Genomic DNA, 576,716 nt, shown 5'->3' with positions numbered 1-576,716 from the left:
TGTGTTGGTGCGCCCCTAACTTGAACTACCACAAGACGTTTTCATTTTTGACAAAATTCAACCCATGAAACAGGTACTTCAATTCCGTGTTTGTTATCTGAGATGCCGGCGTGTTCAATGCGTTTTTGACCTCGCCGACAGCATCAGAAAATGTCGGGTTAATCGGCGGAAGAGTAAATTAACTAGCGATAGCTGGAGACGGGGCTGTCAATTTACAAGACTCGCCAATTTCAACTGTTAATTCGACAACATTCACAAAAGAGACACTGAAAAAAGCTCAATCATTTTATTAAGTTGTAGCAAATAGGCGAACCCTGTTAGCGTGGTGATTAAGTCTCCCCGTTATTGCCAGTCAACAGTATTCCCAATTTCCAGTTTGTTGGATATAGATTTGTCGCGCGCTGCATGGGGTTAAAGCGAACGAAATTGCTTGTTGGGGACGAACAGCGGAGAAACAGGCGAGTACCTAGTATATGAGTTCATTTGTCGGACTCATTAAAGCGAATGATCGCAGATAGATTCGCATCTTCTGAGAATCCTGTTCTGTTGTCATGGCAACGTTGGATCAATCCACAAGTTGAACAGATGTAAATGCTAACAGAGTGGGTTCAAGTTAAGGGAGAACGTGGCGTCGGCTCCACGATCCGGGTGCGGGTAATTCGTTTGCGCGGAGTACTCTTGAAGATTTTAATCAAGACTCGTGACATACGCGAGGGGGAACTCGAGTGCATCCTCTTCGAGTTCAGCCAACAAACTCTGCCGTTCTCCTCATCAATCCTCACACACCTGCTGGTGATCTACTCACTAGATCATGGCACTTTTATCGGGCTGCAACACTAATAACCACGCCACGACTACCTGTGTTGTCATCGGCGCGGCAGGGGTGGTCGCTGAATATTCGCCGAGCTTTTAGATCACCCATAGGTTAATGCTGACTTGTTCATAAACACATTGTCATCACTCAGCATTCTTATTATATGTCGTCATCTGACGGTAAAAAAAATAACGATTTTCTCTTTGTGTGTGATTGTAGTGATCACTCCGAAGTATTACAAAGTGAATTGGTCACGGTGGAATCACGCACCATTGTTGTCGAGTCGCCTTAAACATGATATTGGCTGTCGTAGTTTTTTTTTTAAACTTCTGCATCATTTTTTTTTCGTATACTCACATGATGTGCTTTGATTTCCACGGAAAAATAAAAGAATTTACAAGAATCAGCCTATTCCGCTGATCCCTGAACGTCCAGCTTTTTTTTTGCCGAATTAAAATAATGAGGTATCCCCGACTCGTTTAGATTCCAGATTTGATACAGAAATACATATGGTGATATGAGGGAGCTTTGTCAGAACGTCTCGTTATAGAGATAAATGTATCGTGTAATGTGCGAATTAGTGTGTTTTCCACTCAAGAACAATCTCAGTTCTCGTCCACAGCCGTCCCTGTGTTAGTACTTATTTAGTATTGTTCAGGTAATATTGTCGATAAATACTCAAATAGTTAGATACCAAATCTCTATTTACTTTAATAAATTAAGTAGTACGAATGGCTCGAGTTTAGAACATTTGATAATCCCCTCAAGTATAACAGTCCTTGCCCCCCCCCCCCTCTTCCCAGAGGAACTCACAACACAGACTCTTTAATATTTAGGGGCCATCAACTTTAAAGATTTTTTTTTTGAATTGCTGAAATGATATGTAATGATGTCATATAAAACGGTTGGATTTAAAGGCACTTTAATGATCTGGTGGGTCCATATATGGGCCCGGCGACCTGGTCGTATCACAGCGATGCAAACACTGCCCATTAATTTATCGATCGATCGGGTTTAAATGAATGCCACATTTACGTGCCGGGGACATAAATTGTCGGGAACTAGACATTAAACAGATTCTGCGTGGCAAATATCGTCAATATTTAACCTAAAAACTACGCATTCCTGTCGCTAGAACCTGTCACCTAGGATGTTTTGCGGGCACAAGCTTAGCCTATGTCGATTTCTCTTGGACTTTTAAATCAAAATATCTTTGGCAGTTGGGACATACGGGGTTGAGCGGAACTAACGCTGATAAGATTCTATAATCGGTATTTGCGCCCAATGTCCAAATAAGGGCACACTGTTTTAGTGGCCAACGTGTGAATACATACAGTTTTGGAGATAAATCAATGTCATTTTAATACTAATGAACACAATATGATTTGAGTCAATCGAGCGTAATAAATTCCCTAATGTACACAAAGGCCTAGCGTGGCAGTTAATAATTCTAATTCAGCTTGCACGAGAACGAGCAATAAACTGTGAAATTGTTTAAATTATCAATGTTAGTTAGTTAATAGGTTTGTTAATTAAATCGCAATTATCGAGTCTGAGCCCCCTCCCCCTCGCCTCACGTATTTTTTTTTTCTCACGGCGATATCAAACTTGATGTTATCAGTATATTATTTCATTGTTATGCGTAATAACCAGCCTCTAAGTGATTTAAATCAATTCGACCATCATGAAATTAACACCTATATTCACAACTTATAAATGTATAGTTAATAAAAAGGAAATTTTCGTAACTTTAAACACAATCAATCGGGTTATATCGACGGAGTAGAAAGACACCGGGAAGACCCGGCGCGTACTTGTCGTTCTCGGCACACGCGATTGATTGAATACACGAGTATACCGAAATTCTGTGATTATCATTCAAAATATCGAATTACACGTCGAACATTTCTGTCAATTGACCTTTGCCAAGTAATTTACACACATTTAATATTGCTCGAGAAATCCGTAACATCATTAACCCATTATCCGTTGAATTTTCCGAAATCAATATTTTTTTAACGGATAACTTCGTCCCGTAGCAGTCATATCCAGTCCTCGTGATTTTAAATGACATACACAGAAGCAGAAATACTATGATAATTGGACTATATACAGCATTTATTTTCCCGCGATATAGGCAATTCTCCATGTTGCACATATGATGTATATTTACTTAATATTTAAGCGTTATTCATCACGATACTGTTACCCGATGCTCCTTCATATGGATGCGTGGAATATTAACGACAAGGTGACCTTTGACACGAGTAAGCGTTGTATGTAGTTCAAGAGAGAATGTAGCTGAAGCGTAAATTATCATTCACATTCCATTTGTTTTGTTTTAGTTCTTTAGGTTGTACGTATCAGAAACTAAATTGAAATCGTTTCGTAATATGGGTGCAGAGATGCGGACCGTGATCTCTGACGCGGCTCTCGCCTCGTTGCCGTACCTCATAGTTTGCCTTCTGAGAGAACATAAACGACGACTCAGAAAACAGCTAATTGTAATGCACGCGGGTACGGCGTGTGCTAAAAGAATCTGGCGAGAGCATGAAACATACAACGAAAAAAGAAAAGCGTTGATACCAGGCCGTGATGAGAGCGAGGCGGTATTCAAAAAATCAATTTGTACTTCCGGTTCCATCTTTCGCGCCACGAGGTATAGTAAATGAAAATTTGCTGATACAAATCATCTCGTTGTGCCTTTTTTTTTTTTTTTTTTTTTTTTTTTATTTATTTGGGCTTTTGAACAACGCCGATATTCGGAAGACTGCTATCAACATGATTTGTGTGTCAGTTTATGCCCTTGCCACTTCTCAGTGCTTTGTTAATAATTCCATCAAAAAATTGCACTTTATTGTCAGACTATGGTCGTTTAAGTGTTCATCGAGTATGTCTGGAAATAAAAGAATTGAGGGGCTCATTTTTCACCAGAGGGAGACTGAAACGTGCTGTTTTTAACAGGAGAGGGGTATAGGAAAATGACGTGGTTCTCGCCTAGCAACACGTACAATGGTTCTTTTGTGAGGAAAACATTTGTGTGTTTTTCAACTGAAATCGACTACATTCGTAGCCCGGCTCCATTACAGTGTAAATTGACTCGTTTCAATAAATGGGAATCCCATGATGGTAGTGATGAACAACGAACAAGCATAATATAATAATTTTTCAAAAATCCAGTTCAATAAACACACTGAGCAACGGCTCTTTTAGCATCAAATAGGACATGGATACATCGCATAATCGATATTATTATTTTTTTTTCTTGTATCTGCCTCTTGGTTGACGGCGATACTCCGTTCAGAAGCCAGCTACGGCGCCATCGTACAAAGGCAAACAGGTGCGCTCTCTGATTACCGACTTCACGCATGTACGTAGTAATGTTTGCACACACTTCGCGGGATGATATTTTTTAATCGTATAGTTCCCGGACGTTTAGCAAAGGTCTTTAATAATAATAAAATTATTGCCGTTTGATAAAGTCGTGCGGACGCGGACTGAAAAGGCGTATCCAGAGAAGATTCTACAGAACTTCGCCCCAATACGAGATAATTAAAACTGTCGTTTCGGTGATAACGTAACACTGCATCAATGCATTTCGCACGTAGTGACGAAACCCCCATTGCAAGTTGTTTTGGTAAAATCTGTATCAACGGACCCAGTCTAGGTCAAATGAAACACGGGGTATGTTCACAGCGTTTTTCCCTGATAGTTTTTTTTCTTTCTATCTCGCTTTGTCCTTTCATCTTCAGGTAGGATAATAACAATAAAAAAGAGAAAAATGACTCTCTTTAAAAACACAAACAAACGTGCAAAACAAGAAAGACATTACGGTAGAAAATACTTTGCGAGGAGCCAAATTCCCTCTTGAGCCTGTAAACGGTGACGACGGGAAGGGAGAGACACTTGCCGCGGAAGCGTGGCGCTGCTGAGCGTCGCGTTCGGCTTCTTTACTAAGACCGTTTGTCGCCTTTAGTGACTATTGTAAACAATTGATTTTGGGGTGGTTTTATTGAATTAACCCCTGTGCCTATCTCGGGACGTCGTTACTTGGTATTTCAACACACCGGTAAGCAATAGCAACTCGCCCAAGGCGAAAGCATGGCTAAAATAAGATTGATTTGCATTCCTCCCATTTCAGTGGTAGGCACTAGCAGAACAGACACCTCCTTATACGAATCAGGCTTTGTTCTATTTTGTCGAATCAATGGAAACAACCAAATCATCTGTTTTTAAGGAGGAAATTATCTTTGTTTTCAAATTTCATTGCTTTATGGCTTGTTCAAGCCCCAGGACCGATAATAAACAATAGAGTGTTTGTGTATTCGTTCTTCGTGCATTTTTATTTTCCTTTTCGGAAATTCGATTATATGTTGTAATTTAAGCGTAAAATTGAAAGATTATATGAAATTAGAGTATCGCGATGACAACGAATTCCATGTGTTGTCGCTTTAGCACTTCCCAGCTAAACAAAAACAAAAAAGCTGTTAGATCAACTCCGATATTGCAAACCCAGTAGCATTGTGTTTTTTATTTTATCGCGTATATTGCAATAATTAATTATACTCAGAAGGTCAGAGGTCAAACGAATATACCAAGTTATAACACCTGATTTAGAGGAACGTGTATTTTTAAAAGAGGATATTAAACAAAGCTTTCCAGTACAACATTTCACCATTCCCATAGTAAATAAATGATGCGGTCCATTTCAGATATGGCTTCCAACAAGTGTTTATAGTGTCTTTATATAACAGAATGGTTTTATCCCGTCCCGGCGTCACCACAGATTACAGCATGTTTCACGCTCGTGTAATTATCGCCTCACCCAACGAATACGTAACGTCGTATGACGGATTTATACTGGGAACATTCTATGTGATCATTACGATCGTTGTGCTACGGTATGGTTACAACCTCTCATCCTCCCGGTGTATTAAAACTACCTTTATACTTTCTAGTCGTGCAAGTGGCGAATAAATGTAGGCCAATGTTTTAAAATGACAACAAAAGATGCCACTGAACTACAGTACTTCAAGCGATTATCAAGTTCACATTTTGTTTATTTCCAAGAAACTGAACACAAAATAAGTATTTATTACTTAATATTAATAATATTATAATAATATTTTAATGAGATTAAACTAATGTTGTATGACATACCCGACCTCCCTCCACGCACTTTATACTCACGCGTAAAATATTGTGTGTAATGTTCATCAAGTCGACGTGATGTTTATCACACAAATGTGTGACGTTTGATTGTATTAAACAATTCTAACCAATACAGTCCATTAAGTTTCCAAGGTTATCGTAGAATTCGTTGATTTTTTAACCCACGCTCCATTTTTCGTCTGATAACAAATAGAATCACAAGTTGTTGTGTAATATAATTGAACTTTATTTTCTCGTAAGGGATGTGAAAATAAATTCCATAAAAAAACAGCCAAAAAGTATTTTCAGCGAAAATTAATTCCAGCTAAAATACAACATAGCATACTAATTGTTTTGTCTATCATATTCCACTCATCGCCACATTTATAATAATATGAGGTTATTACGAGGATACGGTAAAATATGCACGAAGACAGTACAGCGGGAGTGCGCGTCGGTCGATGCGACGATGTACTGTCTGAGTGCATACTTTGAGGTATCCTCGTAATAACCTTATTGTTATACTTCTTTTCCTTCTAAGGATACATCATGGGAATGCCGAAATCCAAAATGTTTAGAACAGAATCAGCGAACTTCTTTGTGTGGAGTCCGGCCATGAAACCCTGGTGGCAGCCATGTTTTTTTGTTATTATTAGAGGACGCGTACGCACGTAATCATTCCATGTTTGGAATTCGCATTTCCTAATATGGTAGGATGAAAATACCACGTAAAATACCACAAAAATACGGCACGCTGTAACTAACGGCGTTATGATGACAAATGTATAATACATGTAATAATTATTATTATTAAAACTTTAGTTATTTCTTATAATATCAAGGGAAATTTCATAATCGATAATATGTGCGTCACCCCATAATACTGATGTCAAAACCCGCTGATAACCAATTGTCTTCCCCGGAGTATGAACATTATAATCGGGACCAAAAAAATGATATAGTTGACTATAAAATTCCCATTTTAACCCCTGTAATAGTCAGGTTCTGACCCTATAACGAGAGGCTAAACGAAATATTGACTTGACAGTGAGAAATGTGATGGTATCTTTTATGAGGAATTGTCAGCAGGGAAAACGCTTGACAGGTTACGACTCATTGCTACTTCTATCCTTTTTTTCCGATGTATTCATGGCTCTCTGCTTCTTTTCCTACTTCGGCGCAGCGGGAGACGAGCAGTACACTATCACTCCCATGGAAACACCGTGTCATCTTTTCACCGCCGGAGGGGACCCTTTCACCATCGTCAATTTCATTTTAGAATTGATGCGATCGTGCCTCGTTATCGCCCCTTCCGTTTTACTTATATATATATTTATAAAGTGTCACGTAGCGACATTCGGACCACCGCCGGAGTTTGCCATATTAAAGAGGCATTTTAACTTGATCATTTCATTTTTAGTTTATGATTTTGTCCTTTGTTTAAGGTATTATAACGGAGGGACGCTTCATCTCAACTCTGCTCCGATTCGCCCCTGAGCCACACCAGAAATGATTCTTGTTTAACCTCTTCCCCAGGGCGAGTAAGCACCAGATAAATGCATGTACAGTAGGCGGGCTTCCTTTGTCTTCGACTTTTTTCTCACTTTTTTAACCTCTCTCTTTCTTTCTCTCTTTTATACAGGAATGACTTTACCCAGAGGCAAATAACAAGGACAATTTGTCACCGGCGTGTCAAACATATCGTTACACAAACCGAATTCTCAACTCCAGAATTCACCGATTCAGATTTTATTTAAAAGAATGAGGTGTAATGAATAAAATAGGTCTAACACACTGCAGACAGACACCATAAAACTGCCCAAGCGTGCCGCTCGTGATGAGTGAGCGACATAGTATACGCGACTAGAACATAATGTGAAAAGGCAAAAACACTCCCCCAACACCAGAATCGAGCCTCGAACGGTACGGTGTATCGAGGTGTCGACTAACAGCTTAGGTTTCGCAAAAGCTTTACCTCGAGTCCCACCTCAATGCGGAAGGCTGACCTTTCGATTGGTTGCGAATGACTCGGCTCTTGATCCCCCCAAGTATGCTAGAGAATAAACCACCACCACAAAGGAAAAAGTCGCGGAACACTGCTCGGCATCCCCCTTCTCTGTTTCCACTAATGCTGAAATGTTGTTGCCGCGATGATAAAATGCATGCCACCGACAAATTTGAAACTGGGGTCGGAAAAAAGAGACAGGGCCGTGTTCTCTGCATACATTATCAATTGTAATAGGAATGCTTCGATTCCAATCGCTTGGTTCATTACCCTAAATGTTAGTGGACACAAAAGAAAAGACCCTCGGTACTCAGATTTATTATCTCCATTTGCATGGGAATATTTGTTGGAAACTCGGAGCGGAAATTGGAGAAGAACTTGTTTCTTTGATAATATGAGTGTTATTTGCATCAGAAAGTGATATTGCAGGCCATGGTTTTTCATCCGCCATTGGCAAGAGAAAAAAAAATTAAACATTAAAAGTGTATCCGATTTTGTTTCGGTTTTTGACTTATTCAAAAAGTGAGTTCGATAACTGTTCTAAAGATAATCAAATGAAGTCGCGGGCGTATAGAAAAAAACTGAAACGACGGGATTGTGCTGCTTTTGATCATTTGTTGAGGTTTGTCTGTAATACTAGGTCACATGCATTTCTCACACATGCACTTCAGTTGTTACTGCCAGGGAGAAATCACAACACAACGGAGAGGGGCCCTTGAAAACTGAATCATGTCCACCAGTGAATACACGTATTAATAAAGACAAGAAAACAACTTGACAGGATTAGGCGCAACAAAGAGACTGGGGACACAATTCTAGTATACGTGCGCTGTCAAGTGTGTGTATCCAGCATAGAGTTAACGATGGCGACGAAAGTAGTGAGAAAATTAAAAAGAAAAACGAATCTCCAGGCGTGTTCTTAAAACTCTTGTTTCGCCGTGGCTTTTTGTCACAGCTGCCAGACATATGCAATGCGCAGCTCAACAAAAATGAATTGCATTCCCGAGATTATTTTATATTTCTCGCTTTACGTGAATCCGTATATTCGGTATAATACGAAAACAAATTATGGAGAAAATTCTAATTATTTTTAGGAGTGTGCAGAAGAGCGCCAATAAGTGTAGTGACACCATGTCATTTAATTACAAGTGGGAACCGCTGTTTTTTTTTACCAAATCATCTATACATTCGAGTCTATGTGAAAAATTAACGTTGGTGCCCGGGTGATTTCCAGTACGTTGCATACCGTTTTACTGGTGAGTTAGTTCGCTTATTCGAACCACTGAATTTCCCGTGGTACCCCGGTGAAAAGACCCCATAGGTCCCACCACTTCATTCAACAAAATCAATTTGGTGAAATTTTCGTGTGGTGGTGTCGTTTTGGAGGGGCAACATCCTCGAAGGGGGCGATGAAAAGTCTCAGGAAGTATTTCTAGCGAGAAAATATGTTCATGAAACAAAATCATTATGTCAGCTGGTTCTATTTTATTTGATTACTTCTCAGCGTTTTTTTAATTCTCAGTGGCCGCTTTATGCGCATGAGTTTCTCACAAAAACCGAATTATGTTGGTTGTTTTGGAGGCAAATCGTCGGAAAAATACAGCTCTGGGTATTGTTTAACTGAGCTCGAGGGACGAGTCGGGAAACGAGGATTGAAGTTTTTGTTTTCGGTCTATCCAATCGGTCTACTCTACGTATTACGTATTGGTAGAGTTGCAGTGGCGAAGAACTCTATTTACTTCGTGACCCACGGATCTACATCCTTATCCGCCACCGCTGGCTGGACTTTCACCGAGCTTGACTCAAACAGGTAGCTGATCGCCTTATCTCGACCATGATCTCATACAAAGGTGTTAATATAAACTCGCCAAGTACAAGCCTACTTAGTTAAAATTAATTTGAGACAGCCCGGACGTGACAAGAGAGCCATTGAGAGGCACCACCGAAACGTGCGTATCGATTGCCCGTGTTTTGTTGGGTCATGTCAAAGGGGTGAGGGTATTGAGTTTCCCCGCTTTTTCAAGGGAACCGGGCTCAAATTTTTATTAAAGACAGCACAATTGACTTCACAGCGTTTCCGTCATCGGTTATAATGCCTAAGCTTTCAAGCTTTCAAAAAAACCGTTGAAGTTTTCCATGTGTGTTCAATCAAACGTAGACATTTCTCTCGCTCGTCTCGTAGCACAATGAGCCAAGGGTGCGAATTTCAAACACTTGCACAGGTGATGGGACAGGGCTTGGCAGTGTTCACCGGGAACCACCAACAATGTTGACACGGTCCTTTAGGCCTGAATTTCCGATATCATCGGCCACTTTGAGCCACTAGAAGTTAATGTTGTTAGACTAAGTGGGCCGTGTGTTGACTACAAGTGCGGCTCATTTCTCGCATGTCACTTTGTTCGTAAGCCATAAATTACGTTACCATATACCGAAAAGTTACAAAGGAGCCGTACAACAATACCCTCCTTTCCCTCCATATACATATATACTGCCCTGTGCAATCGTGACAGCGACAACGCCTCAAATTACACTCTGCTGACCAGACTGGGGAGATTTTCCACACTTTGCACCTCGAAATGAAAGACTTCATGTAATGTTCGTCGGGTATATCATAGCGAGAAATGCCGCCTTTATTATCATTACAGCTTACGGTTTCAATATTGGTGCACGGGTCAGGAAACAAATCGCGGCCCTTTTGTATGGCGAACTTATTCCTATCCTTTGCTTGAAGAGTCGCACTCAATGCGCCACAAGTACCGGTCTTTGTCGACTCCTCTAAACTCTGCCACGGTATCACTTAAAGCCCTTTGCTTTAGACACACTGTAAATTGGATTCGAGAAATTAGGGTTATATAGTATGTACAGGTACGTCTGTCCTCGAGACAAAAACCAACAAAACACATCTAATCGAGAAAACGGGAGGAATTGATTATCTGAAGTGGGTAATCGTAGAGTGATCAACTCTTGGCGTTTTATCTTGTTTGTGTATGTGTGTTCACTGTTCTTACGGCAGGCTCGTAACCGAGAACAAACCCCTTTGTCCGCGCGCGCTCACTTGGCTCGAGATGGAGGGGATGATGGCGAACACTTTAGCTGATTACCACGGATATATAAAAGAAATGTACATTACTCTTACGTGACCCCGAGTATCTCACTCAATTGCGTGTAATGCGGTCTGTTCTTATTTAGCTCCGCTTGAGCATTTGTGTCCCATGGTCCATCACTTTTCTTGACACCCCTCACTAAAAAGAGTTGTTGTCTACCAAACGGGGTATCATGACAGCTTAATTCTTCGCGCTTACTTTCCCATACGCTTTTTTGTTAAACCGATCTGTCCGGATGTTGTTTGACATGTTGGCACACCTGCATGGGGAGAAAAAAAAATTGCTTGAACTCGTCCATGATCCTCCTGGGAAAGCAGAATACCGGCGCATGCGCATTACGACAGGGCCAGTCGGGATTTACTACGATTTTTTTTTTCATCAAAAGAAAAAAGATATAGTAGTTTTCTATCTTCATAGTTTATATTTAATTATGGCCTGTTACGTATTCACTAGCGCCGGACTGATCAGTAACTTTGTCCGGCGACACTGTGACAGACCGCATCGATAATATCGCGTAGTGTACTTTGTACAACCATTTCAGATGCTTTGCATGAAGGTTATAGCATGTAGATAGGTCCGTGAATTGTTTGTACAGCGATCTACAGCATTTAAAAAAAACCTTGTCAGTGCTGCTGCCTATGTTCGGTGGTCCAGCTGAGCAAAGGATCAGTAACCGGCGACGCTTTGGTTTTACCCCTTGATCACTCACATGTCACCAAAGTAGAGCGATACGTCGAATATTTGCCCAGAGCTCAATCATAAGACTATATAGTGTATATGTATGTGTGTGTTTTTTTGTATTTGATTGATCGATGCCAATGATCTCCGGCTCTAGATAGTTAGTTTTTCGGTCCATTAAAACCTCGTACAGAATACTAGAACTGACATCTGTGTTAAGGGCTGGTTAAGAATTATCTTCCTGAAGTGTTTCAGCTTGTTGTTCTTAGTTGCCCGCATCTGTCGATAGATGGATGGATGGATGGATGAATGAATGGATGGTTGGAATGAAGATCATTATCATTTAAGATATATATTTATATATTTGGTGTATAATGCGAATTTGTCGTTATGAAAATTACATTATTGGAAACACATTCCACTTATTATTTCGTGGGTTATTTAGAGAGGGAAAATCGAGTTCCCAAGTGCGGCATACTCCATCCATCCATGCACAAGCTTTGCGTCCGTCAGTCCGCCGGTACGTCCTGTGAAAAACGGCAAGCTAAATAAGGAAGCGACTTTTTGAGCACTTCAAGTGTCGTTGTTTTCCCAGCAGATCATCGTTTCCGCGAGAACAAAACAGCGGGAGCTAAAGCCACTTTAAATGTAGATGCCCTTTATGGCGTTTACCAACAGCTTCTATTGTTGGGACGCGGGACCACCTCAAATATTTGTGTAACGGCAAAATAACTGTGCACACATCGCACAGTGAAATCTTGTTTACGTTCATGGCTAGTTTCTACCCAAGCAGTGTGTATATTGAACACTTTAACACCTACGAGAAAAAGGTGGTCAAAAACGACATGCACACCGATCCGTGAGTCGACGACGCACTTCCCATATTTGATTTGGCTGTGCAGGGGAGGCCACGGCCGCGATGACGGAAACTCCTGGTTAAAATCAAATCATACAACGGAATCAGAAAAGTTCCGATGACTCGGAGAGTAAAGTGAAATCCGATATCGCTTAAATTTGATGCGGAATAAATATGTGTTTTAAAAACGATATAGATTGCAGTGTATAATTTTAAAAATAAGTGACGCAACATTTTAAAAGACAAGTAGAAACATTGGGTTAAAGTTCAAATCCGCTGACACGAGATTGGCTTCCGACAGAAATTATTGACGTTTTATGTCATTATTGATCTCAACAAAGATAAAAACGACTGATTTACTCCGGTACTGTCGATTCGTCCTTGCCAATGTGATCCCTTTTTTGGTATGATATTTTAACATATAGTCAAGAGTGCTATTTCTCTCGGACGTACAGTGAGACATACCTACAACTTCCCATCGAAATATTGTAATACTCTCATTGTTTTGAGCGCGGGTAATTTCGAAATCGGTAATTCAAATCTTCCGATAAACAGATTTCCTAACTGCTACTAACTGTCCCGAAAGGAACAGGGTTTACCACCCCAGATCTATCAGAAAGATAAGATCGGTTCTACGGAGGGCGTTCTCAATATACGCCGGTTCTTGTTGTTTTTTTTCGTATCTGTCAAAGGTGACAGACAACACGTGAATTCATCAAAACACAGAGTGGCAGTTCAGAGATAAGAAAAATGTGTCAATTGTATTGGTTGATAAAACAACAGTTTGAACAAGGTTGTTATATAGAGGGCTCCTCGTGAATAAAAGAATATCACCAATCTGACAGTCTAATATACTCGGACACTTGTCCGGAGATCCAATGATTAATAACGATTTTCATTTATTTTCTTAATATTTTCTTAAACGCGATTATAATGAAAAATAATTTTAAAGCGTACAATGAATCAAACCAAACCAAAATATTTCGAGGTTGCAAATAGCTGGGCTTGATATTATAATGATATTATACAAACATCGCATCCTGTTTAAACAAAAGCGTCAGTTTTTGCCGGGTCGTCATTAGCCGAAGCTATCGGCCAGTGGTCACGACGCGCTTTCTGTCGCCGCATTTCAAATTTAGTGGCCCAACAGTCCTAATACCACGAGGAGCTCGATTACGAGCACCGAGTACGATCTGTGATCAGACTAATCGATAACAGTTAAATTATCTATCTCATCGACTTAAATTGTATCTATAAATAAATAACTAACCTGGATTTAGTTTGCCATGTATTAATGTTAAACTCCGTTTTGTCAGTTTGGTTGTTAGCATTGTAAACGTTTTCAATGCGGACGCGTTACCAAGTATACTATGCAGAACAGAAAGTTTAAACTACTCCAAACTGTAACTACAAATGCTAAAAAGTTGTTGATACAATTAGCTATAATATAATAATCATAAATAACACCTTGTTTATTGTTAGTTTTTTACAGTGGTTTGGAAGACGCAAGTAGGTGTGAACTTATTTCGTAAAAGAACATATCGTATGGCCACCAAAATAGTTCAATGGTAGAGAATGTGTACACACTTTACGCGTGATTCCGTTGCAAACGAATTTTGTCGTCATCCGTACTGACGTTAGAAGCCTGTGACTTAAATAAATAATCTTCCCGCAAAGTGAAATACAACTGTACTCTGTAAATGCTCCTGTGGTCAGTAGTCATAGTTATTCGAGTCCAAAACTTTTGCGCCAATGGTTTACAGAGAAAAAAGTACCTGAGCCTACTTACCCTTCTTCCTTGTGGAAAAAGTGAGGTAAATGTGTTTGTTGTGCCTCGAAAGTTATGTCACATGACAACTCTGATTCCAGGCAGCTCATCGTAACATGGTGAATGGTGTGGTACATCGATGTTAGTATGTCCACATGTCTGTCCTACTACGAAACAATTCACTGATAAAAAATCAACTCGCCATCATGACCAAAAAATATGTAGTATACATTTTAATCGTTTAAGTCATGGTCTGACAAATATTATCAAAAAATTCCCGTTAGACGTTCGGCCATACCCGCGTTTTACTCATGTGTGCACAATATACCTTCCTTTTTTGCACTTGACAATGTACGTTCATCTAGCGTCGCGATTAAGTGCACGGTCACAAATATTGCGAACACCTGCCTAAAGAAAACAGAGTAGACGGAGAAAAACTCGATACTTGGTTTACTTTCCCCCTACTGATTGCCCACACGTCATGTGGCAATATACCTGGGGTAGAAGCCGCCAGCTAAACATCAATAATGAGAAAAGTACGTAAACAATGAAAGAATGTGACTTGGTGTGTAACTCAATAAATCAAACAAACACGGTGAACGCAAATCCGATGAAGAAACTGGAAAAAAAATAAGGCTCGAGTGAATATTGGGGCTGCAGGTGCAAGGAAAGGTATAAGGTTGCAAATATAACAATGTGAGTCGACCAGCGTTCGAAAGCCTGGCCCTCCATTCTACACGTATAATTAGGTATATCTCAAGTAATACTTGCACTCCAACGCTTGACCTTTTTAAGAACACCAAACGCGATCCTTGGCCCCCTGAAAAGTAACTTCTAAATAAGTAGAAGATGTTTCTCCTTGTTGTAATCGTGGTTTTATTTATTTTATTTTTAAATTACAAAGTTTTGCACAGTAACCATGGGCTGTTATTTCTTCGTTATTTATGTTTGTCACAATGTATTTCGGATTCAGTTTTTTTTTTTTTCGAATGAAGCATTTTTTTTTATTGCAAGCTCCAGTTTTGGTAATATTTTCAAATTGGCTACAAAACAGGGCGCTAGCGAGAACTGTTGGACATCAAATCTCACCGTGTCTGCTTAGCCGAAAGGCGAGGTGTTGAAATGGACGATATTGGGTTTCAATTTGCAAGCAATTTGCATAAACTTGAAATTCCGTCCCATTCTCTGGTTTCCTCTCCGTAAAAGCGTCTTATAGGTGAAATTAGTCACGAATTCTAACGATTTCCTGGCTCGATAACAACCTAAAGTTGTTGGGGGACACAAAGAAGTCTGTATTCGGACGCACCTAACTCAATTCTCGCTGCAGCTGCCCAAGCGGTAATTGCATTTTGCGGACATAGAGGGCGACCACACAGAGCAACATACTAGGTTTCTTAAAAATTATCAAAAAGTTATTTAAGAGGGCGCGCTTTATATCAACAAAGAACAGCGACCTGGCCGTGTTCGCCTCGCATCAGGAAGGTTGTGGGTTCGATTCTCGGAGCCAGCCGTTCACTAATCGATAAAATAACAGTCTTCTTTCTCCGCCTCTTAAAAACTTGGAATTTATGTTTGGGAGACGCAACGACAGTTAACACCAACATTTTTACAAAGCAGCAGTGACTTAAATGTCGCTTGGCACACTGACAATTAATAATTTTAAAACAACCGTTGTCTTGGTAACATCTGCTTGCTTGGAAGATATACGCATTCATGAAGCTCCATTTGGAATGGGATGCCTTCTCAAAAGTGGGAAAATTTTCGCGTTTCAAAAATGATTTGAAAAATTAGAAAAAGTGTTGCATCTGAAATGATTGTTTTTAAAAAAAATATTCGATCCAAATCGCAACAAAATAATTTAATTGTATTCAAATTAATAACGATGGCGAGACTTCTATACTATTGTTGGTATGTCACAGATTTAGTTTTAATGGCCTGGAGTTCCCGATGCTGAATTCAAATGAGAAAAAAACATACGAATACAGCAAACTAGATTATCTACTTCTTATTTTTTGTACAAAAATAACTTATCGATACTATTTTTATCTTCGTTTAGCCTTTGGAAACGTCATCCGGCACAGAGATATCCATATGAATGAATCACGCCACCAATCGACAACCACCTGTTAAAAGAATAAAGTCAACTAAAGAGGGCGTCCATATCACTGGAGTCCAGTGATCCACTATCAGAGTAACAACAATAAACTAACATTCAAGTTTTTGGCCATTGGATGGTCATTACAATTTTTAAGTTTTTAATGAAGATTTATTTTATTTTACAATTCACTTCTATCCCCCACTGGCAGAAAGGGTATATACACTTACAATTTTTTTTGTATTACAAATTAAAAATAATTGAACACTTTCAACATAAAACTATGGATTTTAAATATTTTATTGATTTTTATTATAAAAACTGAGTTTTTTTTTGTTTTTCATATCTTCTTTGTGTCGATAAACGGACGATAATGTACAATTCAACATTTCAACTACCTGTTGATGTCGAAACGAAAGCCACGAGGTAAAGTATTACAGAGGGCGCTCTACAATTGACTGAATTATACAACTTGCCGGATAATGGTATTGGCTAACACTATGGTATTTCAAGTTACAATTATATATTTAAGAGTTCTTCTTTCCACGATATTCAAGTTTTCCTGGAATAAATGGACGTATTTCCATAATAAAATAGGATGTTTTATAATTGACGATCTCTTAAAATGAATGTAAATCCTATTTCTTGTCTAGAAAAAGTTTGAAGCGTTGGAATTATTTTTCAAAGCTGCTGCTTTTTTTCTTTTTACAACAAAGTTTTTGCTTGCTAGTAAGGCTATCAAATTAGAGTAATTGTTCAATGTATCAGATTGTGACCAGTCTCCATTTAAACAAAAGGCGAGCAAACATGTGTTTCTCCAACACAAAAAGATGTTTCGTTGCCGGGTGATGGAAACCGTATAAAAACGCGCCGTTAACCTGGGATGATATATCGACGGACGGATATATATTAGCTCGTTACTTTTTATCGTAACTGCATGAGTTATTGTTCCTTGGCGATGCGTGAGGTGGTGACCCCTCCCCCTCCCTCACTGACCACAGTCTTCCTCCCACTAATCACATATTAACATTATTCTTTGTTACTTCTTATGTGCATATTATCCTCATCTCATATTTGTGTTATTGTTGTTGTTGTTATTGTTGTTGTTTCCGCCTACAATAGTCAGTCAATAAATGTTCTTTCATCTTTTTTCTTGTAAGTTCGAATAACAAGTTAAATAACTGGCCATAGTCTTCCAAGTGAAAAAAAAAATGCACTACCATTAATGTTACCATAATTTTCTTTTGTAACTTTGTGGACCTGCATGTTGACTCGGTTAATCCATCCTGTTCGTATTTTAAAATAGAGAAAAAGTAAAAATCATTCCAAATTAACCAAAATATACTGAGCAAAAAAGGCTTAAGTCATCCACATTAATTCATGGATTATTTTAGTTAACAAGATAACGGTGCGATCGTGGTTATGCTCGAATACTTGATTACGTGGAAGAGGAACTATTTCCCCCACCCATATTTAACAACATAGTATAATCTCAAAGTCAATAGATCACGGCCTCCATAAAAACCGGCGCCAGATCGTAATCTCTGTTATCGTCGACACGAATTAGTCACATGACGTAGTTAGACCGGATGGCGGTCTACACATTCGTGCATCTCTAAGTCGAACAAAAATGATTCTCTCCCATTTGGAGGAAACCGCTGAGTATTAACTCTATCGGTGTATCATCGTTTCAGCTATAACAACCAATATCTTAAACACGGATATAAATGTGCACAGTTGGTCAATCGTAGTCGGCTTTCAGTGGAGATTTTCATCCTTGCAGCTGTCAGATCCCGTTGTCAGGGCGAGGGTGGGTCGATATTACCGAATTCGGAAAATTAAGATGGGGCAACACACATTTTTCTGATTCAACATTGAATAACTGAACCTAGCAACGATGGTTACTATGAATTTTGTACTATAAATAGTCAATACGGACTGCGCTTTTTGGGTGATTTTGACATATTTGCATTTGCATTGAATGTGTGAGATTTAATTAATTATCAATTTGCATACATGCATATGTTTTACATAATTAACCACTGCGATCAAATGCAACTACAGAATTTACAAGTCCTAATATTTGCATAGCTTGCGTTCGAATTTTGTGTAAACAAATGTGTTTTATATGTCACTTGGAACCATCTTGAACACGACGCGACGCGACATAACCACTGACTTCGATAATTGGCCCAATTTGCGTAAAATAAGTGTCATTAAATTAATTAACCTTCATTTAAAACGAGAAATGGAAAACAGTCGCTTGATCATTTTCTAGTCATGAAACTACCACCTGTTGTTGGGAATAATTCTCTTGCAATATCAAAATATGTCGATACTTAGGGGTTGGTTTCAAATAACATGTTTTCATGCAACAACACATTTGATTTTGTGAGAAGATATATTGTTATTTGGTTTTACCTAAATTTGTTATTCTAAATATGTTCCTATTGATTTTGTATGGTTTACCCACGAAGATGAATTTATTGCCACAGCCCAATGCTGTAATACAGACATACAGAAGAAGAATGGTCCATGTACACAACGTTACCAGATTGCAATCTTTTTTTCTGTGTTATTTACATTTCGATGGATGTCTCATTTTTTTTTTCATCCAAATATCGGTAAATTAACAACATCGGAATTTAACTGGAACTCCGTGCCAACGCGCCGATAAACATCGATGTTAGACGCGCGTTCAAACGAGTGTTTACAATCTCATAGTGGCGCTGTTTGGTGGAACCCCCGACTAACGAATCATGACATGGATATTGTATGCCTTTGACGGAATAAGTAACTTGAAAGCATATTCCTGCATTGTCTCGTCTGTATACCACGCGCGTGTTCGTCTGTTTATACTGTGGCTCCAATATTCCAGAATATCAGTTGCTGTGCGGGGAGGGGTACTATTATATCCACGTAGCGTGTTGAATTAGGTACGTCTCAAATCATTATGAGTCAATTGCAGGTGAATTGTGGTCAAAAATTACCCCGAAGTTATATGACCTCGACGAGTTTGTAATGTGTCGAGTTTGATCATAGTGTTGGATTCTTTAAGTTCGGATTGAAGTATTTATTAGAACACCTTAATTCCCACTCTTCGGTACAGGAGAGCTTACTTTCCGACAGATTGTCGCTTATTGCTGTGCTACCAACCATTATGTACAGACTCATGCTATATTCACCAATCGATACAGAATATTGAACTACATTTCTATTCCCAATTACAAATGTCAAATTAATTATTACAAATATTTTCATACATAAAAACTGCGGCGCAATAATATAAAAATGTTATTTTCTCACTCCATCCCGCCCATCTCATTGCACATTGTACTAGAATCAGTTTCGAAACAAGTGTCCCAACAACAACTTTCATACAAGTGCACAGTTAGTAGAAATACATCGGCATTTGGTGGAACTATGAGGTTCTTTGCAGTGGTGACTACCAGGCAATGATCCCAGGTTGGAAATTACGTTTCATTCCCAAGTGGTACCCAATCTACGACTGGTATCGCTTGTAGCGCTTACAAATAATGAGATTCAATTCCCGATTATTATCACAAATGTAATACCGAAGTCAATTAAGGAAAACCAAATGTTTCAACCCAAATTTGACAGATGTGTGACGCAATGCCGGAAACTATTAACTCAGAACGTCACAAAGATCCCTCATGTAGTATTATGTGTGCCCACTCGTGCGATACAGTGTTCCCACGTGCAGCGTAAACAGATAAGAACACTGAAGTACCGTATCTGATATCGTCACCCGCAATTATCGAAAGTCGATACTGGTATGTTCTTATCGCACGTTAAAAAAACGATAAGGGAATTCATGGACAGCATGTAGAGTCTTATACCGTAATTAATTACTCTAGTTAATTACCCTTGTCAATTGCATCCTTCTGCGATAATCGTTATGTAATATATCACATCAACCATGAGTAGTTTATCGTGTGTTTTTATAGATAAAAAACTAGGCATTATACAACCGGCTGATATTCCTTTTCCTAAAATTCGGTCTAAGTACGTTGAATGCGCTAAGATTCGTAACATTTATGTCTCAATGCCGCAACTCTCAAAATTCGACATTCTGAGTGTATAAATACCGACAACATTACTTCACATGTGACAGCCCAGCTATGATTTAACAACGTGTTTCATTGCGAGGCCATACCACCAGACAGAAGATGCTAAACAACACAATCAATATCACCCTTTAAAATACGTTACTTAAATCGTGATTCACTCTAGAAGTATCGCCAAATAACGTAATCTGCGGTGCTGAAAGAAACAATGCAATTCCTTGCAGAAACCACTAAAATACGTGCCAGCTTTTTTTTTATTATACTCGTTTGTGGGTACGCACTCAACACTCACTATATTTTAAAATGTGACAACGAGTCACTATAATAACTTTACATCACATTAGGCACAGATATAATGAATATTCATTATTATGGTCACCATGCAAGTCACTTAAAAATGTGTGCGTCAAAAAATGTTTATGTCAATTAAAATAAAGTTAAATATCGCACGCGAGTATCGTTTTTAGGGAAACACCTGACGAGAAATTCTTCTTATTAATGACAGAAAATAATCTATACAATGATTCTTCTATTGCAATGACTGGGTTTATTTACAGAGGATGCCAGACAGACATGCAATACACGGGAAAAATGTTTTCATTGGGATATCCCCTCGAGCATTCATTGCCAGCGGTGTTAGTTTTGATAGTTTTAATAATGAAAACAACGGACGCTTTTAGACACACCCATTTTCACCTGGGTATGTTTGTTTAAATAAAATATTAAAAAGAAATTAAAAACAATGTTCGCTTAGTATAGTAACCACAGTTGCCCGCATGCTTTGTAATAGTTGTAGATGTCCAATATCATAAGAGATATTTTCATTTTGTTCGAATGTTCTTTTATTTCTGACTTGATAGCACTTCCGGTTGATAACAATATATTATTATACCCACATACGTAAAAACTCGTAATTTGTGTATGAGCAAATTTTGTTAATCTTTAAGAAGACTAAACGAACGTGTAGTCCAATATTTATCAAAGTTGTCATAAATAAATAATTCTAACTTTACAGTTTATTCTTAAATACAATTGATTTCTTTTTTGATTACTTTCCCAGCATTCCACACCAAATATTTTAGTGCAGACTGTCCCGTGTGGTTGTAAGCCTGTATTTTTATTTCAAACCAAAATAATATTGACAAATTGTATGTGCATAGGACTATTTGCCTCGTCATAACAACACGCCACCAACGACAATAAAATATACATGTCACATTAAACACATGTAATTTACGAACTGGTCCAACCTTGACTAAGACCCTCGGAGATGAGGGCGCACTTCACCGTCGAAATCACTTGGGACGAGTATTTTTAAATCGACACTTTCACTTTTTAACCTAATATTTCTGCAACAATTTCAACTTTCACTACTCCTCTGTTTATTACCGTTTATTAAGTTTCTGGCATGTCAAAAATGATTTCAGAGAAAGAAATGGTGTTACCCCTACTTTTCAAACATAGAGTTTTTTGGGGAGATCAAACCTGTAAATGTGTTGAGTTCTTAAAAAAAATATTTACATATACATGTAACTCGTCGGATTCCTGCTTACTTAGATAAAAGACTACATTTCTGTCTTAGATTCTTGACAAGAAATATAATTTTAAATAAAGATAAATAATTTGATAAATCAAAAAACTTCACGGCTTCCAACTACAAGGTATACACATTTTAGGAATGATGCGCTGCTTGTAAGCAAGAGGAGTAAACTTCAAATTTTGTAATAATATATTTCATTTTACCGTGAGATTTAAAGACCACGTACGATAAGTTCAAATACATATGTTTCCCTAAATGCACTGGAGAACAAAACGCGTCATTGATCGAAGTTGGCAACATAGCGCCATCAACGGATGAGAGAAGAAAAAATCTTTGAAATATTCACTGAGCGAGCGAAGTGATAACGATGAATGGTGGTTTCATTTCAGAGACTACCGCACTTGTCGAGTTGTCGGTTTCTAGCAGCGGTACCGGGCATCCCAGACATGTCGGCCCTGTCTATAAATCAGAAGTTGTTCTGCCTGGATTTCTGAGAATCCATTTTACCCGAGATTTAAAAAAAAATTACGTTATAAACAAAGCTATTAGATACGGAGTGTAAGTTTTAGATAATAGCACAAACTGTGAGAAGGGTTATGCGCACGCCACATTGGGTCGTATCTGGGAGCTCTCAAATAGGACTTCACGAATACGACCTACTTTACATATTACCCATATTGCATTATACAAAATGGCTGGTAGGTTAGTTGTTAGTTTTTTTCGGTTTCTTCGCAGTGTGTACTCGATGTTTTGCGTTTACCAGTAATCGTACGTTTTCCTGACGCAGTATTTGAACCAATATCGCCTCGCGAGATAGCGATTCAGTTTGCATGTTTATTCATGTTTATGAACGTAGGATTTATTGACATTTATTGGAATATTTATTGGCATCGGACTCGTTGCGTTGACCCGAATCTTCGACAGCTTGTTAAACGGAAGAATAACAAATAGATTTCCATACTCTTCAGGAGTAAAACAGAGCTGTAACTTAAGCCCAACATTATTTAATCGTTTTTATTTTATAAATGCTCTCCAGACATTTTTGCTATGAACACTTGTGACCCTCCAACCAGTCGGAGCCCAGGAACTTTGATCAACTGTACGCAATCCCTATGAGCGAGCGGGGGGGGGGGGGGTTATCGGCTGGTATCTAGTTTAAGAAATAAGGGATGAAGGCTCCAGCCAGCTCATATTTTTTAAACTCGAAAAAACAGTCAAACGGAATGAAAAAATAAAATCTAAAAAAAAATACCAGCTTGAAGAATATTGGTTGCTGTTTCAAATTTGATCATAGTTCCTGTGCTCCAACACGGGGGGGTGGGGGGGTGGGGGGTGGCTCCTTTTACCAAAACCACCACCCCATACCACTCCTAGCCCAATTTAATTGCGTATGTCCCTTCTAAGGACGCCTATAGTTATCTAGAGGGGGTATAGGGAAGAAGGCTTATTACTGAAACAAACGTACACTAGTACAAGTTCGTACTAAAACAAACACTCAATTCTGTCTCAAACCTCAAAATAAACATAGCTCTAAACCTATTTGATAAATTGATAGCACCCATCATTAGCTATGGGTGTGAAGTATGGGGAGAGGAAGTCACTAAAAATAGCGATATTATTGAAACTGTTAACTATTCTTTCTTCTGATTACCCCTGAGGGTTAAAAAGAATGCTACTAAGCTTGCAATCTTAAGGGAATTGGGAAGATACCCTCTTGCCATAAAAATTATCACACAAATAATTAAATTCTGGCTCAGATCAAAACTTCCATAGACGCCCAAGTTAATAAAAAGCACCTTTGATGAGGTCAATACAGTAAAAACTAGGTAGACAAGAAATGTCGACAAAATAATCAGTGACAACAATCTTGATAAGGCAATAAAACAACAAATAAAAAAAAGAAACCACACCAAACCAAGACTATCTCTGCTTTACTGAAAGAAAATTATAAAATAAAATGGAAAGAAGCTCTATTTGATGACAACAGAGCAAATGGTGGAACAAACAAATTGGAAAATTATAGAACATTCAAAACACAGTTTAAAATGGAAAAATGTTTAATAACAATGAGTAATATTAAACTGAGACACTCCCTATGCCAGTTCAGAATTTCTGATCACAAACTTCATATTGAAACTGGCAGGCATTGCAGAACTCCAAGGAATGAAAGGGTCTGTAAACACTGTGCTAAAAAGCAGATTGAAGATGAGATACATTTCCTTATGGACTGCAGTCTGTACAATACACACAGATTTGAATTATTCAAGTACTGTAAGGAAATTATACAAAATTTTAGGAAGTTAAATGAACTAGAAAAATTCAATGCAATCATGAAATATTGTTCAGGAATAAGAACTGCACAATACATACAAAAATGTATGCAAATGAGATGTGAGCAGCTCCACCAAAATTAAAAATATTCTTTCCACCATAATTATGACTCTAATGTGATTTTAATGTGATTTTGTTACCTCTTAATAATATTAGCTAGTGTATTGTATTGTACCGTATAAGTTTATTATGATCTTTTGCGTGTTTGTAATATTATTTAGCTTTATTTAGCATTCTGTGTAGTTGATTAACATTACTGTATCTTAGTGTAGTTTATTTTATTTTATCTTATCTATTTTTATTGTTATATGACCATAGAACAACTCACTGTAGTTCGTTTTAGTGTTGAATAAATAAATTATTTGACAAATTAATTTATTTTTTAATTCAGCTAATCCTTGTTTGAGGTAGTGATGTCTGGGGACATTGAAGTATGTACTGTTCCAATGTACTATTTAACATCTAGTATGTTAGCTTGTAGCATTTAACTGGTACAATTGTATAAAACCAGTTTAATTCCTCTCCAGGAATTTGACATGTTTCAATAAATGTAAGGTTATCCTGATATTACTTGTTCTAGACCTGAGTGTTTTTGGGTAATTTTTTTTTTTAAGATTGGGGAACACAGCATTAAAGAACTGGGTAATATTCTTTCCACATTAGATGTAAACAAATTTCACTGGCTAACTCAGGTGACTGTGTATTATTGTTGTCGTTAAAACAATACTTCATACCTTTGTAATTTTTAAACATTATTATCTTGGTATAGTAGTGGTTTATACCCCGGTATAAGGAGCAGTATAAATTTGATGTCTTAGAACATAACATGTTTCTGTTTTAGCATGTTTGGTCTTATATTGCTTCAGTGATCAAAACATTCAATCCCATTCCTATACACAAGACAGAACCTATATTTCAAAACTGTGATTGGAATAAACATCTTTCATGATGTTGAATAGTTCCTTAAAATAAAAGAAAGACAGTGATTGGTGTGCTTACTACAGGCTAATTACTGCAATGTATTTTACAACAACTTTCTTTTGGTAACCATCAGGTGCTACAATTTTTTTCTCAATAATGATCAATGTATGTTTCTAATTTGTGTTTATTGAAAATCAAATTATTTTACTAATAGATGTCATCTCTATTACTTATAATAAATAAAATGTGGCTAATGATTTTTATCAAATTTACCGCTGCATGTACATAAATCAGATTAAATTATTACCAGTAGCTGATTTGGATGGCTGATAGACAGTATGAACCTAATAAAATGGTCCATGATTTAACAGTAGAATGTATAGTTTCCTTTCTCAAACAAGTGAATTTTTAACCTAGTGAATATTTCTATTTAGTATCCACTGGAATTCAAACCAGTGAATGTTTTTTTAAATACACAGTGCCCTTTATGGGTTGCTTGGAGAAAGATACAAAATAATGTGAACTACCCCCGGTAATTGAAATTGAAGATTGCATAGCAATTGTTAGTTTTATAGAAGTTCAAGAAAGATTAATGTCTGATAATTGTAAATGTAGTTCCACCTTGTTCAAATTCTACCATTTAAAATCATGAAGTGAAGAATATCATTTTTCAGGCATGCCTTAATATATTGTGTGCACCATAGTTTTGGAATCAGCTGTCCTGAAAATTCATTTATTTAATATTTTAATCATTCATATTGTGAAAGGTGCAGCATTTGAATATTGCATAATATTGCATATATAAATACAATACTGTATCTTATTGTTCACATTTGTCCAGCCATCCCTTTGTGCTAGGCAGCATTATTCAATTTTTGAGACTAATTGAATCCCACATCCCAAATGCCTGGGTTGAGATTTCTCATGGAAGGAATATTGTTTTGAAATAGAAAAGTGATTGTGTTTACAAATCATTAACATACCATTGTAGCTATATAAGGGGATTATTAGGTTTGGGCCAATTGATATTTAAGGTAGAGATGCAGTTTACCAGACAGGTATTTTAATTAGTTAATTAGGCAACCAAGATGACCTCCCTTGTCCACATAACTATATATTTTTAGAAAGCTTATTGTATGAATTTTAAAATTTTGTAAGTATTTTTTTTATGGACATTGTAGTTTGAAATATGCACAAAAATGTTTTTTTTTGGTCAAAAGTGATTTAAAACAAATTCGCTTCTAAACCATGTCTCTGTTTCCTGTCAAAATTGGTTTACGGGTACATCTATTTACTATGAAGAAAGTTTTGTCTTGAAAACTGTCTACCTGGGCAGCAGCTCAAATTTCACTAATTCAAGTTTATGCATAAATTAACACCCAGGCTAGTTGTCTGTACGATTGTTGTAACACTGTTCAACCAAAAACAATGCCCCTACGGCGTTTTGAGGATAAACACATTGTCAATCATTTGTGAAAATTTCAAAACAAAAGGTCAAAGCGTAAAGTTTATAAGAGACAATTGCTAATTTGCATATTTTATAGTTAAGTAAAAATATATGCTGATTTACATTGCTATTGGATTTAACAGAGTTCCACTATAAAATGCTCGGCACCATCTAAAAAAAAATTGTTATATATATATATCTGTCAGATTTGTTAAATTCGTGTAAAAATATGGAAATTTAGATTTTAAGTGAATATTTTTGTCATTTTTGGTAAAAAATGTTATTTTCGACAACTAGTTCGAAACCATAAGTCCAAATGCTTTCATATTTCCAGCAATGATACGTTGGATGGTCAGATTTGTTAAACTGGTGTCAAAATAAGCAAATTTGGATTTTTAGTGAACATTTTTCTCATTTTTGGTAAAAAATGTTATTTTTGACAACTGGTTCAAAACCGTAAGCCCTATTTACAGAGAGCTTTCAACTAAATATAAAACATAATACAGCTTTAAAGTATACTTTGAATATGTAATAGCACAAGTGAGTTAAGTAACTGGTATTTTTGATGAAAAATGCGATGATTATTCTGCTTATATCAGGTCCCTTAAATTGCACACATAATAATTTGGACGGTCATTATAAATAGAACATTGATACTGTCATTAGAAACAACTTTTAGATCTTCTCAGCTTATTTCAGAAGCCACCACATATATGGCACAACAATTGATCTTGCATTCAGCAATGTCTTATGTAAAACTGGAGTACATTTGTAATTGACTCTTTTATATCTGATCATAAGATTATTACTGCACAGATTTATTGAACATTTGTTCTTGGGTGTAACAAAACAATTACATATATGTACAACGTATCAGGAAAGATAACATTTCAAAAACATGACCACAATTTTCAAACAAAAACATATTTTTTTTTTCTCGACCATTTCTCAGGTTTTTGCACATCCATGATTTCTTAAGTTTAGCCTCAATGATGTTTGTCCAATGAAATGCACTATCCTTATGAACACTATAAAAGTTCATAATTGCAACTGCAAGAAACTGCAACTGCAATGTTTTCTAAATGACTGACTATGAATATTACAACCACAATGCCACGTCACTGATTCTTGTTCCATGATAATGAAGACAGCGGACCTATTTTGACCGTCAGGTCGCTTGGTTTTCAGTAGATTAATGATTTATTTCACAGCACAAATCATCACTGTGTACATGGTATGCTATCAAATCACATATGCAATCTATAAACGACAACCATTACAAGTTCTGAATATTAGGGTAACATCCATGTGAAATATAGGAATCTGAGTCTTTGATTTGCACAGAAGATCTGAAGTTTGTGGACTCCTAGTGATACGTCACTCAAAATAGGGAATACTATATAATAGCTTGTGTTGCATGCTCGTTGAATTATGTTTCTTTATTATTTTACCTTTTGATCTTAAAAATTATATTATGTTGTTCCTGATAATAAAATCAACGAAGATCCCATAAATTTGCATGCACAAAGTTTCTTAAAAGTGGGAATAAATATAACCACAGTTTGGCAGTGCCATATTTACAATTAAATAATTGTATTTAATGTATTCATGGTCATTAAAGCGTTGCTGCGCATTCCCTGTAAACAAATGTGTATTTTCCACATATTGTGTATGTCATGAGTTCCATATTGATTAGGACAAGTAGTAGTTTGACCAATCATTTTCATAAACAGATTAAACAGCAAATACAGTGTTTATGTTAGCAACATATTTCTTAAGAACATTTCCCATCATTTCCAATGCTACTACCAGTACTGCAGAATTTACAGTTGATGGAAAATGTTACTGATATTAAAATATACAATCAATACAGTTTTTCTCTATTGGTGCATTAAAATTGTTGTTCTCTATTTCTTTTCTCTAATTTTTTTGGAGTATAAAGAAAACTGGTATTTTTTTTTTTACAAAATTGACCATCACATTAAATGTTTGCAGTTTTCCCCATAGACAACCATGTAAACTGAAAAAGGGTGTATAGTAATGAAACATTTTATTTAGCCATTTCTGAATACAGTCTTGAAAATGTATTGGTCACCCTTAATTTCTGTGCAAATGAATTTATTCACTGATTTCACCTCAAATTTGGTTGTTTTCCAGACTTTTACAAAATTGTTATATAGGCTTGTACATATGACTTACATATGAACATCCATTTGTGATACAGACTTATTTAACATGGACAAACAGTGGCAATTTTAGTGCTAAAAATACATCAAAATTCCCTGTTTTGGCCATTTCAGAAACAGATCTTGGTAATGCATAGACTGATTACATTCAAACTTGGTACAATGAAAACGAATGGGACCTTGATGCACGAGACATGCAGATATAATTAAAAATGGCTTACTGGTGGCCATTTTGTTTTACCAAATACAGTTCCAGGAAACACTGGAATGGTCAAGTTCAAACTTTATACAAACACCATACAACATGTGCTACTACTTGATTCAAGATTTAGTACTAAAAATGCATTAAACTTATTTAAATTGGCCTTTCTGAACTAATATTGAACCTTGATGCGCGTCCTTTCCTTTTGATTTAACAAATATAATTCTGGTTCCATATCTTGAAAGTACTTGGATAGTTAACCTGAAACTTTAAACATGCACACAACTCGGGATGCATATTTTTTATTCATATTTGTTTTTGATTTGTTTTTTATTTTTAGAATAGTGTGTTTTCTTTTTTGTTTTTTTTTAAATTATAGTTTTTAAATTTCTTTTTGTAAGACCCTTTTTATTCTTCCCTGAGGATTTTATGCATCTAATAAATATTATTAAGATGACTGCAGAAGGCCCCATCTTGGATGGATTTTGTTTTTTATGCAATGACTTAAACTTCATAACCAATGAGGACTGTATAACTTGTTAATAGTATTTTTGGGCAGGCAATACAGTAAAACTTGGGTTTTATCTATTTATAGCAGTTTAATTGTACCACAATAAGTCAAAGGTGACATTGTACACTCTTTGCCCAAAAACAATGTTTCTGGCCAAATTATTTTTTCAAAATTGATGCATTTCTTTACTACCATGGCCAACTACAAAAAAAAACATTTGACATGTAATCTTTGAGTGATGTGCATGGTGATCTGAAACATTATTTTGTTTTGTTGAGCTTTAACTATATATAAATCTTAAAAAACATGGCTAAGAAAACAGAAATTCTGTGGAACCACAGATAAATCATCCTTGTATATATCATGTGTGTTTGACATTCTGAGTGCATGCTTTTCTAGTTTGTATGTTACATTAGTATAGGAAAATGCAGAAAGTATTTAGTGTCCCTTGATGCCCTATTTTCACAGGTTCGTACAGAGTCCTGTCAGGAGCACTAGTCACACAGTGTTATAATGAAGACATTGCACACTAGACCTGATTAACCTATTTAACAAGTTTATAATTCCATAGTTTGTAATAAAATGTTGAGATGACGATGACATAAGTATCCACCACATTCCTGTATATTACTTACATGCACTGTAGGCAACTTTAATACAATTATGAGGGTATTAGTGACAACTGATTTTCATGGATGTCAGTTCAAATTTAAATAGCTAATTATTGCTACTGCAGAACTGACACTTGCCATATTAGTCATCTAGAAGGCAGCACATTTACAGTTTTCAATTTTTTTGGAAAATTATCTTTACCTACTTAAGATACTTGATGAAATTTGTGGTGCAAATTTTCACTGGCCCTTTAAATTAGTTGCTCATAATTGTGGATGTACAGTTATTTATATTTTGTGGACACAAATCTCAATTGTCAGTTTTGCGCCTAAAATGTCACACAAATCATATGGACATTCAGAACCAAGTTTATTTAGTATGGAATAACACTGCAACCATTTACAATTATTATAAAACAAATTGTGTTTTATTAGAGAACCTATATAATATAACTGAGGATGCTGATAAAGAATGCCATATTTTTTCCTTTATATTCTTTAGAACAAGCTGTATGGAAACCAACATTACTGCACTGTATACTGGATATAATATAAATTAATGCTGGCTAACCTGGAATTATCAACATTGTATAGATGTGGGTGCAACGTCAGGACAGACATTTTGCCAGATTATTTCAGTTTATAATGAAAATATTTTTTTGATAATCATCTTATAAGCTATTTTCATTTGTTAACTTGAGTCTCGAGTCCAGGAAATAATTCCCTTTCCTCGATGGGTTAAATAAAGTGACACTGAAACATTACAATGAAAAGAAATTGTTTCAGATGATATTTAAATGTTTTTCATATTAAAAGTGCTGATAATACCATGAACTAACAAACATTCATTGTCAGCTGGCTACACATGAAGCTCCATGCAATACATAACCCCCAAAATAGCTTACTGCGGAAGCACCCAACACTGTTCTGTACACTGTTCTAATACATTTGGAGTTATTGCTATATACCGGTACTGATAGAAAATTGCGTATTTCTAAAGATGCAATACAGTACAATTTATTAACTCATAACAACCTACTGAAGGAGGTTAAAGGTTACAACAACAACAAAAATTACAGAAAAAAAATTAATCAAATTACAATGGCTAATAGTTTAAAGACAACCAAAAACAGACTAAAAACAGAATAAAAGTTAGTAACGGAAATATATAATAAAGTAAAATAAAACACAAAAAAAAAAAACTATAAACTGAATATAAAAACAAAAACCCAATGAATAGGTGTAAAAAAAAAATAAAATAAAAAGTCAATGACTAAGTACCAGTGGTAGGTGCTGCTGTCTAATAGCAAAGCTGTATTTCAGATATTGTGCCAGAGGAATTGCTAAGTTATTATTTGACATTATTTTTATGAATTTATTTTCAGGTGTGAGATTAGTAAAGTCAGGAATAATCTTTTCAGCTTCATTGTATAAAACGACCCTCTCTTTACTATATACTGGGCATATTATGAGGAAGTGATGTTCATCTTCAATATCATTTTTATTACACAATTTGCAGATTCTGTCGCTACTTTTGATTCTGTTGTGTCTTTCTTTTTCAATTTCTAAACTGTGATTGCTCAGTCTGAATTTAGTTAGGGTACTTTTCAGTTCTTTATTTTTTAGCTTAATTAAGTAGTTTTCCAAAATGAAGTTTGTTTTAAATTTTTTGTAAGTCCTCAGTTTGTTTTTTGTATTAGTGTTTTGTCTGTTATCATCATTAATTGAGTTAATCCAATGCTTTATAAATACATTTTTATTTTATCGTATATCCGTGACATTTGTGACGATTTTAGCTCATTATTGTCAATATCTGATAGTGTTGTATTTGTAGATTTAAATACAGTTATTATTATTATGCGTCTTATATCTACTTCAAACAAAAGTAGCCGCTATTCATGATGAGAACTGGAAAACCAACTGTAACTTGGGTAGCTGGTAAACTGACCTAGCTGATGACAAACCACTATCAAAAAAACTTTCGACCCCATGTAGCCACGTACGGCCGTCAGCTATATGAACTGTACTCCGTCTACAAATGTTCATCTGCCGACACGTTATTGGACTTTCCCACCCACGATGACAACCAATAAATCATGTTTGTGACGTCTGGTCTGATTACACCCAGCAGCACAAGCTCTAAATCAGGGAAATATATTGCAGATTTGTATTTGAACAAATAATCGTGCATGGGCATCCTGTCTTCTAAGCTTTGTGAAAGCATAAGGTATTGAAAGCATTGTGCATATTTACAACTTTCTAGCATTTCACACGTAATGCGCCATATACTGTAAAAGGATCAATTGTTCACCGGGTTTTAATTTGGCCTATTTCGCTGAATGAAAAATGCGCTAAATTAAAACCCAGTGAATATGTAAAATTTAGCATAGAATACATTATCTAAATGACAAAACCGTGAATTTAAAACCCACTTAATATACCTGAAATGGTAAATCAGCGAAATTTAAACCAAGTGAAAATTAGTCATTTTACAGTATGTGTATCGATGTCGCCATGCCAACGTTTCGTTTCGTCCTAGTTGTGATATTTATCTGTAAATGTCAGACCATTGGTCTGAGGTTCATCGCAGACTCTATTTGAAAGGCTGCGGTTGAGGTTTCATGTTGATCCGTCGAAAATGGCAGTTACTTATCACACAACAAAAACTTATTAGTTACGACAATATTTTCTTAACATTTTATGGAAACAATTCGTAGTGTGCATAAACCTTAAAGAAACATAATAGACAAAACAGTAAATTTTAATATTACTTGTTCGTGCTGTTTTACAGCACTGCGAAGGAAAATGAAAGAGTACAACGATTAGCACATATGGCTGGAAGTTACATTTGCTCCGTTGTGTAGACAGGTTTCAACATTTCATCAGATAATACAATTTATATCCAATCATCTAGAACAAACTTTTCTAGAGAACACACGCGCACAAAGATTTTGTGGTCTCGTATTGGGGGGGGGGGTCACAGTAATATAAACAAGGATACATTTTGCCGAGATATCCAAATCAGTCGCTATTATGATTTACAGAGGCGGCGGCACGAAATATCCCATGGAGGGGCGAGATCTGCTCATCACCCCTCGCTTACTAGGAGAACCCAGGGGCATACACTTCCTTGAATTTTGAAATCTAGACCCTCTACAACCTAAGCTATTTCCTTCATTTTGAGGGGCAAATTGTACTGACACAAAAGGTTTCAGCTTGATTTTCGAGTGGCGGCATATTTTACGTGCCCCTGAAGTGGTTCTCGTTTTTAGAATATTAGAAATAAGTATCGGTCTTATTTCTGATCAAGATAGGTATGAATATCGGTAGTATTTTCCCAATTTGGTGTATTTATGGTTCCGTATATGATCGAATATCTCCACCTCAGATTCCGGCCTCATATCCCTAGGTAACTGTTTTATTCGAAATAAACAGTGAGGACAGAAATGGTACTTTGGTATAAATATGGGTATAGATTTTGCCACTATCCAGTTATAAAATTGGCCACACTTTTGAGCACTCAGGGGCACTTCCCTACCCAGCTATGTATCAACTGCCCCCCCCCCCCGCGTGCATGCCCGTGAATGTGGTTATGCAATAGAAAGTAATGTCTACACGTAGGTAGGGTTATTAAAATCGAGAAAACAAAATACGGGTATATTTTTTCCGACATATAAGATAAACGGAAAAGAGGTTACTAATCAATCTTCAAGTTTTACATTTTTGTAATTTCTTCTGTGAATCTCTCCGGCGAACCTACCAGCGAATCTCCGGTAAGGTATACTTAGTAGTACGTGACGTTCAGAATTCCCCCGCCCCTGAATAATCGCGAAGAACAGACTGGCGTGTTAACTGCATAAATATGTATAATTTCCTTCCTGAATACAGAACTTAGTTGATCTAATCGTTAAGGCGTATGATACATTTTGATGTGAGTTAATTTGTAATGAATAGTTCAGCCAAACACTGAATTATATCATGATGGTGGTATGATGAATTATATTTTTTTCAAAATGATATTTCTGGATTTCATAGAAGTATATTTTCATTTTTTGGCCGGCTAATGTTGGATGTGCAAACCTCATTCGGGAACATGTATATTCGGTGTTTAGAATAAAGATGGGCAAAATGCTAACAGGGCAATCGTTTCTATTGATGTGTTGAAATTACGCCAATAGGGTATGCTTTTGATGTTTTTGTTAATTGAATGTTTTTGTTGTTGTTGTTGTTGTTGTTTTTAAAAAAAATGTGTACGTATTTGAAATTTATTTAAAAAGCTGAAGAACCCTTGTATCATCAGAGGGACTGTGCATCATCATAAGAATAGCGGATTTTGCAAGGAATAATGTTTACTTGCTCTCTTGACTGAACACTTAAAACCCAGAGTAAAGAATAAACTTTATAAAATAGTCGGATGGTTGAGGTGATCTACTAGTATCACATGGATATGTGTAGTTGTAGTCGGATGGTTGAGGTGATCTACTAGTATCACATGGATATGTGTAGTTGTAGTCGGATGGTTGAGGTGATCTACTAGTATCACATGGATATGTGTAGTTGTAGTTGGATGGTTAAGGTTATATACTAGTATCACATGGATATGTGTAGTTGTAGTCGGATGGTTGAGGTGATCTACTAGTATCACATGGATATGTGTAGTATAGTCAGATGGTTGAGGTGATCTACTAGTATCACATGTATATGTGTAGTTGTAGTCGGATGGTTGAGGTGATCTACTAGTATCACATGGATATGTGTAGTTGTAGTCGGATGGTTGGGTGATATACTAGTATCACATGGATATGTGTAGTTGTAGTTGGATGGTTGAGGTGATCTACTAGTATCACATGTATATGTGTAGTTGTAGTTGGATGGTTGAGGTGATATACTAGTATCACATGTATATGTGTAGTTGTAGTCGGATGGTTGAGGTGATATACTAGTATCACATGGATATGTGTAGTTGTAGTTGGATGGTTGAGATCATATACTAGTATCACATGGATATGTGTAGTTGTAGTTGGATGGTTGAGATCATATACTAATATCACATGGATATGTGTAGTTGTAGTCGGATGGTTGAGATCATATACTAGTATCACATGGATATGTGTAGTTGTAGTTGGATGGTTGAGATCATATACTAGTATCACATGGATATGTGTAGTATAGTCAGATGGTTGAGGTGATATACTAGTATCACATGTATATGTGTAGTTGTAGTTGGATGGTTGAGGTGATATACTAGTATCACATGGATATGTGTAGTTGTAGTCAGATGGTTGAGATCATATACTAGTATCACATGTATATGTGTAGTTGTAGTCGGAAGGTTGAGACGATATACTAGTATCACATGGATATGTGTAGTCGTAGTCGGATGGTTGAGGTGATATACTAGTATCACGTGGATATGTGTAGTTGTAGTCGGATGGTTGAGTGATATACTGGTATCACATGAATATGTGTAGTTGTAGTTGGATGGTTGAGGTGATATACTAGTATCACGTGGATATGTGTAGTTGTAGTCGGATGGTTGAGTGATATACTGGTATCACATGAATATGTGTAGTTGTAGTCGGATGGTTGAGGTGAAATACTAGTATCACGTGGATATGTGTAGTTGTAGTTGGATGGTTGAGGTGATATACTAGTATCACGTGGATATGTGTAGTTGTAGTCGGATGGTTGAGGTGATATACTGGTATCACATGAATATGTGTAGTTGTAGTCGGATGGTTGAGGTGATATACTGGTATCACATGAATATGTGTAGTTGTAGTCGGATGGTTGAGGTGATATACTGGTATCACATGAATATGTGTAGTTGTAGTCGAATGGTTGAGGTGATATACTGGTATCACATGAATATGTGTAGTTGTAGTTGGATGGTTGAGGTGATATACTAGTATCACATGTATATGTGTAGTTGTAGTTGGATGATTGAGGTGATATACTAGTATCACATGGATATGTATAGTGTAGTCGGATGGTTGAGGTGATATACTAGTATCACATGTATATGTGTAGTTGTAGTCGGATGGTTGAGGTGATATACTAGTATCACATGGATATGTGTAGTTGTAGTTGGATGGTTGAGATCATATACTAGTATCACATGGATATGTATAGTGTAGTCGGATGGTTGGGTCATATACTAGTATCACATGGATATGTATAGTGTAGTCGGATGGTTGGGTCATATACTAGTATCACATGGATATGTGTATTATATGTACATATCGGATATTTTGTCTTTTACGCCTTGATGAGTCTGTCACAGGGTTCACAAAGAATCATGTGTAACTGCCCCTTAAAAGAAAAATAACATTGCAAACTCCGAGGTTAGTATTAAAGCCAATCGGCGAATTTTGCCTTGGCTTATTGCCAGTAGCCCATATTCTCGAAACCGTGGCGAAATGAAACATTAAGCTCAGTGGTTAGTTTACGCATCTTTTAAATGTGTTTTGATTCACAGTGCATTCGGCAATCGACTGCAAGTCAGTTATGTGAATATGAATTGCATTCACTGGCAGCCGTACTAATGAACAAGTTGAAATCGCATTTAACGGTAGAAATATGATAATTCTTAAAACATCTACATTTCTATGAAAGGCCTCAGTACTCTATATTGTTTTAATTTGTATGTAGCTGTTGTTGTATTTTCTGATTTAGTAGTAAGTGCAATATATATTTCATTAAATGAGTGAAACAAAGACGTGGAATTCATCACCTAAACTGAGTATAATAATTTGTCAAAATAGCAATAGAAAATAATATTTCTTTGGCATTACCCAATCTCATTTAATATACTTATTAGACAACAGAAAGACAGACAATATGCAGGGTTACATCCTTAAATGACGATTCACCGTGAATGGAAGGGGTTCACTGCCAAGTTGAAGCTCCTTGTGTTGGTGAGGTATAGGTACATTCTGCGCTACGGAGTTCTCATTTCAAACTGTTTAAGCCCTCTTTTCAGTGTAATGTAGAACTATGTCTTATTATGACAACACATCTTCATCAAAATGTCGAAATTTGAATATCCATTTTAGTACAATTTACCCAAAATGGAGCCTGAGTTTTAAGACCTTTTCTAATATAAATAAGAAGTGGAGTTTAGAACACCTATTAAAACATACCATCTTACATATTTCGACATTGAGTTTGCAAATAAATAATTTAATTTATAATTTATTTTTTTATTTTATTTTACTAACATTTTATTTTTATCTCTTATGTATTGTATGTATTTATGTTCCTTACCATACAAAAACCCTCTGAAGGTTTTTTAGTAGTGTAATAAAGTTATTATTATTAATAAAACATTCGCTTGAATGGTATCATCACACTGCTGTCATTTGAAATAAAATTTGCACTCTGAGAGAATTTATAAAGCGTTATTAGTGTACTGGAAAATGCCATTCTCTGTAATAGCACGGACTGTGACAAAACGTGAAACCGTGAGTTCTATATAAGTTTGTTGAACGTAAATAATTCCATTACAGCATTAAAACATGAAACTTAGTGCTGATGGTCAATTCAAATAATGGGTCAAATATTTTTTTAGTCTATGAAGACGAATCATGTATATTTTATGTAATAGATTGAGAGTTTCCTGTCACCCAGATTATTTGGAAATCTGTTTTTCAAAGCTAAATTTAGATAGCACCGCAGTTCTATTCAACCCACACATTTATAATTATAAGCAAACGCTGTTTTATTTTAGAATTATCTTGCGAGCATCATTGTTTGTTGTCATCAGAGTACTTCGCTAGGACCTACAGGACTCTATAGTAAACGTGTCGCTCTCCATGACCAACTTCTACAAAGTACCGAAAAATCTAATTGTTGAAAACATCACTACCGGTAAGTTGAAGATTATGAACTGGAACTCGAAGGCCTCAAAACACATTCTGTGCCCAGGAATATAACGGCACACGGCGTTTGAATCAGTCACAGTACCGACCGTTACATCGCGAGTCAGCGAATAGTAGCACCGCAAACCAAGGGTCATTCAATAACCAAACATTCCCTTGCTCCCTTGCTCTGTCCGACTGTGTGCGACCCGAGTCCACGTCGCGAGCTCAGTTTCTATTTACGAAATACCAAATATATTGATACTAATGGGCCCGGCAACGTTAAATTATAATGTGCCACAACGCCATTGAACAATCAATACGTCACTTCCTGAGTCCTATTCGTGAGGTCGTATCTGTGAGGTTCTATTCGTGAGGTATATAGCGTGCGCATACATCAATTGCAAACTGTGCGCATGCGTCGGGTCGGGGGAGGCAAAATTTCACTTCATGTTATTTATTAAATATGGCAAATAAGTCTTCTAATATAATGATTGTTTACCTGTCGAACCATTGAAATATATCACGAGTAAGGGATGTTATGTTCACTGGGATCAAAGGAACCTCAAACTTTCCCTGTTTCCACCATGCCCCTTCCCGAACATTGTTTAACTCATAGCGCCCCCAGTGGCGAAAGGCCCAAGGCCAATGAACGAAACAATGTGTAATATATATCGTAAGCGGCGCTGTTGTAATTTCACGGTTCACAGTGCCACCAAAGCGTTCGGAATTGCCGCATCGTATGTGAGTATTGGACAACTTCTACTTTCTTTTTTTCCTTTTCAACTGTACTTTTAAAACATTTACACACAACTGTAAGTTACCGCACATGTTACTCCTGGCGCTCTCGTCGCTCCGTCTTCGATGCCGCGCTAAAACCTTCTTTTTTTAAAGAAAAATTGTCCCATTGGAATACCAAGAGAGTCCGCGGCAACTTCAATAATTCACAGTCGCCTAATTTGCTCAGGTGCGGGAGTGAGTAACATCGCTCCCGGCAATTTTGAATTCGTGGGACGGGTAAAAGTGATGAAATCTCAGATTGTTAATGACAGTATAGAAGTAGTTTGCGTTTACACTTTACGAAGATAACCACAAACAACATTACGACCGGGCACAAGTGTTAAAATCCACCACGGGTATTTTACAGGTAGTGGTCTTATTTATTTTGTTCAACATACATATATACAAATGTATATATATTGATATATATACTATAACTCCCCGTTATCCGAATCGCTCGATCCCCGCGCTGACTTTATTATACCTACATCCGTGTTGAAATACAGTTGTATTTCTCGTTCATCCATGTGCATATTTTCAAGTGCCGGTTTTACTCGCAAAGGACGCGTATATACCCGTCCACTATTTGAATTCCATGAATACGAAATTTTCAATCGCATATGAAACCGGTGAACTTAGAGGACGGGTCGACGGCGCTCCATTTTCTGTCGTCTCCCCAAACACCGAAGTATATGTGTTTAACTTTGCTTTCTGATTAACCTATCGTTAAATGTCATGCCTTGCCCCCACCCAGTTTATGTACACTGCGGGGAAGTTGTCCGATAGTAATTCACACTACGATGCCCCCATGGGGAGATCTGATTCGACACCGAACAGTGGATAAATCACAACTGCGCACAAGCTTCGTCGCATCCACGTTCACGTACGCGATTCCGAAGAAGACCTATCCTGTGGTTTTATATGCGCATGTCTTCCCTGAATCGTTTTATTTTAATTTTTAATCATTTTCGATATATCAGGTGATACCTGTTTAAGATTCGAGAAATGTATAGTACCAGTCAACGACGAGTAAAGTTTAGCCAAAAGGCATGAGATGAATTTATTTTTAAAATAAATTTGACTGGTAAATAGATGAGGCGTGCCGTGATGCGAGAATGCCATGGGTCACTCGGACTCGTGGACTGTTTTCGAAAAAGAATGCGCTTTCAGGGATGATGCAGTTCATCTCCGAATCTTCATCCAACTACAAATAACAGGGAATATTTTACGTCGTTTTTTTTAATAAATATATCGCGTGGTTTCCGTTCACGTATAGCGTTTTTTCGGCTAGTCACTATACCATAAACCGCCTACTACAACGGCCGTGGTACTGGTCCAGTTTAATACGCAAAATGTCTAATACAGATCCGCACGATTGCATTTGGCAATGATCAACGTTCATGGACGCTGTGAACGCATAATGTTATCGATGAATTCGTAATATATCGATGCACTCATCCATGATGACCAAATCTCGTCTCCAAGTAACACACTCTAGCACCATCGTTTTCACTTTCAAAATTCCCTAATATAGTACAGTGGTTGGTTGGTTTGAGTACGGTTACGACTACATCAATCCGTATCCATTACAATCTATGCCAATTCGAAATGAACTTTTATATTCATAAATAACACCCATTCTCATGTTACAATCAGGCAATATTTCATACAAAATACGATGTCAACTATCGCGGTCACAAATGAGAAGACGATATTATTTTACCTATACATACAGTATACATACACTATTTGTATATACGGATATCGACTGGCTCCTTTAAACGTTGCAAAGTAAATACAATTGTTGTTACCATACCCACAATTTGACGCGATCTGTGATTTTTTTTTATTTTCTACTACCCATTATTTTACGATAAATCACTTATATTATTTGTACACCTTGGGACACTCATATATACAGTATCCCTCTTGTTCTATATCGATCCTGGTTAAAATATGGTTGTCTTGTCTTCGCTAGTATGAGTTAATTCTGTCCGGCGTGTCGATACTTCTGCGGCGCCTAGACCACGCTGGTATGTGTATATACTCAACTGTATTTTTAATAGTAACAAAATAGCTCGGGCGCGTGTTGCATATGAAAGGAATACAGATTTAAAGATCTGTTATGTCCCGTATTTTGTATAAAAAAATGAAATAAAATTGTTCGATTAATTTGTCCAAAACCTACTCACCGGAGCTTCGACAGTTTTTGTATGTGTGTGGATTCTATTTGCAATCGCGTGCTTTTACTCCTTGGGGCGAGCTACAAATTCTAAACATTAAGTTTAATTAAGTATTGCCTAGCCGGGATTTAAAAGATGAGGGTTTCCTTAACGAAGGCTAGTACCATCCTGAAGTACATTTCGTTGCTGATGTTGAGTGTTTTCTATGCTCATAATTGCCCGTTTGAGAGACGCCGCAAGTGGTAGTCTTTTTAGATTGGGTTTTCGTGAGTACCTTTTCGATGTAAAAAAGAAAGTCGCCTCCGTGCATACGCAACCAAAGATGGGGACATGGCCTGCTCGTTAAAGACACAAAGGAAAACAATCTCCACAGACTTGTACACACAGTCATATCGTTTTATTTTTTTGTCTTCCGACGTAAGAATCTGTCGGAAAATCCCTGTTAATCACGCTCGCCGACTTCGAGTGCATGTGCGGAGAATCTCAGCTGACGGATTCCCGAAACCTAAGATTGTCTACGAACGTGTTTGAAACAGAAAATCCTCTCTCATCATAGCCTATAGATATCCCACTCAAAGTTAGATATTTTTGTATAAAAATGCGCTTTCCCTCTCTCTCTCTTTATATATATGCTTACATTAAACGGGATTTTTTTTTAATTCGCGAAAGCTCTCGCGAGTAAGATTTCTTGTCATTCAAATAGTTCAAGGTGTGAATGTACACTTCACACCAGTATGTGAGGTGGGAAAATGGACATTCACAGAGGTGTCAACGTAGGAGACACAGAACAATGAAACAAGATTAGTCGGGATAATACAAGTTTATTACGTCTTTCTTTAGAGCGACTCATCACCAGTTCTGAACTTCTAATTGCGGGCCTCATTTGTTTCGGCTGAAAAGACTACTAATAATTGCTGTTTGTTTTATCTCGTTCCAAACATGACACACTCATTAAGACGGGATTCCTTCCCTGTTGAATGTGTGGATATAGCGCGAGAGGGAGGGGGAAATAGAAAGAGTACACGAGAGAAAATAAAAAAGCTACTGTTTATTTTGAATTTTATCTTAATGAGTGTGCCTTTCCTGTTCAGACGACTCGGCGAGTGGCTTTTCACTCCAGTGGAGTGTGTGCCTACAAACCTGAGTGTAAACTCGTCATTCCCATTACACCCATTCCGGTCCGCCTTCTTAGTTTCCCAATTCCAAATTCTCGAAAGAAAGAAAAACGGGAAGACCGGACCTTGAGGGTGGATTTTTACGCGAAATTCTCTGATTGTGTTCATTTCAACGCCCATCACGTATGTTCAGCCTTTCACGGAGCGTGCATTTAAAAACTAATTTAAAACAAACATTGAAAAAAAAGAAACGAATGTAGTGAATATACACGCATATCTCCCGTTTCGTGTTTTGGAAGTTTAATCTACGGGGCGTGTATGTCACATCCATATCCCCTATGTTCGGGTTGTACAGTGTGCTAAGATTTATTCAGGGCACGCACACAGTCACCTCGCGTTCAGACGCTCACTGAAACCTTTCGACGCTCTGGAATATTGCCTTTCTTTGCCCAAGTTAGCTAACACAGAGCGTCAAATAAAAATTCGTGTACAATGTCATACACATATGTTTTTTCGCACTCACACGGGCAAGATTGATGACCAACGCAAACATACAATGCAAAGATTTGCACACTCGCAGATCGCAAATAGAAAGACGGCCATGGCACGTATCCAGAGAGCTGACTATATGTGGCATTACAGAGAGCAAGCATTATAAAGCAGTCTAGGAAATATATCAGTTTTAACCACCACTACCACCCACCCACCTCTTGTTTCAATCCAAAACAGACAAACAATGGAACCGTTTAAAAGAATTCACACAGTCATTAGAAGACACACACCAAACGGCGACTTCTTAAATATTAAAACAATGGCTTAGCGCCCCTAATTGACAAAGTCTTCACAGCTTTGTAAACAAAGAAATTAACACTGAATCCGGAAGCCTGATTATAACAACTATATTGTCTACGCCCCTCCCCTTGTATCACTACCTAGCTTCAACTTGATATCGTAAGTGTCCATTTCGCAACGCCTTCTCAAGCGATTTCCTCGCAGACATATCAGGCGGGCTGTCGCTGCCTGGGAAACGGACAGTCGAAGCTTCTAGCGCCATCTACGCGTCGCGTGTCAGAGGGCAATGTACATCTAAAGTGATTACAGTTTGTGACTGGTAAGGTTCTGAGGAGAAAGGGATATTTACCCGTCATATCGCGCGTAACCGAAGCACACTGTCGCGATCGCACGTGTAAGTGGAATTGTTTATTTCGTCGCGCTGTGGTCACACGAAGCGATCTCATGTCATTTTCTGGGTTACACAGAGGAGTGGTATACCTATTTTTTCTACCCTACTCATAGAGGCCTTAATTCCCATTTAAATGTTTGGTGAAGAGCCACTGCAACTTAAACCCCTCACAAAACTGACACACCTTTAAGGCTGCTTTGTTTCCCATTGTTTTCACTAACAACATGCCAAACGAGGCGATCAATGAGAATTACCAAATTTTTCAGCAGGGTTGAGAACAAGATTGGCACCCGCTAAGATGTAATATACATATAGTTTTCACCCAATCAACTTTGTCTTACGTTCTTGTTTCATTCAAGTGGCGGGCTTTCAAGTTACTATATAGTCGAGTGTCATTCGCGTTCAGGGGCTCAGCTTCCCACCGGAAAACATCGCAAGTGCTTGTCGAAGTATGGTGTCTGTTCTTGACCCCCATTGGCGGTCGTCGCTACAAAGCTTGGAACTGTACGAGTGTAGACTACAGAGGTATTTGTCGCTTTTCATTTAGTCATTTTCAACTTTTCTCGCTCCCGTTTTGTCCGGGCTGAATGCCCCAATTCAGAATTTCACACCTCGTCCTTTACAATTGGGCAATTATGTCTGATTGGGCAGTTTTCCTGGGGCTTTTTCCACAATACCCTTTCCATTGATAGCTATTGTTGGGGGGTAAAACGGAGATGTTTCGCTGAATACAAACGATTTGAGAAAAACCGCCTCGATCAGAGTAAAAGTGTGAAATAAAAAAAAAAGAGGGAAAAAAAAGAAAGGGTGAAGAAACGCCCCAACTGTAGAATGATCTGGCTGGTGTTCATGAAAATTTAATGTAGCCCGAACTGTCAAAGAAGTTGAATCTTTATCCCCAGTAATTGATTCTCGTGTCAAACATGTCACCACGTCGCGTTCTCCAATCAATAGGCCTCACCATTTACATCAAGCGCTGTGTTTGGTACTTCAGCATGAAGGCCACGCCCACAGATCAGTTAGACTCCTACCATAAGCAAAAGCATGAGACTATCATAGTAAAACGTAAAAGAGACCGGGTTTTAACGTATCCCAGAATGCAATTGGGGCTGCCAAATATACTCATTACATTGCATTCACGGATACGTACTGCCAGCCCACACACAAGTCTAGCACACACAAAAAGGGGGAAGAACTGAGCTAACATAACAGACGCCTTGATCCGTTCGGCAAACTTACCTCAGCTTGCGACCACGTCATGTCGCTGAGCCCTAAACAAACCACACCGTTCTCAGTCACAGATATATTGAACACTATGGAAGAGACTTACAAGAAACCCATGCTGGAACATAATATTAACACTAACCTATCTATGACTGGTGCCTACAGATCACAACAGGGCCAAGTATCACAGTCGATGCAGCATTCTTCCATGAACGTACCTCCCGTGAGCTCACCTTACCACATGCACGTACCGCAGTTGTCACACCCGCCGACGATTGGTAACCCTTACTGCAATGGTTCCGTCAACGAGTTGCCTCACTACAGCGACCATGTACGACCGACATCAGGCAGCTGGTATGGAGGCAACCCCGATCCACGTTTCTCTAGTAAGTATACTCTTAAAATCAAGGATATTTCCGTGCACTTCACTGCAATGCTTATTAACCGTACAACTACCAGTGTAGCCGCTCGTTCAGCCTACTCAACGCATCCATCTAGTACCCTCTTTCACCCCAACCGTCCATGTACGTATCCACCTCTCGTTTCGGTTTCCCTTCTTCAGTCTGAAGCAAAATTTTGCGACTGATAACACCATTTAGGCAATAGATTCGTCAAAATGGTGAGATGCCCTCAAGTACGTCGTTCTCTCCCTTTTGAAGTGGCGTTGAGAAAAATGGCTGGGGTTGCAGTCAGATAGCGATGTGCGCGCAGTATTCATTTCGCTTCGTTACGGGAATTCTCCTTGAATATTCCTCGTATATTTACGTTTACTGGATAGTCAAGTGGGGCGCCGGCAAATTAGATCGTTTGCCACTTCAAAACGAAGACTGGTAATTCATTTTTCGTTCGGGAGAAAAAAAGATAATAAATAAAAGCGGCTAGCGCCTTTTCCGCGATCGACCCATTCCGTTTGACAAAGGACGGGGCCCGGAGTTAGAATAGGCGGCCCTTACGGCGTTATGTAGTGTATTACATCGCTGGCAGCAGCGTTCCGTTGACTGGAAATTATCGCATTTCATATCACAATTTTCAAATACCCCCCCCCCCCGCTCTTCTCGATAGCAAATACAATATACACTCAGGCGAATCCCCTAGTCGGCAATCTAGATATTTTTTGTTTTGTTTTGTGAAGAATCTGCCCTAACAAAGGTCAGGTCTCGAGGAGGAGCCCCTTGTACAACATGTGTGTGGAGATTCAGTGAGGAATGGCCAACAAAGTCTCGTTCAAAAAAAATACTATATCGTGGTAAGGGAAAAAAATCAGCGTATACAGGCAATCGAAGGCACAACACGTACGTGCAAAACGTTCAGTTGTAAACCTTTCCGAGGTAACATGCTGTTATATAGGTAAAACAAAATATTAAGTAAACAAACCCAAGGCTAAGGTAGTGTTTTTTATTTAACACAACACAAAAATGTACGGGTGTGGATCGCGTAGATGGTTTTATAGTTTGTAAACGATATTTAAGCAATGTATAACTTCATAGGTGCTGTGACGGCAAAATGTACCCCGTTATATACTGTTCTCAGATGCAGTTTTCAGTATTAAATTAACCACCTTTTTGAATCCTTATTCTAGTTTCCCGATTGATGGGCCCATCGTCGATGAACATGAACATGAACATGAATATGTCGGCGCTAGGAGATCACAAAATGTTGCCGACTGTTCAGAGGCGGAAGCGAAGAGTGCTATTCTCTCAAGCACAAGTGTATGAACTAGAGCGACGATACAAACAACAAAAATATCTATCTGCGCCGGAGAGGGAACATCTGGCGAGTCTGATCAATCTCACGCCAACTCAAGTAAAAATTTGGTTCCAGAATCACCGTTATAAAACGAAACGTCAAACGAAAGACAGGACCATGCAGGAGCAAAACAACGTTACTCATCAGTCGCCTCGACGCGTTGCCGTGCCCGTACTTGTGAAGGACGGTAAACCGTGCAGTGGGTCGAGTAACGGTAATGGCAATGGACAGCAGCAGCAATCACAGCAGCAGCAACAACAACAACAACAACAACAACCAACGACCCAACAACAGCCGCAGAATATGAGCACAAACTCTACGCTTAGCACTACCGTAAACGCATCTAATACAGCCAATCCCACCAATACCAGTTCAATACCAGGTATCACAACACCGACACAGCATCATCAACAACAACAACAACAACTTCAACCACCGGCGGCACAGCAACAGCAGCAACAACAACAACAGCACCAAACCGGCCCGGACATTACTAGTGTGGTGAACCCATCGCAAATGAACAATCTGAATAATATGAATTCCTACCATAATGGCATGAACAGTAATAACATTTCGGCTGCTTCCTTTTTGCTCCAAGGAAGAACCTGGTGAGAACGCCACTTCATATGTTGGAACAAAAAAATGACTACTTAAAAAAATAGACCGATACACAGCTACATCACATCATCGAGGAATTTGAGAAGGTATCTTCACCATGATGTTCTTTTATTTAATATATAATAACTACAAAAATGTGTGCATTCGACGCAGGTATACCAAAACACTATGAACGCAATGCTTTGAAAAAAACTGAACCGTACATTATTTTCGCCTGTATGTTGTGGAAAGCACACTTAAACTGGAACCCAGTGTTCACCGACCGACGTTCGTTGCCATCAAACAGAACTACTACTACTTAAGCCAGAAGCCTTGTTTAGTTTTGGAATACGATGTTCGGGTCGGTTAGTATGTCTTCTCTTATAGTATGCGTTAGTGTGAAAGTACATTTTACTATTTGAGACATCTACCAATTACCAGAACACGGGCAAACTGTCTTGTTTATCCACTAAGTTGGATTGGACTCTATACTTTGTATTAATATATTATTATTATTATTATCACTATTACTATTATTATTAATATTATTATTATTTTCCTGGAGAAAAAAATCTAAGAGATCACATACAGGAATATATTGAAACTGAATAGGGAATTTAGTGTGATTCCCTACGTGCCATTTCCCTGTACAAAGCAATATTAGGAAGAGAGATTTTTAGAAAGAAAACAAGTTGGATTTTTTTAGTAAGGATATTTTTTAGAGAATCGTGTCGTGTCGTCTGCGTACCAGTGATGTTTGTATATATATATATAAAAAAAATAATCTTATTCCATCGTATGAAGTACCAGATTACTACAGAACTACTACATCCAACCATTTTAATGTCGATACAAAACTACAGAAATCCTACTACTATTATTGTTGCTTCTGGTGGTAATCTGAACTTTAGAAAAGTTTTTTTTTTTTTTTTTTTTTATAATGGATAATTTATTTCTTTGAAAGACGCCATGGATGTCAATTTCTTTTTCGTTTCGGCGACTTACCGGTGGTGTTGAGTGCTATTTTTTTTTTTTAAAAAGTATCATGTAAGAACAAAATGCTACACCAACCGTTTCTATCACATAAAGCAAAACAGTACTGTCACAATTATTTTCGACTGTTTTAACGGATGTCGTACTAGCAAATACATCGGTGCCCTTTTTTTATTTTATTTTAATTTCATAAAAAAAAAGATCACCAAAACCTGTGTTTCCTAAAACTACTACTGCTAGCAAACCGATTTTCAATTTTTAATATAACGATGGTTGTCCTTGTACGTAGGACTGGTAATATAGTGTTGTCCAAATCCTTTATCTATTCTATATATATATATATATATATTTGTGAAATATCATTGCCAAAACAACTGATATCGAATATTTGTCAAGATATTCTGTTTGTAATTTCCTTTTATGTTTTTTTTTTTTAAATCCGTTTACAAACTTCAAGTTTGCTTCTTCAGTAATTCCATTCACTACGTTGTAAAACGAAGAGAAGACGAGGAGTCAGCATTTCAATGGCAAAAATCTAGATAATAGTATTTTCAATAAACTGTCACAGCCCGCATAGAGGTGAAACCCAACACTTGCTTTATCCGCGCCTTCATTTATTTTTGTTGTTTATTTCAATTCCCAGGTAGACGGTAGTTGTGTATATATCACCCACGTAATGTGGAGCCCCCCCCCCCTCCCCCCAAAAAAAACAGCGCCAAAATTCGGTCGGTAAACATAACCCATCATTTCTCATTTGGTAGATGAATGAGATTCCTGTGTTGTCCTTTGCAGTAAAATAAGGGATGACAGTTGTGTTTGATTGTTTGGCTAGCCCAATTTGCCAGTGTAAACACGCTCAATTTCCATCCTCGTACTCAATATTTATAGTGTAAGTGCACGGTGGAGTGCAGTATCTGAAATACATGGATATCAGCCCAGCAGACAAGATACAGCACTTGTGGTGATAGGTCTGTTTTGGTGGGCGATCATTCACTCGAGTGTTGTGTAGTGGTTTTCTTATCCACTGCTTGATTATTACACATGACCCATGCCCCTTTAGTAACCAGCCTCGCCAAAAAATCGGTATACTTTGAGAAATTATTGCCCTGCAATCGAAAACATATATTTCACGATAATAAAATCATGAGTTATGATTTTATTACTTTCCCCATTCTTGGCCTTTCGCTCCAGATACTGTTTACGATATTGGTGTCCTTTTGGTAATTTCAAATACATATTTGCAGGACCATGGCAACGACGGTCATATCAGTGTAGATTAAGCAGTGTGTACACATCTTTTTTTTTGCTGGTTCCCTCTATGTTTGGACCCTGCACTTGCTACCAATTTAAATAAGTTGACAAACTTGTGTGACTAAAAACATGGTGGCCCTCCCGCCGGTATATATATATACCTTCTCGACAAACATTGGGGATTTTTCACCGTGGAGCACAACGCCCATTCCCTTATAATCCCTCGCTAAAATAGTCACCAAGTCAATAATAGATGTGCTTCCCAAAATCGGAATTAATGTTTATTTTACGGGCCTTCTCAGCCGGATTTAATATCTTACCCATTAGTTTATTTTCTTTCTCTGTCGATAATTGTTACACACAGCCGCGCAGTGATCTGTTTCTTCTCGACTCACTCTCCTGTCATATACGTTCTAGGGCATGTTTTTACTGATAATCCCGATCCCATCGGAGCTTTCCGCCGTCGACACGTCTCGAGACCCTCCAAGTCACGTAAAGTCCAACCAGGGTCGCCATAGATTATCGTGAACATCACTTTAATAATTCATTCACAGCGTTCCACTGACATGGTTTAAAAAAAATCACAGCACTATCGGCGTGAGTGTAATATTATTATTATTTTTGATATAAAAGTACAAGCTTTCCGGAGAACGGGGCAGGATAAATGTCGCTGTAAAGGTGAAATGTATCCGGCATTCGCCGTCATTGGTCGTTTTTCATGAGACACCAGTCACATCTGTGACGAAGATACTTGATTATACTAACCGATATCCATACCGGAATTCAGACATTTGCTGAAAACAAACATCAGTATCTTGCAAGATAGCCAAACTTGTAACTTGACTGTGAGATATGCTAGCTTGACACGCTTAATTCTATCTAAACAGACGAGTTGAATTTAATTGACCGTTTTGTCTTAATTTCGTCGATGAAATCGGATACATGTCATGAATTGTCAAGAAACCGTCGATCAGAGCTCGCCGGGTTTAGTTTTCGTCTTAATTTCACTTCAACATTCTACTAAACATACATTCTACGATTATTATTGTGCATAATTTATAAACATTATATTTATTATTTATTATATTATTTATAGTACAAGTATGTTTGTGTAGGGCATCAAAAGAGCGTAGCGTGGGTCTCGGTGCAGTGTGTGTATTTTCATCGGCGAGCGAGATGGAGAGGGAGGGGGTCTAAGTCGAGCGTGTGGTCTCTTAAATGGCAACATGAGAGTTACCAAAGATTTGATAAGTCACCATTTGAATGTGCCGGTTCAATTTTAGTATATTAAAAAAATATTTCATTTCAGTTGATCTTGTTAAATTCATAAGGTTGAAGAAGAACCATGGACAGCTCCTCTCGGCGTACAAACATAACAACAACCACAGCATGATAAATCACGGTATTCATTCGCAATTACGAGACGCCTGGCGTCAAACGCATTAATACGATTATCCGGTGCTCTACCCAAACACCGATATTCAAATTCAACGTCCCAGTCACAAAATCGATGAAAATAGTATATACGTCGTGTGACTTGGGTAATGGCTACTTGCAATTGAATGTAGACTGTGTCCGACTACAGTTCAATATATTCGATTCACATTCTCTGACGAGTTTGATCGTTTTCGTTTTCAAGTACTCTCTGCCCTTCGCTTTATCTTTTTTTTTTTTTTTTGAATACCACAGAGCAGTCACCAGACGCTGCCACTGCCGTTATCTCACCTTCCTATCCGCTACGATTGAACGCGGATTTTTCGTGCAATTTCTGCGCCACATTTGAAAACATGTCAGGGATGGCTATTGACCCTATTGTCGGCAAACCTGTGTTTGCGTATTCCTTGTCAAAATTGCTCAAATCACGCTCTAACGTGTTCATTTCCAGGCCGTTGAATTTCCACTCGTCCTTGCGTAGTTATTCCTTCTTTCTTTCAAAAATCGTTATTATACTCCATATAAACACAAACATATCATCTTCCATTAATTTTACTTTGGAATCTGTATTTTTGTTGTCGTACTCCAAAGTTGACATACAACTTAATAGGAATCAACTCCCCCACCCCCTTTTGTATACTCCGCACAAACACAGCCACGAAGAAGATGTGCGTCAGAATCGAATCGCCCACTGGTTGTATTAATATTTCAATATATATCTCGCTTAAATTTTTATAGCAGGTGACATTTGCCATTCCAAGTTCCACCAGATTAACAAACGGGAGCAAGCTAAAAAAAAATACTATTATAGATACTAAACGCAATTTTTAAGTCATACAATGTATATGTATGTCACCACTGTATTTATATCTATGTCATATATACTCCGTTGTTAGGAACAACATCTATTATATATATCTTATCGAGGCAACTCGTCAGTTTTCGTTTTCCTTGTTCTCACGTTGCTTCGGGTAAAATCACTTTGTGTGGCATCTCGAGAGTGGATGTTTTTTTTTATCGCGACATACATTGAAAAATTACTTCATTTTATATTGTAATCATGTCATGTTATGGAACACGTTTTCAATGCATTCAGGTCGCCGTATATGTGTATGTATGTATGTGTGTATGTGTCGCTGTAATCTTTGAGTCATGGTACTGATTGTGATAGCCCCAAAGGCGATACGAACCGGGCACTCAAAAGTTTGTTTTTGTATTATTGTTATTGTCAGAGTACTTCTACTGAAATCACGGTTCTCGTCGGCTCTGCGTCAATTCGAGCTTTGAATCGCCCAATGATAGAATGATGTCACCCCGGATATCAACACAAGGCCTCAGGTTCATAACATTTCAATCTAAGTGCCTGCAAACGTTAATAAAAATGACATGCTTTTAAAACGTGTGATCGAAACGCACTAGTGTTTGTTATGGTTTGGGTTAACTAAAATGAATATAAATAACGTGTAAATATTCCATAAGTCTGAGAAATAAGATATTTTTATCAATTTGGATAATAAAAAAACGAATATCGACCGCGGAACCGCTATTACGCTCTTACGTCCTCGGCAAGTGAATCGCAAAGTAGCAGGGCTGAGGCTGGTGAATGACAGTAGCCATTTTATTTTTCTTGACACGATTCATGCTACCATCTCTACCATGCGTCCTTGATAATCCGAACAAGAAATGTAGCAATGTCCGTTTCTTCTGCTCGGGGGAAAATCACCAATAAAAACATCGACATTTGGTGAAATGAGCACGGGAAATCAACATTTCCAGGTGAGGCTACTGAGAAGATTGGCCCTCGAATCACATACACACGCATATTTAAACTCGTCGCTCGTTAACCTGTTAGTGGGTATTTTCGAGAAGTTATTTTTTTTATTTTGCAATCTGTCGATTTACTGCTGATGTCTGAAAAACTATTACATCTAACACAATATATTGAATTACTGGTATGTTCTACCTGACTGCTAACACTAGGAGTCTCCGTGTACGTCTGCACTCGGTTTCAAAGGCCAGAATCATATGGATGAGTAGAATGTGAAGGAGCTCGCTTGAAAAGAAACCAAACGAGAAAAGTAGGCTGACTTGGGGTTTCAATTTCCTAAATCGTGCCCATGTGCCCCGAATACGTGTAGACCGGTTGCCCTTCAACGCAAACAAATTTGACCAATAACCATATCGTATCTGTTTGACATCGCCACACTTTCCATCTTCAAGCACTTCCAAAGTAACTTCAATTGAAATTTGTTTCACCTTTATTTATTTTTTTGCGTGGCTGACTCAAACGCTCTCACTTTCTCTCCACACCGTGACATGCCCATGCTGTCCGTTCGTCGTCTTACGACTCTACGAGCACAACAAATAATAACATGTTTCTGTGTATCTCTATTCAAACCGCAAGTAGATGCTTCCAGCGTGGACCCATGCTTCCAGTTATCTGTCAGGGCGGAGCTGAATGCCCGGAGGTGGCCACAGCAACGTGGACGTCCAGTGGTTCACTACAAAGAAAGCCAATAATATGAGTATTGTGGAAAAAAACTCTTAACAGTAACCAAACATGTTCTGGTCACTGATGTTCACAGATTGTTTACGTGCATTTTAAATGTAAGCTTTGATTTAAAATACCCGAATAGTAAATTCTGATCGGTTGATCTGGGATTTATTCAATCGTATTTGTCATCACCGGGTCACTAGAAAACCCTAAATTTACTACAAAACATCTTGCAAATCTTGCTCTCTTACACAGTATAAATCGCGAGGATAATCCACAAGATGGCGTATTGGAAATGTCACATGAAACACGGCGAAATGATTATAAATCTTCTCTGCTTCGGTTTTTAATCTCAATTATTCACAAAAAAAATCACATCACTTTGCTTTCTTAGTTTATTGGTTGATTACGTAATTCTTAAAAAAACGAGTCCACAAAAACGTTTTATCGATGGTTGCTTTATTTCTAAATTGTGTTAGATCATCTCTCGTTGAACTGACAGCAATGACGTGTCTACTGACACGTTTGATAATCAAAGCGCCCATTACCCACAAGTTTACCGTCAAGGTTGTGATATTTGTCTTTAATATGATTATGTTAGTGAGGGTTGGAAAGTGAATTCACATCGCTGGCTATGCTTATCCCTCGTACATCGACACGAACTGAATATGACATCGAAAACACTTCCTTTTATTTAGTAGTACTCACTGTAACAAATCAGACGTTTAAAATATGTAGACTTTCACGTCATAAAGTGGGCGAGCACTCGGTCGGTATCTTGATATGCTATCTGGCCATTGTACGATTTAACTCCTGGTAAACATAGTATATCAAAAATATTGCCTATCAAAAGACTACCGCCGACATTTATTATCTTTTTTCCTGCCACGCACCGCGTTTTCACTTTTTTTTTTTAAAAAGTGGAACGATAATTAGTTGGGCCGTAACTTGAACTGATATAGTGTCTGCCCCTGTTTTGGTTGTCAATGTCCTTGTCTGTATGTTTCGTTTATAATGGCTATTTCGAATTTTATGTTGGATATTACGAGGATTGTTAATGGTGATGGATGGCTGCATCACAACACTGCAGCAAGCAAAGTACATTGGACTTTTCGAATGACACGAGTAAATCGCACCCCCTTCACTGACCTTCTTCCGTGTCGTCCCTCGGATATTCCTTCGCCTTTTTTTCTCTTTTTCTCCTACTCTCTCTTTTTTCCTGATATCGTACGGCGACCCTTTCACAGAATTCAAATTCACACCTATGATAAAAGAAGGCGACATCTTTGATTGAACTCGGGTCAAAACGTAGAGAATGGCTCTGTGTTCTGGAATTTGAATAGACATGCAACTACATAGACGGTGTATGCACAATAAAAGAGCGCGCACCTGCATCGCCGTATACAGCCGGCATCAAGGGCTCAGAATCATCCCCGCGGACGTCGAACGATCCTAGGAACACATCCAACGAGTTCACCGGTTAACAACGTATTTTTAATAAGTAAAAAAGTATTCTGTATGTTTCAATATTCATATTGTATGTGCATGTATTCCGTGTTTGCTCCCGCGGTCGGTTCCACGTGTATTTCTCTCCTGTCATTACAACGCTTAGTTGTAAATGAAAGGAAACTCTCCCATAATGAGAGCCATTACAAAACATGGCATTGTGATATTTGGGTTTTTGTTTGTTTGACTGGGCCTACACATTCAACATTGTAAAGCAGGGGTGCACATTGAATAGACATCTTGCGAAAAAGGGGCCGGGTTTCCATCTGGCTTATCCTTCTAAGCCGCCTTAAGTCACTTCGGAGGAGGGCAAGGAAAGTCGTGGACAAAAGGAAGGTGTCGTTTACCTTCAGTGCTGATTTACGTGGCCAATTAGATCCCCATGACGCACGGAACTAATTATTTGCTTTCTTTCTGGTCGTAAAATAATAACTAGAACAAACTTTGGACTCTGCGGACAGGATGAAAAGGGTAGTGGCACGTATGTGGTGTTACACGGTCGGTGCGTGTTTTCCTGTGGTTTCTGAATTAAAATTGAGTGTGACAAGTCGGGTTATAGAGGAATTCGCCAGGCTCAAGAGCCTGTATGACAACGATGCTTAACTCCCTACTTCATTGAAAACTTCTCGGGTGCAAATGACCCAGCGCTAAGTACTGATGCTGGTTCAGTCCAGGTGACAAGTTTGAAAAGCTATTGACGTACTCGAAGGGTCCTCTCGAAAAGACCTTCAAGCGAGGGACACACTGTTAGAAAGTACGTCTATGGCTCAAACGTATTCAAGCCAAACCTCGACAAATATAATTCGACGTTTTGCCCAGTTGTTCCGATTTCATATGACATCACATACTCATTTAAATAGTTGATAGCAATGTTCAGTATCATCACGGTGTTGAACAAAGTCACGTGTCTACATTCTGATTCGAAACCGAGGCCCGGTAAGATGGTGAATGTCGTGTTTTCATTTGCTGGTACTATACTACTAATTTATTGTTTCTTTCGGAAACCACCAATTCATAGTAAAAGAAAATACGGAATTCCTTGAGCGGCACCTTCAAAAAAAAGGTCGAGTGCCATACGTAAAATGACAGAGAACGAAGACTATAGAGGTCTGTGACGGGATAGAATTGATAAAGCTGTGCGCCGGGGTGTCTCGATGCGCCACTTGAGTATATAGCACAGCTGTGTATTGTAGTGAAACATCAGTAAACAGCGTTGGCGGGATCTCTTCCCTGACTGGCTCCGTCCATCCGGTGCCAAGCATACGATCGCGTTTTTTTTTTTTTTTTTTTTTGCATGTTTTCAAAAGCACTGATTTTATGCGGATAACACAACTCCGGGGCCAAAACGATATACAAATATGGAATATGTAATTATGAAAAAAAAAACTACTAACAAAATAGTAATTATTTCAATAATTAAATGACAAGATCAAGCTGTATGAATCGGGTCAACTCGTTCCACTTTGTAAGTGTTTTCTTGTCTTCTCCAAACGTCGTATTAAAAGGGGGGAGACGTTTGGCCTGACCTCCAATCATCATCAAGATACTTTAAAACAAGTGGAGATCTGTTTTTAAAGAGCCATATTTTTCTTTCACAGTGAGAGATGGATAAATCAACGCTTATTAGTATAAAACTGTATCGTTAATGATTGTCTAGTGAGTAAGACCGTTGTGTGAGTGCGTTGAGTTACACCTAAGCATACACACACCTACATCTGTAGATATCGACAAGTCCGGTCAGGGCGTTTACACTGTGTAACTGTGGTGATAAAAACGCTCCACGAAGTGCTCTCCGTCGCCTCACTAAGGGGGTACTGATTGCAAATTGCTATTTCACCTGCCAATCATTTTGTTGAGAAACACGAGGAAGAAGACGAAAAACGTGCGAGATGGCAAAATAATGACGTTTGAAATTTACTCGTCATCTTGGTTGATCAGATAAGAGAATAGTACGTGTTTATGTGGGATAGTCTTAACTGATACGAGCAACATGCACTAAAAATATCCGCGTCCGTCACCGGGTGTGTGTGTGTTTTTGGAGGGGGGGGGGGGTCGCAACTCGTCACGCATTGATTTATACTATGCACAACCAAACGCGATATAGTTCTTTATTCATCGCAATTTGTGACTGAAATCACACATGCATATATTAGATACATACATAATACAAGTACTTATAATGTATGCATGAGCGGCACACGGGAGTAACACCGTAAGAGAACACGCAATTTAATGCGAACAATGTGCGACCAGGGGTAGCGTCACGTGACTGGCCTTTCAATTGTAACACCAGCTGGATAGAATAATTTATTTCGCTTTCTTCTCGCGTCTTAATTGTTCATAATTGCTCTCCGATTTAACACTTATGAATAAAATATTGCACGTGGAAGTCATAAATAAACACGCTGGAATGCACAAGCGTTTTTAACGCCACGCTCAAATGTAGAAAAGTAGCACAAATTTTACCACCAACGGCCTCCCATATGTTGTGCAATTGTTGTAATGATACGACAAAAATATCGGAGAATTATAAAACAAAAAGTGAAAACGATATTAAATTTGTAAAGATCTATCAGCGCCAACGATTAATAAAATGGACATCGATCGCTGACTTTGATTGAAACTGCTGTAGTACCAGGCATCATATTTAATTTTTGAATGGACATTTTGTTAGAAAATAACGATCTACTCTCCAAATACTTGTTGCCAAATACTGTTCCAGTGATAACTGATAACAACAAAACGGCATTACCCTCAGTCAATACGATTCCTTTTCGCGTAGAGCGTAGCTAAATGGTTCTGACGGATTCGGATGATACAGATCGATAGAGAGCGTGTCACGTGGGCGTATAAATATGTTCACTGACTGGGATAAAATAAATACTGATATAACATCTTGCTATTTCGATGGTTCCTTCGAATTAATAGGCTAAATTGCAAAGAGCAATAGAGCGAAGGGGAGGGAGAAGGAGTTCTATATAAAAACTGAGGGCTTAACTAACTCCTTCAAGCCAATAAATGAGAGAACCTCGCTTGTTGGCCGATTCGTGAACAGTTCGTCGATGCCTTTATCTCACGGCCGTTGCTGGAGTGACAAATCGCATGTCCGGCGGTCAGAAAACGACCCCATTTGCCCGACACACACACCAGAGTTGAATAGAGTGTATGTATATACTATTTTGTTGACTTTGTTTGTCCTGCTTGTTGGGTGCGCTCTGTTTGGATACCCATGATTAATAACATTTACAACAAGGGGAAGAAGTCGAGAGAGAGCTGCTCGTTCGTAACTTCGGCACAATCCGCCAGGGTTTGGGCTTTGTTCGTGATTACAATACAATAATAGACCGTTTCGACAAACCAGTTAATAATTAATTATAACTTCAGTGAGAATCACTAGGTTTGCGATCACGTGATCTAACAGTTTTTTTTTTTTTTCGCGCGACTGAATGGCGAATGTCTAGGAGTTGACAGCCCGTTGGAGCCGGCCTGAAATGCTAGTCCGTCATGGAGACGTTATCAATGGACCGTACGTATTACAAATTGCTCGTATGTTAAAGGTTGTGTTCTCAGTGCAGAGACAGCCAATACCAATTCGTATACGTTTACCTGGCATCAGACACGTTTTTGAGTTTAGTGTTTGTTGGCATATTACTACGGTCAACAACCGGTGTTTGCAGAGTAAATTTACTCGGTTTTGTGTTGATCTCAACGTGGCTGCCAAGCCGGCTAATCACCTCAACACGTTCTGTTCGTATCTAGTAATGGATGAGAACAACCTCCCATTTCCTCCTCCCCTCTCTAATGTCTTTATCAGCTGACAAGCTCTCACTTTTGAAGAACCAAAGTTTACCGTTATGAGTGCGCCCAGAATCTGTTCAAGCCCCCTCGTCCGCCGAAGACAATCCGCATAATCATCGCCAAATTGTTACAGATAATGTCAAACATTTAGATCGAAAAAATAGTATGTATCTTAAGGCCACAAAAAACAGGTAAGAGTCCCTCTCGTGCTATACAATTTACATGTCCGGCTTGCGCAGTATAACGCTGTGATTAGGCCGGCAGCAAGTTGACTACAAATCATTTATCAGATCTGTTTGATTGTAAAAAAAAATATAACATAAATCCCTGGCTTAACGAATTAGGTTTCCAACAATGATATTTAGAAATTCACGTGCTTTAGCAATTACAGTTTTTTTGACTTGTTTTTGTTGTTACAGAAATGTTGTATACTAGTATTCCAATTCTATTACGCCAACTCACCCCCAACACATGCACAGAATGAATTCATCATCAATAACATCCCCCAACTTATTGGACGCGGCCATTCGCCAAAGCCATTGACTGCTGAAGAAGATGGGGGCATGTGTAATGTATTATTGATAGGACGGATACAACAATATTACATTCAATACGAAGGATAAATATACAATAAAATGGAATCAAACATGAGTATGATAGCATAAAAACGAGCAAGACGGAGTCTGGCTGGAAGCTAAGGAAAGTAACGTGCTCAATTTTGGGTCGATGATGATTACTAAGGATTCTTTACAATGACCGAGTGATTAAAGGGAACTTTTTAAATAAACGCTCAATTTGTAAGCTCTTTCAGTCGTAATCAATCGACTATGATCGGGATCAAATGAAAAAAACCTATGATATACTACATGTATGTGGTTGTAATCAACCGTCGGTTTCCCCCGCGGGCAGTTGTTTGGTTTGGAAATTAAACGCAGGTAACCCTAAAGGCAGAAAGCCAGACCCGGCACCGCTACCATAACCGTCTTCGCCTGTGTACTGACGTGTACGTGCGCTCTGCGTAGAGACACATTCAAAAGAAGCCCTTTTTTCTAATTCTTTTTTTCTCTCCCAGGCTCGTATATATTACATTGCAATCACGAAGGTGTGCTAGTAATCAAAGGCTTCTTCTGCGCCGACTGCGAAACGGGACTACAGAATAATAAAAGAATTAACGTAGGAAATGAAGAATACGTTGTACACTACGTTTGGCGCGCTCTGTGATTTCCACAATGTTTGCTGACGAAGTTGCCTCGACGCGATACATTCGCTCTGTAATTTGGCGACATAGCGATCGAATGCAGGAAATCAGCGGCACAAATTGCTCGTTGCCGATTCATTTTTATTGGTTTGATTATGAGTTATTAGTCTCCGACTCCTTCAGTAATTGCCTTTGAACGTAAGGTTAAGACCGGAGGGCGAGGTTACTCGTTTCGTCGATGGTATAGTACGTGCATCAATGTACCATCAAGTACTGAACAAAAAAATAAAACGAAATCTGGAGAAAGATAAAAAGCTCGAGAAATCTCATATCATACTCGATCTACTGAATCTCTACTACAGTTGTTGTCGTACTCGTTTTCCAAGAAAGCGGGAAAGCGTACCGAAAGACAGTTTGTATTTTGCGGACCGTAACTTTGTTTCACCACTGAAATATTATGAAAGTTATAACTCACTGGTCGTAAAACAAATAAACAACATAATAAACTATTATTATTAATAATATAATTTGTATTAGTAATATTTTAAAGGGGCAACACTCTATTAATATTAATTATTAATATTTCGTGTTGTATTTAGTTGTAACTAAGCTAAAAATCAATAATCACATGGCATTTACTGAGTTCCTGTACTGAAATTTGAAACGCCAGGACTGATTTGACCCCACTTCCCATCTCACAGTGCATGAGTGAATTCAAAATGGCCGCCACCATCACGGATATTAGTATGACTTGCGCAATAGGAGAACTCCCACAATCCATTGCATCAGTGTGTGGCTACGCCCGGCCTGTTTGATTTGTATTTCCTCGTTTAATGAACGAAACGCGAAAAACAGTCGGGTAAAATATCATCGTAACAGTATCAGTTAAAAACTAAACATACAAATATTGTAATTATTTGTCTACTTTTGACACAATTCCCGGTTACAGAGAGATTGATTATTTTGTAGTCATAGTTTGTGTTGAAGTTTATCGAGGATGTGCGAGGTAATGAATATGGCATTAACATTGTCCAATAAACTACATACATACCAATGAATATCTATGCTTCAAGTTCATGTCTGGTCAGCCAGACGGAAATGCGCTGTGATTGGTTTCGCCAAAATCAATGAACTTATTATGTTTTTTTGTCTTAAGATCTTGACATTTTTAGCTGCAACATTACGAACGAAGAAGCAAACAAAACTGACGTGTTATCAAAAAAAAAATAGCACGACCGTCCTAAGGAAGAATTTCAAATAGAATACATTAATAAAATTAGAGATTTCTGATAAATTGTGTTTTTTATCAATGCGTGTGGGTAGGCATAGTGAATGATTAAAATTACAGTTTGGTACAGTTCCCGCAATTTCTGAATTTCATTCAAATTGAGAAAGAAAGGTGACCTTAATAATTCTGATTCATATTTCAGCAGAGGTGAGCTTTGGGAACCACATATTTATAGGCAACTGAAACACACAGTTTTACTTCTATGATTTATGATGTGTTATTATCATACATTATATTCATTTTGTCAACCTTTATCGAGTTAATTATTCTACAAAAAAAATATTTATGCACTCACTACTGATTATAGTAAATCATTTGATGACGTCATCTTCGTCCCACAGCGCAACATTATCGCGACAAGCTGGGTGAATAAACACACGCTTCAGTCACAATTTTCAAAAAAAAAATTATATATATTTTATTTCAGTGTGTGTGTATGTGTGTGTTCTTTTCCATATTCACTGTTATAGCCACTAGCTGCTTCAGTTTTCGGACGGTCCCAGTTTTGTATTATTCCTATTTCGATCACATTGAAAATGGCTAAAGTATTATTTGTTCGATGTTTAACGACCGCACTTAGCTTCCGGAGAATATTTTTCTAACTAATGTTTAATTTCTCTATATTGTTTGTCGCAAAGCATTGTGGGTCATTCATACTTAACCTGACATTTGCGACAAAAATGACGCCTTATATTTAAGCGACGCTAATTCGTCTGTACATCGGAACCACTGTCTGATAATTTTTGTTCAACCGAAATTCTAAATTTTGCATTTCGCAAATCTCATTCACGGCCTATCCGCGCCTCTCTAATAAAAGTGTATATACCAACTAACGTTTGAGAAGTTATTTAGGTTTTACTTTGAACGCAGCAATTGCGCTTTTGTGCCATTCATACGACCCATATTATGTCGCGATCATATTGAATTCCTTACGTAACATGTCGTAACAACAGGCACGGCAGGAAAGCGACCAAATTGTCCACGATCACGTAATCGAACCGTTATAGCATGGTCATAGTAACGTGAATTAACGCATTGTCGCTCGCAAGCCGCGTCAATTCACAATATATGTACTAGTACTTTCCTAATGGTGTTGTTCAGTTTAATCAAACTGGACGTTATGTGAATGTGTCATATAGTTACATAGATGTCACTTTACCCGGTAACCATGTTTGCTTTATTTACTATTCGATTTACTGCTGCCTGAAACTGAACGCTTAAAGAACAAAAACAAAACAAAAAACAGAATACCATATTTAATATACTATGTCCCGCTATATTGTGTGAAATATTTGGTTTAGCGCGTCACCAGAATTTGTTAAACAAGTCTGTGATACACTTACAAAAAGTATATCATGTACAACTTGAATGGTTTCAAGGGGCAAGTAGCGGGTAAGTTTATTTGCACATTTAGTTTTGAAATATTTAATGAACAGTTCCCCTATTATGAACGGACTCATTTGATAGATTTTGTTTACGCATAACTTGTTTAAACAGGATGATCCTTTCATTGGTATAAGCTGTTGTACTGTTCAGCCATGTGATCAAATACAATAACATAATTAGACCAAAAGTGATATAAAAAATATACACGAATGCGTGACAATCAGGTAATTAGTAATAAACTGATCTGTAAGCTGCCTTCAATGACTATTGTATTACGCTCTTTACCATATGCGGGCAAGGAGTGATAATATGTTGTATTTTTTTTATATAAAACAGGGAATTCTTATTAAATCGCCAGTGAATAGTTACTCTGTATTGTATGTTCTTTTTTTTTTTGTATTAATGTGTTTTCGCATAATGGTTGTAACATGTTCTTTTTTTCAATACTGTACCTATTTATACTGCTTCAGCCAGAAGCAACTTGGAACACAAAAAAAGCACGTTGACGCCAGTGTGTGTACCATTTTGAAATACTGAGACAAAAACAGCGAGATTAAGAGATTAAATTGACTCGGTGATTACGACATACAGAAAATATAGTTTTCGGCAGTTGTACTAGTATCGAGATCACGCGTAGAACATGAACAGGAGACGTGATTTCATTGAAGAATGAAGAGTTTAGAAAAGGTTGACTTAAATGTATGTTTTGTATTGACCCATCATGTTGTTCAAGTTCTATTTCAATTAAAGAATTCGTTATAGTAATTATTGAATGTGTAAGTGTATTTCTTTCTCATTCTGATGTACAATTAGACAATAGGTAAGACGAAACAGTAAACCTGTAAAAAAGAAAAGAAAAAAAGTTGATATTCTGGACTGAAGGCTGCAAAAAACGTAAAACGCTTTAATGCGAATACACGCGTATGCCAAAAGTACGGAAATTACGATGTAGATTTAAAATCTATCAAAACAAAACAAAACAAATCTTCCGTAACAAATGTACCTGATGATCACCAAAATTTACCTAGAGTGAACATTGATTCTGTAAACCATAATCACCAGGATCATCACACTTCAGAGTCTTGCTGAATTCGAGTCCGTCACGTCCCCTTCCTCTTTCAGACTACAACCATTTGAGGAAACAAACGTGCAGTAATTATAATGAGTAATAGCCAATAAAAAAAAACACAAATACAGACAAAATTGTAAATGTCTTATTAATGCATTCATATATAGATATCGTTTATGAATATAGTTGTAATGATGTATGTATGTAATGTATAAAAATTACTGCAATTTTTGCCGCGTCCGGTCATAATGTTTGCGTTTTCGCCAATACAGAGATGAAGAACGTTACACCAGGCACTTACAATTATACATATAGCGTATCCGACATGGTACATGTTTTCAACAGTCTCATGTCGATTTACTTTCACTCACAATGTGCCATGACAACACGTTGGATGACCATTCTCACTATAAAACCGATAACGCCGAGTGGCTGGTACTTTAGTTTAACTCATATATCTGTACGCATGTTCTTTTTTTCATACAGTCGAGTGAAGATGTTTTTTTTTATTGCACCGATTGGACTGCTAAAGCACGCTAGCGTACATTCGCCCCTGAAGTTTATACATTGTTTACGCTTTCGGATGAGTTTCGGGTCGCTGAGAGGTGATCAGTGTAATAATGATAGTGATATATATATTTGGAGTTTTTCTTCGCCGAGACAACCCGGCTGCTTCAAAGAGGCCGACAATTAAGCTGAGAGAGGGAAACTACACTAGATGAAAAAGCTGTGACACCCCTCCCCACATCTCTGTTTTTAGCGGTGATTGTCTGAACAGCAGCTGAGTAACCACGTGCAAATGATCATAGCGTATCAGTACGCTCGCAGTATATGCAACGTGAAAGGTTGCAACCCGTTACGAAATGGACCCGTCACCTCTCCATACATCAACGTCAAGTTCACGGCGCAGCTGTCACCGCTGGTATCGAGGAAATGGCGAAACATACAGCATTGATTGCAGCAGTGTCAAAATCGATGTAGATTTCGGAGATGGAAACTGACACAGTGATGAAGCGATCGCCACGTGTGGTTACGGAGCGACACGCCTTCCCCATCTCCATGTCATTTTCCGAAATGGGAGATATTTACATAATGTTCCCGGCTAACAACGTTCCGTTCCGATCTCCACTTGACGCCGCGCTGTAATTTAGAGCTAAAGTGCTGAGACGAAAACCAGTCGATTTTCATGCGTTGATTTTTCAAAGCTACCAACTCCCATCTGAAATGAAAACGCATCCCAAGTGACGATTTTAAAAGAGAAAAAGTTTAAGCAGATGTTACCGGGGAGAGGGCGGCATGGATATTAGGATTCACGGAGTTCAGGGTACAACTTCAACTCAATGTATGATTTTTAAATCCCGAGATAAAAAAAACGACACCCTGTCAAATTATATAAAATCACAGATGATCGTCCGGGTAACAGTCATGCATCCCACACCTCATCGAAACACCACGTGACAATTTTGGCGGGAAACATCTGAGGCGAACAAAAGTTATGAAACTCTGGCACGTCGAAAAGTTGTTTGTGGGTGAAATAAGGACGTGTTAACTCGTTCATCGGGCGCTGGCGACAAGGATTCATAGGTGTAGCAGAAGCGCACTAGTTATCAGTCAGTCACAGTCAGTCAGCCTGAGTTAGAGGTGGACGGTCAATCATTCACTGATTTGCCAATTTGCCATAAAAGTTCGTGTGGCATACTTTTTAATGGTATTCGGAATTTGATTTCATTAAAAAATAGCGTTTTTGTTCGAACTACGGAACTTTTGTTATTGTTTTGTAGAACAGAACGTACCTGAACTAAAGTGTTTATGTTTTGTTTTGTTTTGTTTGTGTGTTTTTTCCTAAAATGTCAATTAAGGTCGTATTTTTCAAAAAATGAATTGAAATCGAAGCCGATAGAAGATCACTTTCTGTTACGCACACTTTCGCACGTAATTACGTACAGAACACTTACTCTTGAAAAAATAAATTTCTAAAAGATTTGTTGGTCGGTTAGATCGGGGGCTAGATCTGACGTTTTTAATTCCATCTATGCCATTTCGGACGACGTTGACCATGGTAATGGCCGTGGTCGTTAGAGACGAAACTAGCGATTCCGTATATACGTCATTACGCATTGATCATCTCGTGCTAGAGGGATTGTGACGTAACGCGAAAGACCTGTATTATATTTCCGCTGAAACGATGTGATTAGAGGGGATCGGTGCAAACATAATAAGTGAAAATAATATACAATGATATTTTATTTCTGCCCGTGGACGATCGATTACAGAAAATCCACATAGAGCATCGTCGATCGCATTTTTTTTTATCCATCGACATTAATTTCTCTGATCACGTTATTATTAGGGATGTAATATATATATACACACACACACGTGGATTTTATGGAGAACGAACACCCCTCTTAATACGACGCAACTTATGGTACTCATACTGCAACACCGAACACAGAACACTAGGGGCTATTCTGAACAAAATGAGAAAAAAAATCACATAGATAGCGTTTGTTGCGATTAGACATGCTCGAGGGGTGTCTAGCGGGAAATGAACAAGGAAATGTGAATAATAGGTGTTGGACACTGAGCCAGTTTTGCGTAATTGATTCTGCGTTGATTACGTTTTTATTAAAAACTTCAAGTTACTAGAACTTATCCGACGTTTAGGTTTTATTTGGGATACGTTGTCATTGATTGAACGTTGGTTAGTGAACTTGAGACACTCTACTATTATGAACTTGAAGTTCGGTATTTCACGCCGCGTGGAAACAAATGAGGTTATCGTTACGCGATACCAAATTAGCACAACCTTTTGTTTTTATTAGACGCTAATTATATGAATTCTGGTATTCAGCCATCATTGTGATGACGTTATAAATCATAGTAAACTAAAAATGGGGGAAAGTAGCACTTATAAATGAGTTTTTATCAATAATTACTAAATGATTGGTTTTTCGAGTATTTAGTTTGTTGTAAACAATAATTCAGAAGAGAATAGTTAGACGCGGCGTGTGTGCGTGCGTGTGTGTGTGTGTGTGGGGGGGGGGGGGTAGTTCGAGTAGTGACGTCGATAGTAGTGATGTTGGGCCCACGGGAGTCTTCGTCCTCGTAGTTTTCTTGTGATTCATTTTGCCAGAAAAAAATTAATTGCAGCCAGGAAAAGCAAGTGAAATAACATGGTAGCTATGGGAGGCTCAGATGGCCGAGTGAAAACGACACGGCGTGATTGAAATCAACGCAGATCCCAGGCGTGTTTATTATGACATTGAATTTTTTATGAAGCAATAGTATATTTCCGCGTAAAAGAACCCTTACATTTTTTGTTTAACTCGACTCGACATCTTGCTTCAATACTTAACAATGAATTGGGACGGGAAATACCTTCTTTGGTTCCACTATAACACACAGCTCAGCGAGAGTATGACGAGGAGGTAATAGGCAGTGAAAAAAAAAAATTATCCTGCGTGTGAGCACCACTAAACGTACGGGCATTGTAATGTCGCACTTGCCAGGCAAATAAAAGACTTGTGAGATTTATAGACGCCATTTCATTGGAGGCATGTGTTTTTCTTTCTCTTCTTCAATCTCGTGTTCATTTCATGCACTCCATTTGAAATGTATAGTGATATCGTCATTATGAGAAAGACGCATGTCTGTTATGGAGTTGACGCTCGTATAAGAGTGTGCGACCAACCCGAGCGTGAACACGTTTGGTAGTAAAATAGGAATCTTGTACGATTAACTCTTATAATCATAACGAGTTTTTTTTACGATGGGTACGCGGCAGTTTGCCTGCTTGTCGGTAATCACATGGGCGTGTACAGTACAACCTCTGCCAGACATGGAGGCGCATCAAAGTTCAATAAATACAACTTCAACGCAATCACTGCTTCATTCTATAGTATATGTACACACCCTCCTCTCTCTCTCTCTCACTTTCTCTCCCCCCACACATCTGTTTTTATTCTTGAATTAAACCAATCGCATCACTTCAAAAAAAGCACTACATATAGACTCCAAAACCCACTTCTGGAAATGTGGCCCAGAGCAGTGCAAATCAAAGAAAGGAAATCCAGGGTAATTCAATCTAATAACACTGAGAATACGATGACTGTGCGCGCATACAAATGAAGTACGCTTTCTTGAGGCGAACGACGACAGAAGAAAAAAACATCTTTTGAAGAAATGGCGACGCCACCAGTATGTAGGTGGACAAGCATTATTCGTACAGGTTGACGCGGTTTATGCTGGCAATATTCCTTAAATATGCCTTAAAGTTTGAATTGTCTCCCCTGTCTGTTGAAATGAAATACAACAATTGATGTTTATCGGAAATGAATATAAACTTTTGATATCAACGATTAGTATTGTTTATTTTTTTAACATTTTACAATAGACGGATGCCCAGTTTTTGTTGACTGGCAGCATGCTCGTAGCTGGAGTCACGCAATGGCAGAATTAACTTGCTGATCATCTTCACTCATTTTGTTTTTGATACTTACGATATAGTTTGTATTCTAGCGTCAATCTACTAGCCATGGGAGACTGCATGCAATTGTTCTCATATGCTATACGTGACCGGCAACGCATTAATTAATACGTACGGTATATCGATAGTAGTTTGATGGTAGTTCCTTTGTTGCCGTTTTATCCCAAACAAAAGATTTTAAAGTGGGGTTCAGTTACTAAAAGTTCACCGTCGTTTCAATTATTTAACGGAACTGCGATTTGGCATTGAACTATGACGTAGCAGAACATGCCCGTGAAACGATCATAGATGCGTGATTTTTTTTATTTTTTTTAGAAGATTTGAATATAAAAAAAATGAAGAAATGCGTAAACTATTCTCATTCAATAAAAAAAAATGTTTTTCAATTGAAGTTTCTGGTATATTATGTATCTGCGTTTTTTTTTCAATTTTGATTGCGCTTGCAATAATTGTGTAGCGGTTCACACGCGACCGTGTTTTAATGTCGGATTTTGCAGCCTTGAATACTAGCTTCGCAAACTAGTTATTATTATATGCATACACATGATACGGTTTCGACACACAGTTTAAATGGAATGGATCGGTTAACTGCGAGCAATAACTCCGATGATAGGTTATGATGGCATATAAAAACCTCTCTTTGGATTGTTGTGGCACCCGTGAGCAATTAAGGCGTCCGGCTATATGTAATACCGATTTAATCATACAAATAGGCGAGGGTTATTCTCAATTTCTCTTTCTCTTTTTTTCCGGAGAAAAAAATGAGTGAAAAAAATAAAACGTTTTTGGCATGATTTGGTATAATGTAACACATTTAAAACCGGCGGGCTTAGACTTTTGTATTAGATATGTTAACTTCCTAAAGCGACGCCCAATTAAATAGTAAACCCCGTCTCCGAATTCAATTTTTAGGCACAGTAACCTTTAGAGAATTTTTCTCCCATGTATACGTCTTTGCGCGTATCTGGCGGGCACCTGATATCGAGCCCGTAACAAAAATGTTTGAGCCATCAGTAAGAAACATTGACGGTCTAGTTTATAATTATTGACGTCATCATCTTCACAATGCACGTGGAGCAGTAAGCTGAAGTTGCTTACGTAATAGTATAACTCCATCATATCGGTATCTTTCAAACAGACATAGATAATATTAATGAGCTATAATCGAGACAGCGTGCTGTGATGATGTATAGTCACAATTATGATATGAACATACTTTATGGCGAGCTTCATTACTAATGCAAATCATATGCACACAAAAAAAGAAAAAAAAGAATTTACCACAAAAATACCAACAATTATAGTACCAATCTGGGAGTATTTGCCTTCTATTTTTCTAATTACACTGATTTTGATATTGCCTCTAATTCCTTGGTTATGAGAACTAGTAGTTATATAACGAATAGATCTTAAGAGTTAGAAATAGGCACACCATACTCGTTATGGGGTGAGGTTATTTAGAAACATGCATACTGTAATCATACCGAAAATACAAACACAATCAGGACACCGGTGAATTTTCGACTAAATCTCGAATGCGTGTGGATTATTCAATAAGGATAACGACGCGAACCGCGTAACTGAAAAATGAAGAAAAAACATTTCCCCTTTATTCCAGCAATACGTAATTTTTCTTTGAGAGAGAGAGAGACAGGCACCGTGAACATTTCTGGAAAGCTCAACAAAATGCAATAACTCTGATATTCAACTCTACTAAGCCGGAGCAGACTGATTGACAGCATTGGAACGGACAAGTGATGTTAGTATCCGTTAGTACATGAGTGCAAGTAACTAACTGGTCGGTCACCTCCTCTTTACAGCGTCGCCGCCGTCTCATAATGGCGTGTGATTGACAGTCAAAGATGCATGTTGCTAGACCCTCGCATGTTGTGTTCAATTTCAGATTTAAATAGTTACTGAAAATTGAATCACATGATTTATTTATTTATTTATTTATTTATTTATTTATTTATTTATTTATTTATTTATTTATTTATTTATTTATTTATTTATTTATTTATTTATTTATTTATTTATTTATTTATTTATTTATTTATTTATTTATTTATTTATTTATTTATTCATTTATTCATTTAACCATTTTAGTAATACAACACAATCAAAAACAACATATAATGTATATTATTTCATTTTTTAACACGACTTTAAACAATATAAAAAAGCACTGCGATTTCCATGAGCCGAGTTTCGATTCAACGACGGACCCGCATCTCTGGGTGTATTGTGCTATGCGTACCCGTGGAAACAATGGTATTCTTAGTAGTAACAAAATAGTATTGACTTAGTCTGTTTTGACTTCCATCATCGCCAACAATCAATTGTATTATCGAATCATGGTGACGTGCATGGTTGGAGGAATCTTGGATAATACGGTGTTTTGGTGACTTCCGTTTCCATATTATCGTCACACCATCAACTACGATGAGTCCAGTCCATGCATGTGGCTGTTGTTGGGTGTTTACTGCGCGTCATCTCTTGAGGATAATATACCCATTGCACTTTAGCCGATTTTAGGATCATTTAAAGTGTTAATACAAATATTGTGCTTACTTAGTCGCAAATATGAAAAAACAGCCATTAACTATAATCCATTGTGTCGCATCTTAAAGTGAAACCGTGTTCACATATTGTTGTTTTTTTTTTAACCCGAGACCGAGGCATTTGTTATAGTTTCCAATTTCCTTATTTGTGTCATGTTCGCCGAAATCATGCACGGATTCACGCGAAAAAAATACCCCAACACTTTGCGAATTTTTAGTTTTGATTTTCACGGTAATATCATATCAAATTCCAAAAGATCCGTGCATGGTAATTTACAATTAATATTCCGTTTCACTGAAACCAACATGCGTACCTAGATATACCGTGTGATCCAGAAAGCGTCTATATAATTAGAGGAACCGTATTCATATTTTGTCTTATCCTACCACAATGAGAATACATTCAGTCCAAAGTCAATTACTGCTGGTGCCCTGTTTGAAGACGAAAGGGTTTTTGCAGAATCGGTAGAATCTGGCAGAGCAGTTATTCTTCACATTGATAATTAATACATACTGGAGCAAAATCCACATCTTTTGTAATATGCGTTCTATGATCAGATCACGTTATTGATGTTTCAGTTTTGTATCGTGTTATTATAACCGTTCAGCTGGCCACATAGAATGGTTGAAATATGCTATTTCCATCTGTTTGTTTCTGTGTGTCTCTCGTTCGACCATGTAACCGAAAAAAAGGAATCCTTTCAATATTTGATATTATGAGGATCATGTCATCATTGGTAAGTGACTATCACAAATTCGCATTGATAGTTCCTGTTTCAAGTCGTATGTCCCCGAAAGTATTTTATATCCAGATTCTTGGTCGTGGTAGAATGGATGTACTGCAAATTAAGTTGATAGTTACTTGGGTTCATCTGTATATCACATATCAGTGAGCGTGAGGGAGGGAGGGAGGGAGGGAGGGGAATGCTAGTCACGAAACGTTTCAAACAAGGAACATGAAAGAGAAGAACATCGGTCGAAGAATCACGTGTAGATTTCTCGGTCTGCAACTTAGAAATATTTCTTAGATGATTTTTACAATTGAGCAAGTGTATCAATGCATCAGCATCGTGCACGAACGGATGGAATCTACAATCGAAGCCAGTTTGTTTAAACGTGGCTTCTCCAGCGAATAAAAAGAACACACCAAAAAAACGATCTCATTCAAAAAAGAGAAAATCCTTTAAGAATTACCCCCCGAGGGTCACGTGTCCGGAATCAAACCACGCGTCGCATCGTAAGATATGAACTTCAAGACGAGAAATTGATTAGGGGGAAGTTAAAATTAATTGCCAGGTTTTTAGTATCAAGAGTTGGTGTAAGAGTAATGCGAAATGTAGACGACGCTGAGCACGCGTCGTGACTTCTATCTTTTCAATTTTCTAACAAAGCCTACATATACAGAAGCGATATTCAACATTTAATTGACGCCGGCAGGACGACTGTATGGTTTTAATTGGGAAGGAATTTGTTTGTTCTCTCTTTTGTATATAGATACCGGGACGATTTTTTTTTTAAAAGCAGAGTTATATGTCGAGACGAGTTTTTTTAACACACCCGCATAAGTACCTGTGTATCTAGTATGATGTCACGATCGCTTCCGATTTGCATTCTGGGAGCCGCGCTTTTCAAATAGCGAAGGGGAAAATGTAATCGACTTTAATTAAATGCGCTGGTTCACTTAAATTAACTGTGTTTCATTACTACAGATGTAAGCGAAATGTCTATGAAATTCAAATATCCTATATAATATTTTAATGTAAAATGTCCTTTTCTACGGACTGTCACGTGACTGCGGAGTCATTTGCGTGGCAAAGAATAATACCTTCGTCGCTTTTCAGAGTATCCACTTGGAAATCGAAATGAAGTTGCCCAAAACGATTCCAGGACAAAGGCTTTCGGTCAATTGAGTTGGATTATTTAGTTTCTTGAATTATGCTCTTTTCTATTGTTATGAAAAGTCGCTTAAATCGACGGCTTCGGGGCCCTGTATTGTGAACAGCTATCACTTGGCGTATTGTCTTCGGATAGCCTAGGACTCATCTAAATGCGATTGTTTCTCGAAGTGGTCGGATCTCGTGGCGCATCGTACTTCATGCGTGCGTCCAACAAAACAACTCCAGAAAATCGTTTAAAAGTGGATTTCTTTTAAAGGACACAATTCAAAAAAAATTATTTTCAATGAAAACAACATTTACAGACAATAATGCATATTCTATACCATCCCCTCCCAGTATCTACCTCTATTATCGACTTCTAGAAGTCTACTTCGTCATTTTTTATGGGGAGGGGGGGTGTGTGGATATTAACAATACAAACATGAATATCCAACAAAAGTGTGAAATGTATCGAATTCACGCAATACATCACTGCTGTTCACCCAATTTTCGCGTTTTAGGTGAAAATTTCGAGCCTTGTTAGATCGCTTATTGAATCACCATCAGTACACAGTCTCTTCGTAATACGCGCACACACCAATAAACGATCCCTTTCGTCGAACGTAAACCCAATTTACGATGACTCCTATAAAGCAAAGCTCACATTGAATTGCGAGCATTCAGTCGACGCGACCAAAATCAGCACAAGGAAGGAAAACACCAATTAGAATAATTGCCCGTCGTTTGTTTCCTTGTCATCTTTTGTTGTTGCCTGTTTTTGCTGATTTGCTCCTTGATTTTCCTTTTTTATTGTGAAATAAGTAAAAATTTTAAATTAGGCTCGGTTGTATCGCATTCAAAGACACGAATGTCGTGTCCCTAGAGGCAAACCGAGAATACTATGAGGAGCATGACAAGTACAAGAAGAAGAATGGGCTACCCGGCACTAACAGTATATTCTTTAATGAGAACCAGTCGGTTAAAGTGGCTCTCGTTAAAATACCTCGTATATATATCTTATGCATGTATACGTAGCGAAGAGCACACGAGCTAATGAGTTTAATTATAATAATAATACTAATACAAATAGTTTAAACATTTGGATCGCTAAAGAATAAAACGAAACGAAAAATCGAAATTGCTACTCGTCGCCGTACTAGTGTGATGTCACGAATAACTTCAAGGGGCTGAATATGGTTGTAGAATTGATAGGACGGAGGAAGTAGTATTATTAAGGGATGATTTTCTTTTGATGGAAAGTAGTAAACGCATTGATCGCAACGAGACATCGACTGAACGTCAACTGAAAGCACCTTTTCGATCGTAGACAACGGTTATTTTTCAGGAAGCCTTTCGAGAACCAGCCAACCAACGAAAGACAATACGAAGACGACGCCATAGAGGTATATAATCAATGCTATAAGATGATGGGTTGACATTGACCTTAGATTGTGAATAAAATGGCTTGCTTAATCATGGGGAGTCAAATACGATATAGAATATAATCTCCCTTTCTTCACCTACAGATAGCTTATTAACCGTAGATGTATACGTAGCATAGGGTACTAGTATATGCACATGTTAGTAATCACAAACCATGCTTGCAATTATGTTGTGTGTGGGTTTGCTGCCACATCAAATATCCGATAGGTTGGGCGTGCTTGTGTATTTATATATGTGTGTGTGTCTATATGCAACGCCTTCTCATGCAACTTTTTCGCCATCTAGAAATGTATCCGTGCCATCCATAACCACGACTTCTTTCGTTTTTATACAAACGTGTATCCTCTATTTACATAGGGTCTACACAAGATCGAGTAAAACTGTTAAAATGAAGGTAAATCGGTTGCTTGCTCAAGTTAATTGAATAATTGAGAGGTTGATGTGTCGCTTTCGGAGGTTTATTCTTGAAAAATCCCCCCTTTGATAGTTCATAACGTTTAACATTGTGGATCGACTGAATGTGGGCTCATTAGTGAAGATGTAGGCATTGTTCGCGCTTAGGCTACGGAGAATATCGGCACAACACCTCCGCACAAAGAGCTTGGCTCTCTCCTTTCTTCGTGGCTTCACAAAATCCCCGCTTCAGTCCTTTGTGTATCTGAGATTTGGCCGCTCTTAAGAAGCACCCACAGCCATTGAGCTGGGTAAATCAGTCAAATATATCACTATGTAATTAACTGACATTTGCCCCCCTCCTTCGTACTATGGACACTCTCTCCAATGTACTAAACTAAATGATATGCGGGATAAAACAAATCCACGAATAACAAACAGATGCGGACGATATTATTTCGGGGAAGAAGTGAGGAAGAAAAAAAATCGTATGCTCATTTAAAGAAGAAAAAACTAGTTAGTGATACGAGTTGCCGTGCAAAATAAGCTAACGGGGATAAATTTAGAATGTTAATTAACGGTAATCTCGGTGTCGTCGCTACCGAGCCCTCGATAGCCACACCGTATGTGCATAAGGCCAGTAATTGGTAGGCAGCGCACTAAACTAAGAGGAATCTGTTTGGTGACTGAATTAATGAGGTGAGTTCATCGCGAGCGTATTTCGTTAAAAAAAGTGGCCCGACAAGCTACACTGTCCTTTACTCAGGCTCAACTTAGTTGACAGTACGATAATATCACCGATATTGTCGTTAAAATCTCTACATACAAGTATACAGTCAATAGACATATTTTAACCCCGGGCAAATCTCTCATTAGGCCCAGTTTGATGGCTTTACATAGCAACGAATTAAACACACCACGGAGACTATTATGATCGCAAGCGATGAGCTGTGAGTCCTTGCTAATGGGCCGGATTTTGTCGTTTCTGGAAAGTGCGTACGAAAGAGAAGGAGAGGGATCGAAGTTGACAGCAAAAAAAAAACTCGGTTTGCTTTTTGAGTAACTGCATCACGGCGGGGTCAGTTTCATTATAAGTCGTCCACGCAGGCACTCGTAACTCATTCGGGGTGGGCACGCGTGTCTGTTCCACTCAAGTCGCGTAGTCAATGGTCACATGGTGTTGGCCCAGACGTGATCTGTTTTGCCTTCATGACGGGATTAAGTTGTAGAAAAACAATTGTAAGAGATGACGAGTAGACCTATAAAAAATATGCTCGGCTCATTGTGATGACGTTAGCAATAAAGAGACCCACTTGACATCGCAACCGACGAGTTCGGGAGTGCTTCTCCGTCGACAGATCTCAATGTAAAAGAATATAGGGCCACTCCGAAAAATGATGAAAGAAAGCGGGAAGAACGCGGGGATGAGCAAAATATTGACTACCTTTAAATGCGATTATAAATTGCAGCCCCCCTCCCCCCGTACGGTCAGTCGTAACGTATGTTTGGTCTAGGAGAGAAAACTGGTCTATTGTTCTACATGGGTATAGATGACGAGTGGTATAATATGGCACTGTGCACCGCCCGTAAGTACGCATGGTCCTCGTCGGAATAAACATCACAAACCATTGTGCAATTAACATTGCTTAACGCGGCAATATTTATTCATAACGAAGCACCACATTGTGGTAAATTTATGATTATTATTATTTTTTTTCATAGTTGTCCCGTTTTCTCATTTGCACATCTGGAATGAACTGGGGTGCGTTCAATTTTCTCACTGGGATTTTAAAACTCGGTGTTGATGGCGTGTTTTTTGTGTTCGATTGGTCACGAACAATGCAACGTATATCCGCGTTATACTTGAATAGGGAACGAAGACAAAACACATGAGAGCTGTTTATCCGTCCAGCTCGCACCTGCATCTCGGCCGGTCTTTGGTATGTGGTCCCCCGCTGGTCACGATGAATGGAGTACACGTTTGTCAATGGCCATTGAGTCATGTATATGTATATTTAGTAACAATGCGTCGATAAAAAGCTTCAGCCTCGGACCCCCAAAAATAAACCCCTTTCTGTAATTTCCAAACCGACAACTCGCATTAGACGAACGGGTTCCCGTAGGCAAGAAGAATAAAAAACGCATGTTTTTATTCATTTGGTAGAACTACTGGGTGAGCTGATTTCTATAATCACTAGTCGATGCTTATGGATACGTCGGGCGAGGTGTGAGTTAAGGTGTCTTTCCCCGCCCCGCCAATTAGCGCTCTTCTAAACAGGGCATTTAACGATGGCATCGTTTTTACCAATCAAAGGGTGATTCAAAAGAACGCTTACGGAAAGCCAATAACAAAAACAAATACATCAACGGAACAAGTCATACCACGGACAGATAATAACAATGATATTAGTATTAATATTAATAACAATAAATATTAACATTGTTATGTGTTTTTATAATTAGAGAAGAAATTATTTCGAGTAGAAATTTTCAGAAAAATATGCTTAGTAAACGGCGTCTGTTAACAATTCAAAAGCAGATGCGAATTTGTTTGCGCACCTAACTTGAAGTACATTTTCTAACATGGCTGTTTATGTTTTCGGGCTCAGGCTGGAATAGGAACATTGTGAATGCTTCACAATACCCGCGTATTATCTGTGAATTCAAACCAGTATTTATGTTTTAAACTATTGATCCAATACTACAATGATACTAATCAGATTCAGTTATTACAATAGACGTCAGATTCCAGAGATTTTTGTATTATCAGAATGTGGAAGAGAGAAAAAAAAATCAAAGCGATTTCCAGTCTTTGTAATAATTTGTTTTCTTGTCTCTCATGGCATGATGTACTAGATACCGAAACGAAACATAGACAAGATCAAGCGCATGCCGAACCGGGCTGGAAAAAAAAATAATCGCGACGACTCACTATCCCACGCTTTTGAATACAGCAGTATGTGCCCTCCGCTCTCATTAGGTAGTCTGATAAGTAGGTGTCATCGAAGAACGAGATCTCTTCATGATTGTTGGCTCAGACACGATATGCCGACATTTTCACTTGAAATCGTGTACAACGCTGGAATTACATCGTGTTCATCGGAGAAGGGCGAAGAGCCCAACTGAAAAGGAACATAGCGTCGGCTCAATGTAAAACGTCATATCAGCCATTCATGTTCATGTATGCTAGTATATTTATTCGAGTAGCTACTTTATCCGTTAACACTTCAAGGAATATATCTATTTTTATTAACAACAGAAACTTCATCAATATATCGTGGGAATATTCAGATAATATAGACGCGTGATTTTATTGGCGAATATTAAAGGGAAACGTGGAGAATCCAGTCTTTGACATGAAATGAATCGAGACAATACAGAGCAAACTTAACCGACCGTGTTCACAGAGAGGGAAAGTGAGAGAGAGAGACAGGGAGAAAGGGAGAGAGGGAGGGAGTGAGTGAGGAAGCGTAATGCTTGGCCTGTTGAAGCTGATTATTATCGTCAGGATCGGTGTTGAAAGCAATAAAAGCAAGGTGTCAGTTTGCTTTGTTCTCTGCTAAATGCCCCGCTTTTGAAAACCGATAAATTATTTACCTTCACCCCGTGCTCCTTAATAATGCACGACGATTGAGTAAAAAAAAATAACGGACTCGTACTGCGTTTTTACCAATCCCTTGCCGCCAGACACGTTTAACATCCAAAACTGCACTTTTAATGTGGCCGTCGGGTGATATCGTATTTATACATATATGCCGTTGCTGCTTTCTTGGACATACGTGTACAACGTTCAACAGCTAACAAAGTGCGATGAATACATTGAAGTTTTTCGTTTACAAGGCCAGTATAAAAAAAAATGGATTGTGAAATGGGGTCTTTGAGTATACTCCGCCAGATGTGTTAGTCTCGCTGGTGGGAGGTACTAACACATTGACAACAGCGATGCCCCCTGATCTTTTGAGTGCGACGAAACACAGAAAGGAGGTTAAACGAAACAATATTAGAACGGTGATAGGCATTTCTCATGAATTAAATAACACCCCGCTACGTCGTCCAAATAGCCTGTATGGGTCTAGAGGGAAGGGCGGCCACATCAAAAGTTTCATTACAGACATGTGGTCCGTGGTGTTCAGGTGTTCCTACCAACAGTGTTCAATGCAAATCCGCGCTAAGCTGTTCATCATTTACATTGGGAAGAAACGTAAGCAGGGAAATCGAAGGAAAACACGCATCGACAAAGACAGATTTAGATAAAAAAGCGAAGAAGAATCTTCTTTTTTATTATTATTTTACAAGAAAATCCTCGGTTCGTTAATCTCGAAAGTATCGCTTCAGTGTAAACATCGAGCCCAGTCAAACGTATGCATTATTCGAAGCGAGAGTCTCTCTTCCCAGATTACAATAATAATGCAATTCTTCTCATTAATTGATGTCAAATATTAGCTTTTAAGCTCATTTATGCCGTTTAGTTTGTTGTAACTATTTCCTTGTTCTTCTCAATAATTGGCAAAGTTTACTAGCGCGCGAGTACATCCGGCTCCGAAGCTCATTGGCAATTGAGTGAATCCAGGCAGTCGTTATAGCGTGCACGCCATGTGATATTGTTGGGTGGCGGAACGAAATTGATAGGTTCGCCCCATATAGAAAAAAGAGAGACAAGTATCCGTGTTGCTTTCCGTATTTTACAAACTTGATTTTCCCCCAATCGAAATTATGATTAAAAAAAACGGACCCGGGATCCAAGATATGTCTTTTTTAATTTTTTTTTTTTTTATAGAAACGTGAAAGGAAACAAAGAACCTGAATCAGTTTTAACATCATCCATAAAATAACACCCCCTGGGAATGATGCTCCTCTTCTCTTCTGTGCCTGTGTATTCACTGTTGTTAATGATTTCTATGTCACATGAATTGATACGGGACAACGTCATTGAGAATTGCAACCTTTACGAAGTAGTCGTAGAGAAATAAGAAACGTCACGCGACATCTCACGAGATCTCGCTGCAGTGGACGAGCGAAGGTATATTACTTCATATTTTTACATCTTTGAAAAACAAATGCACGTATTTTTTTTTAAATAAAAATAATAATAACCGCCAATATTCAATATTGCCAGTAATTACACGCAAAATGCTCATGTGTCACATTGCTGGTAGTCATAAAATAAAATAAATTGTTGTTAAACAATTTTGGCGGGGAAATGAGAGAGTTTGTCACCATGGTAACTCGGCATAGACCTGGTAGACATGACGCTAGTCCTTTTGTATATAATGGACATATAATCGCAGCGTTCTGTCATGTTTTTTTAATCTACCCTGTAATTCAACTAACATTATTTTGTAGCGTACTATGCCGAGTCAACCAACGTGTATTCCATTCTTATAAGAGGCTCACACTTTCACAGCTAATTTATGGCGCCATTTAAGCAAAATATTATAACTATTCCAACGACCTTTATATAACAGCCTAAGGAAAGTACCCTGGGTCACTAGCTATATATAGGTCACTGCCCGACACATGTTACATACAACGTAATAATACTTGTTATTTTTAAAATAGCCATCGGAGAAAATCGACAGTGACCCAAGCACGTAGGCTTTGTTGTGTTTCTTTTATGTGCTTATGACATATCTCTTACGGTACGTCGCGATGTGATCTGATAATAAGAGCAAAAAGATGATTATAAATAAGGCAAATATTGACTTCGGTTAGCGCATTTCAGATATTAATAATAATAAAAAACTCGAGTGGATATAGACCTCTTCGGACGCCAGCTAAAAACCTCTACTGTCGCACCAACTGTGCAAAGACACACATTGCCGACCGGCTTTTATCACAAGTTATGAGCGCCGTGTTAATTCCAGCGTCCTGTTTGTCGGTAGATTTCCACCCTCCTTCAGATACGAGTGCATGAAACATAATATACCACAAGCTTTTAATCATGCGGTTTTGCATTTTCATCAATTTGTGTCCCTTTTTTTCTGGAAGATCCACTAGAAAAAAATGGCATTAGTACCGTGACAACGTGACTGTAAATCTACTTTCTCCAAATATGGTAGTGTCACGTGACAGTGCATTCTGTGAATTGACATCGATGTCTAGCACTATGGCAATTACTTTGGGTTTCCAAGCTTTTTTTTTTGTTCATGCCGATTTGAAGTTTTTTGGGTATAAAGTTAAAAAAGTGAATAATTTCGGAACAAAGCTCCCTGGCGATAACAAATAACAACGAACGAACGTGCCAGATTTGACTGTCGATTTCTTCCATTTGTTGTTATAAGCCATTGTGAAAAAATGTAACAAAGTTTACGGGAGAACAGATACAGAAAACAGTACGGCATATCATACCCAAAAGATTATTGACAATAAAATGGTCCACATTATTGTATGTGATCGTCAACTAACAAATCGATAATAGAGTGTATAGGTATTTTGCTATTTGGCATATTAGTCCATATCACCACCTCAAGGTACCCGGTAGTGGAGTTATTATGTAAAGCGGCGATCACGAAAATAACATCACGGACAGTCATTAGCCGGAGTGAAAAGAGAAAAGCTCTCCAAAAGAAATTGGATTTTCGGCTGCCCGTAGGCATATCTCTCACCTTTACCGTTGTACCATATCACCGCAAGACGCGACCTCTTGTTAGTGGGAAATCGAAACGACAAAATTGAAAATAAATTTAAGGGTTGTTCACTGAGCCTTCCGAGGAAATACAGAATGATTCAATTTCTTACTGATTTGAAGAGATGAGAGTGGAAATTGTATGATTACTTTTGGGTCGCTGGGTCGATAAGAGAGGAGCGGAGAAACGCCGAGTACCATTTAGGAATGGAGTGATGGTTTGAAATTGGCGATGATCATCCCCCGCCAGGTAAACAGAGATACGACGATGAGATATCGCGTGACAGTTGATTCACGCAACGCCACAGGAGATAAAATGGATCAACGGGCAGCGTACGCTGACAGAACAACAGCAAACAAACAAGAAAGCGCAAAAAACTATCATGAGTGCCCTTCCATAACTACTAGTATACCGAGAGACAGGTGGGTTATGTTTGGCGCATGGAATGGGGAAGACATTGAAGACTGCACGGACACTAAGGTAACGATTCAAAATAATTCTTCACACTTAAAGCTAAGTAGCTATTACATGGGTTATTTGAAGAGAAAACGTTTTTTTTGTGGGATCCCTGAAACAAACTGCCAGACGGGAATAGAGATGACTTACAATGACTAGTGAAAAACTACTATACGTTGCATCATCATCATCCATTTCGACCAGCGGGGGGGGGGGGGCGTTAGTAATCAGTCACTGACGCATCGTCTACCAGCGCACATGAACGTGGTCAGATCGTACAAATATTGAAAGTTGTCCGTGAACGAGAAATATGGAGCAAATGAATGTCAACAAAATGTGACGCTTTCAAAGAATGGTTCTATCAGCTCCGGTGGCGAAGATGAAAGTGCACTGAATTCGAGATAGTGTATATGCATCGACTTGGGTCTAATCATGATCACGTATATCTTGAATCGTACAAACATAAAGCGCCGAAATGGCATGAAAATCGGCACATCTTTGATTGCCTCACACATGCCATGGGAGACCGTGAATAAATAATTGAATGCTAGTTTCGCCGAATTCACAACAGATTTTTGTCAAGCTGGCCATCTTGAAAAGATGAAGAAAAAAATGATTCTGACGAAAGAAAGTTGAAAGACCACCATACTTCGAATTTTTTTTAAAATATCGGGCTTGCCCTGTGTTCGCAATATCGACTTCGTTGTTGAATTTTCCCTGCAAAACGGCATCGAGTAGGAATTTTCTCTCTTTTTTTTAAATTCCAGAGGAGGCTGACGCTTGGGTGAATTGAATCAGCGTCATATAGAAACATACAACACCACACTTCAACTCAGAGATGCAGCGCTCGATCGAACATCGTGTCGGTCGGCATTTCTGATTTCGGGCTTTGATTTTTAGCGCCCTGCGGCACAGATTGCAAGAAACGCTCTCCACGTATCGATCCGGTGCACGCCAAAGAAGAACGCTTATTGGATTCCCCCGATCAAGAATAGTAAAAAGGGTTCGACTTGTTTTACACCCCATAATGCGACTACAGGAAAAGATCGCACTCCAGCTCGCTCCGCAAGCGGCACACAACGGCTTGACATTTGACCTGTAAATCATACTTTCTGCACTTGTTAATGTTTTTTGCTCGCAGCTGGATGCCCTTTCGGCGAAGAAGTCTATGGTTCTTTACAGGAACACCATTTACAAAGCTACATATCCGACTTAAGTTCCACAATAGCGGACAATTCGTTTTTTTTAAATAAAAAAATCCATCTTCCCAAATGAATTGGCAAAACATTACTTTAATGTAGTATTATATGTACAGAGTGCTTTCTAAAGTTACTTTTTTTTACTTTACACGTTTTCAATTCAAACTTAGATACACGAAAGTACCGACCACTAGTCGGACCCATGCTTTAAAGTTGCGGGGATTCTTTATAATTGAAAAGCCACAGTCTCCGATGTCCGAGACCCATGTGGCACGTGCGTTTACCGAAGATATTGTTTTTTAAACAGCGGAGCGCTACTGGTGTGCATTGTTCTGTGGTCCACTGAAAACTATCCCACATACTACGAATGAAAACATTCCAAGACCAGAAGATGTTCCTACCTTTTTTTTAAAAACAAAACAAAACAAAACAAAACAAAACAAAACAAAACAAAACAAAACAAAACAAAACAAAACAAAACAAAACAAAACACGACAATGCATGCAGCCGAAATGATACAATACGTACTTTCAAATTAGATGTACAAAAGCAACGGGACAATGAAGATATGAACACACACCATATATTCACATAATATAGAACAATATGTGGTGTCATATCATGACCAGAATATAAATACAATGCACATTTTAATTGTTTTTAGTAAGTTGGCAGAGTACAATTGAGTCGACCCGCACATGACGTATGCAATTAAAGACAGATAATGAGGCACTTTTACCTCTTTATCAATCGTTGATGCTATAAACATATAACCATTCAATTCTACGAAAATATACAATCCTTTCAGTTTAAAGCGATCTTTCAAATTGCCACCTTCGGGTCCCGCTGATACAGAGTAAGTTATGTGTTCGCATTACATACTGGCGAATACCCGAATATGTTTGTTACATGCCTATCTGAATACACGTATTTTCATACCATGTTAGGGTTGTTTATTGGAGAAAGTTCGAACAAGAGCTTTTTTTAATTTAAACAACAATATTTAATCGGTTATTCCGGCTGCGCATTTTCGAAAATTCACGAAAACTGCCGCCGCGTTGATGACGTCACGCGCGCTATTAAACAGGCCTCGTGGCAACAAGTGATTAACCAAATTAAAATGATTTTTTAACATATGTCAAATAAAGCGACCAGCCATTTAGTTTAATGCCGACAAGCTGGGTCGGCGAGATCACGGGGATCGGAACGCGTGGCGGCGGAAGAACGAACACGTGAGAGACCGAAGCAGTCGAGGTAAATGGGAGCGACGATCATCATTAAAAAAGGGGGAAACTCAAACAGGACAAATTTGAAAATCATTTGGATATTAAAGGGCGCTTTTAATAACACACTCATTCTGTATTCAGCGAATGTAGTGACATTAATTGGGGAAAAACACGGCATATAGAAATCGTCGCCAATATGGAAATGGAACAGGATGAAGGGAAAAATTACCAATTTAGCTATATATTGTATTGGAGTCGTGTCTGTGGCAAGCAATCATACAAACATGTCTATGCTGAAAATACGCACGTCCTTTCTCTCTATTTTGACTTTTCAAATTATACCCACGTGAGTGTTGCACACATACATTGTCAACAGGAAAAAATTCCTTTTCCATGTACTCAAATCATGACTGCGTTTCATATAAGTCATTATCATTCTGGCTGCGATGCGCGTTAAATGGCGAATCTTTTAAACATTGTGCATAAAAGTAGTTATTTTGCTCAAATTTACTGTTCATTTTCTGTGTTATTCAGCGATTTATAGTTGCACCCGCCCATACGGACCGGTGCACGTAAACGATCTTGCAACATACTGTTTGCATTAAATAGTAGCTTATTTAAAAAAAAAATTAGTTGATACTATTTTGCTCGTTGTACGCTGCAATTGTTCAATTTGGCGGGAAATTATTTGTGTATACGGATCAACGTCGGTTAAAGAGGAAAACGTTAACCCCGGGGATTGAGTAATGGGAACTATGTGTCCATTATTTACGCTATTTGTACGGTTGTTTGTTTACAAATTCCATTCTCGCATAACAGAACTGGTTTATGATTACCCACAATTCACCTCTTCTATTCATGATCAAAGAAAGGCGGTGCATCTGTAGAAAGATTATTCTGGTTCAAACGGAAATTTTAAAAGCCATTTTATTCGACGCACTAATTTCGTATAAACAAATCATTGAATTTGCACAGTTCCGTAAGGGTGACATGCATTTGTAGAGGTGAATAAATCATAATGTGGAAAATATTGGAATTGAAACAACGATTTTAGGGGGTGCGCCACCGAATTTGATGACGTGTACACAGACACCTGCAGTTTGACTGTTCAATTGAACTGGACAGAAGTTAAAATAATTCCCAATTCGTTGAGCCAGCTTTCTAAAATGCTATTCAAGTTATCAAAAGAAATGTGCGTACGTACCATGGAATACGAACAGCCACGGGGAAACAAATAGGTTACGGCACCCGGTTACGGCGTTAATTATATGTGTTAATTATATGCAAGTAGGGTAGACAAGATACAAGTGTAATGTAATACTTGTGTTTCCCGTGTTTTACTAAGCAAATTATTTTAAACACGTTAAATATATATTTTGTCAAAAATATGTTTTATGTAGTTCAAACGTTTGCGCGAGCATCTACGTAATTGGTATTTATGGTATTATTAGACCAGTTTGTATATTCAGTATACCAGTAATCGTTTGTGGCAATAACTTACAGAAGAGTTCGCCCGATGGTTTCAGAGAAAAACTTCACGCATGAGCACTCCCCGACGCGCGCGATCAACTGAGCTGAACATACAGAAAACACGCCGGAGCATACTTCTATGACGATACAAGGAAAAAGTACGTCTAAAAAGTTACTAACGAGCAATGAATGCTACGTTTAATATTGATAAAGAAATCTATTAATTCACAGTAACGACGGTACTAGAGTCATAGTGCAGCTCCGAAGGCATTGACCTCTCCATATAACAGAAACAGTCTCATCTTAACTTATCACTTACACTCACATGTAACGGATGCAAAGGCCGCCACCAGTATCATATTCAATAATAATAATAAAAAAAAACATCCAATTCATTTCATCATCGCCATTATAGCAATTTCCCATCCCGAAACGAAAGAGCATGAGCACAGCTCCGTAACAAAATGCGCACCAACAAGAAATAGGACCTTGAATCAAATGATTGATCGTATGAGTCTTTGATACACTCGGCACACATACATCCTTGCTTCCCTTTTGAGGTGCGACACGTTGAATTATACGTCACACAAAAGATTGCCGGCAGTTCATTTAGACAAGCCGGCATTTGCTTGTCTTCACCTAGGAAAAGGTTCAATCATAAAAATTGAAAAAAGCACTATTTGTATTGGTAATATAAGCGAATGATCTGACTTGATTAAAACGGGGGAGTCACATTAATAAAATGAGAACAGAAACTGTATACAATTTTTTTTTTCTCATAATAGTTCGTGGCATTCAGATGTTTTTTAGCTCTATTTTCCGTTCACACGCTTGGACGCGTATTTGATTAGAGTCATCAAACAACAACGTTAAATGGATGTTAATTTCAATTCATGGCGCCCTGATTGGTTGACGTACTGTTCATTTCATTGCATTTTTTTATGCTGGCATATTTTTCGTAGTGATCTAAGCAGAAGAAGGATTCTATACATTATTCTGCTATTGTGATAATTCATTGAAGCCACTAAAAGGAGTTGTCATATAAGTGTCTTTCGACGAAGATAGAAAAAACGGTATTTAGCTGTAACTGAAATGATTATTATTGAGTCGTTTGAAGAAAAGAAGAATCCACAGAAAACAGCCTCGATGCTTGCCAGCATATACCATTAAATTAAACTAATCAACGTTTAGGGGAGAATATACGGAGATCATATTCTTTCTGAGCTGTTTGTTTGTGGAGGGGCGGGGGAAAGACAACTTATTGATGAAATTTGTATTTAGTAACAAGCCATAGTCAGGAAACTGTGCAGTGAAATGACCATGTAAACTAAACCTCAATCAAGATGCAGAACCAATATACAAGTGATATAGGTTCCAGTTGAAGATAAATTGTCAGTTTAGTATATAGGTGAATGCGATAAACAGGGGCTCACAAACTTACGTCAGTTCGACTTGTTTCAGCACTGTGGGGTTAACGCCGTTCCCAATTTCCCGTAGCCGTAAGTGAAATGTCTACTTGGAAATACGCAAACACAAAAGAAATTATCCGGTTAACATAAAATTAAAGTTAAAATAAAGTCTTAGGTTAACTAGGGATTCTGTTTTGCGTACAACATGTGCTTAATATTGTCTCGTTAACAAATATTCCGCGTATAAATATCGGGCACGTTTCCACGTCGGTTGGCCATATGCATAGGCCAGTGGTAAAAACAATACTAAGATCTGAAAAGCCCATACACTGTTCATATATGTTGAAGATATAGTAGAAGTAAATTAAACAATAAATACCGAAATCAAGAATCGAAAAAACAATCAATCTAAGTAAAAGATGATAACTGTGGCGTCAACACCTCGCTGAAATACGCAACAGTAAGATCCATTGAAAGTAATTGCCCTTAACACACCAAATGAATGAATTATTGAATTATTGTAATTTATCTGAAGCAAAGGTGAGAGCAGGAGAAAGTGAAAAAATACTTAAATTCAGTTCTATTCCATGGCCATGGATGCTAGAGGCTTTTATAAATTTCTACTGACATTGCATAACACCATTTGGTTGCTGTGGATATAGGCACGATTGTTGTTGCTGCAAGTGATAGATGTACTGGATATATACTTCCGTTTATATATATATATATATAGAAACATTTAAACCCAAATTGTCAGTAAAATCGAAATACCGCAGTTATCGTCACACATTACACATCACATACAAATGCACTATTCACATTACATCGAATATAATAACATACACATAAGCTTTTAATGTCCATCTCGCTCTAATAAATGTTAGAGATATGTCTCTGTCTGTTACTTTTGGTTGTTCCAAATGTGGTGGTTTCTATAAGTAAACAATGTTCGCGTCTAATTGTTTTCAAACCGTTAAATTTTTTGTTGCAGTAACAGTATACAATTTTGTCGAATGAGATTCGATTACAATTACGACAGCAGCGCATAAAAATACTATTATTATTGTACTAACATATTGTACTTTCATTGATGGATAAGCATTCTGTATTGTGGTGTTACACTGCAGTACTTTTCTACCATTGTTTGTAAATTCATTTGTAGTTTGTGTGTATAAGTGTTTTTTTTTATTGCTCACAATTCTACCTAATTATGTATAATGATGATAATTGCCCTTTGGTTTAACATAACGGACTGCACGTACGTCAATTGAATATGTCTCCAGATTGATTATTAACGCAGGAAATGGTTGTTTAAACCTCGTAGGTTTTCATCTTTTGAGAAATATATATATATATCACTTTTAATCAACAGTGAGCAAATGTATTTATGTCCGTGATATGATTGTCTACATGTTTATGCTGCATTCTGTGATCTTCTATTACCATATTTACATTACTTCCGAAAAACAAAACAGTTACACGTACATCTGAGAAACGATAACTGTCACATACTTCATCATAAGCTACAGGTTCAGCAATATCTTGAAAATATAGAAGATAAAAAAAATTATATCAAGACAAACCAAAAGAATATATCGCGTTTATCATAAATGACTCTTTGTGATTATTGTTTAATGATTTAAGTACATGAGGTATATTTTGTCCATTTTTCAGGAGGATTCTGAACCAATTCTGCCTTAAACAAGTACAACATTTGTTTTGTACTTGTATCGTTTATTGGTTGATTATTGAATGTTAATGTAACTTTAATATTGAATGTGAAATAGTTGTTACAAATTTGTAAAAATTCATCCCCATGCATTACCAAACATTGGGCAGCTAAAATTGAAACTTCTCGACATTAACTAGAAACCACAGTGACTGTAAGAGTGATAGTGTATAGTATAGATGATTTTACAACTCCTGCTGTAACTGACGGACGACGAACCAGTTGGTCGTCTGGTGCCTTGGAAACAAGGAACAGATGAGCACTGGACCACGTGTCAATATGCACATCTCCCCTGCGCCAAAAGGCTGTCAGAATCACACATACCTTCTTCGGATGTCCTGACAATTGAATGAACGAAATTGTCATTGTAAAAAGAGGCTGAGAGACAAACGGTATTTTGAATCCCTGCATTAGCCATTAAGTTGTTCAGTGGAGGAAGGGAGAGGTGATACACTAGAGTAAAAAAACAGAATCCGTGTGTGATTCCTTGTGTCCATAGTTAGCTTTTGTTTGTATTCTTGTTACACCTGTCTATTAGTCTGGGTCTTGATATTTGTCTGTTTATATGTCTGGGTAGGTATTGCCTTAGATGTGACTGTTGTATTATTTTGTATGCATTCAGTCTATGCGCATACTTGGTAGATTCTACCTAGAACTTCAGTGCAGCTTTTTTTTTATCTCGCCATCAAATGAAGTAGATGTATGTATATGACAAGTCAACACCAACAGAACTATCTAACGGAGGATGCCCAGACAGCATGACAACAAAGATGAGTTGTGGATGGATGGAATGCCAATAATAATTGATCCAAGACAGTCGTGGTAACACAGCAAGCCACAGACAAATCACTGTGTTGAAGCATGGGCAGTGAACAGGTGACAACATGACTCAATACCAATATCAAACCATTCAAGAAATGAGATAAGGTGTATCGCTTTACAGACCAACATTTCTTAATGATTGAAAGACTTCCAGTCAAATGGTGAATTAAGTAAGAGTGTTGACTTGAAATGAGACAGGGATGTGTGGGGCCAGGGTCAGTAAGAGATGGTGAGAGTCGGTAAGTTCTGTAATGTTAGTTTTTATCGAAGGTGGTTTGTGCGACAAATGTGCTTGGGGCTGGAATATCAGAGAGAGGGGGCTTATAATTGATAAAATCATAAAACGTTCAACTCAACAAATGAGAGCGTCATCAGCATAGAGAGGGTCCTCAGATCAGGATCGGGTATCTTGGTCCTAAGTTCCTTTTTCTAGAATGTATTGAATCAAAGCGACAGTATGGATGACACATACAAAACCATTGTAGTTCATGGTAGTTTCTTGCAGCAACTAACACATTGGTGTGCATTATTGGGTGTAGGCAGCATTTTCATAGAGCAAACTCCAGTAGAGACGAATTGATTTAGTTGTCTTTGCAACCCCTCCTTAGTTCAGAAGCATATACACAGTATGAAAGAATGTGATAATAGGCACCGGCAATGAAGCAAAGTGTTCGTCAAGAACAGCCTTGATAATCTCCAAATATTAAAGCATTGGTCTCTAAACGACCAGGGCAACTGGTGCGACAGTTAGCGATCGATGCATACTTGCTAAAGCCACGTGGGTGAAAGATATCACAAAACGTCAATAGCCAATAATCAGTGAATAATGCCACCAGTACAACACAATATTTCATCCAGAAACCACCTAATGCCCTCCTCGGTAGAGGTATTTGGCTATAAAAAATATGATATATGTATTGATAGGCGATATAGTAATGTAAGCATCTAAATAGTAGTATCACAGTTAATTCACTGGTTCCTTTAGATCACGGGACCCCCCCCCCCCCCACTTCAAATGAAAATTAATTTCCACGTTCATATGTAAAATTTAATGGAGCCAGCTGATTATCTGATAACACAAGTACGAGTTTACGTGAAATCCAACAAGTGGTTCTTGAGAAACCAAGACAGACAAATAAGTAAACGCAAAGCTTGCTTCTTCTGGCTTTGGAATATAGAAAAGAACAATTTTGAGTTTAAAAATTCAGTGTAACTGACAATAACTTTATCCACTGGGAATCTAGATATTACATAATGAATAAGAATTCTGGATGGATACAAATCAATAATGCATTTGTTGCCTGGTATAATTTTTACTTGCAGGACAGTATTGAATGTTATAATACTAACAGAAAACTCTCATTGAAGCAAAAAAAAAAATAAAGAACAGAATTAACCTAGAACACCTATGAGCCCACATATTCCTTATATGGTCAATATAAAAGTACATTGGAAGATTGGGGTTAATTTAAACCTTTTGCACAAATGGCATTCATTGCATGTAGAAGCATTGCAATACGTCTTTATTTTTACCATAGACTTTCAGCACATGTGCTTCAGAATATAAAAATATAACTGCAAACACTGATCAGGTGGTTCCAAGTGGTTATGGTTTAACAAGTCATGAGTATTTATACAATGTCTTGATATTTTGATCATATATCTTGTCTGACAACAAAATTATAGAACTAGTTGAATGATGTCCATCTGTAACAGTACTTAAATTACAGGTTTGCGTATTATTGAGATCACATTACATTAGTCATATCTCTCATTCGAATTTACCCTTCAATATTGCACCGAATGCATTTTCCTGACTACAACAGTGCCATAGATATTAAAATTATGTATAAGGTCACAAGATCATATATGGACATATCTTAGTCATATATCTTGTGCAATGCCTTCATTATAACACTGATTGTATGTCACTATCTGCACCAGTGCTTAATACATTATAGTTATGCATATTAATTAGGTCACGTGTCCAAATATGGTTGTCTGATGTTTGTCGCATCTCTTGTCAAATGCCTCCATTTTAACGCTAGTTGCAAGTCTTTACAACCGTGTTTGGAATATAACATTTATGCATATTAATGAAGTCACATGACCCCACTCATACAAAGTAGGTAATTAACATGCTTGGATTTCAGCCACAAAATAATCAGATTTGTGGATTATCCAAAAGCATCTACATATACCAATGTTTATTTTATTTGATGAACTATGTATCAAGTTTCATTGAAATGTTTTTAGATAATGATGGGAAGCTGAAAATGACTGATTATTAATGCAAAGGTAATTAATATGTACCAAATTAAAATCGAAAACTAACAATGTAACAAATTTCATTGAAATGCAATGATTAGTTTTTGAGACATCGGTGGTAAAGCTGAAAAATGGCTAATTATTATGTGAATTAGCTAAGACAAATTTTGACTGAAAACTAATCAGGTCTATGCATTGTCCCAGAGCATCCATGTACCAAGTTTCAGTGAAATCCATAAACTGCAAAATCTCCTCTTATGTACATTGAACATGCATGCCAAAAATGGGCAAAGAAAATGTTAATTCCCAGGAGCAGAAAAAGCAGAAGTAAACTTGAAGTTCACTCAAAATCTACAATAATGTTAGCAATGAAAACAATTTTTGTGTCGTCTGTACATGTTCGCATTTGATCTGATCAACATGCTGTAGAAGTTCAAGTTGGAACACCGAGAAATCATTGCTGAATAACTTGTTTATTATTAAGATAACTACACAGTATTATAGTATGCATCATTACGACACAACAATATTTACGGAGAAGCAAGTTGTTAATTGATCATAATAAATACAACCAGGAAATTTATAAAAAAAACTAATAAAACAGAACAGTTTCATTGTTTAATACTTTATTTGTTTTTCTCTCTTTTTTTTTAATTGACCATCTCCTCGACCTATCAATAAAACTATTACAGACACAACAATCACATTATTCGGATAATACAAAGTTTCAGTGGTAAGAATGAAGAATCATTTTAAAAATGTCAGAAGGATTGATTGCTATTAAAAAATATTTTCCAGTTGGAGCAAAAAATACTGGATGTTCAAAAAAAAAAACAGAACATTTGCGACATTTTCTAAATGAAATAACGAAATAAAAAAAAACTTGTTTGTTCATATACTTCACATGGTTTGCTGCTTTGAAAAAAAAAAAGAAGGAAATTTATAAGAAACAACCCCCCACCCCCCTCCCCAATAATGTTTCTCAATTAACAAAAAAAAAAAAAATATTTAATTAGAATACAAAGAATTATTAATATTTACCACATACAATAATTAGGATTATTTCATGAGAAAACAAATATAATAGAGAATTTGGGGCAGTGAAATTACTCTCAATTCTCAGTCAGGATTAGTTTCTGACTAGATGGCGTGACTCACGCCAAGAGGAAGCGGAATTTTGACAGGTTACATTTACTTGACAACAAATACTTTATGAGGTCAGGTCAGCCTACAGGTATCAGGGCCAAAGGAGGTAGAAAATGGATTTGAAGGGTTATTAGTATTTTTTTTTTTTTTTTTTTTTTTTCGTAAGGGCTCTAACATTACGGAGGATAAAATACACTGCTGATAGCAATACTAGTGGCCCCGATACCTGGAGACAGCTGAAATATGGGTCTCTGCTTTATTTTGTTCTCTTTAACACTTCTTCAAGTTGGCTGAAGTGTTGCGTCAATGACCAGACATGCCATAGACAGTTAGCGATGGAGTAGAAGATATCGTTCGACCCACGCTCTCATAATAGTATAGTATCAATATAGAAAAAGGTTATCAGTGAACATCTCGTCATCACTATGACGGCATCGTCTCCATTCTGGAATTGAGATGTATGTATGATTTTCAACACAGTAGGTGAAGTGGCACTGAATGAGCCATTAGGATTTTTTTTCTCTCTCGCTGGTCCAAGTAGACAGGGGAGGTTTTAAGTAGTGTCCATCATACACTCTGCTGTCAGCTGTAGTGTTCATAACTAGTAGAATAAACTCAATATACAAATATCCAAATCAGTCAGATGAAATGTAGAGATAATAGGCAACAGGTAAGGGAGAAAAATCTTGAGGTCAAAACATCAGACTAGTAACGACGCTGCGAATATTTTGGTGGTGTCGGGTAGTTTCGACCGGGAGCGTTTTGATTCTGAATAATTAAACAGAAAAAAATAACAAGTTAAACGATCGCACACACATACACATAAAAAAAATTGATGGCAGTCACAAACAAAAGGAAAAATACACAGTGGATAATGATTGACGTGTGGCAAGATTGCCAGTTGTGCCGTGCTGTAATTTGGAAAACAAGCAAATCAATCTGGAGATAAGAGGCGTACGTACAAAGCATAAACACTCAGAGACGGCAAGTTAATAGGCACAGGACATGCACATAATATCGGGAACCTAGTCAACGAGTTATGTAGCTTGCACAAGGCATCAATTAAATCATCTCACACAATAGAGATGTACAGCACTTATAGCAGACAGCGACATGTAAACTGGGCCCCAATGCATGTTGCATGTCACACCTGGAAATAAAGCATTTATTACCAAAATTAAGTCTTGTGACTCTGACATGCAATCACCGTTAAAGCAAAGCGTTCTACTTCAAGAGTTTTATCATGATTCAAATATATCAATACAGTTTAACGAATAAAGTGCGAAACGGAAATATAGAAATAATAAAAACAAAACATCAACAACTGTGAATACATGTATATTACACCTGAGGGGTTTAAACAAAACAAAAAATCATAAATAAAAACTAAACAAGGATTCTTTTTTTGTTTTTCCTTTGCATACTGCCAGGTGAAGGGTGAATTTACTGTTGATTCGAAACCTGTTAACTCATTCATTTGGCTAATTTACAGACACAGAGTAGTGTTCAAATGAAGTGAGTGCCACTCTTGTTTTTTGCAACCAATGTAGTGAGTGTCATGTCAGTGTGCAGGGGTCAAAGCCAACTTTGCAGCGATTACAAGCAAAATCCATTTATACACCGACGAAGAAGAAAGACGCGCTATTTGTATGCACACAAGAGCAAATTAAGAAGAATTGATAAACAAAAGCAGCGAAGTTTGCTAAGTGCAAATGAAATAAGCGAAATGAATGAAAGAACAATGCCACTTTAGTTAATCAAATTGGTGTTAATTTGAAACGAACAAGACATCACGCTGAGAATGAGCATTTTTTTTTTCAGCCGTACGCTTGTGATAATATTCATTCTTGACATCAAATTTAAATGATTTGAAATAATTATTTTGAAAGAATCCCCAATTAAAAATGACAGTGAGAATGAAAATATAAAAACTACAATGTATTGTCAGCATTCATTAAATAATAATTATAATGCTGATTGTGTTTTGTTTAGTGATAATGCGTAGTATAATTAGATTTACTAGTTGCAGACTTCAGAATCAGAATCATTTTGGGCTAATTTCTAAGTTATGACTGATTTATAAATAATGGTAATGCATGCCTTGGTCGTGTCATTTGCGGTGTGCGGTAGTTTTTATTTTTATTGAGCTGATAACACCACGGTGATAAGAGATTATGGAATGTGTAGCCACCTGTTAATGCTAACAGCGGTTTATGCTATTCTAAGGTATTTACGAGCCAACCCAACCAACGACGTAGGTAGTTCCGCTTGCTGTGATTTTACGGGAGAGTCAACACTGCCTAGTCAGTTACTTGAGAAAGTAAAACACACACAAGCAAACAGAAATACACACACACACACACACACACACACACACACACACAGTGGTACCGGGCTAAGTAAAAGTCATGTTAAGTTGACTTGTAACCGTGTCAACAAAACTGGAGAAAAACCAACACGGCAATTAAACGGGAGTGTTAGGATTGAACAAAGAGTGCACAGACATAAAAACTGACAAGTTGGAGGAAAAATTATGATGACAAGTCCAATCCACAGATCCCGACTCAGATATGGGCAGTGAGCTTACAAGGTCAAGGTTAAAAAACCAAACAAATTAGAATTAACAATGGAGAAGAAAATAAATCTTTCTGCCTTTGTCAGAACTCCATGGAGTATTGGTCAGAGCACACGCAATGATTTCCAAATTAACTTGCAGTCAAAACAAGTGTTAGGAACTTAATAACTACAATTTTCTAGCCGGAATAAAAGTATAAATTAGCCCATAAAATATTAACAACTATTTACATTCGTTGTGGAGTGGTATGTGTAATGTACTCCCTGACTAACAATCATTTATATAAAAAATATTTTTAACCAGAATTTTCACACTTTTAGTAATAATCAATAATTTAGTAAAATTTGAAATCTGCTGGAATGTGGTGCCAACCCAAATGCTTAGAAAATACTGGATGGTTCTGCCCTGAAGGCGTTCAGAGACCTAGCAAATAGTATAATATATTTTAACACCTAAACTTAATCATTTTCATTGTCTACAAGATGAAAAGAAATACTGAACCCTATACACCAGGAAGGCACACGGAAACGACACACCGGAGCGACTGATCCATCCTCTTTTTATTTATTTTTTTGCAAGTTAATTCTCTTGTCAGGCCGGTGAAGGAAGTTCTTTTCAAGGCACATTCAAATAAAGAGTTGCCAGGTGGTAATTTAGAACAGGAAATTTAGACAACCCCGTGCTCGCCGGGGCAAAGGCATGACCGGAACATAAAATCTGAGAGCGCGCTTCCAGGTTGCGACAGGGAAAAAAAAAAAAGGAATAAAGAAAGAAAAGAAAACTGTACTGTTAAAGTAATTGGGGGAGAGCAGTGTCAATTTCTTGCTGCTGAATTATTGAAGCCTCGCAGGTGCGAAAGAGAAAGAATGCTTTTCGTTTAGTTTATGAATTATATACATTTTTTTTTCTTTCTTTTTTTCCTCCATGTTGCTAATTACATGTGAGGAAGGGGGGCTTTTGTGTGGACTGCCGATGCCTGGCTGAATTAGCGAAGCAATTGCAGGAAGTGTACAGCACAATGCGCTGAATCGAACTTATGGAAATGACATAAATAGGTAATAGAGAGACAAGACGACTGGATGCATTGTGTCGATGATTTCAGAAGGGTTCTTCTGTGATAAGAACGATAAAACTATCGTGTTTACGACGAATAGAAGGGGAGTAAAACGATTCACTATTGGTGGATAAGAGGCAGTGCACTAGTGAATAACGAGAAAAAGATACAGAGTCGTTAAGGAACCTTGCACATGGCATTGAATACCCACTGAATAGGCAAGTGTTTTGTTAACCAGTTAAAGAGGGCTGGGCTGTTTGTTTCCCGATTCCCACTCAGGTTACCTAATCTTGGTATGACAACTACAAAGATGAAGACGAAAAGAGGAAAAAAAAAAAAAAAAAAAAAAAAAAGGCTGAAAAGGCAGCAATCCATCAATTCAGAGAACAAAACAAAATGGTATCTAGTACCCGTGTATCATTGTGTATTATCGTAAAAAGTAGATTAAATATTCTGGCTTTGCATACATGTGTATGTAGGGGCTAGTTAGGTACCCTTGAGTTAATTGGACACCGAGACAGATACATGCGAAGAGTGCCTGCTCCTAAGTGGCTGCGGAGACGACAAGAAATTATACAAAGGCAATTGAGGAAATCCAATTTGATGCAAGACAGAATAATCCAAATCGAGAAATAATTGGCTGATATTTAAAGAGGAGATTGAAAAAAAAAAAGAACGGTTTTCAGAGATGGCTTTTATTGTTCAAGGGTTCAGTACAAATATAAATAAATAAATAAATAACACGACATTGTACGAAATGCTATGCGATCTAGAATTAAATCCAAATTGGACAGTTCGGGTAAAAAAACTTGCGTACCACAACCACTTGAAAAGATTTCATTAAAGAAAGAAAAAATTACTCACGTTGCTGTTTAACGAGAAAATAAAGGAGAACACCCAAGGGTGGAGAAAAGCGAGCAAACAGACGCAACGATGACAATGATAAAGTTCATGACGGGGCAATGAGTTGACTACTTATAAGCGACTGCGTTGTAGCAATGTGTATCACAACTTTCACAATAGTATGATTCAATCTCTTTGTGAGTTGACTGCCCTGATTACAGCTCATTATATACTACAGAGAACAGAGAATGCTCATCAATTATTGTATTTTTATTTTATTTTAAATTCAGTCTTGAGAGAACAAATACTTAAACCATAGTATAGGTAATGTTTAACCTAATTAGCATAATTTTGATTAATTTAGCATCAGCATTTGCGTGATTTTTTTTGAAAAAGTTTAAAGGAATTGATGATTCAACTACATCACAATATATACTGGTACATAGCAGTTGAACAAAATATTTTAAAAATCCACTGTCAATTTAAAAAGAAAAGAATAAATCACATTTCAACTATTAAATATTTTTTCAAATAACAAAATTAAGTTAATACAGGTTTGTCTGTCTGTATAATTGGAGGAAAGAAGTAACCACAACTTTTAGAAAACTATTTTCTAATACAATTACATTATGTAAATATTAATGCAAGATAGAATTAATCTCTATACTATTCTGGAACAAGTTCAAGAGATTTCTGAATTATGAGGCGGGAGGATTGCAAGATGTAGGTTAGTGGATCACAAAGAAAGAAGCTTCAAATTACCATATTTTGGACATGATTTTTACTGCTATTTTCATAAACTTGTGCTTTTAAATTATTAATTGAAACAAATTTTCCCAGCAATATCGCATTTATGATGTTGATGTGTTTCTGTTTTTTTGGCTTAAAAGTCGTAACGCATTAAAATATTGACACCCGACTTATTTGGATTGATGAATAAATAAAAAAAAAATGAAAAGAAAATGAGAAAAAACTGTTTAAACTTACGAAACGATTACCATGTCCCTGCGACTGTGACTGATTCTGATGTCGGTACTGATGCCCATATCCTCCATATTGTGGTTGCTGGTATCGCTGTTGATTCTGCTGGTATGCCTGCTGCTGACCCTGTGACTGCCGATTCCATCCTCCAGATCCACCATAGCTATGTAACAAACCAGACAAACATATATAGATATATATATACATATATATATATAATTCAGAGAAGAAGGTGGCGTTTTTATTAGAAATAAATACACATATGTGCAAGGTGAGATCAAGGTGACTCTTGCCTGCTCGACTGTCAAGGTTTTGAGCCTACAACTGATATACCTGCGCCTTATGTTGTCAAGGTACATGTAAGTGATTGCCGAAGAAGTCAATCTTTTGTTTTATTCAGACGCAGTCGCTATACACTAAAGGGTAGAGGTCCTCACGTTAGAATAAAAAATGCATGTATATGTGTTGTGTATGTTGTACAGGAGTCACGTCAAACAACACAAAAACAACCACTGCCCTTCAAGCTTAATTCAATCAAGACTATTTAATCATTCAACTTATTAAATAAAAAACGCTTAGAAATACTGTAGATGTGGGATAATAAAAGCAGAACAGAAACAAATAATTCAGTCAAATCTGTGTAATTATTGGTTAGGGCAAAATAAATCCATGTGTACCCCCCCCCCCCTCCCTCCAAAAAAAATGTACGTTTCATGCGTTAAACAAACAGTATATCAGCTGCTACAGCTCCACTGTTTCAGACACTGAATGAGAAAGGATTATCAAATCAATCAGTCTAGCCATTTTCAAGATAACAAGAATATTCACTAAAACTGTTGTTATCCACTCTTAATGAATTAGTCTGTTCGAGGAATGAATCAAATCAATCTGACCGTGGTCCATCCAAGGTGGTTTTCAAAAAGATATCAGAAATATTTTTTTTTATTTTAAGAGTATAAATAAATAAAGATATCGTCATGAAATCAACAAATGTTGAGAAGGACCACCAAATGTGGCTATATATTACATATCAAAGCAATCACACCTGCGGTTTTTAAGAAGTCAAAAATTTAACAAGCAGCCTGTCTGCTGATACAAGCTTTGCTGTACACATTGTAGTCAGACAGTTGAAAATAGCACTTTTTATGAGAAATAATCACTAAAATTAGAAAATTTACTTAGAATCTGACTAAGATCCACACAAGATGTCTGCATATAGAATATCAAAGCAATTGGGTTAATTATTTCAAAGAAGAAGTCAAAAATAGCCCTTTTTACCAAAAATGACAAAAATATTCACTACAATTAGAAAAGTAAAGGTATCATCACAAAATAAACAAATCTAAGGTCCACTCAAAGTGTCTATGAATGACAGTCAGTAACATGAACTGTTCCACTCTGTCGACTCAACAGCAGAGCTAAACAAAAAATCAGTATTGCTGCTGAAAGAGCGGACAAATATTTATCATAAACTTAGAAGGAAAAAAACAACTTTTTTTTTTATTTATGTTCCTGAAACAGTTTGTATACCCACGACCTGAGACCCCTAAAATGTGTTCACTTTTTTTTTTTTTTAAACTGCTGAGAGAGCCAGGCTTACAAGGACCGACCTTTGACCTTAATCAAGCCAGCAAACCAATATGGCACCTTGCATGTATGGAATTTTTTTTTCTTTTCCCCCCGGCAAGCATGACAATTAATAGTATGAAATAGCTAATGAAGTACAATGCCCCCAATGTATGTCAACATTACAGATCACGCAACAGCTTGAATAAATCAATTATTGTACATTGTAAATACATGTTTCACTAAAGATTAAAGATATTTTATATCTAAAGTAAAAACTAAAACTAACAAACGTGATCAGATGGTAGCATTATTGTAAAATATCTGAAAGGCTGGAAGGTACAAATATCTGAAAGGCTGGAAGGTACAAAGATCTAAAAAAAAAAAAAAAAAATCTAGCATGGCTTGATACGTCGATTTATTGACTGAACTCCCTAACCATTTAAAATTAATAAGGTTTCGAACTGACCTACCGTGAAAAACAAATAACAGCCAGCAGTTTTGTGGCTGTGATGAGATAAAAGTAAAATTGATGGAAGCATACTTGGCTCATATTAGAAGCAACAGGTATACATTACATGCTAGTGCCCACATTTTAAATTCAAGGCCCAGCAAGAAAGAGTAGACAAATTATTAATTTGTTTTCTAAATATTAAAATTGTCATTGAAATCAAACCATGAAACATAATGACATGCATTAGCAACCCATTATAAGTGATGTCAATGCCTAGTCTGAATGAAATCAGCCTAGACATGCTGAAGTGGTTGGGTTAGGGTGTTCCTCAGGACAAAAATGGCCGGCCAGTCAGTCAAACATTAAATTAACGTTCATCATGACTTAATTTTGTCAGGCATGTCTAAAAAATGGTGATGGACAGACCCCCAAAACACAAGTCCTTGTTTCAGACTTTCTCTGGAAAAACTTAATCTCAATTTCGTAAAGTCTGACTTATAATAAATTTATTTTGTTTGCACTCAACAATATATCGGGAAATAACTGCCCCCGCCAAACAAGTTAGCTCCTAATTACACATGGTTTAATCAATGTTTATTCAATTTATTCAATTTACATGTTTGGAATTCAAAATAAAGCAAAGGGACAAATATAATATGAAAAAATTCCATGGAAACAAGAGACAAGAATTAATTAAGTGACGATTTTAGGAAATTTCATTTTGTATTGAAATTCCAGTTTCTATTTCTATGACAATAAACACCTGCTTCTGAGCAATCATATAAAATCAGTTGCTCTGTAGATAAACACCAAATTGTGAGTCTCATTGGCATGTGGAATCACACACGCTGATACCCACTATGGTAATGAACACATGCCATGCGACTGCCAGTTAGGTTATTGGTAATATTTTCACTGTACACCAAGATATAAAAATGTATTAATGAATTTGTTAGACCATGGTAAATAGCTGTTTTCGCTGTTGTTAAATTATTTTGATCAAACAAAAAGAAAATGATTACTCAGCAAGGCCAAATTCAGATGTTAATATCTACACAGAAAACTGGCCCCAGGTAACATTTTTATTCATTCATTTAAAGTGCAAGCTATTTTGACATAAGCCAGGTACTTACTGAAATAATGTGTTTTGATTCTATATTTCAATTTCGAAAAAACATTAAAGAAAGTTATTCAATAAAAAAAACAAAAAACAAGCAGCCTCTCGGCTGAGATAGCTCCGCTGTTAGCAATGCACATTTCAATTAAACAACAGAAGATATCTTTAGAAAATGAACAATATGCACAGTATCAATGAAATGGGACTTGCTGTTTTCAACAAGAATTCAAAAATATAATTTTTCACCATAAATGATTGTGGTTTTTAACAAGAAAATATCACTTTTTACCAAAAATGACAAAAATATACACCAAAATTAGAGAATTAAAGATATCATTACAAAATGAACAAATCTGAGAGAGGTCCACATGTAGTACCTATATATGTAATATCAAAGCAATTGGACTTGTGGTTTTTAACAAGAAGTTGAAAATATCACTTTTACCAAAATGACAAAAATATTCACCCAAATTAGAGAATTTAAGATATTATTACAAAATGAACAAATCTGAGAGAGGTCCACGTGTAGTACCTATATATGTAATATCAAAGCAATTGGACTTGCGGTTTTTAACAAGAAGTTGAAAATATCACTTTTTACAAAAAATTACAAAAATATTCACCAAAATTAGGAAATTAAAGATATCAACATGAAATGAACAAATCTGAGAGAGGTCTACCCAAGGTACATATACACCAAGTATCAAAGCATTCAGGCTTGTAGTTTTCAAGAAGAAGTCGAATAAGTAAAACATTGACACGGACGCCGACGGACAATCACTCACATGATAAGCTCCGCTCGACAAAGTCGACAGCGGAGCTAAAAATGACAAAAATATTCACCAAAATTAGAGAATTGAAGATATGATCATAAAATGAACAAATCTGAGAGAGGTCTACCCAAGGTACATATACACCAAGTATCAAAGCATTCAGGCTTGCAGTTTTCAAGAAGAAGTCGAAAAAGTAAAACATTGGCACGGACGACGACGGACAATCACTCATATGATAAGGTCCGCTCGACAAAGTCGACAGCGGAGCTAAAAACCCACCTATTACAACAAACAGCGTTAGAGAATGGGACATTTTCAGATGCTAACATTTAAGCCATTTAACCTTTTTTAACACTTTTCTTGTATTCTTCAATATTTCTGGAAATGAACCCTAATTTTTGAGCTAACGGGCCAAATTTTAGTAAATTTGGCTATTTTTGTCCCAATCTTCTGAACGAAAGTGCAGACTATAAACAGGACTATTTTGCAAATGCGCAATGAGAAGGAACTGGTGGTGAAAAGGTTAATACATCATTAAACATGTCAAAAAAATATTTTCCATCCTTAAAGTTAGACTGACATTGCATTTTTTAAAAAAATCAATGTCAAAAATGAATCAGAACAGGTTACAGAAAAAAAAAAGTCTATATTTTACTTTTGGCAAAAGCTGAAATCTTTCTATATAATAATAAATAATAATAACTTTATTTAATTAAGCGCAACAATTCCAACATATGAAGATCAAAGGCGCTGATACAATAAACAATCAGTCAAATATTAAAAGCACATTTAAATAAGTGCGTTTTCAGTCTGGATTTAAAAATGTCTACTGAAGGACTAGAACGAACAGACAGAGGTAATTCATTAAAAAGTTTAGGACCTAAATTTTCAAAAGCACGGTCTTTGTATAACACCTTGGACTTTTTATGCTAGGATCTGTATCTAGCATTTTCATCATGGTAGACTTATACGCAACATCATATGTGATAAAAAATGTATTAAAACAAACACATCAATACACATTCAACATACAAATCTAGTTTAAATTACCAACAACTAATTTGACCACGAGGGCAGCAAACGTATACATGAATTAATGAAAAACAAAAATTCTTTCGCACATTTTTGCTATTGTGATACAAGCTACGATCTATTACACTACCAATAAAAAATACTCATTGCCCCCCTCCCCCCTAAAATGTTCACTTTTCAAAACAGTAATAAAATTCATTATTCAAAGGAACACTACTACAACCTGGCGCTAAATAATACGGATAAATACACAACATACAGAAAAAAAATTGGGAATCAATTAAACAATTCAAATATTAACCAAGCAACCATCGTCATTGAAAACAGGTGTGACCAAGGTGATAAAGGACAGTTTGTCAATATCAAACTTTTTATTTACAAGAAATATGTCACATAACTCAGAATTACGATCCCTGCACCCGCCAACTGTCCACGAGCTAACCAAAAAAATATTGAATTATGAGTTTATTTATGACGAGTACAAACACACGCATATAACTACATGAAGCTGTTGCGGTGCAAGCCGACAGTAAACAAGCATTGTAATATCTAATAACGAGGGCGAGGCACAGATGACGAGAAACAGTATCTACGGGATCACTGATATAGAATTTTCAAAATAACTTTCTGCTTTATTTTTCAAGAACAGACAGATAAGCAAATAAAGTCTAACACGTCTTTTACATTTTCCAAGTTTATTATGTTGATTAATTTTTTTTTTTTTAATTACATAATTATGGAGGAGGGTTGCTTAATTTTTTTTATCTGAGAGAGAAATTGTAGGCTGTGCGTGGGGCTGGGTGGGGTCGGGTGGGGGGTATGGTTCAGAAAAAGAAATGAATACACAGATGACCAAAAAACATTATGGAATTTAATTTATTAGAACTATGTAAATTATATACGAGAATATTACGGTTGTCATGCTTCACATGTTAAAAATTTTTTTTCTAAACAACAATGCATTTCATATGTGTTGCATGTGACCATATTGAACATGGTGGTTGACAAAATGAAAAGATGTGAGAGACGAGACAAGTTGGTTAATATGGTTCACAGAACAATAAGGTACAATGTGTTTTTTTAATATCAGTCTTGTAAAGACGGATATCTGCAAGTTATAGAAAACAAAGCATTCTCATTCAAACAAATTTTGCAGTATTCTCTATGTTTTTCCTCCATAACTGGGAAATGCATGCCTACTTTGCTGCAAATGGAAAACTAATTGACATTGTACCATATTGGGGCCAATCTATAGTCATTCAGCGGAACATTATTGAGCATATGGTCGGAGTCACTCCAATAGAAGCAGTGAACAATCATGAGCAAAAGAAAAATTGACATTCCCCGCTCCACCAATAATAATATTTTCACTAGTCATACTACAGTTAAGATATCCGGATGAGAGTTGGTATTTCAGTTCCTCAACCAAATCATCAAACCTTTCCTTTTTCATCAAACTTTAAGACGAGGAAAGAAAAACCAATATATCCAAATCAAACAATCAAGCAGTGGTATGAGGAAACCTTATAAGCATCAGAGGATAGTTTGAAGAAATGTTCATCGTGCCTTTTTTTTTTTTCTTGTTACAGTGATTACAGATTTCCTTTTCCCCTCATCCATACAGTCACCAGTTTGAACAGAGGATACATTTTATCAGACACTTCGCTTGTCACAGTATACTGTGCAAACTGTTGACGATGAAATTTGACACCATGCTATTACAACCTGATTGCAATACCTCCGTACTTGCAAGCCCTGCAGGCTTGTCACAAGCAAAAAAAAAAAAAAAAAATGCAAAGATAGACTGAACAATTCTTGGCTTTTGTTTGAGTGTTTTTTTCAAGTAAATAGAACTATCATGGGTTTTACAAGGGAAAGGTCAATATGTTGTTTGGGAATTCACACTTTCCAGTGGCTTTGCATCACTATGTCTATATCAGCAAATTTGTCTTGTTAACCATGTGTTTGTTCGTGTTTTGTTTCCTCAACACACACCTATGAATTTAGTACATGCCAAATTTACAACTTCTTTTTTTTTTTAACTACACTTTCTGTAATTTGTAATAGACTCATTCTGGCACATCATTTAAGAAGGTACTTCAAAATCAGATTGGGAAGCATTTCTTACAATGTTGTGTTATTTATTTGTATTTGTGGAGGACCCTCAAACAATGATAATTTTTAATATTCCTTTTTATCAAAACCCGTCAACTACTGCCAGATTCAAACTTAAAATTAAGCATGTACAAATGAGCACCAGCAATTTAAAGCAAACCGAATTTGCCATGGACAAAACTGCACCCAACAGTTTAACACTTTGTGTGCGGTTGTCAACTTTTGGCACCATCTACAAAATAATTTTCTACGGTCTGCTTCTCGTCTACATGAAATAAAAATTGATAAAAATTCACAAACTTTTGATCCAAAACTGATAGCAATAACTGAAACTGTCTGTATGGTCTAAAATAACGATTACATTTTATGACAATTTTATGAAATGTGAAAAATATTTGCACTGAATATCTGGCACTTGAAGTGTGCCAGTAAAATCTGAATATTCTCACTCATAACCTTACAAAATGAAAGGGAGCTTGTGAGAATAAACTACCAATAGAGCTGAGAAGTTTTGAAGTTTATCACATAATATAACCTAATGGCTAGAAATCCACAGCAAGAGAAATGCAAAACCACACCGCACCGCACCACACCACACCGCACCACACCGCACCGCACCGCACCGCACCGCACCGCACCACACCGCACCACACCGCACCACACCGCACAGTACAGAATGATAAGAAGACGAAGATTGGGAGGGGTTGGATCAAAGAGGGTATTTGTTGCTGAGTGAACCATCACTTCAACGGCAGGACTGTCATTACAAAATAACTGTAGCAGCTATAAACAGAAGTGTATTCAGATGTTCCACCATGATTGTCCAATCTCGGTAAACGATGCCAGCAATCTGTATCGAGCGACTGACATAACCATGCAGTATTTCAGCAGCTTAATTTCATGCAATGATAACATTTACTTTAATAAGAGACGCTGCAGGCACATTTCAGTTGGGATCAAGTTCAACTTGTACTACTCAAAGTATACCGCCAAGATCAGTGTTCCTTGGCTATATTAACATGGACAAACCACAAATCACATATTCTCAATTTTTATATTTCTTGTTTCGGTTGAGACATTGTTTTTTTGTTATTTTGGTATGGAGTGAGGGATGGGGAATTTTATTTGTGTTCATGGATAAGCCTCTTTTAATCACGCTCCCATCAGCTGCACCGGATAGAGTTTCTGAGGGGACAAGTGCAGATCAGAAAAAAAAATTCGTGCCGAGACATCCCCTTGAAAGCAGCTGCGTGTTCAGACATGTATAAAAAAACAACATGTTATTTACTTTTTCAAGAACTTTATTCGACGTGCCAAGGAAATGCCAGATATCCCCTCTAACAAATTGTCTGCAGCGCTAAACTAAACAATGATATTTGTTGAAGAACGCAGTGAAAGCCAGCGTGCATGTACAACCAGATGGATGGTAAAAAACAAAACAGAACCCTTATGATAAAATAGAAATACAAATCAGTTGGATAAAAAAAAAAAACATATGGTTTCACATAGCTGCAAGGAAGTCACTTTAAATAAGAGAAAGAACAAAGATAGAAGGGAAATTTACTTATGTCAGACAGACGCCAGTGTAAGCGAACAATAAAAACCACACTGGAAGAAGAAAAAAAATTGAACAATAAGAAGCAAATCAGCAACATAAAATAGTCATCATGCAACAGAAGACATAAACACCTTACAAAGGACAGTGCACTGTCGTAAGAGTCACGACTCTCCCTACAACATATGTTTGTTCGAACATTTCCACTCGCAAAGAACAAGGACAATAAACGTTATTACCAAATAGAAAAGGAAATAATACAGAATAATTGGAGGGGTGGGGTTAACCTTTTGAACTCCAAAAAATGTTCTCGCCAAAAACCTCTGATGAAATATTTTGCATGTATTAAAGCGTTGTTTTTTTTCTTTCAACTTCTTTGTTAAACGGATATCGTTTCCCACTGACTACATGTGTTGATAAGCATTCTTAAAAAATAAAAAATTAATGAAATTATTTGGGTTGCATTTATGATAATATAGAGACGTAAGTTGATTTTTCTTTTCACTACCAATAAAATAATACTGTAGGATGGAAACCTCGTACAATACAGATGACTGTTTGGAAAAAAACAGGGACTCTTGTGGGGGGGAAAAATGGGAGTCAATAACATTCAAGAAAATTCATCCTAAATTTAACAATTTAATATTCCTCCAGACCTCACTTCCTAAGAGACAACATAACAGCATTGACAGACTGAATCTTTATTTAAAAAAAAAACAAAAAAAAGGGCATTTTGTACACAGTAACTCCTTTATAGCGAGAACCAGTCGCTTCGCAACCAAGATGAAATAACTACATTGTTCATTGCTATGTTTCGCTGTACAGTGTTGTTGCAACAGATCATAAGCTACCAGTAGCACTGATCAGTGAGTAACAATTTTATCAGACATGTGCATGCTGGTGGGCAAAAATGTAAACGAATGATGTCACAGTGTATACAGGTTTAAAAAAAAAAAAAATGTTGATAATAGTAGAGTGAAACAAATAGGCTGTCCTAAAAACCACTCCATCAAAATATCCAGTAACTTGGTATTGATTTACTTTTAAATTCGCCTGGAGTGGCGGTTATGCTCAAAAAGTACGCAGGAATAGATCGTATCGTTAAAAGAGGATCACAGTAAGACGTAACAGTTTGTTCTGACGGGCTCTCACAGTAAATACTAGTAATAGAGACAAGATAAACTGTCGGTACTTATCGTAAAACAAAATTTTAAGCTAAATTGTTGCAAATTGTTGTTTTGGTTCTTTTGGGCATAGGTGCATCAGAAGGTAAGTGCAGGGGAAAGGAGCAGGTGTAGAAGTAGGTGAAATGAAGTCAGTGCAAAACTATTTACAAAATTGTGCCTGATTGGATACCCAACCCTAACACCTCACATTCAGACCAATCAGAGAGCAGCTTGTTTATTGACAGGATTTTTTTAATGTATCAAATTCTGCCTTGTATGTATGCTTTGACTCGTTAAAAAGTGGTTGCTACTGACAGTAGGTAGCTGTAAATGGGAGGATTCTCTTCCCACAATGCTTTATTATAAAAGAGGAAGGAGGGGGATGTCAAAGAAAGGGAAATTGAGATGAAGTCCTTTAACAGAAGACCCAGTTTTCAATACTGATTTGGGAAATTAGCGATTGTATAATTATTATAAACATAACCCTAAAAACTCAAACAAAGAGTTATATTAATTCATCAGTATTATACCTGGTACATAAAAACAACGATGATGATGCAGAAGAAAATTAAAAAACGGCGGTGAAGTAATATCAGTTTCTAAGTATATTTGTGTGACATCTTGTTTCATTTACAGTAGTGTGGAAGGAGACTGATTAAAACATTTGTCTTGGGTTGTAGCAGGTATCTGTCATAGTAGTGATACTGGCAGTGATGATGTGGTAACGGTAGAGGCAGGCGTACGAAACAAAGTTAAAGACATGGCTAAAATGAGTCATAGACAAAGTACTATATTTGCTCTAATAGCAGTGCATGAGTAAACGACAGAGTAGATCTTACTTTTTAAAGCTAGTGATTGCTCCACTCACCTATCACATTTTTTTTTTAAAAAGGCTACCTATTCTCAATGACTCAGTGATTTTTAAGGTGCTTATATTAGTTTTGAATTGAAGCAAAGTCACTTCTAAAAGTTTAAATACTGTAAAGGGGTTAATTATGCACTGGGTTTTAATTTTGCTTATTTCACTTACTGGAAAAAGCGCTAAATTAAAACCCAGTGAAGATGTAAAATTTAGCATAGAACACATTATCTAAATGATAAAACCGTGAATTTAAAACCCACTGAATATGCCTGAAATGGTAAATCAGCGAAATTTAAACCCAGTGAAAATTAGTCACTTTACAGTATTCAAAATGGCTACCATATAGTAAGACAATATTCAGAGATATGCCACCTCATGACGCACTGAATTATAAGAATTTTGAGACGACTAATCAATGAAGGGACAAAGTCCATCCATGGTTGTTTAATGCATAGCAGACAGGACATTTTTCAGGCAGCGAGGCCACATGTCAATTTCATATGCATTAAAAAAGAAAAAAAATCAGAAACTTGAAAATGAAATGTTAAACAGTATAGACTGTGTATATAAGAATGTCCATGTATATTTATAAATAATAATAAATAATAATGGAACACACCGGAACATAACACTCTAACTGTTATGAGTATGATATATGGACTACAAGTGTAGTCTGACTTATTCAGAAGAGGTTTTAAAGTTTGTTACATGTGTGCATGAGAGCATATACTAGGTCTATCAACTCCCCCTCAACTGTCGCTTCATTAACACATTCGCATCTACTTCTGCGATATATGGGGCCCTTCACACGCAAGAAACGTATTAAAATAATATATTTCCCTGTCCACTCGCAAACCACCCCACTCACAACTGGCCGAGTGATGACGGGTTGTATAAGCGCAAATTATCAAGATAAAAAACAGTTCTCAAGTAGCAATACATTGTTTGCAACAGCTCTGATTGTGTGCCGACAGTAATGATGGATGTCTGTGTCGTTGGGTGAACCTTGAAAAGTTCACAATCATTTTGTAACATGTATAAATATTACCAGTATTGTTATTTTTGAATTTAGTGAAATAATAATTCAATATTTGTTCTATCAGATCATATATATATATATATATACCCCGTCCCCGCTCACCACTCCCACTCAGGTGCATTGCAACAGTGTTACTCTAATCCATTTGACTGCCAGATATACATTGCTTTATTGAGTACTCGTCTTGGACATAGCAGAGAAGAGAACAGAAGAGTAGTTTTGATTTTTGGCAATACTTCCAAATCATCAATTTAAACTTGTGTAACTGCTGCACTATTTCAGAAACTGTCCCGCACCTTTCCTGTGCACTTTCATACTTGTTTTAAAACTATAACGTCAATATTTCGTCACACACTCCCGCAGTTGAATAACACCACCCAGGGGGAATGACACTTAACTCTCTACTCGGGAAGAAGTAACCGATGTCTGTAACAACGATTGCTACCAAAGAGTTTAACTTAGGAGCATGTTGCACCACCATCAATACACGTATTAAATTTTACTTAAACTCTGTTATATTCTACTTTGCTTTCATATCTGTGACGCTAAGTATGACAGATATAATATTACGCTTGTTTATGAGCACGTGAGTGGTCTGAAGGGCTGTCAACTTGGCAGCTGACATCCTTATTAACATGTACAAACTTGCAATCATACCACAACAATATTTTTAGTACTTGAGACGAGGGAGCGGATCTAACAGAAGATACCTTAAGTAAACGGGAGGGAAGTCGTTGATCTCTATGGTTGCAGAAGGAAAAGAGAGAATTTTTTTTCTTCATTTTCATATCAATTTATTTTCTGACCATCATTAACAAGCGCAGGTTGATTCAACATGTGGCAGAATCTAGAAGCGACACAGTGGCCATCTTTAATTCTAGTGCTACATAGCACATCCGGTGATCTAAACTAATGCCCAGCCGTGAGTAAGACTAATCCCGGTGGCACATGGCTCCGACTCCTCACAGTCTGCGACACGCCCATTTTATCGATTGCGATCCCACACTCCAATACTCACCCGCAGACATACTCAATGCTTTTTGTCATGGCATTAAGAGATATCTTCTTACATTTCACGATTTCAACAGCAAATAAGTATGACAGTTATATTGCAAATGTACTATGCAGACAAGTGGGACAAGGTCTGTCAGTTCGGCATGCACCAAAAATCACTGCCGACAGATCAACTAGTTCAACAGTAAAACAAACAAAAATGTCAAGTCTGGATCGAATCAATTGATGAAGTGATGTGAGAAAAATGGACAACTATTAATATACTGTTGTATTGTATACGCTGCTGAAAACATTTGAAAGCTGTTGGTTTTCAACCGGAATATATTTTTTTATTCTAAAATTTGACTTTTCAAGACCAACGTCATGCACATGAATAGTTCTGAGCATTAAACGGATCAATATGTTAAGATCATAGATACTATAACCAAGACAATTCAAAATCGAGAATAAACGCCCGTTCTTGCATAAATACCTAGTCTCTGGGCACAAGTTAGAAAAATCAATTTCAGTTAACTTCATATTTCGAGCCAGTAAATATGATATATACATGATACAAGTTGCATCCCAGTGTGTGAACTAAGGGTCTGTCAATTTGGCAGCCGACATCCTGCCTTAATGGTCAATTTGGTGTCCCTTCAACAAAAACAATGGTTAATGGACTGATATTTTATTGAAATCTACCTGATACGTCAAAAATAAAAGATCAAAACGTGTCAACAAACAAGCTGCTCTCTGATTGGTCTGACTGTTAGGTGTTCAGATTGGGTAGCCAATCTTGTCACAATGAAAGCTGCTCTCTGATTGGTCTGACTGTTAGGTGTTCGGATTGGGTAGCCAATCTTGTCACAATGAAAGCTGCTCTCTGATTGGTCTGACTGTTAGGTGTTAGGGTTGGGTAGCCAATCTTGTCACAATGAAAGCTGCTCTCTGATTGGTCTGACTGTTAGGTGTTCGGATTGGGTAGCCAATAAAGCACGGCTTTTTAAGTAGCTTTGCATGGAATTTGACAGTAGTTTTAATTAAAAATAAATCAAAAAATAAATCAAATTTATTAAAAAAAAAAAAACACCACCAGTCACACACAGTGAGAAAATGTATGTCACTGGTAGCACAAATTATTGATATCGCTATCGCTATGGAAACAACGACATAGAATTTGATATTACTTTATTACATTAGACACAGGTACAAACATACATAAAAAATCCATCATCCTATTTTCTGAGCAAAATTTAAATGATATCTGCCAATATTTCAGTACTTTAATATTAAACTTCAATATTTTGATATTGCATGAAATAACTTTATGTATGCTTGAGGGGGGGGGGATCAGGCAGTGGCGATGATGATCTTTGGAGGAAAGGTCAAGAGAAGGTCAAAAGAGGTCCTACTGAAGAGGAAAAATTGAAGGATTCTTGAAGAGAAGAAGGATGGCAATTTGCAACATACTTTTATGCAATAAATACAAAATTATTAATAGGACACGGCGTCTTTTATCAGATCAGTGTGAATGAGAGAGAATTAATATGCTGACACATTCACTAACAAAACAAACAATGGGCTTTCATTCGAAAAATGAGGTATTGTGTCCATGAGTATAGTAGCTATAGTAGTGCCCCATTCAGAAGACTGAGATATCACTGGGGTGAAATGCAAACAGAACTGATAGAGAAACGCATCAGGCACAATTCCACCCTCCCCCGACAATCAGGATCGCTTTTTACTCTCATAATATTAGAGTGGCTGGAAATGACATCGCACATACTCCTTTTGTGGCTTCTGTCAAGGTTATCATATTAAACAAAATTATCACTCGGCCGGAGACAATGCGAGTTGATACAGAGCGGCACTTGGGAACCGAGACATCTAGATAGGTTGCAAAAGTTTATACTCAATTCATGGGATGTTATTACACTAATTAAAAAAAGATTACAGCTTGTCAGGTGGCAATTTCAAAAGGAAGACGAAAAAGAATAAAAGAGAAAGAAAGAAAAAAAAAACACAGGAGCCACACAGCGGGAAATTGCTTTTTTTTTATAAATATAATGGGAAGCAAATGATGTCTCCGGAAGAGAATATGGTGTTTATGTCTCGAAAGACTTGTTTTATTATGAAGGAGGATGTCCCGTGTCAAAGAACATGACAGGCATTAAGAGGTCGCAAGTGAAAGATGTCACTATTACCGTGTCACTAAAAGTCGACAAACCCCAGTGTGAGCTATAGCTATTACTAACTGGTGTATTATTTACAGTCCCAAACTAAGGGCTTTATATTAACGAAATGACGGCATAAATAAAGGAAACTGTTCCTCGGCTATCAAGTAACTGCACTTATTATTGGTTGTTTGACATTGTCACTCACATGGCGTGAACCATTCAGACAACACAATAACGGAGGAAAGGTGATCGATGTTAAATTACATCAATTAGTTTGTCGCATGAAATACTTCCTGATTTGTTGACATCCACTCGTCTCAAATAGGAAAGTGGTAATTTTACGGCCCAAGATAGAGAAGAGAGTGAGGAAGAGAGATCAGGAAAGAGGGAGAGAGGAAGGAGCGAGAGAGAAATCCCCTTTAAGTCACTAATGACTTCAGCTCCTGGAAAAAAGAATCCAAAAACCACACTGAACTGAATAGCACAAAATGACATCTAAAATCTCTAATTAGGGTTCAATGCCCCCAGAATATTCATTTTTTTTTATCAAATAACAAAAAAATAGACAGGACATTTCAGGGAAGATGACATTTCTTGTAGGGGTTTGAAAGGCATAAGACTTTACTATGGTACTGAAAAATATCTTCTATAGGCTAAAAGCACAATTTTTCTGTGTGCTGCATAAACATCAATGCACCGATAGTCGAATCATACTTTTTAGATCGTCGATAGACTCGTCTTTGCCCCCCAGGATTGAACCAGCAATAAATAAGACTCCACGTATAAACTTACAATAAAAAAGAAGACGAGTTGTTTCTCAGACGAATCCGATACCCGTGCAAAAATGTCTTAATTGTGCCTGCGAGTATCTGTTGAACTGAAGTGTCGACATAATAGACTTGTACGATCCAATCGCAGTCATACAACATATTTGACATAAGCTGCCTCAGAGATCTAGCAATTTATAGATTTCATTTACATCCATACATAAGGAGATGGGGAAGTTCTCAATTACAGTAGAAGAAGAAAAAAATTAATTGATTTGGCCAGTTTTTAATTTTGTTATAAATTGTGTACAAGTACTACTGGTGTATTGTCCATCAGTCTATAAAACCTCAGGTAATGAATAAGCAAATGAGAATGAATAAGTGATGCATTTGCGTAACAGTATAAACAATTAAATAAATATTACGCCTAAGTACAGTAATATAGGTGTTATTTGTAATGTACATTATGACCAAAATGGAAACAAAATATTATAAAACAAGAGCTACCGTAATAGTACCAGACTGTTCTTGTGTCACTAATGCTTTTGATTATGCCACTACTAAAACTTGTGATATCGTAAATGTACCAAAAGGAGACTCATATCACAATTTGTTTAATTCTTGCTGCCAGAAATGGTAATTGAATAGCAATCATAACTGACGTAATTTCATGTAACACTTCGAGTCACTGTGTTTAAAGAACATGGATATTTTGATGCAACACTCAACCTGTATTGTTGGCTTACATATGATTTTATTGGAGACGTGCTTTTATGAGATAGAATACAGTGTGTATGTACGATTTGAGTCATGACGCTTCAGTGCGAAACTCACAATGGCGGCTTAAAATCCACAGTATTAATTAAGACTAATTAAAGAAAAAAAATGAAACATGACATCCAGACCACCATGTTCATATAGGCTCGGGAGAGACTACATAGAGACTAAACCAAGATGCACCATGGGAGTAACAATGCATGCAAGGCTTCCATTCACAGAAAGTAAAATTAATTTTAAGAAGATATCTAGATACAATTTTTTCAATTTACCTTCAATTGTTGTTTCATATATATTCAATGGATTTCAATTAGGCTTGTCTACACACAGAGGCCATCAAAGTGCCGATCAACTTCTCCTTTTAATGAAAATGTCAAACCATGATGACTAATTATTATAAATAAACAAGTCTTGAAAGCAGTTTACTGTAATAACTAAAATTCCCGGAAATCTAGTCCAAGAAAGCAACAATCAGAAGGTCAGTCTGGACCATGTAACGTACATTTATCAATTTCTCATTTGTTTATACACAGTTTGGATAGAGTCAAGTGCGTCTAACGATTACTCCAGATGGAGACATTTTTGAAAGACATAATTTATCAATTAAACATTTCAGGGCGACATAATTTCGTTGTTGGACTGTGTGCCAACAATTTTTGGAACTACTGTAGAATACTTTATTTTCGCTTGAAATTTGTTTTCGCTATTTTTGCTGAAGGGATAATTCCGTGAAAATAAAATCCAGCGAATATCATTTATTTTCCTATATTTCACATTCAACTCATCAAAACTCTTAAAATAAATTCCATACAAAAAGACTTTTCAGCGAAAATTAATTCCAGCGAAAATAAAGTATTCCACAGTATCAGTTATTTTCTACGGAATAATAAATACACAAATTTTCTCTTTTTTATTATTACAAGGATAATTGACATAATTGAGTTTGCTGTATATAAATGCCCAAAGTTTGTGCACATTTGACTCAAAAGCTCACATGATATGAAACAAAACGGCTTGTTAATGCCGGTGAAATGCGTCAATAAAGCACGTACCTAACACCAATTTTGTGTTGCAACAAAAATGAGGCCATGACGATTCAGAAGAAACATGATGTAATAAGCTTATATGATTATAATAACGAACAAACATGCCAATTTAAACCAGATACCAACTGGCACTTAATAGCGGATAATAACAGCGAACATAACTATTTTCACATGATGCATATATGACACCGGAAGTCAATATATACAAGATTCTGAGAATCTCTGAATAGCAGGAATTTAAGTCTCGCAGTGCATGTTCAAGTTACATATATATATTATATTTTACATACATTGTGTATGTCGCTACGAGCCCCATACCGACCACCGCCACCCACCAAAATTTGCTGTTTTTAGTTTTCCAAATTGTGTCTACCTCAGAATTGGTTTTTTCTACCAATGGTTCGGCTCTTATTTAGGCCAGACTTTTTTTATTCCTTGTTTCTCGAGTTTTTATAAGTCAATTTTTTTGAGGAGGGCGGAAGAAAAATAAAATTAATTCTTTTTTTCCCATTAGATTTGTGTGGTTCTCAACAATTTGCAAGTGAGATCATTGACCGAAGAGAAGAAATGAAATAAAATGTTATTCCATGTATAACGTGGTTGGCAATGTCCCCAATGGTGGCACAATTTTCAGCATTAATGAGGGATTTCTCTGTTTTTGATGACAGAGTTTCACGGCGTGTCACCACAAACCAAGCCGCCGCCATGTTCGCCTGGTAGTCTCAAGCAGCACGCAGAAAGGTCAATACCCAAGATTCACTGCCAACCAATGCACATAAAGTATAGATCTGCGCGAAACTTCGGTACTCCCATGAAAATGCACCTTGGATTTGTTAGGCGGCGGGCGGAAAAAAATTAAGTTTCCAAATTCCTAGACCCCCCCCCCCCTCCCCCAAAAATGCAAACTTGCGTGTCTTTGGAAGGTTTTTCATCAAGTTGTGTTTCATGCATCGCAGTATTAAGGGAAAATATAAGTTGCATGTTTAGATGTTATAAAAAGTGGAAATTTGGAGCCAAAACTGAACGGACGCATCATAAAACAGGATGCTGAATAAAAATAAAACCATCTCCAAAACCAATAACAGTTCACATGACCAAATTCTTAATAGAGTGAGAGTAGTACAAATTGTATTCCGAACCTTACTGGTATGTATTTTGATTTAATATATTTGTCAACCAGTATTCCATACATTTTGATGAGTTTATGTGTTTCAATGATGTGTAAAAAAATAGACAATATAAGCTCAAATAGAGAGATTACAAATTCAACATCAAAAAAACTATGACAACGGTATTTAAATTTCTTTGGAGGAAAAACACACTACACATCTTGGACTGTGTTTGGTTTGCAGCATAGAAGACAAAATGTGTTGACCCCAGAAGTTCAAAAGTCACATGGTTACTGGTACTGCCGAATCGAACAGATGTGCTGTATTCAAGGTACCGCAAAGAACGCATTCTGGAGGTTAATTTTATTTTGTTTCTATCAAAATTGAAGTATGATTCATTGATGTTGACTTCACTGCAGAATGTTTTTTTCAAGCGAACATCAACACTTTTTTTGAAAGATAAAATAAGTCCCCCCCCCCCCCCGATACTGAACAAGTTTCAACAGCTCTGATAATGATAACTGATACTGCAAGTCTTTATACACCGCTACGCTAACTCAGTCATATTCCGTTTTTGTTGGGGGGGGGGGGGGGGGGCATGAAACATTGCAAGTGATTGCATTTTGACAATAATGTTCTTTTCTGACCACAAATGAAGCACCATGTATGGCATCTAATATTTTTGTAATCACTGATTTTTACTCTTATAACAATAATCTTGTATTTCAAAAATGTTTCCCAAAACAAAAATGAAAGCATTAATTTTTCAAACTAAGCACACCAGTCTGAATAGTATAGCTTTTTGAATCACTAATTCATCTAAAGCATCAGTTATGAAAACATTTCTCAGCATTGGCTAGTTAATATGCACAGATTTTGTAGTTATACAAATTTCAATTGAATCGTTGATCTCTGGTTCATTCCGATACCATTATGGAAAATGATTTCAACACTGTGATTCAACCAGCAGTTACAAAAAAAAACAAAAAAACAAACATAAGCCCCCATTTTTTTGTTCTGTGCAACAAGCTAGTGGGATCATTACCATTAAAAAACAATATTATTACAGGGAACAGCTGGCCAATTACACAACGTTCAATACTTTATGTAACCCCATATACTGCTAAATATATTTGTTTGATTATTTCAACATCACCCCCAAATGACACGATTAAATAATAAAAAAAAAAAAAAAAAAAGCTTATTTAACCCCCATATCAATATCACAAAACGACAATGACACAGGTGTTGATACAAACTGATATCCGAACCACGCAGCATGTTTTTGACAGATTCTCTTTCAATTTGTTACAATTCTAATACATTGGGTAATGAATTGAAATGTAATGTAATTCTAATGTCACGTGGGTCTGACATCATACAGCGCCGACAAAGCATGTTTGCAGACGGAATCAATCTGACCCACAGACCTCGGCTTCCCTCGTCACAATGGTTTGAGATTAATAATTAACAAAAAGTAATGCTTTCAGAAAACAGATCTCTGGCTTTACTGACTCTATTCAAATTTGTTTAATTTAATGGGAGGGGAAAAAAAAGAGTTTCAAGTGAAGAGACAATACTTTCTACAAACAGCGCAGCAACACATGTCTGACATGGAGTCTGAATAAGAGACTACCGTAGCACGGTAATTTGCAGGTACTAGTATTTTGTTTCACATCTCATTGGTTCTGAGCAAGGTACCGAGACAGTAGAAATATCAATTTTGAAAATATAAATGCATTATAGTTGTGCCAAATGTTATAAATCTATGATTTTTTTGGGGTAACAGTTCTCAAATTTGACTTATTGGAACTACACACAACAGATTCACCCAAGCTTTGAGGTATGTAAGGGTGCCTCTTTAGGTTAGTTACGTGCGAGTAGGACGAGGTGCATTTTCAACTATATGCCACTGACGCGCATGTGAAAATCAGACTTTCGCGCAGCGTTCTTATCACAGCCTGCATGCAAATCCGACTTACGCGTGCCATTTAAATACAGTTAAGAACAAATGAAATGTACGCGAAAATCAAACTTACGTGTGGCACTTCAAATTTAAGCTTTTTACCGAGACCAACTGAACTGAAGCTTACGAGAATGAATAACCTGCAATGACCCCCCCAAATGTCAGACATCGTATTTGCTCTTATTATTTAGTAGCTCCTGATCTTTAAAGTTTTAAATAACAGGGGTGTGGATGTGGTAAAAATAAGCCATGTTTACATGATCCTGTATACAATTAATGTTTCATTTACAAGCACTTCTACTGGTGATGCGCTTTTAATAGAACAAATATGGTAGCTGTGTTCAAACATCTGTTGCTTATAAGTGAATGGGGAGAATAAAAAGAATAGCTCATCCCCCCAGATTAAATTATATAATTTTAAAAAATATATAGAAAATAGCAAGGTAGAATGAATTAATACGTAATCTAATTTATATGTTAATATTTTTCTGGTCACTAAAATGAGCTACTTTACAATACTGTAAAATACTTTATATTCGCTTGGAATTAATTTTCGCTGAAGGAATGATTCAGTGAAAATAAAATCCCGTGAATATACCTTTTTTCAGATATTTTACATTCAACTTGTCAAATGTCAGTGAAAATAAATTCCATACAAAACACCCAAAAAGTCTTTTCAGCGAAAATTAATTCCAGCTAAAATAAAGTATTCTACAGTATTCTGATTCTTTTTAATTTCTAATAATATTTACTGTTGTTCTTATTATTATTATTATTGCAAAGAAATGATAGAACCAGGTTAAATTTCAGCTGATTAGTTGAAATCTGTAAGTACTGACAGCTAATATTCAAGATGTATACACATTAAAAAAGTAGGCCAACATGTATATTATAAATTGGAACAACAACAACAATTTCCTATTCGAGGAGTAATTACGCTTTTCTACTTCTAGAAGTCACTCATTGATCATATCACATTCGCGAATCAATTGAATTCTTAGGGGTCAACAGTTACGCTATCTAGAGTCTCTTATCTGCCACTTTAAAAAAAAAAGCAAAGGAGAAGGACCGTAGCTCAGTCCTAGAGCTGACAGAGAAGATATGATTTTAAAAAAATAAATAAAAAAAATATACCAGGGGAAAAAAAAAACCTGAAGTATAGTTTAAAATACCCTGCGTTTCCTCTAGCGTTCCTTTTGTGTAAAGCCGAATCATTGTTCCCTCTGTTGTGGTAGGGTGGTATCGGCAACACAACAAAAGGATCAATGACAACAGCCTTTGGTCAGAAACAATTAGTATCTACAAAGAACAGTCCCACCCAAGCCATTTATTCAAAGGATAGAGACAGGAACCAACTGCTGAAGGCCTTTTCCCGAGATCTGATTAAAATTTAAATCAAAATGCAACCTGTTGGATCAATAAACTTTCTAGGAATTACTTCTATGGAGCCAAAGTAACTTTGTAAAGTAAAGCGTTCCGTTTCATTTGTTATCGGATGCAGAATTCAAAATTTCGGGGGGTGGGGGGGGGGGGGGGGAGCAGCCTCAGAAAACAACAGTAGGGAAAGAGAGGGAAGAGGAGGTGGGGAAATGTTTTGTTTTCAGAATATTCCACTGCCAGATGGACAATTTAAATGATCTCAAGTTTTTGTTTCTTAATGGAATTCGGAAATTTAGACTTGGTAATACCACCACCACCCTGGAGGTGCCTTACAACTGTTGCTACTGTGCAACCGGAAATTTTTGAATTGGGCAAATTAGACAAACATGTAATGGATAGTGGTCTATATTGTAGTTTTGTTTTCTTTAGTTAGTTTTCAAACATTTTGGGGTTTTCTGCTAAGAGGAAGAGGCAGTTTATAGTACTCTGAACAATCACACAACTGATGTCGCATAGAGTGAACAGAATTACATGCCAAAAAAAATAAACAAAATAAAATGCAAGGAACAGTAAACTAAAATGACTACCAACATAGAAACAAATTGAAGAATTAAAATCATAGCGAATATTTAATTTTAGTACAAATATTTCAGAAATTTTTATATTTCATAAATCTAATTTATAAATATATTTACGGAACCAGATTTAAAAAGGCTTATGTACAACAATAAAACTACACCGCTTATAAAGTTTTGTTACCTTGCGCCGTATCCCTGACTTCGGTTGTTCTGATACTGTCCATGATGCTGGCGGTGATCTGTAGAATGAGAGAGAGAAAAAAAAAAGAAAATGTGAGGATTTGTTTCATTTCAAACATGAAAGAATAATATTGTATGAAAGCAATGTATTTATGAGAGAAGGAGAAATAACTAGAATGAACAGAATTAATTATAAAATACCTGTTAAAGAAAAAATCATAAGAGAGGATAAAATGAAGCAACATCTGGCCTAGAACCAGCACGAGCTACCGATTATTAGATCACAGTAGAAAGTAGTAAACATAGCTGTTGCCATTTCGCGTACATGAATCCACCCTGCTGTGTTGGTGCAACAGCAATGGCAGTACGCACTGAACAATAGTCCTACATGAAATAAACTCCGAACGGAAGCACTAGACCGTTTTTGTAGAGCTCAGAAAGAGAACACTTCGGCTGAAAGCAGAAAAATTACTCCGACATACTTCATGTTAGCCTTTTGAAAACAGGAAGCCTGATACTCTAAAATTCACGAAGTACCATTAATGATATATGCGTAAATATATAGTCAACTTTTTTTTTTTTTTGATTTCCTCAGTCTTATTAGGAATGATGAGGGTGAAATGGGGTGAATGCTAACTAATTCTGGGGTACTTGGGATGAAGCATTCTCTTGCCACACAAGGAGAATGCTCAAACCAATCCTTGTGGGCTGCTTCAAAAGCTGTAAAAAGAAAAAAACCCACTAGAGACAGCTCTTTTTACAGGCGTCCACTTTTGTAACATAGCAGTATTCTAGAGCAAAGAAAGAAAGCAAATTAAACAAAGATGGGACCTCAAAAAAAAAACATATTGCTCATCAGAAACTCATCAAGCAGCAATATAAGTACAAGTAACATCCAACACACCAGATAGGTATCGCTTAGCGAGGAATTTCATTTATTTTGTGGAATATATTGCCCCCCCCTCCATTTCTAGTTATTGATCCCCTGAGATTGATAGCACATGAATAATACACCATCATTTTAGCATTTACACCAATATGAGATCAAATCAAATTCTTTTTAAAAAGATTTATTTAAAACAAAAATATACATATACAGTGCAACTCCAGAGTCGGTATCAAAAAAAACAAAACAATAAGCGCATCATCAGGAGCATCATTAAGAAATAACATTAATGGTTTGTGAAATTCTACGTGTGGGCTTCCAAACAACTTGATGGGTCAAAAGCTTCTCCGAGAGCTCTTCTGAACGATGGGGAAATTCTCAAGATCTTCTCTACGTCAGTGGCAACTCAGAGTTTAAGCATCGCCTCAAAATTGTTTTGACGTGCAACCGAGTTTCCACACGTACTTAATGGTGAACTTTCTCAAAACTTGACCTGCCATGCATACTGCCTTTAAAGTGTGTGTTTGGAAGAGAATTTGATTTGCCTGATGGGAAAAATTACTTTGCTCTCTAGAATGTTTAAAGCACCACAGTACCTGCACTGTGTTTGTGTTGATGGTGGGTCCCATGCAACATATATGAGTGTAAATTACTAAGTACAATGTCTGTTTACACAAAATTCAAATGCACTTTGCGCAACAACTGTTGCAATTCAAGAATGATTTCATTTAAGAACAAAAATCTTTGAAACTTTTTAAATTTTTTACATATACACAGTAAAATGAAAAGCAGAAACATAATTTTAGTAAGAATAGATACAAATTTAACACAAAAAAACAATTAAACTTGAACCACAAAAACAGAAACAAAACATCACTAAGTGAGAGAGGAAAATTTCTAAAGATGAGTCTCTATATATTAAAATCAGGGGGCATTTCTTTAAATTGAGAATCCAAATTTGCAGATAATGCAGTAATCACTGATATCTATTATAATTAAACAAATGGTGCACACTTTAAAACACAAAACAAAAGGATTACGTTGATTGCTATGATATCCCTCAGGCACATAAAAGTAAAAACAAGAGAGAAAGAAAGTGAGGGGTGAAAAATAAAGAGATGGAGAGGGGGGGTCATAAAAATACTCGCACCAACCATATTGTGCCGGAATACAAAAAAAAAGATTGACGGGAGAAAAAAAATTAGACAAAAGCCTCGTATAACAGAATTTTCTTTCACTCCACCCTTACAATGGCAGAAACAAATATTTAGTAAGCGGTTATTATTGCTCGTCATTATTCGGAAAAGAAACGTGGCATAGAAAACACATATGGGTAGCCAGGTTTGAAAGAACTTCACACTGTCAGTATGAAATAAAGATGTCAGAAACAGACTGCAACAAGATGTTCACAAGAGTCGCCGCTTAATTACTATTGATAACCAAGACCTCAGGAAAGCGTCGAGAGGCTGATGAATACGCTCTAGAAACAATGCGCCACTTCACTAAATGCTATCTAGAAAGGAAAGTCTGACATTTCGCCATATTGCTACTCTTTAGGTTGCTGGTGAAAGCTCGATGGGGCCAAAGTTCAAAACTGCAAATGCTTTCAACACGTTGCCTCCTATAAATATTAATGCCGACAATAAGCTTCACAAATGTACCCGAAATGAGAAAATGGTGTTCCAAAAAAAAACCCAAAAAACAAATCAAAACAAAAATGTGATGAAATAAAAAAACAGTAGGGGGAAACATTAACATGATAGGTGTGAAAAGCACTGTGTATTGATTACATTGTCTAATAACGTGATACCCAGTCAATCAGTATACAACATGTGCGGACAACAAAATGAGGGGATGATTGAGGGAGCAGTGACGATGTCTATTTAAAAGCACTTGTTAAAAAAAAAAAGGGAAGATACCAGACTGGCACAGAGAGAAGAAAAAAAACACGAAAACACTGAAGCTGTTTATCGTTGTAATACAGAGAATAAAACCACCAAGTGAGATCTGGGGCGAGAGTGAAACGCAACGTCACTGGGGAGAGGTACTAATTGAAAATTAACATCAAATAACAGGCAGTGATCACAATGCAGCGCTCAGTGATGTTATAGTGCAACTACTCCAGATGGCGTGTTCTATGATGCTTAGGTGGTGGATATGATATCCCATATCTGTAGCCGGGCCACTGTACAGAGCAGTAACACTCAGAACAAGAGAGTCACTGTGAGCTTTCTCTCAGCCTTACAATGTGTCTCGGCTTGTTTTTTTTCCTTCACTTACGAGTGAAGTCAATGTGATTAACTATGACCCACGACACCACCATCTTTTTTCACACTTAACTATTAGAGAAAGAAAAAAATTAGACATTTTTAGATCCACAAGGGAAATTTGCATTGACAGTACCCCTCCTATTATATTACGTCGGGAGAAGCGTGCCCCATTTGCATATGATAGGACCAATTGCAGATATTGCGAGCATCATTTTCAATCAAGCCTGACAATTCCAATCCCAGACAAGCAGAGTAGAGTGGAGTAGTCAAACCACTGGGGAATTCGTTGTCTAAATGACTCCCTTCGAGGTAAAACTAATACTACTACTACTACTACTACTACAACGACTATGACGACTATGAGTCATTCTGTATATACTGCCATAGACTGTACCCATTCACAGAAACCAAGATGATATGGACGTTTGTTTCTTTCTCGTTTTCCTTTTTTTATGGATGGAAAAATGTACAGAGCTACAGAGTTACATATTCTAGAATAAGCAACGTTATCATCCGTATATAAGCACACGCACATGTGGTGAGCGCACGCACAGAAATGTTGTTTTTGGAAATCTGATCGTCACAGCTCAGGTGGTGGCAACAATTAATGTAGTACCGTGGTATCATGTGCAGAATGTTACGTGTATGCTTGATGATGGGCAAGTGTGTCCCTGTAGTACAAAACTGCCGCATCAGTGTAATGTGGCATAGTGTTTAAAAGCTAATGCAGACAACAATGGGAATTGCAGCACTTTGCCAACCCAGTTCACACCAACACAGAAACAGATTGGATTTTGATTACAAAGTCCTGATTTCTTAGGTATGAATAAAATTGATAAATATTATTATTTTTGTTGAAGATTTAAATTAAATAGAATATCATTTTCATGAAGTATCACAGTTGGCCAAAAATAAAAAAAAAAGTTTTTTTTTTTTGTTTTTTTAAAAATCACAAAATCAAAAAAAGGTGAAAAAGAAAAATGAAGATAGCTAGCTCTATACACCATCCAAACTTTTATCAAATAGAAAAATATATACAATAATAAAAGGGACATATGATTAATATTACTTGAGATGAAGTATATTGTGTAAACAAAGTTAAAAAGTCCATGACACAACTCCAAGTAAAAGATTGCACTGCGAGTTCTACCCTTGGTAACAAGAAAGAAAAAAGAAAAGCATTTGAATGATTCTATCAGCTTTTGACTATTATGTTCTTAACGCTAAATAACGAGAGAGTAACTACAAATTCAATAGGAACAGCTAGACCAGTTAAAGAACAATTGTAATAGGTGTGAAACAAACAAACTGTCAACAATTAGTAGTGTCAATACCAGGGTGTGAAAGAGGTAAACGGCACAATGAGATGGTAATCCCGTAAAGCCCATGGCAATGAGTCAATCATTAATTTCAACAATTTGAATCAATCTAAATAGCAATTAGGTCAGAAAAAGTCAAAGATACTGAAGATAGAAATTAAAAAATACAAGCGGAAAACAAAATGACAAAATGATAAAGCTGTAATACTAATTTTTTTTTGTAGTACGGTAACAGCATGACCGAAACAAGATTTTTTTTTGATTTTTTAGCATAAAACTAAAATGGACTGTGACAGAGCTGAAAGACAGCTGATTAACATTCATCCATTTAATTAACTTCTTAAACCTACTTTTGAAAGTTTTTCAAGAAGAGTATGCAATGAAAATACCAGCTGCATACCAGCTTGGCTGTGCCATTGGAAGATGCAAAAAACAAAACAATAATTAAGTTTCTCTCTCATCCTTATATATAGTGAAGAAGTAAATTTCAGTTTGCAGAATATTTAAAAACAAAAACACAGGTGTACGATAACAGAATACATGATCTCAAAAAAAAGTTTTAAAATATAATTTTTGTCTCTTCTTCCATTAAAATTGCAAGCAATCTAAGGAAGGTGACATTGAAGAAATATGGGGGGGTTTTTATCAACATGGAGCCTGTAGATGTTGAAGTAGAGATAAATTAAGTGAAATGCAGTTAGGAATGCCCTATTTACTTTCTGAAGGGTAAACGAATCAGATAAGGCTGGTTTTTCTACGTTGAGATTGACACTGGCCACACCCACATCCACCCCTTTCCAGTGCTTTTTAGCACCTCCACTAAATAGAACCAACCACCCTTCTGTGCATAATAATGTCAACCATTCTCCTCACACAGACAGGATGTATCTGTATCATGCACAACACAACACTAGTATACTATAGAAAAAAGAAAGAAAGAAAAAGACCGACCGAAAGCCAGTACAACACGGTTATAGTGATGCCCCGTGGCAGGCACCACATACTCTGACAGCTGGGAGGTGATAGAAAGTTGAAAGGTTTGGTGTTTGAAATGGCAGAAAAAGTAATACAAGGTGAAAACAGAGTAAGAGAGAGAAAAAAAAGACAAGTCACAACAGCAATATATTCTTTGAGTCCTCGGGCAATATTTCTATTTGGTTGGTGACCTCAGTCTGTAATAGACTATGCTTCTACCTGCAGGGAAGTTTTTTTAAAAAGGGGGGGGGGGGACAAGCATAAACGAGTTAATAACTTCCTGCAATCAAAAAAGTTTCAATAACAAGACAGGATGAGTCATAAAAATATAAATCAAACTGAATAATGATTATAACAGTCGGTATAATGTACCAAAAAAAAAAATAATACACAAATCTGTTTGTAAGAAGAGAGGTTTTAAAAAAAAAAAAAAAAAAGAAAAAAAGCAAAGTCCCAGATGGCAAAGGGGGTGATTAGCCCGGCAGCTGATTATCCAATTGGCGCTGACAGGACATCAAATTAGGAGCAATTAGAGCTCATTACAGCTAACAAAAGGAAATTTGAACACATGTCCATGGCCTATACAATGGCAGCTGGTAAACAAATAGTGATTTCTCAATATTTATCTACTAAATAGAGTTGACATGATAACACCCTTCAACTTTCCATTATACAGGCAATCAGATGGGCAGAGAGGGCAGAGGCTTCTGGTGTTTAAAAAAAAAAAAAAATAGCTCGGCTGAAGGAATTCTGCTAGTTTTCCCTCCGGAGGTCCCCCTTTCTCTTTTCCTATTCAGAGAAGTGAGAAAAGTTGGCCAATTACTGGGCAATGTTAGTTGTCCGCTGACTGGCAGTTTAATTTCTACCATTGTCGACAGGGGCTCAGTGGGACTATAGTGCTGGAGGTACAATCTTATTTGCATTAGCACAAAGGGAACAAATGAAAAACCCGGATTACAGAACATTTCACTTAATCCACACCTTTGCCATTGGCAGGTCAAATCCCCACTTCAAAAGTGTGAAACACTTTTCTCCATCAATTAAAATCCCCCTGGATTGTTTGATGGGGTGGTCCCGTCATTAAACGGCCGCACAATGATGGCCTTACACCTTAAACAAAAACATGCTGAGCAAACAAGTGAATTGCTGTCAATTTTCTATTTGTGGCTTTTCAGGACTGAATGGTGACCAACATATGCAGGTGTGCACAAAAATGCCCAATTCCCCCCCTCTTTCAATCGCCGGCAGTGATTTCTTTCACTCTATTCTCTCCTTGTGGGAGAATTCTAAAAACCAAAAGGGACTTCATTCAGACATCATAGTAAGAGAACTGTAACCCAAGCTCCATGCCTTCGGCTCTGTGAAAAGTCACTGTGGTTTCATGGCGATTTTTTGTGCTATGGTCAGTAGAGTGAATCCAACTTTTCACTGACTTGTGCGTCGGGGTCCCTCCTGGAGTTGAGCATCCCCTAGCTGAACCATCCACCTCGGTTTGCGTGGCGACTGTATTCAACACGAATGAAGGGGGAAAAATGCAGTGGGGCGGTGTAACTATCTGCTGGACACAAGTAAGCAAACACCTCTATTGTTGCAGTCCAACAGCGTGTAAGTGTTAAAATTGTGATTTTTTTTTTCTTTTCTTTTTTGTAAGCTGTGTTGTGTACACACGGACAGGCATGTATATGTGTGTGTTGCTGACTCAGAATGTGCAAGCCGTCGTAACTTGGATAACGAAGTAGCAACTTATTTCTATTTCATGCGTTAAACTTACATATGTCTTATTATATGATCAGTACTCCATGCCGCCTCACACCTGGCCCTAATTCTCTATGGCACTCATTCTTCCAGACTAGATCAGCGTCACATAAGTAATGTTTTTTCCCCCGTTTTTTGGGATGAATTTAGGTATAGTACAATCCAACAGTTGATTGGTGCATTTGCAATAGTTCGCCAGCTCATTGACTGGCAGAATTCTCTTCACACCTTTTTTTTTATCACGGCCATTATTTGAACTATTACTATTAATTGCCCAAGAAAATCTATGTGCGACATTTCTTACTTTTAAAGAGATGATTTTTTTTATGATATTAAATGTATAAATGGGCCCCCAAAAGAATGATGTTATCATAATCAGTGTTAAAGGTGTGAACGACAGAATTGTAAACAAAGGAACTTTTATGTTTTGTACGTTTAGATATCTCAATCTTGCGCGGGCTTACTCTTAAATAGTGATGGACAGGCAAGATCGATAATGTGCGCTGACGTCATCGCTGCTGATGAGTAAGAAAAATATTTCGAGAGGGCGTTGCCATAGAAATGGACATAACACGAATATCATATAGTAATCATCTGAACATTTAAAAGTAAAAAAAAAAAAGTAATCTAATGCCAATATGGAAATCGTATCTCTCGGAACAAGAAAGAACAGCGTAATGAATAGCGAAGATGCATTTAAAACACCACCGTACCCGTTAGAGTGGCACCAATCACGGGCAGCAGCGATTCTTATTAAATTTACGAACCGAATACGAGCACAGTCAGCTGGGATTGCGATGAACAAATACTTTGTTAGTGAATAACTGAATGAAAAGATGGAGGGGGGCATCTTAAAACCCCATTGAAATCCACACTAGAGACAAAAACCATCAAGTAATTAAAAGCCGTCTATTTCTACTCATGGCAAGGGTGTTACAATTTCAGCGTTGAAAGCAACAGCGATGGCTGCGGCAGTCCATGCTGCTAAGACAAACACCGAGCCCATTTCCTGACATAGTACCCACTTCCTGCACACCGAGCGAAGGAGTGGTCTCGACACCTAAATGAGGAAATCTTCTGCCTTAGTTTTGCCGGCTTTTGTCAAAACAAAACAGGAGAAAAACTTGTGCTAAAAGGTTTTTCAGCTCCAGGTCATTGATGGTGCTACCAAAATTGTATTAGGGCTTCTACAGGAAGTCTAGCTGTTATTGGACTTCGAGTGGTGTGAGAGCATTAAATGACAATAAGAAAACTCCCTCCCCCCAAAGTTATGTCAATACAGAGATCTCCCTTTTTTTGAGATGGTGGAATGAGGCAACATCGGCAAAAACCACAGCACAGGAGGACGAACATTTAAGTCCAAATATAAGTTAGCAAGGAAATCCCACTGTACTCTAAACCAATTCAGTCAAGAGCACTTCGAGACCAACTCACGAGGAAAAAACGCATGTGCGATGCACTTTCCAGTAGCGATTCAATGCTCAATTCACTTTTTTTTTTTTCAAATCAGATTAATTCAGTTTTCCCTAATAAAAAAAAAAAAAAAAGTTACTTTCTTGTACTATCTCCATCATTCAAATACATATTTCATTTTTTTTTTTTAAAAAGACATGTCATTTCTGAAAATGCAAGAATTCATAATATAGGTGATGCGAATGGGGTCTTGCTTCAAGCTCTTCTGACTCTCCTCCTGATGTTTCAGTCGGATGGTTAGGATGGTTGTTAAAATATTTAGAGAACTTTATCGGCACATTTGCACACACGGTATGCCGAGGTCAGTGCTGGTTGTCATTTCAATATGGTGCTGTTTTTGTGATGGGCTCAGATTGAATTTCTATGCAGATTACACGGTAGACGTTGTGTCTGCTTTGACTCAGGTGTGCACATTTGTTTTTTTGTTAGGCCATGTCATATTTTTAAAACAGATTACCCCAAAATTAGCATGCCCTCCCCCTCCTCTTACTACAGTTTTATTTTTTTGGTGAGTAATCTATAGCAACTCATGGATCTTAACTGGAAAGTTCACTGACTGACCCCGAATCATAACTACCATGGAAGGTATCTATAACATTACTGAAAAATATTTTAGATTAAGTAATTTCATACATTTTTTAAATTTTTTTTTTGACACAAATAGTTTTGAAAAGTTGCAGCGAGAGTAGAAAAGGTGCAACACTAACAAGACTAGCGTTCACAAACGAAATAGATTGAGTCTTCATCCAACAAAAACAAGACTGACAGTTTCAAGTTTTGGTAGCGGGAGGTAAAAAAAAAATCTCCACTCCAAATATTTTGAGTATGAGTGGCAGGCAGTGTCGCTAACTCTTCGTCTGCCGAACTGAACCTAGAACAGCGAGGTCTCGCTCAGGAGAAAAATTAGAAAGTCTAATAGAGAAATGAACAAGGTAGTTGACATTTCAGGGTCTCTTCTCTTCCGCTTTAATTTAACGACAAACTGGGTCTTCAAAAACAATTTCACTCACCAGCTTGTCGTACTCATGACATATAATTAGTGGTCAAGTTCTAATTCCTTCAGTTATGGAAATATAATAGGACAACGCCGATGCAGATAGGAAGGAAGCAATGCACTGTTTTAGGCACAAATCTCATTACAAGTTTCAATTTGCGCTCTCGTGTACGCTTCTTTTTGTGGTTTTCAGCAGAGGATGTACCAACTGTTAATAACATGGGGAGAGGACATGGCATGCTACATGCTGCTTGACATTTTAAAAATCCATCACTCGCAGGTTGAGTCTCTGTTCTCATGAATAACAACTAGAAAATCTAGTTGTCCCCAATTATGGAAAGAAATTTGGAAATCCAGCAAGATAGAAGACAAACAAACTCAAGTATTTGAGAAAACGTTTTTTTTTTTTTTTTTTTAAACAAGTCAGCCTCAAGGTAATTTTTCTTTAAAATTGCATCTCAGCATTATGATTCATCACTGATGAGATGTCATCCATTTTGGATGTTTGGGAGGAGCCAATGCTGGCCAGGATGAGAAATTGGAAAAAAAAGATAAAAATTGACAAAAAAAAAAGGTGAAATTTGTGACAAAACACTTCAGTTCAAGAGAGTGTTACTATTCTGAGGTCTTGAATACCATCCTGCTATATTTGCCAATGTTTTTAAACAAATGATAAATATATTGTCATTTAAAATGAATACCAATGTTGATTATCTAACGCATGAATGTTTTGGAAATCATTAAATTTTCCTCGCAATAAATGTTTGATTTTGATAACTTTAGGACATTCATGACAAATTTCATCAAATAAACACGGAAGAAATGTTCACTTCTACGACATTTGGCTATAGCATAAGTGAAACTGTTTTTAGTAATCAGTGAAACAGCGTGTTATGATTATATGGTATAGTCCAACAACACACCAACATTACTATAAACACTGATAAGCAAAAAATTGTATCCCCAACACAAATAGTATATTGATATTAAAATAATGAAATGGGAACGAAACAGGGGATTGCAGAGGAGAAAAACAAATCAACAAGATGTTTTAAAATAACTATTTAACCATTTATTTGTTATTTATTTATTTATTCATTTATTTGGAATGGAAAATCGATAGCCCAAAGTAAGAGATCACACAAAGAATGAAAACTCTGCTGGTAAAATGGACACAAAAATTTTTTTATTTTGCACCTGGTACGCATATGCTTTGAATTTACAGTCTGAAAAGAAAGGGACCAGTGGAGGAGTCAGAGCTCAGGTTTGTGTACTAAGATGTCAAGTCTGGTTCTGCTTTGTGAAAAGCCTGTTTTGCAGTGAATTTTATTGAAAAAAATGTCACCATCCGGTAAATTTATAAATAATCCAAAGCAACATAAGAATACAGTGTTATGGTGACATGCACGTCTTTAGGAGCTAGCTTCCGTTCAGTACACTAAACAAATGCAAACTTATGACCAAGGGCTTGACATTGGGGGCAGTGCCAATAACTTGAGGACTTCGGTAAATAAGATTCAAGTTCGGAAAATAAAAATCGGGTTATCAAAAGTTCTTGTGATGAATTTTGACAGTTGCGACTTCAAGTAGAGAAGGAGAGCTACCGATAAGTCATGCGTAGTGTTCGCGGCCACTTTGCCATACCAATACACATCAGATTGCAGTGCAAGAGAGGGCCAAGGCTCAACGAGAAATACTACAACTTCTTGGACCGCTGACGAATAATACGAACTGACAAAGTTGATCTCTGAGAATCCGAGAACTTGTCAGTCTTGGTTAGGCACTGTTCATCAAGTAACAAATATTGTCAAAAAAATAAAAGAAGAAAAAAAACTTCTGAGAAACTTAGCATATTGTAGTATCAGTCTCCATAATTAGCCTGGTTTAGTTGTTGTCTGATATTATTGAAATTTGATGAGGAACGTTATTTTCAAAACATCCAACTACTGGTACAACTCAGTATCAAGTGAGTTTATCAATTCCCTTATTTCAAATTTAGCGAAAGTCAAAATGAGTTGAATTTTTTTTAAAATAAATATACAATAAATAAATATTTCTAGGAAAATGGAAACAAAATCAAAATATGGAGTAAAAGAATGACAGACGCTACATACCTGGGAATTACATAAAAAATACACACAACTATTCTTTGTTTTTGGAAAAAAAGAAATCTGTTGCTTTCACACAGAATTTTGAGTTATTTTCCGGCTAAGGTGAAGGTGCTAACAAATATTTTTGTTCAAGAAATTCAACTGTTCCTGTTTGGCCACAAGGAAAAAATGATTTATCACACTGGTTGGTTCGATACAGCACTTAAGACCGAGAAGTTCAATGGATTTCACTGCTTCAGTGGCAGTGATCAATAACCGCTATTGATTCAGGGGTCCAGCTACCTTTACACACTTCCCACCTATTCAGTTTAAATATGTGAAGCTACTTCATCCACAAGTTCCATGGTAGTCTTTTTATTTTCACCTCAGCCACGCAGCTGCAAACTTTCTACCATCCGACTTTTTAACAGGAGGGAGTTGAATATAAATACAAAACTGTGCAACGTATGATAAACAGATTTCACATTGATCTAGTGAGTGTTAACAGCTGGGGGGAGATGATATTGATGCTTTTTTTTTTTCTCCTCTTCTTTCAAGGCCCCTAAATGCGCTTATAGTTCTGATAAGCACTGGAAAAATGCGCACAGGTATAGAACTGTCATCAGTTCCAGCGTGAGACCTACTTTTATGTCCAATCATATTGTTAATGCCAAAGATTTTATATTTTATGCGTCCCAGCTGATGTCAACGGATCAACAACCGACAAAACCAAATAAAAGGTGCGATTCAAATATGATGAATGTTGGCACGTGAAACTAATTCAACATGACAATTGCAACAATCAAATTAAAAACAAATCTTTAAATTCGTATTGTTTGTGAACTTTTTTCAGCCCACACATAAAACAAGTACTGAACAACCAAAGGGGGAGGGAAGAATAAATACAATTGTAATGACAAAAAATTTACGATAATTCGAGTAAGCCAACCAGCACAAACCACCAACATCAAATAAGTCGCGCTGTCTTTCATTCTCAGCAAAGTAAACATCTTTGCGAGAGCAGAAGCTCTCGTCCCTTACTCAGTCGATCCTTACTCCAATCTTCAAGTACGAGGGAAAACAAAGAAGTCGTCGGGACAAAAAAAAAAAAAAAAAAAGTGATTATGTTTGAGACTCCAACCGATGATTAATTTGCACCAGATTTAGCGCTCAAGCTATAATTCCCTTGATCCCGCGATTCACACTAATGACCCAAAATCAAATTTACTTTAAAATCGCTATATCGTGTAATCGCATTTCTATATTTCTGTAAGAGGGAGAGTGTCAATATCAAGAAAGCTCCTTTCTATAATTTCATTCCAGCTTCTTCTCTTTTTACTCCCTAATGCCATTTGAAACATTTCTAGAATTATTTGACAGTTATTGTACAACTCGCCCAGTGATGTAACGACGACTTTGAAAGCTGCGCGACTCGTTAAGCAAAAAGTTTTTGCTATCGTAAATTTTCCGGCAAATTTCAACAGCATAATCTATTTTTTACTTTATTGCAAATATAATATTGTCAATTAGTGGTCCTGTTTGCAGTTAATCAATATGAAGTTACGGGTACAACCCGTATCGCGCTCGAATAAACGGTTTCCAATATTCAAAGTAATTAAGATGTAAATTACCTTATTTATAAACATGGAGGTTGAGGCGACAAAATACGGTTTGTCTGCCGGTCAAAAGATGTATGTATGGAATATATACTTATAAATACGGATGACAGATAGTTTGCTTTGATATGGCAATAACATTCAGTTTTCTGGTGGTATGAAATAGTTTTCAAATCAAGTCAATATTTAGTATGCATGTAGTTAAATTTAATTTTTTGTCAGTCGAGTTTTTGTCTGGTAAGTAAGTAATCAATGTTTTACGATCGTCTCACCAAACTCCAAAGAACTTGTTAACATGTCTTTGCTATGACGATAAAAGTTAAAAAGAATGCAAGTTTTATTTAGAGTGTGTCACTGAATAGAGGAATATTATGCTTGCAACAAAATATCAAAAGTACTTTACTGATGACACATGTCCACAAAAAAATCAACAACATCTAGTTTTGGCTCTCCTAAAGCAGTGGTAGGATACACAATTTCCAGTTCTTTACTAATAACGGCACAATAACTACACACTCAACAACGGATGAAAACATACATGAGCATACGTGAAACAATAAACAGAACATCGACTGTCATCAGTAGACTTCGACATCTTTGTAAAGGGTTTAACTTAGTTGTCAATGAGTGGCGAGTAAAGTGAATATAAAAATTGCAGGGTGCAAAAGTCTAGAACACTGGGAGGGGGAAAAACAGTCACAAATAAATTGTTGTTACTTTTGTTACAACAATTATCATTTTTTTTTCACTGAGTTGTGTTATCTCATGGAAGAAACATTCAGAAGTTATTACATATCTCTTTTGACATATTTAAGCCAACTTGTATTAGAACGACTCATCAAATGTTTGTTGTGATGAAATCAATTGCATTGACAATTTAATTTCTATTACAACCCCCCCACCCCCACCCACACACACACACACACACACACGATATGTGAAGTGAGGAAGACGCAACAAAAATGTTAAGCTTCATTATAGTCTCCGAAATCACAAAAATTTCACCATCTTTCTGGGTGTCACCTTTTTTTAAAAATAAAGATTGATGCATTTTCTTTCTTTTCACTTTTGTCTCATCTCTTTGTGGCGGAATGTTTGCACGGGAAGGAAACAAAAAAACACGAGATCAATAATTGGTTTCTTCTAACATGCTTCTGTTTGTGTAAACACACAGAGGCAGTGTTGCACCAATCAACGCTGAAGCACGTTCAGTGTGTACGACAGGCTTCTTCACAGGCCAAAGGTCACATCACAATTAATCATTTTTTTACTCTTTTTTCTCTTTTACGTTATCACCCCCTTTAAAAAAAAAAAGACACCCAAAGTTATGGTAACTTTTTTGGGGAATAACAGCCCCCCTAACTCTTTCAGATTAGAGACCAGTTGATTGATAATTTCAGCGAGAAACGACATTGCTACTAATTTGCCATCTAAAATATTCCGTCTCCTAATCGTTTACAATAAATTTTGTATGGCGTCGCATGCACATAGCTCGAGGATATAGTCAGAAATATATATCTAGATAAACATGCAGCGCCACGTCAACGGCAGTATATAATATATGAACATAATATTCAAATTATCGTCAACTGGAGGGAAAAAAAGCATGCCCCACCAATCAAGAAACTAACGAAAATGAAATCTGTCTGGGTTTTATTGCATGTGTGTAAATTAAGCAGATTGGAGCAGAGAAAGCGAGGTAAAAAGGCAATTGTATCTATCCATCCAACAAACTTACGAATAGAATAGAAGAAAAGAATATTCTATCCTTGCATTTCGGCACCCAGAGCAGATTTCAGTCGAACTGAAAACTGACAAACTTATTTCGCGAGAAAACGATACTGAGAAACTTGGGGTCAATTTTAATGGCCGTCAGACATAATTAGCAAATTGGTAGCAGTGTTATGAATGCACGGAATTAAGTCGCACCAATAGAAAATTAGTTTATCTTTTCAGCAAATACTCATTTTCATTGAGAGACAGTGGTAAGCTTTTTCGCAATATGATTAAGACTATGTACCAGTACAGAGAAGAAAAAAAATTAGAGCGGTTTAGTCGCAGATCAAAGGATATTGGCGATGAAAACAGTCAAGCACATTTCTCCTGTCCAGACTCTGACATTCTCTATTTAGCACGGATTTTATATTGAGAGTTTTTAAAAGTGAAACAGTGAAATATTATTACATAGGGTACAACATCAAGTTGATTAAAAAACGGTTCAATTACTCATTGTATGATTAAACTGGTGGAGGAAGAAAGGGAGAGGTTTGTTTCAGGTAACTTATTTGCAAAGAACGCACCAACCACAAGCAAATGGTGATAATACAAGCATCAAAAACAGCAACTTAATACAAGTTCAAATAGTAAAATTACTTTCATTTTAGGCATAGAAAATTGACATATTTGGAAGGGGGTGTAATTCTGATGGTTTGTAATGGTGCCAGTTATCACAGTTGGCAGACAGGAAGCATGGTCACTGGGAGTTGCGCTGCTTTGTCTCTGAATATCTCTCCCCTGCTGGTACAAGGAAAATCCAACAAACAATACCTTGTCTGCAGACATACTGCTTAAGTGTAAATGAAGAAAGACGGCGATGTCAAGATACGACACTGTGTTATTGAAGACGGAAAAGATGAGAAAGGTGGCCATCAGATGTGTGAAACACAGGATGCGTTTTGTTATTGTGTGTGACCCCCTTTTGTGTTCACCTGGTCGGTTACTGCTGAAAGAGGCTTTGTTGGGGCACTGGCGCGGTCAGTGAGAGAGAATTTACCGACTCAGATCCTGACAGCAATGTCAAGCAAAAACTGATGAAAAATGGTCTTGTTTGGCCTTGTAGGAAAAAGAAGACATTTATCATGTGGTGTTAGAGTAAATAGTTTTTTTTAGGGAGGGGGGAGGTAAAATACACAGCAAATAATAGAGTCATTTGTGGATTGTCAACATAGATACCAACAGTGATGATAGACATAGTAGCGGTGTAACAATACAACACAATAAGCTCTGAACACCGGCCTTGCAACGATCAGACCACTGTGATTTATACATACACTGGTCACGTAAGGGAGAAAAAAAAAAACTGCGACTCCCCAGTACTCCATCATTCAATACAGCGGCGCCTTTCATCTGCCTTGTGCACTGACCACTCATGTCTATGTCTCGGCAGCGAATTTTGTCTTTCCAGATATACGACGCCAGTCTTGATTGTCATTTATGAATGAAATTCGTGGCTGACAAGCTTCTCCGATGATTGGTCACCGTTGATAACAACCGTTGCTGGTATTGAAAAAAAAAAATACTGAAAAAACAGAAAAAAAAAGAAGAAAGAGGGGGATGGAGGGGGAAATTGCTGGAAAGATTGTGCAATGTATATATTTTGCTAAAATATGATGTCATATAATTTTGTAATGAGATATCAAAGTGAGCCGTGTACATGCTACAAAAGGCGAAGCTACAAAAACAGCAGGTCATTGGTGAAAATTTGCGTAATCACCAGTCGGGGGGGGGGGGGGGGGGGGGGTACCACACAGGAGAAAAATAAGTTTTTAGTCATGCACTCCATATCAATTTCAGAGGCACAAATGGAGCACATTTTCAATAATAATCACAAATAGTGATTGGTGTGAAAAAAAAAAATAAAAAATAAAAAATGCCCTGATTGCACATATGCACCAGTAAATGTCTTAAAAAGTGTTATTGCTATATCACGATAGAGTCAATTTCAATCTTTGCAAGGAAGAAGAGTTGAGGCACTCTGAGATTCACAACAGAGCCGACAATGGAACAAAGCGGTGTCGAAATTACCGTTAGGTCAGGGCAGGTTGGATACAGAACACTTTTCTCTCCACTGATTAGGCAACTGGAAGTACTGTAACAATGTCTTTTGTATGCTACGTATATGATCAGTATCCCCTATCAATATAGTATTATTGATATTGCATAGCCTGTGTGAATAGAACCAGGAATTCCTCACAAAACTATCGTGATATTAAACCCTTTTTCTTCCGCAATAAAAGCTGCAATTCCCACGAGGAATCAAATTTACATACAACGCATACAACTCTATTTTTTCACACTCAGCATAGCACCAAAAAAAATATCACATACTTAGTAAAAAGATGTTTTCCCCCCATTTATTTTTTTTTTTAAATATAAAGTGTTACAAAGTGCATCTGTTCTTTTGGCGGATTATTTTAGATTGTTAGAACAGCAAAAATACAAATTTGGCTAGAATCTCTTTTTACATACATCTGAAACTTTCAGTATTATATTTATCCTAATGCATTACCTTTAAACTGAACCAATATAAAATGTGCCATTTGATATCTCTAGAATTTTATGAGTGAAAAAAAACCTGAGAAGGGTGTGAGATGAACGGAATAAAATGCGCACACACACACACACGCTATAGAATAGAGAATACCATTAAAAAAAAAATTAAAAAAAACGACTCCCAAATTGAAGGAAAATATCAGCATTTAGTTTTGGTATAAATGTATCCACGCATCGACAGATCAGAACACACTTTTGATGGACAGGTCATCACTGTCAAAAGCAGTTTCTTCACCAAAACAACACTCTGGTAGAAATCCTGTTTTGTTCGTCTGTCTGGCTGGTTAGATCGCTTATCGTCTTTCCTTACGCTGGGATTAGAGGCATACAAGCACTTGCGGTAAAAGAGAGTAGCAAGGATTTAGATATCAAACACTGACAAAAAGTGAAAAAAAAAAAAAAAACATGTCAAGGATAAGAAAAGAAAACGCAAAAAAAACAACATTTTCAAGATAAAATTTGACCATTTTTCAATGAAATACAATTGTGCATTTAAGACTGACAAGCACGTAGCATAATGTAGTTTAAGTTCTGGCACTTGGATATTACAGAATTTGGTCCACATCAATTATTTCAACAACAAAATTGGGTGATTGTTCGAAATTACTGATAATTCCAAGAATGAGACAGTTGCGTAGAATGTTGTTCCTTACCATTGTATGACTTAAACAACGAGATAAATAAGGCCACCTTATTGTCTGTTCCCCTAATCTCCTCAATTACTCTAAACACCATTTACAATCCAGCACTATAGTCTTTTTTTTTTTTCTTCTTTCTCTCACCATAACAAGTAATTTCATGCATTTGTCGCGACAGAGTTTGGGTTTCCAGAAAAAATGCTTGCGTTTCATCAACATAAAAATAACACAGAATTCAAAAACGCCAGAGGACAATCAATGAAAAAAAAAAAAAAATGTATGATCGTATCATTCTAGAGAGGGGAAAATAAAAGACAGCTATAAAACGGTGCATTGAATCACGATAGAGTGACTACTTGAGTTTTCAAACATGCAATGCACCCGTCCGTGCTTTAAACTCTCCCTTTTTATTTTTTATTTTATAACACAGTGACCTGCGTTTTCTGTTAAATCAAAATAAACACTGCCGCAGCAATGCTCGCCACAATTTATACCACGTACATGTATATAGATAGATATTTCCAGCAAACACGCTGATCACGCCATTATAAACAGCATGATTATCTCGCACATTCTCTCTCTAGTTTACCACATCATTCAGACATCTTCCCTCAAATGCAAGCACTGATTCTATCGCTACTGACAATTACTATATATATATATATATAATAAAAAAAACGCTGGTGATTTTCTCTATTTTACATCTCGCATCAAAAGCATCGTTATGAGACCAACTAATAATGAACCGAGGCAAATATAAAAAAAGTGCAGAATTCACACTCGATGCGTTTTCATATTTAACTCTTTGCAAATTTGTATGAATGAGGAGCTCCACCAGGCAGAAATTCGGCAGGAGTAGCAAATTCAAAAATTCATGCGGCTTGTTCGTGTCAAATGAAGCACCGTGGTGACAACAATTTCAGTTTCATACATTTATGAAGCACCGTTTATCGCCAAACGTGTCATTATACATCTCCAACAATCTGAAGGAAAAAAAAAACCATGCACAGTGCTACGTTCAAACAAATGGTGCCCCCCCATGTTGCTATCACACAACTTGCTTTCCCCAGTTGGTAATGCGATAATGCGAACACATTGCGCAACGAGGAGCATTTATCTATTAGTTCATCAAACGCTGGCAACTTTCCCAAGTCGAGCATAATAATTTCCAAGAGCCATCAAAATATACATTTCTATTGATAAACCTAGACTATTGAGCCGTTGTGCCACACCAAGTTGTAATCGGGAGAAAAGCGTTGATCAATTGGTGAAAGCATTTTCAAATCATGCGATTTGAAAGTTTTCAATAGTACTACTGGGTTAAGCATAATATGCAATGTGCTATGTGTCGTAATACTGGTATACAAGAATGTCGAGTGTGTGTGGGAGGGGGGGGGGGGTCTAATCATAACTTGTATATAATGTACATAAAGAAAGGGGAAAAAAATGCACCAAATAAGAACAACTTGATGGCTGTCATTGAACATTCTCGCTTATGAGACGCGTGTTGCTAGGAAGCATCTCGGTTGCTGTTCAGACATCAGTGACGTTCAAGCAGGGCAAAATTGTCATGGATACCACGTGATCAGTTGAGCGCAGTCAACAGCACACTGCACATCAGCCTTTATCAATTACCTCAGCTGTCTTGGTCTATAACAGTACGAGAAATACAAGACATCTTGAATGACTGTAAAGACTCTGGGGCGTACCATACAACGGTTATGTGTGTTGTAGGGAATAACACCGGGATATGTAACATAATTTTATAACGCTTTAAATATTTGATCACGTCTCGCTGAAGGCAGCGACTGCATTTCCTGAGCAGTTGCCCTCAGCCAAGTCGGCTATAATTGCCTCTTACAACACGCATTTAATGGACTTTCGCACCCAACCTCCTCCCTCCTTACTATCCCCTCCCCTCTCTTTGTTGAGCGACTTAACAAAGACAAATTTCTCGATTGTCAGTCTCAGTCACCCTTTTGTAATTCGCATCATTATTTGAAATTTATGACACAACAGTTTGGTTAAATTAATCATGGAGAAACTCAGTCATGGATATCATCTCTGAGCATGTAAAGATTGGTAAATGCAGGCTGACGTTATACTAACACACAGTGGTGGCACACAGGGGAGATGACACTGATTTAGATGCTTATCGTTCCTGCAAACACTGCATTCATCATCGTGGCCGACTCAAATCAACCAGATTATTATTATTTTATTTTACTTTTTTTTTTTCACCTCACTCGCTTGCACTCACTCATTCGTTCACTGTCGCTTGTATATATCAAAAATGAGCAATCTGTCCACGGTTCATGGGACAGCGGGCCAACTGACCAAAAATAAGTATAGGAATTTCAAAGTGATCAAGAATTCCCGTTGAAGAAAAAAAAAAAAAACAGTGAGCAGCGTTGTTCAAGTGGTAGTCAAGATGAAACTGAGTCAACCCTTCACCGGTCTAAGTGAGTTGGGAAGAGCCCTCACCAATTGCAGTATAAAGACACCCATCAGCCACCAGAGTGTAATAATTTCTGTAAACTAGACACACAACGTTCAGCGCGCAGGAGAAACACTCAGCTTGAAAATTGTGTTTATTGCCCCAAACCCCTGACAGAAATTAAAACCACGAATGGAGGGGGGAAAATAAATAACCATTACTATGGCTGCACTTTCAATTTCACATTTCCTTCATCAGGGATGTGATCAAAATGACAATGTTAGATTAAAAAAAAAAAAACAGAGGTAGAGAGAGAATAACAGAGAATGAGAGAGAGAGAGAGAGAGAGAGGGAGGAAGACTGAAAAAAGTGTGACATCTGTAGACGACTCATTCACTCTATGTCACTCAGCACCGGTTGACGTGCTGAATGTGAGTGTCTATTTGCCTTTCCCAAGCATTTCAAACAGCAAGATTCACAAGACAAGTAGTTAACACCTTAGCAAGGCCTTGTTTTCCCTCCAAAAGACGGAAGAATAGAATCCCCCCAATGTTTTTAGGCAAGTTGTCAGCACAGAATGGCTGCATTGTTGTTAATATGGTGACCAAGAGTACAATGTTTTCGTGTGTTTTTTTCTTTCTCGATTTATGACTTTATTTTGTATTTTTATAAAAAAAAAAACAGAAAAAAAAGATGGCTGTCAATGGTCACTGACAGCTGTAATTGTCTACATGCAAACACTAGGAATTTTCCATGGTTTGTGTGCAATGTTTGTTCAATTCTCCATCCCAGCCCATCTATCAATTGGTTAGAAGCTGACAAGCAGCACAGCTGATTTTTTTTTTTCGCCTCTCGATATTTAGTGGTACTGCCAGGGTGTGAATGTTTATTCTAGCATAATGGCCGCGAGTTTGGACTAACACTGTTGAAATCCCCCTTCATATCTACTTGTGTTGTAATTTGAATCCGATATCTTCTTATGGCCCTCTGTGTCCCACTGATTTAAACTGACTGACAAATTTCTCAACAAAAGGATACAGAGAGAGAAAAGAAAAAAAAAATGGTGGGGCGGCTGCTGGCAACGCACAATTGTATGTATGCAAGTATCTATTCGGGTAAAAACTCTCTTCATTATAAACATGGGCTGACCTGATGAAAACAATTCTGAAGTGGGGGCAAAAAATAGAAGCAAAAAGGCAGTGGTAAGACACAATCTGGGGCAGGTCACCATATACATGACCACACACATACGTATACCAAAAAAAAAAAACGAATTGGAGCAAATTTTTGTCTCAGTTTCACAACAAATGTTAAGCTGTCTGGATCAGCACCGCATACTAGCCTTTGATTTGTTTACAATTAGTAGGGGGATGGAGAGGGAAGGTCAGAGTCAAATGTTATGACTTTGATTGACAGCTTAAGCCTTCACAACTTCCACTTTAGCCACCTACTAAGTACAATCCAGAGAATTTTGTAAACACGTATATAGAGTATCTATTAACTGTATGGTCTTTTCAATGTTTGGACTTTGAAATTCCGGTTTAAGACGGCTATCTTAAGCAGGCAAACGATGGAAATTGCCTTCTAAGTGTGACTGAGGCCAGTCTGACGCGCGGCTGCCCTCAAGGCTTCTGGACTTTGGAGTTTTAAGATAAGGCAAGAGAACTTTATTGCTATTATAGTTGGTCTGAACCTAACATGCCAGTGCATACCTGGGTGACACCGACAAAAAAATAAAACAGCTTTTACAATCTGCTCCGCTGTTTGTGTTGGTATTAATAAAACAACAAAAAGTACCAACATTTATTGGCCGCCGACATTTATGGCACACATAAGAGGAAGCGAAGGGTTTTATATCTTAGTGACCAAAAAATGCGGAGAAAGTGTTTTTCAACCGACCACAGACAGCATGACCGGCTCCGACCCAGTCACGTTCTCGAGAGGCGACGAGTGATACTTTTGAGTATGTCATATTGGCTTCCAGAAAATTGACGTGGTGGATTTCTGTTGAAACGACACTCTTTATCACCTTGCCATCTACGAACACAGATATCGGTGAAATAAAATACTATTCCAGTGTGTACACACGACCTCAGTTTTTACTTCTTCATTTATTTAATGTTGTTTACAAACATCAGAGTTATGACCTCGTAAGGTGGGGCGATAATCAGTATTAAATAGGGGCTGATCTCCTACCAATCCACAAAGTTAAATGCGAAAACAAGAAAATAAAACTGCAAAACAAAGAGCAGCGAAAATTTAATTACGGCGATTTGATGTTATGCTCGTAAATCATATATATAGATCAAGGAATGATGCGTGATGGTATGTTTCATAGTGGTGGAGAGGAAGGAGAGAGGAAGGCATTTCAAACTTGACTGAGGGCAAATGTGTAGGCACCACAATAACACTCAGATCAAGAGAAAAACAGCAAATATGTCACAATTAACACTGCTATGAACTTGTTTCTCTTTTGATATCACCGATTTCAATAGCCTCCATCACCTACCATTAAGGTCTCCCTTCTCTATCTTTATTCTAGTTACAACATAATGATAAAAAAAAAAAAAACGGCTAACGTAACAGGAGAAAAAAATCACTCAGATTTCAAATTTCCGTAGAATGACAAATGAAGTAAAAAAAAAAAAAAAAAGAGACACTGCATCATTGGTCTTGTCCGGTTCACTCGTGATAGCAGTTTCAACTTATTGTCGCGTGCAATATTGGCTTGTTTGCCGGCGTTGGTGTGTGATGTGATGGGATAACAGACGAGGGCTCTTCAGTATCATGATTGGCTCTCCCTCCCTCATTGAGACGACTGTTAAAGGGACCCTTCAGTTGATGTACTGGGGGGCTCACGATATTACAAGGAAGACATCAACTCACGATGTCAAGAGGGACTACCTATCTTCAACTCCTCTCTGTGTATGTGTGCTATTTATTTTTTACAGCAGTAATAAACAACATAGGTAGTGAAACTGCTTTGGTTGCAGTAGGCGATTCGAAAATACATCATATGTCATCGTAATCACAACTGTCTTTCTTTCTTAGCTGCTCCATCCATTCTATACATACATATACGGATATATATTCGTTTAAATTAGCCTTTAAAATGGCAGAAAGTGTACATAAAGTTATGAGAGGTATTGTCACTGTGAGCTTGCCCCATTTCACCCAACAAAGATACAACTCCAAATGCCTACAACTTCCATGTGCTGATCTATATTTTCTCTTTCTTTTTTTTGGGAGGGTGCATTTATTTTCATGACAGAGTGAGGCGCTACTCGCACACATTACAGTGGCTATTTTCAGTGTTATTTACCTTGATTCTCGTTTACCATCCTAAACACGAGAATCGCAATTGTTGTCTTCCTCAGCACACAGGATACGTATTGCTATTAGATACAAAATAGCCAATTAATGTACGTATATGAACACGTGGTGTGGAAAAGAAAATTTGTCATGTTTGGGACCTCTTTTACAAATGAAGTGGCTATTGCGTCTTTCAACAAGATTTTGTGGAATGCCTGTAAATTTAACAGTGAAGACGGGGGTTAATATAGAAACTATTATTGCCACAGACGAGGGTTCATAATTAAAATATATTGATAAAATAGTCAATTAATGCTCTACCAGATGAAATGAATACCACCCCCAACTAGTCAAATTGGATGTTGAGTTGGTGTGCGTTTTGTGAATTTTGCATTATATACATATATATTACAGATATATTACAGACGAGAGAAAAAAAATGAACTGATTTGTTTTTTTGCCTTGAAGGACACAGGGAAATGACGCTGATCCATGTGTGACGACAAACACCGAACACTGTGCTAGTGGGGAATGTTTAATCGGGAGATATCCTTGACAATCAAAAAAATTGTTTGTTTTTTTTAAAAAAATAAGAATGTTCACAATGCCCCAGAGACAATTACAGATGTTCTGTGGGTTTTCAAACTTCCTTTTATAGAGAGCTCACAAAAAAAAAAGTGAATAAATATTGGCTTTCATGATCGTATCAATCATCGATAGGAAAACACGTCAGACTTTAGCGTGACAGAGTGTACCCTGAGTACCCTATGCAACTTTACATACAGCTACCGTTGATAAGAAAACTACCAAGTATTATCTTAGAATGCAAAAACAAAACAAAAACAAAAGACCAAAACACAGCATGGGAAACCACTCACGCTCCCTGTTGCCATCACTTGATCTGGGGGCTCTGTGTAATTCCAATCAAAAGTCACAGTGAGAAATTGTGCTTTTCTCATCTGTTTTTCTCTAACACTAACTCCTTTATATTAATTTCTCTCAGTGTCATTGACGAAGCAAGCATGAGCGTTATTACAGAGGCATGACGTTGGATTTAGCGAACAAAAAATGGAAATAGCTATTACGTTGAGGGGGGCATTCTGGGTAAACAGACATCAATTCTTTGTGGCGGATCTATATGATGAAATTACTAGCTATTGTGTAATGTGCTCCACACGCATGACTGAGAAGAAACCAGGGAGGGGGGACACCAACAACACACCTTGGTGGTTGCTACATTGTCACTGGGTCTTCACATTACATCCAAAAAAAAAGAGAAAAAGCCAGAGGCTTAATTGAAAAGAATTTACTGATGTTGATAAATTACTTGAGCAGCATTAGGATTATGAACTGGTGCTGTGAGGTCGACTCGTTATGATATGTCTCATTGTTGGACCTTGTAATAAGCATATTTGAAATATTCTGGCAATAATTTAAGGTTGCCACGCTGGGCTATTCAAAAGTGTGAAATGTACAGATTCCTGTACCTGCGAAAAAATGTAATAAACTCCTATTGAAATAATGACAGTAATGACCATTTCAGTTTTTTTTTTTTTCTCGTAATCTAGAGAAGCAAGTTACGTGCTGTCTGTTTGCCTATCATATTCTAAGGCAGGCTAATTCACTATGACAAAATGCGCAGTTGAATTAACAGGGAGCCAATCATGATTTAGCGACGTGAATTTCCTAATTATCAAGCTCAGCAGAGGCTGGCACACGCATGCATTCATAGTGCATAGGAATGCTGTACAGTCTGGTCTTAGAAAGTAACAACGAGTCTAATTAAGCACAACACAGCCCTCACTAGAAAAAGAAAAAAAAATTAAAAGCGGTTAAAAAAAATCCTTTCTTTGTTCATTCTAGCACCCATTTACGTCAGAGCGAAGAATCACAGTGGAAAGAAGAAAAAAAACCTGCGCACAGGAAGCAAAAACAAATCGAGCCACACGCAAATGTATGCAGAGATTATCTCTGTGACCACTAAATGTAAATTACAGAATGGTGGGAGCTCATCTCAACAGAGAGTTTGGCAAACTTGCCTAACTTTGCAAAATGTTTTTTTTTTTACATAAGCCCAGACAAACTGTACCCTTTCCTGACTACTTGAATATGAAGGACACCTATTTTTTTTTATTTTGGGGGGGGGGGGGGTGGTTTATGAACAAGAATTTTCATCTTTTTCAACCAAGCTCCTACAACCACAAAAATACCCCCCCCCCCCCCACCACCACACACACACACACACACACAGCAACACATGCACATTATGTTATAAGTATTTACAACAGGGCATCTCTCAAACATGACTAACTTCACCCACATATAGAAATTTCCCTAACTTCGTAAAAAAAAAAAAAAATATGCAAATTTGGAACCGTTAAAGTGCTCTTCTGTGTTGGCTGAACAAGTAACTGCCAATCACAGATGTCCTGGAAAAAACAAAATTACCACATTGTACAAATAAAAAAAAAAAGGATTGTTCATCCAATTATAACATTTAAGCAAGTAGACACTAAACAAAAACATAATATAAAAAGAAATAATTGACAGGAGCTAGTAAAATTTGCACCACTCCATCACCTGCAAAACTCTACCCAATCGCATAACAACAACTCACCTATGGTGCAAGTACAATAGTGGAAGAGTGAGGGGCATCAAAGCGGTTTAAAATATAACTCAAAATTTGAGGAAACACTGACTAAAACAAACCGACAGTGGCGGCAAAACCTTGCATACAGAAAGCTTGTATCCCTCCGAGGAGAGGCAAATTGAAAGCTTTTTTTTTTTTTTTTTTCACAGGTGTCAGGGAGCGTGAAGAGATTCTCAATGACAATGTATGACAGGTACTAGGTGCGGAGATATTAACAGGGAATGAGATGGAGATCTCCGTAGACCCATCACGAGAGAAGGATCCCAATGAACCCTGGCAGGATGTAAGTGACTTCAAAGCTCGCCTCCACCTAAATATAGTGTGAACTGTATATGTGGTTAAGAAGTGGGCGATAATGATGCTGATGTCGGCACAAACTCGATGCGTTCCACATGCTCAAGAACTCTTTAAAACCATTTACTCTCCTCGGTAGCGTTTTCAGTGCCTTTATTCATTAGGAAAAACTACTATCACAAACCTTTGTACATCACAGACAGAGATGAGCATCAATGTGGGGATGGATGGGAATATTAGCGAATCTTTCATTTGCTTGATAATATCTACTACCCCCGGTATAACTTATTATGTAAATTTATGAATTTCATTTTTTTTTCACATCTCTATATCTTGATCGTTGGTGATGAAATGAAAAGTTCCTTGATGTAACAGATATTATTGCTTGGGTACAATCATCTGTGAGATGGGAACGCTAGTTTGTCAACTCAATCTTTACAAAATAATACTGTTATTTGACAACAGAAAATTGGTAATTAGTAGTCTGAAATTGACCACATACACACACATGAATTTTGTCAAAACAAGTCGTATTTCTAAAGTGATTTGGAGAACCCCCATGATGGTAAAGCGCTTAAATGGCAACCAGTGACAACGTTTCATGCGACTGATTATCGCATAAGCGTTTAGCCTGCGTCTGCGGGTCTTTCTTGTTTCTACTCGCAACCAGATCCCGAGTCGGCTTCATAAATGTCTAATCGTGCAGTAAAAGCTTCATGTATATTGCAAATCCAAATGTTTCACCCGCAGTGTATTCTCTTTGCATGGAATTTATTTTTGATGAGCGGTAGTGTGGGTACTTCCTGAGATTAGGCACTGATCATCCACACCTACAAAACAAATCCAAATCGTCGACTAAAATCTCATCAGATAAGTAACTACGGTTGCTTGAAGAAATACCTACTTTTTTTAATATATCTGCGTCTCCAAAAAGACTGACTTAATTTTTTTTTTTAAGGCAAAAAAAAAATCATGCCTATTTTTTTTATTCCTACATTTCTAACAATAACAATAGAATTAAGACAAGTGAAAATCATTTCAGGAGGAAAAAAATTGGTTTAAATGAAAACAATTATAGTAAATACTGATATTATATCGGGAATAAAAAATTACAATTGCCCAGAAACAATTTTTTTTATTTTCATAATTTCATTTGAATAATTTCAGATGAAAAAATGAGTTAAAAAGTAACAAAAAATGATGACAGAAGTACAGGGGTCTGCAAAGACAAGATGTATGAAGAGACGTTGCTGGAAGGCAGAGAGGACCAAACAAGACAAATTCCTCTAATTCTACAATTTCACTTAATCAGTCTGTCTGTGAGTCTGTCTGTAGTTGGAGAAAGTGGATTGATATGATTTTATTCACTGCAGGCAATTTAACAATCACAGCACTTGATTCGCCAGAGCCACTGTCCGATTCAAAATCAGCTTTCGATGCTAATAGCTTGAATCATGCGCATCTGGTTGCAAGCGGCTATTAGGTCTCATTATAGCAAACCAGAGAGTTTGTGACACTATTAATCCCTGTGGAAATGGCGGATGAGATTCTAAAGTTCTTGCTCATCCTTACTAATTCTGTCTTCAGATTCTTATTTGGGAGGGGGAGAGAAATAGCTATCACCTTATTGATTGATAGGTAGCAAACGTTGCACATATTAAAAGATCAGTTAAGCATGCCTTGAATGGGAATTCTTAAAGTTTTTAACTGTTTAACTTGTTTATATTAGCGAGTTTAAAATGAAAATGGTGAAAATAAAATAATCACTGAAAAAAAAGGTAGTGCAAGCGTACTGCAAGTATAACTTGTGGAGGGGACAAACCAAATGGAATGGACATGAAAGCGTGATGTCTGAAACGCAAACATTTATCATGATTTTCCCCATCTTTAACAATTTATGGTTGCAAGGTGGTCAGGTTTTAAACTGAAAAATCTATGCCTGTCCCTTTTGCAAAGCGCAAAAACTAAATATATCATTTTTAGAGAATTACAAACATTTCATAACAAATTCACACTATAAACTCTTTCAGTGCCAACAATTTTTTCTGGCAAAATCTTGGTGCAACATTTCCCTACTTTTTATGTATTTTTTTTAATAATTGTTTTGATAATTTTGAAGTATTAAAAATGGACATAATTTCCTCTCCGCTACAGGTTTGGATCAAATCTAGATTTTTTTTATTTATGATACGTAACAAACGTTGCATTTGGTATCTAAATGGTTAAATCTCCATTGTTTTGTTTTTATCCTGAATAATTTAATTACCTATATAGAAATTTACAAAGTTGAGCAAAAAGTTAAAAAAAAAAAAAAAAAAAAATTGGCAAAACTGATTTGAATTGCATTCATATTTTAAAATAGCAACTGATCAGAAAGTAATAGAAGATTTTTGTTTTATAGAACAGAATCAGATAATATGACGGTGTATTAAAGTCCGGAACAACTTTTCGCAACTACAAGAACTTTCCTGTTCTGAACTTTGTCTTGAAACGCATACGTTGTCTGGAAATATTACGTACCTAAGCCTTCTACGGAATTTGTGATTATTAATAAGGTTGTATTCACCCGGTGCAATATCACAGAATTCACAGGATACTGCAAATTAAGGTGATATACTGACAAAAGTACAAAAGCAACGATTAATAACAATAAAAGCAACACGACATGCGAGTTTCAAATCATCAATTGCATCGTGATCCAAAAAATAACATTTTGCTAATGCGTTAAAATGGAACACAGACAGCTTTAATGTTAGCGTGAGCATCTACAATTTAAAACATGCCCCCCCCCCTGGATCCAACCTAATCGGCTTGAATATTTAATTGAATATGAAGGTAAGACCTTACTAGATCGGCGTAGTCTCTTGAAATCCTCTGGAATCCAAATCTGCAGTATATTCGTAGCCACAGGTGAAACCGAGCCGGATGTGGTGTCAATATTTTAAAGAGCTCGCCAACATTTTAAAGAGATTTTTCTGCCGTGAATAATGAAAGCACTGATGAAAAGTAAACTTGTAGGAACCACGTGACTGTACAGTTATCATCAACATCAGTACATGTTGCTGGATATGCTCCACGTTGAAAAACGAAACAAAACTAGATCTGTTAACAGCCACGAAACAATAAAAACACACATTGCCAAGGCAACATGCTTTGCTTGATTGCTTCTAGAAATTTTTAACTACTGGTAGCTGTGAAATCAGCATGCATGCGATAATAACGCAGTGGTACTGTGTGTCTGCTGCAGGCATTTTACTTTATAATACTAGTTTTCACTATGTAAAACGAGACGACTGGGCCCTTCAGTCAAAAGTATAAACTGAAGCAAAGCTCTTTAAAGCACCAGTTTAGGTAAACCCATCTGCTAAAAAAATCAAGACAATATATGTGGCAGGCATCATGGTAACGAATAACGGTAACTACAGCCGCTGATTGGGGTGGAGACGTGAATACGATCTTTTTTTATAATGTTCTGAACACAAGTATTGTCAAAGCAACTAGTTACCAGAATATTATTTTGATTTTTTTTTTTTTGGTTCATATTAATTAAAAGGAATATTATAGAGAATCACTGATAACATCTTCTCACCCAGAAAAAAAATCATTGTTATCAAACAAAAGTTGAATAGTTAAGTTTTTTTGTTTTTTTTGCAGGCAATCACAACCACAAAAAGAGTACAAGAAAGCAATGTATGAAATTAAAACACACCCACAAAGCCCACATAATTTGAAATAACGGATGGAGATCACTCAGATGTAGGAGAGAATTGCAAGAACAATCAAGACAAATAAGAACCTGCAACTGTTACAATGCTCATTCAATTCATCTCCATTGAGAGGAGAAGTGTCCAAATTTGTTTAATTGCATACAACTTTTGAGTATAAAGAAACAAATTCAGGAAACCCCTCAAGCCCACCCTCCTGAGAAGAAGTATTTTATCATACTGAAATGATATCAAATAAACATAACAAAGACAACTCTTGTAATCATATACTAAAAAAAATGGCACACATAATATGTCTACCCATAATGCAGTGGTTCAGTTATCCACTCAACCAAGCACTGTATTTATCTTCCAACACAACCCCCCCCCCCCCTTTCTCTCTCTCAATATAACATGAATAAATATGCAGAACCCCTATTTAGGAGACTCCATTGTTTTTTTCCCAATCAGTTATCAAATACAAGCTTTCAAATAACATGCCTTCCACATCATTGATGCAACCCACCCCCCACACAAAGCGCTGGAACAGACAAAGTAATGAGAAAGGACAGGGACGGTCGTCATGCGACTTTCACAACTAATATTAACGACACTCCATCTCATACTGAGCAGGTCAATTTGGTTTTCGAAATGTCTACTCAAACGGTACATTGCCAGAGATCAAAATCCTCCATGGTGTATCGTCAACAACAATCAACGCCTGTCAATTTGAAAATGTGATCATACGGAAAGAGTGCTTTCGCAGTCGTTGGTTGAAAATAAATTCATGCCGAAAACTCACCAGGCGAGATCAGCCAACACTGGCAACGAGTAACAGATCGTCATTGTTTACTTTAAAAAAAATAAAGACAGATAACATACAGCAGAGGGTTGGATAATGTATTATATATTATTAAAGATTGATACATACGAGTTTTTAATGGGCCTTCAGTGTATCTGATGAGGAGTCGGCCGTAGACAAGATGGTACTTGTGCTACGATTGAGAGACAAAGTAAGATACGAGTAGACACGATAAGTTTTATTATTTGTTCCAGAGCTTCTAGACACAACAAGAAACAGCAGACACTATTGAGGGTTTTAGGATCACCACAGAGGGTTTTCCTAGTGACGTAGTGACGATTATTAAGTAGCAGGTAACCTGATAGGTATCGTTACATATCGTGAAGATGGAAGGAAGAGAGCAACACGGCAGAAGTCATAGAAAATTCAATAAGTTTTTGACAAAAATCTAGGTGCACTTGTCGGGAGAAGTCCGCTGGTGACATTTATTATTTTTAATGACACCAACTTCATTACAGAAAAGTTATTTTACGATGAATGTTATATATATATATATATACTTTTTGTAAACAAACAGGTAGCATTAACTTCATTCTTAACGAAAATTCTGTTTAAAACTGACAACATATGTAGGCATCAATACCTGGTAGATACAAAGAAAACGCACATACACGTACATACATACATACAAACACACACACACACACACACACTGATAGAAGAGACAGCGGGAGTGAATCTGGAACAGATTAGGAAGAAAAAGGAAAGATGGCCTTCTGACACGACCCATCATCGGTTGTAAGTGATACGAGGCGCAGTGAAAGCAGTTGTGAACCTTAAATTGAATGTCTTTGCATCGGTCAATAGGATTAAAAGAGAATAGATGTATTTATACATTAAAAGGGAGAGAAAGGAAGAGATAGAGAAAGAACCAATCATGGGCTGAAAAGAACAGTTTGACAAATTTGGCGCAGAGATTAGTAGATGTGATCATCTTTCTGGCCTTGTGTGCCTTCCAATTCAACATATAATCCGCCCAATCGCCGGGCAGATGCTGCTAGGGAATCGTTCCTGTTTGCTAACAAGCTCACTAACAACCTGACGAAAATCTGCAAATAAGCCCTCCCTTCGTTATTAAATGTGGAATCAATTTTCGACTAATTTCTCTATCATGGAAGTCAGATTTTTTTTTTCTTCTTCTTTTTATTCTGTGTACCCTTTGATTGCGCCTGACACTAGCTGACATTTGCTTTTCACAGGCGGACAAGTGCAGTTTAGAGTTAAATTGTGGAGATAATGATAGGGGTGTTTATAAAAAGCAAGGGATCAGAGTTGAAACTGGAAAATCTGCAAACTATGCCTGGCCTGATTGTCAGAGACAATGCCTAGGTAACAAGGAAAGGATGACAAGGCCCATGTGCTGTGTGCGCCCTTCTCTCGACACTTAACTCGGCTTCCTTCTATTATCCACTTTATAAGATCATTTGATTGCAAATTGAGTTCGGTGATTCAATGTAGTCAGTCATAAGCTGCTGGATTAGCCGCCAACAATTAGAGGTAAATTGAAATCAAATTAAGGATTTCATGCATGCATCAATGGGCTCATTAAATAAGCACTGCTGTTCAATGGATCACAAACAGACATTGCTCTCTTGTTCAAATGCTGTACCAACAACACAAACACAAACTGTGTTATCAAAGAAAAAAAACAAACTAAATTTCAGTTTATGGAAACTAGTATTAAAATTCACCAGTAGCTCTACAGGTGGTTTTTGTTCCTATTTATTTATTTTTTAATTCAAATATCACAGTATGTGAATCTAATTAGTAATCTCCACAACACAGAGACGATGGTCATGTGCAATTATAAATTCTAGAATGGGAATTGAATTTAGAAATAAAAAGTTGTTTAGAAAGATCAGATCCAAACAGTCAATAATTAAAAAAACACAAGAATTATGACAAAGCAGTGAATGATCGTGAAACAAATGCATATTCACATGAATCTGGATGTCGTGAAAAAATTGGCAACTCACTAGAGTTGGAACAGCAAGCAAGCTGATGGCTGCATCAATCTTTTAACGCCACTCACCATACACTTTCTGATACATTCATAGCCAGCTGCAAAGAACAGTCAATCTATTTTATAATATTGCAATCGAAAACAAATCAAGAAAAGTGTTTCCTTCTCTTCATACTCAGAATTAAAAAAAAAACACCTGATATTGTAATAATTTGTAAAACTGAGAAGGCAGGAAGGACAATTACTAGGTTTCAATTGTTTTTTATTTTCTGTTACTGTGTTTCGCCCGGGGTGTTTAGTGCGAGACTAAGACTGTCTTCACCATGTAATTTAGTAATTTCTTTGTTTAATCTCTGCAATTAGATCGGTTCCATATTAATTTCAGATTTCAAACCATGCTCTGATTTCATGGAAACCTTATAAGTTAACAGTTTTATTTCTTCAATTAAAAAAAAAAGAAAGAGAGACTAGAACAGCATCACCCGAATTAATGATAATGAAACAACAGATAGAAAGTAAAATCTAATAATTACTGTTTTGAGAGAACCAAGGGACTACTTTGAGTTTCTATTATCATCGAGTGTGCCATATTAATATCGTTAACACATGTACACAAAGAGGATTGTTTTGAGTTGACTCAGTAGCGCCAATACAAATCCTGTGGCTTTTGTCTCCAATGAATACATACGTGCAAACAAGCAAGAAATCGGGATTGCGGATAAAGAGTGGTCCGTTGCACGGTGTGGAGGGGGGGGGGAGACAGAATTGCAATCAGAGGAATTAGCACTTGTCGATGCCAGACGTGGATTAATTTGGAGGTGGGCGAGAGATTATTATTTTTTTTTTTTTTAATTCAAAATCTAAACAACTAAAAAAAAGGCGTGGCTGAGACAATGAGATCTGCTCATGTCTGTAATGTTGTACATACTATTAAGTGTCCTTTGAAAAGACGGAAATGAAAAACCTGCTAATTGCTCCTGACTTAATATTTTTTTTCTTTTAACATCTTCTTGAAGGGCATATCAAGTTTGGCAAATTAATTGTTTCCTCACAAATTGCACATCAGGAGACCTTTTCACAATGAATTTTACTTTAATAGTTAAAACCTTTAATCTGGCACGTGATGATTAAAAAAAACAAAAAAAAATTAAGGAGGAAGTTAGAAACAAAGACCGACTTAACACAAGCATACAAGTCGAGTAGATAGTGCAGGACACACCTTACAACTTGCCATCTGGTGATTCAAATTGAAACGACACATGAAACAATTACTGCTTGTAAACATGCAATTTTTTTTTTTTTTTTTTGTAAAGTGAAATTATTCTTTTAGAAACCACAAGGAGACAGTATCTCCTGATGAGGGAGCTTGTAGCAACAACATCCAACCTTTAATTACTTAATGGACGATCAGAAACTGATAAGGTAAATCAACAACAAAAAACAACAACTCTAATCATAACAGTTTGTTCATGTAGGGTATTGTTTAAAAATAATTCAGACATGATCATAGAGTTTTCAGCTGATCAAACACAGACAAACCACGACAGAAAGTCAGAAAATTATACATTTCATTAAATGTGACCAAAGTAAATATGGATGACATGGTGTGTTTTTTTTTCTCTCACTCTGGACGCGTGGTAGAGGATGAGAATGGCGTACATACTTGTATCAAAACCTGACAGGTGTACTGTGTAAAATGAAACTCCATAAAATTCAGACCAACTGCTATAGGTTTACATAAATTGTATCCCCGGGTACTTACTCAGCGTCACCTAAAAGCCACTTGGGGGGAAAATTTCAGCCCCTCCTTTAATTGTGTGAAGCATTCGTCAACAAGCATTTCCGGCACAACCTAAGACCATATGTACACAGGCAACTAGATATATATACACACACACATTTCATTTAGTTTAATTTAATTTTAATATTTGTGGTGATCTAGTAAAATAGAGATTTGAATTTTTTTCGCTCAGAATGTAAGAATGGCTGTCCTTTGAAGAAAAGAAATAATTAACCACACTACTTAACAAGATAGTGAAAAAAAAATGTTTGATCCAAAGTTTGTTTATTCCTTTTCAAAAATTGAAAATGAAAGGATGCTCTTGAATTGACCTAAGCATGGTGAACCAAATGTCAACGTAAAAACGCTTTGGAACAATACAGTACTTTCCTTTTAAATTACTTACAACCTGCCAGATTGCCCAGAGGGTATATTTAGCAGAGATACCCAAACTTGACGAATCAAGAATGAAGGTTAAATAACTGAATAAAGATCTGAAACCAACCATCCATATATTTAATCCATTCTTTGAGTGGACTGGGTGTGGCTAACTATATAAAACAAGTCAGCATTCTCAAAATTACATCAGACCATGCCACAATACAATATTTACCTCTTCTCAGAATAGATTTCAAAAAAAAAAAAAAAAAAAAAAACTACTAGTGCCCCGGCTCCGCCCACTGATTCAATATATGAGGGTTGCATTTTTTTTCTTTTAACTTGTTTGCACTCTTGGTGAAGATCCCAGGACAGGTGGCCAAGATTAGTGTGAAAAAATAAACATTAGGATTGTACTCTTAGTCATTGAATTGGCAATTTGCACGTCATAGTGTTCCCGGCATGTTCAGAAAGCGTGGAAACAAGGCCTGGTAGCATTTTCTGTGATCCGAGTCTACTTGGCAGGTTCCGCATCACACATTTCAATATTTCTCAATTTTCTTCCTGTACAGTTTCGGGGGCTTCCGCATCGCATAATGCATTGGTGAACTCATCAAGCTCAGTCTTTCTTTCTTTTTTAAGAAACAAGAGATTCACCTTTGCAAAGGGTCACCTCACAGCACGGCACATGTCAGTCAAAAACTGGGGGGGAATCACTATGCGAGGGGATATATACTGATTATACAACGAAGCCACATGTTGCAGAGTATTATTACGCAATAAGGCCAGACTGAAAATTGGAGATTGTGGTCAGGTGTGCGAAATAAGCAATCAGACATTGTAATTACTCAGAAAGAAACGAGTTGGCTTTAAATTCCTCCGCGGACAAATTCTGAGGGTTTTTTTTCAATTTTCCAGACAAAATAGTTGAAAGAACAATCAAGCAAGGTGTGATACAAACCCAGGAGGATTGTTATTAGGTTAAACAAAAAAAAACATCTCATGTACAGCTGCATTTCTTTAATTGTATAATGTTGAGTCTCTGCCATCAGAATATTTTCATCTAAGGTATTTTAATCTGTAGTGTATTTCATCAAAATAACATTGTAAACTACAATGCAATCAAAAAAAAAAAGGACTTTCCTACGTTGCTATCAGAGATCAGTACAGGAATGTAAATGACAGCCTTGATTTTCTATTTGAAAAGCTCAAATGATCAAAATTGACACTTTCCACACTGGAGAACGGTGTCTACCAATATATAATGCTATGCGGGATAGCATCTCTTTTATACAAATGACAAGGTGGCCATACGGGGGGAAAAAAAGAGGAAAAATACTCAGCCCGAGCACACGTGACAGAGCCTGAACACGGTTTGAGTGTTCACGTCGAGACAAGATGATAATATTGCGTTCTAAATTAAGATGGCCAACACAGACTGAATCACGACACAGTTTACGGTGACAGATTGGCCAACTCATTGAATCGAAAATTTCATGACATACTGGCACAAAAATATTAGCGAACGTTAACAAGCTTGACTGATACTACATAATTTGATGTGTAAACCATTTTATCACCCCCATTGAGCTGAGCATGAATGATATGATTAAGGCTGTATGGAAAATGACAAATCTGGTTAATTTTGCTGTCTTCAAAAGTTTTTTTTTTTTTTTTTTTTTTAAACAGCATCAATCCCTAACAAGTCAGGAAATAAACGTCTGGCGATTTGCATCACCGGACTTCTTCTTGATAAAAATTCAAAGGTGAAATGCATAATATATCAAGAGAGGGAGAGAGAAAAATTAAAAGTGAATGACATACGTAGCCTACCATTTATACGGCATCTCTCAGAGATGAACGCATCCCAATAAAATTGCTCAATTTGTCAATTTTTCGCGCTTCTGCCGTTTCATTCTTATTGCTACGCGCAACAGAATGGTCTGCAGCAGCAGGGAAATGTAACAATTGAATTTGTGTAACATTTCACCAAGTTATTATTAAGATTGGTAATAAGAAAACTGAATTATTATCAGGCTTGCATTGGTCATGGTAGCAGTGCCGGCAGAATGTTTGGACATGTGAAGGAAGGTAATGACAAAGATGGAAGGCACTTGAAATAAACAATATAAAGTGGCTGCGTTCAGGTGTTGGTCTGAAAAATGTAAGAGAGCACAAAGATGGAAGAGGGGAAAATAAAGGGAGGGAGGGAGGAGATTATATACAAATATGGATTGCGAGGGTTGGGGTGGAGGAAGGGAAGACAGGAAGAAATTATAACAGCACATATAAACAGGAGCAGGAATGCAGATGAGAGCAGCATATTGAAAGGGAGTGCCAAGTAGCTAGCACCTTTTTAAAAAGAGCTTCATAGACAGACCACCGTACATACAGTAAGGGGGTAACCCAATACAAAAACATTGAAACTAAGTTGAGACCTATACAAGTAAAATACAAACAAACTGATTAAAAAACAATGAAATTGTTTCTCTACAAAGAATGACACTTTTGTGGTAATTTTTTCCTCGTTTGATAGCCGATCCGAAAATGAAAGATGCAGAGGTTGATTGAACATTACCATCGTTGGATAATAAACTCTGTGTCTCTTAACAGTCACCAGTCCATTAATGTGCACTCACGTTTCCTACCCGACAAGCAACTTTCTCAGTTCAACACTTTAAATGGGACTGATTTCTTTCACAAAGTTCTTGGCAATAATGAGTGGTGGTAGAGGGAGCGAATCCGGGACACTGTCTGCAGCTGTGGTGTGAGTGAATGAGAACCGCTCAGACACACGTATAAAGCAGAGCGGGCAACTCCATGCAATGGAACAAACAATAATATTTCTCAGGTATAGCTTTTGGACTGAATGAACCCAAGGTGTTTTGGTATATTATTTTGATGAAAAAACAATTAAAAAAAAAAAATAGAATTCCATCATCAGATTGGTCAATCACACAAACGAAAGTATTAAAGAGAATTGTGCCTGATGCATTTGCCACTCTTTTGAACAGTTTACATACAAATCTCATTAGAAAAACCTGAAGCAAGGCACTTCACCCACTCATGCTGGAACGTTTAATATTTACACTATTGGTCATGCACTAACATTCCACGTAATTATTTTTTCTTGATGAAAATTATTGTGATTTTCGGGGCAAACATTTTTTTTTTTCAAAGCGTACACCAATCATTTCTCACTATCATCTAATGGATCGGTATCTTCATATGTATAAAAACGGCACAAGTGGATCAAGTATCCGGGGGCAGAAAAGACAACAAAACAAACGGAACAACAGATGCTCCCAGTAATTTTGTAAACTTGTCAATCACTTGGAATGTCGGTGCACCAATGTCGATAATGGAGATATTTCAAGTAATTTGATATGTGGAGTGATGTAGTTATATAGTGCATACTGAATGACGGTGAACATTTCCCGACACCGAGTGCCCGATGCATTTAAATGATGCTGATGAATTTCCATTTTTGCTCGCATTCCAAAAGTGAAATGACATAAACGGGGGCTTTTAAATAAGCCGTGCTCATAAACTCAGAACGTATTCGAGTGGATCGCAGAGATGCATGGATTCATCTTCAAAACGATAGAGCGGTGTCGGCAGGATCGAATTAAATTCCTGCGAGACCGTTTACACCAGCCATGAGACAATCGGAAACATGCTTCGGTGCGAGCGCCCATATTGATGGCTGCACAAAATCTATAAACGTAATCGCTGTAGCCTTTCAATGAACATCCAAGAGCGCCGATTTTAGAATTGTTTAACTTGCATCAATCGGGACGCTGATCAAGCGTGCTCTGTCAAAATTAACTGTGGTGCATAAACTGCATACTATATGCGGGGCAATCACTGGGACAAAACGAAAAAAAAAAGGGGGCGGTAACCAGATGAATATTCAAGTTGTGATTGTAAAACAATTAACAAATCTCATGTCAGATGAGATGTGTGTGTAGGATAATGAAGATGTGTTGTGATGTGATGTGTTATATGCTCAAGCCATCTGGTGATGCAATGCCGAGGCGACCAATTCACCTTTCGGAAAACCGGATTATTCCTGTCATTTTATCATTACAAAGCCGAGAAGACCATCAATGGGAATGGAACAGAAGGGGGAAATGTTGGCCAACTTCAGAGAAAAAAAATAAGATTTGAAAAATGAAAATGCAACAGCATATAGCATGGCCAATTTGACAGATGACTCTCCAAGGAAATACCAATTATTGGTGTTGGAAACCACATTGGTAATACACACCAACTTGTGAATGCAAGCACATCGTGAAACTGGCAGACTGTGTGGTGAGCACAACAGTTTAATACAATTATGAAAACACGATTATCGACCAACCATATAACAAAACGTGAACATGGGTATAATCATAATATATTGGGAGAAAAAGCTTGATAAAACAAAATGATAGGATAAAAACAAATAAAATTTTTAATTTGAATATGATTGTTTTGTTAATTAGATCACTCGAAGAAGAAAAAACTAAAAAAACCATATAAATGAAAAACAAATTAAATATGCCAAATAGAGAATGATTGGTCGGGTGGAGGTTATAGATTAAGCAAAGTACATTAGCATACTGAACGAAGAAGGAAGGAAAAAAAAAAAACGGTTGACAGCTCATGCTACGTGCAACATCCGGCTCAAGGAAAGCGACGTAAGTAAAAGTTGTATTCTAAAGCTTGGACAGAGTGAGGAATTCCTAACACACCTTAAAATACTCACCCCACCACACGGTTCCCCGTAAACCACAGAGATATCATACACCGACAAGAAGACTCAAACCGGATAATCACTGCGTGACGAACATACAAATCACGAAGCGATGCATCATGAAATAAATGCATCACCGACTCATGCTTTCCCCTTATACGAGTAGAACTAGATAGGAAGACGAGGACAGATAGATGAGATGAGATGATCACGGCAAGGGCCGACTACCATCAAAAAGTACTTATTATTATTGTGATTAGTATTCAGTGTAGAGTTGGTTGCTAGTTCCCATTCTTTGGAGTCTTTAATTGGACAGACCTCCTATGAGTACAGGACGATGCAGAGTTGTTGAAGAGCTCTGAGTGTACACCTGTGAGGATATCTCAAATGGATGACTATTTAAAATACGCAACAATAGAGAAGACTTGAAACTCTCACTTTGCCCCATTAGTCTTTATTCTGGCCATTCAGTGTTTTAATGATAACCAAAACCAATAGTCTACTGTACTTAAACAAACACGCCCGCAAGTTGACAACAAACCATCACTCACCCTGGCAACTAGCTCTAAACAACTGTTGCTTATAACAGCACGTGCACACACACATACACACACTCACACCTGCACAGATCTTTTTCTTAAAGTGTTATACGGATGTTATCTTAGACTAATTGAAGCTGTTAGCAAACAACTGCAGCTGAAAAACGTATTGGAGAAGAGGGTGGTGGTGAAGGGGAGGGGGGAAGGGGAGGAGGTACCGATATGTTTTGAGAGAGCTATATCAACAGATCATTCTTATACAACATAGTGACAGCCCATTTTTTTTTTAAATTGAAATTAAAATTCTCCAACACATAAGATAATTAGAAAACGAGGTGGTCATTAATCATTGCACAATGGCAGTGTGTTATTGATCTGCGATTATGAAAAAAAAAGCACACAATGGCACGAACTTCAATTCGATTCCAACTTTTTATATTTAACCACTATGTCAATAACAATCAAAAGCAAATTTCAAATGAAATGAAACTATTGGGACACCAGCTGCATTGCAGACAAATTTTTCAATTTTACACAGCACTGCACAAATCACCCTGCGAAAAAAAAAATTGCACTACATAAATATCAAATCTCTCCCTCCCTCCCTCATCTAAGAGAAAGCCTATACTGACAGATACATTCCAACAAAGTAGCGGAGGCATTCCAATAAACATCCAAAACATCGCTGCGTGACAAGGTGTTAATGGTAGTGTTGCCTGCAGAGAACTCAGTATCTTTCAGCATGGAATTAAAGAAGGGGGAAAAAAACGATCAATTGGCAAAAAGGTTTTCTGGAAGGTATTTCAACTGACGATAGCGAGGTATGAGCCACTACAGAGAACAAAAACTCACACTGTTTACTTTGTACATATGAAACCTGCAGATCTGGCTTCCCCTTTTCAGCGGGATAGAGAGCTAAAAAATTGTTGTCCTGATGATGGAATGTCTGTCACCTGCCTATAAAGTGTTCGCCTGTCCCCGATTTCGATAATACTTTCAACTATGCAAGATGCATTGGTAGATGTATGTTGTTGTTAGACTACCACCCTCGAAGTCTCTTTTTGTTTGTTTCTTTCTTTTTTTTTATTTCAGCTTTCCTCCCACTCTAAACTGTCCACAAAAGCCACAAAAGAGCCTTGTAGCAAAAATGTTTCTTGTATTTTGCAAGGGCACAAAGGCAAAATGTGTGAAGCAATCTACCAAATAAATAATGCAAAGGGGATAGAGCAGATAATGTTGACACAGGGCTTAGCAAAATTCCCCTGCCAGGAGATGGACTGCCAAACAAGAAAGGGGGTGTGGAAATCTTGGTGCACTAAGCTTGTTACCCAAGAGCCGTTTACTTTCTTTGAGTACAATTGCAAAGTCCATTTCTTAACCGCTTGGCTAAAGTTGTTTACTCAAGACCGTTGAGGTGGCAAACTATGCAGTTGTCACTAGCAGCATGGTGGTTGCATGCTAGTAGTGAGTTCACAAAATTCAGGAAAAAGAAAAAAGAAAAGAAAAAAAAAAAGTTACAATAAATGTGTACACTGTCAATTTGGTGACCCACAGATATACTGTCTGATACATGAGAAAAGTGGGTGGCTGGGTTCTATTGGCCATTCCAGTAAAAAGTAGACATTTCGATTTTCTTTACATTTGCTCAGGAAAATCCATATTGGGATACTTATCTGTGGTTGAACGTAAGACAAAGGGCTGGCAGGTGCCCAGTGTTACGTATTATGATTAGATACAGCAGTATCACTCAAAACAAATGACTTGAATTAAACACAGTACAAAGTGCAGAGACACCAGTCCTATCAGATAGGGTTACTTTCTCGCTCACTCTCTGGCTTTTTCTTTTTTAAAGTTGTAAAAAAAAAATGAAAAAAAAAACTTTTGAAGAGTTTTTCTTTGTATACAAGGCCACAGGAAAGATTAAAATCTATATTGTTTAGATATCTGATGTTTTAAACAGTTATTTTGGCTTTTTTCACCAATGGCAAGCCAATGCCCAGTCGATGCACCAGCCACAGGTGAAGGACCTTCTGTGTTCAATCGATCTGGTAGATGGGGTATGCATCATAAAATTCAACAAAACAAAACTAAAAAGAGGGGGCTGGATATGTTAACCACCTTTTTGGTAGAGAAGAAAAGACAATTGCATCCGCTAATAGTTCATAAGGAGACAGCTCTCTTAAGTAACTCTGTGAGAGTGCTGTAATAGTATCGATTCGTTTGTATCAAAAAGACATTCAATCCTCAAAAAAAACACAATTGTCATCCTAAGTAACATGTGCAGATTTTTAACCAGCGATGATCACTTTATTGGCAGTGTAAACGTGTCCCCAGATATTTTAAAACTTGAAATAAATTTAAAACAGACATTTTTGCACAATCTAGTCAAAACAACATGATATCAATCCACACTCTGCGTAAAAAGGTTTGAAGAGCGAGACACACACAAAAAAAAAACCCACATCAGAACAGCGAAAATGTCATAATAGGATTTAATGTAACAATCCATCATTCCACTGTGTATGTTGATTCAGTCTGCGCCGTTGAAAATTTTTCAGAAATGACAACAACACAAAAAAAGAGAGAAAGTACAAATAGAAAGAAAACCGTGGTGATTAATCCTTTCCTGTCTGGTCGTAAAGTGATTCGTACACGAGACTGTGTCAAAGTAAAAAAAAAAGGAAGGAAGACAAAAATAAATCTTAACACGATCTATCAATAAGGTACTGTATGTGTGTAAATATGCAAGGCTGACCAAATACGCCGCAATGTAAATAATCCTGCCTGGGCAGCAGTGTTAAGTGACAGGAAGGCAGACAAGGGAAGAGATGGGAAGGGCACAGAATGGCGGCCGCTGCTATTTATACAAAACACTACTTTTAAACATATGGAATCATAAATAATGATTAAATAAACATTAATATAATATTAAATTGAATGTATGAAAAGATGAAAATTCAGCGATAAATTGCAACAAGGCATTAGGTACCTGAAGAGACAAAATCATTTGAGTTCAGCTATTCTTTAAATAAACTAAATGTAATATCACATACTGAGAAGATACCAGATTAAAGTATACCTAGTTTGCAAAAAAAAAAGTACATGTCCATGTTGCAGTTTCATTCCCACCTTTACCCATGCTAATCTTAATGCCAACTATGAGCCAAGGTCAAACACCATAAGCTTTCACAATAAGGTGAAAGCTCAGCCCTGCCACAGATGAAGTCAATACTTTCCCAAATAATCAACTTCTGGTTCAAGAAAGAAAGAAAAAGAAAAAAACAAACAAAACACAAAAGAACAAGAAATCTTTTCCATTGAAAGAAATAAATTTGAATAATCTCTAACTACTTATTGTACAAAATAAGTGATATTTGAAAAATAGTGAAAAATGCAGCTAGCTGGATTGATGCCATAGAAATTGGTCAATGGTATAAATATAAAAACAAATGATGTACTGCTTTGAAACTGTGAGGGCGCTGTTGTAATCCTCAGTGTATCCTCAGGGGCAGACATCCGGGCATTTTCACTGCCTGGCAACCCTCGCGGTGAAAACAAAAGCAAAACTTGCAGAAAACGGTACTTTGGGATGATTGTTGAGACTCCCCTGAACAGTGTAACAAGATTAGCCCTACATGTGTAACAAATATGAATTTGGTTATTCAGGATTACTTCAAAGTTGAGTTTGTGTTGTTTTCTCGAATTTTCACCGGCTCGACCGGCGTTCCACAGCAGCGCGCACAGACCCCATAGAAATGCATGTACAGTGGTGCGCGTCTTAGCAACGTGGAACGTCTTGTGACGTAACTTTGCCCAGAGGATTGAAGGGTAGTTGGCCAAAAAAATGACAAAAAAACACCACATAACCAAAAACCAGATTACTGTTCATGCTTACAATGTGAAGCAAAAACCTAATTATAAAGATTGACAATAGCAATAGAAATAATCATAGAGCACACCTACTTAGTTTTTAACTAATCATGACAAAGATAAAAAAAAAATCTTGTCATATAGTCTGCTTTATGGTTTATGAAGACATCACACAAAAAAATAACACAAGATAAATGCAAACGTTTTCTGCGCACAACTCAATATAAGAAATGTATACCCAATGAACAGCACCCTCTATAAAAAAAAATACCACTTTATATAAACAAAAGGATGCTTCAGCACACCACTAGAGGGGGCAAGATTCCTGAGAAAATAGTCTTACAAGCGTCTTCATTATTTGCGTCATCGCAAACAGAATGGGCATCAGAATACATGCAAGTGAACTTGACATCAAATCAGCCATGTTAATTTCAAATACTTTACCTGTGCTGCAAGGAGTCAGGTAAAAACATGTCAGATCAAATCTTTCCTGCAACTAAACTTGTTTAACAATTGTGACTACCCTTACCTCTCTGATTATAATTACGATCGTCACTATAAGATCCTCTGTGTTGGTACGGGTATGATCTTCCGGTTGGGGTTGCAAGAAGACTCTGTGGCGGAGGAGCGTTGGAGTACGCCCCACGCATTGAATGCCTGTTTCAGGGAAAGGAGAGAATAACAATTTTATAAATTAGATAAGCATTGCCTTTTCTCTGCAAGGATGGGGTAGACTTGCATATAAAATAATGAAAAAACTAGGCAATAGGGCTACCACCTTAGAACCACCACCTTAGAACTAACACAATAGTGGCAGGAAAGAAGAAAAAACATGCAGAAAAATAAATGTATTGTCTCTTTGGGAAAAAAAAATAGAGAACATCAAAGGACATACTAAACCAGAATTGCTAAAAGAGGATATAGAATGTAGTTTAAAGATGCTACCGGAAGAAAACTATTGTTCATGCTAAAGACAACAAGGTAAAGAGTAAACAATGCAAACCGCCTAGAGAACAAACCATTAATACCCATCACCATGATTTTTAACACTACAACCCCATGGTGAAATGAGCTACAACTCGCACCCTACCTGACCATTCTATGGCCGCCAGCATCCAGCGATGCACTCGGACCCGATCGACGTCTGAAACCAACTTGTGGGCGATACGATGTATTAGGATTTCGATTGTTGAAATCCTCCGGCTTGAGTACACGTTCTGGTAGTCTAATGAATCAGAATATTTTATTAAACAGGGGAAAAGAGAAAGAATGCCATGCACAGACAGGTGCGAGGATCAGGGTGGTGAGAGAGAGGGATGTGAAAAAGGAAGAAGAAGTGCCAAGAGAAACGGGTTTCAAGACACAAAGAACTGAAAAATACTAGCATTCATTGTGATAACAGTGGAGAGGTCGGAAGAAATTAACTACAAGCACAGATCCAGATTGGAGAGAGATGGTCATAACATGTGGCAATTATCAGCGTCTTACGATGAGAGTGCATTAGTCGAGTGGAAGAAAGAACAGTACAGCCACACTGTCAACTGAGACATGCTGCGTAAATACATATTCATGAGGAATGAAGAAAGATTGTGCAACGCAAAAACAGGGAAACATGCAAATGGATTTTATCACCAAGCTTAACTGAAAAGAAAATTGCATTGTATGCATGCATTTTAACGATCCATCAAGAACAATATTTCGTTATCTCAGTTAACGTATTCACTTCTCTGGATATTCAAATGAAAGCAATTTGTTGTGAACTTTGCTGACCATAGAACACAAGTTGATTACCCAATAAAATTATTCCAAATATTATGTGCCAGTAAGAGAATCAGTAGTTTTGTTTATTTCACTTGGTATAATAAATCAACTTATGACTTGAAGTTTGAAGTGCATAATCAACTACCATACATTCTAATAAGTAATCAAGAGAAGTTATTCAATTCAGTGAGTATATATATATATATATATATATATATATATATATATGCTCATAGATGTTATTGTTAACTCGTAGAACTGTGTGGTTAACTCGTAGAACTGTGTGGCTAACTCGTAGATCTGTGTGGCTAACTCGTAGATCTGTGTGGCTAACTCGTAGATCTGTGTGGCTAACTCGTAGATCTGTGTGGCTAACTCGTAGATCTGTGTGGCTAACTCGTAGATCTGTGTGGCTAACTCGTAGATCTGTGTGGCTAACTCGTAGATCTGTGTGGCTAACTCGTAGATCTGTGTGGCTAACTCGTAGATCTGTGTGGCTAACTCGTAGATCTGTGTGGCTAACTCGTAGATCTGTGTGGCTAACTCGTAGATCTGTGTGGCTAACTCGTAGATCTGTGTGGCTAACTCGTAGATCTGTGTGGCTAACTCGTAGATCTGTGTGGCTAACTCATAGATCTGTGTGGCTAACTCATAATCTGTGTGGCTAACTCATAGATCTGTGTGGCTAACTCGTAGATCTCTGTGGCTAACTCGTAGATCTGTATGGTTAACTCATAGAACTGAGTGGTTAACTCGTAGAATTGTGTGGTTAACTCGTAGATCTGTGTGGTTAACTCGTAGATCTGTGTGGTTAACTTGTAGATCTGTGTGGTTAACTTGTAGATCTGTGTGGTTAACGCGTAGATCTGTGCGGTTAACGCATAGATCCGAGTGGTTAACGCATAGATCCGAGTGGTTAACTTGTAGATCCGAGCGGTTAACTCGTAGATCCGAGCGGTTAACTCGTAGATCCGAGCGGTTAACTCGTAGATCCGAGCGGTTAACTCGTAGATCCGAGCAGTTAACTCGTAGATCCGAGCAGTTAACTCGTAGATCCGAGCGGTTAACTCGTAGATCTGTGTGGTTAACTCGTAGATCTGTGTGGTTAACTCGTAGATCTGTGTGGTTAACTCGTAGATCTGTGTGGTTAACTCGTAGATCTGTGTGGTTAACTCATAGATCTGTATGGTTAACTCATAGATCTGTATGGTTAACTTATAGATATGTATGGTTAACTCATAGATCTGTGTAGTTAACTCATAGATCTGTGAGGTTAACTCATAGATTCAAGTGATTAACTCATAGATTCAAGTGATTAACTCAGATCTGTAAGGTTAACTCATAGATCTGTGTGGTTAACTCGTAGATTCGAGTGGTTAACTCAGATTTGTATGGTTAACTCATAGATAGTGTTGTTAACTCATAGTGTTGTTAACTTGTAGATCTGTGTAGTTAACTCATAGATTCAAGTGATTAACTCATAGATCTGTGTGACTGACTCATAGATTCAAGTGACTAACTCGTGGATCTGTGTGGTTAACTCGTGGATCTGTGTGGTTAACTCGTAGATCTGTGTGGTTAACTCGTAGATCTGTGTGGTTAACTCGTAGATCTGTGTGGTTAACTCGTAGATCTGTGTGGTTAACTCGTAGATCTGTGTGGTTAACTCGTAGATCTGTGTGGTTAACTCGTAGATCTGTGTGGTTAACTCGTAGATCTGTGTGGTTAACTCGTAGATCTGTGTGGTTAACTCGTAGATCTGTGTGGTTAACTCGTAGATCTGTGTGGTTAACTCGTAGATCTGTGTGGTTAACTCGTAGATCTGTGTGGTTAACTCGTAGATCTGTGTGGTTAACTCGTAGATCTGTGTGGTTAACTCGTAGATCTGTGTGGTTAACTCGTAGAACTGTGAGTATAACTTACGAAGGTTACACTTACTTGGCTCCAGGTAACAGTTTGGCTGAAAAGACATGGTCTTCGGGATATTGAGGGTCCCTGAATGAAACACTGTGAATGAGTCAAAAAGAACATGTGATAGAAGATACAAAACCAAAAGGTAATTTTTTTTTTCAGTAAGATAATTTAAATTTTTTTTGTAGTGTATTATGGCAAGGTCTAAGATTTGATCTGTGAAAATCATGACTGAGTAAAAATAATTTTTGCACTCTGATAAGCTATTCCATCTGAGCAAGGAAATTGAATGGATATTAAATGTGCATTATTTTCAACTGGTTGTGGATCACTCAATAGAGCAAATACAGAGCAAATTTGTTAAAATATAAAATTGATAAAATATGACCACCTGGCAGCCACTTTTTGCATATCACTCAAAAAAAATGTAAATTGCAATGTAAACAAGCTGTTGGCAATGCACATTTCAATTAAATGAATAAATCTGAGTGAAATCTACCTCAGGGGTCTATATGTATAATATCAAAGCAATCAGACTTGCAGTTTCCAACAAGAAGTCGAAAATATCACTTTCCCCAAAAAATGACAAAAATATTCATCCAAATTAGAGATTTGAAGATATCATAACGAAATGAACAAATCTGGGAAAGGTCTGCCCAAAGTACATATACACAAAGTATCAAAGCAATAGAGTTATAGTTTTCAAGAAGAAGCCGAAAAAGTAAAAAGTCGACACGGACGACGGACAATCACTCGTATGATAAACTCTGCTTGACAAAGTCGACAGCGGAGCTAAAAGTCAGACTGCAACAAGTCAGAAATAACATGACGCTTACCTTAGTACTTCAGTATTACGCAAATCTTCTAGCATCGGTAATGGGGACTTCCTCGGTCTGAATAGAAATTATATTATAATTATATTATATTTACATATTATAATTACACCAGTAAGTCAACTATGCTATCAAACATAACTAATATACAACTGCTATTAGACCCCAGATGTTAAATACTGTAGAATACTTAATTTTCACTTGGAATTTATTGTCGTCATTTTTACTGAAGGGATGATTCCGTGAAAATAAAATCCAGCGAATATACTTTTTTTCCTATATTTCACATTAAACCCATCAAAAATCAGTGAAAATAAATTCCATACAAAACGCCCAATCTGCGATAATTAATCCCAGCGAAAATAAAGTATTCCACAGTAGCAGATACATGTACATGTATACACGAATATCTTTCATGAACCAGCTTTCATTCTAAACTGAGATAAACTCAAGGGATGAAAATTAGAATTAACACTAACTAAATTACTGTTGGAAAGCACCATGGTCGATGATTCACGCAGGAACATTTGTTCAATGCAAGTTGTGCATCTAACTCAATACACTCAACATAGTATTTTACCATGCAGTGTATTCAGTGTTATTTCTTTATTTAATAACTCTGTGGTACAGAGCGAATAAAAGTCTGTTATATCGCTGAACAAAATTATTCTCAAAAAAAGAATCAAGCATGTATTGCCAATGTACATTTAATACCAAAGTAACTTGCATTATATTTATTGAAAAGCAACTCATAACAGCTAAAGAGATTACATTCGTTACTTACTCTCCAGGCATGCACACAAACTCGTCGGCCCATATGGTTCCTGACATACCCTCTGTCAGTTTGGGGTTCATGTCCACTGGCTGTAAAATGTAGAAATAATGATGATCAGTTTTGTGGTTTTATGGGGTCAAAATACTGCCTAATTTTCACATTTTGATGATTTATTGAAGGTGTTTCTGAAGACAAAATTCACAGAAGCCAGAGAAATATTCACTGTGACACCATGGCTTAAAGAATCGAGGAAACTATTCACTGTGATACCCCGTTCTTAAGGACACCAGTGAAATATTCATTTGCAAATCATAATACAGTAACATAATACTTTACAGATACACATACATACACATACCTCACTGAAGTCACCACCATCATACAACTCCTTGAAGAAGTCATATGCTGGGTGTTTTTTACCAACAAACAGTCTGTCACTCCCAAGACCATTCCTGTGAACTAAAAAAAAAGAAGTGTTTGTGTTTTATCTCAAAACTAATCAAAGGTACAATTAAAACCATTTTAAGAAAACAAATAAATAAAACTGTGAATTTGGACGTTTCCCCAAAAATGTTTGAACAACATTGTTGTTGCAAAATCATCTGTGTACTGTAACATATTATCAAAATACAGACACACACCCCACCACATCCCGCTACACCCACTCACTGCAGGAGCTGTGTGCAGTATGGTGACTGTAGACTTACTTTCTTCAGGTGTCAAGTCTGAATACACGCCCACAAGGGCTTCTTTCAGTCTTTTCTCATCTACAAATGGTAGCAGCGCCACTCCTACAAATTAGAAATACAGCATGTATTATAAAAAGTGAAGTCTATTTTTGTTATTTGGTTTTTCATAGTGGTAATAGAAACTGTGCAATTCTGTAGGTTGTTACAATTAAAAATAACATTGCATGTTTTAGGCGTAGTATCAAACGGAATGACTCGCGTACAGTCAGCTTTCAATTTTGGTGCATGCCATTTATGGTACAATGTAGTACAATTTTCACTCATAATAACATGGAAATGTGCAACAAAATATTCATGAGTTAGAACAATTGGAAATTGTTCTCACCATCAACAGATATTAGCTTACCTTGCCATGCATATCTCTTGCCGTTTAAATCGATTGCGAAATCATCGGGATAAAAATCTATGATAGGAGAATCCTGTGTAGAGACAAATCAAGATTATCTCATTTTATGAATGAGAAATGATGAACACAATGAAATTCAAGAAGGTAACTGGTAGTTGTACTTGCTCACAAGTATTACTAGTACATGTATTGTGAAAGGCTGTAATTTTATATGATATCATTAGACAATTTTCTGAATTTTTGTGCAAGGCTGCAATTGCAGTTGATGCAGATAAAACAAACAATGCAGCATTCATACGTACATACACGGATCAGTCATGCTATGTCATTCGCCATCGTAAAACAAGATATAGTATCCCCTATTAATAACTCATGCACTTATGTAAATATGATCAAGGTGTATTTCTGATAAAAAAGTCATATTTTAATGGCTGAGAATACAGTGAATGCAAAACTGCAAGAGATCAAATACGAGGAGATTAAATGCGGATTACTTACTGGGTCGCTCATTAGTTTTCTCCATGTTTCAGGTAAAAACTGTCCACTAGCAGAGGGAAACACTCCCATTAACTGCTCAAGCGGTTTAAACTGGAAATTAACACAGTGAAACAATTAATACATTGCCTTAGAGGGAAGGATATATTAATGCTGCTCCATTAAAACATTACAATAAGTTACAGCAAAGTTGTCTCTCTGTAGCACAGAAAAAAAAATTGCCTCGATTATACAAATGTCTGAACTCCATCCACGAAAAACACCAAGCAAATAGCAGACCAAAATCAAGCACAATTCAACCAAATCTATTTATCATTACTAAAAAACAATGTACTGAAACTTACAGGTTTGGTACCTTTCTCAAAGTCATTTGGAAGCTTGCCAATATCTATAAAGTTAGCCGCAAAGGGAGCATAGTGAAATGGAAAGTACCACTTCCAGGACGGGCATCCTTGGTAGTAATATCTCAACACCCAGCACAGTCCTTCAACATAGGAACTCACCTGTAATAATAATCAGAAGAAATAAACTTTTCTTCTCATAAATAGGCCAAAATATTGCACGACTTGGCTGTACAAAAAAAAACATTCAGTCTGCGCCGATGGCCGTATACACATACAGGGCCCAATGTGAATTGGAAGAGCATTTTATTTATAGTTTTGTGATATGTCTTCCAACTTTCAAGGTAAATAAACTCAAAAAATGTACAGTATAGACTGCCAGAGCATGAACAAGGATTGTCTCAATATCTTACTGTTATCGCAATGGTAAAGAACAGTCATGTGTGTCAAAGTATACACAAATTTGATGGTGGAACCTTCAGCATAAAGTGTATTGAATGTCCTATTTGTTATCATGCTCTCTGCTAAAACTACTGTAAAAATTTAATTTCACTAATTTGTCGGGGAAACAAGTTTTATTGTTATTTTACATTTTCGTGTAGATTTAATTTAGTTAAAAATAGTTAAATTAAAACCCAGTGAACGCTCATTTAATGCATTTACAGTACAATACAATGGCATAATAAAACTGGTCTATTAAAGTACCGGGGGTAGTACATGTAGTTCTACAAGAACCATTTCAGGGAGCGAAGACCAAACATTGACTCAATTGGGAAAAGTACATTTGCTCTTAGATCAAGTACACGTACATAAGCTGAAGTTCAACTGTATGATCACGTCAACTTAAAAAACAGAATGTGGTTATGCACTTCCTAACACTTACCACGCTTTAAACAAACTGTTCATTATTCTCAGACACATCAAATTTTAACTTGTAGTACCTATCTTTCCAACACTTACCACACTTTGAACAAACTGTTCATCATTCTCAGACACGTCAAATTTTAACTTGTAGTACCTATCTTTCCAACCATCTTCCCACAGCCTGAAATGAAACAAAATGAAACAAAGTGTAATGACTGTAACATCAAAACTGAAAAGTTTGAAATGAAACTGTAGAACATGCAATAAAAGAATGTGTAAAAGAAAATGATACAGGTGCATTAATATACATGTGCAGTGATAAATTACAATAAGTGAAGTCAATTACCATATGTAACATTTCCTTTTGTATATTTCTCCCTATGTTTCAAGCTAAGCCAGCCCCCCCCCCCCCCCCCCATTTCTGTTTGACCATAACCATCAATCAATAATGGCTCTTGTATTATTACATTAACAGTATTACAGGGTCCTACTATTTAACGCCCGGACACGCGAGGGAGTGTCCGGGCACGCGCGGAGGCGAACAGGGGGGAATACCTAACGCGCGGGGCAGCGGCAGCAATCCTTGTACTGTATAATATTCGTTTATGCTCAAAATTTGAACCGGAGTGGCGAATTCGAGCAGCTATCCACACTTTTTATGATCGACGCCCGGGCATTCCGGCGAGTCGAGTCCGCCATGTTGTTTACTAATTTTGGTTAGCGTTTAACAATAGGACAATACCATTCGATCCATGGGGGTGACAGTCCTACGAATGTGCCGACATTGTCGAAGGACAAGGACAGGAAAAGTTTGTGCAAGTGTGGCGAGACTCCCGTAGTTACGCGGAAATTATTTACCTCATGTGAAAAAAGCATGTTTCTCATTGTTGTGCTATATTGTATCGTATCATGGATCTAGGTAGTCCTGCGTACAGTCTATGGAGGTACGCCGGGCTGTGGTGGGGTCGTCTATCAACCAAACGCGCTCCCGTACACACAGCACTGTATTCAGGGCTAGCATCCAAGAGCTTCGTGGTTGTGTTATAATGTTACAATGTGAAAACAGACAACCACTCAGCCATAATACGTATCGAGACCAAACATAATTTGTCGATAATCGAGTGTTGCAAGAAAAAGTGAGATTGTCGCAAAATGTAGCAAATCGTTTTCAAAACAGTGCCGCTAAGAAAGTCTCGCTTTGTTTGCGCCCACTGTAAACCATGTATAGTAAACAAACCGCCCTTTTAGAAAATATTTTTATTAAAAATAAGTACAAGTCAACTAAAACGAAAATTAAAACATGTATAGTAAATAGACAGACACCCCGCCCTAGTGGAAAATATTTTTATTCAAAATCATTCAAAGTACAAGTCAACTAAAACGAAAATTAAAACATGTATAGTAAATAGACAGACACCCCGCCCTTGTGGAAAATATTTTTATTCAAAATTATTCGAAATTGACAATGCTATGATAAACGTGTTTTTTGTTGTCGCTATAATGCAGTATCAGAACTCCAAGTTAAAATATTAACGGGGAAGTACAATTGCGCATGCCTCCCATTAGTTCCAAAGAACGGCATTATCACGTCGGTATGTTCAATGGTCCACACTGAATACAATGGCATAACACTAATAGTTTTGAAAAAAATACATTAACACGTCGGCAAGTTCAATCGTTCACACCTAAGACAATGGCATAACTCTGTAATAGTTCTGAAAAAAAAAAAACATTAACATGTCGGCAAGTTCAATCGTCCACACCGAAGACAATGTCATAACTCTGTAATAGTTCTGAAAAGAAGGTGTTATCATGTCCGCAAGTTAAATTGTTCAAACTAAAAGCAACGTCATACACTGATTTAAAAAAAAAAAAATGCTTTGTCTCTCGACGCAACTCGCCCTGGTTATGTAAATGTTTTCCCTTACCATCAGGCTCCAAGCCGGAACAAATGACAACCTTTTTTTTCTGAATTACACAAGTTCATCATATTTGGTATGTCATGTTTATTTGAAAAAAAACGTGCCTTGCTTGGGTTGAACCACGGTTACTAAAAAATAGTGACCGTGGTTGAACTGAATTAGGGACAGTGTATGTTCCCCTCTCTGTTGTAGTTGTACAATAGAGTGTCAATCACAGCTGAATATGTGTCGTGGCGTCAACACTTTGAAATATGTGGACGAAACGTAACATATTCCGTACGCTACACTGTGCACGAGATTGACCAAACTCTGTGTTTTCGACAAGAGGTATAAACCAGGTTTACCGTAAACTGCGTGTACAATAAGAAATTTACCGCATGCTGTAAGAGTGGGGACAGGGGGTGGGTGACTGGTACAGGAAATAAAAAAGGCATCTTAAGTTTTTACAGGAAGTTACCATTTACAATAAAAAAATCGATTTTTACACTTAAAGATATATTTGATATTTTGTGTTTAAGAATCTATATTGAAAGCTTAATGTGGAAAATGCTTTATACACTTACAAAATATACGATCTTTGTACAAATCATGGATGAATAAAACGGTTGATTACATTTTAAGTCTTGCCCATGGCTACGAATATACGTTTTTTATTTATTTGTTTGAATTACATTACAAAGTATAAAAACATTGGACGAACATATCCCCTCTGTACCGTACACGAGATTTACCGAACTCTGTACCGCGTACCGTTCACGATATTTACCGTACCGTCACCCCCATGGATCGAATGGTATTGTCCTATTGTTAAACGCTAACCAAAATTAGTAAACAACATGGCGGACTCGACTCGCCGGAATGCCCGGGCGTCGATCATAAAAAGTGTGGTTAGCTGCTCGAATTCGCCACTCCGGTTCAAATTTTGAGCATAAACGAATATTATACAGTACAAGGATTGCTGCCGCTGCCCCGCGCGTTAGGTATTCCCCCCTGTTCGCCTCCGCGCGTGCCCGGACACTCCCTCGCGTGTCCGGGCGTTAAATAGTAGGACCGGTATTACATACTGGTAATTTGAATATTTGAATAATTAAGCTTGGGTGGTGTCTGTTTGATGTGATATCATGATATTATTATTATATCATGCCCACCACCATGGTGGGCAACAAATCATGATATTGCCCTCACAAACTTTTTTTTAAATAATGTATCGCCTTACTAAATACAAACACGTTCAAGGTCAGGTACATGTATATTAATACCAAGTAGGTATTTAAAAAAAAGATACATGGGCATGTAATACCCGTAATATGCATTCACAGTTTCAATTATCCATCTGCCACCTCACTCATCATGGAAACTAAGTCTGATTAATTTTACCTGATATCGTCTTTAGGTTCATCGTCTTCTTCTTCCTCGTCCTCCCTCTTTCTTTTACTTCCGGGTTGGGAATCGCTTCCAAGCATAGTTTTCAAAGCTTTAGCGGCATCCTGCAAAAAAAAAAATCAGGTTGTTATTTTCAATATATTTAAAAAATTTAATGTATGTTCCACTGAAGTGATAATGATATTGTTGATGCCTCCTGTTTGTATGCCATGCCAGGCACAGAAAAACGAGTAAACTAGTGCAAAATGTGATTCCTTGTATAATTTAATACCATTCTAATATTAGGTATTTTAATTGATTGTTGTTTTGTTAAATGCAAATACATGTCAAACATTAGCTTGGTTCCCTTCCAATGTTTTGTGGATCCTATCTACAATAGTCTGGAAATGTTGCCTACGGGTATATTTTGACTTTGCGGTCATTGACCGGTCAACTATGACAATGATTGGATGATAAAAAACAGGAATCTGGTAATCTGAATATGCTAATTTAACAACGGATGACAGTTATACGTTTTGTGACTGCCACAGAGACAAAAATATGCAACAGCCCCATTTTTCATGACGTTGGAATTAAATTTCCATGGTTAAAGAGCAAAGTCCAGGCAACATTTCAAGACCATTTTGGAGAGAACCACAAAACAAACGAACAGTATCCAGGCTAGTCAAACAACAGATTTACAAGGCATGTCATCTTCACCACGTCTGCAGCAGCATGGTTAAAAGAACAATAACAAAACACATACCAGGTTGGCAAGATCTTGACCCACTGCACTTGAACCAGTAGACGACTTGGGTCCGGTTCCCATTCTCATTTGGTAAGCTTCTTGTCTGGGATTCGATATCGCTGACGGTGAACTGCTGACAGGCTACAAACAGAATTCACAGACAAATCATGTATACAGTCATTACAGAGTAAAACAAAAGCCAATAAGTATGCAGACAGGTTTGAAAAATAGTTACAATTACAACATTACAACACAATCTCATAATAATTTGGCTTTACACTGCTCGCATTTGAAAGTTTTGTTCAACTTAAATCACAACGTACTTACCTGTGGGGCATATTGTCCAGCGGGTACAAACGACGGCGCTGAATTCTGAAAAGTAGATCAAGACAAAGAAATGTTTGTCAGGTTTAAAAACACCGTCATGAAGAAGAAAGCAGGTAACCTCAAACTCAGCACTGGTTCAAAGCTGCATATATTGTGGTGTTGGTTGTAGAATGCTAGGTTTTATTACAAGGTATATTCAAAGAGGTGTGGTTATAGGATTTTTCTTAGATATTCTGCACGTTTAGATGTTCTAGAAGGCAAATTGTGGTCGCCATGCACGTTTTTACACTACTTACTCTCTTATTTCTTTTCTTTCTTTCTTTCTGGATATTACGGAACCTCACATCATCACTCCGTCTTTTCTTGAAGATTCCATCTTCCATCTCGCCCAAGTCTAATTTAGACACAAAAAATACAAAATACGTTAACGACGATAACAAAATGATAATGGCATGGATATATTTTCAACCTCTAAAATTTTTCTTCTTAATTCCTTTATCAATATTAGAACAAATGCACAGAATTTCTCACTGGCTACGAAGTTCTTGATTAAAATCTTTGAAAAAAACATGAAAAAAAATATTACTGTGAAATATAACAAAAGTTGACTTTAGCGTTAACAAGATTAAACTATTTTTTACGACACAAACACTCAAGTTGCATACAGTTTAAAATATTTTATTGGCATAAGGGACGCTCAACGTGTCCCACCTAAGCACAAGAAAAAACAGCGAACATAACAATAGGCGATACACACTGCATGGTGACACGGTGAGCACCCAGACATGAAACATAACAATAGGCGATACACACTGCATGGTGACATGGTGAGCACCCAGACATGAAACATAACAATAGGCGATACACACTGCATGGTGACATGGTGAGCACCCAGACATGAAACATAACACTAGGTGATACACACTGCATGGTGACACGGTGAGCACCCAGACATGAAACATAACACTAGGTGATACACACTGCATGGTGACACGGTGAGCACCCAGACATGAAACATAACAATAGGCGATACACACTGCATGGTGACACGGTGAGCACCCAGACATGAAACATAACAATAGGCGATACACACTGCATGGTGACACGGTGAGCACCCAGACATGAAACATAACAATAGGCGATACACACTGCATGGTGACACGGTGAGCACCCAGACATGAAACATAACAATAGGCGATACACACTGCATGGTGACACGGTGAGCACCCAGACATGAAACATAACAATAGGCGATACACACTGCATGGTGACACGGTGAGCACCCAGACATGAAACATAACAATAGGCGATACACACTGCATGGTGACACGGTGAGCACCCAGACATGAAACATAACACTAGGCGATACACACTGCATGGTGACACGGTGAGCACCCAGACATGAAACATAACACTAGGCGATACACACTTCATGGTGACACGGTGAGCACCCAGACATGAAACATAACACTAGGCGATACACACTGCATGGTGACACGGTGAGCACCCAGACATGAAACATAACACTAGGCGATACACACTGCATGGTGACACGGTGAGCACCCAGACATGAAACATAACACTAGGCGATACACACTGCATGGTGACACGGTGAGCACCCAGACATGAAACATAACACTAGGCGATACACACTGCATGGTGACACGGTGAGCACCCAGACATGAAACATAACACTAGGCGATACACACTGCATGGTGACACGGTGAGCACCCAGACATGAAACATAACACTAGGCGATACACACTGCATGGTGACACGGTGAGCACCCAGACATGAAACATAACACTAGGCGATACACACTGCATGGTGACACGGTGAACACCCAGACATGAAACATAACACTAGGCGATACACACTGCATGGTGACACGGTGAACACCCAGACATGAAACATAACACTAGGCGATACACACTGCATGGTGACACGGTGAGCACCCAGACATGAAACATAACAATAGGCGATACACACTGCATGGTGACACGGTGAACACCCAGACATGAAACATAACAATAGGCGATACACACTGCATGGTGACACGGTGAGCACCCAGACATGAAACATAACACTAGGCGATACACACTGCATGGTGACACGGTGAGCACCCAGACATGAAACATAACAATAGGCGATACACACTGCATGGTGACATGGTGAGCACCCAGACATGAAACATAACAATAGGCGATACACACTGCATGGTGACATGGTGAGCACCCAGACATGAAACATAACACTAGGCGATACACACTGCATGGTGACACGGTGAGCACCCAGACATGAAACATAACAATAGGCGATACACACTGCATGGTGACATGGTGAGCACCCAGACATGAAACATAACAATAGGCGATACACACTGCATGGTGACACGGTGAGCACCCAGACATGAAACATAACAATAGGCGATACACACTGCATGGTGACATGGTGAGCACCCAGACATGAAACATAACAATAGGCGATACACACTGCATGGTGACACGGTGAGCACCCAGACATGAAACATAACAATAGGCGATACACACTGCATGGTGACACGGTGAGCACCCAGACATGAAACATAACACTAGGTGATACACACTGCATGGTGACACGGTGAGCACCCAGACATGAAACATAACACTAGGTGATACACACTGCATGGTGACACGGTGAGCACCCAGACATGAAACAGTAGAATAAACACAAAGAGAAATAAATATTTAACTGAAATAAAAGCATGTAAAACGACATTGTTCAAAAAACTATACTAGCCCTCAAATGATATTGTTAGAATTAGTAAATGTAGGTAGAAGCAGTGTGACTGCAACTACAGGTAGAAACAGCATGACTGCAACTACAGGTAGAAGCAGTGTGACTGCAACTACAAGGTAGGAAACTGTAGCTCTACAAGAACAAAGATTAGTAGGTAGAGGTAGCTCTACAGGCAGAAACAGCGTGACTGCAACTACAAAAAAATCAGTTAGCTATGAGGTAGAAACAGCGAGCACTGTAACTACAATGGTATGAACAATGACATATGAACCAGTATTTGGGATACTATGTTTATCTTGGGGGGGGGGGGGTGCCCACCTAAAAAGCAAAGCCGGTGGTGACTGGAGATGGTGGAGTGTTCAAGTGAATTTAAACTCTGAGAAAATCAAAACACTGGACTAAAAAACGGAACTGTTCAAGATGGCTACAAACTAAAGACTGTGTCACACAAAGTCACATGATAAACGGGTGAGATTCATGTCATAAACACTGTTTAATGCATACACAATAAACATGTATTTTCAGTCATTAAAAATGTAAAAAGTCATTGTCAATGACACGTCCCCGTTCCGTTCATATTTGAGTGACATATACATTCAAAGCAGATCATGACCGAAATGCACCTGCATATGTACAACACATTGTGCTAAATCTGAACAAAATCCATCCATGCATGACTGAGATCCGGTTCTGGAATTGTGAAAATACGTGATTTTGATGCATTTTCGGCCTTAAAATGGCCATCATTCCGCTATTGTTAAGCAGATCATGAAACAAATGCACATACATATTTGTGACATGATGTACCTTGTGTGTGTGAAGTTTGAACTTGATCAATCCAGACATGTCTCGGATACGGATCCAGAACTGAATTCTTTAACAAAATGGCCGCCAGTCGGCCATTTCGAACTTGATCCGAAAAAAAAAAGACGTGCATCAAGGTCCTATTATGTTTAATGTATGTACCAAATTTGAACAAAATCCATCCATGCATAACTGAGATACGGGTCCGGAATGGTGAAAATGTGCGATTTCAATGCATTTTCGGCCTTAAAGCGGCCCCCATTTGGCTATCGTTAATGAGATCATGAAACAAATGCACATACATATTTGTGACATGATGTACCTTGTGTGTGTGAAGTTTGAACTTGATCAATCCAGACATGTCTCGGATACGGATCCAGAACTGAATTCTTTAAAACAAAATGGCCGCCAGTCGGCTATTTCGAACTTGATCCGAAAAAAAAAATGACGTGCATCAAGGTCCTATTATGTTTAATGTATGTACCAAATTTGAATGAAATCCGTCCATGCATAACTGAGATCTGGGTCCGGAATGGTGAAAATGTGCGATTTCAATGCATTTTCGGCCTTAAAGCGACCCCCATTTGGCTATCGTTAATGAGATCATGAAACAAATGCACATACATATTTGTGACATGATGTACCTTGTGTGTGTGAAGTTTGAACTTGATCAATCCAGACATGTCTCAGATACGGATCCAGAACTGAATTCTTTAAAACAAAATGGCCGCCAGTCGGCTATTTCGAACTTGATCCGAAAAAAAAAATGACGTGCATCAAGGTCCTATTATGTTTAATGTATGTACCAAATTTGAATGAAATCCGTCCATGCATAACTGAGATCCGGGTCCGGAATGGTGAAAATGTGCGATTTCAATGCATTTTCGGCCTTAAAGTGGCCGCCATTTGGCTATCGTTAATGAGATCATGAAACAAATGCACATACATGTTTGTGACATGATGTACCTTGTGTGTGTGAAGTTTGAACTCGATCAATCCAAGCATGTCTCAGATACGGATCCAGAACTGAATTCTTTAAAACAAAATGGACGCCAGTCGGCCATTTCGAACCCGATCCAAAAAAAAAAATGACGTGCATCAAGGTCCTATTATGTTTAATGTATGTACCAAATTTGAACAAAATCCGTCCATGCATAACTGAGATCCGGGTCCGGAATGGTGAAAATGTGCGATTTTGATGCATTTTCGGCCTTAAAATGGCCGCTATTCGGCTATCGTTAATCGGATCATGAAAAAAATGCATGTGCATATGTCCCATATAATGTGTGATGTATGAGTGAAGTTTGAACTTAATCGGTCCATGCATGTTCGAGATACATGTGATCACGGACGCACGGACGGACGGATGGACGCACACAGGGCAAAACATAAGTCCCCGTTTTCGGACTGCGTCCGAACGGGGACTAATAAATCAGTCAAAAAGTATTCCTAAAACAATGATGAAACTAGTTATGAATTAGAAATGAAGTAGTTATGCATCTTCACCCACCTGTCATCATCATTTGAACGCGTTCCAAATTCACAACACCATCTTTAGTAAGGTAACCCTGCAAAATAATTATCACTCGTGTAAATGTATAGTACCCAGGAGTGAAATTTGGGGTCAATGACCTTGAATATTTTTGAACATTAATATTTTTGTCACCAAAGAAACAGCTATGTAACTTGTTTTGATTGTTCAAATCATACATGCGTTTTCACATCCCAGAGTTTTCTCTTTAAAATTGGATTGTTTATTTGTTGAAAACTGTCCATTTTTTAACACTGCCATTAGTTAAGGTAATCAATCAGTTTCAGTCTTAAACGAGGTTTATTTTTCCAATACTACATCTTCTACACTACAAACACCCAGGATCTTCAGTTCTGATTTAAAACAATATAAATTGTCATTCGTTATGTACTATCAGTATAAGGTAAGTGGTTTCTGAAGTGATAGATCTTCCTCCTTATTGTATACTGACGGGAATGACTGAAAGGAGAGGTGTGTCAACTTTATACCGATGATCATCAATTGCACTGAAACAAATATTCCTTACCCCAGTCTTGAAAACAGCTGTCTTGTATATACGTATTAGCCTATCAATCGCACCCTCCCTGAAAAGACGAGTTAAACCATGGTTTAAAAACAGACACTGTAAAATGCTTAATTTTCGCTGCTAAGAATTTCTGCAGTTTGATAGCTTTCATGAACATTTTGTTAACATCACATTACTCCTGAGAAGTGTTCTGTGCTACAAAATTTGAAAATTTTTAATGTCTTACAAAATTCTTTCTACATTACCAGCACTGAACAATGACTTTACCCAATAGCACAAACATTTTTTTTAAACACCCAAGACGATGTTTCATTGTAAATTAAATTGATACAAAAACGCATTTACAGTTGTCATTAAGATGATTTTTCTTTCTGCCATTTTCCACATATCTAAACATACGTAATAAACATAAAAAAAAAGATATTTAAAGTTTACAAAACTTTTACCTGATTTGCAGCGATGGTAAATGTGGTAAAAAGTCATTGCCGACGAAGAAACACATAAATACCCAGTCGTCTATAGCTCTCTATGTATAGGGAATAGAACACAAATAAACACAAAATGAGAATATAAAAATATTCTTCTATCAATGGTAACTATGGTATTCATTTTGAAATAAGACACAAGCGCATTAGCACGCTTGTCAAAAAGATTGCCATACACAAAAACGTTACTCTATGTGTGATTGGTAGCACTTGCAGGGTAGCGAAACACGAACTACACTTACCTCAAAGTCGAATGTGAAGGGAAGACCAGTCATAAACAGTTCTTTTTCAAGATACTGCATCAATAAAAAAAATTGTTACATTATAGCATGACAGAGACACCAACTGAGCCACAGTATAAAATTAAATAAATTTTTTTCTTAGAAAAAAATTTTTTGGAACTTACCTCTCTTAGGATGTTCAAACGTAGAAATATGAACTCTTGCTCTTGAACAAATGGCTTTGTCAACTCATCAAACTAATAAAACAAAATTATTAGATGTCAATTTTTTTATATAAATTATGTATATTGTTAGTTGCATCTTTAATGTTTGTAAATTTCTTTTTTGACAACTCTGATGAAATGCAATTCACTAGTTAAAAATTAAGTTTAAAAACATTAAGAATTTATAAATAACAATTTAGCACAATTAAATTTCATGTCACAAACGCTATACAGCATCTTGTTTTCAAACATTAAAGTTGAAAGTAACAATATGATCGACACAGTCTTAATATTTAAAAAATAACAGGTGTAAGCCAGGTGCAGCTGTAATAACGATACAAGCAAGAATCACGAAATAAAATGAAATAAAAAAAGCCGTACCTCTCCTTCCTTTTCTTTTGCAGCACCGGTACATTCCTTCATCTCGTGACCTTAAAACAAATCGTTAACAACGTATCACTATTTGTCAGAAAACAAAGATCTTGAGAGATTTTTTTTTAAAGGTTAACATGAATTTCTCGCAAAGAGACGCGGATATGTCTTTACAAAGACAGCATTAAAACTTACCATACTGCCCACACAGCTCACATGCCCTTGGCGCATTGGGTTTGAACTCTTCTCGAATGATAGTGAAATAAGGTTCATGCGTCGCAAGTCCTGAAAACAAAAACAATATATGACATAGTTGGATTTATTTCATTAGAAATGTCAATGTCTGGTAATATATTCAAACACCTTGACAATAAAAATATAACCCATTGTTACAGTGTAGTAATTAGCTAACCTGTGGCCATATGTAAACAGTTTGTTACAAGTGCATCTTTTCACTTAAACTGAAATAACATAATCTCACTAGAACCTTGAAGAGCACAAGGAAGAAGTCTAAAATCTAACAGATGTGAATAATACTTCAAGCACATTACATCTCCATGGCATTCCTGGAGTCAGCTGAAACAAGTTTATTCATAACACGATGCATTTTTAGCGAAACAAGACAACTCATAAGAACTGGTAAATAATGTCAGTATGGGGGGGGGGGTTAAAATATTTTTGACACATTTTAATACACAAAAGATTGATATTGTGCGTGGAATTATTGGCTTACCTAACATGATGAGATCCGCTATAAGAAGAGTGAAAGAAAAAAGAAAACACAGTTAACAGACGACAAACACGGTTTGTATAAAATGCAGTGGTCTCAGATTTCAATTGCGAAAACAAACTTAAAAGGGATTGAAAGTTACTGAGGCTGTTCTTTAGAGACTGAATTATTTATACAATAAAGTATCTATATTAGTTGAAAACATAATACATGTTTACTATATATTTGATTCACAATATGTAATTTTTTTTACCCCATTCACAAGAAAAATTATTAAGAAATGTTGATTTTTTTTAATTGGTAACATCTATATGATGTGGCCATTTGAATTGGATGTTGAATATCATCATTCTTTACACAGGTTATAGTTTGATTGGCTGCTGGAGTTTTCTACACTCACCATCAGCACCACACAGACAGTGATGAGTATTCGGGTCGTGATCTGGACTGCCTGAAACAGAAAAAAAAAAAAACTTTTATAACACTCTTTTTCAGTAAAATTCTTGTACAGGCACTGCTAGATTTTCAACTGAATTTATTTTCACCTCATTTCATCAACAACAAAAATACTGAATTTCCAAATATAAGAAGGCCATCCTTGAATAATCAAGATGAAAGATATTCAGTGCTTTGCATGTCAAGGCATGGTCAGATGGTTGTTTTAATGCTTTTCCTTATAGTTGATGAATTATTTGTTGCACAGACCAAGGTAATTTTGTCCTTGTATATATACTTAGCTGGCACAGAACAAAATGGAAGCTCAGCCATTCCTCGAAATTGACAATGTTGCATATTTGCAAATAAATGCCGAGCTACCTCTTTGCTTCCGGATATAATCCATTATTTTATGCTCTCCTTCACCTGGCACATTAGCATCTGATAAAATTACCTGGGAAAGATAGGGAAAAAAAACACGACAATTCATGGTAAATACGTAGTCCCTGCCAATAATTTAATATTGTGCATTTGAAAAAGCCTAAAAAAAGGTTTGTAATGGTAATTTTGATCCAGGGAAACAGATAGAAACATGGTTGCCAGACAGCCATCTTGAATTGGATCTCCAAAAAAATAACTTGATGTACACTATTCATCATACCAAGTTTAATTGAAATCGATCTATGAAACCAATTTAAGTATTAAAGCGCCCATGCCCGGGCAAGCGCCCACCCCCACTTTTGCGCAATTTTTATATTTGGGGTCACATTCGGCAAAGCGCCCACCCCTTCAAAATGCAACTAATTTAAAACTTGGTCTTGCATAACGAATATTGGTAATCGTTTTTATATGATACAGCTTGGATATCATGTGTGTGGATATCGACCGCTGTGAACATGTTGTGAATGCGTAGAACACTGTAACAGTGCGTAAACTATGCTTCAACAATGACCTGTCAAATACAAGTAAAATGCAGTAAACATTTCATGCCATATTCAGTTTACCTCTCAAAAATGGCTAGTTACTAGTTTTTTGGAAAAAACATGTCGTTTATTCGCTGAAATCAATTCCAACAGATCGTACTTCGACATTGATAATTCACTTCCGCATTGCGTTACCGGAAAGTCTTTGGGAATTTCCGAAGAATTGCGTCAGTATAACACAGTATTCTTATTGGCTAATAACCAACTTGACCTATTAGGTCAAAGGACGCTGCTGAAGTTCAAATGCATCATGGCGGAAAGTGATTTTCATCGAGAGTTTGCGTACGATCCAACAGATAATATGGCAATTTTGACTTTGACCGTGTTTCAACAGACGTAAATTCTGGTGGTACGTAATTAATATTGTAATAAAATGTGCATATTTTTTGTGATTATTTCTGTTTCTTCATTGTGAAAATCAATGACGACCCAACTAATTTTGTAATTTGATTTTCCCTCAAAGACGTAATCTGTTACTTGATGAATCAAATTTTTCATTTGTACTCTTTTTCGAGGGGGGTGCTCGGGTAAGCGCCCACCCCTAAAAAATCGTGATTTTCTGAGTTGAGGCCCCTGGGCGCTAACGCAGTTGAGTACGGTAATTTGTTTAAAGCAATATAGTTGGAACATAAACATGTCAGAGATATGGAACCAAAAGCTGATGCTTGATTATGATGATTTTTTAACATTAAAATGAATAACATTCAGTCATCTTATATCTTATCATCTAATGAGTACTTGTCCATATTGAGAGATACTGCTCTGGAACAGTATTAATTAAAAAAAAGTGGTCATCGGTCGGTCATTTTGAATACATTTGTATATCTAAGACATGTATATATGATGTATAATGAATATACAAAATTTAAACATAATCAGTCAAAGCATGTAAGAGATATGGTTTAAGAGCCACATTCATTAAAACAAAATGGCCGCCAGTCAGCCAATTTGAATAAGATCTGAAAAACAAAATGCAGTTTGAATGAATGATAAATGTGTGAATATTTGTTGGGGTTTTATTATGTACAAGGTGTTTTGAATTTACCTTGACTTTACTCCAGCCTGGATCAGTCATGATTCGTTCGGTAACATAATATCTCAGACAGTCAGCAAGTCTGAACATGAACTCTGTACCCTGTAACAAAATGGAAGTTAAAAATCAAATGGCATATTACAGCAATTCCAGGCACTGGTTCAACGCTGAAATAGTGCTAGATATAGATAACATACTACAATAGGTTACACACTTTGTTTTCACATTTATATAAGTTGCAACTAGAAATATAAACATCGACTGCAAATCAGAGGAATGATTGACAGATATTGCCACAATGTTTTCTATTTTTGCTACGAAGTCCGATGCACCCAGACTTTGCGGTGCGTCTGTCCTCAGTCACTTTTGGTCAGTCATCGTGTTGATTGCATGTCTACAAATCGGAATTTGTATAATAAGAGCGACCAATCTGCGACTAAAAAACTGACAACGTTATAGACTATGATGAATATTATAAACATTGAGACCGAGAATTTACAAACAGTATTAAATTCAACAAAACTACTCAAAGACGGTGTATGTACAGCGGCAACCCTCCCGGACATGGAGTAAACATGGAGGTGTTATTTTGAATAAAAATGAGTTTTGTGTAAAAACAGCAGGGTTTTGTAAAAAAAGAAAGCTGAAAAATCACTGCAGCATCAGCATTATTTGGTGGCACATCAACCTTTTGGTTCTCATCATCGAGAACTAATAATTGAATAACACCCATTCTACTTATGTATTCAATTTCATTATTGATATACTGGACGAAGTCTTCATAGGACGTTTGTCGCAGGCAGCTTTCAGTTATATCATGGTTTAGTAACCGTGGTTATATAGATCGGCGTGATACGGATATTTCCATAGTAGGAATACCGGTAATGCACTTTGATCAACAATTCTGCCATGATCAGTTGGTCAGCTGGTTCTGTAAAATAGCTCACTGAAATAACATGTGACGCAAATTGAAATAGGAAACTAAGTTGAGAGACTCTGTCGTTTATTGGAGGAGAAATTCAAAAATAATGTATCACCACTTTTATGGGCAGAGCTTTCTTCCGGTGCGCTTCAAATTGCAGACATGCTGTCTGCATTATTTGTAACAACTTTTGTAATTGTGAAAACAAAGTGTGTAACCTATTGTAGTAAGTTATCAACATCTAGCACTACTTCGACATCAAATCAGTGCTTGAAATCGATGTAATTATACTGACATTATGACAGGACAAGACAAGTTCATAGCACATTGCAGGAAAACAAGATCAATACTACTACCACTAGACTAGAATACTTCACAACACCTGAGTCATAAAGTATGTATTTAACTTACCGGGGTGATACAGTTGCTGTCAAACTTTTCTGACACTGGTTTGGGAGGAGGGAGTGTGCCGCCACGGGAGAGAATCTCTTCCTTCACCTTATCAATTTCAACTTGCTTCTCCCTGAAAATTGTTTTATAAATACATATTAAATATATATATTATCAATTTTATAAGATTTTCATAACCAAGTATGGGTATATGCGATGAAGGTCTCACGAGAAGCCACCAAAACCCAGTCTGTCATTACCTGACTTCCTTAGGACCACGAAACCTCCTCGACCTCTGCTGATTCATCTTGGCACGGGGTGCCACGCCGTCAATCGCCATATACAACAGCCTCCTGGGACGAACAATTCGCATGAGCCGGTCGATACATTCAAAGATGGCCAACATCATTTCATCTTCATTTTTAGGGGCAGGTCTGTAGAGAATCAAAAATACAAATAATAGCGCCTCATATAATGCTGGTAAAACAGTCTGATAAAAGGATATCATTTCCAACTATAATTACAGCAGGAACAAAGCAAAGTACTGTAACTTCTGTAAAGACAACATTTTTAAAAACTTTAAGGCAGAATAAATTCACTGGTATTATTTCGAGATGAATTGTCGGCAAAACTAAGTTGACAGTTCTTTCAGTTTTGAGTAACTTGGCCCAAAATCAAATCTGTTATACTGATAGAAACCCGACGTATTGTGCCATCTATCAAATAAGTTATTATTAGTCTTAACTATAATAAACCCTGTTATGCATTGCTCTTTGAATTCTACTTCAGAAGTGTGCTTAACAGAACCAGCCTAGGAAGTATGTAATGTTTGGTGTTTTCTCTGACGCAGTGGTAACATGTGAAATAGCTGTTCTAAAAAATTTAAAGGGAGTGATCTAATGGCTGTATAATGGAACCAACTCAAGAGTCTAGTGTGCAAGTAAAACTATCAGTATAAGACAGATTTTAAAATAAAATCAGAAAAAAAAGACAAATAATACATACCCTAAATAGCGTCTAGTTATGGAACTGTATTACTTTTACTGTCATGGCCATATTGTTTTGTACATCAAAACTACAACACTACCAGCTCAGTTGCTGATCACGTCTCGTGATGGAACTGGGTTAACTTATCTTGACATGTGCATATCAAAAACAGTCAGCGAGTGAATTGGAAACAATGCTAGTTTGATGTACAAAACAATATGATGGTAAAAGTAACAATGCTTGAACTGTAAAATCAAGTATGGTACTGTAAAACCAATAAAAAAAGGAAGCCAACTAGTAGACTATTTCACTTACTTATTTTCGGGATGGCAACACGGATGAATTATACCGTTCATATCCAGATACAGATTATCAAATTCTATTTCATTGGGATTCGGCTCAGTAATATTAACTGGTACTTGTATGCCATGCACTTCTTTGGGCTGAAAAACAAAAAAACATGCATTATTGAACATGTTATACTGGTAAATGTATACAGAGAAGGCAACCTGTCAAATTCAAGATCAAGGCTTTTTAATTAGTTTTTATCTCATTCAAAACTTTCATTTACCATATATCATTTAAAAGCATAGATATACATGTAGAGAAACAAATTTGAACATTCTAATAGTCATTTGTTTACATAAGTGCCATGTGACAGACTAATTTTCAAACCATAAAAACTTTGTGCATCCTAAGGAAATCCAGGTGTGTTAAGTTAAGTTTAAGGAAGTATTATCAATTATAAAAAAACAAGCAGCCTGTCGGCTGAGATAGCTCCGCTGTTATCAATGCACATTTCAATTAAAGAACTCAAGATATCATTAGAAAATGAACAATATGTATAGTATTAAAGCAATCAGACTTGCTTTTTTCAAAAAAATTTGAAAATATAACTTTTTATCAAAAACATTCATTAAAATTAGATAACTGAAGAACAAAATCATCACGAAATGAGAGAGGTCTACCTGTAGTACCTATGTAGTATATATAATATCAAAGCAATTAGACTTGCGACTTTTAACAAGAAGTCGAAAATATCACTTTTTACCAAAATGACGATAATATTCATGAAAATTAGAGAATTAAAGATATCATCACGAAATGAACAAATCTGAGACCAAAAATATTCGCTATAAATATGACAATTGAACATATCCACACGAAATGAACAAATCTGAGAGAGAACCACCCAAGGTACCTTCTTAGAAAGTTTCATAGCTATACAGTTTGTGGTTTTTAAGAAGAAGTCGAAAATGTAAAGTAGTTGACGGCGACGGACGCTGACGGACAATCAGTAATACTTCATCATCAGTGGAGCTAAAAAAAAGATTTTTTTCCTTTCCGCTACCTTAAGCTGTTTTACATTGCTTGGCCATTGAAATAACATGCTCTATTATTTGCATTGTGACAAAGCATACATGCAAAGCATAATGTATTATTATGCAAATCGCATCATGTCTGGGTATTCACTAGGAGCATCGTCCGCCTGCACGGTGTTGTTCCGTTCGGATATTTCTCCCTCTACAACACCGTGCGGTAATTCTATTCATAACCGTGTATGTCATGTGGTTGCGCGATAGAAAGTTTATCGACCAATAAGAAAGCTTTGTTACAATGACTGCCAGAAACGGTTGGAGCTTTGCATTTCTGATGCCTTTGGCTTCATTTCTGCCGATATATCTTGCAGTGACATCATGAACTTTGAGGTATAACACCTACTCTTCTATAATACTCAACAGTGGTGACAACACTATTACCACGTTCGATGGTCGCAAGGCTGGTAAAGCATAATAACATAAGGATTTACTATTTCCATTGCGACTAAAAACGAACACATCAGACACGGCACTAAGTATAGTTTGAATGGCTTAAGTCTGAATACCAGTGAGTTGCATGATGTATGGATATTGTCGCTGTGTTGCCTTGACATCCAAGCCAACACAGCTTCCACTGTGCGAAGCGAAATTTATTCTCTGGCTGGGCATTTTCACCGCCTGACAACCATCATGGTGAAAACAAAGTCCAATAAATTCTAAGAAAACGGTATTTTGGGATGGTCGTTGACACCCCTGAACAGTGTAACAAGATTACCCCTACATATGCAACATATTTAAATTTGGTTGTTTAAAATTTCCTCAAAGTTAAGGTTGTGCTGTTTTCTCAAATTTAGCTGTTTTCACCGGCTTTTCGACCGGTACTTCACAGCAGCTCGCGCAGAGCCCACAGAAATACATGGTAGAGTGGGGCGTCTCGTGAAGAATTTGATAGCTTGGCCAAGCGCGTTGAAGAAAGAAGCAATATGATTGGCTGTTGGTAAATTGATTCTAAACTGTGAGGGCATTGTCACATACACATATTCCTAAAGAAATACTTCAAGGTGTGCTTCGATAGCATAGAAGAAAGTGTAGTTATAAAATACACTTTCTTCTATATAATCGATAAAGAGCCATTGCTCGAAACGTCTAGCTATTTTTAATAGTTATTTAGGACTACGATTACCAAATATTATCTTCTATATATCATATGTACACGCCGACACGCTATGAACAAAATAGCAAATACGAGTTCATTGTCCTTTACCGACAGATCTGATTAACCTCGACCACCGCAACACAACATGCATGTCAGTGACTTCATTCGTATTCAGATAAGCAGTTCGAACAATCCAGCAACAAAATTGTACATGTGCAAGGGAAACAATGTCCCATACAGTAATTATCGGGAGATACACATGTAATCCCTAACGAGTCTGATAACCCGGCATGGTAATGGTAAAACACCGACTCGCCGGTCGATTCTGAAAAAAAATATATTTTTTGTTTTTCAATTGACGCACTCACTTTTTCCTCCACACAGTGGACCACTATCGATGGATATTTCTTGCTAAGCCAGCGAAAAAATGCTGGAACTCCCATACTTGCAGAGTGGGAGATGTTCGGTTACACGAAACGTTATGGATTGATGGGCAAACGGCAGAAGGAAAACACAAGTCTTGTCCAGTGAAACACATGAAACAAGATGGCCGAAAGGGATCGACCAAAGTTATTCACGGTGTTGGCGGCGATGTATTAGTTTACAGAAATTGTCAATGTAGTATTGATCGGTAACGACATATTTGGAATAGCAAGTTTATATTTTAACCACAACAAACTTATATCCACTCTCTTTAAAAATAATCATGTAAATAAATGACACGAATATATATAAGTGTAAAACATTGATACTACCCTAAAATTTCGTATTTTTGACTTTGAGGGCGGCCCATTCACTTCCTGTTGAGACGAACTTTGACTGACATAATCGTTCAAATGTTTGTAACGGTAGCTGATACATTGCTACTTTGTTGATAAAACAGTGAGTGATGTTGCAGTACTACAAAGACAATGTTTTATCTCCCAACTTGAATAATGCAATCAAGAGATAATACAATTATATATGCTATAACTAAATATCTGTTTCAATGTAAAACAAACAAACACTGACTAACAATGTCAAAACTTATTATCAAAGTATGTGTGAAAGGACTAATTTCACAATCAAAATACTAGTAGTATAGTCTAATGTTGCTATTTTTATTATATATTTTTTACTTAATACATTACTATGTTTTCAATTTTTAATTTGTCAACTTCATTGATGTACATAACCAAAAAAGAAATGTAATATTTATATATCAGGAAAGTGAGCCTCTATTTTCCGTGAATAGTGAAAATAGACACAATTCATGAGACATTTTCTGATTTATTTGTACAAAGTGCGATGATTTCATGGCCTAAATTCTCATACTGAAGTATCCTCAATTATACTTTTTTTTCTTAAAGCGCGGTGGTCATCGTGTCGCGTCCTGTTCGATATGGGACTCATAGCGACGTATACAACGCGTGTAAAATACATTGTTTATTTACATGAAATTCGAACACGCGCTGCGCGACGACCACCGCGCTTTAAAGGGGAATTGTTTGCCTTCAACTCATTTGAATAAAAAGGTATAACATTTCTACCGGAGTTTACCCTCTCCAAAAATGAAATGTAACTGCTGTACTTGAACAATTGCTCAATACACACCTCATGTGATTGCGAAAAAAGTAAAGTTAGCAAGCAATATTTTTATCATGTTGTTATTGTTGTTTTTTTCCAAATAGAACTTCTCTTTATAACACCTAAGATATTCTCAAATTTTCTTATATATTGTAAACTTCAGATATGAAAGCGGCTATAAATGTAAGGATATCACCACGGAGTTTGTTTTAATTGTAGGTACTGAAATGTGCTGAGGCTATAGGCAATATGTTGAAGATTGGAGATAAATCCGTTATATGTCACGTAATGTTGACTGTTGCCACTAACGTTTACTAGTATATAATAACGCCCCCTAGAGTCAATACTCTGCAGGTTTCTTCATTCCAGTCTCGTTCATAACTGTTTCAATTCAATTATATTGAAATACTAAATAAATGATAATATACTTACAAAACTCGTAAGTACTGCTAAATTTTTATATGTGTGTGTAAACCTGACATAGATGTTTTTCTTGGTCCTGAGCTTGCCTTTTTTTAACAAATCTTCCACCCCTACCCCGTGATTTAAAATAGTCGATTCCTTAATTATTTTTTCGTTAAACCTTTATTGATCGTATGATGACGATACATGTTAAGAATCATCAGGTGCCATCTTACCTAATTTCAATATTAACAAATAATCTTAATAATATTGTTGTTGTTGTTTTTTAAAGTAACCGGACAGAATGGGAAAATTATAAAAGACAAATGACGTATTACCAATCCATTACTATTAATAGTATGATGACGATACATGTTAGGAATCATCAGGTGTCATCCTACCATATTTCAGTATTAAAAAAAAATGAACTTAATAACTGTTTTAAAGTAACCGGGCAGAAAAGGGGAAAATTATAAAATACAAAAGACGTAATACCAATCCGTAAAATATGCTAAAGCACAGGACAATCTGTCTTACGTAAGTGACACACGGAGCAGTTATTTGAATGAATGCCGCATGATAATTATTTAACACATTCAGTTTATGATTCATACAAATTCCAACAAACAAACATACACTCAGGCTGAGGTGTGTATGTTATGTAATGAAATTGTATTTGGAACGTACACAAACAATGCTTATCATCGTCAATCTTGTACCCATTTGAAAAAGATGCGCAAATTTTACAAATACTACCTGCATTTGTAAGTTACATTCATTAATCTAAAACACATTTTAATAAATATCCATATTTTTTTTGTTGCTTCGATCAGTATCAACATAATTGATTAATTATAATTCATCATGATAGAAACCAGGGAAATACATCTTGAAGGCTATAGAACGTCTTGAAAGATATGGTGTATAATGAAAATAGTAAAAAGAAAGAAAAATAGGTTGAAATAAAAAACTGTGCTTTATTTATCGCGAATTGGTTAACTGTGTGTGATTTTGAAAGCGACCATTTTTTTCGTGATCATGGTCTCCTTTCCTTATCATTATATCAATGATAATAATTGCTTATAGATTTACATAGATATGTATATTTCAGGTGTCAAAACAAGTAATTCCCTGATTAACACTTTTTACTAGATAAACCATTTTTTTTATTTGTTTGAAAAAATGAACGTCAGTTTATCCCAAACTGAAATGATATTTTTGTTTTTCAAATTCCCCCAAATCTATTTGTCTTATATTAGCTCTTTATACATATACATATATATATATCTATACTTGGAGATAACCTTGTGTCTTATTGGGTCTTCTAATTCATAGCTAACATCGCCAATAAACAGTATATTTTGACTCTCTTTGCCGAGACTGTGAGTCTGTGACAGGATCGGAATTCCCTCTGTGTTCAACTCCAGTCAGGATTGAACGTACAGAATTTGTAAGACAAACTATGCACGCAAGTGAATACGGGTTGAATCATTGGGATAACACAACCCTGCATGTGTTCGTATACAGTGGCGGATCCAGAGGGGGGCCAGGGGGGCCATGCCCCCCCCCCAAACGCATGACGATTCGTATTATCTGGATTACGCATAGCTTCTCTGCGATTTACGCTCCGTATATCTTAAGCGTAGCTTGGACCCTCCCCCAATACATGTTGCTGGATCCGCCACTGTTCGTATAAAATATCCGTACTTTATCTAATTTCATTTATTGTCAATTTGCAACGTTGTTGTTACTCCGCTGATATCTATGCTACAACCACGTCCACAAATGTGATGGAGATTCGATTTCGCATTGCAAAAGTTTGTAATAATGAGCAGAATATACATATACAGTCGGGGGTTATTTAATGAACCTCTGTGAAGTTATTATCTATAGTATTCTGAAGCCAAAACTGTGTTTTTTTAGACAAGTATTCTTTTGTTTGACAGATGCATGAGGATGTAACGGAACAATACCACATTTTCACCTGTGAGGGCGTGGTATCTAAAATGTTCAGCATGTTCCTGACATTTTCGTCTTTAGAGAAAGAAGCCGAAACTGTCTGTCAAGCATTTCCAAGAAGTATGGACTTGTCACAAAATTATTTATTTTTCTTCGTTTCTCTATAAATAATGCGTGGTTTAAAAAAGCTCTCCTATCTAGCTTCATGAAAACACGACTTTTATACTCGAGCTTAGGGAGTCATAAAAGACCAAAAACCTAAACATGGCGGCACTTGAAAAATCATTGGGACTCCTCTGTGGTTCAACGAAATTGGACAGAGATCGCGGCTTAGTTGAGCTCCAGCGTCTGATTTCAAACGCCAAAGAAGAAGACATCGCAGATATTGAAACAGCCTTGACGAGTCTCTTGCAGGATGGGGCTGCTCCATGGGAACAGAAGCAGGGTGCTCTGATGGGATCGAAGTCAGTCGTATTAACCGAGTCATGTTCTGAGGAGTTCGCATTATGTGTACGTCTTCACTCGCTCCATCTTTTAAACGACATCGAAGCGAGAGTTCGACTGGCTGCAGGTAATGTTTTTTTTTCACTCTGACACTTTTTTCCCCCTATAAAATAATATTTTCGCATCTTTTTCATTGTCCCAACGCGAGTATGTATGGGGGTCTAAAAACTAACTCTGCGACGCGATTGTGCGACTCGCCGAATGTCGATTATATTGCACTCTGCGACAGGATCGCAGTGTCACTCTGCGAAGAGCACGATTCCTATTGGTTGGTTGGTCGAACAGCGCGAATCCCAATGGTCGATGTCCACCGCAGGCCTTATAAAAAATTAAGTTTTAAATTGTAAAAAAGGTACGCTAAAAAAAGTGTGTAAACACTATGTACCGGCGACATGCAGCACTGTTCGGTGATCGGCAAGCACATGGAAGACAAATTGTGGGACCAAACAAATGACACATGGTTTACGGTTTTTAGACACATCACACCGCTGGCTAAAAAATTAAATAGTGTAACGTGCACGTTGGTTTTGACTGCCTATTTAATACGGTGTTACGTTATCGCCATCTTGGAGTTGTAGGCTTCGTCCCGACGACTATGATCATTAGCATAGGCGGCAGCTTCAAAGCGAGTGGAACGCGAAGTACTTTTCACGCGTTCTGCAACGAATGTTGTACGTCTTCTTTGACTTTGTTGAGTGCATCAAGGAAAATAATTTGCATGCAGTGAAAAAAAAAATCATTCACGACGTGCAACGTTTGCCATGACAGCAGTTGTTTGCCTTCGTTTAGATCATAAACGGACTCAAGACTTGTGGTCTACGATCGATCAGCTGGTATTTTAACCACCAGAAATGAAATACTTTGTAACAGTTGTGAAAAGTAAACAAAAACGGTGTTGGTATGAATGTAATTATTTTTGAAGTCAGTATTACTGAAAATTATGGTTTATTTTTTTAAATCAACGCCAAATTTCGGTGGTCCATATTGATCTTAATGTAGCGGGAAGGGAAATTCTTTCTTTTTTTCTTCTTGATTTTCCAATAATTGATAAAACGGTTACTTTGTACCTTGATTCATCATCCCAGCTTTTCGAAATTTTGGAAAGACCAGTGCTCAAACGCTAACACTACTACCGTTTCGTTAATATTTGCACAATGTTTATACCATGTATATGTATACTATTGGTTATACTCTGTTGTTGACGATTCTGATAGATCGGGTGACAAGCTTCCTGTCGCAAACAATGCATATTTATCTAACGTCCATTGTCAGCATTGTTACAGTCAAGACTTCGTCTGAGAAATCGTTTCATTTTCTAAGTCTATATTCTATTTTAATAACACCATCTTACTAACGCAATGGCGATAAAAAAAGAAAGCAAAGACGCCAATGACAGACGAGGCAAAGACAAATCTGCAAGTCAGGGTCATATTTACTAATTTAGACTTGCCTGCAGCCTGTTGTGATTACGATGCAACATTACAGGACTTTCGCGTTCACCCTTCGTTTATGCAATTTATATTTATTTTTTAAGAATTTTTCATCGGAAACGCAACAGATAGCAAGCACGTCTAGGTCATATTATGACCAATCTCGTGAGTGGTTCGAAAGGGACGATTAGGCTGAAATATTCGCATCAACGCGAGAGTTTCAACTACTTAACCGATGACGACACCGATACGTGAGGCCGGTGATCAGATGAGGAAGTGAGTACAGGAAATCTGTTGCTCGTCGACATCGGCCAAATAAACAAAGCCATCGTTTCCGTTTATGCAGAGAGCGTGCACTCATCTAATTTTCCGTTGACACTGCCGTTTTACTAGTAGTTTTCCATCTTCAGCAGTATTTTCAATCCATTCACACAGCTTTACGTTTTTTCTCTCTTAATATTCTTAATAAAACAATATTGATTGCCTAGAAACAGTTTGACCCGCTACACGCTTTATTTGGGAATTCAAAGTGATGAATATAGTCACAACAAATTATACTTGCTAATGACAAAAAAAAAGAAAGTAACATCGTGTGCCCTGGATCGTGTGAAACATACTTTGCGGTCTACTCTCTTTGAAGCTGCCGCCTATGCTAATGAGCATAGTTGCGGACGAAGCCTTACAACTTCAAGATGTCGTTAATGTTACCAGCTTCCTGATGTTACACCGTAATAAGGCACCCAACACCAACGTGCATGTGTTTTGTAACCCCTCTCATCCCCTCCGAGGGATGTTATACATGTTAATAAATCAATGTTAAATACTTGCTGATTACCGAACCGTGCGGCATGTCGTCGGTAAATACTTGTTTACCGTAGTTCGTGAGCAGTCGGCGAAATAACCATTTAAAACTGAACATTTCTATAAGGCATGCTGTGTACCCTTACATCGATCGACCATTGAGATTCATGCTTTTCGACCAACCAACCAATGGAAATCGTGCTCTTCGCAGAGTGACACTGCGATCCTGTCGCAGAGTGCAATAATAGACATTCAGCGAGTCGCACAATCGCGTCGCAGAGTTAATTTTTAGACCCCCATACATACCTCCCCAACGTCATTGCTTGTGTAAGTACAATCTTTTTGTTGATGCGGCAGAACTGTCATGTGATATTTATATTGACTTTTCAGTATAATTTCAGGTATATATATATTGCTATAATACTAGTGCGTAAAAGACATTGAGATAAAATAATGCATTGAATGGTATTCAACAGTATGTTCCCCATGTGCGAAACTCAAATCAACATTCAATTTACGCACACATATACAATGTACTGTAAAATGCTTTATTTTTTAGCTGAAGTTTATTCGCACTGAACAAGAATTGGCTGTTTTGTATGAAATTTATTTTCACTGGTTTTTGATGAGCTGAGTATGAAATATAGGAAGCAAGGCAAAAATAGCTGAAATAGCTGGATTAGCTGAAATAGCTGGATTAGCTGAAATAGCTGGATTAGCTGAAATAGCTGGATTAGCTGAAATAGCTGGATTAGCTGAAATAGTTGGATTAGCTGAAATAGCTGGATTAGCTGAAATAGCTGGATTAGTTTTTGCTGATTCATCCCTTCAGCCGAAAATCGTAAAAATAAATTTCATGTGAAAATAAGTACTTTATTAATAGTAGTAACTGTCCCTCAATTATGGGATTGTGATATAGTTGACACCCCAATCTGTGCAGTAGATTAAAATGTCACCAAAGTGTACACTGTCACCATTGAAATTATGTGCAATTTCATTTTCAATAATGATTTTAGTTCAGTTTTGTCTTTTTTTGAAAAAAAAAATAGTTTACTGGAAATTTGCTGTATCAATAACTATAAAAACAAGTAACCTGTAGAATACTATGTGGGTAATATTTTTTATATTGATTTTTGTTGCATTTGCAGCAAATAGTTACCAAACAATGAGAAATCTATAGGATTGAATATACCCCACAGCTGGCTTCACATGCATTGTTCATAGTTCATATTAGTTGTGTTCCGTTACACGAAGTACGGGCTAAGATTTAAGCTGATTTAGGCTTATCTAGCATATTTGCATTTCGGCTAGACCCAATTGCGTCCACGCACCGGGAGGGCCAGTCGTTAGCACGGGCTAAGGGCTGCCATTAGTTAGCGACCTTTGGTAAGCCGCTATTTACGAACGAAAAATGGATGACACGCGCGAGGTTCTATTTCTGCTGCTGGCATGTTTCGTTCTAATTTTGAAGGGACGTGCACAGGAACGCGAGAGAAGACGAACCACTTATTTGGATGCACATAAACAGTATACAACGGGCGTAACAGAATACAGCGTTTTATTAATGCATGTCGTAGACAGCGAACCAAATTTATTTTGTCTACGATTGGAGCTGCTGTACGCTCTACTACAGTGACCCGATTAGTGTGGAAGTGAGCGCGGAGTAATGACTGGTGGAATAGTGTCGTTATACGAACATGGGACAATTTTCACACCCAAAGGTCGCCGCAGAGGGCGCTTAGCCCTGGGCTAAGCGTTCGCGCATACTTCGTTAGCCCGTGCTAAGGTCTAGACCGCGTCTTAAATTCGGATCAGATTTAACCCGTACTTAGCATTCCTTAGCCCGTGCTAAGCGTTCACGCACGTTTTCTTAGCACGGGCTAAGGAATTTGACCTCTTAGCCCGTGCTAAGGAGCTGTGCGTGAACGCAACTAAATTGTGCTTACACCAGGATTTAATTACAGCACCTAGGTGTGGTTACAGCTTAATGTTCTGAGTAATCGCAAGAAATTGACATGACAATAGAAATTCATTAAAGACTGGCACTCCAATGCAATTAACAGCGAGTGAAATTCCTAGGATTGAAACATATATTTTGAAGTCACTGATGTAGGCAACGAATAACTGCAAGTTGACATAAGGACGAGGTAGTTTATTTAATCAGTGGTCAACTAGAGGCTGAAATTATAATTAATTTGTTTATTTCAATTTCTCCTGACGTCAAATAGAATACACTGGTGAAACACGGTAGTAACTGTGGGTGAAAGGATGTTTTGGGGTGTAGTTTACATTGTATATGGAGTGGTAGGGTCGGGTGTAATGTGTTCATTTCCAACTATTATGAAGTCACGTAGAATTTCACTTAATTTATTTTTGCTGACATGTTTTCAAGCATTACTTGTGAATCCAATTTTCACTGCGCTGTGTCTCAATAGAGTATGAGGGAAATGGCATATCCACTGGAATTTATTTCAAGGGAAAAATGTTTTCAGTGATAATGAAGTATTACGACAGATACCCTCCCCGTGGCTTTCATTGCGTATGGAAGTTATTTTCACGAGTGATGCGGTGTATCCTGCTGCCGTACTTTCACGAGCGAAGCCACGGGGAGGGTGTGGGGTTCTGTCATTATACATATGTCCCATATTTGATTATTTCATATTAAAAAAAAAAACGTGCAACAAACCGGGATAGAAATTTAGGTCGGGGAACCCAATTGCCAATTAATATGCTCCAAGACAGTGCTGCGACCTAGCAACGCTTGTCAGTGTAGAACGCGTGTCGCTGTACATGTGAAAATAAAATAATCAGACGTCTAATTTGAGTCATTGTCCGAATAAATATTAAACTCGTGGATGTTTAAGCGAGGTGGTCGTAGCGCAGCGTGTGTTCAAATTTCATGTAAATAAACAATGTATTTTACACGCGTTATATACGTCGCTGTGAGTCCCATATCGAACAGGACGCGACACAACGACTGTCGCCCTTTAGTTGGGACCACGACAGAACCAGAACTTAAACTGGGCGACTACGATACACGGTTTATGTTGAAGTTAAAAGTTCCTCCACAGATCTGTGCATTGACAAACATGCCGTGCAACTGCGGTACTCCACTGACGGAATGACTTTCGTTGACATCGGTCGTCGCTGACTCGTGAGCTGCACACTACAACTTCGTTTGTGATGTTGCTTGCTGGTCGTGGATAGACTGAGTCATGGTTACCGGTTAAATGTTGCTAATTTTGCGTTGGTAATCTTTATTTGGAACTGAGTAACGCCGCAACGTCACCAGCAGAAACCTCATGGTATATTGATGTTGATGGTTGCGGCTCCATATTAATCGGAGATTTTACTGTGGGTCCAGGCAGCGGGTGGATCTTCCGAGAGTCCTTCAAGATTTATAAAACCCAGTTTCCAGGTGGTCAACAAACAGTAAGTTCTCCCAATCCTAGTATTCTATGTGATGTACATCTAACATGCCAAAAATGCTGGTGAACGATTTGAACCTGACAAAAATACTTGAAATAGATACCAGGAAGGGGAGGGGGGTAAAAGAAAAGTTATATAACATTTTATTATTCAATAATTTATTAAAATACATAAGTTTGTCCAACTCCCTGTGATACAACAGCTCAGACATAGCTCATTGTACTCGGCTTGAGTGTGGGCAAAAAGTTACTATTTGAATTTTTGATATCATTGACTCCCATGTGCGAAGCACAAAATGGGAGTCTTTGCAGTTAGTGTGTATGTGTGTATGTGTGTATGTGTGTATGTGTGTGTATGTGTGTCCGACTGTTCCACTGCTATCTCAAGAACCATACATCGGTTTTTGATGAAACTTGGTGCATAGATGCTCTGGGCCAATGCGCAGATTTGATTAGGTTTTGGTAGAAAATCCATGCTCGTTAATTACCTAATTTGCATGATAATTAGCTAATTTTTAGCTGTTCTATGACTGTTCCACTGATATCTAAAGAACCACTCATTGGATTTTGATGAAACTTGGTACATAGATGCTCTGAACATATGCGCAGATTTGATTAATTTTTGGTAAAAATCCGTGCATATTAATTACCTAATTTGCATGATAATTAGCTATTTTTTAGTGGTTCCATGACTGTTCCACTGATATCTAAACAACCACTCATTGGATTTTGATGAAACTTGGTACATAGATGCTCTGAACTCATGCTAGGTTTTGATTAGTTTTTGGTAATAATCCGTGGATACTAATTACCTAATTTGCATAATGATTAGTCAATTTTCGGTTTTTCCACTGATATCTCAAGTACTAATCATCACATTTCAATGAAACTTGGTACATAGATGTCATACGACACTGCACAGACCTGATAGTTTTTATGGTAATATCAGTACATATTAATTACCTAATTTGCATAATTAATTAATTTTCAGCATTTGATATAAGTAGTTAGCATTACATTTCAATGAAACTTGGTACTTACATACTCAAGGACTATGCAGAGATTGATTGTTTTCGATAAATATTTGTGCACATTAATCACCTAATTTGCATAATTAGTTAATTTTCAGCTTTTCCACGGGTATCTCAAGTACTAATCATCGCATTTCAATGAAACTTGGTACATAGATCCTTTAGGACTATGCAGAAACCTGATTAGTTTTAGGGTAAATAATTGTGCATATTAATTACCTAATTTGCATAATTAATTTTCAGCTTTTCTACTGATATCTAAAGTACTAATCATCACATTTCAATGAATCTAGAATTATGCAGACCCAATTAGTTTCCGGTAAATATTTGTGCATATTAATCACCTAATTTGCATAATTAACCAACTTTCACACTGATATCTCAGGTACTATACATCACATATCAATGAATGTACATGGATGCTGTAGGACAATAGACAGACCTGAATAATTGTGGGTTAAAATCTGTACATATTAATTACCTAATTTGCATAATTAACCAATTTTAAGCTTTCACACTGATATCTAAAGTACCGTAAAAACTCCAAAATTTCGACCGGTTTTAAATAATTGGTGTTAGATATGTGACGTGTTTTTAGAGTCAAAATTAAGGTGCATTTTCGGACGGTCGAATTTTTCAGAATAGAAATCAGCAAATGAAAAAATGGGGATGATAGACAGTGTGCTTCATTAGTTTTTAAAAAATGCAATGTCCGTCAATTGACGTAAACTTCCTCATGTTTCACGGTAAAAGCAAAGGTCGTGGCCGAGTTGTAACTCAAAATCTAAACAAAGTCATCAATCAGTGAGTATTATGACAAGCAAAACAAAACATCAAGACGCGGAGAAGAGGTCAGCACAAAACTAATAGGTCAAAAGACAAAGCTGTCTCGCACTACCTAGAAAAACTTGCGAATGTTCGAAGTACAGGTACCCATTGGACAAAAGATGCATGGAAGTTTAGCAAATTATCTCCCCGACCCAGTGCAATGTATCCGGTTAGAATCAAAGCTCACGTGTCCGTTATTTGAGGGACCAAATTCTGCCGTAAATTCGCCCTTGGATTAAAAAATAAAATGGGATTTAAGAAAATAAAATGGGACTTTTAAGGTGTATTTTGGCGTCATTTTTCGGACATTTCAAGCAATCCTGCCGGCTAAAATAGAGTCTAAGTTTTACCGTAGTCATTGACATTTGTCTATTCAAGAGTACACGTGTATGATTTTTATCGTGACTAGCGTGAGCGGGTAAGCTTCCTTTCGAGAATGAGCTGTTATCACTGTGAACAATGTTAAATTATTCTTCAGATGACCAGTTTATTTTTTAAAAACAACTAATTTTTTTATTTAAAAAAAATCATGCCGTTTTCGCATCAAAATCCAAGCCAAAATATCGTACTACAACATCAATCTATTTAAATAAGCTATGGTAATTTGAACACGTTGGCATCATCCAGCTTTTTGATTGGTTAATTAGCGATTTGACCTATTTGACCTAAGAGAACATGGCGGATATCCTACAGCATCAAACGTTTATACGAGACCGGAATCATTCGCTTACGATGAAACTAAGTTGACTTTTATTTGTATTTCATAACCATTCAACAAATTTATTTTGTGTACATTATTATAATCACTACTGAGTACAGTAATAATCAACAATTCAGAAACGCAGCATGCCGAGATTTTTGTGTTCGTTTTTATTTGAAACTTCGTTTATTTAGAATATATTTTCGTTACCAATAAAATAAAAATCTCTCAGTCAATCAGAAACCCGGATTCATGCCTTCGAGGAAGGTCCCGTTTGAACGCTCACATCGTTTTTTTTTCGTTTGGGGGAAAACTAAAACTGGTCGCAATTTTCGAATAAGAATGAGTCGGCAATTTTTAGTGGAGTCGAAAATTTGGAGGTAAATAAAACACCGAAACCCGGCAAATAAATAGGCGGTTGAATTTTTAGAGGGGGTCGAAATTTTGGAGTTTTCACGGTAATAATTATTCCATTTCAATGAAACTTAGTACAAAGATGCTCTAGGACAATGTACAAACCTAATTAGTTTGGGGTAAAAATCTGTTCATATTAATTCCCTAATAAGCATAATATTTCATAATTTTTTGGTTTTTTGGTTCTAATCACATTTCAATTAAACTTGGAGACATAGATTTTCTGTTACATTGCGCAGACCTCATTAGTTTTACACTCAAATCTGGTCATATTAATTTTCTGATTTGCATAATTAGTTTTCAGCTAAGTAATTTCAAATTATATTTAATGTGTCTCCAATACTCTCAGCACATGGGAGTTCTTTCTAAGCTTTCTTTGATTTTTCATTAATGAGAAAGTTGACCCCGAAGTTAGAGTAACTGTTCAACAGGAATGGCTTTTTAACTCTTCTGTGATTTTTTTTGGCTTGGCTGATTTTGTTCATACTTGACAGGCAGGTCGTACCATCACTAATTGGAAAAACAATCCTGACCCACCGCTACCATGGCAACAGCCAAAATCTGTTTTTTGAATACTTTCGCCAAATTTATTGCCTCCTACCAGTCTTGTAATAGCAGTGCCCAAATGATCATGCCTTTTATTCTGGCTACTACGTTGCGCACTGGTAAGAGATCACCGGCGCCGACGTTGTTACCACTGTCAACGTCATCTCAACGCAACTTTGAACTTTGAATAAAATGTAAATGCTGCCTCCAATCTAGAAAATACTATCGCAAAACGGTTGGAAATAATACATTTAACGGCTGAATACGTCCTAACAACAAAATAAAGTGACTTCTAATGACTGCCATGTTATTTTGCGAACCTTGTATAAGGTGCCCGGTTTTAGTTATAAACAGACGTTAGCTTCACGTTCATGTCCTACCATGATAACAGCCGAAAACATATTGCTTGTTTTTTACCGGTTTTCATTGGCAACCGAAGTATTTTTATTTTGTAAACAAATTTTCTTCTGCTATTTTTATTCAGTTCAAATCGTTCAGCAACATTTTTGGCATATTAGGTGTACATCACATGAAATACTACGATTGAGAGAACTTGATGTACTGGGGTATGTTGACTGAGTTTTATCATAGTACGAAGTACCAGGAGGTTTCTGCTGGCGGCGTTACCCAGTTCCAAATAAAGATTACCAACGCCAAATGAGCAACATTTGACTGGTAATCAAGATTCATGTAATCCATGGCTAACAAGCAACATCACAAGCGAAGTTGTAGCATGCAGTACTAGTAAGTCATCCCGTCAGTGGAGTACCGCAGTAACAGGGCATGTTTGCCATCAGCATTGTATTCAAACGAATCACGTGGTGTGCCGTTCTCGTTCAAACCCGGGATTCGATCAATAGGGGAGTCCCAGTAAAAAAAAACACATTGCAAATCATGCAAGTTCAACATTTTCAAACCAATATACTAAAACAGAAATGCTCAGAGATGCAAAAGAAGGATAGATATTACTTTTCACTATACACATCTCTGTTGATACTATCCCTCACATATTCTACTTCCAATTACTCCTGCGTAAAATGGACTAGCCTCTTTTCATGTTGACATTCAGAGTAAAATCGTGTGACAGGCTGTTAAAATTGGCTGTTGCATACTCTTTCGCCGGTCTGGAAAACATTCAAGCAACAATGCAGATTTCCCAGTGGGAGTGAGACTATTCGACTCTGCCACTAAAAAATAGGGGTGTTTTCAGCAAAAAACGAATAACCCTGGAATACACACAATATACTGAATTTCGGAACAAATCGTGCATTACTTACAGCAGCAGAATACCACAGAAATATCAGACGAAACATGAAAACACTATATATTGTATTTCAGCCTGAACCCTCTATATTGCAATTCAAGGAATTAACCCCATATGTGCATCCATTTCCCACCTTGGTATCACCCACCCCTGAAATCAAATTCTTAATACCACGCTGAAGCGTTTGGTAATAACATTTTATGCTATTTTATTATTATTTACTATATGTTTTTAAACAGAAGCTTTTTATCATTAAGTCTTTCATTAGCATAATAAAACTGTAGCACATATCTTTCATTGTCCCTACTTCACAATACTTGGATGACTTAACATACAAGTACTGACTGAACATACAGCTGACGCTCTAAGATTGAGACACCGGTACTGCAAATTAGCTCATAAAACTTCTGTGGAATTGACCTTTTCCTGAGTTCTTTGTAAAGAAGAAAGTTTATTAGTCTTTGTTTGGAGGAAGGCCTAAAAACAGGGACTTACTTGGACTGGTTACATTCAAACTTCACATATACATCATACATAATATTATAATATTATACATATGCACATCTGATTCAAGATGGCCAAAAATCAAGCATTTATGGGTGGATTTTGTTCAAACTTGATATTTTATTTTTCAGATCAAATTTAAAATGGCCGACTTGCGGCTATTTTGTTTTAATGAATGCAGTTCTAGTGCCATATCTCTACCATGCTTTGACTGATTATGTTCAAATTTTATACCGTATATTCGTTATAAATCATGACATAGATATACAGAAATATTGGTTTTGACTATCTGATTCAAAAATAAGGCATTTCTGGCATTCCAGAACCAGATCTTGGCGTTTATGGATGGATTATGTTCAAACTTGGTACATACATCAGACATTATGGGTTCCTGATGCACATCATTTTATTTTTCAGATCGGATTCAGAATGGCTGACTGGCGGCTATTTTGTTTTAATGAATGCACTTCTAGAGCCATATCTCTGACATGCTTTGACTGATTATGTTCAAATTGTATATATTCATTATACGTCATGTTATAGATATATTCAAAATGGCCGACCGGTGGCCATTTTGTTTTAATTAATGCTGTTCCAGAGCATTAATTTTTCAATTTGGACAAGTACTTTCCAAATCAATATAATCAAGCATCAGCTTTTGGATCCATATCTCTGACATGTTTATGTTCCAACTATATTACTACAAAAAACTACATGTATATATCGTAAATTTTATAACTAATGGCTACTGTGCAATGCATAGCTTGTTCCATTTCAATCATGAGTGGGTGTTTGTGGTGGGATTACTAGATCAGTCAGCCTGAATGTTCATACTTTGTAATTCACATTAAATTTTCATTTTCTAATTTATCTGGTAAGTTTTTTATTATTATATTCACCTTACATTTTCAGAAATTGTTTCTCACAGCTTGTAGCCACATTATCACAGTGATCGTAACTAGTTTTACCGGTAGTTTTACCGATGTTGATTTTCAACAAGCTGGTCAAAGCTGCCGTTCAAGATAAATCTGTGGACATAACTGAATATTGCGGAGGTGAAATGTCAGCACCAAGAAAGACATTTGTAAAATCTCATCTCTGGTTTGAGGTCAGATCTTACCACTGGTCCAAAGTCAATTCTCTGCACTGGTTAGAGGTCAAATCTCTTCTGATCAGAGGTCAAATCTCTCCACTGGTCTGAGGTCAGATCTCACAACTGGTCTGAGGTCAGATCTCACAAGTGGTATGAGGTCAGATCTCACAAGTGGTATGAGGTCAGATCTCACAAGTGGTATGAGGTCAGATCTCACAACTGGTCTGAGGTCATATCTCACCAATGGTCCTAGGTCAGATCTCACCAATGGCCCAAAGTCAGATATCATCACTGGTCCAAGGTCAGATATCACAACTGATCCAAGGTCAGATCTCACAACTGATCCAAGGTCAGATCTCACCACTGGCCCAAAGTCAGATATCACCACTGGTCCAATGTCAGATCTCACAACTGGTCCAAGGTCAGATCTCGCCACTGGCCCAAAGTCAGATATCACCACTGGTCCAATGTCAGATCTCACAACTGGTCCAAGGTCAGATCTCACAACTGGTCCAAGGTCAGATCTCACCACTGGTCCAAGGTCAGATCTCACCACTGGCCCAAAGTCGGATCTCACCACTGGTCCAAAGTCAAATCTCACCACTTGTTCAAAGTCAGATCTTACCACTGCCCAAAGCCAGGTCTCACCACTGATTTAAGGTCAGGTCTCACCCCTGGCCTAAGGTCAGATCTCACCACTGGTCCAAGATCAGATTTCACCCCTGGTCCAAGGTCAGATCTCACCACTGGTCCAAAGTCAGATCTCACCAAAGTCAGATCTTACCACTGCCCAAAGCCAGGTCTCACCACTGATTCAAGGTCAGGTCTCATCCCTGGCCTAAGGTCAGATCTCACCACTGGTCCAAGATCAGATCTCACCCCTGGTCCAAGGTCAGATCTCACCACTGGTCCAAAGTCAGATCTCACCAAAGTCAGATCTTACCACTGCCCAAAGCCAGGTCTCACCACTGATTCAAGGTCAGGTCTCATCCCTGGCCTAAGGTCAGATCTCACCACTGGTCCAAAGTCAGATCTCACCACTGGTCCAAAGTCAGATCTCACCACTGGTCCAAAGTCAGATCTCACCACTGGTCCAAGGTCGGATCTCACCACTGGCCCAAAGTCAGATATCACGACTGGCCCAAAGTCGGTTCTCACCACTGGTCCAAGGTCAGATCTCACCACTGGCCCAAAGTCGGATCTCACCACTGGTCCAAGGTCAGATCTCACCACTGGCCCAAAGTCAGATATCACGACTGGCCCAAAGTCAGATATCACCACTGGTCCAAGGTCGGATCTCACCACTGGCCCAAAGTCAGATATCACGACTGGCCCAAAGTCAGATATCACCACTGGTCCAAAGTCAGATCTTACCACTGCTCAAAGCCAGGTCTCACCACTGGTCCAAGGTCAGATCTCACTACTGGCCCAAAGTCAGATCTCACCACTGGTCCAAGGTCGAATCTCACCATTGGCCCAAAGTCAGATATCACCACTGGTCCAAAGTCATATCTCACCACCGGGCCAAGGTCAGATCTCACAACTGGTCCAAGGCCAGATCTCACCACTGGTCCAAGGTCAGATATCACCCCTGGTCCAAGGTCAGATCTCACCACTGGTCCAAAGTTGGATCTCACCACTGGTCCAAGGTCAGATCTCACAAGTGGTCTGAGGTCATATCTCACCAATGGTCCTAGGTCAGATCTCACCAATGGCCCAAAGCCAGATATCATCACTGGTCCAAGGTCAGATATCACAACTGATCCAAGGTCAGATCTCACAACTGATCCAAGGTCAGATCTCACCACTGGCCCAAAGTCAGATATCACCACTGGTCCAATGTCAGATCTCACAACTGGTCCAAGGTCAGATCTCGCCACTGGCCCAAAGTCAGATATCACCACTGGTCCAATGTCAGATCTCACAACTGGTCCAAGGTCAGATCTCACAACTGGTCCAAGGTCAGATCTCACCACTGGTCCAAGGTCAGATCTCACCACTGGCCCAAAGTCGGATCTCACCACTGGTCCAAAGTCAAATCTCACCACTTGTTCAAAGTCAGATCTTACCACTGCCCAAAGCCAGGTCTCACCACTGATTTAAGGTCAGGTCTCACCCCTGGCCTAAGGTCAGATCTCACCACTGGTCCAAGATCAGATTTCACCCCTGGTCCAAGGTCAGATCTCACCACTGGTCCAAAGTCAGATCTCACCAAAGTCAGATCTTACCACTGCCCAAAGCCAGGTCTCACCACTGATTCAAGGTCAGGTCTCATCCCTGGCCTAAGGTCAGATCTCACCACTGGTCCAAGATCAGATCTCACCCCTGGTCCAAGGTCAGATCTCACCACTGGTCCAAAGTCAGATCTCACCAAAGTCAGATCTTACCACTGCCCAAAGCCAGGTCTCACCACTGATTCAAGGTCAGGTCTCATCCCTGGCCTAAGGTCAGATCTCACCACTGGTCCAAAGTCAGATCTCACCACTGGTCCAAAGTCAGATCTCACCACTGGTCCAAAGTCAGATCTCACCACTGGTCCAAGGTCGGATCTCACCACTGGCCCAAAGTCAGATATCACGACTGGCCCAAAGTCGGTTCTCACCACTGGTCCAAGGTCAGATCTCACCACTGGCCCAAAGTCGGATCTCACCACTGGTCCAAGGTCAGATCTCACCACTGGCCCAAAGTCAGATATCACGACTGGCCCAAAGTCAGATATCACCACTGGTCCAAGGTCGGATCTCACCACTGGCCCAAAGTCAGATATCACGACTGGCCCAAAGTCAGATATCACCACTGGTCCAAAGTCAGATCTTACCACTGCTCAAAGCCAGGTCTCACCACTGGTCCAAGGTCAGATCTCACTACTGGCCCAAAGTCAGATCTCACCACTGGTCCAAGGTCGAATCTCACCATTGGCCCAAAGTCAGATATCACCACTGGTCCAAAGTCATATCTCACCACCGGGCCAAGGTCAGATCTCACAACTGGTCCAAGGTCAGATCTCACCACTGGTCCAAGGTCAGATATCACCCCTGGTCCAAGGTCAGATCTCACCACTGGTCCAAAGCCAGATCTCGCCACTGGTCCAAGGTCAGATATCACCCCTGGTCCAAGGTCAGATCTCACCACTGGTCCAAAGTTGGATCTCACCACTGGTCCAAGGTCAGATCTCACCACTGGCCCAAAGTCAGATATCACGACTGGCCCAAAGTCAGATATCACCACTGGTCCAAGGTCGGATCTCACCACTGGCCCAAAGTCAGATATCACGACTGGCCCAAAGTCAGATATCACGACTGGCCCAAAGTCAGATCTCACCACTGGTCCAAGGTCGGATCTCACCACTGGCCCAAAGTCGGATCTCACCACTGGATCAAAGTCGGATCTCACCACTGGCCCAAAGTCAGATATCACGACTGGCCCAAAGTCAGATATCACCACTGGTCCAAAGTCAGATCTTACCACTGCTCAAAGCCAGGTCTCACCACTGGTCCAAGGTCAGATCTCACTACTGGCCCAAAGTCGGATCTCACCACTGGTCCAAGGTCGAATCTCACCATTGGCCCAAAGTCAGATATCACCACTGGCCCAAAGTCAGATATCACCACTGGTCCAAAGTCATATCTCACCACCGGGCCAAGGTCAGATCTCACAACTGGTCCAAGGTCAGATCTCACCACTGGTCCAAGGTCAGATCTCACCACTGGTCCAAGGTCAGATATCACCCCTGGTCCAAGGTCAGATCTCGCCACTGGTCCAAAGCCAGATCTCGCCACTGGTCCAAGGTCAGATATCACCCCTGGTCCAAGGTCAGATCTCACCACTGGTCCAAAGTCAGATCTCACCACTGGTCCAAAGTCAGATCTTACTACTGCCCAAAGCCAGGTCTCACCACTGATTCAAGGTCAGGTCTCATCCCTGGCTTAAGGTCAGACCTCACCACCGGACCAAGGTCCGATCTCACCACTGGTTCAAGGTTATATCTCACCACTGGTCCAAGGTCAGATCCTAGTGTAGATTTGTTGTGCACTCAGCTCAATTGGGTTAATTCTGGGAACAGGATCAGGAGAGCTTGGTGCTGACACAGCTTGTGCTGACACAGTGTGTCTAGACATGGAATTCCATGCTGTAGACTAAAAAGAGTTGATCATATCAGAGAGAGATCTGCCTGCTAAACACAACGAATCACAGTGTGTTATTTTTTCTGGACAGTAGACCTCATTGTATTGACACTTGCTGTCAATAAATTAAGCACAAGTGACTGCTTGCAAAAATACCAGAGCCAGAACCAGAAATGCGAAAATGCATTTTTAAAGTGCCACAAAACAAAATCTGTAAACGAAAAACAAACCTGGTAACATATGTTTTACTTAATATACAATTTTCATATATATAAAATGTACTATGCTGTGACTGCATTTTACTGCAGTTTGGCTCTCCATACAAGTGAAATGTATTGAATAGTCTGTGTTTACATTTCATGACCTATTTTCTGGAACTTGTCCAATTGTGTTCTGCATTGTCGGTCAATGCCACAATTTTTTTTTGGAACATGTGTCAATTAGGTACACACATGTGAATGACGCTTGATAATTAAGTGTTTGTTTGTTTGTATCAATTAGTGATCTGTAATCTCTTGTTTTCTTTGTGGTGGTTGATTGGCAATAACACTGCTTATTGAAAAGTCTGTTTTGTGTTTTTTAACCCCTCCAATAATGTGTTGGTCCGTGTGACACATATTTGTTTTTTCTTGTGTGGAAATTATACCATTTGATGTTTATTTTTACCAGTAATACTGCTTACCGGGGTATTGTGCTGTTGTTTTTTTTAGCTCAGCTGTCCTTGGAAAGGTCAGGCGGAGCTTACAATATGGTTTTGCATTAAATGTGACACCCCCACCCCCACCCCCACACACACACACATTTGAGATTGTACAAAAGTGCTTCAAATCAATTTAGTAAAATCAGACAAAAGATGAACGCCTGTATATTGTGGAGATAGATACTCGCACTTTCGATTTAGCATCATTACTTCCTTGATTTTAATTAAATTCATGGTTTTCATTTTGTCAATGATTTTGAAACCTGTATTGGAATTCCTCTTTATTTTCTTGATTTTAATTAATTTTGAAGAATTGGTGAAATCAGTGAAATTTAATCCCACTAAATAATCAGGTCATATATACATGTACGCAATGTGAAGAAATCACTTGAGTCTTGACGTCTAAGTGGATTGCACATCAACAGAGCGTAGAGAAGCGTGTTTACTTTTGTGGGGCGTTCTTTTGTCGTGGGACTTTATGATCGTTCTATAGGTTTATTTTCAATTTATTAACCAATCAGATTTATCGTTGTTCTTTGACTGTATATGTAGTAAAAACATGTTTTCTTAGCTTTTTGATAAGGATTTTTGGGACGGGGATTTAACCTCAGTGAGTCTATGTTTCTAGTTTTATGATTAGATAGTACTCATTAGGTTAATCACTTTCCAAAGGGATTTTCTGACGCAGGTGCATCAGTGGCTAATAGATTAAGTCACAGGCATCATTATTGAGTTAACCTTTTCACCACCACTTCGGTCTTTTCATCACAAATTCACAAAATAGTCCTGTTTATACTCTGCACTTTGCTTCAGAAGCTTGGGACAAAAACAGCCAAACTGTTTGAGTAAAAACTGAAAGTTTATTCTAATATTGTCTTTTGGCTACAAAATTAGGGTTCATTTCCAGAAATATTGAAGAATATAATAAAAAAGTGCCTACAAATTTGGGCAAGAAAGTACTCTGGGAATTACCAAAACACAGCTTGTTCAATTAGAAAATATCTTTACATTTTCATTAAACACAAGTTTGAAACCTAAAATTGAGGTGTCCCCTGATTAACTGCTTGAATTGAAAGTTCATCCATTTACAGTAAGATTCGGCACATGACGCCCTTATTCGAATTTCAATGATATATGATTTGCATAGTTCATCTTGTTCGACCTCTGTTATCTACTCCGATCTTCGTTCATAACACACGCACAGCTTTGTTAAACCAAACAATAACCCAATTTTTACTGATAATTCTTTTCTCAGTCTGTATCGGTTATCATTTCAATTTTTTTTTAGCGACACTGATCTTGTCACTTGTCATTGTGCCCAGTAAAGTACGTGTTTGTTTGATGTGCTTTGTCTTGGAGCGCTGTTTTATACGACTATAATACACGCCATGATTGAACCTCAAGCTGTTATAGTCTGTTCAAATCTACTGGTACCTTTAATCAGTCTGATGACTCACTCTTTCACGATATAATCGGGTATCATCTTCAGGAGTTAATGAAAGGGTGTTTCTATTTAATGAAAGAATTTCAATAGAAGTCGTTGATTGTAGTAACCACTGATTATCATCAACATTTAGTCCAATTCACTTGATTGGATCAAAATTAATATTTAATTTTATATGCACTTGGTCGTAGTGTGATCTCTACTAGTATAATTATTTAAAACTATATATTTTTATAGTTTATGTGAATTCAGTATATCTGGGGAGCAATTGGATAATAATCTGTCTGACATCTGTCCGTCGATGTTGATGTTCCATATAAGCTTTCAACTTCCTGGTCGGCTTTGATATCTGCCACGTACGAACATGATGAAGATTCTGATTTTAGTGAATTCATTACAAATCAAGTTCACAATGGTTGCTTTTATTATTGAATTAGGAGGAATTACGTTTGTTTTAGCAGAGACATTTTTTTGTGTATTTAACGAGTGAGGAATAATTTTGTAGTGGTGATTCTTTAGACACAGTGAAATACCAAATTGTCAGCATTACTGGCAACGAAAAAACAAATAGCTTACTGAGTGTTTGAATAAATAATAGCAATTGGTAAAACTGTGAACAGCTTAGTGTTTTTCATATCATTCCATTAAACATTGATGATCAGTTTGCCATTGTGTAAAGCAAGTATTAATGCTACCATTTAAGTTTTCCTCAAAAGCTGTATTCAAATAAAAACACAAAGGGCTACGTACGTGTGAGGCCAACAAAATGTTTTTCTGTAAATTAATTTCTTTTAGGCAAAAATCCTGTATAGTTTCTTTTGTGGGCTTGTACACTCTCAATTTAATGAATTTCTTTTTTAAAAACATGTTAAGAATATTTATCTGAATTTAAAAAAAAAAAATTATTATTGCTAGCAGTGAAAGAAAGCGGTTTAACGCAACGTTTGCTAAAAGCTTCAATGAATAGCCAAAATGAATGGGAAAGTATTGAAGTATTCCATGCAAATCTATTTTTAAGTTCACTAAAGATTATAATTATTATTACAATTCATAAGATATTTGACAGTAATACTGATTTGGGCTCATCATGTGTTCTTGATGCGTAGATTAATAGTATTCTGTGTATTTTACCTCATCGACATTTGCTACGAATTTCACTACAAACCGTGGATCATATTACTTCTTCGTATTCTATATTTTAAGCCGCTTTTCATGTATCAATCTAAATTTAGAATTGCCTGGAGTTCAATTTGTCATGATGTCGTGATCAGATAGCTTGTAAGCTTTTAATATATAAAATGTGAATTTTAGTGAACAAGCGTTTTTGTTTTGATGAAATTACCAATGGTCCACTTACTTGTTTGTAGGGGAGTCTCAGTTTTGCTTTATGCTTGTAGATCAATTAAAATAATTTTGTTTTATTGTTGTAATGTTAAACACACACCCCCCCCCCCCCAAGGTAGAAGAAAATTATCACCATGGCAACTTCATGACTAGTGCTCGCCAGTTGTTTTTGTTATGGTGATATGACTAAAATTTTGTTTTGTTATTTTCTACTTCCGTGTGCATAGTACACAACAAGTCTTTGTGGTTACCCTGTCTGTCTGTATGTATTACCTAATTTGCATAATTAGTCAATTTTCATCTTTTTTGCTTATATTTCAAGTACCAATCACTGCATTTCAATAAAACTTGGTACATAGATGCTCTAGAACAATGTACAGACCTGATTAGTTTTGGGTTAAAATTCATGCATACTAATTACCTGATTTGCATAATTAGTAGATTTTCTGCTTTTCAAAAGTTGGTGTTAATATATATTCTCTGGAACAATGTACAGACCTACTGGGTTAAAATCTGTTCATATTAATTACCTAATTTGTTTAATAATTCATAATTTTTCTGCATTTACATTGATACAATTGTATCTCAAGTTCTAATCACATTTCAATGAATATTGGTACATAGATGCTCTGGGGTAATCCACAGACCTGATTAGTTTAATGTTGATAAATATGCATAATGATTATTTAATTATTGTTATATCCCCAAAAAATGAGATGTAATTCGAACTTGTGGTAGAAATAAATTAGACTGCAAGCCACAGATATACAATCAAATTTATTTTCTGTATGTGTTATAAACTTCAATAATGTGGATCACATTGTTTTCACATTGTACGTCTCAAATAGCAGACAAATATTAGTTGCCAAGCTTCTTGTTTGAAAGGCTAATCTTAAATTTTGAATTAATTTCTAATATGCGTCCAATACTCTCATCTCAGCACACAGGACTTCTTTCTAAGCTTTCTTTGATTGTGACTATTGTTTTAGTTTTACTTACCAATGTCACTTATTATGATATTATGATTATATTGATATATAATTACATTATATTTACATTATTATAATGTCCGCCACTTGTACAGGATTTAGTTTATAAAACACTCATAACTCGTACTGTTTATTATGCACAATCTTTTTATTGTTAAGTGAACATCAATAGTGTAACGAAACCATGAATATGGGCTTTACTTTTTTTTGAAATAAAATGGGCAGGGTGATCAATAGTTTCACTATGTTATTCAAGTTGAGTCGGTATTTCTGAAGGGCCATTGTAACTGTGTGCCAAATAATTTCAGATAATTTTGGTGTTAAAATATGGGATGTCATTTCCTAACTTTCTCCGTTTCCAGTGTACACAGGGCCAGTATATCAAGTGTTATAACAGTCATGGTAATACCGTTTTTCTGGATGAGCCTGAATTAAAACTGAAAATAACACTTTTATTAAGGGACAGTTGTAAAAATAGAGAACTTGAAACAACAATCCATTCCAATACATGTACATGTATCACATGCCTTGATTTCAAAGTCAAGAGTCTTCAAGTTCAAAGACTGTTCTGCATTAATTTTAAAGCATAAGGATATGGGGAGTTGGCTCTTGCCCTCTTTTTTTTCCACCCCCAGTTGGGTAGAATTAATTAAGATATTTTTTTGTTATTGTAATTTACTAGGAGAGGTTATGGGTGCATTATGTAAAAGAGACGGGGTAGAGATTTATATATCTTCAAAAGACATCATTCTTGAAGGCGTACAACTCAACTTAGATAGACAACCTATCTCGGATTCCAGTCACGAAGAAGTCAAGCAAACGGAAGTATTGATGGAGAAATTAGCATCGTCCCCCGGAAAGGTCAGTGTGCTTTGTTTTCACTTATCGGTAGTGATAGAATGAAATCTTTCGATGCGTCAGTTGCAGGATGTACTCGTATTCGTTATAGAATAATGAATTATTTCAGAACGTAATAAATTTCTGAGCATGTGCAAATGACAACCTCATGAATATATAATGCTGGTGGCAGTCCTGCATACTATATGGTACATGTAAACTCCTAATGGCACCAATGTGAATAACGTCACAATGCATTACTACATACGATTATTTTTTTAACGAACAATTTGTCTAATAACATTATTTTGGAAAACGAAGTGTTCTTATTGTGTCAGTGTAATTATTCGAAGGTCAATAAAAGCACAATGAATGTTGCATTTATGTATGGTAATTAAATCTAATTTGCAATAGAAAGATCCCAAAAAACGTGAATCTGATGAAAAACGTTTTTGTCAAATTTAGGAGTGCCACACTGCAGATGCGGCTAAAATATTTCACGACACGGCAGGTTGGAAGAATCTTGAGACTTGGATGAAGTAAGTGACATCTCTTGATATTATTGACCCTTTTTGTTTGACCTTTTCACCCCTAGAATTATGTAAAAAAAATAATGACAAAAAATAATGTGTATCTTTCTCTAATTATTTTTGCTTCTTTTGTGATGATTCTTGCATCATTAATTTAAATCTATGAGAAATATCTTTGAAACAATTTTTTTTGTGAACAAGTTTACTGCAGTCAAAAGGCCCAGTGTGTCTTCCCTAGTTTGTGCCATGAAAAAGTCATTGCTTGCTCATATCGTGGATGAAATCAAAACAAGGTATGCCGATTTTGTCATTCTAATCCAGCGTGCATACCTGCAATCTTGTTATCATCAATGTCAAGTTTATACTGTTATTAGCCCCCATGGAGCAATGCTTGAAATGGAAGCTAGTGGGGACGAGCAGTGTCCATCGGTGGGCTGGTGAGGTGTGTTTGTAATTGTACAATGATTTTTCAGCAATGATCAGGCTGATTTCCATCAAATTTTGTGTGAACCTCACACAGTGTGTGTTTGTTGTGGCATCTCGTTTACCATTGATCAGAGAAAGCTGGGCCTCGGAGGCTTGAAATGCCAACAGGGGCCGTGTAAATGCAGTTACCGGTACGTGTTTGCATTCAATTGAAATTTGAATCCCTCTTATCTAAGTAACCAAATTTACTAAAAGCATAACATTCTTGTGCAAGTTAGCCTTTGTGCAAACACACTCCTGAAACAAGTCATTGACTATTAATCTGTGTGACACTCAGTTGTGGTAATGGTCCAAATTTCACAATACAAATGTATCTCTCTACCCTCAATGTCTAAAAAAAAAAGAAGCTCAATAATATAATTGAATTCAAGCTGTTTAACATTGTGTGATAAAACCAACATCATGCCATTTGCATAACGATATCATAATGATTGTTGAGCTTTTTTAATAAGCTCATTTGCATAATTATAAACAAATATGTTGGAAATTAGTTCAAGCCACATGAGCTGAATCGTATGTTTCTATGATCGTTTGATAATACTGTTTAATTTTTGGCGATTTGATGATTTGATGACATTTGTGACGAAAATTGTTTTCAAAAGTAACTGACATTCCGTGAGAATTTTCACTGCTACAAAATTTCGCAAATTTCATTGACTTGTGAAAGTCGAGAAAATTTAATCGCTCACAAAATTAAAGAGGTTTTGTATAGCCATTGTAGCCCTTTAAAATGACACAAACGGCATTTCTGCAGATTTGTGTGATCAATACGTTTTAAAAATTTTGTGGAAGAAAAAAAGTTGATGTATCGGTGTCTGAATGACAAATGGCAGTGTTTCTATTGATGTATATTTTTGTAGTATCATTTCCAACCATTCTTTGCCGCTTGCAGCATGGTTTTATAAAAGAAAAAAAAAGATTAATAAACGAAAATGGTTTTCAGAATGTGCAGATTAAATTATTTCAGCATCACTCAACTTTTACTTATCATTTTCTCCTTGTTGTCTCATTTTAATATCTGAGAAATCCATAATTCATCTGAGATGAAACAAAATTAATTTAGATAAATACATGTTCATTATTAAAATTTGTTTCAACCCTGAAGGAATGGAAAATATTAAGTGGTTATACGACTAATGGGTTTCAAATTCAAGTTCATCCTGATTTGATTCTCTCAATAACGAGGCTTTGTACCTGGTGTATCTGATTGAAAATAAAGCCATTTAACTTGGTAGTTATTCTGACATAAATTGGAATACACAACTTTTGAGGCTGGAAAATCATTTCATGTATTTGTCTTCACTAAGGGGACAGATAATTCAATTCTGAATGTATTTTTCCCATGTAATTTCTTGTTGTGATTTTGTGACAAAAGTTGGTTTTCATTTTATATTGTCATTTTCATTTTCTGTAGATTTCATTTCAAATTTGTCTTCATTCAGGAGTTGGGGGGGGGGGGTCTTTTGAACAACACATTTTTGTGTGTTTTCTATATTTATTTCTGACCATTAGTACTGGACATAATTTTTCTGTATTATAAAAAAAAAAATTTCAATTTATTTTTTGTGAAAAAAGTAAAGTTGATTTTGGATTTCAAATGTGATTGATAGATGGAATAGATGAATCCAAGTGAATCCCTTATGATTGGACTAATTTCTCGAAACTCTGTGCATTGTCATGGCAGTAAATCCATCTGTAATCATGCTTATTCACGGGACGCCTATTGTTTTGTGAAGTGTTATTAGGGTTATTATCAGCAACGACTCAATCTCAGATTTGTGTGTATATTGATTGAACTAATTTTGGCAATATTTTGCTTTTGCTTTTTGTTGTTGCTTACAATGGACTCATTTAATACAACTATAATGGAGCATCTGTTCAGCGTACATGACATCACCTGATTTTGACGTTTTGTTTGCGATCTCTATTCAAATCTTGAATGTCAGTTTAAACTGCGTTAGCTATCAAGTGGATTGGGTTTTTAACGACTATTTTTTCTCCCAATTAACCTTTCTGCGAGTTTCCATTTTGTGTTGCTATCACCTTTTTTCATCAGAATTTCTGTTTCATATAGAAAGATGCGTGAATATCAATGATGTTTAGCCTTGGGGTGAAGTACCCCTCTGCAATTCTTATACATGTAAAGTCTGGAAGAGATCTCAAATTCTTGTATTTGTATCCATGAAAGGCTGTTTGAATCACCACTTTGAATGCTCTGTCAGTTTCAGCCTTGATAACTATTATGTGCCCATCATTTGATTTTTTTTTTTGCACATTGCTGTTATTGACAGTGCTGAACACTCAAGGGGGGAGATTGCCGATTCCTTGAATCTATTCTAACACTGTATCATACATAAAAACCGACGATAATTGGCATTTAAACATTATGAAATGTGACCACCTTGGCCTTTTCTAAGCATGTTATGTTTTCTATTCTACATATATGCATCTCTTCGTTATTGCAATAACAACAGACAAACGATGTATCTGTTGTAACGTGACAATAGAAGAGACGATTCAATATTAACATGTCTGGTTTTTTTTGTTGTTTTTTTTCATGCTCACAATTTGAGCTTTGATGTTGATTCTGTCTTTCATTGTTTTTTGTTCGCTTTAAATCGCTTTAATTTTATGAAATGGCGAATTTTGTTGCACTGAAAATTTAATTTGTAATAAAGTCACGTGATCACATCCCTTTTTGTAAAACGTTGTTCTCATGATGTCATTTAATCATCATTAAAGTAAAAATCACTGTTTAAGTAAAAATAAATTCAATCAAAACATTATATAATAGGTAGATCACTTGATAGCTTAGGTCACATGAGATATTCGGTCACATGACGTGCTAGCTCACTTGACTATGCTATCTCACATCAGTCACAAACCACCAATTAACGAGGATGACATGAAGGTCACTTGGGTGATCAGAGCAAATCAGCGATAAACAAAATGCATTGTAGGCCTTCTGGGACCAATATTATCTGAATACAGTCAGGTCTGAAAGCTGAATTACTCCCCGGGTTACGAAATTTTAATTACATACAACACTGAGGTACTCCCAATTGACGAATGTGTGTGTGTGCGTAGTTAAGATGCAACTCGTGTCGGTGATTTCAAGTGCACCAATTAAAATGAGTTATGGAAATCTGGGGAGGCAGTGATTTATTTCTCACTTGGCGTCAGCGTGATGAGGAGTGATTTTAATTGCCACGTTGACTGACTTTTAATTAGATTGCTTGCCACTTAAATTTTATGTTTTTTTTGTTTGATGTCTGTAAAAGAGAACAAATTTGGTGGTTTTTGTCAGTGAATAATGTAGAGCTTTTAAAATCGTTAAATATTTATAGGGTTTATTTTTTGCTAAATTTATCGTATTTTTGATTTAACTCTGAAGTGATTTTCGTATCGTGTCTCAGTCGTATCTCAACAACCAGGGTATAATGTCCATAATTAAGTGATCTTTAATTAATATTTATAGGGTTTATTTTTTGCTAAATTTATCGTATTTTTGATTTAACTCTGAAGTGATTTTCGTATCGTGTCTCAGTCGTATCTCAACAACCAGGGTAATGTCCATAATTAAATGATCTTTAATTATATTAAAACCAGTCTCTCCAGTTTCCTCAATATATACTTATGACTATGAGTAGATACAAATTCTGTGATAATACACGATTCTCATCTTTTGAATCCACTATATAAAGAAAACATTGTTTAAATTTTTGTATGTGCTCCAAAAGTTGTTTTGCATATGAAGCACCAAATTTCACTCTAACCCACCATTATACAGAAATTGATCTTTGGTCCAGGGATATCAATATTGTGCTTTATTCTAAATAAATACCGGTAAACATGGTTTGGAATTTAAAAAAAAGAAGAAAAGAAACACACAACTTGGTTGTCCAGTATTTCTTCACATGAAAACACAGTTGTCCAATCAAACTTTTGTGTTTGACAATATTTTCCTCAAATCAGCCTGAATAATTTTTGCTGAACAAATTGCTCGAAGACAAACAAGTTACAAGCTAGTTTTTGCAGGAAACCATGGTAACACTACGTTTGACTATAATAGTGTAATTTCTATATTTATTTTCATGGCTGTCTCAGTGGGTACCCTAAATTCATACATACTTGTTCCATGACAATTAGTAAAAACAAAATTGAAATTGTTGATACCCCTCCCCTTCTGTCAAAACAGTTGAGGAAACAGCCTGACTTTCCTGACGCAAGTCTCTGTCGGAGCCCAATTATTTTACAGTAATGAGATTCAATGAGAAGTCCTTATCATTAATCTCTGCAAATATAGATGATGTAAAACATACATGTACCCGCTGGGGAAATAAATCCATATGAAACCAATGATACGCACGCACTGATTTCATACTTAATATACGAGTTGTTAAAGGGGCTCGTTATTTTATTTTTGGAACTCTTAATATATATTTCATGTATATTGACTGATCGTAATAACATGTCCGCTATAAATAATATAAGATGGAAATAAACAATGTTTATGACAGGTATTGTTATTACGGCCTGCTAGGCATGTGTGTAATATCAGCTGTTTTAATATTTGATAAGGTCTTCCGTGGCTTAATCAGATATTTCCAGTATTGGGAAGTATATCGTGACTGAGATACAAATACACTTTGGGCTAATTAGATATTTTTTCAAAGATTTGATGAACGTCACCAAATATAGGTTTATTTTCTTGTAATTTTGCAGTTTTTGAACGAACTCTTACTTCTACTTAACATTGGGTTGATTTTTTTCAGATGTCTGCAGTGTGTCATAGTTGGTTGCGGCACTCAGTTTTCTGAGCAGATTACACAGGATTTGTTGGACCTGCTGTTTCAAGCGCTGACACATACTAATCGGTTTGTCAGAGAGACTGGTTACTACGTGTGCTCGGCAATAGTAAGCTGCGGATCTCAAGAGGGTAAGGGATTATAGTTTTGGGGAGTGGGTCTCGCTACAATACAATTTTTTTTTTGCCCATGATTACAAGACTGGCTGTTGTTAATCTTACTCAAAAAAATGCATTCTGTGATGCACAAGGTGACGTTAAAAGCTGTATTTTGAAACTGAAAAAAATACTCTAATTTGACACTAGTTGGGTATCACTTTAATGGTTAGACAGTTAGCGTTGTGTTACACTGTCTTACTCGTATCGAGGCCTTAGGTTAGAATGAAACTAACTTTTTTTTCTGTATGCTTAAATGCAATACCGAATAATTACAAGAAAAGCTTGAAGAGAACAGTAAAATATTTAGTGAAAAACAACCAAAAAGAATCACCATCTCAAATAATGAATCATGAGTAGTATCTGATCTTTTGCCTTCTATGAAATATCACCATGTTAAAAATTGGTATCGTCACACAATCTTTTCTTCTCCATACTGTTTGTACATTCATCAGGTACAAGTAATATAAATACTATGTTGTTTACCGAACCATTTCAGTAAACCAACAATATTTGCTGAGCAGTTATTTGTTAACCTTTTATAATATTTTGCGCTTTTCTTTGATATCTGATAGAGGACGAAGGAGAACCCATGGAAAGCGAGTTTTTAATGGCAGGACAACCAGATGAAAACCCCATTGTACTTCACGGCAACGAATTTGCCCTGCATCTTTCAAATGGTTTAGCGGACAACTGGAGTCAGGTATGATCCAATTGGCCTGATGCATGATCCCTAAAGGTCACACATCCTGGTAAATAAGCATGACCCCCCCCTAAAGGTCACACATCCTGGTAATTAAGCATGACCCCCCTAAAGGTCACACATCCTGGTACTCTCTTGGGTACATCAAAATATGATATTAAGAGGTCATCACAAAAATACCACACAAAGGCTTTGATGCAACCCAGTGCTGCCTGAGTGCATCATTTGCAGTGTTCTTGTGATAACTTTATTATTATACATCTTTTACCTGCTTGTAGTAATAATTTTAAAAAAAATTATAACCTGAATTGAAAATGCAAAATATTTTGTGCTGTGAGTGACAAAATTCTATATCTATCTTGTGCTATATTGCTTCTGTGTCCAATTTAAACAAAGGAAAGTGTTAAATTTGAAGTTGGTAACGTAGTTTACCCCATAAAAAAGTTTCTTCAAATGAGTGCTGTTACATTTTAGAACGAGTGCTGATACAAATCAATATTATTTTTCAACGTCTACAGATGATAATCTATATTTTAAATAAATGTGGGTTTATTTTGTGACAGATGACTTTTTGTGTTCAAAATGGTTAACGGACGTGCAAAAGTTCATGATTTTCAACATAGTTCTTTCAGAGTTTCTTGATCTTGCTCAACTAATCTGTAAACAATGTCTAATTTTTTCAGACAATATCATGATTATTATAAAAATTCAGATAAAAAAAAAATTTGGCTGTACCTAAATTATGTTGATATTTTATCTTTCAGGTAAGATTAGCAGCGTCCGTAGCCACCAGACAGTTCATCATGAATCTACCGAATGAAGAAGCCAGACAGATATTTTATCCGATACTTATACCCAGGATGTGTCTTAATAGGTAAATTTAGGTATATATTGGGTTTGATTCCCTAACGTTTTCAGTGACATCAGTACAAGTTGAGATTACCATATCTGTTATTACAAATATTTATTTGTGGGTGAAGGAGTTTTTTTATAAGGCAGCTTGAGTTCTGCAGGCTGTTCTCAATAATTAAAGTAATTAAATTATTTATACAGAGCTGGAAAAAGATGGGTTGTGAGTTCCCTGGGCATTTTCTTTCTCACAGAAAGGGGAGGGGGGGGGGGGGCATTTTCCTAATTTGTTCAATAGTTTATTATACATACCCAATAATATCTTAAATATATATACAGATAACAACATGTTATAAATATACTTTGTTTTGTGTGTATGAATGAATGAAAAACAAGTTTTTCATGTTATATGAACATTTCCTAAATTTTAAATATAAGTTCACTGTGACACCCTGTCTTAATGACACCAGTGAAATATTCACTGTTATAAAGTTCTGCTCTTTCCTGTGGCTCTTATTAGTCCCCGTTCAGGCGAAGCCTGAAAGGGGAGTACTAGTTTTACTTTCTTTCTCATTATTAAGTTATCTCTCACATTTTCTGAGAGACTCTGCAGCAGATGTCAATGAAACTTGGCAAGTTGATGAACAAGTCTGTGTTACATATGCACATAATTTTTTTTTCCAGATCTGAAAATCCTAAGTGGGTCTTTTTCAAGATTTTCATCCAAAATTACCTCTCTCTACTACACTAACAGAGCAACTGAGCATCCTCAGAATAATTGATTCTGTTAAATTCAGATTCAGATTCATGTATTCCTGATTTCTGATTCACAAGTTTTACCAAATGTATTCGATCGGTAGTGTATACTTTTCAGAACTCAGAACCAACTTTGCAGAACCTCAGAACCCAATTTCAAAATAGCTTCCTTATCATCTTTTAGGTTATTATTAATATGACCACAACCTACCCAAAACATATGCAAATTAGCTAAATCCAGTTATTTCCTTTGATCTCAGCAACCATTGAGCTGATTTCGTTCATATTAGGTATGATTACACCTTGACACGAGTAGATGTGCTTCTGACAGTAATGACCACACCCTCCCAAAAATATGCAAATTAGATCAATTCAGTTGTTTGCTGCTATCTCTATCACCACCGTGTTGATTTTATTCATATTTGGTATGATTACACCTTGACACGAGTAGATGTGCTTCTGACAGTAATGACCACACCCTCCCAAAAATATGCAAATTAGATCAATTCAGTTGTTTGCTGCTTTCTCTATCACCACCGTGTTGATTTTATTCATATTTGGTATGATTACACCTTGACACGAGTAGATGTGCTTCTGACAGTAATGACCACACCCTCCCAAAAATATGCAAATTAGATCAATTCAGTTGTTTGCTGCTATCTCTATCACCACCGTGTTGATTTTATTCATATTTGGTATGGTTACACCTTGACACGAGTAGATGTGCTTCTGACAGTAATGACCACACCCTCCCAAAAATATGCAAATTAGATCAATTCAGTTGTTTGCTGCTATCTCTATCACCACCGTGTTGATTTTATTCATATTTGGTATGATTACACCTTGACACGAGTAGATGTGCTTCTGGCAGTAATGACCACACCCTCCCAAAAATATGCAAATTAGATCAATTCAGTTATTTGCTCTTATTCCAGCAACCATTGGGCCAATTTAGTTCATATGTGGTAGGATCACACCTTGAAATGAGTAGATGTTCTTTTGGCAGTAATGACCTCGGCCTCCCAAAAATATGCAAATTAGATCAATGCAGTTATTTGCTCTTATCTCAGCAACCATTGAGCCGATTTTCTTCATACTTGGTAGGATTAGATCTTGACACGAGTACTGTAGATGTGCTTCTGACAGTAATGACCATGGCCTCCCAAAAATATGCAAATTAGATCAATGCAGTTATTTGCTGCTATCTCTACCACCACCGTGTTGATTTTTTATTCATATTTGGTATGATTACACCTTGGCGCGAGTAGATGTGATTTTGGCAATAATGACCACACCCTCCGAAAAATATGCAAATTAAAACAATGCAGTTATTTGAACTTTGATTTGACCCAGGTCCTGGTAATATACTAAGACCTTAATTACCGGTAACAAAGAAGTCATGTACATTAAGGTTCACTCAGATTAATGAATGCAATTTCTTGAGCAAGTATACATGTATGACAAATAGTTTTGTTGCACTTGTGTACTCTGAGATTCTGAAAATGGGTCAGTGGAAGTTTTTAGTTGTCAGTACAAAACTAGATTATGGGAAATCACTTCATGATGAGTTGTACCCACATAGAGTACATATTCATTCACCTGTTTGCAGATGTTCCTTGTACTACTTTATAATCAACTGTGACATTTATGTCTTGTTATTTTTGTCTTTTGTGCAATTTAAAGCAATTCATGATATAAATCTGACGTAAAGAAAACCTTTAAATTTTTTTTCCGTGTTTTGCAGGTACTATGTTGCAGAGGGTGTTCGCATCTACTCTCAAGAAACATGGAGAAGAGTCACAGGAAGTCACGGAAAAGAACTAGTAGAAACTTACATTGCTGACACAGTAAGTTGTCTAAACATGCCATTGTTATTCCGAGTACAACCAGAATATTGTTTCGAACACTTTCTGTATTTCCTCTTGCTCAGAGTTATAAATGTCTTATATATAATGTTTAAAACAATTTGATGTTATTGATACTTTCTTTGGCTAACTACAATTTCAAGTATTACCTGGCACCAAAAAAAAATTAAAAAAAAAGTATTTCAATGTGATAATATGTGAAGAAGTGCTTCATAATGCTTCATATGCTTCACTCCTCCAAAATTAGAATTTCGTTTCCAATCCATAGTACTTTTATAAATGTTATGATCAAACCTTGTTTAAAAGTAAATTACACATTTTACTCCTTAACAAATCTGTTTCCTTTAACATAATTAATAAAGCTAACAAATCTTGTATGAACTAAAACAAATTGATGTTATGTTACAGTGCCCCATGATTTTATTTGATGTCTTCATACATGTATCACTATACCTAGTGGTTTAAATATTTTATAAACGTAGTTGGATAAAATTCTTTTCACAAGGTCAATGTATTGTGTTTTTCATGATAAAGATACATAAATAATAGATCTGTTCCTTTGTTGTCCTACTCTAGGTGGAATACTATATAGCTCAGACGTTAGCTGATAACCATGCAGTACGGGAAGCTGCCTGCGCCTGCATAGCTGAATTAGGGTCTAAGGTAAAAAAAAATAGTCTTTGATCTTTTTGTTGAGATTGTTAAAAAGCCAAAATGGATCCAAAATATTAAGGAAAATCTGTGACAGAATTACTTATATAGAAACAGATTATACTAAAAAAAAACTATAGCAAAACTTTGAAAATACAAAAAATTTAAACTAAAAAATGAATATATATCCAGACATGGAAGGAACAAGTAAATCACTATCATAATTGTAGGACAGAAGGCAACAAACTAAAGAACTTATAAATTACTTAAACATGAATTTCGTTTTGAAAATTAAAGACTTCAATCTAAGGTAATTACTGTCAAAATTTCATCTATGTGATTACAACTTAGATACTGATAAGGTTCGAGGATGAAGTACATTTCGTTTTATTCTTTACATTCTTTCACATTGATAAACAAAAATTATCTTGCCGGAATGTGGAATAAATATAATTAATAACCCTAATCAATAATTAATTTTCGTTAAAATTGTGAACAACAACATTCTATTTTCAAAATATCTCAAGAAGAATACAATTAACAAATCACCAATAAAATAGAAGAAGTGGGCTTAGCTGTAAACTGTTACTGCAGAAAGTTGTGAATAAATTTACCAGTAAATGGGATGACCTTTGATCTCTTGCTTTCTGTTATTTTTTGTTATGCTGATGTGTTTTGATTACCATACTGATGTGTTTTGATTACCATACTGATGTGTTTTGATTACCATACTGATGTGTTTTGATTACCATACTGATGTGTTTTGATTACCAAGCTGATGTGTTTTGATTACCATGCTGATGTGTTTTGATTACCATGCTGATGTGTTTTGATTACCATGCTGATGTGTTTTGATTACCATACTGATGTGTTTTGATTACCATACTGATGTGTTTTGATTACCATACTGATGTGTTTTGATTACCATACTGATGTGTTTTGATTACCATACTGATGTATTTTGATTACCATACTGATGTGTTTTGATTACCATACTGATGTGTTTTGATTACCATACTGATGTGTTTTGATTACCATGCTGATGTGTTTTGATTACCATACTGATGTGTTTTGATTACCATGCTGATGTGTTTTGATTACCATGCTGATGTGTTTTGATTACCATACTGATGTGTTTTGATTACCATACTGATGTGTTTTGATTACCATACTGATGTGTTTTTATTACCATAGTGATGTGTTTTGATTACCATGCTGATGTGTTTTGATTACCATACTGATGTGTTTTGATTACCATACTGATGTGTTTTGATTACCATACTGATGTGTTTTGATTACCATACTGATGTGTTTTGATTACCATACTGATGTGTTTTGATTACCATGCTGATGTGTTTTGATTACCATACTGATGTGTTTTGATTACCATGCTGATGTGTTTTGATTACCATGCTGATGTGTTTTGATTACCATACTGATGTGTTTTGATTACCATACTGATGTGTTTTGATTACCATACTGATGTGTTTTGATTACCATAGTGATGTGTTTTGATTACCATGCTGATGTGTTTTGATTACCATACTGATGTGTTTTGATTACCATACTGATGTGTTTTGATTACCATACTGATGTGTTTTGATTACCATACTGATGTGTTTTGATTACCATACTGATGTGTTTTGATTACCATAGTGATGTTATAGTAGTGTATTGAAGTTATTATGTTAAAACGGTACGCTCTTGACATATTTGGTGATGCCATGGAAAACATAGCAAGTTAAACTTGTTCTCAAACGTTGCAATTTGATAGCATTATTTCTTTCTTTCTTTTTTTCTCTCCAGGTAACCAAGGATTGTGTAAGACCACACGTACCAAGATTGCTTCAAGCGTTACTAGACTGTTTTCGAGACGAGAGTTGGCCAGTGAGAGATGCAGCATGCATAGCTTGCGGCAACTTTGTGCAGTGCTTCCCAGATGAATCAAAGTAAGCAAATGTTTGCTGGTGTATTGCTCTATCCTTGCCATAACCCTAATTGCACAGTATTGACTCATGTCATTGTCTCATTGTCATACCCGTGTACCATTGATGCTTCATTCTATGTTGTGTCCGCGTCAACTGTGATTGACGCCTAGGGAAGTTTTTATATTAAGCTGAAAATAGTAAATAAATCAAAGCGGGCATTTTCTGAATAAATTCACACCATTTTGACTCGTGTGTTGTGTTCCATTCGTCCGTCCGTCCGTCCGTCCGTCTGTCTGCATCATTTTGATTTTGTTCAAAGTTGGTACAAAAGCAATTTGTTATGAAATCATTATTCAGCTTGTTTTATTTGTTTCATTTTGTTTGATTTAACCTTTGACTGACTGGTGCCAAGTTTTGTCCCTGGAACTCAACAAATGGACATGTCATCAAGGTTTCTCTGGCATGACGTGGCCGAATTAATTGAAACTTATTTTTGTTTCATTATTTTGTTTCATCATTTGATTCAAAATTTGTGTTTCAGAAAGGCAATACACGATGGTGTGAATATTTCTGGTAATGCAATTAGATTTCTTTTCTAATATTTGTATGTACTTTGCATTCTCAACCAGTCCTACATGTGGACTGGTAAAATTCCATATGAATGAACATTATTTTTCTAGTGATACAATACAATTGAACATTTAGTTATTTATTTTTTTTTTTTTTTTTTTTGAAGACTGGGTCTGTGAAATTTAGGTTTTGTTAAAAGCAGAGTATGGACAACTCTCAAGTTACTTACTGCTCGTTTCTCTTCATATACTGTAACAAAATCCCATCACTTCTGCATTTGTCTCGCAGGGGCTGCATGCAAGCGCTGTATCCTCTATTTTTCAAAAACCTTGAAGATAATATTCCTTCTGTCAGGCAAGGTGCTGCAGTAGCGTTGTCCAATGTTGCTAAGGCCTACGGTAAGTGTACAAGAGGTTTGCATACTCCTACAATGCACTCAAATATAATATTGTTGATGAAGGGGATTTGGTGTTAGGCATTTATTAAAATATTAAAGAATTAGTAATTGCAAATGAAATGGAGATATAAATATTTGGCTCTCCCGATGCAACTATCATTCCCTGATATGTAGCGGACACATCTTGCCAAATTGTCAATTTGTAGTTCTCTTCGTAGTATGCGCCTGATATGAGTTGATTTTTATTGTATTTTCAACATGTTTTAGATGTCATTCAGTCCTCCAGATTTTAATGTCTGTCTATAATTGGTCATTCAAAATTTTTCATTTTACCAATCAAATTGCACCGGTGTTATTTGTCTGTTGACGTTTGTGATTTTGATTGTTTACATATTCAAAAGTGTACACTTCTGAGTTCACTTGTGCTAAAACTTGATGTTTTATCGCTTATAGGGGAGGAATCGTTAGAAATTCTTTACACTCAGATAAGGCAAGGTATAGAAGGTTTAGAAAACCAGCCCAAGACGACCCAGCAATACTCTAGTCTGGAGAAAGGCGTGGCTACATTCGGCGTTGTGAAGAAGCTGAGGGACAACGATATGGAACTGCATACTGGACAGCAGGTAGTGTGAACCTCTAAATTGTTGATTTCAATTTTAATGCATTTCACTCACTCTAGGACATTCGTGCATGGGGACTGAGTTTCCAGAATATCACTAGTGATTTCCAGTATGTGAGATTTTTTTAGTGACTGTCATGTTTATTTTGTATTTCAGATGTACTCGTGTGGTTCCCTGGCACCCAAGATGGGCCGTGGTGGTGGTTGTATGGATCATAAGTTTCAGAGACCATCGGAACCCTGGGAGCTATGTGATGGGTATATATATATCCACATTTTTATACTGTTCTTTATAGTTTTTATTTCATCTTAGTATTTAGGAAGGAGAAAATAATGACATTCTACTTGGACTTTGCATTCTGTTCAATTTAAAAGCTGCGTACCTTTTGTTTCATCATGATTTACTCTCATTTTGTCAATATGTTTTCTCTTATGCTTACAAAATATATATGCATGGTCTTAGAAATCATATTTGCTCTATTAGATGCACATCTCTAATAGAAGGGCAGATAAACCCAAAATCGATGCGATTATAAGTTTTTGCCCATTCGTCACTAACTTTACAGTTCACATAGGTGAACGTTCAGATAGCAATAATTTTATTTTACCTTTGAGCCTGTGAGTTACAGTGATTTTCACTGGTGTCCTAGGGAGTCTGTGACTTTCATTGGGGTCCTAGGGAGTCGCAACAACTTTCGCAAACTTTCGTTCTCATGAACGCCCTAAAAATTATATTATGACGTGATTTATATTGGCAAAATCAATTAGTTTACAGTAAGCCAGAAGAACCACGAAAGAAATGAAAGCGAAGTGTAAACAATAAAAGCAATGAGAACGTGCTCACATGGATGACTTAAACAACGTTTTCAACTCTTTGAATGCTAAATTTACAAAATAAACCCAAACAATTTTTTTCATATTTGTTCAAAAACCATGTTCCTTTGGTCTGAAATTAACAAAAAAAAATTATTGAAAAAAAAATGTCTAGAATGATAGCATGAACAAATATTTCAATCAAGCGGTTACTGATATCTACCCAGTGTTGGCAGTTTGCTGATGTAAAATTCTGAGTTAGAAAAAAAAAATAGCTGAAATAACATGCTTGCTTAAACAAAAAAACAAAACAATCGTTTTACAGTATTTACACAGTCACTGGAAAAAAAAAACGGATCCTAGTGAACATTTCTCCTATCTATGGTTGATTGGTTTTATCACTTTCTAATCTTCTCATCTGACCTTTGATCTACGTTGTGACATGGATGGAGCAGCTGTTGTGTTGAAAACAAACATGATATTAATTACAATGTAATTTTCGTCTGCAGTTGCGTCAGTCTCTTATCAGAGCTTTCTTCAGTGGAGCTGGCCGCTAAGCAGCAAATATCCGAGTACTTACCCATGGTGGCCGAAGCGGCGAGGAAACGCCATTACCCACAGCATGTTGTTTTTCTTGAGACGATATGTAAACAGGTGAGTTGAGGTGATCTGACAGTTGTGGGCCCTTTTTAACTTTTTAGTTCTGCTGACGACTTTGTTGAGCAGAGCTTATCATATGAGTGATTTTCCGTGTCAACTTTTTACGTATTCGACTTGTTGAAACCGCAAGTCTGATTGCTTTGATAATATACATATAGGTAGACCTCCTTCAAACGTGTTCATTTCGTGATGATATCTTCAATTCTCTAATTATGATGAATATTTTTGGTAAAAAGTGATATTTTCGACTTCTTGTTGAAAAACTGATTGCTTTGATAATATACATCCAGGTATTACAGTGTAGACCTCTCTTAGATTTGCTCATTTTCTAATAATATCTTCAGTTCTTTAATTGAAATGTGCATTGCTAACTTCGGAGCTATCTCAGCCGAGAGTCTTGTATATTGAAGTTATAGAGGCTATGAATTTGGTCAATGAGTGTAGAATGTGACATTGTAGGGGTATGTTTTTGTGATAACCTGTCATTCAATTCACATTCATGTGTGTGTAGTATCTGGTTTCATGCTTTAATCATTTGTATCAGGACAGTCTTGAATTAGCCAATTCTAGAATTTACGTGGTTATACACCGTAACTTAGTTTATACTGCATGGTATTGATAACAGTTTGTATTAACATGTATTAACAACAGCAATCTGATTTGCCGAAACTTGTCAATTCTCGACAGCTGGGAGTATAAATTTGTTAGTTCATGGTCACTTGATAGTTATGGCACATAGTCACTTGCGCTTTCACTTGTTGTTTATATGCCATAACCATCTAATCCATGATGTATATTACCGTAGTACATTTATGTATAGGCACCCCCCCCCTCTTCTTGAGTCAAACCTAGTGTGGTGTTGTGTTGTATAAATTGCAAAACAATGGTCAACTGGGGTATAAGCATACCAACATATTTGATAAATTTGGTGACTTGGTTTGTGAAAATTACCTCTATCCAAGAATATGATCATTTCCTCTCCAGACCAGAGAGAATTGATTTGTGAATAAAATTAAAAACTAAAACAGTGTGACTATTGCAGAAAAAGTTGGAGAAAATAGCTGTGGGAGGAAAAATATAAATTTATTTAATAATGAATGTATTTTTTTTTCAGCTTCCAGTTATAGCTAAAAACATTGGAAAAAGATATTTTAAACCCCACGTTGAGCTGTTCTTTGATCCTATTTTTTACAGTCTGGTGAGTGATAGGTTTTTTTTTGTTAAGTCTTGTTCGTTTGTTTTTCGGTTTCATACATAAATATGATGCAATTTTGAGAAGTTTTTATTCTGCTGCTTGCGTCTTCTCAGTGTCTGTCAAACGATAGTCTGATAGACTGAGTTATCTGATGACCTTTTAAGACTAATCTGATACACTGCTTTCAGGTCAAATTAGTGCATGTTAGCATCTATGTCAGCGTGCGTGCGTGTGTGGATGTGTCGGTAGGACAGACTATTTATTATAAACTTAAATGTGTGCTCCTGCCCTGTCAAGGTCTGTTCTTGCAACAACAAAAAAATAAAATAAAGGAGTTAACATTTTGTATTTATTAATTTATATTTATTAATTTGTTTACATATACATTTTGAAATTAATAAATTTGTTATAATAATAATGATTTGGTTTTATCAACAGTCATGTGACAACGCATTGACCAGTAGCGCAGCAAGCCAATGTCTCAATCACCTGAGTCAATTCCTTGGACCAAACATACTGCGTGGAAGAGTTGAACAGTACAATCCAAGGTAAGACTATGACATAGTCCCTGTTACATAACTCTTGAAAATTGTGCCTATAAGTTTGAAAAAATAGCAATGACGCAATCCAATGCCTAACTGGTTATATTTGTTGCCAGTTTCTTTGCAGATGAAAAGACAATACTGGAATAATTCTGCAAACAAGCATGTTTCGTTTATATTTCTGTAAATGTATTTTTCTTCTTTTTTTTTCAGCTATCTGGACAAATTAGAAGCAACTCAATTCATAGCAGCCTTTTAGACATTGGTATCTGGCTGTGAAGTCTGCGATGCGTTATTCAGATGTCATCAATATGTTGCGTCACCCTCCTGGGTGGTTTAAGCGAACTGGTCTTTGTATGACTCCTTAGCTCAGTGGAGATGAGCATAATACCAACAATACCATCTTCACTTTGTTGGCAATCAACACCACCACCCCCGCCCCCCAACCCCCCACCCCCTAACTTTCTGATTTTTTCTTAAAGAATGAGGACTACCAAATGAAATGAAATGTGATCCGATACCAGAAAGTTGAAGAAACTGTAAAAATATACCAGAGAAAAGACCATTAATAACATTATTAAATTGTGATAGATGTTGAAAAAAAAAAAAAATGGAAGTGAAAATTTGTTTTTTGTTTCAGTATTTTGATTGAGCTGATTTTTGTTGTACATTGTAATTAAGTTTTATTTTTTAACAAAGCAACGTTATCCCAATTTATGGTACAAACAGATTTTATTTTTAAATTTCATGTTTATTAACCAGTTTCTTTTACACAAAACTTTTACGGTAGTTTGAAATTCCCCAGGATGAAATCATCAATTCAATTCAAGGAAACATTTCATGGTGTTCGTGTATACTTATAAATGTAAGATGAAATGTACATACAATGCATTTTCTCAGGACCTCTGACAAGTTGACAGAAATATGATTTTACGTTTACATATGAACAAAAAAAAAAAAACTATTTACATTTTTTGTTTCTTTTTTAAATGAGCTTTTCTCTGTGTTATACAAAAAATTATAGCTTTGCTTGTAATTACAACAAGCTGTTGCCATGGATACTCATACACATATTGTGTTGTTTGTTTCGTTGACCCACCAGAAGTGAATGTTATGGCATTGTGTGGCTCTATGGAATGGATTACTCAGCAGTCTGTTGCTCACTACGCTTACGAGAGCGGTTCCGTTTTGTGATGTTCGAGGCAAATACTTGCAAGCTCACTTTGGCTGAAGATGGCCTTTAGATTTAAACAATTTGAAGAATGTGTATTCCTTTTAAAATGTATAATTATGGTGTTTATCATTATATGCAAGGTATTTAATGTACAATGTTCATTTTTGTTGTGATATTGTAAGATCATGACATCTCACATCAAACTCCACCAATATATTCAGAATCACTTCAATTTGACACAGAACCATAGGTAACTGTATTGAAAAAAAAAAGGTCAGCACCTGTTACATCTGTGTGTCTAATGTCTCAGAATTTCTTATTTGACATAAATACAAAGTCGTGATTTCTGTGTTCTATACAGAAGTGTTGATGTCATAACAAACAAGAAATGAACAGCTATCAAAACGTATACATTGGGAAATGTACAAGCATTTGTATGAATGATTTATATTTTTAATAATGTTGTGGTTGAATTATTTGTCATGCTATGTTTGCTATACTAGTAATGCTTGTGCTCGTGTAAACGTTATGGGCGCGTCTTTTGTCAAAATAAGTTGTATTTTATAAAATAAATAGAATTTTAGGTTTGTGTGAACTTTGATCGGAGACGTGTTTCTCATAGAGCAAATAGAGTATCATGAATACAATCCTTTGTATACAAGAATTTATAAGATTACAATCGTATACCCAGTCTTTCTCGAACAATTGACGCAAAGCGTTATAATATAGTTCAAATGCAGAAGAATGTAAATGTTGATTGTATTTTATTGGTTTTTATTTTGTCAATGTATCGATATTTTGTTTTTATCTTTTCAGTTAATCATTAAATTACTTGTGCATTAAAGTTTAATACCATGGATGTTTATTCTGTACTGAAAGTAATTTCAAGTTACTGATCATAAGGGTGTTGCTATAGTTACTGTTTTTTGTTGGGTGGAGGGGGGGTTGTTGTTGCACTTTTGAACATTTCGAAATTATTTATTTGTTGTTGGCTGTCATCGAATCAACATTGATAGATACAGATAGAATAAATCATTTCAGTGTTTTTACTTAAAAACAGTATTTAGAAAGGTATAAGCCCTTAAATCGTATATATCACAAACAATTCAACCAACAATCAGTTTACAATTCTATTTCCCCTGACAAGAGTGTGTTCTCTATGTAATTTATTGTGTTCATTTCAAAACTGCACATGCACTCGTACAGTAACTTTTTTCACTGATAAAACTCGCTTAACAAATGTTAAACAGTAGAGTTAAAAACATTATTTTTTTGGAATTTGCTATGATCCTTTTGTGTCATGATAAAATCAGGCAGTTTGGATATGCAATGCATTTTGTCAGTTTTACTGTAACCACCCGTTTTAACAAATTTTCATTCAATATTGCTCTAGCATTAAAGACAAAGTAATTTCAATTTATTTGTACGAGGGCGCTGTTACATTCTCTGGTTTTATGTGGGACATCAAAATCCAGTGACTGTTTATTCAATTCCTACCAGTTGGCATAAAACGTAATCTCAATTCAGTATGAGGACATTTATGAGAATTTGTTTTTATAAGAGAGGGCTGAATTAAAATCAGCGGCAGATTCTATGATCAACTTGAATGAATGACCGAGAAATTTATTTTTAACATATTGACCATGAGGGCGGTATCACAATTTTGTATTTCGTTCTCCAGGTACGACTAACATTACCTTTCAATTTCATTGTGGAAGTCTGTGTTTCAGAGCTCATACCAATAATTATAACTCCATAAACGACAATGTTAGCGTTTGGGTGAATTAAAGATCAAAATACTGTTAATTTTTTGAAACCACATGTATGTGATAGAATTCTAGACAGGGCTAATAAGAAATCTGTAATCAGCGAAACAAGTGTCCCATACAAAAGACCTTTCCCTATACATACAGTATTCACAATTGTCGGACAAAACTTGGCCAGTATATTCACCTTTCAGTCGTGTGTATAATTTCATAAAACCTTTGCCGAAAATAACAATATTTAATTAGTAAATGGCTCGTTTTGTTAATTACAGATTTCTGATTATCTGTAATTAGCGAAACGAGCCATTTACTAATTAAATATTGGTATTTTCGGCAAATATTTTGTAAAAATTGTGCGTATATAAAACCTGGTTACAGTTTATTTTTATGTTTGTCATCCCGTTTAGTTTCGTTTCGTCGATTACAATAAGCCGTTGACCAGCCCAAACTCCTACAAAATGGATTTCTACTTTCATTATTCTCAGAAATTCCTCCAGAGTTGCCCAGATCTCGGGGGGTACTTGCAAAAAATACTGAGAGGGGCGTGTTTGAAATCCCTACCCCTTATTGGAAAGAAATGAACTTAAATTGCCCACCCCTTTTCAGACAAACTGTTGATATTTGACATCCCTTTCCAGACAGTAAGCATAAAAAGTACCAATGGAAAAGCAGGTGGGCCTGAAAAAAAATGCAAAATGCTTTGACGATCGAAATGGTTACAGAAAGAAAAAATCAGCATTCTCCCAATTGTTGGATCACTCAAGCTCTACAGACAGTATTTGGAAAATATGGACACTTTTTCAAACAGAAATAGTGAAAAAAGGATAACCCTTTTCAGACAAACAGGGTAAAATAATATACTCCTTTTCAGACAGAAGTGGTAAATTTGGAACCCCTTTTCGCGGCACATATACATATAGCACTTCAATGTGAGTACCCCCCCCCCCTCTGTGGCCCAGATCCACAGGTCATCGGTAGTTGTCAAACAAGCAGTCTCTCGGCTGAGATAGCTCCGCTGTTAGCACTGCACATTTCAATTAAAGAACAGAAGATATCATTAGAAAATGAACAATATGCATAGTATCAATGCAATGGGACTTGCTGTTTTCAACAAGAATTCAAAAATATCATTTTTCACCATAAATGATTGTGGTTTTTAACAAGAAGTCGAAAATATCCTTTTTACCAAAAATATTCACCAAAATTAGAGAATTAAAGATATCATTACAAAATGAACAAATCTGAGAGAGGTCCACATGTAGTACCTATATATGTAATATTAAAGCAATTGGACTTACGGTTTTTAACAAGAAGTCGAAAATATCACTTTTTACCAAAAATATTCACCAAAATTAGAGAATTAAAGATATCATTACAAAATGAACAAATCTGAGAGAGGTTCACATGTAGTACCTATATATTTAATATCAAAGCAATTTGACTTGCGGTTTTTAACAAGAAGTCGAAAATATCACTTTTTACCAAAAATTACAAAAATATTCACCAAAATTAGAGAATTGAAGATATGATCATGAAATGAACAAATCTGAGAGAGGTCTACCCAAGGTACATATACACCAAGTATCAACGCATTCAGGCTTGTAGTTTTCAAGAAGAAGTCGAAAAAGTAAAACGTTCACACTGACGACGACGGACAATCACTCATATGATAAGCTCCGCTCGACAAAGTCGACAGCGGAGCTAAAAAGCTACACGCACAAGCCTAACAGCTGACATCATTGAAGTACGCCCTCGTACGTCGTATTTCAGATAAAACTATGAAAGAAAACCGATTGGTTAACAGCCATAAAAAGAAAGCATGGTGAAACCCGCGGGTGAAATAATTTGTTTTATACTGCACTAACTATGTATATTATTATTTTAATATATGAACAAAAACATTTAGTTGCATGTTATCGGAGCGTTCTGAAATGAACAACTTGCAGTACAACAAAGTAATTTCAACTTACTGACTATGAGGGCGCTATCACAATTTGAAGTTGAATGTACTACTGTAATTTCTGGTTGCATGGTGGATGTTCTGCTCGCACATAAGACTGCACTATCACAATTCCTGGTTTTACAAAGCACATCAAAATCAGTGGCATACGTTTTATTTAAAAGGCACCATCATCAATAAGTGATTTTTTGCTGTTCACCGTGAGATTTTGTGTATTGTGCAGAAAGTGTGGGGCTAAACATCAGCTGCGAAAGTCATGATTTGAAAGTCTTAGCTTATAGCTCAATGTCAAAATTTTGATCTTTCAGAAATGAATATGGCATCCTTTGCGATGCTTCATCAAAATTGACCCTTAAAAAATGTGTACATCACATAATTAAGCGTAGAAAGACCCAAAAATACTTCCTTGTTTGCCGAATCCCATGTGATTTTTTTGTTGCCACTAAAATGCTATGACCTTTTGTTTGTCCTCTTTTTTGTTTTTGTTTATTTTCATGCAAAACGTGGGATCTCACTGTAAATAGCAAATGGTCTACTGGGGTTCAGGTTAGGGATGAGGATAGGGGGACATCACCCTGCATTGTGGCTTTAAACATAAAATGGACAGGGAAAACAGCAGAACACTAAACCATCCATGCATCTCTCTTACACAAAATAAACAACAGTAACTGGCTTATATTACAGAAATGGATTTATTATTGTAAATTGGGCAGAAAGGACACTGGTAAATACACGACTTATACCGGGTAATTAAGGTCCATGCTAATATGCAAACACATTACACAGTCTTCTAATATTTGAATCGACGCCAAGAAATCCTCCCCCAAGTAGAGGGGTCAAATAATCGACTGCATAGTTTGAAACGCTGTGTCAATTTATCTGTTGTAGTTAACTTACATACCAAATAGCTCGACTTAAAAAACAAAACAGAAAAAAGCGAGACACTGTTAAACTATTTTAAAATAAAATGCAAACCAAATACAACTCTACCTAAATTATTGGGAACTTTGAAATGTCCTCAAACCGTATCGACAAATTACAAATAATTGTCAAGGCTGCAAGAAGGGGAGGGGGGGTGTAGAGGGTAGAGCGTATGTTACTGTAAAATATCCAGTTGGTTGCTTTTTTTCCTCCATGTAAAGCGACTAAGAATCAAAATGACAAAGTGTAGAAAAAATTAGATACAAAAAGAAAAGTACACTGCTGGCTTCTCTTATTTAAAAGAAAATCCGTCTAAATCCTTTTGATTAGCACCAGTGTCAGAGACTCCATTTGAAACATTAACTAGGCAATGTTCTGTGATAGTGTACGGTCACTTGACCTAAGTAATTACTGACCACCACCACCCCCTTTCTTTTTCTTACTTTTTACATTTAAAAAACAAAAGAAACTTTACAATATGTGGGATTGTCTGAACAAGTAAGAAGAAGCAATTACAAAGATAAAACAAAGGTAGACAAAAATAAAATAAAATAAAACATTGGCCAATAAATACATCAGTCGACAACACCACAGTGGTTTTAGTTGTTAGGACTGATGATGCGATACGCGATAGTAAGGTGGATATGACATAAAGCAACGCCATCACTCGTTATGTTAAATTTCTATATGGAGGAAGGGACGTACACCGTCACATTAGGCTTATCGTAAACCCCCCTACCCCAATCCTATTTTCTAAATTTACATAAAAAACGAGGAAAATCAAAGGATAGTGATCATTGGCTGCAGTTTGCGTAAGTATGTGTGTGTGTGTACGTGTGTGTGGGTGCGTGTGTATGTGTATGCGCATAACAAACAACCTGAGCTTAACATGGCAGAATGTAAGACAGTACACAAATATACGACTACGAAAAAAGATACAACTGGGTCCCGATATACCAGAGTCTCGCGTTCACAAAAAAAATAAAATTGCAGAATTATACGAAATTAACATTCTTTCTTATTTTTTTTTTAAAAAAAAGTACAACTGGGTCAAAGCTTGTAATTATTTTGTTTTCCATTTCCAAATTTGTTTGGTTGGTACTATATATGCATATTGTTATTTTTTTTTAATTAAATAACAAATTCTGTTTCTCTGATAACATCACAAAAATAATTGCTATCATCTTTTTTTTTTTTTTTCCTTCAAATTTCTCATTACAAGCTTTATAAGTATATTATATCATTAACACATTACTTTGGGATGTCTTTGATTTGACTAATTTACCTAATAATGCATGTCAGTAGATTAAGGTTTTGTTAATACCATACTCAAAAAAATAGCTCTTGTACATTTTCTTGATACTACATGTACAAGAATGGTGTGGCATGAACATAAGAGATTACCAAGGTGAAATGACTAAATGTACTGACTACCAGTAGTTCCATTGTTATTTTTTTTTCAGATGCAGAGATAACAGGGTTTTAAAAACTCCCCGGTTAGAATAATAAATGTTTTTCATTTTTTGTGTACAAAATTATGGAAATTATGGTACACAATTTACAGTGGTCTTTATATGGTCTTTGTCTTTTTTTTTAAAAACACCGTCAAATGATGCAAGCAGCTGGGTTTTCATGGCTACTTCCATGCTGTCATCTGCCGAGAATAAATTGACATATTCACAGGGAGTAGGGGGGAGGAGGTTAGAGGCACTCATCATAGTGAAATATTTCTAATTCCAGTCTAAACGCAACACCGCTAAAAAAAATGCCACCCTTTAAAGCCAACACACCGTCTCACCCCACCCACCATTTAAAAAAAAAAAAAAAAAAATGCACACACTGTTCATGTTCAACCGAATGCTACTATGTGCTGGTGTCGGCATTATGTTTAAATGCTTGTCAAAGTTATAATTCAAACTGAATAGGTTTCTCGTTGCTTTTTCTTTTCATATTTCTATATATAAAAAAAAAGCCGACTACATGGTAGACTATATAAGGCAACTATTTACAGAAATACATGTGCTACACTACGCCATGCTGTCCCATCCCGTTGATGTCTGGTCAGGGTCGGCATAACTCGTTCGGTGAGGGGTTGAAGGACTGCTCAACGAACTGTTATTGGATGCTGTCAATAAAACAGAAAAATAAATATAAATAAAATATTTGCAATTTGCGTGATGTCGATGGAAAAACACTCGTACCTCAACCAACTATAGACTGTGAAAGAATAATGTGAAAGAGAATTGGGGAAAAAAAATAAAAAATTGCCAAAATTGCTCTGGTCAGCCATATTGCATAGAATTTTAACAAAAAACAACTTGCATCTTAATGCAGCAATATACTGCCTCTGTACCAAATCTGAATAAACTTAGTAATTGTATTCTCACGTTATAAACAAAAATTAATAACAAAATTAAGTATTTTTGAAGAACAAAACGGCCACCAGTCAGCCAATTTCGAAAAAAAAATCAAAAATAAAGAATGCACCTCAGTATGCAAAGAGATGTTACCCATATTCTAAGTTTGAACAGAATCAGCCAGCACAATTTGGAAATATGCTCTACACAGATTTTTAGGCTATTTTGGGGTCAAATATGGCCACAAGTCGACCATTTTGAATCTGAATAAGCTATTGTTTATTACGATCATAGCAGGTTCAACAACGAGAAGTGATACAAATACGCACTGGTGAAGTCACCATGACACTTAAAGAGAGATTGTAGTGGTAACACTAACCTATCGAGTGCCTAGGCGAGTGTGATGATAGATCTAGAGAACAATCCCGTTCGTCCTCAGCCATAGAGAAACTCTTCTGGGAGTTGTCTTGAGAAGATGTCGTTGAACTGTCTGACGGTGGACCGGCCGACCGCTGTGGTGAGCCATGTGGTGGTGATCCTCGTGTATTGCCGTTGATGCCACTGAGCGCAGGTGAAGCACTGTGGGTGCTCACTGGACGTCTGTGTCCCCCCTGACCAACTGCTGCTACAGGTGGCTGGAACATACTCTTAACTCGTTCTATGTCACGCCGCTGCGTCTCGTCAGAGTGCCGAACTGTCTGTGATGAAGAAAGTGGGAGAAAATGTTAGTACCAGCTAAATAAGGAAAACAAGAACGCCAGTGGAAGAAAACAATCACTTTTTAGTGGTTTAATACATTATGTGCATAAACACGACACCATGTTGTGCAAAGTATACAAAGATGTGAACAGAGTGGTAGTTGTGTGCATTAACAAACAAACAAATATTACGAGAGTGAGGGGTAAAAGTGGATTACAGTACGTACCCCGTCCTCCGGGATATCTCCGAGAATATCAGCTGCTGTCATAGACTGGACGAATAGAATGAAGTATGAAGATTATAGAAAAGATATTTAATTAAAAGAAATGTAAATGAAGATATGAAGCTTGGTGATTGTTTTTTTTTTTGTTTTTTTTGCTGTTTAGATGGATACGCATTTATTTCTTATTTTTAATGAGACAGAATTTCACATTGCTTAGGAGATTTAATTTGACAACTTTAAAAATTTGTTTGATTGCACACAAAAAATCAGTAGATATGATAGCAAACAGAACAAGTGGAAGGAGTTGACAATGGTTAACAGATTCAATGACATTTAGTTCCACTTGATACAAAGAACTTGTAAAATTTCTGTTCACTACATTCTAAAAATAAAAACATTTGTCCAAAATTTAAGTTTAAAAAATCTGAAAATGATTGAAATGTTGTCAAAATACTCGTTGCGAAAAGGTTGCCTGACCTGATTAACATTAATGGACTGCAGTGTCCTGTGTGATACACACGCACGACGATGTCACGTCCCCACGGTATTAGGATATTAGTGTATTTGTTAGAATTGTTTATTTTAACAGTGAAGAAAACAGCTTCAGAAGATGCATGAACAAAGTATGAACAACGGAGATATCAGTATTTTGTGTAACGTTCAGAGGAACGAGATATGACAGAGGCAAGGATGAAAGTTGGAGTTGTAGCCGCTTTGTTTGTCCCAAATGCTCTATAGCCACAGCACAGCACAGTTCCCAAACTGCCATCCAGACTCTAGCTTAATGAGCCCTACACCACTGTTAAAGTGCAATGTCTTCATGTACGCAAGGTCAGGAGACTTACCACTGGAAGGTCTTTCAATATCTGTAAGCCGTCACCTGGCCCCATGTGAGAAATGTGGTTGAAGTTCATGGGCCCCGATATCAGCGATTTCATGCTACTGATCCTGTTTTAGAGAACAAAGTCAATAACATAAAGTGTAAATGGACGTGACAGAAATTGATCACATTGATCACTGCATTCGATATTTACAGCATGCAGAAAACAGAGCATCTCTAACCATTCACATATTAACAAGAACATCACGCGTGTTGATGACAAGAGAATAATTCATGAAGTATGCTTACTTTCTCGCTACCCGCTCATCTTCTCTCGTCTTGAACGAGAACCTTCTCTTACTTTGCTGCCGCTGCATTTGTTGTCGCTTATGGAATGGCATGTCTGGTATCCGCAGGTTGATAGCATTATCTGTTGAAAAGGAAAGCGTGTTATCGTCGTTTGCAGATCACAAGGATGAGACAAGATGTCCATCTTTAAATACCAAGAAAGCCAGAAAGTATCAACAATCCCACAGCAGTGAGCACTGAGAAAAATTTTAATTTTACTTACCACATGCAATATTGTGAAAGAACAGCAACCTTGGCATGTGTCCTTCTGTGACTAAACTAACATTCATACTACCGTCATGTGACAGTGGCTTTGTCTGCATAAATGAAAAATAATTAATAATAAAAGACGTGTTATTATAAAAGAAAAGCTGTTGGTCACTGGAATTATAGCATTTTGATGTCTATGTTGCTTAAAATATTGTAGTTATTTTAATTTGATAACTATGGTCACATAAACAATTGTTACTAAACCTTGTATGTTCATATTATATGAAAGACAAAGCTAATCAAAGAAAGCTTAGAACTCCTGTGTGTTGAAAGTGTTGGAGACACATTGAAATTAATTAAAAATTTAAGATTTGCTTTTCAAACAAGAAGCTTGGCAACTAATATTTGTCTGCTATTTGAGATGCACAACAAGAAAAAAACTGTGATCAGGCAGGCAGGCAGGCAGGCAGGCAGACTAGCTGCAAAGACTCCCATTGTGTGCTTTGCACACAGGAGTAAAAAATGACACGATTAAAGTCTAGATCATCAATCGACACTGTGAAAACAACTTTTACATGTGAATACAATACATTCCATGTGAAGATGAGTGACACAGTGAGCCAGATGAGACAAACAATTCTGCACATTGATTCATCTAATATCATACATGATTGAATAGACTTTCCTGCTTATATTAAACGCTCCTGAAGTCCAGACCATACCAGGACAAATATGCTGAATATTATTGGCTATTTTATTAGCATACGTGCTTACACAAATGAAAGGTGTCTATGATCATAAGCCATATTTTAATGATCCAGAAAACTAGAACAGTAACTGCAATTTCTTTTTTTAGCTATTTGTGCAACTAAAGAAGAAACAGTAATCAAAGAGACCGTATAAACATACCTGTTTATTAGGAATAGTCTGCAGCCACTCCATCTTGAGAGCATCGAAGATGTCAACTGCTGACTCGCTATATACAGTTAAGTAAGGCTTTGAATAAGCTGAGAACAGAGAATAATATTGATGAGTACAAAACAACCTACAGATTAGACGCGTATACGGGGGGGGGGGGGGGGGGGGATACAAAGATTTGACTTACTGATTGCTACTGGTGGTGATGGCCACATTAGTTCTTGAAAGCTAGACCGACGTCCATTGATATCTACATAAACACCCAATGCTGAAATAAACGTGAAACATATTTACAATGAATTAACGTAACGATAGTTCAACAAACAGTAACATATTTGCTCTATCAGAAACACATGTGCTTACATGGATTACAGAGGTGTTTCTAAGGTCAAAATAAAAAATATTTTGATGATTCATTATACAACAAATGTGTGTTTGGGCTTATATGTGCTACTTTTCAGTACAATAACTTCTCACTCCTAAAAAGTGCACAATGGTGCTGTACTTTGTTTTGTTGTCAAGACGCCTTTGTTATGTCCATCTCACCTTCTTTCTCTCCCTTACTATCATCCCTCTCACTTTTGTAATTCAATTTAATTAAACTTTAATTAAATTTTATTTAACTATAACTTATTTTTACTTACTGGCAAAACAGAGTAAGAACTCCTTGCTGCTGACTTCAACGGCACACAGTGCGTCCACAGGACTAGTCATTAAATACTTCAACGACGCATCCTCCGGGTTCAACAAAGTATGCGGGAAACCTTCCCCTTGTATTGAAAATACACCAAAACCAGACACATATCCGGCAATTAAACGTCCTCCAAAGACACCCAACCACTGAGCACTGTTCGGCAGTTGTATGTCTTTGATTTTCTTGTGTCTAATCTTAGTGCGATTGAGTTCATAAACAAAGACGTGTCTCTTAACGGCAGCACATATACACGTCGTCGAACCTTGTCGAATTGTTCCTATTGTAAACATACTGCAACCTTTGGTTTCTTGTAACTTGATCCCCTCCATTTCGTAACCATCCAAGGCCGTCATAGGAAACAGTCGTAAGTGCCGACCTTTACCTGCAAAGGTTTACCAAAAATAAATGTCTTTATGTATCGGCACTAAACAGTAGAAACTAGGAAAGTCGCCTTTAATCAAGTTGTTTAATTATTGGCTATTGAAATACCAATTTCAGATTCATATATGATAACATTTGAAATGGCCTTATTTGAGTGATAAATATACGTCACTGACAAAGGACTCCACATTAACATAAGTAAAGGTTAAGAACTTGATAATATTTAGTGGCTTACCAGAAATCACTACGAGCATTTGTTCATCGTGCAAGACTTCTATTTGATAGGCTCGCTTGCCGTCACCTATACGCAGAATTTCATCTTTGGGTAAGTCTATACAAAACATGCCTTCATCTGTACCCAGTAAAACCCGATCCGGATCTGAAAAGAAATCAGAGAAGTTCAAAATCACTACAAGACTGCGAATATTTTATGGAAATTACAGGCTAGCAAATATTATGAGAGAATTTGCGATGAATAAAACATCCACAAGTTGGGAATAAAAATCATTTCACCTACAGAGGGCGTACTTACCTACAACAGCAGCACACTGAGCCACCCTGATGAGTGGAAGTGAGTTATCACAAACTTCTCTCGCTCTAAAAACCGACCTATCGGGCAATTTATTTTTCTTAAGTACTTTGTGTAATTCGGAGAGGGCACCAACCCACTTGATACGGTCATTTTCGGTGTCTGCTAATAAAAGTATTTGCGCCTTAGCTCCCTGCTGCAGCTGTGAAGCTGTCACCTGCAAAGAATGTGTCGTTATAATTAACAAAATAATTAAGTAAGTGAAGTAATATTTTCATATACTGTAAAATACTTTACATTAGCTGGAATTAATTTTCGCTGAAAAGACTTTTTGGGTGTTTTGTATGGAATTTATTTTCACTGATTCTTGATGATTTTAATGTAAAATATAGAGAAAAAAAATATATTCGCTAGATTTTATTTTCACTTCAGTGAAAATAAAGTAATTTAAAGTATTGAAAAAGTTCTAGTTTCAGTACAGTGTTCACGACGGTTTTAACACGCTCAAACTTTCAAGAAATCAAAAGAGGTTATTCTTATGCTAATGAAGGCTATTGATTTCAAAATAATTTAATTATTAATTAATAAGGTTCTATTGTTACGCACATGAGTCACCACACTGTCAAAAATTCCTGGAAAGAACATCGTAATAACTGCATTTGATAAATGACTGAAATTACTCCATATAGCATTGAAATAAAGGGGACAATACACCTTCAACAAATATATCCATTATTTTTTTTTCTGTAAAATCAAAATTTGAGTTCTAAATCTACACAAGATACTTTTTTTGAGGAAAATCTCATAAAAGTATCAGTGAGATGATATGTGGGTAATAGTTTCAGCCCTTGAGGACAAATGATCGTACACTTACCCTAAATATACAAGGAATATCTCGTTTAAAAGCGTGTATTACATCAGATGCTAACACTGACGAAACTGAAAACTCTTCATCCCTGCGACAAAAGAAAAATAAAGATCAGATCAAAGTTGACGAATCAAGTATGAAATAAAAACAAAACAAAGGTTAAAGACATTGTGGTATGATTATTTCAGTAACAACCAATTGAATCAATGTCCAAACTATTTGAAGATGTTTTGAAAAAAATGGGCATGCGCTGAACAAAAATAAAAACTCACCTCATATCAATCACATGAGTGAGGAAGGTTGTTGGCTGTGCGTTTTTTCCTTCTGGCATCTCAAAAAGGAAAAGTTTAAAATCGCAAACTACGGCGAACTGCTTCATCCATCCTTTGCGTACTCCACCGGGTTTGGGAATCTTCAAGTTTCCTTCGTAGGCAGTGCCAATACCACGAGTAGGGTCGATTCCCAGTGGCCTTTTAGCTACAAAAAATCAAATTAAAATTCATATCAATCAAGTGTTGCACTGTTTATACATTGAAATCACAAAACTTTTCAGTTCAGTTGTTTTTAACTAAAAGTTTATAAGAAAATGAATGAAACAAATTTAAATGAATTTAAAATAGTAATTGCAAAACAAAGTTTCACCTCGGCTACAATATACTTGCCACATTATTGTATTTCCTCTATTTCAAGCTCCCCTTCAATAAACAGCATATACAAAGTAGAAATACAGTTTGTTTTTTACTGATACCGTATATTGTCTTAAACTATCAGTGCATTTCAAATGTGATTTTTCCACTTACTCACTGGTATAATATACACATTGTATTGTGAGAACTGCATCCAAGAATTTATCCTTTTCACCACTAGTTCCCTCTTTTCATCACATTTTTTTAGTCTCGTTTTTAGTTAGCACTTTTCTTCAAAAGATTGGGACAAAAATAGCCAAGTTTCTTGAGTAAAAGTGAAAATTTACTCAAATTTTGTCTGTCAGCTCCAAAATTAGGGTTGATTTTCAGAAATATTAAAGAATAAAACAAAAAAGTGCAGAAAAATTTGGGCGGGAAAGTCTGGTGGTGAAAAGGTCAATATACACGCGAATACACTTTAAATACAGGAAATACAGTAATTATGCAGGTAATCAACAGATATCGATAACATAATTAGCACAGAACGCAATCTTAGGTTTGGTAATGCGGACAGCTATGTAAATGCGATGAGTAGAACGAAGAAGACAGCAGACAGCATGGTTTGGGCACATAATGAATTGAAGTCTGACTCGCTTGTGGTATCAAATCTGTGTTTTCTACAGATGTTTTGTATCTTTTAGTTTTATGCATATTCTTTATATACTTACGAATCATCTATTAAAAAAAATGATAATTTAAGTTTAATTATTGTTTATAGTTAAGGCCGATCATTCAATATCTGAATCTGGTTCGTCAAAAAAAAAATATGGTCTTTTTCACACATATTTTTAGTAAATATCGATATAAAATTAGTAAAGATAAAATTGTAGACGATACAGATATGACACACATCTTTCACATCATCTCGGAGAGACTCACTTATTTGAAACAGAGCGACATTTAGCATCAAGGATGACAATGCGTTAATAACAGTGGAAATAATAATATTCACACACCCAAGACTTAATAACAATAGCAAATATAAATTCGCAGACATTGTAATGAAAATTTGCTAATTACAGGCACGCTTAACACTAACATGCAGGGCTATACTACACTATCTACGGGATGTCTTCATGTAACTTTGACCAGTACAGGAAAGGTGAAAAGAAGACAGCAGACTATAAAAAAAAATTGATGTACGAAACAAAAACAAAAAAAAAGAAATTTTGTGAACTTTACTGTAAGTCAATTTTGGTCATGTATCGCACATCTGTTGAGTATTGCTCATACCAGTGGTGCAATAAATGAACATGTTTTCAGCATCAATCGTACGTCTTATTCATATAAAAAATTCAGCCTATAATAAACATGCTAACAGTGAGCAGGGGGAAGGGGGGTAAATTTCAAGTGAAAGAGAAAAATTGCCCAAAGAAATAAAAACTTTCATGATGCAGTGAAATTCTATTAAAAATCTACCTTGTTGGAGGCATGAAATGAAGTTAAATCCTACAATATACAAAACGAACGAGTCAGCGATCGATCGAAAAACTTGTTAACTAACCATAAAAACATTAATTTCAACTGTACACCATGATAATGAATTAAAAAGGTAGGTGAAGGTGAACGATACTTACTTTGATCTGCCGGTATCGGACAGACTTGCGGCGCTTTCTCTGCACAGGCAGTGTGGCAGGCAAAGTGGCAAACTGAAAAACAAAGACAGCAAGGAAGAAAAAAAAGTTAATATTCTAATCGTATATTATAAAATGAGACCATCAAGGTTCCGTGATACCACAACTCAATATATAAATCTAGTGAGTTATCTTACCTTCGCAAACAGTTCCTTGTCTCACCTGGCCAATCATGAGAGAGGTACAATGATTGCACTTGACAGGAGTACCAAACGTTCTCACCACAAACTGGTGAGCTTTGGGTTTTGGAGTGACAAATATCGGCTTCGGAGCTGGATAAACTGTTGGTGGCGGAGGTGGTGGTGGCGTGTCCTCCTAGATAAAAATATTGCATACATCCGTTAAAAACAATAACAACTAATAAATAAATGAAGAACATGAACACAGAATATAGAATGAAATCTATACAATGATGAATCACTTCCATCACACAGTTAATAACATGACTTGTAAAAACAAAACACTTCAACACTGTCACACTGAGGGGGCTCTATGTTAAAATGACTAGCCTCTATCAGGTTGAAATGAACCAGTATGTTAATTTCAAGCACACTTACCATAATATCGCTATCACTGTCAGTGCTGACTTGGGATGAGCTCACCGACTTGGCAGCTTCCCTCGGCTCCAAATAATCGGGTTCAGGTGGATGTGGCGGCATCGTGTCCAGATCACCAAGGTCGTCCTGCAAGGAAAAATGTAACAATTAATATCAAGTTCACACCGATGGATATTCTTCTTTTCTTAATTTGTCATGCATATTGTTTAACAGACATTGCAACAAAATTCAACATACTTAGAGCTTAAAAAGAATTCTAATTTTTTTTATATTTTGGAAAAAATACTTAATTATATGAACTTAACTGTGGTCAAGTCAATGTTAAAATACACAGGGGTGACAAGATTAGGGACAAGGTTTACATAGTCATTAATGAGATTAAAGGGATGTTAAAGTCATACATTAGCATGTGTACTTAAACTAGTTAGGAATTATGAACAACAAGTAGACTCTTACTTTACATGCAAGACAACAACTCTAGTTTATGTGAATATAAACCAAAACTTTTACTTGAAATTCACACAAATGATAGTTGCACTCTGAAGAACATTTTTTTATCTTGTAGCAATTTCCAAGAAGAGACAAAAATTAACATAATTTGTTTTTCCCAATTAAGGTTTTCTCGTGTCAATCAGACATGTGACCAAATAATGGAATTCCAGTATCTGTCAAGGTCATTCAAGTTCAGATACTGCTGTCATGTGGAATGTTTTTTTGTTTTTTGGGGGGAATTAGAGCATACTGCAATAAATTGTTTTTTACAGTCTGTGTTACAATAAATCTAGTTCTTACGAGTCCACAGAATTTTTTTTTATACATAAAAAATATTCCTGAGATTACAATCCTAAGTTGTCATGCATGTAGTCATCGCCTTTCTGACGTCTCGCAACAATACTGTATGTACACATGTTTAGTTAAAATGAGTGTGTGAAAATATAAAAAAATTTTGGCTGATTTTAATTTAAATTTTCATTTTGCACATAAAATTCAGCACTGAAATCAACACGAGTTGAAATAACAATAGTTCAAGACTGTAATGTACTCTATTTTCACTTGAAATTTATTTTCGCTGAAGGGATAATCAGTGAAAATAAAATCTAGTAAAAATACCTTTTTTTCTATACTTTACATCCAGGTAATCAGAAATTGGTGAAAATAAAAACTTCATACAAAACCAAAATGTTTTTTTCAGTGAAAATTAATTCCAGCCAAAATACAGTATTTTTAATACAGCACTCTAATACATTGTTTGAAATGTCATCAAAGAATAAGGTTAAGAAATACATTCGCATCACGTGAAAGACATGCTTGACACAAACGCAAAATTGAAATTAAAACCACCAAAACAAAAGATATTAAACTTGCAAGTGCGATATAAAGAACACATAAGGTAAGTTACTATACAGGAATAAATACATATACCGTACTCGACTGCGTTAGCGCCCATGCCCGGGCAAGCGCCCACCCCCCACTTTTGCGCAATTTTTATATTTGGGGTCACATTCGGCAAAGCGCCCACCCCTTCAAAATGCAACTAATTTAAAACTTGGTCTTGCGTAACGAATCTTGGTAATCGTTTTTTATATGATACAGCGTGGATATCGACTGCTGTGAACATGTTGTGAATGTGTATAACATGGTAACCGTGCGTAAACTACGCTTCGACAATGACCTGTTAATACAAGTAAAATGCGGTAAATATTTCATGCCATATACAGTTTAACTCTCAAAAATGGCTAATTACTAGTTTTTTGGAAAAACTATGTCGTTTATTCGCTGAAATCAATTCCAACAGATCGTACTTCGACATCGATAATTCACTTCTGCATTGCGTTACCGGGAAGTCTTCGGGAATTTCCGAAGAATTGCGTCAGTACAACACAGCATTGTGATTGGTTAATAACCAACTTGACCCATTAGGTCAAAGGACGCCACTGCAGGTGAAATCTGCAAATGAATCATGGCGGAAAGTGATTTTCATCGAGAGTTTGCGTACGATCCAACACCTTCGTCAGTGGAGATAATATGACAATTTTGACTTCGACTGTGTTCCAACAGACCCAAATGTTTTTAATTTTGTAAATTCTGGCGGTACGTAATTAATATTGTAATAAAATGTGCATATTTTTTGTGATCATTTCTGTTTCTTCATTGTGAAAATCAATGACGACTCAACTAATTTCGTAATTTGATTTCCCTCAAAGACGTAATCTGTCACTTGATGAATCAAATTTCATTTGCACTGTTTTTCGAGGGGGGTGCTCGGGTAAGCGCCTACCCCTAAAAAATCGTGATTTTCTGAGTTGAGGCCCTTGGGCGCTAACACGGTCGAGTACAGTTTATATATATATATATATACTTCTGATTTAATTACCTCAAAATCAAAAGTACTTTGGAAGAAGCCCTTCAGGTGAGAAGATAAAAGCACATGTTTGAAATGAACAAGTGGAAAGCTGTAATGAAACGTGGTCAAAGACACAAAGCAAGCAAGTGGCAAAAGCATATACAGTTGTTCAGCTCTGTTTTTTTTTTCTTTTTTTGAAGAGTATACAAAGCTGTAAATGAAAACCGAGTGCTTTGAGATGCAGTCTTTTGTACAGCATGTTCAGTATGGAGAGAAACATTGCAATGCACACAATATGGATACCAAAATGACAAAATAACACAAGGAAATGACACGTAAATAGTACAGTCGTACAATTTATCAAGCTGCACTGAAGCCGATTATGCAATCCATAGAGTCCCCATGCCAAAAAAAAAAAGATGCAAGAAATAAAGAAGGGTGAAACTTACGCCTACCTCTTCAAGACATTCTGTCTTTGAAGACTCCTTGAGGAAATTGAGGAATGACATTTGCGAGTCGGGACGGTTCGGTGCTGTTATCAAAGTAAACATAAAGGTATGTAATTACAATTTTATGGGAAATTCATTGTACGGCCAAAACAACTATAACAGACAAGTAAGTGAGATATTGATTACAAATGCCACTTACACCCTGCATCATCCACTTTCAAGTTCAATTCTTTGATAGTCTCTTTAAGTTTCTCAACTTCCTCCAGCAATTCCTTGTTGCGGCTTTCTGATTCAGCCAACCGACTGTAAGACAGAACGGGAGAAGAGAAAGTTGAAATTAACACAATATTAGAAATTCACATTAGCGCAAACATGGGAGGAACATAGCAAGACAAAGACTATATCATGACAATACAATCATCACCTTTCAGTCCCGACATGGCTAGCCTTAATGTTTTTCAATTCTTCCATCACACTCTGTTTGGCTTGGATCTCGCTCTGCAGACTGGACTGCAGGTTGAGCAGTTCAATCTTGTCAAGTTTCTGAGAACGTCGCAACTTCCAATCCTTTTCCTGCACAAAGATAACAGAGTGACAATTACAACACACCATGCGGCAAGTCAGCGTGACGCTTGATTCCCTCAATGATTGCACAAAATTTAAAGTTGTAATAAGTACACAACTGTATAATTTCTCTCATAAACAAACCGCCTATCGTTCACTCCTCCGCTATCAAAGAAGAAGAGTAATAAAAATTGATGCAACAAACTTACTCGTGTTGGCCCTCCCACACCTGTCATCTTCAGGCCTTCTAGTTCTTCAGTCATCTTGGTCGCTAACGCTTGTAAATATCCTCTGGCATCTTTCTCATCACTCACCCTACAGGAAGTCAAAGAATAAGATGCTAATGGTGGAAAAACTGTACTTAATGATGCACCTCCATCACATCTGATTGATAATGGAATGACCCACCAAGAAACAAGACCTTTAAGGGGCAATTAACTTCACTGTGGGGGCGTACTCGTGAATTACATGTGCAGATAATATGTACATGTAGGCAAAAACGATTTACACCAGTAACATACAAACCACCTTGTACTTACCATTGTATAATTTCTGCTATCTGCGCCTCCCAATGTGCTACCGAGTCTTTCTTGTCTGATAGCTCACGCATCTCCTCTTCAAGCTGCCTGTTAATACGGTTCATTTTTTCCATTTGTGAGTTCGCCTGTTGGTGATGGAATGGCAAGATTAGACAAGCTGACTCTTAGGTTATCTCTTCAAGTAACACAAAGACTTGAAAGTTTTGAACTCGAATGAGTGAAAAGTTAACATTGCTACAACAAGTTTCAGGTGGCCAGTACGAACGACACAGACACATGGACAGACATACACCAAGCTTATTATAGCAATATACAGTAATACGTGATTATTTACCCTATCTACATCCATCTGCAGTTTCTTGTTGTCTTCTTGAACTATGGCCATTTCACGTTCGTATTTCCTTCGTAGATCAGAGATCTTTTCTTCATGATCTGAAACATTGGCTCTGCGCGAGTTTTCCAATTTTTCTTTTATTACTTTGATTTCTCCAACCAAGCGTTGTACATTGTTTTCCGAGTCCAGCAACTGTTCCCGTAGTTTCTGCAGAAATGGGGGAAAAAAACACATCAGTACGGTGTTTTCAAATGTATGAGGTCCTACTCAATATCGACTGAGCAAAACATGTCTTGATACTTACTTTTTCTTCATTAATATGTCTCGTTTTTTCTTTGGTTAAGTTTTCCTCATACATCACATCTCGCTTCTCCATAGTAGCTTTTAACTTGGCAAGTTCCTGCTGCTTGTTCAGTCCACTGGTGCTTGGTGTACGACCCAATGCTCGCTTCTACAAAATTACAACAATGGGTAGTTTACAAATATCAAGTTCAACCTAATGTCAAAGTCAATGGCTATTTTTAGACACATACAAATCTTACGCCTATAAAACACAGCATAATTGAATTGTTACGTCACATAAAATGATTAAGAGCCCCGCCATCTCCTCCAAAAAACCCAGCACCAGACATAAAAAAAAATGTTCAACTACCTTCATGGTTTCCATTTCATCTTCTAATTGTTTTGAGTACTGTTCACTCCGTTCTCGTAACTTCCTTTGTTTGTTGGCTTCAGCTGACTTCTCTTCTACGTAAGCTTCCAGCTACAAAAAACAAAGAAGAATTTATTATAATTTACCCAGTACATGAAAGCTTTAAAAATGTATTGTCTCTATTAGTTCATTTTGCTTCAGTAACATATGTGGTTCACCAAATGCACCATAATTTCTTAAAAATATCAGAAAAATTTGAGATATTTTTGAAGATTGTTTTGTGATTCAGTTTTCAGCGATATTGAGTTATTATTGAGTTATTAATTTTTCAAAATTTAATATGAAGAGTTTCCAACTGTAAAGATAGGTCTGTAATTCACACCTGATTCTCTCATCTCATCCACATCGTTCAAATTCCTCACTTTCTGAATTATGGAATACGATTGTTTTTATTCATGTAGCCACTGCACCCACTGTTTAGCAAACCACCCAAAAGAAGCATGTGAAGGGATACTTACGAGACATATAGTAAACAATACAACTTGAACATAATTTTTTTTGCAAAGTTTATAGAGTCAAGCAGAGTATTTTAACATGTCCATTATTTTTTTTTTTTTCAGTTTATATTTATCTATTCCATAAACATAAAAAAAATAATGTAATTCTAATCTTAAACTCAGTCTAGCCATTATGTAAACAACAACATTCATGTCACCGAACATTTGAAAACCACAGTTTGGTAATACAATCTGTCAATTTAGCTTAAAGGCACTAAAATGTTATGCCACAAGATAATCCTCACAAAGAAAGAAAAAAAAAAAACTAGTTTCTTAATAGGCAACGACCGACCCACATCAACCCTACCGATGTGGTTCAATGCACGGGGTTGCTGTATTAACCAGACAGGCAACGGAAACAATAACGAGGAAAAAGTTTACTGAGCTATTACCAATTATGAGAAATGTACACACTTGTAATGAACACCCCCAGTACATTTCATCAGCTATTGACATTCCTGCCTGCGTCGCAAGTAAACATTTACGGCATTGTTTTCAAAATTTATACAGCCACCGAAAAGTCAATATGCGGCAACATTGTTTAAAGGCTTGGGTGGGTCAAGTGGCATCTGGCAAATAACATAATAATATATTGACATTGTTTTGGATTAAATTCCATTTGAACCAACTGAAACCACTGTATCAAAACAATTATCATTAACAGTAACTGTTCAAGAGAATGATACCGATCAAAGCGGATATGAACAGTGTATTTGTTTACTTACAACAATCTGAATGAACAGATCCCTTGTTCAGATTTCTTGCTTTTTTTACTTGCTTATAATAGCTCATAATAAAACGGCCCCTCCCCATTTCTCCAAAAATGTATCATCCATACCTCTTTTCTCATTTTCTCAGACTTCCTTGCGTCTTGTCGCATCATATCCACTTTCTGCATGGCATGCTCGAGTTCTTCCTCTTTCTCACGGACCAGCCGAGATGATTTCTGTTTCTGTGACCTCAGGTCAGACAACCTGAATAGAGTGGGTAATAGCATTTCAATCAAGATAAAAACAAGAATATGGCAACATGGGTCTCCCCCGAATGAGAAGCCCTCATCTTGTAATTATATTTAACAAAAGGATGAATGAAAGAAGAAATTTGGAATCAAGTGATAATTTTGATAGTGCATGCTGGTCACCATGGAAACCTCTTCCTCTTCAAAGCAAGAAAAAAGAAATTAAATTAAAAATTTTCGATTTATATAGCAACTCTCCACATAATCATGGTATCCTAACAACCAGAGGACCAATCTCATTCATATGTAATGAGATTCACTATAATGATGACGCATAACTGTTTGTGACTCGTCATTCGTGTCATGACAGATCAGAGTAAACTTCACATTGGAATGAAAAATTATCAACCACTTGTACAAGACATAAAATGTTGCACGTTTTCATTGGTCCAAACTTGATGGTACTCACCTATCATTGAGATCGGAGAACTCCTGCATCGCTAGTTTCCTCTGAGTCTGTGCTTCTTTCAGTTCCTTGGTCTGCGATTTGTACCGGTCGTGCATCTGTTCCAATTCTCGTTGCATTTCTTCTTTTTCAATCTTCAGCCTCTTGTTATCTCTCTCCATCAATTTTATCCGACTGTTCCTGTCACCATCTATGTTTTCCAGTTCTTTCCTAATTGCTATGGCTTCTTTCAAATCCCGCTCCACGTGGTTGGTTTCTGATTGCGATTCTGTGGAAACAAAAGTAAGGTTAGAAAGTGCACAAGTACAAAGCTCAGTGGTCAAATGTACTTTAAAATCGCAACTAATCGAGGGCCGCGACTTACCGAGGGACCACGTGCATTGAAAACATATAAAAAGCACATATATACCCTTGGTTTAGTTAATTGAAAGATTAGAAACATATTTACAAATTGTATGATGTATCATATGTGTCAGGCAGTATTCGAATAAAATCATGACTGTGTTTGCTGTAAACATTGCAGTGATGGTTGTTTACTTTGTTTGTGTCCGATACTATGTGGGTCGTTTGCTGTTGCTTGCAACTTCGACGGTAACAGCTTCCAAAATAAACCAGTTTCATCGCAATTATAAACTTGTTCGTCAAAAAAACCACCTTCATAGATAATTTCTCTCAGTTTTTCGGGAAAAGTTCTGACAGCGTCCATGTTCGCAGATCGAGCTTCGCCTAGGTTTGAGACTGAGTGTATAGCGTGTTTTCTTTGCCATCGCAAGAACCACCCTGAAATGGCCTCAAATTCAAGGTCGTCATATCTGAGTTGTGTGCTTTGCATTGGGTGATGGGACCAGAGAGTAGAGTTCCGGTAAACCGTTCTTGAAGAAATGTAAACAGCTTTATCGATGTCGTCATTGTCGGACAATTTCGCACGTTTTTCTGTTCAGTCCCGCCTCTTGGTCAACTTTGAAAACGAATTTACTCTTCATTTTTTACCCACCCACGAATAGTGGGCTCATCCACTACTAGACAAGGTCGATCGCTGTGAGTTTATGGCGTACGAACAAGCTGGATAGCTTTCGCTTTGACATGCTGCTCAGTTGAGAAATAGAGATCAAATAATGAATTCAACTCATTGTAGTGAGTTTTATAGAAGTATACCAAAATGGGACCGGCCAAGAAGCACGTACGGTCACTACTCGACAGCCCTGTTGACACCTTGAGTAAGGCCGCCGTCACCCATTGCATCTCAGCAATTGACGGACAGTAGGTGTTAAGTTGTCTCTTTAACGGTTAGTTAAAAACACTGAGACGAAACATTAGCCTTTGTACTTCAAAACTGCTGTCAAAACACAATAGAAATTTTGGGAGCCATCGAACTACCCGCGACTTAGCCGAATCGCGACTTACCGAGGCGCGACTTAGCGATGGATCACTGTATTTACAACAAAATCCCAAAAAATTACCTTGTATTTTCTTTTTCAACAATAACACTTCATCTCGGAGTCTACGCATTTCAGGTTCTGTTGCCATGGAATTGCTTATCCTCCTGCCAGGTGACGATGGAGCTGCATCCAAGGCATTGCTTTGGGATGTTTGATGAAGGGCTCGGGTAGTATCTAGTAGTAAAAACAAAACTTGTGGTCTTAGAATTATCCGGAGAATTCACATCAGTGATTATTAGCCAATTTCATAAAATTGATGTTTTTTTCACACAACTTTCATCATAAATCCTTATGACTTGTAATTCACCTATTAAATAAATCAACTACAATGAGTGTCTGGAAAAACTGATACAGCAAAATGTACTCACCTTGGAGTTTCCTTGTTAACTCTGACTTCTCATTTTCCAATCGTTTAATTCTCCTTTCGTACGCTTCAACCGCTAGTGTACCAATATTTTCATCTTCTATTGTTACACGCTCGGCGTTTACCAGAGAGCCCAAGTCACTCAGCGAACTGCAGTAAAAAAAAAAACACAACTGAAACTAAGTAACAATTTCTCACAGACAGCACTGAAGAGATTTGTCAATGATAGGCACCATATGGTGGTGGGAAAAAAAACAAAGTGGGTTTTGTGAAGTGCCTGCCTTTGTAGAAAATATCTGACAGGAGCTAATGGTTTGATAGAACACAGAACTGAAGCAAAGAAAGCTATTATTGCAGACATCCAAGTTTGAGATACTACACAGAAGTACTTTCTGAAACCCTAATACGAAATTTGTAAACGCTGAAAGAAATCTACGTAGTGTAGTATCAGGACAAAAGCACTTCATCTTCCAGCTAGAAACATTATCTATACATCCCGAAGTCCCATCTCCTCCCTAGTTTGATACATACTACACAGAAGAAGTTGAATTAATAGTCAGAATAAGAATAAATACAAGAACAAAAACAAACAAAAAAGTAAATACAAACCTATCCCTTGTAAATGTAAATCCAACAAACGGCAGGTGATTGCCGCTAAATGCACCATGTGTTGTCGGAGGCACCGAATCTGACGCTCGAAAATCATTATCGTCTACGTCAAAATTGGAAGTATCTGTGGGACTACTAACTTCGGGAAGATAAGGCGGCACCACTGTGAAATAAATACAAATTAGTTGTGAGAATTATGCCTCGGATACTGACAAATACGGTACACTTGTATGTTCCATGTAATACGATGTTATACTTCATAAAACTAAAATTATTACTGAAACCACTTTATGCTATTATGTTAATTTTCGGTATTTTTGATTTTTTTGCATCAAGAACAAATTCAATTTATTTAAATTCTGACGAAAATAAGAAATACGATATACCATAAACAAGCAACCTCACGATCCAAATAGTTTCAAATGTCTTTGTAGAGTTTTTTTCTCAAAATAAAGTTGACATTGTTCTGTACTATTTTCCCAAGGTCAAATTGCACAGAAATCTACCCACGTTACTTATATACCAAGTATCAAAGCAATTGAGCTGGTAGTTTTCAAGAAGAAGTCATAAATAGCATTTTTTACCAAAAATGACAAAAATATTCTCTACAAATTGAGAAATGAAGATATCATCACAAAATGAACAAATCTGACGTAGGTCCACCTGTAGTACCTAAATACCAAGTCAAAGCAATTGTGCTGTAAGTTTTCAAGAAGAAGTTGAAAACTGAATTGTTGACGAACGGATGGACAATCACCTATATGACACCTTTCGCTGACAGTGGAGCTAAAAAAGCAAGCTCCGCACATCAAAATTTTGGAGGAGGGCTCATGATCAATAGTAAGTCAATATCACGACTACAAATTTTGTCGACATACAGTTACATTCAATAGCAAATTAAAGATGCAAATAAGTCAGAGGTCAAGACGTCATCCAATTCACGTGGTACCACATGTAATTTAATTTTTCTATACTCATCAATCAATGAATTAATTTGTTTTTCTCAAAGCACGTAATGTAAACCCAAATCTCAAGATTTGCGCTATAAATAACCGTAAGAGACGATTGAACCACAAGATGAAAATCTTGATTTCGGCAAAAGATATGGATGCCATTGGATTATTCCATTACTGGGGAGTGGGGTCCAGTGTGAGAATAGCAGAGGGGTAACCATAAAGACTGAGCCGACTTACTATCTCGAATATGTTCCCAGTTAATTCCTTCAAACCAGGGGTGATTTTTGAAATCGTCTAGACCGTTCTGTCCTAGTCTCTGCTCAGCACTGCATATTAACTTCCGTATGAGATCCATAGCATCTTCAGAAACGTCATCGATATCGGATGGAAAATCAAAGCGAGTCTACAATATAACCATGTACAAAAATGAATAAATGTTGTTTTGAAGACCCACCATATTTTACATTATATTTGCCATGCCTACAGCAATGTGATTCTAAAGACATGTGTAACCAAGACAACCTAAGAAAACTTGTGCAATTTCAACTGATTACAGCATAAAAGAAAACAGTTATGTACAGTTTTTGAATCAACTGCAATCAATACAATTGGAAACTGAAATGTATTAAATTTAAATATTTTAATCTAAATTCATATTTTCATATTTCATCAAAATATGGAAATATACATGACACGCAGAGATGAAATCTACTACACCAAAAAACACTTTTGTTAGATTAGAAGAAAGAACTAGAGATATGCCTGGAATCAGCGACAACATGGAACAATGCAAAGCACAACCACTTGAGAAAAAAATTAACTCATTTCATCACCCCGTCACCCTGTTCAATCAAGAATCTTATTTCTTCACAAAACAGTCAATTAAACTATACGCTAGTTTATCAGAGAGAGAGAGCGAGAACAATACAGGTTTGTGTGATAAGGAGAAAACAAACTCCCACCACAACCTGCATTGTTCAACAACAACATTGCCAGTTCAAAGTAGAAATATATTGAGTGACATGCACATATAAGTGTTGAGTGACATATATTTACAAGGAGTGAATATTTTAGAAAATAGAGAAGTCATTTATATAAGTCGCAAAGACAAATTTCCGCAAAGCAACGGTCTTGCCATCATACCAAGAGCTAACAACCAATCAATTTATCTGAATTGATTTGACCTATTCGACTTTTTGTTCGGTTCTGGAATGTTGATGTTTACACATCAAATATATCTGGTGTCTATTCTCCCCTGACCTCTTTCATCATCAATCAATTCGGTGGAGGCAGGAGAGGGGGGGAGGGGGTTAAAATACTAATATCCCAATACCCGTATACCATAATATGCATAAATTGCTGAATTGAATGCAAATACACTGATATTAATCACACTCAACGTTCACTTTTATCATCATAAATAAGACACAGAAGTTAGGATAAATATATGTGAAATTACACTATAGACAAGGTACAGATGTGAAGACAATGACTAAAACGGGTAGGGACGCACTAATTAATCAGGTATTTTGAGTGACCCATCCCACTAAAACCTCAGTCTTCCCCCACCCCATGGCTTCTGTTTCAAATTTACTCAGACAAGATCACGTAACCTAACGCGCATCAAATTGGTTTTAAACTTTACAAGAGGGATGGTGTTAATGAACTAACAATTTGTTTATACTACTGATAAAACTCATTAACTACCAGAATTACACTTCTCCTTCAGAAATGACAATGTCAAGGTTACCAGTGGACAATATGGTATGGTACAGTACTGTGTATGTTTCAGCTGTGCATACATACCAATATGGATAACTTAATTAAATAATTATTAACAACTATACTAATAATAAACACTGATGTAAATTACACAAATATAACTGAAATGGATTATGAAATATACCATTAAAGCACAGAAGAAATAAACATTGATAATATCAATATCTTTTAAGCAATAAACATTTACATTTTTTTGACGGGGTCATCTAGTTTAACTTTGCCGGTATTTTACGTCATTGACAGGAAATGTGCTGGGGGAACCAAAGGAAGATGCACGGTTCAGGTTACATGTCTATAGCTGAACAACTCAACTCCTTTGACGTCAATGTAACCACACCGTAGTACCACACCGTAGTACCGTACTTTATGAGAAGCACGACATATCAGATGGACAGAAGTCTACGAGGAATTAATTCTCGTACAACAAAAAATCACGGTCTGTCTCTTGAGTAAAGTAACAGTTAACAACACACATTTTGTCAGTTGTGAAAAAGACATTACCGAAATATACAAGTGTTGAATACCACATGTACCAAAGCCCAAGGGTATTGACAAAGAGGGAACAAGACGATAACACATAGTTTGAATTAAGTGCATGCAATTTATAGAAGAAAAAAAAAAAAACATCTGCTAATATACTAAGGCTGGCAGGAATCACAATAAGTTAGGAGGTCCCCAGAACTTTATTTAAACCAGACAAAATCTGAGAGAATATGATATTTGGTAGACTAGAACAGCCTAACTGACGTTTATGCTATCTACAACAGGATCACTCGTGCACTGTATTCACAGTGTCATTTCACTGCTGCATTTCTGTCATTTTTTTCATGACGTGGTTAATGAAATTCCAATATTTAAACAGTTAGCAGGCTGTCCTAGTTCTCTAACCCCCCCCCCCCCCACTTGCAGACAGAATGCAACAACCGATCCAGGGTCAATGGCCTTTTGCATGTAACAGTACACCCAGGCAAGGTAATCTCATTTCAGCCAGAGAAGGAAGGCAAAAAAAAAAAAGGCTGAGGTTAATGATATGTACGGTAACTTGAAACAGTAGACTATTCGAATAATATGAATTTCACAATGACTGGTGGACAAATAATCCATTTCACAGACTGTTTATTTTGATGCACTTCAAAATGCTACAGTTATGGCCATGGCTTATTTTCAGTATTTAGAATAAACAGTCTGAAGTTTATAATAATAACTGTGTAGAGAGGCTGTCATCATCTCGGATATACCCATTAAATCTAAAATTTGACTTACAAATACAATAAACGATATTTAGGGGCCCCTATAAAGTTTAAAACAAACATATAAACATGAACTTTGTATAAATGAAACAAAGTAGCGATGTATTTCGAAATACATGTACCAGAATGGTGGAAACAAACGTAGCTGTGTTGGTTTCTCATCGTCATGCCATTGACCTATGAAGCTACCCTTTCTCAGACTGCACTATGCAAACAGCGCTATAAAGCCGGGTGGTGTATTTCAACAGACCACACGCTAAGCTTGAAGCCATGTGGAGGGAATTTCATGCCTAGGCTATCCATCGAGTCCGTCTGTCTGGGTCTGCTTAGCTCCTGTACACATTCTCGCCTCTTGTAGAAGAGTTCACGTCATGAAAAAAAATTATAAGGATACAACTATATGCTCGTATTAGAGATTATTTTTCTGCATTAATTGGGACACCTGATTTTTATAATTCAACCATGGCTGGAAAATATAAAAACACAACTAGCCACATCTTATCCAAGTCTTGATTCTTCTAATTTTCATTTTAAAAATTAACTGTCATTGTATATTTAATTCTAAAATCATGTTACCACCAACTTATTAATTTAACCTCTCAACAAATACAAATTTAGGGACCTCTAATACAGACCATAGTCCAATTATTGGAATGATCATAGAAAGTGTAAATTCATTGATTCAGCTTTGATTAGAGATGACATAACGAGCCGTGACACTGAGTTGAGATAAGAGGTAATGTTGTTCTTAGCCCCCAATCCTCAATATGTAGCTAAGATGCTAATTTTTTCATTCTCTTAATATTGAGTTTCACCAAATGGGGAAAAAAGCGGCTGTGATGCATTCTGAGTATATTACAAACTATATTGCCACCTGCCAGCACAGAAAAGCTTGGCAATGAATGACAGAGCATGGTGGGGGTCACGGTGAGGTCACGCTTCACAATTTTTTTATAGAGAATTTTAACTTCCTTTCCCATGGCACAACTCCCAAATGTACACGTCATGCAGAGAGACAAGGGAGGAATGATACCACATCCATGTTAATTTCTTCCAGCTGTGCACGCCCTTGTTAATTTCACATGAAACTAATACAAAAGGATGAAGTACCTCACCTTGTGATTCATAATTTTACCATACGTTTCCACAAGCGATTCCGCATAGAATGGTGTTTCACCAAATAGCATCTCGTACATGCAGACGCCCAACGACCACCAGTCACACTCTGCACCATATCGGCCTTTGCCGTCTTCCATTGCCTGTAACAGATGAGGAAGAAAAAATAAGTAGAAATGCGCAAATTACGAAGCTGAACACACATACTTTAAACATGCAACAATTAACTATTGTCGAAAAAGTTTGCAGCACTGAAACCACTCAAGCATTTGAGAATTGTAATACTGGTACCTATATATAGGATTGAAACATGTTACTTACCCGTAGAATTTCAGGTGAAATATAATCTGGTGTTCCTACTGCTACATTAGACTGCACCTAAAAAATGAGATACCAACAGTTAAAATTTTTCCCAAAATAACATCACCATATTAATCTTGCAGAAATGCAACAAACAGTGCCAATCAGTGCAGTATACTAACATAAAACGGCAAATCTTACCGTTCCGTCCTCTTGAAGTTTCAGACAAGATCCGAAGTCCGCCAAGCGGACATGCCCATACTGATCCAGCAGTACGTTGTCTGGCTTCACGTCGCGGTGCACATATCGCAACTGGTGTACCGAGTCAATCGCCAAGATCATCTCGGCAACGTAAAACCTGGCCATGTCCTCTGGCAGTCTGTCTTCAAATTTACTAAGCAAGGTGAGTAAGTCGCCACCATTGTAATAGTCCATTACCAGATACTGCAGAGGGTAAAAATTACACAAGGGTGAAAATAAGAAGCTAAGACCAATCTTAATGTGGCCACTTTCATGACAATAATTATAGTAAGAGTTAATGAGGTGTATATTTTGGATTATACACAATAAATCGAGGGTCATCAAAAAAAACAATTTATGGTTCGAAATAGTCACCATTTTAATAATATTAGAATTACAATTTTCATTCGTGTTCACATTCAGTTTAAGACCTTTTTAAACTAAAGAATACTGTCATGAAACTTTATGAAATCATCTAAGGATTGTAGTTTCTTAATTAGTAATAATTACAATATTCTGAGAAATTACTGCATACCTTTAATAAAAGGTTATTTATTTCATATACTGTTTATTCAAATAAAGGATGCCCGTGCTGCATGCAGCATGTAAAATATTGATTCTCAATGTGTTTTTTCGCTCAACTCACATTAAATGGGATCCCACCTTAAAATGAAATAGCTGCTCATTCACAGATTAGGATCTCAATATAATATTTACATTTAGGAATTTATAAAAAAAAAAAAAAAAAAAAAAAAAAAATCATCCATGTTTTAGACATCACTTTTCTACACATATACCAAATTTAACGATATAAAATCATGAAATTCTTCTTTCTTTCTTTTTTAAGTGATTAAAATTCCTCACACAAGGCCAACTAAAAATATCTAACCCAGCAAACAAAAATACCAGGCAGCATTCCCACTTCAGTGGAGGTAGAAAAAAAGTATTTATAACCACAGACTGTGCCCAATTGCTGGCCAGAATTGTAAAACTGTCAATGAATTAAGAATCAGAACTTTCTGTTTGTAAACTATAATCTCTCAACAGTATTTTATGATTTTTATTATGCATTGCTGGGAGAGAAAAAATATACATCGGATTATTACATACTGTAAATATCAATTGTCACGTCACTTTGCAGTTGAAAGAAATATGCATTGTATTATCAATTTCAATTATTTTGTACATCTACGCAATGAAATATACATGTACATGTGTACATAAACTGTACGTTGTAAATCACAAATCCGTTGCTAGTTAATAGAATTTCTCACATTAAGCATATATCGAAGGAGAGGGGGTCTTATAAGTCGTCCTCACTCATTTATTCCTTCAATTCATTTATTTTTAGAATAATTAAATTAATTACTGGAAGACGCATCTTGCCAGGAAATTTACGATAAGAAATTTATCAACCGCAACTGTAAATTTTAAATGTGATTTACTTGTATCTTAACTATAAACCTAGATGATACGAGCACAAGTTTTTACCAGTAGGGCTAGCTTGCTAGACTGATTAAATTTCAATAGTTTGAGGAAGTCGGCTGATTAAATTTTGTCTCTGCACAACTGCATGAATTCTATCTAACTATCTAATTTTATCAGCATATTGTAAATGAAATAACTACTATTTGCAAATGGCAGTCGTCAATGAGAATATTTCCTGTTAGATTTATTATCATTCCAGAATAAAGCTCTATGAATCTCGACAGGAGATCATTTACTTGGTATGAGTCATAGGAAAAAAATCCTCCATTAGCACGTAAAAAAAATTATTAACATTGCAAAAAGAGATTATTCCAATTAACAGATGCTCATGACATTTTTGAATACTGTAGCGTTACTGGTCTACTACCAGCTCTACTTGTACGCGAGACACCTCGATTGAAACCACTCAGGGATCCAGGAAAACTACATGACGTGTGCCATTATGATTCCACATGGAGACAGGTGGTCTATTGTTAACTTACCAAAAATTCATCGTCCTGAAAGGCATAGTGAAGATTGGTTATCCATCTACTGTCTCCGTACACTAACACGTCTCGTTCTTCTTGAAAACATGCAGTCTGTTTAAAGAAAGAAAAAATAAAATGAAAGATCAGACATTGTTTTTGTTTTTAATATTCACGGATGATTGAAAATAACACACAACCGAGTAATTTGATGCTGTCTTTGTTTTGTTTTTACTCATGAGAAAAGTACTTTCAACTTTTAAATGTTCGCAGCCCGAAAGCTTCACAATATGAAAGCAATTTTCAATGACCACAATGACCCAGTGACATTGCCACTACCATTAACTACAAAATATTCTTAAAGTCCCCGGAGAAAAAATTTTTACAGACATTTATCTAACACAAAATAATTTTAATTCAAGAGATATACAGTAAAACCTAAAAGCAATCTGGTATCAAATATGTGGGTTTTCACAACTACGCAATGCCTGGGGGGGAAAAGGGAAAAAAAACAGAATTGCAACAGTGTTCAAAACTCAACAAGATATATAATCAACATTCCACTCCACCAGCAAAGTAGAGCACAAAAAAACAACTGTCCATTTCATGGGTAATAACAAGGCACTGTATTTTATATTCTCACAACATCAAGATCTTAAAAAAAAAATTAGTAGCGTAAACGGCTACTCCGCAGGTTGTGAGAGTTCACTCGATCCTGAGAAAAGGGATAAACATGCATTCTTGCTGCTAGGGCAAGTGTATTGTCTCAAAGAAAGGCCTTTGAATTCAAATTTGCGAAAATGTTAGTTATTTCATCGTGAGAGAACGCTGAGATGACGTTTCTGCTTAAAACATGTTAATGTCAATTGAAGGTCAACCTAATTTTAGGATTCATGGCTACCTTGACATTTCATTTAAATATGATAAAAACCTAACAACAGCATCTCTCACATTTGTTATAATTTCATTTCCTCAAGACACCTCAAGCTTTGTTGCTGGCAAGTGAAATAAAACAGGAATCTAATAAACCATAGGCAACCTTGCGCATAATTTAAAGCCTCATGTGCACACGACTGATCAATATATAATCAATTCCCCAAACTCTATTACCAGTACATTTGGTCAAGGTCATGACGATTTCTATTTCAGTAACACAGTCAAGTACGCTTTAAGACACAAATCTAACGCTAAAAAGATTTGACGAGTATGTTTTTTGTTTTTTTCTGTTCCACACACAAAGTAGGGTGGTTACCGATTCTCTCATTGCTTTTCTTTCTTTTTTTTTGACCTGCAGATGGGAGGGTAAATACTACTGTATTGTATTGTTGTGTACGAGTTTTTTTTTTTTTTTAACAGTGAAAAATTCTCTACATGCTTTAGTCTTTAGCTATGGTTTGGTGACGCTGAGTGGGCTGTCCACTAATATAACTTGTAACTCAATCACTTGTAGCATTCATGTTACTCCTATTTGCTAGTCCACAACTGCACGGTGATAATAAAGCCAAATGAAATCAGTGGGCTTGTAACACTCAACGCTGTATTGCGAGCTGAGAGGGTGCAATCACGCAGCTTGGGTTTCTCTTACTGCATTCTCATTTCGAACAAATATTTTTAACGTTTCAAAAGAATCACGTTAATAATATTTAAACAGAAAATACTGAAACACATTGAGATATGGATTTGGACATGCTTTGGCTCAGAATCAAAACGTACTTGAGGTGTAATTTCTTTTATTCAAGACAGAAAGAAAAGAAAAACAAACGTGGCATGACCTTTTAAAAATTGACATCATGGGTGAAAATATTTAAATGATTACCCCGGTATGCAAAGTTACGGTAAACAGTGGGCTTTTAAAGATATCATTTTTTTCATAGCTAATTTACTTAATCAGTAATTTAACTAATTTATGATCCAAATAATTTATAATATAACAGAAAATAATTAACACTGTAATATCATTGAAGAAAGTTGAAAAATAGTTATCAAAAACGAAGAAAATGCTAAATTCGCTACAGTTTAGTTTAATTTCAAATGAGTTTGAAAAATCAATGCAGTTAACATGTAGGTAGGTCCTAAAAACAATATGCAGCCGGCTCACTCACTCATGCTCACCTCAAATCGACACCCCCCCCCCCAACTGTTGACATAAACAGCATAATGCTCATACAGAGTGAAAAGTTTTTGTTATCTGAGACAGCGGGAGGGTTAAACTGAACTTGTGAACCCTTTGCATTTAGAGTGGGTTTGAAGCTATTTTAATCCGGAGCTAAGTAATGTGAAAACACCTGTTTGTAAGGTGGTGGGGGGTGCTGCACCTATTAAAGCTATCCTTGATAAAAAGGTCAACCAATATAAAAGCAAGGTCATCAACTGCGAGTCACCTCTTTCAAATTCAGAGTAGCACAGCCCTTCCATACCAAAGGTTGACAAACATTTTACAGAAATACCGGTAGCATCACTATGAAAAACGATTCTAATTTACATCAGTACCTGTTCATAAAATCTTTATAAAAACGTTTAATTCCCTGTATTATTTATTCCCACAATCTTTTTCAGAGGAGATATATACCAACAATTTTTATTTACATTCAACTTTCAAGGGAGATCTGAATATTAAATAAATGGGGACGGTCATTCTTTTTTTACAATGGTATTTGTACAATGACTCAATTTCAATTTCTGTGACCCATTGTGAGGGTTCACTGTTCAAGTGCCAATTATTTGGATTCAGCCTTGCTTCTTATATCAAATCTCAAACACATGCCAGAGTTAATGAGCGTGTAACTGCTTCACATTTTATTTTTCGCCTCCAACGCCCCTTTTCATGAGTCACCCATTAACAAAATTAATATGTTTTTAAATAGGAAGACATTTGAACTGCGAGAAGATGTCAATATGAATTACATGCAATTTGTCCGTATCAACATTATGCAAGGCAAATTTGTATGTTTTCAGAAAAAATAACCATACACTGAAAGTTATTTAGGTTTTACAAGATATCATGGAATATCAATTAAAATTTGAAAGAATACGAATATGCAAACATACAGGACATCCACAAAGCAGATGTTTCATTTTGAAATGTAATACACCCTTTGATGCACATGCTGTGTGGAGGGAAGCATGCTGTTTCCTTTCTGATTCACTGAATGGTGTTCATAGTCAGCTGCAAGTCACTTCAACTGGACTGCCGACATGTGACAGACATGCAATGGTAGCTTTTAATCTGCGTGCAATGTGTGTCAGAAATGAGACACTCTTTAGATGACACCAGAATATGTGCCAGTATATATATGAAAAGACACTCCCGTCAAGGCTGTACATTATTAAAAACAGGATTGGCATAAAATTGTCATTGCTACAGTTGCTACATGGAAAGACGATAGCTACAGCATTTAGACAGACAGGAGATGGATACCTAATTAGATGCGAAAGTAGGTCAAGCCATAATGGGCCATTCAGGAAAAAGTTTTGTAGGTTGATATCTAGAACACTGATGGAAAGTGAAGAACCACGCTGGATCTGCGACAATGACAACAGGAGATAGCAAGGAACCCATTTTGAGGATAATTAAAAAAAAAAAAACGAAAAATAAGGTGATAAGGTGACATGAAGAAGAAGAAATAACTTTGGTGACTTTCTTACCTCTGCTCTTTTCAACATTTCCCATTTATTCAATATTTTCATAGCATATACATTATCTGTGGTTTTCAATTTCACTACTGCTACCTGCAAAGCACAAATAAACATTGCGTAATCAACAATAATCTAAGCTAGGAAGTGAGGGAGTTCACAATAAATCTTCACTGCATTAAATAAACAACAGTTCATCTCTGTTCCAACTATAAAAACTGGTGACTACAGAGCTGTAATTAACTGAATACATCTCGGGAGAGAATACACAAGTTTCCTTTCCACATACATATTATCAGTTGACATCGCCACCTCTGTGCGAACACTACGTCATCACATTAGGGAATAAAGCTCACTTCATTGAGGACGAAGAAAACAAAACTCAAACAAATGGGTCCTTTCATACCCAGACCAAGGGCTTAGTTTTGTATTCTCACTCAAACATATGTTTGTGGAAGTGAAGCCGTCACAGCTACGGTTAACACCAAGTAAGGGGCTCCTTCAGCGTGGGGAGATTTACCTACATATAAAGGTAGTCAAACATAAGTGTTATGATTTTTTTTTCAATCCATACAAGTCAAGTATACTAACAGCTGTGTATTCCACATAAAAAAAAAAATCAAAGCCTTAGAATGACGAAAACTGAATGGGAAGAGCCTCTGGGGGAATAGAAGGGTTTTTCAACACCTGAAAAAGCCTAATCCGCAACAGTAAATCCAGGGCTTAGTTTTGATGCAGAAAGCGATTCTTTTTATTTCCACAGGATGAGCTGAAAAATGATGAATGGTTTTGCGGTGGGCAATGGCTAGCACCTTTCATTGTTACCATGCATGTAAGACACTATCAAAAAACTCCATTTATCAACTGTACTGAGTCACTATGAAACGTAAGCCGAGAGAGGCCTGCAAGCCCCCCAAAACTTTCTCATTGGATAAGAGCCCGTCGCAAGTAATGGACACCCTTTGTAATGTGTACTTCAGATGAACTTACCTCTCCAAATGCCCCTCTTCCAATCACTTTTAAAGTTTCAAAATCATCCCTATGAAGTCTATTATATTTTACTTTATGTACAAGAGGTCTGGCTGCAAGAGAAGAAACAATCATGATAAGACAAGAGCGGGAAGAAGAAAAAAAGATTCTCAACAAAAAGCTATTAATGATACTGACATATCAAGACAGAAGTTTCCTATTTGTGAGCACCAACTCAGTACTTAAAGCTCTATACAGGTTTAATACTGTAACACATGCATTGACAAGGACACACACACATGAAGGCCTTGCCATTAGACTTACAACTTCCCTACCTGGTGCCACATGGCTCACTGAGGTTGTAAACAATCCAGATGAAGCTGGAGCTACATTTAAACCATGATTCCATGTATTTGTGTCTTGACAAAACACAAATTTGCGGATTTCGCACTTGTTTATTGAACTTGAACCAATTTTAAGATTTAGGAGGAGCATGTCATTGTAATCCCACATAAATTGGTTTGGATTTGGGACATTATTTTGTCATTGTACAGCTGTAGCTGAAACTATAGTACCGCAATATGGTTGAGTACAAATAAAAATTACCAATGTAACTATATTATTTACTCTAGCGCATGCACTGTGGTCAAAAAGTCATATTTTAAAATAATCTACTATTAATACAGTAACTACAAATACTGGCTTATGAGCACTTCTCTTGGAGATGTGCTTCTAATAAGTTTGACAAGTGTCCCCGACCCTACAATCGACATGAACGGACTAAGCTGAGGTCAAAGGGAAACAATTCAGGACAATAATTTACAACTGCACCACCAAATTACAGTGCTGTCATCAAAAGATTGGGCTATTCAGTGCTATATGATAAATGATTTTAAAATGAGTACATCATGCTGGACACTGATACTCATGAAAACACCCCAACATTTCTAATCAATTCCATTCATACATTCCATGCTTTGAAATTAATAACAGCTGATAGCCTTGTTTTGTTTTACTGATATCGGTCTGCAGCTAACTATACAAATTGATAACATGTTCCAGACTACCGACTGAACATGTTTTGATTTCTCCCCAAACACGACTGCAAAGGGAGAGCTCCAGCAATGTATACAAGGACTAGACAATATAAAGGAATGAACAGTGAGTTTCTCATAAATTAGGCTACATTTTAGGAGGGTCACGAAAGGTCACAAGCCCATCCCCTCCTATAGTGCACTCTCAGAATCTGAGCTGTGTAACTGAACCAATCAAGTGCACACAACAAGAAAACTGCCACCGACAAAAGGTATTTAAGAGCCACTAATAGAACAATTCAGAAGTAAACAATAACACGGGCAGGCATATATTTATTTCAAACTAAACATTTAGGAGCATTTAGGAGCAAGGATCATATCATTTTTTTGGCCAGCCACGAACCCTCACTGTGTGTAGTATTTCCACAAACATTAGATACTTTAAACAATGTATAACAAATGTATAACCACCGCAGAATAGACTGTACACCTGCATTCAAACTTCCCTTGTATTATAATAATTATGTGACCTGCATGTTTTATGTAGATTTCCGGAGTAGGCAGACGTTACATCATAACGTCTGAATCTATTTCATAAGCACATGGAAATACAGAAGCCAGTGTTTATTCAAACGCAGTGTATTCATCCACTATACAACTTTTACAATCAGGTAGTTATATTTGCTCGTACACAAATTTTCACAATAACCGACGACTATTACGCTGAACAGAAAACATCTTAAATTTATTGCTGACAAATTCTTACGATGTTCAGAATATAAAATGGCAAATAAAATTCAAACTGATGCAATTACTTTTCTTGAAAACGATAAAAATGCATCTGGAGTGTTTAATATCACCAGTAGTAATAACACAGTAGTATAATAAAGTCTGAGTGACGGTGTGTGTTTCATTGAGACCGATATTAATTAAAGACCGAGAGGAAATGTACATATTGTATATATTGCGATGAAATTAACACCCAACTGTCTGACGTGCAATATTTGTAGTATTTAATATTTATTCTAGATGGATGCTGCATTGAAATGAAACATGCCTTATCGTGGAAGTCATCAGTATTATTTGTTCATGACCACTATTACTGATAACTCATATTGAGCCGATTGTACAACAAACAGTACCAGTGACTAAATATTAATACTGGTTACTAAAGATATATAGTTATTCAGTATCTACCAAACTGTCTTGATTTGTTGAGATCAACAGAGAGAGAGAGAGAGAGAGAGAGAAATAACAGACATCATACAATGTATGCTCTGGGAAAAACAGCAAAGGTTTTCCTGTGTAATAATGTCAAATTTTGCTTCTAAACATTTGCAAAAAGACCAAATATGGTCGGTAGAGGCAAGTTTCCATGAAATTTGAATACAGAGAATTAAAAATTTCACTCAGTTTTTAAGTCAAAGGAGTCACAATGACTTCCGGGAAATACACATCATACCCCCAAGTGGCCGAAAGTGATCATAATAAGAGGTGAAAATGTTATGACTAATACATGTTTACATTTGAAAATATTTATTACATCATAAAATGTGACAATTTTACCCACTTTATGAGCATACTTTAAATCAGATACACCAACACACAGAAACTATAGTATGGCTTTCCGCTAACCTTTCCCCAGTCGCCAAAAGGCAAGTTTCATTTTGCTTTGAATACAATAAATTGTGTCACTTTCACCACAGATGGCCAAGTGTCATTTAAAAACATGAATCATTCTGCAAAAAATCCAACATTACATCCACGGAAATGTGAAATTAAACATCAGAAATAATATAATGCTTTATAATAAAAAGCGTATACGGTATATTACAGTTCACAATTTTAATTTTCTACAAATCTGACAATTTCATTTTGTTTTTTCATTTCTCGCCATGTGCAAAGTGGCTAAAATAAGTTTTTACTTGGCTTAGAAAACAATGCAGTGTTTTAGTCACTGTGGATAAAACTATTGTATCATTAGTGAAAGCCCAGATAGCAAATAGTATTTAAACCCAATACAAAATGTAGGTACAAATTTGTTTTATATTCTTATTTTTTTTGTAGAACATATTTGGTAGGGGGGTGTGGGACAAAACATGGTTAGATTACCTTTTAAAACCTCTCTTATCGCCTGATGCTAATTCCTATAAGCCAAATAATATTTTTACTAATATAAACTTTTCTTGATTTTTCCAATTTTAATGGGTGTTACCAAATAGCTTTGGATTTGAATGAATCGCTAGGATCTGTCTGGTGATTATTTCATGAATATTTTATAAATTTCCATAAAACTAAGCTGTTCATGCTTTTATTAAGCAGGATATATAAATTAGTCAGAATGTATTTCAGAGCAGACACTACACTCCCATGAGAGTTTTTTTTTTTTTTGGCAAAGCGAAATGATACCTAATATGAACAGAAGAGTAACATCCCACAGTGAAAGAAATAATTCCATTGACTGACTACTTGAACTTAAAATGCATACCATAAATGGAGTGTGGGGCTACACTTGTCTATTATGTCAGTGGGTGAAATCAGCAAGCTGTGACATGGCAGGGGATGACTCATCAGTGGTGTACATTTCACTTTTCAATACTAATACTTTTCAGGGTTGACCTAGTTATTCAATGAGAGATCTTCGGTTGACCTGCGATGACATCATAGTTCAGTCTAATGTCAACAGTTGAATAATTAAGATCAAAGACACTTTTTTGGAGGTAGAGGGGGGCAATTCCTCAAAGGCACTTTTTTGGAGGTAGAGGGGGTTGTCAACAGAATATCAATGAAATGTATTATGTATCTGTACAAGGTACGAATGTCAGACTAAGGTTAATAATCATGTGTAATACTTTAGAGTAAATCTATTTTCACTGAAACCCATGAATCGGGTTGGTACAAGTCATTTACAATATTTTCACTGGATTGTATTTTTGCAGGATTTTTGTTATGCTGATTTATTCTTTTGATGATACTAAATTCATTGTAAAAGCTTTAATTATTCATTTGCTTTACATTTTGGCCAACTTAAAAATGCACTAAATAAATTAAAACTCAGTAAATATATGCAAATTATACACATACTGGTATTACCTCTATTAGATGAGTACGCTTACATAAATGACAGGAGTGTGTATTTGGTGAATAAATACAATTGTTGGTTTATGTGCACTTCTGATGGAGTAAATACGAAATACAGATTTTCTTCAAAAAACTGACAGCTATTGAACAACAAATCCACAGACAAATAAACTCAACGACTTCTCATTGTATAGTATACCGCAATTTTCCATTTGATTAATGGTTTACCAAACATTGCCGGTTTGAAACAGCATGGAATATAAGAACCATAGGACAATAAAATTTCATGTGAAGACACTCAATATGTCTGATAGTAAAATTATGTTTCAAGAAAACCCTTTCTATCCGAGACACATTGAAATAGTGAAAGGAAGCTCCCATTTGTGCAGTTGGAAATTTATGGTCCTACCAACAAAGAACTGAATTAATTATGCAATAAATTCTATGCTACAACAGAATTACTGTATTCATTACAAGTAGATGTAGGGCAGTTTTGGAAATTGACATCCAATACATGAAATGAACATGTACCATACTAACTCTATTAAAAGCGCATACATGTATAAATAAAAAATCTCATTGGCTGCATAATAAATCATTAAAATTACTTATTCTGACGATAGAAAAATCTCTGTAATTTACGCAAGCAATTAGACTTACAGTATACAGTGTCTCTTGTTTGTTTCTTGGTGTTTTTCCTTTCAATAAAATACAATTATATGCCAGTGTATAAAACACTAAAAATCTAGTGTTTTATACACTGACAATACTAAACTGAAAAAATATCAGAAATGAGAAAAATTCTGATGCTTAATTTCTGAAAAAAATAAAATTATAATTAACTTTTTTGTAAAAAATTAAAATTAATTATTTCTATACAATTGCTCTATTAGAAATGCATCTCCAATAGAATCCTATAAAAACATAAACAGGCGTTAGTTCTATACTGAATCATTAAAATATTAGCTATTTTGACCTCAGGAACAACTATGTAATTTACATAATCACACATGCTACAAATGGAACAAGTATGGTAAAGTATTCAAACTAAAAACCCTAAACAAACACTTGGCACTTGATAAGAACCAGGGACCATTGGTTACATATCAGACAACAAATCATTTCCTATCAACTATAATCATTGAATTTCTAGAAACGCTAATTAAACGTCAGACACAGTTTAAACACTGGGAGACAAATACATAGTTACCATGCTAGTCAAATCAAACACTGACAAAGATACTGTAGTAATTTGTGATTGACCACCAAGTCTCTTCCTGGGGTAATTGCACTCACAGTCTAACGAGAATTATTTAATTATACTTGGAGAATAACAAGCAGCCTATCGGCTGAGATAGCTCCGCTGTTAGCAATGCACATTTCAATTAAAGAACTGAAGACATCATTAGAAAATGAACAATATGAATAGTATCAAAGCAATCGGACTTACAGTTTTTAACAAGAAGTCGAAAATATCACTTTTTACCAAAAATGACAAAAATATTCACCAAAATTAGAGAACTGAATATATCATCACAAAATGAACAAATCTGAGAAAGGTCTACATGTAGTATCTATATATGTAATATCAAAGCAATTGAACTATTGGTTTTTAACAAGAAGTCGAAAATATCACTTTTTACCAAAAATTACAAAAATATTCACCAAAATTAGAGAATCGAAGATATCATCACGAAATGAACAAATCTGAGAGAGGTCCACATGTAGTACCTATATATGTAATATCAAAGCAATCAGACTTGCGGTTTTTAACAAGAAGTCGAAAATATCACTTTTTACCAAAAATGACAAAAATATTCACCAAAAATAGAGAATTGAAGATATCATCACGAAATGAACAAATCTGAGAGAGGTCCACATGTAGTACCTATATATGTAGTATCAAAGCAATTGGACTTTTGGTTTTTAACAAGAAGTCGAAAATATCACTTTTGACCAAAAATGACAAAAATATTCACCAAAATTAGAGAATTAAAGATATCATTACAAAATGAACAAATCTGAGAGAGGTCCACATGTAGTATCTATATATGTAATATCAAAGCCTTTGCACTTGCGGTTTTTAACAAGAAGTCGAAAATATCACTTTTTACCAAAAATGACAAAAATATTCACCAAAATTAGAGAATTGAAGATATCAACATGAAATGAACAAACCTAAGAGAGGTTTACCCAAGGTACATATACACCAAGTATCAAAGCATTCAGGCTTGTAGTTTTCAAGAAGAAGTCGAAAAAGTAAAACATTGACACGGACGACGACGGACAATCACTCATATGATAAGCTCCGCTCGACAAAGTCGACAGCGGAGCTAAAAAGTATTTCCAATACGCCATTATCTGGAATTTGCTACGGGATTCAGATCTTTGATGGCTTCCATGATTTTTGTGTCCTGAGTACATGTCGTAGTGATGCAAAGGCATAAATACACAGTACGGTAGCACAGCAAAGACAAATAAACTGAAAATTACTAAGGCACTGTAATCATTTTCTCGAGTGTGACAAATGTATATTTCATGCAATGGACAATGTTATCATCATCAACTGGTACATTTCCCCCCCCCCCCTTTTTAAATGGCCTCTGGGGGATACTTCATGACTGGGTGAATCTTTTTACCAAATAGAAGTTTTCTTTACCAGGCGTGCACTTGCCACCTGTCCTGCAGGAAGACAATTTATCCCTTCGGGGTTTTTCAACGCAGCAAGGCCGCGCAACAACAATACAATACCAACAGTGTGAAATGGAACGTGAAATTAAACTCAGTGAATTTGACATTTTGTATAATCGTTCACGCCAAGAAATGAATGAGGTAACAGCGAACAGCGAGTTGTCTCGTCTCGGCCAATACCAGGGGGTGTGACAAATGAGTCTATAGGGGGTTTTTGAGTAGAGAGTGAAATATACGACCCACTATTTTGTTTGTACAATCACATGAGCTATACAAGGTTCACACATCTTTTATATAGATGCTTCCGGGGAGCCTTTGAAAAATGTGTTTGGATGCATTACCAATATAATGTACCTTAAACAAAGCAAACTGACCGCTTTACACCCACCATTCTGTCAACAAAATAAACATATACTATATTTGCTTTAGATACGCGAACAATTGTTTATGCAAAGCCCCTGCTTAAAAGTTAGCAACTCAAATCAAAATTACAAATTTGGTGTGGTCACCCCAAAACAATAATTTTTTACTTATAGGACATATCCACAGTGTCCATCAACGTAAAGTTACATTTACAACTCCAATCTATGATACCGGAAATTTCAGAGAAAAAAAAAAAGAGTGACTTAAAAAATAACCCATTCTAAAAATACACATACCAAAAAGTGATATATTTAAATAAAATCTTACATCCGCTTTATGTCATACAAATTAATAGGATCTGCAGTAATAAGATCTAGAAGATAAATTACAAACCCAAATATGAGAAAATATCCTGGTGTATTTCACAAATATGAAGGGTCATGTATAACTTTATGTAACACACACATCCAATACCAGCACCCCCTTTTACTCGTAGTCTACCATGATGAGGAATATTATTAACCATGATGATGATAATAAGATTAATTAATTATTCAAAGGCGAATGTTTGCATGTGTTGTTGTGAAACAAGACATATTACTCTTTCATACAGTTATAACACATAGTGTTGATTAAAAATTGACATTTTTTAATAAACAGATTTAGAGGGAAGTATACTGATAAATTTGAAAAAATCTACAAAAAAAAAAAAAAAGCAGAATGAAACAAACATTGTTTCTCAATGTCTTATGCAAGTAACGTCTTTCCAAGAAATACTCCAGCAGTCCCAACTCGTGCCTTAGATCTTAGACAAGTATTTGAAAGGAAAAAGACAAAAAAGAAAGAGGTCAAACATACATCACAGATCACAAAATTAAATATTGATTCCCATTTTCAAAATATGCAGTTTTTTTTCTCCACTGTTGTTTCCCAAGAATATTGAAACAAGTATTACATTAACACAATGTAAATATGTATATAGTGGCAGTCAGGAAGATCAAAGCAACCAAACTCATACATTTCCTACAATTATAATTAATTTAATACCGGTACACAAGAAATTGTCTCTTTGTAATACAATACTCGCTTGGAAGGTATTGTCTTGACAGTATGCCAATTTCCTAATTCCACGTTAATTTCCTTAGACAGTATGCGTGCATATTTTTTTAATTTGAAAACATGAATCAGGGCTAGCTTCCAGGTTATGTTCCCATTCTGTGTCAACATTACATCACAGCATACCAGCATGCTAAGACTGTCTCTCTGTCAGTTATGCAAATCAGCCTTCAGGGTCCTCAAATACCAGCACAAACCACCAAGGTTGAAGGCTCTTTATTCTCAACCAAAATGAGAGAGATATGTTGATGTTGACCCCTATATATGAATGCCATTGTTGGTTTACTTCTAAAGGGTTACTGTGACAATACTTTTAAAACTGTATACAAGAAGCAAGGGGTAATGTAGAACCTAAAAGCAGAATAAATAATCGTCAATATTTAAAAATATATGAAAGGTTGTTCGATTAAATTCATCTTATTGTGCTTGGTTCTATGCTTGGTTGGTTTATATATATATATTTATAGATTTATTTCAACTATTTGTGAAGATGACTACCCTGTACAGTGACTTTGTAAAAATCAAACACATTCCAGTTACAAGTTATAATAAGCCTTTGGCTTAAATCCATCGCCATGGTGTTCACTGTGCTCCATGCCAACAGCCTGTCCCATTTATTAGAAGCAGTGCGAACAATTCCAAAGCCATGGTATGCTGCAAACTGAAGGCCCATGGAAGGTAATCTACATATGAAAGCTTACAAACTGACCAATCAGCACAGACTGTGACAATAGTGACAGTGTTTGAGAAACTGTACATGTAATTTACATCATGGTGTCAATTTCCAGAAAGTGGGTCTTGAGAGCAATTGGCAGCATTGTCAAGTTCATTTCATTTGTTTTGGGGGGGGGTATTAAATGGGGTGTTTCGATTACTTAAAATTCATGTAGTAGAAACCATTTCTTTCTTCTTAATTGAGGAAGTATTGTCATGTAAATTTGATCTCACAGATGACAAATTTCTCACATCCAAAGAAAAGCAAGGTGAAAGACAATAACAGGGTCATAGGCAATAGACATTATGAACACAATAGATCATTATTCTTCAATTAAGAGACACCAGAAGCCCATTTTTTTGTAATAATTAAATTGAATCCTCATTACACTAACCATGCCACTGCACCTGCTGCCTGGTCTCGAACATATCTCTTTTAATTTCCCAGTGTCAATTTCATCAGAATGTCACATTTCCGAAAAGTCAGTTGGCTCCCCACCGATTCCTGTACATTCATAACTATAGCCAGACTTGAAAATAACTTCCTGATACATTATCTGTCTTTCCACAAATAGAACACAACTTCCTTTTTACAAATTCAATACAATACAGTAAAATTAATTAGAATATTATATTATATTTACCATACTGACAAAAAATCAATTATAATAGCATCCCTCGACTGCAATTAACCAATATCAAGTTAGCTACATATTAATATTTTAAACAACAAATAGTTTTATTTTTTTATTTAGAGATAAAAAAACTAAATCATCATGGTCATATCTACAGTCACATGATCAGTACTTGTAATGGACAAGCCTCAGCCCAATTTTTCAAATTTTACCTGCGCTGTTATAACGACTACAGTAAACCTTTTGACCTTTCATCGGTTATTTATTTCAATTTTACTTTATGACCACATAGTTAATTAATGATTAGTAGAACACCATCCCAAACAGTCAGTCTCGGATCTATGATGTAATACTGCAATGCTTCACAGAGACATTGAAAGCAATTGCCTCAATGTCCAAAATGTTTATATCTTGGTGTTCTTATTTAAGTGATTTTCCACATACTTTTCATATTTACTACCAAAATTTTATCAAAATGGGTGCCCTCTGAAGTGACCTGTAAAGGGTGTGTGTGTGGGAGGAAGAAGGCACTAATTACAACCATTCATTAATAATATTTGAGAGTCAGAAAGCAGTACACATACCAATACAAAATGTTGACATTTTTTAAAGTTGTATTGTTCACAAAATTTGGTTGAAAGCAGTTGCAATTTTGAATACACAAACGTATTGCGCCATTCATCAGCTAAATTATTTGTCTTTACTGTGATAAATCCAGTCACGAATTGCAATTCAAATTCTGCTTTGACTGCAAGCTAAACACAACTAACCCAGGAAGTATGTCATGTTTGCAGTTTGCTCGGACTTTGTAGTAATGCGAGTACCGCATTTTTTCAGCCATTGAGCCATTGCGCAACTACCAGGCCTGATAAATCGGTTGCCTGTATTACCCCCCCCCCCCCCCCCCGGTAAATATGTATTTATCGGCACTGAGGAGAGCCGTATATACGAGTCACACAGTTAATTAAAATAAAACTGTTATACCAGCACAACATATACCGGCCATGTGCACACTAGAAATAAACACATCTTTTATGCCTGGTGATTAGTTTTTTCCCAACATGTTTATCTTGTTCTTAAAAACTTTTTGGTTTCTTGCTGCTGGTAACATTACTACATGAATGGGTACATTTTCACTATTTTGCTTACGAATAATGAGTGTAAACATTGCATGTTGATCAGCATTCGGCAATCGGGGATTGAAATGTCGTGTTTCAGTGGAGTTTTCAGCTCTGACAGGTTTCTTTTTGTAAAAATAGACGTATGCGTCCCAGTGGTATTCCTGGTAAGAAGTCAATAAATCTTCATTTTCCAGTCAACGCCTGAACACTTGTATACTTGGCCGTTATAAACTTCAGTAATTTAACATCAATGCTTAAATTTAAGCCGATTTTCTATTTAAGGACTTTGTAAAGAATTACTCGCTATGATGACATTGGAAAGTACGCATCGAATGGCTTATAGTTGGAGATACTATTTGATTGGTTGAATTTGTAGGTCACATCAGGTCAGTGGACATGTGTATCATAGTAAGGTAAGAGGTCGTGGGTTGCTCGTATAATTTTCGGCGCACCGACTTTTCACTTTAAAAAATTCGGCCTGGAACTTGCATAGTGGGATAGACTTAGTGGCTGAAAAAACACTTTAGTGGTTTCTGCAGTAAAATGGTTGTCCTATGAATTTGAAAGGAAGCCAGCCTTTTACAGGTAACAACTCAAAATTCTTGCGTGCATATCTGATTAATTTTAATTAAAATTTTACACTGAATAATAATTTTGTGATATAGTCAATCATTAATCGTTGAAATGATGCCGAACTATCAATCACAACCGCATCTACTGAACTGCTTGACGATGTTCGGCTATTGACAAAGCAGATATCTTGAGAATGCTCTAGCTGTTGCATATATCAGTACTATAGTACAATATATTACTTGACGTGTCAAAAACAGCAAACACAATTATACATAACTCAAATAACCGAGTCACTTAAATCTTCAAAAAATATTTGTTCACAAAGAGGAGTCACCAAAAAAGACAATATGGCCAGGCTGAGGTGGAGGGAGAGGGTATATATATTATATACATGTATTCACGGTGGGAAGGTATGCAGTGTCAACAACCCCCGTTATATTTTACAAGTCGCTTGAAATCAACAACATGTCTCTTGTAACCTGATCCTATGTACAGTTTCGAGTCAAAAGCCTTTCTCCTGCAAGTGAGGACCAAAAACATGCGTGTACGCATATCAATTTTTATTTACAAGACACCCTGCTGACGTTTAAAGAAAAGGAAAAACATAAACAACAACCCACGCGGTCAGAAATTATCACTCCCAAAACCAATGATTTAACCTCCTAGAGAAAATGGACAACACCCTTTGTTCCCTTTCATTCTTAGGTATAACTGATCCCACCTGAGAGTGCACCAAATTTGTTAACAAGAAAATATGCATTGTGGCAGAGATCAATTTCACAGCAGACAAACTTATTGGTAAATTCCAGTGCGATGGTATCAGTTTTACAGATCCAATCACCGGGACATCTCTATATTACATGATGCTTCCCTTTTGTGATTTGTCTGAAGACAGCTAAGGCTTAGCTGGAGAACCCTGGAGTACCATGGACAGCATCGTGGAGACTGGTCAGTTGAAATAACACATACAAGAATGTAACACGAATTTGTACATTGACACACATCAGAGTACGGTAACCGCCAAGTTAATATAGTCCGGTTGCCACCACAAACACGTTACACCACACCAAGACATCATTCCGCTAGTGACGATATCATTTTCCACCAACATGCAATTGAAGACATTTTCTCAGACCAATATTTTAGGTTCTCAGTAACATTTTAATTTGAAAAACAAGCCAAAAGAACCAACTTACTATTTGTATGTAAAGTCTGTATCCAACAGAAAACTATTCATGCAGTGTCAAGTAACCCCAGTCAACAAAATCTGCTAACCTCCAAATTCTACTTTCTTTCAGGACTCACAGGAAATCATACAAAATAAATGGATATATTTAAACAATAATTTTCATTTTGCTATCGAAATCAATTTGTTATGATTATTTATTCAGAATTTTTGACATTATTCAATGAATATTATTTTCTTTTATTTACCAGTTTTTGTTACCAGCACCTACCAAGTAAATTATGATCAATTGACCTTTGACACAGGAGAAACTACAACACAAACCATTGTACATTTCCAGGTTACTTCCTACTTTTTATTTCCAAGTGACTTCTTTGATGAAAGCATTTTCACTCATTACCTGCTGATGCAGATTTTTCCCATTCATTTTGTCTATCACAGGAGGGTTTCAGATGTTGGTATGTTATGTTTTTAGTGTGTGATTATCCTCTTCATTAGAAACAGTATAATTTAATTTAATTTATGAATTTATAATCAAGTTTTTCTCAAATTAATTGCATTTTGATCGTCAAAGCAAATAGACCATCTCACTTCAATGCTATATTACGACAACAGTCAAATCTATTGTCTTTTCACAGATTCAATAATATCTGTAATACACAAAATGACCAGAATGAACTAAAAGTCCATATCAATGTCAAGAGCACAAAAGAAAAAAAAAGTTGGGTACGAGCACACAAATGGCCTCTTGTTTGTGCTTGTGTTACCCATTTCACTCGTCCAATAAACAAACAATTTCTGATCAACACAGGAATTTGAGTGAACATTCAACATGAATGCATAAAACCCAAACCACTTCCTTGACTATGAACCACATTAAAGGGGGACTCCCTTAGTTGTGTAAGTGTCCTTCACTGTGCAACAATGGAAACCTGATTTACGATCTAACACAAGCAGGAGTAGATTCTAAAATTTCATAGCCCTATTGAATATGTTTAGCACCGATTCCTTAAACATGCTTTAATGAGTAGGATCTCTTTATGCATAACCATACCCACCCCTAACTTGAACTTGGATCCATGGCAAATAGTGTGAGCAATATTAATTATTTATTGGACCCAAGCCAGTCCTTCTTCACAGAACATCACACATGACTGGGTCAGTGGCCCCTCCCCACTTCCACAACGATTGAAATTGTTTTGTTATTTCATCACGCCAATAGACACAAACACTGAATAAGAACTTAGAAACATGTTCCGTCATAATAATACATAAACTATGTAGGATAAACAATTTGATGTGAAAAATATAGAACTTTCAGAACAGATTTGTTTGTGTTATGGGATAATAACAAATAACTGGATATCATTATCATCTATATTAACAAAATGCAAAACCCAAGCCCGTAGGAAACGTATGGATACGGGCTGACCAAACCACAAACATCTAAAATTTTGATTGACGCACCCTACCACCAGTCACTTCCTACAGAAACGTCACTGGCTTTCACTTAATGCGTCAATCAAAATTCACGACCTCTAAATAACTCCACAGTGTAAAAGCATCCATTGAGTCGACGAAGAACGTCGACACTGTCACCGTACAGTAGACACTTACCCCACTCAACAAAATCGCTGATGCATTTTTCTCTACGGAGTGTTGAATTGCAGCATTCGTCATAAAGCACCACTAAAATATCCAGCAAACATTCTAAGCTGAGGGCCTGGCCGTTACTCTCCTGAACTCCGTGCAGATAAAGTCTGTCCAAGTGACGGAGTCTATCCTCAGCAGCCATGGTTGCTTTAAAGATATAGTGATTCCCAAGGAAATATTAAACGGATTCAAGATCTCTCCCAGTACGAATAACACCACATCACGATGTGATCGTTCAGAATGTATACAAAATTCGGAAACACACGGCGTCGGGCCCTTCACGATTTTATACTCCCCGTATTCGCGAGCTCCGGTCTCTCGATATTTTGCAGTCGATTACGCCATTTCTGGTAATTTAGCATCATAATCCTTCATCGTTGAAGATGACCGTTTTTCCGCTGTTCGATCGGGCTGTATTTTGATACTGTACGATGAGCTGCGATGGCAAATTCGGCAGAGTTTCCACAGCTTAACTGTAAACTTCAACAAAGTCTTTCAGATGGAACTGTATAAATGGCCGACCATCGTCGCCGCATTGCACCATGGGACGACACCCACACGGAAAGAGGCTGCGTATAGATGATGTCAGTTTATTTTAACATAAATTACTAGTAGCTTCGCAGTGAGTTGCTTTCGCGGCGAGTAGCTTTCCCAGTGAATATGCTTTGTTGCAGTCGCTGGTCCTTCATCGGAGTTGAGAATTAATGGTTTTGTGTCTCATGAACTACTTGTGTTAATCTGAGATTATCATCTTTAGAAGCTCAGTGGTGGCGGCACCGGGGGCGGGGCCCCCCGAAAAAAATGTCCGACTGCTTGCGCCTACGGAGCGCAAGGAATGGTGAGCAGATCTAACCACCCCCCTTATGCAAAATTTCGTGCCACCGCTTCTGGAGCTGTTAATTTGTCCTTATGTTTTGTGCAGTTGCCCTGGTAGGAGTTCCTGAATAAGACCCATATGCTCTGATATTGTGCCCTAGTTTCTTACTTCGATCAAGACATTTGGCCATTTAGTAAAGAATGGGCTTTACATCATGCATTCTTGTTATACTGCTTAGTGACTTGCCTCCATGCTTACTACCGTATAAGTAATGATCTTATTGGTGTTGGTGTTGAAATGAATGTGGGTGATTACGTAACGTGGTAACAGACATTGTGTCTGTCTATTCCCGACAATGAATAATGCCCAGAACAATTTTACAATATAGATAATTGAAATGAAGAAATATATATATTAATTATTTCTAACGTAATGTAATACAACAAATTACAATTAAACTTAAAGCGCGGTAGTCGTCGCGCTGCGCATGTGCGAGATATATGGGTCTCATATAAACAAAGATGGCGCAGATCAACGAGTACGAACTGACACGTTTCCAAGCTTTAATTAGGTAATTTTCATGTGATTGGAAGGTATCGAAGGAGTCACCGGCGGTAATCAGTGCAAGTCGCGCCCAGGTCAAACCTCATACTTGTGATTCCCATTTAAAGAGCGCATTGAATTGTGGGAAAATCAATGTTTATCAACACAAATGTCGAACATGCGCAGCGCGACGACTACCGCGCTTTAAGAAATTGCAATATAAAATATTCCAACAGAGATACTTCAGTACTGTGAATGACATTTGCTTGAAATTGTAAACAATGAAAGATGTATATTAGATGAGAAAATAAAACTATGGCAAGGCATACCAGTTTGATTGGAACGTTCACAGCTCTGATAGCTGCGCCCCCTAGCGACAATTATTAGATACTAGGTATACATAGTTTTGTCATTTCTTGCCATGTGCCAAATTAACCAGTTAAAATGAGATATTGCATGAGTATGTATATGTAATGTAAAATTATTGCAAAGAATTTTAATAGGAAATCTGCTCCCAACTCTTCATGGTGGCTAAACTGACTTGGGTAGTCATGTCAGTGTGTCAACATATACACATTTAGTTTTATATCAAGTTTGTGGTAAAGATAGTTGATTTCTATCCCTGATGAATAAGTGGTCTGACACATACAGCCTTGCGTTCAGTTTACAACACTGCAATGTGATTTGAAATGCATGAAATTGGTTCTGTAATTGTCTTTGTTGGTTAAATAAAAGACTGTACTGAACTTGCATAAACATTAACATGCATGATTCCAAGCATATGCAAATAGATTCATAAATGAAACACACCAAATACGAAATGCAAAGCAGAGGGAATAGGTATAAGCTACTTTATAAATAAATGGCCATGTAGTTACTGAATATCGTTATTATACCAGCAACTTTTGTAGGTATCATAGTACACTGGCAGGAAAAACGTATGAAAAAAGTAGTAATGAAATGACTGGTATGGAAAGCTACAGATGAAATTAGTTAATTGTGGAGCAGATTCAAGCCTGATAACACTCCGCGACGGGCGATATTTACGATACTTGGCCGGCGGCCAGTGTTAGTTTCGAAAATATTTGTTCTCAGTTTTATAAACTGGCTTGACAATTCCCACCACCAATTAGATATAGTGTTGCATTTTGGCTTATTTTTAACAAATCCAAAATCATTCTCGATAATTTTGTTCACTTTGCATGTATATCAAGTGACGACCCCCAAAACGAGAAGCACACAAAACGTGTCTCAAATCGTAGTAAACGTCACGTAGTGACCGACCGTGGGACCCAACCATTGTTTACCTTTGAGGGGAACTCACCTTGGAATGTATCATAACAAACGAGGGTGAAAACCGTGATTATTTTATCAAACAGTGAAGACCTCGAAAGTATTTTTTCGGCTTGAGCAACGGCTTTTGTGCTACAAAAAAGTACACATACCTAAACGGCCATCCCTCAGAAATGATTTAGCCCAGACATTTTCGTGTCAAAATCGCGAATAAACTATCCTTTTTTACGCAATCTTGGAAGTCTAAACCTAAAATTAATTTGGAAGACATGAAATGTAATGCTAACGTTTCTTCTAGTAAAACACGTTGTTCTATGCAACATCGGGAGCGATGATGACCCTGACATTCGAGAACAATCTAACAATCGTCATTTGAAATTATGAATCATTATCTACCTTTGAAAGAATACCACAATAATTTATTTGTGAATTATACATTCATGTATATATCATTCTTGTACGATGATGCAATTATAATTTGTATCATTGTCCCATTTTAATTTTGAAACAAAAATAGTATAATGAGTTTGAGCTATCTTGAAAACTCTTGTGAAATTTGTTCAGCAAATTATTACTGTTTGGCAATACGCCATCAACGTCGAAAGAACCAGGATCATGAAATTGGCATCCTGACAAAATTGAAACCACGACGACCACCCCCGGGGGGGTCACGCTATATGCTGTTACTACCCCATGTGTGTTCCAAATTTAGCGGGAAAGCGGGGTGTTTTTCACCTTCCAGAGCGGGCCCGCGCGGGAGGCAAATGCTAATGTCTGCAATAGGCCCCCAGAAATAAACTCACAGGGTTGCTGCGCCCGCTGTAGGGCCTCTCTTGAAACAACCACTCTCATACACCGCCCTAGGCCCCGAATTGGCGGACCCATAGCCCCTACTAGGCCGCAAACGTCCGCCTGAACTTTTCCACTGGGACTTACCCGCCACTTCCAACACGAGCATACGGAGAAGGCAGTGGCGGATCCAGCAAAATGTATTGGGGGGTGCAAGCTTCGCTTAAGATATACGGAGCGAAAATCGCAGAGAAGCTATGCGTAATCCAGATGATATGAATCGTCATGCGTTCGGGGGGGGGGTCATGCCCCCCCCCCCGCCCCCCTCTGGATCCGCCACTGGGAGAAAGCTTATTGTAATCAAAGAAACGAAACTAAACAGGACAACACACATAATAAAAATTGAACGGTATTCAGTGAATATGGATAATAGCAAATCTGTAATTAGCAAAACAAGGTTCTTACACGTACAAAATGTACAACTGTCGGTGGAAACTTGACCAGTATATTTAGCTTTCAGTCAGGCCCGTAGTTTGGGGGGTTCGGGGGGTTCGGTCGAACCCCCTAAATTTTGGAAGTGAATAGATTTATGATCGTAGATTAGAACATAATAAAACAAACAGTATTAATTAAAATAATTATCGTTGTTTAAATCACTTGACTCCGTGATGTAACTATCAGAGTAATGTAATGAGTAATGCATAGTAATGAGCATTTAGGTGGCAACGAGCTTTAATTGTCAATCTTGAAGTTATGCTGTCTCAGCTCAACAGCAGCCAATCAAAACAGGTTGTTATAAATAGGCATCTTTTATTCGTTTTTTCCGCGATGGTGTAATGAAGATCGCGTTCAAGCACCTCATGTTAAATATTAAAACAACATTGAAACAATAATGTAATGGTAGTCACTATCTGAATGTTGTGGTGGTCCTGAATAGGGCAGTTTGTCTTGTGCTAATGTTCGCTCAGAAAGTAAAGTGTGGGGATCGAACGGGATTGACACGACAACACGACACTGTACTTTCCTAGTTTGGTTCATTAGTTTTGTATTCTTCAAGTTAATGATGGCATATATACTGTTTTGTTCCAAGTGTATCAGCCAAATGTAGTCAACTTATTGTATTAGTATGTGTAGCCTCTGTTATTGGACAATAGTGTGCAGCTACGGGTTGGACATATCATTAAAAAATGCCGAAGATTTATTATCACGAGTTGTATAGGTCGAAGAGCTTCTTGTAGCCAACAATTTACCCTACAGTTTTGCTTCAGCACAGAAACTATGCGATGAATCATAAATTGCAAACATATTTTTTTTTACACTTTTTTTTTTTTTTTTTTGATGTCTCAGAAAATTTACTATATTTTTAATATGTTCATAAAAGGAGTTGTAGTCATTGAAGTCTATTGACACCGCTGCTAAACTGCCACTGTATGCATATTATATTACCGCCCTCTAAAAACAGATTTACAGTGAACCAAATATATTTACATACTGTAAGAAACTTGGTAGTATGCCATTGGTTAGTGCATTTAATTTGTTTGATGCAAGCATTGTGCCAACTATTTCTTATGGTAGCGATATGGGGGTACGTAAATTCGGAAATCGAGATGGTACAGATAACATTTTGCAGATATCTACCCGGTACTTAGCATTAATAGTTGTACAAACAATGTAGCGATATTAGACGAATGTGGAAGGATGCCATTGTGCTGTGGTTATTTCAAGCGTTGTATCTCATATTGGTTAAAATTACTGAAACCCCAAAACATGTTATATCATGCTTAAACGATTAGACAAGACCGGCAGACTTGCTTGGGAAACCCACATAGAAATCTCCTGTTCAAATATGGTTTCGGCATTGTCTGGTTTGAAAAACAAGTTGGAGATACTGCAAATTTCTTAGGTATATTTACTCAAAGAATAAAAAATATTGGCATGCCTCAATTTCTCAATCATCCAAGCTGTGTACTTTTGGAAAAATCAAAGTAGTATTATAACCTGGGAGATTTATTGGCAAGCAATTATAGACTAAAATATATACTGACGAGTTTACTCTGTTTTGGCCATAAACATAATGTAGAATTAGGCAGACACAAATAGATACAGTTAGATCAATATTTTTTTAGTTTTTGCAGTGATACGTTCGAATTTAGCATGGTAGAAAATGAAATTCACTTTGTTTTTATATGTCCATTTTATAATGATCTAAGGGCTGATCTTTTGTCAATAACCCTATGCAATTATGCAAATACTGACAGTCTGGGCTTACTTCGTCGCAACACAAACTGCCACACCATATATCAAATAGCTCTATATTTTTTAAAAGTTTTCAAGCGACGAGATGAATATGAATTCAGCTTAACTTAGTACCATATGTTTACATGGATGTTGTATTGTGTTTAAAACGTGCTATGCACTTTTCTACCCATTACATTTTGTACAATAGGCTGAGGCCCTGTACAGAAATAAAATTACATAATACAAAATTGACTAATACTAAAATGAATAATTGTAGACAGATGAAATCGTGTCACTTTTATGTGCGCTGACATCTGCGAAGAGCGAAAAAACTCGTAAGTAGTCTTCTACCTTAAAATACTTAGACAATAATGCTAAGATAAGTACAGTCTTGTCTTTTTTGTGTACAACATTTTGCCGTAGTGGATCAATGGTGTGAATATTTTTGTCTGTAGGTGGGGAATGGCTCAGAACCCCTTCTCTAAAATGGTAAAATAGTCCAAAGATGTTATGTGAAATACCTTACCAATTGAATTTAGAATCGATAATATAAAAATGTCTGTAACAGAGCTCAAACATACTTTTTGAATATTATAAAATTCACACATTTCACATCAAATATATAATTGTTGTTTTCGAACCCCCTATTTAAAAGAGCTGTCAGTAGTGTATACAATAACATAAAACATTTGCCGAAAATAACGGGATTTTAATTAGTAAATGGTTTGTTTCGCTAATTACAGATAATCGAAATCTGTAATCAGCGAAACAAGGGTCTGACACGTACAATATTCACAACTGTCGGACGAAACTTGACCAGTATATTCACCCTTGTTTCGCTGATTACAGATTTTTGAATATGTTTTATGTTGTTATATATTCACTACTGAAAGGTCACGAAATATAATGGTCAAGTTTCAACCGACGGCTGTTAATAATGTACGTGTATTCGCTGATTACAGATTTTTGATTATCTGTAATTAGCGAAACGAGCCATATACGTATTAAATATTATTATTTTCGGCAAAAAATGTTGTAAATATTTTGCGTATAAAACTTATTTTCACTGATTACAGTTTTTTTTTTTTTATTATTAAACTATAAATGATCATATTCACTATCATGTCAATAGTCTCATCTTTCTTCATCTAACAATGAATGACACCAACAGGAGTTGCATACATAGTAACTTGTCTGAGTTGATCACAAACAACGGCAGAGAATGCTCGCATTATGGGGTAGGATGTTCTCAATATGTGTCTGAAATAGGGGGTGTTTTTTCTTCAATATGCCTGCTCTAGGGGGTACTAAATTTACCACCGTCTAAAATATATAGGAAGGTTCATATTGCTAAATATTTAATAATGTAACCTGCAACTGGAATTGTCGTTCAAATTAATTTTTAATAGTGGACGTGTCTGAGCTAGAAAATAGAGGAATTTCTAGCTTGTCAACGCCGAAACGCCGAAAGACAGAGACAGGATGGATCATGAAAATATTGTGACCTCCATCCGAGTCAGTCGCGACCACGACGACCACCATGAACGACACGCCTATAAATATAACCTTCTTGTATGATTTCATTTTAAAGGACTGTGCACTTTTATTTTGGGTATAAAACGCTATTTCAATAATAGAACACAAATACATTTGTAATGCAATGGAAGTAACTGTATTGTAGCAAAAACAAAATTAGGAAATTTCATTTGATAACGTTTTGACAATCAATACTTGATTCCAAATTAGAGGGATCAATCTTTTGAAACCATGGGAGTATGGCTGGAAAAGTGTGACCAGTCACTTTTTTTTTCACTGTCTTATATCATGATTTACATTTTTTTATTTTTCTTGCATGTGCCAATTTTTTTCCTCCAACACCTTGAATGCATGTTTTTTTCCCTCTGTATCAAGCTTACATTTTTTAAAAACAGATCTTGCGACCACCCCCATGATTTCAAATGGTTTTCCTCTCACTTTAAGGTAGAGATGCAGTTTATTTTGCAAATTTTGACAAATTTAACTTTTTTTTATTTTTTTATGGCAGTGTATGAACATCTGTATTCTGTGAAAATTTGAAATTAAAATCATTAGTAGAACTCTGTTAAATCCAATGGCAATGTAAATCAGCATATATTGTTACTTAACTATAACATATGCAAAATAACAATTATCTCAGCTTCTTTTTAGTGCACACTGACGAGTTGAAACAAGACATCCGCCCCAATCACAGTCCCTCAACGTTGAGGAAATTTCCCCCACAGAGCAAAATAGTACAACCCGATCCAATAAAGCAGACAGGCGTTCTCATGACCTCTCATATTCTTATGCAGGATGGCAGCATTACGGAAGTGTTCCTGGGCGGTTCTCGTGTTGACAAATCTTGCAGTATTTGCAACTGCAACTGACGAGAACCTGCTTTTCAATCCGTTAAAGTCAAAAGACTTGAACGACTTCGTCTCACCACCTTTCGTCAGAGTCGTCTATTTTTTCAAAGGAGGTAAGTGCAAAGCGGCGAATTCGATCCCTGCCACCGTAACGGGGGCGAATGCAACAAGCGCACACACCTGTGTCTGTGCTACTATACTGTATACATTGTTATTGACTAGTCACTACGTTATTATAAATAGTGTAACTATCTTCGGCGTTCAAAACAATGATCGTTGCATAATGATACAATAATTTGCCGTGATACTGTCCTTATTGAAGCTTTCGTGATTTGTTGGTTTCACCTTGGGGCTATCTCCGTGGTTTTACCAACACAAAACGTGCTCTATACATCTATGCTTTCTGATCGTACGCGCGGTTTTCCCTTTAACACAGTTTACAATTTTTATGTTATGTGAATCTTGTTTCTTCTTTACTGCCATTTATTATTATTTATAAATAAAATGTTCTTGTTACGTTTAATAATACTTGTGATAATATATCAGTGCTTTCAGATCTCCACACCCAGGGGTACACTCGACTAGGGGCAACTAAAAAATTTCCCAAGATGCTACATATACGTGTGTTTAGCCAATTTGTGGATACATTTATCATCTAGCTGTGCTTTATTCCGTCGCATCCTATACTTTGATTACTTTTTATATCTCCACTACAATTTGAGTTTATCTGTTTATTTGAGTTGACAAGTGTAATTTATTTGTATAGATACGTTTTAAGGAGAAATATTCACAAGCTTTTTAATTGTTAGGGGATTTGATGTTGCATGATTACATGCTAGCTTTTAAATTCACTGGTTTTTGATAGAAACAATACATTGCTGTTGTAACTTTACATACCTTCTGCGCTTTAATTTAACACATTTGGCTATCAGCAGAATAATTAACTGAAAATAAAGTTATGTTCATAACTTTAAAAATGATGTTGCTTAAATTTTGAAAAAAAAAAAAAAAAAAAAAACCAACAGGAACTGGAGAAGGGATTAGATTGGTAAAAAATTGTTGAATGCTATATTTAGATGGAAAGATTATGGTGACAAAAAAACATACACTGCAGAGCTTAATCACAGTTCAATTGCTTTTTTTGCTTACTTGCTGGTATATCTGGTAGCTTGAGATGAATTTTTTTTTGATCTGTTTGTGCATTATGCTGGTTCATTCTCACCAGTAGTTTAGAAATACCATGGAATATTAATCAGTTGATTTATATGTATTCTGGGGAAAAATTCTCTACGCTCACATTCTCGAATACAAAAGGATAAAATTAAGATACTGTAGACATCAATCACTGTGTTAAATCTTTGTGACACGTGCATGTTATTCCAGAATCGTGTTTTCACTTGTATCCAGCTTATTTGGATGTTGTATCAAAACTGAAATTTATAAGATACAGACAATATTATTTCTCAAAATAAATATTTCTAGTGTGGTCTCGCATCACATGGATGAACACTATTCCTTCTAATAATTGAACTATGGATAAATATTTATATTTGGAAGACGAAATACTAGTAGATGAATTGTTAAAATTAAAATTGCATCTTTTGAGTGGTTGAATTTCTTATTGTAGTAGATATCAGTCTGCAGTAACATGACAAATCTGAAAAAAAAAATATTTCTCATTAATAAGAAAAAAAATCAGGATGGACTGATAGAATTTAAAAGTGGCCATTTCCTACCAGCGAAAATCAGGCGATCAGAAACATAATTTTTCAGTGTGCCAGCGTTAGTACCATATATGTTACATTTATACACAAGAATTATTTTTTACACAATTTGCTGTAAATTGATTTTTTTGTCAAAAAAGAAAATGACAGTACATCACTGCTTCTCATGAATTGTGATCGCATGTATATACATGTTATGGATGAGAGTTTCTCATTCAGAAAAAAAAACACATCTAAATTACACATGCAAAGAGCAATGACATGTTTGTACACATTTTGTACTAGTGCTTGATTTTATATGATATAAGGAAGATTTTTTTTTATATTGCATCACTGACACAAACAAATGTCATCTCAAAACATAATTGCAGAGACTTCCTGGATCTCGTACAATTTATGAGTGTGCCAAAATTTGTCTGCGAGACTTAAAGGGCAAATTAACAGTGAATCCATTTAATAACCAAATATGGTAAACCACTCAAATTTTGCAAAAGATTAATATTCACAATTTTGCAAGGCCGAGGCAAATGCCAAATTTTGCAACGAACGCTTGCAAAAATTTATAGCGATGGAAATAAAACAATTAATATGTTGCACAATATTCATGATGTCCAATTTTTTTGTTATAAATTTGCTCATGAACTATCAATATCAGTTACATGTTTACGTCCATTTTGCGAAATGTGGCTTACATGTACATACATGTTGTGGCATATAATTTCTTATTCCGGAAAAATATTGTTTGAATGACGTACATGGAACAAGTAATCGTTTGTACATGTTATAACTACCTGCTTGCTGTCGGGGATGAAGTACTATAATTTGCGATCACCATTTTGAATCACTAACGACTCGCATAAAATCGATGCCTTTTCAAACCACCTCAGACCTACTACAGTTCATGTAATTTGTGCATTCTTGTCTAATGTAGATAACGGCGCAATTGATGTAATGGATACCGTTCTCCGCTCGTTGCATTTTCCTCCATGCACCTGCTTATTTTGATTATTTACCATATTTTTTGTTTCATTTCTCAAATCTTCTGTGTGAACATTTTTATATTTATTTTGTTTGCCACAGAACTACCGCTTCAACAACCGGACAGGTTTTTACTGAATTTTAAACAGGCATCTGATATCTTGGAAGATTATGGTGTAAAGACGGCGACGGTTTGTATTGAATTGAATCTAAAATTAAACATTGTCTGTCTTCGTATTACTAAAGCTACATATATACAGATATGAAAAAAAAAAGATTCATCAAAGAAGTGCCGAAGCATATTTCATGCATTTTTCTTAATAAAAAATAATGCTTTTATACTACTGTAAAATACTTTATTTTAGCTAGAATTAATTATCGCTGAAACGACTTTTTGATTGTTTTGTATATAATTTATTTTCACTGATTTTTGACAAGTTGATAATATAGGAAAAAAGGTATATTTGCTGGATTTTATTTTCACTGAATCATTTCCTTAAGGAAAATTATTTGCAAGTGAAAGTAAAGTATTTTACAGTATTTCATGTTGATTTTTGTAGCTCCATTGTAAGAATGAGGCAATGAATGAATATTGTAGTAGAAAACATTCGGTTGCTGAGTCTGTCTTTATATTCAGGTAAGACTTCTCAGATGCTATTAATGTTTCTCGTTAATTCAATTTTTTGGAGGGGATAGGTATGAAATCAACTAATTCATTCTTTTTGAGTTGTGCTGCGATTTAAAATAATTTTCAGAAGGGAATTGGGACTTAATTGGACGTCTGTGCATGTCTAAACAAATGCTTGTTTTATAAGTGGAATTGTAATTATTTGCTAATTGTTTTTGTCTTTTTTAACTTTCATTGTTTCATCAGAGGTGGAAATCTATTATTGGAAATCCAATTAGCATCAATGTTTAATATAGATGCAATTGTTTCAAATATTCTGCAGTGAGTATATGTTTATTATTGGATATATGTCAAGAGATTTTTCTGTAAATTCAATACAAATATAAAAAAATGAGAAATAATTTGATAGTGTGTATTGTGTGAGATTGTGCGAGAGTGGAAAACAAATCTGTAAGTCAAATAATTTAAAAATGCTCATGTTGATATCATTCATTTTTTCACATGTTTTTTTTTATACGGTATAAGTTATTATATTGTAATAATATTTTGTGGAAATCATTTCCACAAATGTCTAAAATATAGCCTTCTCACTTTCACTGATTTATGAAAAGCCCTCAAGTGAAAATAAAGTAATTCTAATAATTGAAAGTGATAATCAGGTATAAAGAGAATTATTACACTCCAGGTTCAGTCTCTGAATTCTCTGCATTAATTTATTATCATGATACTCCATATCATCTAGTGTGCACAAGACTGTTAATCACTGTACCCGTTGTAATGTTTCCTTACACGTTGCGTTGTATACTACGATATATAGAACCTGTATCATACACGACATGATACAAAGACAGTGAATTTTGATGATGTTAAATTTGTTCCGGAATTATGAGTCAATCATGCCTTAACTAGAACGTAGATTATGCTAGAAAGAAAAAAACATATTGTTACTTGTACTTAATCCCCTTAGGAATGTGTTTTGCTGGAACACTGGAACTTTCTTCCTCTATTGCTTTCTATGTTCTCACCTTTTATTACAAAATGGAATATCCCAAATGGCATAAAATGATTATGAGAAATCGTGACTTTTTGAGTCGCATGCGGTCCTTGAGGAGAGTGGTACTTCAGCTTGTTACATTCCTTGTTTGATCAAAATCAGTTAATATAATTGATCTACCTTTAGGGTTTGGTGTTCTGCGAACAATGCACCCCCCCCTCCAATAAGCATCCACCTACACTGAAGGTCTTCCATGAAAACTGAAACCATTAACCTAAATACAGTTAAAATATATTATGCATGAATTTTAATTGAGATTAAATTAAGATTGTTACAATAGAACAGAAGTGTTATGAAAATTCTAAACCACATTTTTGTTCAAAGTTCTATTGTAATGGCTGTACTAAAATTAACTTGAATTCAGTGAAATAGACACAACAACATACTGAACTGTAACTGAAATATATTTCATTTTTACATTCTTTTTAATCTGGAAGGTATGATTTCTAAATCATAAATCAATAGGAGATTTCTCAAAATATGGGAAATTGCCTTATAATAGAAGCAAAATGTGACAATTATAGGTATACATGTGTATATATTATATTATGTTGCATTGTTACCATGGTAACGAAAAATTTAGACTTGAAGATTAATTGGTCATCGAAAAGTCCTCGGAATAGCCTCAGGTGGTTTGCATCGTTTATGTTAACAGTATTAAGATGGATATAATTACACAGCCATCTTCTTCGCTAATCTTTGATCGCTACATTTCGTCCCTGTAGAGGTTTGTGTTGTCTCCTCTGGCAATGTATTTTTTTGAACTGACTAGAATTGAATGCCTTGTATAAATCTTGGTATATTTATTCATTTCTTTGAGGAATGAACAATGATAACCATCAATTCAGTGATGGGCAAACAGTTAAAAATGAAAAATTACGGTACCTTGTGATTATTCAGATTATTAGAACATGCTTACTAGTATTATAAATGTTATTTGGCAGATCATTCTGTAGGCATATTTGGAATATAATTACAAGAGTTATGTCCATAAAATGTACAAACTGTGTATGCCCTTTCTCTCTTTGTGTTTCTGTTGTTCGTGCACATTGTCAAAACCTTTTTTACTGTAAAATACTTTATTTTCGCTTGTAATCAATTTTCACTGATTTAGTGAAAATAAAATCCAGCGAAAATACCTTTTTTCCTATATTTTACATTTAACCTGCCGAAAATCAGTGAAAATAAATTTGATACAAAACACCTAAAATGCAAAAATTAATTCCTGCTAAAATAAAGTATTTTACAGTACATATTTCACATTTTTCTGTGAAGTGTGCCCTCTATGGCAAAAATGATGTCAGCTGTTTTTTGAACTCGTGGATTTCTTGATACTGACTTTTCCCCATTGAAATCAGTAAACTAAATAAAAACATAGAAAAGAAAAGCTTTGTTGTTTTAGTTCATGGTACCAACAGTTCATTCTGTAACCCAGCACTTTAATTTGATGAGAGACAGTCATCAAATTTTGTAACATTAAACTTTCCTTTAAATTGCGGTCTTAATATGCGAAAATTTATTCACAGCTATGTCAGATTTTCAAATCACGACAATTTAAATCTCTTGATTTAGATTCCTAATGAAATGGTATGAATAAAATGTAAAAAAACTTAAATCATGGGAAAAAAACAATAATTCATGCATTGTAGATGATGGATGTAGCCGAACCAGTGTTGTGTAAACAATGCAATGTACGTGACTTTAGCGATTTTGTTCCTCGCAAAATAGGAATAATTATTTATAAATCTGATAACAATTTTTACTTTACTTGCAGGATGGTTATGCTGGGTGAGGTACCGATTGTCTCTGATGAAGAGAAGCTTCAACAGATAATGGATATGAATAAAGGGAAACAGGACGTACTATATTCATATCAGAGAGCTGTTGGTACACTTGGTATGTTTTCATTTCAGTTATTGAATTGTTATTTAACTTATTAAAACAACAATTTAATTTTTCAGTTGTAGATGAGCATGGTACTGCTATAATTAGATTGAAAATATTAATTTGGGTCTGTGTGTGTGTCTAGAACCATTTCTCGAATATAATTCAATATAATTTCCAAAAAAATATATATATAATTTGACAAACTTAGGGGGTCATTTTGATGCCTGAAGGTGGCCGATTGGTGGCCATTTGTTTTGGTTCATTTTTATGCTGACTTTATACATTGTATATCGCCTAACTCAGCTGAAACTTTACACACAAGTACTGTATTCACTGTGTATCTTCAGTGCTAGTTTAGATATTATTTTTGGTAAAAAAATGTAGAAATGCACACTGCCATAGACTCTGATCTAAGATTGTCAAAATATGGGGCATGTCAAAAATTGGATACAGTAAAGATAAGTGGGAACTTGGTAATATGTCATGTACCATACGACATGTAATTCATACCTAGGCATTTGCATATGTCCAGCATGAACATTCTAACATTTTACTCTGTGTTTTTGGAACAGGTATTGCATAAATTAAAAATATGAAGAAATTTACAAAAAAAATCATAGCTCAAGTTCCTCTATCATTTGTCACCAACCTTTACGTACTGATTCATGAGATGGCTTCCTGATAGTAAAAAAACTACCGGTACACAATACTGTATCGAAATTTGACTAGCAATATGTTGTTTCTGTACTCGCCATTTTTAGGTCGAGCACACTTATAATGTAATATTTAATAGGCCATTGGATTAATACTAGATTTATATTCTCCCAAAATAGACTGCTGTATTTTTTCAACTATATTCATGTACCAGCATTGCTTGTTAAAAGGAATGTACTGCCCTATGACACGTACGTCATGCAAACTATGATTTTGTTGTACAAGATGGCTGAATTTTAGTGCTACAGTTATTCAAAATTTGTTATATTCCTGCAACTGTGCTTGGAAAAAGTTCATTCTTATTGTTCATTCATTGAATGTCATAAGACTTTGATGTACATCATTTTGTTTTACAATCAGATTCAAAATGGCTGATGGAAGATCATTTTGTTTTTAAAGCATGCCATTCCAGTGCCATATATCTTCCCACAAAACAGCCAAAATGTTTAAGCAAAAATCAATTCCAGCTAAAATAAAGTATTTTACAGTAGTGAAATTAAAAACCAATAAATAATTAATGCTTTTACAGTACATCTTGTCACCCTTGACATACAATTCAGATTAAAAATGGCTGACTTGTTTCAGTTTTTTTTTTTTTTTCAATTTCACGATGGGAATTTTGTCTTGTCAGTGTTTTATTTTGTCCCAACTAAAATTTTAAAGTATATTCTTATGGAAATTTTCTCTCTGTCAGGTATAGTTCCTACATAAATGCTACTTTTTTTTCAAATCCTATATATTATGCACAGATTTTTGAAATGTACTATCTGTAGTATTTCAGCACACATATAGAATATTTTATGTCAAAATAATGTCTATGGTTAATTGTTTTTGTCTGTCTTTTCTAACTCAGAATGCATTCGAAAATATTGCTTAGCTAATATGCATAATGACTTGTAATTATTAAAATATTTTAGCAGGGAAAATTAGTGTTTTTTCAAAGGTCCTAAATGAAACGTTATTAATTTTGTTTATTTAATGATCTTATTCCATAATGCCATCATAAAAGACTGTCTTCGAATAATCCTCAGATTTGTCTGTTTACATAATTGTGCACTTTTATTAATCAAGTAAATACTCTATATTGCTTTCATGCAGAGCACAGAGTTTTTATGGAGGTAGCTTTTGTTTATAGCAATCAATATGCGTTTGCGTTGTCAACCTCGACTGAAGTGGCTCGCCTTATAAGGTAAGAAATATTCTGAAATCAAAAACAATAACTAATGGGGGGGTCCTTCGTGTATGCTTTACGCATTTGTCTGTCTGTCTGTCTGTCTGTGTGTGTGTGTGTGTGTGTGCGTGTGTGCATGCATGTGTGTGTGTGTGTGTGTGTGTGTGTGTGTGTGTGTGTGGCAATGTATGCACATACATTGACTGGTATCTGTTAAAAAACTTTGTTCAAACTTTAGATAATATGCAGGATGCCATAAAATACATGCGCATATTAAATTTTCAATAAATTTTCAATAAAACATTACCAGTGTCAATTTGTAACAGCCATTGCCAAAAAGAGGACACTGAAAGCATAGTATAGTGAGTGCCATTTATTGAAATCCAAGTGAACCTCAGGGAGTATTAGATGAAAACTTAATCAAGGGTCCGGAATGAAATGTCAAAAAGGTCGCCATCTTTAGGGGCCTGTTACTGAAGATTTAAGTGTTTGTTTCCCATAATAGTGTGCAATTTTCTATAGATCCCATCGCATGACTGAATAAAAAAAAAAAATGGTGACTATCTTAATTTTCACATGTCTTTGCACATGACTTTTTCCCACATGCAATTGTGTATATTAAAAAACAATATTTTGGTAAGATTTGGTCATATTTATGTGGCCATATTTAAACAAAAAAATGTTTTAAAATCACAGATATTGTCGTGTTTTTTTGGGGGGGGGCTCTAACAAATATGGCTAATAGGTGGCCATTGTTTGGAGGTAACTTAGGTCAATTCATTAGATACTGAATTATAAGCACTAAGTTTTGTTTTGTGATACCAAAACCACCACTCAGATACGACTTAATCAATTATGGTTAATGTATGCAATAAGCTACTGAATAAAAACAAATATTATGTTTTCTAACTTTGTCTCCATGTATTTATTTTTTTCAATTCCATTAGTTCCACCGATGTAAGACATCCTACCATATGGTACTTGCAGTGCAAGTCGGTTTCACCAATGGATGCCTCTACCAAGTCGTGCCCCGTACTAAGATACACCGGTCCAATCAATCTTGAAACATTCTCCAAATACATGAAACTGATTAGCATGCCAAATGTTGTAAGTAAATAATGATTATATGCATATCCAGATAAATTTCATGTCAGTGGTTTTGTAACCCTAAAATGTGTGGGTGCAAGCATTGTTAGTAAAATAGACAGCTATGATTGGTGGTGTAATTTAAATTATGCAAATTTACATCTACAAACAGTTTTATTGCAAGAGGTTCAACAATATGCATATTTTTCCAAATCAACATCTGGTGGCGAATTGGGGGGCATTATAATTAAAACATTTTTAATAGTTCCGTCATACTAGGGCTTGTTTCTTTATCTAATTCGGTTTTCTTATTTCATTTCATAAAAGTTGGACTTCCAGGAAAGCATGTTGACCAAATCTGAGTTTGACGACTTACAAGTACACAGAGCATACATTTTTACCGATGCTGCCTCGTACAAAAGCACACAAGCTCTGACAGCTGAACTAGGCAGCCACTTCATTGGTAGCATGGTTTTTCTCATTGTTAACGTGTAAGTAATGTTTTTATTCCATTAAAACAACTATGCCACATACATAATATTAGAGTTTGCATGCGAGCAATTCATAACTTGTGAATCTTTTTGAATCCATGTAAGCGTCTAGAGCGTAGTTATTGATAATTCAAACACTTATTCAGTGGGGAGCTGAAACAATAAATTAATCCCCAACATTCGGACACTTAAATTTGAATAATTATGTCATATAAGTTGCTGAATTTACCCAAAATGCCTTTAAACCTCAGAATATGCATGTGTCCTCTCAACTTTAGCGATTTTGATTTAATTATAGTAATTAATATATTCACTGAAGTATTGAATCTGATCAAAGTTTTCCACTTTTGTCAGTGTATTAGAATAGCTCTGCTGTCTGTGTCTGTCTGTGTGTGTGTGTGTGTGTGTGTGTGTGCGTGCGTGTGCGTGTTTGCATGTCTGTGTTACAATGTGTAAACAGTTATTACCACGTGATTAATATTTATTTTTTGTCTCACAGCAACAAGTTGCCTACATATGTTGTGAAACAATTAGGCTACGGCTCACAAGTTACTGAAGTTCCATCGGCTGCTTTCAGATCATATGGCAGTGTAAGTACTGAAATTCACATGCTGGTCCGATCTGAGCAGCAGTCGTGTACTCTATTATAAATAAAAAAAAGTATTTAATGAAGCAAATTGAACAGGTTTGCTGAAACAATCAACTTATTAATTACTTCACTATTATAATAGAGCAATTTTTGCTATTACGGAATGTAGTCATAGTATTGTTTGTTTACTTAGCAGTCACATGACTACCATTGAATTAGATCAAAAATGACTCAGAATTTCAGGAAGTGTAAAACAAGAGCTTTAATAAAATATATAGTTTACTATAGTTCAGGACAATTCTTATATGAATATATCAAACCTTATTATAACATCCCTGTTAAGTCTACTACAACCTTAAAGTATGTACTTTTTCTCCAAAAATCTTTGCTTTATGGGTTAATTGACTTTGTTTGCTTGGTTCTAAAACTGTTCACTACTTTTAAATGTACCGTACTCACATGAGCAATTGACATTACTTAATGAGTTTTAAATGTACCGTACTCACATGAGCAATTGACATTACTTAATGAGTTTTAAATGTACCGTACTCACATGAGCAATTGACATTACTTAATGAGTTTTAAATGTACCGTACTCACATGAGCAATTGACATTACTTAATGAGTTTTAAATGTACCGTACTCACATGAGCAATTGACATTACTTAATGAGTTTTAAATGTACCGTACTCACATGAGCAATTGACATTACTTAATGAGTTTTAAATGTACCGTACTCACATGAGCAATTGACATTACTTAATGAGTTTTAAATGTACCGTACTCACATGAGCAATTGACATTACTTAATGAGTTTTAAATGTACCGTACTCACATGAGCAATTGACATTACTTAATGAGTTTTAAATGTACCGTACTCACATGAGCAATTGACATTACTTAATGAGTTTTAAATGTACCGTACTCACATGAGCAATTGACATTACTTAATGAGTTTTAAATGTACCGTACTCACATGAGCAATTGACATTACTTAATGAGTTTTAAATGTACCGTACTCACATGAGCAATTGACATTACTTAATGAGTTTTAAATGTACCGTACTCACATGAGCAATTGACATTACTTAATGAGTTATAAATGTACCGTACTCACATGAGCAATTGACATTACTTAACGAGTTTTAAAATTATATATATGGTTAGCACAGGGATTGTGCGATATCAATTTAAAATCTTAGTTGTTGAATATCTATCATAAAATCTAAGCATGGAATGCTTATGACAATTAGCAAGTTTACAGTCAATGTCAATTTATTTCTTTTTTCACTGCCAGAGTAGTGGGTAGGTTTTAGATTTCCCATTAAAATTGTCAATATAACTGGCGTCTAGTGACTTTATCTGTTCCACAATAAATATGACAGTTTGACAATGGTTGATCCATCAGCCAAGATACAAGATGGTGACATCATGGCCAATGGCATAAAATTCCCAAAGTGAGTTTTAATAGATTTTAAATGAATAAAAATTCAAGGATGGAAAATACTCCAATAATTTATCTTACTAGCCATAACGTTAAAATCAAATCGTTTTTTTGCTGTGTACGTTCATTCTTCGCCTTTCATGCAAATAAATGTTCTCGTAGTGAACGGAAAACCATCTATTAATATACGGTTACAGAGTTTGTTTCAAATACCATCACAAAGCGTTTAGTAATGTGGTTAGTCATACACCCGGGGGTCCGACTTGTGGAAATACCTGGAACCCATGTCTGTGAAAGGAGTTTTCAAAATGACCCTAAACACGTTTTAAAAGCTCAAAATTCCATACCCTTTTCACTGTTAGAAAGCTAAAAGATCTCACTATATTTGAGCTTTCTTACCCTTCAGTGTATAAGCACGGATTGATTATATGCCGTGATTGCCCGTGATCAAGAATCGTTAACCAGGGGGCCGGACGCTTTCCTCGTTTTTGCGATCATTGAATTCCTTAAAGCAATAAAAAAAACGATAATCTAATTTAAAAAACAACCACCCTTATCACGTTGGCAGTACCGGAAAAGACACCCTTTTTGTCTATTTTGACTGAAATAGTAACCCTAAGCGTGTAACGCGCGTTAGCGTGCTTTTCTTTAAAAAAACGCCCATTTAACACGTTTTCTTTCACAGACATGCATACCAAATCATTCTTTAAGTCGGACCCCCAAGGTCATACATGAAGAAATAAGTAAACAAATTTGGAGATCCGAAAACACACAAAAAATTGCAATGTATCTATTGATATGATACTGCTAAAACGGTGAAATAATTTTGCCGCAATGCGCTTCCTCCTAGGGATTTATCGAAAAGCAACAGCAAATTAACAGAGGTTGAAATTGTTTTTCTCGTAAACTGTTTACATTTCAAGTGGCGTATAACATTCTGTAATTATGTTTCAGTAATTAATGACTCGTGATTGTGACAAACACTATTGTTCTTTCTTTCTTTTTTTTTTAGAACAATTTAGAATACATGTCTGTAAAGTTCACTGAGACCAATATAAGAAACTTTCTGAAACATGTACTGGATACATTCAATGAGGAGACAATGGACGAGAGACTGTATACAGACAACCATCCTATTTTTGAAGTGCCTCGTAAGCTAAATTATTATTTCAAGATTTTCTGTTTAGTTGTAGTAATCCACCAACTAGTAATATTGCAGATTTGATTTTGAAAATACAGGATGCATTGCAACACCTGTGAAGATAACTTTCATACCCCATCTATGTCTTTGGTCATAGTATAATAATATATCACTTATTTTCAATAAATAGCTCAGGAAATTCAAGATGACCCTGTTGCTGAAGATGCTTACCTGATAAGAAACAAGAAATTCAATACTACCAGTATCCCCGCACTAACAGACAAGACGTTTCCAGCCATGCTTTCTGAAAAGAATCTTTTCTTGGTTATGTTTTATGTACAATGTAAGTAAAAACTCTGAACTACCATACAGTATTTTATCCATTAGAAGTTAGATGTTAGTCCTGCTTTTGTCGCCTCTTTTCATAACATTTTACCCTATAACTATAAGTACTCGTTGTTATGATAATGGAATCTTCCACTATGAGTTGAACCAATGCACAAGTACTCCAAGTTACCAGATTTTTGAAGGGAGTAGTTTTTGCTTGACTTTATGCCTCATGGAACTCTATTCTATTTTATGCAACGCAACATATAAATGTATACTGGAGCATTGAAATACCGGTACAATTTATTTTGACCATATGTATACAATAATGTCATTTATGTAAGCTTATGCACTACATGTACAAATGAAACAAATACAGTATTTATATATCTAAACACTCCTAAACTGTTTTGCATTATTTTAAATATCTCTTTTGATTTGATATCTGACAGGGGACCCTAGAACGCAGGTCTTCATGGAGCACTATGCAGAGGCAGGTAGAATGCTAGAACACATGACATCTGACAATACCAGCCCTCTCGCTCGGGTCAACTGTGCAGACTGGCCGGATGTCTGTGAGAAAAACGATGTTATAAGATATCCGACTTTCATTCTTTTCAAGAATCATAAACGAATGAGTGAATACCAGGACAGGCTGGACACCATGACTGTTGTCAAGTTTGTTAGTTTGTGAGTATTTTACAGTACTTCTCCCAAGTCATTAATCGTTATGGCGTTATATATTTTTGAGAGACTCTGACAAAAAATGGAACAAAAATGCATATAATGTGTATGAATTTTGTCTCTTGTTTTAGTTTTTTTCTTCGTGTCCTTTCTGTGCCGAAAAATATAAAATTACCATATTTCTAGCATTTGAAGCCTTAAAATTTACTGTGATTTACTTTCCCGATTCACCGTAGCAATGAAGTATCATACATTTTATATCACTATTCTCTGGATCGGGGCTGCATCATAGAACATTCTATGTTGCTCTGCTGCTGTGGAACACCAGTCAAAGAAGCCAGTAACAACCAAGAAGGTCAAGAAAACGGCACAAACTCAACTCAACAATCCTGAACAACCAAATTTATTTATGTTGCATGTAGGGCTAATCTAGTTCAGACAGTCTCAACAACTAGCCTAAATCACAAATTTTGGGGAGTTTTCGTTCGTTGTGGTTACCAGGTAGTGAAAATGCTCGGATGTTCATTCTCAAGAATATGGAGTATGGGGCAACATAGTACTCTGAAAAGAATTAAGGGCTGGAAATGAAATATTTAATCTCTTTAATTTAATGACGGGCCCTCATGCATCATTTAGTGATTTTCCTTTGTTTTTATACATGCACGACATTATTTTTCATTGTATTAGGGAATTCAAAATGAATTCTATTGAAATGCAGGTGAATAATTTTACTGATAAATTCTTTTATTAAACCTTTATTTAAGAGTCTTGCCCATGTATTACCCTTACACTACAAATTCTTGATATTTAGATGAACAAAAGGTTCCAACAAATAATTTAAAAAATCAGAGCAAATAAAAATAGGAGCTACCCCAATTTTGTTTCCTTGGAAACAAAGACTTGATGACTTTTCCTAAAACGTTGACAGCCATTTTTGATCTGAAAATTGGTCGAAATAATTAGTTTGATATCTTTTCAAATAGCTATTCCTACTTGGTAGGATTTCAGGAAACTCCTGTGTTAAAAGTTTGTTTAGCTGCCTCAATCCTGCAATGCCATGTGATGACATCATTTTGAAATTTGAGTTTTTTGTCATTATTTGTTTACCAATCCTTTTTAGGCACCTCCAACAAAATCCAGTGACTCTGACAACCAAAGCTGAAGTAACACAATTCTTGGAAGGAGGCATGGCGAGCACTGGGATGTACGTTTTAGTACTGGGTCTTTTCAAAGAAAAGGACACAGAAGGTATAGATAATAAACTAGAAAAGAATTGGTCGGTAAAATTTCAGAGATATGAAATAATAATTATTTTAATGACCCAGCTTACATTTTTGCTTGGGTATGCTTCTATCGGAAATATGTGAAAAAAACAAAAACAAAAAACACTTTAAATGCCAGCCATATCTGAAATATTCACAAGTTGAGTGTACTACACCTGCTTATACATAGGCTTGATTTATAGAATTATGCATACTAAATAGCTAATTTGCATATATGTGTCTGTATTCTGTAACATTTTATTAACTGGAAATTTGTCAACCATTTTTGTGTTAAAGAACTGAAAGCTTTTGCCACAGTTGCTTCAGATCTCCGTCATAGGTTTATGTTTGGTATAATGAAAGGAGGAAGTCTTGCTGAGGGGACGTGAGTATGCAAAAATGTTTTTTAAATAAATAAATAAATAAATATAAATAAATAAAATATGATTTTTTAACACATTAATTTTACTCCATATATCATGTGCACTATATCCGGTTGGCGGTGTGTTAACAATTGAAACATAATTTTAACATTGTATTTCTGCATCATGGTGTTTTGGGGCTTTATATTTTTTTTTTTTTTCTAGATTGATGTGCAATATTATATTTCATTTCAACATAGACATGACTGAGGGTATTGTAAGGGACACCATTTTTCAGGTTGTTTAGGCTCGACTTGAGAAAAAAATAGGGCCTACAATAGTGAAACTAATAATATATTTTTTTAATATATTTTTTTGGGTTAATCTTCAGGGCACAATACTTTGGTACTGGTCTTTCCAGTGTTGTTATAATTAAAGAACAAGATAAAGATGAAGGCTTTACAGTTCTTAAAGATGATCTGACACAGGGTAATATAGCAAAGTTCATCGAGGAATCTTCGCTGCCAGTCTTTGTAAGTGAAATCCTACAAAATGAGGGAATATGTTTTGGGTTTTGTGCAGCCATCTATGCTGTCGTCCAACATCATTTTCTGGACAAAGCCAGTGTTGTCACCTGATTACTCATGAGTTACTGGTCCATGTTATTCATTTTTGATTGATGTGTCCTGCATGTCTCTCATGCAGACACATTGTCACTGATTTTGTTTAAATTTGGTACAATTATAAGGCAAGAGCTCAGGTGGGGGAATAGTTTTAACAAACTTTATTTTTCAGTCTCTGTTTTATGTTTGATGTAAAAAAACAAAAAAACTTACTCATGAAATCAAACGTGCAACTGTTTTGCTCCAGTGGTGCTTTGATATTGGTTAACCATATCTTCTTTTCTTTTTTTTAACACAGCCTGCTTTAGAACCAGAAAACTTTGTGGCTCTACGCTCTCTTAAGAAGCCCTTTGTCATCTTGTTTTTTTCGGTTGATAACTCCAAGGTGGAAGTGAGAAAAGTTATGACTGAGATGGCTAAAAGTAGACAGTTCAATGATTTTGTACTTTGCTACATGGAAGTGTAAGTATAGTTTATGAGTTTTTTTTCTCCATTTTTTTTCTTCATTTTTTTTATCATGTTACAGATGAATGGATGGCTATTAATTTCTTTTATCTGAGAGCACATCTAGGTTTGGTTAGTTCACTTCAGCGAACAGATTCATTGTGATAAAAAGATTTAAAAAAAAATATTCTGATATTGTAGTTCAAATGTTTTCTGAATTTTATTCCCACCTTATTAGTAATGACGATTCTTTTTTTTTGTTTTAGGGGTATGAACTCTAACTCTATGGGTTCATTTATTCTGCATTCGTACATTGATGAGCCTAGTCTACCAACCATTGTTACTGTCAACCATGACAATGGCAAGCTGTATAACTACCCTATGGGAAATGATTTTAGCAAGCAATCCATTTCAAAATGGTTGCAGGGCATATCAAGCGGAAAAGCTGGTCTACAAACTGGTATGTCCTAATTCTTTACTAAATTATATTTATGTTGTCACATTGGTGTATAAATATATATATATATATACTTAGTCTTTTAGTGATTTGCCTACAATATATATTGATTGTCTATAGTCATAGAATGCTGTTTAATTTATCAGCCATATGTCCATTCAAGAGTAAAATAAACTGGAAATTTAAAAAAAAACACAAACACACAATTGCAAAATTCTAGGTATATATACAACTCTTGATGTACTCGTAATTAAGTTTGAGCAATTGAATTTTTTTGTTTTTCATTTGGTGAAATGTAAAAATAATGTGTCATTACAGTATTCATATACTCCCTTAATAGCATACGTACCTTGTGTTGTACACTCAATTCTGCAGGATAGATAGAAACAGGGCAGTGTGAAAACATTATGCAGCTCTGATCACATGGTCTCATAAATAAATTTGCCCATTTTAGATTTACAAACTCCACTACCCGAACAATTTAATTTCAAATTCAACAGGTGAGCTTAAGGATGGAAAATGGAAACCCTTGTTGCCTGCTTATGATTTCCTTGCAATGATTGACAGCGAAGAGGCTGAGTACAGAAAGGAGGTAGAAGAGTCAATGGGAGGTGGTAGGATCCCCTCCAGAAGTGGTGGCACTGCTCCTAAACCTATTCCCATGCCGACTTCAGAGCCGGGAACCCCGCCACAACCATCCATACACACCGAGCTATGATGACCTCTTTCATATATAGTATTATTTATTATTATGATAATTATTAGATGCAGAATATCTTTGTTTTCAGTCATATACATGCATAAGCACATGTGCAACAGGGGTGAATCAGTTTGAATTTGTATATTCAGGGGTACCTACAAGTGAAAGTTGTAATGCTTTGCATCATGGGTACCCCTGATATTACATGTTGAACATATTTATAAATTTTAATACTGCAATTGTTGAGACCATGTCAGTTTTTTAAATTAAAAACCAAAAGTGTATAACTATAGAATAACATGTCAATCATTCCTGTTGCTTTAAATAGATCCTGAAACTATTATCTATGTATTTTCTTATCGATATAATAATTTACTCCAGTGAATATGTCACATTCGAATGAAAGTTTCTCTGAACTTGTATGTGCACTAGAGTAATAGTTAATCATTTTATTTTAGATATTCCACATATTTTTTTAAAATTATATTTATTGGTTTCAGATTCTTTATCTTAAAAAGCATTTTAATCTCGCAAGTTTCTGTCTACCGTCTATAATGCCTAAAAAAATTCTCTTTACTGACAGAAATCTCAATATTGTATTCTTAGCTTTGCAGGAGGATGAGTCAGTGAAAAGCTACTTGCAAAATTGTACCTGATTGGCTACCCAATCCTAATACTCTAATCAATCAGAGAGCAGCTTTTTTCTGTCTTGTATATATGCCTTGACTCGACTGCAGGAGAGGTGAACAGTGGAACAACTTGAATTTAGCAAGTAATTATGTGTGAATTGTTAAAGTTTTAAAAAAAAAAATTTAAATCAAGTTATACAAAATTTAAAACTACTTTGGCTAACAGATGCTTTAATGTTATAAAATAAATTGTCTAATTTTTTGTTGCGATTACATGAGCTGATCTATCATCATGTATAGTAATTCTAGATAGACAGTTTTGTTTTGTTTGTTTGTTTGTTTCTTCACTTGCAACCTTTATAAGCCACATCCCTGTGTATTAAATGCACTCTTTGTGATGTAAACACTATGGTGTAAATCACATTAGCATTGTGTAAATTCATATTGCCATGGTGTAAATGCACTTTGGAATTGTGTAAATTCATATCACTATGGTGTAAATGCACTTTGGAATTGTGTAAATTCATATCACTATGGTGTAAATGCACTTTGGCATTGTGTAAATTCATATCACTATGGTGTAAATGCACATTGGCATTGTGTAAAGTCATATCACTATGGTGTAAATGCACTTTGGCATTGTGTAAATTCATATCACTATGGTGTAAATGCACTTTGGCATTGTGTAAATTCATATCACATGGTGTAAATGCACATTGGCATTGTGCAAATTCAGATCAATATGGTGTAAATGCACTTTGGCATTGTGTAAATTCATATCACTATGGTGTAAATGCACTTTGGAATTGTGTAAATTCATATCACTATGGTGTAAATGCACATTGGCATTGTGTAAATTCATATCACTATGGTGTAAATGCACTTTGGAATTGTGTAAATTCATATCACATGGTGTAAATGCACTTTGGCATTGTGTAAATTCATATCACATGATGTAAATGCACATTGGCATTGTGCAAATTCAGATCAATATGGTGTAAATGCACTTTGGCATTGTGTAAATTCATATCACTATGGTGTAAATGCACTTTGGAATTGTGTAAATTCATATCACATGGTGTAAATGCACTTTGGCATTGTGTAAATTCATATCACATGATGTAAATGCACATTGCCATTGTGTAAATTCATATCACATGGTGTAAATGCACTTTGGCATTGTGTAAATTCATATCACATGGTGTAAATGCACTTTGGAATTGTGTAAATTCATATCACTATGGCGTAAATGCACATTGCCATTGTGCAAATTCATATCACTATGGTGTGAATGCACATTGGCATTGTGCAAATTCGTATCACTATGGTGTAAATGCACTTTGGCATTGTGTAAATTCATATCACATGGTGTAAATGCACTTTGGAATTGTGTAAATTCATATCACTATGGTGTAAATGCACTTTGGCATTGTGTAAATTTATATCACATGGTGTAAATGCACATTGCCATTGTGTAAATTCATATCATATGGTGTAAATGCACTTTGGCATTGTGTAAATTCATATCACATGGTGTAAATGCACTTTGGAATTGTGTAAATTCATATCACTATGGTGTAAATGCACATTGCCATTGTGTAAATTCATATCACATGGTGTAAATGCACTTTGGCATTGTGTAAATTCATATCACTATGGTGTAAATGCACATTGGCATTGTGTAAATTCATATCACTATGGTGTAAATGCACTTTGGCATTGTGTAAATTCATATCACTATGGTGTAAATGCACTTTGGCATTGTGCAAATTCATATCACTATGGTGTAAATGCACTTTGGCATTGTGCAAATTCATATCACTATGGTGTGAATGCACATTGGCATTGTGCAAATTCATATCACTATGGTGTAAATGCACTTTGGCATTGTGTAAATTCATATCACTATGGTGTAAATGCACTTTGGAATTGTGTAAATTCATAGCACATGGTGTAAATGCACTTTGGCATTGTGTAAATTCATATCACATGGTGTAAATGCACTTTGGAATTGTGTAAATTCATATCACTATGGTGTAAATGCACTTTGGCATTGTGTAAATTCATATCACATGGTGTAAATGCACTTTGGAATTGTGTAAATTCATATCACTATGGTGTAAATGCACATTGCCATTGTGTAAATTCATATCACATGGTGTAAATGCACTTTGGCATTGTGTAAATTCATATCATGTGGTGTAAATGCACTTTGGCATTGTGTAAATTCATATCACATGGTGAAAATGCACTTTGGAATTGTGTAAATTCATATCACTATGGTGTAAATGCACATTGCCATTGTGTAAATTCATATCACATGGTGTCAATGCACTTTGGCATTGTGTAAATTCATATCACATGGTGTAAATGCACATTGCCATTGTGTAAATTCATATCACATGGTGTAAATGCACATTGCCATTGTGTAAATTCATATCACATGGTGTCAATGCACTTTGGAATTGTGTAAATTCATATCACATGGTGTAAATGCACTTTGGAATTGTGTAAATTCACATCACTATGGTGTAAATGCACTTTGGCATTGTGTAAATTCATATCACATGGTGTAAATGCACTTTGGAATTGTGTAAATTCATATCACTATGGTGTAAATGCACTTTGGCATTGTGTAAATTCATATCACTATGGTGTAAATGCACTTTGGCATTGTGTAAATTCATATCACATGGTGTAAATGCACTTTGCCATTGTGTAAATTCATATCACATGGTGTAAATGCACTTTGGCATTGTGTAAATTCATATCACTATGGTGTAAATGCACTTTGCCATTGTGTAAATTCATATCACTATGGTGTAAATGCACATTGCCATTGTGTAAATTCATATCACATGGTGTAAATGCACTTTGGCATTGTGTAAATTCATATCACATGGTGTAAATGCACATTGCCATTGTGTAAATTCATATCACATGGTGTCAATGCACTTTGGCATTGTGTAAATTCATATCACATGGTGTAAATGCACATTGCCATTGTGTAAATTCATATCACATGGTGTAAATGCACATTGCCATTGTGTAAATTCATATCACATGGTGTAAATGCACTTTAGAATTGTGTAAATTCATATCACTATGGTGTAAATGCACTTTGCCATTGTGTAAATTCATATCACTATGGTGTAAATGCACATTGCCATTGTGTAAATTCATATCACATGATGTAAATGCACTTTGGCATTGTGTAAATTCATATCACATGGTGTAAATGCACATTGCCATTGTGTAAATTCATATCACATGGTGTAAATGCACTTTGGCATTGTGTAAATTCATATCATATGGTGTAAATGCACTTTAGAATTGTGTAAATTCATATCACTATGGTGTAAATGCACTTTAGAATTGTGTAAATTCATATCACTATGGTGTAAATGCACTTTGGCATTGTGTAAATTCATATCACATGGTGTAAATGCACTTTGGCATTGTGTAAATTCATATCACATGGTGTAAATTCATATCACATGGTGTAAATGCACTTTAGAAGTAAATTCATATCACTATGGTGTAAATGCACTTTAGAATTGTGTAAATTCATATCACTATGGTGTAAATGCACTTTGGCATTGTGTAAATTTATATCACTGTGGTGTAAATGCACTTTAGAATTGTGTAAATTCATATCACTATGGTGTAAATGCACTTTGGCATTGTGTAAATTTATATCACTGTGGTGTAAATGCACTTTGGCATTGTGTAAATTCATATCACTATGGTGTAAATGCACTTTGGCATTGTGCAAATTCATATCACTGTGGTGTAAATGCACTTTAGAATTGTGTAAATTCATATCACTATGGTGTAAATGCACTTTGGCATTGTGTAAATTCATATCACTGTGGTGTAAATGCACTTTAGAATTGTGTAAATTTATATCACTATGGTGTAAATGCACTTTGGCATTGTGTAAATTTATATCACTGTGGTGTAAATGCACTTTGGCATTGTGTAAATTTATATCACTGTGGTGTAAATGCACTTTGGCATTGTGTAAATTTATATCACTGTGGTGTAAATGCACTTTGGCATTGTGTAAATTTATATCACTGTGGTGTAAATGCACTTTGGCATTGTGTAAATTTATATCACTGTGGTGTAAATGCACTTTGGCATTGTGTAAATTCATATCACTGTGGTGTAAATGCACTTTGGCATTGTGTAAATTCATATCACTATGGTGTAAATGCACATTGCCATTGTGTAAATTCACATTACAAATTCAACTTTTTCCTAGGAGCAAAAATCAAAGTGTTGTTTACAATCGTGAAACAACTATGATGGCTAATCTTTTTTTTTGAACTTGTAGGAAATTTAAGCATTTTTAATTTCTCTGAGTAGTCTATGTCATGCCTCTATCACTTATTTCCTGGACCAATAATATTTTTAATGATGCACTTAGTTAAAAACAAATGATTTTTAATCAATAAGTCATTTCCCAAAAAGTATATATATTAATTATGCTATTTATCATAACTATAATGAAATATAGAAAATGCTGAGAATTAATAATTATATGGAAAATCCACATGTATTTACTAGTTTTATTTTAAAACAAGTGCAATATTTGAATTAGGGGAGGGGGTTAGGTTTTTTATGTGACAACATAAGTTTACCTTAAATAAGGCATTTTATATATTATTTATTGACCAACCCCCCCCCCCCAGAATATTAACAATTTGCAGTAACAAAGTCTTATTGACTTGCCAGCAATCTATAAATATATTGATTCAGAATTGTGCACATAGTAACCACTATATATAGTATTAAAATATAAGTAAAGAATGTCTGATATAACAGTACTGCAGTGTGTTACTAGGTGCTTTAAATTTCAAAATAATAAACATCAAATTCTGTTGATTCATGATTGTAATAATTCCATATATGTTTAATAATATATTTGTCTAGTAATATATTTTGTACACAAATCCAGAAAAGTGGTGCTCGAAGCAAGGTCACATTGTTGCTGTGTCACATTCTTATTTTTTAATCATATGTATTCTCGATCTGGGTGTAAGGTGTAGATTTAATTCTTTGATTTGTGACTGTTCAATAAAATATATTGTGATGTTCAGCAATGGTCACAACTGTTTTCAATGTAATTGTTAACACTTCCGAATAGGAGTTCAGAAAATCTATGATTTCACTTTCAGAAAATGAAAAACAAGATTTTTTTTGTGTATCTACAACAATGAATACCACGACTGTATGCCCAATTTATAATTACACTGACACGTTTTAGTTTTCCCTTGATAACCTAGCTAATGTGAAGCTGGAAGGCCAAAAAAAAAAAAAGTAAAGTTTGTTATGTAACAGTGACTCTCCAAACTATGTAAAGCCTTTTCAGGAGAGATACTTGTGCATAAATAACATTATTATACATTTTTCACCGTAACGCCACAAGTTACAGTGTGACATAATTTTGTGGTATTGCACTGGGTATTTTCATCCTACCATATAAAGAAACTCAAATTCTAAATATGGAATCATTATACATGTAAGCTTCCCCTAATAATAAAAACAAACATGGCTGCCCATAGGGTTTGACCTGACCTGACACAAAGAAGTTCGCTAAATCTGTTCTAAACCTTTTGGATTTCGGCATTTCCATGATGTATTCCTGGGAGAAAAAGATGTATAATAATAAGGTTATTACAAGGATACTGCAAAGTATGCATGATGACAGTACAGTGAGAGTATCGACAGACGCGCAGCAGAGGTCGATATTATCCAAATTATATCGATCAGATGTCTGTAGACAATAAACCCTGTGAATGCCATAAATGTAAATTAATATCTGACTTTCAAAACTGGGCCCCAATAAGTTTAATATTGAATGTAATACAAATATCACATATACTGCCTCTGAGGGCGCTGTTGCATAAACATAATACCAGTAATTATTGCTTTTTTAAGCTCACAAATAATCCAAAATACTGTTTTTATTTTCGGAATTAGATTCACCTGGCAAAGAAATTTATATATATTATTGCAGATTGCACCTGAATAATGGCATTACTGTTTCAACTACAAAATTTGGTGGGGTTAAATGAGAGGAAAATGACCAGATATTTCGTTTATTCAGCTTTTATTCTCAAAGAACACACACAAATATTAGGCGCAATGAAAACCATAATTTGGTGCTAATAAAACAATTCTCTATAGCGAAAAGCTAAAAAAAAATTGCTGTGTTTCAACAAAGATGCTAGAGAACGCATAAGGACACAAACTGCATCAAACATCCAAGGAAAGAAACTGCTCTTCAATAAGTGCTGTTCTATGACACTAAAATATTTGTTTCTAGACTACATGTACTGTAAAAAGGTTAATTATTCACTGGGTTTTAGTTTTGCTTATTTCACTGAATGGAAAATGCTCTAAATTAAAACCCAGCCTGAGTGAATATGTAAAATTTAGCATAGAACACATTATCTAAATGATAAAACCGTGAATTTAAAACCCACTGAATATGCCTGAAATGGTAAATCAGCTAAATTTAAACCCAGTGAAAATTAATCATTTTACAGTATATTATAAAAAAAAAAAGTATTTTCGCTGAAGGGATGATTAAGAATGATTGACAAAACACCCAAAACGTCATTTCAGCAAAAATTAATAACAGCTAAGAGTATTTTACAGTCCAGGTATCTTTACCAATGATCTCTATTTTCAAGCTTACTGTTTTTTTTAGTACTACTGACTTGTTTTTGTTGGAAATTCATCGAATAAATCTATGAAATCTAGTTACCGGTACTCTATGTAAATAAAAGGTCTAATCAAAATCAAATTTACTCAAAACATGCTATTTTAAGCTGTACATACCAGTATATCTTGTATTGTTTTGCATGGGCAAGTTTTTTTTTTTATTTTATTTTAATATCCAGTGAGTGTGAATAATGAAATGGTTTTTGAAGTTTCAAACATATGTTGGATTCCAGAGACGATCAAATCCCAAGCGGTATATTTAAAAAAATACCATAGTTGTACGTCCTTTTATTAATTCTCTAGTAACTTTGGTTCACACCATTACATTTCAAAGCCATTTTGCAACATTGCTTTGCATATAAAACCATAGTAAATGCAGTAGTAAATGTTTTATTTAATATTGCAACTTTAGTCAATAAATAAAATAACAATAATCAGCACACAATAATTAAAATAATAATTATAAGCAATAGAATAAAATATAAAAATTCACATAAAATTATTGCAGCAATTTAAAAGACCATAGAGTCATGGTGTAATTAAAATTATTGACATACAACATAAAATTAAAAAAACACAATTAATCACACCATCTTTGAAGGCAAAAGTTAATAAGAAAACAAAATATCCTAAACAAAATAAATATCGAGACACTAAAATAATCAAAGATTAAAAATGTTTCTATTTCAACAAAAGAAATCCTATTAGTTATTACTTGTACAGTTGGAGTGAGTGTGTATAGGTAAATATTTGTTAATTATTATAATGCATATTAATAACTTAATATTAAACTGAGAAGTAGCAACCTCTGAGTTTACTATCAACTGTTGCCTTACAAGTATATCAACAATTTTACTTTGCTAGGCTTTAATTTGAAATTATAAATTATATATTAAATATATAAATTTGCTATTGTTATTATATTATTGCAATGTCAGTATAATCAACACTTCAGTCTTGCTATGGGTCATGTGATCTCGAAGATATACTCACTCAAATTGCATTTGAAAATGTAAAAAAATTACATGCCACTAGAAATTTTGTTCTAGAACAATAGCATGTGGAAGTTCAAATTTATTTCCATTTGTGTTTGTGCGATGAAATGAATAAGGGTACAAAGAACATTTCTAGCTATTTGCATTTAATAAAAGATTTTCCCACGAGTTTTTTTAAAAGGACGATTGTCACTGCATCACGTATGCTGAGACTGAGACTATACCAAGCTTTAATTAGATAATTTCATTGGCAATTGGAAGGTATCAAAGGTGCCGCTGGCGGTAATTAGTGCATGTCTATTTCATGAGGTCAAAATTCATACTTGTTATATACATTAGAAGAACAGATTGGATTGTTGGAGATTCAATGTTTATCAACACAAATAGCACACATGTGTCATGCGATGATCCTCGCCACATTGACATCAGAAAAGTGTATACTTTTCTGATACACAGTTTTTACATGTGTTATTATATAATGCAATTACAATGACTACTACTAATTGAAAATACATGTACTTAGTTATTAAAAACAAACGTCACACATCTGCTCATCTGCAGAGTTCCAATTCCAGTACTTGTCCCCATGTTTCCAAATCCATTGGACACATACACTTTGTTGGTAGGTCATGATATGAGTTGATATTGCTGTAAGTACCATCCAGCCAGTGACGTTTTATAGCATTATACCCATAGTTCCTAATAAATGTGTTCTGTTGTAAATGGGAACAAAATATGGTTGTTAAGTTTTATTTATTTCTTGATCACAGAGTAGTAATTTGAACAATGACTGTAAGAAACCTGCATTATCATTAGCATTATCAAATGACCATAAAAGTGTCTTCTTTTGATTTTGGAAGCATGAATGTCTAAAAAAAATCCATGTCTTTATGAAACAGAATGTAAAATGATAACTTCTTGAATTTGAACATATTTCGTGCAACAAACACTTAAATTGAAGGGGATGTCATCTGTGCATGCAGGAATTGAGTCCAAAGCTATGATAGCACACTGAAAGCGCAAAGACTCATGCATAGACGATTGTTTGAGAACAACTACATGCTATGGTTGTTTGCCATATGTGCAGGTGATGACTCACTCACTTTAATTGAATTACATTTAAATTCAAGAAGACTTACATTGTTTTCCCTTTATATCACAGCAAATGTATTTACACCTACACCAACACTACACTTGTTAGGAAACACTTAGAATTGAACCATGCACTCGTTCACTCAATCTGATTAAAATCTGATGTAGCTAAGGCAACCAAGATACAATATATAAAAAAACTTAATAGCTGCAAGTAAAATAATTTTTTTTCAGTTTTTTAGTTTGAATATAGAAAAATTAACCTGCTTTTGTACACATTCGGTATGGACAACATATTTAGGAAAGTATTTTCCTCACCAATTTATTAAGATTTGTTACTTTCGAGGATGTATGTCCAATGGCCCCCTACCTCTCGCGGAATGAGCTCAGTTGAAACGTATGTCCCATCATATTTACATGTAAATATGTACAGAAAGTCTTACCTTCCATGAGAAGCCCTGTAACCTATCTTTCTGTACATACATTTGATCATCTATGAGTTTTAGGCACAACAGTCTCCACAACCATTCGGTGTTACCTATGGCATTGTTCCACGATTTACATGTCTGTGACATGTAACAAAGCGTAGAGGCGTCCATTTTCAGGGCGATTTCCATGCAAATTTCCATCGGGAGAACGTCCATTATATCTACCGGAACGGCCATTATCGTGTTGTTAGAATCGGGAATGGGTGAATTGACGTTGTAAGAACAACAATCTATCTCATCTGCCTTCTTATCGTCTAACTTTCAAACGTATCAGGAAACTCGGGTATTTCCCGAATTGCATAGTTACTATGAATACATCAATGTCGCAATGATGTAATACGAGCCGAGGATTTTTTTTATGAAAGTCCCTTCATATTAAACCCATGGATCATGCAACACACCGGAGCTGTAATGCAAAAGGCATAGAACAAAATTATTAAACTTTCAAACAAGCAGATTTGAAAATAACCGCGAATGAAAATAATTTTCAACGACAACAAAAACTTAGGACGCCATTTTTAAATCCCGAAATGTAAATAAACACACAGAGGTCAAATGAAAGTTTGGGTGCTTCTAAGTACAGAGGCATATTGCGAACAATTTGCCTTAATAGTTGCAATCATTGCTTAAATATGCCAAATAAACATAGTAAATTTAGAAATTATCATAGTAAACTCACCACGCGAAATTCACCTTTGTTGGCACGAGTCCTGCACAAAGCAACGGGACGCGGAAGTGACCTGCGGCGTTGCATTGTGGGGGTATATTTGGCAGACGACTTGGATAATGAATGGATTCCGGAACGGTTTTTCAAAGGCTGCAAACAAACTCATTACATGTAAATATTAAAAATGGTTCGACGCAGTGGACAGATATGAGCGGATCATCCAGTATTCTCGTAATCCAGACAGGAGGTATGAATTATTAATTTCACATTTGATATATTCTTTTAAATTCCATGTTGAAAAAAATCTTGTCGGAGGCACAGGCGCCTGTGGTCGGAGGGTACGCATTTGAGATCGGCACTTCAGCTGCGCGCACCAATAGCCTTGTCAGTGGAATGTATAACGGTACTGAGAAAAGACAGTCACGATATTACAGACGATGACAGATGAAATGAATCTTTTCTATGATAAGTGTAGTTGACCATCGGAACAGCACCACTTTCTACCAATAAGGGGTCGGCCATTGGGAAATCTGGGGTAGAATAAGAAAAATGGACAGGGAAAATTTTGAAAAAAATTATGGTTATACACAAAATTTATTTCCAAAAATAATCTCACACACTTAAAGGAGGCAAGCAAAAGAATGATTTTTTTACAGCAACATCATCATGAGAAAGAAAAAATATATACATGTATCTCAAAGGTGAAGAAAATGGTCATCCTCTAATGCTGGTGTTATTATCCAACTTCTGTAACATGATTTCAAATAATCATCTACAGTAAAGGACATAAAGCTGTGATCGTTATAAACATTTTATAAATATGCCTTTGTATAAATCAGAATGGATGTTACCCATAGAATTCCAATTTGGCAATGGTATCAATGTTAGTTCTAGTTATTATAAAAATGAGATTCAATATTATCCAATCAGCAAGCATGGTCGCAGTTGCTATGTCACTTGAAGGCATGTGCTTTGCATTATGGGTGTAAACAATGTTTAGCCAATCACTGTTGAATATTTGAATTTGAATGAAGGCTGATAATTTTACAAATTTATATAAATATGTTTATAAGCAAAGCCCTAGCTTTGTGTCTTCATGTGTTGTTATAAAATTATTATCGGTACATCACATGTATGTCTATATACATACAAGTCTGAGAAAAACAAATTTGCAAAACGTTTGTTATTTCTATTTTTTCTTATAGAGAACTTATAAGTATGACTTGTGAAGCTGGAAGGCAGAAGAAAATTCTGATCACACATGGGACTGATACTATGATACAGACTGCATCGTATCTTGCACAGAAAAAGTTAAAAAAGACAATCATTTTCACAGGTGCTTTCTTACCTGAAACTTTCAAGGGTTCTGATGTTGAGTTTAATATTGGTGTGGCTTTAGGGGCATTGCAGGGCTTATCTGTCTATGGTGTGTATGTTTGTATGAATGGTACGCTGTTTCTCTGGAATCAAGTTGAACGCAACTATAAAACTGGACAGTTTGTTGCTAAATTGTAACTGTATTGTTTTTTTTAGTACTGAATAGTGCAAAGATGTGCATAAAAGCCAGAATGTTTGTTTTAGTGAGATTTTCAGTAATGTATTTGCTCTATTATTCACGCATGCACTTACATAAATGACAAAGGTCATCAAAAATAATATTTAAATGATCCGGTATAACATAAATGTAATTATTTTTTTATATGTACTTTTATTGGAGATGTACATGTATAACAAAGTCACTGACTGATGCATGTACAATAAAATACATCATGAATTGTATTATTATAATGTGGTAAAATTGGAATGAATAATCAAATCTGTTAGTTAGGGGAGCTTTCAGAGAATATAGTTGTATAAATTAATTGTACGTGTCTACCATATTCAACTCCTGTGTGCAAAGCACACAATGGAAGTTATTGTGGTTACTAGTACCTTGTGTGTGTGTGTGTGTGTGTGTGTGTGTATGTGTGTGTGTGTGTTTAAACTTAGATTACCTGTACCAGGAATACACAATGTCCAAGGTTGGTTTTTATTTGTTTCCATCCTCAGGAAACATAATTTATGTATATTTGCAATTTAATTGAGTTAAATTAAGCTATAATAAATGAAATCGCTGTTATTGTTGAACTCTAATAGAGAACTGGATGTGGGTCATTGACCAATCACAGAGCTGCTTAACCTACACACTTTTCTGTGAGTGCAGACATAGAGATATTGAATTGTTTGAGTTACGGACATTGAGTAACAAACATTGAGTTATGAAAACATCAAGTTACAAAAATGGCCTCGCCCATATTTGAGAAACCATGCCTACTTTTGAGAAGCCACGTTCACGTTAACAGAACTTTGAGTTGCAGGGAGTATACATATTTTTTGTTGTTGAATGTCCACATTTAGTAACTCAAACTTTAATTAAAAATTAACCAAACTTCAAGTTACAGGAAACATAGATTTATCATTTTATTTAACATTCAAATTTAGTAACTCAAATTTTAATTAACTGTAACTGAACTTTGAGCTAAGGGAAACATCAAACGTTAAACAAAATAAAAAATCTATGTCGCCCTTAACTCAAAGTTCGGTTAACTACATAATGAATGAAAAAAAATCACATTCAGAACAGGTAGTAGTTTAGGTAGTGCTATGTGAGTTTGTATGTCTGTGTTGTTATGTGGTTACTGTCAGAGTTACCCTTGACATCAATGCCCAATTGGTCATACCCGGTTTGTTACTTCTGTTTGAATCATAGGTGTACAAGGAGGGTTGGCAAAGGGGTATTTTTGTAAGCTGTAATTAATTGTTTTTATTTTCATAATAATGTAATTTATATAAATAAAAAAACGTAAATTTGTAGACATGGGCAAGGTGTAATTTGTACAAAGATCTTATTAAAGCATTTCCCAAATTAAATGTTGTAATTCGTACGTAATTTCCGATTTTAAATCTTAAACACAAATTATCAAATATAATATAAAAATGTAATTAGGAATTTGCTTTTAATCTGTATAGTGTAAAAACCTAGTTTTTACTGTAAATGGAATTTACATTTTATTCCCTGTAAAAACGAAAAATTACTTTTTTATTTCCTGTAACCTGCACCAGGTAATCCCCCCTTCTACAAGTACATGTAGTTGTTTACTGATGAGATCAACATATCACATTATTCAGTTTGAACTTCATAAAGATTGAACATGTTTTATGTTTTATATATCATAGATTCATAGGAAACAGTATACCGGTAATACTTTTATAAAGTTGTTGAAAACTATTTGACCAGTAAGAGTTGAGCTGTGGCACCAGCAGCCATTATTTTGAAATCTTAGTGCCACTTATTGCAGCAAATTGTTTTGAATATATATATATTTTTTTTGCGGGGTGAGGATTTCTGAACTTATTCCAACTGTGGACGATGGTAGCATGGGACATGGTCTGCTTATCATTTTGATTATAAAGCTTGATGAAATGCAGTACATATTTCTTTAAGTACATATATTATTTTAAATTGGTGATACAAAACGATTATAATTTAGTAAGGGTCCAAGCTTAATTCCTGCAATTATTGAAGTTTACTACATGTAAGAGTAATAAACTTTGCATTTTGTCGGTTAGTGCGCCATCACCGACCACAATTGCCCAACATCCACGTAGCAAAATGGCGGTGAGTGTAGGAGGGAACGTGTGTTGCGGGATATGGGTGCTATTGTTAGTGTGTTCAGCACAGTTCGCTACATCATCCAAGCCTGGTTGCATCGTCGTAACAGAGGAGAACTGGACCGATATGCTACAAGGAGAATGGATGGTTAAATTGTAAGTAAAACCACGAATGGACAACGAAAATTTAGTCGATCGCTGCCTTAACTTAAACTTCCTGTTAGTTTCAAGTTTGTGCTTTTATTTCCAAGTTGTACTTTTCTTGCTGGGCGAATTAAACAAAGGTGCCTGTGATCTCAGTATTAAATGCCGCGAATGTTGCACCGAACACACTGTAGCTCAATAAATGAACAATCCTTTGCACCATACGCATATTTCCAATGTATATGTACTTGCCATATGGAAAACATTTTCGTATGATCGTGATTAAGTATAAATGAACGATAAAGTGTGAATAGAAGTGTTGTAGCAGCTTGCAGTGGATTATCATTCAATGTTCGTTTAGTTTGTATTTAATAATGTAGAATACGTTATTTTCACAATGTATTGGATGGGTATTATCGTAAATAAAATCCAGTAAGTTGTTTTTTTCAATATGGTTTGCATTTGCTAATATGGTAAATATAACAAGCCAGTGAAAAAAAATTATATTTGTATAATTCCAGCTTGTGGGCTTCCCTGATGAACCCTGGGCCACAATAGCCATATCCATGGCCATACAGTTTTCAGTCAGTGATATATTTTTATATTTTTCGTTTCATGTAAAAAGCAAAAAAATGAAAATGCAGGTGGTCCCCAAAATATCTAATTCTAACCACAGTCCCTCTATCCCCGGTCTGGAAACGACTAGTGTTCTTTTGTCTCAAGCCGCGGTGCGGGTAAACAAACCGTTCACACCCGAGCCGAGGGAGTCAGGAAGTCAGACAGATTACAATACCGTCAAAGTATTCCTTAAAATCGGAAAATTTACTGTCATGCAAAGCGATACCTCATTGTATGACTTCACTTTGTCTTCAAATTCGGGCAACCACAACGTAAACAAACATGTAAACAAAATTATCACTATGAAATTTGGGTTTTTTGAACCCTGATACGCATCACAACCAGTCTACCAACTCATAAATCTCCAATTCCTGCAATGCAAAGATTAATATCGGGAATTATGTTCATTTTCTAGTTTTAATAAGGAAAAAACTTCGCGTGCCAACATGCTAACTTTGCTAAACAAATCTTGTCAAAATGGCGTCGTTTATGTTAACATAGTCGATCGAAAAACCTGTGGTATTTCTGATTATTCGGGGGTTCATAACAGTTCAAGTCAACTATACAACAACTAATGACTTTATTCTATGCAAAAGTATATAACAATGCTTCAATGTTTGTTTATAAATGATTTTTTTTAGCACAGAATTGAGTACATTGTCATTTCAAAACGTCGCCATTTGCATTTACGATCTAAAAAGCATCCATAAAAGTCGCTCAATTTAACATTATTAAAATGCAGTGTGACAAATAAAAAATCAGCCTACCAATTTTTAATGATATGTTTCGATCATAAAATGTCAAAATCGCGCCGAGAAGTATGGTAAATAAAATAGAGTTTATTTCAATCACCCCAAAACCAAAAACGACAAATATCTAGGTAAAGGTATGGCAATTTGTTGCGAAAATGTGTCGCTGCTGGTAAAATAGATGAATTAAAGAACTACTCGCCGGCTAAAATATGACCTTATACAGATATCCTGATTAAAAAATTATGTGAAAAAGCACGAATTCTGGAATGAACAACTAAGTTGTAAAAAAATACATAACACTGACGATGTCAAAAATAGTGGTAGGCTGCGTACTGATCATGTGACGATGCTTTGCCCATACCCGCAATGCGCCTTTGCCAGGGAAGGAGGCCAATTCACTAATACAATGACCGTTTCCAGACCGGGGATAGAGGGACTGTGTCCTAACATTGCCCATTTAATGCCCCTCTCCAAATTTAATTGTACAAGTGTTTTCCTCCACAAGACATGCATAGTAATCTGGAGGGGAAAATACAATTACATTGGGGGGTTAGGGTTTAGGTTCGAGTATTTTATTCACGTAGGTGGTTGTTTTGACTGGTTATCGACTGATATAGATATCATCACTGCAGTGTTTTTAAAATTAACTAAAACAGCATTCCAGTATTTGTTTTACTAGTGGCTGTCGTCATTCAATGTTCTCATCTTTAAATCATTTCATCGTTTTTATTACAACATTTATTCACCCCAGTTAAAATCTAATTGACCAGGTTTCTTTTGCTCGCATTCACTGCACAATTTGGAGACTTTATTAAACTGATCAATACATTGAATGTGTCAATACATTGAATGTGTCGTTTCTTTTCCTTTTAGCTATGCTCCATGGTGTCCTGCCTGCAAAGGCCTTGAAGCAACATGGAATAATTTTGCTGAATGGAGTGATGATTTAGACATCACAGTGGCTGAAGTTGACGTCACTCAGGAACCAGGTCTGAGTGGTCGATTCATGGTGACATCACTGCCTTCAATTTATCAGTAAGCGATTATTATTAGTACCGTATTAAAGTGCCTGTGCAATGCCAACCCTCACGTTTCCCATTTTAGACCTGTGTCCCACTGAAATGGACAGTTATTGATTTTTTTGCTGAAAATGATTACTCGTGTTCAAGTGAGATATTTCTCGTGTTGTAGCCACGCCCACCTATTCTGAAACGGTCGGCTGTTTCCGGATTTCCGACTCTCGCCGAAAGTGCGCCACCAAATGACAAAATGTGAGAGGAAGTCATACTCCTGAGCAATAATAACACTGGCCATTCAGTATACTTTTAAACGATATACATGTACATTTTTTGGTCGGCGTAAACTAGGTTTAAAGAGAAACGCCGACAACGTATACCTTGCGCAACACTTTTGAAATAAATAGATTCCGGACCAGCCCATGATCACCGAGGCGGATTTCAGAAGAGAGAGAGAGAGACGTCCGACAAGTGTTTCAAATGAGTTGATTTTTTTTGCGATCCTGATTATCGTTTTATAGAGACCATTTAGTCCTTGTTAAGTAAAAGGTAGCAATGACACGACAATGCAATTTTGACAATGACACGAAAACAAAGCGTCGGACAAACAGGAAATTATACAGCCCTTACACACTGCTAATTGTTTTCATTTTCGAAGGCTAAACGTTTCTGAATTGTTTGGTGATTGGTGTTGAATGTCGAATTCACACCTCTGTTCTTTTTTTTACCTCCATGCTTGCAGCTTGATCTACGTAATAATTTCTGATGTTTTAATATGATGTTATAATTACGGCAATCGCGCCATGGATCACGCTAACTTGAATCCACTCTGTGTGTGTCGATTTCGATTATTTTTGTTATCCAATTAAACGCCGCTTTTAACGCACTTACCCTCGTTGTGACCCGAAGCGTTCACCTATTTCAACAAAATGTCAATTTATTTCCACGTGGCTGTCATTTATTTAGTAACTGTGATTTGTTGTTTTTTTTAATTATTTTATAGTGATCACTATAGTCTAATTTTTGACTCCCGTGTGCGAAGCACAAAAAAGGAATCTTTGCAGTTAGTGTGTCTGTATGTGTGTGTGTGTGTGTGTATGTGTGTCCGTCTGTTCCACTGATATCTGAAGAACCATACATCAGTTTTTGATGAAACTTGGTGCATAGATGCTCTGGGTCAATGCGCAGATTTGATTAGGTTTTGGTAAAAATTCATGCATATTAATTACCTAATTTGCATGATAATTATCTGATTTTTAGCTGTTCAATGACTGTTCCACTGATATCTAAAGAACCACTCATTGGATTTTGATGAAACTTGGCACACAGATGCTCCAAACTAATGCACAGATTTGATTAGTTTTGGGTAAAAATCTGTGCAATATTAATTACCTAATTTGCATAATGATTAATCAATTTTTGGCTTTTCCACTGATATCTCAAGTAGTAATCATCACATTTCAATGACACTTGGTACATAGATGTCATAGGACACTGCACAGACCTGATAGTTTTTAGGGTAATATCAGTACATATTAATTACCTAATTTGCATAATTAATTAATTTTCAGCTTTCGATATTTCAAGTAGTAATCATCACATTTCAATGACACTTGGTACATAGATGTCATAGGACACCTATCGGCAATGCAAGCTGCCATGCGACTTTCCCTTCTGACGTCACAAGGGGAATTTCTGTATGCAAATGAGAAGCTAATGAGGAGCCTCGTTTTAAAATACACAAAAATAAAGTTGCCGTAGAGTTTAAAACGCATTTTTCCACTTAAAAAAAATTCATGCTCAGAAACATAAAAATTAATAATATTTATGTATCAATGGATAATTTTAGGCGTGAAAATAGCAGCCATTTCACAGGCTCTTTAATTGTTCTATATCATTGTATGTTTACTGAGAAATGTTTGTGCAGGAATTTACAATTTACCTACGGTAATTTGAATAATTTTTTCTCGGATTTGTGCAGCGTAATAAATGGTGAATTCCGTCGTTATATGGGTCCAAGAAGCAAAGATGAATTTATGACGTTTATTGAAGATAGAAAATACGTAGAAATTGAGCCAGTTCCTTCGTGGAAGTCTCCAGATTCTATTGTGTAGGTCTTGACTTTCATTAAATATTTGTATATTAAATATTGTTTAATCCGGTGAATCAGATGCAGTTGGATACAAGAAATTAATTAAACCATTTTAAAAAAAATATTTCCCCAACAGAATGAGTTTCCTTGGATGGTTATTTAAGGTCTCAATGGTCGTGAGGGTGAGTAGGAACCACATACTTCATAATTCACAAAACACATTCACTTTTCAAATGGTCCATTTTGATGGATTCTCTCGATAAAAATGGTAAATATGGCAACCAGCAGGAATACTATCACGATACATGTATAAGCATACCAATTTGGTATTCCTTTCAAACTCAGTTTTGCCTGAACTTAACAGTTGGAGAAAATATTGAAAAGATAAAAAAAAAATTTGCTGAGATAATGTCAAGTACAGTATTTCCACTACTTGAAGCACGTCTCCAATAAAAGCTATTATAAACTCAAAATCATATTAGTTGTATACTGAAACATAAAAATTTTAATTATTTAATTTAACCATGGAAATAACCTCTGTAATTTCACTTGATATTAATAAAACAAATATGATTGTGTTAACAACATTATATATTTTTTTCTACTTCAGAATATACACACATCTTTAACAGAAGACTATAATATTCCAGTATATGGTTCTTACGCAATATTCGCTATAGCTACGGTTGTAATGGGCCTATTATTAGGAGTGGTAAGTTGCAGTTGCATATCTAACCCTTACTAAAATAGCCTATTAAAATAGCCTGACCTTGCCTAGATTTGCATGCTGACCCTGTATAGTTGAAACTGACCACTGGAGGCACTCACTTTCTGTTTTCATGCTAGACCAGTTCTTTTAAATCAAAAAAAGTGAAAGCAGTTGTGTGTTATGGCAATGTCATTTGAAAAAAAAGCAAACTTTCATAACAGTATTATGTGAGACTCATCAACTGAGAATCATTCCATTACAAAACATCACAAAACAAGATAACAGTATGTATGATATAAAAAGACATTACAAAACAACAATTAGTATAAAAAAATCATATGTAACTGATTTCTCAAAATTCCAACACGCACAAATACAAGTTATTTAAAGCAGGGTCTTGTCATCAGGCCATATTTCTTACATATTACCGGTAATAACTGTCACAATATAATGAAATATTTTAAATGAAAAACTGATATTAGTTTTTCCCACATAGCTACTGATTCACAGTGCTTAATGTTGAGATTTATGCGTGGCAGTAGAGTGGTCACATGCGTGTCACATGATATGCTAATTAGCATGTCTATCGGATAAAGTGCACATATCCACCTATAGCAATTACTAAAGCTAGATCAGACAAGTGTATGTATGGACTGAAATATGTAAACTGGTATTAGATAAAAAAAAAACACCACCCCAGATAGCAATTATTTGTCATTTTTTTTTTTATTATATAATTGATTATCCTAACTACGTCTCATCCACCACATTAGTGTTCATCATGTGATCAGTTATTTAACTATCATTCAGTGGATTATGACGATTCTAGAAATTCAGATTTAACTGTAATTTTTTCAAAAATCCTGGTGTATGAGGGAGCTGTGCAATCATCACAATCAATCAAACTTGATACACAGATGCTCTGGGACAATAAACAGATATGATTAGTTTAGAGTTGATGTCTGTGCATGTTAATTACCTAATTTGCGTAAAAATTAAGTATTGATTATTTTTTGTTTTTTTATTTATTTTTATTTATTCGCCAATATCTCAAGTACTTATCACATTTCAATAAAACATGCTGCATAGATGCTCTTGGTCAATGCAAAGACCTGGTTCAAATCTGTACATACTAATTACCTAATTTGCATAATATTTAGGTTTCCATCGACAGGCCGTGAACCAATCTTTCCATTTCAATGAAACTTGGTGCATGAGAGCCCAGGAACAAGACACAGACCTTATTTGTTGAATCTCGTGCTCGTGCATAGTGCTCTGGGGTAATCCATAGAAGTGATTAGATTGGATTTGACAACAATGCATATTGATTGTCTAATTTGCATGAATTCATCAATTTCTGGTATCTCACAAAATCAGATTTTAATTAAACATGTTGCACATGTGCACTGGAATAAATTAGATTGCACACCAGAGATGTACAGTCAAATGCAATCCTTTTGTTTTAATAAGAATTTTCTGTGAACTTTTAAAAACTTCATTACACATTGTTCATCTCAAATAGCGGACTTATTAGTGCCCAGGCTTTTTGTATTTTAAATTAATTTTAAATATTCCCAACTTTTATTTCATATGCCTGTAATTGTCTCAACACACAGGAGTTTTTTCTAAGCTTTCTTTGATTTTTAATTCTATTTCAATCACTGTGTATGCCTTGTTTTCCCCAACTTTATGACCAAACATGATGGCTAATTTGCATATGAATGATTAATAATTTACACATATCTGCACAATATAATAAGTTTCGTTATACTATATTAGATGAAACTATAACATATCCATTTTTTCTCAAAAATTCAAATATGGCATTGTGCTCTTTGAATGCCTTTAACACTGAATACCTAATTTTATAAGTTTCTCCATAATTTTGTTGTTAATCTTATACCCTGTACCCAAATGTACATAAATCATCTATAAATCTTAATCAACATTGGGGGGGGGGGGTTATGTTAATTTTTTTTGTAAAATATACTGTTGGTTTATTGACTTACAAAGTTTATAAAGGTCATAAAAAGATCTCTATATATCAGTGTAGTGCATGTCATATTTATTAAGCATTTTCCCTACAATTTGGTACAACATTTTGCCTGATATCATATTAATATCTTGGGTAATTTTGGGCCAGATGAACATAATAAGTTGACCTTGATGCTCAAGGTTAAACTACTGTAAAAATAAACAGTTTAATTTTTACTGCTAGAAATTTTCAGGATTTTATAGCAGACAAACGTTATTGAAAGTCACCGACATTTCGTGTCATTGGAACTTAAGAGAAAGCTTAATGTCTTAATATTTTGTGGTTTACACTGGCTCGTGGAATTTGTGAAAATTTATCTCTCGTGAGAATGAAGGGGTTTACAGTACAGTACATCCAACATTGAGAACATTATGAATCTATAGAAATTGACACTGCTACATGTACATGTACCCGTAGTACAAATTTTGGAGAAAATTTGTCAAATAAACCAAATAAAGCCAAATTAACCCGAAATGGATTTTAATCATGCTTGATATTGTTATTCCAATAAATTTTATCTAATTATTTTCCTATGTTCAGTCTCTAGTATTCATAACTGACTGTATATGCCCATCAAGACCACCAAAGGGATTGCAACATTACAAGCCACAAATGAGAGTTCCCGATAAAAAATCAGGAAAAGGAAAAGAAAAAGTTAACGGGGAGGAGGCTCAAAATGAAGAAAACGAAGAAGTTATTGAAAATACTGAGGACATTGATAGCAGTATCAGTGATATCAGTCTTCGTCAGAGAAAAAACAAAACTGAAGAGCGAAAGGAGCAAGAAGATGGTGATGTCCAAGATGAAGTGAAGAATGATAATTGAATACAAGTCTCAGGCGATGTGTTTGTTTGTTTTTTAAATCCGTGCACTTTCTAAAAATCAAAATTCAGAAATAATTTTTTTCTCTGCAGAAGGTATTTTTAATAATGATCAAGATATCATGTAATTGTTGTTTTTTTAGGAAGCTGTTACTATAGGGCTAATTTACATTTTGCACATCATAAAATATTTGCACTTTTCTGCTTAAAAATATGTAAGCTACTTTTTTTTAACTGCAATAACACCATGCATAAAAAAAAATGTTTGTTTTTCTTTGAAACTCAGAACATTGTTATACAAGCCTAACCTGTGTTGGTGACAACCCGAATATAAGGTCTCTTGTCTACTGTGATCAGTGACCGTCTTTTTGTCAATGATTTGGTCAAATGAACCTGTATGCATTGAGAAATGATAAGATATTAAGGATTGTACACTAGTCTCTGCACAGACCTTTTTCTATTAATTGAAAAAAAGCAAGCATTTTTTTTATTCCCCATCTTCAAATATCCATTATCCAAAATTAAGAGCCTTTCAGGTGAATTCAGAAAGAGGCTTGTAGGTAAATCTATGTCCAAGTAAGTTTGTATGTAATGTTGTTTTGTATGACATTGCACTACTTGTGTTAAACAATCAGCACATACTAGTACCATGTTTTTCTTTTAAGTTTTCCACCATTCTTTGATTCTGTCTTCATTGAATCGTGCAAAATCTTTCCCTTTTTGTTACAGCATATCAAATACCATCAGAAATTACTGAAGTTGCATTCCTGATGTAAAAACAAATATTTTATACATATTTTGACTAACACAAACACAATTTGAATATTACCCTTCATTCTGTCATCGATGAATGCCAGTAATATCTAAAAGTTTTACAAAGCTGAAAGTTTGTTGCAAAGTTGTTTGCAATTGTTAACTAAATCTGTTTTGTAAAAACCAGTGTTGTTAGCAAATAGGAAGTTTACTAACTTCTAAGTTAGAAGTTTTTTTACAGTATAACCTACCGGTAGTGTCACTATATTGCACCATCGTCACATTTTACTTTTGTCTATTGCTCCACTGCAGGGGGGTTGTCATGACAGTTTGGATAAACAAGAGATAATTAGGGTAGAATTTATAAATTTACTTTCTAAAAAACTTAATTGATGTAATAAATACTTTTAATTTCATAACAATTAATTTCATAACTGTTTTTTTGCAAGAATGAAAGAATACTTTTCCAGATTTTTTGACAGAATTTGTCATTGCTACTCATTTTTGGATTAAAAATTAGAAATAAAAACTAGCAGCTGTTCATAACCATATTTATTCATTTTCAGAAATGTTGACATCACTGCCTGCCATTGTCACTTTTAACAAGCTAGTTATAGTACACTTCTTTGTGGCCTGCCTGTTTCCATCAAACAGTTTGCACCACTACGCAAACCATTGATCACAGTCTGTACGCAGTGACACTTTCTGCCCTGCGATCCAAGATCAGAGAACCATGTAAGCAATTTGGAAAAGTTTTCTGGCAGTTAAAAACAACTTTCGTTCTGTGAACTGTATATATAGAATATATAGAATTGTCAAAACTTTGTCACTAAGAATTGATGACATTTTTGTGTTAAATAAATGTCTTCCAGGTTGTTTATATTAAAAGATCTTACAATTTTATTTTAATGTGGACAACTATGTTAAATATCACACCATTCCAGTTTCAACCAAATGTACAGCATTTGATGTCCAGTGAAGATCCATGTTTAGCGGGTTTCGAGCAGGAAGAATTATCACTTTTCCGGCACAATTGAGATGTGCGTAGTAAAGATGGCATACTATACCAATATCTTGCTTTAGGTGCAACATATCTGAATAGCACTTGTCAGCCATTAAGTCAGCTAAATACTTTGCTGAATGATTAGATTGCAAGTGATCAGCAAATCGCGGACATAATATGTGCAGTACTGACTGTGTTTTGAAATCACATGCACTAAACCAATTAGTCAATCGCCGGCTGTTAAGCTGTTTTTGCACTCACAGTAAATTGAACCATGCAGCAGTGGGTCGTTCAAAATAAACATTTCACATTATTGCCAACTCCTTGGCATGGCCTCTTTTGAGCGATTGTGGTATACATGCTTGGGCCAGTCAAGTTCAAACTTCCACAAACATCAGAAACTATACTGGACATCCACATGTGCTTTCTGATTCAAGATGGCCAAATTAGCAACCATTTTAAGGCATTGTCAAATGTGCTCAACATAAAACAAAACAAAGAAAACAGATCACTAGTGAAAGTAAAGCAACTTGTCTATGTCATTGCACTTGATGAAAATGTTCACAAGTTAATTAAAGTTTGAGAAATGATTGATTGTTGGCAATTTGTTTTTGTCATATCAAGTCCTACTTCCTGTATTGTATCAAGATTAGCCTTTTTGTTGGCACAGATGTATTGGTATTCTATCAATGTACATATACAGATTAAACAGAGATGATCATTGCATTTAAAAGGAAACTGCTATGTACACCATAAAATAGAAAATTGCCACCAATCGACCACATCTGGTCAAATCACAAAAATAAGATGTGCACTTGTAACCCAATATTTATGATCTTTATACCAACTTTGATCCTAATCGACCCAGTCATCTCTGAGAAACTGTTCCGGACACATCAAACAATGATGATTCAATGCTTTTACATAAAACCAACCAGTCAACAATATTGAATCAATCACAACATTTTTTGAAAAGATGCATCTCTTGATACTCTTTCTATGTGCTAAGACTTAATAGTGTGCATCAAAAACACATTATGTTTAATTGACCTGCCAAGTTTGAATGAAATGTATCCATACACAACATGCGATCCAGCTCCGGAATGGCAGAAATGCTTTATTTGTATGTATGTTTAGCACTAAAATAGTTGCCATGTATGATGTGCTTTTGATGTGTGATGTATGTAAAGTTTGAATGAGGTCCAAAGCAGGCCCGAGACATGACCCAGGAACTGCATTTGTTGAAATAGCCGCCAGCTAGCCTTTTGGAAGCGAACACACCAATAAGCCAATATATACAACCATACCAAGTACAGAAATTGGCCCCAGCATTCCTGGCAAATGTTGGATGACACATTCAAAATACGATTTTTCACTATTTTCGGGACTAATTAAGATTGCCACCATTCGGTAAAAAATATTGAAATCCTTGCAATTATCCCAACTGGCCAAGGTGTGTCAGAAAAAATGACTCCGGACGCATACACGCACGACCAAACGCTAACTATTAATTATTGTTAGGGTTGGGTTTAAAATGGCTGACCGACATGCCTGTGGACGACTCATCGGACATATCCACATGCTTTTGTTTCATGATCTGAGTCAAGATGGCCGATTGGCAGCCATTTCAAGGCCACAAATCACACATCTGCACCATTCCGGAAACTAGTCTCAGTCGTGCATGGACGTATTCTGTTAAAACTTGGTACATAAGTATTTGAACATAATGGGACTTTCAAAATAATGAACTTTTCGGATTGGGTTCAAAGTGGCCGACTCTTGTTGCATTGAAATGCTGCAGGCATTCAGTATATTAGCATCAAACATGTGTCTGAACTACGCCACGAAAAAATGGATGGGGTAAATTAACTACTTTGTATTATTATAATGAAAGTGAACTTTAAATAAGTTGTTCTACTAGTATCGTATTTAACATAGCAATATTTCTCTTTTAAACTTAATTATGCCAATGATGTTTTTAGTTGGGCTCGGGTTTAGCCGACTATTTGAATTTAACACCATATAGGATGGAATATACCGTGGTACACATACACACAGTCACTTGGGGGCTGAAAATCAATAAATAGTAATTTTCAATAAAAAATCATCCGCTATACGTATATAAATAAACAAGTTGTGAAACACGGCACCTAGTAAATCGACACCCTATCGGTTTCAAATGTACGGCAACCGAGGAGGGTCACGACCATGCTTTGTGAAAAGTGTCACTTTTTTGTACGTTTCATCATTTTTTCCGTATTTCTAGCTTTTATAATTAATATTTGATTTGCATTTTAAAATGGCTTTGTTGATTAAAATCAATACAAAATTTAAAAACAAGAGTGAAAATTGAAATCCTCGTCTTACTTTTGAAAATGAATTTTCATTTGAAAATTTACTTTTATTTTTAAAAAGTGATTTTAAATCGAAAATTTCATTCTATTTTCAAAAATGGATTTATATTTGAAAACTTACTTTTATTTTTGAAAATAAATTTGCATTTGAAAATTTACTTTTATTTTTCAAAATGAAAATGAATTTGCACATGAAAAAATACTTCTATTTTTGAAAATGAATTTAAAATTACATTTTACTTTTGAAAATGACTGCTTTTTAATTTTGGTTTTGAAAATGGTTTTTACTTTTTTCGCCCTTTGCTCCTTGACCTCTAACCTCTGACCTTAACTGCTCAGCCAATCAACGACTTTTGAACGGCGCTTCTTACGTACACTTGTTGAAGCAGGGTGAAGAGTCTCGCTCATTGAAGTTTTTCCCTTGGTGAGAAAGGTGAGTATCGGGACTTATTTACATGTTATGAGGTCTGAATTGAGACGGTCGTTTGCCTATCATACAAATACTTCCAAAGATAATCGCCGAAAAGCATGGATTGCTAAATGTTGTTCGTTGTAATCATCATCGTCACTCTGCGTCTCACTATACTTCATTGCCTCGCACAGATTGGTCGGACTGAAATATTTTCTGGCAATTAGGCATATATGAAGCCACTGACGTATATTTGGTTACTTTAATCTGACATTCAGATTGTTGTGGAAAGAACATGGCAATTAAAGTCTAGCAAAGAGTGGCGAAACTGTACATGAAGTCACCCACTCATCGAGTCGAATTTGAAAATTGAATGACATCATCGAATATGACTGCTGTAACCTATAATTCTATCATTTCCCGGGAAAATAAGAAATGTTTTATTATACAAGGCAACCAAAGTTTGACTTTTATAGACAGGTGAATAATTGTTGCCTGTATTAAATTTTGTTGTGATTTGTACCCACCCCAATCTTAACTCCAACCATGGAGCCTGGAGGTAAAAAAAAAAGAATTCGTGTTTTACCTTCATGCTCTAACCCTACCCCTACCTTCCATCACCCCAAATAAATAGAATTAAGTTCTGTTTGTTCCAGTATTTTAATATTTGCCATATTCTCTGACGCTATATTCATGTGATACAGTTATGTTACAATGCACATGGACTACTAGCCTTCAGGCTGCGTACATCATGTGTGTGATAGGGGGTGATATTTATACCAGAACTTGTCAGGAACTTGTCGGCATACTAACATGCTGTGCTTGTCCACACAGTGACAGTCACAGTGAAAATAAGCTTCTCCATATTCACAGACCTGTACACAAAGCTAGTGGATTACATACTCTTCTGACATATTTGTTGTTTATTGTTGTGTTTTGCTTTGCTTTGCTTTGCTTTGCTTCAGACCTCAAACAATTTTGTGCAATTTTAAGTTTATTTGCAAGTTTAACATGGAAGCTGAAGAAGGTAAGTACAACCGACCAATGGATGAAATTTAAACTGGGATTTTTTTAGTTACAGACTTTATTATTATGATTTTGGAGCACCACAAAGAAAACAGATGGAGGGTGCTGTGGTAATAAATCATTTACTTCAAAAATGAATGATTGATGTGTTTATGTAAAGGAATCGTGAGTTGATATTTATTGAGAATGTTTATTGTTATAGTTTTTTTGTGGAATACATATAGGCTATCAGTATGTATTGTATTTTTTAAGAGTTGCAGGTGTACTTGAGAAAACTGATTGAAAGAGGGAAGGATAACAAGACTATTCTATTGTACTTAGAAAAAGATCACTGCATATTAAGGAGGTAAATAGATAACTAGTATATTCCTGCATTTGCTATTAAAATATGTTTAAGGGGTTGTCTACACAAAAACATTTTACTTCAGATTTATTTCAATTCCATTTTATTGAGTAAATGTAATTGTATGCTCTATTTATCTCAGCCTTAGTACACTTAAAAGGCGACTCCGTGATTGGAATATCAGGAGACACAAGGATTATACTCCAAATGATGTGAGATTAATAGTGCAAGTAGGTAATGTTTATGTAAATTTGTTGATGTTGTCCTGCCCTAATTTGATGAACAAATACATTTAGTAGACTATCTAATGATAACAATATATTGTTGCCTAGATATTGATATAAGACACTAGAAAATATATATGTATTTCCTAGTGTCTTTGATTAAATACATGTGTAATGTCAAACACGCACGTTTAAAGCTAGCTGGATAAATATTAATCACATCATTGTCGCTCTTATCATTGTTATTATTAAAGTTGTACTGAATATTGTTTACGAACAGAAAGAGTTGCAGACACCTAGAAAACTAATTGGCATAAAGGCCATGTATCAGCATTTGAGGAGAAACCATCATATGCTAGTTAAAAGGTATTTAAACATTCATAAACTATTATAAATTGAACAATGTATGGTATAACTGTTTGCCCACTGTATCTAAACAGTGTCAACGTCTGATCATTCATTGCATCATGTTTACAAAGGGATAACATTGAAGCAATCATGGTGGAACTTGATCATAGCAGAATGATCAAACGAAGAGGTGGAACTCTGCAAATAGGTGAAAGAAGACGATTTTTCTCAAAGGTAACATCATATAAAATAGCGGAGGAAAGTAATGAAGTACTGTTTTGTTTTCCCAAATGGATCCGAGCATACATTGTTTAGCAAACTTATAGTGTCATATTACAGTGTACTGTAGAATACTTTATTTTCGCTTGGAATTTATTTTCGCCATTTTCGCTGAAGGGATTATTCCGTGAAAATAAAATCCAGTGAATATACTTTTTTTCCTATATTTCACATTAAACTCATCAAAAATCAGTGAAAATAAATTCCATACAAAACGCCCAAAAAGCCTTTTCAGCGAAAATTAATTCCAGCGAAAATAAAGTATTCCACAGTATATTTGTCCATGTTTTAGCAGAAAGATCTTGAATAACACATATAGTAGCTACACTGACATAGATGTACCTAATGAATTACCCATAATCCCTATTCAAAAAGTGTACCCATTTTTAAGCTCTGATAAGCAATGATTGTTTAATTTATAGCGGCCACTTGATCTCAAGAGATGTTTAATTCCAGGGTCCAAACTGGTCATGGCATGTAGATGGTTACAACAAGTTATTGGGTTATAAACGAAGTGAGTATCCATTTGCCATCCATGGATGTGTTGACAGTTTTTCACGAAAGATATTATGGATGCGTGTTAACAGAACAAACTCAAACCCACAAGTTATCGCTCGATATTTTTATGATGCTGTAGTTGCAGAGCAAGGTTAGAATATGTCTATGTTCATGTCCTAATGAAGAAGTTTCTAGCTCTAATTTTTTATGAGCTGAAGTTTAACATATCTATTCTAATTGTAGTATTATTAAATGCTATTTTAGTTACTTACATGAATGTTAGACACATGTTTAGGTAGTTCAGGGTTATTTACCCAGTACAATTATAGGGAAAATATTATCAATATAAACCTGTCATCAGTTATGTAATTACACACTTGCACATTATAAATTACTAATTTACTACTTTGAGTTCATTTTTATTTTTTTAGGGTTACCCTGTTTTTGATTTTGCAAATGGGGGGGGGTCACTCTGTTTTTGATATCACGAATAGGTGTTTTCCAGAATTTTATTTCAGAACAAAGGATGAAAAAATTAATCGTACAAATGTGTTCTCAATAATAACTATTACCTATATTGCCTATAAATTCTTTGATGAAAAAAAAGTTATAGACTAAATATTTTGGGGTTGATTGAAGTTGTCAAATAACTAACAGATTATGCAACCCAAATTATACTGTTAAGTTTTAAACGCATCCAAAGTCCATGCGCTGCTGATATCAGATTATTTTATTTAAAGTCTGAAGTCACCATTTTATAAGATATTTACTGGATTTATCCAATTATAACAGGAGATGGAAAGACAACACAGCAATTAGTACAAAGAATTTGTGAAAATGCTGATATATAAATTAAAATAAATGATAAAAAACTAAATAAATATTTTTTTTTAACTTTTAAATATGCATATTTTGCTCTGTAAAATGCCAAAATCCAACACAAATTTAAGCAAAAATCAGAGTTTCCTTTGTTTTCATAAGCACAGACTGTGCTTCAGGTGTAAAGCATTCCTTGTCTATAAGATATACATTTTGTAATCATTTTTCAGGGGGTGACAGCATGTTTTAAAATATAATGATGGAGTGGGTTACCCACATTTTTTTATTTGATAGGGGGTGGGTCAACTGGGATTTACAGCTGGCAAAACGGAATCTGTCGGGAACCCCCGCCGAAGTAACTGACCAATCCCTTTAACTACCTTGATGTTTTTTTTATTTTTCAGTGTTTCCAAGGATGACTAGATCTGATGCAGGTACAGAAGTGGGACTTCTAGTACAATGTCAGTTATTCTTGCATCGTGATTCAGGTTTAGATAATGTACATGTATATGGATCATCAGTTACTTATCAAGTAAGTGCAAATATTTTAATAGCATGGGATTTGTCACTGACAATAGCTTGATCCAGACAACTTTTTTTTCACACAAATGAACTTGTGAAGCTTTGCATAGGAAAGCTAGTGATAATGAGCTCTGCTTCTGTAATGAAAGGACTAATAAATTAATACACCATGAACATTACCTAACATCATTTATTTTACAGTGCATAGAAAGTTGGTGGTGCCAAATGCGAAAACATCATGGTCAGTATTGGATGGACGAATTAAAGGTAAATTCAACAATGATATTGATCTATTTTTGTAATCGAGTAATTGTGTGATTGTAACACTATACATGTCTGTCCTGTATTTGCTTCCATATGCTGTATATTACATAGGATTGAAAATTATTTATCGGTTGCCAAATATCATGTACTCTGCACAACAGTAATAGAGTTTGACCACAGGCAGCTGGGATGTGTGACACAGACTGCATACAAATGGGAAAGTGAAATCGTATTTATAACATTTTCAGATTAAACAAAATGAACAGGCCAAACTCACGTTTCTTGATTTTATAAAATGTATACCGGTACTCTATGCAGCCACTAAAACATGAAAATAATCAAAAAATTCAAAGGCGTTTTACCGCTTTATTCGATAAATAATAAGTATCAGCTAACCCCCTGTAGGTACTCATTGCCTATAACGAAGACATGTGTGGCACTTCAGTTTGACATCATAATTCTCTACTGCCATGAGTCTACATTGTTTCACAAGTTTTTTTTTTCATGTGCAGTCTGCAACACCTACATCAACAGTAACTCTGACTTATGCTGAAATATGTGTATACTGTAGTTATAACTCTATACTCATTTGTTCTAGGGCTTAGAGGCAGATGGATTTTACGACCCTGATAACATTAATGATAGGTAATACTTATGTCTGTTAGTTCAATTCAAATATACATTTTGGCAATTATTGTAATAGTTTCCAATAATTTAACCATAGTTCACAGTGATTCAGGAGGTTTTAACATCATTTCCATTATGATATTCATTATACCATACCAGTTTATTCATACCATTTTAAATTATTAATAGATTAGTTTCTTGGGCACAGATCTAGAAGCAGTACCTACACACGAATTGGTGACGTCATAAAATACATGACCTTCAATCGGGTCGTTTCCTCGGTATATACGAATTGGTATATACAAATTACAATAAAGATACTTAAGACATTACACATAAGGTAAAACAAATCACGTGACAATATAATGATAATAACGGTAATAAATCCTACTAGCTTAACAGTTGAAGAGAACGCTCATATAGTCAGTCGGGTGACGCCGAGGGTCACGAACTGTGTTGCAAAATGGCCGTGTGGTTGAAACTGGGTCATGGCGTGACGCGTGAGGAAGACATCATTAAACACTCAAAATCACAATAAAACGGGGAAGTGGTTGCATATTACGGCGTGGCTAACATGGGAAATAAAAAAAAACCCCAATACAAACGACATGGGTTCGAATCACACTAGATACACACTCACCAGAACCGAAGCAATCAGAAACCAGCAATCGTTTTGGCTTTTCCGTTCAACTCATCGGAACACTGGAGTAGTTAGAAAAATGAACACCACTTAACGACCAACGTCGTGGCGTGGTACACAAGCGTGCCATCAAAATAAAACAAAATTAGCTTGAAAAGACAGTGGGTTCGAGTCCCGCTCAGAGCTACCGTAAAAACGTAAATCAAATAAACTGAAATCTCTCAAACCGTAAACAAGTAAACAAAGAACGTCGCAAAAAAATAATAAACCTCACAAAACTCCACCATACAAAACTGAATGAATAAATAATAAAATAACTAACGTCTTAAACTGGACGACGCGCAATTTGTTCAACAGTTTCCAGATTGTGACAAGAGATAAACAAGACCCAAGTCAAGGTAAGTTTTGTTAAAGTGTCGATGGCGTTCCCTATATTACGAAAACAATTCAGGCAACAGACGAATATCTTCTGTGGTGTTGTTGAATTTATACTGTGTCTGCGGAATTGTTGATTGAGGGTTCGAAGCCAGCAGTTAACATGTTGTTAGAAAGTTTCACAATTGAATCAAATATCCAATGATAACCAGTATATTTATTTCATTATTTTAACAACTTGCAATGGTGGAAGTTGGTCAAGCACGAGTTCTTACACCTAAATAATTATCAAATATTTGTCGACACATTTATTCTCTCAACCTTGTAGAGGTGGAAATTAATTAAACAACAGGTATTTACTCACAAATATAATGGTCAATATTTGTCCATACATTCATTCTGTCAATTTAAGAACTTGTAATTGTTGGAATTAATCAAATGAGAGTTGTCTACACCAAAATAAGTTTCAAATACTTGTCCATACATTTATTCTCTCAATTTAACAACTTGTAATGGTGTAAAATAATTAAACGAGAGTTGTCTACACCAAAATAAGTCTAAAATATTTGTCCGCACATTTATTCTCTCAATTTAACAACTTGTAATGGTGTAAAATAATTAAACGAGAGCTGTCTACACCAAAATAAGTCTAAAATATTTGTCCGCACATTTATTCTCTCAATTTAACAACTTGTAATGGTGTAAAATAATTAAACGAGAGCTGTCTACACCAAAATAAGTCTAAAATATTTGTCCATACATTTATTCTCTCAATTTAACAACTTGTAATGGTGTAAAATAATTAAACGAGAGTTGTCTACACCAAAATAAGTCTAAAATATTTGTCCGCACATTTATTCTCTCAATTTAACAACTTGTAATGGTGTAAAATAATTAAACGAGAGCTGTCTACACCAAACTAAGTCTAAAATATTTGTCCGCACATTTATTCTCTCAATTTAACAACTTGTAATGGTGTAAAATAATTAAACAAGAGCTGTCTCCACCAAAATAAGTCTAAAATATTTGTCCGCACATTTATTCTCTCAATTTAACAACTTGTAATTGTGGGAATTAATCAAACGAGAGCTGTCTACACCAAAATAAGTCTAAAATATTTGTCCGCACACTTATTCTCTCAATTTAACAACTTGTAATGGTGTAAAATAATTAAACGAGAGCTGTCTACACCAAAATAAGTCTAAAATATTTGTCCATACATTTATTCTCTCAATTTAACAACTTGGAATGGTGTAAAATAATTAAACTAGAGCTGTCTACACCAAAATAAGTCTAAAATATTTGTCCGCACATTTATTTTCTCAATTTAACAACATGTAATTGTGGGAATTAATCAAACGAGAGATGTCTACACAAAAATAAGTCTAAAATATTTGTCCGCACATTTATTCTTTCAATTTAACAACCTGTAATTGTGGGAATTAATCAAACGTGAGTTGTTTACATCAAACTAAGTATTTAATATTTGTTGAGACATTTATTCTCTCAATTTAACAACTTGTAATGGTGTAAAATAATTAAACGAGAGTTGTCTACACCAAAATTAATCTCAAATATTTGTCCACACATTTATTGTCACAATTTAACCACTTGTTAATAGTGGAAATTACTTAAATGCGACTTGTTTAATCAGTTGACATCAATGCAACTTACCCGCAGACAGTGCACAACAGAGTATCATTATTGAGCAATTATAAACAAGAACGTGTCTTGGCATTAGGGTTAGGGTCGGGTCAGGTATGGGCAACGGAATTATTAACAGGAATGTGTCTTGACATTAGGGTTAGGGTCGGGTCAGGTATGGGCAACGCAAATGGCAAACACCCAATTGGCAAGATGTACACTAACGGGTTATGGCATGCATATAGTTTACACAAGTAAAAACACAAAATTGGCAATTTTTTGGACAATTGTAACTCAATAATAGAAATATGTTGTATTTCTATGTATATACACACTATATAGTCTTATCAAATGCAAACACATCCAGTCAATCCAATGTGGTCTTGTGGGTCAGTTCTCTGCATAGTGATCAGGAGGACCTGGGTTCAATTCCCTTGCCTGCCCATCTTTTTCTCGCAAACGCCATTTGGCAATAAAGCTAAATATGACAACAAATTATTTAATTTGCATGACTACCCACATAGCTCAGTTGATTTGTACTATGTCAGCAATGTGAGCGATCGCTGGTTCGAATCCAGTATGTTTAGTTAGATTTTTGAATGCTAGTGAAGACAGTGCTCCTATGAATAGGACTTAAATCCTAACTCCTGTGTGAAGACACTCGTGGTACAGAGGACAAGACAGTGGGCTGGGAACTCAAAGATCGCAAGTTCGAATCACGGATTGGACACTCCTACAAAATACATGAAAGACGTTAAAAACATAAACAGCGGATTCAAAAACTCAAGTCAAACAGAATACAAGAATACTACCCCACATGGAAGCCAGTCGAAGTCGTCGAAGAACGAACACAGTTGACAGCTGTAGGTCACGTGCAACAACAGACTCGAGGAGCATGGCTGCTCTCCAAATGGGTCCCTTCTTTTGTATTGACCCCCTAAGGATTGCTAATCCCCCTTTCTAACTCTTCCCCCAAATATAATATATCGCCCCTTTTAAAATGTATTGACCCACAAATTAATGAATATTCATGAGCACAGAAACTGCTACGTCATGAATAAATTAGCATAATTTAAAAAAAATTTGCATAAAGTGTAGGTACTCCTTCTGGAGCTCTGCCGTTTCTTGGCCATAGATAATGTATTGTAGATACAAAGTTTTGTGTCTGCCTGTGTATCAGTGTGTTTGTTTTCCAGTTTACACTCTAAACTATGCAAATTTTAATCCTTGATTACACATGAACAAAATTGTGTAAATTGTTAGAGGTAGTGGTTACTCAAGGTACCGTAAGCTTCCAGAGCTTGTTTTACTAAAGTCGGGGGGGTGTGTTAAAAAGCAGTAATTCACCATACTGTATGCTTTAAAATGTTCACAGTAAAATTTGTTTTTATTTAGGCTGTCTTTGACTGCTGTGTATATGCCATTGATTGGTAAGGAATTGAATGACTTTGTTGATCAATGGAATGCACATCGCATAAGAAAGCAAAAGAGAATAGACAGACCATGTGGTATTCCGGAAGACATGTACAATTTCCCTGATAAACATGGTAATTATGCAATGAATAGTAAAACATATTAATGTAGAGACATATACTGTTTTTATATTCATATTATTTACTTTGTTGCACCGATTTTTTTTAAACTGTAAATTTATGTGCATGCATGTCATACTTTAGAGTGAAGTAATACTTGACAATTTACTCTTATTTGTAGGTGGTACCCAATGTGGTTATCCAGTGAGCCAAAATGACCTTGATGAAATAAGTAGAAGACATCAGTTTGATGAGAACGGCCAGAGTTATTTACCTGATTATGTCACAGAAAAACAAATTATAGGAATATGTGGAAACATTGATGTATATAATGCCAGAGATAGCTATATTCTTCTTAGAGAGCACTTGCCTGCACATTTAACATAATCGTAAAGCATTCTTATGGTTGCCACTTGCCAGGGCTTGGTAGTATTTGTGATACAAGTTGAAAATTGACAAAATCTATATTTTGTTTGACAGCATACTCAGGTTTACATGTGGATGTCATTACAGAACCATTGAATGTGAATATATTAACACCTCATATGTAACAGCACTTCTGTCCTCAAGTAGGATTATTACAAAAAGGCTAAAATCTAGCAGAGCAAAGATAAAATCTAGTGCTGTTGATATATACAAGTTTTACCAGTTCATTTACTGATTGCTATACTAAAGTAGTGCCAAATCTGACAGGATGGTCTCCTGCATAATTAAGGACCAGTTCATTTAGCTTAACAGAGTATGATAGTACCGGAAATACATATACATGATAAGCAAACTTGCATATGATGATGAATAATATATATTAATATTAAAAACGAGGAGGTACACATAATTCCGGATATCCAGACTTTATTCAATTTCCATTTTTTTTCCCAGATACATGTAAAATTATGCTAAACTGAAAGTCAAAGGCTGTTATTCTATAGAGTAGAGCATATATGGTAGTGAATCATTCAACTTTAGAATAGTGGTGTGCAACTTTGGGTATTAATTGTATTTGCCTACACAAAACTTAAGCACATGTATTGAATAGGTTAGTATTCAAAGGAAACCCTTACTACAAATATGTGTATCTATTGAATATATCACAGTCCCTCTATCATGAACATTTTTCATGTGCCCCTTGAAGCCACTTAAACTTTTGTACTGCTTGTCGCAAGTCGGGCAGACGTAGACGAAATTTCTCCGTTTAGCAGATTCGCGTACATGTACTTTCATATCGTCTGGAACATCGGCAGCATTAGAGGGGAAAAAGTCTTCCTGCCCCATCACAAAATCCCATTCGATATCTTCGTCCTCGAAGCCAACAAAATCATTTCCGTACTTCCACGACATGCTGCTCAAAAATCGACTTCCAATGTTTTGATTCTGGTTCTGAAAACTTCTGCGCAACCGCACAATTTTTTTTCGCAAAGCATGTCGGGTAAATCATTAATGGTAATGATATGCGGGTCAACTTGAAGATGACCCCTGACAAGTTGCGTCAACTGCGGATTACGTATAGGTGTCAATGGTTTATTTACCCGCTACGCGCAATAGGACAATAGGACAGCGGCCGTTTCGAGACCGGTGATAGAGGGACTGTGAATATATTATAGAATCACATTTGCCACTGTATTGTAAGAGGTTTTTTTTTGGTGTAAACAAGAAACATTTGTGAAAGGATTGGGACACATAATTGTGACTTGTCTATCATACTTCAATATTGATCATCATAGTGAAACTTGTTATAATGACTCTGCTTAATCTATTGAAATACACAGCAAATGCATTGTAGCTAAGCCCAACACACCTATCTAGTGTACATTATCAGAACCTGGGATACAGAACTGCATGCTTTAATATTTGCTAACAAATCATTTTACTTTATATCATTACAATAACTTTCAAATGTACTATGACTAAATTTTGCCCAGATGTTGATACACATTGTACATAAAGTACTTTTGTGAAAATTGTCATTTTAATCATAGGTTGTGATCACAATTTTTTTTTAATTGTCAAATGTGCCACAAACACAAAACTATACGGTAAAAATCATGTACAATATTGTGTAAGATTCAAAATACAATAAACCAAACAGCAAAAATGATGTTACTTGTAGTGTATAATATACAAGCATTAGCATTAAAATTGTGACAAGATTTGTAAACATGCAAATGACTACTCTACATTTATGTATATTTTTTGTCATACACGAGTGGCGACCAAGATAAAAAAAAAGAAGCCTATACCTGGAATATGCTCCCTTGTTAAGCCTATACCTGGAATATGCTCCCTTGTTATTGTACCAGGAATTTTGTTTTTTTAATAAATTGAATGCTAAATTTGGGCTCCATGTTTATTCCTAAAGATTTCTGAATTTGTCTTGTTTACTGACAGGGTATGGCTACAGATGAGTTTAAACATCTGCGGCATTCACCATCAAGTCTCTTTCCCACTTCCCACATACTATGTATATTGAGGTTGGTACCTTGTCCAGGAAATCACCCCCCCCCCCCCAACAATTCCTTAGTGACCTCGTCTTTAAATGGTAAGTTCTCATGGTCGAACTAAAATTGATGTTTTCAATTGGGTTGGACTAATTTGCAGTGTGCAAAAAAGTAGATAAGCTTGATCATTTTTAATGAATTTTTTGATAGCTGCATATGCCAATAAGCAAAAATGTTCATGTTTTACAAGCTTGAATAGTAAATCATTGTTACAGCTAAAAGTACATCTTTAAGCATTAATAATATGAAGCAAAGCACTAGCCTAATACATGTAGTTCTTTGTGTAAACAGATTTGTACTAAAATAATTAGCTTTCTCACTTGTCCTGTGTCTTACTGTTGAGCTTATTTTAAATATTGGTTCACAGTATGTTTAATCACATGCAAATTATGCATTATTATTATAAAAAAGCCTGTAAGCATCCACATAGGATCTGAAGCAGAGAGTTGTTCTTTCCATTAGACATCTCAGATACCTCAGATTCAGATCATGACAACTTTGTCGGGACTCCTGAAACTCTGAAAAAATAAACATAATTTACGTAAAAATGAGCCCAAGATGTTTTCAATATTACAGTCAAATGCAGAAAAGTGTGATCATACATTAAACAATCAGGAAAACAGTGTAATAAAGAACACAACACTTACAACTTTTGAATCTTCATCAACAGTAATGTTATGATCATCATGTTTCTCTTCTTCAAGAGGCTCAATACCTAGAGTGTATAACCACCAAATCTTCAGTTAACCATAGGCATTTGATTGCCATATTTGCTCTATTAGATGCACATCTCCTACATAAGTACACCTAAACCAAATATTGCATTTTTTGCATACATTTTGACTTATTTTATCCACAAAATAACCTCTGTCATGTACTTCCAATATAGCAAATACAGTATTGTAGTTTGTATTATTATGGGTGGAACAAAACAGCATAAAAATTAAAATTGTTAGTGTCAAGAAAAAGAAAAGAGAAGAAAAAGAAGTTATTCCAAAATATTATTAGTCTAAACATTACGTACATGTCAAAACTTTCCTCAAACAAATAGATTATCCATATATTTAAAAATAACAAAAATTGACTGATATGATATAAATTTGATTAATATGTTTCGGTTTTAGACTAACTGCATGGCTCTACCTTTAAGATTCAATAGAAGACAATAGCTGTTGCATAAGTTATGTTCTTTACTGAAAGTCACTATGCCAGTTTTAGACATGTTATCACATCCAAAATACCTATGAAAATAGTAATGAAGACAAATATAGTATATCATTTTGTTGATAGTTATTGCACTAGTATATGTAACAGTAAAGATGAAATATCAATATATAAATCAGGCTTATATATTTTTTGTCAGAAAAGAACTGAACAAATATTTTGTTCCCTAATTTTTTTGCAAGTAAAGTTGAAGATTCACTTAATTACTACAGTAAAGATTTTTAAAATTTAAATAACAGTATAAAAAATAAATATTAATGGTTAAAATATGTACTTGATATGTCACCAACAATGAATACAGATACAGATGTGAATTGCTCATAGTATACCTCTACAGAGAGTTTAATTGTACCTGTCTTCATGAATTATCTGTGTGTAATTACCTGTGTGTTTTCCACAGCATAGCATGTAAACTACGGACACATTTCAACCATGGATAGACACAATGACACAGCTATACCATCTGAACTATGGATAGACACAATGACACAGCTATACCATCTGAACTATGGATAGACACAATGACACAGCTATACCATCTGAACCATGGATAGACACAAGGACACAGCTATACCATCTGAACCATGGATAGACACAAGGACACAGCTATACCATCTGAACCATGGATAGACACAATGACACAGCTATACCATCTGAACCATGGATAGACGCAATGACACAGCTATACCATCTGAACCATGGATAGACACAAGGACACAGCTATACCATCTGAACCATGGATAGACACAATGACAGCTATACCATCTGAACCATGGATAGACACAATGATACAGCTATACCATCTGAACTATGGATAGACACAATGATACAGCTATACCATCTGAACTATGGATAGACACAATGATACAGCTATACCATCTGAACTATGGATAGACACAATGACACAGCTATACCATCTGAACTATGGATAGACACAATGATACAGCTATACCATCTGAACTATGGATAGACACAAGGACACAGCTGTACCATCTGAACTATGGATAGACACAATGACACAGCTATACCATCTGAACTATGGATAGACACAATGATACAGCTATACCATCTGAACTATGGATAGACACAATGATACAGCTATACCATCTGAACTATGGATAGACACAATGACACAGCTATACCATCTGAACCATGGATAGACACAATGACACAGCTATACCATCTGAACTATGGATAGACACAATGACACGGCTATACCATCTGAACCATGGATAGACACAATGACACAGCTATACCATCTGAACTATGGATAGACACAATGATACAGCTATACCATCTGAACTATGGATAGACACAATGACACAGCTATACCATCTGAACTATGGATAGACACAATGACACAGCTATACCATCTGAACTATGGATAGACACAATGACACGGCTATACCATCTGAACCATGTATAGACACAATGACACAGCTATACCATCTGAACTATGGATAGACACAATGATACAGCTATACCATCTGAACTATGGATAGACACAATGACACGGCTATACCATCTGAACCATGGATAGACACAATGACACAGCTATACCATCTGAACTATGGATAGACACAATGACACAGCTATACCATCTGAACTATGGATAGACACAATGACACAGCTATACCATCTGAACTATGGATAGACACAATGACACAGCTATACCATCTGAACTATGGATAGACACAATGACACGGCTATACCATCTGAACCATGGATAGACACAATGACACAGCTATACCATCTGAACCATGGATAGACACAAGGACACAGCTATACCATCTGAACCATGGATAGACACAATGACACAGCTATACCATCTGAACCATGGATAGACACAATGACACAGCTATACCATCTGAACTATGGATAGACACAATGACACGGCTATACCATCTGAACCATGGATAGACACAATGACACAGCTATACCATCTGAACTATGGATAGACACAAGGACACAGCTATACCATCTGAACTATGGATAGACACAAGGACACAGCTGTACCATCTGAACCATGGATAGACACAATGACACAGCTATACCATCTGAACCATGGATAGACACAATGACACAGCTATACCATCTGAACTATGGATAGACACAATGACACAGCTATACCATCCGAACTATGGATAGACACAATGACACAGCTATACCATCTGAACTATGGATAGACACAAGAACACGGCTATACCATCTGAACTATGGATAGACACAATGACACAGCTATACCATCTGAACTATGGATAGACACAATGACACAGCTATACCATCTGAACTATGGATAGACACAATGATACAGCTATACCATCTGAACTATGGATAGACACAATGACACAGCTATACCATCTGAACTATGGATAGACACAATGACACAGCTATACCATCTGAACCATGGATAGACACAATGACACAGCTATACCATCTGAACCATGGATAGACACAATGACACGGCTATACCATCTGAACCATGGATAGACACAATGACAGCTATACCATCTGAACCATGGATAGACACAATGACACGGCTATACCATCTGAACCATGGATAGACACAATGACACAGCTATACCATTTGAACTATGGATAGACACAATAACACAGCTATACCATTTGAACTATGGATAGACACAATAACACAGCTATACCATCTGAACCATGGATAGACACAATGACACAGCTATACCATCTGAACCATGGATAGACACAATGACACAGCTATACCATCTGAACCATGGCTAGACACAAGGACACAGCTATACCATCTGAACTATGGATAGACACAATGATACAGCTATACCATCTGAACCATGGATAGACACAATGACACAGCTATACCATTTGAACTATGGATAGACACAATAACACAGCTATACCATCCGATGGTTTTAAAATTTGAACTAATATGTTAGATCTAATGATTTACTCACAAATCTTGACTATCTGGATCCATCACTTCCCAGGTGGCAAGAGCAATATCCGTTAATTTTAGACCAACACCTACAGTAAAACAGAAAAATACTACTTTAGTCATGATGAAATCTTTATCCATGGTAACTACATTGCTGACCATCTTTTTATATCATTATGGATGAGGCATGTCGCAATTGGGTATGTACAAACCATGCATATAAACCATACAATAAAACATGTTAGTGCTCACCATTATTAAACATGGCCATGATACAGCAATGCCAATTTAGCATGACGGTGATGCTGATTTTGCATAAACTTTTTAACTGTAATGCCTTATATTTGTTCAGCATTAGCTATAGTTTAACTAGTTGAAGCACAAATAGCTCCACTGTGTGAAAAAATAGTCACTAAATAACCTAAAGAAGAGTTAACAATATAACAAGACAAATCAGAGTGGAAACAAAACATACCACCATACAATGTAGCAAATTTATGAAGCAAAACATATTGATCCAACCATAAATGATATTATGCTAATGATTATATCAACATACAAACAAATTCTGATACTTTGTAGATCTGTCACTAATAACTTGAACTTAAAATGTTCAAAGACATAATGACAGAATGCCAAAATTTTTTTGCCATTATCTGTGGTTGCTAGTGTTTTGTTTATATGCCCATCATTGTTGACATATTTGACAAACTTCCCTTTTAACTTCTCTTCTATCATATATACATGTACATTACTATCTTGTACAAGCAAGTAGCATGGAATAACACTGGAATGAAAAGAAAGCATACACAAGAATTTAGTATACATTTTTTTTTTGGTAAAATCATACTGTACCCAGGAAAATTTAGTGTGTAGTGTAGTCACATTCTACTTCTGTATATACTGTACTGTATTATGTGACATTTATGTTTCATCCTGGAAACGATTTTGATATACAGGTACCAGTGACATTTTTAACAGGAGATAAAACTTAACTCAGTAACTTATAATCAATATTAATACAATGTTACCAGTTACCTTGGTGTTTCCCCAAAAGTAGCAGGTACTTGCTTTTCAAAATTTAATGATAACATCCTAGCAGCCATTTGTGACTGCACCTCCTGTGATTGAACGTGACAAAGAGTTAAAAGACATGCACCTAAAAGCCCATCTCCCGCAACACATCATCCTGCCTTTAAATTTGGGGGTTTCCACCACAGACCAAGCAGACTTTACACGGGTACCCACGCTGTCCATCCCCCTTGGGTTGTGAGTCCATCTGCAGGCTCCCGCCAGGGGGACGCCAGCCATGACGCCCGCCTGTACAGTCTCTGCTGGTGGAAGGTTGCAACCAGGTACCACGCGCTCAGCTTCATGATGCAATTCACAGACGAGTCACATCATGGAGTTGTTCGCTGCGACGCCTGCATCCGCAATTCGCTCCCCCTTCCACTTTTGCCAAAACCTTGTGTCTTGTGTCATTTATTGAAGCATTAATAATGCTTAACATTATGAGATACAATAATTTAGAACTTTAGACAACAAAATAGTATTTCACGATGTCTATTTTGACCAAACATGACATAAATATGCTAAAAATATGTGATTTGTTCATTTGTTGACATAAAATGAACAATTCTCAGAGAACATCTCAACAACAGTTCAAAGAAGTTGAGAGCAAAGATAAAATATAGTTGAACTCTGATGACCTTGCCCTTTGTTATATAATATAATTCCCTTTATCATAGTTTGTTTCAATATGAATATGCATTGTCATAATTAATTTTGAATACAAACAAGTTTTGGGATTGAAACAACAGTGAGAAAGCAGTTTACCGAATTTCCTTGATAGATATAAATATCTTACAAAAACATTGGTGCCTAATTTAATTATTTTAAGGGACATAATTTCCAGCTTTATTCAAAGTAATTCAGATATTTTAGTATAAAACAAAAGCTTCATCTCAGAAAAAAAGTGCTGCATTTAAACATAAATGGATTCATAAAACATGTAAGAAAACAGAAAATCTTAGCTGGCTTTTGTCCAAGTATTTTGTACAGGTGTATGTTAAAAATTAATAATTTCACCGAGACAAATATGAACTGCCTCATTGTGTGACTACTGTATTATATGAAAAGTAAAAAAACACCCTCTATAAATAGCTACCATGTTGCAAGCTCTGCTTTGTATGCAAATCTACTTAAATAGTTAGTTGGTGTCCAGTGGAGAGAGGAGTCAACAGTACTGTTGCCTCCTGAGAATCTACATCTTCAAACACTGCAATCTTTGTTTTTGAAGTGAGTTTTTAAACTAGTATTATAAAAGCTCTATCATTCCATTCTAATAGCTGAAACAAATTCCTGTGAATTTTCATTTGTCAACTGAACTGTTTGTCAAATACAGAATACATATATTTTAGTAAAATTTTTTTTAAAAATGTGGATGCAACGTTTTGCTTTTTATGTATTTTTTATGTTTTGTTTTTAATTCAATAACTTTGAACTAAACAGATTTTCTATTACCTTCAGATCTTGATCAAAGATTGGCACCCAGTTCATAGGTGTGCTTATATTGATTTTCTGACATCTTGTTTTCTGTGAAGATTTTATTGGTAGGTTTGCAAATGTGTATCAGACTGTGCAAAAACTCTCTTCATGAGTTGGTTTTGAAACCCAGCATAGTATTCCCATGGGATTTGGGAGATACATACCCAAGGATATTATTACAAGATAAATGATTTGCTTCATTGAACACATACAACAATGCATATTTCCACTGAGATCAATGACCTTTGTTGCATATCACCAGTGATCAGTTAAGTAAAAACAGTCAAAATATTTTATCAGATTTTCTCAATTTTTGCATGATATTTTCATACAGGACATCTGTTTTTCAAACTCAGGGAAGACTTTATACTGATGAATAAGGTGACCAAGTTTGATGAAGTTTGGAATAGAATTAGTAAAGTTATTGTGCATTCAACTCATGAATGCTTACGTATGCACAAATTTGAACTAAAATTTAAAGAGAAAAAAAATGTATCACATAGACCAGAGTATGTTGAATAAAGAAAAGCAGTACATGTATATTCTTACCAAGGTTGTCACTTGCACATCTTGCAAAGCTTTTAAGTTTAGCTGAAGCTGAGAATTCTGCAAGGATGGAAGATACTTGGATACTTAATTTGGTTTGAAAGTGCATTTTTAATAGAACCATATATAAACCATCAATTACATCACAGTAATAGACAAATATCACTTTTGGCAATAACACACCACTGTTATTTATGTAAGTGCTGCTAATCAGTATACCTGGTTTACAAATAACAACCTCAATGTTTAACACACCTAGTAATTTATTCTTTCAAGTAGAAAAAAATTCCTAGTTCCAGCTACAAGTTCAATTGAAAAATAAATTTTACAATGTTCCCTTTCATCATTCAATAGTAGTTCATTTAACAATCGTAACCAACCATGATAAGCATTGAGTGAAAGATCTAACACATTTTCAATCTATTAATGTTGTATAAATACTCACCATTTTTACTTGAGTTCTCACTGTAATCAACTATGTCACTCATGATAAAACTAAAGAATAAAAAAGTATGCATGTATGCAGTTTTACCTTCCTGTTGTAGTAATGTTGTACTGTTTGCAAAACTTAGTTGAAAGTCATTCAATTTTGAGTATACTTGGCCATGAATCTAATCTGAAAGTTACTATGTTTGTGAGTTATCTGACACATTTTTATTAACTTTATTACAATAAATATCGTCATGAATTGCTGTTTGAATTCTATTTCAAGAGTAATGTTCGATGTTCAAAGTTTGCTTGACCACAGTGGTAACACAAGTATTAAATAGTCATCGCATGAATTCAAAAGGGAGGGAGGAGCATAATGGTGATACAGAGCACAAAACAAGAGTCTGGTGTGCATCTCAGACTAATTATAATGCAAAATGCTTCACATCAAACGCAGAGTCAATGAAACTGCTCAGTGATATATAGCTATACACAGCGATATTTTTGCAAATACCATAGATGTTGGATTTATTACCATACCATGTTTGTTCTGTTAATAGTTGTGCTTACATAAATTAAAGGGTAGTCAAATAAGTATACATTGGAGATGAGATTTTAATAGAGCAAATACAGTACAGGTATTACTTAATATTAAGTAATTAGCTGTCTAGTAGTATAAACTAGTGTTTCCTATACAGCTTCATACACACCTTCTACTTGGTTCTCTCATCTCCCCACCTCCAACATGATCATCATCTTCTTCCTTGTCATCATCACTGTTGTCATCTTCTTCTTCATCAGCCTATAACATTTAACATCCATTTTGAAATGTACGTTCATAGATTAGAAATAGAGATGATTGTGTTCACTGTGAGACTAACTACAAAAGAAATCCTTCAGTAATGTCAGAATTTTTTAACAATCAATATCGATGAGCTACTCTCAGAATAGCAGTAAATGGCCACCAGTCCAAAATTTATATGAGGAAATCAGTAATTATACTAACCTTATAAAAATAAAAACTAGTTTTACTCTGAAATTGGTCATCACAGGTAAACTCAGGACCTGTTGTCCCACCCAACAATTTTGATGAGGTAAATCTACTGTTGTAGAATATGCAGCATTTTTCCTTTACATTGTTTACTGTTAATGGTACATTAAAAGGAACCTGTTGGTAAAATATCAGAGTATGAAAATTTAAATACTTCATTTTGCATAGCAGGTTCTTTGTTCCCACTTCGATTGATTAAATGCCAATTCTATAAAAAAAATTATGACAAACACACACATGGCTTTAAAACATTGCGCAGTAGATAAAAAACAAAACATTGTGTGCTCAATACATTCTGGGGCAGCAATCCTTATTTAAACATGCTGATAAAAAATAAATGACAAGGAAGTCAAAATTAAATTGATGGATCAGATAACAGTATCAAATAACATCAAAACTGTTATATGTGTTGTCACAGTTAGATCCAGCATGTAACAGTTTCAAATCAAAAATGTAAAAACAAACTCTTGGTCATAATCATAGAACTCATCTGATTAACTTTACTTACAAAGTCTTTTAATCCGGCAGCCTTTTTATATTTTTTACCATCAAATATAACCCTTGTAATTGTTAGAGTCTGATGCAAAAACAAATAAAATAAATTAATAATACATGATATAAGCTGTTTAAGGCATTATACTTTAAAGTATAAAGGTTCATATTCATTTTTGCGCCAGGTAACAATTACAGACATTGAATGCAACTGTTCACTCTCTTGAAATTTTACGTGCAATTTGCAAGTGCATTTGCTACAAAGACTATATTCCAGTTTGGGACTATGTGACAAGGGTCTGTGATCATCTCCTTATCATAATGCTATCCTGACATGGTACACTCACCCAGGACTGAAACTAATAATAATGGGTGAAAACAGGCATGAAAACCTAATACAGTATACAGTTACAAAATGAAGAGAAAAAATTACATTCACCAATCCTTCTGATCCCTCAATTAAGACTATGGTGAGTTAATAAGGCAGTGTGTCCACTAGGAAACTCATTTGTCATGTGATTATATCTAATTATTGGTTGAATGGTTGTCCATTATTGTACATGAATAAGATTACCCCGGTAAATTACAGAATACAAAACAAACCTACCATACAACTTCATCAACACAATACTGCAATGGGTTCAGAGAATACACCAATTACACCACAGCAACAAAAATATTCATTAAATATAGAGACTTGTAGTCCAATCAAAATACCTTTAAGTTTATACCAAAAGACCATGCACAGAATCATGGCTTTTAAGAAGAGAAAAAACAAGCAGCCTGTTGGCTGAGATGGCTTCGCTGTTAGCAATGCACATTTCAATTAAAGAACAGAAGATATCATTAGAAAATGAATAATATGCATAGCATCAAAGCAATTGGACTTGTGGTTTTTAACAAGAAGTCCAAAATATCACTTTTTACCAAATATTACAAAGTATGACCAAAAGATATCATCATGAAATGAACAAATCTAAGAGAGGTCCACCCAAGGTACATATACACTAAGTATCAAAGCATTCAGGCTTCCATTTTTTAAGAAGATGTTGAAAAGGTAAAAAGTTGACACAGACGACAGTCACCGGACGAAGACGGACAACCACTCATGTGATAAGCTCTGCTCGACAAAGTCAACAGCGGAGCTAAAAAAACAATTGCTGATATACACGAGTTAATCTATAAAGTGAACAGCAGCTCGTACCTTGGGACATTTCACCTTTATATTATGTGGCTTCTTTGCCAAACATTGTCTTCTAATGAGTTTTTGTTTTTTCTCTATTTCAGCCCATGTATCTATAAGAAATCATAGAGATACAATGTTATTGCATGCTCACCAAAAAAGGGAATAGGTAGAACTATTTTGTTTTTTAATATTAACTTATATGAAGTTACTGAAACTATGGCGATGTCCCAGGAGGTGTGTTTTGGGATGGTGGTGGGATCAAAGAATAAAATACTTATTTAGGTAACAACAACAGAGAAATTGATTTTAATATGGCGCCTGGAAGAAAACAACAAAGAAATGCGAAGTCACATGAACAAAAAGTCACATGGGAAACTGGCGAAATTTGTGTTATAAACACTGTTTAACATAATATATTAAACACACATTAATGTTAATGGCCATGTATTGTATTAATCTCAACGTCTCTAATAGAATAATATAACATAAATTGTATAAAAGTTCCTAAATAATAGTGCACATACTGTATTAATCTCAATGTACCCTAATAATAATGCAGTAATACACATAAGCACAATACAACACATGAAAAATCTGTACATTTGTTCCACTTTTCACAAACTGCTTATGCACTGCATTACTTTTAATTATTTTTACAATATACTTAAACAAATTTACAATGAAAACGTGAGTCATTGCTCTAATTAGTAAACAGGAAAATTAATGTATCATGACATTAATATTATTAGGTATGGTTGTTGTAAATATGTGTTTTTTTATGTATTATTATCTATGATTTTTTGCCATTTTTGTGCAAAAATAGTGGCAAAATATGTAATGGAGGATTCTTGGGTAATTGAAAAAAAACAGTAACAAGTGAATTGTATAAAATATCTCTGGCCAGACACTAAAATATACCGACAGCCGTAAACAGGTATGAGACTGTCTTGTGTGTTACCTCAATCAATATGGAGTTACCAAGAATGCTCTATTTCAGATTTTGTGGGATAGGGTTATGATTAGAACACCCCATGGCACAAAGGCAACAGTCTGTGAATAAGATAGGCCAAAAGATCACATCACAAAAACAACCATGATGGAAACTTTTTGACATTGAGTTTTCTTGTGCTGACATAGATCCTGCAATGATTTTTTTAATCATTAGTAGTTTCACCAAAGGTTTCTTTTTATTAAAATGATTTTTTTCAATCAGACATTAGTTGTGGAGTGATCGGTAAGGTACTGTATGTGACTGACTGCTTTATACAAGTGAATTTTTGATGTTTTACTAATCTGAATAAACCAGCCATGATGAGAAGCATTTTGAACATTTTGAAATTGATTTTTGATTTCATTTATAATTTATTTTTGACATTGGAATAATTATTCAAAACATTTTATTTTGCATTGGTAGTGGCGTGATCATTGATTTATGACTATACAAATATATGGACAAATAAACAAAAAAGAAGGCAGATGTATGTACGACTTAACTGCAAGTCAGACAGACAGACAGACAGACAGACAGACAGACAGACAGACAGACAGACAGACAGACAGACAGACAGACAAAAAACAGAAACACTGACACAGACATACAGTGTATAGGGCTATAATAATATAAATGGCCTGTGAAGTTTAATGACTCTATACATATATGTGAATATCCAGACAAACAGACAGATAGAAAGACTGATGTATGTAAGCTGGTAGTTTGCACTACAAAGTGTAAGATAATGACCAACAACAAGTGTTCAAAATTTGCCTATAAAATTAAAGTTTTAAAATTATGATTCTGTACTTAAATGCAAACAAACAAAGGACAGACAGACTGATGCATGTAGACACAAATGTTGGACCATGATTCACAGCAAGATTCAAAAGAATTGGCCTGAAAATTGAAAGGACAGAAAGACAAGACTGACTGTATCCCCAGCTGACACTATGTTTCATGGGGCAATAAATCTAAAAACATATCAATAATTACCTTCAGTACTTGTGGTACTTTTGTGGTCTGCATCTGAAACAAAATAACATAACTATTAACGCCTTTTACTACAGGTAACACCTGAGCTAAGCAAAACAACCACTAGACATATTCAACAAAGACGCTTACAGTGAGTGTAATGAATATGATGATTGCTTTCCCAATAAGCACTGTGTGATGTTTACAATTGTGCAACAATGTTTACATTTGGTCATTTAGTATATTATTCAGCGTGAACATGATCCAGACATCACAGGCATCTCCATTTTCAAGTACTGTTAATTAAATTTAGTTTGTTATATAATAAATTTATGATTTTAATTTATTTTAGCTTTTTTTGATAGACAATACTACCAACCATCACTGTGTTGCAGACTTGCAGCCAGTGTAGCTATTATTTGGAAATCTCCTTATCACTGCTTGCATCTATATTGTATCTTCTAAAATAGAATGCAATGAACTTGAGCCAGAACGCTACTTGTCACTGAAGATTCATACTTATACAAATGATATGTGATTACTTCTTTCATTTTCACATTAGTGTTTGCTTGCAAATGTGCATTATATATGCATATATTAACATGGAAATTTACCCTCTAGCATGATGAAAAAAGACTACATGTCATGGAGGGACCAATCATTGTTCTTTAATAGGGTCTGAATTGACAGAATTGATATCTCTCCATTTAAATAACGTGAAAATGTGCATACTTATATCTACAAGTACGATAATCAATACTTGACATGTACAAAATGGAAATGCAATATAGGTAACTAATACTGATATGAATTCTTTTTTCACTCACTATCATTGCTTGCTTGGCTACTATTCACTGTATGTCCTGAAATTATGGTTAGGAAAAAAACAACAATTAGTTTGCACATTTGAATTATCAATAAATTCTGACCTGCAAATACAGTAGCAAAATGACAAGATGTATAGAGAGACTTACCAAAAAGATTGCCTATACAATTTATAGAAATGGTAAAATACACACAAAATATTACAAAAATTTGATGTGTCCACAAATGTTTTCTAAAAACATCCTAACCCTCAGATTGGCACAGTTCAAATTATGAGTCTAGCAAATACATTGCAGGAGAACAGTGATTAGCAAGACTGGAAATATAAACTTTGTTAAAATCAAACTCACCATTTTTTTTTGAAGGTGTGTGTTTTTTAATGCTATGACCACACATCACACACTCCATTTTCAGCACTGCACCTGCACTTGATGCACTTAAGAAATTTGTGCATGCACATAACTGGCAAGAACCAGCACACTAGCATGAAAAATGTGTTAAAAAAAACATTTGTTATTATTAAAGAACAACTAATATGACCCAGCATACCCAAGATTGATTGTTGTTTATTGGGGACAGCTGCATTTGCATATTGTCTAGTTGACATGTGTAGTCTTGTAAATGTCTTTGCAGTCTTTGCTCTCTCTTCAATAAAAGCAGATACAATGAATTAAGTATCAACAAATTGCAGTATACTCTATAAATATGGAGAGTTTCTAGAAACCATACCTATGCATTGTAGCACAGCAATAAATAAAAGTTTTGAAGTCAGGAAGCAGGATCTTACTTGACATTTTAATGCCTGCTGTCAGTAATATTAACCTTTCCTTTTTTTTTCTGTTTCTAGAAATTGAGCAACTTGAAGGGTGAATAAAAAAAAAAAAAAAAAAAAATATAAAATAAATATAAAATAAATAAATAAATAAATAAATAAATGCATATTATATACTCGCATGGTCTCTAGCCATACAAAAACATGCCTTACACTTATTAGACTGCATTTGCTTTTTATACTGCTTGCACAAGCATTTAGAACATTTTCCCCTAGGGATATTTTCATGATCACAGTCCATTCTGTAATATAAGCATTCAAAAAGTAGAGCTAACTTATAATAATCCGACCCCTCACTCGATCTCAAAATCTGACCTGCATCTTCCTTAATTCTATTTATTTGGGGTGGTGGAAGGTAGGGGTAGGGTTAGAGCATGAAGGTAAAACACGAATTCTTTTTTTTTACCTCCAGGCTCCATGGTTGGAGTTAAGATTGGGGTGGGTACAAATCACAACAAAATTTGATACAGGCAACAATTATTCACCTGTCTATAAAAGTCAAACTTTGGTTGCCTTGTATAATAAAACATTTCTTATTTTCCCGGGAAATGATAGAATTATAGGTTACAGCAGTCATATTCGATGATGTCATTCAATTTTCAAATTCGACTCGATGAGTGGGTGACTTCATGTACAGTTTCGCCACTCTTTGCTAGACTTTAATTGCCATGTTCTTTCCACAACAATCTGAATGTCAGATTAAAGTAACCAAATATACGTCAGTGGCTTCATATATGCCTAATTGCCAGAAAATATTTCAGTCCGACCAATCTGTGCGAGGCAATGAAGTATAGTGAGACGCAGAGTGACGATGATGATTACAACGAACAACATTTAGCAATCCATGCTTTTCGGCGATTATCTTTGGAAGTATTTGTATGATAGGCAAACGACCGTCTCAATTCAGACCTCATAACATGTAAATAAGTCCCGATACTCACCTTTCTCACCAAGGGAAAAACTTCAATGAGCGAGACTCTTCACCCTGCTTCAACAAGTGTACGTAAGAAGCGCCGTTCAAAAGTCATTGATTGGCTGAGCAGTTAAGGTCAGAGGTTAGAGGTCAAGGAGCAAAGGGCGAAAAAAGTAAAAACCATTTTCAAAACCAAAATTAAAAAGCAAAGTCATTTTCAAAAGTAAAATGTAATTTTAAATTCATTTTCAAAAATAGAAGTATTTTTTCATGTGCAAATTCATTTTCATTTTGAAAAATAAAAGTAAATTTTCAAATGCAAATTCATTTGCGAAAATAAAAGTAAATTTTCAAATGGAAATTCATTTTGAAAAATAAAAGTAAATTTTCAAATGGAAATTCATTTGCAAAAATAAAAGTAAATTTTCAAATGGAAATTCATTTTCAAAAATAAAAGTAAATTTTCAAATGGAAATTCATTTTCAAAAATAAAAGTAAATTTTTAATTGGAAATTCATTTTCGAAAATAAAAGTAAATTTTCAAATGCAAATTCATTTTCGAAAATAAAAGTAAATTTTCAAATGCAAATTCATTTTCAAAAATAAAAGTAAATTTTCAAAATGCAAATTTATTTTCAAAAATAAAAGTAAGTTTTCAAATATAAATCCATTTTTGAAAATAGAATGAAATTTTCGATTTAAAATCACTTTTTAAAAATAAAAGTAAATTTTCAAATGAAAATTCATTTTCAAAAGTAAGATGAGGATTTCAATTTTCACTCTTGTTTTTAAATTTTGCATTGATTTTAATCAACAAAGCCATTTTAAAATGCAAATCAAATATTAATTATAAAAGCTAGAAATACGGAAAAAATGAAACGTACAAAAAAGTGACACTTTTCACAAAGCACGGTCGTGACCCTCCTCGGTTGCCGTATACACACCAAAGCGTAAACAAGACGATTACGGGGCGTTCTATACACACTGCTCATGTCACATGTAAGTTCATGTACTGTATTATCGTTCGATTTGGACGTTTGGGTATAAACTGGCACATTGTACTCGTACTACAAAAACTTAATTTTGATTCCTTATAACGCGAGGCCGATATTGGATTAGAGATTGTTTCATGCACGATCGCGCCGTGCCATGAACTGCCACTCCACTTTGCATTGGCAAGGGCTCCTTGTTTTTTAGTCATAAATACCCTGTATACATAGTCTACGTACGCCGCGGCCGGTTAACGCGTTATGCAACAGTGCCCGTGAATAGTGTATCCACGTTCCCATTGCGTTTCATCTCGGTTACTAAAAATTGTAATTATGCTTTCATTAGATTCTGTGTTTCTTTCATTTAGAAATGTCACGCTTTCCTTGAACCATGACACAGTTGTGTTATTCCAGAGATAGGGATAGTATCCGGAACAGCGCACCGCTCACCCGGGAACTCAAGTGTAAATGTACGGACCCACCGCCACCGCCGCTTTCTAGGTTGCCTGGTAAATGTTTTACTCCAAATTTAGTTTAGGCAACCACATAGTTTCAGATATGTAGTGTTTTTCTAATGTTCAATTTTGAGTATGTGAAGCGTTTCTTGGTATGTTTTATTAGTTTTTTGTCTTACGGTATTTGTTTTGACAGGTATGCCAGAAATCCACCCTACAGTGCGATATGTCGTTGAGCCAGGTAATATTTGTTATTTTTATTTCCAGAACAATTACGTTTCATGTGGCATTGTATTGTATTGTATTGTATTGTAGCGTAGCGTAGCCCACGGCTGAGAGCGGACCAGTGACCTTGAAATGTCCTTGTGGCCTGCCGTGTAGACCATCAAATAACAAATAAATTTTGTTTCAAGTTGCATTCTCACCGTTTCTCGATATTTGTCGAAATGTATTTCTATTCGTTATTTGAAAACGCCCGTGTATTCTGTATTAGGGATATAACATTATAATCTCCGGGATGAACAAATGAAACAGGGAGAACGACAATCACAAATGTGAGAGAAAATATTACATTTTTACAGCGACATCGTCTTGAAACAAACTGGCTCACAAAATATGTGAACAAAAACAAACAAACAGATTCAACATTCTTTTTGACCATATATCCCCTTTAGTGTTTCAGAAACAGATACTTATTGGCACTCAAGACCGTTTTTTGCGAAAGCTGCCATTCCCAGGGGGACTGGATGCCGACATGACACGTAAATAAATTCCTTAGTTCGGCTTGGGTTCACTAAGCCGCCGATTTACTGGTCCGGGTTCATTTGGGTCTCAGGGTTTATTACAGTTTAATGTTTCATTTGGTATTTCTTTTAACGTATATCAGAAACACATGTACATAACAGGCAATACGTTAACTATTTATATAACGACCGACAGTCAAACAAACATCAACAACTTATTTGACAACTTTAAAATGCAGCAAGAACTGGGCAAAGAGTTTTAGTTGAGTCATTATCAGGTCACGTGTTATCAGGTATAGTATTTCAAGGAACAGAACGCCAAAACTGTCGACCATTCTACTACACAGCACATTTAACACAGTCCAAGAGAAACCACAGCCTTTGTAACCCTCGAACTATTCGTTCATTCGTTCATTCCTGTAAATGTTATTCTCGTTCGCCAGAGTAGATTCCACGCTACACTCCAAACAGCTGGTCATGTTTGAGAACGATTCAAATCAATGAATAGCAATATTGAAAAATAATCATAATAACAAACACTTGACATAAAAGTAGACCAATATCAACACAAATAAAAGTATTAGAACAATTAGAAGTGTAACGTTAATAAACTGTATTAGTTGTTGTAGTTTTTTACTTCACAGTACAAATGTGCTTGTATGTGTACACCTGGCTCCTGTTATTTAGTTGCGTATAGGTTATTTATGCCTTCCCTTTTGATATCTACATCAAAATCAGTACCCCCCCCCAAAAAAAACAAATCAACGCCGCTCTTCTGTAATGTGTGTTTTCGACATTTCACTAATTAAAAACATTAATTTGCGAACAGCTTGTAACATTGCCCCCTGTTCGGTGTGCATAATCTACTGATGGTGATATAAAATTGAACACAACAACATATTAAGTAAATCAACTAAATGTGTAAAACGCACTAACGACCGAAACACCCTTACTACCTGTTTGGTGAACTTGTTCATTTATTAGTAGTATGATCTAGATTTTTTTTAATAAACGATGAGATACGAGAAGAAGTTTTCTCTTCGATAGTTGATGTGGGGATGGACGATCGTAGAAATAATTAATGTTGTGATGTTAACATTGATGTTATTATTCACAGATATTGGCCGTCCAATAGCAGTCATCGTAGTAGTTAGTTTGTTGATTATTACTGCAATCATTTTGATTGCCGTATGGTATTATCGAAGGTAGGAACAACTCGTCAATATTACGTAGAACATTCATTTACTGTAAGTGTATACACATTTGCAACTAGTATTTAAATCGTTAACAGGAACAAAAAACGGAAAAAGAAATCTGAGACTCAGACTGAAATGGAGAACCGGGAGAATGTTGACCCGAAACCGAAAGAAGTGACAGAAAACTACGCCGTTACAGATAATCAAGAGAACGATAATTATTACTGCAGGGTATCGACAGAGAACATGGCCGAATGTGAAAATGTCGGTTATCTTATCCCATACTCCGACTACGGCATCAGGTAAAACTTGACTAGAACCCTCTGATCTTGAGGTTTTTCAAATCCGACTACACAGCTATATATTGATGAGTGTATAATGTATATATTTTCCCCAAATTCTTAAAATTCCAGAGAGGAAAAACAACAACTTGGGACTGAAATTACGGAGATTGAAAAAGAAAAAGAAGAAAACGCCCATGCTCTTACAGGAAGACAAAATTCAAGGACACCGATTTTGTCACAAAGCACTGGTCAGGAATGAAAGACGGAAATGGCTGAAGTGGTTACACGAGTGGTACGAGCTCTGCTGATAAGTATTCCGAATTTACGGTGGCTTTAACAGAACGTTTAATTATAAGGTTCTGCTCCAACACCCTTTGGACACTGGCACGCCGGGTACATATAGTGGCGAAAACAAAAATCACCGATTACGGAAGATGGCGTGTAGTTCAAGTTTTGTCAGTTTGTTAACGTGTTCGGGCAATGCCTATCTACAACTTAGAATTACTGATATTTATATATATATATTCTAAAATGTTTATTTTTCATAATTCATCGATTTCCAATAAAATAATGGATACTTCACAATTTATATAGGAAACATATCTTGACGAGTAACAATTTCCTTCATTGTGCGAGTGCGCCCTCGTCGACAGAATACACGTAATCGTTTGTTTGTGTTATGATTTCATTTTCATTAAGTGTGGCCCAAGCATTCCCAATGATATTTTAATCAAACCTTTTTGCCTAAAATTAAATACAAAAATGCATCTTGATATATGAGTTAGATGTTCTGTCTGTGCGTGAATGTACCCTCATTGGCGGGATATTTGAAGTTATTTGTTTATATCACGATGATTTTGCAAACGAACATTGTTGCCTGAAATTGAGTGGAAAATAAAACGTTTCGTCTACACTTTTGTTCAATCAACGCAAAATCATTAAATACAGAATGGTGTCAGTATAGGCGTGTTTTCTACAAAAGTCACTCGTTGTACTTGTTGATTTGCGCAACATCCAAATTCGCCATCTTGTTTATATGAGACCATATATCTCGCGCATGCGTGGCGCGACGACTACCACCCTTTAAGGTAATATCGTTAAACTGTAACAATTATAGCATAATACTCCTTTCACTTTGAGCACAAGTTTTGCATTAAAGTATGTTTTGTGTGAGTTTTGAAATATTGCAGTATTTCACGGTCGTTACAGTGGAATCTAGGGCAAAAATATCTTGTCTAAAATGTTAACTTCTAAAATTGGTTTATCAAGTTATTAGCGGATTTATAAACATTAGCGAGATTGTTATTGGTTTGAAACGTTGTTGTCGAAATTGATCACATGTTGGAATACCGGTATTCATTTAAATTAGAATTTATGTATTATTCCGAAGCATGTCTTAATTTCATACTCTCCATGGGCATAACCATAGAAACGATTCACCGACGTGCTGCTTACCGATGACTATTCAGGTCAAACTTGTGGAATTGTTGAAAATTGTAATTTCACAGAGGGTCGGCAAGGGGTATTTTCGTAAGCTGTAATCAATTTTTTTTATTTTCGTAATAATATAATTTAAATAAATAAAAAAAAGTAAATTCGTAGACATGGGAAATGTATAAAATGTAATCTGCTATTTCATTCGTCCGTAATTTGTACAAAGATCTTTTTGTAAGCGTATTTTCTATTATCCACATTGAATGTTGTAATTCGTACGCAATTTTCAATTTTGATTCTTAAACACAAAATATCAAATATATTATGACAAGTCATTGTCAATGACACGTCCCCGTTCCGTTCATATTTGAGTGACGTATACATTCAAAGCAGATCATGACCGAAATGCACCTGCATATGTACAACACATTGTGCTAAATCTGAACAAAATCCATCCATGCATGACTGAGATCCGGTTCTGGAATTGTGAAAATACGTGATTTTGATGCATTTTCGGCCTTAAAATGGCCATCATTCCGCCATTGTTAAGCAGATCATGAAACAAAGGCACATATCTATTTGTGACATGATGTACCATGTGTGTGTGAAGTTTGAACTTGATCAATCCAGACATGTCTTGGATACGGATCCAGAACTGAATTCTTTAACAAAATGGCCGCCAGTCAGCCATTTCGAACTTGATCCGAAAAAAAAAAAGACGTGCATCAAGGTCCTATTATGTTTAATGTATGTACCAAATTTGAACAAAATCCATCCATGCATAACTGAGATACGGGTCCGGAATGGTGAAAATGTGCGATTTCAATGCATTTTCGGCCTTAAAGCGGCCGCCATTTGGCTATCGTTAATGAGATCATGAAACAAATGCACATACATATTTGTGACATGATGTACCTTGTGTGTGTGAAGTTTGAACTCGATCAATCCAAGCATGTCTCGGATACGGATCCAGAACTGAATTCTTTAAAACAAAATGGCCGCCAGTCGGCTATTTCAAACTTGATCCGAAAAAAAAATGACGTGCATCAAGGTCCTATTATGTTTAATGTATGTACCAAATTTGAATGAAATCCGTCCATGCATAACTGAGATCCGGGTCCGGAATGGTGAAAATGTGCGATTTCAATGCATTTTCGGCCTTAAAATGGCCGCTATTCGGCTATCGTTAATCGGATCATGAAAAAAATGCATGTGCATATGTCCCATATAATGTGTGATGTATGAGTGAAGTTTGAACTTAATCGGTCCATGCATGTTCGAGATACAGGTGATCACGGACGCACGGACGCACGGACGCACGGACGCACGGACGGACGCACACAGGGCAAAACATAAGTCCCCGTTTTCGGACTGCGTCCGAACGGGGACTAAAAATGTAAAATGTAACTAGGAATTTGCTTTATCTGTAAAGTGTATAGACCTGTTTACTGTAAATGGAACTTTTATTTTATTTCCTGTAAAAACGTAAAATGCCTGTTTATTTCCTGTAATCTGTACCAGCACATAATAAAGTACATATAATGCATAGTTTGAATTACTTTCAAAATATATATGCTCGATTTAGGTTTCTTGTTTTGTTTTTCTGTCAATTCGATAATTTCCATAGAAACGAACTAAGTAATTGCAGTGTGCGTCTAATAACATGTGGTATTATTTCTGTCTATTTCGACAACACTAAGTCTACGGGTTTGACTACAATGTTTCAATCTCGCCAATGTTTATAATAACCGTACATCAATGCAGACCCGACGTTGCTGCTCATGGTGGCTGGTCTTTCTGATTTCATGCTCTATGTCTCCTGTTCGGTATTCCACTTTATATGAAACATTGTAAAGTATTTGTGACCTTGTGGTTGCTATGTTACAGATTTGAAATATTTCACCCAAATCATCAATGTGTTGCTTCGATTCCATCTTAGTTGATTAATGTAGTCATGATGAACAATGAATACCAGGTGAGTTGAACACAATGCGAACAATGGCATTCAACTTGACTGTATTAGTTATAAGTGACCCTGCTTCATACTGGGGAAATACACCGTGTCTTATCAGATGATTAGTGCACAGTTAGTGTGTGTAAAAACTCATGTTTTCAAAGTTAAAGAACCATGGTCGTCGCGCCGCGTCCTGTTCCCTAGCGGACCTCATAGCACATCACATCATATGTAAATACACCGATCACGCGATACACGACGACCACCGCCCTGTAAATTGGTGCTCCAGTTTAGTCCAATCAAAATATGAATAAAGGGGGGGGGGGTCACCTGGGTCAAAAGTGAGACTAACATGTGGTCTTTTGTTTACTCTTGGTGTTTTTCCAGTGATTTCTCTAGGTGCAATCCAAATACAGTCTTGTGTACCTGAGATTTGCAAGTGTTTGAGCTTGCCAACATGTTATTTTTTTCATGTGGTTGATTGCTGGCATGTTGATATCCCGTTTTTGAGCCATGTTTTCAACTTTGTTTATCATTTTCATATAGTAATCTCGTCATATGTTAACATTGTCGTCTATGGAGTTTCAATTAGTGGTATGAGACCATAAACCCAATGGTATATGAGAAACATAAAAGAAGAGTTTGAGTATGATCTGTGTAGCTATCGTCTTACACTGTTCGAGAACAAGTTCGCATACCCGACTGGCAAACAAAGCGAACTTGCTGCTACACTTTGGAGTTTCATGCTCCCAGGTGTGTCTGTTCCAGCAGAGAATGTTCAGTACGTCTTAGATAGTTGAGCATTACTGCACAGGATGGTTTGGAACAAAGGTTCATGATCCAAGAGATGATGATCTACTTATTGTCCATACTGCTATCACCATTGATGAGCGAGATGGAGAATGTAGCCCAATTTCTGAAATAAAAAAAATTTAATACGCAGAAAATGCCCTTTGTCTTTTCCATGTGAGTGACGAAACCAAAACCCATGTAAGTACTAGCCACGCCCGATGGAGCTTAACTTTAAAAATCGGACGATCACCTGACCACCTTTTTAACCGAGATTTCAAAATTAATATCCTTTCCACTTCCATCTTTCCTGGATGGACCTCTATATGCTTTAGAAGACAATACGATAATACGCCTCTAGATATTTGTATCCTAATTTAACTGCGGCGTTTGTTATGATAATGACTTAGAGAAAATATGCAAGCAATTCTACTAACTTTTCACTTTTTCTGCTGTATTACAACGGGGTTCTATATGACAACAACTTAGGGCAAAGTGATCCTATCTATACAAGTGATTCTATCAACTTAGCAATCGCGTCGCACAACTTTGCACACTGTTTTAAACCAAACAATCATTACACGGCGACAGCATTGAGCAATTTGCTCTTTGAAAATACGAGAAAAAATGGTCTTCTCTGAACTATAAACAATTAAAATAATTTTTACGATTTTGTACTATAAATGTTTAAATCACAGTAACAAAGAATACGAACAAACTATTTTATGTCTTTTGCATGTGCATGACGAAACCAAAAAATAGTTTTACCAGCTGCTTTACTCGGGTTGTCTCCCATGCAAGTGCTATCCACGCCCGATTGAGCTTAACTTAATATATCCAAATATCATCGAATTAATGGATGGCGAATGGGATACTCTGCTGATATAAAGACTTTTTCTAGACTTGTAAATATTTTTATCTTAATTTAACTGCGGGGTTCGTTGCGACAATGACAGAGAAAATATGCAAGCAATTCTACTAACTTTTCAATCGCTTTTCACAACTTTTCAGTCTGTTTTTAACAATATACGGTCAGTTCATATGACAATCTGATAGTATACATGGCTTTCACCAGGCTTTTATTCACTTTTTCTGCTCTATTACTATGGGGTTCTGCATGACAACAACTTAGGCCAAATATACAAATAATTCTGCAAACTTTACTATCGCTTTGCACAACTTTGCACGCTGTTTTTACAGCTTACAGCCATTATGTGCCGATAGCATGAAGAATTTGAAAATACGAAGATAACCGAATAGACCTAGCTCGAGCCATTCCTTTAGAGCGCGTTCGTTCCATTAGAAAGCGTTCTATTAGCGATCAGGTGACAATGTCATGTGATGAATTCAGCGAGACGTGTGATCACTTGACCATTGTGATCACTGGATACACCATATAACAGCACGAACCGTTACGAAAAGATTTGCTCGTTTGAAGGCCGTTTTAATAAAAGTGACAGCCTTTATCGCTACACTGTTCATTTACACAATCTTCCCTAGCACCATACGCACTCACACTGACATTCCATTACAGACAAGTCGTTCTTCATTCTATTACAGGACCATATGACCCAAACCACCCACTAACGTCGCTCTATTTACTTGATCTGACATGGGAGCTGTAAAATATATTTAATACAATATTTTCAAACATAGTTTTAGATTGTGTTTCAACTTGTACTCATGCTTGTTAAGTAGTTCTTGAAATCTATATGGAGCAACTACTAATTGTTTGCTCATATACATAATTAAATCACTGATTACATTAAACACTAATGAGTTCCCCATGGCATTTATTGACCCACAAACTAATATTTTTCTGGTTAAAAATTTCCGAAATGTTCGAGTGACGGACATCGAGCTACGAACATCGAGTTACAATAATGACCACGCTCATTTTTTTTTAGAAACCTCGTTCACGTCTGATAAGCCACGCCCTTATTGTAACTCGTTGTTCAATTAAAGCGGGAGAGTCGTCACCTACGCATGCGTCAGATGTCCATAGCCTGTCATTGTTTACAAACAAGCGTCTACCCACGAGCCTTTACGTTTTTAACGTGTGTTGTTATCGTCACTTGGGACTCAGTTTCCGCGCGTGTGCAGGTGACGACCCTCCCGCTTTAACAGTTAACAGAACTTTTAGTTGAACAGATAAACACTCTAGACTCTAGACCGAAATGAAAAACCGTTTTCTGGATGACAAAAGCATCAAGGAAGCCGGGGTGATTAAATATCTTGCCAAACTCACAATAGAGTCTTAGCCTCGTTCAGCCAATGTTTCAAACCGCGACTTAAGTCAGTTTGTAACATTTTGGGGAAGAAAAAAGGCTTCGTGAAGCCCCGAAAACAGGCAAGAAACTTTGTTGGGCAATTGATTGATGTAGGATTGCATATCTAGACACAGGGAGCCCAGGCCAGGCGTATGGGAGGGGGTGGGTGGGTATAGATTCCTGGGCCCCCTATGGTATTACAGCAAAAGAATGCGTTTAAGAATGGCGTTGGAACTATTCAATGTTGAAAATTAACTTTGACAAACTTAGTGTACACAAACGTAGATTTGATGGATACCGCAAATCCAAGGCGCCATGGACGAGACCAATCATATGGCCATTCTGTGGTAGTGACGCGTTGCATTCAACTTCGATCTTTTCCTATAAACAATCCCCCCCCCGTCTATATAGTCCCACTATTCAGATTTGTTTTTAAAATGAACGCGCACTGTATGGAAAAATTAATTTATGTGTGGCATCAGTAGTAACTATTAGCATAAATTATATAACTGGTTAAACACTTTATTTTTTCAAAATGGAATTATTTTGTCCATGTTTATTTCATTTATGCACGAAATGTGTGATAATGTAGTATTGTTATGATAATTCAGCAGGAAAACGTGTTATCGTGGGATATGCCTTCTGAAGTCAAAAACAAGACGCCACCTACGGCGAAATTTGGAGAATGGCGTGAAAAGACAAGCGGTGGGCTTCACGAACAGTATTTTTTTACCGTTTTTTATCAAACAATATTCATGGGAATAACTGGGTCAGAGAGAGATAACACTATTTGCCAGTGAGTCACCAGTGGCACTGGGTAGACCAGTGAGTCGATATTATATCCACTGGTGCACTGGGCTTACCAGCGAGTCAGTGAGATAATATTATCTCCACAGTGGCACTGGGCGGACCAGCTAGACGGTGAGATAATATTATCTCCACAGGTGCACTGGGCGGACCAGCGAATCGATGAGATGCCGGCATGAGGGATCGACCATTTGGTATTGTTGGGTTAGCTGGAAGATTTGTTTGAACAACACAGAAAAACAATTACACTGGTCACACTCTTTCACCACCCCACCCCCATGATTTCAAATATTTGACTCTTAGTGCATTTTTGTAATAAAGGTAAGGAGCTCAGTATGTTAATAAACTCCCTAAGTTTATAGTAGTTTGTCGCATGATATGCTTTTATTCGCCATGTTCAATTATGTTAGGCATGTGTGTGTGTGTGTGTGTGTGTACAAAGAACAGCATCTACATCTAACTTAGCATTATATCAGATACTGAATACTCTGCCTAATAATACATGTAGTACGTACTTACTAACTGATGAAACCTATTTATTGTTTTACTATCATACCTTTTCCTGTTACTGAAGCATCAGAAGATGCACTGTGGCTTACCTATCAAGTATAGTTCTCTGCATCAGATTTCTCATATTGCTGTCATCTCATTTTTACAGGCTTATGTGGCATCCAAAGATAATAACACATGATAGTTTTGTATTTTCATAACTTATACAGGATCGCATTAAATACTTATATTAGAGCAAGGGTAACACTATCGTTTATACTATTTGCAACAAAGAATTAGTTATTGAATTACACAGCCAATTTATATATCTAGTGTTGGTGTTTCATGTTCCCATACACGATCTTGCAAATCTGTTGCAGGTAATATATCTCTTTTAAGCCTTTGTAACCGAGTATGTTGCTATGATAGGTTGGAATACATAGCCTTCCTAAATTGGTTTCATCACAAACTTTCTTTAATTCTAAAATAACACCCAAATATGTAGAAGAGCATACATGGACAACAATTAGGAATTGTGCTATGTTGTGCATTTCCTGCATTAATTACAGTTTGTACATGAAGATGTGGCTTTCAATAGTGAAGTATGAGATGGATAAATACATAGTACAGATGATAAGTATCAACTGCCGATACCTTATACATGTACATCTATTTAGCTTTACATTCATCACGGCTTGTTGCGTAATGATTTGATATTTTTGTATGAAGTTGAGATATGTCGATGCTGGATCACTTCTCCTTCATGACTTATCTCTTCATTGTTTACCTACACCCAGTAATAACAATTTTGTGGCTATTGAAAGAGATCTTATTTTCGACGAATCTACTGCAGTATATGTAAAAATGACCTGTCTTTAATTGACCATTTCCCGTTCATTGCGAGAATCACGCGGTATGCGTGAAATCGAACGTACAAACAGGACAAACAAAGGTCATAGCGTTGTAGTGGCGTCAAACATCGCGTGGGATCAGACAAACGCGAAAGTATTTCGGGAGACATGTCCATGCTTAATAATGTGCTGTCCACATTTGATGATAGGCAATTTCGATTAAGTAAGGGTATTCGGAAGCAATATTCCTCTGTCGAAGATCGGACGGTCGATGTGAGCTACGTACTAAGAAATTCAAGTTCAAAATCAAATCGTTCGATTTTTGCGGCAGACGTTCGACGCGCGTCTTTCATGCATCTCGCGAGATCTCGCAATTGTACGGAAAATCATCTAAAGTATTCACAAAAACTGACGCCCATTACGCCCTGACGCCCTTTAGGCTAAGTTAAAGTTCGCAAGCATAGCATGTTGACAAAAAACCCAAATATGCTACCACCTCAACTGAAAAGGGGAACATTTACACTTGCAAGCTCTTGTAAAGAAACATGCATTTAATCATTGTACACCAGCACTAGATCTTATACTTCACTGTTGAATGTGTGATGCAATCACCAAGTTTTACTAATACTTGATGAGCAATGCGTGTTCCAATATAGTATTTCATTTCATATAGCTGTTGATGTGAGAGTATCCTGTACCAAAAATGCATGAATGTGCAAGTAAAATAACAACCATCAGAGGTATATTACTTGGGGTTTGCCACTACGGTGACATGAAACCAAGATCCCGTTTCAATCTCGCTCTCGCATAAGCGTTCCAACTCAGAAAAATGCGAATGCGCATACCCGAGGTAACTAGAATACTGAGATGTCCAGGTGGATCAAAATAGCTGCTCACGGATGACGGATTACGATAACTATATTTTCTGTACATTTTCGATGTATTACATTTTTTTCACTATGAATGTGGTAATACATGTTTTATTGTTTTATTACAAACCGCCTATGTCATGTCAGAAGGTCGTAGCATCAGTCTCGCTATCTACGAGATGAGACTTGAATAGGATCTTGGCATGATGTCACCGTACAGTACTATGCGCGTTGCAAACCCCAAGTAATGTACCTCTGCTACCATGTGTTATATGTGAATGTCATACAGAAGCTTGTTACAACATGTTCAGCTAGCTAGCTGTGCACTAGCATCTACTTTGCTTTATTGGAACCAGTATATGTTGTTGTGAAATATGTTTTTGTTTGTTTATTATATATTTATGCTAATAGTCATGATTTCTACAAAGAACTTGAACATGCCTAGTGCATGGGAAATGCCCAACCACACATTTCCCGTTTTTGATTTGTGTTCAGCTGAAATAGACAATTATTGATTTTTTAGACGAAAATGATTATTCGTATCCAAGTAAATTTTAGATATTTCTCGCGTTGTAGCCACGCCCACCTATCCTGAAACAGTCGACTGTTTCCGGCTTTCCGACTTTCCGACCGAAGTGAAAGTGCTCCACAAAACGCCAAAATATGAGAGGAAGCCATGCTCTTGCGCTATACTTCAATGAATACTATGTCATTTAACGATAATATTAACGATATATATATTTCAGTCGGTCGGCGTTTTTTTGAAACGTTGCATTTTTGGGGCAAGGGTTTGAGAATATACTCGTTTATAAACGATCAGAAGGTTTAACATCAGTAGACGAAAGCCCTAAAATCAATGAGAAAAAGTTTGGGTGGACATTCTCCCGATTGTTAAAAAACAAGTCTGCAAAGTTGTGAAAAGCGATTGAAAAGTTGGAAAATTTACTCTGAAATGGATAATATGTTGTCATATTGTCAAGACTCATAGTTAGCAGACCAAAAAAGTGAATACATATCTCATAAATTGCCGTTGTATTACCGTACTCTCCTCCGAAAATGTAGAGGTCATAGGTCAATTCACGAAAGATACAAGTGCAAACGATATCAACTTTCAATCATTGCAACACATTGAATGGCCACCAATTCTCGTTAAATGCAAATGACTTTCTTAGCAGACTGGGTAGGTGATCATGCAACAATATAAGTTAAGCTCAATCGGCCATGGATAGTACTTGCATTTATTTGTGTTTATTATGTGCGGTTCTTTGATGTTGTTTAATTCTGTAACAGTGACGCATTTATTTATTTATTTATTTATTTATTTATTTATTTATTTATTTATTTATTTATTTATTTATTTATTTATTTATTTATTTATTTATTTATTAAAAACATCTGAAACATCAAAGTCAAACGCCGGATGCCCAACGCAAGCTCGGCTGGAAGCAAGTAAACAATGACGTCATATTTAGTTCGATGCGATGTCACTACTTTCGTATCGAGCTACAAGTATCTCTCCATAAACGAATCGTTCTCTTTCCGGAATACGCATCACAATATTAATAGTTATCAGCTGTTCGCGTGACCGTGGTTCACTAGTAAATATTAATTTTAATATAATATAAGTTCCTAAGTAAAATTGAAAAGTTCAGGCGGCAATGATGTTTCCGTACATGTTCACCAACTTGTTGTTACCTTCAGATTGTACCCCGTTTTCGACAAAATATTTGAAAATTTTTGTTTCCATGAAGCATGAATCTGCTTATTATGTTCCTTTTTTTATTATTCTCTCACATTTTTTTCAAATGCTCTTTCAATCCGTCTGTTTTATTCAAAACGGTGGACGGACGTTTCGGCCGCGAATGTTTTGGCAGTGGACGTTTCGGGGCATTTAAATACATGTACATGTACTTGTTTTTTTACTTAAAGTAAAACCAAGGAAATATATACAATTAAAAACAATGAATATCTAAATGCCCATGAAAAATAGCACGTCACTCAATGTGTTTCGTCTACTGGCAAGAAAATCACTATTTTCTATTCCAGAATAAACCAAATACCTTAACCTATACTGCCAACACTTATTGTTATGAAATAACTGATATCAACACATATAATGGTGGGTGTGAATTTCACAATGAAAGAAAATCATTATGTCCTCTTATGCCCATTACGTATATCAACAATATAAAAGTGGTAAAACGTTGTTTTTTTATATGTTACGACCACTGTTTACTTGACCAGATTGGGAGATATTTCTGTACGGCTTCACTAATGTCGGCAACATTACTTGTAGCGCTAATTTCAAATACTGAAGATCGTTTATTTTACAGATGAGAATCACGACCCAAAATGTCCACCCTGGTCGAAACTCTTGGCCGAAACGTCCGGGCCGAAACGTTCGCGCAAAACAAGGCTACAATTTCTTTTGTTTTCGTGGTGCATAGATTTCAAGCTTTTTCGCATTGTGGGCGAAACTAAAAAATGTTTCCACAAATTTTTTTTTACTCCAAAGGCATAATAAGGAAGTAAATATTATTCGTTCCAATTGATAAAATAGATAACAGGAAATAATTTGGAACAATTCCAATGTGCGCATCAACAGGGATCCAATTGTATGGAAACAATTTATAGATGCTGGTATTATCTTTATCAATGATTTATTTTGTAAGACTTGTACGTTTATGAAATATGATGAATTTATTGTAAAGTTTGGTAAGTTATATACACACAGCGAGTATAATCAGTTGGTATCAGCCATTCCAACCATGAAAAGATTTGGGTCTGTATGCCAAATATGCGCAAAAAATTAACAGAGATATTTACACGTATTTATTGAATTTGCATAACTTCAAATGAAATCTCTTTGCATATTAAACACTATTGGCATGACATTCTTGACTGTAGCATTCCGTGGAAAATAGTGTTTTCACTTCCTTACAATAGGTCCCAAATTAAGATATTTTCAATACAAGGTTATTATATAATTTTTTCCATCAAATCGTCTTCTTCACTCATGGAATATGATTGATGATTCTGTATGTACGTTTTGTAAGGAAGTAATAGAGGACTATTTTCATCTCTTCTGGGATTGCGTTTTTATTTCAGAATTCTGGCCATGCGCATTACAGTGGTATCGTACTATAACACATTCCAGCGTATCATTAAATGCAAGGAAATGTATCCTTGGTGATGTCCGCAAACCATGCCAATATATTATTTAGTGCATTTCTCCCGATGGTTCGATACTCCATCTATCGTTGTAAAATATTGGGAAATAGTATCAACTTAACATGAATTGTTTCAAGCTGTATATTAAATCTGTGTATACTGTTGAAAATCAAAGTGCATGTATGAACGGAAAGCAATCTGAGCTTGCAGAGAAGTGGGGTACGTTTGTACAATACTTTTTACTAAAGTATATAGAGTGACTAATTTTCACTGGGTTTAAATTTCGCTTATTTACCATTTCAGACTTATTCAGTGGAATTGATTACACGACGCCAGGACAGTTTTCACGCAAGGTTGTAATTGTTTTGTCCATTTCCCTCGATTCGTAAATATTTTCATTTTTTTTTACCTGACGATTTAACATCAGCAAGCGTCTGTGCATGGTGGATTCGGGATGCGATAGCCATTTTTCTGGGCGATAAACGTCACTTTCATAAAAAGGGCATTATATTCGTTTCTGTTTTCTGTTGGTCAGAGAGATTGAAACTTAATTAGCTCTCACAGTTTTTGTCAGTTCGACTTGACATTTTCAGGGACTTGACAGAAAGTACAGGAGGGGGGGGGGTCACTGAATTTCGTGCAAGTGTTGAGGGAAATAATCTGTGTAGGCATAAAGGGGAGGGTTGCAATTTTGTTTGCAATGCAAGCCTCATGACACTATAGTAAACCGATTGTATACACAGTCTGGTTGACTGTGTTGCCTCAACAAACACCTACTCTTATTACGCATTCAGCAGTTGTATTTACGTTGAATGGAATGTTAAAAACTTAAGTTATATTCAGAGCTATGACGATGACCCACTGTCTGATAATTCTAATAATAAATCATAAGACAGTGGAAATGAAAGTTTCTAGCAATTCACCACCTGGGGAAAATAATATTTATGTAGGAGTACTACTGGATTAAAACACACAGATTTTTTGTAGTGTAATTTTATGATATAATAATGTTTACAATACCAATAGCCACCGTTTGTTTACATGTATTTCAGCAGATTGTAATTATTAAGAAAAGGCAACTTCTACACTACATTACTCAATACCCTGATTATTCAAATGTGATCTTTAAAATGTAATTACGATTATGAATAATATTTGATCTAGCAGTGGCGTGGCTAGCATCTTTATACTATAAAGGTACAACCAGTTACCTTTGGTTCTCTTTCCCTTCACAGTGTATTTAGCTTTCTTTGGTAAAAGTTTTATCTTCTTAGTGTAGGTGTTATAGTGTGATTGTAGAATTTTCTTCACGGGAATGTATTTACCCCAAGCTGGGGAAAACTTGTGTTGGTATGGTGGCTGTGCTGTCCGGGGGGGGGACTTACAAAAAATACTGGCAGGGGTGTGTAGCTGGTTGTTTGAAACCCCTACCCCTTATCAAACAGAAATAAACTCAAATTGCCTACTCCTTTTCAGACAAACTGTGGATATTTGACACCCCTTTCCAGACAGTAAACATAAATAGTACCAAGGGAAAAGCAGGTGGACTCCCGGGGATGGACTTTGACGATGGAAATGAAGTTACAGAAAGAAAAAAAATAGCTTCATTCTCCTGATTGTTGGATCACTCAAGCTCTAGAGACAGTCTTTGGAAAATATGGACACCTTTTTAGACAGAAATAATGAAAAAGGATACCCCTTTTCAGACAGACAGAATAAAATAACATAGGTTTTGTGCTATCCTATAATAGTTATGTTAAACTATGTTTGATTCTGGGTTTTAGAATAAGCTGACGTTAGGTTTGAAGTGGATAGATAATTGTCAGTGCTCTAACTGCCGCTAAGCTGCGAATAATGACGTCACAAATGTAATCAATGTTTTATCAGCAGTGTTCTCAATATCTTTAAAATCCAAAAAATGGTTTCACCTTTTTATAATCACTATATACCACAGGGAGCCCAGGAACTGTAAAACTACAATCAACTGTACACAGTCTCAATGAGAAGGGGGATATCGGCTGGCATCTAGTATAAGAAATAGACAAGGGATGAAGGTTCCAGCGAGCTCATATTTTTTAAACTTTTAAAGAATGAAAAATAAAATCTATAAAAAATACCAGGTTGAAAATATTAGTTGCTCTTTCTGCAGAATAAATCAAGAAAACTACACAAATTGACTCAATTTATGACTAAATTCGGTTTGCCCGAACGCACGGCACAGTTGGAGGCGTGGCCTATTCAGAAATTGTCAACAACCAACCATAAGACTGGTTACGAATCACCCCGGGTTTACGACTTGGTTAGCCTCGCTCAACTGGTTCGTAACCAGCCTTTTTTCTGCCATCGTCTGTATCGTCCCACCCAGAGTTGTTAATGGCCCAGCCCTGAACAAGTCTATTGATGTACTTCCGGGGCACGCCTCTGAGAGCTCATTTGGATTTTTACCGGGATTCTTCTCCGTCATTTGTGATGGCGACGTCCGTCGTATACCTAGAAGATATCGTAACGTTTGTACGGCGACACTACATCGCTCTTGCATCGGTTTCATTTATAGGTACTTACCATGAGAGTTAGTTTATTGTGTACCCGAATTTGTAGCAGCTCATTACCATACATAATTTGTGTTGGGTCAACATATGATATACCGGTAGTAGTTCAAACGTCGCAGTTTTCCGATGTTTTTATAATCAACTGATGTCAATTATTATCTCAAGTCATGATTAAGATGCGTTATTTGTTAGTGCCCGTTATTATCGGTAATGTGTATGACTTTATAATTCAGTTATTCAGACTTTACGTGGTGTGGCGCGGCGCTTAGATTTTTAATAATAAATACGTTGTACGCCACAAGTGTACGTGACACTTGGAGTATATTTTGTTCTTTTCTCCCCTTCTCGCGGAGCTTTTTACAAAATAATATCGTACTGTGTACTGTGGCAGTTTTTACACAATTCTTAGATATTGGAACTAATGCACTATTCATTTGCTGCCCCGACACATCCATCCCCTGCTCCACCCTGGACTTTAGATTAAAGGGCGGTAGTCGTCACGCCACTCATGCGCGAGATATATGGGTCTCGTATAAACAAAGATGGCGACTTCGACTGTTGCATGACCAACAAGTACAAACTGAGACGATTCCAAGCTTTAATTAGGTAATTTTTAGGTGATGAAAGATCTCAAAAGAGTCATAGGTGGTAATTAGTGCAATTCGCGCCCAGGTCAAACTTCATAATTGTGATTTCCATTTGAAGAGCATTGGGAAATCAATGTTTATCAACACAAATGTCGCACATACGCAGCGCGGAGACAACCGCACTTTCAGTGTACGCAACATAGCTGGCCAACAATGGCCACAAAATATTTATTTTAAGGTTGTGTGATCAACTTCTATATGTGAAATTGTGTTGACACCTTTGTTTTCTCCAAATCATTTACATGCCAGACTATTAAAATAGACGATTGAAAACCACTGAGAATATGCACAAAAATGACAATCCATAATATGTTTAAAATATAATGTTTCCGTTCATATGAAATTTAACACATTTATTTTCATCCAGTTATCAATAGTTAATAATCTGTAGGTTTTGCGACAGACTGTTCTAGACATATGGCCATCTTCTATCATTCCAGGCATTGGTTTTACACTGCTTAGAAAATGGGCTGATGGTGGTGTATGCACAAGTCAAGCCAAACTGACTGGTAAAACAGTTATAATCACAGGAGCTAACACTGGCATCGGTAAAGAGACAGCTTTGGTACTAGCAGAACGAGGTATAATATGAGATTTTCAGTGTTCCAAAACTTATTATAATTATTAAGATTTTCATGCTGCCAAACTGAGAATATCATATTTTCTTTATTAGAATCATATCTGCAATACAAGAACATATAAACAAATTATGACACTTGTTTACGTAATTTAACCACAGAATCACCTCTGCAACTCATTTATGTAAGTGTATGCGCTACTAATAGAGCAATTACGGTATACCATTCTTTTGTTTTATTTCTCTAAACATCTGTTTTTCAGGTGCACGGGTAATTCTTGCATGTCGAGATATACTGAAAGGTGAAAGGGCTGCCAATGATATAATCAGAGAGACTGGAAATCAAAACGTAGTTGTGAAACAGCTGGATCTGGCAAATCTAAAAACAGTTCGTAAATTTGCTGATGATGTCATCAACAAAGAGTCCCACCTAGAGATATTGATCAATAATGCAGGCAAGTTCGTTGTTATAGTTTGTTTGCTTTTGTTAATGATTTTAAAAGAAGAACATCAATTTTAGAAAAGAAGTTGAATTATGAAATTGTGTTTCACGAATTTGTGTGTCATCCTTGCGCAGGGGCCATGCTACCGGTAATCTTCATTGTAAAATTGTGTATTTCTATAGCTTTTAATATCCAACAAACTGTTTATAAATACTTTTTTGGGACTTGCCAGTCATATTTCATAAACCGTCAACTCTCTTGGAAGTATATAGCATACACATAGCATTCACTATCCTATCAGTACAAATAGTGGGGAGAAGTACAGTAGACAAAACACCACAAACTGGCAAGATAGAAACCAACTTTCCTCTGATTAAGTTCATAGCTGACTAATCATATATGGGGCTTAAAGGGGCACCTTCCAGTTAAGATTAATTTTACAACAAATTTACTTTCTGGATTAAAATAACAATGGATAACAAAAGATAGATTAACATTGTAAACAACATAAACAATAGTGTCCCATGATTCTTTGGTGCAATCCAAGGGATTGAGCGGTTCCCCTTTAACTAGACCTTGTTTTCAATGCTATATCTAGTTCTGTTTTCTCCTGTATTTTAGGTGTAATGGCATGTCCATACTGGAAGACTGACGATGGATTTGAAATGCAATTTGGTGTCAATCACCTTGGCCATTTTTTACTCACCAATTTATTATTAGACTTATTAAAGAAATCATCACCATCACGTATAATAACAGTCTCATCACTTGCTATGGAAACTGGACAGATTAATTTTGAGGATATTAATTCTGAAAAGAACTATGTACCTTGGGTAGCATACTGCCAAAGTAAATTAGCCAATGTGTTATTTACAAGGGAGCTCAGCAAAAAACTTGAAGGTGAGTTGATTATTGAAGTCTTGTAACTTTATTTTGCTCTAGGTGGTGTAGAAAATTTTGTGGAAAATCCAAAAATTGTTCAATACATGCATGTACACGTTTTATTTTAAGTATAAACATGTTGCATTCTCCTTATTTTACTTCATTAAAAAGCACATGAGAAACTTTATGAATGGTCAGTTGGTATTTTTAGTCCCCGTTTGGACGAAGTCTGAAAACGGGGACTTATAATTCGGTCTGCGTCTGTGCATCCATGCGTCCGTCCGGAGTCATATCTCAGAATCCCATGGACCGATTTTGTTCATTCTTTGCATGTGCCTAGTACTTTATCTGGGACATATGCACATGCAGTGGGATAGCGATTTGATTGAAAATGGCCGACTGGCAGCCATCTTGTTTTTTGAAAATGTTGTATTTTGGACATGCTTTGTCAGTTTTCATTCAAACTTGGTACATAGATTATACATGTTAGGTTACATGTCCATGACAATTTATTTCGCAATTGGATCAAAGATGGTCGACTGGCAGGCATCTTGTTGGGTTTTTTTATGCGGTATCTTGGATGTGCTCTGTCAGTTTTCATTCAAATTTGGCACATACATGTACTTTATACATGTTAGGATGCATGTCTATGACAATTTGTTTCAAAATCTGGTCAAGGATGGCCGACTGACAGCAATCTGATTTTTTGGCCTTACTACTATATTTCTACAATTTATGTACCATTTTCATTTGTATTTGGCACACACATCATACATATCAGTGTGTTTCATAATCAGATCAAAGATGGCCAAATAACGGCTGTTTTTATTTTTGGCCATATTACTACTACACGGAACACATGTTTTGATGTAAATAAACAATCTGTTGTATACGCCACTTGGAACTCAAGTTTCAAGGACACGCTCGCGACACCCCCCCCCCCCCCCCCGTTTTAATATGACAAGCACAAAGAGAACTTTCAAAAATTTAACGGGGACTGTGTCATTTCCAATGACTTTTTATTTGTGATTTCATCAGGGATATCACTTGTGACATGTTTATTTCTCACTTGTGACATGCTTACTTCACGCTTTTAACAGGTTTAACACACACTTGTGACATGCTTATTATACAGGTGTGACATGCTTATTTCACACTTTTGACATGTTTATTACACACTTGTGACATGCTTCTTTCACACTTTTAACATGTTTATTACACACTTGTGACATGCTTATTTCACACTTGTGACATGCTTATTACATCCTTGTGACATGCTTATTTCACGCATCTTTGCCCTCCTAATGTTGGCAAACTGTCTTAAATTATACCTAAACCTTGTTAGTTTATTCTTGAGCAGCTTTCATGTCTAGGACTCTTTCCCCATTTTCTGTTTAGCACTCAATTACATATTTGAAACCCATCCATCTTTTTTTTCAATCAGCAATAACTTAACTTTGATATTCATTTGGTAGGTTCGGGAGTGACGGCTAATTCACTTCATCCTGGCATAGTAGCCACTGAACTAGGTCGATACATGAACCAGGACCACTCAATATGGAAACCGGTTTTGATGAAGATTCTTTATTTTATGATTTTTAAAACCTCTCAGCAAGGAGCACAAACTACAATCTGTTTAGCGCTGGATGAGACATTAACAAATACAAGTGGTGTTTATTTTAGGTATGTAAACTGTGTTGAAGGGTGGTAGTCGCCGTGCCGTGCATGTGCGAAATCTGTGGTGATAAACAATGATTTTCCCACAATCCAATGCATTATTCTTATGAAAATAAAACATGCACTAATTACTGTTGGCGACTCCTTTGATACCCTCCAATCACCAAAGAAATTATTTAAGCTTGGTAACCTAAAGTTTGTACTCGTTGGCCTGCACAACAGCAAAAGTAGCCATCTTCGTTCATATGAGTCTCATAGCTCGCGCATGCGTGACGCAATGGCCACCGTCCTTTAATATGAGGGGTGGAAACCTAAAATTTGTAGCATTCAGGTAATTTAAATTGTATTCTAAGATCTTGAGACTAGTATTTGTACAAATTTTTAAATAAATATACATGATTTATGATCACTTAGACTTTCCATTATAATTTTATCTACCCAGCAGTAATTTCAGCATCAGCCATAAACAATGATATGCTAAGACACCATGCTAATTGCTATGTTCACATGGCCATACTCCTATTGGAGCCAAACTACTGCTCCTCCCACGGATTAACAGGAGATTATCTCCAATGCGTTCATACGATCAGGAGCCGAACGAGAGCCGAGATCTGCCAGAGTTTGATTCAGTTCGATCAGAGCCGAACGAAACAGTGCCCTCAAATAATTACTAGTATGTAAAAAAAAAACTGGACTGAAAACGATGTTGGTGTCCTGCTTGTGTTGTTTCTTTACAAGGCACGATGCTGTTGAGATGGGAGAAAAAAAAGAAACAGTCGCGAGTCTGAGCATGGAGGTAGAAAAAGACAATGCACTGGTGTTATGATTTAGGTACAAGTATCTCCATGTTCGAATAAACAGTAAACACGGCAGCTAAAATGTGTTACAGCCTATTATTTGCTTAAGTTATTGTCATGCAAAATTACCATTTTGTAATTATTCAACTGTAATGATATTTAAACTACTGGGAAGAATCACAGTCCATCTATCCTCTCTATCTATCATAGAGGAACTGTGGAAAAATCTAAACCTACTAGGAACACGTCACCGTACCGTGATCGCTTCGACGATTTTTATCTTTAGTGTCTTTAAAAAGTTTCCATTCAGTCGTTCTTTCAGGTTTTTGTCGCATAATTTCGTACGCCATTTTTTTCTGTTTTCTGTTGAGCTATCAATCTATCGCAGTAATTCTTTACTCTCCCAAATATATATTAGGACGCATATCTCTTCGTCAAGCCGGAAATTGCATGAAATTACGAAAGATGTTGTCTCCGTCATAATTGAAATGAGAGGTTACTTGAAGAAGATGATTGAGGGCATGATTTTGGCTTCGATAATAGGCACCTGATGCATATACACGATCGAGGGTTTATTGGAGCCATCTTGGCTCGAGCCGGCTCGTGTGAACGTAGCAAATTTTTCAAGTTTGTATTCAAGATGGCCGACTCACAGACAATGTAGGAGGCATTTTTACATTTTGGGATTTCAGTCGCACATGGATGGGATTTGTTGAAATTAGATAATTTAGCTTTTATTTAATCTACCCTTGAATGATTGCATTCACATCTTTGATTGGGACATGTACACTCACATATAATCTTACAATGGAAATATACAGGGACTGTGTTGTCATGACTGTCTGATAATTTTTTTAAAATACTGAAATAAAATTCAGTTATATTCCTATGCGTTTTGAAAAATAAATATGTACACTCCCAGATAATCTTACAATGGAAATGTATGGGGACTGTGTTGTTGTGACTGAATGATAATTTTTTGAAAATACTGAACTATAATTCAATAATATTTCTATGTTTTTTTGAAAAATAAACATGTTTTTATTATACATTTTTTCAGTGACTGCGTACCTAAAGAAGTACCACCACAAGCCAGAGATGATGACACAGCTAAGAAATTATGGGATATCAGTAGTGAAATGGTTGGTCTATAAGATAAGATGGTAGAGATACTATGAAAGTATTCAGTGTGGATGTGGTGTATTTTAAAACACCTATTACCTTATTTCGACAACAGCAAACACGTTTCTCTTTGGTCTATACACGGTAGAGTGACTGTGTTCTATACAAAAACTATTTCCCCTTGGACGATGATCAGAGCACCCGCAACTTCCTTGGGAAACATATGTATGCTGTAACCCTTATGGCAATTCAGTGTGTTTATTTATTGAATAACTATTTTAGCCTCGTACTGCTTTATAGATTGATTCAAAAACTATTGAATCTATTAGACCACACTGTTGTTAGAATACAAAATACAAGGTGAAAATATTCATGCAAATTTGTAAATAAATGTCCACAAATTCCAAACTAGGGTCAATATTCGGTATGCATGTATAAAGTATTGATCCAGTTGAAAAAACTATGATATAAGCAAGTAGAAAAGTATGCAAATGAACTAATTAATATGCAAAAACTGATATCAGCATGTACAGTTTTTCAATGTTTTTGGGCAAGCTGCTACCAACATAATGGAACAGGGTAATTAATGTGCACAGATTTGTATGAAAATCTAATCTAATCTGGTCTGAAGTTCATCATAAAGTAGGTGTGATTCCAATTTAGGCAGTGGCTATTGGATAATTTGGCTTTAGCATGAGTGGCAATTTTATGCAAGCGTGTGTTCCATAGATATTTAAATAACTCATTTAACCTTTTCAACACCAGACTTTCTCGCTCAAATTATTCTGCACTTTTAACTTGTATTCTTCAATACTGTGGAATACTTTATTTTCGCTGGAATTAATTTTGCTGAAAAGGCTTTTTGTATGGAAATAATTTTCACTGATTTTTGATGAGTTTAATGTGAAATATAGGAAAAAAAGTATATTCGCTGGATTTTATTTTCACGGAATCATCCCTTCAGCGAAAATAAATTTCAAGCCAAAATAAAGTATTCTACAGTATTTCTGGAAATGAGCCCTAAATTTGAGTCAATTTTTAATTTTTGTCCCAAAACAAGACTATTTTGTGATGAAAAGAAGGAAATGATGGTGAAAAGGTTGTCCTCTGGCTCAAATTGTATACAAATTAGACAATGTAGCAATACCCCTGTACCATAAATATATTCAAACTAGAAAACTGCATATATTTGTCAGATATTTTCTTAAACCAGTCATTTCATCCAAATCAAACTACAGATCAGTTAATTTTTGTGGAGCGATTGTCATGAATTAGATAAAACTTAATCTGGACAAATGTTTATACCGCAAATTATGGGAGATATTCAGAAAAACTATTTAATCCATTTTAATATTTTGTAACTACAAGTACCAGCCACTTTATCTTTGAGGTTCCATTTTCAAATTCTGAATCTGTACACCAATGTTTTGTAAAATAAACACTTTACAAATTCGTTTTTGTATTACCTACATCATTATTTGACCTTATTTCTATGCAATGTCATTTGAATTTCTTATTTTCACTTGTTCCTTCCATCAGCACATTACAAACCGCTACTGGGTGTGAATTTAATTAACAGATTTTATATAAATTTGTATGCTATTGGTAATTAAGTATTTTACAAAAAAAATGTTGGTATGAACTTGAATGAAATCAAAAAAGTTCATTTTAAAATATACATGCAAAATCAGTGTATTTTTTAATGAATCTATGAAAGTTCCTGTATTGTATTTGGCTAGAATGAATTGTAGAGATACAGAATGGTTACCTTTGGATTCATACAAAACATTTGATCATTGTTTCTTTTTCTGGTCTACCTTTAACATGGAAGCAGACCAGTGAGATAAAATTCTGCATGCCCCGGCCCCCGGGTGCCAGAGTAACAACTCCAGATGCATTCATCAACAGCAGTTATGATTTACAATGACTTGCTTGACAGACGTGCATCATGTACAAGTTTACAATACATGCAATCTACAACGAATATCCTTACATCACCTGGTGTTTAATCCATTCTTATTTAATTTATCACATCAACCAACCATACAAGTATTTTATTGTTGATTCAAAAACGAATTAATGAAATAGTACTAAAACATTGTACATTTCTAAAGTGCTGTAATTTGGTAAACAGGCACACCACACTATAGATATATCACCACATTTCAATAATAAACCACAAACTATATAGATCACAGGTCTTCATTAATGCGCTGGTTTGGAAGCTGTAACAAATAAAATCAAATCATTATTTGATGAACAAACCTGCTCGGACTGCCATTAAGAGTAAAATCCACATTGACAAGGTACATGTAAATGGTTGTCCAGTGAGATGGTTTCAATTCATTATCCGCAACTAATATGCAAGCATGCAACACTCGTGGGCCTATGAATTCTTAAATTGTAACAAAGTATTTTCTTACCCGTATCTATTTCCTTTTGTGCTTTCTGTGCTTTTACTGAAAGAGAAAATCAATTTAAAATGAACTTCACCAAACCCAAATTGTACCGGGTATATGCCTTTGACAATAGTTAAACATTCAATGTGAACTTGGAACAGAGAGCTACAGAGATTCCTAGCTTAATGGTTTAGGACCTAACCACAACCGAAAAAACATTGTATACAAGACATCCCAGTGTTTTTAAAACCTGTGCAAAAAACATCACCACTATCTTGATTAAACTCAACTTTAAATGCACACTACAGCAGATGTCAAATGGTAGCTGTGAAAATGTTAGTAATTAGGTGGTGGTTAACGAAGACTAAAATTTTGGCACTGTGACTGTCAGTCTTACGGACCGAGGATATGTCATTACCACAAAATTTTGCAATTAATTGACTTGTGATATTAAAGAGATTCCTGTATGTATGCTTCAATTGAGACAATTGATGCATGTCACAGTTTGCTTTAGCTACAGCAAACCATAGTTACTGTAAAATACGTTATCTTAGCTGGAATTAATTTTCACTGAAAGATTTTTGAATGTTTTGTGTGAAATTTATTTTCACTGATGTTTAATTTAAACTATAGGAACAAAAATATATTTGCTGGATTTTATTATAACTGAATTATCCCTGCAGCGAAAATACCGTAAATTCCAAGAGAAAAGTATTTCACAACGACAAGGTTACCAATGAAGGACTTCCTGTCAGCCTCACTAATCAGATCACTCCACTCTTGGTGATAAACACAGGTTTACTACATGTACATAGAAGCTCATAACAGATTTTTTTATGGTAGGTGAAAAATGCACAAATAATGCAATTCAGAGAATATTTGCAAGCATGTTGGATACAACATAAACTACTTACATCCAGTGAATGTGATGTAAGACATGACAAATCCTGTGAGCAGGAGTCCTGGAGTAAGATCAACCCAAAGTGCCTTTACGTATGGTCTCAATGATACCAATTTCTTGAAACTAAGGATAGGGGTTACTGAACTCATCTTGACCTGTGGAGAAAAGCAGTAGGTACATTGATCAACTGACATTTATGGATTATTACAAGGGGTCCAAGAGCTACAACATTTTTCTTTCAACTAATGATGCAGCAAAAATTACACATCTATTCACATCAAAATAGGCTAAAAATATGACTCAGCGTTTTTGTGTGCCTCTCAGTTTGAGTTATGGTAATAAGATGGACACATCCATGAAAGTTTGACTTTATCTCATTCTCTCAAATAAAAAGTTTAAAGTACAGTATTTCTTGAATAATCAGCAACAATGTCAAATTCAATGTGTGTAGACAGGTGAACAAACCCATGGAAATTGGCATACTCTAAAGATAACTAATGGTCCTGTCATAGGAATGCCATTTTTAATTGCATGAGTGCTATACTTTAGGATTATATAGTTTTGAAGAGAAATTAGGTTAGGGGTTTGTACACTTGTATACTAGTTTGTGTTAAAGGGCGGTAGTTGACGCGCCACATATGCGCGAGATATATGGGTCTCATATGAACAAAGATGGCGACTTTGACTGTTGCGCGCGAGATCAACGATTACAAAATGCTTTAATTAGGTATTTTCAGGTGATTGGAAGGTATCGAAGACGTCATGACGAATTTTTATCAACACAAATGTCGCACATGCGTAATGCGACGACCACCGCCCTTTAAGTTTCGCCATGGTTCGGGGTTTGAAACATTTTGAATAATTTATCACTCAGCATAATATTCAAAATGGCTCTGCACCCCTCATTTACACCAATTTTGGGTAAAAGAAAATCACTGAAGCTGCTACATAGGTTGTGACCCTGCCACCACCTGTATTCAACCAACCAATGAACCAACCATATAGTTTCATCACCTGCCCCTTTCCAGAGACTGGCGCATTAACGTGACCCCACTCTTTGTAGACTAACCGGTTCAACTATTGGTAGACCTGATACAAAGCATGATTTTAGTGACCAGTTGATTAATCGAACAGCAGTATAAAATATATACCATAATACCAGTGAAATGACCGGTACACATGTTGACGACAGAAAACCCGAACAGAAGAAATCACATTCGATATTTGCACGTACACCCATGTCCCAAATGAAATGAACTAAACAAAGTCAACTTAGCACATTGCTCATAGAAAGAAAAGAATAATTAACATACAGGAGAAATGCTACCAAGATGCGGTCAAAACAAATTTAAAGGGGTGTACTAATTATATGAAAAAATACCTTCGTGAATAAGTTAACCGCGAGGACGAAACAAACCACCGGCAAGAGAACAAAATGGCCGACAAGTTCGAGATATCTTACGCCCCCAACGGTACAAGTATTTGGTGGTCGTTTGAGGGCAGTATTGCATATCTTGCTTCGCAAACAAAAAAATAATAGATTCACAGGCAGGATACAAAAATAATAATTAGTTATACTTAAATCCGAAAATTATTGTTGGCTTTTCTCAGTCAAATGTGTGTGATATTTTTGTATTGATATAGTTTTTTTATTTGTACAATGTCTCTTGTAGAATTTTCTTCTTTTATTTTTCTTCCAAAGAAAGCATTCCAGAGTTACGTCAAACGTGTTCGGACACGGAACAGAATGTACAATACAACGTTTTTACTGTGACGGCCAAGTAACAACTGTTTTATTCGCTAAAAAACATGTGGTACAGCAAATAAACAATCCAGATGTGGGTGGGGCACGCTTTAGTAACAGTGGTAGGGGTGGGTGTTAACTATTAAAGCGGGAGGCTCGTCATCTGCGTACTTGCGGGAATTGAGTCCCAAGTGATGATAAAAACACACGCTGAGAACGCAAAGGCTCACAGGTAGACACTTGTAGTTGACCCCCCCCGCTTTAAGCCCTTTGGCTTTGCATCTGATAACACTGTGGTTACATAATTGTACTCCAAACATTTTTTTGCCTTTTCCCAACATTCTACAAATGATCAACACCTAACATGTTTTGATGGCATTGCAACTGTATTTTTGATAAACCATGGAGCTAAAAAAAATATCTTATATTTTTTTCTGGTATTGTCTTGAGAAATCAGATGTACTTCACAATAATTGTCATTAAATAAACAACAGCAGTTACATTTATGCCATTTTAGTCATGTGACCTATTGCTGCGACTGTACATTTTATTCATGTAAATCCACACATCTTTGTTTTTATGAAAAAGTTGTTGCGATTTGAAGCAACACTATCAAACACAGTAGGTAGAGCCTTCAACAACTGAGCTATTGTGGACTTTGATGTTTTCGTATTAGAAAATGTCATGTCAAGTGTTATTCATCATTTGGCCATGTGCATTCACAAGATGCTGACCACAACTGTGGTGTTCATAATCATGAACAATCATGTTAATTTTGGCCCAAATTTTTTATTGGCTTGATCAAAAGTTATACAAAAATGTATGTTTGATTAAAGGGGAAGTCAAGCCAAACAGCACCATGACCCCCAAGAAAAAGCTCCACAAATGTAGGAGAATACAATTTACAGTTTTTTAATATCACTTTTCATTCTCCAGATATTCAACATTTCATCAGTATTATGTAGTCAGCCATCTTGATTCTCAAGCAAAGGATTATGGGTAAAGTATGACATCGTAGAATCAGTTGTCAGAAATTGAGAAAATGATTTCATCTATAGCATGGGTAATACTGATGCAAATTAGTTCAAATTTTCGTTGTGCATATTACTCTTGTATATGATTATAGTAATGTGAATTAAGGTAGCGGGACTATTATTTGCATACTTGTTTTCATCTTCTAATTGTGACTAAATGACTACAAATAGACTCAGGAAAGTATATATTTTTAGAATTGCCAGACTTCAAGCTTTTCACAAGTGTATTTTGCATGCCCGTATCTGCATTCTACGACGAATTACTCAATCAAAGGTGAAAAATTACTTTTTCTGTAAAAAAAATAATTACGCATTTATACTGGAGATAAGAAGTATTTTTTTAACTTTTCCTAGTTGTTCAATAGTCTGGTAAATTGAATGTGTCTGGTCAGTTTTATTCAAGCAACGCGTTTTAAAACAGTGTGCTGAATTTCAATTACTGTTTTAGTCGCATTGCCCCCAACTCAAACCACAACTAGTTGGTAAATAATTGATGAAATAGTTTGTCTGGACACATTCAAGTTCCTCTTACTGCCACCTTAAAGCTGTGAAAATTTGGTGTTAATCCGACGATAATAAGTATACGTTATTCTCTGTTTAAGACCTTGTATTTTAAAAAACATAAACTCCTAGAAAACGTCCATGAAGTAACAGCAAAGATTTTCAAGCTTGTTTATCGGCACAATCAATTTGTTTTCCCATCAAGGTCTGTTTTAACATGTGTAGGGACATCCAAATGTGTAAGGCTATTGGAAACCAAAAAAATAAAGGAATGGGATAGCTATAATTGGATAAATTCGGCATATGAAAACACCAAAATCAATAATTTTTTTCAGTGGCTGTGTGACCTTGTGCAATTCATATGCAAATGACTAATCTGTGAAACAAATAGGGGCTGAGACAAACTACTCAAATGTTTGGAAACACTAATTGTGTGTCAGATAGCTACTGATAACACATCCTAACATTTCTTTGTCTTGAGTTTATCTTTGAAACTTATAGGCACACAGATTAAACCTGTGTTGTTGATTTTGGAAAACACTACTGAGGCTGCCTTGCTTCCCTTCAGAAAATCTACATTTTAACCAACTTACATGACATTCTATGTTATGTTGACTTTATCACATGAAAGTTTATAGTGCATTTCATCAATTAATAAATAAATGTGAAAATCGTAATTTTCAACACAAATAATAGTCTCGCTACCTTAAAATGTTACAAATACAGATAAAGTGAAGATATTGTCAAAAAAGTTAAAAAAATAAAAATCATGAAATATAGAATGACACTTTTTTGTCCACTTTTTATGCTCAACACTTTTGCTTCAACCTTAGGGCTTAATTTAGTTAGAACAGAAATGTTATTTTTTTTTAGAAGAGCCATTCATTGCACACATTAAACAAGCAGCCTGTCGGCTGAGATAGCTCTGCTTTTAGCAATGCACATTTCAATTAAAGAACTGAAGATATCATTAGAAATAGAACAATATGTATAGTATCAAACAATCGGACTTGCTGTTTTCAACAAGAATTCGATAAAATATCGGACTTGCGGTTTTTAATAAGTCGAAAATATCACTTTTTACCAAAAAAGACAAAAATATTCACCAAAATTAGAGAATTGAAGATATCATCATGAAATGAACAAATCTAAGAGAGGTATACCGAAGGTACATATACACCAAGTATCAAAGCATTCAGACTTGAAGAAGTCAAAATAGTAAAACATTGACACCAACGACGGACACCGGACCACGACGGACAATCACTCGTATGATAAGCTCCGACAGCGGAGCTAAAAACGATGTACTTGTATTTTAAATGCATTGTATACATTGCATGGAACCCATATCAAGCATATCTTAATAATAATGAAACAAAATAAATCTCATTCAGGCTCTCATCCAGTTTATTACATACCGATACATGATAATTCTCTGCAACTTAAAATAAAACTCATAAAATAATCTATAATTACATGCACTTCAATGAAAGAATCATTATATTTACATACATCAAAATTCTCAATGTAAATTATTTCAAAATAAAATATGGAAATATTTATAAGAAATCAATGCAAGTTGAGTTGATATAAACTGCACTTTCTTCATTGCACTTGCATGGATTTCAAGTTGGTATAAGCAGTACTTTGATACAACTCGATATATGTATATTCTGAGATTTAATGAAATGCTAAGTGATGGAATTTACAAGCTAATATATATATTAAAATAATGCAGATTACAAAACTGCATCTACAATGTATTTAAGGTGCACTTCATGGGCTACACCAATATCTCACTTATTATGAGTGGAGGTATAATTCTATAAACCGTGTAAACACTAGTTTAATATTTCCCATATGTAGTAGAACTGTCAAAACAGCATTCTACTGTTATTTCTCAGTCTCATACACTCAAATCGTTATTTCAAATTCAGGATCTTCTTCATTTAATTTGCTCAATAATTTATAGATTAGTCAAATTCTATATGTACATCCCGACTTATATACATGTTGTGCATTCTAGTATTAAACTACTGTAATGTCAGCTATTGTTGTAATATTTCTTTCAATGCATTGCCACTTGATGTCGCTGCAGACTGCTCAGTATCTTTCTCCATTATCGGCATAGGTGTAAATGCAGGTAAGGAAGCTGTGACAGGTTTCATTAATATATGAGACATGTCTCCTTTTGGCTTTGGAGAGGATGGCGACAATGGAGGAACGGTGAATGGATTAAAAGCTGGTCTTGAAGACCTTTCTTGCATCATCTCTTTGAGTGGTAATTTCACCTGCGCTGTTGGTGTTGACTCAAACTGCAGGAAGCTAACAAATGATTTGGTGAATGACTGGGGAAAATGAAGAGAAAAAACAAAAGTTAGTATTGACAAGCATTTCCCTGTCCCCGTAGTGTAATTAATTTAAAAGACCACTAGCATATACAAAACAATTATTGCTTTGCCTTAAGTAAGCTTACGGCACTATCAAATTAGGATGTGGCTATTGCAGAAAAATTTTCCGGACAAACAGATGCATAGAGACTAAAACAACCCAAATGAGGACTGATAATGTTCCAGTATTACTATATGTCAGTACAATGCAAATAAAGACAGATGTTACCTAAGTGCTTTCTAACAAATGAATAGCCAGTATTGTGCCCATGAAAGACCATATGCACATTGCTTTAAAACTACAATGTACTTTATTGACGCTTTCTATCAGATGAATATATTTTTTCATTACTTCTGATGACTAATGTCTTCCCCATAATCATCTTAACCCTTTTTTATTGAATTAGTCTTGAGGTTTACTCTATATATTACAAAACATTTTCATTAGTATGCTGCAACAATGTCTTACCTCGTCAGCAGCATTAGATCTATTTGGTGATGATGGCGGTGACGGGGATGCTTTCCTAAACCAACCAGTTAACCAACTACCTTCACCACTGGACAATCCAACCTAACAGACAAACCATCACAACATGTTAATAGCATGAAATAACTGAACAACTGTAATGGCCTTTGTGGCTCCATCAATGAAATCAATTTCAATATGAGGCTACTCAAAAGATCATACCTTCTCCATCTCATTTTGTGTGAAATTCAACACCCGACTTATCAGTCGAAGTACTTCTCCTTGTTTTCCCTTTGGTGTACTGAAATACCCTACAAACAAATTCTTAACCAAGGACCTGCATGAAATAAATAATACCACAATTAACCGAGTCAAGAAACTGCATTGGCTGTTAAACGCACAACTAGGGTCATTATATATATATATATATATATATATCCATGTCACAACATGAGTCGCGTCATTTACATGTACAATTAAAAGATATTTTGAATCCAGGGACTTACTTGTCAACTTTACTATCACCATTCCCCATCAGTCTGGCAACTCTGGATTGAATGTCATGCAATTCTTCTTCTTTCATATTCACTGCAAAAATTCAATTTACGTTAACATAAAAGTAATCAAGTAATGTGAGAATTGACAGTGAACAATCTCAGATTCAAACAAAATCTCATGTGCATAGATTATAAACCATATTTGTACTATTCATTCTATTGTAGACAATTGTTATCAATGACAGAAGTATGTCCAGTCATATGAAATTATTTTATTTTGTTGTTCACTGAACAAAGATAAAAATATTCAGTTACCAAAAAACACAGAAAACACAGGCCAAACATCCATGCATGAAAATAGTGATTTTTGGGACATTTGGGTTCCCCTACGGTAAAAAAGTTCCCACCCTATTTCAAAATTGTGTTTGGTTACCTACAGTGAAACAAATTTAATTTTTGCCCTTTTTAAAAAAATATTTCATACTGGGAAAAAAACATGGAAAGTTATGTGGCACTTAAAAATAGGGATAATTTTTTCACTCTTATTTCTTAGGTCAAATACTTTTAATGATCTAGTTTACAGATCTAATGCTTTATATGACCTAGTTTACAGTGAATGCCATTTTGGGATTTTGTTTGATTTATTTGATATACTTGTAATATAGCAAATATAGTGCCTTATAAAGCACAGAACATACCGGTATGATATACAGGTTTGACATGGGCCTGTTTACAGTTGCCTCACATTGTTATTGTATGGAAATCTTACCTTCTTGTTTGAGCCTTTGTATCATGGCATCTTTCCTGTCAAGTTGATCTGTTAATCTAGACGCACTGTCTAAAGCCTCAGTAGCAGCTGTCATTCGTGTCTACAATAAAATGAAGTCCATAGTTAGTGCGGTAAATAGTATAGCACAATATTCCAATTATCCATGTTTGAGATGTATGTAAAATAGTATGAATTGTCTCAGTCAAAGTTGGTCTGCGATATCTGAGACAGACGGAATTTATAGACAGATTTATCTAATAGTGCTTGTTGTCAAAGGTCCAACGGCCAATAAGGAACATGAATCAAGCTGAGAAATCAGTTAGATACTGTAAAATGACTAATTTTCACTGGGTTTAAATTTCACTGATTTAGCATTTCAGGCATATTTAGTGGGTTTTTAATTCACGGTTTTATCATTTAGATAATGTGTTCTATGCTAAATTTTACATATTCACTGGGTTTTAATTTAGCGCATTTTCCAGTCAGCGAAAAAAGCGAAATTAAAACCCAGTGAATAATTAACCCCTTTACAGTATTAGACATTTATAAATACTCTATTGATCAATATTTTATTCTTGGTCACGAGAAGTAAATTTATTGATTAATATATACAAAGTTGTCATGTTTATGGCATATATGAGAATGCCAGAAATATCTAATAATAGGTGATTTTCCGTACAATTGCGAGATCTCGTGAGATGCATGAAAGACGCGCGTCGAACGTTTGTCGCAAAAATCGAATGATTTGATTTTGAACTCGAATTTCTTATTTTCGTAGCTCACATCGACCAGCCGATCTTCGACAGACCAATATTGCTTCCGAATACTCTTACTTAATCGAAATTGCCTATCATCAAATGTGGACAGCACATTATTAAGCATGGAAATGTCCCCCTAAAAATTTTCGCATTTGTCGAATCCCACGCGATGTTTGACGCCTCTACGACGCTATGACCTTTGTTTGTCCTGTTTTTACGTTCGATTTCACGCATAACACGTGATTCTCGCAGTGAACGGGAAATGGTCAATTGCATTAAGGTGACTAAGGGAACTGATCATTACCACCCAGCCGGTTTCCTGTGAGTTTGACTCGGTTTACCGTACCGGTCGTTGCTTTACCGTACCGGTCGTTGCTTTACCGTACCGACCGTTGCGTTACCGTACCGGCCGGACAATTACCGTACTGATAGGACCAATACCGACTATTTATCACCTTCGATTAATGAATGCATGGTAAACAAAGCCCCGGTAACTGATCGGCGCCCTGCCGGTAACCGTGAGTCATGCATGAATTAATTGGGCATTTTGCAAACAATAAGAATTTTTTTTTCACCCACCCATTGAAAGTGAATATATTGAAAAGGACATGACTTGTACAACAGAGTGTTACGTCCCAGTCGACTAGAGGACTCGATGGGTTAATTATTTGTTTATATTTGTCAGTAGCTCACACAGTGGAAAGAAAGTCGGACAACCGTCGAAATACAAATAAATAAATTAAATAAAAAAGTCTTTCTGAAATTTCATGTTTTTTTTCAATATATGTGTGTTATTCACATATTCATGATCGCCTGTAACGCTATAAAACGACAGTCCTACATCGTAGCTTACCCACGACGTTGAATAAAACGTCTCAACCTGTCGCATGAATTCGATGATACTTGCATAATGTGTCAGCGTGACTCGCTTGGCCGAGCTCACATGTATTTAAATTCGGGCTTGGGCGTTCGAAAATCTGTTTTGATACTTTGTTGACAATAACACGCGCAACGCGTGCACGTAGTCCAGATAAAATTCAAGTGCGTAAAACGGAATTTGACCTTGCTCTAGGTCAACATTTTTCTATTGCTTTTCGACCTCATTTTGTGAGTTTGCTTATGGAATTGTCCAAACATATTTACCCGATATTTACACACCTCCTCCAACAATCCCCAATGTAACTTTATTATAACAAAACAGAGTGTGCAAGTGTGCCGGTATATCTCTTTTTGGAACATGTGATTGGCCCTGAAAAGGGCTGTTTGGTTTGGGGCAGAATACGATTTAGACTGGAAAGGTCGGGACTTTTTTTTGTTTTACAAAAAAAATATAATTACAGCCAATACAAAGTCAGCTTGGACATTCAGTTGCGAGACATAACAAAATAAACGGTGCCAGCGATAGATTTTGCGAATGAAAGAACAAACTAAACGCAATCAAAGGCGCCGACCACTCGCGTTGGAAATAAACTAATAAAACGCGTAGCGACGAGAAATTTCGTCTGCATCTATCATTCACGCAAACGCACACACACATGCTATTTTCGTATGTTGAATACGTTGGCAACGTCGTCAAATATTTAGCCCAATCACTGAATAAAAAAACATCCAAGCACACGTGCACTGGCGCCAGATAAAGTGAAAAAATGAAAACAAAATTACGTCTGCACTGTGCATTTTTAACAATAACCAAAACCATTAGGTTACATGCCAAAACTACCGACTCAGGATTCATCATACACAAATATAGCCACTTTCATGGAACTGTTATTTTTGTAACCCACTTTGTCGGCTCAGTTGATTTGGGAGCACTGATCCCAATTTAAAAAAAATAAAAATATCGTATAAAATAAAGACGCAGTTCCGTCTGTAGTCGTATCCAACAGTTCACATGGACGTACTGGGAGCTCCATGGTCTCAAAAAAATCATGTGTAGCATTATCACGCGCAACTTGAATGTAAATGGTAAAGTTTAATCTCTGACAAATAAAAAGACGCAACAAATTGACCTGGTGGTGTATTTGACCTCGAAAGCTACTGCATAGCAAACATGAACAAAATGATTTATAAACAGACTATAACTACAAACTAAACAAATTCTACTCAAATTAATTCTACAGTTTTGCTTTCTCAGGCGATCCTGTGCATAAAACTGAAATTTAAACAGGTCGGCATTTTACCGGTAAACCGGAAAATCAATGCATAAATTAACTTGTCAGAAGTGTGAATTGCCTCCTGCCAGTACGGTAACGGCCTTGCCGGTACGGCTAATGACCTTCGGGTACGGTAAAGCAGCGGCCGGTACGGTAAAGCAGCGGCCGGTACGGTAAAGCAACGGCCGGTACGGTAAAGCAACGGCCGGTACGGTAAAGAAACGCATGCCGCAGGAGACTCACAGGAAACCGGCTTGGTGGTAATGATCAGTTCCCTAACTGAATATCCACAACCTGCCCCATCTAAACATTTCAGCATTTACCTGTAGGTCAGCGTTCTGTTTTTCTAGCCTCTCTGATTTCTCCATATGTTCCCTTGCAATACGATGGTATTTTTCCATTTCAGCTGAGTAAACAGACTCCCTCTCTGTTTCAAAATAATGAATGAAATAAATGAATCAAAGAAAGCTTTATAGAAAGAACTCCTGTGTGCTGAGAGTATTGAAGACACATTAAAAATTAATTCAAAATTACTTGTACATGAGATATTGATGGAAAAGCTGAAAACTAATTATGTAAATCAGGTAACTAATATGAACAGAACAGAACAAACAAATTATGAATTATTATGCTAATTAGAGAATTAATATTAATCAAAATTAATCAGGCCTGTCTATTGTCCTAGAGCATTTATGTACCAAATTTTATTCAAATGTGATGATCAGTAATTGAGATATCAGTGTTAATTATGTTAATTAGGTGATTAATAAGCATAAATATTTACCAAAAACTAATTGGGTTTCTGCACATTTCTCTTTAAAAGTTTCATTAAAATCCAATTTGTGGTTCTTTATATATCAGTGGAACATTATGCAAATTAGGTAATTAATATCCAATTAAAACTAATCTGGTGTCTGCATAATCCTGGAAGATCTATGTAGCAAGTCTCATTGAAATATGATGATTACTACTTGATATATCAAAAGCTGAAAATTAATTAATTATGCAAATTAGGTAATTAATATGTACTCATGTTACCCTAAAAACTGTCAGGTCTGTGCAGTGTCCTATGACATCTATGTACAAAGTTTCATTGAAATGTGATGATTACTACTTGAAATATCAAAAGCTGAAAATTAATTAATTATGCAATTTAGCTATAATATATACTGATATTACTCTAAAAACTATCAGGTCTGTGCAGTGTCCTATGACATCTATGTATCAAATTTCATTGAAATGTGATTACTGGTACTACTTGAAATATCAAAAACTGAAAATTAATTAATTATGCTAATTAGGTAATTAATATGTACTCGTATTACCCTAAAAACTATCAGGTCTGCGCAGTGTCCTATGACATCTATGTACCAAGTGTCATTGAAATGTGATGATTATTACTTGAAATATCAAGAGCTGAAAATTAATTAATTATGCAAATTAGGTAATTAATATGTACTCATATTACCCTAAAAACTATCAGGTCTGTGCAGTGTCCTATGACATCTATGTACCAAGTGTCATTGAAATGTGATGATTACTACTTGAAATATCAAGAGCTGAAAATTAATTAATTATGCAAATTAGCTAATTAATATATACTGATATTACCCTAAAAACTATCAGGTTTGTGCAGTGTCCTATGACATTTATGTATCAAGTTTTATTGAAATGTGATGATTAGTACTTGAGATATCAGTGGAAAAGCCGAAAATTGATTAATCATTATGCAAATTAGGTAATTAATATTGCACAGATTTTTACCCAAAACTAATCAAATCTGCGCATTAGTTTGGAGCATTTGTGTGCCAAGTTTCATCAAAATCCAATGAGTGGTTCTTTAGATATCAGTGGAACAGTCATGAAACAGCTAAAAATCAGCTAATTATCATGCAAATTAGGTAATTAATATGCATGTATTTTTACCAAAACCTAATCAAATCTGCGCATTGGCCCACAGCATCTATGCACCGAGTTTCATCAAAAACTGATGTATGGTTCTTGAGATATCAGTGGAACAGACGGACGGACACACACACACACACACCCACGCACACACACCCATACCCATACACACACATACACATACAGACACACTAACTGCAAAGACTCCCTTTTTGTGCTTCGCACACAGGAGTCAAAAATGTAATTAGTGTACATATGTTTATATCTATCAAGTGGAAGATATATGAAATTTATTATTCATATATCGTTGGTCAAACATAATCAGATCAGGTTTTAGTGAATTAAAGTTAAAGTATCATAGATGTATGAATATTTTGACATTTTGGGACTACATGTACTTTATTTCAAGTGTATTCTGAACACATACTTGTGTAATGGCATTATGTCACCTGATCACCTAAGTATGTAAAAAGTATAGTCCCGTTGCTGTACCTCAAAGTAAACAATTAAGAAATTGTGAAAGCTCTCTAGTTTCTTTGATGCTTCTGAATCAACACATCAAACATTAAATATAGTTGTAACTAACCTTGTTGAAACTGCTCCAAAACCATTTGCAGATTGTTCAAAGATGCCGCATATTGCTGCGTTTGTTCTTGTGCTGCAGCTAGCTGCATGACAGCCTGATCTCTCTGTGAAGCAATGGCATGAAGTTCTTCTTGCAGACTTTCAACTTGTTTGCTGACTTCCTGACTGCATTTAAAACACAAGTTACAGCAGAGACTAAATTACAACTTAACTACAAAATGTTATTCCATAAGCTATTTATTTAATGTGGTGTTAACAAGTTGAATTCAAATGATGCGAAATAGTTGGCATGATAGTTATGATAAGTACAATGTATGTCTGACCTTGCACTCTGCACAGCACTTGAATATACTTTATCTTCAGCTTCAGCTAATTTAGTTCGAAGTTCTTTCTCTCGGTCTTCAGCCAGAAGTGCTTCTTTGGTGTAGCTTTCTTCAATTTGTAACAAATGCTGCCTTAGTCTATCCAACTCTTTCCTTGCCCTCTGTTCCTTTTCTTGAACAGAAATTAGCTATAAAAACAAAAAAAGTTTAATCTCTGGAATTTAGTATAATATTTTAAACACTTTTGAAACTTAAGTTAATTAGTGCTACATGTGGTTTATATAACTGCAGTAATGACGTACAAATATAATTTATTATCCAAATAAATATAAAATGAAATGAACAACTAAATAGAACTGAACCAGGCGGTCTATAGTAGATCTATCAAACAAGTTAACATACTAACAGCTGTACAATTTGTACTTTGTTATTGACAGCTTTCAGCACTGTGGCTGTTAATATGTTGCATTAATTGAACTGCATCAATTGCAGTGCACACAAGATAAATGAAAAAGACAAATTGAAAAATCTACCGGTAGATCTCAAACTAAACAGAGTGCATACTAATTCGGGGAAATTCATTGCTGTCATTGCCGTTCCAGCAAAATATGGGCTGACAGTATGTGATGATACATTAGCCAAACTTCTGTAAACATTTGTATTGTTGACATTGAAGTTATTTATTGTCTTCACTACAATTCTGCTACAGATGTGTGCTAAAACAACTACCAGGTAACCTAGGAAGTACGCAATGCTCCAAGTTCGCTCATGTGCAGTGGTAACATCAGTAGAATAGTCAATCTGTATATTCAAATCGGGGAATCTGTGTCTATATGAAAAAAGTTTCACATCAAATATTGATTTAAATGTACTCCATCTTTGCAAGAGAGATCCCCCCCAAAATGTGCGATTTGGTGACTTGATGACACCCTAAGATGGACTTAATCAGCAAATCAATCACCATATCAAAACTGCTTGGTGATTTTCGGGTTTTAACAACGCAGATAGATATCTTATGTATACTGTAGCTGCCACATTTATTACTGAACACATGTTTGATATATCAAAGGCTTCAGACAAAATTTTACCAACAATACAACTTCAACCTTTTCACCACCAGAATTTCTCGCCCAAATAGTTCTGCTCTTTTTTATATTCTTAACTAATTTTGGAAATGAACTCTAATTTTGGAGTCAACAGACAATTTTAGTCCAAATCTTCTAAAAGAAAGTGCAGACTATAAACAGGATCATTTTTGAATTCGTGATGAAAAGAGGGAACTGGTGGTGTAATGGTTAAGACAGTGAAGGCAAGGGCTTACCTCTTGTTGAATTACACTAAAATTAGATTGCTGTTGATTATACGCCATGATAGCGTGATCTCTTTCCTGCTGGAACATTAAAGCTTGTTGCTGCATGACCTCAGATTCATGTCGGACAGTCTGTATTTCACCTAGACTTCCTTGCTCCCTTTCTTGCACTAATCTAGTCAATGTCTGTGATTTTTCTCGCAAAGCACCAATTTCAAAATCCTTCTCTTGTAAAACAGAAGACATTCTGCTGATGGTTTCTTGTAGTTTTTGTGTTTCCAACAATCTTTGATTTTCAAATTTGCCTTGGTTTGTCCTTTCTTGTTTAAGTGTATTTATTTCTTCATTGTATGCCTTTAACCTGTGAGATAAAGTCTCCGTTTGATGCAACAATGTTGTATATTCTCCCTCTTTGACTCTTAACTGCTCTGTACATTGCCTCAATTCATCTATTTTATTTCTTAAAAGATTGTCTTTTTCTTGAAGCTGTTTATTTTGAATGTCTACTTGGTGTCTAAATTTGGTTATTTCCTGATGGTTTTGCCTGACAGTTTGTTCCACATTTATTTTGTCAGCCTCCACTTGAGCAATCTGTTCTTTCAAAACATGTATTTCGTCATTTTGAAATTTAATCTTCTGATCCTGCTCTTGGATTTTTTTATTTTGCAAATCACATTTCTGTTTCAAAGAACAAAGTTCATCACTTCTCGTCCTTATCAATTCTTCTTTCCCTGCTAACTCATCAGTTTTTGTTGTTATTGTTCTAACATTTTCTTGTAAGTTTTTAGTATTTTGTGCTATAGTTTGTTTCAATGAAACATTTTCTTGTGTAAATTTCTTGACAAGTTCATCTTTATCTAGCATGTTTTTAGCTTGATATGTTAATTGTTTTTTAAGTGACACAAGTTCAGTTTCCTTGGCTTCTAGCAATCTACTTTCCACCTCTGAGGGCCCTGATGATGCACCCTGCAAAGATTCACGCTCCACATTTAATGCAGCATCAACCTGCATCTTAAGTCTTTCATTTTCATTTTGTAGATGTGCAATCTCAGTCTCTTTTTCTTTGTTCAGAAGTTGTAAATGTTCTACAGAAGACTGTTCAAGTTCTGCGTTATTCACTTTGCTGAGCAGTTCCTCCCTGGTCAGTTCCAATTGGGCTAAATCATTCTGCATGTGCAGTAGTTTTGTTTTGACCTCCTCAAGGCTATGTTCCTTATCGTTCATGGACTGCAACAGGTTGTCATACTTATCCTGTAACTCTTGCTGCCTTAGTTGTCCATCCTGATACTCATTACTCAGTTGCTCATACTGATCATGTAAATTTTTATACTTGTCTTCCAAAACCTTTACGTTATCCCCATCTATCTCATCTTGCTCTTTCTCCTCAACCTGTTGTTGTTTTTGAGTTGCAATGACTTCCATCAATCGTTGAACTTCTTCATAATATCCCACACTCTCTTGATGTTTCTGGGTAAGACTAACTATCAACTGTTCTCTATCACTCTGCAAAGTGGAATTCTGTTTTTGCAGTTGTGAGTTGGTGTGAAGAAGTTTATCTATCTCAGCAGTGTCACCCGGTTGCATTTGTTGCAACACCATCTGCAGTGACTCCATTTTTTGTGTCATGGCTTCAAGTTCTAAATCTTTGTCCTGTACAATTCTTGCTAGGTTTTGAAGAGCTTCCTTGTGCATATCGTTATTGGGACCTTCTAGACTTTTATTCAGCACAGCATTGTCTTGTTGCAGTTTTTGCAGAGCGATGCGTCCTTCAGAAGCAACTTTCATCAAGCGATGAACTTCATTTTTCAAATTACTGCATTCTCTTGTTTTCTCATTCAACACAGACATCATTTGGTTTCTTTCATCTTCAAGTTTATTCACCTTGACTTCCAGTCTTGAAATATCATACTCACTTTCCACAGATTCACCATCAGAATAGGCTCTGTTATCTTCCAACAACTTAGATAAGGCAATGTTATCTTCTTTCAACATTTTAATCTCATTTAACTTTTCTTGGATTGCCTCTTCATACCTCTGCTTGATTTGTGGGCCGTCATTGACCAGAGAACCGATATGTGGCTTACTATGATGATGCTTAGACTCCTCAATACCATTTTCTTCTGAATTCTGAATTTCACCATTTTCGCAAGATTTCTCATTCAATGCTGTAATCATATTTTCTTGCTGAGCTAACTTGTTGTTACAGTCTTGTATCTGATGTGTTTGCTGCCTATTCTTTTCACTGATTTTTTCAAAGTCAATGTCTTGTTCAGAAATTCTTTTCTTGAGATCAGTAATCAATTCTTCCTTGGTTTGAATGTCTTTTTTTGTCTTTTTTACTTCCATTTTCAGTTTACCGATCTCAGATTCTAAATTGGTTATGATTTGTAAAGTTTTGGTTTCAGGGGATTCTTTTTCTTTCATCTCATTGAATTCTACTTCCAGCTTGGAATGTTTTTCTTTCAGCTGATGCAATTCCTCTTCAGTGGCTTTCAATTTGTCAACCTGTTGTTGTAGTGCTTTCATCTGTTTTACCTCACTATCCAGCATAGAATGTTTTTCCTTCATCTGGTGTAACTCCTCCTCAACAGCTTTCAACCTAACAATTTCTTGCTCAAGTTCACTCATCTGTTTCAACTCAATCTCTAGCTCAGAATATTTTTCTTTTAACTGCAGTAATTCTTCCTGGGTGGCTGACAACTTGACAATTTCTTGTTCAAGAAGATGTATTTTTTGTTTTCCATCTTCCAATTTACCTTGATAGAATGAATTTTCCCCAGCGAGTAACTTAATGTCATTTTCTTTATCCTTCAACATTTCAGTCATCTGCTGTTGATTCTCCAATGTTTTTGTCAGAATCTCTTTAGTTTCCTTTGCATCATACTCCAGCTCAGCACACCTTGTTTTCAGCTCTGTCAACTCGCTGTCATCGGTTGATGACTCTTCCTCGTCCTCCAGTTCATTTTTAATATCATTCTGTGAGGTATCATTTGCAGTATTTGAGGAGTCATCTTCACTTTTCAGTTGATTTCCTTTTATCTCAGCTTTCTGCACTGCAGCCTTATCTCTTGCTTCCTGTTCTTCCTGTGATCGAAGTTCATTTATCATGGACTCGTATTCCGCAGCTTGTTTCAGCAGTCGGCCATTACTAAGCTGTAACTCAGCTGTTAGAAAATCATTCTCTTTCTGACATTTGACCATCTGTTGTTGCATTTCTTCTACAGTTTCTTCTGTATCTTTAATTTGTTGTGTGAACTGTTCAATGATGTTTTGTTCTCGTTCCTTCATCCTCTCTGTTTCATGTACCAAATGCATAGCTCTTGTCTCCATGGCTTCCAGCTGATCATTAAGATCATTCAGCTGTTCATCCTTGTCATCATTTGCCGCTGAACTGTCCTCCAGATTTTTACGTAGTTCCAAGAACTGGGCAGTAAACTTATCCTTCGTCTTATTATGTGAACTTATTTCTTTCTTTGCGGCTGCCAATTCTTCTTTCAGTGATGTAATTTCATGCTGGGGAGCTTCCAATTTCCCGATATTTTCAAGTTCAACTTCTAATCTCATTAACTTATCTTGCAACACTGTTTTCTCTTCACTTAATTCACACACCGCTAGTGTCTCAGTACTCAACTTCTCATTTAATAAATCCAACTCTTGAGATATTCTATCTTTATCTGTTTCGCTTTCTACCAGACTCTGTTTTATTCCTTCCATATCAGTCATCTTTCCCAACACTTCCTGATAGTTGCTTTCCAATTCTTTGTATTTCTCTAACAATCTGTTCTTTTCCCCCATAAGGTCATTATAGGACTTTTCATTGATTTCATATTTGGCTGAAGTTTCTCTAAGCTGTGCCTTAATTTCATTCTATGGAAAGACAAAACATTACATTATACTAATATGATTTTGTATTGTAATTTGGGTTTTCTAGCAAGAAATTACAGTAATGATACAGTAAGTTCATAGTAGCTGATTTAAACATGAATATCTGATGATTTCTGTTACTATGTACCAGTGTGCATAACATGTAGATTACAAGTAAATATCACAAACACTTTATTTGGAGAATATCAATGTAAACACAGTAAATATAGATGAGACAATGTATTGCGCTTGTATACACAGTTACACTTTATTATTCTTATAACTTTATTTTCATTATCATAGTAAAGTTAAGTAAAGTTTTAGTGAAATTAGTGAAGTGTTGTCAAGTGATCACTAATACACATATTGAAATAGAACTCCTTATTTGGAAATTCCGCATTCTATAAGATTGGATGTTAATGCATCAGATGTACAATAATATGATAAATACTCACCTTTTCAGATATTAATTCTTGCTTGCAATCTTCATATTCTGCTATTTTTTGTTGAAGCTTTTCCAACTCAATTTGTAAGTCATTCACCAGAGATTGATTAATCTCCTCCATTTTCTGACTTTCCATTTTCTTTAATGCCTATAAAATTAGTAATCATCACTGTTTTACTGCAGTACAACACTGTAGTGACCCATGACGTATGCAAGTCACTAACCATGAGTTAGTTTCATTGTTACATGCAGGGACCAAACCCTACCATAATATCAATAAACAAGTCATTGAAAATGTCCCCGTTAAATTTTTGAAAGTTCTCTTTTTGTGCTCGTCATATTAAAGCGGAGGGGTTGTTGCGAGTGTGTCCTTGAAACTTGAGTTCCAAGTGGCGTATACAACAGATTGTATATTTACATCAAAACACGTGTTCCGTGTAGTACTAATATTGCCAAAAATAAAAACAACCGTTATTCGGCCATCTTTGATCTGATTATGAAACACACTGATATGTAAAATGGTACATAAATTGTGGAAATATAGTAGTAAGGCCAAAAAGTCAGATGGCTGTCAATCAGCCATCCTTGACCAGATTTTGAAACAAATTGTCATGGACATGCATCCTAACATGTATAAAGTACATGTACATGTATGTGCCAAATTTGAATGAAAACTGACAGAGCACGTCCAAGATACCGCATAAAAAAAAACAAGAGGATCAAAATAAATCGTCATGGACATGTATTCTAACATGTATAATCTATGTACCAAGTTTTTATAAGAAGTAAATAATAATCAAGGGAGAATCATACCAGGTAATTCGAAATACATGTACAACAAGTACTATACAAGAAATTAGGACAATTCTCACCTTCTTAGCTGTCATATTTTGAATAATCCTTTCCTTGTCCTTGAGTTGAGTTCTCAGTTTGACAACCACTTCCTCAAGTGCTTGTTTTTCCATCTCAAAGTCAGCTTTGATTATTTCAAAATGTTCTAGCTGTGATTTAATAGCTTCAGCAGCATGCGGGTGTTTCATCTTCATTTCAGAAAATATTGCAGAGTCATCAAACTCCCCATCAAAACTAGCCACACTTGAACTATCAATATATCCTGTACTATGCATAGTTTTTTCATCTGAACTGGAGAGTTCAGAATCTCCATATCCCTGAGTACTATTACTAGCCGGTGGGAAGTATTGATTTATTCCTTGATTTGTTTCTATATATGAATCATCAGTTTGTGTACTACTGTTTTCCAAATCAGCAGCTTTTGCCATACTTTCTGTTTCACTGTCAGCAGAATATTCCAGAGTTCTATCAGATAATTCAGATGATGCCCTACTTTCTAATTGTTTATTCAACATAGATATTGCATCTTCCAGAGTTTTTTTCTCATCCAGGTATACAGCATTAGAATTTTCCAGCTCTTCTATAAAAGACTCTAACTTTTTAATTTGCACTTTCAGGAGTTCATTCTCATCTTCCAAGGACTTCATGATTTCACCGGTAATTTCCTGGTGTTCACTACTGCCGATGTTGGTTACAATATCAACTGTTTGGTCCCTGACTTGTGCATTGGCAGCTTCCAGTGATGCAACAGCAGTTTTATTTCCAGAAACCTGCATGGAAACAAATAAGAATTTACATGGCTGGCTTTAAAGACCATGATGAGGGATGGGGCACACTACTTTGAAGATGGACATGTCAACACACTAGAAGATCAAACAGATATTGAGTTAAACATACCTGTTCTCCTAAATCTATCAACTTGTTAACAAGCTCTTGTTTTTCTTTCAGAAGTTTGGCTCCATGCTGTCTAACCCCTGAAGCAAACTTCTTGCGTGCTTCTTTAATATCTTGTCTCATTTCACTAGCACTGGCCTGTTAAATGTGGGAATTCAAAGGTAGCCAATTTTGATAAATTAATTTAGCATTTGTGAGATGTTTTCTTGAGTCATGCCAAGCAAAGATAAGTTCCCATGAACCAAACTGTTGGAGAGGGGGATAAGTTTAAATACTAAAAATTGGGATGCAATGATTTGTCTACTATGTCCATATTCAAAGTAAGATACAATATTATAAAAGAAACTAAAACCAACACATAATGTAATACAACTACCATACTTTCAGCCCATTTGGAAGTAACCACAAGCCCTCTTGATAGAACGACATGAGAAGTTTATGCTTATTTTCATGTCATGTAGAGACAGCCAGATAAAAGATATATCTACACATCTTGTATCAAGAGAACTCACAATAAACATGCAGCATGCACAAGGCAATGAGAGGAAAGAGAGTTTGGAGAATGGAAAACAAGTATAATGAATGAATACATATATAGCAAGCATTGTCACTTGGAAAGTTCACCATTACAGTCAGGCATTAAGGGGTATAATCTACAGTACCAGTATTATTTAGTTTAGTTAGCCTCAATCATTTTGAATTCAAATTTTGGAAGAGGCATGAATACCAAAAGAAACTAGTCAATTTCTAATTAAAACAAAAAGATGCATGTATTTTCCAGAAGTCAAAAATTACATACCGGTAAGTACCAGATGCACTGCCAATAATTGAAAATAGAATTTGTTTTATTGGTTACCGGTACATGCATCATCAGTGTAGGAAATTTGTCCAGATTACATACCAGACATCAGGGCTGGTAACTTTCAAAAGTTACAAGCCCTGCTAAAATGTTACCAGTCCCGCACATTTTTTTCAATTATTTTCGCACACACACACAAATAAACACAAGTTGTATACAATATACTATGCCCGGTTTATTTTAACAACAAAGTAGCTGTAGAGAACATGTATTCAGTCTTCAGAACATGATATATCAGATGTCTGTGTCACTGTTGCTCTCGGCTAGATCAGAAAAATCTGAACCTTAGTCAGAATTTAATCCAGCTACCAAATGAGCATTACCATCTGTTACAGCCTCGGAATAGCTTGTCTAACCTGTCAACACTTTTACCATTCAACATTTCGATGATTCTATCAGCAGGAAGTTGCTTTGGTGGTGGGGCATTCTTTGCTTCGAATATCGATTTGGCTTGTTTATGACCAATTGACATTTCATGGCATGCAAGGGCATCATGTTTTAAGTTGGTACATCCCTTTCCGTACTTACGGAGTTTGTCTGGTATTTTGCGGTTTGATAACGGCCCGTAAATAGCCCGGCAGATACACCGTATGATTACCGGTGTCATCGGTGACCAGCCATTCTTTGAACACCGTCTTCCAGCTTGGAACTATTTTGCGAGTACGTTTTGACTGGTCATACTCCTTATTTGCCGCCATTCTATCGATGCTCGACTTCTGTTTCTTTGTTGGAGGGTCTATCCCCAAAAAACGATACATGTTGTACGCAAAATGAAAACTACGCAACGATAGAACTGGTCAGGGGTCACCGGAAGTCTCACTGCACCATGGGAGATAGGACCTGACCCGAGGTCACGTACCTATTATTATGTTAATAAGTCAATGGATTCCGTGTTGTGGGTTGAGAATGCGTGTCGGCAAGTCGCGATGTGAGACGGCAATGCAATATTTTCATAGTTTTGGCTGATCATGTTTCTGTTTAAAATGTTTAGAGCACACATAAAGAATGGTAGCTTGTTTTTATTTTAATTTCGGCGGAAGAATGTGGTAACATGTTACCCGACCATCGGACAGGGAAGTTTGAAATTCAACCAGTCCGATACGAAAGTTACCCGTCTCGGGCGTGCGGACGGGCAGGAATTTCCTACACTGGCATCATTAACGTTTCCAACCAAAGTTTTTCTTGTTTTTTTTGTAAATATAGCGATAATTCTCAAACCCAAATAACCATCTTATCTTTTACAACAAATCAAAAATCTTGACACAAAATAGCAAAACGAGGCATGTGAACAGAACAGAACGAAGTACATATATAAAAGAACAAAGAAATGGAAAGAGACACTGTACATGATTAGCATCCAACTGGGCCAAAAGTCTGTGCTTTGTACTCTGCAAGTCTTTCCTGACCTTATCTTTTTCTTCCTTTACTTGTTTCAGTTCAGCTTGTGTTTCTGAAAAACAAGATATCAGTTATTAGTGACTGAAGAACTGTTCAGAACATGTGGCTCATAAGAAACCATGCATTCTTATGTCATCAATATAAAATTCAACAATTTTACACAGTTTTAATCGTCTGAAATTGAGAAAACATGATAAGGCACGTCTTAACACATCACTCGCTGGATGATCAAAAACATGTGCCCCAACATGCATGTAAAAGCATGTTGTAGGGTAAGTTGACAGGAATGATTGCCATGAATTTTGTTTACAGGATGGAGAAATAAAAGTGACAAATTATGGCATTCCCACCAAAGTTTGACAGGAATATGATGCACACAAGTACAGTAAATACAGAATGACTGTGTTGGTAGTGATAGGAAATACACACCTTCCAGCTGCTGTTGTAGTGCTGTTACATCAGTATTTCTCAGCTGATTAAGCTCCTCGTTCTGCTCTTGCAAAGTTTTGTTATTTTCCTCCAACTGATGGGTTAATGTCTTGTGTTCCTCAAGCAGGTTTTGGAATTCTTTCATTAATTTCTGTTTATCTTGTTCCAAGTTTTGACCATCTTCCAACACTGCATTATATTGTTCTTTCAAATCCTTTATCTGCTGCTGGACATCCACTAAACACGCTTCTTTCTCTTTGACACCATTTTGGGATGCCTTCAGTTCTTTTTTCAGCTGTTGATTTATACTTTCCAGCTGGGATACTCTCCTTTCTACTTGTTCTACAACATTTTCCAATTCATTCTTCTTTGATCTCAGTTTGCGTAATTCTTCAAAATTTCTCCTGGGACTATCATTTGGTTCACTTACTTCATCACCAGAATACAATTGACTTTCAAGTTCTTCTATTCGCATCTGGTAATCCTCCAAGTCCTGTTTATGTCTCTTGGTTGCCATAGACATTTTCTGGGAGTGCACATCCTGTAATGTGGTTAGTTCATGTTGATGTTCATCAATCTCATTTGCAAGCCTTTTTTCCAAATCCTGTAAAGTAACAAGAACATGTTGTGAATCCTCTATGCTGATTGTCAATGAATGATAAATTGTAGGAAGGGAATGACTATCATTTTCTCATATAGTTAGTGCAAATAACATAGAAATCACCAACAAAATAATCACATATAAAATGTAAATAATTATTTTTGAATGCATAGCAGGTAGTCATATTCAGTAACTTATCAAATTCCATCATCACGAACACCATTATTTAAATCATAGAAGTAGGAAAATTTCATGGTTTTGCGACACTTAGTATTCTATTTAAGTGAATTAGCCACACCAACTCACCTTAACTTGACTTTTTAACATAGTTATTTCATCACTGTTGAGACTGATATCTGTACCACCCATCTGGAAAGTTGTCTAATGTAACACAGATTTAAGATTTATATTATTATGTGATCTTTGTTTTAGATTACATGTCCCACTGTGAAAACGCCTGATACTGAAACAGACATGCACTGCTGCACAATATTAGATTGTGTAGAGAATATTATAAGACAAAGAGACATTCCATGAACAAGTCAACTCTTGGTGTTTAGCTACATTAAGCAGGGATGAGTGAAAAGCTCTAAAGAAGTGAAGCTAGCAAGAACGAATGTAAATACCTGCTGCGTTGTTTGAGAATTTGAGAGTTGTTTCCAGTGTTCGCATTCTACTTGTACTCTTTGTAATTGATGAGATAACTTATTAATTTGGTATTGGGAAGATATAACGTCTTGGAAGTCTTCGTCATCAACACCGACATTTGAGGGTGTCAACATTGAGGTTGATGTACTTGTGTTTAAAGATGTAGCATTCAGCATAGTATCATGGAAATCTTGCATTGCATGATGTTTCTGCTTCAATTGTTTGATTTCATTCTGTAAATACAAGTCAACCAATTTTTATCATGACTGAGAGGCGGAGCAACGGATATTTACATCGCAAGTGTTTCCTAATTTTTGCATGACAGCATGAGTGTCCAAAACTACTGTACTAGTGAGTAAACAGGATGTCACACAACCTAGAAGATGCACCAGTGGAGTTACAACAGGGATGCTTCTTAAACACTGCAAAATGGAATAATATTTAAGTGGTGCATGTGATGATGCAAATTTGAAGTATCTGGAAAATATATCCTACTCACTTCTTTTTCCAGTAACATTTCTCGATACTGTGTAGACATGGTATTTATTTGTAGCTCAGATGATTCAGATTTCTCTTCCAATTCACCAATGATTGATTTCAACCTGTCCACCTGTCAGGAATACAAACAATTGAGCTTATTTTTATTAAAATATTTCATCTCATATTTCATGGCAGTTCAGTGTAATAATTTGTTACATCTCTATATATACTGTGTAATAATAATCCCAGCAATCTGATTGGTCTATGCAAGCAGATTGATATTTTGACATCTTTGCTGGGTAACACAAAATATAGCAATATATTACGATGTTGGAGCTTTTATTTCTTAAATTATTATTAAAAATTATATCAATTAGAATAATTCTGGTAGTTTCAGATGTTGACAAAACACCTGTGTGATATATTTGAGACACAATTTCAAATTCTCCCAACCTCAATTTTTCTGTGCACCATAAATACAGTGAGGGCTCCAAAAATAACTACATTTCAAATGAGTCAGAATGCTCTAAGATGTCTCGAATACGTGCTCACACATTATGATAACTGCATTAGTTTTAACCTTTAGAAGCTTTGAATTGGATACAAAGGATAAACGGGATATTAAATTTGTGACCCTGGAACATCAGATTTGTTTATTGTTCATTGTGGACCACATACAGGTGAAAAAGTGTGATAAAAATGATTGGAAATTTATTGAATGGGACTGGACGCTTATGAAATAAAACATTAAGCAGCACCAAGAGATGTTCAACTTTTTCCTTGAAGTTTGCTGCAGTTTCTTATCCTAGTATTCTCTAGTGTCTTTGAATGTAATAGAGGCTGATACGTACATGTACATTCAATCAAATCATGCATGCAAAAACAAAACCTGCTCTTGATGTACTGTTTGTACAGGTATTACCTCTGTTTTGTGAGCAATAACCTGAGCTTCTAGGTCATACGTCTTACGATGTGCCATTCTCAATTCTGTTGTGTGATCTGTAGAAAAAATAATTTTATGATTGTTCAGCAATTTTAATCAATATTTTTAGGTACACAATGTTGTCTCATTGTAACATTGTGGAAACAAAAAATGAATAGGAATGATTATGTATTAGTTTTTATACTGACACACCATTTTTAACAATCACTCTTACTCAAACTTGCCTGTATTTTACATGCAGACCCTACAATTTTTTTATAGTTAAACTGGAAAGTGGCCAGTGGAGGATGTACACAACATGCTCAACAATTTGTTGAAACATAAATGACAGTCTGTTACAATACTTATGAATATGCAATTCCTGATTTACATCATTTTACATGTACATTTTGTAGTGTAGAATACCAGTGCATAGTAGTCTTATCATAGTGACACCATATTTAGCTGGTGACAATGGTTAATATACAGTTTTGAGGGACTAGTTACTGCAGAAAGCATTAATGTTTTTTCACTGTTGCGCAACTAACAACTAGCTTATCCAACAAAAAGTCAATATGCCAGAAAAATATGAGCAAATCACACCCACCCATGTCGCTAAAATACGCCTAACGACCTGACATGACCAAGAAGTTCAATCATTCAGACACTATTTCAAATAAAAGTAGTTCAAGGCACACAGACATCTCACAATTTACAGTCAAACTTTTCATAAGAAATTTGCTACAGTTGTGGTTGAGTAGCATTGATGTTAAAGTATGGAGAGTATTCTTATTAAGGCATCACTCTGGTTTAGGCATCAAACAAGAGTGAAAGGCCTTGATTCTAAAATAAACTTCACAAACTTGAAAAATTTATATGCCATACATGTAGCTGTACAATAAAGTTAGCAAAACAGACACGTAAATTGCAACATTGCCCAGTGGAAAATTATCACCATGATTGTAATTGACTTCACTTTTTTCGTATTTCAAATGCTTCTCTAACCATATGTCCATTTGAAGTGGTTTAGCAAAAGTGTTGAGTGATAAGTCGATACAATGAAAAAATTAGTTTTGGAATGACTCCTCACTTATGTATGTGCTGCAGGCTTAGCTTTCAAAATCCGACCTTGTGGTTGACCGGGTCACCTGTATAATAGTAATTCCCTAGCATGCGAGGACAGTTGTAAAACGCATCATCCACTCATAAAAAGTATAGTCCAAATTTTTAACAGTTTAAATTCAATAGTTTAAGCAAGAAAAATAAATACCAGGCGGCTTCATAATTATTTCAAATATAATGATAAATCAAAATTTTAGAAAGTTTTTTTTTTTTTTTTTGCAATCATTAAAATGAAACTCAGTTCGCAATAAATGTAAACTTCATACAATATTCAGCATCTGGTTGTGTATTTCGTGCCTGATACGGGTAACATCGGAGTTAATATTGCATGTCACTTGTCGTTATATCAGACACATAATACAACTACAGATTGGACACTTACCACTCACTTCCTCTGTGCCCTCCGTCAGTACATCTTTCGCATAGTCTGATAGTTGGCCTGTTATATTTTTGAAATTATCGCGAAAGTTATCCCCAAACCAAGCCATTTTTAAAAATTCAGTATAGAATAATGGCCCACAATTCCAATCAGCGTGTTTCTATATGCATTACCGAAGAATATACGCAAACTTATCTTACTTTCTAGCAAACCATACACAATTTTGCCAACTCGACGGCCGCCATGTTATGCAAATCAGATCATTAATCGCCCTAGGTCACTTTAAATTTTATCATAAGACCCTCTAACTTGTGTGAAATGGAACGAGCACAGAAAACGCCCAGAGAAAATGTTATAAAACTATTTGCATGTACAATGTAATAATATTTTTGTACGGGTTTATAACATTAATACCAGCTCTGTGTTTATGTCTTTTAGCTTTTTTTTATAACATAAAATTGTTATTAATTTTTCAAAATTAGCTCCAAAACAGAGAAAATTATACATGCCTTTTCTTATGGGAATGAATTACGAATTAAATAAATTTGAAAAAATTTATTATAGGATTTTTATTTATTTCTTCATCTACAACTCACTCGTACAGTGAAAGGAATAAGGTTGGAATAATATAAATTGTTTTATTATACTGAATTTAAAATCCAAATGACTGGTAAAATTTAAATTGACCAATCCAGAAATGATATATTATTAATATTAACGAATTAGTTCAACACCATCCAATCATCAAGTGCTTCTTTTTGAATCAGTGGGCAGTTGCAACTGGTATATCACTTGAAATTTTGCACATGCATTATGGTCGTAGCCAATCATTATTAAAAATTTTAATTTAAATGAAAGCAGCTGATGATCGGTATTTACATATTGTAATAGATAGCTTTATAAAATAAGGTACTGCTTTCTGCCTTTCACTATACTAAATTTATAAAAGCATCAAGAGAATACTTTTCAAAATATTTATTGTGTTCCAGTAAATTTGTTTTCATATCCCCATACCTGTAAAATGAAAATATGAATACATCTACATATTAGTTTCAAAATTTTGATAGATAACATGATCAAAGGGATCTTTTCATCTCCATACACAAGTTTCGAGAAACCTGGGTAATTTACCTCTGCCTCTGGACATCATAGCTACCGGTACCGTACTTTACATCAACAGAAAAAGCATGTGTTGCAGTTAAAATTACATCAGGCAAATGTTAAAGCAAGGGAGTCTTCACCTCCGCATGTGTCAGGTGACCATAGCTTGTCACTGTTTACAAGCGTCTACCCATGAGCCTTTGCATTTTAAGCACGTGTTATCATTGCTTGGGAATAAATTCCTGTGCGTGTGCATGTGACGACCCTCCTGTTTTAAACACCCCCCCTGAAAACAACCTCTTGTGGAAGAAGTACACAATAGAAGCACATCACTGATTTCAGATTATGAATTGTGATGTACGATTACGCATGTATCACTTTGACCCTTGAAATCTATATAGCTGTGTTCAGTACAAAAAATGAGTGAGACAACTTTTGTCATTTAAAAAATATTCCATTCATTTCATCCAGAGTTTTCTAGTGGTATGTAACTGTGGTATTTTGAACAGTGGATGAGATTAGAGTGAATAGAACACTATTTGAGTAGCTCAAACAAGTCTTGTAGTTCTCACTTTCAACAAGATCTCAGCAACAATTTCATCTAAGGTGTATTAGGGCTCAACATCAATAAAATGACACTGTATCAACAAAACACTTCAATTTAATTACCAAAACCAGTAATGATAAAAGTACAGTAATGTAAATGTCTCAATAATGCACACTGTAGGTTAAACAATAGGTTAAAACTTCATGTGTACAGAATAAGTTATTCAGAAAGTATATAATATTTTATACTAACAAATTTTTTTTATACTGAAAATACCAACATAGCTTCATGACACACATCTGTTTACCTGCTGTCACTTGTGTTTCAATGACAAGGATCCATTTCAAAATATATCATAGGATTTTTACATACTTATTTATATAATAATAAATTTCCAAGAGTTATTGGCGTATTACCGTATATTTGAGTAGAAATTTCTAGTTACCGGGTATGTGGGAGTAAGTGCAAATTGTTTTTCACTATAGTCTATGTTTATATACTACTGGTACATAGAACTTTTAGTCATGCCATGCAGCTGTACTGTAATTATACAAGTCAGTTCATATCACATTATTTCAGTACATTTGTTGTCATTCAGGAAACTGCCAACCCGTATCACTATCAGCCCTTGGATCTACATGATGCACATGCACATATCAAAAACACCATGGACAAAAATGGAATGTTTGATGTCAACAAGTACATGTAAAAATAAAATAAGAAAACTTCAGAAGGGTTGTTATTCCAAAGTCAAAAAAAGTGAAATATAATTCAGTACATACATCAGATGTTAATATGTTGAGGGAAAAAGCAGATAGAAAGACAAATAAAACACATTTTCTCCAATAAAATGAATTACTATTAGCATTGTGTGATTATCTTCAGTTCTAGGCTAACCATTTACACAACTTTTTATGAAAATTATTCTTCCAAATCGAATAAATATGACAAACCAAACTAGAATCAACACATAGAAAGTAACAGATGGTAAAATAGTCGCCTGGCTGGCTGTTTTAGTAACTGATAGAGTAAACCTTTGGTCTAAGCCAAAAGTATTTCCAGTATATGCAGGCTTCAGTTCAGACTAGTGTAATTTGTACAACAAAAACATTAAAATAAAATATTACTGAAAGTAAAGGATTTGCATTTTATAATCTGTAATTATCAGTAATACAAAAACGCTTCACAAATGTATAGAACTTTATGACCTAAGTAATGTGCATGAGAGGTTGCTATAGAAATGATTATAATGTTGATAAAAAGGCAGTGATTGTAACATTCAAAAATATCAGTTAAAAATGTGTACAAGTGACTTGAGTGAATATATAATTATTTTTATATAATATCACATGTTTACTGATATTAAATTCTATATTTTGTTGATTGGAGATTAAGGAATTTAGTGACTTCTCAGGTGTTGTATTATAAAAAAAATGAAGTATTAATAACTTGAAAATTGCTAGATTTGTATCACAGGTTCAAATCTTATTTCTCAAACTTTAACACTGGGGGCGCTGTCAGCATATGTCAACAAAATGGTATTGTTGCTAAACAGGTTTCTGGAATTCTATTCTAAAAGTGAAAAAATAACACAGAAACTTATAAAAAGATCTCAAACCAAAAAAGACTGCATAGCCAATGAACTATTCACAGTCATTACCGAGAGTGCCTTCAATGTTAAACAAAGAGGAAAGCAAATTATTCACAACTGAATTTGAAATATGAAGATCCAAATCATATACCTTCCATATCACTTTTACACAATCAGTAGGTGTGTTTACAACAAGCTCAGTGAAGGAATTGAAAACAATCCCAATTAATATACAACATAACAAATTCCACTAATTCAGTTCTTCCAGTAACTTGACGGTAATGTCTTTTTTTACTTTGATTGGGTTACTATACACTAGAGGTGGAATCGTGATATTTTCCTTGGTCCAGCAAGTTTCTTCTCTATAGAGACGATTAATATTATTCCGAGATGGACAAGTCATTATATCAAAGTTCTTAGACACACAGAATTCAATCGATTCTAAGTTGCTAGTGTTCGTAGTCTGAAATAAAAAAAAAATAATTAGTGGGAGGACAAGAACTTTTTATCTGAAGTACGGTACATGTCTATTTGCACTTAACTGTAAAACCCGCCTAAGCCTGTGTAGTGCTTTTTGATCATTCAGAAAGCTCAGTTGCAATACTGCATATACCGGTACACAAAGTCTGGTTTTCGAATCTGATTAGTTTAATAGTAAAATCAAATCTCTTTGTTCGGATAAATTGTTTTTTGTCTGGACTTTCATATACATGTACTTGAAAATCATGCCACATCAAAGATGAAACTATGATAAGAAGAGACCACAAGGACTGGGTATGAACTCAGACGTCACACAATGGGTGATGTGACAAACTAATAGAGTTATCTAGAACACTATGTTGGTCATTGGCTTTTGGGCAATTAATTTTGAGTAATTCGTCAGTTGATAGGATTGCTTGCCAAAATTTCTAGTATACCAATTTTATGAGGACAAGCTATTGAGAATGTCACAGCCCCCCTCTTTTCTTGTACATTAGTACATGGCTCTACATGGAGATGATAACTTGTCGTTACTTTCCACTCTGGATTTCTTCTGTGTTGGCACAGCATTTTCTTTATCAGAAGTAATTATACTTTTACGCTTTGTAAAGGTGATAAAACTTCAGTAATGACATTCTTTTTGTATAAAATGATTCTGGAACAGTTTAAAAGTTTGGTAAACAGACTGTACTTCTTTCTTGCTAAGAAACTGGGAAATGGTGTTTTTCGTTCTCTTTTATAGACAATTTTATATATTTTACAACTAATAAATAAGGTGCACTTGTTTTCATTTCATGTACTACTTGCAGATTTACACATACAAGCACACAATGTTAAATTTATCTTTAATACTTACATGGCTGTAGTAGCATTCCAGTAGTGGCTGATGACCAAAAGTGTCAATCAAGGCATCCATAACACTCTTATATGTGTACTGTACTTTCAGCGAGGGCTTGATATTATGCTTTAAGAAAGCTCTGTAAACAAAAATACCAACACAATTTGTAGAGATATCTGCAAAGTCCTGAAGAAAATATCTCACTGTAATTTGAAGGGTAGATATCACAATTGACTTACTGTAAAATATCAAATTTCTGATTCAGTTTCAATCCCATGACAAAGTATTTATGTTGACTGTTAATTACATCAAGACTGGTTCCACAAGTACCATGCTTTTCCCATTCATGCTTCCTGCAATAGGTCACAGTATACATGTACATGGTAATAAAATACTAAACAACAGACCGATGCTGTAATCGAAATATAGATGAAGACTATTAATTATTCTCACAATTTACCCAGCATGCAGAATGAACTCAATTTAGGCACAAACACCATGAATGCATACATATCACTAGCAGACTCTACAGCATCAGTGACTTACCAGAAATCGTAAGGTGTTCCATGTTTCTTTGTCAACAAATTAGGCCAGAATTCATTAAGCTGAGGCTCTAAATCCTGTTAACAAGAAGAGTGTCATATCTGAATATATGAGTGACAGGGATTTTTTTAAACAAGGGAACAGCGCAGCCCTCATGCCATGGCTATGCCCCCCTTTACTCTGGAGAGCAGACCTTGGTAGGCAGAACCCTATTTCCCCACTTGGCGGCGCCACTGAATTGCAGTGCTCCCTCTGTTTTCTAGAAAAAACCCTGAGTGACAAGTTTGCATTGTTTAGTGATATGCACAGTACTATAAATACATTTATCCTGCCTATCATGACATTTACAAACCATTATAATAATTTATAAAATTACCATATTATCTTGTGATACTCATTGGTTCAAGCATTGTTAATATTTGACATAATCAGCTGATAATTTTAAAATATAGTTTTAGTGATATGACAATATCTTTTTTGAATATTTCTGATAGTTTCAGAAATCGGCTTTTAATAGTCACTACAATGAATTGATTTTGTTACCTGAATCAGAGTGAAATTGAACGGACGAGTACAGTTGTGACAGCCTGAAGATGTCTCATTACATCCACAGCAATTGGGTCCTTCAGTTTTAACCCTGGTTGGCCTGCAGAAAGACATCAGATATCAATACAACACACTTAAAATGCATTAATATACCATGTTTGCTTTATTAGAATTGCACTTCCATGTTAATGAACAATTACATTTGTTATATGTAATTAGATCATTCAACTATGACTTAATAGGACCAAAGACACACCTGTATACTTTATTTATTTAGTGCATGCACTTCTAATAGAGCAAATACGGTACTACTATAATTTAGTGAGGACATAATGAATTTAAATAACATACATAAAATTCCTTTGTCTGGGGTTTATATTTCATATTTCACATCAACACTTGTATCTACATATTAAATTTTATAACCAATATCATAACCACAGCAAAACATTATTGACATGATTCTTTATATAGTATTACAATGTGCAGGACTCACCATAAGCCATGGACAACCCATGTTTTAACTTCCTGAAGTATGCTACACTTTGTTGTCTGATTTACTTGTCCCTTTAAAGAAGAAATGAAACCTTAATCGGGCGCGTAAAACACAAACGTTAGGTACAATAGATAATCAACACAGTTCCCCTATTTTCAAACAATGTATGCTCAGATCAACGCTCATATATAATGTTAGCATAAACAAGTCGTGTTCATTGATATCAAGCAAATTTAGAATGTTAACAATCTAGACTTCCCGTTTTTGTCTTGAGCATAAACCTTGCACAATCATTACCAAGACAGGAGCATTTTTGTTTACAAAATTAAACCATGAATAACACTTAACTAGTTAATTTTAGATGATAAATTACGATAGTATGAAATTTTACAAATTAGAAAAAATCTATTAAACTATTAAAATGATTTCTTTGCTAGCGGAAAATTAATTTGTTTAACAATTGGCAACATAATGTATGTAAGCCACAACTGGTACCACTCCAAGTCTATTTCTGATACTACTTATTAGCAAACAATTTATGAATGATTTTTTTCTCACAAATACATGTATAATAAGATTTATATATATATAGAGAGATTATAATAAGATTTATATTTGTCTCCAAGCAGTAAATTAAGCCATAACTGAGGAAACAATTTAGAGACACATGATTATAAAAATTCGTACATCCACTTACATCATTATCCAAGCAGACAGTTTGTGGCCATTGTTGAGCATACACAAAATGATCCCACTCATCATCCAACCTAGAAATCAGCAATGTATGAAAACAATAGTTAAGACCAGTAATTTTGAAAAAACTTGTAAATTAGGTTGCCATATCAAGTCAAAGTATAAATATCTTGCTTGAAAATCACTATGAACAACTGGTAATGTGGTTATGCAAATTCAGTATGGAAGGAGCAACAAAATTAAAAACCAGACAGAAAATAAAATAAGACATTGTCTGATTACACATTAAAAATGCATATATTGGTAAAAAGAATGAATTGAACACAAAAATAGTAAAATAAAATCACATAATATTACTATCAGCTGTAGCAGCATGATTAAATGTTTGATTTGTCTGTTTGAATAGTTGGCCAAGCTGATCTAGCAAAAGAAACAGGTTCATATCTAGCCACATTAAATGCATACAGCAAGATTGCACTCCAGATTGCGGTGACACCAAAACAACAGTTTTAATACATTTTATAAATATTTGGCATTCACACTATTTCCTAGAAATAAAAATTTTTTAAGCAAATTTATACAACATTATACTTACAAAAACGAGTTACAACATGACATTGTTAAAACCAATAATACCACTGACTTCAGAGTTGTTTCCATTCTGTGTTTGTGTTTATGTGATAAATACTAAGGATACAATCAGAATACAACTACTGTAAAACATATCTTTTTAGCGAATTTAGCGAGAACTGATTCGCTAATTTAAGATGTCGCTAATGACACCAAACAAAGTCTTTTTTCTCCACATACACTTTGTAAACAACGCAAAGGAAATGTACTGACATGATAGATACACTTTATTGAAAAATAAATTAACACAAAAAAATAAACGTATTCATTGTGGTCATTATTTCAATGAAAATTAATAAATAACATAAATGAAGTGATACTAGTACCATATAGTTTTTGTTTGTTTTTATGAAGGTGATAACTGCGTATTTGTTTTGGCACGCGACAGACAAGTATTGTGAAAACAGGAAACAACAATGACAAGAAAGATTCGCTAAATCAACATTTTGCTGTTACATCATTTTACCACAATTCGTTAAAATTGCATGTCACTTTTTCAACATGTTTTACACTGTATGTCATCAATATCAGCAAGTAAAATAATCCTGATCCTAATCTATTTCCACTATTCACTCCACGGCTGTGTGAATAAAAGATCTCTTTCCACTATTCGTCCCCTTGACCCAGTTTTGTGTTAATTATTGGAACTGCACCCGATCCTTATATCAGAATGACCTAAAACCCGAATGAGCGATGTTTTTTTAAAGTTGTATTTTGTAAGCATTTCAAAATCTAACTAATCTCACTTGTATCCCACGACCCTCTTTTCTTGGTTGACCAAAATGTTTGCATGTGTACATCACTGATGCATAGACAAATTTATCAGGATATTCTTTTCTGCCGTCCGACACTTTTCGGTTGGCAGCGACCACTGTCTTTCCGTTGCCTTTGACTAAAAGAAAATTGGTTTTTGCCTGGAAACATCGGATAGCATCTTTCAATTCATGAAAATTCTCAAACTCTTGATTTAAAAACAGAGGAGTTTCACCAACCGGAGACAGCAACTGGCGTACTGCCATCCCGAGCTCTTGATTGTGTGTGAGCACTAGCAAACATCCCAAGCGCGGATTTGGATTTCGTGGTACAATGACATCACTCGCAATCTTGCATTATTTTATTGGTGCACAGTCATGTCCAGTGTACGTTATGTTTGAAAAAAGTAACATTTGTAATTTTAAACAATTTTATAACCCTAACTGGTAAGAAGCAGAAAAAAAAAGAACATTGCAATGAATAGACTTAGCATGCCACTCAGTGTTTGTTGTATTTCAGGATTGAATTTTTGCTACTTCAAAACTACCAAAGCCATTACGACAAAAGAAGGAGAGATGTGATTGGCTATATATATATATACTCAATTTCATAATAGGTGATTCCATTGGTTGATTTGACAACTGGGCGAATACTAGAAGTGGAAATAAATCTGTTATTCGCTCAGCCGCGGACGAATAACCTTTTCGTAAATAAATACTATTTTTGCTCATCTTGATTCTTTCATGTTAACCTTTTAAAATATTTTAATTTCATTGATTCTAATCTAATTTTCAATTACGACGATTATTACAGCTAATCCATACATTGTCTACAATTAGTTTTAAAAATCAAATATTACTACACAAATAATTACAACCATTTATTTTGTTTGAAACAACTCTTAAACTCTAAATTTAATTTGATGACCATCGATGTATTTTATGAATTGCACTATTGTTTATATTTTGTTTATGTTTCCCACAAATCAAAAATGGGTAGCACTGTATGTTTGTACATGTATAACCAACGGTAAGTATAATCCAGTTGCAAAATCAGTATAAAGGAATAACCGGTAAGTACTATTTGTAATTAGTATATACAAATATACTAGTGTTCAAATATTACTGTGGTTGTTTATTACTACCCGGTAGTTTAGATAGTTGGTGTGTATCGATTTTCAAACTGTGGTTGCTATCGCCTCAACTCGGCAGGAATGTAAGCGTTTTTGTTGAATTTGATCTAAAAATCGTCATTTTGACCCCAAATTGCAACCAAAATAATGATTGTGCCAAAGGTCTGAAATAATTTCTATACTATATAGATACTGGAGATTATTTATTACTAGTTAATGTGTATCGATTTTCAAACTGTGGTTGTGATCGCCTGAATTGGGGAGGAATGTTAGCGTGTTTTATGAATTTGATCTAAAAATCGTCATTTTGACCCCAAATTTTGATAAAAATTTTTTTTTAATATTTTCCACTACCGCATGAACCAGCGATTACAAAAATAGGTAACTTTTTTTATTTTGTATGAACAGAAAAAAAAAATTGACTGGCGGATGCGACCGGCGGATACACTGACTGGCGGATGGCGACTGGCGGATGACTTCACTCTGTAGTTATCTAAACTACAGGATGTCGAGGTAACTATTGCATATTTCCCATAGTCACACTTGATATTTTCCGATTACAAAAACCTCATTCAAAGGTAGCTTACCTGCAAGGAGTACACTGCTGAAATTTACAAAGAAAACAAGACTTAGAACTGAGCTCAATGTTCAGACGATATCTTTCCTTCCCATTTCCGCCTACCAGTAAACAAATTATACCTGATCTCGCGAGACAAAGTTGATGCGTGACTTGAATTTCATCTATTCACTGTTTGTTCCAGGGAATATTATTTGCTGACACATTCATTGGATTAAAATTATATATTCCAGTATAAGGAAATAGGTATGTTTTAATAATGAAGTAATAAGGCGATCCAAACTACGTATTCCGCCCTCTTACGTACAAATTTAGAAATCTTGACAGGTTCGAGTCTGTACAGTTCGGGTTTGCAACCGCCGCCATATTTAAATTCTTTTTTGTTGTTCTCGGTCGATTTGAGTCGTTCATGGGCTTTCACAAGGTAAGTTGTCTGTTGAACGTATTGAATATTCATATTAAGTAATAGAGAAGGTGTAAGACTTTAGATATATACCAGTCACCCCTTACAAACACTGTTCGCGACAATTGCGTATATTTAACATGACAACAGCTGATTGGTTCACCTTTGACCCTGTTGCAGTTCAGCAGGCCAAAACAGAAAAGGTAGTTGTCTGAACATGTTTGAAACTTTCGTTAAAACTCATTTAAGTTTTAAAAACAGCAGCGTGAGCAGTAGGCTTCACTTAGTGCAGGATCTCTTTAGCAAAACAGTTTGTAAACATGGATTTAAATGGTCCTAAAACTACACTAGAACATATAAATGCTCAGAATGATCAGAGTGAAACCGGCCAAGAAGTCTCACCTCGTGTATTGAAGGAAACTGGCGATGTCAAGGTAGGTTTAAACATAGAAGTATTGGTATGTGGGTTACTTGATGGTAATACAATATTGTTTAGCTGTACCTGGAACACGATAGGATTTTCATAAATAATATCATAATTATACTTGTATAGGAAATCCTAAAACGAACAAGAAACTTCTTTTTTTTCTAAAATTTAGATTACGGATTTCAATTTACTGGTACATTTAGGAGAAGGTCATGAACATTAATTAACAAATGCAAACAGTAGTATATATAATCATAATTAAAAGCCATAATTTTAACCATAATAATAAGTTTAATACCGTAAACTGACAAGTCCTGCATTCTCAAACACTGTGTTTAGTATTTTAGATGTTATACAAATAACTGTTTTTATTGAGTGAAACATGCTTCATTGGTCATGAAAACACCAATTCAATTGTTTGTGTGGCCAACATACCTCAGCAGGTAGTGCCACTGCTACAGAGTACTTGTATATTTATGACAAAGACAGATAGATTTAATCTACAGTTTCATGATTATTAAATTTATCCTCATTTTTCTGGCAGGTTCATATTGAATCAAAGCCCTCGCCTTCCACAACAATGGCGGATGAATCACTTGATTTCAGTGAAGAAGACATAAGAAGGCAATTGGAAGCCTTAGGATATTACAACGTACCTCCATATCGACTAAGGGAATTTGCTTCAGGTAAACTGTTAAAGCGACAATAGCTGTAACTATCTATTTTTTGCTACAATGGGAGTCTTTGTAGTTAGTGTGTCTGTCTGTATGTGTGATAATTAGATATTTTTTTGCTGTTCCATGATTGTTCCACTGATATCTAAAAAACTACTTATTGGATTTTAATGAAACTTAATACAGTGTACATGCATATGCTGGGGGACAATGCACAGACCTGATTAGTTTTGGGAAAAAACACATGCATATTAATTGTCTAATTTGCATAATGATTAGTCAGTTTTACGGTTTTCCTACTTGCAAGCGGAAAAAGATGGCAGCAAGGCTGCACCCAGATCTCCAGAGGCCGCCATCTATTGAAATCCAATTTTGTCAAGTGAACCTTGGGGGATTACGATACAAGATGACAGTATACCGGGTGCCCTGCACGAAATGTCAATCACGGTGCCAGCATGAAGGGGCTAAGCCTCTCTCCAATCTCTTTCACATTGGATTTTAAGTGATATTGGCCTTGTGTATGGTCACTTTGCCCATTCATTTCTGTCTAAAACAATATTTTGGTAAGATTTGGTCTTCCTGGTTATATTTAAACAAAGAATGTTTAAATGAGTCTTTAAACACAGTGTATTATCATGGCAGTAAAATATTTCAATCTTAGTTGTTTTGGTTGGTTTAAATATGTTTTTCTGCAGAAAATCAGGATAATTTGTAAGCTATAACGTGTGATTTATATTTTCAGATCTTAAAAAGTTAGTAGAACATGAAAAATCAAGTTCAAGAAGTTCATTTCGAAGTGATTCATTCGTATCATCAACTGGTAAGTTTGAAGTTAAGAATCATGTGTTATTAGGTGGTAGTGCTGCCGTGTGGTAGCAGACTATTATAAAGTGCCATAGTCTTGTCAATTTAGTATTTTACATGCAGCAGTTCAACACTTTAATCAAAAAATGCTATATGGATTAAAACATGCATTTTAATATTGTTCAATTTTCCATTCTGTAGACAAATCAAGTTGAACTAAAAATGTTTCGTTTACATGACACAAAACAGAATTTCCCGTAGTTAAATGAAAAATCAGAACAAATCAAAAACACATGTATACATGTGCATTGATACATGTATTAGAGAATTTCATTCTTACAATATATGAAAAACTTGTGTGTGCTACGAGAACAAAGTTTTCAGATCATGATAAATTATAATCCAATGCACTCACCAACATATACTACTAAACAACAATATTAAAAATTAAATGTACATGTTAATGGTTTTCAAATTCCTGAGAAAGAGTGATCATAAACTTAAATCTCATAATTGTTTACTTCCATTTAGGCAAAACTGTCCCCTTAAAGCATTGTATTGTGTAACCATTTTAATTGAAAGTATACCTACCCATGTATACCTAATTTCTCATTGTAATATTTTTTTGCAGATGGTGAAGGGTATCATATGCTTCACAGACACAGGATTCCATTAAATGAAAGTAGAAGTAGACAACCAAATGTCAATAACCAGTCCATAGTAAGTATTGTTGTTTCTTGTATGATGCAGATTTTCCATGCCTACATGTAATATCAGAATTCTGCTCAAATACCGAACAGCATTTTTATTACCTTCAGGAATTTTACTCTCCTACTTGGGTAATTATATAGTTTTTACAGTTGACCTACTGGTATATATTCAAGTAATAACTTCTTGACATTTCACAGGTTGAACACTCCGTATTTGGAAAAGAAAATTCTCATGGGTTGAGTAAATCTGATTTCCCAGAGGGAACAAGCCTTGTTGGTGACCACGAAGATTTAATCATTCCTGATCATAAACCTATTATTAGAAGTCCTGATAGGAAAGTTATGAGAAAAAGGAAAGTTGTGAGGTAAGTGTTCAGAAGGCTATCACTTTCCTCATCAATGCTTTGCTTAGAAAATTAAAGTTGATTTGAAGACATGTATATCTACCTACTTCTATAATTTTGTTGTGTTTTCAGGAAAGTAGGAGGTCATTCACAAGTGTTTGATGAATCAATAACTGAAAGTGAACAAGGTGAGTAATTTAAAAAAAAAGTATTATTTGATTGTATCTACCAATCATCCTATTGTATGCATATAATAAGTGTTTACTCATCCCTATTAAAGTGATGGCATTTACCAATCACCTGAGTTTTATTCCTACATGTGTATCTGGAATTTATCAATAAAAAAAGAAGCAGCCCACACACCAAGTGGATGTGACAGGATTGGTAACGCCAAACTACTGATCAAGATTCACCCACTGATGGATGTGGCTTTCGTCGAAACATGGTTGTTGTGACCTATTTCATTCGTGCATTGCCTAGTAAATGCCAGGATGTTACATGATGAGAATATGGTCCCTGACTTAGAATGTGGTTTCTGTTATGGCTAATGCACCTATTGTTTTATGTGCATGTGATATTAAATATTTGGACTTCATTCTATCAATCTATAAAAATAGAACAATGATGACAATGACACTTTGAATGCTTGTTATATATATACATGTATATACAATGGCTCTTGATTTGTATGGTGGCAGTACTTTGTTACAGTACAGTGTTATTCTATAGGCTCAAGTACAGAAAATATTCATGTTTATATTGTTAACAATCCATGCTATATTTTTGGAGATCCGTAATTGTGAAACTGATCAATGTTTTTCAGACGATGTAAGCATACTGAGAGACAGATTTGACCATCTTCCGATCAGAGAGGATGATGCATCATCTGTGACTGAGAGTGAAACATCAGCAGATGTTATCCAACAAATTTACAGTAGGAGACCGTTTTCAGCGAGACCAGACTTGGTATGTAGTTACAATATCTTGACCCTGTTTCTCTAATTTATTCTTAGCCATCATAATCGTGGTACATTTTTGTACATACCAACTGTATTACTGACTTGTTTGAGAATTTTTTAATTTCAACAAGAGACACAATGTCACACAAGTAAAAAGAAATGTTGCAGCAGTGATGCAATTCAAGCGCTGTAGTTTATCCAAATTCCAACATGTGATGTTACAAGTGTGGTGCTTTAATTTAAGGCTTTATGTACATTTTTGTAGTATACAATGTTTTAAAATATTTATTTTTGTTGTTGCAATAGTTTCCAGACAGCAGCAGGGTTTCAAGGGAAGAAGATAGTATATATGCTCCTAATTTACCAAGATCATGTAAGTATTAACTCAGTGTAATTGACTGTAATTGAATACATCACTGGGTAAGGTTTGTCCTATCAATCCTATTACAGAGATGTATTGACTATGTGATTTTTCTTTTTAGTTATACGTCCTGGTACAGCTCACCCACATACAAAGAATCTCCGGAAAACTGATCCAGTTACCAGGTATGTACTGAAAAGTGTACATTGGTGATAGACAATGTTTTTCCTGAGTGTGGGAATTAATTTGGTCTGCGCTGTGTTTATGGTCTCAAACCAAAGAGTTAATATAGCGGTTAACATTTAAACATGCATGCATTACATATATGTATACCTCATTTCTTATTCATTTTCACCTAGATATCATTTATATCAACAAAGTTGGAATTCATACAAAGTTCCTGGTGAGAAGAATAGAAAAGAGCTGCGATGGGCAGTGCGGGTATGTACTACACAAGTATTTCCAGTTGTACTGTAACAAACTACATTGAATGGGAAATGTCTTGGTTGATGGAATGATTGGCGATGATTCCTGTTTTACTCACAACAAGGATATTTTACACTTGAAATTCCAGAACTGAAAAGACATATAGACATGTACAAACTACATTTATTTGTAAATTTGTTATTTCACAATTATTTCATTTAATCTAATTCAATCCTGTTTTTTTTCATTTCACCTATAGGAGCAAATGCTTCATAAAGATGAGGTGTATCGACCCAAACGTGACCAAAAGGTGTTTGTACCAAACAAATACGTTGTACCCACTGATAAGAAAAGACAAGCTTTACGATGGGAGATACGAACTGATATGGCACACTGTCAGATGCCAGCTAGTGGGAGATTTTAAAATTCAGAATAAAATAGAATATTTAAATTATCTTGTAAATATTGTCCTGTATTGAGTGATCATGTATTTGTTGGGTAGTCAAATCAATAAATATATTTAGTCACTGCCGTCCTCTCTTATCAATCTAATTCATGCAATGTATAAACTTGAAATTTGTTTTTAATTTTCTGTGTAAATTACATTTTTATTAAATTTCCTATCTATCGTCTCTTAATTCTTCAGGAATAAAATCAATGTAGATATTATATACTTATCTTGTGTTTCATTGATGCACCCAATTTATTGGTTTTAAATACAAGTGATACAACATCTAGCAATGAAACTGACTACCCGGTATATCATATTTGCTCTGTTAGAAGCACATATGCTTATAATTATGACCGACGAATGAATTTATTATCAAAATAAAATTTTGTATACAGTCAGGCCAGACTTTTTTTTATTCCTTGTTTCTCGAGATTTTATAAGGCAATTTTTTTGAGGAGGGCGGGGGGAAAAAAAATAAAATTAATTCTTTTTTTCCCCCCATTAGATTTGTGTGATTCTTAAAGAATTGTGAGATCATTGATCGAAGAGAAGAAATGAAATAAAATTTTATTCCATGTATAACCTTGTTTCTCATCCGAGCAAGACTTTGGTACTTTGATCATGATACTCCCACGGAAATGCAATTTGAATTTGTTATGCGGCGTGCTGTAAAAAAATGCATTTTTTTGCGCTTACAAGTCGGCGGGCGCGAGAAATTATGCAAAAATATAATTTTATTTCATTTTCGGCTCCTGTTCATTCGGCAGGTTCGCGAAACAAGGGATAATAAAAGTCTGGCCTAAATGCTATTCTTGCTTTCAGTGCACAGTATGGTCTTTTGTTCACAGCATACACAAGAAGCGACAAATTTGTACCAGATATTGTGCTGAGAACAAACCAGGCATAGTATAGTAGCTAGGAAATAGATCCAAAAATTTAAGGGATTTATTGGTGTACTATGATATAATGTAAAGTACTTTGTTTTAGCTGGAATTAATAGTAGTTTTGTATTATTTTATTATTTTCAATGATTTTTGATGAGTTGAATGCAAAATTAAATTCCAAGTAAAAATAATGTACTTTACAATATATGACAAATTAACTTCAAACTCTATAGTTCCAATATTTATTGAAGCCCAATAAGGTAACCTCTTGCCCAGATTTTTTATGCAACCAAACCTAAATTTTTTATATGGCAAAACAGGAAAGTTTTGAAAAAGTTTGAAAAAAAATGGCTGTTAAGATCATATTGAGGGCAAGAGAGCCAGGAAACTAAATTTGTTTTTGCCCCCCCCCCCCCCCCCCCCACTGTTCTCTCTGATCTATGAAATCACCATGATATAGATCAGAGAGATCAATAGTGGATGTGATCACTGGAGAGAGGGGAGAAAAGATCTGAGAAGCCATTCGCATTTAAGGTATGGTCTGTTCCACATGTATGCATATGATCTGTATCACATGTAAATTTTCTCCTAATTCCAGCCCATGTCATATTTAGGTGCTACTTCCTCAGTTTAGCAATTCCATACAATCTTGCTGAATGTGTATATTCATATTGAAATCATCACTTTGTAGATGTGATGCCATTCCATCGTAGCTCAGCAATCAATATCTGACTTAATTATTTTTGCTCCATACTGTATGGGTACCATTTATTCAACTTTCTCCACAACATTCAACGAATAAAATTTTCAACAAAATTAATTACCTCAATCCTGTTTTATTTACATGCAATATGATATTTAAGTGTCAACATGCTCAAAAAGATATTTACAGAAATTATACACTGTAGAAATTAGAAAAATTAAGTTTATATGTAACCTCCTTGGATCTTTCTCTGGAACACACACTCGTACCATATGTTTCAAACTTGACAGCAGTTTTCCACATTGGGGTACAATAACATGTACTGCTAATGAAAAAACAATAATTAAGTACAAAATTCTGAACTTGTACACCCAGTATTTCAAGGTTAAAATCAATCTTAAAATCAAAATTGCACCTTTCCCATCTCCAAGCATAGTTATTTAAATTACCGGTATTTCAATTAATGTGTTATTTCCAATGTGCATTTTTGCACATAATTAAAAAAAAAGAATATGGTGCTCATATACAGACCATATAATTGTATTTAAAAAGTAACTGTTACTTTTCCATACAAAACATGCCTTAAAGAAATTAATATACTGGTAATTAAACATACAATTGTTTTCTTTTGTTTTTACACTGTCAAAATTACTTTCTGATGTAGGCTTTCTTGTGAGAAGGACTTTAATATCAGGCGAGGTGCTGGCCCCTCTGTGATGCATCCAGACGTTCGCAGTTCATTCTACATAGTACACATATTATACAGGTAGGGAGTAAAATGAGTATGCAAAAGGTTTAAACAACTGTGATGTTATAATATAGAATAAACTAGTCTTACCGTAATCCAAAAAGCCTAAATGTGTATCATATTACCGGTACATACAAATGGCATACTGATATGTGGCCTTTGGCTGATAATATCATTTTTCAATTAGTAACAATGATGTCATACTTCACCCACAACCCTTTGCTTGAGAATCAAGATGGCGGACTACATAATACTGATGAAAAGTTGAATATCTTGAGAATAAAAAACAGTAAATTTTCCAACTTTTGAAAAGCTCTTTTATCTGGGAACACTAAGTTGTTTGCCTGGACTTTTTCTTTAATAATACTGAAATGTTGAAACTTTACACAAAAATAAATGCTTGCAAATTTTGCCTCAAAAATGTTGGTGCAGTCTTTTTGCCCATTTTTTTTTTTGTATTTTGACAAATGTTCAATTCAAAATGGACGAACGGCATATTTACTGCTATGGAAAAATTACAATGTTGTTTCATAGAAACACAAGTTCAGGTACCCTCTATCTTTTTATTTATTTGCTCTTTTTCATTTATTTGTTGGAACTTTTCAATGAGCGAAATATCACAAATTTGTAGCACTTTTCAATTTTCTGTAGTTTCACTTGTTAACCAAGTCTATCCTTAAGTAGGAGGGTATCCTTGGGGCAACACTTGATGACTTCAGAGTACTTCCCAATCATCTGATATGCTGGATTGTCTCAGTGGAGTAGATGTAATGCATCGGAGCAATGTTTTTGTAGTCCTTTGGAATAACCGTCCTTCTTTATCGATAGACCACAGATGATTCTTCGGCGAGGCTGATAAACAAAAACAATGAAATACAATTATCGAATTCATCTCGAACCGCAAAACAAACTCATGTATTAAAATGAAATGAAGCAAGTATTCGTCTAGGCTATTGTCTGCTAGTTTGGCAATTTCAAATGTGCTGATCATCTCACACATTTCTCTTTACACCATCAAATCTGAATCTTCATTGTGCTCTGTGATGTAATTGGTACATTTGGTTGTAGCATGCATGAGATGGAATCTCATTACATATCACCATGCATACCCTTAATATCTTAAGTTACCACACTAAGTCGAAAACTGTCTGTTCACAACAGGTATACTGCAACCTCATTCACATCTCAACAAAGTACTTTATGAGCTCACCTGATATGAGTGAAAAATTTCCTGGTATTTTCTTCCAGTAGTCACCAATAGGGTTGCTGTCACTGATTCCATATCTGCATGCTACATCGCCATTTGGACAAATTGCCCACACCATATCACTACTAATGGATAACCGAATTGCAGGTGTTCCTATAAATTGAAATAGATGAGATGTCACCAATTTGTTTACACATCGCCTGCTAACAACATTTGGAGTACTGGCTTTCAGCAGGTGTTAACAGGTTTTAAATTGAGAGAAAAACACATTAATGATATTACCTGGTACTGCCTCCCAACGGGATCCTATTGGCATTTTGCGACTGACACCAGTTCTTGCATAGACTGTACTCCTATTATCTATTGCCCAGACTCTCATTTTCTCTGATGATCCAACAAAAACTTGGGTGAAGTAGGTCCCTATTCCTTGGGGTTTCCCCTCAACAGGAACCCATGCTGGATTCAGAAATGCATACTGTGGGGGCTTGACACCCATCCGGAAGTAGATGTTACCATTGGTGTCACAGGCCCATACGGAGTCATAACCACAGGACAGAGAGATGATATGTACACTGCCTGTAAACAGAGACATACATGTGGTGATCATTGCTTGTGAACAGTGCACTATATTGATATGTATCCATGTGCTTACAGTGAGAATATTCATAATAAGAGTTGCTGAAACACAGTGACCAGTACAACTGCTAGTATTGATAATTTGTTGACACTTTATGTTTAAAATACAATGCACACATAATTCATGCTCAGCTACACTCTTGGCTATTGAAATTTCATGTTGAGGTCATAACCTTTGACATATCACATGCTCACATCATTCACCAATCATATTCGCTATCCGCAGAAGGCTTTCAGAAGGAGATAAGATAAGATTCTGAACAGTCAAGACAATACTTGCTTTGTACCTACCTAGCTGACTGAGATCAAGAGGTTTCCAGCTCACACCTTGTGGGCAGTGCTCAGCCATACCTCCTCTGATGAATATGATACCGTTACAGCAGAGACCCCAGACAGCATCTGGTGTGGCACTGATGTAACTGAACATGATATTCAGAGGGGGGATAACGGGGGTAGGTTTGCGAGACGAAGGTGGAAAACAAAATACTTCACCATTAGGTTGTAATGCCCACACTAAACCTATATTAAAAGAAGTATGTATGTGGTTAAGTTATATAAATGACAGATAGCTCTCTGAAGTATTGTATGACAGGGCCGTTTCCGATTTGTAGAATTGCTGATAATACGGTAGAAGTGTTAACAGAAGTCATAAGAGACACCTGTAATAACGAAAAAAAAACTCCAGTACAGAATGCCTTGTAAGGGATAGACCTAAGTGAGCACTGCATCATTGTTGTCATAGTTACCGTTTCTTGAATTTGCTGCTGTAGCCGATACACATAACCAACGCGCTGAAGCAGCCATGCCCAGTGGAGTGGATATCTCCCAACGATTACCTGCAATTTATCATAATTTATTAATAAGCTACCTCATTCATGGAAGGTGTCTGATTCACCTGCATCTTGGATAGGCCAAGTTGAATTCTGTTTATAAATAAAACTAATATTTCCTTGCTTTCATATTATTGCCATATCATCAAATTTGATACTGGGGTATTTATCTTACAAGATATATACACAAACTCACCCAGTAAGTTTCCTCTAGATACATGCAACGTATTCTTAGCTCCAGCTACCCACACGCTACTGTTATTTGCAGTAATGTGATTAGCTTGAGGTCCTTTCCAAAAACTGGTCACCATTTCCATTGGTTTATGTATATCAGCGAATCCAAGAAATGATTCCAACATGTTGGTGTCCTGCATTAGATAGTCACTCATGGACACCTGAAACAGTAAGATTGGAATGTGTTTATTAAATCATGTGTATGTGTATTGTTTCTAAGTACCAGAAATTTTACAATCATCATCTTTGATAGATTGTGTGTTGCACTATTTTTTACATGGAGCTATTATTATTATGACTATTAAAATCCATGAATGCAACAACTATCAAGTAATGAACCATTTTTTTTCTGATCCCGAAAGCCCCAACAAATATAACTAAATACAAATGTATTCTTATTGACTGGTGACAAAATTCAGTGGGTATTTCGGAATAGTGATCTGCAGTGGCAACATGCAATGCATCTCCAAATACAGTTATTGTGAGGCGAATCCCATCAAAAGGGAATAATCTGCATAAAGATGACACTGAACCCAGAATTATTGCTCTTTTGTATAACCCAGTTGCTTACCTGCCACCATTTTCCATCTTCTCCCTGTGGCATCACCATGGTAACACCTTGTCTAAACCACACTCCTCCCTTATCATCCACAGCCCATGCAGTGTTCTTCCCTCCCAGGGAAATAGATGTGTAGGTCTGTTTCTCATCCCTGTAGAAAATATAATTGATTCACACAAAAGAGGCTTTTAAGAAAAAAAATAACTCGGATGTCAAACTATCGATGGTATGTATTTTTGAGAATAATTCATTTCAGTACTTTGCAGATCTGAAACCATCTTGGTACAATTTATAATAAGATGACATATTAAATTAGGTTCAAGAAAATTTTGTCAGTGTGCCCTTCCATCCCTTTACGTATGCCACACAGCCAACCGCAGCTAATTTTACCGTGACCGAGGCTCCAAAAGTAGCTGTTAATTCATGTTAATGTGCATGCACATTATACTGCTTGTGTTTTTATTTATTTTTTGCCTAATCCCAGGTTGATTCATGTGCAAGTATTGTTTCAAAAGAACCCAAACAACAGATACATAACTGGGCAGTCCTTATAGATAATTGTGAATTGTTGCTTATACATGTACATGTATTGATGCAAGTTTGTGAAACATCTCTTGAAACCATCACTTTTACATCACATGTGACGGTGGTCGCATGTTTTGTGTAAACAACATAGTTTTACATGTGTTGTAGACATTGCTGTGGGACCAAACATGAAGTGACGCTCTTTATAGTTTGTATAGGCTCGCATATCTTTATTTCAAAATCAAACAGGTGGTTATTATACATTTATGTTATTAGGTTTGACAGGGAAGCCATTGAGAAGGGATTAAGAGGTTAAGATCAGGGATTAAGTATTCAATATTTACCTTGAATCTGAATCTGAATCTAACACTTTCCAATCTGTGCCTTCCGGAATAGACTGAGAGATGCCTTTCCTGTAAATCACTCGGTTATCTTGAGTTAACCCCCACACAACATGCCTCACAGATACAATCTGGATTAACTTTTGTTTATTACTAATCCTAGCTGATCTGTTCAGATAAGGCTTATCACGAGACAGTCCTTTCTGGACATACAGATCACCGTTAGTTTTCAATATCCATGCCATGTTGTCATCTAGACTGACATGTGCCACATCTGTTAACACTTTAGTCCACTTGGATCCAATCGGCGTCTTACGTGTGCTCTCGCTACTGGCATACGCCGCATTAGTCTTCCGATGTATGCACCATACGATATTCTCAGAGGGTGATGCTGCAATCTCTTTTGCAGAGTCCTTCAGCTTACTCCATTTGATGTTCCCACTGACGGTTGACAGGCAGTGATATACCCTATCTTTGTTATCAACGCACCATAAGTGTTTATCGGACGACGTCATGTACGTGATATTTTTAGGAATATCACACTGCACCCATGAATCAGCTACTTTAAATTGCATATATTCCATTGTAACTTTCTCACATGATTGTTCCAGCGGTGATAACGGGGGAGTCCTGTCAGATACAGCTTGTTCTTGTTCACTTTCTGGAGCGTAAGTGGCATAAATGTCTTCATCGTTGTCAGTACTCTGAGTAGAATCTGTAAAAGAACCGCTTTCTAATGGTTCCAACGTTTCTACACTTTGATAATCATTGTTCACTTCTTCAACAAAACCCTCCTCATCTAACTTCTCTTTTGCTTCATCTTCATCTTCAACTTCACTCCCACTTTCCAAACCTTTTTCTTCATTTTCTGGAATCTCTGCACTGCTATCTACCTCCGTCTCACCAGTTGGTACAACTGCTTCGCCTATTACATCTTTATCAGTCATTGTATCAATTTGCGATTCTGAAACCTCTGTCTCTGTAGCATATGTGGTATCACTGACAGCTGGTTGTTCAAATACTGGTGTGTCCATGGTAGGTGTGTTACCACCATGATCACTAGCACTACTTGTAGTAGAAGACAGACTGATTGTATCAGGCCTCTTCAGTTCTTTGACATCATGCGGGCCTAAACAAAAAACAAAGTAATTGTTTAATCACACATTATCAAATCACACAAATTAAAATTCACACCCTATTGGCCAAATGTTGAAATCTAAATCAGAAGATGTACAGAGTATGAACTTCAGAAAAGCATCTAGAGACCATGAATTTGTCTTGGTACCCTTTAACCTCTTCACCATCACACTTTCTCGAACCAAATTTTACTACACTTTTTTTTCTTATATTCTTCCTATATTTCTGAAAATGAACCTCTATTTTGAAGCCAACAGACACAATTTGAGTAAATTTTAAGTTTTTAATCCAAAAATGTGGCCATAATTGTACCAATCTTCTGAAGGAAAGTGCAGACTATAAACAGGACTATTTTGTGAATTTGTGATGAATAGAGGGAACTGGCTGTGAATGGGTTTTATTTCTATGTGCTAAGGCCATTTGGCTTTGATAATGGGTGACCTTTGAACTCTGAAGTTGAAGCCATGATATAAATTTTTCTTATTTTATTACTCCAGCATAATTTTTCATTTCATAACATCTGACCAATTTTCCAAAATGCACTGAAATTCAAATGCCTCACAATAGCAGATAAACACAACTTACTGACATCTCTTGTCTTGGCATTTTTCTTCTTTTTCTTTTTAGGCGTAAACACAATATCTCCTGACGTAGATGCAATTGGTTGAATTTTTGTCGTAAAATCTCCATTTTTATTGTCTGTTAAACTGAAGCTTCCAGGCACCCTTTCACTTAGTGCATTTGATTCACCTGCAATGTCATGTTGGGCTACCACTGTCTTTTCATTCAAATCCAATGCTGCACCACTACTGCACTTCATTGGACCTACCTCATCAGGCTTACTAATTTCGACAGCCCTGCTGGAATCGTTCGCAACACTGTCAATATCACTAGTTTTCAAAACTGGCAACTCAGTTGCATTCATCACCTCGGACACACTGAATTCTTGTGTCTTCGGAACATTGAATCCATCAGTCTCGTCTTTGTTCTTGGACGTTATCAATTTTATTCTCTCAAGCAGCTTTGAACTCAGCAACTTCATTTCGTGCATCCCTGACTCTTGTAAATCTTCTGAGCTTCTACTTCGAGTTAGTTTCAATGTGCTCAATACTTTACCAATGTGTAGTCTAGAATCATCCTGTGACACAGACTTCTTTACGGAGTCAATGGCTGCTGCTGGTACTTTAGCATTAGTCAAGGAATCTATCATGTGAGTGGAAGGAACAGTTGACAAGTCTACAACGACTTGATCATGAGCTGCAAAATAAGAAAATCAAATTAGGTTGTTTGTAATAATAGAGATGTGTGAATTATAATGAGGTAATTGTCAGATTCAATCAGCCACTGCAGCAGTTGTCTCCCTGAGTGGACAAGGCACATAAAGATATCCATTTTTGTCAATTCACCCAATGACAAGGTTTAAGAAGCTTCATATCAGGAATGATGTGTAATTCAAACATTTACCTTCCTCCACAATGTAAACAAAAGGTTGCAAAAAATATGCAAAAAAAGTAATAATTTCAACTAAACCAAGTAAGTGTCAAAAATAATCAACACACCCATCGAAAATAAATTGCATTTTTTGGAAGTATGCTTTAATAATGGATGCATTGGTTATCTCAAAATCAATTCAAAACACACACTATTTTGTAGGTTTATTAAAGGAAGTATATTTCCTACTCTTTCCCCTTAATTACTTAATGACTTAATTACCATCAATTTAAACTGCATTGAAAAACAGAAAGATGGAAATAATGAATAATGTTCCAAATTATCAGATTCAACTAAATATGCACATGCAGTCTTTTCCTGTATTAGAACGCCCAGATACTTTCACAAATGCAAAAAATAGTCAATCTACACACCCAATTAGACAACGGCTACCTTATGTTATTAATAAATGTTTTTATATTTGTATATGAATATGCAATTCACAATTAAATTAGATGACAAAGTGACCCAGAGCTTTAAAATGCAAGGTGTCAAACAAGGGTGTCCATTAAGCCCAACATTATTTAACATTTTTATAAACGACTTGGTAGCCAACATTGATAACTGTACAATGAATAGTCCAAACCTAAATAGTCAAAACATCTCTTCACTTCTATTCGCTGATGATATTGTTCTAACAGCTATTAACAAAGAAGACTTACAAAGATCATTAGACACACTTTATGAATATACAAAACAATGGGGTTTACAGTTGAATATGAGAAAAACAAAAATTATGATTTTCACAAAAAATGGTCATAAATCAAAAAATACAGAATTCTCATATGGGCTAAACACGATTGAAAAAACAAACTAATTCACATATCTAGGGGTAACATTTAATACAAATGGGGCAATGAACATGACCATGGAAAGATTAGTAGATAAAGCAAAAAAAGCTGATGCAGCAATCAAACCAGTATTAACATCAAACAAGTTAAACATGCTTTTACAATTGAAATTATTTGAGGGCATCCAGACACCAATTTTAACTTATGCTGCAGAAATTTGGGGAATCAATAGCAGACCAGAGTACTGGGACAAAACGTGTACAGAAAAACACCATTAAATGTTCTGTAGACGATTATTAAATGTTAATAACAGAACAAAGTAACATTGGTAGTAGAATGGAAATTGGACGACTACCATTACTAGCAAAAATACAACTGAATGCAATCATATACTACCAAAATATTATTAAGAATGGCCCAATCAGTCTAATATATGATGCAATAAAAGATCGACAACAAAACAAATATAATGACACATGGTTAATGAATCTGCATGAAATAAAACAGCTGTATGATATTAAGAATTTAGAAACAATTAAAAAAGACCAGTTTAAACAAAAAATGAATGAATATTACAATTATAAATGGAACCAAGATAATCAAAGACCAGATTCAAAACTAAGAACTTATACATTACTGAGGAAAAATATAAATACTGAACCTTACATTAAAATCCTTGATAATAAAGAAAACATTGGTCTATTAGCAAAATTGAGACTAAGTGCCCATAAACTAAACATCGAGATGGGAAGGCACAAAAGACCAAAAATAAAAACAGAAGACAGAAAATGTACTAAATGCAACCTGCTTGAGGATGAAATTCATTACATCACAAAATGTGAACTTTACACAGATGAAAGAGTGTTGTTATATTCACATTTTTCAAAGAAAATTAACAATTTTCAACACTGTACAAACAAGCAGCCTCTCGGCTGAGATAGCTCCGCTGTTAGCAATGCACATTTCAATTAAAGAACAGAAGATATCATTAGAAAATGAACAATATGCATAGTATCAATGCAATGGGACTTGCTGTTTTCAACAAGAATTCAAAAATATCATTTTTCACCATAAATGATTGTGGTTTTTAACAAGAAGAAAATATCACTTTTTACCAAAAATGACAAAAATATTCACAAAAATTAGAGAATTAAAGATATCATTACAAAATGAATAAATCTGAGAGAGGTCCACATGTAGTACCTATATATGTAATATCAAAGCAATTGGACTTGCGGTTTTTAACAAGAAGTCGAAAATATCACTTTTTACCAAAAATGACAAAAATATTCACCAAAATTAGAGAATTAAGATATCATTACAAAATGAACAAATCTGAGAGAGGTCCACATGTAGTACCTATATATGTAATATCAAAGCAATTGGACTTGCGGTTTTTAACAAGAAGTCGAAAATATCACTTTTTACCAAAAATGACAAAAATATTCACCAAAATTAGAGAACTAAAGATATCATTACAAAATGAACAAATCTGAAAGAGATCCACATGTAGTACCTATATATGTAATATCAAAGCAATTGGACTTGCGGTTTTTAACAAGAAGTCGAAAATATCACTTTTTACCAAAAATTACAAAAATATTCACCAAAATTAGAGAATTGAAGATATGATCATGAAATGAACAAATCTGAGAGAGGTCTACCCAAGGTACATATACACCAAGTATCAAAGCATTCAGGCTTGTAGTTTTCAAGAAGAAGTCAAAAAAGTAAAACATTGACACGGACGACATACGACGACGGACAATCACTCATATGATAATCACTCATCCGCTCGACAAAGTCGACAGCGGAGCTAACAAAGAATCAAAGAAAGCTTAGAAAGAACTCCCATGTGCTGAGAGTATTGGAGACACATTAAATATAATTCGAAATTACTTAGCTGAAAACTAATTATGCAAATCAGAAAATTAATATGACCAGATTTGAGTGTAAAACTAATGAGGTCTGCGCAATGTAACAGAAAATCTATGTCTCCAAGTTTAATTGAAATGTGATTAGAACCAAAAAATTATGAATTATTATGCTTATTAGGGAATTAATATGAACAGATTTTTACCCCAAACTAATTAGGTTTGTACATTGTTCTAGAGCATCTTTGTACTAAGTTTCATTGAAATGGAATAATTAGTACCGTGAAAACTCCAAAATTTCGACCCCTCTAAAAATTCGATTGGCTATTTATTTGCCGGGTTTCGGTGTTTTATTTACCTCCAAATTTTCGACTCCACTAAAAATTGCCGACTCATTCTTATTCGAAAATTGCGACCAGTTTTAGTTTTCCCCCAAACGAAAAAAAAAACCGATGTGAGCGTTCAAACGGGACCTTCCTCGAAGGCATGAATCCGGGTTTCTGATTGACTGAGAGATTTTTATTTTATTGGTAACGAAAATATATTCTAAATAAACGAAGTTTCAAATAAAAACGAACACAAAAATCTCGGCATGCTGCGTTTCTGAATTGTTGATTATTACTGTACTCAGTAGTGATTATAATAATGTACACAAAATAAATTTGTTGAATGGTTATGAAATACAAATAAAAGTCAACTAAGTTTCATCGTAAGCGAATGATTCCGGTCTCGTATAAACGTTTGATGCTGTAGGATATCCGCCATGTTCTCTTAGGTCAAATAGGTCAAATCGCTAATTAACCAATCAAAAAGCTGGATGATGCCAACGTGTTCAAATTACCATAGCTTATTTAAATATGTTAATGTTATTGAACGCAATGCGGAAGAGATTGATGTTGTAGTACGATATTTTGGCTTGGATTTTGATGCGAAAACGGCATGATTTTTTTTTAAATAAAAAAATTAGTTGTTTTTAAAAAATAAACTGGTCATCTGAAGAATAATTTAACATTGTTCACAGTGATAACAGCTCATTCTCGAAAGGAAGCTTACCCGCTCACGCTAGTCACGATAAAAATCATACACGTGTACTCTTGAATAGACAGACGTCAATGACTACGGTAAAACTTAGACTCTATTTTAGCCGGCAGGATTGATTGAAATGTCCGAAAAATGACGCCAAAATACACCTTAAAAGTCCCATTTTATTTTCTTAAATCCCATTTTATTTTTTAATCCAAGGGCGAATTTACGGCAGAATTTGGTCCCTCAAATAAGGGACACGTGAGCTTTGATTCTAACCGGATACATTGCACTGGGTCGGGGAGATAGTTTGCTAAACTTCCATGTATCTTTTGTCCAATGGGTACCTGTACTTCGAACATCCGCAAGTTTTCCTAGGTAGTGCGAGACAGCTTTGTCTTTTGACCTATTAGTTTTGTGCTGACCTCTTCTGCGCGTCTTGATGTTTTGTTTTGCTTGTCATAATACTCACTGATTGATGACTTTGTTTAGATTTTGAGTTACAACTCGGCCACGACTCTAAAAACATGTCACATTTCTAACACCAATTATTTAAAACCGGTCGAAATTTTGGAGTTTTTACGGTACTTTAGATATCAGTGTGAAAGCTTAAAATTGGTTAATTATGCAAATTAGGTAATTAATATGTACAGATTGTAACCCACAATTATTCAGGTCTGTCTATTGTCCTACAGCATCCATGTACATTCATTGATATGTGATGTATAGTACCTGAGATATCAGTGTGAAAGTTGGTTAATTATGCAAATTAGGTGATTAATATGCACAAATATTTACCGGAAACTAATTGGGTCTGCATAATTCTAGATTCATTGAAATGTGATGATTAGTACTTTAGATATCAGTAGAAAAGCTGAAAATTAATTATGCAAATTAGGTAATTAATATGCACAATTATTTACCCTAAAACTAATCAGGTCTCTGCATAGTCCTAAAGGATCTATGTACCAAGTTTCATTGAAATGCGATGATTAGTACTTGAGATACCCATGGAAAAGCTGAAAATTAACTAATTATGCAAATTAGGTGATTAATATGCACAAATATTTATCGAAAACAATCAATCTCTGCATAGTCCTTGAGTATGTAAGTACCAAGTTTCATTGAAATGTAATGCTAACTACTTATATCAAATGCTGAAAATTAATTAATTATGCAAATTAGGTAATTAATATGTACTGATATTACCATAAAAACTATCAGGTCTGTGCAGTGTTGTATGACATCTATGTACCAAGTTTCATTTGAAATGTGATGATTAGTACTTGAGATATCAGTGGAAAAACCGAAAATTGACTAATCATTATGCAAATTAGGTAATTAGTATCCACGGATTATTACCAAAAACTAATCAAAACCTAGCATTAGTTCAGAGCATCTATGTACCAAGTTTCATCAAAATCCAATGAGTGGTTGTTTAGATATCAGTGGAACAGTCATGGAACCACTAAAAAATAGCTAATTATCATGTAAATTAGGTAATTAATATGCACGGATTTTTACCAAAAATTAATCAAATCTGCGCATTGGCCCAGAGCATCTATGCACCAAGTTTCACCAAAAACCGATGTATGGTTCTTGAGATAGCAGTGGAACAGTCGGACACACATACACACACACATACACACATACACACATACAGACACACTAACTGCAAAGACTCCCATTTTGTGCTTCGCACATGGGAGTCAAAAATTCATTCATATATTGAATACAAACAACAAATATTTACTAACAGAGCTTATCAAATTTATAAAAACAGCAAATACCATTAGAGAAAACCACCTAATGGGTCATTAATATTTTTTTACATTATTCCATGTATTTGTATTGTAGTAGATTTTAGATATCTAACTTGTTTTGTTTATTTTAACACCTTTATTACATTTCATAAACCAAAATAGATATGTAATTCATTCTATAAGGTTGTAATAAAGAATTATCTTATCTTATCTTATATGAAAACAATGAACTTACGTCTATACAATTTAGTTTCTGGTTTAGTAGCAATTCTAATAACGGGTCTTTCCACATTGTTACTTCTTAGTAGAAATATTTCATCTTGACTAGTAGCGATGCTTACAATACTCCCAATATTGTCTTGAATGCTACCAATAATAACTTGCTGACTTGGATCATACACATACAGATGATTATCAGACCATGTGAACAAGTGTTCATTATTGTACAGCAATACACATTCAAACTGTTGATCGTCATTCCGATGTCTTGTTGCAACAAGAGTATCAGAGAGGAATTCTATTTTGGGATGTACTTGTGATTTTAGCTCCTTCAATAAATACGTTTGTTTGACTGATCCATCCATGCCTGCTTTCCATATTCGATAACCAGGTCGAGTGGCGTACAATGTAGCATCGCTTGCTCTGCACACCTCTTGTATAAAACATGCACCAAATGGACCATCACTGAACATAAAAGGAACAATATTATACAATCAAACCTAGGTATTGCCACCACCCAAAGAACTTCATTTTTTTCACTTTTCGTACATTAGACATAATATGTCCCCAAAATCCTGAGATGACACTGTTACAACAAAAACACATATATATGAGTTGATCAAAATCAAATAAGTTTGAAATGAAATAAATTGTTTATAAACAGAATGACATTATAATTATTATTTTTGTTTGTAAACAAAGGTGAATTACCAAATATTATACTGAAACAGAGGCTACATCAGGCAGGAAGTCGCTATATACACAGGCTACTCATTCGTTATGCCTTGGAACTGCCTAAAAGTGGTCACTATAGGCAGATAGTCTTTACATAGAAGTAGTCACAAGTTTGACTGTATAACCACTCCCACACCAGTATGACATAGGTATGACAGTAAAAATCTCACCTTTTTCGTGGCTTTTTTCCAACTTGAGTCAGTTTATTTGATTCCTCAGTATAACATAATACTGATCTTTGCAAAGTAGAAACTAATAACGTCTTGTGAAAATAACTTAACTGAGTTATTCGACTGCCTTCAGTTAATATTTGAAAAGACTGACAAACTGGACTCTGGATTAAAAAAAAGTGGTTGGAATATACCGGTCAAAATAAATCCTAAATAAATGCACCTCAAGTCAAAATGTAGACTTGATAAGATGGTCAGGCAATGAACAACACCACAAGGTATGGTACTCTTTTGGTAAATACCTAACAGATTGACAACGGCAGAGTCTTTGTCATCACCAACATCAACTTCGGTTGCCTTTCTTAAAATAACATTTTTTATCATATTTTTTGAAAACAATCTGGACACCTGTAGCTGATGGGAAATTATGTTCATTTGGTCAAAAGTAACAATTCAGGTAAAAATGAGCAAAATATTTCACCAAAATATTGACATGAAAAAATAAGTGTTCTAATGGTTTTTTTTTACATATCATAAATACGTATGAATTACTGAAATATTTTATTTATACAAGTTTAGAATTAATTTGACATTATTTTGGATTAAGTATGAATTACAATTATAATACCTGATAAAAATCTACTGATGTATAGATGACACGTCCTTTCTCATCTCCAGTGTACAGTTTCATTCCATTGGTGCTCCACTCGGCACAGGTTATTGCACAGTCATGTAATTTGTCCAATGAATGTTTCTGTAGCTGTTAAAACCAAGATACATACAGTGTGGAAGACATTATGACAATATTCACCTTTAGGTCAGTTCCAATCAGTAAATAGAAACACTTTATAGGAGGTTATCATGAACAATATCACATTTATTTTGTGTAATTGTGTGATTGTATAATTGTGGAGAAAAATTTGTCAGCAAGTTGTTTTCTTGAAGGCACAATGAAAAAGCTTTCACACCATAAACATTATTTGACCCATCATATACCCCTGAATAAAATATACACTATTCCTTGAATTAGTATTTGTTCTTATTAAAATGTAGCAGATTGCCAATGTTGTATAATTGTCACTGATGCCTATGTTGTGCCATTGTGTTTCTGCTAACAAACACTGTGATTGGTTGTTGTGTTCATGTGACTTACCTCTGTATGATGGCCAGGTAATTTGGAGGGTAACTGAAAAATACAGAGATGACCATTGGATGTTCCAGCAGCTACTAAATCATCTAAACAGGAGAGCAGTTTGACAGTGGTTATGTGGTGACTCCCAGACTGAAATATAAACAGCATTGAAAGTGTATATAAATAAGCAAACTTGGGAAGAATACTAAAAACCAAAACTTTGCTCTGGCATTACCATACATGTAATCTTCACCAAAATATTATCAAAAGTACAAGATCTGCCACTAGAAGCAGAGAAACGCCAAATCAAACACATAAATGATCTGGACGTTTCTTTATATAAAGTAATCACCTTCACAAAATATTTTTATTTTTTTTTCATATCTCCTGTGCATATTTTTATTTTTATTGTGTTTTTTTTCGTTTTGGTATACCACTGGAATCAGATACTTAATGATACCGTAAAAACCCTCAAATAAGAGCCACTTTGTAACACTTTCATTTCTGGGTGGTGCTTATTTGAGGTAACATGTTGACAACTTTGTAGCCAGTGGCTCTTAAACCAGGGTCATCAAACTTGTTCATTGTGAAATAGGGAAGGGGATAGGCAAACACACACACAACCAAAATAGACAAGTAATTATTAATGATGTATCATTGCAATTAATTTATTCTGTAAAAATACTGTTATGGGAATAACAAATGTCAAATAAATACGACGATTCGACGTTTCATCGATAATGTGTAGCAATGCCTGAAGTCGGATTTGGTAGCACTTTCAGTGTCTGACCCTACACTCGAATCACTTGTACCTCCGTTGTACAATTGTTTACCAAGTTTGGTACGGCAAACTTTTTTCTTGAAAACTGGGAATAACTTGGGTGGCTGTGGCTGGCGTTGTGGTTGATTTGGTGACGATATAAAATAGTTTCGGATAGAATTGATCTGACCAGCAGCGACAGGAGAAGACATACTTGCAAAGCAAGCATGGAACGAATGAAGAAAATGATGCCCAATCACTTGTATTTATGGCAAAAACAATAAATAAAAACACGTTTTTCTATAGATTTTTACAGCTTGGGTACTTGGGCATTGTTTTAATTGCGCTAGACGTCTGACAGTACAGCTTTGGTTTATATTTCCTGTTTCATAATCAAGCCAGCTTATAATGATATGTTAATGATATTCACGTACTTCACAGTCCACGCAAACGGGGTCAAACTATAGCCCCACCCCTATATAACCAAATACGAAACGATACCGAGAAAGTAACAATTACATGTATTAAAAATAATTTCCTGTGACCAATCGGAGAGACGAAATCATTCACGAAAGCCCAGGCCTGTTACAAGGCATTTTCTGATTGGTACAAGTTCAGATTATTTTCAATTCTCACAAATAGCTAATTTAAATATTTGGGTCAGCGGGTCACGTAGACTTCACTTTGCTGTAAGACAAGTTGATCGCGCAAGTTTGTGGAACTAATCCATTCGACTTCAATTTTGATTATTTTCGGCAAGAGAGTCCTCTCCAAACTAATGCCAGTTATTTTGTTACTTCCCTGAAGATTTTGTCTCGAATCACCCCAAAACGAACGTCTCAAATGAAATGCAAAAAATAACCCAAAATCACGATCAGCGAGAGTGGGCTGCGTAATCATTACATTCTCACAGTCGGAGCATTACAGCTCCCTGGTCGGAGCTACGTCACGATCCCTCAAACGTTGCCAGGACCGGATTAACACCTCTGTTTTCCCCCACGCTAAGGAAAAAATCTTTTGTTTTCTGCTGACTTCCTGTTCCGGTCCGTCTGTGAGAATGTATTTTCGATACCTCCGATTTTCCGATAAAGGCGTTCTAAAATCGTGACGTTCTTTACTTGGTTATAAAGACAACATTGACAATGAATATCCATGGAGCTAAAAAAAAATCTTTTTTTAGCTCCATGGAATATCTCAACGTGATCCTTCGGTGTTTCGGCAAAAAACATACTAGTAGTTACTATGAATAGTTTGTGAATTGGTCGATTGTGTGTCAGAAATATAAAATGGACAAGTTGACAGTCACATTCACGCTCTCAGTTCATTTCTTTCGTCTATCATTCTTCCGTTCTCAATTACACAGGACATCAGGCAAGTTATGGGGATAATCTTTATTTGTCTCACACCTTCTATGGGGCAATAAACAATGCAGGGTGGAAGTGAGGCACGACAAGCTCGGTGTCTGCCAGATTGTAAACAACCTGGCGGCTGGCGCTTATTTCAGGGTTCTTATTGACAAAACCACTCAACTCTTGGTGGCTCTTAATGGAGGGTCAAATGTAACAAATTTTCGCTGAGTGGCTCTTAATTGAGGGTGGCGCTTATTTGCGGGTTTTTACGGTACTTCACTTTTTCAAAATAATCAACCCAAACCAGAAATAAAGCAAACATGGATTTAATATCAGCAATATGTTACCTTACCTCACATTTCAACCTCACAAGCTGTTGGTGTTTTCTATCAAATAGAAATACCAATCCAATATTCGATCCAAGTCCAATGTAGTTTGTGTTCACATCGATACATGTTAGCTCAATATCAATGTTTTTAATCCCCTTTTGAGCTTTGTGTGGTAGAAGATTATGTAAATAAGATAGTGGCTTAAACTCTTTTAGTATCACATCTTTCCCAATCACTGACTGTGGTTCCAACACTGCTGGCGCAACTGAAATGTGAAGAAAATAAAACTTATATGAATAACTTGGTGTCCTGAATGAATGAACGTCATTGTCCATTTGATGAAAGAGGCTGATATACCATTATGTTAGTTATAAACAAAACAGAACATGTTTCGGATAAAATTCTGCAAAATATCTTTTCATTGTGTCTACTTTTAAGACTGAAATTTTGAAAAAAATACAGGTGTGTTCAGAACAACCTTCACAGCATCAAACCAAATTTAAACCTTTCACATGCATGTTAGTCTTTATAAGGTCACTGACCGCTTGGCAACGTGTAAAGGAATATGGTGTAGCATAACAATGAAATAGTCATACACACACGATGTAAAATCAATAGAAAAACAAAAGCTGTAAATAAAATAAAATAATAAAACTAGTATAATAATAGGAATTCAAAAACCAAATTCCAAAAAAAACATGAAGCTAATACAAACTTATTATTACAGAAACTCAGATTTTATGAAGATTACTAACACTTTTTTAGACAAACCTGACAGGTAGATGGCCAGTGGTAAAAAAATCACAGTCAAATACAATTAGTACAAACGTTCAATCTAGCAAACTAATATACTGCTGTGAGTCCCACGTGCAATTAAACATACCATTAGCTTTGTAACTTATCAACGCTGTCGTAATCTCAGGCTGTAGACACCGCCAGTCTAAATCCTTGTACGGCTTTTCATTATATATCGCTTCTATAACAGAGGGAGGCAGTGTAACTGGAATCTGTCCACTTGGACCATTCCCCATAATTAGGATATCGACACGATACAGCCAAGCTAGTTCGCAATTGCCCAATTTCAGCTAAAACATGACCACTGGGGTTAAGCAACTGTATAACCGATAAGGTGTGGTGTAAAAAGTTTAAACCTGACACGCTCCAGTGATAAACCAAAGTGTGCACTGAATAGTAAATCAGGTTACTGGAAAGTACAGTAGACCTATTGTTGCTCACCTACTTATGCTCAACACCATTAAACAACTCACAATATTTACAAAGTCAGTGTTTAAATATCCTTATCATTGGACTTCATCACTTGGATTTGTACATTGTAGCTTTCATTTATTTAGGGGCCCAAGCCTGAAGGGCGAGGCCCCTATTCTTATTGTCCGGTTTTTTCTTTCTTCTTTCTTTCTTCCGTAACTTTTTTCGTCAAGCCGTTTGAGAAAACTGCTGAACTTAATAGTCTGAAAATGCTCTATACTTATAGTCCCTAATGTGAACTGGTGCAACATGCTTTCAGAATTTCGATTGGTCAATTAGTTTGGCAGCCATATTGGATTGAAATAAAACCGGAAGTGGCTGTTTGACCACTTTCTGAGGGTCTAGGCGTTTAGATTTTTTTATGGTATATAGTACAACTCATGTGTAATAAATATCAGCAATAAAAACTTTAGCGGTCATGTGACTTTTCCCGCCATTTTGTTTTTCCTAAAAACGGCATAAAACACTCAAAAATCTTCTTCTTCAGAACCACCAAGCAGAATGCTCTCATATGTAGTATTTAGCTTCTATATATGAATCCCATTTATGTTTGACAAAATGTTTACGATTGGTCACGTGGTTTGGCCACCATTTTGGATTTCTTCTAAACAGGAAGTAGTTTTTTACTCTGGCAACACTTGAGGGAATATTTTCAATTTTGCTTCATTGCATCTGTGTATCAAGCCCTTTCAGAAACCTAAAAAAAAATTCAGATCAGTCACATGGTTTGGCCGCCATTTTGGATTTTAAGTAAAATTGACCAAAAGTTTGGGTATTTGTTTCTCAGAGACGATTCAACCAATCTACTAGATGTTTCTATATTTACCATGCATGGCCTTAGCTGCATACGAGAAAAATAATATTATTTTGATCAGTCACGTGGTTTGGCCGCCATCTTGGATTTTGTGAAAATAGAAATTATGCAACTACATGTTTTGTATTAATCTGATTTCTTTCAAATTTTGTATGTGCATTTGTGTCATCAGATGCATCATTTTGCCCCAATAGCACACTGTTAGGCCTCGTGGCTGGGCACCCATGGGGTGGGGGCTTCTAACCTCATTAATATGCATAACTGTTATAACTCAAGCACTGTTGTAGTTAGGATGATGAATCCTGTGTTATTATGACAACCTTGAACAAGAGATTCGATTAAAATAACAAATGACCATATATGGTCATGTGAGCTCATTAATATGCATAACTGTCATATCTCAAACACTTTTGCAGTTAGGAAGTGGAATCCTGTGTTATTATGACAACATTGAACAAAAGATTTGATTAAAATAACAGATGACCATATATAGTCACGTGAGCTCATTAATATGCGTAATCGTTATATCTCAAACACTGTTGCAGTTAGGAAGATGAATCCTGTGTCATTATGACAACGGTGAACAAGAGATTTGATTAAAATAACAGATGACCATATATGGTCATGTGAACTCATTAATATGCATAACCATTATATCTTAAACACTGTTGCAGTTAGGAAGATGAATCCTGTGTTATTATGACAACAGTGAACAAGAGATTTGATTAAAATAACAGATAACCATATATGGTCATGTGAACTCATTAATATGCATAGCAGTCATATCTTAAACACTGTTGCAGTTAGGAAGATGAATCCTGTGTTATTATGACAACAGTGAACAAGAGATTTGATTAAAAATAACAGATGACCATATATGGTCATGTGAACTCATTAATATGCAAAGCAGTCATATCTAAAACACTGTCGCAGAGCAGGACATGTAACAAGTGTCATTATGAAGACATTGAATGAAAGATGTAACTGACATTAGAAATGGCTATATATGATTATGTAATCTCATTATTAAGAACATGGCTCATTATATATCCTGAAAACCATATTTCGATAACCAAACCAGTTAAATACATGGTACCAACTTCATGTTGACCTCACGTTACTGATAATTCAAGCTACCTGATTGTCTAACATGTGACCACATTAATTATGAAACAGAATCTTGTCAGCTTGGGCCCCGGTGACGCCGCTTGCGGCTTTAATCTTCTTCTTCTTCTTCTTCTTCTTTCTTCCGTAACTTTTTTCGTCAAGCCGTTTGAGAAAACCCCTGAACGGAATGGTCTGATAATGCTCTATACTGATAGTCCATAATGTGAACTGGTGCAACATGCTTTCAGAATTTCGATTGGACAATTAGTTTGGCAGCCATATTGGATTGAAATAAAACCGGAAGTGACTGTTTGACCACTTTCTGAGGGTCTAGGCGTCTAGATTTTTTTATGGTATATAGTACAACTCATGTGTAATAAATATCAGCAATAAAAACTTTAGCGGTCATGTGACTATTCCCGCCATTTTGTTTTTCCTAAAAACGGCAAAAAACACTTAAAAATCTTCTTCTTCAGAACCACCAAGTAGAATGCTCTCATATGTAGTATTTACCTTCTATATATGAATCCCATTTATGTTTGAACATTTTTTTACGATTGGTCACGTGATTTGGCCACCATTTTGGATTTCTTCTAAACAGGAAGTAGTTTTTTACTCTGGCAACACTTGAGGGATTATTTTCAATTTTGCTTCATGGCATCTGTGTATCAAGCCCTTTCAGAAACCTAAAAAAAATTTCAGATCAGTCACATGGTTTGGCCGCCATTTTGGATTTTAAGCAAAATTGACCAAAAGTTTGGGTATTTGTTTCTCCGAGACGATTCAACCAATCTACTAGATGTTTTTATATTTACCATGCCTGGCCTTAGCTCCATATGAGAAAAATAATATTATTTTGATCAGTCACGTGGTTTGGCCGCCATCTTGGATTTTGTGAAAATAGAAATTATGCAACTACATGTTTTGTATTAGTCTGATTTTTTTCAAATTTTCTATGTGCATTTGTGTCATCAGATGCATCATTTTGCCCCAATAGCACACTGCTAGGCCACGTGGCTGGGCACCCATGGGGTGGGGGCTTCTAACCTCATTAATATGCATAACTGATATATCTCAAGCTCTGTTGCAGTTAGGGAGATGAAACCTGTGTTATTATGACAACATTAAAAAAGTGATTCCATTAAAATGACAGATGACCAAATATGGTCATGTGAACTCATTAATATGCATAACCATTATATCTTAAACACTGTTGCAGTTAGGAAGATGAATCCTGTGTTATTATGACAACAGTGAACAAGAGATTTGATTAAAATAACAGATGACCATATATGGTCATGTGAACTCATTAATATGCATAACCATTATATCTTAAACACAGTTGTAGTTAGGAAGATGAATCCTGTGTCATTATGACAACAGTGAACAAGAGATTTGATTAAAATAACAGATGACCATATATGGTCATGTGAACTCATTAATATGCATAGCAGTCATATCTGAAACACTGTCGCAGAGCAAGACATGTAACTAGTGTCATTATGAAGACATTGAATGAAAGATGTAACTGACATTAGAAATGGCAATGTATGATTATGTAATCTCATTATTGTGCATAAGAACATGGCTCATTATATATCCTGAAAACCATATTTCGATAACCAAAATAGGTAAATACATGGTACCAACTTCATTTTGACCTCATGTTACTGATAATACAAGCTACCTGCAGCTGATTGTCTAACATGTGACCTCATTAATTATGAAACAGAATCTTATCAGCTTGGGCCCCGGTGACGCCGCTTGCGGCTTTAATTAGGGGCCCAAGCCCAAAGGGCGAGGCCCCTATTCTTATTGTCCGGTTTTTAGGGGCCCAAGCCCAAAGGGCGAGGCCCCTATTATTATCGTTCAGTTTTTTCTTTCTTTCTTTCTTTCTTTCTTCCGTAACTTTTTTCGTCGAGCCGTTTGAGAAAACTGCTGAACCAAATAGTTTGAAAATGCTCTGTAATGATAGGCTCTACTATGAACTGGTGCAACATGCTTTCAGAATTTTGATTGGCCAATTAGTTTGGCAGCCATATTGGATTGAAATAAAACCGGAAGTGGCTGTTTGACCACTTTCTGAGGGTCTAGGTGTCTAGATTTTTTTTATGGTATATAGTACAACTCATGTGTAATAAATATCAGCAATAAAAACTTTAGCGGTCATGTGACTTTTCCCGCCATTTTGTTTTTCCTAAAAACGGCAAAAAACACTTAAAAATCTTCTTCTTCAGAACCACCAAGTAGAATGCTCTCATGTGTTGTATTTAGCTTCTATATATGAATCCGATTTAGGTTTGAAAAAATGTTTACGATTGGTCACGTGGTTTGGCCACCATTTTGGATTTCTTCTAAACAGGAAGTAGTTTTTTACTCTGGCAACACTTGAGGGATTATTTTCAATTTTGCTTCATGGCATCTGTATATCAAACTATTTCAGAAACCTAAACAAAATTTCAGATCAGTCACATGGTTTGGCCGCCATTTTGGATTTTAAGCAAAATTGACCAAAAGTTTGGGTAATTGTTTCTCAGAGACGATTCAACCAATCTACTATATGTTTTTATATTTACCATGCCTGGCCTTAGCTGCATACGAGAAAAATAATATTATTTTGATCAGTCACGTGGTTTGGCCGCCATCTTGGATTATGTGAAAATAGAAATTATGCAACTACATGTTTTGTATTAGTCTGATTTCTTTCAAATTTTGTATGTGCATTTGTGTCATCAGATGCATCATTTTGCCCCAATAGCACAATGTTAGGCCACGTGGCTGGGCACCCATGGGGTGGGGGCTTCTAACCTCATTAATATGCATAACTGTTATAACTCAAGCACTGTTGTAGTTAGGATGATGAATCCTGTGTTATTATGACAACCTTGAACAAGAGATTCGATTAAAATAACAAATGACCATATATGGTCATGTGAGCTCATTAATATGCATAACTGTCATATCTCAAACACTGTTGCAGTTAGGAAGTGGAATCCTGTGTTATTATGACAACAGTGAACAAGAGATTTGATTAAAATAACAGATAACCATATATGGTCATGTGAACTCATTAATATGCATAGCAGTCATATCTAAAACACTGTCGCAGTTAGGAAGATGAATCCTGTGTTATTATGACAACAGTGAACAAGAGATTTGATTAAAATAACAGATGACCATATATGGTCATGTGAACTCATTAATATGCATAACCATTATATCTTAAACACTGTTGCAGTTAGGAAGATGAATCCTGTGTTCTTATGACAACAGTGAACAAGAGATTTGATTAAAATAACAGATGACCATATATGGTCATGTGAACTCATTAATATGCATAGCAGTCATATCTGAAACACTGTCGCAGAGTAGGACATGTAACTAGTGTCATTATGAAGACATTGAATGAAAGATGTGTCCTGTGTCATTATGACAACAGTGAACAAGAGATTTGATTAAATAATAGATAACCATATATGGTCATGTGAACTCATTAATATGCATAGCAGTCATATCTAAAACACTGTCGCAGTTAGGAAGATGAATCCTGTGTTATTATGACAACAGTGAACAAGAGATTTGATTAACAGATGACCATATATGGTCATGTGAACTCATTAATATGCATAACCATTATATCTTAAACACTGTTGCAGTTAGGAAGATGAATCCTGTGTTCTTATGACAACAGTGAACAAGAGATTTGATTAAAATAACAGATGACCATATATGGTCATGTGAACTCATTAATATGCATAGCAGTCATATCTGAAACACTGTCGCAGAGCAGGACATGTAACTAGTGTCATTATGAAGACATTGAATGAAAGATGTAACTGACATTAGAAATGGCTATATATGATTATGTAATATATGATTATGTAATCTCATTATTGTGCATAAGAACATGGCTCATTATATATCCTGAAAACCATATTTTGATAACCAAACCAAGTAAATACATGGTACCAACTTCATTTTGACCTCATGTTACTGATAATTCAAGCTACCTGATTGTCTAACATGTGACCACATTAATTACGAAACAGAATCTTGTCAGCTTGGGCCCCGGTGACGCCGCTTGCGGCTTTAATTTCTTCTTTCTTTCTTTCTTTCTTTCTTCCGTAACTTTTTTCGTCAAGCCGTTTGAGAAAACCGCTGAACGGAATGGTCTGATAATGCTCTATACTGATAGTCCCTAATGTGAACTGGTGCAACATGCTTTCAGAATTTCGATTGGTCAATTAGTTTGGCAGCCATATTGGATTGAAATAAAACCGGAAGTGGCTGTTTGACCACTTTCTGAGGGTCTAGGCGTCTAGATTTTTTTATGGTATATAGTACAACTCATGTGTAATAAATATCAGCAATAAAAACTTTAGCGGTCATGTGACTTTTCCCGCCATTTTGTTTTTCCTAAAAACGGCATAAAACACTCAAAAATCTTCTTCTTCAGAACCACCAAGCAGAATGCTCTCATATGTAGTATTTAGCTTCTATATATGAATCCCATTTATGTTTGACAAAATGTTTACGATTGGTCACGTGGTTTGGCCACCATTTTGGATTTCTTCTAAACAGGAAGTAGTTTTTTACTCTGGCAACACTTGAGGGAATATTTTCAATTTTGCTTCATGGCATCTGTGTATCAAGCCCTTTCAGAAACCAAAAAAAAATTTCAGATCAGTCACATGGTTTGGCCGCCATTTTGGATTTTAAGTAAAATTGACCAAAAGTTTGGGTATTTGTTTCTCAGAGACGATTCAACCAATCTACTAGATGTTTCTATATTTACCATGCCTGGCGTTAGCTGCATACGAGAAAAATAATATTATTTTGATCAGTCACGTGGTTTGGCCGCCATCTTGGATTTTGTGAAAATAGAAATTATGCAACTACATGTTTTGTATTAGTCTGATTTCTTTCAAATTTTGTATGTGCATTTGTGTCATCAGATGCATCATTTTGCCCCAATAGCACACTGCTAGGCCACGTGGCTGGGCACCCATGGGGTGGGGGCTTCTAACCTCATTAATATGCATAACTGATATATCTCAAGCTCTGTTGCAGTTAGGGAGATGAAACCCGTGTTATTATGACAACATTAAAAAAGTGATTTCATTAAAATGACAGATGACCATATATGGTCATGTGAACTCATTAATATGCATAACCATTATATCTTAAACACTGTCGCAGTTAGGGTGATGAATCCTGTGTTATTATGACAATGTTGAACAAGAGATTTGATTAAAATAACAGATGACCATATATGGTCATGTGAACTCATTAATATGCATAACCATTATATCTTAAACACTGTTGCAGTTAGGAAGATGAATCCTGTGTTATTATGACAACAGTGAACAAGAGATTTGATTAAAATAACAGATGACCATATATGGTCATGTGAACTCATTAATATGCATAACCATTATATCTTAAACACTGTTGCAGTTAGGAAGATGAATCCTGTGTTATTATGACAACAGTGAACAAGAGATTTGATTAAAATAACAGATGACCATATATGGTCATGTAAACTCATTAATATGCATAGCAGTCATATCTGAAACACTGTCGCAGAGCAGGACATGTAACTAGTGTCATTATGAAGACATTGAATGAAAGATGTAACTGACATTAGAAATGGCTATATATGATTATGTAATCTCATTATTGTGCATAAGAACATGGCTCATTATATATCCTGAAAACCATATTTCGATAACCAAACCAGGTAAATACATGGTACCAATTTCATTTCGACCTCATGTTACTGATAATTCAAGCTACCTGATTGTCTAACATGTGACCTCATTAATTATGAAACAGAATCTTGTCAGCTTGGGCCCCGGTGACGCCGCTTGCGGCTTTAATTTCTTTCTTCTTTCTTTCTTCCGTAACTTTTTTCGTCAAGCCGTTTGAGAAAACTGCTGAACAGAATGGTCTGATAATGCTCTATACTGATAGTCCCTAATGTGAACTGGTGCAACATGCTGTCAGAATTTCGATTGGTCAATTAGTTTGGCAGCCATATTGGATTGAAATAAAACCGGAAGTGGCTGTTTGACCACTTTCTGAGGGTCTAGGCGTCTAGATTTTTTTATGGTATATAGTACAACTCATGTGTAATAAACATCAGCAATAAAAAGTTTAGCGGTCATGTGACTTTTCCCGCCATTTTGTTTTTCCTAAAAACGGCAAAAAACACTTAAAAATCTTCTTCTTCAGAACCACCATACAGAATGCTCTCATATGTAGTATTTAGCTTCTATATATGAATCCCATTTATGTTTGAAAAAATGTTTACGATTGGTCACGTGGTTTGGCCACCATTTTGGATTTCTTCTAAACAGGAAGGAGTTTTTTACTCTGGCAACACTTTAGGGAATATTTTAAATTTTGCTTCATGGCATCTGTGTATCAAGCCCTTTCAGAAACCTAAAAAAAAATTCAGATCAGTCACATGGTTTGGCCGCCATTTTGGATTTTAAGCAAAATTGACCAAAAGTTTGGGTATTTGTTTCTCAGAGACGATTCAACCAATCTACTAAATGTTTTTATATTTACCATGCCTGGCCTTAGCTCCATATGAGAAAAATAATATTATTTTGATCAGTCACGTGGTTTGGCCGCCATCTTGGATTTTGTCAAAATAGAAATTATGCAACTGCATGTTTTGTATTAGTCTGATCTCTTTCAAATTTTGTATGTGCATTTGTGTCATCAGATGCATCATTTTGCCCCAATAGCACACTGCTAGGCCACGTGGCTGAGCACCCATGGGGGTGGGGGCTTCTAACCTCATTAATATGCATAACTGATATATCTCAAGCACTGTTGTAGTTAGGAAGATGAATCCTGTGTTATCATGACAACAGTAAACAAGAGATTTGATTAAAAATAACAGATGACCATATATGGTCATGTGAACTCATTAATATGCATAACTATTATATCTTAAACACTGTTGCAGTTAGGAAGATGAATCCTGAGTTATTATGACAACAGATTTGATTAAAAGAACAGATGACCATATATGGTCATGTGAACTCATTAATATGCATAACCATTATATCTTAAACACTATTGCAGTTAGGAAGATGAATCCTGTGTTATTATGACAACAGTGAACAAGAGATTTGATTAAAATAACAGATGACCATATATGGTCATGTGAACTCATTAATATGCAAAGCAGTCATATCTAAAACACTGTCGCAGAGCAGGACATGTAACTAGTGTCATTATGAAGACATTGAATGAAAGATGTAACTGACATTAGAAATGGCTATATATGATTATGTAATCTCATTATTGTGCATAAGAACATGGCTCATTATATATCCGGAAAACCATATTTCGATAACCAAACCAGGTAAATACATGGTACCAACTTCATTTCGACCCCATGTTACTGATAATTCAAGCTACCTGATTGTCTAACATGTGACCACATTAATTACGAAACAGAATCTTGTCAGCTTGGGCCCCGGTGATGCCGCTTGCGGCTTTAATTAGGGGCCCAAGCCCCAAGGGCGAGGCCCCTATTCTTATTGTCCGGTTTTTTCTTCTTTCTTCTTTCTTTCTTTCTTCCGTAACTTTTTTCGTCAAGCCGTTTGAGAAATCCACTAAACGGAATGGTCTGATAATGTTCTATACTGATAGTCCCTAATGTGAACTGGTGCAACATGCTTTCAGAATTTTGATTGGTCAATTAATTTGGCAGCCATATTGGATTGAAATAAAACCGGAAGTGGCTGTTTGACCACTTTCTGAGGGTCTAGGCGTCTAGATTTTTTTATGGTATATAGTACAACTCATGTGTAATAAATATCAGCAATAAAAACTTTAGCGGTCATGTGACTATTCCCGCCATTTTGTTTTTCCTAAAAACGGCAAAAAACACTTAAAAATCTTCTTCTTCAGAACCACCAAGTAGAATGCTCTCATATGTAGTATTTACCTTCTATATATGAATCCCATTTATGTTTGAACATTTTTTTACGATTGGTCACGTGATTTGGCCACCATTTTGGATTTCTTCTAAACAGGAAGTAGTTTTTTACTCTGGCAACACTTGAGGGATTATTTTCAATTTTGCTTCATGGCATCAGTGTATCAAACCCTTTCAGAAATCTAAAAAAAAATTCAGATCAGTCACATGGTTTGGCCGCCATTTTGGATTTTAAGCAAAATTGACAAAAAGTTTGGGTATTTGTTTCTCAGAGACGATTCAACCAATCTACTAGATGTTTTTATATTTACCATGCCTGCCCTTAGCTCCATATGAGAAAAATAATATTATTTTGATCAGTCACGTGGTTTGGCCGCCATCTTGGATTTTGTGAAAATAGACATTATGCAACTACATGTTTTGTATTAGTCTGATTTCTTTCAAATTTTGTATGTGCATTTGTGTCATCAGATGCATCATTTTGCCCCAATAGCACACTGCTAGGCCACGTGGCTGGGCACCCATGGGGTGGGGGCTTCTAACCTCATTAATATGCATAACTGTTATAACTCAAACACTGTCGCAGTTAGGGTGATGAATCCTGTGTTATTATGACAACGTTGAACAAGAGATTTGATTAAAATAACAGATGACCATATATGGTCATGTGAACTCATTAATATGCATAACCATTATATCTTAAACACTTTTGCAGTTAGGATGATGAATCCTGTGTTATTATGACAACGTTGAACAAGAGATTCGATTAAAATAACAAATGACCATATATGGTCATGTGAGCTCATTAATATGCATAACTGTCATATCTCAAACACTGTTGCAGTTAGGAAGTGGAATCCTGTGTTATTATGACAACATTGAACAAAAGATTTGATTAAAATAACAGATGGCCATATATGGTCATGTGAGCTAATTAATATGCATAATCGTTATATCTCAAACACTGTTGCAGTTAGGGTGATGAATCCTGTGTTATTATGACAACGTTGAACAAGAGATTTGATTAAAATAACAGATGACCATATATGGTCATGTGAACTCATTAATATGCATAGCAGTCATATCTAAAACACTGTCGCAGTTAGGAAGATGAATCCTGTGTTATTATGACAACAGTGAACAAGAGATTTGATTAAAATAACAGATGACCATATATGGTTATGTGACTCATTAATATGCATAACCATTATATCTTAAACACTGTTGCAGTTAGGAAGATGAATCCTGTGTTATTATGACAACAGTGAACAAGAGATTTGATTAAAATAACAGATGACCATATATGGTCATGTAAACTCATTAATATGCATAGCAGTCATATCTGAAACACTGTCGCAGAACAGGACATGTAACTAGTGTCATTATGAAGACATTGAATGAAAGATGTAACTGACATTAGAAATGGCTATATATGATTATGTAATCTCATTATTGTGCATAAGAACATGGCTCATTATATATCCTGAAAACCATATTTCGATAACCAAAGCAGGTAAATACATGGTACCAACTTCATTTCGACCTCATGTTACTGATAATAAGAGCTACCTGATTGTCTAACATGTGACCTCATTAATTATGAAACAGAATCTTATCAGCTTGGGCCCCGGTGACGCCGCTTGCGGCTTTAATTTCTTCCTTCTTTCTTTCTTTCTTTCTTCCGTAACTTTTTTCGTCAAGCCGTTTGAGAAAACCGCTGAACGGAATGGTCTGATAATGCTCTATACTGATAGTCCCTAATGTGAACTGGTGCAACATGCTTTCAGAATTTCGATTGGTCAATTAGTTTGGCAGCCATATTGGATTGAAATAAAACCGGAAGTGGCTGTTTGACCACTTTCTGAGGGTCTAGGCGTCTAGATTTTTTTATGGTATATAGTACAACTCATGTGTAATAAATATCAGCAATAAAAACTTTAGCGGTCATGTGACTTTTCCCGCCATTTTGTTTTTCCTAAAAACGGCATAAAACACTTAAAAATCTTCTTCTTCAGAACCACCAAGCAGAATGCTCTCATATGTAGTATTTAGCTTCTATATATGAATCCCATTTATGTTTGAAAAAATGTTTACGATTGGTCACGTGGTTTGGCCACCATTTTGGATTTCTTCTAAACAGGAAGTAGTTTTTTACTCTGGCAACACTTGAGGGAATATTTTCAATTTTGCTTCATGGCATCTGTGTATCAAGCCCTTTCAGCAACCTAAAAAAAATTTCAGATCAGTCACATGGTTTGGCCGCCATTTTGGATTTTAAGTAAAATTGACCAAAAGTTTGGGTATTTGTTTCTCAGAGACGATTCAACCAATCTACTAGATGTTTTTATATTTACTATGCCTGGCCTTAGCTGCATACGAGAAAAATAATATTATTTTGATCAGTCACGTGGTTTGGCCGCCATCTTGGATTTTGTGAAAATAGAAATTATGCAACTACATGTTTTGTATTAGTCTGATTTCTTTCAAATTTTGTATGTGCATTTGTGTCATCAGATGCATCATTTTGCCCCAATAGCACACTGTTAGGCCTCGTGGCTGGGCACCCATGGGGTGGGGGCTTCTAACCTCATTAATATGCATAACTGTTATAACTCAAGCACTGTTGTAGTTAGGATGATGAATCCTGTGTTATTATGACAACCTTGAACAAGAGATTCGATTAAAATAACAAATGACCATATATGGTCATGTGAGCTCATTAATATGCATAACTGTCATATCTCAAACACTGTTGCAGTTAGGAAGTGGAATCCTGTGTTATTACGACAACATTGAACAAAAGATTTGATTAAAATAACAGATGACCATATATAGTCACGTGATCTCATTAATATGCGTAATCGTTATATCTCAAACACTGTTGCAGTTAGGAAGATTAATCCTGTGTCATTATGACAACAGTGAACAAGAGATTTGATTAAAATAACAGATAACCATATATGGTCATGTGAACTCATTAATATGCATAACCATTATATCTTAAACACTGTCGCAGTTAGGAAGATAAATCCTGTGTCATTATGACAACAGTGAACAAGAGATTTGATTAAAATAACAGATAACCATATATGGTCATGTGAACTCATTAATATGCATAGCAGTCATATCTAAAACACTGTCGCAGAGCAGGACATGTAACTAGTGTCATTATGAAGACATTGAATGAAAGATGTAATTGACATTAGAAATGGCTATATATGATTATGTAATCTCATTATTGTGCATAAGAACATGGCTCATTATATATCCTGAAAACCATATTTCGATAACCAAACCAGGTAAATATATGGTACCAACTTCATTTCGACCTCATGTTACTGATAATACAAGTTACTAGTATCTGATTGTCTAACATGTTGACCTCATTAATTATGAAACAGAATCTTATCAGCTTGGGCCCCGGTGACGCCGCTTGCGGCTTTAATTTAAAGATTTGTTTTTGTCCACGAAAAGACAGTTAAATGTTTATAAAACTAATCTGAAAATACGTTTACAGGGTCATTGAAATTGAGCCAAAGGTTAAACAGAAATCATGTTACAAGTCCCATATTATCGGCATACAGGATTGGATTTTAAAGAAAGAGTCTGCAATATGTGCGACAATAACCATGTTGAAGATGAACAACATTTTGTCATAAATTGTCCTCATTACAATGAAATAAGATTAAAACTTTACATTGTAGCTAATAAACGTATACCAAATTTTGACAAATTTAGTAATGAAAATAAATTCATATCATTACTAAGTGACGAGAATATGTCAATTCCTTTAGCGTAATATTTAAAAAACTGTTTTAATACAAGACAGCAGCACCTACATAAACTAAGCCAGTAACACATTCCTTGTATACAAACTTTTATCTTTTTTTTTTTAATGCTTTTTTTGTTATTTTTCTTTTACTAATATCTGATTTGTAACCCTTTTCATCCCCTCCGGGGGATGTTGTGTGTTAATAAATAAATGAATAAACGTAAATAAATAAATAAAATATCACCCCCCTGTACATACATTGTAATCCACAAACAATTTTGATACTAAAGTACCTGATTTTTTGAATTTGTTCGAATTAAAACATAACAATCCTACATGACCTATATTTTTTGTAAGAGTACACCCCCTCTTTACAATGTGAACAATAGACCCTTTGTCTTGTTAGTAGAGTCTGGGCATATAAAACTCTGCATCTATTATTTCTTCAAACTGGTATCCTGTCTCAGTGAATTATTTAATGTAGGTATGAAATTTCAAGGTCTCTGTTAAAAAGAGAAGGGGAGGGGTGATTTGAGGGAAATTCATTGAAGTGGTGTAAATTGTTTCAAGGGGTTTGAAGAGAAGAACATTCTAATACCTTTGTATGAAAATTTGTTAAACCCCCCCCCCCCTCCCCAATTAATAGAAAATCAATTGTCAGGAAATTACCTAATTTCATTATGTTAATTAATCAGCACATTATGCAATTAATACATATAGATTGTATTACTTGTATTTAAAAACACGATATACTAGTACTGGCGAAGTGATTGACAGTGTGACTAGCCAATCAGTGGCTGCGTTGTAGCTGGGGATTTCTTGCATTAATAAGGGACATGGTGTTACTGCCCATAATTCCCCACTGCAAACTTTAAAACAGCTGGCCTGAAAAAGTTGTATGTGGAGTTACTATAAGCAGTGAATTTGTATTTCAGGTGTGGTCCTAGCTTCTGAGTGGCCAGTGTCAACAGGAAGTAGAAATCAGAGAACGATTTGTTGGCGGAGAAACTGTGTTGGCCTTGCCAAGTACTTGAAATAAAATTACAAAGCTGCCAGTGTATAAGTAGCTAACACCACAGGACATCACATAGTTGTTTGGGTCATGCCCTCACAAAACCCATCTGCCCTGGGGTGTTTTCCACCTTATCTGAACAGCATCCTCTAGAGACTGCATCTTTAATTCTCTTTTTTTTTTGGTGGGGTTTGGAATGGAATTTTTTATTATGATTTTTATTATGAATAAAATTAGCCAATTAACATTTGAATACATAATTCCAAAACAAGAGATGTGTTTTTATTTGCCCTAGTGCTTTTAATAATAAAATTATTCATAAAATAATCGATCAACAAATAGGTGTGAATCAAAATAAGCGACAACTGTATAATTAGTAACAGACTAAACTATGCATTATCTGGTTTTCATTCAAACTGAATAATAATCATCTTTATTGCGTTTGTATCCCTATTAGGATTTTGACTAAAATGCAATACAGATGTGAGTAAAGACAAACAAACAATTAAAGTGAGAATAAAAATACACACAGGAAAATAAAAACTTACAAGCAAATAAAAGTAGGGAAAAAAAAAAGTAAATTGGATTGTTCTCCATATTTGTGAATATTTGGATTACTAATGCATGTACATGACCTTATCTTGAGATAGCTGACTATATTGTTTTCAGTTTTTCCTCTCTTGTTTTGAAACAGTTCTCTATGTATTTTGTTATTTGTATTTTTGTTTTCTCATCTTTATTTAAAGTGTAAATTGCAAGTACATGTGCATGTTTTAATTTGACAATAAATTGGCTCCAGACATTATTCCATGATTTTATTTTTATTTTCCACCTTATATACGGCCCTACATTACGCAAATATGTGTCTCATAAAGACATAATTTGTCAACACGTATTTGTAAACATGGCTTCGGGAAACTTCGGAATTATGACGTCATAAGGAGAACTCCCCGGTGTTCAATGTTGTCTGCTAGGTTTAATTTCATAGAACTAGCTTTCAAAAATATTGGTAGACTATGGTAAAAAGGTGCGTCGTATATGGCTGCAATGCCACCCATAAGGATGGCGTGTCGCTTCATAATTTCCCAAAATCTGGAAGATTTCGTCGGCAATGGGTGAAATTTGTGAGAACAAAAAGAGCAGACTGGGACCGCGTAGACCCTGGCGAGTCGGCGGTGGTTTGCGCCAAACATTTTACCACGGATTGTTTTCGGGACAGCTCTTTGAAAACTTCGTTAGGGTTTTCAAGTGGGTGAGTTTATTTTATTACTTTCTCATTTATGCATTTGTGTATTTCTATGCTAATCTGAGCCTCGTAGCACATCACTGCCTCAGGCACTGGGAGTGGTGACGATATGCCGTGATGCCGGCACTTCGACCGTGACGGTCGTTGTATGCCCGCTGATAATAATCTAGACCGTATCTATTTTTGTGTCCGTCGCCGTAGTCGACAAGTGAAGTTTATTTGATCCTATATTTATAGCTTTATAGCGTCTTTAGTTGTAATGTATTTTATTTGCTATTTCTGTCGTAAACTGCGCCTTGATCATTGGGTTACTGTCACTGTCTGGTTTGTTGTAACAACGGTACCAGCTGGTGGACGCGGGAAAAATGACGCGTAAAATACTCGTAGTTCGGTACCACCTTTTTTACGATAATACATACGATTCAACATTATTGAAAGCTTCGAACAATTCATCATAGTTTTCAATGGTCTTATTCCGCAAAAGCTTTCTTGCGAAAAGATAATTGTTGACGTTGTTTTTCATTTGCTAAATCTGTGGCGTCGACATGAAATGTAAACAATATATCGACAGACAGTTACAGATGTTACCGGTACTAGCAATCGCGGTCACTGCATGTTTTACATTGCGTGTTCTCGCCCTTATTAACCGTGGATCGAATTCGAATTGAATGGTTATATAAAATGTTTACCAGCGATTTTCGCATCCTTTCAGAACAGAGGGTCGAAATTGTAGAAATAACCACTTGTATATGCGAACGTTTCAACAAGTTTTCATTTTTGCAAAAGGTTAATAATGTCAACCTTGTTATTATTTCTAAAATATAGTGAGAGTTTTTGTTGTTGTTTACTACAGGCGCCCTAGATTGTTCCCAGAGGCTGTTCCCACCATACATTCGGGTAGCAGTTTGTCACCAACTGAAGAAAGAATAACATTCAAAAGGCGAGAGAACTCAAGAGTGAGTTAATACAGTTGTTTATTACATGTCACAACAGTAAAACTAGTTGCTGTCAATGTCTTGTTTTTATAATAATTCGCACATTGTTTCTATGCAAGTATTTTGTTGATTGTTAGTTCATTTTCAAAATATAGTGTTTTTACAGGAATAACCAAAGACCATGTTCAAATGCAATACAGCATTTGAGATGTTTCATTTGCAGTGTAGTTTTTTGTTAGCTATAACTATAATGTAAAATCGTCTCAATCAACATAATTAAAAGAAAAATACAGACAGTGATCAGCGCACCTTTGAGTTCGCAAGTGATTCACTGCAGTTGGAAATCGTTTTATTTCTGTGTTTGTCTAATTCTTTGTAATATCGCAAAATGATGTATTTGCCGATTTCAGTTAATAGAAGGATTAAGACTAGTTCTAGATCATTTCTAATCTGGATCTGGCTTTTGCTTGCAAATGTTCACTACTTGCTCGTTACCTTTTCATTGAATAATTGACTACAGAAAACAAATACTGCAAGAAATCATCTAAATTTTAATTCAATTATAAATTATGCATTATTATAATTTGATTAATATTGATGACCCATGTAGACTGCATTTTCTTCAGGACCTGGTGGTGGAAAATGAGCACGAATGCAACTAACAGCACAAGCAGGAAGAACTACACGGACACTTTTTCCTAAAAAACCCCAACACCATCTTGCAAGCTGACGATAAGCAGTATGTCGATATCTCTCATGGTCAGGACCATCAAATGGGGTGTCATATTGCTGCCTGTATTGAAACCAGGCAGTTTGTAGCACAAATTTGTTCAAACTAACACATTGGAAGCCTGAATGTTGCGTGATGCATTGCAATCTTTCTTCTAAACCAAATTCAAACACTGCTTTTAAACACTTGGCATCAACAACAGTGACCTCCCTACAGCATACACATTCTCTTATTGTAGGCAATATTTGGCATCGTCCACCACATTTACACCTAAATAAAAACACATTTTGTCTTAATTCAATGTTTATTACAGTTCGTTCGTTTGTTGATTTTTAACAATTATCAAGAAAAGGGGGGCGTATACATGTATTACAGTGATTGTATTTCATAGGTATTGTAGCTAATGACAATATACATTTTTTTTTGTATAATGGTTGACAAATTACAAAATTCAATATTACTTTAGCAAATAAGTATTTGAAGGTATCGTGCTAATAGTTTTTTGTCGAATTTCACGAGTTATTCCCTGTTTATTAAGCAGGCAAGATTAGATTCCAAATGCATGAAGGAAAAAAATGAATAGAATTGGTACAATAACACATGTACATTGCACGCGTATAATCAGTGATAGAGGGACTGTGGTATAACGCTAGGAGTACCCAAACATGACTTGTTATATTTATCAGTGATTAGTGTTGACAAAATGAACGATTCAACTTCAAATAAAATTCATGATTTCGAGACACATGAATAGTGAACAATGTTTTAGAAGCGATAAATACTAAAATAGCATAGCTCTGAGATCGTAGCATTTGGTTTCACTACAAGGCATCTCAACGTTCAGTTTAATTTTCGTAAATGAAAACGTTAGGTGCTCAGCTAGTTGTGGCGATCTAAGAAAAAAGGCACCCAGCCATATCTGCCATAAAAACTTTATAATCAATTTTGATTAATCTAGAAATCAAAGCATGCGGTGGAATTCACCGGTTTCGTTACGTACCAATCTAAATTATCGAGTCGAGTACTCGAGGTTTCTTCGACGATCGTCCTGAACGTTGACTTCTGCCATCGGCTCATACATGTACGGCCTTATGATCGTAGACGTATCAAACAAAGTTAACGAATTATCTGAAATGTCGTAATCATCGGTAGCAGCGCTGCTTACATCTGAATGTTCCGCCATGTTTCAACTAGAGAACTTCTCCTTGTGACGTCACGACGCGTTGAAAGTTCGATGACCTAGTCTTGAAACGCGTTCGGAATTCTTCGGAAAATACTCACAAAGAGCCGGTTTTCGGCAATATCTCGAAAGTAATTTCTTTCCGAATGTCATATAAACTTAAGGAAAAAACGTCTCTGCTTATAATGTATATTTTTTCTGTAAATTTTATTTGTATACAGGCACTTGCAATTTACACTTTAAAATATATTTTAGTTTTCCTTTATTTTTTGCTGAATGTGGGGGTGACAACAGCTGATAAAGTTTTTTTCTTTCTCCCGCGTAGAGATCACATGCTAAAAGAAAATGTTCTTCATTCTCTATGGCGTTATTTTCACAACATAGACATTTTCTGTCAGATATATCTGTGTTATTATATCTCCCAGTCTCTATTTGTAGTCTGTGAGCACTAATCCTCAATTTTGTCATTGACTACATGTAAGTAGTTTTCAAAGCCAAGGTCTGTTTTCAGTTCTCTGTAAAGTGCGCAATTTATTTTTGTGATTTTTCCCTTTGTTATCATTGTCTAAAATCTGTTTACAATTTTTTTTAAAATTTAGTTTTTAGTTTTTCTGATATTATTTTATCTATAATTATATTGTTCGCATTTTTTTCTTCCTGTCACAAATGGTCTATATCTAGATCTTTAAGTATTAGTTTTAAACCGGAAACCCAGTTGTAGGTGCCGGAGTTGTCTAGTTCTAAGCTGTATGTTTCATAAACCAGAGAATTTTGAGGCATTTTTTTTTATTCGAGACCAGTATTTGATCATCTGTTTTATACCTGATGTAATTAATGGATACCCTCCTAATTCTAAAAGACATGCCACATTGGTCGCTTTGCTGTTAACTTTGAGTAGGTATTTGCAGTATTTCACGTGTAATTGTTCCATTGGTGACATGATATTCATATCCATCTTTTGGTGTTCAATTATAAATATCTGACCAGATTTCTGCACAGTATAAAAGTATTGGTTTTATCATGGTATCAAACATTTTAAGATATGTTTTTATTGGTATATATGTATTGGTATATATAATAATTGTTTCATTTTGAAGCATGCTTTCATAGCTCTATTATTAAGATCTTCATGAGCCAAGTCAAATTTACCATTTGTTTTCAATTTAATTCCAAGATAAGTGTATGTTGACACTCTTTCTAATTCTACACCATCTACGTGAAAATTTTGGTTTTAATGTGTTTGCCACTTTTGTTGAATACATGTATCATGGTTTTTGATTTATTAATATTAATGCTTAATTTCCATTTTTTGCAGTAAATTTGAAGACCGTTTAGTGCATTCTGCAAATCTGAGCTGCTTTCTGATAGTAGAATTAAGTCATCTGCGTATAGTAAACATGGCAGTGTATTATTTCGCAAAGATGGCAGATTGTTCTCCCCCATGTTTATATGTTCTTTAATGTCATTTACGTATATATTAAATAAGAGTGGGCTTAGGCCATCCCCCTGCCTTATGCCTCTTTCTACTGGAAATGTTTTTGTTAAGCCATTTTTTGTTTTCACGCATGCAAGTGAATTTTGGTAAATACTAATAATTATTTGGTAAAATTTTCCTGTGATATCATTTTTTATTAATTAGTCCAGGGTACCACACTGAGTCAAATGCTTTTTTGAAGTCAATAAAACATGCAAAAATGTATTTCTTGTTGTTAAGATATTTTGTGACCAGTTGTTTAAATACAAATATGTGATCTCTTGTTCCAAATTTTGGCATGAACCCAATTTGTTCTTTAATTATTATTTTATTGTTCTGTATATAGTTGGTTAGACGTTGTTTTAGAATTGATGTGAATAATTTACTTAATGTGCTCAGAAGGGTGATTCCCCTGTAGTTGCTAGGGTCTGTTTTGTCACCTTTTTTATAGATGGGTTTAATGATACCTGTATTCCAGATACTTGCCACTAGATAAAATAAGATTGAATAATTTTTGTAAAGGCTTTATTAAAATATGTCTGCCTGTTTTCAGCATTTCGTTTTTAATTTTATCCAGACCTGGGCTTTTTCCAGCTTTCTGCTTATTTATTTCGATTTGTATCTCAAGTTCTGAAATATTTTTGTCAAGCATATCTACTGTCTAAGAGCTCTATTTTTGTAAATGTTACTGGTTCAACATTGTGCATACCCACCAGTGTATAGAATCACTAAACAATTCTCAGACCAACTACACTGTTCAATCTATGCCAAAAGAAGACCTTATTCAATCCCATTACCTATTGAAATTACCACAACATTTATTTCATCAAAAATTCAGCAGGAAGGAATTACAGAAGAAGAAAAAATATTTTTAAAAACTATATAAATATTTATAAAATCACAAACTTTAGTTTAAGCGGAAACCCGGGCTTGTTCGGGAGATCTCCCTGTGTTCAACCTTTCATTCAGGTGATACAAGACAAAGAAAAAACTTATTTAGCAAAGAACTAACAACACAAGATTACTGGCGTATTTTGTGATATTCAGTTTATACAGGGAACTGGTATGATATATCTTCAGTCAATAAATAACTTTAAAGGAGCACAGTTAAAATTCAGAGCAAGATCATGTACTCTTGGGTTAGCATATGAAAAAAGAAAATGGGAAAATAATAGTGAAGATGACATAATTTGTCCATGTTGTGAAAAAGACGAAGAAACTCTCAAACATTTTATTTTGCAATGTCCAAGTTTTAAAATAAAAAAGGACAACTTAATGTGTGAAATAAAAGAAATGTTATTGAAGATGAAAGAAACAAATTTATCTGATAACTTCCAGCAATTGAATAACGAAGAGTTATTTTGCTTCCTTCTGGGAGATACCACTCTAGGTTACCACAAAGAAATATGTTACACCATAGACAAACTTATGAAAGAATTTTTACACTATAAGTAGATTGTAATGTAAAATTCAGCCCCTTCTTTAAAAGGGTAGCAACAAATAAATAAATAAATAAATATCATGGGGTATTATAGAGAAAATAAGATATATGAAATGACAGTGTAATTGTTTTCTTTTCAAAGAATGCACATGTAGTTAATTTCAACCAAAAGTCTTCGTTATTACTCAATTTTGTTAACACCGTAAACATCACATGATGTTTTGAAACCGAAACTGGTGCTTGTATATCAATTTTGTACCAGCACTGACAGTACATCTTCGAAAATCATCGCAGTCATATTATCTGAATACAAATAACAAATGCAAAATTAGTCCATTTCATACAAAGGTTTAAGACTTACCTCCTCTATCATCCATCACTGGTTCCTATTGGGCTTCGACAATTGTACAAAAAAACAAAATTCTACTGGAAACTTTTTCCTCGCTTCGTACTTCCTTAGTCAACCATTTTGTATTTGTCATGTGACAATAGTTAGGTCAAAGTTCACAAGTAAGGTTAAAAGATCAAAATTGCTGTTTTTTATGGTTGTTTGTTGATCCAAGGTGTACTGGATAAAAGAAGGAGTGATATCCTTGTTCGTGCATACAGGTATTAGATTACTACGACAATAAATGACGTGTTTTGAGGGACTGTGGTTCAACTATTAAGGTGCAGCTCCGATGTCTCGGCAAGCTAGCTGAGAAGCGGACATTGGCTTTGATGAGTACAGGGTGCACGGTAGCTGCAGTTCTGTAGCTCGCTTGGTTTCGCTCGCCTGTAGTTTCGCTGTGGGTTTAACAGCAGCTAAGTGCACGGTAAAACAGTCACAGACATACCGTGACTTTTTCCATGAATTTCCTTGAATTTTTTAATGTATTAACAATTTATTTTTATTAGGTAGTATCAGAGATACATTACAATAATGTACCTCTGGTAGTATAAATAATTTTTGCTGCAAAATATTTACAATTACATTTTCCACCAAAACGCTATACTATTTTTAGAAACTTATATTCATGTTAGGCCAAAAATAAAATAGAATTTTCTTTTTGTCATCACATGCGCCAGTTTGAAACTTGCATATTTTTGTCAATTTTGCGTACCTGTAAATTGTGCCATATGTGGTAGAATGGCAAAATGTTTTGTTTTCTGTTTCAGTGGAAGTTCCCAAATCAATCATGACATGTATTCAAATGCATTATTTAATGAATGTTAAACATTGAACATATATCTATTCTTGTTGTTATTGAATCATCTTAATACAAAACAAAATTTAAAACTGCATCACCGCACCATTTTTTAATTTCCCCTAGGACGAAAAGCAAAACCTTTTTTTCATATTATTCTATACTATTCATATTCAAAAGCACATGTACCATTGTATTAATTGAGAAACATGAATATTTATTTGTTTTTTATGTAATTATGATTTCTTCATGTTCATTTTTGGTCAGAATTGTTCCCACCTAAATGTTAGCCAGTATTTTACATGTACATTATATTGCATTATTTCATGACTTTTATTTTCTGTTTTGCCATGCTAAGAAAGGATCGAACCTGGTGGCGAGTACATCATTATTTTGTTTCCATCAGGAAGTTTGTATTATTTAATATCATTCTCAACAGGCAAGGTTTAATTACATTATGTTGTGTAGACATTGTTCCCTTATACCCCAGAATGTTCATTTGTCATGGTAGCTGATATTAATATTTTTATAGTAACCAAGACTGTAGTCAATATATATATAGATATACTGTATACTTACCCGTGCATTGTTATAAATAGTATCAATGCATACAGTGAAAGGCAGAGAGTGATATCTGAGTTAATAAACATGTTAAACCTTTTCACCACCAGTTCCCACAGTCTGCACTTTCCTTCAGAAGATTGGGACAAAAATAAGAGAAAATCTGGTGGTGAAAAGGTTAATAAATTTGTGAATGCTGATCATCAGCTTTCATTCAAATTCAGATATTTATTATTTATTATTGGCTAGAGAACCCTACATTCTCTATGCCCATAATGAATGTGCAAGCCTTCATGTTACATATACGTTAGTAGTAACTGCCCACTTAATTAAAAATGTAAAAGTGTTTACTGATTGGTTGGTGTTGAACAAACTCATCAATATTAATTATAACTCGGGATTGTTTTATGATACCATTTCTAGATTGGTCATTTTGATTTATTGTAAAATATATAAATTGTTTTTAACGTCCCCAGCTTTCTGCCTTCATTGAAAGTTACATGCCTTTACACTAAAAATCATTGATACTTATAGTTTATTGAAAACATGTGAAATGTTTTTTCTGGAAATTTAGTAAATATTTATGTAACATTTATGCTGGAAGACTCTCAAGCTTCATTCAAATCCAAAGAATATGCTTTCATTGGTTATAAAAAATATTTGGTAATAACCATTACCTATTAGTCATTATGGATTTGATACAGCTTTTGTGGCCTGAGGTTGTACCGCGGCCATATGACATTCTTGTTTTTGATTTTCAGTTGTAAATGAAAAATAATTGCCAAAATTGTTGTTTCCATGGCAACCAACCCGCATCTCTAACCAATTAGTACTTGTTTTTAACACCTGAAATTGTCATGAGAATTCATCTGGAACTTTTGGATTCATTCCCAAAATTGCTTTTTTCTTGACAACCAGATTTACATCTCTATCAAAATCCAATCAATTGGTTCTTGTTTTGAAGGGCAGCCCTTCCTGAAAATGTCATGAGCATCCATGTATAACTTTTTGAATTTTAATTGAAAATCATTCACGAAATTGCTGTTTCCATGACAATCAGACCCCACCAAAATTTAATGGATTCATCTTGTTGTCAATGAAAATTTCATGACAATCTATCTACAACTTATTTAGTTATCCTGCTTACAGACAAACAAACAAACAAATCATTTTAAGCTATTAATAATTTATATTGCAGAATCACCATGAATTGGATGGAAACATTTGGTTGGTTGGTTGGCATCTTAATCCTCGTATTTGTTATTGCTTGTTTACTGTCAGATGCTGACCTTACTCTAAGGTTTTTTGAAAAAGTTGGAAGCAAGAAAGGAGGTAATATTTTGATTCTGTCTGAATGGTATACATAGTGATGCAGCTGTGTGTGTGCGGATGCAAATGTGGGATATGGGTTTGTGGCTCTCACAACTGATGAGTATAATGCTGGTGGCAGAGGATACCTATATGCCGGTAATCTTACATGCTCACAAGACGACTGTTGGTATTGCCTGTCACTGCAAGGTTATCACTATGACATGCTGGTGACAGTAGGGTGGTTCATATCCAGCATTGGTTAAAAAAAAACATTTCTGTATTTGTCAGGAGTGGTGAAGGGTGCTAGAAATTTATCCATCTGTATCCTTAATGTTTCATTTCAGAATATACACTTATTTCAGATTACAATGGATGTTGTTTTTTGCTCAATTCATAAAAACAACTTTGAATACTGAACATTGTTTTCAATTATGAACCTCAATCATATGTATTTTTGCCAAGTTTTAATTCAAAAGTGCTGCCAAGGTAACAACATGGGAGAAATCACAAAGTCACTGTTTCCATGACATTGTTTAATTTCATCTTTGTAATTTATTTGATAAAACCATCTATTAACAAATCATGAATCTTTAAAACTTTTAATTATCTACACCTTCACTAGCAATAAGCTACTAGTATGTTCTTCCTAATTTCCAAAATAAATAAAATTGAATTGGAATGTTTTTTTTTCTTGACTGTTTCACCACAGAAGACTTCAGGAACCAGGTAATCTGGGTGACTGGTGCATCAAGTGGTATTGGTGAAGAACTCGCCTACCAGCTCGCGAAAACAGGTTGTAAATTGGTTTTATCGGCTAGGAGAAAAAATGAGCTGCAGAGAGTGAAAGATGAAATTTTGAAAAAAGGTGGCATACATCAAGATGATGTAATGGTATTGCCTCTTGATATTGCAGAATGTGACACGCACAAAGACGCTACAGAGAAAGTTATCAGCCAATTTAAACAAGTAAGAAATTTGAGTACGTAGTAGATTTGCGAGACTGAAATGGTTCAAAAATGGTGATACCAATAGTCAGATTACCGGTAGTCAAAAAAGCACAATAACAAAATTGGTCATCAAGTATAAACATTTTAAAACAAAATTTCATGGTTTTCTCTAACTTGCTAAATTCCCCAAAAAATTTACTCTTGATTTATACTAAATCTGGAAAGACTGCATAATTATAAAAAAAAATGTTTAGTACATATCTGTAACATATGGGATTCAATTTCATAATACTGATTTATTCTTAACATGTTTCAGATTGATATTTTGGTGAACAACGCCGGTCGTAGTCAACGTTCCTTAGCCATGGAGGCATCATTTGAAGTAGACAAAGCTATATTCGACATAAATATACTGGGTACTATATCACTAACTAAATCAGTTTTGCCATATATGGTATCAAGAAAATCTGGACATGTGGTTGTTACAAGTAGTTTGGCAGGGATAGTTCCCGCTCCACTACAGACTGCATATTCAGCAGCAAAGCATGCTGTGCAGGTAAAATGCATAAATTAGGGATGGGGTCTGCAGATTGTTTTTCTCCCTTGATGCATATGTTATTTTATATGTGTTTTTCTTGTGTTGAAAGCCCTTCCCCATAAATATTATTAGTGAACCCTTATATACATCTTGCCCGATTCTCTGATTTCTATGAAATATTGACATTTGAATTATTTGCACACAAAACATTCTTAAAGTTGGATATTGTCACAATCAATGTAGCACTGCATATATAATTTTGGAAACATTAATACCGATATGTTCAGGCTCAATATATTACAATATAAAGATTGTTTTCTGAATTATTTAATAATATGTGACTGAATTGTTTTGTTCATCATGTAGGGATATTTTAACAGTTTAAGACTGGAGCTTGCCAGTGATAATATTACTTTAACTACTATCCTTCCTGGTCCTGTGGTGTCCAAAGTTGTTGAAAATGCTCTGACAACCAGCTTGGACAAGGTAAGTGGGAAAGAGATCCTTTTGCACCCCCTTCCAAAACCAGGTGACAGTTCAGGACAATTGAGTGTCAGTGTTCTCTCTCCTGACTTTTTTTTTGTATGTGCAAATTGCAAGTGCCAGTGCTGACACATAGTGAGTTACTGTTACTGTTACTTTCGAGTAGATGCTTTTTAAAGAATTTTATTCATAAAAATGAGTTTTTGAGTTCACATTTTCAAATAGCTCATTTACACAAGATGAACAGAAATTTTCATCCTGTACGTGTCTGTATAGGGCTTGATATCTGGGAACATGGAAGCTGCAATGCAGTATCCAAACAGAATGTCTACAGTGCGTTGTGCAGAGTTGATGGTTATTGCCATTGCTTACCAACTCCATGAAGTGTGGATTGCTAAGAATCCCATCTTGTTAACAGCCTATATGGCACAGTATATGCCAACAACATGCAGGTAAGCAGATAAATCATTTACATATATACATAGTAAATGTTTACTAGTGTACCATATTTGCTCTATTAGTACCACATAGTCTTATCTAAATTATAAAGGTTTTTTCTATGTTCAAAATAAGTAATTTTTTAAGGATTCAATATACAACAACTGTGATTTTGGGTCCATATGTGCTTCTTTTAGAGATGCGCTTTTATTAGAATAAATATGGTACTCCTGAATTGTTTATCCAGTTACACTTATATGTACTAACTGTTTGAGGTTATAATGTTTTGCTGTGGTGGCACTTCTCTATATGATATGTGTTTAACCACAGTCCATCTATCACTAGAGGGACTGTGATTTAACACTATTATTTTCCTTTTTTCTCATCAAATTTTAGTAAAATTATTGTATATTTTCATAACATTTCTTTCATAATTTTGGCCTAAATAAACACAATTATTCATTGACTATGGGTCCTTGTCAAATTTGTTAATAGATTTAGACAAATAATACAGCTTCATTTTGTAACTCGTATTCATATTATTTCTTGTTTGATTAAGGTTTTTCCTTGCCATATACGCAAAACGTCGGATAAAGTCACTGAAGGACAATACGGTAAGTGAGTGATGTTGTTGTTTTTTAAAATCAGAAGCTAATAAGTTCAGTATATTGATAAGTCAGTATATTTATTTGGTGTTTTGGTAGACAGTTTAGATGCTTTTAAAATGTTCGTTTTGGTGTCTTACAATTACAAATGACTATACTGGTACATACAAAGTGCCAAATGTCTACTCAGATGAGTTGTCAAAAGTTTTCCATTTTGATGGGAAATTAATAAAAGGAAAAATAATTTTTTTATCATGGAATCCAAATCGACCAGAAAATTAGTCTTTTTGGGTATTATAATCAATGGTGATGTTCTTTATTAGACCGATCTGATATAGTCCAAAATGTCCATGCATGCATTTGTACGTCCAACATGATTTCTCAGACATGACAGGACTGGGTTTTCTCAAAGCTGGTGCAAATATAGGTTGTACTAGGAGAAATTTGCACATTGATTTGTTTCTCATTTTTTTCACCTTTGACCGGTTTAGTTTTGAAAAACACCAAAAATCCACATTTGAACACCTGCCATTATCTAAGGCTTGCCTTGATCATTTTAATTTAAACTTGACATTGATATGGTGGGTTACTGATGCACCATATTTTGTTTCACGATTTGATTTTTTTTTAGCAAGTGTTTTATCCATTTCTCAGATGAACTTGTACAGATTTGGTTTAAATTTTTCACAAATGCAAGACATAATGGCTGTTTTATTCAAACTTGGCTTAACATCACACATGCATGCAAAATGTAACCAATAGTTTTTCATATTGTACCTGGGCCGATTTCATTCAATCAAGGGATTGACATCACTCGTAGTGCATTGCTGTTGCAGGTCATTTTGTTTTGTGATTTTATTCATAATGTCGGACTATATCCATTTTGTTTATTTTACTTCTGTTTCTCAGATACACTTTCACATCACAGATTCTGTTACATGTTGCATGTTCTCTTATTTTGGGATTTCAATAAATGTAAATTTCAAAGTCGGTATGGTCATTATGATGCATGTCAGTTTTTTGTCATTTCTTGATTTTGGTTATCACTAGTTATTTTTTTTTATTTTTCAGCCGAAAAAGAAAGATGAATGAATGGCTATTCAGCATCACAGTTAATAAAAAAAGATATGTATTGATCAAAGTACCACCAGAGACTTTTTTAACAATAATATTGTCTTTTTCGTGAATCTGGACTATTATAAACCTTACAAGTTTTTGTGAAGACTGGATTAGCAAATACAAACTAGAAGACCTGATTGGTTTAAAGTGGTGGTACCGCCCACTAAATCCTGCACTCTCTCTTGACAATCACATATCATGTAGTGTGTGTTTCTATTATAGATACCATAAAAAATGACCCATCCACCTTGATCTATCATTCACAATACTGCTCTGAACATCGTAGCATAATCAAAATATATTTTCTTTTATTATTCATTCAGTGATTTTACATGACAGAAATGATACAGTATAGTGTAATAATGCACTACCCATTGTATACTGTAAATTCATTTATTTTAGTTGCAATTAAGTTGCTCTGAAAAGACATTTTGGATGTTTTGTATGGAATTTATTTTTACTGCTGATTTTTGACAAGATGAATGTAAAATATAGGAAAAAAGGTATATTCGCTTGATTTTTCTTTCACTGAATCATTTCTTCAAGCGAAAATAGCGAAAAATAAAGTGTTTTACAGTAGATGATTTCAGATACACTGGATAGCCCTAATAATGTACCGTATTTGTCTATCCAAATCCAATATAGGTACATGTGTTGCTTAGCCCAACCAAAATAAATAATGTTTTTGGTCAGTGTGCACACCACCAAAAAAAAGTCTGATCGATCTTCATTTACATCGTCCCTGCAGAGCACCCTTAAACTTGTAAAATTTGTGCGTGGATATATTTTTAATGATCACCTCACTACCCCATTTTTGAAAAAACAATTTTGCCAGATTTTTGTGAGGCCTTATTGTATTTTTAAATATTTCAAAGACACTCAATATTTTTGTAATACATTGTTATTCAGATAAATAAATAATGAATTTCAAGTCTTGAGGTCGTCTTGTGTCTGTTCATTTTTAGTATAAATTTATAACAGTATATTAAAAGGAGCATTAACAGAATTCATAGGGAAATAATTCTAAATGAAGAACGACCTGAATATTAAAGAAAACCTGTGACAGAATGACTTTTTCAATATAGAAACAAAAACAACTATAGCACAACTTTAAAATACATAAAATTAAAACAGAATTATGAATATTTCCAGACATGGAAGGAACAAGTAATTAACTGTTGTAATGATGGGACTTAAACAAGAACTTAATTAAAAATTTCAATCTAGGAAAATTACTGTCATTACTTCAAGTACGAAATACAACTCTAGTAACTGAACTTGGAAGAAGGAGAAAACTTAAAATTGAAGCTAAAAACAAACTATGCAGAAAATGTGAAACTAATGAAGTTGAGGAGGAAGTACATTTTGTTTTACAATGTAAAATTTTATCACATTGAAAGACAAGAGACTGTTGCAGGAATGTGGAATAAATATAATTAACCATATTCAAGAACTGATTTTACAAGTGCCTGTAATATTTTCTCAAGATTTGAACAAAAATGGCCGATTGGCAGCCATTTTGTTTTTATTCATGTGCATGCTGATTCCTCAGTAATATATCGCCTGATTTAGTTGACAGCTTGCATATATATAAGTATTATGCTTGTGGGCAATACCATAAAATGTGTTATTTTGTGTGACTTTTCCAGTTATTTTGCATTGAAATTGATATACAGATGATGCATGGAGTCCTTTTGTTGACATACATGTGACTTTTATTGAGCATCGGCTATCAGCAAAAACACTGGGACTGCATTATCATTGCTTGTTAGCAAATATATTCTGTCATTTTTGGTAAAAAATAATATCAAACTACCAGCCCAATTTCTTTGATGACTTGGTAGGTATCTTGCATGGACATTTGTCAGTCATCATCGGGCTGTACACTTACTCTTTTCACCACCACTTTCTCACCCAAATTATTCTGCACATTTTAAATTCTTAAATAATTATGGAGATGAAGCCTAATTTTGGAGCCAACAGACAAAATTTAAGTCAGTTTTCAGTTTTACTCAAAAAACTTGGCTATTTTTGGAAAGTGCAGATTATAAACAGAACTAAGGGTGAAAAGGTTTAGCAATGATTAAAATCAAACCAACAATATTTTTCTGAATAAGCATAAGAACTAACCAAGATTATACACCAAAACTGAGAAGGTACATGATCACTATGCTAACTATTAAAGGCAGAACAACAGTCTAAATTATTTTTACAATTCCTCCCTAAATGGACCTGAATAATCATGAATGCTGATTAAAAGTACTAAAGTTAAAAAGACATCCTTATACTGAACAACAAGTTGTGCTTTCCTGCTTTAAGAGGCACTGACCCGTTACAATGTTACATTATTACTAAATGCACAGTCCTTATAGTATCCCCTTATTTTGAACCATATTTGCCCTTATGAAACAAAATCATGACTCATTTCAGAGAAACAAGTCATGTACGAGAGATAGAGAAAGGTAGATATACCCAACCCAAAACACCTTTAAAAACAGAATCTGAAATCAATGTTTCCAAAACAAAACTGAAAATGAATAACATTTCATCATGATACCAAACCGAAAGACATAAGTAATTAAATAATATCAGTAATCCTAAAAAGTTAAAAAGTAATGTTTAGATATTTTAAATATATTACAAGTTCAAGAAAAGACATAAGCCAAGCTGGTAAATATTTATACAAAATATTTGAATTCAGAAATAACAATGACTGACATTTTAATTTAGTATCTATATGTATTGTATTTATTACTAACAGTTCATTGCTGTCAATGGAAACTATTTTAAAGGATGCAATAAATTTATTAGTATTATTATGTGAACCGAAAACAATAACAGACTGTAAATGTGTTCTTTTGATGTGTTCTTTCATGTATGGCAAATAGAATTCCATTTTAACTTCTGGGAGTTGTACGCTGCTGTGGTACACTATAGCATGATCCTTATGCTCTTCGACCTGTGTTGCATAATTTGTACTTTTTACACCATTCAGTATTTGGCGAAAATACTTTAACAAAATTTGTGCTATCAGTGACAACCACCTCATCATGAGTTGTAGTTGCTACACCGATAGGGAAGGACAAAGCATCTCTACCACTCGATACATTCCTTATGAAATCACCTTCACTTGAGAACATCTGGACTCTATGTCCGCTTGTGTCACATACGTAGATATTATCGTTCTTATCAGTGGCCACCCCGAATGGGTATTGGAACTGGTCATCTGGACAACCCCTGAATGTGAACATGGGGGCACCCTCAGGTGTAAGAGTGTGAATACAATCAAAATCTGATACAATCAAGTTACCTTTGTTATTAATGGCTATGAAACGTGGGTCTTCAAATTGGCCTATTGATGTGATGTAATCACACCCTTGAACATCGTATAGTCTTATGCATTTTGAACCTCTGTCAACCACATGTACAATACCAGTATTATGATTGATAGCAATACCACATGGGTGGTTTAACACTTTATTCTGTAAACCTTGTATTTCACGACCGAATTTGTTACATACGATCACTCGCTTTTCACCTATTCCATGTGTGAAGAAATATCTATCGTCCAATGACACTGCTACGTCCATGGGACTGATTTTTTGCTCAGCTCTGCGGAGACTACCAAATGACAAGTAGGACTGAGACTTTACTGGAAAGCTGAACTCTGGTTTACCGAACTGATTGATAATTTGGACTCTGTTGTTCCTGTAGTCCGCAACTACAATTTTGTTTTGAGTAGTAACCTGTACTCCAAATGGGTAATCAAACATCCCAGGTTCATTACCTGGTCCCCCAAGTAATTTAGTTAAAGTCATTGGTGGGTGTACACCACATGTACCTGTCTGTGTTGCAGTTGTATGACTGTTACAATAAATTGGTCTTTCAACAATATGCTGGTCTTGTACCTTTGCTACGTCATTTGGCTTCTGATCTTTTGGGAAAGCATCATCGTTTTTGCACATAACCTCTTCACACGGTTGTTCTGTTATGATGCAGTCCTGGTTTAAACCAGACGAACCAGCTGGTCTACAAACAGTTGATTTAACAGTAAGAGTTCCCAACGATCCTTGCAGTATGATATTACTGGGATAAAATAGCGGAAGTGAGTTATCAGCAACCTTTTCCTCCAAAGTTGTATTAAGTGACATCAGAATCTCCAGCCGATTCATTGTTTCTTTGCTTGTGTTCATCAGCTGTGCAGAGCTGCTATATTGTAATAAATTGTCTACGAATGCTACTGTACTCAACAATAGTTCTTCATTTATGTTGTACTGCTGTATCTCTCTGTTGATCGCTTCTTTTATTCCATTATACTCCAAATTTATTTTTCTCAGGTGACTTCTCTCTTCCTGTTTTAATATTTTAATCAATTTCTCAATGGTTTCCTGAGTATGTTTCTTTACATGTTGTTCTCGTAGCTTCAGCTGATTTTCTAATTCTTTAGATAGCTTTGCTGCACTTGTTCTGCTTTGTTGGATTTCCCTATGTTTCGCTTTCAAGAGTTTGAGGTGATTTGTTGTCACCTTAGAGAATTGATCTGCAGCTCCATGTAGGTCAACGACTTCATGACCTTTGTGCTCTGACCTCAAACATAACATACATATCGCCACTTGGCATGATTCACAATAAAGTTCAAAGGGCTTCTCTCCATGAGCAGTACAGTGGAGTGTAGGCAATGTTATCGATTTTGCTTGTTGGAACTCAACAACACTGACACTACGATGATGCTGACTCACCGGCATTTTATTATGGACTTTGGTACACGTTGTACACAAATCCAAAGCACAGTCTATGCACCTATGTGTAGTTGGGTTTTCTTGACAACCATGGCATGTTCCATGACTTTGCTTTCTTTCTTGTTCTTCAACAATGGATATGACAGCGTTTATTACCATACTTGGTGGGAGTTGTTGAATATTACTCACAGTATTATGACATTGTCTACAGTTGGGACACTCCAGTCTGCCATGTTTGTCTGTCCATTCCACCAGACACTGCTCACAGAACGAATGTTGGCATGGTAACAGTTTGGGTTGTTTATACCGCTCGAAACAAACTGGACATGTCAGTAGGTCTTCATTGATCCTGTCAACTGATAATTTGGCTGCCATGTTCGCAACAGAACTTTACAAAAAACAAAACAGATCACGTCTCAGTCAACACCGCCATTTAGTGTACAGGAAAGAGCTGTGTGACGTATATAATTTCAGTGATAATCTGTACAGGGCTTATATTCTGTAGAGGGCGCTATAACTGGCTTATTATTGGTTTTGAGAATTATTCGGAGAGTCACTGTTAGCAAAGATAGGTTGCAACTTTGCAAAACATTTTTTTCGTATCATTATTTGTTGTTTGTATTCCATCTTCGTTGTTATGAACTGATGGGAAACACTCTTTCTATGGATGTAACAAAGTAGTTATTATTATTACTATTATTATTACAAGACACTTCGCGGTGGGTGTCTTTTGCGATCAGTGATATTTAATTTATTAAATATTTGCTCACAATTTTATAAACTAGCTTGCCTATTCACACCACCAATAAGTGTCACAGCATTTCAGTTAGTTTTTAACTGATCCAAAATCACTCCCGATAATTTTTTTATTTTGTATACTATGATCGCATTTTTATGAAGTTTTGATAATTTTAATGTGTGTACATATTTTAATACATACATGTACACTCACAAAAATAAAATAAAATATGCTCCCTGTGATGAAACCGTTAAAATGGTCCCTGAGTAAGGACTAAACATTCTAGAAAAAGACAGTTTGAGACGAAAGTGTAGAAGTAATCTGGTCCTCAGAAGGAATAGACATCTTGTCAACAGAATTTCTAGCAATGGTTATTTGGATGACCTAAATTATTGCTACTAATTTACATGTCAAACAGTTTAGAACTAGTCACTTGGGGCTCTAGGATCCCCTATGTTGCCTATTTGTTTGCATCTTAGGATGCTTATTCCAAACAAACTTAGATAGTTATGCCCATTGAGTTTATTCGATACTCTAATATAAATTGTTGGTATAGCATGACTGATCATAGTAAAATTTAACAAGCCATGCATGGTACAGTCCCTGTTAGTTATCAAATTTAAGATAAACGGTTTTGTTTTTAGTTTGAACATAAACATGTCAGAGATATGAATCCAGAAGTTGATGCTTGATTATGATGATTTTTTAACATTAAAATGATTGACATTCAGTCATCTTGTATCCGATCGTCAAATGAGTACTGGCTCTAGAAACATGTTGATTAAAACAAAATGGCCACCAGTCGGCCATTTTGAATCCAATTTGAAAACAAAATGACATGCATCAGAGACCCATAATGTATGTAACCAAGTTTTAACAAAATTCATCGGTTCCAGAATACCAGAAATGCTTGATTTTTGATGATTTTTAGCGCAAAAAATGGCAACCATTTGGTCATTTTGAATCAGCTCATCAGACCAATACATACCTCAATATATCTGTATATCTATGACATGATGTATAATTAATATATAAAATTTGAACATAATCAGTCGAAGCATGTCAGAGATAATGCATGCACAGGTCAGTCGATAAGTAAAAATTACCCAGGCATGTAATACTTGTATAAAAACGTAAAAAGCTATTTTTCTACCTCTGCTATCCCAGACACCTTTGGCTTAATTCCCAAGTGTGATTAGTAAGCATACAACTCAGAACTAGTCAATATGAAACTTAGCTAATGCCCCAATTTTAAAACACAGACACGAACTACTGGCATTGCAAAAATTGGTTCAACCCTAAAACTATACATATACCACAATGATTATTAAATACCAAGGTTTTATTAATTCAACAGCACTGTAAATGCTGTTTTCATCACAGTTAACAAGGACAGAAACAAAGCATTGAAACCAGACTACATCAGTTCAAATATATACATATAATAAACAGCTTGCAATTCAAGGCACATCGGCAATATTTACACATGTACTATAATAAATAAAACTATACATATACCACAATGATTATTAAATACCAAGGTTTTATTAATTCAACAGCACTGTAAATGCTGTTTTCATCACAGTTAACAAGGACGGAAACAAAGCATTGAAACCAGACTACATCAGTTCAAATATATACATATAATAAACAGCTTGCAATTCAAGGCACATCGGCAATATTTACACATGTACTATAATAAATTACATTCTCTTCTTACTTAAAATTGTATTATATTTTACAGTAAAGACACTATATAAATAATATATACATACACACATAGTATATACAGTATACTCAAGGGCATTTACAAATAATAAAGTGAAGTGAAATATTTATAAAAAAGGTTATTCACAAAATAAACTATATATATGCATAAATATACCGGTATAGTGCTGGCACATCTAAGTAATTTCAATCTTGTATATTTTTGGGGTTTTAGACTGAAAATTAAATTCACTGTCTTTTGTTAAAATCATTGTTCACTCTTGAATAACAGAAACTCTGTTTAAATGGTGCTGTATTTGAAGAATGACCATGCAGAAAAGTTTTGATTCCAAATAGGTAAAAGCTATTCTTGTACTATGGGCATAGCTGGGAGCTTGCATAATCAACATCTTGAAAATTTGTCATTTATTTAGCAATAAGGCGTAAAACCTCAGTGAGTTTTCCAGAATGCTGATTTCTGCTGACAAGGTAAGATATTATGGTCTGTATAAAATAATATACAAATGTAAATGGTAAATATATTTAAATCTAGTTTGGACACAAAAAACTGCCAAGGGAACTTGGAAGGAAAACTGTTTTCTGTCTAAAGACACAAAATAGAAATAAGGAGTGTTTTTAAAAATGTATATTTTATGTGGATGGTACTAAGATTGATGGAATTGTGTAGCAATTATAAAGATTTTCAATTTTGATGTCACTTTAAAGTTAGCAGTGTATTTCCAGTGAATAACATTTCAAGAATCAGAACACACATGGTATGTTGGTATGTAACAGTTGAGGCACATGAAACCACATATATATATATATATATATATATATATTACAAAGTAGGAATAGATATTGGTGGTGATGCATAGATGGGGTATCCTAAAGGTGGATCAGCTGACTGTACAGTGAGATTGCGTAGTAATACAGGATGTGCCTGGATGCTGTATCTCTCTTCATCATCATTGGTGTAGTAGAATAGTTCTTGAGATAGAGATGCCCAATAACCACGTATAACTTCAGCATTTAACCTCCCTACGTATGCCATCACAGGTTGTTTTGATAATACTCTACCATTGTAAACACCCTGGGGGAGGACAAGAAAAAGGTTCAACTCTAAATATTGCAGATTAAATATTACTTAAAGAACTCTTAGGTTTTACGCAACCCAACACACCAAGTGGGCTGCTCATAAAATCAGAGAATAACTATAACTAAGAATCGCACCGGATGATGAATTAAGTAAGATATATTAATAAAAAGCAACTAACATATAATGGATGTTATATAAGTAGGTGACCAGATTTCAAAAAGTATACTATACAGTACTCACATCTACTGGGTCGTACATGAGAGAAAATAAATTGTTTTTTCCCTGAAGGACTCCACTGCTCCACTCCTTGTCTTTCTCACATCCAATGTACCAATCATTTTCATACTCTTGTAAATATTCAACCAATTCATCTGTCCCTTCAATCTCACCCAATACTGCTTGATCATAAGCCAACTTAAAACCAAACCTGGAATAATAATTACCAGTATAATCAAATGTGAGCAATCTTTAGTCAAAATAAATATGTGATTTACATATAAAAAAATTTCTTTGTAAGGATTGGTCAAAGTTGACTCTATGATGATTCTCACCTGTAAGCTTTAAGCACCAGTTCTAAAAGTTCACTATCTTCAGTCAACCAATCTAAACTAGGTGACCATGGCACATCACCAGTATATGTTCTATAGACATGACTAGCTCCCATTGACACTGCATCAGTCCCTGTCAATCCAAATACATTTACCACTGCATAGCATGCCATGACTAATTGTCTGTAAGTATCGGACAGCACACTGTCATTTGCAATGTCCGCAGCAACTTCTGATGACGACTTGTTGCTGGTTGATAAATCTAGTAATGTCAGCACATGCTTAAACCAATCTTGTGGAAAGTCCTTCAGCAACGACGCTATTCTGTTGCTTTCTATGGGTATTTCTCTCCACTTCAGAGGGAGACTTAGTTTTGATGAATATGGTGAACTGAACTGTATAGACCCAGCTAACTTAATACCACTATTGGAATGCAAAGCTGGAAGTCCAAAACTGTGTTGTTGTTTTTGGGCAATACTTTTATCAATTGCTGGCATACCAAAATCAAGTTCTTTAAACAGATCATCCATGTTGTCGTCATCATTCAGATTGGTGAGTAACCCTGGAAGTTCTGCTTCTTTTCGCGTAGGTTCTTTTTTGTGTGTTTCCAGGCCACCAAGAAGATTTACTTTTTTAGTTTTGTCACCTATGGTATCTAAAGCTAAAGAATCATTGTCATCTGCCCAGCTATCTAAACTACCAAACGAGGAATTCCATGATTTTACTGACTTGGCCCTAGACTGGGGTCTGGTTTTAACACTCTCTGGTTTACCACTGTCTTTTCTGCTTGTCCATGTATCCGGGACTGTGTCAGGGGTGTTCACGTGATGGACTAGAGAGGTTTGACTTGTATCATGCTTCTCAACTGCTGTACCATTCTGTGTATCCTGTCTCTTCTGACTCTTCTGCACATTATGATGGAGCATGACCCAAACTAGACTCTGTAGAAAGCACTTGCCAACATTAGCTAAAGTTTCCCGTGAGTCAATAATACCAGTGAGTACATTCCTGGCATCGGAGTATGTGTTAACTGGTACTGCATCTAAAGCTGTCAGCGTATGAAAAGGATAACTGTTGAGATAACATGCACCGCCTCTTTCATTATCAAATGCAGTTTCAAATATTTCATCAACTCTGCCTGCTTCTACGGTGTGGCATGACGTCTCTTGCATCTCTAAACCTTTCACAGAAAAAGTACAATAGCCATATCCTTTTTCTAATACCTGCAGCCACACCATGCGATCTTGAAATCTGAGTAGATAGTGACATCCACTGTTCACATCGCCTGCAGAAAATGTACAAATAGCACTACTGTAAATACAATAATTTCTGTACACAGCTTTCATAAAGAGCCATATTTTCCAAACTTGACATGTAAAACAATATGGTTACTACAATAAATGCGACAGTTAGGGTATCACCATCACTGAATTACACACAGGATTCTTTGTTTAGCGATTGTAGATATCTATATTATGTTTTATTATTATTTTTTATTATGATTATCAATAGTCTTGAATACACAGAAGAATTGTGAATTGTTTCCCGCATAGTATTAGTGGTACATACTTCAAGGATAATTGCTTAGCTCACACTCAAAACAGAATTAAAGACGCAAAGTTATTGAAACAAAACACACACATTGTTTTACTGACAATTGGTGAATTTAGAGAAAAAGCTGTGAAATAAAGCTTTTACTGTATATATATGGATTTAAAGCCATCATAAGTGATGTCCATACATATTGAATCAAAAATAAAATATTACCAACCTATGTTTAATAATTAAGTCACTCACCTAGGCTACCACTTGCAATTGACATTCTTAAAGATGATACAAGCTGGGGTGTTACTTGTTGATAATATACTGTATCCGGGCAAATATTAGCAGAAGAGCCTACAGGTCCTGGCCAAGACCTCAATGGACGAGGAAAACCAAGTATGAATACAGGTAATGTAAATAGCGGTAAGAGAGGTGCTGATAGTGCAACACATGTAAACATGACTGCCAGAATAATAGGAAATATGCACAGAGATACAATGATCATAGGAATGGTGGAAGAACGTCTTTGCTTCTTTTCTGAGTATGATGTAATAAGTACAGCAAATATGAAATAGAGCTGATCCAACAGCTGATAGAAACGATCACGAATCAGTCCAATTAACAAAAGCTGTAATCCCATTCCAAGATCGTACCACCAACCAGTTGTTACACCAACTGCCATGTTGATAAGATGAACAATAGAGATTTCTAGCAGAGAGTGCGTTGTACTCTGCCAACACTGCAAGAGAATAGGAGACTCTATCTGATTACATAAGAATATACGCAGAATGCATGTATAATTGTAATTATTGATATGATACCGGTAGTTATTTCAATTATAGAAATCATAATTATTGGTGAACTTCTTAATTGGATGTGAGTTTTCTGATATTAATTAACACATGGAAGGTTACACAAATATTATGGGTGGTATTCATTGCTATGATTGTCAATGTGGTAAACCCAGTAATGTTTAAACAAGACTTACCCATCTCAGTGCTCTGACTGTAGCAAGAGATAAACTAAAAGTATTAATGGAGCTGGTACTTGGAATCATAAATAATGATAAATATGCTACCATCACCAATGGACCAACTAAAAATATAAAACAATTGTACATTGTTATGCTCATATGACAAGAATTTGTTGCTACAAGGGCAATACATGTATAGAGAAAGACTCTTCCCCAGCTCTTGTACATCTTGACAGCTGTAGTTCCACATGCCATCATACATAACTTCATATTTATATACTGAACAGTCAGGTGATAATTTTACATACAATACATGTGTATCTCTCAGTCTGAACAAGCTTTAAGACATTATACTGGACTACATGTTAATGAAGAGACAGTATCTGTGTTGAAGCATAACTCAAAGAATAACTTGTATCATAATCTCAATTATACAATGTAATCTCAATTGATGACTACCAACCCCCAAACTTCTAAGCTATAGCATAATTCACCAGCCACAGGTGGCTCAATCAACCTATAAAGGCGTTTAATTGTATTAATGTATGGTACATATAGACATATGTAAAGAATTATAGCTTTATATACACACCTGCATCTAAAATAATTCTTCTAATATAACCTACTCCATGTAAGACCTTTTTCCTCTTTTGGTATGGCACCATACTCTGAGTACTTGATGGGTACAATGGATTTCTACATAATCCAAATCCAACAAACACAAGCTGGGCATCTGTTAATAGCTTAGCCAATACCAATAATCCCATTATGGCATAGCCCAAGGCATTATATATACTCGTGTTGGAACTACTGATGCTGTTAGAACACACACCACTGATGGCACCAACAACTAAAAACATTCCAAAATATACAAGACACTCCTTCCAACCTGTACTCCATCCAAAACCTACAGGTTTGTGTTCGATGGTAGGTCTTTTTCTACACTTTGATATCAACTGACTAGCCAGGTTTGGCAGATCCAGACTCAGTAAGTATCCTGTGCAGGCTGCCGTCAAAACTATCGCCATTGTATTGTTGGTATAAAATGCAATGAGAAATACAATCACAAACACTGTGATTGAGACAAGGAACATACAAAACAGTCTGTGAAAAAAAGAATGAGAACAATACTTTAAAGTAATACATAAAATATATCCACAAATATTCAGCAAATCCACTAATTAGATAAATGGTACAGTCCCATGGGGTAGAAATGAATAATGAAGGTTATCAGAAACATTAGAAGTTTTGTAGGTTAACACCTGAAAAAGTATTGATTAAAAATTCTATTTCCCAGTATATATATTCATAATGAGTATACACTGTCTGAATAAAATATTTAGTATGTTCAACTTGTTAGTGTATATAATTAATTATTTATATCATTAAAAAAAAATGCTACATTATATTATACCAGTATATTGATGGTGTTAATCCATTGATTTGATTGGTTCAAACACAAAATTTGCATATGCAATCCATGGTATATTAGCTGATAATGCACGGCTAAGTGGCCCCGGAACATGAATTGACTACAGGTTTAATACGGAAATACATAAAACCGGTATAATTTGATTTTTAGGGAAATATAGTGATTGAATTTTGGAAGAATATTGAAAAAAATACTGAATTAAAAACATCTGAAAAGTTATATAACCATAATATTGCTTTTTGTTAATGGTGGGATCCAAGTTGTGAGCGTCGGTCGTTGGGTGATTGTCGTTCGCCACACAAACCTAAACCACCGTCCCTCAACACCGTGAGGTGCCTAAACAAACGCCAGAACGCTGTGTTCTCCGTGTTGTGACTTTGAGATGGATTGCGAACCTCCAACAAAGAAAACATGATCTTTAAGTACTAGATAAGATTGAGGGATTGAAGGACAAAAAAATGCAAAAAACTATGAGTCACAGGCAAAAATGTATGCCACCAATAACAACCGGTGTCCCGTAGCGGAGTGTGAATTCTAGCTGACAAAATTGCAGTGAAATTACACCCGGGTAATTGCCATCTGTTTCAAAGAACACAGGACAACGCAGGATTCAACGACGATATATGGGGTATTGTAATTCTCCACTATGGGTAAATAAATTACAGGACATGATGAAGGTAATTTTGAAAGCTGCAGATTTGTGCCGAGTGTACACCAACCACTGTATTAGAGTGACAGCGTGCAAAGTCTTTCTTTCGGCCGGAGTTGAGACAAGGCATATCATGTACGTGTCACAAAAACGATGCGAGAATCCGATCTTACACCATCAAACTTACCCCAGAACAATGACAAAACTTGTCAGTCATATTGTCACAAAACTTTGGTTATATATGGGCAAATTACAATCCAAATTGTACAAAAACCAGAATGAAAACGTAAAAAATCCGTTGTTTTAATAATCCAAACTGTACACGACCCTGTATTTCAAATCGCGTTGACGCAGTCAGTAAAAGGTCAGAAAGGTCATCTTTTGTTATGCTAATTTGTGTGTTTACGCTGCTCTATTCACCGTGGATACGTTTCTTTTTCATGTGGAATAAATATTAGTTTGTACATGTATTCAATTTGAACTGTGTTGCGCATGTAATTTTTGTATGCATTCAGCGTACAACTACATACTATTCTTATAAATATTCATGTTCAAGGGCCATAATCATGATCTTTTAGTAGATGAAAGTAAACTAATTTTTTACTAGTTTTATCGAATTGTCAATATACTGGTATAATATAATAGCAATAACCCCCAGCCGAAGTTGGGTATACCACTTGATATTGCACAATTCACTCCATATATGCACGAGCCGCATGTCGTGAATTGTGCAATATCTCGTTGTATACCTTGTATACCTTCGGAAAGGGATTATTGCTTAAATGTACTACAGCAATATGCAAATGTGATACAAAATGCTAGAGCCATTTTTTACCAACAGTATATACAGTATGAATACAGTGTCCACATGGAGTTTGGGAAAAGGCTTAGATTGATTTTCAATTAATAAAAGTTGTGAATAATAGTTGAGCTTAAACAAGTCTAATAAAATAAAGCCACTTTAATTTCACGAGAAATAAATTTTCATAACTTTTGTGAGTATTGTATTTATTATGGTTAGGATTATTAAAATATTAATTCTTTTGACCATACATACATATTTTGACCAGGCTTAACTTATGTTAAGTCATTTACATAAGTGCATGAGTTACTAATAGAGCAAATATGGTAGATAAGTAAGGGTGGCATAAAAAAACACAATACTAGTAGCTCACCTTAAATCATTTGCCATAGCAGTGCCTCCTAATAAGAATATTAGTATTTGTTCACATGTCCATGACAACAGAGCATCAACAGGTGGTAGGCACCCCAAAATCCAGAACACTGGTAAAATGGGGAATAGGATATGTAAAACCCAGTCTACCATGTAGAAGTCAGAATAGAACCTATGATGTATACAAAACAAACATGTACAGGTGAAAAGAATTAAACATTTAAAAACAACAAAGAAAAAGTTAAATAGCATTGAAATTTTAAAATATTCTATGCAATGATAATTTTTAGTTAATATTTTTTTGGGGGGCTTAAGCAAAGAAAATATTGGTAAATTCAGCAATCTTAGAATTCAGATCCATCAATGGATGAACGAAACCCTAGATAATTTTTGTACAACTGACTACATGTACTTTGGATACACATATCAGAACAAATCAGCAATTAGAAGGTAAATAATGATTTCCATTCATAGGTCAGTAGTGAGCGTCATTAAAAATAATTGCTGGCCAGCTGACATATAACAGCTTGGCTGACACAAAAAATAATTAGTTGAATTGTAATCATAAACACAGCATGATACTTACATGGCTACTAAAAAGACTACTTCAAACAGGAATACATAGAACGGCCTCATTAGTGGTGTAATTTCATACGGATCAGTTGTACGAAACACAGCCGGTTCAGGCGGTGGTGCAACAGTTAATGAATATTGTGCAATACATAATGTAATCCAACCGAAAATGAAGAGGATTACAGTTACTGCAGTGTTATTGTATAAAGCATTACTCGTAGATGGCAGTAGATACCACAGCCCAATACCACACATAACAGCAGAGAATAAAGCATGGAAAAAAACATTCACTTTGAATTTCTTCCCAGGAATAATAAATTCTAAGGTTTCCACTCCACAGCAGCTCTCAAAATCAATTTCATCATCCTCTGCTAGAATATTTTGATTAGTGATTTTTATCACCGATGACTGTTTACTTCGTATTCCTAAACTAATCAGTTGGATAAGCAGTACGTAAATGAACATAATTGCAGCGAAAACAGCAGAACCGGCATAATCTTTCAAAAAGTCAAGCTCAACAAATAATGAGAGCAGTCCACCAATAATCCATGGTATAAGAAATATGACCACTTGATTAGTATACACATACACAGGAGCATCATAGCCAAGCCGTAGCTTGGGACCTCCAAGCACTGTCTGCGGAAATCTCTTCCAAAAAAATTCTTGCTTATAATCATTCAGTAATGGCACCCCGTTTCCCATGATGATGTTTGTTTATTTGTTATCTGTATACTATTCTAATAAATCCTCATCTGTGAAAAGAGGAAAAAAATGCATTATTATTATTATGATGGATGACTAAGATCATTAACTCAAACACTTTTAGTGAGAACACATCATTTAGTTTTAATGTCAGTTATATATATTTAGTTTTATAATTTTATTGGCCTTATAATCAACATCATCACTATAGACCTTTTGTACATTCAGTATTTTGAATGTGTTGCCTAGATAGTTTGGAGTCATGCCAAACATTCTGAATTAAAATACTACAGAACTTGTAGAGTTGTCCTGGAGACACATGTAACAAATTTCAATTTCAGTCGCCTCATATCTACAGATAAGTAACTGACACAGATTCGTGGTCATGAAATTGTGTTCAATTTAGTATTTCTGCTTAAAAGTAAACAAGAAATAAGATGCAATATTATATACGTAAACAATATTATATATTAATAATTAATTAATACATTACACAAGGGACCACATGATGTAGAAAATGGATGATGGAGAAAAACCCATAGCGAAATATGCATTAGTATAAAACCACGCATCTAGAGTGGATAGATAATATAGGGAAAACGTCATCGACAAATTAAAGCAGAAATATCAAATGTGTCAACTGAAGACGAGACTCTTTCCCAGTGGGACCGCACGAACACTATTCGGAACAGCTGAGAGGTGATCACCCGTTTCCAGGTGAACAGAATCAACAACCTTCACTTCCTTGATAGACAGACGAGATAAGTTTCATACTCACAGTCGAATGACCTCACAAACGGTCTCTGAGTGCTAACAATTATTCTTAAGAAATCAGCGAAGTCTTAGAATTACCTTCTCGTGTATAAAAACTGTACAAAATGGTATGATAGCCCATGATTAGGTTTTCGTCAATGTAACATCTTTGCTCGTCTTGCAAGTATTTCAAAATGGCGAGTTTGGACTCATTACATTGCCAGGGAAGTCATCACTTCCATGTATTTTGTGAAGTATTGGCAACTGTTGCATAAAACTATGGCCACTACTACTTCAACTAGTTTATTAACTGGTAAATTTAAGTTTTGTAAATATAAATTACATTGGAGTGAAACTGATAGGAATATATTAGACAAGTAATAGAAATCAAATACCCCCTACAATAAAAATGGCATAGGCTGAAGCTCCCACACTACTTTGCGACAAAATGGCGACTTAATGGCGGATGTTTTGATTTTAGAAGACGACAAAACACAGACAAATTAATTACATGTAATACTAAATACGGTACCGAATTGTTCGCCTAGTGTATACACGGTATGTTTCGGTTTGATATTTATATTTCGATGAGCTGTAAAGCTATCCACTATGCCACGGGCAACCAACTTGTAAAATGACCGTGAAATTTTGACTCGAAAGTGGGCTGGGTCTAAAAGTTTGTTGAACTTGAACACTACCTGTAAAATTGTGACCTAATGAATTACAAAATATACGAACAGTGATTATGGACTTACAGGGTTCATGTTTATCCAAAGATGTGTATCATCTTATTTGTGAAGTATGGGAGGAGCAAATGATGAAGAAAGAGAGTTGGTCACGTGATTATGACAACTGTCTTCGAAAAGATGGATTATTGGATTGGGGGGAAATAAAAGAAACTGTGCTCAAAGACATAGGTAAGTAAGTAACCCATGCATTAATTGTAACAAAACAAAAAATGGTGATAACCAGTCATTTTACAAAATTGATTATTTTTTTCAAATAAAAATGCCCTCGTTCATTTCAAAAAATATTTAAAGTTCATTGTTTTGTGAATTAATTGTAGATCTGTCACTAATAGAAGGAAAATACAAACTGTATGTGGTCAGTTTGCTGCCAGTCTGTTATCATGTTGATATACATATCTCACAGTTATCTGAACAACAATTTATTGTACAATATGGTGACCAGTTGAAGTGGACTGGACAGGCACAGGTACAATACCACTGGGTATTTGGTTTTAACTACATGCATTATATCATTGAAATCTGATAACATGCTAACATGAATGATAACATATGTTAAACTATAATTATGTTAAGTCTCAGTAAAAAAGTTTTTAATCAAATTTTGTTTTCCAAAATTGATATTTTTAAATGCAATCTTTTGATAAAAATTGTGTTTATTGCTTATTTTTTGTTACATGTAATATACCAGGTAATCTGAAAAAAATGGTTATCTTCATAACTGCCTTGTATAATGATAAAGAATTTTAATTGGGGGGTCTTATTCCTAAGCCATTCTGAAAATCATTTTTTGAGTGGATTTTTTCACTAGTGCTGTTGTTGTTACAGAATGTTATTTGTGTATTTATTGAATATTGTGGGCATAATTTTTTTGTCTGCTGGATCAATTACCTCTTGCGTCACCTCAGTTATTTGTAAAGAAGAAAATTTAATCCATTTTCACTGTGGGCGTACATGGTTGGATCACTATATTTCTGGTTTGTCAGTATGCATAGGATGTGTTTGGGAACTCCGACATTAAGACTTCCGGTAATAACAATTAGTGATTATATATTTATAGAATGCACTGCATACATGACAGCACTTTTGTTCATTTTTTTGTACAGATATTTATTGAATGTTTTAAGCTTATTCAATCAGAAAATACAGTTGATAATATATTATGTATATTGCTGTGTACTGCAGCTTTGGAAAGAGCACTTGGAGATGTAAGTATAATAGTTTTAGCTATTATTAAGTTATCATCTGATATCACTTTATTATAGAACTTATGATGTCTTTGTCTGATACCTCATCCTGGACATAGTCTTAGAGAAGGTGTCACATTTTTGGGCGAGTGCTAGGTGATCTTTTTACTAATTTTCATTTCAATCTGTTATTGCCTAAATACAATAATCAAGATGGGGGTGCAAGGTATCAAAAACACTCTCATCAGTATTCTAATTTAGGCATTGAGTGATAAAATATGGAATATCATTCAAAAAATGTGTCTCAAACAGTTCAAACAAGTTTGTATTCTCTTGTGATAACAAATAATATGGAATATCATTCAAAAAAAAAAAAAAAGCATTTGTTCACTATTACTAGCAAACAATCACAGGGACGTTAACTGATCAGGCTATTTCACAGGCGAATAACTTACTTGTTTTTGAGTTATTACAAATGTTGATTATTACTCTGTTGTGATTAGAATAGGTTACTAAATGTCAGTTTGTTGATTGATATGTAATGCAAGAAAATTCAACTTGTTTTCATCCTACTTGTCAGCAAACATTTTTGCCACAAGCAAATATTCAATGCAAAATGGTACCAATGTTTGTTTTATGCACGAGTGAAACTGCATCATTTGACCTTATAAATCATGCTGGTTGTTAACCAATCAGAGTGCTGGGTGCAGCCAGCTTAACTTATTTAGGAATTTTTGAATATAATAGCATCAAATGGCAAAAGTGATTTTCTAGAGATATACTGATCATTGAAAAAGTATTTTACACTTTTCATACGTGACAGTGAAATTAAGTTTATCCGTTCATGCTAGTCATGAACATCACATTCTTGGATATGATTCAGTGAGTACACATAACTTAGCGTAAATACTCTAGGCCTCAGGAAATTAGTAATTTTTGAAAGATATAAATATAAATTTAACAGTTTTTATGGTGTTAACTGCTCATCAGTGACTATGAAAAACCTTAAACTAGACTCTAATTTTGGCATCAGGAAAGAGTGAAAAGTTTGAAAAATGATGCCTCAATTAGAATACAAAATAAATATTGATCTGCACTGGACATTTTTTGTGACTTGTAAAAAAATTGACACCTGCCAAAACATGCCCCTGGGTAAAGTATTGGTTGGGCAGTGTAGTGGGCAATTACAGTGCCATAGTATTATCCACAAACCAAAGATTAGTGGATATTGATTCCATGAATAACACATGACAACTAGCAGTGTAAAAAAGTTGTAAATTTACAGAACTATGCTAATTTATAAAGCATGATGTCTAAGCATGCCCATTTTGTTTGTAGATATATCTGTTGAAGAAGACACCATGTCCATTTCTACTCAAAGATCTGTTATCAACCTCAGAGTTACAAGAAGTATTTGGACCAATAGCTGTGAGTATTTCTACCCTCTAATTGACTTTAAATTAGCAAAGGACTGATTTTCTATTGTTTTACCGTACATGTACTTTGTATCCAAATTATTGCTGAAGTAAATTACTGCTAAAATTCAGTTCCGAGCGACATCAAAAAGAGCCAATTTGGATGAATAATTTTGTTAAAAATGGCTTTTCAATTGTTTTGATATTTTATATGTAGATACTTTTTGTGGGACCTTAGCCAGGTTCATTTTTTGTGGCAATACCCTACAATGTATATTCTCTAATTTTAGTTAAAGTGCTATTTTTGACTTCTTATTGAAAATGGCTCGCCTTGATATTTTATATGTAGGTGCTTTGGGTTGACTTCACAGATTTGATTTTCATGACAATAATTTTAGTCCTTAAAACTAACTCAATTATTGATATTTTATATGGACCATTGTCAGATTAATTTGATTCCTTCCTCTATCAGATTAATTTGAATTTAGTGTCAATAACTAAAATTTTCTTCAAAATGGTAGTCTGATTAAATTTATATTCTCTTCTCATTATTCATTTGAAACAGTTGATCTATATCAGCTGCTGCTTGTTTATGAGATTGTTAAAATGTTAGTTTGTAATCTTAATCTAAGACGTGTAGCTGTAGTCATTTTTGTATCCCTGGTTTCACGATCACCTAGCAGCAGTAAAGGCCATTATGAAATATCATATTCATTAGACAAATCTCATTCTCAAACTAACACTATGTACTATTTTCTGATTGGCAGCCTTATTATAGTAAGTAAGTAAATCTTTATTGCTATCGTATCCCATTTGAGATCTTGACATGAAATACAATAAAGTCAAATACATGTAATAATAATAAAAAAAATGAAAATAAAAGGAAATACTAAAAATACTGTAAATAAATACATATCTCAAAATAAGAGATAAATGAATAATTAATGTAATGTAGATAAATGTAAATTTGTATTTGTTTCTTTGTTACTTTTAACCTAATGAGATTTCTAGAAATATATTATTTTCAATATAATCTGAACTCTGAGAAATAAAAGCTTTCAAAATTTTTAAATTGTTGAACCAAAATTTTGGCGATCTGTTTATAAATAGAAAGTTTCATTGAGTTTTCATGCTTTATAAGCACCTGAGTCAATTTGTTTAAATTCAAAAATTAAACTCACATATTTTTTGTTCAAAATTTTGATCAAGACCTTTGATATCTTTTTCAGATATTTTGTTTACATGTAATGATAGGTCCACCTACTAGTCTCAATATTAGGAATATCTTATGGCATGGGTTTGCTGCCCCAAAAGAAATCCCCAAACTGTAAGTACAGGTCTCTCTACACCTTGGTACATGTGTTTACCAATGACATTTGGTCAGTCAACACTATTTCTTCTTGTGCATGATTGTGTCAATTTACAGTTATTGCAATAGAACAAAAAATGTTGTTTTAATGATGTTCAGTATAAAAAAACATATGAACCCTTTGTACAGTTGCTATCACATGTTGACTTTGTCACTTGATGCCATCTAAACTCGATGTGTGCAATGTGTATGTGTCAATGTTTTCCATCTTGACAGCACCATGTCTATGATTTGTTAATTTTGTAACTTAGGGACTCAATTGAAGGTGAAGTAGGTGTGTGCAATGTGTAATAATAATAATCATCTTTATTGTTATCATATCCTCTATGGGACTTTGATTGAAGAATACAATAAAGGTATAGCAATGAAAAAAAAAAAAAAATTAAATGAGATTAATAGAGTATAAAACAAAGGTATTAATAAAATATAATAAATGAAAGTAAATGTTTTTTATTCATTTTGAGGCAGCTGGTAGTACTTTTTTCAGGTTGTTCTCCCTGATTTTAAAACAATCATCTATGTACTTAGCAATTTGAGGAGCTAATTTTTTACTACCATTGTTTAGTATTGCAACTATTATTCCTTTGTCAGGAAGTTTTGGAAGTAGCATCAAATTTTTGAGAAGCTCATTTCTTTCTTTTTTATAGAGACCGCATTTAAGAAGGAAGTGCTCTTCATTTTCTATTTCGTTTAATTGACAAAACTGACATTTTCTTTTTGAAATGTCAATGTTTTTATGTCTTCCAGTTTCTATTCCTAACACATGAGCACTAATTCTTAGTTCGGTCATGGATGACCTGTGGAAGGGATTTTGCACAGTTTCTAAATATTTTTCAAAAGTGAATTTTGTTTTTAGATGTCTGTATGTGCGGAGTTTATTCTGATGTTTTGTTCCCTTATTATCATCATACATTGAGTCTAAACAGTATGTTTGAAAGTTGGCTGCAAGCTTTTCAGAGACTGATTTAGGCAGCTTTTCATCCTTGTAATGGTTTTCTTCCCAAATGTGACTCATGTTTAAATGAGTCAACAGATTCTTTATACCAGATGTCCAATTATAGATGTTTAAATTATCTAAATAAATGCCAAGTCTATAGGCTTCTGAAAGAAGTGTGTTGTTCTTTGTTTGTTTTATTTTACACCAATATTTAATTTTTTGTTTTATACTAGTAATAGCTAATGGATATCTTCCTAGTTCTAGTAGACAAGCAAGATTGGTAGCTTTGCTGTTTACTTTTAAAAGAGATTTACATAATTTTACATGCAGGTGTTGTCAAACTAAAGAAATCTTTTGCATGGTTGTTGTAATCAGTTGACCATATTTCACTGCAATAGAGCAGTGTTGGTCTTACCACAGCATCAAACATTTTTATATGTACTTTTAATGGAACTGCAGTGTCGGAATACAAAATTTGTTTCATTTTGAAATAGGCTTTTAGAGCTCTATTTTTCAAGTCCTCTTGGGCTCTGTGGAGCTTCCCAGTTAGATTAAATTTGATTCCGAGGTAGGTATAGGAGGCTACATTTTCTAATTGCTGGCCAGAGATTGTGAATTTGAATTTATTGAGAACTCTGCCAGATTTGTTGAATATCATAATTTTTGATTTTGTTGTGTTAATTTTTAAATTCCACTTTTTGCAGTATGTTTCCACACTGTTCATGGCATTCTGTAAGCCTAATTTAGATTGTGAAATCAGTACCAGGTCATCAGCATACATCAGGCAGGAAAGGTTATTATGTAGAAGAGTTGGTGGATCATTATTGGAGGATTCAATGTGACTTGTGATGTCATTAACAAATATATTGAAGAGAAGAGGACTTAAGCCATCTCCCTGTCTGATGCCCTTTTTCACAGCAAAGGAGTTAGTTAATCTATTTTTTAGCTTAACACAGCTAATTGAATTAAGATAGATTGCTTTAATTACATTTTAGAATTTTCCGGAAATGTTGTATTTCTGTAGTTTATAGAAGAGGCCAAGATGCCAAATGGAGTCAAAGGCCTTTTTAAAATCTATGAAGCATGACAAAATATATTTACCATTATTTAAGTATTTTGTTAAAAGTTGTTTAAAAACAAAGATGTGGTCAGATGTGCTAAAATTTGGCATGAAGCCAATCTGTTCTCTCATAATGATATCATTTTCTTTGATATATGTTGTTAACCTTTGTTTCAGGATTGCAGTAAAGAGCTTACTCAAACTGTTAAGAAGAGTTATTCCTCTATAGTTTCCTGGTTCAGATTTGATACCTTGTTTAAATACAGGGGTGATCATGCCTAAATTCCAAGTATTTGGAAATTTTCCACTGCTCAGTATTAAATTAAACAATTTTTGCAGTGGTTTAATCAGTGTATTTCTGCCTGCTTTTATCATCTCGTTAGTGATTTTGTCAACCCCAGGTGCTTTTTTATTTTTTAGTTTGCTTATTGCTGACTGAATCTCTAACTGAGATATAGCTTGGTCTAATATGATACTTGCAGTGTTTTCATCTTCCAGTTTTGTAATTTCTTTTTGAAGTGTTATATCATTTTCTACCTCATTTGTGTTTAGCATTTTGAAGTGTGCATACCATTTTTGTTCACTAATATTTTCATGATCATTGTTTTCTTGACTGCTTTTTAAATCATTTATCAATTCCCAATAGTCGTTAGGACGAGAATTGCCCATTTTTTCCAACTTATTCAATATATTTTTTTTAAACTCTCTTTTCATTTTTTTGATCAATTGTTTATATTTTCTTTTTTGGTTATAGCACTTCATTCTTAATTCCTTATTGTTAGGATTGATACTTAATCTCCTGGAAATTGCTTTTAGGTCTCTTTTCATTCTGCTAAGTTCATCGGAGTACCACTTTGGCTTACTTTTTTTAAATTTTGTTTTTTTTCTAATTATACGTCTTTTCAGGCTACTACCAGCTGCCTCATGGTAAATGTTTGATAGTTGACATGTTGCTTCATCAACAGCCTGCTGAGAGGCAGCAAAATCAGTAATATTAAATTTATCAATTAACGTACACAAATTTTTACTTTGCAATGCGTCACTGAAAAGCAACTTTGAATTTTCATCCCAATAATAAGAGAATTTTAGTTGCTGAACATTTCCATGTGCAATGTGTATGTGTCAATGTTTTCCATCTTGACAGCACCATGTCTATGATTTGTTAATTTTGTAACTTAGTGACTCAATTGAAGGTGAAGTAGGTGTGTGCAATGTGTATGTGTCAATGTTTTCCATCTTGACAGCACCATGTCTATGATTTGTTAATTTTGTAACTTAGTGACTCAATTGAAGGTGATGTACATGTAGGTGTGTGCAATGTGTATGTGTCAATGTTTTCCATCTTGACAGCACCATGTCTATGATTTGTTAATTTTGTAACTTAGGGACTCAATTGAAGGTGAAATAGGTGTGTGTAATGTGTATGTGTCAATGTTTTCCATCTTGACAGCACCATGTCTATGATTTGTTAATTTTGTAACTTAGGGACTCAATTGAAGGTGAAGTAGGTGTGTGCAATGTGTATATGTCAATGTTTTTCACAGGGGGGGATTGGCACAAGAGGGCACCATCCGATCTGAATGGAACGTTTCGACGTCAGTCGCCCGTAGCTCATCGTCAAAGCAACAGCGTCCCGTTTACGAACAGATGAAATAATTTCAGCAATTTCTTTACAGATTAATCCTCAACAAAACTTAGAAACATTTCATAGACAAATACAGGCTCCAAAATTATGTCTATTGCAAAACAATTCAACCGACAACCAGTTTGACGGCACAATTGTATTGCTGTAGCCCGAGTTCTACGTGTGATTTTATTGCGTTCAAATATGTTCCACTTCAAACTGCGCATGCTCACACACTGTTGTTTTCTCGAAATGCATACTAATTAGGTAACTTGTCACTGATAAAAGTCACCGAAAACATTTTGAGCAATTTTGAGCAATAGTACTAGAGTGAAATATAAATGTGCCTCTGCATTCTTCATGAATTTTGTAACTTGCTAAGATCATGGTAATGAGAAAACCTGTGCTTACTTTCAAAAGTTAGCTGCAGTCTGATCGAAAACGTGTCTCAAAAAATACTTTTACATTATTTTTCCGATTATTTTTTCAGCACGTAACGATAGTATCAGTCAATTTAGAACTAACATGTATGCTATCGGAAAGCATTTTGGCACAATTTTACTGAAAAGACGAGTTTTTTATTGCTCATGAATATTAATTTATGCAAAAGAGATGATTATTTCAACCAATCGTGTCATACAACTCCCCCCTGTTTTTTCATGTATACAGTTTGGTTACACAATTACAAAACTGATCAGAGCACACGCTTATAAAGTGACATTTGAGACATGTTTTTGTTCAAAGTTCAGTTTCATTTTGAAATATATGTGTTTGTATTTGGCCTGCAATATTGAATATTACTTGTAGGAGTGGATTAATATTGTTGTTTATAATCATCTATGTAAATCTTTAACCATTTCACAAATTCTCAAAATAATCATGATTTCAGTCTACACTTTTCTTCAGAAGATTAAGACAAAAATACCGAAATTTTTTGGGAAAAAAAATGAAAATAGACTCAAATTTTGTCTGTTGGCTCCATAGTTAGGGTTCATTTCCAGAAATATTGAAGAATATAAGAAAAAGTGTAGAAAAATTTAACCATTGTGTATTTTTCTAATGCAGGTATGCAAGTTTTCTATTAGTCTTGATAGCTAGTCTTAGTCAAGTACTACAGATAAAAGAGACAATCACTCATCGATCTTATTTCCAACTACACCATTTTACAGATTGTGAAGATGTATTTCCAGGTATTTAAAGAGACATCTGTACTATACACATTATATATTTGTTATTTCCGACATATTCCTCTACTATCTTCTATGATTCATAGTACCTTAGTACTGAAGTACCTTTTTAGTATTCAAAAAAGATCCATGCCCACAGGAATTAATAAATATTATATCCATAAAAAAAAATAGGTTTTTATGAGAAAAATCATGTTCTTATCATTCATAATAAATTGTATGGCATCTGTTTGTCAGAGTTCAAAGGTTATACAAATTGTTTGATTCTGTAGTATATTTTAATAAGATATGTATCCTCCCCCAAAATAAGGCATTGCATTTACTCTGGGTTCAGTATCCTATGAAAAACTCTATTAAATTTTCTTGCATCTAGAAATTGTCCAGACAGATGAAAAAGATATCCACAATCTCATCACCACATCAAGATTTATTCTCCCCACAATGCAACAGTACTGGTTTACTGCTCTTCAGCATTATTACTCTGGAAAGTGAGTGTCTCGTTTATTCTTATAATGCAATGCATGCCATCAGTATTCCCCTTGTTATTGCTCTTATGTGAACGATATAAAACTGATCTACTGTAGAACACTTCATATTCAATTGTAATCTAAATTACCATAATTAGCAAAAATAAAATTCAATCATTGCAAAGTTATTGAAAATTTCAGGATCAGAAACTAATCTTTTTAATTGTTTAATATTTTTTCAACAATTTTGAACCAAAATGTTGGCAGTCCATTTATATATATAATTTCATAAATGGAAAGTATATTCTTGTTTGTTTTATTAAACTTCACCTTTTAGCACGTATTAAAGTCAATTGTTTACCATTCAAAAATTAAACCCATATAATTTTTGAATATTTTTATCTAGGCTTGTAGGAATAGATAATTATGGTCATTTAGTTAAAAGTGATAAAAAAAAATGAGCAAAATGTTATTTACCGGTATTCTAATATTTTGCACGTGTATGTGAAATTAGGCACAAGCTTGATCAGTTCTTATCCTATTCTTGTGGTTTAATGTTCCAGTTTCTGAGAGAAAATTAACTAATATTTAGACCTTGAGAGAAAATGTGTTCTCAGAGTTGCAGTTTTCAGATCAGTTCCAAAAATGAATGAGACAATTAAATCATGTTGTCTGATACTTGAAAGATACGTATCTGTGTTCACAAAATGTTCCTGAGGCTAAATATCACATAATTGTCAAATAAGTAATAGAGAGCACATCTCCAGACCTGAGAACATATCTCCAGACCTGAGAACACATCTCCAGACCTGAGAACATTTAACAAAGAACCACAAAGAAGAAAAGTGTGTGGTATTTAAAATATTTTTTCAACTAAACTTATTATAAAAATATCACTTCACAATTACCAATTGTCTCCTCTTCAGAATGTTTTGACCCAAAACGTTCTCGCAATCAAATCTAATGCTTTATAATCATTAGTCAATTATAGCTGGCAATATTGCTGATTTGGTGTTCCATCTATTAGTGTGATGAGAGAAAACTTACTTGCCAAATGGGACGTATTACTGTGTTGGTGAATATGTTTTACACACCTAGCTATATTGTCAGCTTATTGGCTGACAGGAAAGCTGCATTGCAAGCAATGTTGCATTCAAGAATTAAGCCAGTAGATCATATCAGATGTGGAGACTAAATTGCTTGCAACACAGTTTTACTGACAGCCAATCAGTTGATGATATTGCTGGCTTGGTATACAAAATAAATTCTTGGCCAGAGTTAAAGTTGATTTCCTGACAAAAAGTGACAATTGTAACGAAAGTTTAATAAAGTTCTAGATCTCATGCTCTTTTTTTTTCTTCAGATATGGTTATTGTTGTGTATTACTTCTGCCCCAATTGGAAAATGGTCTGAGAGGCGTATTTTGTAATTTCAATAATTGTCCACAAAGAATGTTGACTGCAGAAGTAAGTAATAATTGAAATTGCTTTTAGTCCTTCTTTCATAAAGTTATTAAATTATTCGCTTCATTACAATTGAGATAAATAAGAACAAACAAATTATCATGTTTTTTTGTTTCAACTATTTCCATAAAAAAGATAATGTTAAAGCATTTTTCATCAAACTTATATAATATTAATTAGAATTTATTTAAATAATGCGATATAACCCATCTTAAAATACATAAAGTTCCTGCTCATTGCAGCATGGTGGGTCTTGCAGGTGTGCATGTGTACTGTAAAATTGTTAAGTGCCCTCTATGGTGACTATGAGAAATGATAATCATGCCTTGTCACAGTGAAATAAAAAAAAAAATTAGTTCGGTTGTGACACAATGGAATGATTTGTTGCAAATGGATGAAATAAAACAGAGTTACTCCTTTAATTTCACTGATTCCTTGTGCTTTGTCTTTTTCCAATGTAATCTACTGATGCCATTTTGCCATGCTTTGTACAGTAATTAAACCATTTCAAATGCAATGTTTTGTCGTCTGATCTACAGATCAAACAATTCTTGATTTTAGAGATTCTTTCTTCAAGTAGTCTCTTCCTGGAAATTGTTTTACTTCAACGCTAGGTACATAGGAGTTGTACGGAGATATATTACAGACTTTGTCTGATAAGAAAGAATCATTTCCAAAAATGGACATTGGTATATTTTTCTCACAGCTGTCATTTTTGTTTTGCAGTCATCTGTCCTGTATACGACATTTGATGAGGTAAATTCTCTGTTTGATTATTTACTATTTTCACTTTCAAACTTATATCCCATATTATTAAAAATGTAATCCAATACTATTAAAATAAGACATATAAATGTATTTTTTACACTTGTGTATATTCTGCTATGAAACAGCTGATTAAAGATTGTCTCCAGACAAATGTTTATGAATGTTGTCACAGGGATACAGAATAACTTTTGGATAGAAAAAATGTAATCATTGACATCGTATATGGTTTTCCTTGTTACATGTACCTTCCTATTGTTTCATAGGTCTGTGGGTTCTCTCTACAATAGTTTGAAATTGTTGCCTGTGATTTTGCTTGTTACTCGTGTAAATTTATTCCAGCATCACCAAGGATGCAATGGTCTTCTTTTCGTCACAACTACCAGTTGACATTGCATGTGGGGAAAATGTAAAACTCTCATTCATTATTCAGAAAACTAACATGTAATTCAGATTAGCAGCTTTCTATGCTTATCAGTCAGTCAACATCACTGTCACCCACTGACCACAGAAGAATAATCTGGGCATCAATTCCAGACTATTCTGGGAGGACCCACAGACCTACAAAGCAAAATGAATGTAACCCTGATAATGGTTGAGTTAATGGTCTTGTTCTGTACCTCATCTGTTGTCCCTTTAACACTTTGCTTGCCATAATTTCTTCCAGCAAATTTTTGGTGCAAAATTTTGCACATTTGTATGTGCTTTACTATAATTTCATCATATATTTCATCAAATGGTCACAATTTCTCAGTACCTGGTCTTGATGAAAATTTTAGAAAAAATATACATGGGAACAATTCAGTTTGTTGAAGGTGACAAATGTTTTTTTTTTCTTGATTGTTAAGCATGATGTTATTTTCAGATGCTTAATCCTATATTACCTAATGGTGAAGAAAATGCATTGGTTTCACAAATAGGAGACTCTCTTATGGTAAGACCAAATTAGTATGTAAGCGCCCCCTAGAGACCAATCAAAGAACTTCCTTCTGTGAAAAGATGTTCGTAGAAATGTCTGGAGTAGATCTTGTTAATACATATTTTTATGTTAGCAATTTATAATAAAATAAAACTTAATATAAACTAAGTTCATATTTTTATCTGTACAGTTAAGTATGCTGATACGTTGGTTGTATTTTCACAATGCTAATCAACAGTATTTTGCGAATTGTTGAGAGAAAATATTTTCAAACTGGAATGTTACGATATCAAGACAAAATTTATGTGAAGTGAACTTTTAGCAAACAAATCACAAATGAGCAACTCGTGCTTGTTTCTATGTACTAAATCATGAGTGTTCTATGAGTGCTTCCTGTGGGGGCAGCTGAGCACATATGTACTGCTTGTCATTAATATTCTTGAGAACAACTAACTAATGCACCTAGTTGATCACTTTTCTGGCGATTTTGTTGCCCTAAATCAACAATATCATTACATCTATTATAAGTCGTGTCATGTTGTCTTCACAAAAACACTTCATTGCTAATAGGGCCGAATTGTAGAAAATGTGTAAAACTATGTAAAAGATATTTAATTAGTTACTGCCCACTATGTCTCCAGGCTTGGGCAGCAATATCATATATTATTTGAATATTAATAACAACATCTATGGAGACTACATAATATATTATTTATTTCTAATAAAAAAGTTAAATTTAATAGCTTAATGCATTTATGAAAAAAAAATGTGCGTTATTGATGTGATATTGTCTCTACAGGAATTATTACTTGATATGCTGACGTACATGGAAGGACCTCGCATTCGAGACCACATGAGTCATGGAGAATTAGATGTGTTATCTATGCCACAGTATATAGCCACATATGTACTATCTGTCTCTCTTTTATTCGCTTTGAAATATTCCACTGAGAACTGTTTGATTGGGAAGCCTCTGTTACAAAAACTTCACTCAGTTGGAGAGAATTACGTATCCTTTTATCATCCGGTAGCATACTGTAAACGATCGTTGCAAAAGTTGTGTCAGGAATTGAGTGACTGGGATCAGCTACCCCAAATTTCTTTGGATGTCACATCATCATCATGTTCCTTGGAGAGTATTTCTGTACGCGGCGAATTAAAACAAAGAATTCTATCTGGTTTTGATTCATCACAACAGTCCATTGTTCAGTAAGTTTGTTTTATTATCATTTTTGATCATCAGGAGTTGTACCAGTTTGATGAACAGCAGTAATGATTCTTTAATAGTTGAGATGTGTCATGCAATGCAATTCACAACAGTTGCTTATGAATTTAATACAGCCATTGGCTTATTTAGCAGACTTTGAATACATGTGTAATCCTGACTATGAAATAAAACGCTAGTGGCAGTTGTCAGAAATATCCTAATGTATAATGTATAAATACATGTGTCTGCTGAAAATGTTTATTTTAGGGGTATTTGAAGTACACTAACATTGCAGTGTTTTTGAATATAGTGTTTTCAAAAAAGCACATACAGTATTAAGAATCGTGACGATCAGGAATGCGAGTTGGGGGGAAAAAAAAAACTTGTGAAAACAAAATAAGCTGCTTGGAAACTAAAGCCCTTGGATCATAACACGGAATGATTCTTGCATTATACTCTATTTATTTAATGATAGATCTTGTTCATCACTATCAATTCTTGATTGTGTAAAACATTTGAATCAAGCTGCTCAAATCAGAACATTATTTATGCCAAGAAATGAACTGGAAGTAGTTGGTTTGCTCAGAAAGATATCATCGCAAGGCACTGAGTCGGCCAAACAGATCAAGCAAATTTCAGTGACCAGATTTCAACAGTGGCAAACAAGAGATCTAAGATCTAGGCAAAGAAATAACTATGTAAAATTCCTAAAATGGTGAGTGTCACTGTTTATTTAATATTTTTACATTACTTATTATGAAAGCTGATATTAAAATATACATTAATTCCTTGCACTATCTGCTTTCATCATTCCTTAGTTTGACTTAGTTTGATTTGCTAACAAGTTTAATGTATTCAGTTAACTCTGCTGTGATTGGCTGAAAGAGTTGCATCTACTTTGAGATGTTAATGAGTTGAGTGTGGATCGTTGTCAAGTACTGCTGAGTAGTAGAGACGAGCCATGCACAATACAAGCATACTGTTTTACTTGGCAGCCTTCCTGTCTTATCGTCTGGACTCCAATTGATGCTTTTTGTTATTACAACACAAATAAGCCTCATTAATTCAACTGGAAGATTGGAAATCCGGAATTATCACAGTCTCATCAAGTAGGTTCATTCAAATCCTTTTCAGTCCTAAGTATTAATTACTTTATATTTTATTGCATTGTTTTCTTATTCAGTTGTTTAATAAGGTTGGATTAAAGCTAAAGTAGTCATTTCATATATTTTGTATTTAATTAATTTTATGTAAAGAAATAACAAAATTATAATTATTTATAGGTTTAAAATTTAACTGATTTCGCTAAAATGAATAAATCTTTTCATGTTATCTGATTCTGAAAATTCAAATGTCTGTTTGTCTGTCTTTGCTCCTTGCTCGAATGTGATAAATCTAAATTAAATTATGCTTTAATTTGTGCGTATCACCAGAATTTTTATGCTTTATGATGTCAACTTTCTTACTTTTCTTCATATTTCATGGAGTATAGTATTCTGTAAAATATGTTTGCTTCTGTCAGTCACAATACAAAATTATATCATTTCTGTCTCATTTAAAAATTGAGTGTAAAGAAAAGTGCCAAAAAAATAATTGTATGCCAATTTAGACAGAAAAGGTTTAAACAAAATTGTGTGTATTTTTTCTCAACTTTATTTTTACAAAAAAGTAGTTGAGTCAGAAGCAATGTTGATTTTTACTGCCGGCTTGTTTAGTTTCTTGATTACTGAATTATGGTAAACTGATAGTAAAATTGAACATTGCTGAAATCTTTTTACTGCCTTGTCAATATTATTCAAACGTACATGTTGCATCTGCAATTACATCTGCTGTTATTTGAAATTATGTGATACATCAACATTATATTCCCAGTTGCATATGAGTAATAATAAAAGTAATTGTCCTGATTTTAGTGAATGTGAGTCTAATAACTTTAATATTGCCAGTTTCTTCCCTTCATGTATGTAATTATCGTTATTTCTTCTTGCACTGTGCATATAGACCCTTGAAATCTTTTTCCAGATATTAAAAGTATTCTTTGTTATTGAAGAATGCAGGCAACATTTTTATTAGATTAACTGTATGTATGTGTGTGGTCATTGAAAACTAATTCAGTAAGTCAACAAAGCTGTTCGTCCCCATCTTTGTGTGTTTTATATTCATGCTTTTTTTTTGTCCATTTATTTAATTTTATCTGCTGCATTTTAAACTTAATTTTGATTAAAAATCTTTTAATAGTAATTAGTTTAATTTAGACAAAAATTGCTTGTATTCTTGTCTTTTGTTAATTTTTTCTATTTTGAGAATAATTGTAGACACAGAGCCTGCTGAAGTTTATTTTGAAACAAGTATGTTACTTGTTACTATTAAAGATTGAAATATTATAATAATCTTTTCAAGAATTATATAAATCATATTTCTACAGCGCATTTTGTTTTTTGCTTTTACTTCTGGAATGTGACCACTACAGCAAACATGAAAATATTCATTATTACGGCTTATGTATATTCATAGTTTCAGTATCGCCCGTTACACTGAACCCCAAAATACTGAATTTAGAGATTCTTTTCCAGACTTTTGCTTTGTACATGTATCTGTTACATACTATAACATGCATTTACGTGACATCAGCGTTTATGTTCTATACTCCAATGCTGCTAATAATTACATTCCAATACGTGTGTGAACAATATGTTTACGGTTCTCCTTTGTCAATAAAGCCACGTACTGTCTGGATGCTTTTCACTCCCTAGTTTTAGCGTATATTTCTCCTAGCTTGATAGTATAAATGTCCTTGCCACAGCATTATATAAAATAATATCATTTCAGAGTTCGGGCTTAATCTTACTTGCTTTAGAATTCCAGACGTTTTAAGAGTCCATGATTAGATTAAAAAAGAAAGCTTTTGATCAGTAGTCATTCAGAACAAATCTTTTGAATGGGGATAATTTCAGTACTGCACAGTACATTCACTTCCTATCATGTCTTATCAGTTCTACTTTCTTATTTATAAGTATCATAAATAGAAAATATGATATATTCCAAATTATATATGAATGCATCAACAAATATCAATACAGTGTTGAAATCTAACCAAGATATACATTACATTGTTGCCGATATTAGGTTAACACACCCACACCCAAAACTCATGTTTAAATTAAAAACCAGTACCATGATCTCCATATTCATAAAAAACCTTGTTATTTGACGTCTGTGTTATATATATATATATATATCACAATTATTTTATGTGATTATCATGAGTTACATGGGATATTATATTATTAGCTCCGCTGTCGACTTTGTCGAGCGGAGCTTATCATATGAGTGATTGTCCGTCCGTCGTCGTCCGTGTCAATGTTTTACTTTTTCGACTTCTTCTTGAAAACTACAAGCCTGAATGCTTTGATACTTGGTGTATATGTACCTTGGGTAGACCTCTCTTAGGTTTGTTCATTTCATGTTGATATCTTCAATTCTCTAATTTTGGTGAATATTTTTGTAATTTTTGGTAAAAAGTGATATTTTCGACTTCTTGTTAAAAACCACAAGTGCAATTGCTTTGATATTACATATATAGGTACTACATGTGGACCTCTCTCAGATTTGTTCATTTTGTAATGATATCTTTAATTCTCTAATTTTGGTGAATATTTTTGACATTTTTGGTAAAAAGTGATATTTTCGACTTCTTGTTAAAAACCGCAAGTGCAATTGCTTTGATATTACATATATAGGTACTACATGTAGACCTCTCTCAGATTTGTTCATTTTGTAATGATATCTTTAATTCTCTAATTTTGGTGAATATTTTTGTCATTTTTGGTAAAAAGTGATATTTTCGACTTCTTGTTAAAAACCGCAAGTCCAATTGCTTTGATACTACATATATAGGTACTACATGTGGACCTCTCTCAGATTTGTTCATTTTGTGATGATATCTTCAATTCTCTAATTTTGGTGAATATTTTTGTAATTTTTGGTAAAAAGTGATATTTTCGACTTCTTGTTAAAAACCACAAGTCCGAATTGCTTTGATATTACATATATAGGTACTACATGTGGACCTCTCTCAGATTTGTTCATTTTGTGATGATGTCTTCAATTCTCTAATTTTCGTGAATATTTTTGTAATTTTGGGTAAAAAGTGATATTTTCGACTTCTTGTTAAAAACCAATAGTTCAATTGCTTTGATATTACATATTTAGATACTACATGTAGACCTTTCTCAGATTTGTTCATTTCGTGATGATATCTTGGATTCTATAATTTTGGTGAATATTTTTGTCATATTTGGTAAAAAGTGATATTTTCGCCTTCTTGTTAAAAACCAAAAGTTCAATTGCTTTGATATTACATATATAGATACTACATGTAGACCTTTCTCAGATTTGTTCATTTCGTGATGATATCTTCAATTCTCTAATTTTGGTGAATATTTTAGTCATTTTTGGTAGAAAGTGATATTTTCGACTTCTTGTTAAAAACTGTAAGTCCGATTGCTTTGATACTATACATATTGTTCATTTTCTGATGATGTCTTCAGTTCTTTAATTGAAATGTGCATTTCTAACAGCGGAGCTATCTCAGCCGATAGGCTGCTTGTATTATATTATTATATTTTCTGCTCATTGTGAGATCCAGTGTTATAACTGAAATTAAAAGTAAAAAAAAGACAAACAAAAGGCCATGGTGTTGTAGTGACACTAAAACATTGCATGGGATTCAACATATGAGAAAGTACTTTTGGGGTACACATTTGATGAGAGTCAATTTTTTATGAGGTAAGGGTATCTCATTGGTATATTTCCTTCTGAAAGTTCGACATTTTGATATAAACTATAAAAAACTAAACTATAAAAAAAAAAGAATTTTAAGTTCAAATCAAGTCATTTGATTTTTTGGCATATGTTTGGTTTGCGCCTTTCATGCATTACGCACGATCTTGCAGTGAAGGGACAATTGGAAAAGTATGAGTGTGCTGATTCATACTATTTCCCAGAGTTCCTTGCGGTTAGATCACTGAAAGTATCTCTACCACCACCCACCGCCATTTTGTGGTGAAACACCACAAGACTTTTACTACGCGTATCATTTGCGTATTTTTGTTATTAGAGGGCTTTCGTGTTGATTTATTCATACTGGAAAAAAAGTTTTAAAATGTTATCGATAGCTGATAATGATTTTTCTATACATGCAAGGGTGAAATAGTTATAATTTACAAAAGAAAAAAATTTCATCGCGGAACAACGGTTACTAAGGTGTTACTCGGTTCATAAAACTGACCGTCCTGTCGATTGCCAAATGAAGAAATATAAAGAAACGAAATCACCTAGGGGTATTGGCAGCTAAATCGTCTTACTGTCACACAGTTTGTGTTACGGAAAGTAAAAAAATGAGTGTCTCACTTTGAAAACAGCCAGAATCTACAAACAAGCGTACGCTTTTGTCGGATTCAAAAATTGAACACCTGCATAGTAGTGTTTTGTTTGGGCGTCTTTGAAAGTAGTACCACTGTGACGCATCAACCAATCAACGACAAGCTTAATATCATGTGGTGGCAGAGATATATTCATAGAAATAGAACTCTGCCTGGGAGATTGGTACTGATTGTGAAAGAAGTGTCAGTTATTGTAACTAATTGTAGTGGTCCCCCTAAGTTATTGCAAATGAAATTCAGATAATGTGGTTAGCTGAAATGATCGAATATGTTGAAAATCATTGAAATTTAACAATTTAGGACATGCATCCTGCAACTCACACATATTCCTGCCATCAAATCTGTCACATAATGGGCTCTAACAACCAATTATTCATAGTGGCTCCAAGAACCAAATATGTCACATAGTTGTCCCAACATCAAAATATGTCACATAGTTGTCCCAACACACAGATATGTCACATAGTGGCTCCAAGAACCAAATATGTCACATAGTAGTCCCAACACACAAACATGTCATACAGTGGTCCCAACACACAAATGTGTCACATAGTTGCCCCAACACACCAATATGTAACATAGTGGTCCCAACAACCGAATATATCACATAGTGACTCCAAATAGCCAAATGTGTCATATAGTGGTCCCAACATCAAAATATGTCACATAGTTGTCCCAACACACAAAAATGTCACATAATTGCCCCAACACACAAAAATGTCACAAAGTGGCTCCAAATAGCCAAATGTGTCGCATAGTGGTCCCAACACACAAAAATGTCACATAGTTGCCCCAACACCCAAATCTATAATGGTCCCAACAACCAATTATTCACATAGTGGCTCTAACAACCAAATATGTCACATAGTTGTCCCAACACACAAAAATGTCACATAGTGGTCCCAACACCCAAATATGTCACATTATTGCCCCAACACACAAAAATGTCACATAGTGGCTCCAAATAGCCAAAAGTGTCACATAGTGGTGCCAACATACAAATATGTAACATAGCGGTCCCAACACCCAAATATATCACATAGTTGCCCCAACACACAAATCTATAATGGTCCCAACAACCAATTCTTCACATAGTGGCTCCAAGAACCAAATATGTCACATAACTCACAAATATGTCACATAGTGGTCCCAACACTTCAATATGTAACATAGTGGTCCCAACATCAAAATATGTCACATAGTTGCCCCAACACACAAAAATGTCACGTACTTGCTCCAACACACAAGTATGTTGCATAGTGGTCCCAACACACAAGTATGTCGCACAGTGGTTCCAACACCCATATATGTCACATAATTGCCCCAACACACAAAAATGTCGCGTACTTGCTCCAAAACACAAGTATGTCACATAGTGGTCCCTACACACAAAAATGTCACATACTTGCTCCAACACACAAAAATGTCACATAGTGGCTCCAAAACACAAGTATGTCGCATAGTGGTCCCAACACCCAAATATGTCACATAGTTGCCCCAACACACAAAAATGTCACGTACTTGCTCCAACACACAAGTATGTCGCATAGTGGTCTCAACACACAAAAATGTCACACAGTGCCTCCAACACAAAAATATGTCACATAGTGGTCCCAACAACCAAATATGTCACAAAGTCACACAAAAAATGTTCTCCATATGTATCCAAAACAAAATTTTAAGATATAACAAAACACCTTTTTTCCATAGTAACCAATGATGAATAACTCAAAATTCCAACAATTTTTTTGTGTGCAAAAACTAGTTTGATAACCATACTTCATTGTGGATTTTGTGATTAACAGTCTAAAATTAAAGCCACATGGGAAAAAGTCAAGAAAATTAGGAATAAGTTTTGATGGTTCTGGTAGCTAACTACCTTAAGTGTCTCTGGGACTGAAAATATGTTGAAACTGCAGACAATTAACCTCTAAAGGTTGCCCTGCATTAAAGACATTAAAGCAGTTGAGTATTAGTGAAACTAAGTAGCATATGCTAATCTAACATGCTTTCCTATTGACTGATCATACTCACATATGTTTGCAATAGTGTCTGAATTATTAAATGTGCACCTTTACGAAAGTCTTGTACAAATTCCTGTTTAATGTATGATTTATTTTTGTCTACGTGGCCATCCATAAATTATTTGAATTTATTCCCCTCTCACCTGAACTGGATTCTGATTTTACTATCTTATAATTTCATAAAGAGATAGACTAAGTGCCTTTCTTTTTCTCTCTCTCTCATGCCCATATGCCGGCTTGGCATGTGAGGCAGCAACAAGGGTTTACCACTCCTGCCTGTCCCAGGCCAGCATCTGTATGGTTCCCCAGGTGTGTTGGAATGTCTTCATCTCTCGCTTCCATAGTTAGTCACTAGGTGTTCTTTGGTCTTCCCCACTTCGGCCTTCCTTCTGGTGTCCAATGCATGGCTGTGTGAGTGATGTTGTCATCCTCTCTTCTGATGATGTGTCATTTTTAGCTATAGTTTAACCATGACTGCAGTGTTATTCAGATGCAGTAAAATCCTGTGTCCATCTTTCCAAGTTAACCACTACAGTGCCCTCAAGATATACATATATTCTCTGGTAGATTTACATTAAAGTAAATTGTGGGTCTCAGATAAACATTTTCAGAATGTGTGTCTCATGTTGAATGATTGCCTGTATAGCTCTGTCCTTTTACAATGTTTTGGCAAAAAGAAAGTTCAGCAACAAGGAAAGCTGTTAATGTATATTTTGAAACTAGAAACCACTCTATACTTGATACTATAGATTTTGTTTATATGTTGAGCTATGTTGTACTTTAATTCTGACATGTTGATGCTAAAGGCTAATATAAAATAGCAGTTATGGGTGTTTTCTGTGCAACATATGTTGAGCTATGTTGTACTTTAATTCTGACATGTTGATGCTAAGGGTTAATATAAAATAGCAGTTATGGGTGTTTTCTGTGCAACATATATTGAGCTATGTTGTACTTTAATTCTGACATGTTGATGCTAAGGGTTAATATAAAATAGCAGTTATGGGTGTTTTCTGTGCAACATATATTGAGCTATGTTGTACTTTAATTCTGACATGTTGATGCTAAGGGTTAATATAAAATAGCAGTTATGGGTGTTTTCTGTGCAACATATATTGAGCTATGTTGTACTTTAATTCTGACATGTTGATGCTAAGGGTTAATATAAAATAGCAGTTATGGGTGTTTTCTGTGCAACATATGTTGAGCTATGTTGTACTTTAATTCTGACATGTTGATGCTAAGGGTTAATATAAAATAGCAGTTATGGGTGTTTTCTGTGCAACATATGTTGAGTTATGTTGTACTTTAATTCTGACATGTTGATGCTAAGGGCTAATATAAAATAGCAGTTATGGGTGTTTTCTGTGCAACATATGTTGAGTTATGTTGTACTTTAATTCTGACATGTTGATGCTAAGGGCTAATATAAAATAGCAGTTATGGGTGTTTTCTGTGCAACATATGTTGAGCTATGTTGTACTTTAATTCTGACATGTTGATGGGTGTTTTCTGTGCAACATATATTGAGCTATGTTGTACTTTAATTCTGACATGTTGATGCTAAGGGCTAATATAAAATAGCAGTTCTGGGTGTTTTCTGTGCAACATATGTTGAGCTATGTTGTACTTTATTTCTGACATGTTGATGCTAAGGGCTAATATAAAATAGCAGTTCTGGGTGTTTTCTGTGCAACATATGTTGAGCTATGTTGTACTTTATTTCTGACATGTTGATGCTAAGGGCTAATATAAAATAGCAGTTATGGGTGTTTTCTGTGCAACATATGTTGAGCTATGTTGTACTTTATTTCTGACATGTTGATGGGTGTTTTCTGTGCAACATATATTGAGCTATGTTGTACTTTAATTCTGACATGTTGATGCTAAGGGTTAATATAAAATAGCAGTTATGGGTGTTTTCTGTGCAACATATGTTGAGCTATGTTGTACTTTAATTCTGACATGTTGATGCTAAGGGTTAATATAAAATAGCAGTTATGGGTGTTTTCTGTGCAACATATGTTGAGCTATGTTGTACTTTAATTCTGACATGTTGATGCTAAGGGTTAATATAAAATAGCAGTTATGGGTGTTTTCTGTGGAACATATATTGAGCTATGTTGTACTTTAATTCTGACATGTTGATGCTAAGGGCTAATATAAAATAGCAGTTATGGGTGCTTTCTGTGCAACATATATTGAGCTATGTTGTACTTTAATTCTGACATGTTGATGCTAAGTGTTAATATAAAATAGCAGTTATGGGTGTTTTCTGTGCAACATATGTTGAGCTATGTTGTACTTTATTTCTGACATGTTGATGGGTGTTTTCTGTGCAACATATATTGAGCTATGTTGTACTTTAATTCTGACATGTTGATGCTAAGGGTTAATATAAAATAGCAGTTATTGGTGTTTTCTGTGCAACAGACTTGGTGTTTATCTGATCTTTATCAAGCTTCTATAATGTAATCAATAACTATCACATCCTGTCACACGAAAAATTATTCTGACGCTTAACATTTAAATTATCTTTCTAAAAAAATGAAGGTTATTACAGAATTATTTTCAATGGCATCATTGTTGGCATTGCGATCAGTGTCATAAAATGTTTTGAATATGTATACAGTATTTTTGCTGGAAATCGCAATATGTTGGCATAAATTATGGTACATGCATTTTAATTAATTTTTCGTCATACTGCCAAAACTACCTAAATTTTTCAGCACTTGCAAAGTGAAACATTTGAAGATAAGTAATATTTCATTCATACTGACCCAGCTGTCTTGATTTGCCTTAATTGTTTGAAATTGTAAAAAAAGCGATGAATTAATGGCTACATTCGCACATGTGGTAATTCATCTTTTATTCCCATAATCCATCCTTCCTTCCTTTTTTTTCTGTTATCCATCATATTCACAGTACAGGTAATCTTTTTACATTCCAACTAATGAGCACAGCAAAAGAGGACTCAATTCTGAGTTGAGTCGTCATTGAAACTTTTCTTTCGGTCATTGTTAATGGACAATTACTTTAATAGGCCTGATTGCATCTCCCTGAAAAAGCGAGTTCAATACAACATTCTTCAAGTGCTCGCTGATGAATACAACATGAAATGAGCCGTTGCCACAGTAATGCACTGATCACATTTAGGCGCTTTCCCTCTGAGGATATGCTAAATACTGTTTAGTTGCCATGGTAGTGTCTTATTCTCTTCAGATTTACCCTATCCTACAAGATATAACAATCCGTTAATTTCCGTTATTGTATTAAAATGCTAATGGTTTGTAGGCACATTAGCAACTCAGTAAATGGAGCAGATAGGACGAAACAATTATGGCATGGGGGGAGGTTAACAGGTAGATGATAGACCTTAGAATAGGTGTCGTTGTGTATAAATATTTAGGTAAACAAATAGTTATAATGTAGTGCTTTATCTATCTTTTGTGTACTTATATTAAACCAATCCACTAGTGTGTACTATCGTGTCAATTTTAGTGTGTGCAAAGATATGTATTGAATCTATGTAATTTTATAATGGCTCTCTTTTAGGCTCTTCCTGACATGTTTGTAAAAAGGGGCTGTAAATGTCTGTTCCGGTCTCATGAACCACACACAAATACGTATACTTGTATTGCTATACACTCCGATGACTCCATTGGATTAACTTTTAATATAGTTGAATTAACTTTTAATATAGTTGCATTAAAACCCAACTGTATATAGGGTTGCGATTCAATTGGAGTTCAATTAAAATCAATTGCAAAGCAATTCAACATAGAATAGCGTTTTAAATCAAGTTTAAGTAAATAAAAATAGAAATAAATATAGTTACTAGCTTATACTGAAATATGTTTGGATATTTAGAGTACACATTTCCACTTACGGTTCGGTTAAACTTAAAATACACCGTGAATATTCACTTTTGAGATTTTTGGTATGTGTTGGATCTTGGATATTTCAGCTTCGTCCTCCTGTACTTCATTTAGTAATTCGAACTTCCCGGATTTTCTTGATTTCAATATCGAAACCGCCTTGGCTTAATTATTTGCAGGGGGACGGCTGCTTAGGTACGTGCTCTGTAACTTGCAGCGCATGAACCTAAAAACATTAGGTAATCAAATTCATAGGAAGTTGACAAACCCTAATATTGCTAAATCGCCAGTTGTGAACTTTATCAGGATTCCCTAATAAAGTTACGCATCATTCTAGCAAGGAAAAATATTGATTACTTTTGTGCAGGTTATTTAATAAAATATGAAATAATTAATATTTCATTTTTGGTAGTATATCTTTATTTATTAAAATATGTACACATCATATCTAATTGGGGTGGGTATTGCCATAAAAAGTTTATAAAATTATAAACAAATATTTTCGTAAATAACACTGACCGCGAAATACGCCTTTGAGAAGTATTACTGATGGAATATTTTATATTGCAATTTCTTTCAATTTGAATTAGTTGTATTGCAATGCATTAGTAATAATGTAAATATATATATATATATATACATTCCTTTATTTCATTGTTGAGACTGAGTTATACAGTTTGTTATGTACTTCAATTTTAATATTGGAAAACGGTTATGGGGATTATTATTAATTTCAATAAACAATATTCAACTATCCTTTGCAACACCAATAAGATCATAATGGTAATGTTTATTGCGCTTTGAAACTAGAGGTATTATCAGAGCATGGGTCTTATTTTGGAACTTCTGCCAGGATGGTATTCCCAGAATATCGCCAGTTGTTAAAGAAACATAAAACTTTAATTCTCAACAAGGATGAAAAGACCAGTTACTGAGACAAAGCCCTACTCCACGCGAAACCCACCAAATACAAAACCCACTTACCGTGAAATCCACTCATCGCGAAGCTACTAGTACAATATTAATATAAACTGTACCATACCTTGCTCCTTTACTAACCCTAAGCTATGCAAACAAATCATAGGATGTAAGATGTTAATTCTACTTTTAAGTTGAATAAATAATGTATTAACATAAATTATGTTTTTCGAGGACTATGAAAAATGTCCTCAGAAGGTGTGTATGTGTTCAGAAGTTAGTATATATCGAAAGAGATAATTCAGAGAATGCTTATTAAGTGATGTCATGAGAGAATTTTTATTGAATGTATGTTTTGGTTTTGAGTTTTGAAAAAACAAAGCTATACTAACATAATAATCTCTCTATGCATTAGATTACTCATACACTTAGTTTCTTTTTAAATAATTTTCCAAGACAAGACATACCACTACATTTAATTAGAGGAGACTGGACATCTCCAGAATAATAATTATGGTTGGCTTTATGTACTAAAACTACCGATACTAATAATTTACATTGTGGTAGTCGCGACTATTCAAAGTAAGCGGCATTTCAAGTATGAGCGAGTCTGGTTACATGTATTTTGTATATCTTAACAGGTATCTCAAGAGTGTGCTCCAGTATGCTGAAAACCTAACGATATTCACTTCCCCAGGGAAAAATAAATGGGATGAGAGTACTTTACTAACTGATAGTTTTATCACTCGCACTGAAGAGTTTTATAGCTGAACACATCACATCTACCAGGTAAAACTGAACAGTTATTGATTTTGCATGTTTCTATAATAGAACATCTGGCATAATTAAGATTCTATTCTATTCTATTCTATTCTATTCTATTCTATTCTATTCTATTCTATTCTATTCTATTCTATTCTATTCTGAGATAGGTGAGAAAGCTTTAAAGCATAAATTACAACTTGTATCAAATAATATTTGTGTGAACTGTGACACAGAAAAAAAAAAATATGACAACATACCGATATATATACCGTAAAAACCCTCAAATAAGAGCCACTTTGTAACACTTTCATTTCTGGGTGGTGCTTATTTGAGGTAACATTTTGACAACTTTGTAGCCAGTGGCTCTTAAACCAGGGTGATCAAACTTTTTCATTGTGAAATGGGGAAGGGATAGGCAAACACACACACAACCAAAACAGACAAATAATTATTAATGATGTATCATTGCAATTAATTTATTCTGTAAAAATACTGTTATGGGAATAACAAATGTCAAATAAATAAGAACGGCTGCTCGCTGACCGTGCTGCTTAGCGTACACGACGATTCGACGTTTCACCGACAATGTGTAGCGATGCCTGAAGTCATGTTTCACTGACAATGCGTAGCGATGCCTGAAGTCGGATTTGGTAGCACTCTCAGGGTCTGACCCACACTTGTACTTCCGTTGTACAATTGTTTACCAAGTCTGGTACGGCAAACTCCAATTTTGTTCTTGAAAACTGGGAATAACTTGCGTGGCTGTGGCTGGCGTGGTGGTTGATTTGGTGACGATATAAAATAGTTTCGATAGAATTTATCTGACCAGCAGCGACAGGAGCATGGAACGAATGAAAAAAATGATGCCCAATCATTTGTATTTATGGCACAAACAATAAAGAAAAACACGTTTTTCTATAGATTTTTACAGCTTGGGTACTTGGGCATTGTTTTAATTGCGCTAGACGTCTGAAAGTACAGCTTTGGTTTATATATTCCCTGTTTCATAATCAAGCCAGCTTATAATGATATGTTAATGATATTCACGTACTTCACTGTCCAGGCAAATGGGGTCAAACTATAGCCCCACCCCTATATAATCAAATACGAAACGATACCGAGAAAGTAACAATTACATGTATTAAAAATAATTTCCTGTGACCAATCGGAGAGACTAAATCATTTACGAAAACCCAGGCCTGTTACAAGGCATTTTCTAATTGGTACAAGTCCAGATTATTTCCAATTCTCACAAATAGCTAATTTAAATATTTGGGTCAGGCGGGTCACGTCGACTTTGCTTTGCTGTAAGACAAGTTGATCGCGCAAGTTTGTGGAACTAATCCATTCGACTTCAATTTTGATTATTTTCGGCAAGAGAGTCTTCTCCAAACTAATGCCAGTTATTTTGTCACTTCCCTGAACATTTTGTCTCGAATCACCCCAAAACGAACGTCTCAAATGAAATGCCAAAAATAACCCAAAACCACGATCAGCGAGAGTGGGCTGCGTAATCATTACATTCTCACAGTCGGAGCTAAGTCACGATCCCTCAAACGTTGCCAGGACCGGATTAACACCTCTGTTTCCCCCCACGCTAACCAAATTTCCCCCACGCTAAGGAATAAATCTTTTGTTTTCTATTGACTTCCTGTTCCGGTTCATCTGTGAGAAAGTATTTTCGATACCTCCGATTTTCCGATAAAGGCGTTCTAAAATCGTGACGTTTTTTACTTGGTTATAAAGACAACATTGGCAATGAATATCTCAACGTGTCCTTCGGTGTTTCGGCAAAAAACATAGTTACTACTAAATAGTTTGTGAATTGGTCGATTGTGTGTCAGAAATTTAAAATAGACAAGTTGACAGTCACATTCACGCTCTCAGTGTATTTCTTTCTTCTGTCATTCTTCCGTTTTCAATTATACTGGACATCAGGCAAGCTATGGGGATAATCTTTATTTGTCTCACACCTTCTGTGGGGCAATAAACAATGCAGGGTGGAAGTGAGGCACGACAAGCTTGTGTCTGCCTGATTGTAAACAACCGGGCGGCTGGCGCTTATTTCTGGTTTCTTATTGACAAAACCACTCAACTCTTGGTGGCTCTTAATGGAGGGTCAAATGTAACAAATTTTCACTGAGTGGCTCTTAATTGAGGGTGGCGCTTATTTGCGGGTTTTTACGGTATATAGACATTGTTGGTTATTATTGTAATGACACTTTCCACCTTTTGTATAAAATATTTTGTTGGGAGAACCTTATCTTTTCAATAGTGTGGGAAAAAGACAGCAGTGGAAAAACATAACCAAAAAAAAAATTTTTTTATGTTCAAAAAAATGGTCTACAGGAAAGAAAACTTTTAACATTCACATTTCAAGTATTGCTTGATATTAAATGGATTAAACTTTTTAAAAAATTCTTATGGGGAGGGCCTCAATAGTTTCACTATGTTCTACACAATTTATGACTCAACTAATTTTATGAAGCTAGTGTTTGTAATTTAAAATAATTACTCGATGATGATATTCTTCAATTACTGCACTGATTCTGTGCTACGGTGGTAAAATTGTTTCATTCTGTGTAATCTTGTCTTGTGTATGTTCTTGGTAATGAACCTTCAGTGTTTCAGCCTTATCCACTCTCCATATTGTATTATAGTACTCGGTAGATTTCACAAGTGAGCTTTTAAAAAATTACACCTTACAGTGAGAGTGCCGTGGATGTGACATCACCAAGTACCTCTGTAATTCAGCAATAGAGTCTCATTGCAGTGCAGTGCATCTGTCAGGTTTCCGTGATTGATCCTCTTCTTCTTGTAATGAATACTGTCTTCAGGTTTATCCCTTGCTTACATTATATGCATGAAGAAAGTTAATTTGCATGTGAATTTATCATTACCTGGGAATCGCATGTGTTACCATATCCTTAGATGTCTAGAGTGTTATCAGGTTCCAGTCTTGATTGATGGTTCCAGAGACTGCAGGCATACATCAGTGTCTTTAGTTCTATGAATTCATGTGTTGCAAATTATTAGCATCAAAACTAATTTCTATCTATTGTGTTGTTCGGAAAAAGATGATAGTATCTGTTTAATGTTCATTGGCATATGCATAATTTAGCAAAAAACAAATTCCCAAGCCCAGTTTTTCAGCCAATTTTTTTTTTTTGTAGTCAGAAATTATAGCCAATTTTATGAATAGATTTTTCAGCATCTTGCTGATGAATTTTTAGCTCTGCTGGCAACTTTGTCGAGTGGACCTTATCATACAAGTGATTGTCCACCGTCATCCTGTGTCCGTTATCGCCCGTGTCAATTTTTTATTTTTTCAACTTATTCTTGAAAACTACAAGCCTGAATGCTTTGATACTAGGTGTATATGAAACTTCGATTGACCACTCTTAGATTTCATGAGGATATCTTCAATTCCCTAATTTTGATGAATATTTTTGTCATTTTTTGTGAAAAGTGATATTTTTGACTTCTTGTTGAAAACAGCAAGTCTGATTTCTTGGATACTATACATATTGTTCATTTTCTGATGATATCTTAAGTTCTTTAATTTAAATGTGCATTGCTAACAGCGGAGCTATCTCAGCCGACAGGCTGCTTGTTTTCAACAAATTTATTTTACATACCGGTATGATCATTGTGCAAGCATTGACTGAGGTCAGAGGTGATTGAAATATCATTGTATTCCTAAAACACGTATAATGAATGCTTGAATATCTCTAGTGCTACTCTAAAAGATGTGTGTTAATCTTCTGTGTTTTCTGCTCTTAATTTTGATCAATTCAACAGAATTACTGACATTGCTAATCCAATCACATTCCCGCATTTTTCATGCTGAAATTGTCCTTTTTTCATATTTTCAACTATGAATAATACTGTTATAGCGTATTTACAAAACCATGTAATCTCATGGAATTGGGTGACAATGGCATCTGTGGTGAAGACTGATTTGATCCCAACATACACGACAAACAGCAGTAATCAATCAAAGTGAATGATACAATGTACCAATTGATATTTTAGTCTCATACTGATATATAATAAATGGCTTATTTCGAAGAGATTTTAAAGTGTGTTTCAGTCCAGATTTAGCTGCACATGCTATCAGTTTATTTCCTGTTGTAGTAGCTTATAAATGCGCAGATATTTTCACCTGTTTTATTTCCTAATTATATAATATTGATAAAACTGAGCAGCTATTTAATCACAGTATTAGCTATACATATACCGGTTAGTGTACCGGCATTTTATTCACAGCTCAGAATTTTCATCATTTAGTGATTTAGAACTTACACCACAATGGGTACATGTATACACAGTGTTGTTAGTGAAACATAAACATTCACTGCGTTTAATGTTATCTGCTTTTGATAATGAACTTTATTGTTCCTGTGTAAAAAATATACATGTAGAGTGTTTGTAACGATAAGAAATTTTTGTTTAATAACGGGCATTATTTTGAAAATAACTAGAAAGAATAGACTTGAAATTCTCAAATAAATAATTGATTTGGTGTTCTTTAAATGTTCACTGGGTGTTACATTCACTTGTTTATAATGAAAAAAAATTCATTCTATAGTTAACTTTCCCATTTTAACTGGGTTTTAATTTAAGTGCATTTAGCTATCAGGAGAAATAAGTGAAAAAAAGCCAGCTTATAATTATGCCTTATCTAATGGTTCAACACTAAAGCTGATTATACATGGTTTTATTAAAGTAATTGCATGTAAATACTGTATTTGACATATTAAATGTACATTTCTAATGAAAGTGCACATAAACCAAAATGTACTGGATCATTAAAAAATGACTTAGTTGACCACAGACAAACCTCTGTCATTTATTATTAGAACATATACATTTGATTGTCTCTCTGAAAAAAACATCAACTTATGTTGAATTGCCAGCAGGTAGCTGATCGGCTTTATAATTTATGACAAAAATAGTAAAAAGTGAAAGATCATCTTGCATATCTAATGCCAATGTATTGGCTGACAGGCATTAATTAAACCAAAATTTGGAAATATGACCGTAATTTCAGTACATTTTCTTCTCCTAATCGAGATAAAAGCAAGATTCAGAAACATGTCATTAAATATCAATGTAAATTTTGAAATAAGTGAAATAAAGTAGCAATTCTGACAACAAAAATTATCTATAAGTAATACATGTATACATACCTTAAGGCTTGTTCTCTTTGGTTTTATCACGTTTCACTGCATGTAAACTGTGTGCAAACAAGCGACTAGAAGGACTGTTCAATATTTATAGCTTTGCAGCTGTTAAGATTTGCTTCAGATCTTTTTGTAGCAACGTATTTGATTTCAGGTTGTTTGTATACTTGCATAGTTTAATCAAACTTTCTGCCTTAGGCCAAACACTGATGATGTGGTAGGTGATTTTTGAAGTATTTGTGTAAATTAGTTTCATGATCCTGCATTCTGCATGTTTACAATGCACAAAATAAATATGTTATGAAAATATGATGGGTATTGCGTTAATTGGTTACCTTAGAAGAAAATGGAGAAGAGATGCTACAGATTTGTGATATTTTATTTTACTGATTAATATGCGACATTAAAATGTTGTCAAGGAGATGGAAACTTTTTAATAGCATCAGTTCAGGTAGCCATTTTCAATTATTGTCAAAAAAAATCAGTGCTACCCGATAATTGGACTCGGCTCTTAATTTGTAAATTAGTTTGTGGATGTTAATCATTCCCCATGGATTTTAAAACATACGTCATAGATAAGTCCCATGAGAAAGATCTTTTCAAATTCTGATTTTGTGTTTAATACATAGTGTGCTGTCTCATCGTTGGTAGCTCTATTTCCTTAATGTCAAATTGTGGGTTCCAGTAGGTCAGTTGTGAAGAAAAAAACGTGTAAAGAATTTCAATTCTGATCCAGTCCAGATTATGACAATGATCTCTCTAATTTGTTTGTAACAATGTTTTTTATTATTAAAGCAATTTGTAATGCAAATCTGAAAAAAAGATATGGTAGTTAATAAAATAAAATACAATAAAATGTGACTCAAATTGACAGATGATGATGAACAAAATGTAATCTAGTAATGGGTATAATTTTGTTGAGAAATATATTTGATATAGAACTGTATACTACAGTGAATACTTTATTCCAGGGGTGTAATGCTTTTCTGAATTCATTCTGAATTATGTCTTGATGAACTTCGCATATAGGGTGATTTATTAAAATTTGTCACTTAAATAATCTTGTTCATCAAAGATAATGAATATAGAATGATAAGAAACAGGCAGATAGACAGACAAAATGAATGCATATGTTATTTGTGCCTTGTCGGAGGAAATTTTAGTTTTTGCTTCTTCTTAGAATGAAAGTTTTGAAATTTGAGGGGTACATACAGCCAGTCATTAAGGGAGTTAGTCTATGTGTTCTTGCTCATTAGAGGAATGATATAACCGCTCCAAATTCACTTATACTTCTTCTGATGGAATGGAGTGAATACATTTTTGCATTGTTAAGAAATTAGCTAAAAAATTGTGATTCAAAAACCATGAATAAAGATATATAATTATTTCACTTAAGTACTTGATTACATATAAACAAAGAAACTAATTTTGCATCACATACTTTTCAAACATTTCTTGACATTTCTGTCACCTTTTAACTCTCCTCTGATTTCAAGAATGTCAACTCAAATGTCAACCCAGCAGCGATTATCGCTCTCATAAAGCCTCAGCAGTTGAAGTAATTTCACTCGATATGCAGGTCATACCTGATCACCCATTGACAAGTAAATTACCAGAGAGCCACTCAGGCAAAACAAATTGTGGTGGAAATGTCATAGAATTTCTCTTAGCAAAATATAATCACTGCTTAAAACATTTGTCATGCTATAATTGAAGCATTTCTTTGAATTTTTGATTAAAAACAAAATTGACACCTGACTGAGAAGATTGTTAACCCGCCAGAAATAATCTTGTATTGAACATTAATTACATTTAATATGCATAAAATTGTCAGTGGAACAGGTGAAAAATATATTATATTTGATAAGTCTATTTTATATTCAGTGTTAAGTCATACCAGACTGTATTACGGTAAAAGCATCTCTCTAATAGAGGCCGATTTTAAGCATATCACAAATTTGCATGGTAAACCAGCAAATCATTCCATAGCTGAAAAAAAAACGTGCATTCCTTATTGTATAATGACTAGAGTCAAATCTTACCTTCATATTTTTGTGACCACATTGTTATCTATGTTTACAGAGAAATTGTATGTGAATAATTTGAGCCCAATTATTTCATTTAGCAAGGGTTGATTTTGAATGCTTTTGTTAATTGAGGCTGTCATTATGCATGGCTAATAAGCTTGATTATCAATGTATCATATAGAGTAATATGCTAGACAGGGCAGCTTAGTTTTATTCCCTGTAACATTTAAAAATCTTGTCCTGAATCATACAATTGATGTTTGGCTAGGAATAAAAAGACCTATAAAGTATATCTATGTTACCATCTTGTGGCTCATTAGTTTAAAAGTTTGAACATTTCAGACAGAGTCGGTATACCGTTATTTCCCATTATGTTATGGTTATTATAATAAACCATGCTCAGATGAACACTTTCTCTTAACACAGAGATGTGATAGGTCATAGATAACTGTACATCTCCCTAATTTTTGTCTGATCCAAGACAGTTGACTGATAAACATATTGTCATTAAAAACTATTAAAATCATATACAGACATTTATGTGAGCTTCTGAATTGCCTCTAAACTTTAAACAATATGTACTGTTAAATGCTGCAACAATTACAGTGATCAGGTTAGTTGTGTTTAGCATGCACCGAAAGCAGAATTCAAACAGCAATGCATGATGGGATTTGTTGTAGAGAAGACTAATAATAATGAAGTCGATAAACTGCACAGTATGCCAGCTTTTGATTAATATAATGATCAGATTTAATTTTTGACCAAGATTAAAGAATTTTCAACTAAGTTTTGCCAATATTACAACTTTAAAGTTGTATAGAACATCAAAGTCTGTATCTATTCTCAGTAATAAATGAATGGGACAAGGTAATTACTCTAAGCACAGTTCAGTTTGTTTCCAAAAATCAATTTGTCACCAACAGGTCTTGGCAATTTTTTGTTCTGAGACATCAATTTGTCTTGGTTCTAAAGAAATTACTTGACAACTTTGACTGCCTCTTGCGCTTTCAAATTTCATCTCCCTACCAATTGCCAATTTAATATGCTATCCTGGCATAATCAGGCCCAGTCGAACACAAGCACCTGTGGACCTTAACCAAGGTTCTCCCAAAGTTGCATTTGTTAGTTAATGAATCTCAGCCAGTTGAATTTACCTTCATATTGAATCTGTGGCACACTCACCCGGGTTAGAGGTCGTCACTCGTTGGTGTCCAACCTAGGATAGGATTTGGACTTGGGTCTACCATTCTGCTACCTAGTGACCATTAATGAAATGAAAAGTGTTAACAGTTTGCAAATAAAGATGCATTGCAGCATCCAAACATATTAGTTAGCAATCTAGTCTACTTATATTCTGTACTTCACTCTCTTTAGTTATCATTAATTCAACAACTACAAATCGTTGCTTGCTCTAAGCTATATTGCAACATTTATTAGTCTCATCTGTCTTTGATGTTTTTCCGTTGTCTTGGCTTGTAGCCCATTTACTCTGATGGCTCAGGCTGCTATAAACAATAAACTGTAAATGCATTAGTTAAACACTGGGTTTTAATTTGGCTATTTTTGCTGATAGGTAAAATAGTACGCTAAATTAAATCTACGTGAATATGTAAAATAACAATAAAACTGTTTTCTTGACAAATTTGTGAAACAGTGAATATGCTCAAAACATCAAAATAGTGAAATTGAATGTTAGTGAAAATAAATTGTTTTACAGTATTGTCATTGGTTGCAACTCATGTATTAAAATAGAAAGGCATCGATTGGAAAGGCAATTAAACATCACCATCTGCACACATCAAGATTTTAGTAACAAATTATAAATAGCACATAAATTAACATCTTACTTGAGAAGTAATTTGTAAAAGAAATCAGGAAAGATACAGCATTTGGGATATTGGTTACACCAATGTATATAAAATTGATAAAATTCAATGAATGCACGATCTCCTTAGTACTTACTTCACTCCAATTAATATTTTATAATTAAAATCTCTGTAGACTTGTCAATCTATGCACAGATAATATGTACATTGTATATACTTATAATATGACATACTTATATTGTACTAGTCTCTCTATTTCATATTTTTGACTCCCATGTGCGAAGCACAAAATGGGAGTCTTTGCAGTTAGTGTGTCTGTATGTGTGTGTGTGTGTGTGTGCGTGTGTGTGTGTGTGTATGTGTGTATGTGTGTCCGACTGTTCCACTGCTATCTAAAGAACCACTCATTGGATTTTGATGAAACTTGGTACATAGATGCTCTGAACATATGCGCAGATTTGATTAGTTTTTGGTAAAAATCCGTGCATATTAATTACCTAATTTGCATGATAATTAGCTATTTTTTAGTGGTTCCATGACTGTTCCACTGATATCTAAACAACCACTCATTGGATTTTGATGAAACTTGGTACATAGATGCTCTGAACTAATGCTAGATTTTGATTAGTTTTTAGTAATAATCCGTGCATACTAATTACCTAATTTGCATAATGATTAGTCAATTTTCGGTTTTTCCACTGATACAATGTATCTCAAGTACTAATCATCACATTTCAATGAAACTTGGTACATAGATGTCATATGACACTGCACAGACCTGATAGTTTTTATGGTAATATCAGTACATATAATTACCTAATTTGCATAATTAATTAATTTTCAGCTTTTGATATAAGTAGTGAGCATTACATTTCAATGAAACTTGGTACTTACATACTCAAGGACTATGCAGAGATTGATTGTTTCGGATAAATATTTGTGTATATTAATCACCTAATTTGCATAATTAGTTAATTTTCAGCTTTTCCACGGGTATCTCAAGTACTAATCATCGCATTTCAATGAAACTTGGTACATAGATCCTTTAGGACTATGCAGAGACCTGATTAGTTTCAGGGTAAATAATTGTGCATATTAATTACCTAATTTGCATAATTAATTTTCAGCTTTTCTCAAGAACCATACATCGTTTTTTTATGAAACTTGGTGCATAGATGCTCTGGGCCAATGCGCAGATTTGATTAGGTTTTGGTAAAAATCCATGCTCGTTAATTACCTAATTTGCATGATAATTAGCTAATTTTTAGCTGTTCTATGACTGTTCCACTAATATCTAAAGAACCACCCATTGGATTTTGATGAAACTTGGTACATAGATGCTCTGAACATATGCGCAGATTTGATTAGTTTTTGGTAAAAATCCGTGCATATTAATTACCTAATTTGCATGATAATTAGCTATTTTTTAGTGATTCCATGACTGTTCCACTGATATCTAAACAACCACTCATTGGATTTTGATGAAACTTGGTACATAGATGCTCTGAACTAATGCTAGGTTTTGATTAGTTTTTAGTAATAATCTGTGGATACTAATTACCTAATTTGCATAATAATTAGTCAATTTTCGGTTTTTCCACTGATATCTCAAGTACTAATCATCACATTTCAATGAAACTTGGTACATAGATGTCATATGACACTGCACAGACCTGATAGTTTTTATGGTAATATCAGTACATATAATTACCTAATTTGCATAATTAATTAATTTTCAGCTTTCGATATAAGTAGTGAGCATTACATTTCAATGACACTTTGTACTTACATACTCAAGGACTATGCAGAGATTGATTGTTTCGGATAAATATTTGTGTATATTAATCACCTAATTTGCATAATTAGTTAATTTTCAGCTTTTCCACGGGTATCTCAAGTACTAATCATCGCATTTCAATGAAACTTGGTACATAGATCCTTTAGGACTATGCAGAGACCTGATTAGTTTCAGGGTAAATAATTGTGCATATTAATTACCTAATTTGCATAATTAATTTTCAGCTTTTCTACTGATATCTAAAGTACTAATCATCACATTTCAATGAATTTTACAATCAAATCTGTTCATGTTAATTTTCTGATTTGCATAATTAGTTTTCAGCTAAGTAATTTCAAATTGTATTTAATGTGTCTCCAATACTCTCAGCACATGGGAGTTCTTTCTAAGCTTTCTTTGATTTTTTCATTCAGTATATACATATACTAGGACAATCAGTAAAAAATTTAAATTGACTGAGCGATTCTGGTCTATCTGTTGCATGATGTGCTTTGGAATATTGTTTGTAACTGAAACCCCAGTTGCAATTTAAGATGCATAATTATGGTGTTAATAATGTTGCCATGACATTTACATAACAACAACACCATGAATAATATCAAATTTAACATAATTATATTTTCTATGAATACACATTTTCCTTTATAGTGACATTTACAACATTGTGGGATGCAATCACCATGCTTCCATAGCAGTAATGGTTTCTTCCTGTGAAGTAACCTTGACAAATATAATTTAATTATTTTTAGAAACTTTAAATAAATTATTGAGAAATGTCTATTTATTCCTCCTGAACTGCAATGTTAACAAATAAAGGAGAAATCATAGAATGTGTGTTATCAAATGCCTATTCCAGTACAACATCAATAAAAATTTGAGCAGCTTTGTTGGGCCCAAGTTTGAAGACAGTAGATATGTATACTGTGATATTTATATTTAAAATAATCTGAAATGCAATTATGTTAATTGAAAATCACAAAACCTTGCAAATAATATGACATATTTTTTTTTCAAACTTGTTCATGAAATAACAATGGTGATAGATTGCAACAATTTGATTTGACTCTGATCACAGATACTACATACAAAATACTTAAAACATTAATTTGAATTGAAAATTATAAAACCCTGCAAGTAATATGACATATTGTTTTTTTTCCTCAAACTTCAAAGGTCTAGAACTACATGTATGATGCGAATCGTTTTTTTCATGAAATAACAATGGTGACTGATCACAATAATTTTATTTGGCTCTGACCACAGATACTACATACAGAATAGTTAAAACATAAATTTTAGACAAATGCCTGAATTTTGAGCTGGTTATGCAGAAAACTCAAGATGGTGACCAAACCATGTGACCAATCCAAATTATTTTTCTCATAAAGAATTTTTGGCTCGACATGCAACATATCAAGTTTATCACTTTTTTCATCACTGCTTCAATTTATGGTTATGTTTTCAGAAATCCAAGATGGCAGACAAATCATGTGACTGGTTAACATACTTTATTTGTCTTACAAGAAGCTTTGGCCATACATGCTACATGCAAAATAGCAAGTTGATCAGGCGAGAAATGAATACCCCATTTTGTGTCCATTTTAAATCCAAGATGTCGGCCAAACCATCTGACTGATTAAAATTTTTTATTTTTCTTGTAAGAAGCCTCGCCCATACATGCTACACACAAAATATCAAAAGGTGATTGGTTATTATTAATATGAATGAAAAAAAAATAGGTTCCAAACAGAAAATGGGGTATAGAAAGGAGTTAAATTACATATACAAGAATAACTTGTATATAGCAAATTTGATATTTGGTAATTCTGTTTTTACTTTAAGATCCCTTCAAAAAGAGTTGCATTAATTCAAACATTTGTCTCGTTTTTTAATATTTTTCGAAAACACCAAATGACAAATTATGATTGTTTTCACCTTTGAGACACCTAAAATTTTGATTATTGTTTAGAAATTATTTGTCTAAATCCCAAATAAAAAGAAATTATCAACAAACCTTTCAATCAGCCATGGGACTAGAAAAAGAAGTTTGTGATTCAGTAGACTTTTGATTGCCATGGTAACTCAGCAGTGTATCAACATAACTTTCTGATGTACATTTGATGGCATTAACAAATTAGTGATGCTGATCTTAAACCTATTTCTCTCTTTCATCACTATATGTAAAATAAATTGCCAGTGATGCAAATCTAGTTTACATACATATTCAAAAAATTCCAACATGACTTGAATATAGACATGAGGAAATAAGGTCTCTTTAGAAACAGGCCTGTTAGCTAGAAATAGAATCAAACAGCCGGGATGTAAAATGCAGATTGTACAAAATGAGACATTTCAGTTATAGCTTTTCATCAGTTTGTTTACTACTCATGTTTTTTTACAATCCCCACTTGGCTGTTTTATCCCGTTTTCATCTTGCAGCACCACATGTAGTTTGTCAGAGGATTTGTGCTTGATTTATGATAATCTCTTTTACGGCTGGTAATTATGAATTTAGCATTTCAATAAAAGCTCAATAAAATATGTAGTAGAACACTTTAACAATGCTCTTTTATGTAGGCTGATATAGAAACCACATGTGTATTAAAAAAAAACATTGCACCAAAGCCTCTTGGCATTTTACAGGAATATCAAGACTTATTAGAATTGCGGCACAATGCCTTTATAATATATGCTGTGAGTAGATAGAGAAAAGAGGATGAGTCAAAGCATAATTATCAATTATGAATATAAGTCTTTGAAAATTAGGGCAATATTCTATAAATAGATTGGAAAAGCCACAGATGTGATGTTGGGTATCTAGTGGAGCTTACTCAACAAAGTCAGATACAAAAGCTGAAAATCTGCAAAAAGATCAGTATGATTAATGCAGTGTGGTAATAAATAGAGGATGTAGTAGACTTAATTCTAATGCCAAGTTTAAGCTATGCAGTAAATTAGCAGTAGACATGAAACAGAAATATCATTTATTATATGACCATAGATTCCTCTGTTATTTATGACACTCTTCTTAAACTGGTATACAAAATTAATTTGACAAAGAGGGAGGGGGCATGCTGCAGGACCTGAACTGAACTGATCTGCCTGAACAAAGAGGGAGGGGGCATGCTGCAGGACCTGAACTGAACTGATCTGCCTGAACAAAGCTGTACGTGTCTCACAATACTAAAGCTATTAAAGTTATCCAAAATAAACAAGTCCTACATCAAGCCATCCGAAAGATCATCAGTTTGTACAGTAGTCACCAACAACCTGTAGTACAAAGCACCTTAAAAACAGTAATGCATGGAGAAAATTCATCTTGAAAATACGAAAAGGGCAATAAAGATAAATAAAACATCAACTATAGCACCTTAAAAACAGTAATGCATTGAAAATATCATCCTGAAAATACAAAAAAGGCAATAAAGATAAATAAAGTGTCAATTGCAATATTAAATAAAGTGTTGCAGTCTTCACTCTGCTTAGTATTCTGTATGGGACTTGTATTGACATATAAATCACAATGTAAAATATGTTTGTTTACAAGAACACTCAAATCACCAGAAATTAGTACAAGATGAAACAACAGTAGCTGTGATCACATTTATGTAAATGTATGTGTTACAATAGAGCAAATCAAATCAATCAGGCGTGTACTGTTTTGCATGCATCATAAAAATATCAATATATAAATCAGTACAGTGTGTGAAAAACGCCAATCATGGTTATAATGTTATTTGTTTTTCATTAAACAACAGAAGAACAAATGATTGATAGAAAAAAGGTGTTTCATAATATACTGCTTCAAACAACAATACTCAAATTAGCATTGTACTCTATACTATAAAAACTTTTTTTTAGCTGGAATTAATTTTCGCTGAAAAGGATTTTGTGGGTGTTTTTGTATGAAAATTATTTTCACTGCTGATTATTGATGAGTTGAATGTAAAATATAGGAAAAAAGCTATATTTGCTGGTCTTTATTTTCACTGAATCAGTCCTTCAGTGAAAATATCAAAAATTAATTTCAAGCGATGATAATGTATTTTACAGTAATGATTATGCGCACTCTTATTTGATTTGAAATTATATGGGTTATGTAAAATATATTTGAGTACCGGTCTGACTTTAATTACATCCCACCAATTACATGTATGTGAGTTGTGCTAAGTTCATCTACTATGAGCCACCTTGAAATGTCATTAAACTGACAAATCATGACAAGTCCTAGCAAAAAAAAAAAAATGTTTCATCGTGTAATACTCAATTTAAACTTCAAATTCTAGTAAAAACCATGAAATCAAAGTGTGACATTAATACTATCGTAAAATCTGTATTAGAACCACATTTCTAATAGAAGTCACACCCATTCTTTTTAAACAATTGAGAAACAAAAATTCCCTATTTCTCCTATTTGTTGATGCTCTAATAGAAGCCACATGTTAATACAGATTTTAGAGTACTTTTATTTTGCACGTCACTGATGATAATATGTTTGCTGAAAAATAATTCTCTTGTGATTTATCGATAGTATTCAGTTTGAAAATAACCAAGGTGTCATGGACCAACTGTTTTGCTATCAGATGGTTGCATGGACCATTTGAACTGCTTTGCATTCAGGTGGTTGCATGGACTGTTTTGCATTCAGGTGGTTGCATGGACTGTTTTGCTATCAGGTGGTTGCATGGACCATTTGAACTGCTTTGTATTCAGGTGGTTGCATGGACTGTTTTGCTATCAGGTGGTTGCATGGACCATTTGAACTGCTTTGCAATAAGGTGGTTGCATGAATCAACTGATTTGCAATCAGGTGGTTGCATAGCCAACTGATTTGCAATCAGGTGGTTGCATAGCCAACCGATTTGCAATCAGGTGGTTGCATGAATCAACTGATTTGCAATCAGGTGGTTGCATAGCCAACTGATTTGCAATCAGGTGGTTGCATGAATCAATTGATTTGCAATCAGGTGGTTGCATGAATCAACAGCTTTGCATTCAGGTGGTTGCATGGACTGTTTGCTATCAGGTGGTTGCATGGATCAATTGAACTGCTTTGCAATAAGGTGGTTGCATGAATCAACTGATTTGCAATCAGGTGGTTGCATGAATCAACTGATTTGCAATCAGGTGGTTGCATGAATCAACTGATTTGCAATCAGGTGGTTGCATAGCCAACTGATTTGCGATCAGGTGGTTGCATGAATCAACTGCTTTGCATTCAGGTGGTTGCATGGACTGTTTTGCTATCAGGTGGTTGCATGGATCAATTGAACTGCTTTGCAATAAGGTGGTTGCATGAATCAACTGATTTGCAATCAGGTGGTTGCATGAATCAACTGATTTGCAATCAGGTGGTTGCATGAATCAACTGATTTGCAATCAGGTGGTTGCATGAATCAACTGATTTGCAATCAGGTGGTTGCATAGCCAACTGATTTGCGATCAGGTGGTTGCATGAATCAACTGATTTGCAATCAGGTGGTTGCATGTATCAACTGATTTGCAATCAGGTGGTTGCATAGCCAACTGATTTGCAATCTGGTGGTTGCATGTATCAACTGATTTGCAATCAGGTGGTTGCATAGCCAACTGATTTGCAATCAGGTGGTTGCATGAATCAACTGATTTGCAATTGTACCTTCTCAGTTAAATAATTGGTTGCAGATTGATTTTCAAAAAAAGTGTATCACTTCAAAGCAAAAGTGCATGGCCCTTTAGAAATTTCTATAGATTTGTTTTTTTTAAAACTCCATTATATGTAATTATGTGTGTTTTTAAAAAATTGTTTTTGACTTTGTTTGAGATAACACTAAAATGTTCTAGATTATTTATGTCACATTCAAACACTTTACGATGTTTACATTAGACAAAGCACCACAAAAACTCACGAGGGAAATAGAATCCGGTCATTAAAGCACAACAATAAGTCACACAGGCATGAATCTTGTTTTTCTGTTTTTTTTTAACCTTCTCCAAATTATACGATCGTCTTCATGCTTACTTTGCTGTGTTTTCCTAACATATAGTATTCTAAAAATATTACCATTATATAAATAAATCTAGTTGTCAAATTTGTGTTTCATCAATCATTATATTACATACGTGTGTGAAGCTATGAATAATTCTAATAATGGTCACACTCTATTGAAGAACAGTCCCACAGGCCATCTTTTAATAATTTTAAAAGCAGAAACTTACAATCAGTAATATTCCAGCAAAGTATATTTCTGAACACACGTCACAAGATGCTATTACAGTTCATCCTTGCTCTTTGATCTCATCGAACATTCTGTTCTTAGAAGATTAAATTGGATTATTGTTGTTTGTCAAATGTAATGAACCTCTGTAGTGGACACCCAGGAGCCGCATAAGTGGAGGATTTGTTTTATTCGTTGTACTCTTACCACGGCTTTAAATGTATTTTCTCGTATAGTAATCCTGCATTATCCTTTGAACCATATGGTACTTGAATTTGCTTGTATGAAGGAACAAGTACATTTGTAAATCTTAAATTATAATATGTTTGACATGTGGATGACTCCCGAAGATCAAATAATAGCTTCAAAATTAAAGTAATTATTACAGGTTTTATGTCAGCAATAATTATGGAGGGAATGCTATAATGGAATTGTGTGCAAAATCAATTTTCTTAACACCATTGGCATTTCCGTCATACAGGAAGTGAAAGTTTATTTAATTATAGATACCCCAGTACCTCCCAATACTTCTAGTTAGGGTAGTACCTGATGACATATTCCCTGCTGTGTGCATGTGGAAGGAATATTTCGTCTGACGTGCATTATGAGATACAAATAATGTAGTTGAATTTCAGGCTTCTTTGGATATATTTTTGGACAAGCTGATTCAGCACTTGTGCACCTCATATTTATCTTATTTTATTTTTTATATTTTTAGATTTTAATCTTACTCTTCTACATTTATCTGTTAACCAGATATATGTCTTGTTGAATTCTGATTCTAAGTATCAATGATTCAAATAAAATCTGTACTGTTGATCCCCCTAGTATATGAATGACAGGTATCATATCTGGCAATATTATCTGTGTATCCTTATACTCATCTGGTTTTGATGTAATGTTTGCTAATATACATCATTGGAGTGTCCATTGTATCTCTATGCTGTAACATCAGTCATACAAATAAATTGCTCTGTGTCTGATGTGATCTCATGTGTTCTGAAATGTGTCATAGGCCATCACATTATCACATTCAGCTTCGTTTCATGTGATTACGTTTGTTTCATGCATGATTTATGTATAGGACACATGGGGCCTGCAACTTTCACATGTCTTTCGACTAGATTTCTCTCAACTATAGACTTGTCATGAGTCTGACAATTGGGGTTGTTTTTTTACTTCTCTGAGCAGTGTAAATAACAGTTGACTACAGGAGTCAAACCAGCAAACTTCCTGATGGCAGAGCCAATACACATGCTATATCAATTGTGTCAGGTGTACGTTATTTTAGACACATGTTTGAATACATGTAATACTTGTGTATATGTCTGCACATTAGAAGTCACTTGTATTCTGTGGATGTAACTGAATAGTTTAGAAGCTTACTATACATAAAATGAGTGACAATATAAACAAAACTACAATATATAACCACAGCATTAATGTTGTCATGGTGACAACTGATAGACCCGATAAAGACTTTCTGTGCATATCAATCCAGATTTCTGGTTAGTCAATAAAACCTACAATTCAAATCTCAAGTCATTTCCTGATTAGTTATTTTTATTTTTCCCGTTCATAAATCAGCTTACTCCTTCAATCTCCTTTAATGAGATAATATTATACTCTTTTGAAAGGTTGTTCATGTTTTCAAGCTTGATTATTGGCTGCCTTTTTGAGTGCACCCACTGTGAAATGGAACTGTCCGATCGATATCCTGCCAACCCCCGATCTCCATAAATGAGGTATTCCAATCCTATCAAATGTGCCATATACAATTTGTGGAGTTTGTTCCGACTGTTGGTGTGGAGCATTGTAGGGAAATACTGACATATCAATTCAAGTGTTGTGGAATATATTAACAACGGTGGGTTTCATTTACAATTTATCAAAGTGCTACATGTATGTCAATATGGGTCCCATGCGACATGTACAACTCAGGTAAAATACATTCAATTGGTTTGTTTACATGATTTCATACATGTACTGTTCACCGATTATGCCACATCATTTTGTATAATTATCTTTATTGGTAGCTTTATTTTAATACATATACTTAGTTCTAAGGAGTGATCTTCATTACTTTTATGGATAGTCGATGTGTTCAAATGCTGAATCAAATACTGTTTAATATTCGTGTAATAGTCCATGCAAGTGCAGTATATTTCTTTTAATACCCAGTGTTTGTAATAAAACCATGTAAACTAGCTTTTTCTTGTTTTCATAAAGTGAGTATAATGTATAAGGCCCAGAAAATGTTTTTTGTTTTGCTTTTCATAAAATTCTGACAAAAAAAACTGACATTTTAAACTGATATATGCAATATTCAGAAACCTAAATAGTTTGTTTTTTTCTTCCGGGTCTAAACAGTTCTCAACTCACAGATGTGGTCAGTTAAGTTTCAACAACAGTGTATCTTGTACATACAAGGTTCCTTTAAGTACTAGCTAAAGGATCCATACATGGAATGTTGTTGTTTTCCCTCAAGTCTCTCATCTTGCTAGTGCCAAGCTTGCATACAGTGATTTCAGCACTGAATCCATATTCTATAAGTGACTAACCCAAACTTTCCAAAAAATACACTGATTTATTTTCTGTCATGTAATCTTATCTCCATTGCTAGGATATTTTTTTTTCATTTCCCTAATTTGCAGCATTAGGTAAAATTTAATTTAATCTTATGTTTTGCAAATATGACCCAAGTCATATTGAAAAATACTGTAACGCTATTACTTTGGTTCAATCATCATGATTGTGATTACCTGTTCATTTGGTTTGGTTTGGTTTGTTACAATAATGGGTTCATGCAATCTTGTTCTGTTTTCAACTGTAATACTTTCTCTTTTTTTTAAAATTACAACTTCCAGCTATAGTAACTTCCAAGTATTAAAGGTAGATCCGGCTTACCACAGTTATTGCATAAACAAGAAACCCTGTACAAGGAAGGGTATTTGTAGATATGGTGGAAATCTACTGAAAATGAAAATACAACATAGTTGTATTTATGCAAATTAGGCAATTAATATGCACATATTTCAACCAAAAACTATTGCTATTTTGGGGGGTTCTAAATGCGGTGAATAACTATAAATTAAGTAGTTATTTTAATGCTGTAATTTATGTAACTTCACAGTTGTACTTGCAATTAGTTTATAATTATTAACATGAGTTTTAAACTAATTATGAGTACCTATCTCAAAGTTGTTTTCCAATAATAAACAACCAAGTCTGGGAATTTAACTTTCATAATTTTTATACAAGGTTATTGAATTTTAAGAGCCAGAATAAATTTAATTATTCCTATGTTGTGTTTTCTGAGCATACAGTTTTGAAATTTCAGAATCTATACATTCTAATGTTACCAGTATATATAAAATGAAATCAATCCATGAAAAGCTATTCAGGATAAATTCTATAGTATGCATGACACCGAACATAACATGAAACAAGTTAATTTTAAATTAATGATGGCTATTATTTTTAGTGTAAGATATATCAATATTGCATACATAGCATACTGACGTAAATCGTCTGGCAATTCTTATTAACACATTGATGACTTTACTCTGTAGGTAATTATATGCATTGTCAGTATATTAATACATCAACATGATCTTCAGTGTAAACTTTTTAATTTCACACTGCATATTCAGTTGTAATAGTAGAAATTCTGAATGAAGAAATTAACCATTTTCTGATCATCTTTAAAAATAATAATAACTTTTAATACAAATAATGAATTCCTGGAAGAATAGTACTGCATATTGATGTTGATTGTAACAGATCTTTAGTCATGCTTTGTATATATTACATCACAAATGCGATAGTTGTATCTACATGTATAATTAAGTATATCTGTGCTGTAGGCCTCAGTGTTTCACAAACATGTCATGAAGTCGCACCAAATAACACAATTAATTAATGGTTAATGCAGTCATTTTGCTGAATATTTCTGAGTGATATATCACTACATTATGCAGTCTGATTAACTGACTCTATTAGTCAAAGTGAGTGAAATAAGATTACTGGTAAACAGTATTTGTATTTATTGCATTTTTCAATTTCGGTATGTGCATCATTGGTGTAATTAATCCACACTTTTTGGGGAATAGAATCACCTGGAAAAGGCACTGATTTATTGGACGAGGTTATTTGGAGAAGTTGCAATAATTTGTAAAAGTTATTTCATTGTCAATGTTGACATTATATTCTGACAACAGTTGTCGAAAAGAAGTACCAACATCTGTATTCATGGATGTACTCAACTCATTGATTTCTAGTGAGTTTATGACAGTCACCCTAAAAACATTTAATGGATGTAAAATGCTATGATCGAGTTTACCAGTTATTTCTGACATCAATCAACTACTATGCAACTACTACTACTATATCATGTACTATGCAGTCAATTAGTACATTGGAATGAACTTGACTCCGGTCCATTTGTTCTTGATTAGTCACTGAACTCCAGGCAGTTAACCAACAACAAAGTCATTTGCTTGTGTTTTTGACTAGATTTTTGTATATATTTTTTTCTTAAAAACAAAATTTGTACACAGAAAACTTACCTGAAAATTATAGTTCATCAAATATTAGGGAAAATAAAGAAATTCTGTCACCAGTTGTGACCAAATTAGATAATTTTGTACTACCAGGACTAGAACATCAATAGTGCATGACATGCTGCCTCAGGATTTAAAATATACCTTATAAATGCAGCACCTGTCCATTACTGTGTGATCCACAATAACCCAAGCCCACTGAGATTTTTCATGCATCATTCAAAAGTTATTGAACAGACTAGATCTAATTTTTTTTACCTAGCTTTTATTTGATGTCTAAGTTCTACCATCTGCCAACAAAGAAGCTATCTGTTTTAAACACAATCTATCAAAAACTATTAGAAGACTTTGAAGTTTTTTTGGTCGTCAATATTTCAGTTTGTGTGCATTTGAATATGTAGAGGAAGACGATTTTCAGTGTTTTGGCAGAATCTTGCACACAAGAGAAAGCCAGACAGCTTGATTTCATAGATGTTCCACAACTCATTCCTTTAAATGAAATGAACATAATAAACACAACCCATTATTTGTAACACAGCGTAGTAACCTGTATTTTTACCCTAAACATAACCACCTCATCTGAGCCGACCTAATGAAGCATCGAAATCAGTGGTCAGAAATCGGAGTTATGGATTAGCATGTCCAAGTTAGAACCCGCACAGTTGAAATACAGCAATTTACTTTAAATGCAAGTTTGACGCCCAGATTTCAACTAAATCTACTAATTATTGGTTATTATGAAATGTTGAATTTTTTCCATGAAGCTGTTGGTGTGACCAGTGTTTTAAGACCCCTTTGCACCCAGTGATACCATCATTATAGACAACTGTTCTTTTTACCATGCAGGTCATGTCAAGTTTTATTTTAAGGCCACTATTGGGACAACTGGGCACTACTTTAATATGTCAACTGCTACACAACCCTCAGCTCAATGTATGTAAATTCTGTTTCAACATCATTATAGGCAGAGGTCAGGGGAAATAGAAATGTATGTGTGTATAACTACCAAAGTTGCAATATATCTCATCCATGATTAGCCAATATCATGGCCAATATCATGGCCAATATTTCATCCATGATCAGCCAATATTTCATCCATGATCAGCCAATATCTCATCCATGATCAGCCAATATCTCATCCATGATTAGCCAATATCATGGCCTATATCATGGCCAATATCTCAGCCATGATCAGCCAATATTTCATCCATGATCAGCCAATATCTCATCCATGATCAGCCAATATCTCATCCATGATCAGCCAATATCTCAGCCATTATCAGCTAATATCACAGCCAATACCACTGCCATGATCAGCCAATATCACTGCCATGTTCAGCCAATATCACAGCCATGATCAGCCAATATCACACCCATGATCAGCCAATATCACAGCCAAGATCAGCCAATATCACAGCCAAGATCAGCCAATATCACAGCCATGATCAGCCAATATCACAGCCATGATTAGCCAATATCACAGCCATGATCAGCCAATATCTCATCCTTGATCAGGCAATATCACAGCAAATATTCCAGTCATGATCAGCCAAATATCTCTGCCATTATCTCAGCCATGATCAGCCAATATCACAGCCGTGATCTTCCAATATCACAGCCATGATCAGCCAATATCACAGCCATGATCAGCCAATAGCTCAGCTATAGTCTCCATTGAGTGTAAACAAAATAACTGGCACTTGTGGCATTGTAGAACAATGTTCAATCTTGAAATAAACTACCTTGCCAATTGTAGTAGCATTAAATCCTGAATACACTACAAGCCGCATAAAACAAGTGATGTGGTCATCATTATCTTGACTACTGTAAAATACTTTATTTTAGCTGGAATTAATTTTCACTGAATAGACATTTTGGGTGTTTTGTATGGAATTTATTTTCACTGATTTTTGAAGAGTTGAATGTAAAATATAGGAAAAAACGTATATTCACTGGATTTTATTTTCACTGAATCATTCTTTCAGCGAAAAAATAGTATTCCACAGTATGCAGTGTTGATTTAATTCCTTCTCTATGTTTTACTCTTCCGTTCTTATTACTATATTAGTAGCACATGCACTTTTTTAAATCACAAGTGTTCATATTTTAATGATTCAGTACATGTGCTTCTGATAGAGAAAATACAGTTTGCAAATATTGAAATAAGTTTGCATGAGATTCAATTATGCAGATCATTCAATATCAGCAATATCTTTTTTCCTTTTATACCTTCATACAGCCAAGGTCACCATGTATTGGAGTATGATTAAAACAATGACCGCAATCTTCCCCAATTTCAGATTATTTGATGTACATTTTGAAAACAAAAATCAATGATTTTGTTGTAAATATAAAAACCTGTAGTCAGTATACATGTATGTAAATGATACTTGAATATCGTCATATTTTCTATATTTTGTTGTTTACACAATACAATTTTAAATTTAGATTCTTGATTCCGGTCTGTGTATATGATGGTATCTCAAGCCTTTCCTTTTATGAAGAAAGAATTATATGAATCTATTACATATGATTTGTCATGTGACTACTTCACCCAACACACGTCATTTTCACTTGTCAAGTAGTCATTTCCTTTTCATTTCATGATTATACAAATGAAAGTGTAGGTGCAGTTTAAAATTTTAAATCTTGCCGACTGATTCCACACGTTTCTTGCTAGCAGGCTTACCACATTGCCTGCTGATGCTCATTTTCAGCTATATGTCTAGGTTTTCAGCAGGTGATGTATTATTGTGTGTATAGCTGTTGGAGTTAATTGCAACTACCCTAGCCTTTTTGCCGAGCAAAATTCACTGACAAAGTTGACACAGCGGAGCTATTCATATAACTGATTGTTCGACGTCGCCCGCCGTCTGTCGTCATCAACTTTACAATTTCAACTTCTTCTTCGAAACGGCAAGTCAGAATGTTTTCAAATTTGATATGCGAGTACCTTGGATGGTTCTTTCCCAGATTTGTTCATTTCATATCAAAATTTCAAATTCTCTATTTTTGGTGAATATTTTTGTCATTTTTGGTAAAAAGTAATATTTTCGATTCCTTGTAAAAAAATGCAAGTCCAATTGCTTTGATATTACATATATAGGTACTATGTGTGGTCCTCTCTCAGATTTGTTCATATCGTAATGATATCTTTAATTCTCTAATTTTGATGAATATTTTTGTCATTTTTTGTAAAAAGTGATATTTTTGACTTCTTGTTGAAAACCGCAAGTCCGATTGCTTTGATACTATAAATATTGTTCATTTTCTAATGATATCTTCAGTTCTTAATTGAAATGTGCATTGCTAACAGCGGAGCTATCTCAGCCGACAGGCTGCTTGTTTTAAGGGTATCAAGAGAATGAATATAGATGTTTTTTAAGAAATTTCAAGACATACTAGTACTTAATTTATGCAAAACATTGAAATATTGTCAAGTAATTTGCAATCTTATGTTTATTCAAAGAAACTGAATTTTGATGTGTTTTTTTCACTGCAAAAAAAAAAGAGACTGAATGAGAGAGTCAAAAGTATAAGGTGAATTAGGTCGATATTACTTCTTTTCATGATTATGTCAGAGGTTCACAAAATGATCTGGTTACTATGCTTCTTCTATCAGAACGTCTAATATTGGTCAATTTAAAGTTGCAAACCAAATTGACTTATTATTTTAGTGTATTATTTTTCCCATGTATGTGCGTAAAATTAATGTCAACGCACGAATGAGCATCTGATCAATTGAAATGGGACACTTTTGGGTAATAAAATTGCAGTAGATAATGTTATTGAAGTAATTCAAAGCTGCAGGGAATGTACACGATATGATGACAACAGTAATAGACAAAGTATTACAAATTGATGATGATATTGACAAGCAGCTAATAAATAAGATTGATTGCCATGGTTACCATGATGATGTAGAAAAAATGAGATGTGATTATTTGTTCCCCCAAGTGGCGAGTGTCAGTTAATTCATATTCATAATAATGATTGGAAAGCAGTCTGTATGTTCCATGGTATTAAAGTCTTATCTGTTGTAAAGATTGATTTTAGCTAAATTAGAATTTTGTATTTAGTTTGGGATGTTCATTTAATCTGCTATATGTTATGAGTAGCATCTTTACAATGTAGAAATGGTATCTAAAAAAAAATTAAAAAAACTAAAATGTAAAGATTATCATTTTTGTGATGATTTTTTGTAGTAGACTAAATTTTAGCAATTTATATCCGTATAGTAGCATGCACTTCAGCAATATATACTATTTAAACAGTCTATATCAGGGGTACTTTTAAAATCTGCTCTTTTAGCATCATTTTACTTAAGCAGTATACTGTAACCCACTTTTACAAGGGACAAATCTTAAAATTTTAAAGCAGTGAAAATTTTTCCCGAAATCTTCATAAAGTCACAAAAGTTTCCAGTGAAACAGTGAAAATTAAATGGTTCACAGTATTCTTTAGCAAACTTTGGAGATCTACAATTCAAATATCTATATTTTTAGAAATATGTCCTTTCCCCGCAAACTGCATTTCTAGCAGTATAATATCAGATTACAAGGCGTATTTATACTGATATATTGCCAGATGATAGAATCAGAACTATGCAAATTTCTTGTTCGTTTCAATTAGCTTTCATCTAAATGCAAAAAAAAAGATAGTGTTTTATATCATCTTAAAGAGTCAGCCATGGCTAACTCTGACACAGCTTTGAGTATTTAGTGACTGCATGGGGTACAAGATTAAATATCTTAAGATACTCCAGCAAAATTCTGCCTCTAGGTAATACTGGATAGAAATCGTGATGTATTGGTTGTTTGTTATCCATCTTTGTTGGAGCATGCACACATATTCGTTTTTTGTTATCAAGAATGTGGGGTTATCTTGTCACTTTTGTTTTATCATGAAAGGTTTTTTTTTAAATTGTTAATTAATGGAAGATCTTGATAAGTTTCCCTGGAGCTTTCTATCTCATGTATTTGTGATAAATGTAGATTGTTAGTAGTTTTGTGATATGAATAGATTTTTAGCGACATTCAACCCTTGATGGATACTAATTAATGCTGTAAACTGATTCTCTTTTTGGTCCGTATTAGATTGACCTCCATGTGTCTGTGCGTCCGCTTGTTCGTATTAAAATTCTGATTATGTTCAAACTTTACACATACATCATTATATCAGACACATGCCCAAGCTTTTGTTTTTTGATCTGATTCAAAAACAGCAGTCATTTTAAGGCAAAAAATGTATCAAAATCACACATTTGTACCATTCGGGAATCAAATCTCAATCATGCATAGACAGATTCTGTTCAAACATGGTACATACGTTTAACATGATGTGACCTTGATGCACTTCATTTTATTTTTTTGATTTAGTTCAGTGCAGTTTCTGATCCATATATTTGACTTGCCTGGACCGATTGAGTTAAGACTAAGTTAAGACACATACACCAGGCAAACACATGTGCATTTTTGTCACCATCAAATCCAAAATGACTGACTGGTGGTCATCTTGTTTAAACAAAAACAATCAAGTTTAAACTTCACACATCAGGCAATATATATATATCTCATGTCTATAATACAAATAGGAATTATGTCATTGAATTGTTTTATTATAAATGATCAAGATTTGATAATGTTAGGGTATTCATAGGGATAAAAATGCATGAAAGTCAAAGTGATCCCAAATAAAAAGTTTCCTGCTACAAAATCTTTCGGCACTGGAGTGATTTTCATCACAAATTCTAGTTACCTGTGCTTCTGTAATAAATAATCTAACTGCTAATTCATGTTCTTATCTAAAATTCAGAGAATTTATTATTATTTTTGTGTGAATCTATAAAAAATTATTTTTTATTACCATGCTGTCAATTATTGAAACGCTGCATTCTCATTGGTTAGTCAACCTTTTGCAACTCTGTTTTCAGACGATAACTGGGCATTATTTGAGGTCAATGCACGAACATACAAACATGATTCTGTGTGTGTAACTCATCAGTATTCAATGTTTCACCAGATTTTATGGGTCGTTTAAACAACAAACTCACCACTAATCTTTCAGTTTAGGAAATATTGGTAATTCTTCTCAGGGTATTATAATTTAAACAAAGGACCCTGCATTTCCCATTATTGCGTAACAACAAGGCTTAGACTGGAATGCGTTAAATGTTACAAATCAGTGTATTAGCCAACTATCTGTCAGCCAGTCAACTTACTTGACAGACAACTATTTTTTTGGCCCGCAAATTTTCATTACCGTATTTTTCTTTTTTTTCTTTGTTCTTTGACAATTTTGTCAAATATAATGCCCAAATCATCTTTTTAACAAATTTTGACAGGCACTTTCAAATTCCTGCCTAATACCTTGCAGCCAGTACTATATGTGATCATCATACTGTTCACTGCCATTTAAAATGCCACATTTTTATTGCTTCATCTATCCCATGCAGCTCTGTTATCGGAAGATAACTGATCACTGATTGCGTTCAATACGAAAACATATAAACAAGAATGCATGTGACTTGTGTCCAATATTTCCCAAATTTGTACTAATTTTTTTAACAACAAATCCTCCATGAATCTTTTATATTATGAAATTCTGGTTATTTTCATCTAGACAATTACCTAGTGTAATTACATGTATCAGTGTTTTCGCATGTCATTTGCTGGTGAACATTCTATGCAAAACTGAAATACAAGTGCCTAAGACGTGCTTACCACACTGTTGATTTCTTCATTCTCAAGCTCCCACTACCAGTACATTATATTTTTTTACAATTATATAATTGAAATAAGGGACTGCCTATAATTTTGTAACAACAGGGCTTTTGACGAGGATGTTTGCTTAAATAATGCATCTCGTTCATTATAGTGATAAAAATACAATTAAGCTGTTACGTGATTTTATTCACAATTCTTTTATTTTAAGAAATGAGCATTCTCTTGATTTGTAATACTGATTTTCTCTCTTAGTATTACATTCATTTTATATACATATTGCTATTAACCAATAGAAAATGTTATTTCTAAGGATGAAATAAAGATATTATTATTATTGTTCACATCTTCATCATTGCCATGTTATCATTCACAATAATGGGCAGCATGTAGTCTTTTATTCCTTATGCAAAATTATTTCTAAGTGATGTGATAAAATGGACCTGAATTAAGTTTGAACACTGATATTTTAAAAGACAACATTCACCATTCAGCATGCAATGAAAAAACATTGGTGGTGGGGAATTACGATGCCAATCAGTAAAGAAAGGTCTCCCAAATTTCAAACAATAACAAATATTGAAAACTGCTCGTTACGAAATGTTTGGTTTAAATATCATCACATATTTGTATCTGCTTCATCATTTTTTATATATTAAATGAACCGTACTGAAAAAAGTAAATGGCTGCTGCAAAACAAAGTTTTGTATGAAAAAAAAAATGTGAGACATTGTTTGACTAGCCAATATACATAATAAAGGTGGGTGTTCTAATTATTAATGAATACAAGTACATTCTCTATAGACCTCACATAAAATCAACAGGAACATGCGCACCAAAGTAGAAACTACAGGGTGCTATTGGTGTATGCACTGATGTAGATCCAGTGTGTTTGGTATAATAAAATTCTGTCCTAATTAATGGTTGGTGGGCTTGGGGTATACAATAGCATTTTATGATGCATATTACACTCATTGAAATGAGTTTCAGTTTTATACATCACTATGAATGAGCGGAGACATGTCTAGGAAAACATTTGCTCATGAATAAATGGACAATAAATCATACAATATGAAAGGCAATTATTTTGACTTAAATCCCATGAAAATGTACTCAACTCAACACATAGGAAGTGGAAAACTAAAATTACAGTCATTATTATTCATTAAAAAGTGTGTTTTTTTTATTTTGAAAAATTAATAGATTTTGCTTGATTTTTTTTTTTTTCATTTCAAATGTTGATCTGAATTTTACTGAATCATGTTTGTATGTTGACTGTAGATGGCTTTACAGAGGAATTTAATTTTTGTTAGTTCGAGTCATTGTAAATTTTGATATTTCATACCAGTAACAATCACAAAAGCCCAAGTAAAGTATATATATATATATATATATATATATATATAGGTTTCTTGCAAGTCTTGCTGTAATAAACAGCTCCCGTAAAATTAATTGCAACTTAATTGTTTTCAACTTATAGATCAATTATGTCATGCCAAAGTAGATGTATGTGACTATAAATATCACAACAGTGATTATATGTTGTATTTAGGACAATGAATAATGTAAAAGTAGAGATTTTGTCAAATAAAGTTTAAAAAAATTTGAAACAGACACCCTACTATGGTAAGCTTGAATATTTGTGAATGGCCCTTTAATAATACTCATATAAAATATACAATCAATGAAAATATTAATGAATGGCCCTTTAATAATATTCTTATAGAATACACCCATACCATCAATGGAAATATTTGTTGGATGGCCCTTTAATAATACTTGTATAATATACATCCAGACAATCAGTGAATGAATGATCCTTTATAATAATACTTGTATAATATACATCCAGACAATCAGTGAATGGATGTTCCTTTATAATAATACTTGTATAATATACATCCAGACAATCAGTGAATGGATGATCCTTTATAATAATACTTGTATAATATACATCCAGACAATCAGTGAATGGATGTTCCTTTATAATAATACTTGTATAATATACATCCAGACAATCAGTGAATGGATGGCCCTTTAATAATACTTGTATAATATACATCCAGACAATCAGTGAATGGATGATCCTTTATAATAATACTTGTATAATATACATCCAGACAATCAGTGAATGGATGGCCCTTTAATAATACTTGTATAATATACATCCAGACAATCAGTGAATGGATGATCCTTTATAATAATACTTGTATAATATACATCCAGACAATCAGTGAATGGATGATCCTTTATAATAATACTTGTATAATATACATCCAGACAATCAGTGAATGGATGATCCTTTATAATAATACTTGTATAATATACATCCAGACAATCAGTGAATGGATGATCCTTTATAATAATACTTGTATAATATACATCCAGACAATCAGTGAATGGATGATCCTTTATAATAATACTTGTATAATATACATCCAGACAATCAGTGAATGGATGATCCTTTATAATAATACTTGTATAATATACATCCAGACAATCAGTGAATGGATGATCCTTTATAATAATACTTGTATAATATACATCCAGACAATCAGTGAATGGATGGCCCTTTAATAATACTTGTATAATATACATCCAGACAATCAGTGAATGGATGATCCTTTATAATAATACTTGTATAATATACATCCAGACAATCAGTGAATGGATGATCCTTTATAATAATACTTGTATAATATACATCCAGACAATCAGTGAATGGATGATCCTTTATAATAATACTTGTATAATATACATCCAGACAATCAGTGAATGGATGGCCCTTTAATAATACTTGTATAATATACATCCAGACAATCAGTGAATGGATGGCCCTATAATAATACTTGTATAATATACATCCAGACAATCAGTGAATGGATGATCCTTTATAATAATACTTGTATAATATACATCCAGACAATCAGTGAATGGATGATCCTTTATAATAATACTTGTATAATATACATCCAGACAATCAATGAATGGATGTTCCTTTATAATAATACTTGTATAATATACATCCAGACAATCAGTGAATGGATGTTCCTTTATAATAATACTTGTATAATATACATCCAGACAATCAGTGAATGGATGATCCTTTATAATAATACTTGTATAATATACATCCAGACAATCAGTGAATGGATGTTCCTTTATAATAATACTTGTATAATATACATCCAGACAATCAGTGAATGGATGATCCTTTATAATAATACTTGTATAATATACATCCAGACAATCAGTGAATGGATGTTCCTTTATAATAATACTTGTATAATATACATCCAGACAATCAGTGAAAATATTTTCGAATGGCCCTTCAAGGATACTCATTAACATCCAGACAATCAGTGAAAAAAAAAATTGGGTTTTTGGATGACCCTTTATATTAATACTTGTATAATATATCCAAACAGTTATCAGTGAACTTATTACAAACTCACTGAAAACCATTAAAAGATTATAATATACTCGTCATGAAACCATTAAAAATAATAAAGTATGCTTTGTATATTATTTTTTTCGTAATAATTTATAGTTCTATTTATGTTCTGTCCATGGAGTGCACAGTTTCAATGATACAGGGCAAATATGAAAGCGCATAATTCATACAAATAAATCATAACAGTGAGACATTAGTAGTATGAGGAGAAAGATATTTTAACTTTAAAGTGTGTTATAAATCTTATCAAACATAATGCATTTCATATGGTAGGTATATGACTGCTGATGTTTATGACGTCTTTAGGAGCCTCTCCGGTCTTTTTTTCTTACTGATATTGCGTCACTATTTCTACTGGAAACAATTATATTATGCTTGACTGAATTGACTAAAAAGTTATTTTTAGTCTTTGCTGATAATAACTGTAATGTTATGAGCTACATTTGCCGCGGATGATACATTTGAAGCCAATTAAAAATATTAGAAAAACAACCATACACGCTCTCTTTGTCGTGGAAGAATCTGCATCATTCCACCTATCGATACTCATACCCCAACAGCAGTAAAATCACTTCATGAATCTTGCCTTGGTGTGAATGAATGCAAACTTTTCAACTGTCTGCCAGAATATATACATGTAGGTAATATTACACAATGCAGTACATGCAAATTAATTTAAAAAATGCTTTCTAACTATTTGAAGACCATTCCAGACCAACCAAGACTACCAGGATATACCAGTCATTGGAGTATAAATACAAACTATATTCTGGCATGGCAAAAGTTATAGAGGATACAACAGCCATGTCTGGCTATTTCTCGAGTGGAACCTCCGACTTGACCCAAGTTTATTTACTCAAACTGAACTATGAACCATTCTGTGCTCTGGTGCTTGAGGTTTCAGTTTTGTATGTAGGGATCATCATTCTTCCTTCCCTAGCTCAGCTGTTTCTTCACAAATAAAAATTGTTGCTTGTTTTATTATCGCACCAACACTGATTTGTTGGTTAAGATTCCTTCTTTGTTTTCATTATCGCACCAACACTGATTTGTTGGTTAAGATTCCTTCTTTGTTTTCATTATCGCACCAACACTGATTTGTTGGTTAAGATTCCTTCTTTGTTTTCATTATCGCACCAACACTGATTTGTTGGTTAAGATTCCTTCTTTGTTTTCATTATCGCACCAACACTGATTTGTTGGTTAAGATTCCTTCTTTGTTTTCATTATCGCACCAACACTGATTTGTTGGTTTAGATTCCTTCTTTGTTTTCATTATCGCACCAACACTGATTTGTTGGTTAAGATTCCTTCTTTGTTTTCATTATCGCACCAACACTGATTTGTTGGTTAAGATTCCTTCTTTGTTTTCATTATCGCACCAACACTGATTTGTTGGTTAAGATTCCTACTTTGTTTTCATTATCGCACCAACACTGATTTGTTGGTTAAGATTCCTTCTTTGTTTTCATTATCGCACCAACACTGATTTGTTGGTTAAGATTCCTTCTTTGTTTTCATTATCGCACCAACACTGATTTGTTGGTTAAGATTCCTTCTTTGTTTTCATTATCGCACCAACACTGATTTGTTGGTTAAGATTCCTTCTTTGTTTTCATTATCGCACCAACACTGATTTGTTGGTTAAGATTCCTTCTTTGTTTTCATTATCGCTCCAACACTGATTTGTTGGTTAAGATTCCTTCTTTGTTTTCATAATCGCACCAACACTGATTTGTTGGTTAAGATTCCTACTTTGTTTTCATTATCGCACCATGAACACTCATAATAATAATTGTTGCTATGTGATGTTGACAATTGGTGAGATCACCTTTTATAACCTCCCATTAAATTCTTCCAGATGAATTCTCTTGATTTTCTGCCATTTACACATATACTTTTATAAATTGCCAACTACATTTTGTGTATTCACGCTGATCAACACCACTTATTTTCACAGATAATGCTTTATCAACTAAATCAAATATCCGGATTTAACTGAAATCATGCATGTATGTTTTTCCGTGTAAACCGGATGAATCTGTCCATTCTCTAATTAGAAGATGTAACTTCAATAAAATTGATCTGTTTCTTTAAATTACGTCTCATTTATGTGATTATCTTGATTTGATAGGTATGGTTACTTTGTTGTGGTGCCTGGGGAATGCAGTGGAACATTTGTTTGTCCAATGCTATATGATTTGATTGTAATGTGTTCTCAGGCACCGATTAATCTGATCAATGTTTAGTATGGCAGCCAACAAAAACACAATGTTTCTGCTTTCCTTGCGAACACACACAATTATTACGGTAGTCCTCGTTGGATGTAGTCAGAAACTTTAACTTATGTTTTGGACACTGTTCATCCATGCATGTTTTCAACATCATTCTGAACTGATTTTGATACAAAGTTGGTATACATCAAATATGGTGATAATACTGATGCACATCATTTTGTTTCGTGATTTGATTGAAAATAGCCAACTAGTGTCATTTTGTTTTGTTTTTTAGTTCTCTTCCCGTTTCTTGAATACTTTTTCACAGATTAAAGTTAATATATTTTGTACAAAGGCAAGACATAGTGGGTTACATGTCACATCTGTTGTTTGCATCAGTGATTATTATTTGTTTTTGTGCAATCACACAATTTCAGTATGTCATCAGCTGTGTTTCTGGCATACCTCTGCTTTTTTTTGGTGAAAACTTGGTGTGAACATCACACTTATTGGTTTACTGATGCTCATCAGTTACTTTTATGATTTGATTTAAAATGAACAACGCAGCTATGTTGATTTTATTTGCATATGTCCTTAACCATTTTCTGTGATTTACCTTGACTAATTTAGTTCAATTATGGTATTCATATGCACCTTTTTGTCAACCTGACATCAACTATTTCTCTCGTATGCCTGTTTACTCAACAGATTGCTGTCTGTACAAAAATGTGTGTGTCCTACTTGTTTCTCATGCAGAAATGCAAGGAATAATGGCATGAATATTTCTTGTTTTCAGATTCAATGTCTATGTAGGTTTCTCCTCCAATTTTTGAATGCTTTATATTTAACCAGTGATGCAATACAACAGTTATTCATGAAATGTATGAATTTCTCTAATTTTCTCTAATATTCGGTAAATGCTCCTTTTTTAATAAAGTTCATTTCAAGATGGATGAATGGCAGTTCTTTTTATAATGCAAAAAGTTCACCAGCATTGCCGCCATACCAGAATTGGATCTTGATCATGTATGGATGGATTTTGTTAAAACTTGGTATATACGTATTATGGGACTTTGATGTACCGGTATTTCACATTTTGTTTTTGTAGTTTGTATTTTAAATGGCCATCTGACTGCCATTTTCTTTTAATGAATGATGTCCCGAGCCATATCTCTGATATTTCTTGATCTACAGTTAGAATTGTATAAATTCATTATAAATAAATTTATTTGGATATGTAAGCAAGTGCATAATTTTTTTAATCCAATTCAAGATGGCCGAATAGCAGCCATTTTTGGAAGCCTGGAATAGGCTCTCATTCGCTTTTTCAGACTTGGTACATGGTGCATTTTTTTTTTTCAGATTCAGCCATTTTTTTTCCATGAATGTTGTTCCAGAGCTGTATCTCTGAACTTGATCCAATTGAAGATGGCCAAATGGCATCTCATCTATATTTTAAAATTGAAAATACATCAAGCCATTCTGACATTCTGCAACAGCATCCAATCATCATTTGAATATATGTTAAACATCATGTTCTGATTCCAAATAGCCCTCTGGGTTCAGTGTTGTTTACTATTGCATTACAGAGACTGTCATGTCAATGACTTGTTTTGCTAGGATTTAAAGTGTCACGAAGTCATCCCACCACAACCCCATGAAACATATACAGATGTAAATACACACCAACTGTGTCATTTTAATTCAGTAGTGGCTAAATTAAATTGAGCAGATAAATGTTAGATGAAAAATAAATGTTTCACTCAGGTGCTTTTTATTTTTATTCTGAAATCTGCAATAAATTTATGATTTTTTTTATAAAATTCTGAAAAATGTCTTTAAAAAAAGTTTTGATGCACACACGATGCACACTCCGTCCGTGCGTGCGTCTGTGCGTCCATGCATCCGTCCGGAGTCATATATCAGAATCCCTTGGATCGATTCCGTTCATTCTTTGCATGTGCCTAGTACTTTATGTGGGACATATGCACATGCAGTGGTTTAGCGATTCGATTCAAAATGGCCTACTGGCAGCCATCTTGTTTTTAAAAATGTTGTATTTTGGACATGCTTTTTCAGTTTTTATTCAAACTTGGTACATAGTTTATACATGTTAGGATACATGTCCATGACGATTTATTTCACAATTGGATCAAAGATGGCCGACTGGCAGCCATCTTGTTTTTTGAAAATGTCGTATTTTGGACATGCTTTGTCAGTTTTCATTCAAATTTAGTACATAGATCATACATGTTGGGATACATGTCAGGTATTTAAAATGCCAAAAAATGACCAAGCTCACGTAATTCTCACGTACGTGAGTTAGACCGGAAATCGGCCAAACTCACGTGTGCGCGTGAGAATGAGTGTTTTTACGTGTGTTCTCACGTAACACAGTACACTTCAAGGGTGACAAAGATAAATGCGTGAACGTGCGTGAGAATGGTTGTTTTTAGTGCGTTCTCACATGAACAGAAAGTGCGTGAGAATGATGTTTTGTAAGTCCATTCTCACGTGAAAAATGCGTGAGATCCCTTTGCGTGAGAACGCACTAAAAAACAATCATTCTCACGCACGTGAGATTGAGACGCAAAACCCTATAAGGGATCTCACGCATTTTTCTTTTTCACGTGAGAACGCACACAAAAAAACAATCATTCTCACGCACGTGAGTTTGGGCTCTAACGCATTTTCCTTACTCACGTGAGAACGCACTTAAAAACAATCATTCTCACGCACGTGAGATTGGGATGCAAAACCCTATATGGGATCTCACGCATTTTTCTTTTTCACGTGAGAACGCACCAAAAAACTACAATTCTCGCGTACGTTACATTGGGTTCTCATGCATTTTTCTTTTTCACGTGAGAACGCACTAAAAAACAATCATTCTCACGCACGTGAGATTGGGACGCAAAACCTTATAAGGGATCTCACACATTTTTCTTTTTCACGTGAGAACGCACTAAAAAACAATCATTCTCACGCATGTGAGATCGGACTCTAACGCAATGTTTCTTTTCACGTGAGAATGCACTAAAAACAGCCATTCTCACGCACGTGAGAACTGACCGGAAACTGTCAAACTCCCGCACGAAAAAGTAATTACGTGACAATGGCTAATTTCCGGCCCAACTCACGTACGTGAGAAAGACGTGAGAATGGTCAAAATTTTGACCTATAAATAACTCCGACCGTCCGTGAGTTCCTGTGTCTGTCCGTTCGTGTGTCCGCCCGTTCCTGCGTCAATCTGTCCACAGTCGTATTTCAGAATCCTGTGGGCCGATTCCGTTCATTCTTTGCATGTGCCTAGTACCTTATGTGGGACATATGCACATGCAGTGGCTTAGCGATTCGATTCAAAATGGCCGACTGGCAGCCATCTTGTTTTTTGAAAATGTTGTATTTTGCACATGCTTGGTCAGTTGTCATTCAAACTTGGTACATAGAATATACATGTTAGGATACATGTCCATGACAATTTATTTCGCAATTAGATCAAAGATGGTAGACTGGCAGGCATCTTGTTTGTTTTTTTATGCAGTATCTTGGACGTGCTCTGTCAGTTTTCATTCAAATTTGGCACATACATGTACTTTATACATGTTAAGATGCATGTCCATGACAATTTGTTTCAAAATCTGGTCAAGGATGGCCAATTGACAGCCATCTGACTTTTTGGCCTTACTACTATATTTACACAATTTATGTACCATTTTCATTGGTATTGGCATTGGCACATACATCATACATATCAGTGTGTTTCATAATCAGATCAAAGATGGCCAAATAACGGCTGTTTTTATTTTTGGCCATATTACTACTACACGGAACATGTGTTTTGATGTAAATAAACAATCTGTTGTATACGCCACTTGGAACTCAAGTGTCAAGGATACGCTCGCGACACCTCCTCCGCTTTAATATGACGAGCACAAAGAGAACTTTCAAAAATTTAACGGGGACTGTGTCATTTTCAATGACTTGTTAACTGTAACTTTTTTTGCCTTAGTTTGTGAATTTAGCCAAGATTTTCAATCAAACTACCAGACTTTCTGGATTTAGTTGCATGTAGATCTAAATTCTATGATTACAGTGAAATATGCATTGCTACATAATTTGACAGTTAATTTACTATTTTTATCAAATGTTATCAATAAGGTCACTAAAGGGTGTAATTTCCACTATGTAATACATTCTGCTCTTATCCACAACTTGTTACTCACGTTTTTAATAAGTGTTTATTCTGATTTCTTACAGCATTCCATGGACTTACCAAGTGTGATATTGTATCCTCTCTGCGCCTTATGGTGGTATTATGCTACGCCTATTTATAGAACAAGACTGCGGGATCACATACTCTTTTACTATTTCTAGATCTGCGTTCAATAAAGTTTGTTTTGTTCTTATACGATCCCAGTATTCATGCAAAATAACTATATCGCATGGTAATTGTTCTTCAATGATCACACAGTGAATGGTTCGTAACCATCAACACTCGTCTACCAATGGCTGCTCGATCATAAAATATGCATTTCTGGAACTGCTCGGCTACGGACATAGTACCTGTATATAGTGAAAGACGGACTGCTTCACTAATAATCGCCATCTTGGTGTTCTGCATTATGTTTCCTTTAATCGTTTGCAGCAACATTCTAGTCATCGCTTGTGTCGTTAAATTTAAACGTTTACAAATTCCTGCTAATTATTTTTTGTGCAACCTGGCAGTATCAGATATTTTCGTGGGTCTCTCCATGCCGCTAGTTTACTTCGTCGAACACCAGATAATAGTCTTTCCTGGTCATAGCGGATTATGCCTGGCATTTTACTGCCCCTGTATCATCGCGTGTAGCATGTCGTTGCTTAACTTGACGATCACAGCCTATGATAGGTTTTCTGCATTGGTTACACCATTGAAATATTCCACACTGGTTACTGTTAATACATCGGTGATTGTTATTATTTTATCATGGATCACAATAACGGCATTAGGGTTATCGCCTCTTATGGGATGGTATACCGAGTGTCCAATCTGTTCTTTTCACATGATTCAACAAAACTGTATTTTGTTCCTTTTAGGTGTCATATTTCTTCCCAATTTTTTAAGCATTTGTTATTTTTATTATCGCATCATGAGCATCGCTAGAAAGCAATCCCGGGCAATTTCAGCAATTCATCTCGCTGTCTATCCAGTTCTGATCAACAAGAACCTTAGTCTGCAATTCAAAGGATCCAAGTACGCTAAAACACTCGCCATCATCATGGGGATCTTCTCATTTTCGTGGCTACCTCTTATAGTGACTCTTGTGTTTGATATATTTTTCAGCGATGTTCGCTGGCACGAATATCTCTTTCATGATTACTTTGCATTATTTATTTACTGCAACAGTGCATTGAATCCATGGATCTATTCATTTAAAAACAACGACTTCAAAGCAGCCTTGAGGAGACTGAAGCGGAAATTTTGCAGTACATCTAACAAGGAATCCACCAGCGTAGTGAGGTCAACTTCAAGGGCCTCTATTGCTCTGAGTAGAACTAACAGTCTTGTCGGAATGGTAAATTTACAATTACTCTACAATACGTACAAAGAAGAAGTGGTTGCGGAAGCTTCAGTTGAATTAGAGAAGTCAAACGAGAACTGCGAGCAGGGTTCAAGTACAGTACCTAAGAATAAACAAACTCTGACTTCTCCTCAGGCTAGTGTGTGCTTATCTGTCGGAAGGGATGTGACTGACATGAACTGTTCAGATTGCGCTGTGCAGACTGAGTACAATCAAGTTTCAGAAGATGAAGTATCTGAAATACCATTATAGATCGGTTTATTCCAATCATCATTCAACTTTGCTACAAAATGTATGATGATAAATTGCTATCACAAGTAATCTTCAGACGGATAATTTGGTAATTTAAAAGAAATTGCTGAGCTATATTGAATGATTCTTGATACAAGAAGGTTACAAAAATCTGTCTCTCTGTGGAGGCTTCTGTCACATAATTAAGAAATGGTCTTTACTGAAAGTTGCAATCAGAGATCCTTCTTGTATTGGGTTATTGGGTACCATCAAATATTTCACATAAGGTATAGGAATGATCTTGGGGTACAGTTTTAATAGTTGCTCGAAATATAACATAGAGGAGCTGTTTAGATGTCAAGACTTCAGTGAAAATGACTATATTTGTGACTATTTATGGTTGATTGATAAATCTCGATCACATGAAAGATGAGTTGTGTCTCACCTCGTAGTGTGTAAGGTTATCATTGTGTATAGCATGGCTGTCATGCAGTAAACGTTCATACTGAACATAATATCTCATGTGCATTATAGCATTGGGTGTAGATCCAGAATATTATTATGAATAGGTGATTTGTCCATGCCCTGTGAGATCTTTACGTAATGTATGAAAAAAGCAGATCGAACACCTGCCACAAAAATCAAATGATTTGATTTTGAACTTGAGTTTGTTTTTTATAGTGCAATGTTTTTCATAGTGCAATATTTTTCAGAGAGGAATGGCTTTGAAAAAATATCTTTACTTCGTGAAAATTGACCATCATGAAATGTGTATAGCACATTATTATGTATGTAAATCCATAAAATAGTTAAGAGAGTCCTACACAATGGTTTGATGCCATTATGACGCTATGACCTTTTTTTGTCCTGTTTTTACATTATATTTCACTCATAACTTGAGATCTCCCAGTAAGTGGAAAATAACTATTTTATAACAACAAACAATTACACCTGTTCCGGTATATTCATACTTGCTTAGACAAATATATTTGTTTTTATTATTTATAATTACATGTATGTTCAATTCTAAAGAAATTTACACTATTTTACAAGATAATTACTCTCTATCTATCACAGTGGTGATCTGTTCTATTGTGTTTACATTCAGACATGTGACAGTGATGGTTGTCACATGTCATTAACAATTCAATGCACATACAGTAAACTATTTCCCTAAGAGACAAATTTCAAGAATTCCATGAATTTATTAAAATCACATAATATTGTAGCTGTCTAATAAAAGCCTTTAGACTCACAGCGACTTTAACAAAAGTTAATCTTCTGAAGCACCCTTGAATTACCAAATCACCATCATTTCCAGGATTGAAAATTTACCAGGTGACAAGATTGGCTACCTAGCCCTAACACCTTAGAGTCAGACCAATCAGAGAGCAGCTTTCATTGTGACAAGATTGGCTACCCAACCATAACACCTAAGAGTTGGACTAATCAGAGAGCAGCTTTCATTGTGACAAGATTGGCTACCCAACCATAACACCTAACAGTCAGACCAATCAGAGAGCAGCTTTCATTGTGACAAGATTGGCTACCCAGCCCTAACACCTAAGAGTTGGACTAATCAGAGAGCAGCTTGCATTGTGACAAGATTGGCTACCCAACCAAAACACCTAACAGTCAGACCAATCAGAGAGCAGCTTTCATTGTGACAAGATTGGCTACCCAGCCCTAACACCTAAGAGTTGGACTAATCAGAGAGCAGCCTTTATTGTGACAAGATTGGCTACCCAACCAAAACACCTAACAGTCAGACCAATCAGAGAGCAGCTTTCATTGTGACAAGATTGGCTACCCAGCCCTAACACCTAAGAGTTGGACTAATAAGAGAGCAGCTTTCATTGTGACAAGATTGGCTACCCAACCAAAACACCTAACAGTCAGACCAAACAGGGAGCAGCTTTCATTGTGACAAGATTTGGCTACCCAACCTTAACACCTAACAGTCAGACCAATCAGAGAGCAGCTTTCATTGTGACAAGATTGGCTACCCAACCCTAACACCTAACAGTCAGACCAATCAGAGAGCAGCTTTCATTGTGACAAGATTGGCTACCCAACCCTAACACCTAACAGTCAGACCAATCAGAGAGCAGCTTTCATTGTGACAAGATTGGCTACCCAGTCCTAACACCTAACAGTCAGACCAATCAGAGAGCAGCTTTCATTGTGACAAGATTGGCTACCCAACCATAACACCTAACAGTCACACCAATCAGGGAGCAGCTTTCATTGTGACAAGATTGGCTACCCAGCCCTAACACCTAACAGTCAGACCAATCAGAGAGCAGCTTTCATTGTGACAAGATTGGCTACCCAACCATAACACCTAACAGTCAGACCAATCAGAGAGCAGCTTTCATTGTGACAAGATTGGCTACCCAACCCTAACACCTAACAGTCAGACCAATCAGAGAGCAGCTTTCATTGTGACAAGATTGGCTACCCAGTCCTAACACCTAAGAGTCACACCAATCAGGGAGCAGCTTTCATTGTGACAAGATTGGCTACCCAACCATAACACCTAACAGTCACACCAATCAGGGAGCAGCTTTCATTGTGACAAGATTGGCTACCCAACCCTAACACCTAACAGTCAGACCAATCAGAGAGCAGCTTTCATTGTGACAAGATTGGCTACCCAACCATAACACCTAACAGTCAGACCAATCAGAGAGCAGCTTTCATTGTGACAAGATTGGCTACCCAACCATAACACCTAACAGTCAGACAATTAGGAAGCAGCTTTCATTGTGACAAGATTGGCTACCCAACCCTAACACCTAACAGTCAGACCAATCAGAGAGCAGCTTTCATTGTGACAAGATTGGCTACCCAATCCTAACACCTTAGAGTCAGACCAATCAGAGAGCAGCTTTCATTGTGACAAGATTGGCTACCCAACCCTAACACCTAACAGTCAGACCAATCAGAGAGCAGCTTTCATTGTGACAAGATTGGCTACCCAACCCTAACACCTAAGAGTTGGACTAATCAGAGAGCAGCTTTCATTGTGACAAGATTGGCTACCCAACCCTAACACCTAACAGTCAGACCAATCAGAGAGCAGCTTTCATTGTGACAAGATTGGCTACCCAACCCTAACACCTAACAGTCAGACCAATCAGAGAGCAGCTTTCATTGTGACAAGATTGGCTACCCAACCATAACACCTAACAGTCAGACCAATCAGAGAGCAGCTTTCATTGTGACAAGATTGGCTACCCAACCATAACACCTAACAGTCAGACCAATCAGGAAGCAGCTTTCATTGTGACAAGATTGGCTACCCAACCCTAACACCTAACAGTCAGACCAATCAGAGAGCAGCTTTTATTGTGACAAGATTGGCTACCCAACCCTAACACCTTAGAGTCAGACCAATCAGAGAGCAGCTTTCATTGTGACAAGATTGGCTACCCAACCCTAACACCTAACAGTCAGACCAATCAGAGAGCAGCTTTCATTGTGACAAGATTGGCTACCCAGCCCTAACACCTAACAGTCAGACCAATCAGGGAGCAGCTTTCATTGTGACAAGATTGGCTACCCAACCAAAACACCTAACAGTCAGACCAATCAGGGAGCAGCTTTCATTGTGACAAGATTGGCTACCCAACCAAAACACCTAACAGTCAGACCAATCAGGGAGCAGCTTTCATTGTGACAAGATTGGCTACCCAGCCCTAACACCTAACAGTCAGACCAATCAGAGAGCAGCTTTCATTGTGACAAGATTGGCTACCCAACCATAACACCTAACAGTCACACCAATCAGGGAGCAGCTTTCATTGTGACAAGATTGGCTACCCAACCATAACACCTAACAGTCAGACCAATCAGAGAGCAGCTTTCATTGTGACAAGATTGGCTACCCAACCCTAACACCTAACAGTCAGACCAATCAGAGAGCAGCTTTCATTGTGACAAGATTGGCTACCCAGCCCTAACACCTAAGAGTCACACCAATCAGGGAGCAGCTTTCATTGTGACAAGATTGGCTACCCAACCATAACACCTAACAGTCACACCAATCAGGGAGCAGCTTTCATTGTGACAAGATTGGCTACCCAACCCTAACACCTAACAGTCAGACCAATCAGAGAGCAGCTTTCATTGTGACAAGATTGGCTACCCAACCATAACACCTAACAGTCAGACAATCAGGAAGCAGCTTTCATTGTGACAAGATTGGCTACCCAACCCTAACACCTAACAGT

The 576,716-nt window shown here is 35.5% G+C and overlaps 19 protein-coding genes, 3 long non-coding RNA genes and 1 other non-coding gene across 39 annotated transcripts; 10 read left to right on the top strand and 13 right to left on the bottom strand.

Moving 5' to 3' along the window:
• Positions 1–43,787: 43,787 nt before the first annotated feature.
• nkx2-1 (NK2 homeobox 1) lies at positions 43,788–48,578 on the top strand. Of its 3 annotated transcripts, none has more exons than XM_085504102.1 (3): positions 43,788–43,953; positions 44,818–45,038; positions 46,232–48,578. In XM_085504102.1, exons 1-3 carry the CDS (start codon positions 43,880–43,882, stop codon positions 47,008–47,010), a joined length of 1,074 nt encoding a protein of 357 aa, XP_085360228.1. In that variant the 5' UTR covers positions 43,788–43,879; the 3' UTR covers positions 47,011–48,578.
• A 4,341-nt stretch (positions 48,579–52,919) lies between these two features.
• LOC144342253 (uncharacterized) lies at positions 52,920–54,639 on the bottom strand. The gene is made up of 3 exons (XR_013418728.1): positions 54,557–54,639; positions 54,317–54,429; positions 52,920–53,174 (listed from the first exon to the last, which is right to left on the bottom strand). It is a non-coding gene; the product is annotated as an uncharacterized LOC144342253 (long non-coding RNA).
• Positions 54,640–92,781: 38,142 nt separating this feature from the next.
• Positions 92,782–193,386, bottom strand: LOC100376752 (5'-3' exoribonuclease 2). The gene is made up of 33 exons (XM_002741135.4): positions 193,205–193,386; positions 190,677–190,804; positions 189,635–189,808; positions 189,396–189,507; positions 188,075–188,164; positions 186,428–186,500; positions 186,012–186,062; positions 185,615–185,632; positions 185,077–185,166; positions 184,891–184,940; positions 184,471–184,542; positions 184,307–184,360; positions 184,026–184,105; positions 183,580–183,637; positions 183,033–183,090; positions 178,237–178,334; positions 177,941–177,985; positions 177,632–177,754; positions 176,881–176,990; positions 173,678–173,762; positions 172,721–172,879; positions 172,380–172,469; positions 171,882–171,954; positions 171,494–171,577; positions 171,145–171,245; positions 170,796–170,875; positions 170,015–170,071; positions 169,206–169,274; positions 166,597–166,731; positions 166,036–166,163; positions 120,633–120,690; positions 97,986–98,142; positions 92,782–93,294 (listed from the first exon to the last, which is right to left on the bottom strand). Exons 1-33 carry the CDS (start codon positions 193,277–193,279, stop codon positions 93,232–93,234), a joined length of 2,898 nt encoding a protein of 965 aa, XP_002741181.1. The 5' UTR covers positions 193,280–193,386; the 3' UTR covers positions 92,782–93,231.
• A 3,631-nt stretch (positions 193,387–197,017) lies between these two features.
• On the top strand, positions 197,018–238,295 carry LOC146748662 (uncharacterized). Its single transcript, XM_085494288.1, has 16 exons — positions 197,018–197,334; positions 218,590–218,768; positions 219,210–219,283; positions 224,536–224,699; positions 225,299–225,426; positions 226,191–226,300; positions 228,776–228,878; positions 229,473–229,559; positions 231,354–231,496; positions 232,334–232,443; positions 232,896–233,065; positions 233,219–233,319; positions 234,384–234,528; positions 235,649–235,732; positions 236,168–236,277; positions 236,485–238,295. The coding sequence occupies exons 1-16, from the start codon at positions 197,028–197,030 to the stop codon at positions 236,528–236,530; spliced, it is 2,061 nt and encodes a 686-aa protein (XP_085350414.1). The 5' UTR covers positions 197,018–197,027; the 3' UTR covers positions 236,531–238,295.
• A 3,549-nt stretch (positions 238,296–241,844) lies between these two features.
• On the bottom strand, positions 241,845–289,216 carry LOC100377053 (serine/threonine-protein kinase MRCK alpha). Of its 6 annotated transcripts, none has more exons than XM_085494257.1 (39): positions 288,621–289,216; positions 274,511–274,602; positions 273,533–273,616; positions 269,906–270,001; positions 267,897–268,139; positions 267,717–267,773; positions 267,395–267,538; positions 263,485–263,650; positions 262,292–262,454; positions 261,687–261,832; positions 261,340–261,492; positions 259,883–260,147; positions 259,294–259,429; positions 257,899–258,009; positions 257,551–257,697; positions 257,247–257,453; positions 256,913–257,037; positions 256,583–256,688; positions 256,234–256,382; positions 256,009–256,112; positions 255,810–255,892; positions 255,391–255,420; positions 253,017–253,142; positions 252,597–252,774; positions 252,403–252,474; positions 252,245–252,274; positions 250,412–250,616; positions 250,146–250,227; positions 249,275–249,488; positions 248,978–249,121; positions 248,312–248,743; positions 247,855–247,935; positions 247,659–247,756; positions 246,763–246,856; positions 246,501–246,621; positions 246,217–246,319; positions 245,375–245,419; positions 244,829–245,147; positions 241,845–244,217 (listed from the first exon to the last, which is right to left on the bottom strand). In XM_085494257.1, exons 1-39 carry the CDS (start codon positions 288,796–288,798, stop codon positions 244,120–244,122), a joined length of 5,427 nt encoding a protein of 1,808 aa, XP_085350383.1. In that variant the 5' UTR covers positions 288,799–289,216; the 3' UTR covers positions 241,845–244,119. The 6 variants fall into 6 exon arrangements, with proteins under 6 accessions (XP_085350383.1, XP_085350388.1, XP_085350406.1 ...); XM_085494262.1 differs by having other exon boundaries at positions 255,816–255,892; XM_085494280.1 differs by lacking the exon at positions 245,375–245,419 and having other exon boundaries at positions 288,621–289,215.
• Positions 289,217–296,664: 7,448 nt separating this feature from the next.
• On the top strand, positions 296,665–315,328 carry LOC100377205 (thioredoxin domain-containing protein 16-like). Its single transcript, XM_006824548.3, has 18 exons — positions 296,665–296,833; positions 299,525–299,613; positions 299,983–300,059; positions 300,297–300,371; positions 302,879–303,000; positions 304,804–304,894; positions 305,824–305,983; positions 306,290–306,453; positions 306,953–307,043; positions 309,499–309,637; positions 309,818–309,970; positions 310,407–310,644; positions 311,759–311,886; positions 312,198–312,285; positions 312,654–312,795; positions 313,184–313,347; positions 313,596–313,789; positions 314,287–315,328. The coding sequence occupies exons 1-18, from the start codon at positions 296,668–296,670 to the stop codon at positions 314,502–314,504; spliced, it is 2,499 nt and encodes an 832-aa protein (XP_006824611.1). The 5' UTR covers positions 296,665–296,667; the 3' UTR covers positions 314,505–315,328.
• Positions 315,329–321,216: 5,888 nt separating this feature from the next.
• Positions 321,217–325,173, bottom strand: LOC102802369 (F-box only protein 48-like). Of its 2 annotated transcripts, XM_085494239.1 has the most exons (3): positions 325,105–325,173; positions 324,381–324,831; positions 321,217–323,558 (listed from the first exon to the last, which is right to left on the bottom strand). In XM_085494239.1, the coding sequence occupies exons 2-3, from the start codon at positions 324,600–324,602 to the stop codon at positions 323,397–323,399; spliced, it is 384 nt and encodes a 127-aa protein (XP_085350365.1). In that variant the 5' UTR covers positions 324,603–324,831; positions 325,105–325,173; the 3' UTR covers positions 321,217–323,396. The 2 variants fall into 2 exon arrangements, with proteins under 2 accessions (XP_085350365.1, XP_085350368.1); XM_085494242.1 differs by lacking the exon at positions 325,105–325,173 and having other exon boundaries at positions 324,381–324,934.
• A 3,558-nt stretch (positions 325,174–328,731) lies between these two features.
• On the top strand, positions 328,732–337,008 carry LOC102801788 (thioredoxin-related transmembrane protein 1-like). The gene is made up of 6 exons (XM_085494233.1): positions 328,732–328,899; positions 331,131–331,292; positions 333,255–333,383; positions 333,502–333,547; positions 333,976–334,077; positions 336,650–337,008. The coding sequence occupies exons 1-6, from the start codon at positions 328,745–328,747 to the stop codon at positions 336,932–336,934; spliced, it is 879 nt and encodes a 292-aa protein (XP_085350359.1). The 5' UTR covers positions 328,732–328,744; the 3' UTR covers positions 336,935–337,008.
• Positions 337,009–340,642: 3,634 nt separating this feature from the next.
• On the top strand, positions 340,643–352,685 carry LOC146748661 (uncharacterized). Of its 2 annotated transcripts, none has more exons than XM_085494211.1 (12): positions 340,643–341,473; positions 342,415–342,476; positions 342,728–342,821; positions 342,961–343,048; positions 343,323–343,408; positions 343,522–343,624; positions 344,126–344,183; positions 345,391–345,518; positions 345,710–345,775; positions 346,371–346,417; positions 350,454–350,605; positions 350,772–352,685. In XM_085494211.1, the coding sequence occupies exons 2-12, from the start codon at positions 342,461–342,463 to the stop codon at positions 350,975–350,977; spliced, it is 1,044 nt and encodes a 347-aa protein (XP_085350337.1). In that variant the 5' UTR covers positions 340,643–341,473; positions 342,415–342,460; the 3' UTR covers positions 350,978–352,685. The 2 variants fall into 2 exon arrangements, with proteins under 2 accessions (XP_085350337.1, XP_085350331.1); XM_085494205.1 differs by having other exon boundaries at positions 340,644–341,473; positions 344,126–344,318.
• LOC146748660 (uncharacterized) lies at positions 351,426–357,775 on the bottom strand. The gene is made up of 3 exons (XR_014927791.1): positions 357,252–357,775; positions 353,733–353,800; positions 351,426–353,603 (listed from the first exon to the last, which is right to left on the bottom strand). It is a non-coding gene; the product is annotated as an uncharacterized LOC146748660 (long non-coding RNA).
• Positions 357,776–358,084: 309 nt separating this feature from the next.
• Positions 358,085–368,953, bottom strand: LOC146748659 (uncharacterized). The gene is made up of 12 exons (XM_085494213.1): positions 368,917–368,953; positions 368,048–368,141; positions 366,625–366,754; positions 366,277–366,312; positions 365,471–365,503; positions 363,502–363,593; positions 362,314–362,382; positions 361,761–361,922; positions 361,465–361,556; positions 360,771–360,820; positions 360,329–360,385; positions 358,085–358,353 (listed from the first exon to the last, which is right to left on the bottom strand). The coding sequence occupies exons 3-12, from the start codon at positions 366,680–366,682 to the stop codon at positions 358,328–358,330; spliced, it is 675 nt and encodes a 224-aa protein (XP_085350339.1). The 5' UTR covers positions 366,683–366,754; positions 368,048–368,141; positions 368,917–368,953; the 3' UTR covers positions 358,085–358,327.
• On the top strand, positions 368,926–372,459 carry LOC144352770 (uncharacterized). Its single transcript, XM_085494221.1, has 6 exons — positions 368,926–369,018; positions 369,377–369,517; positions 369,660–369,704; positions 371,324–371,411; positions 371,498–371,704; positions 371,816–372,459. The coding sequence occupies exons 2-6, from the start codon at positions 369,400–369,402 to the stop codon at positions 371,943–371,945; spliced, it is 588 nt and encodes a 195-aa protein (XP_085350347.1). The 5' UTR covers positions 368,926–369,018; positions 369,377–369,399; the 3' UTR covers positions 371,946–372,459.
• A 14,283-nt stretch (positions 372,460–386,742) lies between these two features.
• On the top strand, positions 386,743–394,467 carry LOC100370906 (retinol dehydrogenase 13-like). Of its 2 annotated transcripts, none has more exons than XM_078009589.2 (6): positions 386,743–386,874; positions 387,957–388,097; positions 388,357–388,548; positions 389,158–389,436; positions 390,894–391,101; positions 392,953–394,467. In XM_078009589.2, exons 1-6 carry the CDS (start codon positions 386,790–386,792, stop codon positions 393,044–393,046), a joined length of 999 nt encoding a protein of 332 aa, XP_077865715.1. In that variant the 5' UTR covers positions 386,743–386,789; the 3' UTR covers positions 393,047–394,467. The 2 variants fall into 2 exon arrangements, with proteins under 2 accessions (XP_077865715.1, XP_085350320.1); XM_085494194.1 differs by lacking the exon at positions 386,743–386,874 and adding an exon at positions 386,903–387,076.
• LOC144352777 (U6 spliceosomal RNA) lies at positions 388,626–388,736 on the bottom strand. Its single transcript, XR_013420665.2, has one exon. It is a non-coding gene; the product is annotated as a U6 spliceosomal RNA (small nuclear RNA).
• Positions 394,468–395,000: 533 nt separating the features above from the next.
• Positions 395,001–397,802, bottom strand: LOC102806630 (uncharacterized). The gene is made up of 4 exons (XR_438314.2): positions 397,696–397,802; positions 396,328–396,469; positions 395,438–395,473; positions 395,001–395,239 (listed from the first exon to the last, which is right to left on the bottom strand). It is a non-coding gene; the product is annotated as an uncharacterized LOC102806630 (long non-coding RNA).
• Positions 397,803–400,977: 3,175 nt separating this feature from the next.
• Positions 400,978–423,919, bottom strand: LOC100371060 (thyroid receptor-interacting protein 11-like). 4 transcript variants are annotated; one of them, XM_078009590.2, is made up of 19 exons: positions 423,645–423,919; positions 422,141–422,217; positions 421,238–421,348; positions 420,717–420,971; positions 420,397–420,471; positions 419,490–420,093; positions 419,009–419,112; positions 416,807–416,941; positions 415,930–416,679; positions 415,068–415,205; positions 410,761–414,615; positions 409,440–409,627; positions 409,118–409,281; positions 406,950–407,053; positions 403,716–403,815; positions 402,956–403,037; positions 402,672–402,786; positions 402,453–402,554; positions 400,978–401,941 (listed from the first exon to the last, which is right to left on the bottom strand). In XM_078009590.2, exons 1-19 carry the CDS (start codon positions 423,748–423,750, stop codon positions 401,642–401,644), a joined length of 7,365 nt encoding a protein of 2,454 aa, XP_077865716.2. In that variant the 5' UTR covers positions 423,751–423,919; the 3' UTR covers positions 400,978–401,641. The 4 variants fall into 4 exon arrangements, with proteins under 4 accessions (XP_077865716.2, XP_085350296.1, XP_085350300.1 ...); XM_085494170.1 differs by having other exon boundaries at positions 419,069–419,112; XM_085494174.1 differs by lacking the exon at positions 416,807–416,941.
• A 3,083-nt stretch (positions 423,920–427,002) lies between these two features.
• LOC102810247 (ribonuclease Oy-like) lies at positions 427,003–433,674 on the bottom strand. The gene is made up of 9 exons (XM_085494169.1): positions 433,579–433,674; positions 431,072–431,163; positions 430,481–430,550; positions 429,784–429,854; positions 429,285–429,387; positions 428,745–428,818; positions 428,438–428,551; positions 428,217–428,337; positions 427,003–427,343 (listed from the first exon to the last, which is right to left on the bottom strand). The coding sequence occupies exons 2-9, from the start codon at positions 431,134–431,136 to the stop codon at positions 427,131–427,133; spliced, it is 831 nt and encodes a 276-aa protein (XP_085350295.1). The 5' UTR covers positions 431,137–431,163; positions 433,579–433,674; the 3' UTR covers positions 427,003–427,130.
• Positions 433,675–433,910: 236 nt separating this feature from the next.
• On the top strand, positions 433,911–439,347 carry LOC100369717 (centriolar and ciliogenesis-associated protein HYLS1-like). Of its 2 annotated transcripts, none has more exons than XM_085494168.1 (11): positions 433,911–433,992; positions 434,943–435,084; positions 435,815–435,892; positions 436,508–436,596; positions 436,785–436,951; positions 437,063–437,118; positions 437,754–437,896; positions 438,196–438,262; positions 438,372–438,435; positions 438,610–438,691; positions 438,936–439,347. In XM_085494168.1, exons 1-11 carry the CDS (start codon positions 433,978–433,980, stop codon positions 439,098–439,100), a joined length of 1,068 nt encoding a protein of 355 aa, XP_085350294.1. In that variant the 5' UTR covers positions 433,911–433,977; the 3' UTR covers positions 439,101–439,347. The 2 variants fall into 2 exon arrangements, with proteins under 2 accessions (XP_085350294.1, XP_085350293.1); XM_085494167.1 differs by lacking the exon at positions 433,911–433,992 and adding an exon at positions 434,200–434,405.
• A 1,480-nt stretch (positions 439,348–440,827) lies between these two features.
• Positions 440,828–481,972, bottom strand: LOC100376063 (tectonin beta-propeller repeat-containing protein 2-like). 2 transcript variants are annotated; one of them, XM_078009594.2, is made up of 15 exons: positions 481,866–481,972; positions 458,591–458,832; positions 456,151–456,279; positions 455,626–455,757; positions 454,998–455,161; positions 454,109–454,557; positions 447,517–448,188; positions 445,798–446,923; positions 444,941–445,079; positions 444,332–444,530; positions 444,052–444,141; positions 443,597–443,824; positions 442,952–443,245; positions 442,673–442,822; positions 440,828–442,314 (listed from the first exon to the last, which is right to left on the bottom strand). In XM_078009594.2, exons 1-15 carry the CDS (start codon positions 481,879–481,881, stop codon positions 442,178–442,180), a joined length of 4,167 nt encoding a protein of 1,388 aa, XP_077865720.1. In that variant the 5' UTR covers positions 481,882–481,972; the 3' UTR covers positions 440,828–442,177. The 2 variants fall into 2 exon arrangements, with proteins under 2 accessions (XP_077865720.1, XP_085350291.1); XM_085494165.1 differs by lacking the exon at positions 481,866–481,972 and adding an exon at positions 459,451–459,636.
• Positions 481,973–482,003: 31 nt separating this feature from the next.
• Positions 482,004–489,629, top strand: LOC102807022 (dehydrogenase/reductase SDR family member 7-like). 2 transcript variants are annotated; one of them, XM_085494166.1, is made up of 8 exons: positions 482,004–482,113; positions 484,451–484,584; positions 485,273–485,529; positions 485,827–486,066; positions 486,415–486,534; positions 486,808–486,983; positions 487,529–487,583; positions 488,646–489,629. In XM_085494166.1, exons 2-8 carry the CDS (start codon positions 484,458–484,460, stop codon positions 488,664–488,666), a joined length of 996 nt encoding a protein of 331 aa, XP_085350292.1. In that variant the 5' UTR covers positions 482,004–482,113; positions 484,451–484,457; the 3' UTR covers positions 488,667–489,629. The 2 variants fall into 2 exon arrangements, with proteins under 2 accessions (XP_085350292.1, XP_077865721.1); XM_078009595.1 differs by lacking the exon at positions 482,004–482,113 and adding an exon at positions 482,145–482,319.
• On the bottom strand, positions 488,982–493,882 carry LOC100376215 (E3 ubiquitin-protein ligase TRIM71-like). Its single transcript, XM_002735128.3, has one exon. The coding sequence runs from the start codon at positions 493,805–493,807 to the stop codon at positions 491,639–491,641; it is 2,169 nt and encodes a 722-aa protein (XP_002735174.1). The 5' UTR covers positions 493,808–493,882; the 3' UTR covers positions 488,982–491,638.
• A 1,613-nt stretch (positions 493,883–495,495) lies between these two features.
• LOC100376367 (pecanex-like protein 4) lies at positions 495,496–505,527 on the bottom strand. The gene is made up of 9 exons (XM_002735129.3): positions 505,423–505,527; positions 503,882–504,620; positions 503,297–503,467; positions 500,633–501,144; positions 500,056–500,162; positions 499,323–499,806; positions 497,529–498,810; positions 497,218–497,404; positions 495,496–496,971 (listed from the first exon to the last, which is right to left on the bottom strand). Exons 2-9 carry the CDS (start codon positions 504,568–504,570, stop codon positions 496,720–496,722), a joined length of 3,684 nt encoding a protein of 1,227 aa, XP_002735175.1. The 5' UTR covers positions 504,571–504,620; positions 505,423–505,527; the 3' UTR covers positions 495,496–496,719.
• A 242-nt stretch (positions 505,528–505,769) lies between these two features.
• On the top strand, positions 505,770–571,100 carry LOC102800704 (endoplasmic reticulum membrane-associated RNA degradation protein-like). Its single transcript, XM_006816975.2, has 15 exons — positions 505,770–506,240; positions 506,390–506,538; positions 507,176–507,277; positions 508,595–508,684; positions 509,901–509,998; positions 514,727–514,851; positions 515,222–515,336; positions 516,679–516,781; positions 517,505–517,534; positions 518,409–518,477; positions 519,262–519,671; positions 520,145–520,384; positions 520,665–520,778; positions 532,575–532,722; positions 570,947–571,100. Exons 1-14 carry the CDS (start codon positions 506,069–506,071, stop codon positions 532,702–532,704), a joined length of 1,947 nt encoding a protein of 648 aa, XP_006817038.2. The 5' UTR covers positions 505,770–506,068; the 3' UTR covers positions 532,705–532,722; positions 570,947–571,100.
• The last annotated feature ends 5,616 nt before the right edge of the window (positions 571,101–576,716 follow it).

Source organism: Saccoglossus kowalevskii, chromosome 2, assembly GCF_978046115.1.
Source record: "Saccoglossus kowalevskii chromosome 2, keSacKowa6.1, whole genome shotgun sequence".
NCBI lineage: Eukaryota > Metazoa > Hemichordata > Enteropneusta > Harrimaniidae > Saccoglossus > Saccoglossus kowalevskii.
The sequence above is the reverse complement of the archived record's forward strand: the minus strand, read 5'-3'. Positions and strand labels throughout refer to the sequence as shown.

What these genes read in the sequence shown, in the direction of transcription:
- nkx2-1 (XM_078005514.2), top strand. Translation starts at nt 44,687, where the DNA reads ATGTCGCTGAGCCCTAAACAAACCACACCGTTCTCAGTCACAGATATA. An exon ending in CCCCGATCCACGTTTCTCTA is followed by an intron (nt 45,039 to 46,231) that starts GTAAGTATACTC and finishes TCCTTATTCTAG; the next exon opens with TTTCCCGATTGATGGGCCCA.
- LOC102800704 (XM_006816975.2), top strand. Translation starts at nt 506,069, where the DNA reads ATGGACTTACAGGGTTCATGTTTATCCAAAGATGTGTATCATCTTATT. An exon ending in AAGTATTTGGACCAATAGCT is followed by an intron (nt 508,685 to 509,900) that starts GTGAGTATTTCT and finishes TATCTTTTTCAG; the next exon opens with ATATTTTGTTTACATGTAAT. An exon ending in TGTATACGACATTTGATGAG is followed by an intron (nt 517,535 to 518,408) that starts GTAAATTCTCTG and finishes TGTTATTTTCAG; the next exon opens with ATGCTTAATCCTATATTACC.
- LOC100376367 (XM_002735129.3), bottom strand. Translation starts at nt 504,570, where the DNA reads ATGGGAAACGGGGTGCCATTACTGAATGATTATAAGCAAGAATTTTTT. An exon ending in GCTATGGCAAATGATTTAAG is followed by an intron (nt 501,145 to 503,296) that starts GTGAGCTACTAG and finishes TTTTTTTCACAG; the next exon opens with ACTGTTTTGTATGTTCCTTG. An exon ending in TCATGTACGACCCAGTAGAT is followed by an intron (nt 496,972 to 497,217) that starts GTGAGTACTGTA and finishes GTCCTCCCCCAG; the next exon opens with GGTGTTTACAATGGTAGAGT.
- LOC100371060 (XM_078009590.2), bottom strand. Translation starts at nt 423,750, where the DNA reads ATGGCTTGGTTTGGGGATAACTTTCGCGATAATTTCAAAAATATAACA. An exon ending in CCCAGTTGGATGCTAATCAT is followed by an intron (nt 416,942 to 419,008) that starts GTACAGTGTCTC and finishes CACATTTAACAG; the next exon opens with GCCAGTGCTAGTGAAATGAG. An exon ending in ACAAAGGCTCAAACAAGAAG is followed by an intron (nt 403,038 to 403,715) that starts GTAAGATTTCCA and finishes GAATTTTTGCAG; the next exon opens with TGAATATGAAAGAAGAAGAA.
- LOC146748662 (XM_085494288.1), top strand. Translation starts at nt 197,028, where the DNA reads ATGGCGGCACTTGAAAAATCATTGGGACTCCTCTGTGGTTCAACGAAA. An exon ending in TGCTTCCCAGATGAATCAAA is followed by an intron (nt 231,497 to 232,333) that starts GTAAGCAAATGT and finishes TTTGTCTCGCAG; the next exon opens with GGGCTGCATGCAAGCGCTGT. An exon ending in CCCTGGGAGCTATGTGATGG is followed by an intron (nt 233,320 to 234,383) that starts GTATATATATAT and finishes TTTCGTCTGCAG; the next exon opens with TTGCGTCAGTCTCTTATCAG.
- LOC100376752 (XM_002741135.4), bottom strand. Translation starts at nt 193,279, where the DNA reads ATGGGAGTTCCAGCATTTTTTCGCTGGCTTAGCAAGAAATATCCATCG. An exon ending in GTTTGAACATCCTAAGAGAG is followed by an intron (nt 184,361 to 184,470) that starts GTAAGTTCCAAA and finishes TTATTGATGCAG; the next exon opens with TATCTTGAAAAAGAACTGTT. An exon ending in GGCGGCCATAGAATGGTCAG is followed by an intron (nt 166,164 to 166,596) that starts GTAGGGTGCGAG and finishes TCCCTGAAACAG; the next exon opens with GCATTCAATGCGTGGGGCGT.
- LOC100369717 (XM_085494167.1), top strand. Translation starts at nt 434,292, where the DNA reads ATGGATTTAAATGGTCCTAAAACTACACTAGAACATATAAATGCTCAG. An exon ending in AATAACTGAAAGTGAACAAG is followed by an intron (nt 437,119 to 437,753) that starts GTGAGTAATTTA and finishes AATGTTTTTCAG; the next exon opens with ACGATGTAAGCATACTGAGA. An exon ending in AGCTGCGATGGGCAGTGCGG is followed by an intron (nt 438,692 to 438,935) that starts GTATGTACTACA and finishes TTTCACCTATAG; the next exon opens with GAGCAAATGCTTCATAAAGA.
- LOC102802369 (XM_085494239.1), bottom strand. Translation starts at nt 324,602, where the DNA reads ATGGCCGTTCCGGTAGATATAATGGACGTTCTCCCGATGGAAATTTGC. An exon ending in TACAGGGCTTCTCATGGAAG is followed by an intron (nt 323,559 to 324,380) that starts GTAAGACTTTCT and finishes CATTTACAACAG; the next exon opens with AACACATTTATTAGGAACTA.
- LOC100376215 (XM_002735128.3), bottom strand. Translation starts at nt 493,807, where the DNA reads ATGGCAGCCAAATTATCAGTTGACAGGATCAATGAAGACCTACTGACA.
- LOC146748659 (XM_085494213.1), bottom strand. Translation starts at nt 366,682, where the DNA reads ATGGAGTGTGTGATGTGTGGTCATAGCATTAAAAAACACACACCTTCA. An exon ending in CTGCCGGATTAAAAGACTTT is followed by an intron (nt 361,923 to 362,313) that starts GTAAGTAAAGTT and finishes TTTTACCAACAG; the next exon opens with GTTCCTTTTAATGTACCATT. An exon ending in TGAGAACTCAAGTAAAAATG is followed by an intron (nt 360,386 to 360,770) that starts GTGAGTATTTAT and finishes CCATCCTTGCAG; the next exon opens with AATTCTCAGCTTCAGCTAAA.
- LOC100376063 (XM_085494165.1), bottom strand. Translation starts at nt 459,598, where the DNA reads ATGGGGAATGGTCCAAGTGGACAGATTCCAGTTACACTGCCTCCCTCT. An exon ending in AAGATGGAAAATGGTGGCAG is followed by an intron (nt 444,531 to 444,940) that starts GTAAGCAACTGG and finishes TTACTGTTTCAG; the next exon opens with GTGTCCATGAGTGACTATCT. An exon ending in CCGTTGGGAGGCAGTACCAG is followed by an intron (nt 442,823 to 442,951) that starts GTAATATCATTA and finishes TTCAATTTATAG; the next exon opens with GAACACCTGCAATTCGGTTA.
- LOC100377205 (XM_006824548.3), top strand. Translation starts at nt 296,668, where the DNA reads ATGGCAGCATTACGGAAGTGTTCCTGGGCGGTTCTCGTGTTGACAAAT. An exon ending in GTTGTCAAGTTTGTTAGTTT is followed by an intron (nt 310,645 to 311,758) that starts GTGAGTATTTTA and finishes AATCCTTTTTAG; the next exon opens with GCACCTCCAACAAAATCCAG. An exon ending in GTACTTTGCTACATGGAAGT is followed by an intron (nt 313,348 to 313,595) that starts GTAAGTATAGTT and finishes TTTTTGTTTTAG; the next exon opens with GGGTATGAACTCTAACTCTA.
- LOC102801788 (XM_085494233.1), top strand. Translation starts at nt 328,745, where the DNA reads ATGGCGGTGAGTGTAGGAGGGAACGTGTGTTGCGGGATATGGGTGCTA. An exon ending in AAGTCTCCAGATTCTATTGT is followed by an intron (nt 333,384 to 333,501) that starts GTAGGTCTTGAC and finishes TTTCCCCAACAG; the next exon opens with AATGAGTTTCCTTGGATGGT. An exon ending in TGGGCCTATTATTAGGAGTG is followed by an intron (nt 334,078 to 336,649) that starts GTAAGTTGCAGT and finishes TCCTATGTTCAG; the next exon opens with TCTCTAGTATTCATAACTGA.
- LOC100370906 (XM_078009589.2), top strand. Translation starts at nt 386,790, where the DNA reads ATGGCGACGTCCGTCGTATACCTAGAAGATATCGTAACGTTTGTACGG. An exon ending in TGCATCGGTTTCATTTATAG is followed by an intron (nt 386,875 to 387,956) that starts GTACTTACCATG and finishes CTATCATTCCAG; the next exon opens with GCATTGGTTTTACACTGCTT. An exon ending in TTTGGTACTAGCAGAACGAG is followed by an intron (nt 388,098 to 388,356) that starts GTATAATATGAG and finishes TCTGTTTTTCAG; the next exon opens with GTGCACGGGTAATTCTTGCA.
- LOC144352770 (XM_085494221.1), top strand. Translation starts at nt 369,400, where the DNA reads ATGACACAGTTGTGTTATTCCAGAGATAGGGATAGTATCCGGAACAGC. An exon ending in GCCGCTTTCTAGGTTGCCTG is followed by an intron (nt 369,518 to 369,659) that starts GTAAATGTTTTA and finishes TTGTTTTGACAG; the next exon opens with GTATGCCAGAAATCCACCCT. An exon ending in GCGATATGTCGTTGAGCCAG is followed by an intron (nt 369,705 to 371,323) that starts GTAATATTTGTT and finishes TATTATTCACAG; the next exon opens with ATATTGGCCGTCCAATAGCA.
- LOC146748661 (XM_085494205.1), top strand. An exon ending in GATCACTGCATATTAAGGAG is followed by an intron (nt 342,822 to 342,960) that starts GTAAATAGATAA and finishes TATTTATCTCAG; the next exon opens with CCTTAGTACACTTAAAAGGC. An exon ending in CATCATATGCTAGTTAAAAG is followed by an intron (nt 343,409 to 343,521) that starts GTATTTAAACAT and finishes ATGTTTACAAAG; the next exon opens with GGATAACATTGAAGCAATCA.
- LOC102810247 (XM_085494169.1), bottom strand. Translation starts at nt 431,136, where the DNA reads ATGGAAACAACTCTGAAGTCAGTGGTATTATTGGTTTTAACAATGTCA. An exon ending in GGAACACCTTACGATTTCTG is followed by an intron (nt 428,552 to 428,744) that starts GTAAGTCACTGA and finishes GACCTATTGCAG; the next exon opens with GAAGCATGAATGGGAAAAGC. An exon ending in CAGAAATTTGATATTTTACA is followed by an intron (nt 428,338 to 428,437) that starts GTAAGTCAATTG and finishes TTTTGTTTACAG; the next exon opens with AGCTTTCTTAAAGCATAATA.
- LOC102807022 (XM_085494166.1), top strand. Translation starts at nt 484,458, where the DNA reads ATGAATTGGATGGAAACATTTGGTTGGTTGGTTGGCATCTTAATCCTC. An exon ending in TTATCAGCCAATTTAAACAA is followed by an intron (nt 485,530 to 485,826) that starts GTAAGAAATTTG and finishes AACATGTTTCAG; the next exon opens with ATTGATATTTTGGTGAACAA. An exon ending in CAGCAAAGCATGCTGTGCAG is followed by an intron (nt 486,067 to 486,414) that starts GTAAAATGCATA and finishes TTCATCATGTAG; the next exon opens with GGATATTTTAACAGTTTAAG.
- LOC100377053 (XM_085494257.1), bottom strand. Translation starts at nt 288,798, where the DNA reads ATGGCTGCTGAGGATAGACTCCGTCACTTGGACAGACTTTATCTGCAC. An exon ending in CTGAGAAAATGAGAAAAGAG is followed by an intron (nt 258,010 to 259,293) that starts GTATGGATGATA and finishes TGTTTTTTGTAG; the next exon opens with CTGGAAGCTTACGTAGAAGA. An exon ending in ACAAGGAACTGTTTGCGAAG is followed by an intron (nt 252,475 to 252,596) that starts GTAAGATAACTC and finishes TTTGTTTTTCAG; the next exon opens with TTTGCCACTTTGCCTGCCAC.